Source organism: Cygnus olor, chromosome 4 (genome assembly GCF_009769625.2).
Source record: "Cygnus olor isolate bCygOlo1 chromosome 4, bCygOlo1.pri.v2, whole genome shotgun sequence".
NCBI lineage: Eukaryota > Metazoa > Chordata > Aves > Anseriformes > Anatidae > Cygnus > Cygnus olor.
Window position 1 is genome coordinate 15534730 of NC_049172.1, and position 489322 is coordinate 16024051.

General features: G+C 43.5%; 17 protein-coding genes and 6 long non-coding RNA genes across 49 annotated transcripts; 11 read left to right on the plus strand and 12 right to left on the minus strand.

Annotated features, from left to right (window-relative positions):
• Window positions 1-12517: 12517 nt before the first annotated feature.
• Window positions 12518-23619, minus strand: DCK (deoxycytidine kinase). The gene is made up of 7 exons (XM_040556792.1): window positions 23452-23619; window positions 22385-22503; window positions 20426-20619; window positions 19126-19273; window positions 17508-17623; window positions 16934-17033; window positions 12518-13829 (listed from the first exon to the last, which is right to left on the minus strand). Exons 1-7 carry the CDS (start codon window positions 23519-23521, stop codon window positions 13803-13805), a joined length of 774 nt encoding a protein of 257 aa, XP_040412726.1. The 5' UTR covers window positions 23522-23619; the 3' UTR covers window positions 12518-13802.
• Window positions 23620-23762: 143 nt separating this feature from the next.
• Window positions 23763-65266, minus strand: MOB1B (MOB kinase activator 1B). Of its 2 annotated transcripts, none has more exons than XM_040556793.1 (6): window positions 65080-65266; window positions 44163-44329; window positions 39646-39739; window positions 32897-33030; window positions 30621-30784; window positions 23763-30029 (listed from the first exon to the last, which is right to left on the minus strand). In XM_040556793.1, exons 1-6 carry the CDS (start codon window positions 65091-65093, stop codon window positions 29952-29954), a joined length of 651 nt encoding a protein of 216 aa, XP_040412727.1. In that variant the 5' UTR covers window positions 65094-65266; the 3' UTR covers window positions 23763-29951. The 2 variants fall into 2 exon arrangements, with proteins under 2 accessions (XP_040412727.1, XP_040412728.1); XM_040556794.1 differs by lacking the exon at window positions 65080-65266 and adding an exon at window positions 64601-64925.
• A 5046-nt stretch (window positions 65267-70312) lies between these two features.
• On the plus strand, window positions 70313-79370 carry GRSF1 (G-rich RNA sequence binding factor 1). Of its 5 annotated transcripts, none has more exons than XM_040555525.1 (10): window positions 70313-70512; window positions 70676-70823; window positions 71708-71863; window positions 72194-72334; window positions 73828-73957; window positions 76085-76245; window positions 76395-76519; window positions 77190-77325; window positions 77542-77625; window positions 78379-79370. In XM_040555525.1, exons 1-9 carry the CDS (start codon window positions 70348-70350, stop codon window positions 77598-77600), a joined length of 1221 nt encoding a protein of 406 aa, XP_040411459.1. In that variant the 5' UTR covers window positions 70313-70347; the 3' UTR covers window positions 77601-77625; window positions 78379-79370. The 5 variants fall into 5 exon arrangements, with proteins under 5 accessions (XP_040411459.1, XP_040411460.1, XP_040411462.1 ...); XM_040555526.1 differs by having other exon boundaries at window positions 70323-70512; window positions 79109-79370; XM_040555528.1 differs by having other exon boundaries at window positions 70333-70512; window positions 78794-79370.
• Window positions 78832-134796, minus strand: RUFY3 (RUN and FYVE domain containing 3). Of its 8 annotated transcripts, XM_040555517.1 has the most exons (19): window positions 126333-127387; window positions 113672-113725; window positions 104833-105006; window positions 103427-103544; window positions 101536-101637; window positions 100395-100518; window positions 99675-99736; window positions 98421-98486; window positions 98255-98324; window positions 96230-96322; window positions 95397-95477; window positions 94596-94763; window positions 93075-93172; window positions 89493-89612; window positions 86495-86597; window positions 84608-84687; window positions 83157-83184; window positions 82385-82459; window positions 78832-81358 (listed from the first exon to the last, which is right to left on the minus strand). In XM_040555517.1, the coding sequence occupies exons 1-19, from the start codon at window positions 126508-126510 to the stop codon at window positions 81215-81217; spliced, it is 1938 nt and encodes a 645-aa protein (XP_040411451.1). In that variant the 5' UTR covers window positions 126511-127387; the 3' UTR covers window positions 78832-81214. The 8 variants fall into 8 exon arrangements, 7 of the variants coding, with proteins under 7 accessions (XP_040411451.1, XP_040411450.1, XP_040411457.1 ...); XM_040555516.1 differs by lacking the exons at window positions 113672-113725; window positions 126333-127387 and adding an exon at window positions 134455-134794; XM_040555523.1 differs by lacking the exons at window positions 113672-113725; window positions 126333-127387 and adding an exon at window positions 134128-134401.
• Window positions 82386-84572, plus strand: LOC121069381. Its single transcript, XR_005819392.1, has 2 exons — window positions 82386-83690; window positions 84030-84572. It is a non-coding gene; the product is annotated as an uncharacterized LOC121069381 (long non-coding RNA).
• Window positions 134797-135854: 1058 nt separating the features above from the next.
• Window positions 135855-149406, minus strand: LOC121069385. The gene is made up of 3 exons (XR_005819393.1): window positions 148705-149406; window positions 141453-142069; window positions 135855-136265 (listed from the first exon to the last, which is right to left on the minus strand). It is a non-coding gene; the product is annotated as an uncharacterized LOC121069385 (long non-coding RNA).
• On the minus strand, window positions 139254-140954 carry UTP3 (UTP3 small subunit processome component). The gene has a single exon (XM_040555530.1). The coding sequence runs from the start codon at window positions 140902-140904 to the stop codon at window positions 139324-139326; it is 1581 nt and encodes a 526-aa protein (XP_040411464.1). The 5' UTR covers window positions 140905-140954; the 3' UTR covers window positions 139254-139323.
• On the plus strand, window positions 145325-152236 carry JCHAIN (joining chain of multimeric IgA and IgM). The gene is made up of 4 exons (XM_040555533.1): window positions 145325-145537; window positions 149410-149545; window positions 150521-150601; window positions 151069-152236. Exons 1-4 carry the CDS (start codon window positions 145474-145476, stop codon window positions 151268-151270), a joined length of 483 nt encoding a protein of 160 aa, XP_040411467.1. The 5' UTR covers window positions 145325-145473; the 3' UTR covers window positions 151271-152236.
• A 27-nt stretch (window positions 152237-152263) lies between these two features.
• On the minus strand, window positions 152264-160574 carry FAM47E (family with sequence similarity 47 member E). Its single transcript, XM_040555531.1, has 6 exons — window positions 160264-160574; window positions 159306-159467; window positions 158544-158753; window positions 157027-157179; window positions 155680-155757; window positions 152264-155048 (listed from the first exon to the last, which is right to left on the minus strand). The coding sequence occupies exons 1-6, from the start codon at window positions 160345-160347 to the stop codon at window positions 154911-154913; spliced, it is 825 nt and encodes a 274-aa protein (XP_040411465.1). The 5' UTR covers window positions 160348-160574; the 3' UTR covers window positions 152264-154910.
• Window positions 160575-160599: 25 nt separating this feature from the next.
• LOC121069392 lies at window positions 160600-166651 on the minus strand. The gene is made up of 6 exons (XR_005819395.1): window positions 166561-166651; window positions 165770-165878; window positions 165545-165689; window positions 164625-164752; window positions 163946-164073; window positions 160600-161996 (listed from the first exon to the last, which is right to left on the minus strand). It is a non-coding gene; the product is annotated as an uncharacterized LOC121069392 (long non-coding RNA).
• Window positions 166652-170367: 3716 nt separating this feature from the next.
• On the plus strand, window positions 170368-187898 carry SDAD1 (SDA1 domain containing 1). Of its 2 annotated transcripts, XM_040555535.1 has the most exons (22): window positions 170368-170523; window positions 170658-170762; window positions 171175-171273; window positions 171435-171545; window positions 172253-172324; window positions 172412-172512; window positions 173819-173876; window positions 174797-174871; window positions 175601-175702; window positions 176161-176230; window positions 176990-177093; window positions 178269-178326; window positions 178900-178958; window positions 179327-179403; window positions 180522-180619; window positions 181009-181085; window positions 181462-181594; window positions 182771-182868; window positions 183317-183507; window positions 184025-184109; window positions 184499-184660; window positions 187766-187898. In XM_040555535.1, exons 1-22 carry the CDS (start codon window positions 170434-170436, stop codon window positions 187814-187816), a joined length of 2076 nt encoding a protein of 691 aa, XP_040411469.1. In that variant the 5' UTR covers window positions 170368-170433; the 3' UTR covers window positions 187817-187898. The 2 variants fall into 2 exon arrangements, with proteins under 2 accessions (XP_040411469.1, XP_040411468.1); XM_040555534.1 differs by having other exon boundaries at window positions 170382-170523; window positions 171175-171545.
• Window positions 187899-188822: 924 nt separating this feature from the next.
• LOC121069393 lies at window positions 188823-218482 on the minus strand. Its single transcript, XR_005819396.1, has 4 exons — window positions 214702-218482; window positions 210319-210394; window positions 190641-190733; window positions 188823-188868 (listed from the first exon to the last, which is right to left on the minus strand). It is a non-coding gene; the product is annotated as an uncharacterized LOC121069393 (long non-coding RNA).
• On the plus strand, window positions 189335-200649 carry NAAA (N-acylethanolamine acid amidase). 3 transcript variants are annotated; one of them, XM_040555540.1, is made up of 11 exons: window positions 189340-189727; window positions 190052-190216; window positions 191614-191740; window positions 192519-192609; window positions 194710-194786; window positions 196145-196317; window positions 197151-197213; window positions 197805-197871; window positions 198423-198451; window positions 199403-199484; window positions 200296-200610. In XM_040555540.1, exons 1-10 carry the CDS (start codon window positions 189519-189521, stop codon window positions 199476-199478), a joined length of 1077 nt encoding a protein of 358 aa, XP_040411474.1. In that variant the 5' UTR covers window positions 189340-189518; the 3' UTR covers window positions 199479-199484; window positions 200296-200610. The 3 variants fall into 3 exon arrangements, 2 of the variants coding, with proteins under 2 accessions (XP_040411474.1, XP_040411475.1); XM_040555541.1 differs by having other exon boundaries at window positions 200299-200610; XR_005819394.1 differs by having other exon boundaries at window positions 189335-189727; window positions 197805-199484; window positions 200296-200649.
• On the plus strand, window positions 206860-223965 carry PPEF2 (protein phosphatase with EF-hand domain 2). The gene is made up of 15 exons (XM_040555542.1): window positions 206860-207950; window positions 211856-211983; window positions 213060-213117; window positions 213762-213937; window positions 214977-215091; window positions 216298-216344; window positions 216782-217069; window positions 217155-217304; window positions 218100-218435; window positions 219650-219835; window positions 220494-220636; window positions 221226-221332; window positions 222135-222298; window positions 222580-222667; window positions 223009-223965. Exons 1-15 carry the CDS (start codon window positions 207890-207892, stop codon window positions 223185-223187), a joined length of 2226 nt encoding a protein of 741 aa, XP_040411476.1. The 5' UTR covers window positions 206860-207889; the 3' UTR covers window positions 223188-223965.
• Window positions 223966-224226: 261 nt separating this feature from the next.
• Window positions 224227-236896, minus strand: NUP54 (nucleoporin 54). 3 transcript variants are annotated; one of them, XM_040555538.1, is made up of 13 exons: window positions 236132-236896; window positions 234925-235086; window positions 232614-232697; window positions 232352-232486; window positions 231433-231662; window positions 229609-229796; window positions 228794-228990; window positions 227595-227649; window positions 226928-227021; window positions 226323-226430; window positions 225813-225932; window positions 225352-225462; window positions 224227-225019 (listed from the first exon to the last, which is right to left on the minus strand). In XM_040555538.1, exons 1-13 carry the CDS (start codon window positions 236181-236183, stop codon window positions 224891-224893), a joined length of 1665 nt encoding a protein of 554 aa, XP_040411472.1. In that variant the 5' UTR covers window positions 236184-236896; the 3' UTR covers window positions 224227-224890. The 3 variants fall into 3 exon arrangements, with proteins under 3 accessions (XP_040411472.1, XP_040411471.1, XP_040411470.1); XM_040555537.1 differs by lacking the exon at window positions 234925-235086; XM_040555536.1 differs by having other exon boundaries at window positions 234925-236896.
• Window positions 236897-237048: 152 nt separating this feature from the next.
• SCARB2 (scavenger receptor class B member 2) lies at window positions 237049-259551 on the minus strand. Its single transcript, XM_040555539.1, has 12 exons — window positions 259316-259551; window positions 252622-252779; window positions 248709-248856; window positions 247015-247203; window positions 246149-246240; window positions 245532-245651; window positions 244369-244547; window positions 243694-243812; window positions 242256-242329; window positions 241046-241097; window positions 240252-240410; window positions 237049-238168 (listed from the first exon to the last, which is right to left on the minus strand). Exons 1-12 carry the CDS (start codon window positions 259430-259432, stop codon window positions 238130-238132), a joined length of 1446 nt encoding a protein of 481 aa, XP_040411473.1. The 5' UTR covers window positions 259433-259551; the 3' UTR covers window positions 237049-238129.
• LOC121069394 lies at window positions 250964-256141 on the plus strand. The gene is made up of 2 exons (XR_005819397.1): window positions 250964-251257; window positions 255709-256141. It is a non-coding gene; the product is annotated as an uncharacterized LOC121069394 (long non-coding RNA).
• A 5050-nt stretch (window positions 259552-264601) lies between the features above and the next one.
• On the plus strand, window positions 264602-266348 carry LOC121069618 (protein FAM47A-like). The gene is made up of 2 exons (XM_040555959.1): window positions 264602-265124; window positions 265598-266348. The coding sequence occupies exons 1-2, from the start codon at window positions 264985-264987 to the stop codon at window positions 265968-265970; spliced, it is 513 nt and encodes a 170-aa protein (XP_040411893.1). The 5' UTR covers window positions 264602-264984; the 3' UTR covers window positions 265971-266348.
• A 10787-nt stretch (window positions 266349-277135) lies between these two features.
• STBD1 (starch binding domain 1) lies at window positions 277136-278789 on the plus strand. Its single transcript, XM_040554720.1, has 2 exons — window positions 277136-277406; window positions 277524-278789. Exons 1-2 carry the CDS (start codon window positions 277151-277153, stop codon window positions 278318-278320), a joined length of 1053 nt encoding a protein of 350 aa, XP_040410654.1. The 5' UTR covers window positions 277136-277150; the 3' UTR covers window positions 278321-278789.
• A 5537-nt stretch (window positions 278790-284326) lies between these two features.
• CCDC158 (coiled-coil domain containing 158) lies at window positions 284327-306968 on the minus strand (the record flags this gene model as incomplete). The annotated part of the gene is given in 18 exon segments (XM_040555309.1): window positions 284327-284469; window positions 285672-285765; window positions 287616-287620; window positions 287934-288155; window positions 289628-289695; window positions 291582-291745; window positions 294161-294319; window positions 295333-295445; window positions 295906-296058; window positions 297082-297271; window positions 298034-298516; window positions 299791-299988; window positions 301445-301564; window positions 304429-304468; window positions 304470-304541; window positions 305718-305828; window positions 306112-306194; window positions 306621-306968. Coding segments are annotated over 18 exon segments (2697 nt in total), but the record flags the coding sequence as incomplete, so codon positions are not given.
• Window positions 306969-308983: 2015 nt separating this feature from the next.
• Window positions 308984-314195, plus strand: LOC121069045. Its single transcript, XR_005819213.1, has 4 exons — window positions 308984-309531; window positions 313045-313113; window positions 313273-313544; window positions 313949-314195. It is a non-coding gene; the product is annotated as an uncharacterized LOC121069045 (long non-coding RNA).
• Window positions 314196-317941: 3746 nt separating this feature from the next.
• SHROOM3 (shroom family member 3) lies at window positions 317942-465378 on the plus strand. 9 transcript variants are annotated; one of them, XM_040554721.1, is made up of 11 exons: window positions 317942-318121; window positions 361258-361412; window positions 432311-432439; window positions 441878-442009; window positions 444946-448213; window positions 451152-451228; window positions 454729-455646; window positions 456713-457231; window positions 458072-458222; window positions 462178-462450; window positions 463059-465378. In XM_040554721.1, the coding sequence occupies exons 1-11, from the start codon at window positions 317957-317959 to the stop codon at window positions 463416-463418; spliced, it is 6147 nt and encodes a 2048-aa protein (XP_040410655.1). In that variant the 5' UTR covers window positions 317942-317956; the 3' UTR covers window positions 463419-465378. The 9 variants fall into 9 exon arrangements, with proteins under 9 accessions (XP_040410655.1, XP_040410656.1, XP_040410661.1 ...); XM_040554722.1 differs by having other exon boundaries at window positions 456716-457231; XM_040554727.1 differs by lacking the exons at window positions 317942-318121; window positions 361258-361412 and adding an exon at window positions 374269-374469.
• Window positions 465379-466684: 1306 nt separating this feature from the next.
• On the minus strand, window positions 466685-476004 carry LOC121069043 (16 kDa beta-galactoside-binding lectin). 2 transcript variants are annotated; one of them, XM_040554735.1, is made up of 6 exons: window positions 475857-476004; window positions 474382-474461; window positions 474050-474221; window positions 473447-473555; window positions 467268-467296; window positions 466685-467019 (listed from the first exon to the last, which is right to left on the minus strand). In XM_040554735.1, exons 1-6 carry the CDS (start codon window positions 475863-475865, stop codon window positions 466936-466938), a joined length of 483 nt encoding a protein of 160 aa, XP_040410669.1. In that variant the 5' UTR covers window positions 475866-476004; the 3' UTR covers window positions 466685-466935. The 2 variants fall into 2 exon arrangements, with proteins under 2 accessions (XP_040410669.1, XP_040410670.1); XM_040554736.1 differs by lacking the exons at window positions 466685-467019; window positions 467268-467296 and having other exon boundaries at window positions 473350-473555; window positions 475857-476003.
• Between the last annotated feature and the right edge of the window lie 13318 nt (window positions 476005-489322).

Genomic DNA, 489322 nt, shown 5'->3' on the forward strand with positions numbered 1-489322 from the left:
ACCTCAACCTCAGTTTGGTAAACTCCAAATCTCTGAATCACCCTGGAATTACTTATGTCATCTCCTGCTGAAATGACCTGTAGGCCTGGGTATATAGCCATACTTCTGCTTATCCTGGGGTACCCTGGTGTGCAGATGTTGGTGGCCTTGTAGAAAATTCAGGGCTGCTTCATAGCCCAGCAGGAGAGGCGCAACGCAGAGAGCAGGCAGGTACAATGATACCCACGGCTTCTCAGTGATCTTGGACGGATACAAATAGGCCAGACTTTTACGAAGTAAATGTTCAGAGAATCTTCCTACATAAGAAAACCAAAAACCAAACCCCATGTAGTAAGAGATTACAGGAAAGGCAACCATGAGACAGGATAAACTGAAACCATAATTAGCTGCTAGGATTATTGAGTAGCAACTATGTCGTGTGGTTACAGAGCAATAATCCACATTTGGAGTCAATGAACGAGTACAAACTGGCTAGAGGCTGCAGGCACAGGTTTTTAAAAAATGCTTCAGTACCTAGCAGCAACTTATAAAGCCCCTGCAGAATGTGGCATCTGTAAGGGGCTTAACCAGCCCTGCTGGGCAGGAAGCATTTCTGAAAGCCCAGGCAACTTCACCTGATGTGCTCCCACAGAAGCTATGCACCTTTGATTTAAGCATCACTGAGAAAACAGCCTGACAGCTTATGTAGAGAGGTGCTGAGTGAGTCAGGTGACATTCCTCAATGATGAAGTGACACAGGATTAAGCCCAATCACATCATCCTTGGGAAGGAATAAAGGAAGATCCTGGACTGTGCTAGGTTAGGTGGAGTCAGACTGAAATGAAATGAAGCATGTTAACACAGGCTGCATCTCTCTCTTGAGACTGATAAGGGCAGTGCTAGAGGGCTCCCAGAGGGGAAAGAATACAGTTGCCTTCTAAGAGTTGTGAAATCTGCCTGTTTCCAACCAGCTGCTGTAGTGATGGGAAAAGATGAGCAATTGTTCCTGGACTGGGAGGACAAAATAATCAACATTCCCAAATCATTATGGAAAAACAACAACAATAAGGCATACGAAAACACGAGCTCCCCAACAAACCCCAAGTGACATGGAAAACTTGATGAAAAGAAGGAAGCTGTTTTCACTACGCCCCTAATTGGTACCCAGTCATCTAGTAGAGTTCTTCGGGGTTACCTGAGTCACTGATTACACCACTTCAGCTGTGGCAGGTAAAAGGAAGAAAAATCTTTTGCAAGGAAGGGCTCGGAAAGGTTCTCAGCAGAATCCCCACTTGAAACCATCAAATATTTAGACATAACCACTTCAATTCCAGAAGGTCAAATTCCATGAAGATGTTGAGCAAAGAAGCAAAGTCAGGGAAAACCGAGAAAATGCTGAAGGGTTCAGAAGGCTGCAAAGGCTGGAGGCTGCCTTTGTAATGAAAAAGACGGGACATTTGAGCTTCCTAGCAAACACAACTATGTGCAAATGGGAAATTCTGTGCTACAAGCATGTAAGAAACTAGCTCACCTAAGCCAATCCTTACTAGGCCAAAATACTATTAGTGACTACTTCAATGGAGCCTCTTCTACAAAAATAAAAATTCACAGTTCAGCAAAGCTATTTTTAAGGTCTTAAAGCCTCTTAATGACCGTCTACTGCCTCTGAACTTGTTCATTCAGCCACTTGAAAGACATTTATCTAACTCATACAGCACTCAGCTTTAAACAAACGAATTGATGAGCACCAATAAACAATTTAATTAGTATATTTGCTGCAAATCATTGGAGATGAGGGTTGTGCAAGGTTATGCCAGGGGCAATGAGCATACTGGTGTGGTAAGAAATTTGTAACAGTAGTTAAAGAAAGAGGAAATCAGAAATGAGGGAGGGGGTGTAGATTTTCATTAGCTTCTAAAGGAATTTCCCACTCTATGTGAATTATAAACAAAGCCATTAATTACAGGGAAGTCATAACACCCTTTTCCTTTTTCAGTAACATTTCACCATAACCAATTGCGTACAGACAGAATAAAAGCAAACTCAGCTCTAGAATGAGACATGTCTGAGTATTATAGCAATGCACATTTCAGAAACAAAGGCAGTCTCCATGTTACTTATATTTGCAGTATATTTTTCATCTTAGTATCTCCAAAATGCTGTTTTTATATTCCTAAAGTAAAATTTTCCAGTAAGAGTCAGCCTAGATTTGCCCCTTGTGATGTCACTTCTGCTGAAGCAGAGGCTGCTTTGGAAAAACTAACGTTCTCACAAAACAGGAGCTCAGACACATGCTCTCTTCTCAACGCCACACTGTGCATTAGTATCTCGTTCCTCCAACTCCCAACAGTGACTTTTAAACTGAACACACTTATTTTCAAACTCAGCAGAATTAAAATACCAAGAAAAGGAAAAAAGCAAACTCACATGCAAAGTACAAGCACTTCAAATTGTACAAGTGTCAGAGCAAAACACCACTGTAACCACTTTCATTAAATATTTACAGAGAGCTTGTCTGCATATCTGAATCTCAAGCAAACAAACCCAAGTTTGGAGTCAGGTGTGCTTAGCTGGATTGGACATTGCTTTCCCCCTCGCCCCCAAAAAGAAAAATGAAACTGAGATAAGAGTCTCAAAACCACTGTGAACTTTGGGATTGAAAATGACTTTTTCCTCAATCCTTTCTGAGCACGTTCTTCTAATTTGGAGATGTTATTTAAAAAAATAAATGTAGCCCTTGCTACATGCCAGAGTCAGGGGGGTGGGAAATTCTCATTCTCTTACAACATGTTCTTTAACTAAGTCCTAGTTCAAATAAAGAGCTTTGCCCAGACCTTTACACTGAGGCCAAAGCTATGCTGTGAGCTAACTGTCAGTACAGCTATATCTTGCTGTACGCCAGCAAAGGGCTTATGAGGCGACTAGGGCCTTCTCTAGCAAAAAAGCATTTTTGCTAAAAACTTCCTCCAGTCTCCCTAGGCAAAACCTGCACTGACAGAAATAACTTTTTGACCAAAACTACTGTGCCAGCAGAAGACATAATGACAGATTTGTAAAGGCCTTCTTCATTCTTTAACCTATGCTGATGTGGCAGAACAAAAGCACCAGTAAAACCCCTTCAAAGCAGCTCTCAATCACTATCTATATCACGGGTGACCCTACTCCCACTACTGGAGCTTCTCACCCCTTTAAAACTCCCTCTTCCCTCTTGTGGCAGCATTGTCCTCTTACATGCAGTGTCTAGAAATGGAACTGATGTAGCAGAGTGTGACTGACTTTCTGGCCACAGTAGGCTTGCAGTGTCTAGAAATGGAACTGATGTAGCAGAGTGTGACTGACTTTCTGGCCACAGTAGGCTTGCAGCAAGTCTCCTTAGCTCCATCAACCATCACCTACAAGGAGCTAAACACAGCACACTTGTCTTTATAGGTGGCCCAGGACACAGAATTCTGAGGAGAGAGAGAAGCAAGGACATTGAAGTTTCTCAAGGGTTTACAGTCCCTTTAATCTTCTGCCTCCTGTTCTAGCCCCCTCAATTGCCTAGCACACAGGATCCAGAACAGAGTTTTTGCTGTGTCACTGGCAAGGCAGGAACTCAGCACTCACCTGCTCTCTGAAAGCCAAAGCTTTGGCAATAGCTCAAGGTAATACAGGTTAATGGCACAGAACACTAGCTGTACATTACATGAGTGGGAGTACTGTAATTAGCCACCTGTTCCCATTTCCTTCTACGAGGTACAGGATGCACACTTGAAATATTGCAATAGCTCTGCAAACATGCCTTTAGAGGGGCACTTTCCGCTTCTTTGAACATCTGTCTTCTGCAGAAAAGAAGGTCCATTTTATCCTTCTCTTCTTTAGCAAGAGCAACAAAAAATCACAACTGAACAGACCTTTCAGCATTCCAGTTCCAAACCCGGCAGTAAAATTCCATAAATCAATTTCCTTCTAACATCTACACACTGACTTGGGCTAGACTATGCTGGATTCATTCACTCTGCACATTACTTGGCACTTTCTGCTTTATTCAGGTCATTGCCCATTCCCACCCCTTGCTCTGTGGCTCCAGTGAGGGACACGGCATAGTCCAAAGCAATAGCCAAGTCCAAAACAGGTTTTGTTCCGTTCTCTGATATCCGAGGTCACACAGGAAATGAAAAATCCACTATACACTGCCTCTATTTAGTCCTCTCTAAGAAGAGGGGTAACACTGCTATTTGTCATGCCCAGCCACGATAGCAGGAGACAGTCTTAGTCAATGCTAACTTATAAGTTTCAAAAAAATCCTTTATAGGTTTTCAAAACCATTTTCAAGCTCTTTGTTACTGTAATGAGCTGTTGTGCTCCCTTTACAAGTACTGAAAAATCTTCAAGTTAGTATACTGCAGGTTTCACTGGTAATATTTATGGGTTACATATAGATGCTACACTTGGCTTACTTGAGCTGCACCATTGCTGCTTAGAACCCCTTTGGGGCATTGAAATAAGTTCCTAAACTCTTCACTTGCTGCATATCCTGTTTAAGGGTCATAAAATATTACACATGCACAAGAAAAATTACTAGTAATTCCATTACTTCCCACTTAGTTCCCCTCCTCCCCCCCAAAAAGAGAAACTAGTCATAATTGTTTACAGTGGTAACTCCTGTCTGTAGGCTGCAGCCTCCTGAGACTAAGGCTACTCCTCTTTCTAAAGGACTTGGCAAAAGGTTACAGAGAAAACAAGCCTTCTGTAAGGATGCTTACATTTGTTTCATAAAAGCGTAATATATAACAACATCTGGATACATTTTACACAGTGTAAGCCACTGCTAAGAACTGCTAGTCCACAAACGTCACATCTGCTCAATGTCATGGGCTTCAAAAAATTAGAGCCCTCTTTTTGGTCATTGAATGAGAAGAAAACACGATCCTGGGGATGCAATTCTCCTCTCTTACCACTTGTGCAAAACAGAAGCAATTTGATGAAACACCGTTCAACAAAAAGATTGTGCATGGCACACAGACTACTGCTAAAGCAGAAACTGTGCTTGTTTTACTACTGACAGCACAGCCCCACTAGCCACAGCTAGTGTGCGCAAGTCACGTGAGAATTATTTCCTAAGAAGCCAGATGCATTTTGCATGCTACAGAGATCTTAATGGCTTCCATTTAGCAATACTCTACTTCAAAGCTAGCCTACAAATATCTCAGTTTTTCTCAACCCTGGATTACAGCAGTTATTTCCTGTAAGGACAGAAAGCCTTTCCACCTCTGTGTCTGTTTCTTGATTTGATTTTGGCAAAGCTCATTTAAAATAAGGATGAGCATGAGCCAAAGATTTAGTCTGGGGCATCTCGTTCTTACTTCCATCATATACTGCCAAATGAGCGAAACTGTGAAAAGCACGTCCATAAGAAGGGAATCAGCTCTCCCTTTCCAACATGTGTCTGCCTCTCCAGCCTGTGAGATCAAACACGAGCACTTTTAGCAAGACTGTCTTTTTGCGATAATTTGTCTATGGTATTAGCAAATCACTCATCTCTCAAGGCCTACAGATTTTTAAACAGGAATCTATACATAAAATACCTTGCCTAACAATCAGAGCTGTACCTAGAGAGTACATGGGTAGTACATGATTCTATGATTTACTGAACTCCACGGAAATAGTCCGGACTTACAAGAAGTTAGGACAAAATTGGACTCATCACAAAAAGCTCTAAATCCAGCATGTTTCTATGCTAACATATTTAACTTCAGCCTGAACCAGACTCATTTTCTGATTTATCTTTAGCAACATCCAGTACTGCAGATTAAAGGCTTTGTTTGCCTTGTCTGTACACCCACCACTCTCTCGCCCCATTTGTCCTGTTAAATGGTTACCAGCCTTTATATTACCCGTCTTGTTTATGCTGCACCAAAACCCTTAACCCAAAAGTTATTTGTCCATTCATACACTCTTCATCCTCACCTTTCTTTGTGAGGGGGCAGAGATTATCAACCACACATCAGCAGTAAACATCTCCTGGTCACCACTTCTCTTGAGTACAGATGCAGAGCACCTGGTTGTTGTTACCTGAGCCCCCTGCTACCAGGGCTGACCAACTACATTGCTTTTTGAGGCAGTTTCTTATCTCTCAGGGTTCTTAAGTTTCTCTACTGCCTCCATTGATACAGACAAAAGTTTGCAGAAACCTTATCAGTATAACTTTTCCCATATCCTTTGACAACTCATGTGCAAATATTCAAGTTATTTCTACCTTTCGCGTTTCCCAGATGCGTACGTTTTGCAGCATCAGGCATTGTTTTCAGAGACAACATCCTTGCTCCTGCTAACATCATATCCCACTCAGGTAAAAAAACTACATTCTACTCACTATCTGTTTATGTCTTACTCTTCATTTCAGGCATATCTACACATTCGTTATGTCAAGGCTCATAACAAGATTTCTTTCTCTTAACATCTGTCTCAATTCTCTCTCTGCTTTAAAGATCAACTAAGAACTTCCCTCCAATTCCTTCCATCTTCCCCGACCATTCATATCACAATTAAAAGGTCAAAAATACATAAAAAAAGCTTAAGGCTATCAGCAGTACTGGTGCTACTAATGACTCGTTTTCAGAAAAGCAACCTAGCCAAGACCACAATGTCAGCAACAGAGCCACAACTAGAAGCAAGGATTTTTGAATACTAACATTTTTTGTTATTTCAGGTTAAAGTTAACTCTATAGACAGCACACAGTCCCCTTTAAAAAAAAAAACAGGAAAGCCGACTGCATTTTATACAGCGTTCTTTCACATTATTCAGTGTACGATAGATGAGATATACCAGCAGCTCACTGCATTCATGGGATTCAGATCTGGAAATGTATCAGAAAGGTGGGACATGAGGAAAAAGCCCTGCTTGGAACATTACATGCCAGCCTTTCTTATCTGGATATCTGTACACCAGGTGAGGCACAGGAGATCGAATTGAAGAAATAAAGCCTTCTATCACAAATAAAAGGGGGTAAAAAAATGATGCTTTTGCATGGAGTAACACATGATATACTTAAATTACTTGTTTTGGCTCTTTGATGAACACCATACTCCCCTTAAAAACAGACTGTAAAGACTTTTAGGAAAACATACATACCCCACCTCCCAAAAAACACACAGAACCCTGACATGAAGAAGCACAAGTGGAAATCAGTACTTACATTAAGAGACTGAGAATTCAGGTACCTAAACGCAATTTCAAGACATTAAGTATTTCCAAAAGAAAGACAAGCTCATTCATTGGATGTACTATGTCAACCTGCAAGAAATGTAGGAAAAGGTCTAATCCCCTACAGAAATAACTTCTAAGATCTACAGCAGCTACAGATATCTAAGACAAGGATCAATATGGTGACGGTCAGTAGTTCACCCTGGGTACACAGGCTCTCACTGCAGGAGCTCAAGAGGTAAAGGGACAGAGAAGCACAATATCGCATCCAGTGTATATGCTGCTGTAGGTATGTGGGATGCACAGGACTCAGTCCACAGAAAAACAAGCAAACAACAACAAAGAACTCAAAGGCAGAGAGAGAACACTCCTGACAAAAAAAAAGCAACAAAAAGAAAGGGTCTGCAGAGGGTCTGCAGCAGATATGGAGACCTTCAGTTCACGCTCCCAGAAAGCTGACAGAGAATTGCTGCATTTTCAGCAATGCTTTCTGACCTACTGCCAACATGATTCCAGCTGGATTGTAAAGGCAATCCCAGAAGCAATGGTAAAGCAGCATTTAAAGCCAAAAGTGCAACCAAATGCTGGAGATGTCCTCATCTGAGAGCAATGGGCAAGTGCAGGCCGTCAATAAAACATAAAACTAAGATACATTATCACTTAAAGTCTATCATGGGTGAACAACCCTGGAAGAAAAGGAAACTTTCAGACAAAGATTGAGTGATTCATCTCTGGCATGGACCAATTCTGTCTGCCTCACTGGATGCAAAGACTAATTGTGTCATCAAAAGATAACACGAGAAGCCATTACTGAAATAAGCTAAAGAACTACAAATACCATCAAGATTCTAGCAGTATCATACAAGTCTAAATGAGTGATACACCCATAAGACTTCGCAGATGCATTTAGAAATAAATTTTAGAGTGCACCATGCAATAGCATCTTCGCACCATCAATGGTCACTCCTGTCCCACAGTACAATGCTGTAGAGGATGGAATGCCACAAGCAAAACAATCATCCTCTAGACCACAAGGATCATGCTGTCCTCTCTGGGGAAAAAGCAAGTCTTGTGCATGAGCTGTGATTAAGTCCAAAGAGGACAGAGAGTACATCACAGCAGGTAAGAAGCGAAACTTGGAGATCAGTATGTACTTCACACCTGAGTGTGTAAGCATAGTAGGGGCACTCATTAGCTATGAAAAGCCAATTGTAAGTGTATGCCCAATAGCATGAGGCACTCTGAAAACAGAGACTGTTGAAGAAAAGGAAAATTCCCAAACTTAAGGAATCTCAGTTAACTCTCCAATACATAAAATTGCTTAATTGCACAGAACAGAGCTATATTTCCTTTGTCAAAATAGACAGCAAGCCTTCCTTTCAAAATACAAAGTATTTAAAGCATGCTGCAGCAAAAGCTGCAGTCAAGGCAGACCACAAAAGTTATGGCATCCTAAAATGCTATCATCAGGCCACGGAAAAAGCACACCGCAACAGAAACCCCACTTGAAACAAGCTGGAAGTCAGTGGACTTATCTTCTCCCTAGACGATAAGGCAGAGACAGGAAAAACTGTTGACAAGGAAAAACACACCTGAAATACCTACCTGACTACGCTGGACCACTGCAATAAGCCCTCATGAAGCAAGCACTGGAGCAGATCTGGAACAGATACCTAAAAAGTAAAGTCCTGCTCTCTGTTACCACAGGTCTTCTTCCAAGGCACAGCACAGACAGGACACAGGCAGCCAACCCCGACCAGCAGCCTGCTGCCACAACGCAGTCAACGACCTGAGGCTGCTGTACACAGCCGAGAGGGTCAGGGTAAAGGCCATGAGCTAGCTCCATGGACAGGACAAAGCCAAAGGTGCAGTGGGGAAACTTATCAGAGGGCAATTTTAAGAAACTAGTGGAGGCAAATCTGAAGATAATTATGGTTAAAAAAGAGCACACCGTCAGTACACATCTATGGACAGGGCTGAAGCCAAGAAGTACTAAGAGCCCCAGCAATCAACCAGACTAACAAGAGAATTGCTCAGAGAAAACAACTAGGATTCCTAAGAGAGAAAACTAGAAAAGCTGCAGAACCCACATCTACAAGTAGCCTGCATGCTACCGAAATTTTGGCTTTAACGAGTCTGTTAAAGCTTGTGCAAGATAATGTCTTTGGTATTTATTAGAAGACAAGTCACAACAACTTAGAAGGAAATTGGAGAGAGAAGCATGAAGTGCAGAAAGGAAAAATGTGGACAAAGCAAAGCAATGTATTCTGAACAAACTGCAGCGGCCACCTCCTTTTCCAAAGCCTGTCGGTATTATTAGCCAGCAAACACACATGGTAAGAGCTGGACTAACTCAACATTCTGCAGATACATAGATCTAATGTACGTCTTGTGTAGGACACTGAGAAAAGCAATCCACAGAAATCCAAGAAATGAGCACTATCCTACGTATTATTTTAGCATGCACTAAATTCTTATTCATACTGCTGTCATATTGCTTACAGCCATGGCTTGAAACCTTGACCTAAGAACAAGTCACCTACACACAACAGTCTAGGTTTTAGCCTCTGTGCATTATTTTCACTGCATGCCCCCACTGAATTCTGACCTAAGGTAAAATAAATCACTTGACCACTTATGTCCAGAATCTACACTCCTTGTCACTACTCGCTTTCAGCCACACTTTCAGAGCCATTCCCATTTCAGGCTTATATTTGATACATTAAGTACTAAGCATGGCTTCAGTACAATTCTCAATTGCTTTATTTTCCCCAGCACGCTGCCAACATTAGTATTGCTCACTGCCTGCATTTGGGTCTGATGGTTCGGGTCTAGAAGATTGTTATTGCTCAGGCACACCAGGATTAGTGTTATCCATGTGCTAATATTCGCTCACAGAGCAGAAACAGCTGGTGGCTGCACAGAAGACCTTCTGGTGTTAAAACCCCTCCCATCAGCTCAGCCTTTTAGTCCTTTACTTAATCCATCAGAGGCTTGCTTTATTCCCCTCCTTCCAGAGATCAGGATTTATCTCATTCAGTAGAGTATTTATTCATCAGTTTAATGTTTTTGCTCTGGCAAGGCCAGGAAGCAGTCTCTTCCTTCTTGAACTTTTCCAGAGCCATTCAAAGTTAAAACGCTAACGCTCTACTTGCGGCCAGCTCAGCAGGAGAACTGAGGATACAATGACCTCATGTGGCAAATTCTGCACATAACTGCACAATGGCTTCACCGCTACCACTAGCTACAGGGACTACGGCACAGATTTTGCCAGCTGTTTTTATTTCAAGATTGTATTTGTAGTAACAGCGTCTTTTCCTTGCAAAGGGTGCCAGTTTTCAGTGGCTGTATTTTTTTAGTGAACCAATTTCAACACAAGTGACATTGCACTAATGGCTTTTAATATTATTCAAAACAAATAAATAATTTCTACTGGCCCCTTTTACAAAGGCAAAACATCCCACTGAAAAATTCTAAAACTAGGTCCACTTTCTTTCTTAATTATTTAATAGAACACTTTAGACCTACACAGCAGCACATCAATATTAACTAATCCTCCCAGTCTTCTGAAGAGATAGGGAGATACCAATATTTTAAAGATGAAAAAACTGAGGTAGAGTGATTTTCTCTAGATCGTGCAGTGAGTCTAAAAGCAGCCTTGGAGTTTCTATACCTAGGTTTGCTGAAACAACCTGGAAATAGCAAATGCACTTTTCCCTACTAAGGTATGACTTACTTGTTACTACATTCTTCTTTGCTTATTAGCTTATAGGAAAGTTCTCCTGTGTCAATTCTAGTTCACCAGTAGATTTCTGGTGTCTTTAATTGCTGGAAAAAGAATGTATTCATCTCTATACTAACCACATTTTATATACAATTCCATTATGATGACATCTGCATAAATAATGAAAAACAGTAGAAACAGTTAACTGGCATGTAAATTTAAAAAATAAAGTTCTACCTATAAACTGATTGCTGTTCTAAGCAGTGTTCATATCAAGTTCAAATCCACTACACAAAAAACAATTACAAGGACTAAAAATAAAATGAGGCAATACTATGTCCATTACTCATACGTGTACTTACACAGCAATCACAATGCTACCAATCAATATTTTAATCTGTATTCTAACCAGACAAAACATAAGAGAACCTGCATACCAATTTTTTTTCCCCCAATCGTGATGACACTTGGTTAAAACAAGCAAGCATTTCTAGCCAGTTGCATCAAGGTGTCTCTTACCCAAGGGAAAAGAAAGGACGCAGCACTCAGACTGAAAAAACATCACCAAACGTAAGTATCAGTTCAGAAACCCTCCATATCTCTAACAGACCAAAAAAAAAAAAAAAACCAACAATCCTGTTGTGTGTGGTATGCTGGTAATAGATTTAAAGAAAGAAAAGAATACGGATAAATTTGAAAGCCTGAGATACTGGTAGAGCTGTGAGGTTTAAGCGGAGACAGAGACAGAACAGCATAAGGACATTGCCACTTCTGTTCATCCTGCATCTGTCCTACATACAAAAAGCTTCTTGCACTTCAACACAGCTAGCGTCAAAGCCCTGAAAAAGTTCCTTGTTTTGTTGTGGTTGTGTTTTTTGTTGTTGTTTACAGCAATTAAAAACATTCTAGTAATTGGTCAGGACTTTGCTTTCTCAATCCCAAACTTGGCAGAGATTATGTAAAGCTTTCTGGAACAGGATGGAGATAATCTGCCACAGAATGTGTGTGTGTTCTGTGATGGGTTTGAAAAGAAGTCTTTATAAGAACACAGATTTGTTTACTGCTTGAAATGAGCACTGTCATTCCAATTCCTGTAATTAAATCCTTGATTTTGACAGCTGAAACAGTAGGAATAATTGCACAGTCAGTCAAAATAAGTTGTTACTGTTCTGACTGTTGCCAAGAATGTTTTAAAGGTTCTGCTATGTTTCAAGTAAATCTGAACTGAACCTTCATCCACCTCACTCCATTTCTGGAGCTAAAATCTTAATCTTTCCTTTTACTAGGCAATCTGGAAGTCCAAAACAATTAGTTCTACCATAATACTGCTATATTCCACTGTAACACAAGTATTACACAAAACACTCCTACTGATCAGGAAGTTACATATATATTTTATATAATCCTTTGTCTCTATCCCGTAAAGGCAATACCCATATATGAAAAAACTGAAGCTAGTGACCTCTGACGCATCTCAGTGCATCAGAAATATTAGTTAACACATACTCCAAACACTCCAAGGATACATCATCTTGAATTCATCCGTTGTACCAATATTACAAACCAACGATCTACATTATTTGTCTTACAAAATAAGGGAGCTAACAATACTAAGCATCAAAGAAGTCTTTCCAACCATTTTTATTTTTCAGTCAATGCTAGAGAACACCAGCACAATTCCAATAACAAATGAGGAAATTTCATCTCAAATTAGCAAGTTACACAGGCACCATAGTAGACAATAAAATACTTCACAATGAAATTTTTGCATTCAAAAGCCAACTGTGCAATCATTCGGAAGTGCTTAAAGCTGAACAAAACAGCACATAAAACAGTACGTAAAGACATGCACCCTGTAGAGTTTATATTTTCTGCACCTGAAACAAAAGTGGCTCCGATAATGGAACAAAATGCACTGAAATAGCAGCTACTCCACAGAGTTTTCCCCTTCTTACTACAAGATGATGGTTAAGGACAGCCTACTCCAAATATTGCAGTATTACATATGAACACCCTGAAGGCTCAGTTAAAAAATGAATAAGCTCTAACAAAAGCAGGAAGCTGCCTCTGACATCCAAAACATAGCTAACTAAACGTTTAGAAACATGTGAATCATGTTCCGCTCTAAATTACAAGATTTTCTTCTTCCCTTTACAGTACCTATCAAACAAACACGCTTCTCTACAGGAAAAAAAAGGACTTACAAACAGCCAAAACCAGCTCTGTATTACGGAGAGTTCAGGGTAAAAAACAAACAAACAAAACAACACATGCTAGAGAAATGAAAGCCTCTTAATGTTCTATCTTGCAGTGCACAATAAAAACAGGTTAAAAACTAAGATGGTATCTCCAGAGTTTGCAACGTCTCGATTTGTTTCGATTCAGTGTATTCTGAAAACAACTTCACCTATCAAAATTATCAGATGACTTTTTGTATATCTTGTAAATATAAAACTCCTGGATATATTAAAATTTCCTCACCAGCATAAGCGTTTATGTTTTCTTCCTCAGAACAGTAAGACACCAGTAACAAGTCAACTCCACTAGAAAACTTCATGAGAGCTAAAAAAAACACTACTTCCTTGAAAATTAAATAGCTATTGGTCATAAAATAAATTAAAAAATGCTATAAAATACTCCAGAAGTTATTTATCTGATCAGAAACAGGCAGAATATTCAGGAACTCGCAGGATTCTAGTATCTTCAGAATTTGTCCATATTACTTTGTATAATCCTCAGACCTAGCGATTTATTTAATAATTTCTCTATTCACAGAGTTTGTTCCTCACAATTAAATCAACAGGGTTGAGTCCTGCCTCTCCAGAGGCCTTCTATAAAAGCAGAAAATGTACTTCAGACTTTGATCACACAGATGTTTGGAACAGTTTGGCTCCGTCTGTGCTTCAAAGAGGATTATAATGTGCTCAAAAATTCCTTCACCTGCAAAAAGAAACACATACTGTCAACCAAAAAAGAATTTATCAACACAAATACACAGTAGCTACATTTACCTCTCCATTGCTTTATGCCGTACTACAGGACGCAGGAACTGGGAAAAATAAACTTAGAATTGTCCGTGCCATTTCTTGTCCACTAAGACCTTTTTTTCCAGCCACAGTGCCTGTAATTTAGCAGGTGCGAAGAGCAACACCTTGGAATGACGCTTGTTCCTCCCACGCTCCTAAACTACAACCCTACATCACAAATGAATTCATTTAAAAGCAGGTCTAACCTAACCACAAGGAAGATAATGACCACCTCAAAAAAATCTGTCATTTGGAAAACATCAGGCCACACCCACTACCACAACACTGCTCATATTTTATGTCAACGAAGAGCCCAATGTTCTTTTAATCCATTTAATGGGTTCCTCATAATTTGAGGTTGGAAAATAAATAATAAAACAACACCTAGCAAAACCACAGTCCTTCAAAAAGATCTGATACTGTAGGACAATGTCATAAATATTCCAGATACTGTTAAACTCCATGTCCTGTGGTTGAAGAATGGATCAAATGTTACCTAAAAATTAATACTGAAGTTCTGGCCCACAGTACGGTACCTAGAACCCAGAGGTCTACATGTTCTACTTAGAGCACCAAGACCCAGTACAGCACTTCAAATAATCCTTACAATTGAACGAGAAATGACTCCAAAAGAGACAGTGTACCAAGCAGTAGAGTAGCACTATGCTTTAAGGTGCAATCCCTTTAGACTACATCCTCAATTCAGGTCACTACCAAAGGCTGCAGGAAGACAACGTGTTGAGAATGCTCTTATCACAGGTATGCAGCCTTTTTGTTGTGCCCCCGCCACTCCCTCTCCCCAAGAGGAAATTCCTTTAAAGCACAGAGGTAGCAAGAAGTGGCAGTGAGGCCCAGGCACCCTTCTTTAAAATATTTAAAACCTAATCATTATAGGACCCAAGGAATCCAGTGTCTAGGGACAAAACTCTCTTTCAAAGGATTCCACATAGTCCTAGCAACTACACTGTGATACAATCAGAACTAGGAGAGTTTTCCTCTCCTTCCACTCAAGCAAGACTACTGCATAGAGAAGTATGCACAATTCACTAGAGAACATGGCGTTATTCCATTGGCAGAAGCTCTCGTACATGGGACACATCTGTAAACGTTTTGTCTAAATTCCTGATGTGAAATGGAAACGGATCTTGGATCACATTCTCAAATCGTGACCATTCCTTTCCTATTTCAGGGCTCAAGGAAGCAGAAATAAAGAGGTCAAATCCTTTCATGTAGTGAAGGGAACTGAGTCTTCTAGTCAGAGTAATGGCAATCATAAGACAGCCATCCTCCATTTTAGAAAGTAGCAACAATAATGCTGCGTGAGGAAATTTATAAAAATGATTTAGGCACTAGTTTCAGGACTAATCTTTGAAAGCGAACATTGCAACAGAGGCGAGCAGGAAACGTGGGTTTTGGATCGACATCAGCCATAAGCACATATTAAAGGCCAAAGCACCCAGCCTCAAGAAGAGCATAGCAGTTTCACCACCTGGGATATACCAAAAAACAAGGCCAACACAGGGCTTAGGTTGTTCACAGGTAGCGTCACAGCGACACAGGAGAAAACTTCACTGAAATCCCTACGTAGCTGCCTGAGCCTGGTCTTCACTCTGTGCAGGCAGAAAGAAAATCAACTCTACAGCCAGGATGATCAGTCTTTCCATCAACTGACAAGCTTTAAAGGAGCAAATATGATGAATGCTGGTTTTAATCAGGTGAACGGTTCCACTTCTCAGTGGCTAAACTGATTCCAAAGTACAGAGCCGCTTTCCTTGAGGGTAAATAAGCAATTGCCAAAGGAAGGAAAAGCACGCACTTAACATCGCTAAGGCCTGGAACTCATTGCAACTACTCAAACACGTCAGGTTGTCCTCAGCTGAATCCCATCATGATTCAACTACCAGACACTTGAGTTATTAACATTTGTGTGTGTTACACCAGTTGGTGCTAAGATTTAGATTTTCTCAATGCAAACAAAAATCTCAGCTTGAATTCCTTTCATACGAATATTTTTTTTCCATGCCTTCAAATAAAAGAGTAACTCTGATTCAAATTCTGCATTACTTCTCAAATAAAATAAGAAGCCATATTCAAAGAGTACTCCCTGAATGTTAAGATCACTGCTTTTGAGAAGGATTTTGAGTAACACTATCAAACACAACTGAAAGGAAAAGCTTTAATGATACTGCCAATTTAGCAAACATGATCCCAACTAAGCAGTATTGCAGCAGGCTATAATGCTGTTCAGTATCTGGACGTAACTCCATGCTTTAAATATTTTAGGATGATTACATAAGTAAATATATTATTTTTAGAGAATCTCTTTTCATTAGCTTTGTTATATAGTCCCTTATTGTAGCAGACTTACCAGAAGACAGAAGGATAGCCTTACTCTCTTTCATTTAATTAGAAAAACCTACAAAACCTAAAATATTTTTCCATTGACTCACTGCTTTGCATCAAAACTCGGCTGCAGGTTCAGTAAACTCATCCTTCCGTTGTCTGTTTAAACGGTTTTGTACTCTGTTTTCACAGCACCCGGAACCAAATTCCTCCACTGACTAGCACTCTAGGTTAGACTTCTACACACATATTACAGGGAAGACCTTAACCCAAACATCTGACCTGTGTAGCCTCTCTCTCTCTTCCTCTCATCAGCTAGCCTTTCTCATCCTCTCCCACTTCCATCACATTTCTTAGGACAGCTGCATGATGTTATAAGCATGACATAGCAAATAACAGTTCCTTCAAACACTTGAGGGTTTGAAGTCGGCATTATATTTGCAAACAAAACTAATTGTCAAAGTTTTCTCAAATAAGCCTGGAATATTTCCTTTTTTATTTATTTTTTTTTAAATCAAAAACTTAGGTCAGAAATTACATCAAGAGACAATTTTGAAGATCAGTCTGACTTCGAAGAACAGCACACTTTTTGATTCAAGTATCATCCTGAAATCATTTTGACAGGTTGTCAATTAATCCAAATAATCAGTTTGTTCTGTTCACAAGATTTTTTACCTTTTCAGTCATGTGATCATATCTGTCCTTTTTGCCTTTGAAGTCCTCATTAACATCTAATGTTAAGATAGGTATTTCCTGTAGATATTCAAAATCCGTTCTGTATTGGAATAGAAACAAAGAAAATATTAGTAGCTGCAAAAAAAAAAGCATGTATCCATTGTTTTTTGTTATTAAGAAACCCATGAAAAGAGCTGCACATTTAAATCACAGCCATGAATTCTGAATATAAACAAAAAAGCTTACATTGACAGTGTAGCTCCTACGATACATTATTGATCCTTGAACACACTGCTCCCCCAGCACCCAACGATCAATTCAGCCATATATTAGAATGAGTTCAGCTGAACCATCTGCTCTTCAGAGCTCTATGTGAAAAGAACTGAAAGCACATTGCATGTCCGAGCAACAATTAACACAAAGTCAATACCACTAAGGATGTATAGATAGATAGATTCCTGGGGTTTGACTTGATATATCAAAGGAAAAGCTGAAGTTTCACTGGTAGAAAAAGCATTATAGAACGTCCTTAGAGCATTTATCCATCCTAAAGTAATTGTTAAACAGATCTTACCGCAGTGTCCTATGCTGAAGCCAGCTTTCATGTTTGTAGTGAAGCTTCTCCAGATATTCGATGGGAATTTCTTGTTCTTCATCTCTTCCACGCAAGTAAATCCTATTTAAGCATTTCTAAATGCAAAATTGAAAAGAGAAAAGATTGGTTGTTTTTGCAGACATACAGAGGAAGTCTAGTTTGCTGCGTTTTGTGTTGTTTTTTTGTTTGTTTGTTTTTGTTTTTTTCCCTGACAACCCTTTCTACTGTGCTAAATATGTCAAAAATGAATTTTCAACTTGCTTCCTATCTCAGGAACAGAGAAACGTTGCTCCATTTCCAGCTGATGGAGCCTACCGACTATCTTCAAAATCAAAGAAGGACTCAAGGAAATTTATTGCATTGTTTCTCCTCTACAAGGAATGTCTCATATAAGCTTTTTTATTAAAAGAACAAGGGGACTGGTGTATTGAATGGAAAGAGAATAGAAACACCCTTACAACATTACAGACTGGCATTTCAAAATCTCCTTATGTATTTCTGGGTCTAAAGAGCTCTGTTTTTGAATGCCATACTTCGTTTCAGTCCTAAACACATCCAACACCTCCAGTATAAGATGATCAAAATTCTTTAAAACTGCTTAGTTTTGTAAGTATACATTCTCAAACTAAAGGAGGAAAAAAATCCCTTGACAGTAAGCCTAGGAAAAAAGCCCTCACAGAAACTCTATCTAGCATGTTACATTACTGAGTTGTTAAGCACAAAAACAAAAGATCAAAGTAGAGAAGTATGGAAGTGACCTACAAGTCAGTCAGTTACTAAAATCGGAGCCTTTTAAAACTCTTATTTTTTATCCTCTTGTGCAACTTTCATACTCAAGAGTGGTATTTATGTTGTTACCTTCTTTTAAAATACATTGGACACCCAGCCATCAAAGCATCGTGCTGAAGCACTGCATCAACCAAATGCATTCATCTGGCTTAGCTCCATTGCTCCAGGTGAAAGGGCTTCACAAACACACACCCCATATCCTCTGAGGCGTTAACTATAAATTATTCTGTCACAGCAAAGATCCTATAGCTAATTTTGCACTTTTCACTTATTTTATTATCAATGGTATTTTCTAGTTTGCTCGTCACATAAACGACCTGCTTTTATAATTAGAAAACCATTATCTTCACATTTTATTTACAAATACGCAGGCTACATTTGAAAGAACATTCTTATGTTAAGTACTTCCAGATGGTATTAGTAATAACTCAAGCATTATAGTCTCTGGGGGAATACTACAATCTAAACTGAACTCTAATCATCAGGATTCTTATGGTGAAGGTTAAGGATAGCTCAATATTTTGAAAAGATTATATTTGAAGGCAAGTTTTTCAACTGTTTCCTTGTCTTAGACTTTCAAAACCATCCGTAAAACAAAGAAATGGTGAGATGTAACGACAAAGAACTGTGACCTTAGTAGAGTTGCTTACAAGTACATTATTCTTCAATCATAAAGTCCTAGAGTCATAGTTGAAACCTGCATTTTTAGCAGAAGAAGATACCGTGGGAGTACACACGAAGACCACATTTTAACAGCAAGACATGGAACAGGTACTAATTTTCTCTGTTATAATTTTTTACTCCTTACCTCAGGAGTAGCTCTGAGATAAATGATCCCATCCAGCGCTAGGCTTTGACCGAACTGCTTATTCATCCAGTCATGCCAGTCTTGGTAAATAGTCCATTCTGTTTCATTCATGCAATCAGACTCATATAAATTAGCTGCAAAGATGTATCTGTGAAAACAAAATAGTTCTGTAAACAAAACTAAGCTTGTATACATTTATCAAGTTCTTTGCCTGAACTACTGGGCAGCAACTAGGAAAAGAAGCAACATAACTGTGTAACTTTCATGAATATTTGGACAGGAAATAAACAGCTGGTTTCCTCATTCTGTACCTCTGTCTATTGCAGTTGCCAATAGGAGCATCCACAAGGAACAGTAAAAATTGCAGCTCAGGTGTCTGTTCAGGAGTAATTTACAAGCCACTGAAACACTGTGGCAATTTGTTTACAATCTATTAGAACACAGTAAACCAGGATTAAGGATTCTGTGACGGAATTCAGTGATCAAATCTAACCTTCTGCAACTACACACGGAGAGGTACAGCAATATAGAACAGCTAGACCTCTTTCATGAAGCATAAAAGAAAACAAGAGCAAGCAACAAAGAAACTGCTATTTGTTCTTCTTGTTGCCTACTCCCCTTTTGTTTAAAAGGAAATGTGCATGCACAAGCCATAAAAAGATACCCAGAAAGAGTAAGAAACTACATATAGTTTATCGAGGCTTGGGGGCAACCTTATAATTCTCTACAACTACCACTAGTATCTCAAAGGAGATTCTAGTAAGGTGGGGGTCGATCTCTTCTCCCAAGCAAGAAGTGAAAGGACAGGAAGAAGTGTCCTGAAGTTGCACCAGGAAAGGTTTCTGCTGGGTATTAGGAAAAATGCCTTCAATGAAAGGGTTGTGAGGCATTGTGAGGCTGCCCAGGGAAGTGGCTGAGTCACCATCCCTGTAGGTCTTCAAGAAACGTGTAGGTATGGTGCTTAGGGACATGGTCTAGTTGCGGTGCTACCACTTGGCAGTGCTAGGCTAATAGCTGGACTTCATGATCTTACTGGTCTTTTCCCATCTAAATGATTCAATTCTATGATTTCAAGGTTATTCAACAAAAGTATAAACCCTCAACTCAGTAAAATTATTTCACTGTCAACACCAATGAGAGAATGCTAACAAGCCTCTTATTGCTATCCTTGTGATTCACCTGCATCAAAGTTAAGATGAAGGAAGTGACAAAGCTCAGGCCTGCTCCACCTGTTATTTGTTTCTGGGCTGTATTTAGGAGGATTTTGCTCTTCACTCGAAGGACTTCGCATCCAACATACCTGTCGCTGTAGACAGATCGTTCGAAGAAGACCACAGGATTCTCTGCCTCTCTGAGTTTGCCTTCAAGGGATTTGATCTGAGCCCGAATCCTGCTGAGGCAGGCGTACGTCTGGAAAGTGAAAGACCACCTCTCTGGTTTATCATACATCATCCGAAACACATTTCCACCGCTCTTCTGTGATGTAGTCAGCTCCTGTTTTTAAATAGATATGGTGACCCTTTAAAAGTTGGGAAGGTAGAGTATTAAGCTAAAACAGAATTGCTCTACTACATTGAACTACAACTCCATCCAGCTTTTCTTTCAGGTTTGTAATTGCATCATTTACCTCTCAACCCTATTTGTATACAAAGCATAAATAGCAGTAACATTACTTCTCCTAGCACTGAATACTCTACAGTGTCAAAATGCTCAAGTACAAAAAAAAAAAAAAAAAACACTTTGATCAGTATTTACAAACTTTAATGAAAGAACAACATTCTATCAGTACAAGAAGTCAACAACATTGTGAAAAAATCCATGCTCCTTTCACTCTGACAAGCCTATGTTTAATTATGAAGTTGATCTATTTTTGTTTTTCCGTGCATTCCAGTTCAGTAATTACCGTACAATTACAACAGCTACTAATACAGCACCTTAAGATGTTCTCATCATACCTGAGAGGTTCAGAACAGGCTCCAGGCCAAAAATATCCCTCAGCCCACAGAATGTTGCTCAAACACCTTGAGGCAGCCACTAAAGCCACCAAAACTGAAAGCTGCATGCCTCAGCTTTACTAGAAAACATAATCTATCAAATATGATTGCTTCTGTCTGAATATTTTTGCCACATTACCTCTAGATGTTTGAAAATATCTCAGTATTTGGACTTAGTGTTTGAGCTCAACTCAAATTCTAGAACAAAACTGGAACAAACAGCTTAACACACAGTAGTCTTGTCTTTATATATATATATATTTTTTTTTTTAAGTGTTTCCTGACTAATTCTAGGAGTTATATATAACGTCATGTTTCTTCAAACCAGACAAAGCAACTGCAGAAAAGTGCCATTTTTAAGGCTAGCCTCAAGGGGTTATTATGATGGATTTGAAATTTCGTGCAAGTATGCTGGACCCAGCCACGATGGAGTTGTTACAGAACAGCCCATAGTGTGATGCATTATGTTTTTGAGGCTAGAACAGTTAATCCCAGACTAACATTCTGGCTATTATTGAACAGTGCTTGCACAACATAAAGGCTTTCTCCGTTTCCCACTCTGACCACAACAAGCAGGCTGGGGGTGCACAAGAAGTTGGGAGGGACACAGCTGGGACAGCTGACTCAGACAGGCCAAAGTGATATTCCACGCCATAAGACATCACGCCCAGCAATTAGCTCAGGTAGCTGGAGGAGGAGGAGGGGAGGGGTTTGATTTGCAGGGTAGTGGTGCTCAGAGGCTGCCAGGGCATTGGTCTGCTTCTGGGAGGAGGTCAGTGATTGCCTTCACATTACTTGTTATCTTATCCCTCATCCTTTTTTTTTTTTTTTTTAATAACAAGTCGTCATCTTGACTCAGGAGTTTTCTTGCTTTGGAAAGGCTTTAAACTAAAAGAGGGTAGGTTTAGATCAGACATTAGGAAAAATATCTGTACTCTACTCTGAGGGTGGTGAGGCACTGCACAGGCTGCCCAGAGAAGCTGTGGATGCTCCATCCCTGGAATTGCCCAAGGCCAGGCTGGATGGGGCTTTGGGCAACTTGGTAAGGTGGGAGGTGTCCCTGCCCATGGCAGGGATTCTAACAGAACTGGATGGCTTTTAAGATCCCTTCCAACCCAAACTGTTCTATGATGATAGTCAGTGAAAAAGATATCACATGTATTTTCTGAAAAAAACAGGTATGTTTAGAAGACCACTACCTCTCATATTAGAAGAGCACTTAACTGGTTTTGAGAAAAATAAAGCTTCATCTTAGTTTATCATACCTCACAATCCTCTTCCGAATTTTGTTGAACATTGCACCATCTAGCTACAGGCTCATGAACAACTTCCCATTCTTCATCAGCTTGTTTGAGAATATTCACAAACGTTGATTTCCCTGCAGCTGTAGAAAAGCATTGAGAAAGAATAGTAGTCAAGAATGCTATCATTCTTGAACAAGGGAACAACTATTTCCAAGTATCATAAACGAGTGTCACCCGCCCTTTTGACGTCATGCAGGTATGATTCAGAGATCCTAGCGCACCACAAATTATCAAGGAACTGAAACACCATTTTTTGTGTTTTTAAAAACCTTACAACACTCATATCAAAGCATTAATGACAGCAAGCCTGTCAATTATCTGGAAAGTTACATTTGCTTGTTGGTCCACTCTTGGGCTCAAAGTTGCTGCAGTTTATATTTCAGGCAAAAAAAAAAAAAAAGGAATAGCAAAGAAGAAACAGAGCAGAAGGGATGTTTTCTCAAAGATACAGCATGCAAGTCCACCACCAATTGAAAAAACGCTCAGATTTTAAAAGGGGTACTTAGACCTGAGAGATGCCAAGCAGTTGGTTCTCAAGTGCAGGAGTAGGCACCAGTTAGCAAACTGGTACCTACTCCTTACAACTCCTACCCTCAATTTTGAGCTCAGCCTCTTGGAAAAAAAAGAGCATCTTATTATGAAGGAACCTCCTGCTCTTCACAACAGTTAAACAGGTTTCTCTCGTTTGCTGAGGGAGGTATTGAATACTACAAGTTTAACCTGACAGCCTGCATTTACAAAGGTGTCTTATGCTACAGTCAGGAAAGAATAAATCTTTATAGGAAAGGCAGAGAGAATAATCCTTTAAAAATAAATCCTTAGAAAGGCGAACAAGTTAAAAACCATTCCGGGAAGCTTTCTTTTTCCCTCAAAACCCCCGCAGCTTTCCCAGCACCGACGTTCTCGTCACGTTATCCCCCGGCTCGCTATCGCGCCGCGACTCCGGTTCTGGGGACGGAACCGGAGGGAAAAGCCGTCCTCGGGCACCAACCGCAGCGGCGGGGCGCCCCCTCAGCCCCCCGACTCACCGATGTTGCCCTCCACGGCGATCTTCTTCACCCTGCCCTCCAACCGCCCGCGCTTGGGGGGAGTCGCCATGAGGGGACGGCACCGCGGGGGGGGGGAAGACGCTGTGTGAGGGAGCCGCGCGCGCACAGCGACCGCGCGAGCCGCCAACGGCCGCAACGGAAATAACCGTCGCCCCTTCCGCCGCCGCGCTCGCGCCCGCCTTTCGAATTTGGCGCGCGCCGGCCCCCGCCTCAGGGGCGGCGGCGCCCTGAGGGGACGGGAAGGGGAAGCGGCGGGGGGACGGGCAAAATAAATAAGACAACCGTGGTCAAACATAAGCTATTTATTTTCCTCTTATAAACAGCCTTCAGCTCCTTGTTGAAAAAAAAAAAAACAAAAAAAAAACTAGAATTTAAATATTTTGTCCCATCACAGACAACGATCTGTATACATTATTTACAACTCTCAAATAAACATGTTGCAAATTTTCAGACATTCAACTTTTTTTTTTCTTTTTGTAAATCAAAAGCTGTCATTTAAAACTAAGGAACAATCAGTGACTACAAACTGAAGCGATATTGGCACAGTTAGCTTACAGTAAGGGTTCTTGTCTTGCATTTTACACCATATTTTCTCCCATATGTTATTAAGATTTTAAGAGGAGGAAAGGTTAGTGTTGCTTCTGTAATATATATATATATATATATATATATATTTTGCCTTCAGAAATGACCTTATATTGAAACCTTGTTCACTCCTACTGCATTCTTCTCTCCCATTGCACAGCAAGGTATGTGCTTCTGTGGTACGAAGCAACACGACTACAGCACACAGAAGTAATAAAACAGCAATGTAAATAAGCGTTCCCTCTGCGACACATCTGAAAAATGTCAGAAGTTGCAAACGTACAAAAATAATGAGTATAGTTTAGTGACTATAAAAATTAATTTCCCCTAAAAATACAATATTCTATGAACAATTCAGGGAATTTGTTTCTAAAACAAAAACGTAATCTGGTATTTACCTAGACTGCAATCTTAACCTGGTAAAAGGAAATTGTAAGAAAAGCATGAAAGTAGAAAGGTTTAACACTTAAAATGACCGATGTTAGCCTCATCTTATAAGATAAGATATCCAGGAAAAGACAACAGACATTCGTAAACCTACTAGTGGTTTTAGTGCAGTTTGGGAAAAAACAACTGGAATTAGCAGTGAAGGAAATAAGATTCAGAGTGAATCTTTTAGTGAAAGAAAAGCAAGGAATCTGTATTCATGCTGCACCTCTTTAAATAGTCTAACTAAAAGGGGGTGTTTTATATACAGTAATATAGCACTCTGGCAGGTAGGAAGGGGGGAAAGGCTGGTAAGAAAAAGGAAAGCTACCCAAAAAGGATATGTTTATAATAAAACTGTGTCTTGTGGTTCAAGAGAAAGGGGGGCAAGAAGCAGAAAGGAACAATCTGAAAGGTACGTAAAGTCCATAGCAGCAAATAGGTATCCTTTACCTGTTAAGTGAGTGTCAGGGAGACTGGGAGAGTGTTCAGTTCCTAAATACTGAAGAAGGACAGTGCTCCTCTGCAGCTTGAAGTAAAAGCTAAAGTTCAAAGCTCTACATTGCATAGTAAGCAGTAAAAGAAACTTGATGCTTGCAGACGGGCCGTCAGCCCCTTGAAACCTGTTTTCTCCCCTCACCTACCATTCAGCTACCTGCAACAGCAGAATGTGGCATTTTTCTTTTCTATTTGCACAATTAACTTGTATCCCTGACTTGAATATGAAAGACTGCAAGCATAACATATCCAACACCATCTCAACAGTGTCAACACTGGCAAAGGTGGCCAAACGTGCTTAACTAACAGTTTGTCCCATCCCGGCTTGAGGTAGATGACCTCCTGAAGTTACCACCCACATCACTGACATGGTCAAATATGCTGGTAGCTGAAGAACACCCCAAACAGCAGAATTTAAGGACATCAGTAGACTGGAAGGCCTCAGCAACCACTGGCAGCGCCCAGCCTGATTTAGCCCCATCAGCACCTTCTGCTCCCGATAGCCACAAAGCAGAAAGGTTTTGTTTCAAAGATCTCATGACACGTAACAGAGACTGTTTGTAACACAGGCCTAAAGCAGCACATTTGTTCAGGGTTCATTTCTCTGGGTTTTATTTGGGGGGTTGCCACCCCCCAACCGATGCACTATTTTATAAACATATTCACTCTACCCAGATTCGGCTTGTAAAACATGACAACTTTTGTGTAGCATTTTGATGTGCCCTTACTTCACAAGTGTAAACACACATGAATTTCTGGTCCCACATCTTTTTGAAGCAAAAAAGGAAAAAGTAATTAAAAGCTGCAAATATAAACAGCATAGGGATATTGAATCCCAAACACTGCATGCTTATCTTTAATGTTATTTTTAATGTTATTTTCAAGTGTTGTATAATTAAACAATGTGTTCATACAGTTGTCAGGCAAATCAAGATCTCCAAGCTTTTATTACATGCCTAGAAACTATTCTGTAGGAGTGTTTTCTACTGCCAGATCCTAAATGCAAAAAAATACACTATCTCCATAAAAATAATATTTTAAGTAATACATTCAAATTCTGATTTGCTGAACTGCAGTGAATGCCTCTGAATTTCTAGAATTGTGTGTTCAAAAAAAGGAAAAAAAAATATTTCAGAGTGCAAGTCTGCGAAAAACGAGGAGAGGAGAGCAACTGCAATGGTTACCAGTCACAGCAAATCCTCACTTTTAAGTATTCTTCTTTTTAATTTCTTTCTTGTATATGCCACCAAGCCAACAAAAAAGCTTTAAATCTAATAGGGGGTATCTCCCCTTGGTGCAGACTTGTGCCACTGTCACGTCTTGTTGCAATGTGATAACACAAACTCTAGCACTGGTTGAAAGGCTCCAGTAAGCTTTATCAGCACGGTGAATATATACATGCAGCCTATTGAGCTGTAGCGACTCAACTCAGTAAAGCAGTTTTCATTGGCAAGTTTATAGGATTTTTAATTTCAAACTGCATCCGCAGCACTCTTCACGCCTCTGTAGCTGAACGCCTATCTCCCTCAAGCTTAGAAGTTTCAGTCATTAAACACTTCTCGGATAGAAGTATGCATAGAAGGCTGTGTGTGCAAGATCCTGTTCTAAATTCAGCTTCCTGCATGACTGAAGTCCATTTAAAATACTGCACTTCGAATTCAGGAGCTAAGCTGCTTTTGCATAGTCACGTGGGTGCTCTCCACCCCCATAGCTCTGCAAAGATGTTAGTCTTCTGCATTGTTTAGTCCTGAACTAAAAGAGCCCTCCAAACCTCCACCCAGAGCTAGCAGCAGCCTAACTAGGCTCAGAGTCACATCCAGATCAGATGTCAGGCATGCTACTCAGTTCAAAACAATTCTGCAGCTGCAAAGACATCATGAATCATGCACAGTCCCTACAAGGACTGCATTCCCAGCTACCTTGCTGAATGTACCATACAGCACAAAAAATAAAATAAAATAAAATAAAATAAAATAAAATAAAATAAAATAAAATAAAATAAAAGGTAGTGCATAGGAGGAGAACTGTTTTTGCAACTATTAAAAAGGATGGTACTTGCCCAATCCAACACATGGGATGTTCTGCCTATGAGAGCTCCTTTCTTACTAGCACATTACTCGACCCCTGACAGCAGGATTTAGATGTTACACCACTGACTGACTCTTCCACCGGCCAACAAAATTTCATGGGGATGCCTGTCAGACCACGTATATCCTCTGAACAGGAAGACTGACAAAAGCATTGGGGTGAATACTGCAGTCATAGGTGTCTTGACAAAGGGAAGGAAATTGTGCTTGTCTCTCTTATGTACTTTTGCCTTCAGTTTTCTTTTACCTTGCACATTTTTTTCTGACCTCCAACTCACTGAAGAGAGAACAAACACGGGATAACTCTCCCCTTTTCCTCCCACGTGCACGTACACACAGGGGAGAGTCAATATCGTGACTGGCTGCAAAATGGTATGACCCTACTCTATCTTTTTTAAGCTAGGAGTCTGTCAAAACATTTGAGGGAAAGCTCTCTGCATCATCAGCTTGACCTACTTCATCTTTCCAGCGTGGACTGTGATCAATGTAACCCAATCCCAATTTCCAAGTTAACAAAAATCACAGTAAAGAAGCCCTTTCCCTTGATAGTTACATATTAGGAAAATGTCTTCATTCTGTGTAGACACAAGCTGAAACAGAGTAAGTGAAGTTTTCCCTTGTCCTTAACTTATAAGCAGCTTCTACTGGACATTGACCTTGACCTGCAAAGGAGACAAAATGTATTTTATGTTTTTTTGAACTTTAGCAAAGCTTCTAATGAAGCCAAGGGCTGTCTGAATTACCTATGCTAAACTCCAGGTGTTTTGCAAGCAGTCGCTGTATCTAACTTTACTGTAACCAAACCTAAATTCACTATGAACACTACTGCATGACCACTCTTTACTACTCTACAAGAAGAAGAACAGTTTCCATTTCTAAATGAAAAGCTGTGAAAAAAAGCACACAAGGCCATTTTTCTTGTTCAGTACTAGGTCTTCTCAACTATTCTCCAGTCTGGTAAGAAAAAAAGAGACAGAAGTAACAAAAGTTTAAACTGCTTCTCATGCTGACTAGGTAATTTAACTCCATTGAGGAACAATATTGCTCTTAAAATAAGCTTCTGATGATTTTGAAGTACAGTATTTTAACTCAAAATCAACGATTCTTGTCTCCAAAATGAACATATATTTGTTATTGTGCTTAAATACTTCTTAGCTGTCTATACTAATGGCCACTTAGATATTTTGCAGGCTGCTACACAGCATTTTCTCCTTTACTCAACGCTTTCAGTCAAGCAGAGGTGCCCAAAATAAAAGCTCAACTTTTCTGCCATGACTTTACCTGTAAATTTCTGAGGTTTGAGAGTCAATGTAGTATACGTGGGTCAGTTGATACATACACATTACTCAGATCTAAAAATGGTGTTTTAGGAAAGTCACAACCTAGAAAAGCCTGCCAACCTTAACCACCTACTGTATTAGATCTGGCAACTAGTGATATCATGGGATAGCACACTGCAGACCCTAATGCATATTTATTTGAAGCCCAAATGCAGCAGCGTTGACAAGACCCATAAATGAACCAGAGAAGAGAGTCATATGGGCTTCTGCAATGGGAAACCCAACTGATATAGTTGCAGCAGAGATTTCCAAGCCATTGTCTGCAACAGCCCCAGAAGTTAACTTGTCACAGGTGATTCTCATGTCTGGTTTGAGGCAAGAGAAAGCTAGAGAGGCAGAGAGACTAACACAGGTGGGGGGAAGGACACATTTCAGCTAGGTTTTCTCAGAAACAACAGATGCACTTACAAAATTACAAACCACTAAAAATCACCAGTATGTTCCCATTACTTTTCCCAACTTCTGTAGTTCTTTGGAGATGGGCAGCAATTTTAAATGGGGGAGAACACTGTTGTGCTAATGAAAATCCTAAACAGTTCACAAAATTACCTTCCCTTCAAGCTATGTTCCCTATTACAGAAAACACTGGCCATCAGACCTCCTCCATGGAGCTGGGCTTTTTATTCCTAACTTACAAACACCATCTCATTAGTTACTTTTAAAGGCAGGATTTTCTTAGTATTACTCCAGTGTAGTTTTGCTATTGACTATCTTCCCTAACTGTATTTGTGCAAACTGACGGTTCATTTGGCAAACGCTAGGAAACTTAACAGAAGTGCCCTACCCAACTTGGTATTGTACTCACCTGTTACAAAAAAGTAACCACAAAAAGCAAAAAACAGTGCAACAGACGTGTAAGTATTTGCTAACCACAAGTTCTCTGTAATTTTGACACCACCTTCATCATTTTGATTTGGCGACTAGAGGTTCGTATCACTTCTCTTTATAAGAAATAGCTACTTTTGAAAAATCCTATATTAATCTCTAAAAAAATAAGACAAATATTCGTATTAAAAGCTGGAGATCATCGATTTAAGTAAGTTATGGCTTTTTTAGTGTAAGTATATATATATTTTTTTTCTAAAACAAGTATCAGTAAGTGTCTTGGGTGTTAGTTCGTATTTTCTGTTTCCAGCAACGTTCAGTATTGTATGTGCTTTGCACCTCAGAAGCGAGTTTGCCAAGGCACTTAGAGAATGTAAGGAAGTCTTTAAGGGACTTCATGAGAATGGGCTACCATTGACACAATACAGAACCCATCCACCAGCAGAGTCAATCCCCCAACCAAGCATGTTTCCTTTACAAACAGTCAGCACCTGCTAAAATTCCACAATGAATAACAACTATCAAAAAAAAAAAAAAAGGCTATTTACTGCATGTCACTAACAGACAAAAGATTTCCCCTAATAAAAGCACAGAGAGTAGAACTTGGCTGTCAGGAATAACAGCACAGGGTTTTGTTTTTAAAAAAACAAATGAACAAAAAACAAATACCACACGCTCGCTTAAAGAAACAAGTGACTTCGAAAAAATCCTCTTCCTTTTATCTGTCCTTAGAGGTGAGTTTTTCAATCAGTTCTTGAAGTGGTGCAAGCTCTCTTCTATCAATAAGGTTGAATTCCTGTAACAGGGGTGAGGGGAAAGACAAACAGTGTTATATCTGTGCAGCTCAAGTAAGAAGTCTTATTCTGACAGAAGTCATTTGGTAGTAAGCTCTTCCAGTCCAGGCGTAGCCACTACATCGTTTTCTGCCTGTCTGCCATTATCTAAATAGTAAAGTTCACTGCCTAAAGCTTTTTTCCCCATTTAAGGGGAGGAAACATGCCGAGAAGATGCCCTTTGTTGGGCTGGGAAGGGAGAACAATGTAGTCTTGTAGCAAACACTCTCTTTGTAATCCTTAATCAATAGTTTCAGAGACTGTCCTCCCTCTTTCTTTCGTAAGAAATTACTGTTCTATTTATTTTTTTTGCTAGGAAACAGTTTTTTCTATTCAGTTTGGTAGCAAACGAATACCTCATTGAAAATGTTTCAATTCCTTGAATACTTCTAGCAGTAAATATACATACAAATACCATGAGACATACTCTTAGAGCCTTGGAGGTGTTGACTCATCCACACACATACCCGCTGTTATGAAACTGAACGGGTATTGCTTTGATACAGAACTTTTCAAGATAATAATCATAACTGTAACGTTCCTGCCACACTTACCTGAACAAAAAATATAAAGTGCTTGAAAGAAGTGTTAAGATGTGCCTCTTCCTGTAGCTGGATAACTGGATCAAAGTGCTGGTGATAAATGTGAGCGTAAACTCTGAAGAGACGCTTTAAAATCGTCTTTGCCACTGACATGAAATTCTTTGGGAACGGTACGCCTACAAATAAGAAAATGGATGGCTTATTTTTAAACACCCATGCCATGCTCATTTATGTTAAAACCCACTATAACCCAACCTTATCTCTTGCACCCAACTGTGCTTCCTTCACAAGAAGGGCTGCTTCATTTCACTCAGCAATTCTGTCTGTAAATCATGCAATGCACTTAGACCAACGCACAAGGACAAGCTCATTAGAAGACCGCAGGGGAGGTTTCTCTCCCTCCAGTAGTCCAGTGACTTACAAATTCACCCCAAGACAAACTCAACTACATTTCTATGCTGAACACACCAGATACATTTGTGTTGGTAGCTGAAATCCACTTCAATATCAATCACAGTTTACTGTTCGCTTGGCTACAGTGAAGTAAGAAAAAATGCTCTCTCCCAGCTGTCTCGTGCTCTGTGAAGAGATTCCATTTGCAGCTCATCATCATCCCTTTGCCTGAGGCTACTGCTTTCTTACCTGCCTGCTGAGGAACTGACACATGCTCCTTTCACTCTTTGCAGTGAAAATGACCCAGGACATGTAAAATCAGTTTCAACAGCCAATCTTTGTCAGTGTACAAGTTCTATTAATATTGGTTAGGAAACTGCAACCAGCCACTGGGAGCAATAATCTATTTAGCCAACACAAGTTTAAAAAAAAAACAAAACCCACAATTATTGACCATCTAAGTAGATGAAACTTTTCTAGCTTCTCATCACATAGCAGATTTCCCAGACAGCTTAGTTCTTTTGCAGTCCTTCCAGCTGGTGAAGTCCTGTCAGAAGGCCAGTGGCCAAAGCTGGATGCTGGTGGCCAATCATGATCTTAATAACGCTTTAAAATTCTAGAAATAAAATTTCCACACTTCACTTCAGCTTGTCCTGCTTATATATACATCACATTTCCTTCATCGGCTACTGCATCACATGCAAAGTTCATATTTAATTGCTTATCCACTGTGGCTTTAAGTCCCTTTTGGTATCACTGCATTTCAAAAATATATCCTATTAAAAAATAAGTCTTCACTTATTTTCATTCTTACTTACAATCATAAAAAGTATATGCTGAAGTGAAAAAAAGATCCATTTCTGATGTAGTCTTTCAAGCACCGCTTTAAAACAAGCTGTAAGTATTTAATATCACTCCTTTTAGTAACAAGACTTCTACCCCAGCTCTGAACTCTACCCTGAAACACTAAAACAAGTGTCACAGTATATGAAGATACTATGTTCACATCTACCGAGCAGGAAAGATTTAGATCACTCTTCTCAAACTAACCAATCTTCTTTGCATATCTGCTTAACATAAGTAAAAACAAATGCCACTTGATTCTGACAGGTGGCCCTGTTACTCTGAATAGGCTTACTGAAAATGTGTCAAATGCCTCAGAAGCTATGGACAAAATACAAGCAATTAAGAGATCTCCCTTCCTTTTTCTACAATGGTTCATAGCCCTATGAGTAGTAGTGTATTGGAAAACTGCCTGTTTGGAGCTTTAGAACAAATTGTCCTCCGTGCCTCCAGCAGGATTTTCTTCTCCTTTTCATTTCAGGAACAGTGGTTGTTCGTTATTTTCCTCCTCCATTTCTGCAAGAAACCCTCTTAAAAATATGTCTTCCATCTTCATTTGAAAAGAAGAAAAATCATGCAATTAGGATGAAAGATGCAGTTCAGCTTCCTTGGAAGTAAGGTCTAGAAGTTCACCATGAGGACCTAGTGTCTTTCCTTTATCAAAAATCTGCTAGTTTGCTCCAATTTATTGGTTATAAGGTTTAGAGAACCTCCTACATATTTTTAAGGAAACAACTCACCTTTCAAAACTAAAAAAAAAAAAAAAAAAAAATCAGATTTGATCAAAAAAGACAGTTAAGTAGAAACAAAGCTTCCTGCATTCATAATTGTTAGATATTTACTAAAAATATTAACACATGGATCAGAGCTCATGTACTACCACATGAAGTTTATCTTAACAGATCCAAGTGTCTTTCTATATATAATGTTATCTTACTTGTTGTCCTACTCCAGGATAGTCATTTAGGAGACCTTACAATGCTACAAGACTTGAATATTCCTGTACAACTGTAATCCAAACACATTGTTCAATTTTACTTTATTTACATTACCTATTTTAGAAGGAAATAGCGTTTCATCATCCAGCTGATCCTGGACCCAAGTCATCAGGTAATCTATGTACTTTGGTGCAGAGCACTTGATTGGCTTCTTTATGTTTGTCCCATCTGCCCAGTGGTACTCGTACCTGGGGTGGGATGACAGCAAGACATTTCTTAACACAAGTGAATCATTCATAACAAGGCCTAGAAGGTGGCTCTTCCTGCACCACTCCCCATACTCCCACACCCTCCCACAGCCCTTCCTTGAAACAAAGGTCCAAATGCTCCCAACGTCATCTGCAACTGCTCAGTACGGAGCCTCCCCATAATAAACAAAATAAATTACAAGCTCTTGGAATGAAACATAAAAAATTTACATTATATTCTCCCGAGAAAAAGCTAAGCTTCAGGGCTCAAAAAAGTGAGGGCAGCCAACTGATTTCAAAGGGTGTTTCATGCAGTCGGCCCTGGTAGCTGTTTGTTCTTCACCTCTGCCTGCAGAGAACCGCAAAGCAAGTGACACTGCTTAACAGTTATATCAGCTGCCAAAGCCACCCCAAAAGTTTTTTCAATTTCTTTCCACCTGAAAACAGACTTAAAGGTTTTGCAGAACTGAAGACCGAACTACATTGGTTTTTGCCAGAGATCCCAAATTATGATTGGATTAAAGGCATGGAAGAGATTCAGAGGTAAGTTAATGCCAAGGAATACTATTAAAAAAACAGAAGCTGGTGCGAAGTGCATTTCATCCAACAGTTAGAAGAAAGCTTCTAGATTAAATAGTCATCTTTATGTTCGTATCGGATGGTCTAGTATTACCATGCTGCACACTGAACTAGCCCAAGATGCACAAAGTCTCAGTTTCCAGCTCTACCACCGACTCACTGGATAGCTGCAGTCTTTTAGCTTAGTTTTGCTATCTGTAAATAAGGTGACATCACACCTTCAACAAAGCCCTGATGTCACTATAGAGCAATAAAACATGCACTCTTCATCCTTTTCTATTCATAGGGCTAATGGCATTGACATCTTTTACATGGCACATAAGGAGTAGATTGCAGCTTCATTCATTTCACAGTTGCCACTTTAACCTGACCAATTATAAAGCCATGGAAAGCTGTATTAAACAGCATCCATTTGCATGCACAACCAGAAATAAGTCCTCATGAAATTAGAACAGAACAGATTTTTTTGGCTGGCTTGGGGTACACAATGCACACAAGCCCAGACAGAAGAGAAAACAGCTTACCATGGGAAGATATAGCTAGAAGAAAGAAAGAAAGAAAGAAAGAAAGAAAGAAAGAAAGAAAGAAAGAAAGAAAGAAAGAAAGAAAGAAAGAAAGGAAAAAAAAAGACGACAACACAAAAACAACCTGTGTTTAACACTGGGAGTCTGACAATACCAGCTTTCAAGTGAACCACAGTGTTCCTTTCTGTTTCTTGCTGAGTACAAATGCATACATCTCAGTATTCCCGACCAATCTGTTAATATCTGAGCAGGTTTTTTTTGTTGTTGTTTTTTCTTTTCCCCTCATCAGCACAGCCACGCGTAGCCATCTCTTAGATCTAAAAGCAGCATAATTCCCCACGTCTGTTTTAGATCGTCCAGCCTTGCTCAGCCAAGTGGCCAAAGAGCATTGCTGCAGAGTGGCTATCTGCGGGGCAAGCCTGCTGCCCAGCCAGAAATGAAGACGACTGCTGAGCTCTGCAGCTCTGAAATCCTCCCAAAGAAATGAATGAATAATGGCTCAGACTAGCTGCACCAACCACTCCTCTTATTAAAAAACAACCACAAGGGTAGTACTGTCAGCTCACTCGTGCTTTTACAGGAAACATACCCACCACATATACAAGTTCTATCCCAGTTCTCTTGAGAAGAATTTGAAGAGATGTTATTAACAGCTAATGTTTCTTCTTTTCATGAAGGAAAACATGCTCAGCTGTTAGGTTTTCAGTACAGCGGTAGCATACCACACTGTTTGGGCTGCAAACAGCACCATCTGAACTTTCTCTTGCTATCTGCAATTAATATTGTGAGGACATTTGGGAAAGTTCTCTATTTTAAAGATCATACACATCATTTCACACAAGGCTTAACCGTATCTGATCCATTTGGCTTCAAATTCTGTTTAACATGTTTAGTTTTGTCAGAACAGTAACCGGAGGAACATTTTCACAACAAACAAATTTTATGAGCGATTCCGAGTGTGCAGCTAACAATGCTATAAAAGGACCCTATTTTTAGAATGGTAAGAAATCAGAAGGTCTGAAAGCATTTTGAAATCATCTCTCAAAATACACAAGGAAATTCCATATGCAGTGAATAGACCACAGTATTTCTAGCATGAACAAAATCGGTATTCCTCACCACCCAGTATTACCCAAACACTGAGATTTAAGTGGTATTAACATAGGACAAATGCCAGCCCTTAGCTAAGGTGCCAGATTCAATCTAGAGGCAAATAGAATAAGAAGAAAAAATCTAAATTACATGCTAAATCTCATCCAAATAGCATATATCCCCAAGACAGCTCCTCCTCCCAAGACTATGCATTAGTTCTGCATTTTTTAGAGAAAGGAGCGCCGTAGAATTACCTTTAAATAACACAGCTCTTAAGAAACATAAAAGATGTGCCTTGACAAAAATGAAGTCAAACTCCCCAGACTCCACACAGTCGGTATGTAATGTTCATGGTTGTCCCTACACTGTCAAAGGGCTTGGGGTCAGCAAGGGAGGGGAAAATGAGTTCTTCTGACAACCTTAAAAACATCACCAAAAAAAAACCAAAAAACTCAAGAATTTTAGCAAAAGAGGAAAAAAAAAAAAAGAATTCTTAAACATAAAACCAAAATCAACCAAAAAAAATCCACACATTATGGAATTATTTCAACAGCTACAGGATACGAGAGGTAAAAAAAAAAGACACCTTAACTCCCTAACTCAAGTTTTTGAGCAAACACCTACAGCTCTGATGATAGATACAAGCTGATTTTATTGTGATAAGGGGCTCCTGTAGGGGAAATAAATTTAAAGAATTTTTTACAATACAGTATAGGTTTTATGGACAAAACAACGTATGAAAGAGCAAGAAATACAGAGTTCACATTAGCAAGTGCAGGGGAAAACCTAGGAAACCCTAATGACTGAGAAATTTTTCTAATACTAATAAATGCAAGTTATTTGCCATCTATAAATAGATAACCCAATTGTGCTTCTCACACTAGAAACCATCTCTAACTATAAGCATTTATAGGACCAGCTTCTCTATCAGCCAATTAAGAGTACTTGGCTTGGAGAAAAAAAGGTTTAAAGTAAAATTAAAGCTGTCACCTTTTCCAAGACCAATAAGATACCGTGGCTCAGTAACGTCTTTTAAAAGACTCTGGGACATATATTTGGACTTATCATTTCTAAATCTCAGTAAAATTCTATTAAATCAGAGAGCTGGAAAGTGCCATATTCTGTTTTGTGTCTCAGTCATCAAGGAATACAGGTGCAAAGTGGAGTGCCAAAACAAGGCAAAAGGACAGACATTGCTGAGAGATGCAGGGTATTTCAAGGACCTGATTAACTGGTTATTTCTTTATTTACTGCTACGGACACACTGGATGGAAGATAGCACATGAACATTCAACTACAGTGTATTACACCCGTGTAGGATTTATGGGAGGCTGTCCACTTCCAAGTGTCACACTACACATATTTGACATCTAAACTTAGAAGCACTGCGGACCTGAAGTCTCACGAAAATCAAAAGGGTCTCACCACCACAAACAGTGAGCTTAGTTCACTCACTCAAATGCCTAAATATGGATTTGAGAGCCTCAGTTCAGACATCCATTTTTGAAAAATGCAGCAGACACGTCCTTCCTTTGTGTTCTTATTTAAGGCATGGTTGTAAAACCATGGAGGAAAATAAAGAAAACTCCCGTCATCCCATACTGGTCAATAAACATATTACTTTTACACATGTTCTTAACGTGTTATCATGCCCGTTGCATTGACGGTGACTAAACTGATACATGAACAGTAAGGAAGTGAAAACCAGCTAGGGTTTATTTGGGTAAAAAATGGCTTCTCTTTGCAGACATGAAAAGAATGGAATATTACTATGAGAAAGCATATATTTTGGAAGAAATCAGATAATTTTCTCAAATTATTAGACAATGAGCTGTGCAGCAGGAAAGAGATCTGTTCTTGATGTTTATGCCAATCCTTAACTAACTCAAGGTACTAATGCCCTGTTAGACTAATTCAGCAGTCCTTCCAGCAAAGACGAGTCCAAAATAAATGTAAGTGATCTCACAGCACACATGCCTCATGTTAACAGAATGGCCAAACTGGATTTCAGTTGGATTTTATCATTCCCAACCTAAAATCAGCGTTCAGCTCCCCAACTCCCACCCATTCAGACCAGGAAGCTTTGGTGGGTCCCAAAAATTGACTTGCCTCAGCCAAGGCTTCCTGGTCAAGATCACTACCAAGAAAAACCAGAGGACCCAGGCGGTACCTACCTAGCCCCAGGCATTTGCTTATCACTGAAGGTAGCCCTTGAGAGAAGGAAACCACCCCAACATCAAAAATAAACACACAAAGCCCACACACAAACCCAGGTGAGTTGTCTGTTTTTCCATAGTCTGCTTCAGGCTTGTCAGTTGTGCTACAAAAATTGTGACTGAGCCACTATGAGTTCCAAACAGCTACCTATGTATGCATCAGCAGCTTACAACCCTTTTTTAATATAGGGGCCATAAATGTTTTTCCACTGGGAACATGTAGCCCTGTGTCTGTACAATACCAAGGCACTCCAAACTCTGAGTTATTAAAATAAAGAGAAAACCCCAAGTGTGGATGTAATTATACTAGCTTGCAAGTAACTTACATGACTTAACCTGCACAGAAAATTAATAAATAAAAGGAAATCAGACTGTAAAGCCACAGCGTGCTTGCTGGTTTTAGTTCTCCCCAGCTACTCATGCTACTGCTGCCTAACTTGTTTCAAATGACCTTATACAAATTGTTTCAGCTAACTCACACTCTTTTATCTGAAAGAGAGGAGTATGCAGTAACGGTGGCGGCTCAGCCATGCATGTAAGCAGACAGCAACCTTCACCCTAGAAGCACTAAAGAGCTCATACGACTCAATGCCTCCTCAACTAGTACAGCTTAAGCCAGAAGATAACAGGAAACAGAGATAAGAAAAAACAACAACTGTAAATATCAGAGCTGTTGCTCTAATAGGTTTTCTACCAGTACTTCCCTAAAAATATTTTGCAGGTCACCTTTAACTTAAAGAAAGGCCACGCTCACTCAGACCAGAACCACAATACATGCTCTGCTGCCAGTCACCGCCAGCCAAACAAATCACCTGTTCCTGTGCCTGCCTGGCCCTGGCCCCTCAAACACAGGCACATTTCTGACCCTCTTTCACAAACCCCATCCCTGAGCACAGGTGGGGCCTGCAGAGTTCGGGGAATGCTCTGCAAATCCTAGGGACAAGGTCACCTAATTAAAAAGTTGGCAGAATGCTTTTCTTGGCCTCTAGCAACTCTCTCCTACCCTGCTTCATAACTACTTGAGTACTACATCAATTTCCGTCAATGGTTATCGGTGTTTTTGGAGAGAAATAAATTGTTTAGACTGGCAACCAGAAAGCTAAGCCTTTAATAATTAACCTCCGTCCCCAAGTAACCGCTTGTCATTCAGACAAACAAAGCAAACAAATATTTTCATGCTCTTATTTAATAACCAAGGGCCTGTTCTGCATGCCAAAGCACAAAGCAGACAATGGGCTATGTTATTGCACAAGCCTATTCCAAAGATCTTTTGTATAATAGTAAACTTTATTTCTTTTGTATTTTCACCCCCCTTCCCCGCTTTGCAGCAGCAGGTCTGCCTGCCCACACTGGTTTTGGCATTCAGCAGCATCCATTGTTAGTTTAACAACGTAGCACCAACCCTTTTCTCAGTCAGTCTGGCTGCTTTCGCCCTGCAGAGCTCGTACCCTCCCGCCTCACCAGCTCTCCCTCCCAGCAGCACCACTTTGCTCGACCTCGGCTCCCCACCTCACTGGCTGGCAGTTACTGGCTTCAGAAATTAACAACAAATGTCATTAGAAAGGAGGAAAAAGTGAAGAGCGGATCGGTTTCCTTTGCTGTTTATTTAAGATTTTAAGGTAAAAAGGAAGCAGTGCCTTCCCTCTCCACTTGCTCAGAAATGCAGTTATTTTCCTTTTTGGAGGACATGAAGCAGACGGAGAGAGAGCAAGCACAAACATCACGTTGGGTATCTGTACAAAAGCGTAAGCAACAATCAAGGAAGTGAAACTTAACTGAGTGACAGCGTAGGGGATTCTAACTCAGAGTACTCAAACCTACAGCCAAGTTTCTTTCTGCAGTACCTAGTCAAACACCTAAAAGAAAGATTTTGCTAAATCTTAATCGAATGTTGACAGATAAAAGCTTCCAGTCTTCATTTTAAAAGTCCTCATTAACATTTCAGAACAAAAAAAGAGAAAACAGTTTTGATAGTCAGGCTACCTCCCAGACTAAATAAAAATAAAAAAATAGAGAGTACCTTTCCATTCCCCTATCCCTTATGAAGGGCCAAGGCTTTTTCCCCCACAGGTAACAAGAGAAGACATCCCTTCCGCCCACAGAGGTTATCTTTTCTTTGGCACTCAGGTGAGTTAGTCTCTTTCAAACGCAAAAGCATCTCAAAAATTATGCACACACGCAACAATGAGTAAAAATAATCTTACTTTGGGCCAGCAGACATCACCGGGCAACTCTCCTCCGTGCAGAAGTCCGTGATGGTTCCATAAAGCATATTGATCTGGTTGAAGAAGTCAACGGCTGTAAAGCATTTAAACCATCCATTATCACTCTGCAGTTTAACTGCAACACAAGCTTCCTACAGCCTAAACTAAAACGCGTGCTGCTAATGAGGGACCTGGAATATTTTTCATGATAAAACCTCATTGTTATTGCTTTTTAAGATATGTTATAAAGGAGATGCAGAATGCAACCAACAACTTTCTAGACTACCCTCTAGCAAGAACTACATAACCATTCACTGTAGCAAAACTTTAATTTGAGAAAAAAAAGGTAAAAGAAAGCTGTTACTTATTTTTCTAAATGTTTGGTGCATTTCATTAGAACCCCAAATTCTACTGGCAAGGCTGTAAAAAAAAAAAAAAAAAAGAATTCCAGTGTAAACTTTCAAAGCAGAGAGAACTGTTAGATATTAGCTGAGGTCCCCCAAGCTTTGCATCCAAAAGACTATCTTTCCAAAGAATATTTATGCTGTGTTCAAACAATAAATGGGAAGGGAGGTGGGAGTTAGACAAGGCATATAGTCATGTGACTTCTGTTCCTTTGGTTATTAATTAATCACCACCAGTTCATATTTTGTCCAAAATGTTTCCTCTTTTACAAAATATCCTTGGATATTTCTTTTGGGGAGTTATTCCTTAAGTTTGGTTGCAAGTTTGGGATAAATGTTCTTAGCCATTTTTTTTAAGCAGTTTACTGCTGAATCACTGAAATAAATAAAAGACCCAAAGTTAACACATCTAACTATTTCCATTGCTCTAACTACTTTAAATGGATGCTCAAGCACTTAGAACTCTTTGAAAGCAAGGCTCTTCTTCAATAACCTAAGAGCAGGTTCAGTTTTTAGCAACCATGGTCACTGTGATCAATTTATAAAATCCACTTTCAATGCCTAGTCCCCCTTGCACCTACTGGGGAGCGCAGCACATTCCCAAGGTATCAATATGCAAGTTTATCTTTTCAAAGTAACTTTCAGACAATGGATATCATGGGTTACAATTGAAAGGGGACTTATATTAAGCAGCAGGAAGCAAAATTTCAATTAGGCAGGGTTAAATTCTTACCACTAAGAGCATAACATGGTTCCAGTGTAACATTTTACTCAATACTCCTACCTTCCTTATCCGGCAACGACTACTGTAACTTGTGCTTCTGGATGAACCCAAGCAATACAAGAATACAAGAACTTAAGACTTGTGGGAGTAGCTTTGGTGTCCTTACTCATCTATCCCATATTTTCATCATATGCGTGCATGAAATTCAGCAATTCAGCCATATACAAAGTAAAAATAGATTTAATGTCCCGGTGCCCAGTCCACACTCTACCATTTCTCCTGCTAGGAGCATCAGGCCTCCCATCTCTGACAACAGGAGCTTTTACAGCTCGAATTTTGTCATCATGCGAGGCTAGTCCTCACGAGAAACCAGTACGTAGTCTGTCTGAGATCAGCACAACGTAAGACTTACTTTATTTAAGTGTTACCTGCGTGATACCCACAACTCAAGGCATCAGTGACAGACCATTCCTTTATTGAGACAGATTTCAGGAATACTCAGCTAAAACCCCTTATATCATTAAATAGACATGCGCTATCCAATTTAGTGCTGAGGTGACAAAGCTCTTCATTCTGAACAAATGGGAGTGTTTTTCTGAGACCGACCTCTGCTGTAGTTAAACAAATGTGTTTGTCTTCGCTTCAAAATTGACCTTTTTAGAGTCATCAGTTCCAACAGTGAACAGTGAACACTCATACAACCAATCTGCAGGACCCCATGGAATGACCAACAACAACACGCTCCTCTCAGCCTGCTACCATGCCAAAGAAAAGTCAGTTCATTACTTTGTAGCCAGACCAAATTGGTGCTCTTTGCTTACGTCTGGAGAGAATTACAATTACACTGTAATGCAATGGAGGTTGACATCCTCAATGTAAGCAATAGAAAATATAGTATACTATTAAAGTAACTGATGGCTAAGGGAATAGGAGGGTTAAATACTGTAACTATCCTCACTGAATATTCAGAAGTATAAACAAAGATTACATGCACATCCTGGCAGCAAATTACAGCTACTGCTCAGCAGATGCAAGATCCAAGCTACAGCTGTGTCACACAACTTCCCAGGTATCTAAAAAGGGAAGCAGACAAAAACTGGTATGGCATGCACCTAGCGCAGTTCACCTCCAGCAACAAAAAACGTTTTTCTCCCTTACAAAGCACCAGCAGAAAATGGCAAGACAACTTTGGGAAGGGTTGATAAAGTTAGAGAGGACAAGAAGGGCTGCAAAGCTTGTTTGGGTGGGCAGGGGGGAGGCACTTAACACTGCAAAGGCAGCAAGAAGTGGGTATATGCAGCCCTTGTTTCGTAAGTGTACACAAGAACAGCTAATTAAGTTTCCATTCCCTGCTCCCAGTAGAAACCACAGCCCAGTGTTTGCTTCGAGGCAAGCATGTTCAAAAAACCCACACAGACTTTGACAAGATGACTGATTATTGTGAATCCCACACTTGCAAGTCTCAGAAGGCCATGAGACACACCACCCAGCCACCACAGCCAGCAGTGCCTGACAAACAAGAAAAATGCAAGATCCTCCTTTCCAACATCTGTAAAGCAGTACAGTGCCTTTGCACATTTTCATTTCCTCTTTTTACTCATGGTTAAGTTTTAAGGGTTTAGGTTACTTTTCGCACATGTTTTTCTACTTGAAGCACACATTGTCTGGTGTAAGTTTTTATTACTACAAAGATAAGGATGAATTGGACTTGTGAACTCATCAAAAACTGTACATGAAACTGAAAATAAACTCATCACACACTTCTCACCTTTTCATTTTTTATTTTGAAAATATACTTCAAAAATTTACATGTAAGTCAACTCATTACCAGAAGACACCAGCAAGGATAAGAGTCGAGCAAGAACTGGCAGAGCAGAGTACATTCTTCCTCTGCTCTTACTGTTATGAAGGGCAAAACCAATGACATTAAGTCATTTACATCATTTATTTGTTTTTTGATCAATAGAGGAGGCTCACAGCTACCATTAAGTGGTACGAGGTGTGGTAGACAGATGTTGTAAATCAAGGGAGCATCTATTGAGCTTCTCACTTTTAAAAAAGAAACAAACAAAAAAAAAAACCACTAAAACCTCACTTTGCTGCAAGGAGGCATGAAAAAAGACCATTTCGTTACAAAATGCAGCTGTTACCATGAGCCAGTCTTGTCAAACGTTTCACTGTGTTTTGCCAGCCAGCTAATTTAGTGGTTATATCATTTGGGAGCTGAAAAAAAGAGGAGACATGGAGTGGGGGAACCACCAAAAGGGAAGGATGCAAGCAATATATCAAGCACTGCTAGTAATGCTTACTCATAAAAACGGGCTGGCTCCTTTTCTAGACAGTTTTGCAATGCAGCATGAACAAACTTGTATAAAGAATGGTGTCAGTATGACAGTTCACTTCCCAAACATGTCAAAGAGCAAAAAGAAATAGAAGTACTGAAAACAAGCAATTAGAAGACATTTATCCTAAGCATAACCTATACTGCTCTGCAGTGCACAATCAATACTCTACTTGCAGGCCAAGTCAAAGACACAAAAGACAAGGAAATACCGAGACAAGGCACCGAGTTTGTGGCAGCCAAAATCCTGCATGGCTACAGAGCATGATAGAGTTTGGGTTAATCCATTCTCTAAGGGTAGAAGGAAGGCAGCAAATCATGCTGCAAGGAGAGGGAGGAAGAAATATGGTCAAGCAATCAGAATTTGGGCATCGTTGTTTGGCCTAGCCTAGCATAAAAAAAGAGAGCTAGGAAAAACAGCTTTAGAGAAGTTAAACAAACAAAATCAGAGACTTACCAGAGCAAGGGCTCATTACTTGGTAGAAACAAAAGGAAAGGACTAACTTTAGGAACATTGCAAAGATTATCTCTGGGTTTGTAATGAGCAAAAGGAAAGACAAGCGACACATGACTCACATCTTAATATCTTTTAGACCTGGTCCTCACGCTTACCTAAATTAAGGTACTACGCTTCGCATGCAGAGGCTTGCCTGTACTGTTGAGTAACCATCCTAGCTGCAAAAGAGCTAGCTTAAACATATTAAGATGGCACTGACGGGCTCTTTTCTAAAAACAGCAGTGGCATTTCTACCTCAGCACTTGTTTGCAATCAAGCACTCAGATTTTAACCACTCAGAATAAGAATTATTTTGTTAACAGGAACATGTTTTTGGCACGGGGAACTTAAGGAGTTTTGTCTCAGTGAGCCATTCTGTATCTGCCAGCACTAAATGATATGACATTCACCTCTTCCCACTTCAGCACAGCACAGAGTGGTGCATATACGACAAAGGAGCCCACCCCACTAGAAAGGAGCACACAGTTGTTTTCCCACAAGTGTCAGCCCACATTTAACACCCCCTCACAAAAAAACTGTTAGCTGACTTACTGTTAACTGCAACCCATTCATTTAAGTCTTCACCCTCTGGGAGCATAACAGCCATCCGGAGGTTACCACTTCCAAGCGTGGCCTCGGCATGTTTGAGCAGCTCGTACTGGTGAGAACCCTCTGGAATATTCTTCTTTGGTTTGAAGGTTTTGGAAGAGCGACTGCCGCTGTGAAAGGGAGAGGAAATATTTAGAGAACTTACAGAAAGGGAGGAGGCAAGAAGTCGCGCGCAAGCACTGGATTAGCATCAAAAACACTTCTTCCACTCCCATATTTTCATGTCCAAAAGGATATTTAACAAAAACTGGGATGCAAAAGTAACAGGTGCTTTGACTTTTAAAATAAAATAAAATATATTCTTCTCTGCTACCCTGCCTTCTCATCTCTTCACCTTACCATTAAGCCAGCTGGACATTTCGGAATGCTCAGCCTCCCTTCATCCCCTCAGCAAGCAGGATCCTAGGCAAGATGTGACCAGAACTATTTCCTTCCCCAGAAGTTGTACAGCCACACATAAAGGATAGCAGCCCAGCCAAACAGAAACCTTCTTTATTCTAAACAGTCATGAATCTTCTCATGGTAATAAAAGATAGCAAATAATAGATAAACCCAACGTCCACCTTCAGGAGCCTGTTCAGACCCTCATCTTTTCAAATCATGTATGGTGCGTTAAGTAGTTACTATGAATTAAGCTGCTGTTATTTACAAAAGCATATTTTCTGCAGGCCCAGCTGATTCAGAATAGTATCTTTGCTACCTCAATTCACCAGCAGTGTATTAGATCAAAACATCCACATCTAAAGGGGGTTAGGGGCTTAAAATGCCAACATAAAATACACTTTCCAAGTATCTGGTATTGTTTAGAAACTGTTTTCAAGACACTGTTGCTCAAAAATATGCAAATGCTTTAGCTGAATTCTGATATAATTCCACATTGTCCACAAACTTTCTACATCATTCTCCCCTCGTTTCACAGCACACAGACCTTTTAGTCTGTCAAAAAATACAGATGGCAACTTTTACAACTTTCATATAGATCATTTTCCTGCCTATAATTTTGTTTGAAAAACATGGACTGACTCAAGAAAAAAGTTTGGATACCTACATTTCAAATGATGGCAGTGAGCCTGGATAGCAGGTTAGCCCCTAGCAAGTCAGAAACATGACGTGCAAAAGTAAATATTTGAAGAAGTGTCAAATGAGCCAATACTTGTGAATGTTTCAGTGTATGGGCTGAGGAAAAAAAGGGTTGGAAAAAGAAAATTGATCTCTTGATTCCAACGAAAGGAAGTGCAAAGAGGTGAAATCCAGGCAGCTGAATTTTCATTACAAGCACTGACCAGTTCTCATTTCTTTAACCAAGTTTGCCATTTTTTCCCCAGCTCTCCATAGGACAGAACAGAAATTTTTGTTGGTGAAGGGTAAGGACGCTCTCAGGCTCACCACACGTCTGAACGTGCAAGGGTTGTAGCTCACCTTTAAGGCAATTCTAGCCTAGCCACCTTGTTACACAGAAGCACTGCAACAAACTTGTTTCTGGCATTTCAGTTTCCCCACCACACCACACTACAGCCATGAACAGAAAACTAACAAAGGAGATCGCTTGTTTCTACAATCCTACACGCCAACAGCTCTGGCAGAGATGCAATGCACACCAAAGAAGGCAACAACGTTTTTTCTTTCCAGAAGACAACAGGTGATCGAGAATACATCATACACCAAACATACGACAAAAATGTCCACAGTTTGGTTAAATCTAAGCTTAAAACAAGAGTAGGGGGAGAAGAAAACATGCAGAAACTGGAGATATATGAGTTTTCCATTTCTTTTAGGCAAGTAACATCATCTTTGCAGGAACATCCCTGGGTATTACTCTCCCTTGGCACAATGCAGCAGCAGCATCCGCCCCCATCCCACAGGCTCTCAGGGTCATCCTGCTTCCTAAGCCTCATAAAGAAGCTCTTTGCTGGACTAAAGGGGACCGTGGGATGGTAGAGCTGAACAGGCCGTGCCCATTCATACGCACATTAGAGTAACACCAAGGAGTATCTAATGCAGTCAGCTGCAAAAAGCAGCTAAGATCCAGAATTAGAAGAGGATGCGTATGGCTCCCATCTCTTCTGCTACGCGACACTTCTAACGTGCACCCAGTCATTTGCATTACACCCTAAGCAAGGATACCAGATTCAAATCTTAAATAAAATAATTGCCTCCCAGTGGGAGTGAGAAGCTACTGCGGCTCAGGGAGTTCCCTTCCCCTCCCACCCCCCCCAGCCACCTGCATTTGTTGCCAGGCCACGCTCAAACTCACTCAGAAGAAAGAGCACCTGTTGAAATAAAAAATATATACATGAAAAAAAATAGAGAACACTTTTAACTGACTGCTTAGAGATGCAGCGTTTTCCTCCTCGGGAACACATAGCCACAATGCCAACAAGGGAATAAAAATACAACTTGGAACATCTGGCAATTGCCTTGGTGTATGTCTGCAGAACAGGGCTGGCACAAAGCAATATCCACAGCAACTGAAGACCAAGAGTGACTGGTATTGTTATCTTCCCATGTGTGTCAGTGTAAGCAGAAGAAAAAACAGCACAAGATAAAGACAAGCACGGCACTTCCTGACCTGCTCAGAAGATTTTGCTCTCTGCACCATAATATGACAACAAGGGAATTCAAGTCCTGATACTTGCATGAAATTCAAACCAAAGGTTCCCAAAGACTTGCCACCGCTCCAAAGCTCAGGTCATCCATTCATCAATCATCATAAAACAGAAAGGAAAATAAGAAACTCCCTTCCCCCTCGATGTACACAGATTCCCTAATTCTTAAAACTTAAGCCCTCCTTCCCTCTCCCTGTTTCAAAACCTAACATACATCAGCTTCTCTTCCACAACGCTGTCATTTTATAAAGAGATGAAGACTGAAGAACTTAACTGCTGTAACTGGTCTGGTGTCACTGCCCGAGGCAAGATCCACAGCCTCATTACAGAGACTACTACTGGGTGCATGGAGCTCCCCGAGTGTGGTGAGGAAAGCTCCATCCAGACAGAGGGAACACTTACCGGAGGGATTCAGATTATCGAGAGCAGTACCCCACTTCCAGCTTCAGCTGAAAACCTTTGTTTGGGGAGGAGACAGTAGGGGAAAATACAAAGCAGTAGCTAGAAGAAAGTTACTTTGTAACTCAACCAAGAAACTGTTTGTTTGGATGTTATCAGAGGTTAAGCCAGCAGAAGGAGTGAGGGTTTGAGAACCAAGCACAAGGGAAAGCATGGTGAGGGAACTCCCTAAATAGCCCAGTCTATTTTGAGCAAACTCTGCGTAAGAATTCACACCCCAGACCATGAGCTTACGAGATAACAAACCAAGTCATCGCCGGTCAGGTGAACAGTCAGCAGAGATCTTCTATGGTCGAGGCAGCAGAGAAAACACAAGTCAGAAAAAGGTATCGCTTCATCTCTGCTATCCCCTTCCCATATCCAGGTGTTTTCTTTCCACAAGCTGGCAAAAATCTCTGAGAGGATACACAATGCTTGATCTCATCAACTCCCCCAGATAAGCCACCTTGTATTCGTGTATCAACCTTTGGCTCCTTTACCTTTCGGATCCCTGCTTTTCTAATTCAGCACAGCCAACCTAAGACAGCAGGAAATGGTCTCATGCGAAAGGCAGGCAGGCATCCCAAAGGAAAAGTAATTAGGATAAATGCAGGCTGCTAGCGATCCCGTGCTATGGAAATATCTGCAATTTTGGCAATACATTATCAGAATTCCATGCATTTGTGCAGTTGGACATATGTGAAGCCAGTTATCTGCACACGCAGTCACACGCTCCTTATTACAGAGTTCAGGGACACAACAGCCCAGCACAGCTTTCCTGATCCAAACCACTCACAGACGAGTTTGCTCATGGGCAGTCTAGTTGTAAATGGTGCTGCAAACACGGTTTCAACTTATTAGATCGGTAGCTCTCCTGTTCTTTAATCAAAACCATCCTCATTTATTTATGTCTTAACACCATCAGTTGAATACCCCTTCAAAAGGCTCCCTTATTGAGTAATCCTGCTTATTCCCCAAATCCAGCACACAGCAGCATCTTCTTCCTGCATTATGATTCCCAACACTGAGATGTAAATGCCTTAAAAAAAAAAAGTATCTTTTCATTCTTCCTATTATGTTAATCCATTACCTATGGCAGATTTAGAAAGTCCTCCTGTTCCACATCTATTTCCCCACGTCCTCGGGCATAAACTAGAAAAGTTAACTTCTGAAAGTTGTCTGGTGACCAATAATACAAGCAGTAATACAAGGTTTGGTCAAGTATGACATGTTTGTCATAACAGAATCAGCTGCATCCATGAACCCGTTCTCCTGAGAACTTAAAAACACCCCGAGCTGGCAGGTTGCAGCCACCTTTCCCTATTTAGACTTTCTGAACTCTCCTTCAGTTTCAAAAACGTACATTGCATTAATGAAGTTGTGAAAAGGAACAGAAAACTCTCACAAATACCCCACTGAGGATCCTTGGGCATAAAAAGGTCACGAAATGGGGAAATGTTGCATCAGACCCAGTATTTGTCACCACCAATTTCTAGTCTTCCTGAAAGCGCCGACTTCTCAAGAATTTCTTCCAAATCCGAGGACGTTTTGCTGCTTTTACTCCCACGTCCAACATTTCGAGCAAATTATGCCCTTCTATTTTTATAGGTAAGTGCAGCTACAGCAGTGCCAGATGCAGCTCAACCTAGCACTAAATCAGGAAACCTGTTCAAAGCCATTGACTCACTGTGCCAGGACGAGTCTCGAAGCCTGCCGAGGAAGCCGCACCTCTGAGCCGCAAGGAGCGCTTCCCACTGTCAGAAGCCCACATGCTGCTTGGCCTCACAAAGACGTCACAACGTGCTTACGAGCAAGAACACAACATTTCCTCCAAAGCTGTAATTTTATCTAGCCATCTGCTGACAGGGAGGGTTTTTAATGAGGCGGATCCTGCTGCCTGGTCTGTTGTAGGTTTGCAGGATGATGCTTCCAGAAGAAAAGAATATTCTCAGGCATCCTACTTGCACCACACTTCACACCCTGCCTCACAGCCCACTCCAGCCTCAAACACAGCATTGGCAAATCTTTTAAAATCCAAGCAGTTAAAAAACCAGCCTAACCTCCTGGTTCATTTCTTTTTAACTGGGGTAAAGGAGCCACTTAAACCTTCACCGTCCTGCTGGAAGCACTCTGGCTGACCTGGCTTACACCGCGTCATACCCAAGGGATTTGTGCACTCGAGTCTTTCGCTGGAGCTTTTTACCTATTTCTACAAGCTCTGCTGCATCTCCATGGAAACCTGAATTAAAACAGAAAAGTTAGCATCCTTATGCAGAAAACTTAAGGCTTCACAGCTTGTTCTTACCACTAATGTCAAATTCTTACCTACTGTTGTGTCCAAGATGGTTCAAACTGACAAGCAAAAGCCCTGCCCCAAGTCCAGTGGATGCAGATGGAGGCCCAAATCCTGCCTCTATCCAGGCTGCCAACATATCTGTTTTGCTGCAGTACCACATCCTGAAGCTCTGAAATACTGACAGTGCTCCAACGTCGTCTCCAAATTCCTCTCGGGTGAAAAAGTCCAGACCACGTTATCCCCTAATTCACTGACACTTCACTAGAGCACCTTAAGCTAGCCCAGTGCTTATAAAACATGCAATCACTACGTCACTGGCAAAATGGAAGAAGGAGAAGAGGAAACACCACCCTGGAGAAGACACAGAACAATCCGAAAACTCTTTTTTCCCCCCCCTCGCACACCTGATCACGCGTAGCATACAGAACTGACACGTTTTTCAAGTAATTAACATCTTATTTTTAAAATACCACAAGTATTCAACTTCCATGGAAAGTAAAGACAGCATTGCTCCTCCCATCTGTTTCGGGCTACCTGTCGGCTCAAGAACACAGTGCTGCAATTACCTTAAATCATTTCATACAGGGCTCATCAGCAGACTGTTTTATCAAACATTGGAAAGGGCAGAAGCTTGTCCTGGAGAAAAATAATTAGAAAATGCTGCAGTGGCACCTTTTTCAGGATAAACCTGCCGCCTGTATTCTTCTGGCCTGTACATATTGCTGAGGCCAAGGGATATCATCTTTCTTTCCTCACGGAACGTCCAAGCAACTAAATTTTGCATGTATAGCTACAAGACTCGATGTCTCCAAAAGCATCCACCACCAGGGCCCAGCTGAAGTAAGCCCCTCAAAATATTTGGAGGAACTCGACAGATTTGGAAAAAGCCGAACTCAAGTCAGCACACAGAACATTTACCTGGGGCATGGAAACTTTCCATATTTGAAATCCTGCTTCTTCATCTTCAAAGGCCTTTGCAGGCATTAATTAATCCTCACAAAGTATCTTTGAAGTAGGCATCATTAGCGTCTTGTTAGACATAGGGAAACTGAGGCAGAGACTCATTGCCACAGGCCAAGGAGCGAATTTATCAGAGAAGTCCCCACGTTTTCCTTCTGTGCCTCCTTGTCTCCTTTCTCCCGCCACGCCTCTTTTTCAACTCCAAGGCACAGAAACACTGGAAGGAGAGAGCTAAATTCCAGAAAAGCAAGCATTTCAGGCCTTCAAACAATAACAATGGGCTTCAAATTGTAACATGCTGCTAAGAATAGACACATCAGAGTAGGAGCATGTTAGTTTCCAATAGCCAAGATGTCAACATAGAAATTAAAATAAAAGCTTAAGCTACTTTTTGGAAAGCAAATCAATAGTTTCAGCATGTAAAAGCTTATTCTCTGTGACAATCACAGCAGCAGAAGGAGAGCAGGTAAATTGAATCATACATGCTCGAAATCTGCACTGACAAGATGTAATTCGAGCATTTCTATTTATAAAACTGAGTAGTCACAACATTTCTGTTCTGAAGACAGAAGGTGTGCGAGCCAGGCATTACTTTCTTCAGCTCTTATAATACCAAAAAGTCAATTATTTTCCAGTCTGATTCCACTCATTAAAATAAGCCCGTCACATCGTTCACTTGTTTGGAGGTATCAAATCCACCATCAGAATTCAGGAAGCAAGTATTTCACAACCTTACACTCCTTTGATGTTCCAGCATGCAGCAGGTCTAAAGACAGATAAAACAACCACCAGCCTATGACTGAGAAAGACAGCGAGGAGCTTCAGTCCCGTGGTCAGATGCTGCGTGTGCTATGAGCATTTCTGCTGGGCTCTGGGGCAAGATGAGAAACTTCAGAGGCCAGCTCTGCAAGAGCTACAGGCAGTTTTGGAAATGCTGTTCTCCCACCCGACCACTTTCCATGAAGATGACCATGAGACCCCTTGAGCAGAGCAGGCTAATGGCTTGAAATGAGACGTGGTGCTGGAAGTGCTCTAAGACAGTGCAATACTGAGTTACAACTCAACATTAATCGGTATTTGAAGGTCATTCAATGCAGTGGAAGAGTTAAAAGCCAGCAGAGACTGGAAGCGCACAAGCTGATAGCTCTCACCCAGAAAAATGTCCCTTTGTGTAAATTCTTCAGCCACCGTCGCTGTATTATTCTGAACACTAAGAAAAGCAACATGCTTCTAGAGAGCGCTGCCGCCTAACAAAAATAACTTTCCTAAACATTAAGCTGTAAATAGCATAATTCTCTTCCCTCGTATGGAAACACAAACTCCACCAAGATCACTAAGGAAATCGAAGCAGTCCGTCTGGGCAAGAGTTAAGAGCTGCCAACTCCTTGCGCAACACACCTGCTCTCCCAAAATGCAAGGCAGGGGTTAGAAAGTAATTCCAAGCCCAGGGTTTTGTTGCTGGTTTTGTTTCTTTGTTTTAAAAGAAGAATCAGTTAACAATTTCATAGACACAGGGTCGTTCCTCCAGGTACAAGATACGTGGTGTTTATTACTTATACACTCTACTGTAGGAAACTGTACGTAGAAAAGCTCCGTGGAGCACCTTCAGGAATAAGTACCGGACTCTGCCAAGGCACCAGCTGGGCTCACAGCTTTTCTGTGCAAAACCACCCCTGCCATGTTCCCCGAGGTGCTCCTGCTCGCTCCGGAACAGGACTGCTTCCGAAACGCAGCTTTCCTTCCAGAGGCTTCACCCTGCAGGTGTGGGGCTTTGTTCCCACCTCCTGGTGACACGCAGGCAAGGAGATCCAAAAAAAAAAAACAAAAACAAGCCAAGGTTAACAGTTACAAAACACAAGGGCAAGGGGCCTTCTGGAAGAAAAAGGAAGGAAGAAGTTTAGTTTCAAACACCATTTCTTTAAGCGCTGAAAGCCATGCTTAAAAAAAAGCCACCAGCAAACATGCATCTAAAAGTTTCCTCGTCTAAAAATAATCCAGCACAGACCTGGGGGATTTAAAACCTGATTTTCCAGCACGTGGAATTGGCAATGATTGCAAAACAGCACAGGTTATTCCAAAAAGAAATGCTTCTTCAGATGTCTAGAAAAGGGGTAAATATAAAGCCAGAGAAAATGCCACACCCCATTTCTTCAATGAAGTACTAGTATCTGTCCTTCCCCATCCTACCTTTTATCTTTGCTACAACATGGAGTAAGTCAAGCTTCCCGCATGCTTTTCAACATGAATAAATTCTCCAAGGGCTATAGTGACCACTGGTTTTTATAACTGATTTGAAATAGTGCCTCCTTCTACCAAAGGAGAAAATACTGCTTTCTGACTGTGAAATAGGTATTTTAAGGAGATTTTAAATCTCTCTCTATCCTGTTAATGGATAAAGATTGAGAACAAAAATCTGGCTTCCCCTTCTTGGAAAATTAACTGTCTTCGTAGATTAGTGTTTCACACAGGATGGTATGAGAAGAGGCAGATTAAAATGTCATAATCTTATCAGGGGTTCTTAAAAAACACAATATGCAAGACTCTACATGTTAAAAGAAGTTTATCAGATGATTCACATCCAGTAAGGAAAAAGTTACTTAGGGTAGCCTTAAGGAATGTTTTTGCTTTTGCTTGTCCCAACCATCAACACCCAGTGTTGCAAGCTGTCATAACATGTACACTTCCACATTTTTAAACTACTTTTTTTTTTTTCCCTTTCTATGCATACACATTTTAGGCAGTGAAATCAAGCAAATTCAGGGTTCGCCTAGCCTAAGTTGGATGCTGTTGCAGCAGAACAGAGCTGAAGACAAGCTCTTGCCATTATTCCTAGGCAGCCCAGCCCTCAGGGAGGCAGAGGCTCAGCGGGGAAACTGGGGGCAGGGGACTGGCCCCACGGGGCTGGCATTTCGTTCTGCCCTCAGACACTTGCGTGCCCTGCAGCAGGGCACTTGGTGCCAAATCCCCCGAGGTGTTCAGTGGCCGTGGACAGTTTCCTGAGAGAGGCAGGCATCTACACCCCTCTGCGTCTCTCCACCTCTGGCTCTCAGGATGAGCGAAGGGGAGGCGTTGTGCTACAACGCTGAAGTCTTCTGCAACCCCACCCGGGTAGGTGGCACTGGTGTTCCGGCTCTTTACCCAGCGGGATGCAGCCTTTCTCCGAAGTAAGCACAATTCCTAACACGAGAAAGAGGCAAGCATCCAGAACACCATCCCGTAACCAGAAGTCATCATCTGTTTGCTATGCTTGCACACGAAATAAATTCCCTTGTCTGACTTACAGCACGGTCATTTAATACACTTTCATCTCCTGGAAAACCCTCAAAATAAACAAAGCAAACCAGAGTTGCGTTCACTGGATACTACTGGAGCTCTGTCTGCACACTCAAAAACACAAACTAATTCCCAGAGCAGCCAACAGTTGCGGAAGTGACTCAGCTTCGAAAGCCTTGTCCTCTGCAGGACCGACAGCGGTGCTGGACAAAGCAAGGAGAGGGACAGGGCACAGAGGCAAGAGGAAGAATGAAAGAGAATCCACTGGAGAGAAACTTGGGGGGAAAAAAGCAGTACACATTCAGCCACGTGTGTCCTTTTGACTTGCGGGGACAGGCACGCTGACATGAAGACAGCAGAGCAATTGAAATATGCACATGGTATAAAAATTGCAGCCTCCCAAGAGTCTTCTGCCCTCATTTTTCTCCCCTCAAAGCCACGGTAACATTGGTAATTTTAAGATCACTGTAATAAAAAGAAATCCCATATATTTTATGATTAGAAATCTACCAGGAGCTATTATCATCACTGAAATTTTCTTTATGGCTACACAGAACAACAGTCACGTGTTCATTGGTTTAAAGGAGAGAGGAAAAGCACATCATGCAAAACACCCAAAACCTTTAACCAGTGCTACAAGCAAAGATTTCTACAGTAGCAGCAAGAGACGCAAGGATCTCCACACATCCTCCTCTGCCATACATTCGAAAACCTGCTGCAAGAAGGAATCGAGATTATCCAGAATGTTTTGCTGCACATTCCCGGCATCTACTGCCTGCCTCGACGCAAACACAACGCTGTCGTCACTCGCAGAGTTTGTTGTAGGGCAGACCAAAGTTGGCTTTCAAAGAAGGCTGAAGAGTGGGCTGTTTTGTTGGGTTCTTTCAATTAGATCCAGTTTCCTTTACTAGTTGAATATGGGCATTTACAGTGTATGTACACACACAGGCACAACGTATCTTGGAATTGTAGGGCAAAACCAAAACCAGATTTATTTCTACATATTCTAATATCCTAATATTCACGTACTCCTTCTTTAAAGGAACAAGCAACTTTGAAAGAGGCAAACATAAAGTATTCCCTCCTCCCCAAATACTTCTTTTTTTTTCCTCCAAGGACCACTGAGCGGGAGTTCAGTATCTTTATCATTTCAGTCACTAATTAAGTTCTCTGCAAACTAAATAGCGCTTTTTTTCTCCTACTAATGTTCCCCTCTTTTCCCAGGAAATCCTTATTTCTGTCAATTTGCATTAGCTCACTTAAAAGGGAGGGCACAGCGTGAATTCAAACAGAAGTCACAACTTCACCCAGTTATGCTTCAAAGTTCAGTTTCCACAAAGGTTCAAACCTCAGCTTACTGAACGAACGTGCCTAATAAATCATTCAGCAGACAGAAGAACTACGCTTCTTTTGTAAAACCAACCCTTTCCCATACATAAAACTCAGCACTAAAAAGCCATCGGAACACTTATTTCTACTGTACATGAATGTATGGGGTGCATTTTCCTTTGAAGAAAGAGGACTCAATAAAGCTGTAAATGGCAGATTACTGCAAGAGGCTGAAAGGCTGCTAAAAGGGTGCTGTACATACATACCCTGCAGCAAGGACTGCTGCATGAGAACTAAAGCCACAGAGGGTGCAGTCCTGCCCAGTGGCAAGCAAATTCAGAATCAAGAGGCAGGTGCCTGCGACAGATTATACAGATTATAATACATCGTGTTAACGAATGGTAACGCCACCCTGCTCCAGAGCAATGACACCTGCAGGAGGACTCCACCCGGAGAAGTCTGCCACCTGAACCATCTCAGAGCACTTCTCTCTGGACGTTGTGCATGATGAAGACAAAGACCAGAGAGCAAATGCAGGCAGAACATTTTCTGGTTTTAGAGAAACTCTTAGAACCCGTCAGTCAGCTGTTTCCAAAAAAATGTTATGCTCCAAAGAAAATCAATTAGACAGAGGGAAGATGCTTGGTAACAGATGTAGGAGTGAGAATGATACTGCACATGTTACGCAGACACATGGAAACATAAAAAGCAGAATGAGGAACTTGAACGTCATGCGGAGCAAAAGGGAACAGAACAGCTTTTTTTGAGGGAAGCAGAGCAATGCTGAAGTCCTTGCCTGGCAGTCAAAGTGAATACCAACAGGAGAGAGAAAACAAATCAACCACAGAATGTGAGCACCCACAAATGACCAGAAATGTAAACTAGAAGGTACCGTTACAGAAGACACAAGTGAGGAAATTCCTAAAGAATTATAAATCTGTGAGTAAGTTATTTCGTTTTGTAACTCAACTGATTGTGTTTAAGGAAAAGCTACTGTAACGCTAACAAAGAAAGATGGTTTACTAAACCATTTAAGTAGGTGTGAAGGAGTTCAAGATCTTTCAACAAGTAACCAAAAACATCATGAAGTGGTCTGGAGAGCTCCAGCTTGCTTCAGGCAGCCTCACTGCCCAGCAGCAGCATCCAGATTGTGGAGCAGGAGACAAGGAAAGGAGGTTGAGGAGGCAATTAATAAAGCTTGTGATTAACAGCACTTGCCCATCTGTGATTTCTTTACCATAGCACTCTTTCAATTTCATAGAACAAGGACAAAAGTGCCCCATACCAAAGGAATAAGCTACTTTGCACGGCAAGCTATTCTGTTACAGAGATTTCCTTATATTCAGCTCAATTCTCTGTATGTCTTTACGTTACCAATGCCCTCTGCATCCCATCCTAAACCGCATCTACTGCCAACAGTCACACCCTTTAAATACATTTAAGAAGGTAGCAAGCACAGCTTTTCAGAACGCAATCTACACGCTGTTGAGGATGATGAATTACAGTAATAAAAGTTGGCTCTAATATCAAATTAGATCCTGACTTATACACCAAATATAGTTCTTGAAGAGCATGCCTCAGAACATGGATGGTTTCCCAAAACGCTGATCAGTGCTTTTGAAAACCAATGCTTTATGAATGACTAAAGCAAATCTAGTCATACAACCTACGAAAGCACAGCAGGGCATCCAAGAAAAAAAAATGACTAACAACTGTTTAGTTTAAAAGGAAAGTCTTCAGTCCTTTTAAACTCAGTAAAAAGAATAATCTGGTAACGTGTTTAGGAAAAAGGCAGCAAGAATAAAGGAGAAATTTAACTGAATTTTAATGGAAGAGGAATCACTTCAGCACTTCTTAAAAGGCTGGGTTTTACTTTAACCCCCAAGCTGAACAGGCTGACGATACAGCTACGGTGAATAAAAAATAGCTGTCAATTTCCTAGCAGAAACCTCAGAGCATATACTTAAGGTTACACTTCCACCTTGATTAATTGGTAAAATGGGGTCTGGATTCAGGAAGTACCAGAACAAGAGAGACAAAAAATAACAGAGAACAACAGGAAGAAATGGACAGGAGGCAGTAATGAATAATCTAACAGCTTTCCAAAAATACACTGCATTATCTCATCACCAAGTATTTCTTACACATCCCCCGTATTTAATACAGTCTTGTATGTGGTGTGTGTAACCACCTTTAGTAAAAGCTGCCTGTACCCTGCAAAGTACCATAACAAGAATATCCACCTGTCCACAACATCTGAGGTGGAACAATTGCTCCTACCTCCACAGAACACATCTCTTGGCATTAGTTCAGCTTGCGCATCTGACAGTTGCGTCCACAGTCAGTTTAACTGTTCTCCCATGAACTTGTATACAGAGTTTCCTCTTGTCCACTCACACTGCAACAAGAAATTTTAAGAGCTGTCAACCACAACAATTAGTAACAGCACTTGAATTTAAAGGAAAAAAAAAAAAGAGAGAAAGAAACCAACTTTTATATAAAAATAACTTAAAGATTTTTTTTTGGTGAAAGTTAGATTTTACATTACACTTCGGCATTAGGAAAAAAAAGTTCTGTTGTATGATGAGTAAAAGACATTGTAATGCCATTTTGATCCCTGGATCTAGAGCACTCAGCAAGTCCCTAAAACAATTGCTCCATTCAAGTGAAACCAGGACTGTACCACTGGAGTTGGTAAAAATGCAATAAAAATATCAGCTACCAACTAATGGGTTACTTGATTAAGGTCAAAAAGGGAAGCCCACCTAATCGTTATCTGGATTCAAACTGTTTTTCTATCAGAAGTCAGATGTCTCACTTTTTCGCAAAAGAGGAATTTACCAAAGCTTAATTAAAATCATTTATTCTCTCTGCCATAAAGAAAGGAATTCGACTTGTGATGAGGACAACAAATTCAGGCGTTCGCAGTTCTAGTCTGCAACACGTTCTTCTTCACTGAAGAAGGGAGAAAGATTTTGTACGTCAGCAGTGCTCATATCCCTAGGACACAAGTAACTAACTCTGTAGGTAAGCTACCAAATGAAAAGATAATATGCAATGATAGGCAAGCAAAACAAGAAGGTGGGAAGGGAGCAAGCTTCAAATAAAACTAAACTGAAATATGGCAAGGATCACAGGAGGTATGTAAGAATAACAAAAGGAATGAATTCCTGCCAAGGAACAGCTGTGAGCTGGAGGAGGGAGGGAGAAAGTCCCCTTAAATCTGCAAGTTACAGCAGTGCAACAGAAGTCAGTGATTTGAAGGGCCTAAGAGGACCAAGAAGGTGCACTTTATCTGAAGAAAAACTGAGAAAAAAAGTCCAGTGAAGAGTGAATGAATTAACTTCCAAGTCATCAGCAATTCACTGCTTTTCAATGTTTCAAAAATATACTTGCGAGGATAAACTCCTTTTACCTTCGTGAATTCACTGTGGGGGACTGCCTATTTATTAACACAAAATTACCATCTCGTAAGCATGAATTTGGTGTCTGCTGACTCAGGCTATTTATTAGAAACGAGAAGACCTGAATATAAAAGAACACTTCTGAGATGCACAAAGCATTTTGCTACAGTGCACAAAGCTGTGTAACTTTGTGGTTATTTCTTTAGGACCTGCTTCAAACTGATCCAGCAAAGCTGCGCACACACGGATTCAGGTAACCTAGTCAGAATACATGACAGCTCTGTAGGGAATTCTGTAGCACCCTGCTCAATTTTAACATTCGGTGTGTTTCATCCCAGAAGAGGAAAACAGAACAGATCACTTCCTCCAGAAGAGAGGTCTTCCTCTGTAAGAGATCCCCCTGCACACTCCAAGAACAGTAATTTTCTTGTCCATAGTTGTCCCTTAGAGACACTTTCAAAAAGGACTTTTCCAGTTTTTCCACTTTCGTCACCATTCACCTGTGTCAACCTTCCTAAAGCACAGCACTTCACACGGCTGCCAATACGTCCTCTGCAACTTCTCTTCAGTGATTCTGGCATGCTGTGCAGCCGGTGAAGTTACAAGAATGACAGCCAGCACTACACTAGTGCCACAGAAGTGCTATGGAAGTGAAAGGGAAGGAAATGCCACAGTTAAAAAAGCAACACGCACAGATATGACAAAGCACTGGACCCTTATAGTCCCACCTCATTACATTTAAAGACTAGAGGAATAAAAAAAAATCTGTGAAAAGCAATTAAGTTATATTTGGCTATAGCCAAAACCAGATTCTACAGCATTTCAGTACAGACAACCCACAACCTCCCTCTCTGCACATTTGAAAAAAAGACAAAAAACAAACAGTAAGTTCACTGTGCCTCAATTTTAATAGGAAATGGCTTAGTTTACAAATGCTAAAAGCAATTCAAAGCATATTCCGTGGTTTAAGTTGATTTGTGGGTCAAAGGCTTATTGATAGCTTTAGCAGCAGAAGCTCTGTTACTGCTTACTACATAAGACTTAAGGTGGCATAATTAAATGCAGCAATTTACCTCTCTAAGACAAACAAGCAGCTTCGCTCTGCCAGCCTTGGGCATGATATTATCACGCTTATGACTCTTAAACCAAATGCTTTTATTATTTCATCCTTTTTCAATCAAAAAAGACGTATCTTGCAGGAAACCTACAGCCTAAGTTTTAAGTGGGACCCCCGGGCTGTCCTTACCACAGTTCCCTGTTGCCACGAAGAGATCCTAAATTCAAAGACTTGACAGAAAATTATCCACTGCATTAGACACCTCTTCCAGATTAAAAGCCGAGCTACGTCACACCTGCACAAATCCTCCCCTAAAAGCGATCCTTGTTCCATCACCGTTCTCATCTGACAAATGTAAACAGCTAATTGCATAGCTCCACTTACATTGCAAACACAAAGAGAGAAGAACAAACAAGGGAAAACAATTGTGGCATAAAAACAAACAATTAGGAAGCAATTAAGACCGGACATCCACTGCCATGCAGTATATACAACTTTCACACTGAACAATGCCACTTTTGGCGTGTTTGTTTCTTCACTTTAAACTGATGCTTCCACGTGGAGAGAGAAGCATCCAAGAACATCTGCAAGTGTCAATCCTTCATCTCACCAATGAGATGCGCCCCAAAACAGCCTATTAGTGCCAAGACTTCTTTTCAAGCCCGATTCCAAGCTCCGACACCTTGCAGGCTGAGTGGGGTCTGCCCAGCTCTGTTACTCAGAGGCAGACTCATTCTTTCCGAAACGAAGCCAGCGCCTGTGTAAACTGAGCTCTGCAGTCCTCTACCGCCGCCCTTAACGATAAGGCAGCAGCACTCGAGCACTGCTGGCTCCAATTTATTTGCGTTTCATGGTATGCAAATTTGGTCAGCCGCTTTCAAAAAGCATACATTAGCTTACTGTGACAAGCAGACATTTCACCAAACTCATCAAGAAAGAACAAAATCAGTGACAAGGGAACGGCAAGGACTCGACTGTCTCAGAAGGCAGCAACGCACACAGAGCCGGATGAAGTCTGAGGACAGGTCTGATCATACACCCAAGCTAATTCAATTGCCAGTTTGCACAGAAAAGAAAGAATCCTCCTCCCTGGCTTTTGCCATGTTCACACACTCCTGCTGCTTCCGTTACTCTAGCACCATCCCTCAGTCTCACTACACCATGACCCCAAGTAGCTAAATTAGCAAAAAACTAATTCTGCCAAAAAGGAATTCATAGTTTTCTGCTGTTTAGCTTCCTCAACCAGCTCGTAAGAAGGATGACAAGTGCATCAGCACACTGCACCCTAATAAACTGGTTTAGGTTCTTCAGCAAAGACAAGTGAGGAGGGAAGCGTACTTTAAGTAGTGTTTTTCAATGGTCTGAGAATTGGAAAATATACTACAGGTAGTGCAAGGGGAACACGGGCACTTCTGTATGAGTTGTAACGCTGTATTCATCACCATGGTTTCTGGAAGCTTGCTGTTCTTTGGTTCTCCCTTCCTTAAAAGCGACAAGCTGCCAGCTGAGGGGCAAATCTCTTGACAGCAAGCCTTTCAAAACAGGAATTAAACACAGAGTTAACACTGCAATTGGAACGATGTACTTGAACAACATGACACACCAACTTCAGATGAGAGTGTGTATTTCAACAGCCAACCATTCAATGAAAACTATAAGCAGATAAAAAAAGAGGAAAAAAAAGTAGAAAAACTACTTCCTGTGTGGTTCAGGGTCACAGCTGAATCCATATGAACTCTACCTCTAAAGAATCCTTCTGGGTTCCTCAAAACTCAAAATTACAGTTTTTAAGACTTAACGAAAACAAATCTTTAAAAACTTGGCAATAAGTTTTGCAATCCCCTCTCTGATTTACTCATAGGCAAACTCAAACCTTTCATTCCCAGTACTCTTCAAAAAAAAAATAAAGGAACTGAATGCATCGATTTTGTGGTAAGGCAACATATTCATGTGTCCAAAGCCTTTACCCTGATCTCTTCTCTAGGAACCCAGCCGGCACAGCAGTATCACATTAGTCAAAGCAAAGAATAGGTCGTACTCGCTCCTGTAAAACCTGTATTTTAAAATAAAGAGAACAAAATCATCTAATGTTGGACAAGCACATGTGCCATTTCTAACAGTTTGTGAATGCCTACACATTGATTTTCAGCGACTGAGATTCCAGTTCAGAAGTGCCTAACAGTCTGCTGTGGGAGTCCTTGCTAAAGAGGAGAGAAACACAACTTCTCCAGCTTTTAATTACAGAAGGAGCACTCACGAAGCGCTCAGCTGCTCTGTTGGACTAGAGTAAGCTGAGAAACTCTGCCCACTTTAAACAGCTTTTCCAACAGGTTAAGTAGCAGCAACTGAGCATCGAGGAAAGCTAAAGGAGAAGGAAATAGCCGTGATGTTAAAGACCAGGAGCAGGCAGGGAAATCGGGAGGGCCATAATGCTCTTAAAGCCAGAAACAAAACCACCAGCTCTGATTTTGATGCTGCTCCACAAGAGATGTAAGGGAAAGAGGAATGTCCCACTGCACCTTCCCCACATATTCATACACACAGAAACTCTGACTTCAAAAAAAAAAAAAAAAAAAAGCACCACAACAACCCCCACACAGAACAAACTGCTAGAGGCTCTACCATACCGTGTTAGGTAGCAAAGAGTACATCTTTCCCCTCTTTGGTTTACAAGTTAACTTCATTTTGATTCATAAACCAATTCCCACCTCAAACAACGGCTACTCATCCCCACCATTACGTGGCGTTTCCATCAGCTCTTGGTCTGCCAAAGTCCCACCACTTATGACTGCTTATACAAATCCAGTATTAAGAAACTCCTGGAACACCATACACTGGAATTTTCTGAGAGGGATTTACAGACTACACAGACAGCTTTTATATAAAAAAATCAATAAAAAATATGGTTTCATAATATCAATAATAAAAACACTTTCCTTTTAAAAATAAATTACTTTTATCTAGCTGCTTTTTTACGTAAGTTTTGCCAGCGCAGGATAACACAAGCGTGTTACCATATGGCACGCCTACCAGAACTATCTTTAATTTTTTTTCGTGGAGATGTAAGCTACAGTACCTGCAACTAAGCTGTAATTTCTTTTACAGAGAACTTGTCAAGTTGAATTTTTTTGGAACTAAAGATATTTTCTAGTTCAATTCCCTTTTTTTAATTATTTATTTTTTAATGAGATGACCTATTAACCATTGCAGAAGTCTATAAGAAGTGTTTTCAGAAAGGAAGAAACTGATCAGAAACAGAAGATGGTGATGCTGAGAATAATTGCTGTCAAAACCAAGTTGTATTAATTCAGTGACTTGTCTCAAAAGATACTCTTTTTATAATGTTATCCATAGCAAGAGAAGACAATGGTTTCCCTTGATTTTTCTCCCCATGTAGCTTTATATGTCACTGGCCCTAGCAACAGAGAAGAATAGCAACGGATTCGTCAGTGGACAAGGACCATGCAATGGGCTTGCGAGGGGGGCCCCAAGCACCCTGTGTTATCCAAGCACAATCACCCTGCTATTTGACAGCAAACAAAGTCTGCAAGCAGAACGTGGCTTTTGATACCATACTTGAGTGTCAAACTGACAAACTGCAGCCAAGTTGCTGATGATAAACCTGCATGACAGGTTCGTCGTAATTCAGATAAAGTGTTTCTAAACACTGACAACCCTGAGCTGCTGCACTTCTACTGTGTGTTCAAAATTGCGAGCCTGTTCACAAAAAGAGAACGGGACCACACAGACGAAATACAACTTTGTTACCTCCATACCAAGGAAACTTGTGGTGAAAAAGGGGGAGAAAAAATGCTCTGAAAATCTGTTTTAGAAGTACTATGAAAATGTGAGGGTTTTGCAACACAAAATAAAAGTTTGAACTACTACATCAGTAAAAGTGTAAAGATGTCCAACCGCTATGACTGAATAGCTCTATCAAGATAACATGAAGTTGGAAAAAAGGTGATGCTGACTTTCTGGATACTAAAAAAAAATAATCAGTACTTGCAAGTAACACACAAACAGCTTTCCTGGTCTCCCCAAGGCCTACTGGGCATCCCAGGAAACTGTTTTTTAAAAATCCATTTCTAAACTGCAGATGAGCAAATGAGGTGTCGTTGACCACGCTCTGCCAACGACAGCTGTGACAGCTTTGCCAGCATTTCTAGCTTTGCCATGCAACAACTTCAGTTTCCATTTCTATTTTTCAACCAGCAGGACTACTAGAAACAATGGAGGCGGGGGGAACGGGGGGAAGGTTCGCTTTCCTAGGTTTCAGAAGGGTCTGGAAAAAGAAACAAAAATCTCATTATTGCCTGTGACAGAGGGTGGAGGGTTTCATGCTTTTCCGTTACCAGTTAGCCAAATGCCACGGAGTGTGAGGCTGTCTAATTTGCAAACCAGACTCCCAGGACACCGTCGTATGAGAAACCCTGTCCCCCTTCTCCATTGCAGCAGCTGAGAATTATGAAGGAGGGGGACAGCTGGGCTTCTCATTAGGAGCAGCGCTCCTGAATCTGCGGACAATCATTTGTGCCCACCTCTGACTCGCAGCCCCGACCCTGCAGCTGATAGGTGTCTTTCAATTCCCTCTTGGGGCAAGGCAGCACGAGTGCAATTACAGGCAAGCTGCTGTGGTACAGCAGGGTTAAAAGAGAAAGGCAACGCGGAGGTTCGGAGGACGTTAGCTAGCGTCGGTGTTACCCATCTCCACGCAAACCCCACTCGCCAGAACCCTCCAGTTCCCCTGATGAAGTGTCTCCTTGGGAAGCAGGCTGCACGTACATCTGGTGGTTATCAATATAAGCCTTTAACAACTGTCAGAGATTATGGCAGCAGACCCACTCGCTGCTCGCATGTAACTCTGGCTGCGCGCTCGGTGGGGCAAGGGCCTTCGGCGAGCTTCGCTCCGCGAGGGCTCCCTTTTCAGCCGCTTGTGTTTCCCTTCTTTCCCTAGAGCGCATCTTCTCCTTAATTAATAGGTCACTGAACCGGTTTATGTTAATTGTCAGAAGTACCTCGTCTTTGTCCCCAAGGGGAGGGACCGAAGTTCATTCAGTTGTTGTCTACGAAGCGAAATTGCAAAATGCCAGGTTCTGCGCGCACCTCAATTGCCCCTCGTTCCTCGGGGAGCTTTTTAAGGCCGCAGCAAACGATCGCCTCCCCATTAGCGCCATCCACCCTGCCAGCGGTCCCTCGCCGGGCAGCCTGAGCCCGGAATTAACTTTGAACCGCTCTTTTGAGTACAAATACCGACGTAAAGGTTAAAATTAAAGACCGAACAGACTCCGGAAGATGGGTGTTTTCCCCACGAAGCCTGCCCTCGCCTTCCTGCCGCTGCCTCGGGGCCGCCCGGCCGGGAGGGGCCCGCGGCCGCCGTTAGGGGGGCACAAAGGCAGCGGGCGGCAGGGGCTGGGGAAGCGGGAGGGGACGAAGGGAGGCGCGGAGAGGGGCCGGGGGCAGCCGCCCCTCGCCCCCCCCGGCCACGGCTACTCACAACAAGAAGCTCATGGCGATGGCGGCGGAGCGGGACCGGCGGCTGGGCTGGGCTGGGCTCGGCGCGGCTCCCAATGGCAGCGGCGGCGGCGGCGCAGGGCGGGCGGCTGCGGGGAGAGCGCCGCGGGGCGGGGACACGGCGACACCGCCTCCGCTCACAGCCCGGGCCGTCGCTGCTGTCTCCTTTCGGTTGTTCGTGTGCCCCCCCCCCCAGCCGAACGACCCCGTCTCCAATGCCCCTCACACCTCTCCCCTCACACACAACGGCCCCCGCCAGGCTCTGTCCCCCCGCAGCCCCGGGGGACCTAGATGGCACCGGGCAATACTTCAGGGCACGGGCAGAGCATAAATGTTGTGACAGCCTTGGCAAGTGAAATCCTTTCTGCTCTGTCCCCTGCCTCATGTACCCTGTCCTGTGTCAGAAATCGAGCATTCCCTGACAAATTTGTGCGGCCTGTCACACCTGTACGCGGTGGAAGTGTTGACATTTCTGACAGTGAACCCTCAGCAGGGCAGCCCCCTGTTTTTTGTGGAGATACGCGTGTGGTAGTAGCCTCTGGGCAGCATATAAGAGCCCCACAGTTACTTACCAAGTGCTGTGGAAGAACTGTGAAAACTGCTGAAGCACTATGGCCTGCCCATACCCCTTTTCTACTCCAAATTGTTTCCCCAACATCCTGTGGAGCGAGCCTATGGGATGCAGGAACACAGTAGTATGCTTTATGTTAGCATGTTGTGTCACATTACAACAGAATTACTTATCCAGATTGCCCTAAAAGGTCAGTAAATGACTTTATCCTCATTATCCTCACCTTGCCACAAAAGGGTGCAGCTACCTAAACCTACAAGTAATCACCAAGGTCATAAAAGGAGATCGTGAACTTCTGCATCTCTGCCCTCTTCACTAACAGTCCTGACTAAACAAACGTATCAAAATGGCTTCCAATATTTCAGAAGTATCAGTGTTTGATTTTTCAAACAATCTTTAACTAAGCTAGCTGGGGCCAGCAATCAGCTAAGGAATGACACACCTCAAAACTGAAGATATGGGCAGCTGCAAACTCCTGAAGTAAAAAAAAAAAATAAAAATCCAGTCCTGCCTTCAAACTCTTGGCAGGTCATCAACACCGCCTTCACCCAGTCTCTGCCCTGACCTGCCTCACCTTGCGCAGGTGTGGGTTAAAACCCACACGTCCTCCCATACGCAGATATTTTACCTACAGCACGGTCACAGTATCATTCCAGCATGAGACGCTTTCAGAATAAATGCAACTGCATCTTCACTGGCATTGTTCCACCAAATGCAAACCAAGGGAGCACAGCGCATTGCAAAAGACAGCCCACAGTTCATTTGACACCAGATGACAGCTGCAGGCTGTGTTTTTGGGGTCTGGGACTGCACTCCCACTCCCAAACCAGGAATGATGCTCTTTGGTCTTGGGCTTGTCTCAGCTGCTTTATAAGCTCCAGAGGAAACAGAGCAGCATCCAGAATGCTTTAAAGTAAAACCTTATATTCAAACCCAACTAGGGCCACACATCCCACTACAGACTTGGCCACATCCAAGTGGCACCTCTTGACAGAAGAAATGACAATCCCAGGAGGTTGTTTCACATGAAAACCTGCTTCTTTATAGGTCAGTAAGAAGCCGGTTGGATTTTGGAGAGCTGACAAGACAGACAGCCTGGCTGTCTGTGAGGTTCCCTCCTGCCCCAAGAGGATTGTGTGGCTGCAGGCTACCCCACAAAGACTACGGCTGCAGGTAGGCCAGAGGAAAATCTGCTTTTGGATTCGTTACAGGGTAAATTCAGTACATCCAAACATACTATAATCCCACACAGCATTAAGTTTCTGTTGGCACATCATGGGTTTCTCTCAAGTAGAATGCCTTACGTGGTAACATTGAGAGTTGTCTTATTCTCTTGTGCTTTTAAAAGCTGAAACTGCATTTTCCACATTCTGGCTCTGTCCTCCTGACCAGGTCCAAAATGCCAGGTCAGTGTATTTCGAAGTGAATGAAAATTACACTAGTGTTTTAGGACTCTTTTAAAACCAAGTGTTCTACCAGGCAGCAGCAGAGGCTTAATTAAAACCCAGTTCCCAATGTTTGCAATTTTCCTTTTGGCCACATTAGTAAAAGCAGGCATGAAATGGGGCTTGCGGCACTTTTTTGCAGACTTTGTCAGACTAAGTTGGCCACGTAAATCCAACTCAAAAACACAGTGCTGACCTTTCTGACACATTCACGTTGGGACACGAATAACCTGCATTCTCTTTATCCACCCATACGCTTCCTTCTACCCACACAACATTTTATTTTAGCGGCAAGTTAAAATTAAATGTCTGTTACTGCCACAGTCAGTAGGAAACACTTTGCCTGTGTGGCTGAAAGGAGAAATGGTTACATAACATGTACAGTTGATGTCTCAAATTAGTATTGGTCTGCTCACGATGGCTAAGGGCCACGTGAAGTGCTCACTTCAGACGCTGCCGATACAAGGGACTGGCAGCATGCTGCAGTCTTACGTAAGGATCAAACTGCTCAGTGGTTCAAGACACGGTGAATGTACCCAAGCCCTGAAGACTGTCATTTTGGTTTATCCATTATAATGTAGAGCTTAAAGAATTACTCTGAAAAGGCCCTCAAGCTGAAAAAGCGCTTTGGTTCTGAACTGAAGTTTGTAGCAAAGATTATAACACAGCTCAGTAAACACAGAACATTCAGGGTGAAAAAAAAGTTCTAAAATTAAGAGCTGAATCCTTACTATATATGGACTACAAAAAGGGAAACAATTTTATTTTGAAATGTAAAAAAGTGTCCACATACTGAACTCTGTAAGCATTCTATCCATATTCTAGATTAAACTTGTCTAGCATCGGACAGTTTTTCAAATCAGATACTTGTCTGTGCATTAAAGTAAGGGATTTAATTTGTGTACAAGCAATACCTAGAGGACTAACTACAGAAATGTAGTGAAGCATTTAAGTATAAATATCAGATTGAACCTGTGATATGTACTTGTAACTCTTCTCTACAAAAACCACAACACATGAAAAAATTGCAGGAACTATGTGGTATTACACAGCAGTCCTGAGAGTTGCCATAATCCTGGAGCTGCCATAATCCTGAAGCTGCAATAGTATATCCCATCAGCTTTGTTACTGCTGGATTGCAGAAAGAGAAATAAATACAGCACTCCGTGGCCTTCCACACTGTTACAGTACTCACATGTATATAATTCCTGATGCAACGTTTGTACACAATTGTCTCAGAAATCAATGATTTGTGGAGAACCTTCTCTAGAAATTTCAACAGCATATGGAGCATGGACACCATCTGCAGAAGGTTCACAGTACTTTAACTTCTCCATGCAAAATACGCTCTTCCTCTTTTCCAGTCAGCGGCCTCACTCAGGCTAAGCTCATTATCTCCTGCTGAACGCTGAGAGGGTTGTACTTGTATAACTTTGTAACGGGCCCATCTTTCATAGAAAGTGAGGGAAGGCCTACTGCTTGAATAACTTAAAATAACAATTTCAGAATACACTCCAACAGAATATAAAGTCAATTTTACTTGATGACAGATTGCATTGATAAATAATGCATCCCAACACTAAATATTTGTTTTAGTATGAGCTGACCAAACAAAAGAATAGCTAGTATAAGTTATTTTTAACAATAATCTTTTTAATGGTGCGTATTAAAAAAAATAGTATCTTACAAGGCTGGAAAAGGCTGCTTGGTCAACAAGCAGCATGGAAGGGGCATCTTCTTAGTCTCTTTATTTTTACTTAGTGTAACTGATTTCCTCTGGTAAGTAAGATTCACTCAACATCACTACCGAAGAGTGAATAAATGCAAGTTCTATCGTCCTAGGATGATTTTCTTTTTCTTCCTCCAGTTCCTGTTATCCGAAGTGCAGGGGTTTTGCTCCCTCAGGCATGCTGAAGCCCGGAGATTCCTGGAAAACTTCAGTGTCGACAGATGCCCAACAAAATGGTGCCCTCTAAAGGTAACTCGCACACACTGACAAGCTACGGGACACTCAGCAGTGGGCTATGTTTCACTGAACTTGGGAGGCAGGTGTTTTGGAGGTAAAGTGGGTAGAAGACTTGTATCTCCGTTGAGGAGAATCAGCCTTACACCTTGTCTGGATCACAAACCTTCAAGAACAATTAATCTGCATGAACGAGGAACGCACATAGCATTCACTTGACGTGTAAGACTCACTAATCTGCTTATTCAGTGACAATTTACAGCATGACAGCCAGCTAGCCTAGAAAAAGAAGTGTTTGAGAGGAATTACAGTAATTAATTTTTGCACCAGTAAAGTTTTCTCATTTAAAGAAGGTTTTAAAGAGAAACCTGACATTTAGAATATGAAAAATCTTGAAGGTGAAACACTTCAGTACCACTAAAGGAATAGACATTACTTGGAAAATAAGTATATGATTCACCTTGAAAATTAAGAGTAAAAAATTGAATGCTATTGCCAAGAGATCATGTTTTAATTCTTTTAATATTTTAATGTTGTTTAATAGTCTATAAGAGTCTCTAAAAGAGTTTATTGCATGAAATAGTTTATAAAAGCAGCAGCTGTCAACAATGAGATGACTTAGAATAGGTTGTTTACAATTTCAAAACACTGATAGGAAATGTTCAAGGCTTCTGAGTTATTAATGGGTTGGCAGTACTACAAGGTGAAAGACTTCTGTTGAAATCCTGAGACACTTGGACTGATAGCTCGTGACAGCTTGATAACACAACACTTGAGGATGCCAAGACTGGAAGTAGAGGATGCAGGACAGCAGAGGACCATCTTCCCTGTCACGGCCATCCATCACTGCCTTCCTGACCACACGACAGGAAGGTTTGGCACGTTGTCTTCCCCACATACTGCTCAGATCCCTCAGGTCCCCCGGACCTCGGCCTCCACACTTTTTTTCTTTCCCTTGGCTAATATGTTCCCTTGGCTAATCTTTTACGTTCCCGCTCTCTTCCACAAAATGGTTAAGGTTGGAAGGGACCTGTGGAGGTCACCTGGTCCAACCACTGCGCTCAACAAGAGACAACGAGCGCATGTACCCATCTTTTTTTTTTTTTTTGGTTTTCCCTTCCTGCCGTGCGTTTGCTATGGACACCACCACATTGACGGTGACCCTCTCCCCTCTCCCCTCACGCCGCCGAGCGGGGCTCGGCTCCCGCCCCCCGCGGCCGGCGCCTCCTGGGAAGGGAAGGCGGAGCCCCCCGGCCCTCGCCCCGCCTGCCCATGGCCGCCACCGTCGTCGCTCGCCGCGGCCTGGCCGCGGTGCTGGTGCTGGGCCGCCGCCGCCTCCTGCCCTGCCCGTCCCCGCCGCCCGCCCGCCGCCTCCTCCTCAGCGCCGCCGCCGCCTCCCTCCGGCCGCTCCGCGCCGCCGCCCGCCGCTGCAGCCAGGTAGGGGCGGGCGGGAGCGGGCCTAAAATGGCGGCGGCCATGGGTGAAGCGTGGGGGGGGGGGGGCGCCAACCGCCCGGGCTGCCAAGGGTACCGCGGGTGACAGGCGCTCGCCTCTTCCCTTCTTCGATATATTTTTTTTGAAAAGGTGTTTTTGTGGTCAGGTTGTAGGCTCGCCGTCCCAGGAGGGTCAGCTCTCGGAGCAGGACGCGGAGCCAACCAAGGGAGAAAATGAAGACGCCGTGTTCCTCATAAGGGCGCAGGGATTCCCCTTCTCGTGCTCCGAGGAAGATGTGCTTACCTTTTTTGATGGTAAGGAAGAGCATTTACCTGAGTAATGGTTCAGCGTGGTGTTATTGAAGCTAATATCTGATAATTAGTGAAGAAGGAAAACAAAAAACTTACAGACCACTACTCAAAGCAAGATGGGTTTTCAGTTCTGTCACAGCAGTTCACACATAATAAAGCCAATAATCAGCTTCCAGGCTACTGTCAAGTTTCTAGTGATCTTCCAGCAAAGTGTTTCACATTTAATTGAGCACATCTTCCCCTTCTTGGTCTGTGTTTCAGTAATAAAGTTACACTGGTCCACATCTAACTGCTTGACTAAAATACCATTATAGTTGGCTTTCCTCCCCCCTCCTCTCTTTTTAATCAAAAAGTGATGCTTACAGGGTGAAACTTCAGAGTTGCTTGCCAGTGCTGATTGATTAATAGGCTTTTGCTCAGCTTTGTGGAGCTGATCCCCCCATACTGTAATATTAAGATGCATCCCTTCAGTGTAAGTTAGGTGATCAAATCAAGTTTTTAAATGGTTAATAACCTGCTGAACTAAATTCAGTCTCTTTGAATTCCTAGAGAAAGGAACGTAGAACAGGCAGAGCATAAATGACTGAAAGGCGCTATAGCATTTGTTCGAGATTTCAAATACCTCAAAAACAAAGTTTACCAGCAATATGAGGATATTTATTACCCAGTTATACAGCTGTGGATGCTATGGGATGCCAAATCACTTTCTTCTCAGTGAGAAGCATCGCATATTAAAGCGAGTGGTAGAAGTATGAGTCTCTTAACCTGTGCTTCAAGACAGGTGAAGGGCTCCATGCAGAATTTGCTGTTTTAGTCTGGAATCAAAAGACCCCCCGTGTTTGATACAGTTGCGTATGTTTCTGTATCACGTGTTCCCTGATTTCTAGGGTGTAGAATTCGGAACGGTGAGAACGGCATACACTTCCTCTTAAACAGGGATGGGAGACGCAGGGGAGATGCCTTGATTGAGCTGGAGTCAAAAGCAGATGTCCAGAAAGCCTTGGAAAAAAACCTGAGATACATGGGCCCACGCTACGTGAAAGGTGAGTTTGGAACAGAGGTTGAATTGAAGGAAAGACGGTGGAGTGAATAAGAGCTGTGTGAATACCAGAACATGCTTGTGCCAGGGGGACAGTCAGGGACAAAACTAGCGAACAAAGCATCATGGAGTCAAAGCTGCTTGGGCTGGGCAGAAAAAGCAAAGCACCTTGTGGTATGAGGGGCAGAACTGGGGGGACCCTTGGTTGCATGGGGAGAACGGGAATGAAGGTGCATGCATGGAGGGAAATGGTGCCTTAGAAGAAGGTGCCTGCAGAGTGCTACCTTCTGTGTACCATGAAGGAAAACATGTTTTGTGCCTATATTCCTTGCAGTTTTTGAAGTACACGATAGAGATGTAGAGGGCTTACTGCAGAGTCTGCAGAATGAGTCGCAAGCCATCAGTGATGGAGTCGTACTACTCAGAGGCCTCCCATTCAGCTCCACTGAGGATGACATTGCAGATTTTTTCTCAGGTAACTCAAAATAGTTTTTACTCTTGTTTATAAGGTGTTCTGTGCTCCAAGTTCATGCTTGGTCAGGCAGTCATTCCTCTAAAGGAGAGCTACAAGAGCACGTGCAGCCATGAACACCTTAGCAGCGTAACAGGTTGCTATCCCCCTGCAGTTAGAAGGCAACTAAAGCTTTATTGAACAACCTTCAAGATTATCAGCTACCTTTGACTTTCTGCAGGTCTAACCTAGCTTTGGTACTTGCAGCACTCATTTTAGGGGAAAAATAAGTGAAGGGAGTAATCTAGGTTCAATTTACTTCTCCTGGACTGCTACCAGCACATAATTTGCCATAGAGGAAAAAGTATGCCTGTATTACAGATAAAGCACAAGTGAGTGCAGCATGGGGCCTTTCAACAGTATAATCGTAATAGATCACGTATGCCAATGTTTAGAACTCAGCTAATTTTTTTTGTTTGTTTTAAATAATGGCTTGTTCGTGGTTGTGAATAGTTACTGCACAATTTCTCAGCCAATCAGCTTCTGGACAGTATGTTTCCCCCCTGCCCTCAGGGCTGGAACAGGCCAGGTGGCTGCTACATACACTTACTAGGAAAGAAGCCTTCCTGGTGTTTGCAGAGTTTACTTTTTTTAGACAAAAGATTAGACTGTAAAGTAAACCAAAAACACTTGTTCCTCATGTTTCTGCCACTCCAGGTAGGCATGCACACAGTTCTCCAGCATTAAGGCTCATGATAGTCAACATGATGCCAAAAGCAAAGGCTGCTGATAGTAGATTTTTGAACTGATCGCCAGCAGTTAAATAATGTTTAAAATCAATCTAGAGCAGAGCTATCACAGTGAGGTACCTAGGAAAGCATTTTGAAGTTGCTGTTTCTTTGAGAGCTGGTGAGACCATTCCAGAAGGTCAAAAAAAAAAAAAAAAACAATAAAAGACTACAAAACCAACCACAAATGTGGGCTTTCAAAAGTTCACAAGTGTAGGAGCCCAGCCCAGTATGCACTGGTATAATCACTGATGAAGATAGGAGTTGCAGCTCTTGGTCTGTATTGTGGCAGATACAACAACTTAATGGTTTACAGGCTCCCCAGAAAGATACTACGCAATTAAAAAAAAAAAAAAGTTAAGTAAACTAGATTTCGGCTGGATTTTAAAGAGAAAGGAAAAACAGCCCGAATAAGAGAATATTTCAAGAGCATTTGTGCTCTGGACCTCCTTTTGTGTAGAACTTCCATTCATTTGTAGTTTTTGTAGTTACTTGAAGCCTGAAGTGGGTTCGTTATTAGCAATTAAGGCTTCTGTGAAAACTAGCACAAGTCCTATAAACCAGAGTTTTTTTTAAAAAAAAGAGAAAAATAAAGGTATACTTAGGCCAACATGACCAGTTGTTGCAGGACTAGGGGCTACTGGATTAATTTGTCAAAAAACAGAAGTGAAAGGGCACAAGTTTGAGCACAAGTTCCTAACATTGTAAATACTTTTTTTCCTCCTTTAGGTTTGAGGATAACTGACATAGCTTTTGTTTACCGTGGAGAAAGAAAATCAGGAGAAGCTTATGTGCAGTTTGCAGCTCCTGAAATGGCAGCTAAAGCCCTCTTAAAGCATAAGGAATACATGGGGAGTAGGTAGGTGCTTTGCTGGAGTTAACAGAGTAGGGCAACTTGATATGAACCACGTGGTGTGACTTACAGCTTGCCTCTTAGCTTAAGGTATCATACTCGTAGTTTTATTGAAGCATGCGTAGAACCCAGTTTTTAGTATCAAACTCCAGAAGGAATCACAGTAAAATCTTTCTCAGAGTGTGTCATACTGTTTCTTTATGACTTGGAACGTATCCTTTTTTCATACTGTCTTCTGAAGAACTCTGTGTTTCCTAAGCGTTACCTCCTCTGGTGAGGTTTTCTGAGGAGCCTTGACAAAGATGTGGATGAAAACAGAAAGCTTTGTGCGCTGCAGAAGCATGTTCACCGCTTACAGCTTAAGCAAATTTGGGGCTCTGTCAAAGATTGTTCTTTTGAAGTTCTCCTGAAGCCAGTCCCACCCAGGCCCAAATTGGGTGACAGCATTCAGAGTGGGGAAGAGTTACACAGGGGTAGATCCCACCTGCCCAGTCACAAATGCCCAGGGATCCTGCGCCTCCTGCAAGGTTTGCTGTTGCCAAGGCTTCTGTGATGGGGCCCACAATACAGGCAGCCCTTCCCTTCTAGTTCCCAGCACTAAGTACAGTCAGTGTTTCTATGTGGATAGCATGTTGTACAGAGCACAACTCACCGCACCCCTGGCTTGAATCCATTGCCTCGGCTGACTGCGGTCAGGTACCAGCCTCCTTGGTGACAGCATCTGCCTGGGCTGTCCTCCTTCCTCAGCACCTTGCATTTAAGCGCCTTTCTCCAGCGTGCTGAGGCCCCACACTATGTACTTCCCACCTGAGAACTTCCCTTGCCTTAAGCAGAAGTATTTGCAGCTTTTTTTCCCCACCATCCCAAAGTACATTCAAAAAAACCCACTTGTTTTTACCCTGGTTGGCTTTTAGAGTGCTCTCTGATAACTCACTGATTTACTTTTCTGAATGCCAGATTACAAGAAACCTCTCCCAACCTTTTCTTCTCACATACCCTATGAAGGGCTTACTTCCCTTATATTTCTTTACTTCCTGTTTCAAAACTATTTCCTTGTGTTTGTCCCCCCACCCATATTAAAAGAAAACAGCTTCTCTGCAGGTGTGCTCAATAATTCAATAGGTGTGGCAGCTTGACACAATTCCCGACCCTCCAGGAGGGATTAATTAATTCCCAGTCTGCCATTAGGGGTTTTTTTAACCTTTCTTTCTGCATGACTAGCCAAGGAACTGAGTAGTTTCCAAACCTGCTGCCAATTTGCTCTCGTTCTTCCTGGGTCATCACTTTTGTCCAGAAACAGACACTGTGCTGAGCTTGGGCAAGCGGGTGCTGAGCTGTAAGCTCTGTCTGGCTGTACGTGAGGTGACTTCTCTTCCTGAGGCTGCTCTCCTTAGGCAGGGAGGAAGGCCGCCTCACTTGGATGTGCACGTTCTCTTCTCCATCGGATTGTTTCTTCCGTGCTCTGGAAGCCACCTGCTTGGGCGCTGGTAGTTAAACCTGCTTGAGGCCCAGCTGGGTGCTGCCACCAGCTCTAAAAGGTCCTCATAGGAGAGTCTGAACGAGGAGTTCTGGGGTGGGTGGCTAGAGATACACGCTACTACCCTGTTAATGCTTTTATCTGCTTTGGGGTTGAAATTTTTTTTTTTTAATTGGGGCTTTGGAGGGTTTGAGATAAAGCAGTTGGCAGAGGTGTATTGGGGAAAACAGCCTCAAAAGGATGCATGCTACTGCAGGAAAGAGATCGTGGTTTTTGAGTAACGCTGTATTTCTGCAGTAAAACATAGCTTTGGCTTGTAAACCTAGTACTTCTACAAGAATTTTGGGTAAGGCCATAAACTAAAGACCTTGTCCAGAACAAACTGGCTCACACTATGTGGGTTTAGACAGGACGGTGACTCTCATTGAAAGCCCTTTTCAACGCACATAGACATAACTGTACAATTTAAATGAATTCTTCAAGACCTTTGCTTGCCAGCTAAGCCAGAATTGTAACTACATACCATGGCTCTCATACTTAGTTTGTGAGCACAGCTGAGCTGGGAGAACATCCGGAATTAATGGTATTTTCTGAAATCCTTGTGGTCTTTGTGGTGGGCCAAGAAGTGCCATGTAATCTTTTCCTTATAATTTTAGATATATAGAAGTATACATAAGTAGAAAGCAGCAAATGCAAAGGCATGCGCCTTATCACAAGCAGATAGCGACCTTCCCCAGACTGAGAAGGGAGCTTGAATTGATGTCTGAAGGAAGGAGGTTGAGTGACAGTGGAAGCTCCGATGCCAAGAGACAGAACCGTGAGTCGCACCTTGTGGCATGTGTGTTCTTTGAGGCCCCTTTGTTCTACCCTCACTGCTGCTGTGGGCACAGCCCTGTGTGTCTACAGCTTTCAGATGAGGAAGGTGATAATTGCAAATGTTAATGATGTTTTCCCTTGATCCAACAGAACTAGGTAACGAAGAAACAGAAAGCTCCGGGCACTGTTCAGAACCTGGGAGCACCCCATCACCATCACACGTTGTCCACATGAGGGGTTTTCCTACCCAAACTAAAGCCCAAGACATAATAAACGTGAGTAGCGGTAAAAGTACGCATCGAGTTCAGTTGTAACTTCTGCTGTAAAGCTGATCAATCTGTCCAGCTGAAATGACTGAAAATTTTTGCTTTCTCTATGTCAGTCCTCAGTGCTGCGTGGCACTGAGTGTTGGGAAACTTGAACCAACATTGCATTGCTGAGGGACAGTAGAAGGGTTGCGGGCTCCCCCATGTGCCCTGGCCTCATGGGTGCAGTGGTGGTACCTGGGGAAGGTGACAGCTTGCAGGGCTGTGCTGAATGCTCACCAGTGTGAATTGAGCATCCTTTTGTACCCTTAGCTGAATTTCTGCACAACTGACTGCACAGAAATAAATTTCCCGGTCCTTTTAATATCAAATATATTTCATTTTAATAGTGTATGATCACAGAGCGAGTGCACCCGCATTTGATGCCTTTGGTCGTTGTACAGAAGGGTGCTGTGTGAGGCTATTTCCTCCTGTCAGGAGTTACCCTGCCAGGCACGTGCAGAGGGCAGGAGGCCGCACACCATGGGGCAGGTGGGTGCGCATCGGCCTCACCCAGCTGGGAGGGGACTTGAGCTGCTCAAGCGCTCAGTCCCTAGGGTTGGACAAGCTTTGCGAGTAAAAACATGATGGTTTCTGGTAAGAGGTTTTTCTGGTAATGTTTCCCCCCCCCCCCTTCCAGTTTTTTGCTCCACTGAAGCCCACGAGGATCATGGTGGAATACAACTCCCATGGAGACATCACAGGAGAAGCAGATGTGCATTTTGAGAGCCACGACGATGCAGTCACTGCAATGGCAAAGGAGGGGACACAGCTGCGTGAGTAAAGAGGAAGGGGGAACCTACAATGCTGAGACTCCCCCCTCCTCAAGCACTCCTTCTTGTCTAGCTACTTGTAGCATCCTGTGCAACAGGATTGTCTTGGAACTAGAATTCCAAATTACCCTAAAATGTTAAATTGGCTTTCTGGGAGAGAAAAAAAATGCAGCAGCTACAAGTCACTGAACACAAATTACCTCTCATGTTGTTCCCTAGAGTGCGGTACCATTGAATTATTCCTGAATGAACATCCAAAGGCAAAACAGGACTGCTAGTGACAGGGGCAAGATCGCAGCCTTGGTGAGCACATCCTTTTATTCTATTGCTCCTGTTCTACTTCTAGCATGCTTGATATTTTGCATTTCACATAGCTTCCAGGCTAAAACTGAGAGCAAGTGGCTGAGGCCGATCATCACAGCTAATCTGAGGGCAGGCCTCACACCTCACACGCTGGCCCGTGAAGCCGGAATCCCCAGGGATAAATTCGTGTGGCAGAGGGGCAGCAGCTCCTGTCTGAGATCGCAGCCAGCGGTTGCTGCACTATCCTGACACTGCAGCACCACACAGAAACGTGCCATGTTGTAGCTGAGGCCTGCTGGAATGTGCAACAGTGCTTCTTCCCCTACCTTTTTCCTCCTCCCCTTGAAGCTGTCCTGCTTTTCATCTGTTCAAGGTTCTGATGGGGCCATATTCCCTGGCACAGACACCAAGGAGTGGCTAAATATTTTTCTACAGTCACGGTGTTCCATTGGTGCAGGAGCGCCCAGAACCGTTCCTGGCTTTTGTGCTGGGACTTGGTCCCAGCAGAATCAGTTCCCCCTGTGTAAGATCAACTTGAGCACCACGTGAAAGTTACTCACCTCTTGGAGGCTGGCTGTCTCATCTTACCTTTTTGCTGACATCTTCCACCACTGCTGAATTCTACAATTCCATTATTGGTGACCATAATTAAGAATAAGATGCAGTGGTACATTTGAAAAAAAAAGGGACACTAGTAAGCTGCAGTGAGGTAGTGATGGTTTTTATTTCTCTCCCCCACCCCTTTCTTTTTAGGCCTGAGCGAACACATTCCTTGGGTACAAGCATAAGGATTGAGTATGAGTGTCACCGCTCAATTACAAGGACAAACTATAAAATTTAGTTTGGATTTATGTAAAAAGCATGTAATAAACTGTGTTGACATACTGTGGGAAGGTTGTCTGTCCTCAGAGTAGAAAAAGCTGTACTGGAGGAACAGCAAATGTTGCAGGATGGAGCAGTTCTGGTCTCCAGCTGTGTACTGGTGTACAAAGCATTAGTAAAACACCAGTATGGGCCATTAACACCACCCAGGTGATTGAAGATCCCAGTACACAGAATGCAGTAGGTGTGCTGTGTAGTATAGCTAATACCTCGTCCCTCCTGCCATGCTTCTCTCGTTTCTGCGTTGGCATCTGTTACTGGTTTTGAAATACTTTCATACCCACAGCCAAAGCAGAAGGGAAAGCCCATTCAGGACGCAGGATACAGATGAGAAAGTTTTTATTGTTGCATGTAGAACAAAATTAACAACAGAAAAACAGCCTTCTGCTCCGCCCTGTCCAAATGTCCAGGTATGAACCCAAAAATCCAGCATTACCTGAGCAAACATGCCTTTAACATTTGCAGCATCACCAAGTGTAACATCCAGTACTTAAAAGCAGAGCCTTTCACCAAGATAAACCAGGAAGGCAGCGACTGTTGACGCGACTGACAGCCAACTTGGTCATGCTCTGGTCTTTCTGAACGCCAGTTTCTGTTACAGCAGCCGGCGCCATATTTTGAAGGGTTTTCAGCTGCCTCCGTAAAGGGCTGCTTGTTCATAGAGATCTCGTGTAACGATAAAGGACCTGCTCAAGAACTGTCCTGCTTTTTACACGAAGATGATCACAACATTCACTACAAGCAAGCAGAGCAGCAGCCACTCCTGGTGAAGCAGCAGAAAGCTACGTACAGGTCACAAATAAGCTGTGATTCCAGAGCTGCAAAATTGCTCGGACACCCCAGCAATAAAGTCACTTAACAGTAAGTGCCTGGTTTCCAGTTTAATTCTCCAGCACTGAAGTTGCATGGGTCAGACTTTCTCCTGGGGGATGAGTCACTCTAGGTTGGGTGCAGGAATTCGCTATCCCAAGTGTGTACAACGTGTACACAAAGCTACTAACAATAAATTCAGTATCTCGTGCATTACCTGTGGTGTCTCACCCCTTCAAAGCAGTGTTTGCTCACACTTAAATTCTAGGCTTTTCCAATTTCAACGCTATTTACAATTTTTTTTTAACCTACTTTAAGGGATAGCAGCAAGGAAATGCATGTGGTAACTACCACAGGGGGACTAAAGAGCAGATAAGGGGAAAGTTGGAAGTTGCTCCCCTCTGTTTAGTGCTCTATGAAGGGCGCTAAGAGGAGTTGGAGAACTTGGGTGGCTGAACACACTGAGGCCTACAGGGAAGTAGGAAAGGGGAAGTTTTTGGTACAAACTCTAGCACCAAGCACATAAAGAACCTCAACTCTTGATGTGCTTTTTAGTGCAGTTCCAGCCAGTCTAGTGAATGGAGAATCCTCTCTGGGGTGTTAAACCACTACCCCCAATAGAATTTCTACAAAACCAAATACATTTGTCACATATAAATACATCAGTTTTCTACAGATTACAAAACATACTGTGGCCCTAAAGACTGAAGTCTCCCAGTACAGAATAGACCAAATAAACTATGACATACTGCGTGCTTTACGAGGAGGCCACCACTGCTTTTTGAGTAACATGCAATTCCTTTTAACAGCAGCAAAGATAGATGTAGCATGAATCACAAAAACTCTAAACTGTGTTCGGATCAGGATTTCTTATAGGTGCAAAGTACTTTGACTTCATATCACCTTCATTGTGATCTAAAGCAAAACCAGTGAAAGATGAGCTGTATTACAACCACTCTTTCACATGCACAATGGAGAGAAGAGAGGTGCACAGACATGGCCCTAAATCCTCTGTGTAACAGTATTTTGTATTTAAATATTTGTGACTCAAATTCCCCCAGATGCTGTATCAAGATAGGAAGCAGAGTTGCAGCCCTTAGGACTGACCACCATTTTGTGGCCGTGAAGTCACAGTGAGGGTCTCTGGTAGGAAGGTCAGAGATACCTTAAAGCACTTCCCTGCTAGATCAGTGCAGGTGAGCTCTCACATCACACGCGCCTAAAAAAAAAAAACAAACCACCTTAGCCCCCCTCCAAAGTCCCTAAAAAAGGATAATTTCACAGTTTTGTTTGATACTGATTTGCATAGCAAGTGCATGGCTAGAGGACTGAAGAAATTAAGCCAGAAAACTTTTTTTTTGGCGTGTTACCTGGACTCTTTCACCTGGCACTGAAGTAGCACGGTTGAGCCAGATTGTCAAAGGCAGCAAGGAAAGGGGAAATGGTATTTCAAGTGCAGCCAGACATGAGGATTAAAAAATGCTCCTGTTTTGCTTTCAGTGAGCCATTGCTTAGCAGCAGCATGCCCTCACATGACGTGCTCGGGGATGACAACATTCCTGACTTGTATACACAGACACAAGGCTCTTTTTGGGGGTGGGGGCTCTGTTCTCACAGCGTCCTGAGGCTGCTCGGTCACACCTTATGGCTACTCGATGTGAAATTCCCCAAGCAGTTCTCCATGGCACAAGCTCAGGTCTGAGAACTGGCAGATTTTTCTACAGGGAAGGCTCAGACTTCGTTTTAGTCGCAAGAGACTAAACGCCAAAGCTGCTTCCCCCTCTGACCTCCCAAGAACACAGGCAAGCATCTTCTCGTCAAATTCCTCTTGAACAACCCCAGAGACATTGATTAGCTACAACAATTTTTACGGTCACCACTCTCTGCAGCCCGGCTCCTACAAGGGACTGGTTGAATACTGCTGGATGAGTTGCTTGTGACAGGGATTGCAGACGGACTCCGGGTTAATACTGGACGGGAGGGGCAGCTCATTTGCTGAACAGGCTTCGCAGAAGATACCGCCACAGTTCTTGCAGATATTCTGAAACAGGAAGAGAAGAGAAAAATTAAGGGATGCTAAAGACACTTGAGTTTTTTCTCATTAACCTTCAGTCAAATCAAATCCTCTACTGGACTAGAGAAGGATGCTCAAAATTGCACTCTTGCCCCCTCTGAAGACCAGAAGTTTTTCTTGTGCTTATAACATCAGAGGAGAGCAGGTGAGGACTTGTAGTGAAGTGGTACGAGTAATCGGTAACAAACCATTTAAGTTTTGACTCAGTTCAGTCTCAACTTACAGCTAGAGCATTTTGTCATGAGATGGACATTATTATTTTATAGTCAGACAAACATACAGGAATGACAAGTCTTACTTGAAAGCTCCCTGGTCAGATAACCTCGCTGTGTTCCCTAGCCTCCCCCAAAAAAATTTCCAAGGAAATACTAGGAACCATGGTACTGGTTCATCTTCAACCTGGGGTGGAGGTCAGAGCCTTGTGCCGGGAGCTGAAGACTCCTTCCTGCTCTGGTCTGTCCCCAGATCCCCACCAGAGCTTTCTGGTGGGGGTCTTGTTAGGAAAAATAGGGGAAAACACAGCAAAACAACACCTAGCTTGCCATTAAAGTACGTGCAGCAGTACGGCCAGGGTGCCTGCTGCACTGACAGCAGTTGGTATCAGTGCCTTGACTGCTGGCCACAAAGAAGGATAAAAAAGTGACAGTTTGTGGAAAAAAGGCAAGAGAAAAAGGTATAGTGGCTGAAGTGGAGAAGTAACAAGCATTAACACCCTCTTCTCACTTCTGATTGATCCCAGAGAAAATCATCTAGTTAAAAAGGAAATGTGCTGCAAAAGAGAAGGAAAAGCAAACCATGGAGCACAGCGCAAGCTGGGAACCCTCAAGTGGCCACTGTCTAACAACTACATCTTATGGGTCAAATACACATCAGAAAAAGGTTAATTTCTTTGTCCCAGGTCACTAGTAGGAAATCTGCGCTACTTGAAGAGATAAATCGGAGGAAATGCACATTCACCACATGGCCGAGGTGACAATACCAGCCCTCAGTTACCTTTTTCTTGTTTCGGCTGCTTTCTTCCTGGCAGAGCTGGCAGATCTGGGCGTTTCCAGGTCCTGATGGCTGTTCCTAAACCCGTGATGAAACCCAAGACATTTTGCTTTACTTGGGCCCTGTAGTAGACCCCTGCAGCTGATCCTTATTTTAAAACAGGGATGAAGATTTCACACTGTTGCGTTTTTAGCCCCTCTCAATTCACAACCCACCAGGCAGCCATGCTGGACCAATGTGCATTTATCTGCAGGACAGTTGCCCTGGCTACACCACGGCTCTGGCTGTGCTTTGCCGGGCACTCAGGAGAAAGAACAGGCTCTGGTCAATTTGACGTGCACAGAAGCAACCAACCAAACAGAAAAACAAATAACCCTTCCCTCTAGCCTACACAGGAACTGGCAAAACCCTAACCCAGACCAAGGACTGCCATTTTCACAAATACTAAATTATTCTTTCGTTGTTCTTTTTAAAGACACCGACCTAGGAAAGGAACCATAAAAGAGGTTAATATAGTTTTTGCTGAAAAGGCAAAATGAACACACGTAAATGTAGCACCAACAACTAAAAGCCTTCCTACTGAAATAAGCAGCACTTTTCCACTAGGGAACCAGATTGTTGCTACACGCTCTACAAACATAAATCCTCACAAAGGCAAAAAACCCAAAGCACAAACTCCAGGGTATTTGGTCCAAGGAAAATACTGCAGTAACCCAGGAGCTCCCTCAGCACACTTGCTGTTCGGTATTTCAATGCTAGAGAAGGAATCACCAACCTGCTCTTCCTGCGTATCACTCTGCAACCTACAAGAGAAAAACATCATCACTTTGAGCCAGCACTTCAGTCGCTGCTACTGTTGAGAAAAACATAGAATCAGAATCATAGAATATCCCGAGTTGGAAGGGACCCATAAGGATCATCGAGTCCAACTCCTGGCACCACACGGGTCTACCCAAAATTTTAGACCATGTGACTAAGTGCACAGTCCAATCGCTTCTTAAATTCAGACAGGCTTGGTGCAGTGACTAACATCTGGACAATCAGAGGATTCCTCCATCCTGTTATTAACATCCCACCCACAGTGATTTCTGGTTTTGTTTCTTCAAAACCACACTGCCAAGTCTGCTCACACGAGAGCTGAGGCATTCATAAACTTCATCAAACAGAGAAGCAAAGAGGCAGCATGTCACTGGTGTTGTAGAATAAACGTTAGACATGCAGCACGCTCCTTGCTAAATGGAAAAACTTATAAAATGACTCCTGAAAAGCAGAAAAAAGGGAGCCCAAACGCGGAAGAACAGTTTAGACAGTATACACATAGTTCAAAATTAACATTAAACTTATTGTTGCAAAATGATTGATCCCCCAGATCTGTGAACAGGCAATGATAACATTATATTAAAAAGCCTTCCAGACAAATTGGCAGACCGATGCTAATATTGCTAATGTGCTCAAGGTGAAACAGGGGCAAAAAGCATCAGAGGCCTGGAAGGTTTTAATATCCAGTAAAGAAGATTTGAATAGAGCTTATGCTGTTTTTAAGACAATACTTTTCCAATCGCCTTTATATTAGCATTCAGCGCACCGTGTCAGAGCACTGTGTATTTCCACTCACTTTCAGAGAGTTATTTCAGAGAGTTATTCAGAGAAAAGGCTGTTACCATCTCTGAGCAACGTCCTCATTACAGAGCTCTTCCCTATCAGTTTTTAAAACTTACATTTAAACCTAAATCTTAAGCTTAACTTTCAAGGGCTAAACAAACCCTGTGACAACAATCCTCATTAATATTCTGTTTAGAAACATGCTACCTGAAGTACTTTTTTTTTTTTTTTTTTAAATATGGCCATTTAAATATGGACATTCTTGAATCACCACTATTTTAAGTTCTTCTCAAACAGCTTCTATTTTCATCCAGAAGCCACTATTTATTAACTGCAGGTGTCACAGGTTCACCAACTCTTCTCCTGTCCCCCACCAACAAAAGATACCTTCTTTGGACTCTAGCATCAAAGGTCCAGCTCTGTGCCAGATTTGGTTTATGAGGCTTCATTAAATATGAAAAATTAGGAAACACTAGATTTATATAGAAACAAGTTCAAAGGTAAATAGGAGAGAGAGAGAGTGCTTTTCGCATCCAGAAACCTTGATGGCAAGCAGTAGAACCTGCTTCTTCCCTTTGACGGGAATTAGGGAAAGAGAAGGCAAAAATGAGATTTCTTCCATACTTGTATGTCAGGACACTGTTTTCCTCTCTCAGAGGCTGTTTCAGTTTCGCATTTTCTTCCTGGATTTTGAGCTTCCCATCCTGCCAAAAGGAAACATTTATCCGTCAGTCAAACCATGTTAACAGCTCCCACTTCACCTCTGCCACACTGCAAAAGGAGACTTTACACTGATACTTAGGGAACACTGATCTCACTGCCCCACTCTTGACATGAAGGTGTGTTTGGACACTCGAAAACATACAATCACCAGTCCACCCTAAGAGCAACTCTGCATGCTTTTCTTTTGCTATGAACACAGTTGATTTCACATTTCAGAGCTGGACTCTTAAAGATGTCCAATGGTATCCTTTTACTAAAGGACAAGAAATTTTGGCCACTTTATTTTTATTTTTTTTAATTCTCCTGTACAGCAGAGGTTGAAAAGGTAAATAGGCTCTACAGGCTTTTTGAGAACTGATCAGGGTGACAAATCTTCTCAACCAGTAAAGAAAAATCCCCTCCTACTCCCTATCTGATAACTGGGTCATAGCCTGAGCCATATATGTACGGAACAACTCTTTGAAACGTGACTGTCAGAATTCGCCTGCTCACTATATAGCAAGTGCTGGCAGAATCACCCACGCATGCATGGCTCTCAAGTTGCAGCCATCATTGCAGTGGAGCCCTTAAATTCCTGAAAATGCAAACTTCCATTAGACCGGGAACCACCGACAAGTTTTGTGGCAAAAGAAATCCATTCTGAAACGTGTTCGGTTTTTTCCCCCCCTCCAAATTGGCCCATTTGCTCTTAGCAGGAGCACCCTACTGAGGCTTGCTGAGTAAAGGAGGCTAACCACAGGCCACCACCCGTTCTCACACCCAGTGACAAGCTGGCACACAAGCAGTAAAGAAAAGCAACAATTCTGCCTTCCAGATAGCTAGCCAACTTCTGCTTAGGAGGTTAGACTGTCCCATTTTGGTCTGTTTTTACTGGCCAACAGCATTGCACTTAGATCTCAATTCTTTCTGCTGAATTATAGCTGTTCCACTAGAGCAACATGACATTTTGATAAATGAATCGTGATGCATAAGTAACTTTGCAGGAATTGTGTGTAATATCAGGGAAAAAAAGAGGAAGCTTAAAGCAACCCAGGGGAGCCCAGTGAAGGCAACTCTCAAGTGCAGCAACCCACGCATGAATTTCAGAAACCACCTCTTTTTTCACAGTTCTCATATTTATGAGTTTTGCTCTCCAAAACAACTGCCAATTTCCAGCAAGAGAGCCCGTTTTGTTTTATAGAAAAACCTGTAGAGCAGATTTTCACTTTCAAAGGCAAATTACTTCTAAAAAGGGAGTTTCACTCGGGGACTATCAGTTTTACTCTGGAGATTAACATTGCATTTTACTTTAAAAAACACTGAATTCACTAACGCACAGCACTGAAAGAACACTGAAAGTGATTTGTGATTCCCTTAAAAGATAATTTTGTTTTCCAAGTTGTACTATTTTTCAGGAGAATTTCCCTTATTATGATGCAAAAAAGTAGAGTGAGCAAGCTTGCTTTTCACTACATGTAACGCATACAGCATCTCTCCTGCTGTATTACATTTGGTTTTCATAAACTATTGAAGGAAATCATAATCACTCTCAAGATTTTGTCAGGTACCCAGCCTGGAAGAGCAATTCTGTGTTCTGCAATTCAATGTAACGTGTAAAATCCTTCTTTTGAGTCTCAACCAAATAAAATGCCTATTTACCACGTGCAAGAAGTGTTCCAAAGCTTACCTTGTTGTGAGACATTACCAATACTTATTTATTGCCTAATAAAGCTTCAGAAAAGAGAATGAGCATAATGAAACCTTATTTCAAATTTAATCCAAGAGGAAAAAATAAGTCATGTTACCTACCGGTTTTAACAAATTCTTTGGGACTTTTTTGTTTCCTTGGCCGCTTTGGTGATTCTGTGACCATCTGTCTCTTTCTCGCTTCAGTTCCAGTTCAAGGTGGCTCCTGCAATATCACGGTGGAATTATGAATAAAGGCTATGGTTTTATAACACTCAATATCAAGAGCCGTTACATGATAAAAACTAATTAACTCTCTTTATCCTAAAGCAATTGAAGCCCAATTCCAGAGCTAAAAACTGCCTCTCAGTAAAAGGCTGTTTCACATGTGTGAAGCCACAACAGGCGAGGATGGAGAATCTAAATGTTCTTCATGTAATTCTAGCACAAATTTGCCGGAAATAAGCCTGTTGACTATGTCTGCAAGTCCTTAAAAAATACCAATCTATTCATTCATTCTAGCACTGTTCATCAGTGCCCTGTTCAAGACATTCTTCAGCAGATGACCTGCTACATGACAGGCTGTGAAACCCAAGGCAATATCCTCAACCACTTCTCAAAGCCATCCGGACATGAAGGATAGAATCCTCCTCCCTCTGAGCTGTGGCAATCCTTGAAGCCCTTGTGTAGACTTGAACAGGAGAAACGAGCCCCTGGGCTGAAAGCAGGCCATGAGTGTTGTTTTAGAGCCTGCAGTTACCTCACTGGCCTAGCCTTATCGGTAACCACGGGGTGACGCACACTCCCTCGAGACTGCTAAGCAGCCAGGCCGCTGCTCTGCACTGCAACCCCGCCGAGGCTTTTGTGTCACCTCATGCGGGGTGTGCTGCGGTACATCGAGCCAGAGGGAACAAAGGCGAGGCTGAGTGCAGCACATTTGTATTCGGGACGACAGCTGATCAGCGGGTCAAGGACAGATGAGCAAGCACATCTGAGGTCCCTGATACAGCCTGAAGAAAAGCACAACTCCAAATCCAGCCGTGGGTCACACACCCCTTACTCTGGGGCACCAGAAAACTCCACAACCGCGGCCTGCCAGCACACAGCAGCAACAAAGCTGTTGGAGCGCACAGAACTGGGGACTGAAGCACCAGAAATCCCATTTTCTGAAATCTTTACAAGTTAATTGGACAGTAATACGGTAGCTACAGTGAAGAACAACTCCTGCTCCAAAAGCAAAGGCTAGAAATTGAATAACGTACATGCTGGTAAACACATTGGCAGGATTTGTACTACAAAACACTCATAATCCTCAGTTCTGTTAAGAAAAAAATATGTCTGTTATTAACCTCACCAGTCTCAATGCTCAAACAGCTTCTTTTAAATAACTTATTTGACTGCGTCCTCATTAATTACAAAGCCTAACTGAAATGAGTAAAGCTGGTGGAAACTTAAATCCAGAAACGAATCCTTATCCATGTGGACATTCAAAAACAAACCACGCAGGGGAAATCTTGCTTACAATTTGATTAACACAAAATTCCTCATTTCCTCTCAAAAGGACACAATTCAAGCAAGACTACCTGCTACCCTCACTTAAATCTATCAGTACAGCCTCCTGGTAAAGGAGGCACCATTTTCAATGGCATCATTTTCATACTGCCGCCTCGATTTAGCATGAGCAATACTGTATTCAGAAAGGGGTGGATTGATGCCAAAATGTACCAGTTTGAAAACATCCTCCCCAGATGCTACGCTAATTCAGTTAAACTGACTTAGTGTGAATTGCATGTGCGAAGATATATTCCCTGCATATACCTAATAATATCACTGAACTCGCCCACGCACACCTGGGACTAGCACAAGTTTCTGATAAAAGCCATTTGCCGGCTTTGTGGGCAGCCTTGGTAACTTTTTGAAATAGGAAACAAAAGAAGCCGTGCCACGATTAGGGATGAAAAAATCCACCCAGCAGTGCTTCCACACCATTCACTCCAGTGACCTTGCTGCAGAAGAGAGGAAGCGTCATGGCTGCAGATAGAAAGATGCTCTGCTATTTTAACATAAGAGGATTTCTCTGTTTCCCTCTTGTTGGTAAACTGATGACACTGCAGGGGGGAAAGCTGACAGCTCTCGTTAAGTTTTCTGTATTTGGCTTCCAGCTTTTTAGTTGTCACCCAGCAAAACTGAGACCCCTGCCAGAGTGGTTCCAAAGAATGTTTATCAATATGGTGATAGTCGCTTTATATGAATATATATATATAAACACATGTGATGGCATGGTTTCAACTAGAAAAATCATAGCACTTTTGTCGGACTGATCGTCAAGATCGCTTCCCTTGCTCCCTCCCTTGCTCCTTAACTCTTCCATGATAGCTCTAGGCAAAGGCATCTTTGAGCTACATCTCTGACTATGAGCAGCAAATTGTTTGCTTTTCTTGCTTGCTTCAGGTTCCCTTTAGGTTCCAGGTTATGCTGCTACAAGTGAGAAGTCTAGTGTAATGCTAGATTTTGGAGAGGTCTATGTGGGTGTCAGAGGCCTGACTGCACATTGAAGCATACAACCAACTAACTCAAGCTCCCTAGAGCAGGCTAACCTGCAACAGGATCTTGGTGCACATCAAGGATCGACCAAGCTTCCCAAACACGTTTTGTACTTTGCAGTGATCTCCATCCTCCTACCTCACTAGCACTGCCAGTTCCCAAAAGAGATGGTTCTGGGCAGATGCTCAAAGTGCAGAAAGCATCCATGGAAATTTCTGTATTCAAAAAGAATATCCTGACTTTTCATTTCCACCCAAGAGATGTTCTGCAGCCTGTTTCTGAAATTTCATCACCACAAAGATTTGTACTTTTGCTTGTGGGTTCTGCTGACCACTCAGGTTTTTTTGCATTTCCTTCCAATCACATTTTCGACACTTTAACTTTAAAGATACCCATGTTAAAAGCCTTGCTGTCTCACAAAGCATTTCACCTCCCCACTGTTAATCTCACCTGGAATCAAAAACACCTCTTGTCTCTCCGCCTGCAGTCCCTTCCTCCTTTTAGAACTGCCCTGCCTGCTTTTGTCTAGACACAGTAAGAACAACCCAGAAAATAAATTAGAAAAGGATCTCTTCACCGCTGCCTGGAGAGCTCTTCCACTTCTAGCTGGAGGCTGTTGATTTTGTCCCCAAACTCCTGCTTGAAGAGACGGTTGTCCTGCTGGGCCAACTGACGGTCCTTCTCTGCCTGTCGCAATCTGGATTTGAGCCACATGAACTTGTGATAAAAAACAAAAGCCATGGTGGGGAGGAAGACCGAGTTTAAACAACAAATTAAAAAAACCCAGTGAAAAGGTAAAGCCAAAAAAAGGGATGGTAAAAGCAATGGGAAGGAGGGAAATGTTTTAAAGAAAAGCAAAATGTAGGTGAACCAGGCAGAAGCGCTGATTTTCAATTTTTTTTATTCTATTACTACAGTTTACAGCCATTAGATGAAAAACATAAAACATCACTTTTATCCAGATTCAAAGCAAACCTCAAGTACACAGAATTTTAAGTCAAATTTGATTTTAATGTATGTTACAACTCAGCTTTATGCATGTAACTGGAACTTGCAACATAGGTTAGCTACTATATTTAGAATTAGTGCATTTTCCTGGTTTCTTCCACAGACTGTCACACTGACTCAAGTACCCAGGCATTAGTACACCAAAGCATCTCTGCTTCGGGCCTGACATCAGAAATTGCCAGATGTGTAATTGTCTGATTTTAACACTGTTGTGACAGCAAACAAAACCAGCCCAATCCCCTATTCCTACAGAAGAAATTTGAGGAGAGGCAGGGGCATTAATAGTTCTAACTCGCTACTCGGATACACCTTGATGAAAGCTTTTACCATTTTTTTGCCCCCCACAGGTAGTTAAAATGTATTTCTAGTAAAAGATTACTGAAGGTTAAGTTTATACTTTCAAGCATGTGACTTCGCTTAAAGATTGAGACCTGGTCTCCACGTCTGCTTGTGTGCAGGAGTCCATTGAACAAGCTAAGCAGTGGTACACACTTGTGCACAGGAGGACTAGGCTGAGCCTCACGGATTTTTACATGTACCTAGCGAGAGTCGATAGATATTTTTTCCCAGTTGTATTTCAGTCACATCTGCCTCCTGCTGCCCCACGGAGCGCTATCCAACAGCACAAAGGGGGAACTGGCACCAAAGAATTTTTACAACCATCTCACCAGAGCAAAAAAACCCTTATTTGACTCAAACCTCCCAAACATCATTTTCTTGAGAGAAAAACATCTCTAGGAGCACTTATAAGGTAAAGGCTGTAAAGGGCCAGCATATTGAACTTCTGTGGCCACAGGGAAGAGGATATTAATTTATAATAGTCCAAGGTACAGTTGCTTACAGTTTTGCACTAGGATGTTACAATGACAATTATTTTTCCTATCCGGAGATGTTTCCAAGCTTTAGCTGTTCTTTCACTAGCAAATTCCATGTTTGTATTGAGCAACAGAAACTTAGAAGCAAATGAAAGAAGTGTAACAGTAAAAGGCAACTCTTCCTTTTAAACCACTAACTACTCAGACAAGGAGTGGTCAAGTACCAAATTACCATTTCCACTCCCCACCACTGCACATTTTTCATTTTGTTTGTTTCAAACACTAGAGTATAAAGATCAGATTTATTTATTTATTTTTTTTTTTTTGTAAAACATGTAACTTCCCTTTCTAGGGAGAGGAGAGACCTATCAAAAAAAACCTCTCCTCAGGTTCCTTCAGTCAGGAAGAACAGCAAGGTATGTCTAGAGGGATTCATGGCAGAGGTAGAAGGCAATGCAGAGATAAGGAGGTTTTCACTGAACTTACCACTCTATCATGTTACTCTAAGACACCTAGCTACTAATTCTGGACACATGAAGTTTAAAGGAATAAGGATAAGTCCCTACCCTCCCACCAAGTCACTAAGGCAAAATCGTTGCAAGCAGTCTTGGTTACAAGAGGGCTGGTCTTCGCGGCGATGAGCTATCGAGTCGCGCCCATCTGTCTTTGACTTGGGGCTGAACCCACAGAACAGAAGTGAATGGGTAAACAGCTTGGGGTACGCACACAACTACTTTCAACAACTTCCAGGGATGCATTTTCTCCTCTACTTCACGAAAAGGGAAACACAGAAAACTAGTTGACTTTCCAGAGCTGGCCAATGCAATATTGGCTTGGCCAACACGCCTAGTATCCATACATGTTGAAGACTTGTGCTGCTGTATACGGCATGCATCACCAGGATGTACAGAGCCACATTCCTTACGCTTTTCTGGTGTGTTTATTGGCCAACTCATTGGTACTTTTAACACAGTTTAAATGGCAAAGTTGGGGATTTTTATATCCAACTAAATCTCTGAAGAAAAACTCACTGATTTTAAAAACTCAGCAAATTCCAAATCAACTTTAGATGACAATTAACATTTTAACAGTTGATTTTTAGCAATTCTCAAGTTCTTCCCTCATAAATGAGTTCTGATGTCAGAGCTGTGAGGTGACCAGACATAAAAATGTTTAATGATGCTTCTGGATCAGTTTGTTTGCTGCACTATTTAAGGTTTTTGCCTGTTTCACCAAATCCTTTTCACTGTATAAGTAAGTCAGAATGAGGATGAGGAGGAAATGGAAAAAAATAAGAACAGCAAGAGAAAAAGAGCAAGTCAATTAGCTGAGAAGATATGATACATTTTAAAATACAATTTTTCTACAAGCAAACAGACCTATGTCATTAAGAGTCATAAACCCTAAAAATAAGAACATTAATTTAGTGCAATGAACTATTCATTAAATAAGTCTCATACAATACATCTTGCCATGACCTACGGTTTCCCCTGGTTTTGCTCAGAGCTAGCAGTCACAGCAATTCACAGAGATCAAACTTCTGAACCTTTGGCCAAGCAAGAAAAAAGGGGAAAAGGAGCACTGCTCCTTGCCATATCAGCCCAGCTTCACTGCTGAGGCCCTCTTAATTACATGAGGGTTAATAACATGGAAGCAACACAGCCATGAGGTTGGAGCTTGTCCTAGACTAGAAGGATGTCATTCCTACAGGCTATCTCTATCAACCTTTAGTGACAATCAGGCTGCCCTATCATCTTCCTTGATGTACTTTCACGTGAGATTTTCTTCAAGCTTTTTTTCTCAGAAAGTGTAAGAATCAGAGCATTTGTCAGTTCATAAAGACAATGGTTCAAATTTTGCGGTGTGTTTTTTTTTTTCTTCTTCAAAACAGTACCAGAGAGATCTGGAATAACCAAGCATCTGTAAAACTGGTCTCTGTTGTATGTTTGTCCTCCCTGCTCCCATGGCAATAGTTACCAAAAGTCAAACACTTCTTTAACTGCGCGACTGTGCTATCAGATGTATCAGTGCTATCAGAGATGGTAACTGACTGCGTAACATACAAATATGCAGCTGACATAGATAAACAAAGCTGCCATGTTTATTACTGTTCTAGCAGTATATTTTTTAATGGAAGCCCTCCTAAAAAATATGCAAAACACTTCTCCTAACAGTATCTCAAAATTATCATTGAGACTGAATCCTACTCGCTTCAGGTAGAGCTATTTAGAGGTAACTAAGCACTGCATCTGGATTCACCTACTTCATTCATTTTAGTTTGACACTGTCACTATAATGAACACAATTATAATAATTGTAAAAGTTTCATTTTTTACCTTTGTTCAAGCTGTTTAATGGTAGCAGCCATCTGATTTGTTTTTTCTTCCAAACGGCTGTTTAATTCACTCTTCTGTTTCACTCCCATATCTGAACTCTGGAAAAAATAGCAACATGCTTTCTGTAAGTACAGGTAAAACCAAAATAAGCCAGGACATATCATGTGACAAATGAAATGAGAGAGGCAGAACCCAAACAGAGAGAAGGTGCTCAAAAAGCAAATGCCAGGTCAATATCGTAAGGCTAAGCATCTTGCCCTACAGGTGCAGGCTATATCTGGGGACCCCACAGAAAGGCAATACCATAATCAGTTCTGCTTTCTGTATAGTATGTAGTATATGTAGTGATGCAGCAGCTGCTAAGATCACTCAACTGCTGTGCACGGAATGATTGGCTCAAGGAGCACAGAAGCAACACTTCGCTACTCTAAAATTTATTTTATTGTTTATTTCTGAGCATTATGTGCTGCTCTTTGCCATTATGCAGTAATGTATGTAAGGATACCATATACTTTTAAATATGAGATCGTATTGGAACAGAAGCTGTCATGGTTTAGTTTTTACAGCACAAAAGCCAGAAGATGCTTTCCCCACTGAAACACACACATTTCCAAATCACTGCCAGTCTTTCTTCACAACAAACAGCATTTTCCTTTAACTCCCAACATGGTCAATTGCTTAAAACACTACAGCTTTCTGTCTTGCCCCTCAGCAGCTCACGTCCTCTTTACTAAACTGAATAAACATCACTGGGATTACAGAGCACATCCGCAGGCTGGAAAGCAGTCTGAACCAAACCTCATGATTCCTGCTGTTTAAATTCTTGGCTTGACCCTGGAAAAAAAAGCCTGTGGGCTCTAAAAGTGAGTATCTGCACCGACAAAAAAGTAAAACAAGGCATAAAGGGAGATCATCCCAGAGAACTGGTAAAGCTAAAAATCTGTTTTCTACCCTGCAAGGAAAGAAACCAGCACGGAACTACTGAACACAGATCATGCAAACACCTGAAAAACATGCTCAACTGAAGAGTGGCCCACTACTAAGATACCCTCCCCCAAATCATACTACAGTGTGTGCACTTTGCTACACTGGGGAAAATCCCATCCTTACCAATAATGTGCTCTAACAGACACTTGTGACGGTAACCTACACAGGGAAACATTCCTTTCACTTAAGACATTTTTTATTTTTTCAATCTTCTGTTGGTTTATAAATTTAAAAAAGGCAAAAAGACTATCAGTGCATATGTCATTATAGAAATATCTTCCTTGAAGTTTCTTGCACAAATCAACTTTAACCTGTAGAATGCCAGCCCTAATGAAAGCAGCAAACAGAAACAAATGTAGAAAAACAATATACAGGTAGGGAGAAGGTTTAAACGGGAGCAAGACAGAAGTATGGTATACTGCCTGTCACCCTTCCACACCCAGTACTTTTAAAACAAGGTGGGGTGTGGAAACAAAGGCCCTAAAAAAACCTTTTACCTGGCATTCATTACATTTGATTTAATTATTTTCCTACCTGCAGCTTGAAAGATAGTTCATGCTTAAGGGCCCTGAGATCATCCAGTTGCTGTCTGAGTGCCACCAGAGCATCTTGCTTCTCGCAGACATCTTTCTCCAGCATCTTCATGGCTAACTCCATTTCCTGTCTCATCCCAATCTGGACCTCCAGCTCCTTTTCCACATCCTGAAATACATAGCTCAGTCAGCACTACTCGCCAGCTTTCTTCACCATCAATGAAGTAACCACCCTTCACTGGTGCTCTTGGCAATGGAGTCACAACCCCGAAGTGTGCTGCATTGCCACAGCATCACAGTTACAAATCTGACACATCAAAAACAATTAAGGACAACAAATATGCTATTTCAATCCAATATTAAAGCAATGTAACCAGCATTACTAGCAAAGAGTCAGAAAACACTACCTGAGTCCATCCTTCTGATGGAGGGGACTAGTGAAAAAGCTGGCAGACTTAATTTCCTTAAAAGGTTCTGCTCAGGCATTTTATTTTGCACCAGCTGAACACAAGGTACTGAGTAACAGTTCAGATAGTGGCAATACCCTTACCTGCAAGGGGGATGCGTCAGACCTAGAAAAGCAACTGCACTGCTCATTTTGAGAAAGAGAGACCTTGAACTGATAAATAGTCACAAAATTAACATTAATTCTGACAAGACTGTCTCAGATCAGGGTGAGGTGGTAGGCAGGCAGAAATGACAGTAAGCACCTGACCAAACATGTTGAAAAGTGATCATCTAGTATGGAGTAATTATGTGAAAAAGCCATTCATAGTGAGCTTCAACCTCACGCTGTCCTTACCAGCCGCAGCTGAGTCTCTTCCTTTAACTGTTTTCGTGCCTCAGTCAGTGCATGTCCATCTGCAGTTCTGTCTTTAGTGACCTAAGGAAGAAACCCAATTAACTTGTCATTGTATACGCCAGTAATCCTCACATTTGGTGATCATTTGCTTTTCCCACTTTGAAAACAAATTCTGCAAATATCAAAACTCAGCAGCTCTACTCAATTAATGCAGCATGCAGCTTACGTGAAGTGACTATTTCCCCATTTCCCCAAGTTGCTCAGTGCAATTCAATGAATATGAATAAAATGGACAGACTGTCTATTTTCAGATCTTAGACAATATACTACGCATGGTTACAAAGTCTCAGACAAATATCTGATGGGGTTTAAAACCCCTAACAGATTCTGTCAGAGTTATGAGTACTTTAAACAAATCAAAGAAAAGATGATAGAGTATTTCAACATCCTTTCCTGCCCCTTTATTTCTGAAAAGGGTAGTATTTCAGGCCAAAAAAGCAGAACTCCTACTTTCAAATTTTTTTTGCCACCCCTTAATTAAATCATCCTTCTTCCTGTCCCTTCTGACACCTCCACCCAGCAAGCCACGAGCATGCTGCGTTAGCTTTCAGCTCTGCACATGCTCACTGTTTCATCAGCTACTGCCAGGCAGGATTTACTGTGGCCAGGGTCCATCTGTTACCTTCTGCAGAAGGCCCTCCTGGAGTTACCTTTACTTATTACAGATTTCTGTGAGATACATAAGGAAATTAAGTCTCTTCAAAACACCTACTCTGCATCAAATTTGGGCTGGAACTGCCCAAAGGGTTCCAGAATCATCTACACACACCAACCTTACGATTGGACTCCAAGATGTAAGAACTTTCTTCTTTAACCCGCTCCATCTCTTCCTGCAGTGTAATAATCCTGTTGTTTGCAACAGCAAGCTGTGAACAAAACAGAACAACAGTAAATATATCAAACACACACTTGGCAGGTTTTTTTTCCCCCTCTAGATAGATTTCCCGTATTAATTTGTTCATATTCCAAGTGAGAAAAACAAATAGTTCAAGTGACAAAAGACAGTTCGACCTCTGTCATGAAGACAGACCATCTGAAAGAGTATCGGTTAGCCAACAGTGGAAGTCTGTCACACTGGTAACTAAAACAGACTTTCCAAACCATTTCTGTTCATGTCTTCCAGTAAAGTTATTCAGTTCTAAGGGTCACTACCTGCTAGACTCTACATAACCTGTGGTTAGCACAATTCAATGTAAATCCTCACTCCATTCCTCTTCCTTTGACAGGCATAACAAAAAAATAAAAATGTGAACATAAAAAAAAATAGCTTTAAAAAAACCAGAACTTTAGCAATGGAAATAAACAACCAGAGAAGTAGTACTTGCGTGGATTTGCTATAGCTTTGCTAGTTTGGATACATTGCTACTCAGAGCATCTGAAGTGCAAGATTTAAACATGCACTTCAGATGCTCTGAGTGTTTAAGCATTTGGGCAGGAGAAGTGCTACTAAAAGTGCTCCTCATTACAGGAGGAAGACTTAACTGGAAACTGAGGGTCAGCAGCACACACCACCCTTACGAGACAAGACATTGCCTCAGAATAATTCCCCATAAAGACATGCCTGCAGACTAACAGGCTACTTTGAGTGTGTGGTCAAAGTCCAAAACAACTTCAGAAAACTCCTTCTGGCTTGGTAAATTGTAACTTCTGTAAGTCTTGCACGCAAGAAAAGATCAGTTACATTCCAAGAGAGACTTCACTAAGAGACAAGCAAGTTACTAAAACTCAACGTATACTTGAGTCATTATTGTAATTAATTTCACGGGTACCATGCTTAATGGACACAGCATTCATACACTGCAGGTAATAAATCAAAAGCCATATATTATATTAGCACTAAGAATTGAAGCCTACAGTAGACCACCTTTTCAAAATCAAAAAGGATTAAAAGTTAGTCATTTTTAACTGTGAAAGTTAATTCTAACTCTAACTGAGACTGGATACACTAACTTCCACTACTAAAGCTTCTCATCATTTGGCATCATCCATTAGAGAAGGTGTTCAAGAATCAGACACACAGACCTCTGATGAGGGTGAACAAGCAAGAAAGAATTTCTATTTCATATTTGTACTGCCAGGGCAGTGAGATGTCCTAACCAAAGTCATTCCGCTGAGCTAAGTAACATGCTGACAGAGACACTGTAAAACCTTTAGGATGAGAATTACTTTCACCCGTTTGTCAGGGGAATTGACCTATGACGATTTTATTACATATATTCCATTATTAATAAACTGCAAAACCAATTTCAAGACACAGATTACACCTACAACTCATGTGCCAACCACCTTCCATGCTCAGATTGAACAATGTTTTATCCAGAAAGACTTGATTTCTTACAAATCATGACAGGCTAGAGGAAACGTTATAGCTATGTTTCAAATAGTATCTTAACATAGTAGTAAACTTCTGCATCTGTCAAAAATAAACAGAAGTTCATGAAGTTTTTCATACCATCTTGATGTCTCAAGACATGTCAGCTGTATGGTATTTGAAACCACATCCATTGTACAATTTACTCTAAGACACTTTGCAAAAATCAGAAAGTATTCATAAGACTTCAGAAGGAAAAAGGGGATTCAATTAGGTTTGGATTTTTAACAAAGATTTAGCTGTTTTCTACATCATATTTAGTTAGCAGCAACAGTCAGTGTAATTCCTTGGCAGCTCAGTTATTCCAGTTCCATTATTAAACCGACATCATTACTTACACCACAACTCTGAAAATAAATCCTTCCTTACCATTTCTACACTTAATTCCATAAGGCCAAAACATCAGATGCTTCCCTATTACACTTACCTCCTCGGTCAGTTTAGTGTTGGATTTTTCTAAAGCATCCACTTTTGCCTGTAGGTTGTTCACTGTAGCACTGGTGAAAAGAAGAAAGCCTACATTAATTCCTTCTTTTTTAGTAGTCTCATTTCTATTGTGCTATATAATAAAGAATAAATACATCATGTATTACCTTAAGTGTCTGTTGAGTTCTTCTACATAGTTCTTCTGGTCCAAAATAGCAGTTATTTGACCATCTCTGGAAAAAAAAAAATCATTCAGCTCAGCCAGAGCATAGTCCTTTCATATCTAAAGCCAATGACTGTGGCATGTTTGTGGAGGCCCCAAGTAGACCAGAAGGCCTCCTCCGCCAAGCCAAAAGATGATGAGACAGACAGGAGCCAATTCCAAGTCAAAACAGAAAGACAAGCTGAAGAGGAAATAGCACAGTTTCTCTTTGATCCTAAACCTCAATATTTGTATTAATAGACCTAAGAGACACCATTAAAGGTCTAAGAGGAAATGCGGCCAACTGTTATGTTCAACTGGACAACATTCAGGCGTTTTGTGACACAAGAAACGGAAGGATTAAGGCAGAAAACGTTTTAGTGAGTACAAAACAATTTTGAATTAAAAAACAGCTTTGCGCTACTTTTATATTGGACAAGAGTTATCTCGCCAAAATTCATTCAAGGAAAGCCATCAACAAATGTGCTTTTTGCATGCATTTCCAGCAGGAAATCCTAACTAAAGGAGAGATTTAGAAATGAAACTACAGATAAAATAAAGGCAATCAAAACACCAGACCGAGGTACAATAATTAAACATGTACTTGAATTTAAAATGGCAGAACCTCTTAAATAGGAAGAAAGAGTCTCAAAAGTCTCAGAAAACCACAAGACTGGATCTGTGTGTCAGTGTACCCACACTGCTTTTCAAGACCTTGCTCTTAAAGTTGAATAGCTACATTTGTGTACACTGGTACAAGTATTCAGAACTATTACACTTATGATCAGTTCTAAGTGGAGAATTTATTTAGGGATGGTATGGTGCCAAAAATCAACTGCTATCCTGCTAGCTGCACGACTGGTAAAGGCTACTAAGCTGCTTACCGAAAAGGTTTTCAAGAATGGCATACCTAACTCAGCAAAGGGTCACTTTTAAGGTGTTTTCATCATCTTAAATTGCCAGTTAATAAAGAACACACAGAATTCCTGGGACACCTTCCCTTCCCCTGCCGCCTCCCAATACTTCCAGTGTCTTATTTATACATTGTTTTTTCATAGAGGAGCAATTCACTCTAAGAAATGTTTTAGTGAAAAAATTAACAGCTTGCAGGGCAACTTGAAATACTTGAAAAGTCATCAAGAGATAACTCGACAATTTATCCTGAAAACTCGAAAAGTTATCAGGAGATGACAAGCAGGACTCTCATGCGTGTGCTTACCCTTCACTGCCTTTTGTGCTGTTCCCATCTTTCAAATACATTGAGAAATCAATAACTCCAACCTAGGGAAAAAAATGCATTTTATATTAAATGCTTCTCTTCAGAAACACTATTCATAGCTATGGAAGTTCAGGGTCGTTCAGTTAGAACATCAGCACATGTTGTATTATAACAAAGATTCATTATACCAGTAATCTAGCCAAAATGAAGGAAAACACATCCTCGTTCAAGCAAGAATATGCTAGCAGAAACAGCAAGTTAGCAAGCAAGTCTTAGCAGATAAGGACAAACATTATCATCACTAGAACTATACATACATTGCTTATGCAAGCTGTAATATAAGTGCTTGTGGGCCTTTTCTCTTTTGTTTAATGGCTACATTGATCTAGTCATATGGCATGAGTGAATTACAAGATCAGTCCACTTCCCCCCTTTTTGGGAAAGTCCATCCCAGCATTCTCCTTTATCTTCTTCTACATTTCACGCCACAGCAATCCAAATGCAGACCGCATGAAAGCATAACAAAGAGAAAACCAAAATCTTGAATCTCTGATCTCAGTGCTGCCAGCTAACCGATGAACACTATAACGGTAGCAAGCTTGTATTAGTCTTAAATTACTTACAGAAAAAGATCTGAATCTCAGATAAACAAAGTCCTCTACAACAGAAAATTGGTCCAATTTAAATGAGCAGAAAAAACATTAACGGAACACCCAGTACCTGTGAATCCAGGTCTTCTCCTTTCATGCAGAAGTTTGCATCAATGACATTCAAACCTACTAGCAGGCCAGCAATGATCGCACCTTCTTCTTCCATCATTAGTGCATTAGGCTCGTAAAATTCACTGCAGGATGGACAACAGGAGAAAACAAGTGTTGCATCTTTTAAAATTCGACCAGAACAAGGTCAACTAGAATGGCTTTTCTGGTATTTCATACAATAATAAAACACAAGCTCAGGCTTAATAAAAAACAGGCAATAACATAAACTACACAGAAGTGTAGTCCTATCAATAAACTGATGCCCTGACCAAACATCTGCCAGCACAGTACATCTTGGGGTGAGGCAAAGACCCAGTAAGTAGGAGATCTGGGCTCTCAGCTGTTAGAAGGTGATGCAAAGTAAGCATGAAAGTTGAGCAATATCAGAGCACAGCGAAGATTCAAGACTGAGGCTTAATATTAGAGTTTTACAAATAGCATGCTTTTACTGCTCCATTAAATACTTGTCTAACATAAGACACCACCACACTTTCCAGTGGACAATAGGAAGTTCTCCTTTCCATCCCCAAGTCAGCTATGGATTTGCATGGACAGACAACAACAAAAAAAACCTACTTGCTTAAGTAAAGAAACATTAACATATTTATTAAATCCTACTACTTAACGTAATCATAGCAGTTCAAATCTGTGGACTTGCAATTAGCCTAAAAATTAACTGCTGTTTTATGAATGGGGAAGTAGACCGAGAGAAGCGAAATGACTTGTTCTGAGTCAGATGCTGATGAAGTGACAAGGTCAGAAACAAGTCCAGGGCCAAGATCTCACAAACGAGAATGCTGCATCCCACCTATACAAATATTTCAGCCAAGTCACCTCTTTGGAAACAAAACTTTTGTTTATTCTAACAGACAGACACTTGAGACAATAAGGGTGGCAAAGTGGCAGCTCCTGAATAAAGAAAGAATATTAAGCATTTTTATTCCTTCAAAGGAAGCTCTACATTTCACAAACATTACCATCACATCAGGAAGAGTACACACACCCTTACCTTTTGGGTGTAAAAGATCTTAAAAAAAAAAAAATCTTACAATAGGGCAGAAGGGAACCTTATCTAATCTGAGAGAGAGTTCACCACTCACCTGAGAAGATCCTTTCTGTTAATCAAGGCTTTCATGTATTCTGAAAGCTTCTTCTGCATTAGAGCCAGGCGAAGCCAAGCTCTTCCTCTACCCACAGGTGTCCTACAAAGGCAAGAAACAAAACAGTTACAAACTGCAATACACATTCACAGACAGCTTTAATAATCCCATTGTGTCTGAAGTTTCTGCACCCTGAAGATACAGCTGCCATTGATGACATGAGGGATATACAAAGTATTTACGCATGAATAGTTACAGACAAGTTTATCATATAATCATAGAATGGTTTGGGTTGGAAGGGGCCCTTATAGAGATCACATAGTGCAAGTAATTATGTAAACAATTATCTAAAGAATTATCACTGCTTCTCTCCTAATTTTATATTTGTTACTATATTAAGAATATTTTCCTGACTTCACTAATGCTGGATGATACTACATAGAAGGTGATTTACTGAAGCAGATGAACTCTAGTTCAAATACAGTTTTGTATACAGCAAATCAGAAGAACACGTGTATATTCAGCTCAACATTGATGCCCAAGCATCACTTCTTCAGGTAGGTGTTAAGCCTGCTGAGAATCCACAAAGACAACAAAATCACAAATTCACCACTGTTCTCTTGAAGTATTTTGCTCATGAACGCACTCATAGGATGCAATAGTGTATAGTCACAGCCCTTCCCCCCCATTTCTCCTGACAATCTGAAACACACGGCTTTAAAAATATGAGAACTGACATGCTGCATCACAGCTCTGGCTCCTCTACCCTGGCATACTAGCCAGGAGCCAGTATCAGATGCTCTAAAGGAAGGTGTTAAATCCCCCCGTGTTGAGCAGTACCCTGATTAGAAGGAAATTTCTTTTCAGTCTCCAGCAGTCAGCTGTCTTATAGCAAGCAGCACGTGGAGCGCTTTATTTTCCAATCTTAACCAGTATAAGTAGCAATTGCACATGGAAGTCATCTTCATTATTGCCTGTTGTGGTCTTGACCTCACTAACACATGACACTTCATAACCCAAGGGTTAGTATGTATATAAGACAGTGTTTCAGAGACCTCTTCCAAATCCGTCTGTCCTTTATTTTATGTCATGTTGCAGTTTTCTGATACAACAGGAAAAGGTAACAGGAGCTCTGGCATGACACTCCTGGCGCTCCATGCTGATCTTGTAAGCTGTTCTAGGCAGAATCCTGCCAGTCCTCCAGTACAAGCACCTGTCCATATATACTTCACTAGTTACTAACCCAAGAGAAGCTGTTATTGAATCTATTCACCCTTTCTTTGAGCAAGGAAGATCTGATTCTTAGTCATGATGCTCGTACAAAAGTTTCCTCAAACCTTTTAGCTATTTTCTAGACTGAAAGCCTTCACACTAACAATTTTTTTATTTTCAGCAATGGAATAAGCAAACCTGAATGTGATATCTGAAATGACTATGCAATTTTTAAGAGCAATATATCCTCAAAGTGGTTTCTTCAGCATACACTAGCATCTTCTCCACCTCTGTGAGCCTCCCTTTTACACAAACTTTACAAGTTCATCCGAATTTATTTAAAAAGGAAAATGACCTCTATCACTTTCCTTCCAATTCCCTTCCTCTACAGTCAGGGAGTCAGTAAAGACTGACACATTCCAAGCACACACTGCTAACCATAAATGAGTGACAAGCAATGTACTATTGTCCATAAGATCCCTTGAGCTTAATGTAAGAAATAACATATCCTTTCCTCTCCTTCTGTAGTTCCTTAAGGAAAAAAAAAAGACTGAAGAACCATTTGTATCAACAGAACATGGCAGACAGATTCCTGATTGTTTGTCCCCCCTTCTCTTCTTCTGGATCCTTCTTACAATTAAAAAAAAAACATATTTGTGCAGTAAAAAACTATACTTACTTCAGACCTGGGAGATCCTTAACACTTGCTGTAATCTCTGCAGCTTCAGGAACAAGTTTTTCTACTAGTTCTAGAGGTCCCCAAAATGACTTATTTTGCCCAAGAAAAGTCTTTTTGGCTAGAAAAGGAAAAGGTATAAAATTAGTCCATTAAGCCTCTGTTGACTATCTGCATTCTCAAACAAGGTCAGAAGCGAATGAACAGTTGACAGAAAGATTCTACTGGGCAAGTACAACAGATTACTTTTTAAGAACGAGTGTGGCGATTACTGGCATCATTCAAATAAAGCAACAGGAGCTTGAGATGGATGCCAGAAATAATTTTATACATCCCAGATACTGCAAAACAACATCCAGTGATAACCAACAACTGAGATTCAGTGCTAGTGGCAAAGGCTGCTCTCACTGTCCAAGTTACACATTGCACGCACAGTAATTTTCCCTCACTGTCCATCACATTACATGGAAGAGAATTGCATCACTTTGAATCCACTCTTTTGCCACAGTTTCCAGGGGCTTCTCTGTACATCCTTTCCTCCTTCAGGAAAGGTTTTAATAACCCCTACATTTTAACACTGGAAATTAATTTGCTTCTTCCATAGTTTTAATGCTACTTTGCAGCAGCTGTAAGGAAACTGAAAACTCAGTTAACTTAAAACCTGCAGTAGGGACACCAGCAAACAGATAAACCAAGCTGAGGAGTATGAACACTTCTCCCTTGCACAATGTTACCTTACCCAGCACAGGAATCGCTTTATCAGCGCGTAATGCTGAACTCAACCACTAAAGCAGCACTGCAAGATGTATGTACAGGTGCTGAGAGGGAGTTTAATATCCCCTGCTTTTCATCCCAAGCTACTATCAATCAAGGACAGCGAATCAAGAGAAGTAGCATGATACCGGACAGTTTAAGTTGTGACTCCAAATTGTAGATATAAATATATGCTCTGCCTGCCATTTTAAAAAGCAGCTTACATGACAGTAGCTGCACACAGCCCAAATCCTCAATTTTGAGAGAACTGAGAAACAATCTCAGCACTACATCCCCACTTCCAGCAAGAGGACCATTGCCCCTCTGAACCGTGAAGACATGCAAAAAAAAAAAAAGCGGAGTCATGATCTTGCTGAGGAGACAATTTTATTCCTGATGACTTACTCATATTTGAGTCACATCTGCAATGCTGTTATAACAAGTGACAAGCAACACCAACAACTGAACTTTTCACCTGCGGTATTACATCTTCAGCAGACATTTTCTTCTTTGTCAAGTCACCTGTGATCATAACAGACATCCTGCTCTCTTTAGCCTGCTGTTGAATACCAAACCAGACCCTAAAACGAGATTGCTCTTTCTCGCTCCTATGCTATGACCAACAGCCTGGGAGGACTCCTCTCAAGGAAGGTTACCTTTCAAGCCATGTTTAAGGCAATGTTCCATCACAACGAAGAACTGCTGAAGAGGTGCATAGTCAGAGTCCAGCGTCCGGCCCAGATTAAGTGCAGATTCGATCAACCCCTTGATACTCAGTTTTGCCATGTTCATCAGGTTCATGCGTTCATTAGCCATGAGATAATTAGGATCTACAGAAAATAGAAGAAAAATACTGTTGAATAACAGAAGTTACTTTCAGTACAATAAGATATCCCATCTCCCTCTTTTTGTCCCCCAGCTTGAAGATGTTTTTAATGGCAGTAACAGTTTGATGAGAGGTGCTCTCTGCAGGTCTTTTCTTGAGAAAAATCAAAATTAACTTGCACTTTATGATGAAAGCCATACTGACGTGGGAGTAAGTGATATATTAAGGGTTTCCTCAATACTTTCACTACAAAATCCTTAATTTTTGAAGAAATCACAGTTTGAAGGCAGATGATAACATTGTGCTTTCCATCTTGACAAGGTGTTACTGAATGTTACGGCTGTCACTTGCTCTAGCTGAAATCCCCAGCTATATCCATCAGCTACAATCCAGTAAGAACTCTGCAGCGGTGATTTTTTCTTCAACCTACAGCCAACCATGAATCGTCTCACACTTAATCCATCAATGTTCCTCTCTATCAAGTTTTGCATCTTTTGTGACTTTTTTTTTTTAATTTGGGTGTAACAGAGCTAATTCACCTTGCCTACAGGCCTCCTGCCCCCCGACCTGTCTCTGGCACAGCACAACATGCCAATGCCAACACAAAATGCCTCTTTTCCCAAACACCTTCCTTTCCAACACCTCAAGAAACAAACTTTTTCACAGCATTACTGTCCTGTAACCAGAGTGAAATTGTCATACGTCCACAATACAACTTGCTCAAACTTTAGGCCTGGAGACACACCAGAGACAAATCCTTGCTGTTAAAATACAGAGTTGCATCAGCTGCAAGTCTTCTGTTTGCCTCTGCTCCACCTGCAATCTCATAACCAATTTTTGAGCTCAGGTTCCTCAGCACAAGCAGCAGCTCCGTCCTTGTAAGGCCCATTTATTCTAGGGTGCTGTAGACAGCCACAGACCTTTGAACACTGATTTACCACCTCCACCAGTGAGTTTATTACACCTAGCAGAAAAAAGGTGACCACAGAGCATCTAAGACTGGATGCGTACCCAGTGCTTAGATGTGTCATCCACTGTACTAACAAAACGTGCTTGTGCTCAGCAAGCAATTAAAATATCCGAGACTGAAATCCATGAAGGATTTCAAGAACTGTATTTCTGTTGCAGGGAACGCAGAGGAAAGCATGGCTAAGTTTGATGGAAGGAGCCATGAAGATAACTACAAACCTAAGCAGTGGAAAAATTGACATGGCTGTTGCTGCTATCACCCAGCACTACCACTTACACCCATAAAGTGACTCTCGCTGCCACTGGGGGGGTTCTCAAGCTTTTTTTGGCTGCTCAGAGATTCCCTCTCCTCAACACTCAGACAGCTTAGACAGGTTCCCATGTCTCTCTTGCCTTGAAACATCCGTCATTGTTGAGGAAGAGATGCAACCCCCATCCTCAGTGGATCTACTCCCCAGGTAAGCTCTTGCAGAAGCCTGGGTTTGTCTTCAGCACATTTGCCACTGACTAGACATCAAACCTCTGCCAGACACGTAGACTTGAGCTGTCTGTGTTTGTAACAACTCCCATATCCTCCTGTCCATAGCAATGCGAGGGATGATTTCTCATAATCTAAGATGTAACAACCTAGCCAAAAGGGGTATGTTTTTCTCAGACTACTGCCGTCTCCTGTAGCACCTGTTCTGCTGATGAAAGGCATCATCGTGCTTCATCACGGCGCCGATACTGATGAGCCTAGTTGCTCATGTGTGGGTGACTACAGCCTCCTTGTCATCTCAAACATCCTACCATTGCAACGAGGCATCTTGTCAGTACCCACCATCCAGAAACAAAGCAAGGAGCAAAACTTCACAGAACTATTAGAAATTAGAAATCACATCGATCCTGCTTTCAATTTTGGCCACATCATGCAGGTTGAAAAGCACTATAGGCCCAACTGCCCTTAGCTGATATGAGCAATATTTAATTTTAATGCCCTATGACTGAATACAAAATAAGCAACAAGAGCAGCAGCTGCTGCTGTGTGACTGAGACTTCCTATGCCAGACAAAGGAGGCAGTGAAAGGCACCTCGGGGCTAGGAGAAGAAAAGTAACTACTCAAGCACAGACAACCATCCCCAATCAAAGAACCAGAGAAGTTATACAAGGGGATCAAAAGAGACTATTTGTGAAACCTAGGAGCCACCAAAACCTGGGAACAAGCCGAATCTGCCTCTGAAGCATTCCACACTCAGGTTCCCACGGCTCCAAAGCTAGCTGGCACTCCATGTGGTAATGTCTGGGTATTGCTGCTTAGTTTTGCATGGCCCGTCTGCTAGCGGATGGGCTGCTTTTATCAGGGATGCTGATGGCCCAAGAAATACTCAGACCTAGCTCTATGGCAATTGAGCTAGCAACAGTTGAGTAGCCCCTGTTAATGTTAAGGGGTGTGAAAAAATCCACAGTCCAGGGAGAGGGACCCATCAGGGCAGCTGCCACCACTCAAACGTGGTACCGCAACTGCTTTTGTTTAGTCTCTTCAAGTGTGTTAGGACAAGGCCTCTCTCTTCTCCCTTTTCTTCTCCAGGATCAAGCAGCACCCGAAGCTGTCTTCTCTAAATTTCACTGGAACCATCCTGGTAGGTCCTGCACAGAGCAGCTCAAGCAGTGAAGCCATCCAACAGAGAAGGAGAGCATGGAGCCAGTGCTAAGCAATGCCAACTGAAATCGCCATTGATTGACAGCCACGCATCTAATTTCACTCCAGGCCACATCTGCTGCCACAGAAGAGCGTCGTCTTTTTCAGAGAAGCACCAGACAAGTTCAGCTGTTCCTGTGTCTCCACCCAGTCTTCTACTGCTGAGGGATAGAGCGATCAAGACTCCTGGCGAGTTATGTTTTTAACTCTACACTCTTCAAGCACTGATTGTCTTGGCTCCCAGCTTATAAGAAGTCTGGGACGAGGCATTTGCAACTTATTTTCACCATTTAGGTAACTTAAACTATTCATTTAGCAACAGAATTCTTGCAGGAGCATTGGACTGTAGAAAGATGTAACTTAGTGGGTGAATTTTATTGCTTTTGCAGAACTACTATTATTTTAAACTGATAGATTTGGCACTTAAATTGAGCAGAATACCTGTTTTATGATTTGCAATCCATGTTATGATTTGCTATGTAGCTAAGAGAACAGTCATCATTACTAGAAACGCTGGCCCAGGCAAACAAAAAAATCAGATGTAATATAACACCAAATTGATTGCAAAAACATAATTTTTGTACATGCAGTTAAAAATACATTCAGCACTCCCAAGTATTCCCTTCCGTGCACTTCTGGATGATGCTAACGAATGCCACCTCTGACTATATCCATCACAGTTGGCTTCTAAGAGCACACGACTGTCACTACAGAATTTGCTTCTACCACAGTGGGCTGTAGGCACAAAATTATGTCTTGCTTTGGTTCCATGGTTCAAAGCCCATTCAGAACCACCTCATCTACAAAGAAACAGCCAGCTCCCTCCCGCAGTACTTCTGGTATAGTTTTACTCCATCTACGGCCGACTAGACTTAAATCTTGTCAATAATCACAGCTTCTAGTTCTTCTTTCCTATCAGGGAAACAGCAAGATACAGGAAGATGGAGAGAGCTTCTATCCTTTCTTACCAACATTTTTCCTTCACTGGCCAAGGCGTGCCTGTAAGTAACGGAGCCCTGCTGCATTACCGAGCCGCGGGAGCGACTCTTCGATCGCATCAGTAGCGGGGCAGGCATCCAAAGTGATTCTGCTCAAGTGGCAAATCAATGGCTAATGCAAAATTAAAGAAACCTTACAAGATACATACACAGAAAACGTTACTTAGGCTATGGCTATCAGCTTATTTGAATTAGGATCGATTCCAACTACACTGTTCAGAATTCAGGTGCTATTCCACTGTACACTCACAGGAAACCATATACATTTCTTCCAGTATCAAGTTGCTGCCTCATGCAGACCTACGCTAAGGTCAAGGGTATGCTATGTTTTTTGAGGCAAGATGCATGGTTTTCCATGAGTCATAGGTCTGTGACTGCCGTGTATCAACTGGCGTCAATGCGACACTAATTAAAAAAGAAACAGAAAAAAATGGATATGGATATGTGTATGAAGCACGTTCAAGGTAACTACGTTCTTTCAACACCTTTAAAGGATAAGAGCTAATGGAGATGCGAGCTGATGAAAGCACTTAGTTAAAAAAGGGAAAGCTGGGCTACATATTTAAGACTAAAACACAGTCACAGTCTAAAGAACTATAATACCATATCACTGAAAAATGTTTTAATCACATTGACTAATTAAAGGCAGTTTCTTCATTAGTCTGTTGTGAATGATGGTGCTCTGTGTATGCATCTTACCCAAGATTTTCATCCTGTAAATAAATCAACTGTCATATGGTATAGAAGTGCATAAAATCCCAAAGACTTATTCCAAAAATAAAATCCTAAATAACGTATACCCTTGTTTGTAATGTTGCAACATAGACAACATTGAATTTGAGTCTAAAAGCGCAGGGCAAGCAAGAAAAAATGACTTTCATACACTAAGACTGTCCAGGCAGCTTCAAGTCAACCCAGCCATTTTCTGCTCTGACAACCTGAACCTGACATCAAGCTGAGATTCTCACTTCATGCCAATACCTTCTCCAACTTTCTCTCTCTGCCATTAACTGCAGAAAGCTCAACCTGTGTTGACCATAAATGTCACATTGTGAACTTTAAGAGTAAAGCCTTGGTCCTTACACTTGGCCTTTCAATGTGGTCTGGATTTCAATTCAAGTAATCTGAAATTCTCCAGACAATTTTGCTATTTAAAAATTGTAGCTTCTACAGAACAGACCTAGCCGTGACCACGCAGTGGTCATGACTGCACTGGGCTTGCATCCCATTAAAATGGCAGGTATTAAATAATCTGCTCATCCTACTGTTTCCCTGAAACACTAAACTCTCAGGTTTTTGAAGATGTGTAACTCTGCCATAATCATTCACATGCAAACTGCATGAAAAGCAAAGCATTCCTGAGAAGCTTCCAGGAAAAAAAAAAAAACTTTCAAAAGCATCCAAGAACCTCAGGAACCCCATCATTTTTTAGAAGGTAAAATATATAACTAGGAACATAAAAATTCAAGGGAAAAGTCAACGCAATATTGGATCTCAAAAGATTAAGCCGTGACTGTGCTTCTAGGGACTTCCCTCCTAGCGACAATAAATTTTATCACTCCTCATACTAAATTCCTGTAACAGATTTAAGAAGAAAATAAAGCCAGAACTTTGATCAAACGCAGGGACTCATGAAATACTCCAAGTGTGAACATGTCTGCTCAAAGTAGTGCCTATTGATTAGCAAGGTTGTCCACACACTGAACCCATTTTAAAAGTCAAGAATCCAAATTTCCAGCAATCTGAAATTTATAAAGGCTACTGCTGTGCACAGCAGAGGAACAACAACTTGTGAGCAGTTCATGCTGCACACAGATTAACTGAGATACATGGTAATGATGAAGCACTGGCTTTCACAGCAAACCAGCCAGCACTGAGTTTCAGTTAAGCAAATTCACATTAGGAAAGACATTAGTTCTAGCTGCTCAGGCTCTGAAATCAAAAACATGTATAATTTGAAATAAATGCAAATGAAATAAATTTGAAGCAAATCCCTAGATAAATTAAGGGCTTGAAATGACTTTTTCCCTGCCTCTGTTCTGCCACACTACATGATGCAGAAGGTGAGAAAACTCCTCTTAAAAAGCTGAAGCTGTCCCTCTGCATATTACTGACAGGGAGTCAAATAACCTCCCTTGCCACGAGCCTGAGGACATCAGAAATTGCCAGCCTTGTGGTCAAAGCCGCAGAGGATACAGGCACCTACCTACAAGCCAGCTGCCCCAGGGCAGGGCCTGGCACCCGAATTCAGGCTGACAGCAGGGGCCTGTGCTAACAGACTGACTTATGGTCAAGGTAACCACGCCGTGGTCATCTCCTCTTTGCCACCCCAGCTTTAGTGGCAGCTGTTTCCAGCTGAATGGCTTGCACAGTGAGCTGGGGGCCAGGGGAGTACCTGCAACCTGAGCTGTTTGCTTTTGGCATCCGATCCAGAGTCCTTCAGTCCCGATGGACAAATAAGTTCAAACAAGCTCAGGCTACTTCAGTGCTGCAAAAGCAAAAAGGAGTTGAACATCCGTGTGTATCTTTTAAGCTTCTATCTCAGCTGGAGCTTTCCTGACACTCCCTCATATCCAAAGTCCTCATCTGCCTTCTAGCAGCACACTTCCCTGCCTACCACAGCCAAGAAGAGGTGATACACACTTTTTGCTTATCGCCAACTCACTCCCTCAGAGGTAAGCAGCAATTAAAATAAAAATGAATGAACGCTCACAAATGAAAAGTAGAGGCATGTCTGTTTCTACAGAAAAATGTTTTACTCTAATTTTTTGCTTCTGTATTCCAAACTCAGCCTGCCTACTCTAAGGGACTGTGGATAAACTGGAAAGGAGCTGTACTAACACCACATTACAAACACGCATCTCATTTCCTGAGAGAAGCAGCATTTTTATAGAGTTTCAATGGTTGCCTCATTTGTTCTTGCCATTACGCTCTTCATCTTCGCCTCGAGGGGGAAGGCACACTCTATTACCAGGGAGGACAAGTTCCCAACAAGTAAGCATACAAGAGTTTCAGCAAAAACAGAATAGGGTGGTAGGCACGGGAAACAGATGCAAGGGAAAACAGACAGGTCAGACATTTCAAATGTATCTTTGAAATACATTTCATCACCATCCCACAAAAATAAGTGCAAAAAAACCTGAACAATGTTTTACAGAAGAAAAGAATCAACCCCTTTTCTTCCTTAAAGACTACCTCGGAAATCTCTCGGCTGGCGCTGCTGGGGCAGAATTAGCTGCTGTGTCGGGAGAGAGCACATCTCCCAGGGCTGAGGAAAGCTGGCTGTGTCCACCAGGCAGAAGCCCAAGCACATAACCAAGCACAACAGTTAGGGAAAGCAGCACCCACAGAAGCTGACCAGCAAGCCCTCCACGTAGTTAACACATCAGAACAATTTCTTGCGCACAACACACCCTCTTTAGAAAAATGTATACCATTTCAACTTCCAAACATAAATAAAAATGTATTTTTGCTATGTCATGGTTGCTCCTGCTTTTTTCTTCAGCCAGAAATATGCTTCAAATTCCTTGCATGGGAAGGTTTTTTTCTAGCAAGTCTCATACCTGCTGCATTGTTTTGCCCCCGTATTTATCAGTTATTACTCTGGTAATATTTACTACATATTTTAAGACAGATGTACCCTTCATGCTGTCGCTCAGCCTTGACCTTCTGTTTAGAACCCTGAGTCTATCATATAATCACGCTTCACTTAATTTTACCATTTTGCTTTGCCAAGTTTAGGTTTAAATTGCTTATCTGTACTATAAAGCAACAAATGAAGTTTCTGATTAAGATTCTTCCAGTGAGAATGAGACCAAAACTGAACAAAGCACTGGTAAGAAAAAAAAGCCACTGTGTTGGCTCAACTCACAAATTGGCAAAAGGAGCCAAAACACATCTGCTGGTTTTATTCCTTCATGGTTATCAATACAGGAATAACAGGACTTGTGTTCTCAAGACTTCCACATTTCAACAGCCCTAGTGTTGGCTTCCAATCTGAGATCACCATTTTTAAAGAATTTGGCCTTTCAAATGTATATGCCCCTAATCATACTTTTACATTGTATTTTATATTCTTGCAAATGATGAACGCAAACTTCTCAGCCTCAAGAGGAAAATGCTCTTGTCTCTAGAAGGCACGTCCACCTTCTGTGCTGCAAGCACTTCCATCCCAGCCATGCACAGCTGTTTTTAGTCAGACTACAAGTTTACTTCAGTGCATACTGAACTGGGATTCACGTATTTCACGCCTGCCCCGCTTTAAGAATCAAGCGGTGCAATACTAAAAACTCTCATTTAGTACAAGTTTTAATCAAAATTTGCAAAACAAGTTTTAGAGTCATTTTTGCCAAGCCTTGACTTGATAAATAGAAATAAGTACCTCAGAAAAACTGAAACTTTGGGGTTATTTCTGAAACCTTATTTAAAAAACAGCTTCTAAATATTGCTGGATCTTTTATATCAGGCTCAGGAAAACAATCATCCCAGAATCTATTTAATGTAAGAAAACTAGCCCCTCTTTGTTCACTTTTTCTACTTTCACTGCAAGGCTCAAAATTAGCAGCAGGTTTTTTTCTTCCCCGCCCCCCCCTTTTTTAAAAAAAAAAAAAAAAGAAACATTGATAGAGTATCCCCATATTTTCTAAAAGAGATCAGTTAGAATTTAGAAACCAAAATTGATCATGCAGAACCCATGAAGGCATTGGTAAAATTTAGCAGAAAAGCCTTCACAATACCCATTTTAAAGGTAAATTAATACAATTGAAGGAGTAATACATAAATGAGAGTGATCAAAGGCATTGTCTTTAACACGCTAACAGCAGAAACCAAACATCCATCCACAGTGCAACGAGTACAGCACGTTCTGGCTGTGAACCTGGCGCAACCAGACAAGCATGTTCAGAAAGCCAAAGCCATTAGCACTGGAAAGGAGAACCGTATTTTGCACTCAGGCTCTAAATCATAAGTCAAAAGCCAATCATTAGTGGAAATAATAGCTGAAAGATGTTGGTGTGGCACGCACCTTCAGTATCATCACGCAATTGCTCCACCACATCTGTCAAATCCTCCCAAGAGTCTTTGCAAACAGCAAAAAGAAAGGAAAAGAAAGAAAATGTCATGCAAGCCAAGATCTAAAGGAAAGATTCAAAATCAAGGTACAAGGGAAGGATAACTGAAAGGGAGATTCGCATAATACAAGACTCAATTCATATTGGCAAGGAATTTGCAAGTCAAAAGGGTTTGTTAGTCTGCACAAAGCAATACAGCAAAGCTTAGTTTTTCCTCCTTGAGAGGCAAATTAAGGTAAGCTTTAATAAAGCTTGAGAAACTCTGTTGCTTTTTTTGCATTAAGATAATCAATATTTTAGTAAAGCACATCCTAAAAAGAAAAGCAAGAAGTACGTTATTTTGTTTGTAAGACCAAAGCACTAAACGTTTGGTGTTTACGCAACGTCAGCATTTGTTTCAATTCCCTCCTACCCAGCCCCCAAAAGAACCCCCAAAATAACAGGGAAATGCAACTATACATGAAAATCAAGCATGACAAGCTTTGCACATTTCAGGCAAATTACATACTGAGGACTTTTTGAATAGGCTTCGATGAAGGTCTAACTCTGTTACAACCATCGATTCAAAAGAAAAACAGTGTAGAGGTGATCCAGCTGAGCCTGGACTCGGGTCACAGGTTTCACGTCGTCGTTCTGATGTTGATTCACTAAGACCTCAACCAGAAAACACTTTTCTCCTCGCTGGGAGCCTGCAGAGGGCTGGCAGGCACGGGGAGGAGGTAGGTATCCTGGCAGAGGAGCAGGCAGGACAGGGAAAACTCGTTTCAGCACACCCACTAATTCCCTGGGTTTGAACCCACAAAACAAAGCCTGATGAAGCCCCGGACGGTCTGCGCCCCGTGTGATTTTCAGCTCCCTACTTACATGCCCGCTGTCCCCAGCACTGATTTGCAGCCCGCTGAAGCACAGGGAAGGCTCTATTCCCCTTCACACGCCAGCCGTGCCAGAGTCCTGAGCAAAGTTCACATACTGCTAGGACCTCCTCCCTCCCACGGAAAAGTTACCGCCAGCCTCCTCCTGCCCTGGGACCCAGCGCTGGCTAACAAACGGCACATTCATGCTGCCTGCATTTGAAGAAAAAAATATAAATACCACTATGACCAGTAATTCAGCTGATCCCCAAAAGCTTCTTATGCTGCAATAGCAACAGTCACCATATCCTTACAAACGGTTTTATTCCAGTAGATGTTTTTTAGAAATCAGTTTTCTCCATAAAGCATAAATTCACTTCCTCCCCTATGGCTGAGCGTTACTGCAACAACGACAACGGTAGAACACCACCACTCGCTGTGTCTTACCCATATCCCCACACTGAACTGACCAACCGCTTTGGATTCAGCGGGGATTTTCTCCCATCCTAGTTCTGGGTGAGCAGAGAGGAAGGATGAGAGCAATCAAATCAGACCTACCTACCCCCGCTCCCCAGGTGCGGCTGGGAGTTTCGCTTGAGAAATTCCCTGCAGCAGCAAGGCACCTGCAATTGCCCTGCAGCAGCAAGGCACCGATAATGTTCCCCCCCCCCCGCACCTGCTTCCGCTCCACGCATGGCTTTTGGTCGTTTATTGCGGGTGTTAATGTAGTCCCAAAGGCTTCCCAGAGTTCAAAGTTAAAGTAAACTTTCCCTAGCTTAGTGCAGCAGTGGACGGACATTTCTCTTGCACTTTTCTGGACTCCACTGCGCTTGCTCCTCGGAGTACCATGCCCCCCCCCACCTTTTTTTTTTTTTTTTTTTAAAGTACATATAATGCAGATACTAGTGTGCTTCGAGTATTCAGTATCTGGGGAAAACGCTTTTCATAATACATCTACACAAACAAGTTAACACAGCTAGTATTTTCTACCTGTATTTCTAGGTATTTCTAAAATTAAATGAGGCCAAAATCTAGCTGCTCATACAACCATTTATTTAATAGCATTTTCCACCACGCACAAAGATCAGAACCAGATTCTAATCGTCCCATAATCCCTACCTGCACACTGAGATCAAGGACAAACATCCCCAGTGAATGATCTCTCACCAAATATTGAGGGCTTTTTTCTTTATCTGAAGTGTAAACACTGAGGAAGATCTCATAATCAAAAAATAAAAAATAAAAATCTATCTATACATGCATACATGCACTGCATGGGCCACGCATAAGCCAAATATTTAACATCTCTACTCCTCTAAACCTGTCTTTGCTCTGCTCTGTATCCAGACACCACCCTGGTCCTCCATCTTACTAAGACAGCTGTTAGCAAAGGGCACGGAGGCTTGCAAACTGAAAACACAGTTTTTGAACTCTCGTCACTTGGAATTATTCTTAACCAACATGGGAAATAACTGAACTATGTCCGGTCAGCAAATTCCAAGCAGTCCAATCCCCCTCCACCATCACATTAGGGCTCAATGTTTCACAGAAAGGTGCAAGAAACCTTCCAGCTGAGCTGGCTACATCTGGACCATTGCCACCTAATTCACATTGAAAGACGAAGGGTGGTTTTTTGTTTGTTTGTTTTGTTTTTAATTTAAACCCTTACCAAGTAGTCCACGTAAAGCTTGCAAACCAGTGTCCAGTGCAGTCTCAAATATTTTATCCTATCATATCCCTGCAGGCAATAATCTCAGCCTCTTTCTAATGAGAAATGCTCGTGAGAATTGCATGAATTTACATTGGCACTGAGGGACTACGGGACCCGTACAGATTTAGAGGAAAAGGAACACATTTAATTAGCACCTCCTTTCATATTTTTTGTTTATTTCCTTGTGCATCTAGCAGAGGGTTTGCATACATTTCATCTCCTCTTTTACACTGCACAGCTTTCTCTACTTGTTTGGAATTTTCCCCTAACAAGACTGGGGAAAAAATTCTTCTTAAGACACAAAATAGTAACAAAGAACTGCAAATAGATAGTTTCCACGGTCCTCCTCAGAGTAAATCCAAGACAAATTCAATACCTTTGATTTTTCTGCAAAAATGATAGCAATAACATATCAGTTATAACTGACATACACCACATTTAGAAAACAGGCTGACCAAGACTACGTCTCCGTCGAAGAGCTGCCTCATTCCAGCCAGACTCTCAGGAAGATTAGCATTATGGAATAGAGTGTTACGCTGGAATAAATACACAGCCCTGCTCTTTACAAAGGTACAAAGGAACCAAAGCACTTTTATGATTAACATATTAATCATGAGAAACCCATCCATTATTTTAGCAATAAAGTTTTGTAAAGTTATTTTCTTCTCTGCTTGGCCGACACAGCAGCAGTTATCTTAACTGGTTTGAATACGAGAGACAGTCTGGATCCAGCAGCAGCAGGAGATCCACTTTGGGCTGATCCATCCACTGGGATGGAGCCATCTTCACAGCGGGGCGAGAAAGCCCTTGCAGCCCCAGTAAGATGGCTCCAGCAGCAGCGGAGCAGCACGAGTTTAGCCACGCTTTTAGAACCAGTCACAAAGCCTACCAAATCTCACGTCAAATAAGGTTTTTCAGGACATTTTTATCCTTTTGCTAGCAATGTAAAAAAAATAAATAGTAATACAAGCAGATCTCAATGAGCAGGGAAACTAATGTACAGGAAGAAGCAGCTGCTCCCTGCTACCACTTTGTTTCTCTTAACAATGATGTTTAAGAAGGTGTCGATTAATGAATGATGCGTACAGTATGAAAACAGTAACAAAAAAATATCTTCCCCTCCCAACCTTATCTTCTGAATTTGTTCACATCTCAATGTTTGTTTTAGTATTTCTCAAAGACATATGCAATACCTAACAGCTGCACTGAAATTTGTAACAAGTCCTGCAGGAATAACAGATATTGCCAGCAGATACGCTTCCCCAGAAAACAAAAGTTTTTATAATTAAGCCCTGGAAGAATGTACCAGTATAAAATTAATTTCATGAAAAAGTTGAAGTCCAAAGGCAACACTGCTCAGCAGCGATTTGCCACACTACTACACAATGCCAAGAAAACATGCTACATGCTGAAGCTGACTACATGAAGGGGAAGTCAAATTGTGGCTTCTTACATCGTGGGCAGGTCAGGGATAAAAAAAGCACCAGATTCAATTTACAGGGTTTTTGAACAGGTGGCACACAAGAAGGAAACAGCTAGAGTTCCCAAATACGTAGAAGCATCCGTGGGGTATTTTAAACAAACCTAAACAAGTGCTGAACGTGTGGCCTTTAATAAATGCTGAGCAAGTTCCCAAAGACCTGCACTGCACAAAAACTTACCTATTTCCTTCAAACTGCTTTTACAGAATGCGTTCGTTAAGAAATAGTGTGAAATGCGTGTCACCAGCTCCAACAGTGTCTCAGACTATGCTGGGATACCACCTACAAGTAGACTCCCACAATTCACCGTGAGCCTAGAAGTGGAACTGCAAGTTCCCCACCACACAGTTTCCCAGTCCATCCCACCCATCCGTTTTCTGCCCATGTCCTCTGTACTTTTATTAGTAAACACCTTGCGAGTACAACTAGCAGGATGGAGAAACCAGAACTACATATATAGCTACAGCATTTTTTTCTGTGTAAAGAAAGATGCACAGAACAAAGCAGTGAATCCACGCTTTTTTTTTTTTTTTTTTAATAGCTTCCAAGCATAATATGAAAATCAAGTTCCTTCAAATGCAGACTAAATAGGTCAGGATGTTTTTTTTTTTTTTTTTTGTAAGCACAGAAGTCCTTAAAACTGCATAAAGAGAAGCTGAGAAGTCAGTTATTAGCCAAAAAAAAAAACCAAACAGCATCAATTTTGGGAAGTGAAAACAGAGGCTGGTCCAGAAAGTACTCAGCAACAGTGAAATGTGAATCATACCTCTTTGGCTATGAAAAGACCTGACCCGAATCTGTTGGTTTTTGCACAGGCACTTACATAAAACATTAACTCAGCTGAAGATTTACAAACAAACAGAAATACAGCTAGCCCATGGCCCTCGTGTTCTGCTCACCAACCAAAAAAGTTTTTTTTTTTGTTTTTTTTTTTAAGCTCACTCACAACAGGGCTTGTGACACATACTGCACATGTCAGCAGCTAAGGGCCAAGACCAGAGAGACCGCCTGAGTGCAATCTGGTTGTCTCGATGCACTTCTGTCTCGAATCCCCTCTGCTCGTGCTGGTGATTTGCTGTGACTGACAACAGTTCTGAGGAGAGAAGCAAGGACAGCCAACGTATTTAAAGAAAGACCTACAGAAGTGCTGACTAGTTGGTTATGACCAGACAACATAGGCAGGAATCAGGACGATGATGAAATGAACTGAACCTAACTAAACTGCAAACAAAAATGCCAAGCAACAAGGGTAGCTCTCTCCTGACTCCCCTTCTTCCTCTAAGTACACAAACATCTACCTTTCATCTAAGACCCTATATTCAAAGCTAAGATCTTTCTTTTTCCTCCAGAAAGAAAAGAAAAGACCACTCCTCCATGCCTTATTAACAGGCGTGAGCCTAACTACAGCACTTCTCAGATTCACTTAAATGCACTTCAAAGAGCAAGTGAAATTCTACAGCAACCATAAATATAACCGTAAGTTACAGATATTTTCACTGTCAGTCATGTCTCATTGTGCCCTGAAGAGAAGTACTAGCCACGTCCTACAGAGGGCTGCTAATGGAAGAAATGATGACACACGCGCTCATTAGAAGGCTAAAATCAGACAAATAGTCCTATAATTAGCTTTTAGTCTGCTGCTCTAACCACTTGCTCGTCTTTTCTGGGCCAAAGCATCCCACAAGGGAAAGTTGGAAGAGTTTTCTCAGAAGTACTGAATATGCACGACAAATCGCACTTGAGTCTTCCTTTTCTTTAAGGCTAACATTGTCCTTCATTGGGGCAACTAATGGGCAACTAATACTTTTACCATTAAAAGGAAAGCTTTAGTCATGTTCTTATGTTTACTTAAATTGCATTATCCCATATTTAATGCCTTAGGTATGATATGTTTAAGAAGAAAAAAAATAAGTCGGTCAAGAAAGGTATGTATGTAGGTATGTAATAAATAACTTCTTCATATGAGCTTTGCAAATCAGGTGGCTCACAGAGTCAACGAAGAAAAGGGAACAGCCAAAAAGAGATTAAGCATCATATTGAAAGAAATCCACAGAATTCAAAAAGCGACCAGACAGCCTGCAGACCCTAATGACAGCAACTATTTATTAAAAACTTAGCAAGTGGTTTAAAGAGAAAGAAAAAATTAAACTCTCTACATAAAAATGGGGGGAGAGAGAACGAGTGCCTCACGTACAGCAGAAAAAAAAGTCCATTCACTTCAGCCTGCAATTTCTGCCTGGGCAAGCTATTCCCAGAATGGGAAAGTTAAAAAAAACAGATACTAAAAACACTTACACACATCGTCCCGTCCTGCTGCACCGGTACATGCCTGCTTTCAAATGCCGGCTATCCTTCCAGTGAGAACAGCAGGGAGAACACCGAGCGCATGGGTACCGCTGCTTCCCCTCGCTGCCCAGAGCTGTACTTTGCTGACGCGACTGATGCTGGCGCAGCCTGCTCTCTGCAGATAACAGTTAATTTTACCTATTTCCTCCAACCGCACATCACACGTTGCCTCAATCCCTGTGCTGCTACGCTCCACCTCCTATCCTCGTCCTCTCAGCCAGTGCAACCTTACCTGGCATCCAGCTGTCCAGAATTTCTTTCTTTACCTCACGTTGCAGCACCAACAGTTTGTGCTTCCATCAATTGTAACATTTACGTGTTTTTAGTGAAAAAATTTACACTTATGAGATTCTTTTAAAGGCCATTATTGAGGCCATGAATAACTACTATGGGAAACTTTTGATTTTATTTTGGCACTTGACAGTTCACACACAAACAAGAGAAAAACCACCCTACTTCTTTTCCTCCGTCTTTCACTTCCCATCTTGGTTAACACCTAAGGGGTTTCTCTGCAACTTCTGAATCATTATTTCTGAGGGAAGTAAACCTTCTCCACATTTCCCAGGCTCATCTGTCTTCATTTAGAGAGAGCAAGCTTAGGAGAGCAAACAACTCTTAATTGCAATTTCTTAATTACAATGTTGAAAATATTTATAGAAGTTTAACCTTTAAAACAAACCCAAACTAGAGAAGTGCTGTTGTGACATCCATCTCATCCTCACCTAACAGGGCATTCTCTTTTCCAATTAACTTGAGGGCTGCTGCACAATACCAATCGTCCTGAGGAGCTTTTTAAAGCTTCATCTTCCTTCCCCACTGGTTCAGGGTCAAGTTTCTGTCGGTCATTTCTCTTTCTTCACAGCTCTCTTCCCGGCTTGTGATGGGATTCAGTGCAAATACAGTAAGCAGGACATCTCCTTCCTCGTCTCCAGCAGGATGACAATCTTTATCACATTGCTTTTCAGTATGTGCTGTCTGGATTACATGACCTAACTGCTATTCAAAAGACCTAGGATTACTAACAGACTAATTCATGTATCTCACACATAATCGACTTCGCATTTGTTCTATTAAATCCAGTCTCCAGCTCACGCTTGTCGAGAGGGTGCATGACCCAAGAGTACCACAACTGCCAATCTGGCAAGCCACATGCTTTTTTAAGCTCCTTCAAACTTCTGGCCTGTTCAGAGGTTTCTGCCACCATTCACACATTAGAAGAGTACTTTTATGACAAAAGAATAAATCTCACGCGGTTTCTGCCAGTGAGTGAAAGGTCGCTGCTACTCTCAGTAGGGTGCTTACACCGGATTTGGTTTGCAGTCTGAAAGGCACAATTCATGGGGCAATTCCACGTCTCTCAACAGTTTGCTCTTCCTATTCCACACCGCAGAAAACCCAAAACCAACTAAGAGTCCACAGGGTTTCTTCCTAGGTGCCTTTCGTCCTCTGCAAACCAATGATTTACACCAGGCCCCCAGCCTCCCCACTCACGCGGCCCAGTCTGGCACAAGCCCCTTATGGCACACAATTTGGACAAAACCAAATGGCTTTGTAGCTCCCCCACTGAAAATGAGGCGATTCTCACAGCCCCCAGCACGCAAACTCTGTGCTGAGAATCTGCTTATGCAAGAAAGATGGGAAAATAGTTAAAGAGAAAATAGAGAGAAAAGGTAGAATCTAAAGGACAACCTAATAAGCAGAATAACAGATTAATAGGCAAGAGGTGTTTGAGCACATAGAAGTACAACTTGTCAGTAACAGCAAATCCTCAATTTCTACTCATGGCATCTCACACAAACATGCAGCTGAAAGTAAGACTTTTAAACTAGTGGTCAAAAAAAAGTAAAGAAAAAGCTAATTTTAGCTAGCAAAAAATATACTATGGAAAAAATGATTTAATATTTGCATGTTATGAACATACTGCTCTAATTCCCCATTTTAGAGCAAATACAATAGGATTTTTTTTAAAAGTGATACTGTAATAGCTGCATATCAATTCAGATCATACAGCTATCACATGTATTCCTTCTGCTCTCAATTACAAGCTGCTCTCATGAGGATTAAAATTTCCATTGCTCTAACGTGAAGCTCCTCATAAAGAATGATTATTCAAAGCAGAAATTTGCCATGCTGTAAAACAATACAAGACCATTTTGCACTTACTATGTTGCCCCAAAAGTTCAGATCTGTGTTGACTCTTATCTCTGCATGCATGCTTGAATGAGCAACAGAAAATATAAGATGTTTTTCCACACCTCAGTCCCTAAGGATGCCTAAACTGTTATATATATTGCAAACAAACAAGAGTCTAATAGCCACCAGTGCCACACCTCATCACTTTGGTATAGAACAAAAGTTTTGACTTCCTAATTAAGACCCATTGTTTAAAAATATAGATATTTCTAGGCCAAGCAGACTTATACTTTATAGCAAAACAAGCCTATTTCATGTCCAAAGAACTGTTTCAAAAGAAAAGGAAATGCTTTCATTGTTAAACTGCAGCATCCCTATTACATGGTATCTTGAACACATACAGTTGCAAGAAACTCGCTAACTGTACTAATGAATCTGCATTACTGCTACCCAACTTGAGGAACAACTCAGTTTTGCTCTGAGTTATGCTATCAAACTCCAACTCTATGGCAAGAAATGAAACAGCCCCAGATTTTCTTCTCAGACCAGAACCCATCTCCCAGCACAACTGGGCTTGGTTTTACTGGAAATCAACATCACTACAGGAAGATGCCTACTGTTTTTTAATGTCAGTGAATACAACTGTATTTACCGCTAGGTCCTGAAATTACTAGCTCCCTCCCTGTCCCTCCAACTCCAAGCACAAAACTGGCCTCAAGTTGGATTACTCCAGCGAAGGCTAAGGCCAACAGATTCCTGAGGAAAGGGCTGGCAGGAGGTTTGGCCTCAAAAATAAGCACCAGCTGCCTCTCTGCTTAGGGAACTTTCAAAGCAAAATCAGGAAGCACAGCAACCTGCCTCTAGCTCCCCCTAACATCGTATTTCCACAATCTGGCACTATTTAAACTTGTCTTCTGATGTCTCTCTCTTACTGAAATCGAAACACAGGGGTTTGATGAAGGATATCAAACCAGAGTGAACAAGAATCATTTCCTTTAGCTTCCTCTTGTTTACATTTAAACCCTATTTCCTAAGTCATCTGCTCTAAAGCATCCATAAAAAAACAGTAATAAAAGTAACAGCTAACAAGTCTCCTTTCATGGGAAAGGAAAAAAACCTGCAGCTACTTGTTCAGCAGCAATCCAGTTTTCTGTTATTTTACTTGTTTAGCCCTGCCTTTGGTATAACCACAACAACAACAAAATCTTTAAAAATACAGAAATTGAATCTCACACCATAGCCAAAAATTGGGAGCAAAGCTTGAAGGTGTAAAGTCTGTAAGAGTTATTGGTTTAAAAATAAAATAAGGGAACCCAGAAGGTGCAACTGGAGACCCCCAGTCTCCCATGGAATTCACTGAGTCATCACAGGGCGCCTCGTGAGAGCAGCCCCGACGAGTCCAAATTCGTGAGACTCAACTCTTATTTTCCCATCGCATATTCAGCCTTCCCCATCCTCTCTGCTGTTCTGTTCGTGACCCTCTGTCTTGTCTCCTTACTTTTCCACTGCCCAGAGCTGCTGTCTCCCTCATTCCCAGGTCCTCCTCTCGCTGTGACGTGACGGGCAGGCAGTTCTGGGTGCAGACGGCTGTGATGCAAGGCCAGGAGCACGGCTTCTGCTCATCCCCAGCGCAATGATGCGGGAGGAGGAGGAGGAGGATGGCGGGATGGCTGCTTGTGGGCAGGGGAAGGGGGCACAGCAGGTCGCAGAGCAGAGAGAGGCTGGAGGCAAAACCTCTCTGGGAGCAGCAGGAACTGAAGGACAGTAACCTGGGGCTTCAAATCCTTCTTTCAAGCAGGACGTTGGATGTGCAACTGCAATATATTCTTTTTTTTTAATTTGTTATTTTACATGTCTTGCTTCGTAGGAAAAAAATGCAACTTCTTGTTAAGCCTTTGGCAGAACCCTAGGGCTTTTTTTTCTTCACAGTCCCTACATTTCTGCATCAGTGTTATAGAGCTATTTCAGAACAAGCCAGCCCCAGCTCCCTTGCTTTTCCTCTCAGACAAGCACTTGGTGTTTGCAAGCCCCGCCATCCCGTCCCCTCAACCCTGGCATGCACCGAGGACACCGAGGCAGTGCTGATGCAGTAACTGCAGTTTCAACACAAGGGATCAAGCTCTGTCAGCTTTCCCATTATGAACACTTCTCCCTGAGCTTATCTCTACTAAAAACATAACTTGGATCAAAAAAAAAAAGTCTCTCCCTCCCAACAAGCAACTTTTCTTAAGTTATGGATGTATAAATAGCTGCATCAAGGTCATTATGACAGAGCACTCTTTTTACTAATTTTTGACATGCAAATGAAATAATGTTGCAGTGAAATGAGCGAATGCTATTTTTCAACTCTCTCTGGTACCTGCAAGAGAGTGACTATAATTACAGTTTAAAAAGCAATTATTTTTGTAGTTTGGGGAAGGGTTATACTAGCCTTTGCCTTGTTTACAGAAACATGCAAGAGTGCAATCTGTAGTCTACAGGGACACGCTTTCAACATGTTTCAGAAAGGTAATCCAGAGAAGCTTTATTACAGGAACTGGATTCACCTAAGCCTACCTTCCCCCTGAGTTTGGCCAGAGTGAGAAGATGAAGAATGAAAAAAAAGACGCATACAAGAACTAGGACCTAAATAACAAACTCACAGTGCTACAGAAAGATTTTCCAGGCTATACCAAGAGCCCTAGACTGCTTAGATCATTTACTAATCACAGTGTGACAAACCAAAAGGGCAGTTACTGTTTATCAGACAGAGGGAGGGAGAAGGACAAAGAGTAACAATCAATCCACCAACACAAGATGATGCTGCTAAAACAACACAAAAAACCTGAAGCCCAAAGCCACACAAGAGTACGTCTATGCCACACGCAAGACCATAGAAATGGGAAGTCAGCTGAATTACTGCACCCTTGGCTCACCCTGTACTGACTGCTCTGGCTCCATTTTCCTGAGCCCACAGCAGCTCTCTGAAAGGCTGGGATTTGCTTCAAAGGGAACGTCAGTCTCTGCTGTTTAAATCTCTCTCCACTACCACATATTTGGCAAGCAAATACGAACCAGAGGGCTGCTACCACTGAATTAAGTTTAAAGCTCGAGTCCTCCCCACAATTTAAGCTGCCTCATCCAGCAAGACAGCGATACAGTAAGATATTACTGAGTTGCTAAACCAGCATCAAATGGGTCAAGCAGGACTACTTGGTGGGACTACACACTTCACTAGTTACTGGAAAAGGGATGAAAGATGGAGTTCCCTCACTGTATGACCGAAAGATGCTCAGCATCCGGCAAGGGGCACTCTGAACCCAGCAGTATTGGTGCTAAGTGACCATGGAAGCACTAGCTACCTTACAGTGAATTTCTGCAGGAATTTTGCATCTCCTCCTTCCCCGCTTCTTTACTGATAAGGCAATGCGTCGCTGCCCTTTGGGTTTTTTTTTTTTTCCTCCCCTCAGTTTTCACAAAGCTTTCAGTCGTTGTTTCACCTGACCTGGTATTAAACTGCTTTCACCATCAACCCAGATCACAAATCCTTTTCCAACAAAAAGCAAGATGTGTTACACCCGCACATTTCAGGCTTCTAAGCCATAACAAACAACAGCACGGCCAGCAGAAGTGAGCTGCAAGACTTGTGATGGTGTTATCACTTGACAATCAGCATAGCTGCGTAATCACTTGGGGCTTTCCAAAAACTACCCACTGGCCACGTACAGACAGAAGGCAGTATTTTGACAGTGTGCTCCAGCTGTAGAAGCTGACATTTGACAAATACAGCTATAAGATTAAAGTCGTGATTACAGATGTTATTGAATATACGACATGGTATGTTCCTTCCTGAGACACAAACCTGATCTCTCCTGATACACCTTAAAAAAAACCCACACAAGTCTGTCTCTGTTAAAGGGTGGATTACAAAGGACACACCAAATTCCAACAGCAATCTGAAGCACCGAGTTGGCTTTTTGATACGTTAGATGGTGTCCAGGTTCTCCAGGCAGGCCAAGAGCATCTCATCCCAGAGACACCCCCTCCCAACTTGTGCAGCGGCCGTAACAATGCGGCGGCTGCGGGGATCCCGAGGCAGAGAACTGGACCGTACCTTCGTGGGTAGGCTCTGGGTCAGGTGTCAGTGAGATGTCGTCCAGCTCGCGCAAGCAGAGCCATTCTCCATCCATCGACACTCGGAATTTGCAAAGATAGATGGTCTCCATGGCAGCCTGAGTGATCTTGTCTGTGGTGGGGGTTGGCATGTCGCTTTGAGGCGTCAGAGCAGACATGATGACTCAGCTGGTACAACAACAACAAGGGGAAAAAAAAACTAAAAAGAAAAGCTTTCTGAAGAAGAAAAGGAGAAATACCTTGCTAGTATAGGACAGATATGCTCAGGGTTGCACAGACTGCTTTGGCCTTTTCATATATAAAGCAAGGTAAAAACGCTGCTCCTTCACGCTCGTCTCTTCCTCCCTCCTTTCCACCACTGTCGTTGTCTTCAGATATGCCGAAGGCTATTGATCCTAAGCAGCCACAGAAAATCTGACTTCCGCATCAAACATGAAAAAAATTATAAACAGAAGAAAATAAGCAGGAGGAAGAAAAAGAAGGGCTTCCTCTGACGACCACCCAAACAAAAACAAAGAAAGGACAGAGAGGAGGATATCCAGGTTTGCTGAAATCAAGCTGCAGGTTCCTTTCTTCCCAGATGAGCCAGGGCAGCGAGTGCTGACAGGATTGGTTGTGCGCAGTAAGCAGGGTGTTGACCAAAATGGCTGACTAATGAACTGAACTGAAAATTCAGGCTCATGTGATCAGCTGCTCCGAGCGCAGGGCGAGCGATTCCCAGGATGCTTCGTAGAGGCTGCTGATGCAGGGACGGCAATTAGGCGCTCATCATCCGCAGCACCTCCTCGCCAGGCTCTGCTAGTCCATCTGGGAGCCAGCGCGACACGCCGCACGCTACGGAGAGGCGCAGACCAGCGGCGCGAGGCACACAAAGAGGCGTTTGTATTCCTTTCACGCGCCCCGATGGCACCGGGTGAATAAAAAATAAGCACCTTTGTTTTCACAGGAGGCGCGCAAGTCGCAGCTTCATTTTAATTTTTTACCACGCAACATTCTCAAAGGGAACTAAGATTCCTGACATATAAAAGTATTTTTAGGATGGATTTATCATCTCAGGGAAACAACGTGGGAAAAAAAAGACCCAGAGCTAAGCATTCCAGCACTGTAGGATTAAGCTCTTCTAGAAGGGCACATGCACACGGAAGAACAATGAGGAAGCACAGCACAAAGAGAGGCACTCAACTCAATCTTACACTTAAAAACCTCATCTGAAAATGGGTATCTTGCTCAGGTGAGGCCCGCGAAGAAGCATTACCTCTCAGCAGGTAGAGGAAGGGGCTTCCAGTTTCTCAAGAACCAGGTGACAGCACTGTGTCGTCCTGCCGGCTCAGTCCCCTCGGTGCCCCCAGCCCCACCTCTAGGGCACAAGGAGCTGCGCTGGCCCCAAGTCAGCAGGCACCTTTCTTATTCCTAAGGTCACTGATTAACCGGGGCTCCTGACACAGCATCGTCACCCACTTGAACTGTGATATGAGGCAGTAATAAATTAGTTTATCTGATTCCCGTGTGGCTCGAGGATATTGTGGAGAGCAGCTGGGTAGCATCTGAAATGGATGCCTCGTTCTCCCCCACCACACAAATCCGGTGAAAGCTGACTGTTCACCAAAAAAACAAATTGATAGAAACACGTGAACGGTTAACTCAGGAGACCTTAGTTATTGGCCGTATGTTTTTTCCTTAAGAAACACTCAAAAGGATGCGTGTCTATTTCTTAGCAATATGAAATACAATAATTGATCGCTTGATGCAGAATTCAGAATGCCAACACACACAGCCTTTTGAAAAAAGCACCTATTCTGCCAGAAACTCATAAAACTGGCAAAAAACAGGAATCGTGGTTGCTATTTCTAACAGTCAAGAGGAAGCAGTTGCTTTCCGTGAAAACTTCCTGCTTGGTGCAGAGCATTTTGACTCAGCAACTCTTTCTCCCCATTAGACTAGAACAAAGAGCCATGCAGCATGTTATTACAGCGATGCAAAGGAGAATTATTTCACAAATGACAACAGTCCCTATTGTTCCTTCTCCCTAGGAAAGAATGGGTTTTATAATCCACGCTGACAGCATTTTAACTCGGATTGTATTTATAAATCCTTTCAACAACAATCTCTGGTTTCAGCAGTCACATTTTAATACTTTTAAAACCAGTGAAAGTTGCCATATGCAAACAGGTACAGGAGAACAGCTGTTCACTTCACTCTTGCTACCTTTTGAAAGGACCTGAACAAACAGCAAATAAATTAAACCCTTGAAAATCAACCAAATACCATAAGCTATTCCATAAGCTATTATCTGACATATCTAATTGACAGTCTAACTTTTTTCCTTTGGGAAAAAAAAAAAAAAAAAAACAAACTACAAACAACGTCAGGTGTAACCCTGCAGCTCCCATTTCACAACAAAGGTCTTCCACTGATTCAGCACTGACAAATGACCCATATAGTGGGACCACAGTTGAAGTTTGTTTAAAAATTAACCAACTGCTCTATTCGTTTTCTTTTATGCCATTTGCTGCTTCTTAGCATAAAGAAATAAAAGAAGCCAGTCTGTCCCTTTCAGCTCAGTTGCATTTTCAGGCTCCCCTATGCAATCAGTGTTCCTGCTGCAGAGACCGCATAGGGATATTTTATTAAAGAAAACAGAAGTAATTCCAAGTATTGCCCAGCTCTGAAAATTTTCAGTGTATTAGTATCTCTTACATAAAGCAGAGCTTTGGACAGAGCATACCACCTAGCAGATTTTGAACAACTGCCAGCTTAAAAGAAACAGAGCTACTTCACCTCTACAAAACTTCTACTCCTTAAGGCACAAAATCATTATCATCTATGCAGATACCTAAAAACTGATTTATTTTTTTTTTTAAAAGACAAGTACAGAATTTCTTTTTCAAGTTGATTTTTTTTCTTACGGAGTTCTGATATGGGTATTTGAATAGCTAAAAACTCCTCACCTGCCCTGAGAATGTGGCAGTCTTCAAGTTTTAGCACGACTGAATTTACTCCCACAGAATGAAAACAGAGAACTTCGCTTTCAAACACCACTTTCAGGGTAGGCTAAAACAAGTATCAAGAATGCTTTAAAAAAAAAAAAGTCTATATGTCAGTTACAGCACTGTTGGAAAATGAAGGATATACTAATGAAACAAGCAAACAATGTCCCCCACCCCACCCAATAACCCCCCCACTAACAGCAACAAACAAAAATCTCACATGAACTATCCTGTGATTTACTGACCTGACAGCCTTTTACCCCATCTGGAAATCAGGATACTAAACCTACACCCCCACCTCATCCTGTGCTTCAAAGCTACAAATCAACAAAGAATCTTATAAAGCAACAGTGTCAAATATTTGTAGACTTCATAAAGCACTTGATAAAAATCCCCTGCAACTCCATACTGAGTGCTCAAGCTTCAGGAAGGTTCAAAGAGTGGTCAAAAGACAGAAGAGGACCAAGAGTAAGTATAAATGAAGAGGAGGTTAGTAACACACAACCACTTTCTGAATCTCAGACAAGTCAGGAGGCTTTGACTGGTCTTACAAAATTCTAATATTAACCACGCGTTGGCAAAGCAGAATAGAGGCTTGGACAGGTGATAAAATGCAGCAGTTTAAAAAACGTTTGTGTTTTAGGACCATCTGAAAGCAAACGATTTCACCAGCCAGAAGCATTTCATATCTCAGCTGTACTAGAAAATATTCCTAATTTATTCAGCTTTTGAAATGAAAATGATCTAAGCAATAAAAAACAAACAAATCCCCAAAGCACCTTTTGGACTCCAGGGGGCACCTTTGGGTGGAGTTTTACTGCCAATGCCAGGAAATCCAGCCTGCAACCAAGCTGACTTAGCATCCTTACGAGAAACCTTTCCCTGATTGCTGCGTAGAGATTGCACAGCAGCCATACAACAAAAAGGCAAAGTTGGCAATGAGATTACTGCTTCAGATGACTGCACTATTTCTGGTTATTTAAGATTGCAGGAGACCACAGAACCATAAAAAAGCCACTAGTACTATGCAAATGGGAACCACTGCTGAAGGAAACTGTTGGTAACAGCTCAGATGCACCACTGAGCTCTAAAATAGCTGCTCAGAGCATCTCGAAAAAGAGTACGATATCAGAGGTAACTTCACGCAAAAAGGATACAAATTATGATGAAACACAAGCTTTTGTATCACAGTGTAAGATGAGCATGAATCATGAGCAAGTTCGTGCAAGTTTCTCCCAAAGGATGTAACCTCTTTGTGGCTGCTGCATACATCAGACAGCCTGTCAGTCTGGTCCAGCAAGGCAGCTCCCACACTTCTAAGTGAAAAAATATCTGGTCTTCCTATTTTCTGCCCATGCTCTTTCCTGATACGCAAAAACCTCTTCCTGGCAGACCTTTGAACATGACTCCTCCTCTCGTGCCACCTCTCTTTCAGGCTGTTTCTGACACTTCTGCCAGCACAGACACACACACATACCTCACCTAACTGTGGCACTTTGTGTTTTTTTGGCATGCAGCGTTCAAACAGGCAAAAGACAATTTAATGAGCTGGAAACCAGCAACACAATTTCTCAGCTCCCTGAACATGCGATAAACTTTGTTTTCTACCTTCTGGGAAGTAGAGATATTTAAGGATTTAAATACTTGACATAGCTGAGGGTACAATTAAGTAACAGGAAAGAAAAGTCTACTTGAAGTATTGTATCCGTCAGGCTTTGAGTGGGAGCAAGGAACTTTGTTGTTTTTTTCCCTCCTCAAAGACAGCATGATCAAGCTGCTTTTATAGCATTTAAGTCTTCGGAGGATTCACTACAGCTCAGCATGTTTAAGTAAGTCTCCCTCTTGTTCTCTGCCTGGAACCATCTGTATCAAAAAAAGCAGGTGCTGCTGGCATTAAAAGCTTTTGCAGTCTCCTTCCCTTAGCAGCTCTCATCTTGACCTGACATTTGCCATCATCTCACCTCTCTCACCTTGTAAATAAAACTTGGATAAGGAGGAGAAAGATCAGTCCTGGAAAAACAGAAAAAAAAAGCACAAGACAAAGTTGATACAGAAAATAAATAGTTATAACAGTAAGAGTAATAACTACTCTTACAAGTTCATTCTTTGTCACCACAAATGTTAGTTACTGGGCTTCACATCACCAGCACCACACAGCCTGCTCCACCGCCCTGGTAGCACGAGGGTAATGCTGCTGCCTGGGCTCGAATAACGCTTTAGTTGGTTTCTACCGATGGAAGCAACAGTCACACACAGAATCCCATGAGGCCACCGCTCCCCAGGAGAACCCTAACGGAGCTACAAAGACTGCAGTTACTTCACCAATAGTAAATATGCTCTTCTAAATTTTCAAATATGAAATTAAACAGCTCTACAGGCCCCTTCTACCCTGCGCAGATACCTCTCTCAAGAGAACAGTTACATGACTGTGTCATGACAGGAAATAAGAAGACTACTTCAAATAAACCTCCAAAACATCCTGCAATACTGACTTTTCAGTGCGTTGATCACTGCCTTCACTGTAAGAGGCTAATGTCAATAAAGAGTAATTACTTTCATTACTATTTGTGGAAATGACAGGCTTCAGGGCACTGAAGGAAGGAACTCATGATCTGCCAGGAACCGTCTTTCGCTTAAAACTCTCCTTTCACTTTACAGCTATGTAGGAAGGGATTAAGCATTCACAGAGTACATCACATTTTCGTAACACAGGCACATCATGCAAAAAACAATTTCTTCACACTTCCCGGTTTATCTCAACTCCAAAAATAACTAAAGCGCTGAAGAATCAAGGGAAGCAGACATGAACAATCACTTCAGGTACTATTGCAGAACAAAGAAAAGCAGTCCAAAAATAGTCGATGCTAAGCAGTCACATGCTATTGCAACATGAACTCACAACATTTGAGAAGAGCCTGTGAAACAGGCCAACGGGTTTCCCCAGTAACACAGGCAGGACAATCTTGATAGCCCGGCCATCACTAATGACACCACACCTCAAGGCTGCAGAGTAACAGCCATCTAGAGCAGACGCAGCAAGTGATGACGCCTGCAAGGCCAGGTACTCTACAGGTAGCTGAGACTCAGTTCAGCACTCAAACACACAAAATGTTTTCTGTTGCGGAGCTGAGCTCTACCCACTGCTTTAACATCAGTCCAAAAGCAGCAAGCAAACAAGCGAAACTCTGCAGCAGGATCCGTTGCTCCTGCTGCTCAGCGATGAGCAAACGAGAGCTGCTGTTTCAGAGACATGAGAACCAAGGAAAAAAAACAACAACACCCACAGAACAACAGGCATGATGAAAAAGTTGATTTGCAGACAGGACACCCCCCAGGAGAAACAGATCAGAGTCCATGACACTGTGCAAATGGCTTATGATTCCTGTTCCCTTCATACCCAGCTGTGTCAGTCGCTGAGCAGGCTTCGACACGATATTGCACAGGCAGATATTACCTCTGAGATAAGAAAGAGCAAGGGAGACTCCAGATATGTTTTATAACGCTTTTTTCACATAGTCTATATGAATATCCGCTGCAGAGTAACACCAACACAAGGGATAAAGCATTGCTCAGCTGATGAGTGTGTACACTAACTCCTTGTGATCTTGAACAAACGTGCCTCAGCCTCACCATATCTACGCAGAACCTCTCCTAGAAAGGTACTAGAACAATTAAGCAGTTTGAACAGTACAAGCACGATAGCAAAGACTAAATAAATATTTTTAAACCCTTCAGAGAATTCTTTTCTCTGTCACGAATAGCTCACTCCCTTGCACGCACATCACACAGCTACAGAGTGTGAAGATTTCCTGATTAGTAGACACTTTTTAAAAATATGGTTTTGAGAGGAAGTTAACAGTTGAAAATGACGAGTCAGGAGGGAGGGATACTTACTCCGCAGAAAGAAATCTGCGACCAGAGAGAGCCCTTCATCTAACTAAGAACAAAGGTGGGTCACTTCACCTGCTCTTTACATTACAGAAATTAATTTCTCTCACCGGTTATAGCTTTACTGACTAATAGTTTAAATAATGTACATTACCTTCAGAGAAGGAGTAAAACCCAACAAAGATACCTTCCCCTAAATCATCAGCTATTGTGTGAGTGAATACACACCTGAGACGCAGCCAGAAGGAAATAAAACAAAGGTAAAAAGCTGTCACCCGTGCCCAGACACAAGCCCAGAAGATGACAAAGCTACTGGCAATTTTCAAGATGGATGGATAAGGGAAAATCTCTGCTATACGCACCCCTATGCATAGTTTTTGTTTCTAAAACACACCCATTTTGCACTATTTCAGTTTATCCAAATGCACTGCAAGAACATCATAAAGATCACCGTGAAGCTGAAAACAGCTTCCCACCCAGCACGCCCCACAGGAGAGAGCACACATAGCAAAACACTTCGGCCTCGCCTGGCACCCAGAACAAATACCCTCTGCCCCAGCACAAGGAGGAAGCCCCAGTGGGTGTTTTCCATCTCCTAACCACATTGTGAGGCAGGGCTGGGCTGTTAGGCTTCAAAGAACTATTAACGTTGGAAAAGACCTCCAAGATCTTCTGGTCCAACCATCCCCCTACCACCAATGTCACCCACTAAACCACGTCCCCAGGCACCACGTCCAACCCCTCCTTGAACACCCCCAGGGACGGCGACTCCATCACTTCCCTAGGCAACCCCTTCCAACACCTGACTGCTCTTTCTGAGAGGAAATGTCTCCTCATTTCCAACCTGAACGTCCCCTGGTGCAACTTGAGGCCGTTCCCTCTAGCCCTGTCGCTGGTTACCTGTGAGAAGAGGCTCCCCACGGCTGCACGGCTCTCGAAAGGAACGATCCCGAAAGGAGAGAAGACCCCACGAACGTGTCTCCAGAGCAGTGCTCTGGCTGCGTTTGGGGTGCAGCACACCTCCCCTAACCGGAGGCACACACGTGTGCTGCCTGGGGAGCGGCGATGCCACGACGGCACCTCCCCAACCCCACTCCCCGCAACCCCCCCAGCTCAGGGGGCGCTCAGGGGGGGACCCCCCGCTCCCCACACCCCCAGCACCCCGATCCACGCCGGCTCGGGAGGGAGGAGGGCAAAAGGGTGGCTCCCGGCCCCGAGGCTACTCACGGGCGCCGGCGGCTCCCTCCGGCCCCGGGTAGCTCAGCAGCAGCACGGGCAGGGCGGCCCCGCCGCGGGGCGCCGGGGGTCTCCACACGCTGGGCGGCGCGGCGGCGCCTCCATGGCCGGGGTAGAGGAGGAAGAAAGGCGGCGAGGCTGGGGGCGGCGAGGCTGGGGGCGCCTCGTCGTCTTCTGCCGCCGCCGGGCCGGGCTCGTCCCGCTGCTCCATGGCGGGGGGGAGCTCCTCGCCGCCCCCGTCCCGGCAACTTTCGGCCACAAGCGGCGCCCGCTCCGCCTCCGCCATCGCCGCCCCGGGCCGCGGCTCCGCCCCGGTGGGGAAGCTGGGCCTGGGCCGGCCTCCGGCCTCCGCCCACGGCCGGGCCCGGCGGGTGGTGGCGGCGCGCACGGCTGCTGTGCCTTTTCCCCTCGAGTAGGGGTAGGGGGAATGGCCTAGGAGTAGGGGGAATGGCCTCAAGTTGCGCCAGGGGAGGTTCGGGTTGGAAATGAGGAGACGTTTCCTCTCGCAAAGAGCAGTCAGGCACTGGGACGGGTTGCCCAGGGAGGTGGTGGAGTCACCGTCCTTAGGGGTGTTTAAGGAAAGGTTGGACATGGTGCTCGGGGACATGGTTTAGTGCGTGACAGTGGTAGTGAGGGGACTGTTGGACCAGAAGATCTTGGAGGGCTTTTCCAATGTTAATGACTCCGTGATTCTAAATCCCCACGTCCCCACCACAGGAGGCGGTCACAGAAGCCAGGCTGTGGCTACGGCACGAAGCAGGCAGCCCCAGCCTCCCAGATAAAACACCGCTGCCCTACTAGGGACAGCTGTGGTTCAAAACGTGCCGCTGCCCCTTCCACCTGCATTCCCCATGTAGCTGGCAAGTAAGTGGCAAAGAATGGAGAAAGCAGCCCAGGGAGGTGCGGGGCTGCCTCAGCTGCTGCGGTTCACTGGGCCACAAGCTTCATGGGGAAACGTGGATTTTAATCTGTGGAAATGCAGATTTTAATCTGGGGAAACAATCTCCAGGAATTCAGGTACCCACATGTGTTAACTTATCTGTAAAATCAAGCCATTCCCCTACCTTTTGCCTCCCCCTTGCTTTCCAGAGTGCAAGATCTCACTGACAACAGCATTTTCAGATCCTTTGACAAGAGGTGACAACACAAACTCCAAATACAGTCTTTACCATTAAAATAAATACATTGGTGGTACCCCATAGGAATCTCACCTCAAAGACGGCCTTTAGAAAGGCAGCGATAAAGAATTTTCATTCAGGCAGGGCTTTAAATGTGGACCACAGTGTTGTCAGCAGAGGGAGAATGCCAATCTGCCAGTTTTTAAAGAATATCCTGTTTATTCAGTATACTTAGGTCAGACTGAAACAGGCTGCTTTTTTTTTTTTTTTTAATCTCACATAACAGTTGCAAAACCAAAGCTGCAAAGGCAACTGATTGCTGGAGACTTTTCTGTAGCGCTGCCCCAAGTCATGCAATATGTTGCAGCTAATTTAACACATGCTTTAATCCCTTTCAGAAATCCAAATGTTTGGTTTTGAGATTTGTATTTGCCAGTGCTAGCGAGAGCAAAATCATGTCCAAACTGTTGCTGATAGCAAACAATGGGAGACAACTATGAAAGCCTTGACAAAATTAAAGCAGTAGCAAATGTACTTCCTTCTGAGTTATTGAATACATTTTCCTTACCCTGCACAAACAGAAATTTTACGTTGTGACACAGAAAGCACTGTCCAACTCTCTGCCCTTGGATTTTTTCAGTTCCAGATTCCAAAGGCAAGCCAGGCTTACTCTGGATGCAACTACTAGAAGAAGGAAAAACAAAACACAAAACAGTGTTAGCCATGAACTTGCTCCACTTATTTTCCTAACCATGATCCGTGATCCTCCGCATCTTTCACATGCGTCTGTTTTAACAGGGGTCTTCAAAATCTATTTATCGTCAGGGATTTCCTTTCAGCACTAAACATCTAATAAGCATTTCTTAGAGCAATGCTATGGTGTTCCCCCTCCCATGGCATTTATAATCACAGCCTTCCCATGATTACTCATACATAAAACCATACTGGAAAGAACTATTTATGGCTTCGTCCAGTTTCTGAACCAACCAACTGAACAAAATGCCATGTTTAATCTTCATTAAAACGAGTTGGTGCCGCAGACCTGGGAGATGAGCTGGGCCATCTGCTGGCTGCCTGCGGTGGGCACGCTGACACGCTGCACTTGTCCTTGCCTTTAGCTTTAATCTCGACGTTTCTGGAAAGCGAGCCTGTAATTGCACCATAACATATATCCCTTATTTATTGCTCAGATGGAAGCTGCCAGAATTTTGCTTGCCAGCTGCCTAAAGCTTTTCGAGGGAACACAAAACCACCTCGGATACTTGCAGCTTGCCTGCCTGTCTGCGGAAGCGCGTCAGCCCCTCATTTTTGCACAAAGTGTGAAACGTGCACGAGCAGATGCTGTAGTAATGAGATCAGTTAGCATCTCTGCGGGATGTTTTTCACATCCCGTGTGATGCCTGCCAGGAAACACCGCTCCTCTCCTGAAAAATCACCTAGGCTGTTTTTTCCCCAGCACATAAGCTTTCACTGACCAAAAAATGTAGCTCAGCATCATCACTAGTGGCCTCCGTCATGATCCCAGTGCAGAATTAATAGAAATGGTTTTGTTTTGGGAAAAGCACCAGTTCCCTCCTTGGTAAGGCTTAGACTAGTTTCTCATTTTGGAGCAGACTTGTCATGTTTCACATGACTACCCACTCAAAGCCATGCATTTTTCTCTGGGAGCAGCAAGCAGCGAATGCTGTTGATTGCAGCTCACAGTACGAGAGAGCAAGCACCCAGAAAGAATGTCTTCATCCCCAAGGCCAACAGGTTACACTTCTCACCTGAGGCTATCTGGTCAGACAGGGCATCGCTCAAATGAAAAGGCATTTTCAGTGACCTCTTCAAGCAAGCCACACATTTGCCTCTGTGATGCTCTTGCAGAACAAGGGTTTGACATGTGCCTCTTAGACCCAGCTTCCCCAGAGAAGGCAGCCGCAGGGCCTCAGACAACAATTTTCACCTTCTAGCAGTCGATGCTGGGACTTTGGGATGTGACAAATGAATCCTTACCCTTGCAATCACCTCCAACCTTTCCTCTCCCCGTGTAGAGACCTCCTACCAGCACAGACAAGACCAGCACTGACCAGAAACACCAAATTCTTCTTTGCTGCCATCAACACTCCTCAGGCACTTACAGTAGTTTCTATTACCCCTTGTCATGCAAAATGCCTTGGCTCTGCAGGCAGGCAAAGACCTCCCAGTCAATTGCATGGAAGGGATCAATTCACAGTGAACTGGTTTCTATGGAGCAGGGGTTTATTTCTTTCTGTGTTTTTTTAAAGCAGTGTTTAACTGTTGTTTGGCCTATGAACAGCAGGGGGCAAACGAGTACAGGACCATTAAAGTCAGCAGAACTTGTCATTTTAACATTTAGCTGTGTGCATTCCTATACTGAACTCTTTCTGAAATTGGGACATACAAAGACTACAAAAAGCCTTCCTACTTCCATTCCCATCTGTCCGGCCTATGTTTGTTCTTTTTTCACCTCTCCCTTTAAGAATCAGCTTTAAAAGTTAACAAAACTATCTCCAGTCAGCAATCAAGAATGTTCCTGGCAGGAAAAGGCTTAGGATGGAAAAGTTTGCAACAAATGCTATGGAAGCACTTTTCACGTGCAGAAAACGAGCAGTGTCTGCATGTTTTAAGTAAAGCGCCTAGCCTGTTGCAGGTTCACCACTACACATTCATATTTTGGCTTCCCTGAGACTATCGCAATAAACACTAGCTACACTGGTGCTTCCATAACAGGAAATGGTTGTTACTAACTAGACAACTGTCCCCCTTAAGGGAGTTCACGTGGCAAACAGACAAGAGTGCCTTTCAGGTGGTACCGGTACCCAAGTAAGATGCAGGCTCACTGAAGCAGATCCCAGCCACATATGCACGTCTTACCTCAAGACAGTGTTACACTTGTAAGCTTCATGAGAAAGAAATCAGTCACTCCTCCTTCATGCGAACTGAAAGTGCCCACTCACAATCAGTTCCCAGCAAGAATTTATTTCAGTGCCAGGTTAGATGCGTTTTCCCACCAGAGGGAAGTAATCAAAACATGTTGAAAATTTACCTTCAAAGTGCAAACTACATTATGTCTTACCAACTTGTCCTGCAGCAATGCCATGTTAAACATACAACTGTGTAACAGTTAGGAAATTTATCATAGATGAAGTTAATGTACTCATCATAGGTAAGTAACTATGCAATCCAGAAATGTCCTTGCTTTGCCTCTCACTGAATTCAGGAGCAGGTGAAATAGCATCTCAGCCATATGGGATTTAGGTAACGGTTTCCTGCTTCGCTACTAAATTAAAAAGATTTAGGAGGGTAAGAACAGTTGAGTCTTACATGTATGAACACAAGGATGACTTAATCAGAGCACAAACTAGAAGAAACACCATAACCATGTATCTGTAACTCCACACAGAAAAAAGGATGTAAGAGGACAAGGCCGTAAGGAGGAGGTGGTGGTGACAGCTGCACAAATCCCATTCTCGGCCCACCCTCCGCAGGATGCTCCCTTCCTTCCCCCTCTGCTCTCATCCCACCTGGCCCATTCCCTTCCCCTCACCTGACACACCCCTTGTAGCCTCTCAAAGCCGGCATTTACAGCACAGAAAGAGAAAAACAAGCAAACAAACAAAAAAAAAATCAAAGAAAAAAATCCCAATTAAGGATGAAAACCACACATTCTTTAACAAAAATTTTATTGCATTCAAAACTGTTACTTGCAGCTCTCCGAAACAGAGAAAAATAAGTTTCACTGAAGCTTTCTGCTTTTCTTAACCCCGGCGCGAATGCCGGACAGCTCCCCGCCGTATCGGTGCATCTCTGTCCGAACTTCACGGACCTGGCCCTTCCGGCGAATCTTGGCCCGCCGAAACTTCTCCCGGTGCTTGACCCTGGGGTTGCGATCAATCTTCTTCCTCCTGGGGGTGAGGCCTTTGTTCTTGATCATCTGATAGGTCACACCTCTCTTTTTATTTGGATCCTCCTCCTCCAACGGTCCTTCTTCGAGCATGTCCTGGTCTTCCGTTCTCTTCCTCTTGAGTTTCAGCTTATCCTCCATCAGCTTATAGTATTTTAGGGCAGCCTCTTCATCCAGGTCGGACTCGTCTGCCTGTTCCTCAGCAGCAAGACGGCCGTTAGCAAGAGCAGAAGCACGTTTTGGTTTGTTTTTCCTGGCAGCCAGATATAGAAGCGCCGGAAACTTCTTCTGCTCTCGCAGTTTTTCTTCCTTCTTATCGTAATAGTTCCTCAGGAGCAGGCGAACCTGCGAGGATAACCTCTGGTCTATCACAGCCAGGTCATTGATGATATTTCTGTAAGCGACCAACCGCTCAATGACGGGGTGACTGTGAGCTGGCATTCTCTTTGACTTTAAAACCAAATAGAAACTGATATTGGCGCAGTAATTCAGGTAGATCTGATACTTCATCTGCAGATAGCGGCTGCCCTTTCCCTGAGGGATAACGCCGCTTCTGACCATTTCCAGCAGTGGCTGCAGCTCATCCTTGAGCTCCATCAGCTTGACTTCAAAGTCCTCAATCAGATGCAGGAGCTCAGGGGACTCCTGCTTCAGTAGCTTCAGCTGCTCCTTCTTGGAAAGGACCTGCAAATCCTTGGCAATCTTCTGCCCCTTGCTGTCGTGGGTTTTCTGCTGCCCCGCCACATAGCCCTGGATCACATCCAGCCCATAATCATCCTCCCCCAGGTCCTGCACCAACCGCCTCTGGATGACTTGAGCCTCCTGCTCCTCTTCCTCCTCCTCAGCATCGACCTCTTGCTGGCTACGCTTGCCCTTGGCCTGGCTGTCGCTCCCATAGTCCGTGTCGTAGTAGAGCTGCTTGCGGCGACCCCAGGACAGCTCGTGGGGGAGCTTGGTGTCCTTGCTGCGCTCTTCCAAGTCGCTTTCCATGGACAGGTCCTCATCTTCATCCTCCTCATCCTCCTCTGCGCTGCGATCCACATAGAACTCAGCTCCCTCCTTCTCTTCCTCACCACCGTCACCCTCCTCCTCCTCCTCCTCCTCCAGCTGCAGCCCCAGCACTTCTTCCTCCTCTTCCTCCTCGTCCTCGTCCTCCTCCGGCAGCTGCAGCCCCAGCACCTCCTCCTCCTCCTCCTCCTCCTCGCTCTCCCCGGCCTCCTCCCCGCTCTCCAAGGCCGCCATCACCGCCTGGAACTGCGCCTCGTGGAAGTCCTCCACCTCGTCCCCCAGCCCCTCGGGCCCCACGTCCCCGCGGGGCACCACCTCCTCCTTCTCGTCCTCCTCCTCCTCGCCTCCATCGCGGCCGGCGGGTTGCGGCGGGGGCCGCAGGACGGTGCCGCGCCGCGTCCTCATGGCGCCGCTGCTGCCGGCTCAGGCCCGGCCTCCACCGCCCCTTCCGCTCCGCCGCCGCTCCCGTTCCCCTCCGCTCCTCGTCCCCCTGCGCGGTGGTTCCCCCTCGGCCCGTGCCCACCGCGGGGGTTTGAACGCAGCTGGCCATCCAAAAGTTTGTTTTTTTTTTAGCTTAGCTGATGGGTACGCGAAATGGTGCCGGATGTGAGCTTATTCTGCCATCTGCGCGCTTATTAACGGAAATTTCTCATTACTTCCCCACAGCCAGGCCAAAGTTTCAGAGAGAAGTGCTTGAAAACCTCCCCTGAGCAATGTGTATTCTCTCTCCAGCTCTTCACCCTCACTAAATTGCTTCTCTGCCAGAATTTGGGCATCTCCTGGTAGTAAGCATTGCTGGGCCTGCTCGAGCAGCGCCCATGCTCCTTGGATCACCCCTCATATGCCAACAAATCCAAGCAGGGCATCAGTAAAGGAGCAATGTGGATTTTCAGCAGCGGGGAAGCCCTCATCAGGAGGGTTTTTTCGGGTTGTCTGTACTCCTTCAAACTTACATTTACGTCCTGGATGGCTGCCTGTTTGTTTCTGGCATCAGGCATGGAAGGCCTGGCCTGGCCTCCCCCAGCTTTCCACTGGGAAAATCGCATTAATACCAAGCCACATGGAAGCGGTCTGTTTGGAAGTAATGCGGACAGACAAGAGTAGAGGGAGTAAGTAGTTTGCGGTAAAGAGTTCAGTATGATCTGAAACCCTGATGAGTCTGATAAATTTGGCAGCCACACAATCCCAGCAAGAGAAGTTCTGTGCAGAAGCAGCGCAGGTGCTTTTTTCTAGCCACAGAACAGGTGCAGTTTTATTTATAAATACTCGTGTCCAACTTCCTGGGGAAAAAGTCACGTTGGGCAAATATTAAAGTTAACTAAAACAAGAGGATGGGGTGCAACTTCACTCACTTTTTGGTGCTTCACTTGGATTCTGACAGATTTGATGGCAGACCAAGCTCAGTTATGAGCCTTTGTCCTGACATGCTCAGCTTTTCCACCTAGTCACTTCTGGGTCAAAATTTTCCATACTTGCTCGCACACCGAAGATATGTTTTGCCTCAGACAAAGACACCTTATCCAAATCCATCAGTACCAATTTTCAGATATCACCTCCTCTGGATACAGGCCTGTGTCAGAGACAGCAATAAAAATGACTTGGTTTTGATAAGTGAGACATAACATTCGCATAGCTTGTTACCCACACATAGGTAGAAATTCTCACTTTGTACTATTGGCCACTAAAATACAACCGTCTTTGCTGATCAGACTTTGTAATCTGCCTGCTTAATCTTACCATTTTTTGTGAAGCCCATCCAGAGCAGTCTGCAGCCACATGGTTAAAATTCTAGATAACTTTTGCAAGTGTGTCTTACGGAAATCCAGGCCTTCCTCATGTCCCAGACCCTGAATATTTCCATCCAACTGCCCTAGCAATGTACTGCCCTGTTTCTTAAAAGTCTGCCCTTCCAAAAATTCAGGGCTGTAACAGCAGACCAACTTCCACTTAGATTCTCATTGATTTAATGCTACCTTATCTCTCAATGTAAGGTTATATTTTTTTTTATGAGCAGAAAAGAAGTGTTAGAAACATTTAATCTCCTTCATGGTTTGCTGAAAACTTCAAGTGAAACTGGAGCCAACCTCCAGTTTGAGTTAGTTTACCCAGTTTTCAGGACCTGCCAAGCTGAAGCACACTGCTTTGATGTAGGCAATCACTGCTCCTCAGATGGCAACTGGTGACTGCTGCAGGTCTGTTTTTAATCCACCATTTTCTCCGCTTCTGAGTGAGAAGCAAGGAGAAAAGAAAGGCGTGGGACAGACTGTGAGTGGATAGAATGTAATTTGGAGATACCCTGCGCAATGGTATGGATAGCTTTCTCTCCAGCATAGCAAGGGCACACAATGACCCAACTATTTTGCCTCACCTCATCCAGGCATCTGCCCAGTTTCTAATCTGGAAAAGCCTAATTCATTGTGTCCCAGGCTAACTGGAGGCACAGCAAGGCTGAGACTACAAGGCTGGTTCATATTTCTTTTCAAATTCTCAGTTATTCTTCCAGTAGCCTCTGCCTTGGGTAGCTCCCCACTCAGCCCAGAATTCAAGCCTGGGATGATGGTTTGCCAGCCCCTTGACAAACTGCCTCCATTTTTTTAATGCCTGCTCGCCCAGATAATTTTATGGTTATCTAACGTGTCACACAGTAAAAAGGGGATAGTCCTTAAAAGTAACAGCCCGCAAAACAAATTCTACTCTAAAGAGTTTGAAATCTAGACAGAAAGCCTCAGAGAGATGCAGGTGGCTGAGGGTGACTAAAAATGGCTCTCACGCCACCACGTAAAGACCAAGGGACTGCACATGCAGACACACAGATTTAGCAACTGAAATTCAGCTATGCTGAGCACCAGCAGTCAGGGAATCCACCGAAATCAACAGAATCACACAGAGTATCATTCTGCACAGTCTCTCCATTCATTTTCTTTTTAAAAATTCATAGATACCTTTGCTTGGATTTTATTGGTTTTGTATTTTTATCAATGTAGATATGCAGAATGTGCCAGCCTCTTTTGCTTGTGCTCTGTTTTGCTGCATTCATTCTTCCTTCTTATTTTTTAAAAATCTTTGATTACAAAAAGTGACTACAAAAGGTGACTGAAACAAATAGTGCTTTAGGTAGATATTCCTTCCCCCCTTTATCCCCACCACGGTTAGCCAGGTTTATTTTTAACCTTATGCACTAGATGGGCACCTTTCTGCTTCAGAAGGAAGCTCCACGTTAAACTCTGTTGGCAATACTTTCTGGGGAGGAGGGAGATGAAAGAAAAGCAAATTTTGCTGTCGTAAGGCTGCAGCCTTGCTGAGAGATCAGGGTTTGTACCAAAGAGTCATGGAATAGCCTGATGCCTTGCTTGGAGCTGGGCTTGCACCCATCGTCACCTGCTACCTCCCTGGGGAAAGCCCCTCGCGTCAGTGCTGCTGATGCAACACAAAAGCTTTTTGCATCATGCGACTGCCTGATGAGGTGCTTGTGCTGGCAGGAGAAAGTTCAGGACACAAATGCCAGGGTCTTCAAACAGCTCAACCTTTAGGAACCCAGCTAGCAAGGTCCAAAGAAAGGGAAAACAACCTGTAAGGTGACAGGCTGCTATTTCAGGGTCTGGGATGTTGGCAACGTTACTAATAACATCAGCCTCTTGAGAACCTGGCAAGAATGACCAACCCTGGGGAGCCAAGGGTGGCACGTGCAGTGTGAAAAGCTTGTATAGCATCATGGGGCTGCTACCCTGCTGCATAAGAAGCAGCTGGAGCAGCACAGCGAGATTTGCTGTGTGCTGCTATTGTTAATCAAGAATAAACTATCCTTGCAGCTGGCAGAAATTCAGGAAACACTAATACTGCAACGGGCCTGCTAGCATCATACCTTGCTCTGCCTCCCATCTGCCTTAAATCAAATTACAAGATTTTATTCCATCGTAGGTATCTCTAATAGCACCTGGTAAAAGGTGTTATTAGAGATTCAACATCCCTTACAAAGTGGCCTTTCCTGTGCAATATATAGGCATACACTCCAAAGAAAACCCCAGTCATTGCAAGCTATATTGCAATGTGTTGTTGTTGTTATTATTATTATTATTATATTTCTTCCCAGAGTTACACAGGTGACACAAACCCTGGTACAATTAAAAAAAAAAATCATCTCCACTACTCTTTCTTCCAGAGTGAACCAAGCACATTAAGGAAAGTCTGCGTGACAAATACCTCAAAGAAATTAAAATGTCTGCGTTCACTGGGGAATGGTTGCCTTGGACCTTACACAGAGCCTTTCATATATCACGCATCCCATGGAGTCCCTTCTCTATTCATAGGGAAAGAAACTCCTTGATGCCACAGGCAGAGCACTGGAGGAAGATCTCAGCTTTGCCACTGCCATGCTGTTGCTTTACCTCTTTTACCCCTCCCACCTCTCCTTTTGTCTGCTTTGACTGAAAACTCCTTGGGGGCCGGTCAAGTCCTTAATATATGTTGCATAGCATCTGGTGCAAAAAGGATTCTGATTCTGAAGCCTACCTAGCATGTTCTTATAGTATGGGTCAAACTATGCCCACAAAGATCTGATTTCTCAACACTCGAGAGTAAGAACTGTGACCTCTTGGCTACCTGGACACTTTCTTACATTACGCTCCTGAGCTTGAGGTGGTAGAGTGCCAGTGACCCTAGTGATAAATTAGTCCCTCAAGCCCAGGGCTTTTTCTCCACTCCCTTGTACCCAGCAACTTTGTTGCATGTTGGTGATGAACAGAATAAAAGTGCATAGTAATAGTGCAACCCCCTGCCCCCAATCACCTTTGAAAGGCAGAAGTCTCTGCACATTGAACATGCCTGGTTTCAGTCCCCAAGCCACATCTTTCACAGTGTCAGTGGTAGCCGGCTGGGCTGTTTATTTTAGGAAACAAATAGCTGTATCATTTGCACACGCCCTTATAGGCAGACACACGCTCTCCACTCACATTCTTCAAAAGAAGTGAAGGCAAGATGAAGAGCTCTTTGTTGCCGTGGGTGGCCTTCGCCGTCTCCTTGGAGTTCGTCCTTGTGGCAGGTAGGTGAGAAATGAAAACCATGGAAAAATTTGCTTTATGAGGGATGTGTGCTGTGTAGGTGTCTGTTAATAATTTTAACAGTGTAAATCAAACCTTGATGCCTGCTGAAGAAGTCTTGCTTTGTGGTGGTGCTTGGACACCTTGGTGTCTTCCTGCACCACACAGAGCAGTGTGTTTTTAATTCCCGTTTATTTTAATATTTTTTTTAATTTTACTATATTTATTTTAATAAAGCCTAAAAGAGTGATGAATGGCGGCAAATTCAAGCTTTTATAATTAGCCATTCTTAATCCTGTTTCTGAAGCAACAAACCACAAAAATGCAGCCTGTTTTTATGCAGCCCTAGGAAGCTTGAAAGACTTAGCTGCTAGGTTTTGAGGCTTCTAAAATCCTCTTGCTGATCCTGTCACATGGCTGTGGCCATTTCTGATTAAAGTGTTATTTAACTCCACTGCATTTTGTGGAAGGACTCTTGATTTTTACCATCGGTACTGAGATCAGACTCTCATCCCAGCACATTATTCAGTGTGGTTCACAGGTAATGGATTCTGACTATCCCACTGCCAGATCTCTATAAAACAGTTTAAAGTCATCCTCATTCACACAGCGGATCCTGTCCACAGGACTAAACCCATGCTTAAGAAGAACTACCCTAGCAGCATGGATAACAGCATCCATGCATTTCCTCCAGCTTTTGGAAAGTGGCGTCTTACTGCAGAGCCAGGCAGGTCCTCGAAAAGCCCTGCTTTCTGTGAAGTGTATTATAACTGCAGGGAAGTCAAAATTTAGTTGTGTGCAGCTACAGGAGTGACATTTTTACTACTTTCATCAAAACATCTTTCTGGCCTAACTGAGCCTCTTCTTCCTTTAATGAAGTAGCCACCTTCACATGCAGCAGAGTTTGAACAGGTATTTTTGGAATTAATTTGCTTCTTCAATGTGCAGCAGCGGGATTTTGTTGAGCTTCGTCTCCATATATCATATTACAGGACATTTTCAAATATGAGAAATGTTATCAAAATCTCTGCATGAGTATTCATCAAGGAAGGAACACCACATTGCAGTAAGTTATGCACCAGAAGATCCAACCCTGCAAACATTTAGAACAGCATTAAGAACTTTTGCATTTAACTACCTTCTCTTTAAAGGAACTTTATAGGTCAATTCATGGGATCATCGCTGATAAATCTAAAAAAAAAAGTCTTATTTGCAGCTTTGTAATTTTACTTTAAAAATACGGAGCAGCTGTAAATTTTATGGTTACTGACACCAGTAGTATTACACAAGGAATTAAATTCAGGACAGTGGTTTTAGAGTACAATCTAAAAATCCCTGCATATTTATTAAAAAAATTGTTAATAGCATTTTATGATTAAGATAAATTAAAGTCTGCTCCCAAAGGTTTGGGGACAACTTAAATATTGGGTTTTGATAAATGTCTTAGAAGAATCACACACAACATTGCATAGAAAATACAGTGACAGACAACAGAGGAAGATCTCTAGCTTCTTGTTCTTCACAGAGTTTTTCTATAAGAAAAAAGAAAGACCAAGACTCAAAGAGGCAGAGACTAAAGAGACTTTACTAGTTAGCTTCTGCTTCAGAGGGCAGTGTTTGTGTTATGAGTTGGCAGCAGGGAAACATACAAAGCAATAGAGAATGGAAGAAGGTGTGCAACGACAGATAAGTACCACTAAATTGTGAATATTCATCTGTGTCATGTTTTGGATTTCTGCCTTGGTACAGCACAATCAGATGTGAAACCGGACTTCCATTCTGCATGGTTTGCAATTGGCATTTGTATAGACGGCTAGTTGTGCTAGGAGCAATACAGACAAATGCTAAATGCCAGCCACTGCTGTAAAAGGGCTAAACAAGCACATGCTCTAGAGGGACAAAGATATCGCCGAGAGCAGTAGCAAAGGCAGCATCTCCCCCATGCCTGTAGTGGCTTGCTCTATTGGACAAAGCAAGGGACTGCAAAAGCTTCTTTCCCAACTGAGAACAGCCCCACTGAACCTTCTTTAGAAGGTATTCTGCTGCCAGTTGTCACAGAAGCAGCATTCCTACCAGTCGCTGAATTTTAAGATCACTCTGAGGCATGATTTCAAAATGTTTTAGTGCCTTTTTCATCAATATGAGGCCTCTAAGGATCTTAGTAAATAACCCAGTGCAATGCAAGCAGATGGGACCAGCATATTGTAGGGACAGAGTGAAGCTCCAAGAAACCTTATGTAGAAAACCTGGAGTGCTATTTACATGGCATTGTATGGACTATATACTCTTGGGACATAAAGTAAGGTCTCCTGATCAGTGCTGCAGAGGACTTGTTCCCATTCAGTCTTGCAGACAGCTTCACCTGACAGTTAAGCTGCCGCTAATAGCATCTAACAATTAGAAACCTTAGAGTGTAAACTCCACGTGCTTCTCCTGGATCCCAGCTTTCCTAGTGCTCCCACAGGCTTTGAGCACTATCCCATTCACCCTGTAGAAACAGGATCTGTTGTTCATACAAGCCAGCAGCATTGGACATGAAAATGAAAAAGCAGCCGTGAGCTTATGCAGCAGGGGCAGCTACTCCCTTAGTGAGCCATTCTTCGGTGACCCAGAAGAATCCACCTATTAGGACCAAAGCTTTTAAGTGACTCACAAATCCCCCACTGACATGACGAACACATTTTTAGACTGTTTCTTTCTCTCTATGGTTAAACTAATGGTTTAGAAGTAAGCAAATCCTCAGAACTGAGGTCTGTCTGAGCCCAATATAAACTACTCCTATCTTACAAACTCTCAGAGTTTTCTCATACTTCTATGCAGGCTGAAGGTACTGTTGGAAGAGTGGTGTAGCAAAGTGATGGCGGTGATTATATAGCAGCATTAAGAGATAAAGGAATGTGAAAGTGACCATTTAAGAAGGGTGTGACTGTGTGCATGTAAAAGCAAAGCCAGCTTGTTATAGGTGAGGAGACCAGAGGCTGCTGGGGAAAGACAGCTAGGAGAGAACAAATTATTTCAAATCCATTTGCATGTTCAGAGAGGAAGCAGGCATTGCATGCCAACAGGAACATTCAAAAAGCCTCTGGGTGACAGATGGGAAGTTTTACCCAGTTGTTTTGACTGAGTTTCATATTGAATAATATGCTAGAAGTGCAGGATACAAACATACCCAAAGCTGGCTCTTCTCTATTTGACTCAGCTCCACAGCTGCCAAACTCAGTTTCATTAGGAACAGAAGATCAGAAATTCAGGACTGGAGTTTTCTGTGCAAACCATGGGATTGTAAGGGCCACTTGCCTTCCAATACCAGTTCATCAGGCTGCCTTCCTGCTTCATCCTCTAGTGCTTTTTGGCGTTGATTCCCTCAAGGACCTGGAAGGAAAAATAACACTGACAGAAAGCTGACACATCTGCCGTGTTGGCATGGTCATAGATGTTTAGAAAGCCCAGATCCCAACTAGGGTTTGGACTGCTAGACTAGTCCTTGTGCGTGATACAGCAATGAGGTAACCTCCTAGCAGAGGCAAGTGTAAAAACAGCACTTTAGCTGCCAGGTATAGACATAGGCTTGCGTTTCATGAGAGATCCCTACTTGTTTTGCCTCACTTATCAGCAACACAGTGCTCAGGTTCATCATTTTCTCCCTGCCACTTGCATCTCCTCCACATATAGAAATGGACTGTAGGCTGAGCAGGCAAGAGCGCTGAACTAATCTTTGTCAATCATCTCATTTCTACTTGTTGTGACCTCAACTTCAATCAATATAGATGCCATAATGGGGCATCGCTGAGTTTCTCATTTCTTCGCTTTCTGACAGAGCATGTCACAAGGTTTTTCTTTTCTAACCCTGAGATGGCATATCCTGTGTTTGCAGGTACTCTACAGGACTATGATGGTGAGGAGCGCGTGCTGGTGAACAACAAGTGTAAATGCACAACAGTGACCTCAAAGTTCGTCCCCTCCAAAGAAAATCCTGATGAAGAAATCCTGGAAAGAAACATACGCATCACGTAAGTGGCAGACAAGTCTTACATGGAGATGGTGAGCAGGAGACTGTGTTGCAGGGGTTCCCCTTTTCCTTTTTGCTTGCATTTTTTCACACGTCCTGCTGTTGAGAATTTAGACCTGTTTTTCCCATGGACCACTTTCTGTGCTATCCTGGACTAACTCCTTTTGCTTCCATCCAGAGTCTAATGATGTTTTCCTAGCTCACATGCAGCCGTGCGGTGTTTGTCCCTTCAGGTACAAGAAGCATCTCAATGTTTTAAGAGGTCTAGTAGCAGCTTCACAAAATAGGCTATGGAAGTAGAGCATAACATTTCTTACAGTTCATCTCGTCTGAAACAAAACTGGGTTGGTGACACTGAACTCTAATTTCCAGATTTGATCTTTGTTACAAGCCTGCGATTTTACAGGCTGGGAAAACTAGTTAATGCCAAAACTATCAGAAAAGGTTGATCCTATGAGGCAGATTTCAGTTCAGGACTTTGTCCTCTTTATTCACATAAACCTGACAGAGAAGTGCACGTGTATCTCTCCTGGACAACACAGGCTCAGACCCGCAGGAGTTCTGGCAAAGCTCACAACAGAAGAAATAATCATTAAATACCTCTGTCAGTGTCTCGCAAGTCTCACAGGCCTCTGCCAGCTCAGATTTTTCTTTTCTTTTTTTTTAAAGAAAAAAAAGGAATATCAGAACTGATAGCTTGAAAATATCATTAGTGAAAGGCAGCACTTTCAGAAGTTGCTACATTATTCTTGGGGTGAATTTTACAGTCTTTCCAGAGATGCCTAGAAACCAGGCAAAAAATATCTCATTGCCTTCAGGGGCACAGAAAGGCTAAGACTTGCTGTTCTTGGAGAAGGGTCAGAAAGGAAATAACCTGAACAAAGAACAAGATCAGAGTTGGGAATTCATTACAGCAGAGTAGTCCCCTGTCTAACAAGCCGTTTTCACAAGAGGAATTCTCTCCCTTCCTTTCCAGTGTCCCACTCAGGAGCCGACAGAACATCTCTGACCCCACATCCCCGCTCAGAACCAATTTTGTCTACCGCATGGCCGAACTGTAAGTATTTTTCTTCACTAAATTCATTTCCTAACACCCTACCCTGCAGCATTGCCCCCAGTGGTTCACAAACATCTTGAAGGATAGTAGATAAAATGAGGCAACATTACAGAGTTAAGTTGTTCTTTTTCAGCCTGTTTTTTCTATTCTGTTGCAAACCAATAAATTATCTCCATGGTTAAGTTGGATAAAAAGGCCTCACGTTTGCAGGTAAGGTTTCATGCTGACCCCTGTTTATCTTGAATGTCTGAAATATCAAGCCTCCCTTTTAGGGGGCCAGTTATGTGAACAGCAGTTTGAAAAAAATGAGAGCATCTGTCTGGGAGTGCCTGTGTAAGATACATGGCCTGGAAAAGCCACAGTACCCAAGTCGCCAGCGGTGCCAGACCAGTGAGGAAGAGTGGAGTTTCGTCAGGGATGTTTTAATCACAGCTCTGAATACTTTTTCTGTTCCTCATCTCTTCCAGCTGCAAAAAATGTGATCCTGTAGAAGTTGAGCTAGGTGGTGAGATATACGAGGCCCAGCAGAGCACCTCCTGCAACGAGCCAGAAACCTGCTACACCTACAACAGGGACAAGTGCTACACCACAACCTTCCCATTCATCTACCGCGGGGAGACCAAACACATTCAAGCAGCTCTGACACCAGCATCCTGCTATGCTGATTAGCTCAACCCACTGCTATCCTAACACCTTGTTGCTTTCTCTTTTCCTATCAGCCATACACGTATAGCACCATAGTACCTGGACAACAGCGTCCAAAGTATCAGCTCCCAGAATAATGCAAGCTTACTTCTTGTGCTTCATATCAAGAATACCACCCCCTTGAATACTCGCTGGTTGTCAGATTCTGTTCTCTTATCCCTGGCACATATCTGCGACACCATTATATGTCTTAGACATTATCACCAGCTAGACCAGATCCTCAAACAGCTGTAAATCAGTAATTCCCTTGAAATCAAAGGAACTACATTAGTTTACAACAGTATAGAATCTTTCCTGACCATCTTCCATCAGTCTATCTCAGCAAGACTATCATGGACATCAGCAGCAATGTCCATGTTTCCTGATTGTTTCCTGAGCAATCTAAAACAAACCTCTGCACAAACATTCCACAATACTCTTTGATTATACTAGCATAATTTTTGCCATTATTAGAAGTCTGTTGTACAATCACATTTGAGAAAAAATCAGGTGAGACTGAATTCACATTTAAACTTTTTTTTTTTTGTAATTAGGCATTTAGGATCCTTTTAGTGCTTTGGCAATGATAAGCTTCCTGTTTTCACGTAGATATAGTGAAAATGTTGCCACCCTGAAATGTTATGCAAAGCCAACAGGACCTCAGCTCTTCTTGCAGTAGTAAACTTCTTCAGGACATGTTAGGTACTTCGCTTCCCACATTCACTAACTGATAATGATGCATTCCCAGTTCAATCGAGGATAAAAAAAATCAAGTTGGCTTGAATTTCTTGTTCCTGATTTTGCATTTAGAGCTGCAAAAAATCCTACGAAGCTGCCACAATTGCAAGGGCAGGGCCCTAGTTAGGGATTAATTCCCTTTTTCACAACAGTCTTCTTTCTGTTCATACAAGAAACTTTCCCCAATTAAAGTTGATTCTGTACTGTACATTACATTTAAATGTATTACACCTGGTGTTTTCCATATATACATCATGTACGCGAGTGCATAAGGTGTCTAGCTTTGTATTTGGGATGGCTGGCATGTTTCTCAGTGTTGTCAGAAGTTGATTGTAAAGGCTTAGGCTGTTCTGAAAAGGTCACATCTGGCGTCACACATTATTGCAATAATGAAAAAACAGCAAAATCCTTATTACCATAGTTTTAATTTTATCAATGAGGCATTAAATAAATTTTTTCTGCAGCACTGTTATGTTCCAGTGGTGTTCATAAGAAGCCAAGTCTATAATGATATTCTTGCCTACTTCACAGGAAGCTCTCACTAAGCAACTGTTTTACTTACAGGAGAACCCTCCTGAAATACTGAGATAGAAACATTATGATGCACTTGTGGAACCTATGATAGACAGAGGCTGAACTGATTTATTTTACCATCAGTTCTGCATAATTGAGCTGTTTCAAGGTGCTGTGATTCTGCACAGGATTGGAATTAAAAAAATCCAATTAACACCTAAATCCCTCTCTATATTTTAAACTGCAGATAGGAATTTTACCACACTATTGAAAAATGCACCTTTTGGGGGTACTCTTGACAGCGCTTGGAGCTCTGCCACAGGAGTTATCTGCCTAAACGTGAAATTTCCAATTCTGAGTAAGGTGTAGGTAAATGACTTGGAAATCATTCAGGTGTGGGTTGTGGGCCAAGTTCAGCCTGAGCAGGGGGAGAAGGCTGCTAGAGCAGGTAACAGTCCAGAGTTTGGGAGACCAAGTTCAGCTCTTGGCCTTGCTGCAAGCTGCCTTCAAGTGGCTGTGTGGTGTACACCTTGGGCTCAGATATAGCAAGAGTCGCACCTCGGTGAGTGAAGAGGGCCTCCTATCTAGCTTTTACCATAGTTGGCAGATTAGCAGACACCAGCTGAAGCCTCAGTTGCTAGTGCTCTGAGCCCCTAAGCCTCAGCAGAACTGTGAAACTGCCACGTATGCAATGGAAAGCCTGTGGTATGAAACCCCTCTCACAGGTACCCACCCAGCAAGTGACTCAGCCTGTACATCTAGTGTTGGAAGATCCTTTAGACACGGAGTTCCCTAGCACAATGAACAGGCACCAACATCATCTCCTTTGTAGGACTAGCTTTTCATCGCTGAAACAGAGCTGAACATACAATTCATTCTCATAGGGCTGCTGGTAAATACAGATTTAAGGCATCAAAATGCTCAAATACTGTTGTAACAAAGTCCAAAAGACTGCCATGAGGAAAATGAACACACACAACATTTGCCTCTAAGGAAAATCATGTGTAACACATGGACACAGAACCATAGCAGATATATTCAGAAGATGGCTTGCGTTAACAGACTTTAGATCTACGTGACCCAGAGCTGGTGAAGCACTTTGTCAACACAGAAGCAGGTGTTGTCACACCAGGACACAACTACATCAAACATGTCAGAAAAATCCTCCAGCATGTAGTATCCTACAAATACCTAATGGACAGAAGTATTTGAGGTAACTAGTTAACCTCCCTCGAATACTTTGCATATTAGTCAATGGGTATTAGCCACTGGTCCTTCAAACCCATGCACCTGGAACTCCTGCTCAGCCCAGTACTGACCTTGTAGAGGCTGTAGGAGATAGCTATTTACTTACAACAGGACGGACCACTGGAAATCACGCTGCAGCACATCTTGGGAGTCCAGCAATGGCAGCAGAAGAGACTCACAAAAGGCATTCAAGGAAAAGGAAATCAGAGCACAGAACATGGTCCAAGCAGCTGTGAACAAATACTTGCTTTGATGATCTTAGAGCAGTCACTGGGAAATAAGAAAAAAGGTTTCAGCAGAGTCCACATGCTACTGAGCTTTCTAATAAAGCAGGATTAATTCTCCACATATTTTCTGAGAGGGAGAGTCCAAAACTGACAGCCTTGCTCACCCTTTGTTACTCAATTGTGTTAGACAAATTTTAAGTGATAGCTCAAAGCAATAAACAGTCAGGCTCTATATTCTTACCTGAAAGATGAGGACAGTAAAATAAGAGTAAGTGAGGTCTGGTCATCCCTGCTGAAAAAAGTGTTTTCTCTCCTCCCCTAGGGTATACAGGATGAACCAGGAATTAATGGTTCTATGCAAGAATGGGTTTGAGTTGTCTTTATTAGGTATTTGTGGTATACAAACAGATGACAGGCTATGATTTTTAGCAGCCTTCCTATATTAACACTGCTTTTGTTAGTGCAAGGTTCATCCATGCAGGAATCATTCTGCAGTGTACAAAGCAGTACTGTTCTTTCAGATGGAAGGTTTGTGGTTTTTTTTCAGTGGTTAAAAAGATTGCTGCCAGATATAATTTAAAGATTTCACAGAAATTATTTACTTATATTCTGTAAAGCAGTAGGCACAATGTGGATAATTAAAAACCAAAAATTCGATTGTAGCCCAGGATCTTTAATTAAGCCAGTATGTTAAAGCACACAAGACATCTCAAGTGCCTTTTAGGCAGGCTGAAGCACTACCAAGCTCGCTATGTAGTTTATGCTTACAATTTGGTAGTACAAATAAGATCTTCAATCTGGCCACTTCAGAAGAAACTCAAAGCTATCTTTAAGTTTACTCTAATATAAGAACATTTTTAGGAACAGCTCAGCTACTAGCTTGTTCATTTTAAGAGAATTTAGAAATCCGTATTAACAGTAGTGGAAGAACTTTCTTTGATTTTGTCGTTTCTCTCTGGACACCATTTCTTGGAAGATTTGGATGTCTCCTCCCGAGCTCCAGTATCATTTCCCCCAGCCAGCATTTTCAGAAGGAACTGAAACAAAAGATTAAGCATGTATGCATGATTAACAGACTCAAGCAACACTTACTGGAAAGAAACTGAAAAAAAAGGTAAAAACATGTAAAGGGAAAGAGTCAAAAAGCCAGTGCACACATTGCTCATAGCTGCAGCTGTTGTTTACAGTATTAAACCAAATGCTGTGAAATCCCTTATTGGGCCTTCAGAGAATTAAAAGCCTTTTTCATTCCCACACTTAACACAAATCGTTGTCTTCTGCACATGCTGCTGATGGCACCTTTGAAAGTGCCTCAGCCACATTAAGCTGAAAAGCTACATGAGTTACAATTGTACATCAAAATAACTGTTCACTTGCTGCTGACATAGCACTGAGTCCTGCTACAGGGTCCTTCAGGCTAAGCGATCCCAGCGATCCAGGCGATCCCAGCACCACTTTAAAGTTCCCCTGCTGAACTGAGTCCCTGGCTGCATTCTGAGGATGCTGTCTGTGAGTCCCTCCCCTCCAAAAGCTCCAGCACACAGGAGAGAGGGGAACCAGGAGGCCCTGATCTAGGTAGTTTTACAACCAGGACTTTGGGATGACACAGCAATAACGACAAGCACAATAAAATGGAGGCACAGACATTAACAGATTCTCGTGACTCACCTGAGGCTTTTGGTAGCCCTTTCTCTCCAGGAACTCCTTAAAGGTCTGTGTGCTGTGGAGCTGTGCAACTTCCATCTCCTAAATTAATTTCCAAAGTAGATTAAAAAACATTCAAAATTCATTTTTAAGTGTAGGTTCCACTATTCTAAATAAACTACAGTGTGCATCCCTCCAGCTGTTATAGCTAATCTAACCAATAAATATTTTATCTACCAAGAGCTATATCTTTGTTCTTTTGAAATAAATGAGGTTGCTTCATGAATTTGAAGTGGTTTTTAGTAAGTTATAACCTGTGATCCTGTAAACCAGATGTCCCATGCTACATAAAGCCATTTCCCCTCAGCACTTTTGCTGATGAAGGCAGCAAGAGTTACTCTATAATGCAGTAAATACACCTACCTTCAATGGTCGTTGAATTCCCAGGAGTACTGGACAAAATGAGGTGGTCACCCATTCAACCATAAAGTTGACCTTTAATTTTAGACAGTATTAACAAAACCATGACCTTTGTCTTGGTGTTCTTCTGACTCAGCTGTTCCCAAGCATCCTTTTTGCGAAAACTCCTTTGTCTTACAGACGGCATTTCTTCATAAGACAACAGTAGTGGCACTTGTCATCCAGCTCACCAGCCCCTTGCACAGGGCATGGTTTTAGTCATGTACAACTCAGCTTTACCTTTGGAAGGAGTGCCCTCTAGAGCATGAACAATGTCTTCCCTTTGTGCATGCAGCAAGAATGGAGATGGAATAGACTTTTTTTTTTTTAAACAGAGGAAACTAAACCTACATCTAGATAAATGTAGCAATTGGGAAAAAAAAAAAAAAAAAGCCTGTCTGCTCTTCCTACTCCTCCTATAACCTGAAAATCCCAAAGCAGAATGCTAGTAACCTTTATGTCCCATCTCTCCATAAAATATTTTGGGTAGGCAAACTACCGCAGCTGAATCCAGCTCCTTTGTAAAGGCAGGTATTTTGCTATTACAAAACAAAGATAAAAACACCCTCCATTGTTCTAGAATGCCAATTCATTGTCTTCTGCCATATGTGGCCAAAATGTATGCATGTGCATCAACTGTATTGAAGGAACTAGACCTAAAAAGAAAATCCTTCAACAAAATCCTGATCTGTGCTCATTCACCTTCTAGAGCTATTGCCCACATGTAGGTGCCATAAAGTTACAGCCTAATCATTCACATCAATGAGCCTGTTTGAACCACAGTTATCTCTGCTTGGATAATATGGTCTGTTCCACATTTGTTCCACATTATTCAGAGATGTTCCCATCATAACATAAGCTCTCTTGTAGCAATGTCACAAAAGAAAGCCATCAGTTTTACATTCATGGTACCTTTTTACTCAAATGATGCTTTGCATTCCTGAGGCTATTTATTGCTTTCTCCAGAGCTTCTAATGGTTTATTCACTATCTCTTTTCTCCATGTTTTGGGGTCAAGATACCACGCTCCGTATCGGATCTTCTCCCTTTTCAGTTGGTAAGGGACCTGCAAAAATACTAATGCAGTTTTGTTTCATCACACTGGCATTTTTCCCTTAAGCCACAGGTAGTAAAGACACTATCACTGTCCCAGAACCTGGATACCATCTCTGAAGAGTCTACCAGGTATAATCCCGTACCCTAAACTCTGTAATACAAATTTTGATGGCTGATGAGAAAACCTGACTAGCATTTTTTTTTTCTTTTTCCTCACAAAGGTAAACAGTATTACAAGCTGCTACTGGGAATCACTAGCCTCAAGTCACCTGGCCACTACTTTATTTAACTGATTTGTTTTATGGAAAACTTGGGAAGAAGGTCTGTGAGGTTTAGACTTTGGGAGTCAGAATAAGATAAATTCTTTTTCTATTTCAAAACAGAATTTCTGAACACGGTGACCAAACTAACTACAAGGTTAGAGAAATGGCAAGCTTTCAGTTTAAGACAAAATTGGTCCAATTTCAACCACTTACCTAAAATCCCCCAGCAGAGGCTTTCCCTCAGATCCTCCTCAAGTTTTTACCTCAGCTGCATATAGCCCTCGACTGTTAATAATGATTAAAAGAAAGTACAACAAGAGAAGAAGGTAACAGGAAACGTAGGGACTGGAAGATCATTGTACTATACTACAGTTTCCTCCAATTGTTTACACCTCCACCATGAGAAGATTAGGGGCTCCAAGTGTAACTAACACCTAACAAACTGCTTCTGAGGTGTATCGGGCATGGCCTGCTTAACTTGATCCAAGCTGTGTTTTTCCATTGATTTCACTGACTTTGGGTACAAGCAAAACTGCTGAGAATTCTCTACAGTTTGACCAGCAAAAAGACTGTATGGTCAAGGCCTTAAATAGTACTCTTAGTTCTCATTCTCCTATTTTACTTCCCTGCTGCTTGCAAAAAGTAACTGCTATTAAATAGCTCTTTTTTAACTACACTCGGAGCTCTTGAGATAAGCGTATAGAGAATTATCAGTACCTGTGAAAACAAAGCTCCGTCCTCAACTCCAGCAGTCTCCACCACAAGCCATCCCAAACACACTTTTGCAAAGACTTTTTGCTCAGTGAAATAACGAGGGGGAATGGTTTTAAACTAAACTTTAAACTAAACTTTAAACTAGATTAGATGTTAGGAGGAAATTCTTTACTCTGAGGGTGGTGAGGCACTGGAACAGGTTGCCCAGAGAAGCTGTGGATGCCCCATCCCTGGAGGTGTTCAAGGCTAGGTTGGATGAGACCCTGGACAACCTGATTTAGCAGGTAGCATCCCTACCCACGGCAGGGGGTTGCACCTGGATGATCTTTAATGTCCCTTCCAACCCAAACCATTCTATGATTATGATTCTATCAAATGTAAATGTGGGCTCTTTTACCTTAACTTGGCAGGGCAGGCAACCTAGATGATGAGAACTCCTGACAGCAAACTTGAGAGGTGAAATCTCCTGTTTTCCCGACTGGTCTGCTTGCCCATCATTGAGTTTCGCTGCACAGAAAGGTGTAAGGAGGCCGGCCTCCTTACTTTCACTGCTGGGGTGGAGCAAACTCTTAAGTGCATCTTCTTCAATACCGCAGTTCCCACCCTCCTGGCAAAACGAAATCAAAACAATCTCGGAGTGGCAGGGGGGAAATATTTTTTCCTTCCATGTATTTCCTTCCTGCCCCCATTCCTATCTATAAGTACAATTAAAACCAGGGTTAGTTTCAGCTTATCTGCACATACACTTGCTATTTGCATCACTGTGACGATGCAAGCACAAAGTCAGTCTGGAGCTAAGACATGAATTACTGTATCCATTTCAGATATATAGGGAAGTCTCCTAGGTGAGACAGTTAAATAGTAGCTTGAACAGAGATGGATCCCCTGGAAAATCTTTCTGAAGCAAGCTTACTTAACAGTATTTTTGTATGAAGATACTCATTCTTTGCTTTAAATTTCAAAGGACTGAGCCCTGGTAGGCATGACACAACAGAGCTGGGAGTCAGAAACAAGAAATCTTGTTTCTGACTTTGGGTCCTGTATTCACATACCCTGAGTCATATTTTTACTTTTCAAATCTAAAGACGTTTGCCCTGAACACAGTAATTAGGTTTTTAGAATGAAAGAGAACAGATGGTGGCAGTTTCGTTTTACTTACCAAAGACATAAGCCAGTCACAAAAATGCTTGGTTACTCGCTTTGTGTGTTCATCAAGTGGAGCTAAGTGACTCTGTGTGGCCTTTTTTCCTTCTTCTGTTACCTTCTTCTTCGAAAGCGAGGTACATGCTTTTTTGCCCAGAGACTCCTTACTGCTGCAGTATTAAAACAATAAAATGAGAAACGTCATTTGATTAGCTGCAGCAATAGCTGTAGACAACAGCCATATGCCTTTAAATCACAAATGGTGCAGTTTACCACCAGACATGACATGATTTTGGCCAGGAATAGTCTGGGCAACTTGATCTAGTTGTAAAGACCGGTTTGGCCACACCTGATATGTCTAGCAAGACAGTCAAGGTTTGGAAGCAAGACTTGGGAAATAATTTGCCATTTTCTAAATAGAAAACTCTTAAAAATGGAAGCGTACAGCTCTATATGGTGCCCATCAACATGCCTATATGTCATTACTAAAAGGGCCTGGGAAAGCATAAAATGAGACTGATTATATTTTTTCTCAACTGACTCAGGCTGTAAAAATTAACCAGCAGTGAGGCTGACTCCTTACAGTTTAACACCCAGAACTAATCCTGACTAGTCTGTGAACAGGTTGTGGGATATCAGTTTGTCATTACTATCACTGAGGAAGACAAAGGAACCTATCTCGATGGAAACCGCCCCCATGACAGATTTCGGGCAAAAGAGCTGGCTGAAGAGGAAAATTTTTAGAAAATGCTCATAGGAACACTGAATCTAAGACAGAAACAGCAAGCAAATTATTGTATGTTAAGTTCATCAACACTAGCTGAGAAGGCTCGCTATAGTGAGTTTGTCTTTGGTTCAAATTGTAAACGAGCCTGTTCATAGGCACCTGAGTTTCCTCTTCCCACACATCTGATTTCAGATAAGGAATATCCAGAGCCATTTGTATTGCTCTTCTCATCTTGTCCTGTACTCACTGTACTAGCTTCTTGCAACCCGTTACTTTCATTTGCTTGTCCTCCATGTGATCCTGCACCTCCTGAGGAGTTTGGGTCTCCCATTGATAGTCATTGTATCCAGCCTTACTCTTAAAAAGGATTTCAGGACCTAGGACACCAGCAACCTCTTTGAAGAGCTGCAAGCCAAGCAAAGGGAGAGTATCTGTTCAAAAAAAAACTCATTGGATGAATTGCTCTTGGGGGCTGTGTGAAGGACTGTGCAACATACAAGTCTCTGGAAGTTTTCTAGCAGTTAAGGCTGTTCACAGTGCAGAAGCTTCAAGTTAAGAGACTTTCCCCCCCCCCCCCCCCCCCTCAAAGTCTCTAAAGTATTAATTGCAACTCAGGCTGCTTGCCAAACCTCTGAATCATGCTGAATTTCTGGTCTCGGCCATCTCCTATGGCAATCTGCTGTACTACATATAAGATTTTATTTCAGCAGATTTTAAGTTTCTTCCCTTCAGGACAACCCCGTGTTTCATGTTCCATTCCCCCGGTAATAGCAGCCAGGGATCAGGGAGAGCTCTGCTGTTGCATAATCTTACAGAACAGAGACCCAATTCCCTTTTCCGAACTCTAAGGTTTCTCTCAATCAATCCATCCTTCAACATCTTACCGCATCCAAGCTTAGGGTAGTATAAACCCCTGGAGCAGCCTAAACAGCAATACAGACAAAGGTGCTTGATACCCAGTGTCCCCTTGTACTGTAGTATGAAGTCTGCCCTTTCCAACACAGTCTCCCAGCTCTCCCCTGTTCCTTTTGTGAAGTGAAAAGACCAATTCTGCCACTGTGTTTGGTCACAGTCCTCTGTTTACAATATCCAAATAACCAAGTTCTGAAAACTCCGAGACAGACAAGAGAACTATCTGCTACCTTTTGCTTGCATGAAGGAGAGAAATTTGAAGAACCAGAGGCTGGGAGAAGAGATAAGCTTCTGTAAACAGGCTGAAAAATAAAGGTAATGAGATTATACCCAAATATCTTGAGCACAGATAATTTTTCAATTTTGATTAGACTTGCTTCCTGCCCCATAGCATCCATTTGTGTCAGTGCCTGGTGATAGCCTAACAGATAAGGTATTCTGTAATCTGTGAAGGCAGGCACTCAATTTCTCAGCCTGTTTATAATAGTGTTCTGCGAATTACTTGCTGACAATCTGGACCTACTGTCTAAATCTAAGCTACCTTTGATATCACTCGCTTTGTTTTTACCATGGAAAGAAAGAGGTGGTGGATTTATCTAATTTTGTTGTTGTTAATTGAAAATAGTCATCAATTAGATTAGTTTCCCGTTTCAATTTTCTGAAGAATCTGTATAACCAGGGTTACAAAAATCATTATCTTTGGGGAGCTACTTTTTTCCAAATGTGGGCAGAGCACTGTGGGATGCTGTTTCAGGCAGTGCTCTATCTGTGCAACGTAATCCCTCCTGGCTTGCTGCAGAGGGCTGAGCTTGGAAAGATAAATCTGTGTTTTGGTGCGCTTCTTGCTTTTCTTCCCTGGAGCTGTGTATGAAGAGTTCCCTGTGCTGTTTTTCACGATAATTGAGACGGACGCTTTTTACCATACACAATCATGTTATCAGATGAAGGGGGAAAGCCATCTCGGAAGTCATCTAGGCCTTTTCTCAGGAATATCCAGCGCTGGCCATTAAGGGAGTCTGAGAACCGCAGTCTGCTTTCTCGGAAGTTGTTGTAAGACATTTCTCCTTTCTGTAAGCAAATTGCATTTGCTTACAAAGAATCCAGCTTACAAAGGCTGGGTTCTAATGAAATAGACAGGAGTACACTGAAAGTAAAAAGGGATATTCTGCTCCAAGCATGCTTATCCATACTAGCCATCTTTTTGTTACTATTCAGTTTTGGAAAAAAGCCTATAAAACACTGACTTATTCTGTGTGACTGAACAACTGTCAAACATCAGAGTTGCCCACTCACAGAAATTTCTGGCATTTCAGAAATTTATTTTTAAATAAAAAAAGTCATGATGTTATAGAGCTTGCTTCAACGCCATCAACATCAAAATATTTTAAAGCTTAGTTTTGACTGTTCCCACCATTACACTGTAAATTGTGTTATACCATGTATGTAGTCAGAAACGTAGTCAAAATAAGGTTTTGATAAAACTGTCATGATTCAGACATGATCCAGGACAGCATTTTCTGACAGCAGATCCTTCCATCACGTATTTGTAGCCAAATGTCCAGTAAAGAATGCCCTTATTCTTATTCTGCCTCATTTCAGATCACTAACTTTTCCAACTTTCATCCATTCCACATGAAATCTCTCATTGGTGGCCTACTAAATGAATATTTTGAGCAAAACAGTTTTGGCAGTTTCAGAGAGGTAGAAGTTGGTGGCTAAACCAATCCACATTTTCAAGTGCCCAACCTGCAGTTTCCGAGGAGGTTCGGGTTGTTGCAGGAGGGGAATCATGCCAGCACTGAACAAGCAAACTGGATTGGGAGTCCCCGACTGTTTGCTACAAGGGTCAGAAGCTGCATTAGCTGCCAGGTAGCAGCAATTCACTTCTTCAAATACTTTTTGAACTTTACAAGCACAGTAACAAGGTGATTCAGCATTATGAAACATTTTAATCCTTTTTGATCAGGGATTAAATTGAGGACAATAAAGTAGTGACATAATATTTACTATCTGTCTTCACAAGAAAAGCATTGTCTGCACTATGGTAAAGACTGCTCCAAAGCAAATGGAATAAAACAAGATAAGCATCACTAAACCTCCAGCATTCTGCATGTACCAGGTATTGATACAAGTGTTGATGCTACTTCAGTTTCACTATGTCACACTAAATACATCCTCATTATGCTTTGCTCTTGGTTTCACTTATTCTTTGGATGCTAGCAGGGCATTTTTTTTTCTCTGCCAAATCATTCAGCAGCTGAGAAGGATGTCTATTTACAGCAAATATTCAAGTGCCACCACAAAGCCATGCACAAGCTAGTTTGGATGCTTCTAGTGATACAAAGCCAGATCCAAATGTTTTCAGCTGTACTGCACAGATGAGCAGTTTTCACAGTTGCTCCAGGTCAAAGTGCTAAACAGAGCCTCCAAATGCTGCCAGAGAAAATGCCACCCCAGCCACCTCCACAGGAGCAGTCAGGCCAAAGAAGGTCATTGCACTCCTACTTCACTTTCTTCCAGCAGCTGTAGAGTTGAGATATGGAGACCACACTGGATTTCTAAGACAAAATAATCTATTCCTTCAGCCCAGCCTGCCCATATTTTGATGGGCTGTAATTCACTCTTGGCTTGCCTTCATGTCTACAAAAATCTTCTTCCACCTAGATTTCATGTTTTAAACCGTACATGGTGCTACCAGGTCAAACTGCTCATTGTACTCATGTGGTTAGTTTCATGCTTACCTGTATTGGCTTGCTTCAATGATTGTGTCAGTAGCAAATGACCAACTATTTAAATGGCTATTTTCAGTGCCTTAGCAATACTGTCCTTGCTTGCTAAAGCATAACAGTACAGAACACCATAAAAAATTTGCTTCAGAGATAATCAGTGCTATTCACTTGGGATAGCAAATGCCTCTAGACAAAGAAACCCCTGAGTAACTCTGTTACTCTGAACAAAATGTGTTCTAAGAAAGTACCATTAAGTATTACAAGAACTGTAAAGAGAAAAGCACATACCTGGCATTTTACAGCTCTGACTGTGAAGATACCCTAGGCAAAAACGGCAACTTCCTCTGCAATACAAGGTGTAAAGTAGGCTAATTCAACATCACTCTGCAAGGAAATCTCCAGAAAATCTTAAAAACCTACAGGAAAACATGCAAAAGTTAAGACTTCTGTAGTATTACATCAGATGAGGCACTAGTTTCAAGCCCCTGCTGGCGTAATACCCTAGGCATGTTTCAAGATGGTTGTTGGGGAAACCAGATCCACGACTGTCTGCCTACAACAAAGGTTTTTTTCACAGAGAGATATACAGAGAGCTCCTAGGGACTTTAGAGGAAAAACTTGAATTAAAGCAAAATTGTGTTTTGTCACAACATATATCTTGATCTTTTTAACACCAGCACTTATTCAAGAAGGGAACAGTCAAAAGTCTTTACTGCTGATGAAACATGATACAATACACTGTTCAGTGTGCCTTCACTTAAGTGTTCATTAACATTGTTCTTCAAGAAAAACATAAGCAAACGTGGGCCAAGTGTGTCACTTAACGTCTTGTGCTTTTGAGTAAAGACACAGATTATACATCTTGTTTCCCAGAAAATTCTGCTGAAATATCTAGAGACACTTTCAAGACATGCACAGAATCAAGCCTGGCCAATGTCATTAAACATAGCTCACCCTTCAGACTCACCTTTGCCTGTAAGGTTGGATAATGACAGAGAGAGGATCAGTAAAAATCAAAGTCCAACTGCACAGTGAGCAGGTGCTCCTGCTGCTGCTCTCAAGGTTGTACTCACTTTCAGCCAGCGTCCCTTTAATCTACAAAAAAAAAATCAGAAGCCAAGTGAAAACATCCTCCCAGCTGTGCACCCAAATCATGACAAAGCCCCATTCCACAACACTGCCATCTCTCTCACAGCCATACTTAGCTCCTGGCCAAGTGGTATTTAGCTGGATTATTCTTCCACCCAGCAGTAGTGAAGGGGCAGTATTGGGGCAGGAAGAACTTGGAAGCTCCTGTCAGGGAAGCACGCAACACATTTAGCTGCCTTTGCAAATATTGTGTGAGAGGTTTTGGCTCTTGCTACTGGAACAATGCATTTACATCTTTCTTCATTTTCTAGTTTGAGACAATAACAGGAAAAAAATCTGTGCTGGATCCATGTCTTTAAGATACTGCTAGGATATCTTTTAAAATGCAGACACATGCTGTATGAGGAGACAGTAAAACAGTAACATGATATTAATTAATGGACTAAGAAATGTTTTCTCAAGCAGACCTCTGTTTCTGGAGCGCTCACTCAATATTAAAGCCAGACTATCAGTTTGGTTTGAATATGAACAACAGTAGCTTGTCCTGCTATGCTATAGATCACTTTCAACGTATTTGTTAAAGTTTGGTTTTAGCTACCGTGTTGGTACAGTTTCCCTTCAGCAACAAATCCTATTTCTTTGTCTGTACTTAATGTTACTAAGCCTCCTTTTCACTCTGCACCAATGGTCTATTATAATAATGGGCTAATACTAGCTGAATGTGTATCCCAAAGTGACTGAACCCCACTGAAGAAAACATCTGGCACATTTTGTCTAGCAAATGTCTGATGTAACTACCTATGCATGCAACATACATCTCTCCTTTATGGATACAGGTACCACTAGTATGGCTTTCGAAGGCTTTATCTATAGCCTGATGCTCTAAGTTCACTAGTTTATTTTAGCAGGTGTATTGTAATCACAGATGACCAAAGTGGAGGTACTGCAAAACAGAATTCCTAAATTGACTCTCCCTCTATTAAAAAGTCCAATATAATTTTTATGTTACTCCTGTCATCTTACAAGGACTTTGCTTCTCTCCTGTCCATCCATCAGGTGAAGAGTAGAAACTTTTTTGGAAGCATATGGTACAGCTGAGAAGTAGAGTCCTTGGGAAGCACAGCCTGACCAACTGCAGTTTCAAGACAATGAACTGTGATTAGTACAAACTCATTTGTGGCTGCTGTTCTCAACTAAAAAAAAAAAGACAAACCCAAGACCAGGAAGACAAGGTCCCTGCAAGAACTGAACACCATAAATTTAAATATAATTGAAATATAATACCAAAGGTACTATAGTATTTTGTTTAAGTGAAACCTCCCAGATTTTCAATGAACACTACTTAAACCCTACAAATCCTATGGGATATGAAAATTTGTGGACTGACTACAGCAAGGACAGCAATGTTTTTCTACTTTGCCAGTTGTTGCAGCCCAGTACAGAAATGTTTTTTATACAGCATTGAAAACAAGCATTTCTTACATAGTTGAGTACTGACCTAAATAACCCACTAAAAGAGAAGAATCTAGGTCTGGGCAAAACAGAGCTAAAAGCTACTCATCCACACATGCTCTGCAGAGAAATGAAAAAATGTATTTTCAAAAACAGAAAAAGTCTCCACCTTGTAGAAAACAGATAGCAATGAAGATTTTAGCTCATAGTGCTCAAATGAAAAAACTATAGAGCTTAGAAGTACAGATGGTTTAGAAAGTATAACACAGAACAAAGATAACATAAATAGTTCTCCCTCTAACGATAGCAAATAGTTTACAGAGCAGAACTTTCCAAGTAACAATTAAGTAAAGTAAATATACTTTACATTACACATATAACGATCTCCCTAACCACCTCCTGAAAGATACTGAAAATAAAATTATTTCCTTCCTCAAACAAAAAAACCTTTTTCTCCTAGAAAAAAAAAACTAGCAAAACTGATGAGGGTTTTTGCATGTGAATTTAATAATTCCTGCCTTGATTAGGTCATGAAAATCAGACCAATCAGCATGCAGGAGGGAAAGGGCTTGGATTATAAATACTCTCACTGTTGGCTTTGCTTTGTATGTGTTTTTTTTTTTTTGTTGTTGTCGTTGTTGTCTTGGAGTAGTAGTAGTAAGGAGTGGTCTTTTATTTTTCATTTAAAATTTGCATTTTTTTTTAATATTTATATTCTTAACTGCTATGTAAGGTAAATATCTAGAATAGTTTTCATTTTATTTTTGTTATTATGAAAATCCTCAGTATAATAATAAAGTTCTCTGTGAACATAATCTTAAAATTTTAAGAAAAAATATCAACAAGCTGTTGCTTTGTTAAAGATGTTGCAATTATGCATTAACTCTTTGTCTTTACAAGAGTATGCAGTTAATGTAAGAAACAAGATTTTTCTTGCATAGAAATCATTTTTTGTATAAACAACAATTTCTTAAATGCATTATTGTATTTGTTAGGTGAATATACTATTCTTAAGCTAATAACTTCTGTTGCTTTTCAGCATTTTGAGCTCTTTATGGATACATTTTTCTTGATATAACACTATTGCTTGAAAAATACTGGAAAAAAAAACCACAGTGATTTTTCAGAGCTTGTTCTGTGAATGCTGAGAGTGTAAGTAAAGCACTGTCTTGATTGGGTTGCTTCTAACACTTGCAGAAGGCGCTATGTTTTACTCAACTATTTCTCTCATCCCTGACCACGTTAGACTAAATCTTCCTGACTTTCTAGTTACTAGCCTCTAGAATAGCTATGTAACTTCACTTTGTTTTTGAGGACTCTATATCCTTAACGAGCTATGGATTAAAAGTATTGAGACTAAAATGTGTAAGCAAATGTGCAGGATAAAATAATCCCTAGCACATTCATTTCAGTACAATGCTATCTTAACTCACAAAGATGCCTGAACCTGAAAGCTAAACATGTCAAGGTATAATCAAGCTAATTACAAAATAGTAAAATAAAGATAAGCTTCATTTTTGAAATATAATTGCATTTAGTAACTTCTGAATAACAAGCAGCTTGGTTTCTCCCAAAAGCTGATAACAGATCACATGTGGATTATATTCTTATTTCTACACTCACACAGACCTTGTGGATGCAGATAAGTTTCTTGACAGCTGGGTAAGCATAAAGGAAGAACACATTGCTTATGCTCTAGTCAGCATGCTAGAGTAACAAAAAAAACTTGATAGTTAACCTCTACAACCCTGTATCTGGTGGTAACATCTGGTCTTTCAGGCTTGGACTATACTCTAGCAAGTATCTGTACTTGTTGTAAGTGAAGGAGATACACAAATCGTCCTGTAAATCCGAATTGGAAAAAAGGACTATATTTCTGGTGTGTATGTTTCCCTATCTTTGTGGAGGGACTTCCTATGAGTAACTAGAAGAGGCCTGTTAGACCACCATTATGGAGGTCCAGTGCTTGTGCCAAGAGGAAGTTAGGATGTAATTCCCCATCAGCTCTGTACAGTTCTCTGACCAAATGCTGGGACTTTGCCTTATTTTCAGTATTTGGGCTCTTGGGGATGCCTGCTATATCCTGCATGTCCCAACAGGCATTGTGCATGGATGTCCTTCCTACTGAAATTCACTTGTTCTAAAGGTGTCAGGGAAGACAGATGTAACCTTAAGCAGTGGCTTCTGTTAACAAGTAAGTCTATGCTTAAGTGGCTACAGCTGGCTGCTGTATTGGTACCACTGTGCTTAAAAGCCTTTTACTGAGAAAGCCTTGGGTTACTCTGAAGGAGAAACAATACTTTTGGATACCCTAACAATGGCATGTTTAAGCCCTAAATGCATGTTATTAATTTACATCTGTTTGTATATAATGAGAGTAATTATTGGATACCAGTTCTTTCATAAACAAATGCTTTCATAATTTGGAAGTGAATGATACTATGTAAAATAAGTATAAATGCACTACAGTGTAAATAGTTATAGAAAGGAAAAATAGCAATACAACTTCAGGTTCCTATTATACTGTTTAAAAGGTAAGCTGAAATGATGCATTTCCTCAGGTGAAGCCTCAACTTAGTGCTGACCACTTCTGTGCACACATTGTGGCTGTATGGCAGAAAATCTTCCCCAGTGCAGGAGGGGACAGTATCACTCCTAAGGAGTCCTCTCTTACCCTACAACATAAGGGCAATGACTCACACCTACAGGCTGCAGTCCTGAAGCCAACAGCTACTGCAAAGGGAGGAAATGTAAGCAAGTACTCACTGCACTCTGATTAGGTAGCTGCCTATAATTGTCCATGTATGACCAGTAAGGCAGATGAAGAAGAAAAGGCAAGATCTGTGGGGAATAAGCAGCACTTGATCACACATGATTTTTAGCTTTGTCCTATTGCTCCTAGTTTGGTTAAATTAATTGGGTTTTGTAGCTGTCATCAGCTGTTCTGAGCCCTAATGTCTTCACTGAGTGCTACTGATACAGAAGAATAATTATTCTTGCTCTACTTAAACTGAGACCGACTTGACTCAAATATGGTCTGTGAGAGTTGGCCCCCCATGCTAGTCCCTTGCCCAAATCCTTCCATCATTTTCCAGAGGGCAGGGAGCAGGCTGCATGGGGGGAAACAATCTCATCTGCATGCTTCTGCCAAACCTTTCCCCTGGAACTACTGAAGTAATGTTTTAGCCCATTTTCTTACGACAGATGAGCAGCTCCTTTGAAAAGGGAATCCATGAGGTCAGCTGCCTACTAGGTTTTCCCTTCAGACTGTCAAGTCCCTACTCTTTAGACAATAGGATGTTACTGCAGACCAATAAGTGTGGGGTGGGGAAAAAGGAAAAAGCCTTGAGTATAACTATATGTTGGGAAATATTTCCTTAGTTTTTTTTTTTTTTTTCCAGACTCCAGGAGGTATTATTCAAGAATATTACAGGAAAAACTTCCATTTTGAACATCATGAATAAATATTTGTTCTGTTCCATGCTTGTCATTTTAATTGAAATCCTAGGTAAGGAAAGGGAATTTACTGTTTGTACTACTAACAAAGCCTAAATTGTACTTATTTATATTGTATAGATGTATAATGTTTAATATCTATATTGTAAATGTTTTTTGATTGTCAGATGTTTCACTAAAGTGACATAGGGAATGCCTAAGTCACTTCATTCTGGTGCATGAGTTGCATGTGCTAGTAATCCCTGATTAAGAGGACACTGTCCAAAAAGTCTATAAGGGAACTTAGAGGCAATGAATGCCTTTATAACATGAAAGAGTCATGAGTAAGACTAGCAGCACCTTAACTACAACAGTGTTATTGAACATATATGTATGCAGTGGGGCTGTTTTCATTCCTGTCATTTTTGCAGTGTAGCCCTTTTAGCAGATGAGACTGGATGAATACAACAGCTTTTTCTCTTCCGCATGACAAAATGTTATGTGCTATCATGCTTTGATCAAGCATATGGAGCTTACTAACCACACTGGAGTAGTATGTTGATACTACGGGTGAAGAAAGTCATTTGTATAGTGAGAAAGCTTTAATGTTGTGAACGTTTGGTAGGCTAAACCACCCAAATGAGATAGTGGTGGGCAAAAGCCCTGGTGCCTAACCCCCAGTGAGCTGGGAAACGCGATGAGCTTTGTCAAAGCGCCTAGCTTTGTCCCTGGGCGGCTTCCGTGGCGGGGCGGGGACTCTAAGATGGCGGCGCCCCGGCGGCAGTCACGTGGGCGCCGCCATGTCGGGCCGGCAGGGCAACAAGCTGCCCAGCAACCTGCCCCAGCTGCAGAACCTCATCAAGCGCGACCCGACCTCCTACACCGAGGAGGTGAGGCGCCTCCGTCAGCCCCTGTGGCGCCTGGGGGGGAGAAAGGGGGGAAAAAAGGGTTAATAATTCGAGGGAGACGGTAACAGGGGCTGCCGCGGCTCCTTGTGCCTCAGTAACGCTTCCTGTGCTTGCAGTTCCTGCAGCAGTACCACCACTACCAGTCCCATGTGGAGATCTTCACCTTCCAGCCCGACAAGCCCAGCAAGGAGCTGGCGGAGCTGGTCATGTTCCTGGCGCAGGTGAGCTGCTTTTGTCCCGAAGGAAAACGTCGGAGCTGGGCTCGAGCCCCTCGCCGGGCACGGCGGCCTCCCCGCGACTGCTGGGGTTGTGAGAGGTTGTATTTCGTGTCATCTTGTTGTCAGAGCCCTCCCCGAGCTGCTGTAAAGCTGTATTTACCAAAATTTCCGTGTTATTAGCCATTTCCAGGCAGGCAAGTTTTTCTTTTGAGGCTTCGGTTCAGTTTTAAAAAGGATCTTGTAACTGCACCACGTGTTTCACATCAGTGTTTCACTGATAACTTTTCTTTTGGTGTAGATAAACTGCTATTGTATGAATAATTTTATTAGTTGCTTATAACATCTCATATTCCTGCAGCTGACTGGTAACTCAAGGTTTTTAGTAGTGAGCTCACTCCAGCCTGTCTTTGCCCAGGTTGCCCACTGCTACCCGGACCAAATGGCCAACTTCCCACAGCAGCTCAAAGAGATGCTCTCGTACCACCATACGGTGCTGGACGCAGACCTTCGAATGGTAAGGCTGCCACCAAAAGGTGTTTGGGGCAGACCATGGCCTCTGCTTCAAGTATACCTGTGAGAGTTCAGCGCTTCAAGTTTGCTTTTGCATCTTTAATAAAGATGGAAACTGGGGGGTGCTGTGAAATTGTGATTCTGATCTCTGCTTCTCCCGTACAGACCTTCTGTAAGGCTTTGATGTTGTTAAGAAACAGGAATCTGATAAATCCAACAAGTTTGCTGGAGCTCTTCTTTCAGCTGCTGCGATGTCACGATAAACTTCTACGAAAAGTAAGCTGTGATTACAAAAGCTGGGCTTGACTTCCAGTGGGTTTTGACCTGCCTAACAGAAGAAATAGTAGACAGTTCCACTGTTCATGTTTGTGAAATAAGTGGGACATGGGTCTGCTCCTTCAGAAACTGAAAGTGCCAAAGGCAAGACTCGATTTGTATATCTTATTAGTAACGAAGCATGCCGCTGTAAACACTTTTACATGCAACAGCTTGTAAGCCTGTCCTGCATTTGCAGTTGAGCAGCCTGAATGTGTCTGCAGATAAAAACCATAAGCACGTTGATGTCAGAGCAGGAATTACTGAATTCTATGTGAAAATTTTTAAGTTTTAAAAGAAAAAGTTGCTAGTAAAAGCTTTATTTCGTGTATTCTGCAAGAAACGTGAGATTGGTTGCTTTCTGTGATCAGGATTACTAAACTTGCTGTCAGAATGTACATATGAAACAGTAGTGGGATTTTTTGAGTTAAGCTTCATGCTCTTTGTTTTTCTTCCTCACTGTGCTGTAAATTAAGTACGTTTTTTTCAAATCCACAAAAATCAAGCATATATGAGGATTTACAATGTAACGTGTTGTTTTTCTAACTACAAATTAAAAGGTATCAGGTCTCTCATTTTGGTACTTGGAGGCTTTGGGGAAATTGCAGTGCATGTGCAGTGTTCCCTGTGTGACTTACAAATGTCGCTTTTTCTTTCTCCTTCTGCAGACTCTGTATACTCACATTGTGACAGACATCAAGAATGTAAATGCTAAGCACAAAAACAATAAAATAAACACAGTAAGTATTCTAGTTTTCAGGTGCACTTTGTTTTACTACTGTGTTTATAGAAGATTGGTAATAAATGTTTCCCAACTTTTTTCTTAGACACTACAGAACTTCATGTACACCATGTTGAGGGACAGCAATCCCACTGCTGCCAAGATCTCTCTGGATGTGATGATTGAACTTTACAGAAGGAATATTTGGTAGGTTTGGCAGGCCCATGCTTTTTTCCTATTTAATGTTGGGCAGCCATCTTGACATCACTCATGGCATGTTGTGCAAAATGTGATGTGGAGGGCCTCTGACTTTCAGTATATTTATCTTCTTTGTGTTCCAGTGGCTGGATTTTGTGGAGCATGGTCTAGTTGGGAAGAAATGCTGTCCTCCTTAAAGTCTCAGAGTTACTTAGGTTGAATCTTTCACATTTTAGTTGAAAATACGCAAGTTGTATGTATTGCAGTTGAAACAAGCCTTGTGCAGCTCACTTGTTTGAACGTTTGTATATGCAGCTGTTGGTATTGGCATACAGTCTGTGATGTACAGTGAAAAAATGAATTTTGTTTCTTCTTATTCTCTAAAGTCATTAGGGTAATTCTAGATGACTGATCTAATAAGTGCTTTGAGGGCTTTTTGTTGTTTTTAGGTGAAGCTGTAATATAGCTTTTATTTTTAGCAGACACCAGCTTGAAAAATTATTGCTTAGAGAAATAGTGAAAGCAGAAAAAGTGCACTGAGTGTTCAGTTGCTTTTTCAGTGCTAGTTGATGTCTAAGATGTTGCTGAATCTTCCTCTTGTGTTATAAAATGCCAGAGCAGATGTTACCCAGTGGAAAATTGCATGAGAAGATGGTAGTTTTTTCACTCAACTTTTTGACTGTAAAAACAAAGGGTTTTTTTTAAGCCCTTCAGTTTCTAATTCCGTTGTTCTTCCCAGTTCTTGTACAGAGATAAACTGCGGATATGTGTGAATACAACAAGGAATACTGCTGGTGTGCGATGTGTCTGCTGCTTTTTACGTATTTCTGAGATAAGTTAGTGACAGAGCCTTAACGGTGTAGTTCTTGTATTGCTTATTCCCAGCAGTTTCCAGCATGTGGGGAGGTGAATGGCAACGTTGCTTTACCTTGGCATTAAGAGAAACCTCAGCTGGCAGGCAGGATGCGGTGCCAGGTGGTATTTGTCATGAGGAGTTTTGATATGTAGTGTTCAAGGAAACAGTCTATTCCATGGCATGCACAAGGTCACAGCAGCTATGTTAAGATTTTTGTTGGTGTAATGGTAGGTTGAGAATTACTATAACAGAGGGAAAATTAGGATAGCTGAAAAAAATATTAGTGTTGCTGAAAAGATAAGACTTCTTGCAGTTTTAATGAGTAGATTTTTAAGTAACTAAGACTTGATATAAACTCAAAATATTTTTTAGGAGTCCTAGTTCGTGCAACTTAATTTTCTGAGAATAACTTGGAATTGTAAAACTTGAAGTAAAAGGCAATGTTTTGTTTTATTCTAGGAATGATGCCAAAACGGTCAATGTCATCACAACTGCTTGCTTTTCCAGAGTGACAAAGGTGAGGACAGAAGTCATTTGATGAGACTGGATTTAATCTAAGCTACCGTTATCCTGGGGATGCAGTTTCTTATTTCAGTACCCAAACTGCTAACAAGCTTCACTGATTATTTGTCTTTTGTTGTTTAATTTCAAAATGCCACTTTTGTTCTGGGAGTAGGACACATTTGGTGCTTAGGTGCAGAGCAGCAGAATGAGATGCTTGTCTTATTACAAGTGCAGGCTGGAGTGGGGAGGGTGGATGTACTTTCCCTTGCTACTCAGAAGAGACTGTCAGGATATTGCCACCTTATAATCAGCATCATTAAGGCATTTACTTTTTAAATGTGGAGAGAGCTGATATCTTGCCTGGGATTTGAGTGGATCTGAGGCTGCCTGTCATCTTTGTAGGTTTTCCAATGCTAGATGCTCTAAAAATGCATGTTACGGTTTGAGATACGTTCTTTCATAGTGAAAGTCCAAAAGCTGTTCCAGTTGATTAAAAACCAAAACAAACAATCAAAACCCAACAACCAACAAACCCATATAAACTAATGAAAGCTTGGAGTGCTTAGCACAGCTGATCAGGCATCGGCTGTGCAGGAGTTACCAATAATATTGGCATGGAGCAATTGCATTGCTTTGCAGAAAGCTAGGAAGATTTCAGTCTCTGGATTTGCTCCTTTCACTGGGGAATCCCAGCTGTTTTTTGATCCTTTATGTGCCTCTGGCTGATGAGGGTTAGCAGCAAAAATTGACTTTGTTCAGAATGCTTTCAGTCTTTTCAGCTTTTTCAGTCTTTTCAGCTTTTTTTTGCTTTCTTTATGTATTCTTTTCTACCAACAATTGGAAATGTTTTAGCATAACTTAAGATCAGGATGCTTGGCTGTTGTAAATACTCTTGTCTGTTTGTCATGTCCTACATTTTACTTAATTTCTCAGGTATTAGTTGCTGGTTTGAAGTTCTTCCTTGGGAAGGATGAAAGTGAGAATCAAGAGAGTGACTCAGAATCTGAGGTGAGTGTTGTGATTAAATCTTCACAACCAAAGTTCTGTTATCCTGCAGGCTTTTGACTACACCAATACATCTACTGTTGTGCTACAGAATTCTCTGTTTTGTTTCCTCCAGTTGTTGATCCACCTCACAAAAATGTTTAATTTTTTGCCACCTGGTCCCAGTTGATAGCAGGTTACCTTTACTATCTGTCTATAGCCTAAGGGCTCCCTTGCTTTCCTATACTCATTATGAAGGATGTTCTTCACTTGTAAGAGATAAGTGAGGGCTGGCCAATCCTTTTTTTTTTTAAGCTAATGAATTCGTAGATATGTAACTTTAGAGTTGTGGGAAGAGATTTTAACTTGATTTTTAAGAGGCAGGTTTAATTTTTTAGATATCCCTTCAGTTCTGCCTCTCAAACTGCATTTCCCATTTATGTACAAATGAAATAATTCAGTTACCCTGAGAAGGCTGATAACCTGCCACAATTACATTTTAGAACCTGCTAATACACGGCCATTATTGTGTGTGACTGCCTAGTACCCTGTGATTACCTAGCTGTAAAAATTACTTTCTGATGTAAATGGTTTTATGGAATTGTGATTTTAAAGGCTACTATCTCTGTATGATGAAACTTAGGTGGGAAGAGACCATTTTCAAATGTAGTATGTTGATACTTTTTGTATTTCTGCTTCCCGTTTGAAGCCTGATTTCACCTGAGTCTTGTTTTCGTTGTGTTCCTTCTGAAGGACGATGGCCCCACTGCCAGAGATCTGATGGTGCGGTATGCAACAAACAAGAAAACGACCAAGCGCAAGAAGAAACTGGAAAAAGCAATGAAGGTTCTTAGGGTGAGGAGAATGGTGTTTTGACTTGCTGGCGTTCTAGCTTAATCCTTCACATGCAGAAATCTTTTTGTTTCCACAGTCATCTTAGTTATCTTTTGTCATCTAATTTAGGTGAGGCTTCTAGAGCATACTAGCATCCACTGGTCGGGCAGTTTTCTGAAACACACTTGTCTGGGTTGTGGACTGGTTCTGCTCTTGGGTGCCCCTTTTGTGGTCCCTTACTTAGAGCATACTGTGTCTTGAGAAGCAACTTTCTGATGTGGTTCCTGTTGCCTGTTAGGTCAGGTGGTTGAAAACCTAATGCAATTGAAAAGAATGGTAGTTTACTTGCTAAAAACCAAAGCACCTCTTTTTGAAGAGAATAATGAGGAATAGCAGCTTCCAACAGCAGCCTGAAACTGAAGCACCTGCAGCTTTTTCATAGAAAGAAAAATGTCTCCTTTACTCTTCTTGCCATGCAGAAACACAAAAAGAAGAGCAAGCCAGAGGTGTTCAACTTTTCTGCTATTCACTTGATTCATGATCCCCAGGGTAAGCATGCATCGTATTCTGTTTTTCAAACTGTTTTTCCCAGATACTAAAGTTTAGACAAAACTCTGCAAGGAGAATGAAAGTAGACACAAATGCGATAATAGGATGTTTTTTTACACTTAAAACACTTAAAATGTGAGACAATCTTGTTGCACTTGTCATAGTGGAACACGTGTAGGTGGCCAGACAAGGAAGAAGGAGCTATACTGCACCATCTGCTTTGGGTTGCTACAAATCAGGATGTGTCTTTCAGCTTATATCTTGTATGTGTGAAGGCCATAGTTTGTGCGAAAGGGAAGTAGTTTATCTTCTGCAGCTTTTTTAGCTTACGCCTTTGTAGAATTGTATTCCTATTATCAGTCTGCCATTTGTCTAATACCATTTGACTCATTCACAGTCTCATGTAGTGAAACTCTGGGGATTTTGTTTTTCAGATGGGTTGAAATGCATCTTTTTAAAACAAACAAACAAACTAGCTTTAAATACTGACCCTGTATTTATGATGTTGCAGAGCTTCTGCTTTGTGTCCTTTCTTTTGGACCCGTGTGCAGCTTTAGATTTTCTAGGCATGTGAGAGGAAAAATAAAGAACTGGGAGCAGTGCTTTGAGCACCTTAAGTTTCTTCTGTGCAAGGACAATGGAGCTTTAAAGAAAAACTAAACAACAACAGAACTTGACTATCTTTTTTTAACCCAGTCTCAGCTGAGTTTGGCACAGTGCCTTTTGAGAGTACCACAAACCTATTACTGCTTCTTCTAGACTTTGCAGAGAAACTGCTGAAGCAGCTGGAGAACTGTAAGGAACGATTTGAAGTGAAGATGATGCTCATGGACCTAATATCTAGGCTAGTTGGAATCCATGAGGTACATAATAACTTTGTAATGGCCTGACGGTTGGGTGGTGGTGTGCTCTGGCCTTGTGCCTCTGGAAAGTGAGTTAATTTTCCTGTATGTTGAAAAATGAAGCTGAGTATACCCATGGAGTTGCTAGTGGGCTTTATGGTATGGCACAGTGATGTAGGCTTGTATAGTACTAAGTGAATTCAGCTTGAGAAGGCTGGTGGTGTGTAATAGTTGGGATGTTGTGACTAGAGGGGAAAATGCCTATTTAAAAACTTGTGTCTTCAGTGTAGTTTTTTAATTGAGTCTAGCAATAGCTTAAGAACACCACTCTGAGGTATAACCAAGTGTGATCAGACTTCCTCAAGAATCTGTTCCTCTCGGGGGCTCTGTGGGGCGAGGGAAATACTAGTCCTTGCAGGTATCCTCAAGGCTAACAAAAAGGTGGAAATGCTCACTGGGGCTGTATGAGCACTCTTGAATATAGGGAGCATGAGAAAGTCCAGTTGTTTTTTTTGACACTACTGGGTTCACGCCTAGGCACATACAGCTGCCACTTTGTGCTTTGGTCTCTGCCCAAAGCGTTCATCGCAGTGACCAGGTCATCTGAATTGTCAGGTCTTGCACATCACGGAGACCCCAGTGTTGCAGTGGTGTCAAACCTGAGCCCACGCTATTTCCTCATTGCATAAAGGTTACGTAGAACTTACCACGTGTAAGTCTGAGTCCAGGAGGAATATGAAGTACTTGTCACTTGGGAGGTGTGTGTCCAGGTGTTAGGCTGCTTCAGCATCAAATATTTATTTAGGCTTGCTGGAGAAGTTAGTGAAGGGACTCAGACGCTAAATGAGCATGAATTTAGGGACAGTCTCTGTTTTGAGAAGACTATGTTCCTGAAGCTATGGGAAGAAGTGGCACATCATTGTGCAGGAGACCACCCAATTGGATTTCTGTGCAGTCAAACAAGAACCACTGTGGATTTCAGATTTTGGCATTGAGTCTTAATTTCCTTTGAAAAAGTCCCTTCCTCACCTCCATGTATTTCAAGTTCAAGACAGGTGAATGTGTTACACAGTAAAATCTGAGGCATTTGCAGAGCAGGCTGTGTAGGCTTGTTGATTGTTTACAGCATGTCAGGTTATAAAAGTGATCTCAAAAGAGAAGCGACTAACCTGTTACAACTTTTATCTTTCCTGCAGCTTTTTCTTTTTAATTTCTACCCCTTCATTCAGAGATTTCTACAGCCCCATCAGAGAGGTAAGCAGCTACTAGTTGATAACAGTGTCGGTCTGTCATTTCACATGTACAGTCACTTCCTAAGTGGTGCTGTGAGTAGGTAGCAGTAGCAAAGTTGGAAGCAAGAATAGTCCAGGGATTGTGGATGAAGGAGGCAAAAGGCTCCAGTTGTCCAAAACTGGACTTTCATGGAAGCTGTGTCCACTTGATGCTCTTAAGTGTTTGAGAAACTTCAGCAATGGGATCAAGTGAGTTCCTAGTTCCTTGCAAACCTGACTTGTTGAGCACAGCTGTGACTGCCTTTTGCTGCTTTTTTCCTTCTGTTTCACTCTAGAAAGGAAACGCGTATTTTGGTGTAGCTGGCTATTAAGGGTCTGCAGTGCTGTTGGGGTAGAGATCCAGATGTGTTCCTAATGCTTTGTGAGAGAGGAGTACAAGATGTCTCAAATAACTTCAGCCTGAAACAGCTTTGAGGCTTAGAAGCTTAGGATCTCATTGAGTTAGCTGTATTGGTGGATGTGGGTAATGGCCAAAATAAGTTGCACTGATGTACTTGGACATCTTCTCCCTCTTCCTTTTTATTTTTACTTCCAGAAGTGACAAAGATTCTTCTGTTTGCGGCGCAAGCTTCGCATCAGCTAGTACCACCTGAGGTCAGTATTCCATAAACTTTTGGTGATGTTAAAATGGACAGCGTGCAAGCTGGAAGTGTTAAGTGCATTCACTGGGGGTGGGGGACAAGGAATCCGGTCAGACCCTTTTTCTTGAAAACCGCGTGGGAATTTTTGCTCTCATTGACAATTTCTGCAAGTTCCAGGTGGTTGTTTTTTGTAAAGGGATACAACCCCAATGCTCAAGGTCTTCAATTTCTGCAGGAGAGTTTGTCTAGAAGTTATTTGCAGGCTATAGTGTTAAGTCACAAGCTCTGCCTTTCTGTGAAAAGAGCTCTGTTAATAAGATGTAATCACCTCACAATTATATTAAATAGTAAGTATATTTACCCTTTCTTCTGTATTTTCAGATTATCCAGTCAGTGTTGATGACCATCGCCAACAACTTTGTCACTGACAAGAATTCTGGGGAGGTCATGACTGTAGGGTGAGTACAGAATTTTATTACAACCGTAAAACTCTGAATGTGGAAAAATATTTTCCATTTTTTAAAATGACCTTCAGCCTATTCCTGTCATTCATCTTTGCTTTTAAGAACCTGCTTGAATAAAAACAAGACAGTAAACATAAACTTCCCTTAATTTTCTTGTCAGTGTTGTAAATTCCTCAGCGCAATGGGTTTCTGTATTTAGCCAGTGCTGTGACTTAACTCTTTCGGATTTTGTGATGGCCTTTTTTGATTTCTTGTTTGGTCTTGTGTTTTTCTTCCTTCCCAAGTACTATGTTATTTCTAGTTTGAGGGTACACCCTCTTGTGTTTGAATCAAAATAACTTTCATTTGTATACACAGAGTGAGTAGACAGCATCGTAATTCAGGACTTTTACTGTCTAGTAGATTAAATTTTATTATTGACAACAAATTCAAGTGTTGCTGTTAGTGAAACTATAAAGTGCTTGCTATCTCTGTTGAAGAAAGTATGCTTTTGTAATAGGTCTGGTGCAGGCAGAGTAGAATATGACCAGTAAATGTAGGAGAGAGCTGAGCTGTGCCTGAAGAAGATGAAGTAGTTGGCGGGGGAAGCTACTGTGGGCAGCTATGTTTTGAATATTTTCATGAACTACTTTTTTCCTCTTAACATGGTTATAGTCCAGCAACAAATTTAGTGTATTGTGTGTGTGCATGAAGATGATTTAAAAAGAAACGTGGTGTAAGCACACAGGCTTCCTTTATAGTGTTGTTTGTCTGCCCATGCTTGACAGGAGAATTATTTCTTGATTTTGGCCTGGCCTAGGCCTGGTGATAGTTTGACAGCTTTTTGCAAATATGTGTGGTTGGACCTAGCTTTTAGTTGCAGAATCCTGAGGTCCAAGATCCTACAAAATACTAGGTAGAGAGTGTAGAGTATGGACCAAGGATGGAAGTTTTGGAAGTTTTGGAAGAAGTTTTGGAGAACTATGGCAGAGAGCATCCTGTTATGTTCCCCTCTGTTACACCTAACGCTTCAGAAGATTCATCAAGTTTGAGATAATTCAGTCTCTTACTGGGCCAGTGAGTGTCTCTCCCAACCATGTTATTCAGGAAAATATTTCACTTTGAATTTTTAGAATCAATGCAATAAAAGAAATCACAGCGAGATGTCCGTTAGCCATGACTGAAGATCTGCTCCATGACCTTGCTCACTACAAGACTCATAAAAATAAAAGTGAGTATGTTATATGGATATGACTCTTAGATCTTTCTTACTTTTTTCTTGTCATCTGGTCCTCTGTTATAGCATTCATAATAGTACTGCATTTTCTGGTGGGCTGAGAGGTATCATTTTTAATGTCTGTTGCATTTCTATGCATATACTTAGTCAAACAGTAATGGGTAGTTACGGCAAGGGAAACAGCTGACAGAACTGGAGAAGGGCAGCTGCTTGTTAACAAAGATTTGGCCCTGAGAGCTGGATCCTGCATTGGAGAAATCAGTGGGAGGTAGTATTTCAGAAAATACATGAGTAGGCTGTAATACTGTTTATCTCAGTGCACTGTGGTTTGCTCAGGATTCTGCTTTACTATACTTAGTCCTGACTCTTATTTTTCTGGCTAGATGTGATGATGTCTGCAAGAACTCTGATACACCTCTTCCGTTCGCTGAACCCAGAGATGCTACAGAAGAAATACAGAGTAAGTGTTTCCTCTGCATTGCGTTCACTATAAATGTAAGCTTATGTGCTCAAAAATAACTACTACTCTCAGAGCCTCTTGAGAATGTGATGGAATCACACGTTTTTTCTCTCCAGGCCTTTTCCCTTGCTGCATTTTGACATGGCTTTCTCTTGTTCCAAGGCTTCTTTAGTTCAGACTCATCAAACTTATTGACAGAAGCTTCATGCTGCAGAAGCCTGTCTTCCTGCAGTTTGTTCAACTTCTTTATAGTAATTCAGGATCTTTTCATGTTTCATCAGGCGGAATTTCTTTCCTACAACTCCACCCCGTATTTTTATAGGCTTGTGTGAGTTAAGATGGCAGCCTCCTTAATATGTGTTTTATTTACTTACAGGGTAAACCTACTGAAGCCTCGGTGGAAGCCAGGATTCATGAATATGGAGAACTGGATGCCAAAGACTATATTCCAGGAGCAGAAGTACTGGAGGTTGTGAATGAAGAGGAAAAAGGAGAAAACCAAGAGGAAGGTTGGCCTTTTTTCTTTATTACTTCCATGTTGTGCATCATTGCTGCTAAGATTTTATTTGGACTTGGTGTTCATGCATTTCATTTGCTGCTGTCACATGCTGCATGGTTTGTATGTGTCCGTATTTATCCATTAAGAAGCACTTATACTGTCCTCAAGTCAAGTGCAATTTATCCTGAGAGATCTGATAGTCACTGCATTGCTTCATATAAGGGAGAGAGGAGAGGGAGGAAAGAGGGATTTTGAACAGCAGAGAGAAGCAAAATAGGTCATAGAGAGCAACTTTGCTTTAAATTGCATTGCTTCCTTCCTTGGGATATATAAAGTGGAGGGGGCCGGAAATGTTGCTGAACGCAGTGTGGTAAGGATTAGCATTTGTAAACTAGTGTTTCTTCAGAGATTCTCCTAAATGCAGCTGCTTGTTTTGAGGGCCTTGAACATAACTTGAGAGTTACGCTTTACAAAGCATAGGGTTTTGGTACAATTTGCTGCAACAGTGACTTGCTGTAAACTGATTAGCTATCCTCTATGATTGGCATTCTTTAGAATGAAAGAAATGTATGTAAATGCATTTCCTGTAAAGGCTTTGATCACCATTGTTGCAGGTTTATTTAAGTTCATAACAAAAATCTTTTAAAGAGACTGCAGCTCACAGTAATGACAAGATAGAACAGGTTTTAACAAGTCTGTTGTGTGTGTTCAAATATCTTACGCTGCCGTATGTGGTTATCACTAAAAATTGGTGTCCATAGCTGTACGTGCGCACGATGTAGGTGCGCTAAGAAATGAAGGCTGAGATGTCTTTGTACAGCTCTGAATCAGTTGCTTTCAGAGTTACACCGTGTGATGCTTTGACTTTGCAGGCCAGGTAGAATTTGGTAGCTGAACTTGCCAGTGGGACAGCATGAGAGCTACTGGTTTGTTCAACCGTGGATGTCTAGAAATATTACTCCCAACTAATGATCAAATGTGTGAAGTATCTTAAGTCTTATGAACGTCTATGTAGTTCTGAGGCTGGGATGCTGAGATCCTACAGTTTTGAGTGTGTTCCTGAGCACAAATGTAGTTAGGTAGTAAAAGGCAGTGAGAGCTTAGGATCCACTCTGAAATTATTTGAAATGCAAAAAGTTCAACCAGCTCTGTACTAGCAGCTCTGTGCATTTGTTCCCTTGAGCAGATGGATGGGAAAGTGCTAGTATGAGTGAGGGGGAAGATGATGAAGATGGAGAGTGGATTGACGTCCACCACTCTTCAGATGAGGAGCAGCAAGAAGTGGTGAGTTCCAAGCGTATTCTACCCCAAATAGAAAAGGGACTTGTTAATAGCAGTCCACATTCTCATGTTCTACCTTCTCACGGCTGCTCATAACTACCTGCATGGTAACTTGACCAAAATCAGTGAGTTGAAGTATGTTTTTGCACCTGTGCTGAAATATGTTTGCTCTCAGGGTGAGGGGGGAGAGTTGGGGAATTCTCTTCCAATGCTAAGCTCCTTCAAAGCTATGTTAACTTTCAACTACTTAATATTTCAGAGGAAATAAGTACTCCTTTTTTTTTTTAATACCACATGTTAGATATGACTCTTAAGAATTCTAATAACTGTTTGTAGCGTTTCCCAACGTTGTTCCCCCTGTGTGGATATTTGGGAGGCAATAGTGTCATGGATTGTAGAACAAATGGTTTGCAGAGCTCTGGATGATTGTTCTTTTGTACTTGTTTCGAAGGCAGAGAAGATGAAAAGCATGCCTATAGAGGAACGGAAAGCTAAAGCTGCAGCAGTCAGTACAAGCAGGCTGCTAACTCAAGAAGACTTCCACAAAATACGTCTTGCTCAGCTCTCCAAAGAGCTTAATTCTGCACCAGGCAAAGCTGCAAAGAGGAAAAATATTGAAATAGATGAGGAAGAGGAGAGCAGGTAGGATGTGAAATATTGTCAAGTGCATTTTTTCCCCACAGTCTGGTGATAAAATTTTTAATTGCCTTAGGGTACAGAGCTCTGCTCTTGGCCGTTATCCCATGGTGGCAGGTAGCAAACAGCCACATGGCCTAGAATGGATCCTGGCCTGGGGGATTTATTTATACCTGGGAGAAAAAAGCAAGAGGGGCCAATGGAAACCGGGACTAGTTTCTTTGTTCAGAGGAATAGGAGTGTTACTTTTTTAGCAGTAGTTGCAAGTCTGTATCTCCAGAGTTTCTTAAATGTTGTGGTTCAAGCTGGACTCAAAAAACAGTCATGAGAGAATTTTGTAAGGGTTGTCCCAAGCATGAGGATTAGCCTGAGAGGAAGAACAAAAAGTGCCTGTGTGAACATGTATAGGGGAACAATGGCCTGAGAGATGGGTGAGAGACAAAAGGTCAGGAGGACATTTTGTTGTTCTGGCCAGATGATGTTTTGTGTGTGACAGCCTTCTGTTGAATTTCTGTGTGCGTAGGGGCGAGTTGCTTTCACTCAGAGATATCGAACATCTACATAAGAAGCCGAAGTCAGACAAGGAGACAAGATTGGCAACTGCAATGGTGAGGAACCGGGCTGTTTCATATCCTCTTTTTAGACATTTGTGGGGTTTGTGTTCTTGTCTCCTGTGGAATAAGGAGGTGGTGTTGAATCTGTAAGACAGATGCCCAGCTGCCATCTGTGTTTTGATTGTTATTTTTTACTATTGCATCGTGGCTGTAACTGAGAAGCAACCTCTTGCTGGTCGCAGGTGAAGATGAAAATACAGACACCCCCATTTTCACTGATACTTAATACAGCCAGCATGGAGGAATGCAGTTAATACACACAGGAAGTCATACTGAATCTGGATGTATACTTGCTGCTCTAGAACCTGTCACCCTAGCAGCTGACGTTTACTGTAGGGAAGGACAAATGGCCTTCTCTTATTATGGTGTGTTGTCTACTCTAGGCTGGAAAAACAGACAGAAAAGAATTTGTGAAAAAGAAAACAAGAATTAACCCATTTGCCAGCTCTACCAATAAAGAGAAGAAAAAGCAGAAGAACTTTATGATGATGAGATACAGCCGTAATGTCCGGACCAAAAATAAGCGTTCTTTCAGGGAAAAACAGGTAACATTTAATGTTGAAATTAGATGGGGCAGTCTGAGCAATAAACTTGTAATGTTGGTGAAGTGCTTTCTATCCTATACCCTAAGATTTTGGTGTTTAATTTGATGGATTAATCACTGGAAAAGGTTGTGAGCTAGGTTGCTTCCCATGAAACCTACCCAGAGGAAGTATATCAGAGACTGGGGGGGTGGAGGAGAATGCTTTGTCAGAATCTGCTCGTGACTATGCACGAAGAACCATGCACTGTTGCAAAATCATGGGTAGGCTAGCAAGATGATTAAAATGTGGTTTGATTTCTTTTTTCCCTTTAAGCAATAACAGATCATGTTCAAACTCATATTGTGATAGAAGAAATCTTTCCCACGATACAGTGGAGTTGGTCTTCAGGACAAGCTTCTAGCGTGTGTTTCTTTACTCCCCATAGTCTGTCTTTGACCTTTCTCCTATTACTGTCATATTATGGACTCAGCTGTCCTGGCTTGAGGTCATCTGATAGCTTGATACAAATGCACTTAAGGCTCAGATGCAATTGCTCTTTAGAACTTTTTAAAGCTAATCAGAAAAATAAGTCACTTCCTTGGTTTAGCCTGCTGCCATAGTTTGGCAATACTCTGTTCTCAGTGGTGATGCCCATACCTTCTACTGCTTCCTCAGTTACGAGCTTAGCTATGGGGCTGATGCAGGATTCAAAACAGTCTTCCCAAAATCACATGTAAGTTAAAAATGCATCTGTTCGGTAGTCCAGTTACCGTGTGTTCCCACAGGCAGCTGTGCCAGGGTAGCTGAAGGGATAACTAAAAGGTGAGGCAGAAACTTAAGGTTGATGACTTTGTCCCTGAGGGTACTGGCCAGGGAGCCCATGTAGCTTCCCCACACAGCTGGGGTTAGATGAAGTGGCAGACATGGAGTGTGGACAGAGCCCCCTCACTTCTGTGATGCATCACAGCTGGGGTTAATGCCTAAACTGTGGCAGCTGTTGCTGGTGTTAATACAGGCATATTGTTTTGCCCTACTGTGTTTCACCTTGGCAGGGTAGATCTGTGTTAACAACAAAAATCAGCCTTAAAATCCATTTATCTAACCTGGCAGGTGGCCAGTCAGGAGTGTTACAGGGTGTTATAAAACTGAACTACTTTGAAGGTGTTCTGAGGAAAAACTTCTAGAATAATCCAAGTGTGCAGGCTTCTTTTTTTCTGTGTTACTGATTTGTGTTTACTTTAGTGCTGTCTTGTGGTAGGGCATGTTCAGGTGCTGCTTTTACAAACCCTCCTCTGTCCTTGTGAGTTGTTCCCAGGATCATATTAAGTTGTTGTGTATTTGTTGGCCATTTGTTGTCTTAACAGCAACAATACTGAAAAAGTTTATAGACTCAACAGGAAGTATTTCTTGAGTATTTCTGTTGAAGAAGAAGACTTGGACTAATATCCTGTATAGTCTTTTGTTTTTTATCATTCTGCTTTGCCTCATATAAGGCTGACACCTTAGCCCAGTACTTAAAACACAGAAAATGTAGCAAATCAACAGTCCACGTGCTTTTAGGAAACTACTGTTAATTCTCTGTCCTTCTCTTGAGAAGTTGGGTGTAATTTTAGCCCAAGAGTTTTGGATTAGCTGCTGAGATAGGATTCTTAGCAGTTTGTTCTTTTAAAACAAACTTTTCTTTAAAAAGCAGGTGTCCATGTGCTCAAAAACATCTCCATTGTAGTGTAGTGCCTTTAATCTTTTTTTTTTCTGAGATTATACTGACTCTTAAACTTGGCTCCCTGTTTTTATAAAGTCATCTTGAATGTTTTCAGTCCTTACTCCTGATTTAATGTTGAGTTCCAGTGTAACAGCTAAACAGTGAAATGAAAGTACCCTTCTACTTCCTTCTAATTTAAGTTAGACCACAGCATCAGTCCTGTTGATGGTGATTGGGAAGTACTGTAAAATAAAAGTGGGTTGGAGTACTCTAGTTTTTAAGATAATTCCTTCTGCTGTCCTCCTCAGTGGTAGAATAAAATGGAATGTTGTCTATAGTCAAGATCTAAATCCTTTTACCAACAAAAATGTGTATAATATATCACTTTAAAGAGACTGTGTATGGCACTCATTAAAAATTGCAGCATCTCCTCCTTCCTACCCTTGAAAAGCAGCTTTGTAATAATCTCAAAAAATTCCTGTTAATCCTACTTAGCTCTCAGCTGGACTGAAGTTTTTTTCTCATCTCTTCTTGCCAAACAAGTCTTTAGAAGAACAACTTGTTACTCTATCCTTTTCCTAACTATGTAGGATCTTAAATGATGATCTGATGCATTGAGGAATGTTTTATTTTTTGAAGCCCTACTCTTTCCCTAACTATACTGTTTAACTAAGCAACCACAGCATTTCTGCCAGTGTGTTAGCACTTGCCAGTTACTGCTCCCAGTTTTAGCTGATCAATTATTAATATTTCTCTGAGATTGAATAAATTTTAGGAGTCTTCCTTAGTATTATGCTTCCTTAATGAGAATAGCTTAACGAGACTTACCATCAATTAGATGTCTGCATAAGTGCTACCAAAAGTTCTTAATTTTACAGCTGAAGATAATGCTGTACTCCTGTTTTCTGTAGAAATCTATAAACAATTTCTTAATTGCATTCTGATATTTTACTACCTTCCAGCTTCTTGCATCAGATTCAGGTTGTCTGTATTCACAGCCAGGTTTGAGTGGCTTTTGAACTTGAGTATAGGTAGTCATAAAACGGCAGTAGGAACGATCTGTGTGGCTAGCTCTTTTGTCTGGGATCTGCCTACTCAATGCTGTTGTAGTTACAGTGTTACTAGCACCTGAGTCAACTGGTTTAAAGACAATTCAGGTTAATTTTTCATCTTGCAGTCTTACTTATCTGTAATACATAAAAGCCTCTATAAATGTCTATCTCAGCATAGATGATGGAAGCTGTTAGCTGTAGCATTCTCTTAAAAAGTTTGGTGATCTTATCTGCAAATGTCTGGTTCCTACAATACCAATGGGATGTGTATGATGGGCATATTGAAGAGGATTGTCAGTGTGATACTGTTTCCTTAATAGTTAAAGTTAAGAGTTTGAAATACCTGAATATCCCTCTTGTTTCATATTCCAGCTGGCTCTTAGAGATGCACTTCTGAGACAGAGAAAACGGCTGCTGAAATAAAATGGTAAAGGAGAAGAATAGTTAATCATCCTTGAAGAAACAGGAAACTTAGAAATGCTTATTTTCCATTCTCTTAAAGAAGGGAAGAAAAAAGTACTGAATTGCCTTACGGATTCATCTCTACTCTGTTCAGAATTATAAATTGAAGGCTGCTGCGAAGCTGGATATTGCATCTATAGGACAGACCAAAGAGGCCTTAATCCTTGCAGGCTTTTGGTTTTTAAAGCATTCTAGGAAATAAGGTAGTTGTCTTTTATTGAATATAATTTATTTACAGCTGTTTTTGTATGTGTAAGTATTAATTAAAACATACAACCTCACTGTAAAAACTATTTGACTTGATTCAGTTAATGAATAGATAATTGGAAGGAAAATGAATATTCCAACTCAACCCTTAAACATAACATACACACTTTATACCTGTCTTACCGCTGTGATTTCACAGACTTAGTAAGTGGTTGTTTTTAAGATGTTTACTACTAATAAAACCAAATGGAGGGAAAGAACAGCTTAGTCTATGAAGGTAACAAGAATAAAATTAACACATGGGAGGGGGCCTCCATATTTCCATTTAAATAGAAGGGTAATGTCACATGCAGGAGAAATATGCAGTCTTGTTCTCCCATATCTATGCGTTGTTTGGTAATGCTTGTGTTTGATTTTTTGTGAGAATGTGTGAGAAAAACATTGGTCTATGCATTCTTTACCTTAAAGTAAAGGTTGAACTCCTGTTTCAGCCTTTACCTCACCTAGGATTGCTAATGGCCTTTCTGCCCCTTACCCAGTCACCTGTTTCCCTGATAGCTTACTTATACTACCCTTTGTCAAGTTCTGTTCCATTTCCTTGGGGAGGAGAAACAGGTGACATATGCACAGTGTAATGGAATATATGGTGGGGTGTTTTTTCTTGTTTTCAATTTTCAAGAAACCAGCTTAATGTTTATATCCTGTACCAGCATAATTGTGTATTCAACATAAATATACTTGTATCACTTCTAATTATTACCATTTGTCTTGCTTGTGGCTGGGTTTTCTTGGTCGCATCCTGTATCCTAAAGAAAAAAACAGAAGCTTGAGGGAGCTTGTACAGAATGAAAGTCAACTTTCTATTGGAGGCTGTAAATGAAAATTAAGGCTTCTCCTGAGGGAAAGATAGGGATAACTCCTGTTCTCTAGGGAATGGGGCAAGTAACTGGGCGCTGGCAGAGGACTTGTCAGGGTCTGGAGACCACAGGTAGGGGAGAACAGTAGGAATGCCATATACATTTGTAGGAAACCCCCTTGCACTATTCTCTCTTCGCTGAACAGCTGTGCACAGTTTGCCGGGTATATATGTGGCAGGAGGAGTTGTGCCCAGTTTCACAATGTGCCCAAGAGCCAATTTCACAAGCTGTGCTCCCTTTCTCGAGTTTCCCCTCTACCCTCCTTTTAAAACCGAGGGTGTAGACACTCTTTCAGGTATTTATCAACCAACGCTAGGGGAAACGAAACACAGGCACTAACCTCTCCTTTACCTGTTTGCTGCCTGTGGGGAAGCTCGGGGCGGGAGAGGCGAGGCCGCAGCCGGCCGCCTTCTGCCCTGAGGCGAGGCTCCTTGGGGCTCGCGGCGCCGCCGCCATATCGTGGCCCTTCCCCCTGAGCCGCCCTTCGGGGGCGTGGGGCTGCGGGCGCGGCGGGGGCCGCTGCGGCCGCTTCCAGCAGCATGGGGTGGGCAGCGGCGTGGGGCTCCCGGCTGTGGGGGCTGCTGGCGGTGGTGGTGGTGCTGTGCGGGACGGCGGCGGCAGCCGGCCTCGGGGCGGCCCCGCTGCTGTGCAACGTGAGCCTGGACAGCCCCGCCGAGGAGCGGTGGCTGCCGGTGCTGCGGCACTTCGAGCCCGCCTTCCTGCGCGCCGCCGTCGCCCGGGTCATCGAGTGAGTGTGGGGCGGCGGGGGGGACCCTCCTTGGGACGGGGTGGGGTGGCGGGGACAGCTGTGCAGGGGCTGAAGGGCTCTGAATTGTCCCAAAATCGCCTGGGCTGTGGCTTATGGCTGGGTTGTGCAGGGTGCTCGAGGGATGTGTAGAAAAGCGATGAGGTGTAGCGAGGGCTGGGATGCGGGGCGAGGGTGCTAAGTGGTCGGTGTCAACCGGCACGGCTGGTCCCAGTTTGGGACAGGCACGCAGTGGAGCATAAGTTGCAAACCTTTTTGTCTCTTTCTCAGCTAATAGGTAGCTAATGCCTTGAGCGTGTTTTGCAGTGAAACTGTGCCAAAATGGGTCCACGAAGTTATTCAGCCAATTGCAGCAGAGCTGGAGTCCTTCATGCCACAGCCCTTCGCAGGGGAAATCCTGGGGCTGTGCAGAGCCCTGGGAATCAGTTTGGGCGACGGAGTTCTGCTTAACTTCGCCTATGAATCCACTGCGTAAGTGACTGAGAGTAATAGAATCTGATGGACGTGGACACGGATTCATTTTAGCTTAGTATCTGACAAGGCAGATAAAGATATGGCAGATAAATCACGCAGTTCGATCTGATACTATTTCTGATGTTCAGCTGGGAGGCAGTTTGCATGCTGATTTGAATGAGGCACAGAGCAGCATACCCAATAAAATAGTCTTTTAAATGCTAGTTCTTCATATTTCACAGAGCATGCTCATCATCCTGAGCCCCCGTAAGACCTATGAAATTTTAAGTTTCTCGGCTCTAACGATGCTCAAGAATGCACAGCAACCAGGAGCAAACTACCAGTCTGCAACTTTTCTTTACCTTTACAATTTTAACAGACAGTGCTGTGCATCACTGGGATGACAAACTTACAACTCCAGAGATAATAAGTTGTGAATTACCTGCTAATTCAATTACAGAATTATGGAGTATCCTGAGTTGGAAGGGATCCATGTGGGTCATTGAATCTGACTCTCGATTCCACACAGGGCAACCTAAGTGATGAAACATATATCTAAGATCATTGTGCAACAGCATACTTCTTGAACAACATACTTACTAAAAATTGTTTCCATGAAAGTGAAACTATTACTGAAAAATGAGTTTCAGCACACTTCCTGTCCCAGAGAAGTTAGACTGCTGTTGAAATGGTCAACGCTTTGAAAGTAATCAGTTTCCCAACTGAAAAGATTTTGTTTGAACATTTAATCTAACTGTAATCAAAATATAATCAGGGTCCAGATAGAAATGAAACAATCTATAATTAGTAAAAATAAATAAATAAATAAATAAAGGAAGTAAAAAAAGTTTCAAACTGATACTTTGTGGACATTTTTTGATGTTGGCTTTTCATCTTGATTTAGAAAAACTAAGTTTTGAAATAATGAAATTTTCCTAAGTGGAAATCGTGATTCCTGCTTGGTCTGTTATATCTGACCTGATACAGACAGTAGCAGGGATTTTGACTTTCTAAGTCAGGTGGGATGTCGTAAGTTAAATGTTGTACAGTTTTGTATGCCAGGCTCTCTGGAAAGTCTTTACCTTGTGGATATTGTGCATGACTTGTACAGGACACTGTCAAACTTTCTCGTACTTTTCTTTTTCCTTTAAATTGAAAGTAAAGGCTGTGTGAAATTATATGAAAAAGTATAAGGTGAGACTATTCTTTCAGGTTGTGAATTGCAAGCGTTAATGACGTAACGTGAGCTCTTATTTGTATGCTTCCATGTGTAAAGTACTTAGAAGAAAATAAACTCAGTTACTCCTGAAGTGCTGTGCTAGTTCAACTAGACCGTAATGTTGAAAGTGTTGTCATAATGTTGTCTTATATTTCAAAAATAATTTTCTCCTTTTTTTCTTTTTTTTTTTTTTAAGGTTCTGTACTAGTATTGTTGCTCAGGATGAAAAAGGAAACATTTACCATGGTCGGAACCTGGATTATGACTTTGTAGATATATTAAGTAAAATTACAATTGATGTGCAGTTTATAAAAAGCGGACAGGTACGAACTGTGGTTGGTGTGGCTGGGTGGTATTCTGTGAAGCAATGGTGTGTGGTTGTACAGCTGCACAGGCAGCAGCATTTAATCTGGGAATATGGTTCCCAACCCAAGTTTACTGAATTATCAGAGCACCACAGTCCCTCTTTCTAGGAATGTTGGATGAGTGCTGTTTTTTTTGTTTTCTGGACATCCAGTTAGTGGTGAAAAACTGGAACAAATAAAACAGTGTAATCTATTGCGTCAAGATCATTATTTGGAAGGAGATGGTAAAAGAAGAAAATGCCAAGGCATTAAAAAAAAGGAAATACTACAGAATGTAGAAAAGAGATCAGTTTTGGCAGGGACCAATTTTTTGGCCCTTTTCTAAGGCCTTGTTAATTTTATTGACCAATGTGTATGTTTTAGATGAATATTGTCTAAAATGAACTAGTTGCTAGTGCAGTCCTCGTTAGTTTCATTTTCTCAATATTCATTTGTCCTTTTTGCAAATACAGAATTCTTTGTTTCTTACTTGGTCCCTTGCTAACTTGAGCAAAATTTTTGTAGCAGTTGGTGATCATTAACAAATGAAATGCAGTGTATTGTGGTCCCCTGAGTCTTTTTATCATTTACTTTGCAAGGTTTACTATAATTTAAGGCAAAGGGTTTTAAAGGGATTTCCAAAACAATATATGAAAGTCACAGGAAAAAATACAGGATGCTGTTTTGGAATGTTTCTTATATTTCAAAAAGTGCTTAGTTCCAGAATGCTAAAATACTGTATGTTTCCTGGTTTCAGATAGCATATCAAGGAACCACATTTCTTGGTTACGTAGGCTTATGGACTGGACAAAGTCCACACAAGTTCACAGTCTCTGGTGATGAACGAGGTAAAAAAAATCAGTCTTCCACACTTGATATCATGTATACTATTTCAGTTGGTTGTTGCCTCTTCCAGCTCTTCTGTCACGTTCTCCAAGAGGGAAAAATACTGTTAGGTCTGCCAGAAAGGAGATGAAACTGAATGACTTCTCTGGCCCTCAGGAGATGAAAGCACACATGCTGCCAGTTTTTGGCTGCTACTGAGGAGAGAGGCATTTGTTTATCAGCAGTGTCATCTGAGCTTGAAAAGTGTCAGAGGAGACGGAGGAGAAGGAGGAGGCAGTAAGAGAAAAATCTTGTGATCTGTCCGAGAGACACAATGAGAGATGACAGAGTTGATGCTGAAACAAAAAGGGAGCCTTGTATAGCAAATAAACTGTCACTTTCCTAGTTCTCTCTTCCTTTCCCTATATCCCGTTTTTCTCTGTCGCCATAAGACAGCTTGAATGAAAGGATCAGAAGAGAAGAGTAAGACTGAGAGAATTATATACATATTCATTATCTCCGTAATTAGGGACTCTGGTGTGGAGCACATGTGCCTTTTGATTCCTGCTTCCTTTGTTAATATTGCTTTCTTGCAATATTAAGATTCTCTAGATTCTTTCCATAGTTTATATTCATATTTTTTAAAAGCCTGCTTCTGATGCTAGTATAATTATTTAATCCTTTCAAAACTGGATCATCTTGGGCCAATACTGAGAGGTGCAAAATGCTCTTAATTTGTACTAAAATCATCTAGGACATAGAGTCTTAAATGTATTGAATCTTTGCAAAAGGCTTGATTTAGAAAGTCTTGAAGACCAAAGTCTGAATGGGCATAACCTGGGGACAAAACCAGTGCTGTTCTGTTCTCTCTAATGTATCTCAGGAATCAAGCGCTGCAAATGTTTGTGTGAGATGGGCCCCTCTTGTCCGTCAGGAGCTGATGTGCTGTCATCCACCTGCATGCCTTTGTTTCAGTTGCTTTTTTACTATAGACAATAGTAATTCACTCAACACATGCTGCACTCCTGTAAATCAGTTGTTACTGACTGCTTGCTTGTCTATCTGTCACCATACAACTGAAATAAAATTTGGGGAAATAAACTTTTGCACTCTGGCTGGAAAGGGAGATGACTTTAAATTAGGGTGAAGGTCTCTCAAATAACAGACATTATTTCTGTTGCCTTTTTCTTGTTTGGGCATAAAAATAAGTATAAAGTTGTCCTTCTGTTTTTCTTGGTTCTCCTAATTTTCCCCAGAAACACACAATCACTATTACTACCTCTTTTTTTTTTTTCCCCTTTTTAGCTACTTTAAGATTTCAGTGTAATTCTTCTTGTTGTAAGAGTTCAGTAAGATGAACAATGAGATGATTTATGCTAATATTTGAGCTGACAGATGTAGACTAACAAATATCAATAGACCTGCAGTCTTTTTTGCAATGTATGTTGCAAAGTGCTTCTTCCTGTTAGGGTAACCTTTGACTCTTCTGTGCTCAGCATTCAGCTATGAATAAAAAATGATGAAAAATTGAGAAGCTAGTAAATTATCAATACTGAGTTTTTGATTTAAAGTGCTAGCACTTGCAAGTTCTGAGAGGTACTGCATATTTTCTCTAAAGAGCTAACTACCTTTTTCACTTTCGTTAATGCCGATATTGGATCCTCTGCTTCTCGTTCACATTATGGTTCCTACAGTGATTTGCCTGAGAACTTCTGTTCTAAGTTAAGCAAAGAGCACAGTAAACAGATGTTCTGTTTACTGTGGCCCTTCGCAGCAGCGTGATCTCTCTGTAGCTCTTTGTTGGATTCTTGGAAGTGAAATTGTTGAAGCTGTTGCTGGAATCACTATAGGCTGAAAGAAAGGGAGTCCTAAAGTACTGACAGTGGCACTGAAACAGAGATCTTTAACTTCTGAGCATGTTTCCTGACTGAAACCTTTCAGACTGGTTGAGAATTCTGTTGCTGTAAATCTTTTAATCTACAGATTAAGAGTTTTTAACTAGTAGAGGGTAAGATTGCAGAGCTAGAGATGGGACCTGGAGAAGAAAGGAAGACAAGGAGGATAGATTTTACAGAGTGTAAGTAACATGTATGTGCAATAGTTTTTTTTCTTTTTTTTTCCAGCGGGTGGTAGCTGGTGGGAAAATGCAATAGCTGCTTTTCTGAATCGAAATTACCCTGTCAGCTGGCTTGTCCGAGATGTAAGTGCACTACGTTATATTCTCAGATTTCAGTGATGTCATTTCAATTTACAGACTCCTAGTAAATTTGACTTTTTTCACAGAAAATTCAATAAATTGTTAAGATTGTATTTTATACGGGCAGATAGGTATTATCCCCAAATCATCAGCAACGTGTTTGATAAAGGCAATTCCAGCCCTTCAGGGGGACGATCTCTGATCACTGCCAAAAATCTATGAGTATCTGTGCAAAGACTTCCTTCCAAGGGAGGATCTCAGCTAGCTGTGAGGGATATAGTAATCTAGCAAATTGAGCAGCTGTACTATCAGATAGTAAACATATGAACCCGTAGTTGTTTTATTACATTTGATATGTTCCCATATTAAAGACAGAGAGCTTACTGGTGATTGGCAGGAGTTAGACTGGTGTTTTGTATAGCACTTTTTATGAGGGTTGTGTTAGTATAACTTCTAAGATAAAACAGGTTTGCTGCTTCTCCAATTCATGAATTATAGCAAACATGAATTATATCTTTTGTAATTAAAAACCTCCCTGAAGAACTGGAATGTTTACTGGAGACCTCATTGTTGACATTTTTTGAGTTTGAGATGTGAGCTGAGGCTGTGACTTGCCTACTACTAGCTGCAGTGTTGCTGTAAGAAATAATTAATTGTTTAAAACAACTGAGAGCAATTTTGTTTTATGTTTGTTCTCCATATTCAGCTTTAGTTCCTGCACAGCACTTATTTTTAAAGAAGTACTTCAGTAGACTGTGGCCCTATGCCTGTAAACAGTAGCTTCACTGGCTGTGGTTGAGTTACCAGTTCATACTAAGTTAGTCATGTGGTTATAGCAAGAAAAGGAAGGCTTGCTGTGAGCAATGCCAGTGCTTCTCCATTGTTACCAAAATCCTCTTAAACTAAAGGCAAGACAAGGATGCAGTGTGTTTTTTTTTTTCTGCTCATCCCATTTCTGTCCCGTTTTGCAAGTTGAAAGACTTTGAGGATTGAACTGGCAGAGTGTGGACATGCCTTTATCTCTTTAATGGCAGATTTTTCATCTTTTTTCACCATATACATGTGTGTGTGTACATATGTGTACACATGTATATATATATATGTATATTTACTTTGTGTATTTGCAAAGCTGGGATTAATGAGGTCTGTTGCTAGTCACTCATTTCATGTTCCTGTGCTAAAATCACAAGCTAAAATCACAGAAGTGCTTTCAAAGAAGTATTTTCAAATAGCACCTTATAGTTGATTGCAGTTTGCAATAAAGCTGCGACTGTTGTGCTTTTTCAGGTGTCCCAGTGCTTACTTTGTGCTTGACTGTGCTTTGTGAATTTTGTTTCATTGTGCTCTCCTTTTTGCACTAGACCCTGAGCAGAGCAGAGGACTTTCAGTCAGCTGTTCTCAGACTAGCTGGCATTCCCATCATCGCTGAAGTTTACTATATTGTAGGAGGTGTATCACCCAAAGAAGGCATGGTCATAACGAGGAATAGAAGAGGGCCAGCTGACCTCTGGCCTCTTGATCCTTTAAGTGGAGCGTAAGTACACAAAATGTTTTGTTTTTTCATGCTCCCTCTTAAGTGATAGGCAAGGATGGTGGGACAGCTTTCTTCAGAGATCCAGGCCCATCTCTTACCAGTGTTGAGAAGGGAAAGCTTGGGAGCCTCAGAAAGGAACGCCGGTCCCTTCCTGGGAAGGCATCACACCACCTTGTCAGATTGGGGCAGTCCAGAGCATCAAAAAAGCATCTGTATGTATTCATTTTTTAGATAGATTTCAAAGGAGACAAGATTTGAGGGCACATCCTGGTTGTCTGCCAAGTATTGCATGATTAAATTCAGTGCTCCCAAGTTAGTTTTCGCACAGCATGGTAGAAGGGTTGAAGGCTCAAAAATAATTGTTTCTATGATTTTTGTGAAATCAGCTGCTTGATAAATGAAGGAGATCCTTAATAGTTGCCCTGCAGTGACAAAATGGAACTTAATGATTGCTGTCAGTCAGTAAGTGCTGGCTTGGCAACAGCCAGATGGCCTGTTGGCTCTGTGTACTCCAAGTGGAATGCTGCAGGCTGCAGTGTGTACCCATAATCCTTTCTCTAATTATCTCGTTAAAGGTCTAATCTTACTTTTTTCCTCGTCAGTAGTAGTTTTGCCATTAGCAGTTCAAGAGATCACTCCTTTTCATTAGTGTTCAGTAGCTTATGGTAAAGGCTCCTATATGTGTAGGATCTCTTGGATTTGCAAGAGACACAGGGAAGAGGTTTTTGAGGGAACTTTTTTTCCTTTGGGCAGTACAGAAATACTGATTCTTGGTTTTTGTTAATTACCTGCTGATGCACCTTTTGTTTGCTTTCTTGTGTGTTACATGACAGGTGGTTTCGTGTGGAGACAAATTATGACCATTGGACTACCCCTCCTCCTTTTGATGACCGAAGGTAAATTTAGTTTAGACCTCTGCAGTGAGATATCGCTTCCATTTTTAAAAAGCTTAGAGACTTGGGTGTTTTCTTCTCTGAGCAGGGGTTAGCTTGCTGAGCAGGCAGTTTGTTCAGTTTCTGGAATGCCACTCAAATGAGAACAGATAAGCTAAGGAGTGACAATGACATGTGTCAGAGGAAAGTAAGTCTGTGTGGCATTGAATGGCATGCAAGGTGAGAAGTAGCAAGGATATATTGCGTATCAAAAACTTCCGTATAAAATTTAGTAAAAATGACATTTTCACTGTGAATCTAAATCCTGTATTTGATGGCACTATTGAGAGACTTGCAGACGTCACACAATCTTTAGGATGTGTGGTCTGCAAAAAGCTGCTGGCAGATTCCCGGTTGGTCTGAATTCACAGTGTAGTAACACAGTAACTTCAGCAGTGTGAGTCTAGATTATGTTGCACAGAATTGTGGATAATTTTAGACCAAAACAGGCATTTTAAAATTAAAGGCATTCACTGAGGAAATTCTTCACAGTGGTGGTTTGTAGCCTTTGGAACAATAAACTGTGTTTAATGATATTGCATTGTTCTCCCACAGAACTCCAGCCATGAAAGCTCTCAATGCTACTGGACAGCAGAATATCAATTTTGATACGCTCTTTCAGGTATTTCTTTTAAATTCTGTATTGTGGCACGTAGACTTTCACTTGAAACTCTTTCAAAGCAGAAGTGGTTACGTGGTTGTCAGTGATTTTAAAGCTATGCAAGGAAGGCATGGTGAAAAGGATGTGCCATGCAGCCACCTCTGGAGAGTTTAAGGCTGACAAGTTTGTGCATTAAAATGGTTCTGAACTCCCTGTGTAGTCATTTCATAATAGTCTGCCGATCCAAGTTGGAAGGGTAAGCGATGAATCCCATCACCATCATCGCCATGCAGTTCCCTCGTTCAAGCGCAGTGATAAATATTACAGCAGGCAGCTAAAGTGTTAGACAAGAGTGATATTTACCACTTAGTTTTGAGAACTTCAATTTTGTATGTTTCAGAATTTTTATTTAATTCTTTTGTTAAATGGTCCAATACTTAAAAATAAAACACAGCAAGAGTAATTCTTGATTCTGTATTATTTGTGTTTATAACTTCATCCTACTGCTGTTTCTAAATAGCATTTTAATTCCCTTTTCACCAAAATGACACCTTTTCAAACTTTCTGTACAGGTGTTGTCAGTGAAGCCAGTCTTAAATGAGTAAGTATTAGATTCAGAGATGTCAATCAGTGCCTCCTACCATGCCTTGGGCCACTTAAAAGGCCATCACAAATTTCCTCAGGAATTTCCTATACATCTGTTTGAGTATCTTGTCGTTTCCCAGTGTAGATTTCTGCTTGTGCACATGGTGCTGAAGACTTTCACAGAACTCCGTCTGTCTCTCTAGCCATGGAACTGTGCTTTGTTAGGCTTAGTCTGGTAATGGGAAGTTCCTTTGTAGTAGTGAAACAAGTAACTGCTTACATGAACAGCAGTACTTTCTACAGTTCTTTTTGCCAACTCATTTGTACCTTTGACTTTTGGAAAGGTTGGATTTGTGTTAACACTAGACTCTGGTGCTTCTGATTTCGCTCTGCTTGATGTGTGAAAAATAAAGAAGTCGTAAATGGGGACATAGCTTTTAGGTACCATTTACTGGCTTTTTAAAACAGACTAATTTCAGTATAACATTATGGTTCTGCATAGTTCCACAGGTTGCACCTTTGCAGGTTATCCTGTTTTGCTTTATTTTTACATGGAACCCAGTACCTTCTCTAGATCAGTCACTCACATTACAGCTTGGCAATGGCTTCTTCAAAGTCAGTATGAGGACTTCCTCTCCTCTTTCTTATAAATGTGAGGAAATTTGGAAAGGAGAAGATTATATCTGTGTGACTGTTAAGATTAGCAATGCTGTTTTTTTAATACAGTGACCCAAACCAATGTAGAAATACTGTTTCTTTGCTGTACTAAATGGAAAGAAAAATTTGAAAACTTGTGCCAGCAGCCATCATTTTTATCAGTCTCTTTCACTCTCTTCCTAGCACTTCTGTACCTAAGCAGAATGTTTGTTTCCACTAAAATTTGTCCTGCTGCTTTGCTAGTTTTATAAATTATTCTTCTCATCTTTGGAATGATTTTTCACTGACTGTTTTCTTCTTCCCCTACCAGTAACACAGTGTATACCACAGTAATGAGCGCTGCATTTCCAGAGAAGTACCAGACATGGATCAGAACTATGAAGTGAAGAGGTGTAAGTAATGTGCTGGTACTCCTAGCTACTTGTACTTAAATAAAATTTCAACTGAAGGGTCATTGAGGGGCAAAGCACTGCAATGGCACTCAAATGACCTAGTCTGAATTCCTGATTCCCTTGGTTTGCTTATTGACCTTGGGTAAATACCTTCCCTTAGTTGATTCAGAGATAAGAGTTAAGTATTTGACTTTCTTTGCAAAACCCTTGGGGATTATTTGAGGAAAAGTACTTTATTGGAAAGGGTGGGTGTGGTGAGCTATGGGTAGTTGTTGGCTATATGAACGTTTTACCTATTATTTTTACCATTTCCACTACTGTGATATATTTCACATGCCTTCCAGTGGCTGACTTTGACAGGAAGCCCTGCCAGTGGTGAACTGTAGCAGGTGAAGTCGGTGCACTTGGCACAAAGAAAGATCAAGCTTAGCTCGTAACAGCCCTTCACAACCAGCTGAACATTAGCATCCTCAGAAGGTTTTGTCCAGTGGTTTTGCAGAAAAAGTCAAAGTGATTGAACTCCCACAGAGCTTCAGGTGGTGGCTTTACTGTGTTCAAAGGAAAATATTAAGTTACAGATATTTCTATTCCAAGAAACTCTGGTTGTGTGGGGGGGCTTGGCAGGACCATAAGAAATTGCATTTCAGTTTGAATAGTTTTTTAAACCATTATTAGTATTATATTCATAGCAGTTAATATTGGACATTAGATTTTAGCAGGACTTTCTTTTAGAGATTCTAAAGTATTTGTTTCTTTTTAACTTCATACAAACCTATGCTCTCTTACTTACCTGTGTATCTGTTTATTTCAGCAGACCATATCGGTGAAAAGCTGAAGCTTTCCAAGACCGGCATAAGCTTTTAAAATCACACTCAAACGCACAACAGTTGTTTTGGCTTACTAATTGTGCAAACCATTCAGGAAATAATGACTTGTTAGTTCTTTGAAGTGTTGCAGATGATACTGTTAATGAACTGTAAAGGAAGATTGATTTTATTTTAACTATATTCATGTTCTAGCAGATGTTGATGGCTAAAAATTGTTTTTATTGTTTTTGGAAAGAGTTGTGCAATTTGATTGTATTCATGTACTTACTAGTAAATAAAAACTAAATATATTTTGTGTGGTATGTAGGTCTGAACATAATTAAATAAAAATATGCAGCTGATTGCTTGATTTATGAAGACCTGTGGTGATACTACCACTGTCATCATCTGTTTCTGACTTGTATGGGGCCTGTGAATGTAAGCCCAGCAGGGTCAAGTGCCCAGCAAGAACTGGCCTGAGTGCTGGGGAAGCTGGCAGAGTTACAAAACAGGGTTGCCACAGGTCCTGAGGCTGTCTCAGCCTTCGTTCAGCTGCATCACTGTGGCCATCCTGTCCAGATGTGCTCTGTAGATCTTCCTCAAGACAAAAATTACTGCATCAGTGCAAAGGAGTGTGACTACACTGTGTGAATACCGCTGCAGGCAGTATCTTTCCTCTTCAGCTATGGTTCTCCAGTGCACAGGTTCTTCAGCTGTTTTTATTAGGCTTATGAAAGATGACTGAGAGGTATATATTCTTAAGATGGTTCCCAGGTGATGCGGAAAGCACTTGACTTATAGCAGTAGATAAGGTAGTGGACCATAAACAGAGATTTTCAGTCTGTCTAAGGACTGTCTGTTTAGTGTAAGGTGAGGAAATGTGGCTACTCATCAGAAATCAGGAGTTATTTAAGGAGATGTGATGATACAGACTTCTTCCCCACAATAGATGATAGAATTTTGTGATGGAGTAGTTGTGAGATTAGAAAATGGATTGTTTTCCATTTTAATATTTGAAAGCTGTCTTCAATAGAAACTTTACGACTCACTTTTCTAGTGCAGAGGTGGTTTTTTGTTTTGTTTTGTCTAGTTGTGCTGTGACCGCAGATTGTGAATTCAGGCACTTCTTGCAAGCACCCCAGAAATACAGGATTTAAGGAGTCAAGAGCAATGGATACCTTCACATAAAGCTTAGAGGTCTGGTTCTTTACCAGACAAAATTCAGGTGAGTGCCTGTAAAAATTTTACCTAGGAGAAGAAGGTATGATCATAGCGCTAGGTGAGAGAGCCATTTCCAGATATGTGCAATGCCATCCGCAGTGTTGGTGCGCCAGTTATGCAAACTGTTCCTGAGTGAGTCTTCTGGAGATGTGGTCCCTTTATCTCCTTGCGCTGAGTCTGGCTAAGTGTTGTAACCTACTTACCTGCATCCTCTACTGCCTGGATAAATGCGCTGCCAGCTTTGCCTTGACCCAGTTTGTACAATGATGTTAGTAGTCATATACCAGAACTGATAAAGCTGAAAAATAGAGGTTTTCTGGAAGAGGATGTGAATAATGGAAGTTACAATATCTTTGAGATACCAGGATGACGTTGCTTTAATCCACAGAGCAGACACTGACTCCTCATTCCACCAGGTTTTCCTTATGTAACTGTCACCCACAAGTAAGGCAAAACAATCCTCACAGGAATAATTTTGCATAGTCTTCTTGACCTCAGCAGTGTTAGGCTGATTATCTTCTGCCAGCGGTGTGCCCAGATTCTCAGTCCTTTATAAAATGAATCAAATATTTTTGCTTCCAAGTGTACAAACAGATCCGGAGTGTGTAAATATTTGGTATCCATGAATATTCAGCAAACAGTTGTCCACTCCTGTATTGTCTCAGCTCATCAGATGCTGATCAGGTAAGGCTCAGCCACAGAACACATTAGTGAAAAAAAATTTTTTTGAATTTTAAATGGGAAGCTAGATTTGAAGTAATCTGTTTTTTTTCCTTTTGTTCCTTTAAAATATTTTCTGAAAGCCTTGCGTTTTATCAGTTTATAAACAAACATTCAGACACTCTGCCAATAAAATGAAGCCTTTATGCCTATATAGATATAGGCATGTGTATTTTGCTAACCAGAAAGATATGTATAACTTTCTGGTCTTAGTTTAATTACATGTTAAAAATACAAACAAAGTGTTAAATGACATATATTACAAACTAGATGATTTAATCTGTGAAACGTGTTGAGCTTCTTTTGTCTAAGAATTGAAATCTGATAAAAACACAGAGAGGTTTTTAAACAGTTTAAATAAAACAATGCTGGATATATAAGGAAACAATAAATGTAGCACTGGTTGTTTTGAGTGTTTTTTTTGTGTGTGTGGCATCTGGTTTGTTTGTTCTTTAAAAAAAGAAGGATCATTCATAGTTATTGGAATTGCTCACTGGTCATCCTTCTGTTTGACGTTTCATCTGCTTTGTGTTCACATTTTAGAGACTGGGAAATAAAACAGCTTTTCTGCTTTCTCAAGCCCAGTCAGCTTCATGGCTTAGAATTGATAAGTAATTAACTAGAACTAAGTTACGTTATCCTTGCTTTGTCCGTTGTTTTGTTTCTGCAGTCCAGACTCCCTAGCTATAAAGCCCAAAAGATTTTTCACTATAGAAAAATAGACTCCCACTATAGGGAGTGGGTGAAATGTTTATTTCTTTTTTCTTTGAGAAATTTGCATTTAACAAAAGGCAACTTGAAACTGTTTACAAACTGGTCCTTTTAACATGAGAGAAGCCAATGTACCATCTTTCTCATTCCTAATCCTCTTCAGTAATCCTAATCCGTTTCAGACCTGTAACCTTTCTTAAGCATCACATGGGAGAGGATTCTTAAGGCTGCTCAGAACAGTGCGGTAAGTAAATCGAAGGGTCTGTGCTTGTTGCAGAGCAGCGCGTATGTTGCGTACTGCAGGTGCTGAAAGCAATGGCAATTTCTGCTGCATGCCCAAGGGAACAACCTACTTGATCATTTAGATCTCAGGAGGAGTTTCTAATCTGTAATCAAGTAAATCACTTCAGAGATTATTAATCACTTTGGGTACTGAATGCTGGTTGTACAAGCAAACAAACAAATATTTAAGAAGTGGAGAGCTTCTTTTGTGTTTATTTTAATAAATCCTTAAGCTAGAAATTGGTAGCAAGGTAAGTTTTATTTTTCTTTTCTCTGCAACTGTTTTGTCTTCAGTAGTTACTCGGTACCCATAGTTTGAGGTGAAATGTCCTTTCTATATATCACTTTTTCTAAGTGAAATTCTCCTTTTTGGCACTGCAGTAACTGAGCAGGTGCAGAGTTCAGTGCATGTGTAAAATTAACCAAGTTTCACTGTCTTGTTTCCAGCTATGAGCAAAGCTTAGTCTGTCGTACACGTGGAACAGGGGTATTTACTCTAGGAGGGAAAGGAAGGATCATCACTTTCCCTGGTGCTAGCGAGCATTTTTATTCTTGTCAAAATTATTTTCTTATTTGTTTTAATTCATTGATGGCTCTTAAATCACCTGTTGCTGTTTTTCTAGTAGGAGAACTTAAAATTTGTTTCAATTTTGCTTCTGTCTTTCACTGTTTTCTTCCTAGTAAACGTTCAGTATGTGTGTTTTATCCTCTCGTTGCGTTTTAGATTCTGTTCATCTCTTCCCTTGGTCATCCAAATGTCTGTAGAATTTACAAGCTAGTGGGGATTCTGTTGTGCATATGACATGTGAATGTGTCGTCTTTCTTAGGAAATGCATTGTTTTAGAGTTAACTGCATGGCAGAGTAGTTTGTAGCTCCTTTCAGGCCTTTGATTCAAGTAGGTGGAGCCCCAAATTCTGCACAGATCTGTAATCTGGACGAGCTCAGTGATGTGACAGTGTGTGTAGAATTTGATTCAAAATGATGTCACTGTTTTTCATTTTGTAAGAGTTAATACTTGCAGTAAGCCTGGAAAAAAACTAGAAAAAAAACTAGGAAAAACCTGGAAAAACCTAGGCTTTTGTTTTTGCTGTTTTGGAGTGTTTCCTTTCTCTCTCTCTCTCTCTCTCTTTCTTTCTTTCTTTCATTTCTTTCTTTTATTTTTCTCTTTCCTTCCTTCTTTCCTTCCTTCTTGTTGACGCAGAGGGATTTATGCAAGTTTTCCTTTACTGGGTTTTATGTGTTATTTTATCATGGGGTACTATTAAACAGATCAGCAGCCTGTGTTGCAAAAGGAAGTATGTTACCCCATGTCTGGGGAGGTGTATGTGGAGTATGGCTGTAGAAGTTTCTTCTGCCTTTCAGCGCTAACTGTTGAACAGGGAATATGCATCAATATGTGTTTGTGGTCTTCTGCTGAGGCACTGAGCTTTATCGATCTGTTAGTTGCTTGTATCTATGTGCAGCTCTCGAGTCTATGCCTTGTTCAGTGGTGTTTTTGGTGAGAAAGGAGTAGGCAGACAGTTGTTCCACAAATGCACTGTTTTATCTCAGCTAGTTGTTTAATACAGCCTGTATTTGAGGTGATGCCACCACTGAACTTCATCATGTCATTCAGGCTGTATCCTTATGGACTCCTAGACTGCAACTTTTCCTTGCAAACAGGGTTTTAGGTATGGGAGGGTTGTATTTCACTGTGGGATGGGTGAGGAAGGATCAGAGGTGCTGAGCAGTTGGGTTAGCTCTATTTCTTCCTCACTCATCCCACCCTTGAAGCAGGTTTCATTCCTTTGGATTCTCTGGTTTATTGCTTTGCACGACTTTGCTCTGGCTGTGGCCCTCAGAAGAATCTGTGGACAAAAGCAAAGTCAAAAAGTTTGCAGCTGCAGGGATTGCTTGGGAGAGACCTGTTAACCAGATAAGAGATGTAAGTAAGTGCTAGTGCCTGTGCTTGCTCTCTGCAGGTGCTCCTAGGGTACGCTAACACAGACTACACCTCTGTACAGATGGCCAAAATTCACATTTAAAGTAGGGCTGTGCAAACAACAAATGCTTGTGGTTTTGTTGCTGTTGTTGCTTTTTGCCTTTTTTTTTTTTCCCCCAGGGGAAAAGTTTTATTTTGTTTCTCCAAAAGTGATCTGAAATCCAAGATCATGTTTTATCAAAACACGTAGGTAGTACCCCTGAACACACTGTAGGCAAGCAAGGTACCTATCTTTGTACCTGAGCACACGTTTAAAATATGTTCTTTGGTTTTTAAAACTCATCTGGCAGTGTTCTAGTTCCTGAAAAAGGATTTTTTCTCATGCTGCCATTTTTAAAGGTATCTTTAATGGTGCTCATCTCTTCTGAAAAGTTGAAGCATCCGGCTTCCTTTGAGGCTGGTAGTATCAGGTTTTGAAGCTCGGCACGCAGTCTGTGTTGACCTCCACTATGGAGGAACAGCTGTCCACACTAGCCATGTTTCAGGGTTTTTTCTTGGGCCTGGCTTGAACCTGCTCCTGTGGACTGAGCTCCTATTTAGTAGCCAGAGTGTGTCCTCTGGTGCCTTTCATTTGAAAGGAACCCGTGTCATGCTGTTTCAGACTGCTCTGCCAGGTATACCAGAACGCACTAAGTGGAGGTGATTGGGGATGTCTGTTTCTAAACCAAGCTGTTGATACAGAACGAATCATTTGTATCATTGCTTCTCTGGGTAGCTAATACTTGTTGAGATCTTCAGGTATTTCTCTTTGAAAAGACATTTTTATGTGAAAATCCGTATGGAAATTATCTGTCTACACACAGAGTTTTTGAACTTGAAAATCTGTTTTTCCTGCAGTGGGATTTGCCCTGTACAGAAGGTGACAAGTAAGAGCCTTAAATGCTAGAGATTCTGATTATTTTTTTTTTCTGTGCAATTGTCCATTTGAGTACCTGCATTATGAAAAAAAGACCATAAAGCACCAGGTGTATTTGGGCATAATTTGCAGTGATTTCAGGCCATTTTTGGCACTGATATGCAATAATGTTGTTAGATTAAAACTAGAGTGACTGGTATTTTGTTAAGAACATTGTAAATTATATTCCTGTTAAATCATCCGGTTAATGTGAAGATGCATTTGTGCATTTCAGCATTCTGGGCAAGATAATTTCAGCATTTCTATTATGTAGAAACTTTCTGCACTGATGTTTTGTTTAGCATGGATCATCCCCCTGAGCAAGCACTGTGCACATGTACCTTATACAACACTGGACACGTTCCTTCCATTAGCCTTTCTGCAGATCTGTAGGCAAAAGGGCTGCAGGAAGTGAGAGAAGGAGAAGGGAAGGGCTTTTCCCTCCCCTGCTGAGAAGTGCCTCTGCTGTCCTGACCCTTCAAAAGCCTTTAAAATGTTGTGCTAGCACCAGACCTAATATTGTTAAAGGTGATTTTTTCCTTCCTTTCCTTTCTCAGCTTTCTCCCTCTCTCCAATTATGGGGCAGAATAAAAATCTTTATAAATCGTATGTGATACAGCCTGGGACTACTGTGGCAGTCGTACATGGAGTTTTATTTTTCCAACATTTTTTTATTTCCCCAAGAGGAAATGTGTCTGACCACAAAAGGCATTCTGATTGTCCTCAAAATGAGAAGTTTCAGAATTTGCCTTATTCTTGAAACAGGATCCTTTTGCTCTGAGCAGAGCTTTCTGCAGCAGTGAGGTGAACAAAAGTCTGGCTGTCCTGTCCTTTTATGCTGGCCAGGATCTGAGCAATTGATGGCATAATACACCCCCGCACTCAAGCAGATCCATGAGGTGAAGAAAAGCGGTATTTATTTCACAAAGCTGATTATTTTCATATGATAGCTAATTGTTATTTTGGACTTATCTCCCCTCTAGCTGTGGAACTGCAAATAGATTTAAATACCATATGTATGTTCGTCCCTCGTAATGAGAGTTATCCTTCAGAGATGGTATATGCATAAATATATTTGCATATACTGAGTGTTACTGAATCAACTTAATTACTTTAATGCTTCCAGATCAGTATAAAAAAATCTTGTTTTTTTTTTCTGTATGGCAAATGCCTCAAATATGCAGTCATGTAGTATTTTAGCACCTTTTACTTCATCTGGGTGCTTCAGCTGTGCGTGAGTAACGGGGGTGGTAGCATGAGGACTTGGAGATGTGGTCTGCTCTTAGTGCTCAATCAAGCATATTTTATTGTACCATTTGAAATGAAGGTTCACATCAAAGAGCCATATTGCTAAAAGTATAGGAGCCTGAAATTAGGTATATGAAATATTGTGTGAGTACATGAATGCCTGGTTTATACATCTACTGTACAATTACAGTACCTAGATATGTAATGCCTGATATTTTTATCCAATTGGCAAAGGTGCTGGAATTATTCCTCTTCATATAGCTGAGTTGAAATTTTAAACAGCAAGACAGAAATCCTCATCTCAGATTGTCTAGAAGACAACAAAGTAGCTTGAGGAACGTGGTAGTAGAAGATGTACTTGGGCACAAGACAGGACATCTGCTTGTTGATCTTAATAAGTGTTAATATATTTAATTATAGACTCAGCACTGTGGGGCATGTTGCAGCAGTTTTGATTCTGATCGAATGCTTTCCTGCATCTCTCGCATGGTTTTGACGATACTGGGCCAGTCGGCAGCGTTCTAGTACTGGCTGGAAAACATGGGATCTGGTAGTTCTGTAAATGCCAACTACAAGTACTCTCTGCAGAAGTCTGAAAATGGTGAGTGATTCTCTGAAATGTAATATTTTCCTGTCTGCTCCTGCACATGCTGTTGGAAGGTTGTGGTGGATGGGCTTCTTTTCCACGTTACTCCTTTTTCTTGATAGTACTGAGGTGAGGTTATATCTTTCAGTCATGTCCTATGACGAGGAATTTCAGATGTCATGCAGAATACCAACACTAGACTTAGAAAATAACAGCTATCTAGACCCAGGATTAGATTAAAATCAATCAAAACCTGACCAGAAGTGAAGCAGCAAAAAGCAGTTTTGTTGGAACTAACGTCAGATTAATTAATCAATTTCTGCCTAATTTGTATGTGTTGGAACCTCATGTGCTGACAGGGTGAAAGATGAAAACACCCTGCCGCTTCTGGTGGGCTTCCTCTTCAAAGACTGTGCTAGGGATGTAAGACTGATAAAGCAGAAACATTAGCAAAGCCAAAATAAACGTGGTTCTAAAGAAGGCAAGATGCTGTGTTTAAGAAAAGCTAAAAGCCAAAGCGTGAAGAAAAAAAGAAAAAGAAAGACTAATTTTCTTGTTTCATTCAGTCATTGGCAGTAGCAGAACAGCAGTATGGTACAAACTATTTGCAAATGTTTTGAAAGCAAAACCAGTGATTAATTTTAGAAATTAGGAGAGTGGAGGTACTGCTGTGACTCAGCATTATTTGTTTGTAATTTTTGTTTATTAAAAATCTCCACCTTTACTTTAAGTTAGAGTTGTCTACTGCCAGTAGCCTCAGAGAACTAAGGAGTTTCTCAGGAAGTTCAGGGTGATTTTATGACAGTGGCTTGTTCGTAACATAGAAAGCATAGCATAACATAAAACTAGTTACTGATTTGAAACCCTCCGTTAAATCTGATACCTCATCAACAATTTCCAATGGCAGTAAAATCTTTGTCAATTTCTTGCCTCTCATTTTTAAAATCCTTCAGATCTGGTGATCTGCAGAAGTGGAGCTAGCTGCTCAGGAGTTTCCAACGTAACCACTGGGCTCTGCCCTGCCAGCTGAGGCTGGAGCTCTGCACAAGTTGTGATGAGGGAGCAGGCCAAACCTTGAGCTGGTACCAGCTGGCACAGAGCAGGGCTGTGCTGACAGGGCATCAGCTGCCTCTGTCTTCTGTGGGGCCTCTGGCTCTCTTGCGTAGGTTGTGGAGACGTGGTAGAACATACCCATGGTGTAAATGTTGCCATTTCCCCGCACAGATGTGCAACCTAATTTAATTTTCATTAAATAAACCTGTATGATGGGGAGAACTTGGGCTGCATAAGTATCTGTCAGGTTAAAAAGAATGTTTTCTGGCTTGAATTCTCATTAATTAGAAGTTAAAATGTAGATAAAAATAATTTCTTACAATAGGCTTTCCATTTCTTAGAACAGGGTCTCCTTTTTTGCTGGAGCTGTTGTTAAAATCAGCTTGTAGCTATCTACTTGTATTTCTGCAGTGCCTTCTCAGGAAATCGTACTCTGCTGGCACTTGTCTTGCAAGAGACCTGAAAGGATACTTGTGGGACACTCACTTTCAGGCAATTGATTTGGTTATAAATGGTTGCAGAGTACGAAGGCAATATTTGTTCACAGCTGATTTGTGAACTATACTGCTAACATGAACAGGCGTAGCTGAGTTTGGGTGCTGCGACTTTGGCACGCATGCAGTAGCTTGTGTGTTGATGTATGATTCAGTTTACTTCTTGGATCCTCATAAAATGTGGATAAATCTCTTTTTCTTCCTTTTTAATTATTTTTTTCTAAACTAGTACAAACACTGCCAGATGCAACTCACCCAGGTAAGCTGGTAAATTAGAATACCTGGATTTTTCAGTTGCAGAGTCAGTCTATGTAAAAGTAGTATTAAAAAAAAATGATGCCTTGCCTATCTGGAGCTTAAAATGCTGCGGATGGTGGTATATGTGCTCAGTGTGGGCTTGGTGACCAATCTTTCATTGATTTTATTTTTTAATCTGTAAAAGGATCTGGTTTTCATTGGTATATGTGCAGTCATAGCTATAAATTTGTTCTCGGGATTCACTTGAAGTATATCTGGCTCCTGCTGCAGTAATTGGACGTTATATCTGCTGTTAGGGGAATGCAACACGTTCAGAAGTTATTTATTTTAGAGTGATTGGGACTGTGATTCTGGCTATGTGCCAGCCAAATTGCTGTACAGGGAGTAAGGCAGCTAGTGTGAAAGATATAAAAGAGGCTTGAAGAAGTAGCATGGGGAGCACAAACGGCAGAAAACAAAGTCAGCTTTTTAAAACTTTCTCATGGCCCAGCAGATCAGAAAGCATTTTCTCAGCAAGATATAAGGCCCAGGCAAAGTCTAACATAAGTTATTCTCAAATTAAGGGTAACCAGTCGTACCTTCTTGCCCATGACTTCACTGTGACTCAGTTCCCCGTCTGCTCAACAGCAATAGCTCTTCCATGCTCTGCACCTCCTGGTGGTTTTACAGTAAAATAGATTAGAAGGATTATTATTTTCAATACATAAGCCATCGGGATATCTTCTTTAGGTAAAGGTCAAGTAGTGGTTCCTGCTGAAGTACGTCAGGTTCTTACATAATTAATACAAGCTAATTGAATTAATATGATCTCTTTGTCTCTTGCCAGCACTTAGCAGCCTTTGGGGTAGGGGTGGGGGGATTTTCTTTTTAATCAAGGTTTTTCATTCCACACACCCAATTAATTGCTCTGCCTGCTCTGGTGAACACAGCAGCGCTCTCACAAACCCATTATGCCAAGGGAACAACACAAGCTTCTGCAGCAGGGCTAACTCCCTCGTCTTCATTTGAATTTGGGGCCAGCCTCTAGATAGAGCAGTTGTCCCTCTCCCAGCTGAAGCTGACACAGAGAAGTGCTTTTAGAAAATGTTTTAAACACAGGGCTCTAGGAGTGAACAGAAAGAGCACTGAGCCTAATAAAAAGAGAGAGACCAAGTAGCAAAGCTGGTTGGCTAGGTGATGTAAAGTAACCAGGCAGTCCAAATGGGGTCAAGACCAGCTAAGGAGGATATAAGAGTTTCCAGAGGTACATAAAGTTCTGCTGCAGAATTTGAAAAAGTAAATGGAAAACGGTACCACTTTGCTTTATTTTAAAGTACACTGCTTTATCTTAAATCACTGGAACTGGGGAAATATGGAGGAATTACTATGTTTTGAACACCAGGCCATATGGCCATCATTTGGAGGGAAGAGCCTAGTGCCGGTGCTGGCTGTAGATTGACCCATGACCAGAGAGACCTGTGAATTCCTGGCATTTCACTCCTTCTGCATCATTAAGTGGATGAAGGGCTGTTTCCCTCTTTTCACTGCATGTGTTATTTTAGTCCAAGGTAACAACACCTTAACGTTTACACTAGAACAAATCACACCTGAGGTTTGCCCAGAACTACAGAAGCTGAGGTATTTATTTGGCATAAAGGAAGGGAGATAAAACCTGTGTTTTTGAGGTTCTGTAGACCTCAGTGTCTTGTTTTTCCTCGTAACATCTTGTGTGGCCTCAGTCAAATGTCTGGTTCCCTGAAGCCCCAGTACCTAGACTGTAAGGGGGACATGAAAATGATGAAGGCGGATGGAAAGGGATGAAATTGTGCATTAACACTGAAGAATCTGTTTGGACCTTTAGGCCCCAACAAGTTGTTAACGCAGGTGCTGAAGAGATGGCAGTGATGGTTAGAAACTCTTCAGAGCAGAGTCAGATCACCTCTTGCAACAGGGTGAAAGAAGTGGGTGTTTTGTTATTCCTAATATTTAGGCATCAGAACATGTTTTTTGAAAACTTGCTCTTGGAAGAGAAAGGTCCCTCTTGAGTTTTCAGGGTCAGGAAAGGAGAAGAAGCGGGGTGTCTCAGCTGGTGTGTCCACTGCAGCTCACCAGGCTGGTTCTGTTTTTGTCCCCTAGCTTTCAAGGCAGCTGTTTTGATCCAAAGGTGGTATCGGCGCTATGTTGCTCGGCTGGAAATGCGCCGACGTTGCACTTGGAGAATCTTTCAATCCATTGAGTATGCCTGTGAGCAGGATCAGATCAAGGTAAGGTGCTAAGGAAAAGAGTACGTGGGAAGAGACATCCTCATTTGGTGATTTTGGTACTGGCTGAAGCTTACTTCCTAGCTTTCTGTCTGAATGCAGCCTCTCTGTGCTGAAGCTAGCTAATGGTAAACTATTTTTAGGGCAGAAGCAGGCAGCTTCTTCCTATGTGGGTGTGTAAGATGTATCATGATTTTTAGGACCCTAATTTATGGAGGGAGAGAAATAAGCCTCTGCCTGAGGGTTTGCAAGGACTGCTGCTGTAGAAGTGGCAGTAGTAGAGTAGCCTGGGGAGGAAAGAGCATCGTTTATTGGGGAAGCTGCGTAACCTTGTGCCTCCATGTGTCAGGAACTTCACAACTTTGTGTTAAATTTAGAGAGGGTTGTTATTTGTGAGTGTGGGGTTTTATTTGTTTGCGTTTTGGTTTTGATTTAATGAACTCTTGTCTCCTTTGGAGCCTAGTCCCTCTTCCCTCTTGGAGAACATTGTGGCCTGCCATTATTTGCCATTCTGGGAGGCACGGCCCCTTCTGTGAATTCTCAAATAGGAGGATGCTTTCTCTGCCACAGATGCATTTGTTTCTGTCTACTGGCTAGTAAGCCTGCAAGTGCTTCGGTGGACCAAAGATTGGGTTTCCTGCTTCTTTTCTGCCTATCGATTTCCTGCATGCTTGTGTGTGTGATGAAATGCTAAGAAATAAATCTTGAAATAAAGTTATAAGGAGCATTTAACATCATCAGCCCTTTCCTGAGTCTGAACTCAAGAGGCAATCCTAGTTTTGTTTGAACTTTGCTTGATGTTCTCTTATATGGTTGCCTTGTTGTTGAGCAGGGAGAGGGCTTATGGGTGTTCTGTCTGTATGGCTGAAGGGAAAGCTACTACTTTTACTTCATTACAAGAAATATCAAACCAAATAAGTAGTGTGATTTGTTGTACATGCCAGAAAACATGAGAAGGGCATGGGTAGGTAATGCTTGTCAGCTTGTCAGATCTTGTCAGCTTCCCACTCTACAGAATTTCAAGTGGGCGTTGGGGATGTTCCGGGGTGAATGATGATGGGCTTTGTCTCTTCTTGCAGCTTCACAACTTCTTCAGCTACCTCATGGACCACTTCACGCCAAGCAGCAGTAAAGAGAGTAAGTTTGTGTGTGTCTTTTGTAGACTCCCTACAAATCTGAATAGGGACTGAATTACAAGGAGACTGTCAGAGCTGTGCAAGGAATGTGGGGTAATTCCTACTCCTTAGGAGCTAGAAGGGGGAATAAAACCTCAGCATGTTTTCTAAGAGCACTATTAGAAATCTGCCCTTTTTGCTGTCATCCCTGGTAACCAGCGCTCCAGAGTCCATTTCCGAAGCTACAGAGGATCCATCTCTAGGGAACCAGAGATGCTTCAGATTATCTACACTATTTAGTCTCTCACCTAAAATGGTGGGGGGAAACAAGTGCGGTGGGAACCAATAGGGTATCTTTCTGAACCTGCAGAGAGTACTATGTATTATTTCTTAGTGTTGGGAACTTGCTAATGAATTTAGGTCCGAAATCTGGTTATAAGATGTTACAGCAATTAAAAAAAAAAGTGCAACACTGAGAATGTGGGTGCAGGCTTAGAAAAAAACAGGGTAACATAGGAGACAGCTCCTCATTATAATTTTGCATGTTTTTTGCTCTTGACTAAAGAAACAGCTTTTCCTTAGCAAAAAACAAGAATGGTGTATTAACTTTTTCTTGTCTCTTTCTCTTTTTAAATAAACAATCCAACCAACCAATCTGTCATCCAGGGGATTTTATCAGTCGCATGTTCATAAGTGGGGAAAGCTTCAAAGAGGCAGAGCTGGAAAAGTACTGTGACTATGAATCCATGGAGGTGCCAGACTCCTACACTGGACCCCATCTCTCTTTCCCCCTCCTTCCTGACCATGCGACTGCCTTGCTGGAAGCTTTCAAACAGAAACAAGTAAGGATCCCAAAAGGAACCACGCTTTCCCCTTCTGCATATAGAGGTGTGGGACAGATGATTTGCTTTTAGACTTCCTAGCAACTAAAGTGATTTGAATATGAGCAGCTGGCAGGCTGTTAAGCAATGAGTGTAGAAATGATCTGGTAGGTACTTCCCAGGGCAAACTTTCTTCTTTTCAGAAAACACAGTTCTAACAAAAACACAAAATTTTTGTAGTTAATGTGCCAGTGTTAACCTTAATTTCATTTCAAAAGGGAAAAAAAAAAACCCACAACAGTCCATGTTGAAACATTCTTTTGTCATTTTTTGTTGCAATGCCTCTATTTGTAGGAATGTATAGGATGGCCCAGGTGGAACAAAGTGATCAAAATTATGTTTTGTGCTGTGCATATCTGACTCTTGGGGAAAAAATATATTTTAAATCTAAGATAGAATTGTGGGGGTTCTTTTTTTTTTTTTTTTTTTTTGATTAGGAAGGCCATTACCAATTCAGCAAACCTAACAAGAGGAGTCCTTGTACAATTGTTCTGCTTCCATCCCTCAGATGAGGTGCTGAACAGCAAAATAGGTCAAAATAGGTCAAAACCTCCCTTCCCCAAACAAATCCAGACTTGTAAAGCAAAGCCTCTAGAGCCCTGACTAACATTAAATTCTCCCACACTGGCTTCAAGGGAACAAATTTATGCAGGTCACATGGCAGCTCAGAATCTGGCCTTATGTGGAGAATGCAAAGAAAGATGTAGAAGATAGCAGCTTCTTACCTGTGATGCCAGGCTACAGCTTCTGCTCTAGGGGATGGAGTTGCATAGCAGATATAGCTTTGACCACAGGGCTTTTGGATTTTGCTGCCAGCTGTGTTGATGCCAAGGCAGTGCTGCTTTGGACAAGACTCTTCCATTCTGCCTTTGCCCGGTATTTGTGCTGTCTTGTTTGCAAGCCTGTAGGTCAGCTCTGACTGTTGTGATGGGTCCTTGGGGCCTTTGCAGGCAGCTGTGTTGCTGCTCAGAGCTTTAATTCCTTCGCTTTCTCCTAGTAGCAGCTCCACGCTCGCTATGTCTTAAACCTTCTGCATGAGACCAGGAAGCACCTCAAGCAGTTGCCAAACATCAGTCACGTCTCCACCTGCTATAGCGAGGAGGTCACCGTGTGCGGTACGTCTGGGTGGGAGGGCACTGCACCCTTTGGAGGGTCTTTGGAGTCTCTGGAGGGAGAGTGCTTAGGTGGAAGGGATGGAAGAGAAATAAATTGGTACTGTTCAAATGTGGAATAGAAATGCAGTCTGTACGTAAAATGTGTGTTGAGAGGCAGCTGGGGCTGCCTTTAAAATATCTGGTAAAATACCTTACGGTGCTGTATTTGAGCTGCTGTCGAGACTGGCCTGAACATTGGAGGGAGCAATTCTCCATTGTGGCCTCATTTCTGCTTGGTCTGGAATAGGATGGTTTGATAACTGCCCCTTGATGGCAGCGTTTAGCTTGCCATAGCCTGCTGTAGCAGCAGTGTTGTCATGGCGATTCTAAAAATGCAAAGAGAGGAGGAGGTATGAAAGGAAAGGATAAGGATATACATTTGTCTTAGTATAAAATGAAGGGTGCTAATGATAGCCCGTGGCTGTTAAAATTGTTACACATTACCACATAAATTGAGATTTTTTTCAACTGGATTCAATTTTGTCTTTGTTCTGTCACCCAGAACTTGGGATCCCTGTTCCAAAGCACAGAAACTGCACCCAGTCAAGGACTGGCCTCAAGGCTCATTTTTTGTCCTGCTCTGTTCCCTGGAATTATTTAAGCAACCAAGTCCTGGAGCTGTTTTGGTTGAGTCTTCATAATTGGCAGTGTGTGCATTCAGATCCAGGATACTCACAAGTCTTTGAGTTGTATCAGATAAATTTGAAAGAGACAAAACTTTTCACCGTTATTTTCCTACTCTAAGACTAATGTTAAAACTTCGAGATATTTCTGAAAACCATGTATTATGCACAGAAGTTTGTGTGCAGTCAATAACACGTTAAATGAAAATTTAGTTTGATTATTTTGTATGCAAACCCTTCTCCTGTGTAATGATCAAAGGCAAACAATTTCTTGTGCCATCTTATGTCATCATAAGAGAGATGAACAAAGCTTCTGAAGCAGTTTGTTCTCACTCAGACTTCAGCTCAAGCCTTTACATCATGTCCTTTTGCTCTGGGCATGCTGCCTCAGCGTCAGGAATGTATTACTTTACTCTGGACCTTGAAATTCCTGAAGCATTTCAGTGGTCATAAATTTATAGAGATACTTTATAGAAAGTTATTTATTGGTGTCTTTTTAAGTTAAAAGTAAGCATACTGTGACTTGTCTTTTTGTGCCTGTTAGGAGATTTGCATGGCCAGCTGGATGACTTGTTCCTCATATTTTATAAGGTAGGCTCCATACTTGGTGAGACTGCCCAGGCATTGTAAGAGGTATCACATGGGTCATGCTGAGAAGCATTTGCAAAACTGGGCCCTTGAGATGTAATTGTCCAGCTATTTTGATCAGTTTTAAATGGCTTCACAAAGCAAAAGCTTATTCTCTTGCTGACTTTTAAATCTGTGAGAACTGTTATGGTACACATGTGCATTTGGCAAGTGCTAATGGATATTTTTATAAGTCCTGACACCAGTGGCTCCACCTCCTGACTCCGTTTTCACTTTTCAGTGCATTTACCACTGGGAGCCTACAGGATAAAAATAAGAGTTAGGATCTATTGTAGAAGGTAACTTGGGGTAAGCGTGAGTGCGCAGCTAGTGGGGAGGTGTATTTGCATGTCATGGGGAGGCCTCTCTAGTAACATCTGCCTGTCCCTTGTTTTTTGCAGAATGGCCTTCCTTCCCCTTCCAAGTCCTACGTGTTCAATGGGGACTTTGTAGACAGAGGCAAACAGTCCCTCGAGATCCTTATCATCCTCTTTACCTTCCTCTTGATCTATCCAAAAGAGGTTCATCTCAACCGTGGGAACCATGAAGATCACATGGTCAACTTACGGTATGGGTTCTGTGTGGGGCTGATCACAATGTCAATGCTGTCGCTGCAAAATCTCACTGAACTTCCTTTCTTCTGTTCCTACAGGTATGGTTTCGCCAAGGAAGTCATGCAGAAATACAAGGTAGGCCTGTTTGTGTCTCCTTCAGCACGAGACAGGCTTTGAAGGTTCGATGCTTCATCTTTTCCTTTCTGCCCTGTCCTCCTAGGTGCATGGGAAGAAAATCTTGAAGATGATTCAGAATGTCTTCTGCTGGCTACCCCTGGCCACCCTGATTGATCAGAAAGTCCTTATTATACATGGAGGCGTCTCTGATACCACTGACCTGGACATGCTGGAGAAAATTCAAAGGAACAAAGTAGGTTTTATTTCCTAGAGACAACAGTGTTGCTGATTTGTGGTTGGAGAGCTTATTCCTGTGTGTCAGCTTGGCTGTTGACAAATGTAAAGGATGGTCTTCCTAGCCAAAAAGTGTGTTCAGGTACAGGCTCGGGGTGCGCTGCTTTGGTTTAATAGGGTGTGTGTAGGAGGTGTGAAGGGAAAAAGAGTTGTCAATTTCTGGAACTTGAGAGGATTGGTTATAGCCACGTAAGTGGTGGACAATGGCACTGGGTAAACATGTGCTGGTGCTGACAGTAAACACATAGCAATGACAGGGTTTTGTCCCATAGTTCTTTAGCTCGTTTAACTTTTTTTTTCCCCCCCCCCGCTAGATTTCTAGAGGGATTGTGACAAGTCATTAGCTTGTGTCTGCCTCTTTTTAGTTGACAAATAGTACTTCCCTTCACCAAATCTAATGACAAGCACCTGCTTTAGCGATTAATCTTTCCCTCATTCTGCTGCCTAGTTCCCATTGCAGATTAAATCCATGTAATCTGTCTTTCATGAATGTCTGAGCAGTACAAAGTCAATGAAGAAGAGATGGATCCGTAGTCAGGATGAATGTGTGGCCCCAGCTGTAAACCAAGAATGGTACATCTGAGAGGGTGGCACTAGTAACCTCCTACAATTAAACACCATTTGATGGCAGCAAAGGGAATTGAGTTTCAGAGGCCCGTGTCACTTGACAGATTGCCAGTGGAAGATGTTAGAGCTAGAGATCCAGCTTTCCAAGCGGTTTGACCATCTCTGTTTCCTCTCCTACCTCTTTCAGTTTATTTCTGTCTTGAGGGGGAAGAAAAGGAAGGAGTCAAACAGGAACGTGGAAATACAGGAGGTAAACGGGGAGAGCAACGCGGAGGCTGACCCTACAGGGAACGAAGCAACGCCCAGTTTACCCTCGCAGCCCCGACCAGCGCAGGCTCCCAGCATGGCCAACAGGCTGGAGTTCTCCAGGTGGGTCCGGCAGACGGTGCAGGAGCAAATCGAGTGGTGCCGCCGGCTGGTGGACATCAGTGAGTCGGAGGACGAGGAGCTCACCTACTCTAGCATGGTCTCCTTAGCGGATTTGGACGGGCCGTGCTGGACTCGCCAGGAAGAGTGGAAGCAGGTGAGTGGTGTAAACGGGGCCCTGGCTTTGGTGGGTGCCTCCCACAGCTTTGTTCTCTGTTCTAATGAGGAATCTTGCTATAAAATGTGAGTCAGTGCCCAGACCTCTCTGCAAAGATATTTTTGCTGCTCTGTAAAGTGGAGTTAAGGAGAAAGTCAGTGCAGAGGTGCCAGAGGAGGACTGGTGCTAGCTGTGTTCTGCTGGTGCCTTTCTCTTAGCCTTGCAAGTCAGTCTCTTCACTGGGCTTTTGGCTTTCTACACTCAAGGCTCTGTTCCAGCGTTTGCCACCAGCACAGCACTCATCTGTTGGATAAATCAAACTGCTGCTCAAGCGCAGTGGGATGACAGGTTTCTTTTGATTCACTGCAAGGGAGAGAAATAACAGACGACTGACTGTAGAGCCCAGTGGTTATATCCCTTGCTGTGTGCGTGGGGTACCTGAGGTCAGCTCTGCAGCTAATGAATGAGCGTGTCATTTGCTTATGAGGGAGTCATGGTCTTGGATGCTAGGAGCACTAAGAGTACTAATGGGCTTCTGGTTTTATCCAGGCTGTACAGTGAGATCACTAGGTGAATCGGAGCCTGGAAACTCGATTTCCTCTTTCTGTTGGATCAGTCTCTTTGTGTGCCTGTGTGCTGTGAAACCATCATTCCTTACCACACACTGCCTATGACATCCTGGCATCACACACCTTATCAGCGTAAAGCTGTATATTGAGGTCAGGGTTAAAGAGATTAAACTTTAATCCTTGTAGTGGGTTACTGAGTCAGCACTTACATTAGTGGAGGCTGCTGAACATCCTGACCAGGGAGCAAAGGAGTTTAATACTAAGTCCACTCGTGGCCCCAGGATCTGCCAGGCGTTCTTGCTCTGGGACATGTTTTGGACTCGAGGAAGACAGGAAAGGCTTTTTGAAATCTAGCGGGATCAAAGGGAAAGCTTTTTTCAGGCCTGATTTATGAACGCCTCTCTCCCCCAGGCACTTTTGAGTGTGGCTGTAGCTCCAGGCTGACAGTGTTGTCACCTCTGTGGTGGCTCAGGTTTGTGAGAGTCCTGCAAAGCAATAAGGAGGTTCATCGGGGATTCAGGAAACATCTCTGCGCTATGCTAACAGCAGAAGTCCAGGCATGCAGAGATGGTGCTGTACTTGCTTAGTTGATGGGCAGTGGTTGCCAAATACACATTATTCAGTGAACTTTTCCAATCCTTTCAGATTTTGGACATTCTCTGGAGTGACCCCATGCCTCAGGAGGGCTGCAGAGAAAATACGGTGCGAGGTGGTGGCTGCTACTTTGGGCCTGACGTGACAGGGAAGATCCTTGAGAAGTACAAGTTGCAGTTCCTCATCCGCTCCCATGAGTGCAAGCAAGAGGGCTATGAGTTCTGTCACAACCGCAAGGTTGGTAAGGGGCATGCTGTGAAGGATGCTTGAGTTTCCATCCTGCCAGGGCAGGGTTTCTGAGGTGTTTCACCTCAGCTCTTCATTTCTTCCAGTAGGGTTTTGTTAAATACATACAAAATCCTTGAGAGGCCACATCAGGACTTACTGAAATGCGCTCCCAGCTGAGATGTGAGGTCAGGGCAGTCTGAAGTCAGCCTCTCTGTCAGGGGGGCTGTTATGCAGGCAAAACACATTCCTCTGCATTGTAGCTGAGAAAAGATCTGAACCCATTTGTGCTATTGCCCCTGCTTTAAGCAGCTGCTTCTGAAGATTAAATACAAAAGGAGCATTAAATAAGCTGATGCAGCAAAGTTTGGCACTCGGAAGACTCAGGGTGACTTCAGTGACCTCAACTGAGGCACCTGGACTCTGCTCACTGCAGTGGAGAGTGGAAATTTGTCAGGAGAGTGCAGAGAAATCAGAGAAGTCCAGCACATGGCCAGAACCACACAAGGCCAGTGCCACCCTCGAGGAACTCTCACCTCACTTTTCCATGTAAAACATTTTACTTTCACCATCTGTTGACTCCACATGGGATGGGAGTTTTACTGATGCAAATATATGTATAATGGAGGATGCATGTAGTGACTGTAAATGCCTCTCTTTTTGGGGTTAGGTACTGACCATATTTTCAGCCTCAAACTACTATGAGATTGGCAGCAACAGGGGAGCCTACGTGAAGCTGGGGCCGGACCTGGTCCCCCATTTTGTTCAGTACCAAGCCAACAAGACAGCCCACACTCTCACCATGACCCAAAGGCAAGGCTTTTGTTGCTGAGTATTCACCAAGTCAAAATTCCCAAACTTTGGGAGCTTTGAGAACGTTTGGCTGCAGAGCTGAACTTTCACAGCTTGATTTACCAAATAAATAGCCCTAAAGGAGGATTCAAGCTTTAAGCAGAAATTACTGAGGGAGGTTCAGGGGGACAAGGAGGAAGTGTTACAAGATCAGAAGGGGGCTTTTCATTACTGGCTGCTGATTTTCCAGCTTCTCTTTCCAATGCCACGTTTCAATTTGTGACCCTTTGTTACTTCACAAATTGCACAGCTGTTAAAAGCCCCTGTGACTGGCATGGTAGAACCATTGAAACAAAAATGTGTAAACAAAAATGGGTAAACACAAACTGCAGAAGTTTGCTGGGATGGATTGTTTTTCCCTGAACTTGAGCTGACTGCTGACAGCTTGTAGAGGAAGGGCAACAGTTTCTGTGCTATGGCAGGGATTCACTGGATCAGTTGGGGGAAATACTGCTCCAGACACACGCAGGGCACTTGTGTGAGGGTCTGGGCAATCCATGGACAATGCAGAGGACTGGGAACGTGCTTCTCTCTTTTCTGCGTCCTTCAGAATCAGCAGAGTAGAGGAGTCAGCCTTTCGAGCCTTGCGGGAGAAGCTGTTTGCTCACACCTCCGCTCTCATCAGTGCATTCAAGGCATACGATAAGGACGATACAGGTAAATTGGAGCCACGAGCTGCTAAATTAATCTCCTGGTGGGATGGGGTTGAAGAGGCTAAGTTGGGTGCATGTCATAATCCTCAGCCTGCTTTTGTGCCAGCTAGGAGAGCTCTGCTGGTATGGCAACTGAGTCATGGTGCTGAGGAGATCTCTCTGCATGTGCTTAGGGGGGAAACAGGGACAGGGCAGTCAGCAGAACAACTTCGTTGTGGGTATACCTTCCCTAGCAGCAAAATCATTCAAAAAAATCCAGTTTAGCTGTTAGAGCAGCTGTTAAACTTGGGGCTTTTCTATGTTCCTGGGCCACCGAGGAACAACTAGTGCAGTTGCACAGCTCACAAGCTGTAGGGCACACTTGGCTGTCGGCCACAAATTTATGAAGAAATATCCAAAGTCAGTGTCTTCACAGCGTTCAGAGGTTTGCAGTCCCACAGTCCTGATTTGTTATGGTGGTCAAAAGCTGACTGAGGCTGGAGGGGGCAGCACGTGCTTGTGCCCTGCAGCAGCTGTTGCAGGCTGATGTCTGTACGGCCTTGTAGGGTTTTTACCTGTACCCAAGTGCTCAAGTGTACCATGGAGAAATGGAGCCGCTGCTGTCAGCAGCACAGTAGCCTAGGATATTTACTTTGAGAGCCAGCTGCACTGCGGCTTGGTGTAATGGATCTTCTGGAGGTGGCCCTGTGCAGCAGCTAGAGGTGACGGTGGTGGAGCAGGTGAAGCAAGCAACACACCAGCCATCTTTACGTGCTTTCAGCCACCAGCCTCTCAGAGGTCTCCATGGCTTTCTCTTCTCCTTACAGGAAGGATCACGCTGAGCAACTGGGCAGCGGCAGTGGAGTCAGTCTTGCACCTGGGACTGCCGTGGCGAATGCTGAGACCGCAGCTGGTGCGCACCACGGCGGATGGCATGCTGGAGTACAAGTCCTGGCTTGATGATTTAGCCATGGGGCAGCGGAGCCAAGAGGTAAGGACTCACGTCTGCCAAAGCGTGCTGCAGAGCAGCTCACAAGATCTCAGTGTGGGACAGGCAGGAAAGGCTAGGAGAGTGGAAGGTTCCTGTACCGCAGAGTTGCACAGACGGTCCAGCCATCACAAACCCATTTCAGGAGGCACACATAATGCCAAGTGCACTGCTGGCTAACTCTTGAACACAGCAGATATTTTTATGTATGGGAGGGTCTGCAGTAACTGCTTGGAGAAAACAGAGCTGTTGGAATGGGTAGGAGTGTCCACGTTGTCTTTCAGCACATCCAGTCGAGCTTGTTGGAAGTCATTTATCGGAACAGATCCAACTTGGAGACCATATTCAGGATCATTGACAGAGATCATTCAGGTAAGGAGGGGTGCAGGGGGTGTTGGTCACTGTGTTGTATTCCATTTTACTTTTGGTCTTTATTATCTTCAAAGGCATTTTATTTAATGGTTTAGGACACGCATTACCTTCCCTGCTACACTGTTTTTTTGGTTCTTGCAAATTATATTATGTCTCTTTGCTGCTTCTAAGTTGTATTTTATCCACTGTTCTCCACCCTAGGAAGTTTAGTTGCAGCATGTGAAAGTCATTTCCTTCCTTTAGGGTAAGCAGGTAGTGAATCTGAGCAGGGGTATGTCCCTGCACGCAGAGCAGGAGCTGGCAGCTTGGTGCTAAGGTGGCTGTGCCTTTCTGCCCCGCAGGTCTCATCTCATTTGAGGAATTCCACCAAACCTGGAAACTGTTCAGCTCCCACATGAACATTGAACTCACAGACGATGGCATCGATGACTTAGTTCGCAGCATTGACTTCAATAAAGATGGAAACATCGACTTCAATGAGTTCCTCGAAGCCTTCCGCCTTGTCAAACAGACACAGTAGTGAGAACTCGGAGGGGATTGCCACGTCCAATGCCTTGTCTGCAAAGCCAGGACTCCTTCCTACCTAACTGCAGAGCATGCTTGCAGCTGCAAAACAGGGAAAGGGAAAGCAGGGACCTGTAGCACTACTACAAAAGCTGAAAACAGGAACCACCCCAGCCAACAGCTGTGCTCTGTTTTGGGAAGGTAACAGTACAATAGATAAGCTGCACTTCAGTTATGACCACATTTAAAGAAGAGCTCTGTTCCAAGTAGAAATCCGTGCTCCAAGGGAGCTACAATTTAATTTCTCTTGTCAATGCATGTGATGAAATCTTAAAGATCTCTTCCAGTTTCGTAAAATGGAATTAAAGGTATTTCTTGGGGGCAGTGTTTTAACCAAATAGCAACTGCTACTGCAGTCTTCCTTTTATGAAACATTTCTTCTCAGTTGGCTGGTTCTGGGCCTTCTCAGCTGTGCTAGCACCACTGCTACTTCTGTGATGATACCTCTCTCCCCTGTTGTTCCTTTGCTTCAGTAAGTTTGCAGCTACTACATATGTTCAGTTGAGCAACACTTTGAAAAATAAACTATCTCAAGCATGCAAAAGAGTCTCTCACATGGGGGGTCTTAAGAAATCTGCTGAAGCTATAGTTTTTGTCAAGGGTCATAGGAATGGACGAGGTAGCTCCCAGCTGCAGTGATTCTGTTGCAGGCTCAAGATTAGTTTACATTCAAAGCACAATACAACTGCAGCATAAAAAGCATGGGGGAATTTTTAAATAAAGTGTTTGCAAAGAAAAAAAAGCCTCTCTCTCCTACCTACAGCATCGTCATTCTAGCTGTTTCTCCAGTGCACGCAGCGGTAAGATCTAAGGGATGTGACACTGTGTTCTAGTTTGGGGACTGAGAGGCTACTCAGGAGCTCTGTGGCATCTGGCTGGGTAGCTTGTTCCATGCAGTGCCTAGAGGAAGGTGAAGTGCATTAACCTGGACTTGTTGGCAGCTTCGTGGCTTTACTGACAGAGCTGAAAAGGAGCCAACACCATGCACAAGTTATTATAAAGTCAGACTGAATTTATTACTCTCCAGAAATTAAAAAAAAAAAAGGAAGACATCATCTACCCATCTTGTTGTTAGTTGAGGGACAGAAAAGCTTCTTAGAATTCACGTATGTAAACAGTCCAAAGGAAAGACAGACACTGGAAAAGTCAAATTCCTGCAGATTGCCCCAGAAAACTACCAGTATTGTGAAGACCGACATAGTTACAGCAACATACATATCTGTAATGATTTAGATTAGCTCTTTACATAATGCTGTTACTTGTTTTGACAAAACCATGGAAGCAGGCTAAGCTTTCCACAAACCAAGTCACAAGTAGAACAACGCCCTCACCACTGTATTTTCTAAGACAATAATATTGTAAAAAAAAAAAAAAAAGGAAAAATGTACAATAGTACATATAGTTTTATAGTAAACCAGTATCTGAACAGATTCAGTTTTCCTTCTTTTATTAAAGCATATACAGCTTTATAAAATATAAACCTTCCAAAGGTCAAGTTCAAAAGCTTACAAGAGGCTTTGCTAATTCTAAAGATAACAGACAACATACCATTACTCCTAGAAGATACACATTTCATTTTACCTCACCAGTTTTAGCCTTGGAAGGTGAACCATGAACTTGAATAATATGTTCCGTGCGAGCCCAGCAGCAAGTGACCTGTCAACTGAAGACTCCTCCTCTGATGGGAATGCTCTCATTCAGCCCATGTTCTATTAGTTTGATGTCCTCCAAGTCATCCTTTATAATGCTAATTAAGTGACTAAGGCCTTCCTGCTGCTGCTTCAGATGCTGCAGGTATTTACAAAAAACAACATGAGTGTACTTTAACTTCATAGATTTTAAGTAACATTTCTCAAAGCAGTCATGGCTGGTGGCCTTGGCAAATTGAAAAGTCTAGTATAATTTCTTTGTAAGAAGAAAAAATATCATTTTCTGCACTAATACCTTAATTGCATAGCATATCTGTATATAAACTTGAGGCACCGTCACTGAGAACTGTATAAAGGACTATCCTCAAACAAAAGCCATATAAAATTCTCAATACATCTCCCAAACTAGTGCCCAGCAGGCTTAAATGACCAAGTTGTGAGTATCCCAGCAGTCTACTGGGTAGTACTTACTTGCTTGATTTCCCTTAAGAGGTCTGCATCTATGTAATAGCGCTCTTCAGCCCTCACTGCTCCGAAGTGGTTTTGCATCCTGATTTGGGACATAAGCTCATTCAGTCTGCCCTGGGAAGAGAGAGAAGAGAGAGGCTTAAATTAAACAACTCATTTACATCTGTTGGAGCTCCAGCACACATCACTCCGAATCACCAAGGCAGGAAGCATTACTGATTATGCTAGTTTTGGCTTTTTTTTTTTCTTGTGGAAGGCATGCAAGGAGCAAGCAACACTAATACTTTTAACTCAAAAATACTTAGACGTATCAGACATGCAGCAGAAAACACGATGCTGCAACCTAGTAACACTGCTGGACTTCTCTTCTGAAAGCTTTCCACAAGAAATACATACACGTGCTTTGGAAAATTTACATTGTTTTGTGTGGAGAAAAAATGGGCCAAGTTCTATTAACTACTCACCTTGAACTGTGTAGGTGCGTTAAGTTCACACTGAATAGTATCTAATTGTACACGAAGCTGCTCTTCATCTGCTTGAATGGCATAACCACTTTTCCTTTGGATCTCCTGCTTTATTAACACCTGCAAAAGAAGCCTTTGAGGTTCATTAGAGAAGACTTCGCTCCTCTCTTTCTCCACCAGCCCAGTAACATCTCTTTTTGCCTTTGCTCTGGCAACTCTTTCATAGGTTTTGTTCTGTCATTCACTCTGCTGCTCTGAGTCTCCAGGGCAGTCCCACAGCTTCTGGGTAAGTGAGAAAGTCTCCAAAGCAGAGACACATGTGTTTGAAGCTTTCCCTGACAGCCCTGCATGTTAATTCAATGAATACCTTTAGATGAAGTCAGAATTTCATTTTCAACACTGGCCGTGCACACAACTGCAGAGGTTATACTGGGGATCCCATCCCCTTTCAGTTTGCTTTCTGGCACCAGCCTGTGCATCAGAATGAGTTACTTTGAACATCCGTATTACCTGTAATGTTCTGTGAGAAAGCGCCATCAGTTTCCTTTTGTACTGTGCAATTTTTGCCATAGTGGTTGTCTGGTTTTTCTGTAGCTCACTGATATCTTCTGATATTATCTGCAGATGACATGAATAAGTTGGAAGTCATAAAAGTATCTGATAACAAAGCACATTTGTCCTCATTTGAAACCACGAGTTTCAAAGGAGTACTCAGTCCAGCAACCTAAGGTCCTCGCAAGAGATGCTTTCAAAAAGCTTTTTGCTGGGCCTTTACAGTTTTGGTCGCTGTCTGTTTTTATATGCAAGTGGGACTTCCAGAAGGAATAACGTGTGCCCAAATTAGAGTCCATGTCAATGCAACTTAATACAGCTGTTTGATTTAGCCTATAACAATATACTAAACTTGAGCCTAAAGAAAAAAAAAACAAAACACTAGTCAGATTTTGGGCCAAAAGATATTAATTAATATATTAAGGAATGAGAAGAAAAAAAAAAGAGTCACAGCCCCATGCACACGGCTCCACCACCAGTTTTCAGCACACAGAAGAGAGGCTCATTTAATAGCACCTCCTTCATCAGCAGCAAGCAGTCACAATAAAGATGAGAAACCTTACATCTAATCGAGTTTGATGCTGTTTGGTCATCTGATCTTGGACCTTCAATCTTCTCAACAGTTCTTTGAAACCCACCATTGGTACAGGAATAAGCCTACAAGAATAGAAATATTTCTTACAAAACGTTTTTTTTGTATGAGACATGTAGTATTGATTAATAATTACAAATATAATCTAATGGTGATATAAGTGATCTTGGCTTTTGATAAATTAAGATATGTTTTGGTAAGTTCTAGAATCCTCTCTATTCCTAATAACCTTTTCCTTTTTCAGAGGGAAATCAGCCTAAGCTGTCTGTAACCAATGGAAGGTACAAGAGTACAATTTCAGCTTCAGGGATAAAGAGGAAAAAAACCCCAACACTTAATGATTGCAAAAAAAAAAAGTCGAAAAAGTCACAATAGCTAGGCCATAAAATAGAGACCACTGCAATTCCAAGTAACACAAGTTAGGCTCTTCATCCTGACTTCTCTTAAGCACTTAAACGGGTAAAGGGATTAGGGAGGTATGTCTAGGTAGCCTTATTGCTTTATATTATATCAGCACTGGACAAAGTTATTCTCTACTCAGTTTCTTACCCATTACCTGAAGGTTACTACTCAATATTCTGCTTTTCTCCCCTCCTTCCAAGTGTTTTTGTAACAGTAGGACAAACTATTACACTTACTTATCAGGATCTGGATTATCAACTTTGGCTTGTTCCCATATAATAGGATCAACACCTTAAAAAGAAAAAAAATGTATGGACAAATCTGAACAGATAATACATCTTGCAGCTGCAGCAGGAAAAACACCAGGAAATAAACAAACCACATGAACTGTGCTTAATGACTTTTGTATAAATATAAGGTTAATTAAATAAGGGTAGTTCTTAAAATCTCAGTCCTGGGCTGTGACAGAAAGCCCAGTCCAGAAGGCAGTCGTGACTTGTATTGGTTTGAAATGGCAGGGAAGGAACAACCAACAGATTATCAAATCAGACAATCCATGCTTAAAGAAGAAAAATTCCTTATTGTTTCCACTGTATGCTACACTTCGGGCATCGTTCCCCTTCAAGTTGCTTATTGTATGCAACAAATAAAATCAGTAATTAAGTGATCTAAGGACCAGTTGCCAAGGTGATCCCAGTAGGAATTATCATGTCTCCTAGAAAAACGCATCTGAGGATTTCATCTGTTTACAGAGCAGTTGTGTATTTTGCCATAAACCGCTTCATCATGTAAACACATTAAAAGCAATCTAATTGTACTAGTAATTCAACATCACGATTATTACATTCTCCAAACCTCACTGCAAATCACATCAGCGTATAAAACACACATCTAGGAAAAAATGCACATGCTGGGGAAAAAAAAACAAGCAATACATATAAGGAGGTCTTTCTGACCGGAGACAGACATGTCTGGCACAGACAGCAAACACGGCACGAACAGCAAACTAGAACAAAGCTGTTTACTTGCTACCTGTGGCCATGTAATGTACGGATACAGGCTAACAGATCCTCCCCCCAGAAAACTAGGAAGCAGATAAAGGATGTGATTTTTCTGATATGTAGCTTTTTTTTCTCCATCAGACAAATCAAAGCGATTGATGATGGCCAAATCACACAGTCCACTGCTGTGAATAAATTACTGATACTTACTGATAAATCAAGTTTTTGCACAACTATCTTAATAGATTATGTTGTGCTTCAGCGGGCAAACTGGCTCTAATTAAAAACACGTCGTCACAGCAGAATGCCTTGGAACCACCTGCAGTTTTAAACATTTTTTTTCCAGTGGACCAACACCTGCATTTTTCCTAGAGAACCTAAAAACCACCCAGCAGAGCCCCAGTCATGCCTCCGCACAGCCCCAGACCACGTACCAGCTGGAGGATTCTGAAGGAGCTGTTTGACTTGGGCCGGGGAGAGCTCCGTTCTGGCCATGGAGAGACTGACTCCCAGCTGCTGCAGGGACGATTTTATGTTGGCTTGTTCAAAGTGGGCATACAGGGTCGTTGCTGGAACTCTCCTCGAGGTGCCGTTGGGTGAACGCTCAACAACGTAAATGATCACTTCTGTCCTGAGCAAGACAAACATGTAGTGTGAGACAAAGCAGCAGTGTGCAGAGACTAACACAATGAAGAACAAATCTAAATCGAAGTTACTGCTTCCCCCAGCTGCCTTACTTTAGTTGAGATATAAAGTACCAGTAAATCTAAATCTAGGGTTTAACACAGCACAAAGAGAAACACTGTAAATAGCCTACAAAAGCACAGTTCCCCCTGGTTTTAACAACCATACTAGGTACTGATACTAGTACTGCATTAGGAATAACCTAAAAGCTTCGGTCTTTTAAAAAACATTAATAAACTGCAGTAAAGTAACAAGTAGAAATGTCAGTGTCATCTCCAATTTTTGCTGCTGAGCAGGGTCTGGAGAAGCCTGTTTCCCAAATTGAGCTGAGGTCTTCAGCTGTGCACTCCAGCAAAAACAATAACATATACAGGAAAGATACTGGTCTTAATGCCTTAAGAAAAAGCAAGAAGAAACTAGAGACATTCAACTCAGGATGAACAGATCTACAATCAAGTCGAGTGGAAGATGCATCCACCACCATTTAGTGAGCAGACTAGGTGCCAACCCCTTTTATAACATGCAATCCCGAAGAAAAAAGCAAAGTTGTGTCAGGTTCACATACTGGTCATCTGGCATCGTTTTAACACCTTCTATGTTGACAGTGAGGGTCTGGTTTCCTCCCAGAATTTTGTGTAGCGATTCTACGAGCTGCTGCTGCTGGCTTCGAATATCTATTTCTTTTCTATTAAAGACCAAGACAACAAGGCCATCTTCGTCTTTGTTGTTGGGCATTAAACTGTAACCCACGGCCTGCAGAAGAACAAACAAAAAAACAGGGATACATTACTCAGCAAAAAGCATGTCTATGTGGCATGAAGAGAGGGACTAAACCAAGATACACCCCTCAACTTTTGAGCTGGTTCAAAATATCTCACAACATATTTAGAGATGCAGAAACATAAAATCAATCCCACTTTAAAAACTACACTCACAGGGCCACCAGTAGAGTAGCTTTTGAAACAATTCAGAATTTTCACAAAAAAAGTTCTTAAAAGTCCATTCCCCATCTTCAAACAATCAGAACTATGGATGAACAGATGGCAATTTTGCCGAATATTTGCGGTATTTCAGAGCTGCTATCAATCAAAATATTTTACAAACTTAAAACTTTTTCTAAGTTGCAAAAGGAACCGTGGAACCAGAATCCGATACAGAAAGATTGCTAGAGACTTACAGAAGGGTTTTACAACATTAAATTTCCAAGTATCTCAATAAAAAAACAGTTACTGACATAACCTAATTGAAAGATATGCCAACCACAAATCTTTCTGGATTTCTTTGTATTTCTAATCCTGTATATCTAGACAGTTTGCCCGACAGTACAAGACAAAACACAGACATGAAATATTTTTACTAGCTAAGACATGTATCAAGTAAGGTTCACACAATTTGGGACAGCCAATTTTCCTCACAGTAAGTGTGATGCTTGTACAACTGCTTATAAAACTTAACGTTGTCTTTATCCTTGCTGTGATAAAGCTGTAGTAAGGTTAGATGTTTTCATCCAGCATCATGATCCAGTCTAGGAACACTTTCTGCTATCTGTGCTAAGCAGTAGTGTATTTCCTGTATTAAAAACAAACAAACAAACAAACAAACAAACAGCCACCAAACCTCTGTTGGCTCCAAAATTAACTCCACATCTTGTATGAAAGATTTAAGCTGATTACTCATTATAAGCAAAAGCAGAATAAGCAGTTTTCACCTCATCTTGCCCACATGAAAGGAAAAGTAGGGAAGTACCACCATGCCCAGCCTGACCTGAATCCACAAGTCTAAAGCTCAGCAAGAAAGTCAGCAGGTGTGAGATTTGCAGAGGATGAAGACGTACGTGTTCTTTGTTAACATGGTAAGCAAGAGCTGGTACTGCTGACAATGCCATACAGAGAATGGAGCCAGCTTTAGCACTTGCAAGGATAAAGGCAGAAGAAATCTTTGAAAGTCAATATATTTCAGATGGCCAGCTTCATAAAGAGATTTTCTAAAGTATGCGAAACAATGAAGAAAGACTGTGAAGTTCCTATTCCACATACTGAAAGCTTCTCTCAGGTGTGAAGGATTATTTCAAATAGTTTCTGTACACTGATCTCAATGCTCTTAAAGAAGAGGCAAATCGCACGATCACAAAATGTTTCACGATCCACATATATGCACCCATTAACTAGTACCTCAGCAATACACAGATTTCTAGTATCTATACATCTTCAAACCTTCTATTAATATTTATCAGAATTGTTTGCATTACCTGGAAAAAAAAAGTTTCAGGTTTGATTTTGTTACTATTAAGAGTAATTTAACATTCACGAGACATTTAAGACACACAACCAGCAAGGAGAGTAGCTGCCTCAGAACTGTGTGTGTGTGTGTGCAGGTAACGAATTCATACCTTAAATCTGCAAAATGGGTTTTCCTGGGTGAACTCCACTGGAGCAATGTTATTGTTGAAGTACCCTTTGCCTGTTCCCCAGAAGGCCTGCAGCTGGTTCCATTTTGCCAAAATGGCATCTCTCTCATCTCCTAAGAGCGTTGGTGCCGAGAGGGCACTGGCTGTATTGATGAGCTGGTTCGATTGGGCAGGTGTCTGAGTAGGCTGGCTGAACAAGCCGCTTCCTAGTGCTATATCAGATGAAGTAAAACAAATTAACTCCTTTACCAACAAACAGACTTACGCTAACACATACCATCTGCATATCATTAGTATCTCTTCTTTACTCATTTTAGAAGCAAAATAAATGCAAAGAATAAATAAATGTCAGGTAACACTTTTTGAAAGTGTCTCTTTACATCCAATCTTTATCAGCAAAAGAAGTCCCTGAAGGCTGAGTTGAAAGAAAAGAATTACTCTTTTTTGCTTAAATGAGACATCTATATTCACTCACGACATGATCTGGTACCTCGATATCCTAATGTCAACCTTGGTTATTATAAATTAAGTGGACTCGGAGCCCGCAGTTGTTCATGATCCAACTTACGGTTAAACTAAATTGAACGCCGTTTCCCTCCCATTTCTAACAAGGTTATGGCTGCCAACATCAATTCTGTAACTGCTAAACCAAAGCGGCAAATACCGTCACTGAAAACTCAAGGGTAAAGTTCAGAAACTTGCTTGAGCTCTTATTTAAGAAAAAGGCAAGGGCTGCAAATGTAGGCGTTCCAAAAAGCGAATTTCTGACATGTCTCCATCCAGCCAAAGACTGTAACAGGCTCCTTCTGTGATGTACTTCAGTCCCATCACTCAAGCACCAGTGTCAGTCTTACCCTGTCCTCAGTAGCCGAAGCATAAGCCAAGAGAAAGCCATACTTACTGGTCTGTTGCTGCTGGGTACCGAAGCCTCCAAAGCCTAACCCAGTTCCCAACCCAGTACCCAAGCCAGTTCCGGTTCCCGTGCCAAAACTAGTACCAAATCCAAAGCCTTTGTTCTGGGTAGCACCAAAGAGTCCTGGGAAAACAAGCAAAGAATTATTGAGAGTAATAGGAGAAAAGTACCTGTGAACTGCAAAACATTGTGAAGGGCTGATGGTATGCTTCATTCTAAAGTAAATGCTTTGAGATTTGTGCTCTCTTACCGCCTGTGCCTGTATTGGTGGGAGCAGAAAAACTAAACGCTGGCGCCGCAGTGGTCGTGGTTGTCCCAAATCCTCCAAACGCACCTAACAAACAAAGTTTGCAAATAAGGCAGGCTGCATGTTATGAGAGGCAGCTGTGCATAATGTGACAATGAACTGCACGCTTCAAGGGGTGTTATGAGATGTTGACAGATGCATGTGTTATGTTACAAGCACGTGGTTGACACTGACCATGGGTACCGAGTTCACTGTCCAAGGAAATGGGGGAGAAAACATGAACCAGAAAGCCAATACATTTATGGTGCGTCAGGAACGCAAATAAAAAAGCAACAGGTAACAAATGCTCTGTTCCTTCACCAGGACGTGCTTTCCTTGGTGACAGACACAACTTGCAGTAGTATTTCTTACACTGACTGGAAGTATTCCTAAGAATTAATGTTGTTGCTACATGTTTAAAAAGTGATCTGATGTTTTATGAGCTTGGTCGACATTTCTAAAGTCTTAAAAGCAAAACCAGAAATGAATCAACTCAAGTCTGAGGCTAGGGGGCACAAATGCTATGCCTACACGTGAGTACTGTCACAGCAATTCTTTCTTTCTACACGGTCTTTTCCCCAAGGCTAGTTTCCCCATTTGACAGCCTCCCCATCCGACTTCTTTTTGAGGTTCAACCATTATCCAGAGGAAAACAGATGCAAAAGCCATCCGCCTCACACAGATTTTCAGGAAAGCCAGGTGCTGGCTAGCAGATGGAAATCCAAGTGAGACCGTGAGCTCCACCATGCCAGATAAAGCTCCCCTCAGATATCTTCCCATTTGTCCTTATGGCAGAGGTGTGCCGGAAGCCACTGCACCACCTCTTTTGGATCCTGACGCACCATCTGATTCAAGGTGCAGCCTGTGGACATCTGATCTGACTAGCCCTAGAATACCAAATCTCTGTGTCTGGGGCAGCTTTTGTGTGTTCAAATGGAGAAAGAAAGCCTAGGATATAGGATGTGTCAAAAAGATGCTGCCACTGCTCATCCATGTTATCACCAAAAAAAAAAAACCACCCACAAATTGTCTCTGTAAACCTACGGCACTTACTGTCTTGTATACATGTGAAATAAAAAGCTTAAACGAAAGCTGTCATGCAACCACATTTTATTTCCATTCAGCAAACATCTTAATGCAACTGGATGTAGAGATGTTCCCAGTAACATTCTAGTTTCAGTCCTACCAGTGAGTGAGCAACCCTAGCAGGAGTACCATCAGATGGCACAGTTTTTAGGTAGATTGGTATTTACAGCAATTTAACATCTTTTCTTAAAAAAAGAGATCTGAAAGTGCAAACTACTAAACAAATTACGTATTAGAGTTCAAATTCAGCTACAGAAATACAGTCCAATAGCATTCATACAAAAAAAAAAAATAAAAGATCCCTTGAGCGCACAAACCAGGTAAGATTACTCTAACACAGGGAGCAATGATGCTGTGGAATGAATGTAATTCCTATACGAGCAGCGGCAATGAGACCCCATGTGCTAATTCTATGAGAAAAAGCATGAGGTATCTGTGTAGTACACTTTTTTTTTTTAATGAAATGGAGAATACCTTGAAATTTATCATCTGATCACTCAGAATTGATGGATCTACATGGGGCCAGGAAGGGTATTCTTAACCAGCACCCAGCGCACACATCACACCAGAACCCTCGCAGAGAATTGCTTGAGGACAGCCTGGGGTGCGTGCCATGTCAAGGTACAAAACGGCGTTTTGGAAAAAGAGGTAACAGCGAGGGCTGTTCGTCTTTTTGTGCTGATCGTATAAAATTTGTTTCTCCACAGAAACTACTGAGGTGCAGTGCATTCATGATAACCAACGGAAGGCCAATGAGACAGGGAAGATGAAAAACATGACTGCAGTAGTCCAAGAATCTCATGTCAGGAAACGTGGCGTTAGGACCAACTCTGCGATTGCTCGTGGTTGCCTGGGTTAAAAGAATTAACATTTCTGTTCTGCTAGGTAATTGAGGCTCGATTTTAGACTGGGTAAGACTGGCAGGGTACCACGATCCAGTGGTCCAGAGACTGAGCATTTGGTACGTGGTTATTTTTCCTCAACAGCTATTTCTGAATAATTTAACAGGCAATAAAAACCCCTACAAGTCTATGGCTCTCCATCCTGTACCACCTCCAAAGCTTTTTTTATCTCCAGTCTTCACTGGATATGAAGCAAGATTAGTACTAAATACGGATTCTCAGGAATGTAATTCTTGGACCCCTGCTATTAACATTGATTACAGAACAAGTATTTATGCATTATCTACCTGCACTTGCCAGACTGTTACCAAAATTGAATGGTGGAGTTGAGGTAGTGGAAACACCAAAATTCCCAATATTAAAATTCACTGCAGGATTAGCAGTTAATCCGAAACCCCCAAAATTAAACCCACTGGCAGTGGAGTTTGTAGTTTCAAGCCCACCAAATCCTGGCAAGCGTGAAGCAGAAAAAGAGCAAGGTACCATTAGTTCTAAGTAAAAGGTAGGTTCAGGAAGTAAAAGCTGAAATATTTTTCCATCCCCAGAGACAAGACAGGCATAGTTAGAACAAGAGGAAGATATTAACTGGCATTAAGCATTGTTTACCGAACACAAACAGAACAGTTGAAAGCATTCTGTTTAACCCACTCTATCACTACTGCAATGGGATTACTTTTCAGCTATTCTGCATAGCAAGCACCTTACACTTTTCCCCACTTACTGAAGACCTATATGCAAAAATATCCAAGCAATTTGAGATTCCCATTATGAGCAATTTTACCCAAAACTGCTAGATAGAGCTGCATCTGTGCAAGCGTGGCTGAGGAGCACCACGCGCTGCTACTGATCTTTCCACTGCAGTAGCAAGCCCAACAATAAGTACTGCGGGTTTTTTCACCTTGTATTTGCAAACATGCTCTATGCTCGCTGGTGTCTTTCCTGATGAAGGTTTTTAGTGTTAGGAAAAAGAGGATGGTAGAGCGGCTCTGATCGCCTAGGAGCTGGGATCCCCAGCTAGCAGTGCTCGGGGGGCATGCCAGGCCTGAGCCCAAGCAGCGTGAGGCGATTTTTCCCCTCAAGATAAAACCTCAAGGTGTGCTTATGAAACAGCACGAGGCGATTTTTCCCGTTAAGATGTTCTTACGAAACACGAGGTCCGTTCCTGCAGCCCGGCGGGCGCCCAAACCCGTGCTGACCGCCGGGAAGAAGCCCAGACCCTGCCAGCCTGCAGGAACAGGACCCACTAAGCACGCTTCATTCCCCCACAGGCCGACAGCGAGGCGGGGAGGCCATGGATAATTTTTCTCCCCTCAGGATTTTTAACCCGGGGCCGCTCCGAGGGCGGCTCCCGGCGGCCCCTCAGCGGCCGCCTCACGGAGGGGCGCGATCGTTGGCGGCCGTTGGCGGGCTGCGCGTGTTGGGGGTAGGTTAGCGAGGGCCGGGAAGGGAGAAGGGAGATGGGAAAGGAGCGGCCGGCCGCCTTCCCTCACTCACCCGTGGGGTTGGCGGCCCCGGTGCCCGCCGCCGCCCCGAAGTTGAAAGCCATGAGGGGAAGAGGCGTGTGGGTCCTGCCGGGGAGAACAGGCGGTGCTTCCGGCACCACAACCACCCCCCGCAGGCTTTCCGGGTGGTACCGCCCGGCGGAGCCCCGCCCGCTCTGCCCGCGCTCGGGCTGTACCACTGTGGGGGGCGGGGGGAAAGGGCGGGGTGGGGGAGAAACTCTTCTCTGAAGCTGAAGGAAATCTCGTAGGGGTCGGGCTTTTCCTGCAGGGAGCTAAAATCCTCCGGACTTTCCCTAAATAGCATGCTCTTTCCAGCCATTGGCCAGGGAAGGAGGGGAATACCACAAAAACGTGGAGGTGACTAACTCCAGCAACATGGCTGGCATCCGGTGTGTGGCAAGAGCGACTTCTGAGTGAAAACGGAGCAAAGAAAGTTCCCAAAGTGTTTTCACTGGGTGCTTCTTTCCAGTCTGGCCACCCAAATAACAACATTTGAGGCAGGGGAGCAGAGAAGAGGGGACAGTTTCTGTTTGCGATGTGAAATTGCTCCAGAAATGACCGTCTCCAGAAAGTGGCAATGAGTCCCTCCTTCCCTGGTGCGTGCTTGCAGTCCACGAGGCAACAGGCAGGCAAATGTCCTACTGGCGTCCCGTTCCTTGGCCAAGGCTTAGGATACTGATTTGTTAAAACTCAGGCCTTCTACTGAGGCGAAGTCTGCCTCAGTGGAGCAGGCAAAGCTGCAACTGCAGTGCTGTGAGCACCATGGGCTGCAGTGAGTGCTTTTAGCTAACACAGATAATAAGTAATTGCAATTACCTTCAAACGTCCTGGTTGGAACCAGCTGCAGGTGAACAAAATTGTTGAACAAAGCACCAGCTAGGCAAAAAAGCAACAAACCAAAACAATGGAAAAAAAAAATACCTCTATTTAGAAGAAAATAATACATTTTAAAATGTGTTTTGCTATCTAGATCCAATGGAAATACTTCCCAATTAGAATATCCCTTTCGCCATGGGAAAAATACTTTTGTAATTTCTGAAAACAAGTTTCCACTTGGCAAGTAAAAAACTGTTACAGCTTTTCAAGGCCCTACACATACCTTAATACGGAGGTGTGCTTTTATCCTGAACAATAAATGTAACCGCCAAATCTGCATTCATATTAAACCACACAGCTGAGAACCGTGACACAAACACCAGAGAAAAAAGAACACCGTTTTTGTGCCTTCCACCATCAAGACAAATGTTGTGTTTTGTTTTGTTTTCTTCTGTTTTTTCTAGTTGAAGGGAAAAAAAATCCAAATCTTAAGGATAAATGTAACACTAACATGCAATAGGATTGTGTGCAGAGTTAGAACAGTTACGAGGTCTGTACGTAAAAGCATTTCCAGTCACTGGATTCTTTCTCCCCGGTAACTACAGATACTTAAAACGTTTCACGCGATATTTTGGATTAGTCGTACAAATCAGTTCTGTGGAAAGACCAATGACATTAATAGTAAACAGTCAGTGCATACTGGTAGTAAGCAGCGCGCAATACTTTACAGAAAAAACAGTACTAGGCCTACAGGAAATATGACAGGTCTTCCTGGGTGATACGGGTGTCTTTACAAGGGTACTTTGCAGCCCACGCTCCTAAGGCCATTTGCAAAATTTACCCGTCATTTCTGTGATGAATCAGGCCTTTTTTCTTTTCACTGATATAGTGGTTATGATCGTCTATGGGTGTCAGTGCAGGGACAAGAGAGTGCAGAGCTGAAAAAGCAGGATCTTGAGCAGTTTTAAAACGTAGTTTTAAAGTTGTAACTTAGCTGGTAAGAAAAGTCTCCTTCCTTGATGACAGTCCAGATTCTCTTCCATCTCTATACCACAAAAACTTACACTTGACACGATTGTTTCTCCACGGTGGACAACGGTGGGTAGTGGTAGTTGCTATTAGGTCAGCTCTAATAATTTATTCTCCAAGCTCACATGTTAAAGAAAATCTACTACTATGTCCTGATGAGTGGGGACCTTTCTTCTTCAGTACTCTGCAAGAAAGAAATTTTAACACAGGGAAGTTAAATGTGGCATATCACAGAGCTTCCACAGTGGGGAAGCTGGATTTCTGAAACTCCAGGCAGGATAGGAAAAAGCTCGTCTCCTACTTCTACGTGCAGTTTCATGGAGGAGAACCACCGCTGTGCTGGGGAGGTGCTGGAGGGTGGACGGCAGCTTTGGCAGGGGCTGGCACTGGGGTACAAAGAGCTGTCCCAAATTTGCTTACTCCAGGGGATGGAGGGGATTGGGGCAAGTGGAAGGGCCAGGATGTTCTCCTTGCTCCCACTGGAGGGCAGGATGCTGCCTTCTCTAAGGACAGTGAGTGAGGTGAAGCAGGGATTAGGCCTACCAAGATCATGCTTTGCATGCCAATTGGGCCAGAGAAGGCTCACACTGCAGGATTCACAGTGTGAACAGTGGGTAATAGGCAAGAAATACAGCGAGAGACATCCTGCAGAGAAAGCAGTCCTCCTGGAAGCTGTGAGATATGAGGCAGTGATGGGGCAAGTTGTTGATTAGTAGGATATTAAGGATGCAAAATAAATGGGAAGGCTCAGGCCGCATCTTTGCAGGCCTGTGGAGCAGGTTGGGAAAGCGATGAAAGGGAGGAGGGAACCTGTGTATCTGGAGGTGTGGTGTGCTCAGTTCTGGGCACTGCTCACTGAACTGTCAGGGACATCCCCCAGCCAGAGGGATTTCAGCAAGGACTCAGCATGGCAGATGTGCTCATTCACAGGCAAAGAAAAGGCCTGATTGCTCGGTTCCCCATAGCACATTCCAGCTGATGAAAGACCATAACCACCCTGGTGGGAGGTGCATCGCAAACAGACCTGTAACTGGCCGAGTTACTCTTACGTCTGCAGGAAAAGCAACAAAAGTAACAGAGAAAACATGAAATTGAGGTGTCACTTGGTCATTTTAATCACTGTGTAGCATCCAGGAACATCCAAGAGGGCTGGTATGAAGCCAGCACATAGGGAGGGGAAGGAATGCCTGAGACAGGGGCCTCAGGCAATGGGACAGTTTTGATTTTCTAGTTGAGCCTGCCAGAAATATGGGCAAAAGAAAAAGGAAGAAAGGAACAAGGAAAAAGGACAAGGATCTGCTGTAAGGGAACCTGAAGTATGGTCCTGAGAACCCCTGCTCATGAAATGCTTCCTGGGTGCCCAGAGAGAACTGCAAGAGTGAAGCAAGAGAGACAGAGATCAGTTCCTCAAAGCTCGAGGAAGGAAGGCTGAGGACTCTCCGCCACTGCTGCCACCACCATCACACCCCTAACCAGCACTGGGTCCCACGGACTAAGATGAAGCACAGACACAGCGCAGCTGGGAGCTCTGGAAGTAGGCGTGATGGTGCTTTCTCAAGTGGTTTTAAGACGGTACTTAGCCAACATCATACGAGCAAGACCACACTAAGACCACAGCAGCTACAGGGAGAAAACAGCCAACTAGAGTACCCAGTTTGTCTCATCTGAACCCTCCTGCCTTAACTGTCAGGGTGAAGTTTGAGTTTTCATCATTGCTAACTAACAGCCTTAATGTCAGCGTGTCATTTTGTGACAGAACTTTTCATAAATAGATGTACAAACTAGCATTGTCTGGATAAAACTATCTGCGTGCTGTTGTCTGTAAAAGTCATCTGTTCTTTGGTCATGAATTTGCATAGCGATTCAGAAAAATAATCAACCGGTGTAAGGCAATTGTTTCTATTGAGAACACTGTCCAATTGCCTGTGATTTAATGTCCAGCAAATATGGTGAACTTTTCTCATCTTACCCTTCAGGGTCCTCTAGACAGGCTGATTTTTTATTTTTTTACTACTATCAGCAAGGGAGTTAGGCACAGAAGATAGGACCTGCCTTACCACATTTTGTATATTAGCTGCATTCCTTTGTTTTCATGCATTTATTCTGAGTCTATTAAAACTTCCCCTCCCTAGAAAGGTCATTTTAAACAAAAACAACACATAAAAATGTTTGTGTACAAAAAGATACTGAAGAAATAAAATCAACCAAAAGAAAATCAAACACAGACTAACACACAGTAAGCAAAGTTGAATTCAAATGCTACTTACCTCTTCACTTACTCCCCTGGACCTGCACACGAGCACAGTAAAAACAATCCCAAAAACAATTCCGATAGCCATGATTACAAAGGGGATTCCAGTTACAACACTGGCTTCCAGCAAGACGTGCTTGAGTTTGCTGGCAGATGCTTCATCGATCAGAACACTCTGGAGCAGAGAAAGATGAAGAAAGAAGAAAGACTGATTTCTGTTTGTCTTTATATTAGGCTATTTTACTTTTGTGAGGTGTAGGGTAACAACAGTTCCACACTTCTCCACCTCTGCTTCATTGCTTCTTGATATACCTTCCCTCTAAAAATCCTTAGCTCTCCTTCTGTGGCCAGAGGGATAATCTGTTCTGCATTTCTAAAGGAAGTAGTGACTTTGAATGCTCAGTTTAGGAAAGCAATAATATAGACCTGGAATAATGGCATGAATCATCAAAGCTAGAGTGTTCCATGAATCCAATGAAGGCAGTGATCCAACTACAGCACACACTGTGCTACTACTGCATTCATAGAATGTCTCCACACAAAAAGATGTGATCCTGCAAGCCTTCTGCCTCTTCCTCGTGGCCAGTACTCTGCAATTACAAAGCCTATCTGACAGAGTATTTTCCAGAACTAAACTTAATGCAATGGTCAACAAACAGCAAGAGGATATTAGTAAGAAACAACATCAGCTTCCTACCTATCACTATACAAAGCAACAGGAAAACATGCATTTCTTTCCTGGCTAGCTCAAAGACGGTATTTTAGCAAGAATAAACATGCCACAATGCTGCAAAGAAATAACATATTTACCTCATTTAGATACATCACTGGGAAAATTAGTGTTCGGATGTTGCCTGTTTCACTGTGTAAAAAAAACAACAATTAGAAATTATGCTTTTCCCACTTTTCAACGTGAGGGTTCTGAAGACAGATTATAATAGAACAATGAACAAGGAAACTGTCCCCAGAGAAACTCTGGACTTGATTTTCACCTCCCCACTCTAGCAGAACAATCTCAATCTTCAAAATGCTAAATTATTTCTGTTTTCGGATTTGGTGGCAAAAGAAAAAAAGGGATCCATAAGAGGCTCATTAATAACTTACTGAATGACAGATTTGTGCCAGTCAGCAGGAATGCTAAGCTAAGCCGATGTTGAAGGTTACTCATACTTGTAAAACACAGAAACTATTGTCCACACAACATGCACAGAACAGTAAAAAAAAAAAAAAAAGTTTGGCACACATGAAATAACAGCTTGCTCCTAAGTTGTTTTAATGCAACAGCTCCTGGCCACTAGAAAACAAGGTGAAGAAACACTGACCATCCCATAAGGATTGGGGTTATTAAAACACTTCTTTTTTAGTTATAATATGTGGCAAAGCTGTGCCAATAAGCTAAGTGGCAAGGATTGCCGTATGGACTGCCTAAGTCTCAGGACAAAGGTTTCTTGTTATCATACCAATGCAGTCACCAAGGCAAGGTCTTTCTCTCTGCCTGACCTAAGCCCTCCCTCCTGAGTTTTGGATAGGACTTGCGGGCTGTTTTGAGACACACCACTTGATCTTCTACTTTGAAGGGGTTATTATTCCTTTTCATTTGGTTTTCACGTGGATACTGCTGAGAAGTGATGGCATCTGCAGTATTTTTTTCTAAAAGCCGTGAAGAATAGGATGGCATGTCCTCACTGCAGTGAGCAGCAGCTCTCCAACCTCTAGCCCCACTCCATTGTGGCAGACCCTCTCTTGGAGTTGCATCAGTGTAATATGACTGATGCCACCACAAGCATCATGTGTAACTTGTCTTCAGCAACTTCTTTTCTTGAATACTGTCTTTACTCTGCAGAAGGAACTGCAATAGCCACTTGGTCTGTGATTGAGGAGCGTACTGCCATTTGCAATTAAGATTTGACTAGATTTCTCTCTCACTTTCTCTCTCCAACCAATATTCCATCTGAACACTGCAGACAACTTCACTTTGACTATCAAATCAGGTCTGAGATATCCACCCTGCAGCACTTACAAAAATTCAGGTAGTTTTCTGACATGAACATTGATCTGCATCCGTTTGGCTGCTCGAAGGACAAGCCCGGTCAGCTGGGGAATAGAAGAAAGCAGTGAATTATTATTAATATTATTATTTTTAAAGAGTAAGCATGAAATAGTAGGCATTAGGAGAATACAATGTAACAGTTACACTGGTGTGGATTTGACAAGGCAATATAAGATCCACTTAGGGTTATTATTTATTTCCCTTCACCAAGGGAAGGTAATCTTGCAAGATACTCTTGTATCTCATATGCCCAGATTTCAGTCTGCCTCTGAATTAAGTAGATGTGAAGAGGCTATAACAGAAACAGGGGAACCCACACTTAAGCTACAGAGTGATCCCCCTTCTTTCAGATCTAGCTGTAGTTTTGAAAAAGGCTATCACCTACTGCTGCTTGTTCTGGTCTCTGAATACTGTGCGAAGACCCTGCAATCTCACACAAAAGAAACCTTTCTGTTTGAAGGGTGACAAAGAGATACCGACCACAATGAATCGGAGCATACGGCCACAAAGGTGATGAGAATGAAACACTTCTCACAGTATTGCCACTGCTATAGTAAAGGTTGCAAATGGGTGCACAGAAATAATGTTCCTTGCTCAAGAAGCCAAATTTAGTCTGTGGGGGTGGATGGAAGCGAGGAGTCGCAGAGCTCGTTTTACACTAATACTTCAAAAGAGCTGCATAACAGAAAGAGCTTGGCACCAAATCAGATGTCAAGCAGCATCCGCACTAGATGTTGAGAGAAACTATGCAATTTCCTCCATAGCAGCTTGATGAGTCAGACTCCTCTCTTTCTGTAAACTGGGGAAGTAATGATCTTGCTCTCTCCCTTGACCTACCTTCAGATGTGTGGATCTAGAGTACAGTGTAAAACCACAGACCATCAGCTGCAAGCTCCTTTATTTCTGACATCTCACAGCGAGATTACCAAAAATCCCACAAACTTCCATGAAAGACATAATCACCATGCTTCTGCATGTCTCCTTCCATGGCTCCATGCTGTCTAAATTGAGTCCAACATTCTCTGAGTATTGATCTGTTCTCTTAGACCACATACCCAGCTTCTTCAGCTTGGGGAAAATACAGTCAGGACAATACCCCAGTGGCTGGGATGGCAGGGTGAGCCGGAAAAGTAGCCTCATCTGCTTCTCAGAAATATTTTAGCCTCTTCATTTCATCAATACCAGCCTGTTGGCATCTCTAATTGCACAGGCATGATAGGAAGAGCATTTTAATTCCCGTTATCCAGCAAAATTTGCTCCATACAAGCACATTTGAATAGTTCCACATAAAATAACACAGCTTTGCTGAAGTCAATGAGGCTACATCGATATACATCATCCAAGAAGGTGACCTAAACCCATGAGCTTGGATTTGACCGCATTACCCTTTAAAAAAGGCTGTACTTACAGGATTGATATCCACAAATGTCTCATGATATTCTTTGGTCGGGTGCATGCCCTCTATGTCCTCTATAAACTTTTGCTCTGCCTGGTAAAAATGTGGAGCTGATAGAAATATGGGAGCACCTGGAATGTGAAAACATAGAAAATCACCATTTAAGAAAAGAACAGGATTTGAGAACGTCTTTGAGGACCTCAAAACTCTTTGCACTGTGCTATTTACACAGTAAAGGCAAGTCCATTCTGGGGCTGCAGAATTAACTCTGATGCCCAGTCCTTAGAAGAAGCCAGATGTTCCCTTGTGCAGCATCAGCACGGCTTCATGGCTTGCATGCTGGTCTTTTCACTGGTCATCCAACTACGCAGATGTGACAGCTACCTGGATAAGAGCAGACTACAAATGCCCATATTTGTTCAGTATGGACCCTGGTACTTCCTTCTGATTTCTTTGATTTATATCATTGCTGGAGCTGATGACATCTCACAGGAACATCTCCCCTCAGATACATTTCCTCATTACTGCAGTTTAACACTAACCAACCACTTGTTGGTGACCAGTTTCACTGAGTACAGTCACATCCCTACAGGCCTCACCAAACTGTCCTCATTTCTTTCAGTCAGAAAGGAGAAATATGTTGCTGCTGATGTCCTCTCAGTCTGTTTCCACCGCCTGGTAACATACCTTGCTTGCAGATGCTGACGTTGAGGACCCCAGTGCCAGGGCAGTTTCCTGGAGGCACACAGAATCCAGCATTGTCTGGGTTAATGGTGGTGTTGGCAAACACCATAGGAGAGGGCACAAAGCGGTAGGTTGGGATGCCTGCAACACTTCCTGAGCTGTCATACACCAGGTAAAAAGATCTGCAAGAAAGAGAAGCCAGACTCAGATTTGTTAGTCTTGAGAATATGCTAATATCTGCTGCAGATGTCTCTTTGTTGATGCCTACTTATCTACTTCAGTTTACAGTAAGCTGTGGCCTTGGCCGAAGCCCATTCCAATGATCTTCTGTTAAATTTAACAGGCTTTTGATCATCACATACACACCTCATCATTCTGCTGCTGCAAGAAATGGACAATCCTGTGCTAACTGTGCTGCTCCAGGGATACTGACACCTGACTTTAGCATTTTGGGGCTTCGGCCATGTCCCCGTGCTCCTATTATGCGTTGTGTGAGGCAGTGCTGGTGCGTGCTACTGGGAGGAACAAGGCAAGGAACATGGTTGGGCAAGACAGAACAGAGGGGAGGCACAAATTTGGCGAGTCCTGAATTCAGCATAACACACATCCGTATTGATTTAAATAGAGAATTTCAGATCATTCTCATTCTCCACAGACAGGGAAACTTGGAAGGGAGGAGACCAGCAGGTGGAACATAAAGAAGGAAACACCATGCTTTTTTTCTGAATATTGTTGCATTTTAAATAGCACTGCTTCAAGTCACACATCTCTGAAGAAGGCAATCTGGGTTCTCTAAAAAGCAGAACAAGGGAAGATTTTAGAGAGAAAGAAATTTCAGGCAAGGTTCATAGAAATCCTCTTCCCCTCATTACAAGCCTTGCCAGACAGTCCAGCCTGTCTTTCCAGTCATCTTTCAAATTTTCACTCTATCCTTCTTTACAAATAACACATCCTTAATTTGATACAGATTTTATTATTATTATTACTTTATTTATTTTATTTTTGGTTTATCTCTCTCATCCTTCACAGCATAAATGAATACTGAACGCTAACCCTGCTAAATAAAACGATGGAAGGAAAAATATTAGCCTAACATAAAACCTCAACATCAATGGACATAAATGCACTGCTGTTAAGTCTGAGTGATGACGTTTTCCTTTTCTTACCTGCAGAAATCAGAGGAGAAGATATAAATGTTCTCATCTTTGCTAATCAGTGGGTGAAAGGATGTCCCATCTGTTCCGTTGATCATGTTACATGACTTTGTTGTCCACCAACTCAATGACCTGAAGAAAACAAAGCAAAGAGAATAAGGGTTAAAAGACCTCTGAGCAGTGGTCAGGCCAGCTTATGGTCTGAGCAAACAAGAATCAGACCTGTACAGTGCTAAGTCCTATTGCCTCAGCTCTGCTAACAACAAGGGGAATTAAAATGGGTTTAAATTGCATTTGTCTTCTCTTTAAACTGGCACCAGGCAAGTAAGAATCCAGGGAGGGGTGTCAGGGAGGGTAACCTGTGCCATGGGGCAGTCAAGGGTTCAGAGGCGAGTGCTCACAGCAGTTTGTTCTCTAGGGGCAGGGGCTGTCTTCTTTTCATAATTATATGACCCATACCGAAATACTGGAGGCCTGGTCTGAGCTAAGAGCTGCTGAGAACTACCAACAACCACAAAATAAATTGATTTTTTTTTTTTGTAAAGAATGTAAATTTGAACATTCTTGTTCAACAAAAATGTGAAAAGTGGCAGATTTTGACAGAGGCCTAACCACAGTGAAAAACTTACTCTTTTCCTTTCCATTCCACAATCCTTGAGAAGTTAAGGTAGTTCCTTTCCCCACTTAGGAAAACATATTCTCCATCATCAGTTCCATTCATCTGCAAACAGATACGTAAGTTTTTAATCACTCCACTTGTTCTTTAACACCTGACTGGTAACAACAGGGTGACAGGAGACTGAGCTGCCATCACTACAAATCCACCACAGGAGTGATGGACTCCCCTGAGGTAAGTGCAAATCATTAAACTTCACCTTAAATATAAGTGAGGTGGACGTGACTGTGCTAAATTCCCACCCCTCCCAAGTGAAGGGAATGCAACATTACGTTAGCCTTTTTTACCCTTTGAAATTTGCCACTGAAAAAGCAGTCTTTAACAAAATAAACCCACAGAAAATAACTTGGGTGTTGTAGATATCTCTGAGAAACAAGGAGTCCTCCCGGCCCAAGGTGACTTACAGAGACACTGTGGAAGCCAGGAATGGCTACAGCACAGAACTAACATGTGATCTCAATTAATTACTGCGAAGGAAATTGGTCAGGAAATTTTCTGATAGTTTGCACAAGTGGTGCCAAAAAGGCCATGTTATTCAAAGCGAGCACAATCAACAGTGGAATTGTTTGCATCCACTCTTGGAAAGCTTATGCATATTTGACACAGGGAAGTGAGATAAAACACTCGCAGCTGTGCCACAGGCCAGTGCCTAAACACAGCCAAACTGAACAGGGAACATCCTTTTGCTACCTCTGCAGCCTGCCTCCTGGCCTCAGCCTGGGAGCAAACTTCTCCACTGGCGGGTGATGACAGTCCCAGCTCTGTAGGAATGACATCACCCCTAATTTAAAGCATCCGAAAGTCTCGTACGCCAGTTACCTTATTAAAGAAACCAAACACTGGATCGATCTCGGGATGCAGAAGATGAATGGTTGACAGCAGCCTGTCCTTGTAGCCCCACAGTAATTCATGCACGGTGCGAACTGTAAACAGGGATTCTTGGTATAGGAGCAACAGCACCTCTGTGGCAAACTGAAGAGAGGTTGCCCTGGTCCACTCCATTGCAGTCTGCCAGGGGATTAGAATCAGTGAAAAATGGTCAGATTTCATGTAGAATAAATAATTACAGCTGCATACAAACACAGACACACATTTCAGCATCGCACACGTTTGAATTGTATTTTCAGTTTCACTATTCCCACTTGCGGCAAGTAATGTGCTGGCTAACAGGTTCTTCAGCTATTCTCCTCCAGGGATGTGCTCCTGCAGATTCCTGTTCAGCTAAGCATGGGCACACAATCAGTCTGGTTCTGTGCGACTGACTTCTGTAGGCTTAAGAATGCATTTAAAGTGAAACGTGCAAAACTGCTTTCTAAGCAGCTTGAATTTCACACGTATATTACAGCTGGAGATGCGCTTTGAATTTCAGCCTTAGGAAATTATGGTTTACATTTTGAAAAGCAAAGCCTGTAAAGATGGGCATTTCTCTAAAATGCAAACAATACCAGAATTTATTCCCTTTGTAGTAATTTTACAACATGTATTTAAAAAAAAGGCAAAAACAAAAGGAAAAAGATATTCCTTGGGTGAACCAAGCTGTAGTTCTTCTAGTACAGCCTGTTACAGTACATCACAGTCAAAAATCTGAACAAGAGATAATACTTGCTACCACTCAAATGCCTGGGAGGAACTGTAAATACAGTGACTGTATTGTTTGCAACTCGTAGTAAACTGTGTTCTATCTAATGCCATATAGAGAGAATTTATGTATTCATTCATAAAATCAGACAGACATTGTTAGAAATGCCAGGCAAAATTGAATGCACCCTGTAATTGAAGTCAACTAAACTAGTATGGGGAGTAAAGGCTTAGTTACACAACCAGCAAGTATTTCGGTACTGTCTCATTTGCTTCGCAAGGTATGACAGCTTTGTATCTGCCTGTTCTCACGCTATCCCTGTGCGAGACCAAAAATAATGGTCTGCCTCTCATCACCAGAATGAGACTGTCTTTGCAAGGTTGTCTCACCTAATACAGATCAGGGGTGCCTGTCTTAATTGTAACTTTATTCTTGCAGCATCTTTTCATTCAGTGGTATCTGAAACCTCCTACTACTTTTTCTTTTTTTTTTCAGTTTGTGATGCAGGGCTGGAGGCAATTTTTGCCATTTTGACCAAAATAACCCCAACCAAACAAATATTCCAAGCCTTCTCATTCAAATGTCTGAGTTCCTCCTACGTATTTGAGATCACTAACTTCCTAATTTCACTTGGTCACGAAAACCCAACAAGCCTGATTTCTGCTCATCTCTTAAGTGTGTCAGCTCTCAGCTCTCTGCACAGGAATGTGGTACTAACACTCAAGAGGTGTATGGGGAAGGAAGAATGTAACAAAAAAAAATCCCACAACAGTCCTAACCAAAACTGAATGCAGTATCTGCCTCAGACATAAGCTGCCTCTCTAGTTCTTCAATCACCTTTATCTACCACAAAGGGAGAGACAGTACGGAGTGACAAGCTGTAGGTGTAAAGTGAGTTAGGATGATTTCCAAGCAGAAACAGAGGAGAACTCACCACTGCAGGAACATTAATTGTTCTGATGAGATCCACTTCAGGGTCTCCAACTGACTTCTGAGGCTCAAATACATATGTCTTTGGATTCAGAGCAGATACTTTGGTGCCATTGTCCAAAAACTGAACATGCACTCTTGGCCTGTATTCTCTGAAAAACAAGAAAGTTTGCTCTGTAAGCAAGTTAAACATGTACAAATGACATTAATTGCAACTTGTGGCCATTCTACTGCTCTAAGCACATGAAGGGTAGGATTTTCAGATCACTGGCAGTTGGTCCATTTTTGCTGCTGCTGCTGTCAGCAACAGAACTCCCCTTTGTGTCAACATGAGCTGAATTAGACCTCACAGGGTACTTCCAAAAATGCCACTCCACGTCCTAATAGCACTTCATATTTTTACCTTGTCTTGAAATACCTCCAAGGAAAGAGAACAATTTCAGACAGTACAGAAGGATTTAGAGACACTATATATAAGGCTTTTGCCTCTTTGCTGCAGGCAAAATTTGCTCCCAGGCAAAATAAGATGTAGGCTTCACCTAAGTCTCATTAACCTGACCTAAGAACCTACCAGAATCTTTCTGCTGGTGTCCACGTACTTTGCAATAGGGCTTCTGGGCTTATGTGTGACACAACAACAGAACAAGCCTCGTTTTAGCTCTTCTCCTTTAATTGTGAGGTAGCAATCCTGGATGCAGCAGAAATTCAACTGATTTTTTTTTGCCCTGAACTGCTCATGGGTTTGGAGGTTGCTTCTGGTACTGTCTAAGCAACAAAACAAACGAGCTACAAACGAGCAACAAAAAGCTCAGGATTGCTGACAAACAAGTCCAATTGGCAAGAAACATCAAATGCTACCTGCTGGCCTAGTAAGGGAGTCAGATCTTAATCACCCTGAAGCACATGTCATAACCATAATTCAGTGCATGGCCAGGACCATTTTCCAAACAAGAACCACAATTCTGCAGAACTGGCAGGCTTAGGTTCACAATGAGACGCATATCAATCTTCAGCAATCCAGAAAACAGCAGTGGCAGGTTGTCTTCTCATGGTGTGATCCTTTTGGCATAGGAGTGAGGTGAAATAGACCATATTTCATCAGTCCACATTCAATCAAGAGTTTGTTGACTTCTACATTGCTTTGCCTCCGGAGTAAATTTTAAATCCCAAGATGCAAAGGTGAATTATTCTGCAAGACCCTGTGCTGTGATGTTCTTCGTTCATTTCGGATCCTAGATGCTATCCTGGCTGCACTAGATCTAATTAATGCAGCTTCATGACAGGCTGTATCACTCTGGTTCAGTCTTTCTAACTTAAAGCAAACTGGGAGGGCCCATGAAATTATTCTTCTTAGAAATCAACCATTTCCCACCTCCCCTACAAAAACTATAGTGTATCTACTGCTCTTCAGCATCCCTACCTCCTAGGAACATTTTGGTCAGGCTACACTTCCAGCTCGACCTGGCAAGAGTCTCTTTCACATCGATTTACTCTATAGCCTAGGGCTTGAACTGAGGGGATAGGAATGGACAGTTGTGAAGTGTCTTACCTAAAATAGGCCAGAGTTAGCCTGAGAAGCCTCTCCAACTCTAAAAAGTCTGCAGAGGAAAATAATACTCCCCGATTAGGGACACAAGGAGGAGGATCTCAGATGTTAAAGACAAAAAACTGTTAATGTGTCCAAGACCAGATAATATTCAAGTGTTCTTTGGGGCTTGGCAGGCAAGCAGCGTGCACTTCAGAATGAATTATTTTATATATTGCAAATATAACTTCCAGGATTTAAAAAGACAAGCACTACTGCATTTTAGGTACAGAAACTATGTGTGCACTAACTGGGTTTACAATTTATATGGGTCAAACCTATGAACTGTTTGAAGCTTAACCATGCAGGATGAGACTGTATTTAGCTGTCCCACCTCCTCTCTGCCACTCTTAGACTTTTTCCCCTGCCTGCCAGGGACGGTTCCCTTCCAGCCTTTCTCCCCAGTAGCCCATTTTATAAAACACTGAGCCATGCACTTCATTTTAGAGCATTTTGGATGTTCTGCTACATACTAACCTGGTATTCATTCTGTGGCTCTAGCATGCAGTACGTTTGCAACATCCCTCCCTTCTCCCTCTCCTCCCATGCGCCTCCTCTCTTTCCCCACCCACCGCCAACAGCCTGGTACAGCAGCAGCAGCAGCTAAGCAAGGATTAAAGAATCTGCTAGGAAAGAGCACTCCAGCTTTTTAACTTTGCTATTTCTTCCACCAGGCAGAGCGCAGCACAGTCGAATCCTGTTCGGACACGTCAGAAGCGGGCAAACCAAGCGAGGCAGGAGCAACGGAAACACGCAGCGCTGGAAGGAGCAGCCTGCCTCCTTCAGCAATAAACAAGTCGGGGAGCGCCTGCGTCGCCCGCCCCAGCCCGATCACATGCAGCCAGCCTGTGGCGTGTGCTGCAGGGGAAGGCTCGCAGCGAGCCACAAAACAGCAGCTCAGGCTGGGCCTCCCCTCGGGCACGGAGCAAGCTAGGCAGCCCCGTCCATCCCACAAAACTCCTTCATGGGTAAGGTGCAGCTTCACATAGCAGGCTGTGTGTGACGCCTGGAAGATGCTGAGGAAAGGGGAAAAAAGGAGCTAGAGAATGGGAGTGCGGAAAAGCAAGGGCCTATGAGGTTTCATGTAGGTCTTTTACATCTAGAAGCAGCCTTGTTTATCCTCCTGCTGACTAATTATCAGCATTATACTACAAAGACCTGAAGGAAAGCTTGGGAACTTGAAAGCTTCTCTATCTTTTCCCCACCTCTACGAGTTTATCTAATAAAAGGTATTTTGCCAGAGTAGCACATGTAGTTTGCCAAAGCTAAACAGACACAGTAATGAAAAACAGAGATGGGAAAAGATTGAGGGCAGAGGGTGAAGCAAAACTGAGCTGTAGGAGGAGAGCAACAGAGTGGGAAGACATACTGCAGAGACTGAAGCAGCCCGAAAGGCTCTCCCTTTTACTCTACAATATTTTTAAAAATACTGACAACCAGATCCTGATCATTCTGCAGCTTAGGCAGAGACAACTCCTTCTGGCACTGAAACTGGTCTGAATGAATGTCTGACCAGTGAGACTGACAATAAGAAATCGACATTTTTGCCATGGTTCTCCTACCTCCATGAGTTCAAAGACTGTAACACCTCCTGCCACAGGACTGCTCCTGGTTTTACACTGCTGCGTGCAGTGGAGCAGAATGAAGCTCCAAAGGAAAACTTATTTGTAAGGGGACTGAAACCTCTCCACATGCAGCAGACTCAGACTGCTCAGTGTGGAGCCATACCATGCAGAAGGAGAGTCATGGAGGCTAGATAAGCTCCAACACTGCACGTGGCCTTACCGAGTCCTGCCGTCTGTAAGAATAGTAGATATTTCTGAATCTAAGTAGGTTTCATAGTGAGGGCTGGTTAGGGGAGTTCCCTTTAGTTCCACTCTGTAACTAGTTTTCTGTCCACATTTTTAATGATATGAGTTGTGCAATTTCAACTAGGAACTAGTTTCTGAGTGAATCACATTTTTATGCAACACTCCTCTCTGCTTACATCTCAACCAGTCACTGCCTTTTCCCTCACAAGACAGCAGGCCACGATGCAGAGAACTTCCTCTGTGTTCAGCAGCTGAGGAGCAGCAGCACACGAGCAAAATCTTGCACTAAATCTAACAGAAGACCCTGGCTGAATCTGAAACTGCTTGCAGGCTGTCGATGTATCAGCCGAGTTGTACTGTGCAGGTGGCATACGACCATTCTCAGTTGAATAAATTTTCAAGCACACATTAGCAGCTAGGTTTTCTCCTAGAATGGGATCCCAAACATTCTGGATCTCACTTCTTTGCCTCCTTACACACAACAGGTTCAGTGAAATGTGAACACAGTGAAATGGTCCTACCGGTAGGTGTAAGGCCCTTTTTCCTCTACAAGAGGAGTAGCTCCTTGAAGCACTTCTAACGGATTTGTCACATTAAAAAAGTAGAACTGCATGTAGACTGGTGGAGGAGGATCTTCCCAGGCTTCAAAGGTTTCTGTGCCATTTTTTAATACTGTTCCCTGAAACATGAGAAAGACAAATCAGCTGTTAGTGATAGACGCTGAATAACATTTACAGGAAAGAGTGGAATTCTCTGTCCTCAGAACAAGGACAAGCAACATGATTGGAGACCCCAACTCTACAAATACTTTGTGCTTTACTTTGAAGCACCTCACTAAATACCAACAAAATCAGGCATATGCTATGATGCTTCCAGCCTAGGGGCATACTTCTGTTGGGATTGTTTTTCTGCTTCTTCCTACAAACACTTCTGCCTGACATTTTTCAGAATGAAGACTTATCAGCTGTTACACAATGATCCTCTTGCACTTCTATATGAGCAAAAACCTAACCTGGTGTGAAACACCACAAAACATACCCACATTACAGATAGAAGAAGTGGAAACCAACAATGTGAGGCCAAGAAGTCCCAAGAGACATCTTAGGAGGAACAAGGTCAGAAAAGAAGCTTAGATTCATTGTGTTTATGATTTCTTTGCCTAAGAATGTCACATTCCAGTACAGCTGTAAGATTGTCTCCAAAGCAATTGGACTTCACTTCTCAGTGGCCTGGGAGGAAAACCTGTAAGTGATAGAAAATTCTTTCATTTAGGCAGACTGGGATTCATGCTTTTCTGAGGTCTCTGAATAGGGCAGAGATTCTTTGTATTCAACACAACGTGGGCCTACAAAACAGGAGCTGCAAATCATTATTTTAATACAGAAGCACTTAAATAACAATTCAATAATTCCTTTACCCACCACATGTTATAAGGAAAGTCACAAATGTACCTGCACGTGGCTCTATTAGGAACACTTAACACAGATCTCAATTCCTTATTTTATTATCATTTAATTTTATATAAAATTTACTGCAACTACAGAAGCGTCACCACCGCCACCAAAATCAAATCTTTTCACGTTTTTAACACTGTTACTGCCAGTGTTACAGTTAAGAAGAAAAAAAGGCTTGCAGAGTGGAATTTTCAGGAATAAGTACAAACAAAACTGTATCTTCGAAAATCATAACACTAGTAGGCGGAAGAAGGGAGGGGGGGATAATTTGCAATTAAATGGGTCTCGTCAACACTTGCTCTTTTTATTCTTCTGAGAAAACAAGTCAAATATTGTAAGTACAAAATCAACGGCAGGGCAAACTGGCCAGCTGCCATGTCTTGGTTACTGTTTATGGGGTCTTAACTTTATCAGCTACAGGATTATCAGCTACAGCCTCAGGATTCATCCTTGGCCTTCCCACTGAAGGAGCTGTTTTCTCTGCATGCAGATTTTAATTTTGAATGATTTGATAAAGAGAAGACCTTTTAAAAGAAAAACGTATTGGCAGGAGCTTGGAATGGCAGCAGTATTCCTGAATGGCAGTGAAAGCCAACCCAGCTGGTAGTACTCTGCAGTTGCAGACTGCTTTCCTCTGAGAATTGCAAACCCTGCATTCTGTGAACACCACAAAAAATAATGTTAGGCATGTTTCAGGTGCTTCGTGCATTTCTTCAGAACTATCAGCATCTCGTATACACCATTTCCTACACAAATCAATGCTTTTGACCCTGTTTTCTTGCAATCTTATGCCAAGGAGGCTCACGTTTGTATTCAGACAGAGCCTGCACGAAGCTGGTTTGTAGGATCAGGAACAGAAAATCTCACTAAATCAGGCATGCTGTTTCCATGACACTACCAGAAAGGGCTGGGAGTGACACAGCAATGTATTTAAGATACCTAGAGATAACTGAGATAGCTTTTCTCCATACACAAATAACCACAGTACAAAGTCAGGGGTTTCAGAGGTCTGATGTCTGCTCCTTTCATAAGTTGTGTACAGCTCACATTTCTCATGTGCATGAAATACATTTGAGCATAAGCTTGACACTGATAAAAAGACTAACTCTTGCCTGTCTTGACCTTAACTCTCCCCATCTAGGAATTTGTACTATTCCCCATCAACTAGTAAGCGTATTCAGGGCACCTGTCTGCTGCTCAAATTGCTCTCATACGAGGCAATTAAAGTGAAAGATTATTACTCCCTCTAAATTGTCAACATTTAAAAAATACAAGCGCGCCCCAGGCATATTAATTCCAGTTTTAGGCTCCAGTCTATCCTTTATGAGAGGGATGACATTTACTAGGTGCAGGGAGGTCACTGCCCCATGCCACTCTCCTGAGCTAGACCAAAAACAAGAAGCTCCCCACCTTGATGACGAATTGCTAAATGTAACATCAGTTTCTCTCCTGCTATATACATATACACATGCACCAGACTACATGCAAAGAGCATTAACAGGAAGGGAATGAAGGAGTTTTTCTCTGGAATAAATAAATAAATGCAGGTCCCTGAGATTTTGAAATCTTAAGTGATCCCCTGGGAGATGGCTACAGAGCAAAAGGGTAGTGAAACCAAGTCATCTGGTGATTTATTTGCTGGATCTGCGTAACACTGTTTGGATCTCCCACAGCAATGACAGTGTATTTTTAGCTCTGTACAGTGACAACACCAGTTGTAAACCCAGATTCACAAACTTCTGAGCAGGACTCAGATACACTGCCATGAAATTCTCAAATAATAAAATATGGCAAGCTCTTTTCTTCAATTTTTCACCAAACGGTATCAGGGGTATTTGGGTCTGCCACAAGATATTAAACAGCCTGGGCCTAAGAGAAAAATATGAGCACGTTTTTTTTGAACAAAACATATGTCCATGTCCCTCAGCTGATGGCATTCTGTTCAGCTCTGCTGACTGATTCACAGAAGAGTAGGATCTGATGTTACCAATCATTTTTTTGTCAGAGGCTGTGGTCACTGCTAGGTTAGGAAGGCTGCAAAATACTAGATCATAGGACTGCTGTTTAATCTGAAATATGTAAAAGATACAGCCCCACTGCAGTTATTGTTGCTGTACTGAACAAGGCCTTTTCTCTTGATACATTTACATGCAGGAACAAGGCACACAGAGGATTCAGAAACCTCATGTCAGACACTAGTCCTGCAGGCAGTAGCCCAGAGAGGCCTCAGACTCAGAGATCCTGTCTCACGGAGATGCAAAGGTGCACCAACTGCAAGATCACCACCCAAAACCAGTAGATAACATCATGCTGTGTCCTCACTCAACAGCACAGCAGAGGCTGTTGTTTCCAAGTGGAGTCCACATTCATCTCAAGTGTACGAAAACATCTGTCCTGCTGACTTATTTATCATGCCAGGCCTGAATTTGCACCAGTTGCATTCTCTGGTGTTTCCTTGTCCTCACAAAGAGGAAAAAAAAACGTAGTTTATGCTCCCAAATGTAATTGCAGTTGGTGGTGTTGATTGGAGTGGAAAATGATGCTGAACTTTTTTGGAACTTGTACAGAAAATTAAATATATACATATACTTTTTTTTTCCTGGAACTGCAAAATGATCTAGTTCTAGGACATAGTTTTATACATCCATCTGTGACAGAACTTAATTGCAGCTTCTTAAAAGGAGCAGTAGGAGCAGTAAAAACCTTCAGTAAAAAGGAGCAGTAAAACCTTCAGACCAACACCAGCAGACTTTTCTGACCCTGCACTTTGGGAACTGCCTGTTCAAAAGAAGCATCTCAACTCATCATTTGTCTAAGCCTCCACGGTCTAGTATTTCACATTAAACAAAATCTAAAAATGATCAATACATAAAATAAATCAAGGGATAAAATATCTTCCCTGACCTTTTGGGCCCCAAATACTCCTGACAATCCAGCTGTGGACAGCTGGCAACAAAAGCCCATTGAAATTTCAAGGGGTTAGAAGACTAACCATTTTCTAAATTTATCAGTGTGAGGCATGTGGCATAAACAGAACACTTGAGGTAAAGGCACAAGGGCTGATTGCCCAAGTTTCGCATTAGGTGCATAGCTCAAGGGTTGTTATAGTCATACACTGCATGCTTATGGCAGTAAAATCCATAACCATATAACAAATATAGAGCATAAAGCAAACACTGCTTGCAGCTAGGAAGGCTTTTCACCTGTGGGCAGCAATTTTACTCTTGTTCATTCCAGTTTTTTTTCCCATTATTTGCTGGAATTTCAGCTGCTACCTCTGGTAACTAACAGATACTGGACAAGATGGACCAGTGGTGCTCAAGTTCACAAAAAGCCAGTAAGACTGACAAGTGAGACAGAGAATAAATCGGCAAGATTTGAATCCTTTCTGGAAAGGGTGCTCCGCTGTCCTTGTCACCACACATCTGCCTACTGACTTTCCAGGGGGTGCAAAGTTGACGCCCTGCTGGATCCCCAGCCTTCCGATACACCTGCTGTCCTCCCGAACAGACTTTGCTTTGCCTGGAAAGGATGCATCACACAAATCCCCTGGTTCAAGCCGACCTATCCTCAATGCTGCATAGGTCCTGGGTTTGGACACACAGGTGCTTCAGCTGGTCCATAACGCAGTCATTCATTTAAATTTACTATCAGTCAGCACTGCTGGAAAGCCTTCAAAGGAGCATGAACTACCCCATGTAAAGGACAACCTCTTTCTGCAGAGAGGGTGTGGAGGGTAAGAGGGGCCAGCATGAAACTCATGAGCACCGATGACATTTCTTGTCCACTGCCTTGGCCTTCAGAGCAATCAGAGAGCTCAGAAAGCTCTAGTCTTGCCACATTGCGAAGGCAAAATTGAGATTTGTCTATTTGCACAAGATTTTCTAAGCTGCACACATGGTTACACAAGAGACAGCAACTTCCTAGGCCACACACAAATGAGAAGAAGCTCATGTGGGATAAAGCACGTGGAAAGCAGCAGAATCAGCAGAGTGACTGGGAGGGAGCACACTGCTTTGGGGCTGAGAGCTGTTCAGGAGGGTGTCACTGGGAAGCACGGGGAGCAAGATGCTTGATCCTGTGCAACAGAGATGCATGCTAGTGCAAGCTGAAAAACACTAAGCAGGAAAAGACTGAGCTCTAGGAACTGCATCCTGCATTACTGAAAGCTCTGCAGAGTAACTACGAAGTTACTCTTATATAATCAACCGTTAAGGGTAAGGAGTTGTGTAGCTAAGAGATAATACGCGTAAGGAGGATCACACCTAATTCCTGACAGTCCTACACTGCTGCCAAACTATTTCTTTTTACCCCACTGCTCCTGTGGTAAGAGCATGAAATAGACTTGAAGCCCTAACATCTGCTGTGATGTAGAGGCTGACAGACTCCTTTCCTGCAATATAGGAGATGGAACTGTAGATGTCTACGCAAAGCTGCACTGTTTGGCTTGCTTTGCACACAGCTTTGCATACACAGACGTTCACATCAGTTCACATCTGCCTTTCAGACTGCCTGGAGAAGGCATGAGCTGACAGTCGGATGACTTCAGGATAAACCACCCATTCCCCATGCTGTGCTCCAGCAGGGCAGAAGCACTTACCTGGGGACAAAGACTGCAGGAGCACCTGCACGAGTAGTTCCTGAAGAGCAGCTGACACCCTGGCAGGCTGCACGACACCTAGGGAGGCCTGGTTTTGTCTATCCCCTAAACTTTAGGGATACATTTCAAAGTGCAACTTGTTTTAAACTGACTACCAGCCTAAAAATGCCCTCGTTAAGCCAAATTGGTGTAAGATAACACTATACAGCTTCTCTGTTAGGAAATGCTTGCTGTCAATACCTTGAGGAAAAGCACAGCGCATCGGTTAGGACATTACAGGGGATAAGCAGACTTCTGTCACCAGTTAGACAATAGCACTGGTTACATCACATCATTTGTTAGCACTCTTGGTTTCCCTGTCTGAATAAGAGACAATATTCCTCAGATTAGGCAGATTAGTAATAAGTTACATGCTTCACAGACATTTTAAAGGAAATAGCTAATGAAAAGTGCTTCAAGTAGGGGAGTTTCTAACACTATTGCAATTGATCCTTTTCAGTGGACCACCATATAAACCCAAAGGGCCAGCATGAGAGAGGAACAACAGCTAAGGCAGACCATGAACGATGAGAGCTCTGCAGTCGTAACAATGCCAGGATGGGTGCTCCCAAAGTTTGCTGCAAGCAGCTTTGAAGAGCAGGGTGAAATGCCCCGCTGCCACCACCCAGCCTGGGGAACTACCATGCGCTTCAATCCAGAGCACACCTAGCGCTGTACAGGCAGCAATAAACAGAGCAGCAGAACAAGCCACTGTCTGAAAGCTGCAAGAAATTTATGATAGACATGGCAGAACAGGAGGCAGGAGGGGTGCTTTAGGTGTTCCCTGCTCTCCCTACGTGTTGCTGCTCTGGAGCGGGCCCCTCATTACAGCAGCTGCCTCACAGCCAGCAAAGCTGCCTCGAGAGAACTGATTTTTACTCATATTTACTGGATTTTTGCCCAGCCCAGCCCGAGCCCCCACCTGGCCAGGCGGTGCAGGGCCGGGAGCTTCGCTCCCCGGGGATGCTCCGGCCCTCACCGAGCGCGGCTGGGGCGAGGAGGAAGCCTGGCAGCGCCACCCACCAGCCCCTTCCCTCCCTCCTTCTCCTCCCGGGGTTAATCTGCGGAGGGAATAAACCCGTCAGGAGGGACGGGGGGGTGGCGATCGGGCCGTGCTCTCACCTGCTTCACCTGCAGGTCCACCACGGACTGGAAGACGTGCGCCACCAGCAAGGAGATGCTGGCGATGAGCAGCGTCAGGGCCAGGACCCCCGCCGTGACGAGGCACAGCGACTTCATGGCCGCCGCCCGACGAACAGGGACACAGCCGCCGCCGCCTCCGCCGCCGCCGCCGCCACAGCCGCCGCCAGGCCCCAGGCCGGGCGCAAGGGGCGGGCGGCTGCCTTGCCACGCCTGCCGACGGGCCGGGAGGAGCCCCCGGGCCTCCCCGGGCCCTCCCGATCCGTGCTTCGGATCCTCAAGGCCCGGAGGGTCTCGGCGGTGGGCTGGGAGCGAGGGGAGCGGCCGTGCCCCTGCCCACGGGAGACTTTGTGGTGCGGGGACCTCCTCGGTCGCTGCACCACGCTCTGCTGGTCAGGAAAGGGGGAAATGTGTCCCAAAAGGCATTTGTTCGTTCCTGCTGGCAGGAATTCCTCCTGCCTGCTCGGGATGGACCTGCTAGTGGGCGTCTCTGGATGCAGCAGGAGTGTTTCAAAGGTTTTCTGGAAATCGAGCAGAAAAACAGCTGCCCCTCAGGAATATGGATAGGGGAAAACTTGTAGGGAACAGAAACTGCCTCGAGAGTGAATTAGGCTTCATAGGGATCAGCTTCTACCCTAATTCAATACAGATCAGTTAAGCCTCTCATAAGCAATAAATTGATGTATCCCTTTCTCCTTTAAAAGACAGTGGGCACTGCTGCTCCGGCTTCCCACCCGTAACTGCTTCCTGGAGTACTGCTAGCAGGAGGGAAAAATACCCACAGCAGCAGCTTTCCCAGCACCTCTTTGCTGTTTGCCCTCCGTCATAGCCTTTGTATTTCACAAAAGGAAGGAAAGCCCCAGCGACACAGGACTCCTGGCCCATAGCCACAGTCCTGCTGCTACCAGCGCTTTCATTTCTGAAGCCATGAGCCAGTTCCCTCTCCTCCCGCACTGCCAAATCGTGAGGCTAGCAGCTTGCTATCATCATCCCGGTTCAAGTTATGCCTTCCCTAGGAGCAAGCAAGTAGACCATCATATGGATTTCCTGTTAAAATCGACTGAATTGTCCTTTATAAATATTATTTACTGTCATTTTAATTGCTGGGGACACTGTTATGTTACTGTGTCGTTTATTTGTTTATGAAAGTTTATGAGGTCACCTTTCACAACTGTTTGGGAAGCGAGAATGATTGTGGTTCCCCCAACATGGTAGAAGAAGGATTGTTCTGACAGCAAGTTTTAATCTATATTCCCACTCCCAAGTGGTGATTTTCACTCAGTTTCTTCACCATCTCTCCAAAAAGCAAGCAACGAAGTAAATAAAAGAATCCCTTTTTGAAGGTTAATTTAACTACACCAATAGAATTGTCCCCCTGGAATAATCTTCAATGGGAATTCCCCTTCTGAAACCATAAACCATCCCTTACGCCACATTGTCCTTGGTGGGATGTATGATGTAATGATGACTTTTATAAGCAGGTGTCTCTTCCCATAGAACATTAAATATTCTCTGTGGCTACTGAAGCAGTGGAGTGGAGACCTCGTTCTTTTCTCACCTAAAGTATTTCAGCTGCTCCGTGACTTGTATTTTCTGTTGAGGATGTCCTGATGCATGCACTCAGAAGTATGTCATCAGGCCCACTGTCTCCAAATCAGAGAGAGAGACAAGAAAAACAAGATAAATACAGAGGAGAAAACACTTTTCTACTTATGCAAGGCCATTTTTATCATAACTACGTATCACAGCCATGAGGCATTTCTATTAATAATGTTAAGGAGGATGCTGGTTTATGCAAACATTTTTTTAAAAACGTAAATTTGCTTTGCCATTGCAATGGCACAAATGCATTAAGATCAAGCAATGATTCCTGCAGAATTTTTTTTTTGCTTAATTCAGTGTTTCGATTTTATTTGTTTGTAAAAATCTACCCATGCGATGCACAAAACTATGCTGTTTCTCCATACAGATTTTCTAGATTCCCAGTGTGGATTATTATTATTATTTTTTTTGGCAAACTATTTTACCTCTAGAAATCAAGAAACTGCGTACTAGCAGTTTTATTTAAAACAGTCCCGTGAACAGTGACTCCGCCTCTGAAGTGCAGCATGGGAATGCAGTGGGTGCACTGCTGGCTCCAGGCACAACACTGTGTCATAATTACAAACCCCTGAAACAAGCAGAGGCATATCTTCCCTTTCCAAAATCCCAATGATATTGCAAAGGGAAAAGGCAGATATGTCCCATATTCAGAAAAATGTTTAAACGTGCTTATAGGAAAGTCTTCATGTCATCATTCTTTTTTCTTTCTTAGCCCCTTCATTATTCCTCTGTCTCCCCACTCCTTTCAATTTTTATCACAGTGTGCCACAAAAAGTCACTGTCTCTTCTTCCACTGCCATCATCCACATATACTGCCAGGCTCCCCTAAATTTTGCAGTGTCTCATGATGAAAAGGGCAAGATTTCCATGTGGAAAAATGATTTGAGAAACCTTGTTTTAAAACTAAATCATGGATGGAATATTCCCGTCCCATGCACTGGGAGAATCTTTCAGAAATAAGAAAAGTCACTACTTACTTAGACAGTCAAGTGTCTTCTTCAGCTCTGTGTAACACCAGCTCCTTGGGGTCTATATAAGGAAGGAAAGAGCTTGTCGAAGAAGAAGGTAGGGAATCGTATAGTATGGCATCAGCCAAATCAGAATAGATCCCAGAAATCCTTAGTCCAATTTCTGTTATTTAATAACTACTAGATAATTCTTTAATGAACGTTTTATGTTAGCCACAATGGAGGGGTGGAGGCAGTGGATAGGAGGGGTAGGGTACTTTTGGTTTCCTCTTCGTTTGCATTCATGTCACTTCATGGATCTCTGGTCTTTTCCACCCAAGATAGGAATCATGCTTGTCCTAATTTCAGAATTAGGTGCTGTAATCATCTGCCACTGCTGACAGACCTGTTCACACCAAGTCTAACTGGATCCAAAGCTTGCTTTTCTTCCTTTAGGAGCTGTGACCTGAAGGCAGAGACTTAAAACAGCCTTTCCAGAACCAAGAGGTTTTTCATCTCAACAGTGAGAATGTAATTGTAACTAGAAAAGTGTTTAACTCAACAAATACTCTACTTGTTTCTGTCCAATCTAAAACTTCTGTATGCTTTTCCACCCGTCTCCTCCTGCTAGGTGATGTTTACAGCCTGCTTTCATCTGTGTATCTGTGGTGCTCCAGTTACTTCTACCTCCACCACTGTGTTTCTGAATCCTACCTTTATTTTCCTTTGGGATGTTCAATAGAAGAAAATCAGGGGTAAAGATTGTAGGGACTGAGATCTAGTTATCAAGAACGATGTTTTTATGATGGTGGAACATCCCCATCTTTTGCATACTGCCAGGAGTTTAACCACTCGCTGCCATTTAACTCAGCCCAGCTCGCCAGCAGACCATAAATCATATTACAGGTAACTTGCAGGTCCTTAACATTTCAATTTTCCTGACAGCTCACCACAAAGAGCCCCTGCTGGCTGGATGTTTCCCAGCGTGGGCCAGGAAGAATAGCAGAAGGTTTACATGCAGTACACTCCCAGTCTTAGAGGAGCAGCTCTTGGGAAACACCCAAGTGCATCAGGATTATACAAGGAAAATGCTTTCAGAGACAGCTCATCTGCCTTTCAAGCCCAGCTAATCTACGTGCTTGTCATCAATGAATTTACACATATTATGTATGTGTCTGGCACTGTATGCATAATTAGTAAAATAATAATGTAATTATAAGATACTGTTTTCAGCTGAGAGTTGAGAAATTTCTGAAAGGCTTCTAAGTTGGTAGCGATCACATTTCCCTGTACTCAAGCTTTACCTCATTACTCCCACGCACAACAAACTAACTGCTGGCAGGAAGGCAGTTCACTATAGGGCAGAACCACCCTGCAATTATTAGGTTCAGCAGAGACCTTGGAAAGGTCTGTGAGCAGAGCTGCTTTCTGTGGGCAGTAACTTTGCTCCTGGTTTAGCTGCACATGGATGTGCAAGAAGCAAATGCATCAGACAGACCAGGCACTGACTTCCAGATATGGGACTAGGACTTTTAAGAGACAAGAGGTTTAGCTACAGCACGTTTCTTCTGAGGAAATTAATACTTACTGTTACGAGAGCAGCAGCAGAAACATTCTTCATTCTGAAGTTTGGTCCTTCCTGACTCTCATATATTTGACACTCTTCAGCCAAATAAGCACAGACCTCATGAACTGTAAGCCAGACTTACAAACACAGCCCTCTACAGGCACCTGATAATTGGGATACAGATCATGTAGTACCTTTTAAAATACACACACATGGCCATATTCCTCATGATTTGAGTTTTACCAAAATTAGCAAGTACAACTACTCACACCCATCAGCTACTTCTCCTTTGGTTTGCTGCTTCCCTGACTCATCAGCTGCTTCTGCATATAACTTAAATGCTTCTGCATAGAAGTCCACATGACTCAGAGATGACAAGCTGGGACACCTGTGGAGGAGGACGGAGCATTGCCTCAGGCCACCTTTTCCTCTTCACACAGATTTCTCTCCCCACTCAGCTCCACTCCCTTCCAGACCACGATTAATCAGCCCCCATCCTCTTCTCCCTACCACGTGGACTACCTGCCCATGCTCTGTCCTCTTCTCTCAGTTACACATCTGCTTTTAGCTGCTGCCACAGCAATGCTAGAGCCCTCGCTGCTGAACTAGGGCACTCTCAAGCTGACCATGGCCATGCTAGCGGGAAATACGTTGTGGGGTGGGAGAATGCTGCTACTGGACGTGTAGCCTGTGCTGCTCGTGCCAGGCTGTGACCTGGTATGAAGCTGTGAAACAGATCTTGCTAGGAAAGGAAGGAGAGGGAGCTTGGGGAGATGCACTGGGAGTATGGGAGACCCTGTTTTTTGGCACTGTTGGGGCAACCAAAATGAAGTAACAAGTTTGCTGAGGACCCGGCTTTCAGTGTCAGGCCAATGTAATCTGTAAATCTACTGCCAGAGCTTCACTGCCTTAAATCAAGTTATAGCTGTTAGACTGCATGTTCCTCCAATGCAGGTTGCAACAGTCAAGAACACTATCATCAAAGCTTCCCAAGTGCTTGATCTCACACTCTTAGGCAGTAAGTCCTACTCTCCACCCGCTTTCTTCCCCAAGGACACCTCAGGTCATGGGAAGAGTCGCTGTAGCTCTGTAGATTAGAGCCCATGGAGGCTGACAGATCTCCTTCAAGACCACAGATATTCTCTTGGTCCTGAAGCAGCGGCAGGACCAACAAGGTTTGCTTGTTCTGTTACTGCTGAGCACTGCAAACAGCCTGGAGCTGCTGGGAAGACCTTCTGCACGCCAAGTGACAGGCACAAGTGCAGCAGCACCCAGGGAGAAACCGAGAGCTCAGATGAGACGTGCCCGTGCTGTTCACAGTCGTAGAGCAAAGAGAACCTGCTGTGCCCACGCAGAAAGAAGCCAGCCACAATTCAGAGCTCAGCTTTCTGATCTGCAACAGCTGGGGAGGCACTGTGTCACCTGGCAGGGCTCCTGGCAGACCTGGCAAATGTGGGGACGGGGAAGAGGAGTGTGTGAGACACTTGTCCCAAAGACAGGGCAGAGAAGCCAGAAAGAGCCTGGGGAGGAGTTACATGACCGAGAGCCTCTCCCTGCCCCGCAGGCGCCGCTGGACACAGTCTCCTAGTGACCCGGAGCCCCCGTGCTCTGACCTTCCGTGCCAGGCAGCCAGGGCCTCACGGTGTGAAGCTGCTGGGATGAGTGCAGCCCCATGGTGAGTGGGATCAAGGCAGCCAGGGAGGTCTGGTGAGGACCCTGCGGTCCTTCATTAGCTCACCTCTCTTTCTGGCCTGTTCACTCCTGCCTCCAGAAGCTCCAGCTGAAGTAGACCTGTGCCCATCAGAGTCTGTGGGGTTTGAACAAGAGTTTTTCCCTGGGAAACATGTCAGTGGGAAAATGGGGAATATAAGCAACTCACTTTCCTCAGCCTCCAGCTTGTAATCTAGTACTTTGGCTTCTGAATGTCGGCATCTAGCACTGCTCCTCTTTCACACCCTGAGCCCTCGGAGCCTGAATGTCCCTGCACGTTTGTTATTCAGCTTGGGCACCAGCCACTGAACTCCACTGCCATATTCAGTGGAGCTGAAGTGTCACAGCACAGGCCAGATATGGTTAGCCCTCTTTGCCTGCTTACACCCCCTTATACAGTCAATATTTCCTGCAGTAACTAGAGGTCTTTGATTTCAGGTACAAAGAAAAGCTGTTGTCAGGGTTCTTGCCCACGCACACCAAGCAGAGGTTCTCCAACTCGCTTAACAGCCAGCGCTGGAGGTTCTTAAAAAGTGGTCTGGATGATTTCAGAAGTGGCTTCCCTCCTCCATGTGATAACATCATCATCCAGGGCACAAAGGGGCTTTCTTCCATCCTGCTGCAGAGTGGATCCCACCTGGCTCAACAAAAGGCACAGAAAACACCAGCTAAACCTGAGTGCAAGCTCAGGTCAGAGCTGGAAGCTGGGAAGAAGTTCACAAAGGAGACTGACCGTCACCCAAGCCACGACCCTGAGTTACTTCACTCTCATTTGAAAGATGGCACCCTTCCAGAAGTAAAGACAACATAGTTGCTGCTGTTCTTCCTTGAAGTAAACACCTGTGCATTACTTGAAATGCAAAAACAGTCCAGGATTGTGTTCCCTCTTGCCTTATAAGCCCCCTTCCCCTTGTTATTAATTACAAACAGGAAGCCAACAAAGTCCACATCTCCACATTAAAATGTATCTCTCTTCTTACCATAGAGAGAGCTATATATAAGGAGCTGGCAGATCTCTGAGACAGCTTGCTGACATGGTGATATAAGTCACCCAGGTCAGTTACTGAACCAGGCTCACACTTACCCATCAATATAAGACACTGGAGAGAAGACGCTTTGCCCTCCAGCCTTGGAAACATCTTTGGATAGCCCTGGACATGCCATGAATAATAAAGAATCTCTCATTCAAACAGAATAATTGGTGATCACGTACTTTTTCCTGTATTATGAAACATACGCCGCCTAAAATGTTAGTGTTAGAGTCAGCGGGAATTCAGGGCCCGAATCCCACAGGAGTGGATGCAAACCCTGGCCCCTGACACAAGCCCTTTGATTTCAGTCTCTTTGTACATAGACAGTGCCAAAGTGCAGAGCAAATCACAAGTCAGTTTATTCTGTAACGCTGCCAAGTGCCTCTGTTTACTTCAGCATTCGCTGGCATGAAGAGAGGGGACAGAGAGAGAGGCTTGTTGTATGTATTTGCCCCATTTTGGATTCAACTCTACTGAGCACAGTTCAAGCAGTCCGTGCCCCATTCTAAGTGAACTGTACCTACAAAGGGCACGCTTAAAATTAGCAAGCCAGTGGCACACGTTTTCCTGACCTGTGAGTCACATTCCACATGAATGCCACTTCAACCTTACGAAGGTTAAGGATGCTCCCCTGGAGTACGATAGGACAGACTCTGGGGAAGCAGATTTGAAATGTGCTGTCTTATGTTATAATGTACTGCAATGCTCTAGGAATCCTGTTTTTTTTTGTTTGTTTGTTTGTTTGTTTTTTTGTTTTTAATTTTGTTAGCCTCTGCTCAACTTCTTACTGACTCCAAAAGAATTCAGATAGTTCTGGAGCTGAAAATGTATGCTGTTGCATCAAAAGCTAGATGTCTTCCATCTCTACCTACTATCTTATTGGGTGAAAATAGATGTCTTGCACAGCAAGCAAAGCACTTTTACAATCTCTGCTAACTGCAGTTTACTTGGCCTGTGTTTTTTTGTGAAACTGCAGACCTGCAATCAGTGTCTGCTTTGAGTCTGTCTATGTCAAAAGCTGATCTCTTCCCTTGTTCCTCAAACACACATAGGTACTAGAGGCTGCAATCAGATTATTTTGTTAGCCTGAGTTATGTTATTATTCACTCAGGCAATCAACTGTTAAAATTCTGATATGTAAGTACCTTTTAGCAGGCAGTACCAGTGAGAGCAGCACAGCTGAGCTCTCTGGAGTCCCAGCACATACGAATTCTGCGGTCTTAGCCCTTAAGCGCACAGACCTTACACAGGAGGAAAGAGACCAAAATGGTTCTCATCAGCGGTCTCCTCCTGACTCGCAGTGCCTAATACACCTCAACAGGCCAAGAAATAAGGCCAGAATTAGTCATTCTTAGCCCCTTGATAGCCCCTTAGATTCCTGGCTAGTCTGTGGCAGCCATTAGTAAACAAATGTTTTGTCTGCCAGCCTTGAAACAAATAGCTTGTGTCTACCAGCTTATACAGTGAGGTTCTGCATGTCACAGCCCTCCAGCTCCTGCCTCGGGGCAGGGAAACGCCAGCAAAAGGCATGAGAAGCACTTGCTACCCTGGAAACGTGCCAGATGACAGAGGTCTTAAGTGATCTGTGCTGGAGAAGAGGAGGCGCGGAGACTTGCTGCAGAAGGTCAGTGACTCAGATTCACCTCCCCTCTGTCCTCCTGCTGTGAGCTTTGGCACTGGGATGTGATGAGCACCCACACTTAGCGGGATTTTATTGTGGTACAATAAACAAAGTTCATCAGCTGTTCGGGTGGGCAGGTCTCCAGCTTGCCTCCCGCAGTACAACTGGTCACAGCTGTTCATGGCGCTGCTGGGTTCAATTATTTGCGGCAGTTTTTCAACACAAAAGTGCCACTGAGGAAAAAAAAAAATAAGGGGGTGAGGAGGATGCCTGAGAACCTACTGCACCGCCTGTCCACCTGCAGCAGTTCAGGAAGGCAAACACCACAGCGTTCTTGCTGCTCCTAGGCCCATACATCTTCAGAACCTAGCTCCCTATCAGCCCCAGAGCAATGCTGCACTTTGTTGTGCCTCAATATTGAGTACTTACTATCTTGTGGCCACAAGCACTGCTGGGCCATAGGATGGGAACCGTTAAGCTAGAACTTCAGTGCAGGCTGCGATAGCTTGTATAGGTTAGCTGTATGCCTTGACACCACAGCAAGCGTAAAGCACGGAATATTGGGTGAGGCAAAAAATCACACCCTCGATTCCAGCCATGTGACATGGGTCTTAGGACGGAGTCACTGCATCACGTGCTGGCTTGTTAAGCACAAATTACGGGGTCACATCTTGCCTCTTCCTCTAATGTGACTGGGTGGGAAAGGACATTATGCTTTCTCCTGCCATCAGAGCAAAGCGGCACATGAGTAAGTGACCAGTGACATCCTCCTGCAATCATTACACTCAGGAAAGAGGAACTTGCAGGAATAATTTCAGATTAGGGCATGCAGATTTGATGTCAGCAAAACTGTATTTCAAGGCATGGTAAAGATTCCTACTGCTGCCTTATTTATATCCCTGGCTGCTTATTTCAGGGAAGAGAAATAAATAACAGCAATGAAGATAACCCCAAGGCAACTGTGTGCTACCAGATCAAGTCTGTTCGGGTGGTGGAGATAAACACTTCACCTCCAGAGCTTACAGAGTCTTTGGGAGAATCCTTTCCCCAAGAGAGCTGTCAAAAGTCCTTGTAAGGTGAGCAGAAAAAAGGCACACAGAAAAAAGGCAGAGCCAGGGAAACGGGAGCTTTGTTTAGAATTCAGACACATGATTTATAAAATGATCTAATTGCTTACAGCTTTCAGGCAAGCATTATCTTCTCCAAGGGGGCATGAGCAATCGTATTCAGAAATTTTATAAAGGTTTAGCATAAGTTAGCTCCTGAAGATTAAAAGTAACTTAACCTCCTGCAAATGAAATACTTGCAGTCAGTGGTGTATGAAAAAGTGTAAAAGAATATATAGGCAGTCTGGGGGTGGGAAGAGTGCTTGTCAAAAGAAAGCAAGCTTACTTAGGGCCCTCTGTAACTTATTTTGGTCCTCTCCTCTGCATGTCCTTGGCTCACGTGATACTTCATTTAGACCAACTTCAGACAAAGCTTAGCAAAGTCCTTCCTGAGAAAGGCAGATTAAATTAGGCCGGGCACCTGAAAAATCCAAGGGAATTCTTAAGATGGTGTAAAGAACGTATTTCCATCAGCCAGGTGAAGACACCAGTGGCATACTCTAAAGCCTCCTTCAATTATGATACACAGCTTCACTTCACAGTAAATAACATCACAGCTAGGCTAAGAGAATACACATGGGATGCTGCAGAGGAAACAAGACATTTGCCTGTAAAGCTTGCCAACACAGGTAGCACGCTGTAAGAAAAACCATAAAATGATACCACACCCTATACCAGCATCCTACTGAGAGTCCTCCTAGGAACTGTTTTTTCTCAGCATCTAAAAAAAGCACTTCTGATATTTTCTCAGAATCAACTTTTTCTGCCAGTTTAGATTATACTGTCAGCTACAAATACAGATGTACATGTTGGTTTTTATCACAAAACTCAAGCCTGTGTTTATTTTCTCAGCGCTCTTCAGACTTCGGACTTTGATAAATTTCTGTGTTAAAAGTTGTTTGAAAATAAATATTTGGCTGTCTTTCATGCTGCAATTTTCTGTGGGCCTGACATTGTAAAGAATCCACATGCAAGTTGAAGCATAATGTCTACAGGACTTTAGATGACCGTGAGGGTCTATCAGCATGAATTTTCTGGAACATTTTAATTATGATTCAATCTATATGATTAGTACCCAATCTACTGGGTACCGCAGCTTCAGTGAACCTTGGGGTAAGCTTGACATGCTAAACATTTCACAGAATTTAGCCAAATACATTATACTATATTATATACTTTAGGGGCTTAGCTGCTGCCCATCCCTCTAAAAACAAACAAACAAACAAACAAAAAAACAAACAGAACCGAATGATGTCTTATTATTGTTCCATTCTATTCCTGTACTGTAAAATGACCCTGCCATTCTGCTGCATGTAGAACTTCCACTGAAGAACAAAGTCATTTTGTTAGCATTTCTCATTATGTCTCTGAAGAGTGCAGAGATTAAAATATTGTGCACAGGAAAAGACTAAATTGAGCAAAATTTATAGGTCTTCAACTTTGATCCCCTTTTACTGGGCTTCAAGAGGAGATTTGCACTGTGTCTTCTCTGTTTTAGAGTGCCTCATATTTCCTCCCTCCTCTTTCAAATCCTTAGGTGGGATTTGATTCTAACTTAGGGGGAGGTAAAAAGCATCAGGGACAAATTATGAAGTGGCTTATGAAATGATATTGTACCAGCTAGGGAAAAAGGAGAACAGAGAACAGAACAGAAAGCATGACTTTCAAAGTGGGTGACTAACAAACAGAGAAAACTGGCTAAAATGGCTCATGGGAAACAAAAAGGAAAGGAAAAGTGATTTAGGGAAAGCTGGTATTCCTTGATATTACTGGCATTGTACACATATTTAGAGGAAGCACAGGATAAGCATTAAGAGACTGGCCTGATAAGCCACTGATAATAAGCTCTCCCTCAAACCCAAGAAGGAATTCCAAGACAGACTACTAAGGAAAATTGGGAAAGAGCAGCATAAGTACCTAGGGAAAACTAAGAAAAGTAACACTGAGTGAGATGCAATTAGCAAGTGACATTAGATAACAAGGAGTCATTCCTTATGTACATTTCTAATGAGCAAAACACCAAGGGAGGTATTTTTTTTCAGTGGAGAACAAAGCTAACAAAAAATGATGCTTAAATAGACAAAACTTCAACGCTTTCTCTGCCTCCTGCTACCAGAAAGCTCAACCACAGTCAAACAGCTAAGACTATTACCAGTAGTGAGAAAGGACGAAGATATCAGGATGCAACAGGGATAGAACAGTTTGCATAATAATTAAACCTGTTAATTGTTTGACTCAGCTATGCAAGGATGAACTGTGTTGTGCTATGGAAAAAATGGTAGAACAAACACAGTCACTAGCTGTTTCCTTGAAAATCCATGGAAAAAGAGTGCATTTCCAAAGAACCTATTCAATTTGCCAATGACACCCAGCTAGAAAACACAACAAGGATGATGAAGGGCTTCAAATGGATTTACAATGATCCCAGCACGTCATACAACACCTGGAAAAAAAAAGGGACTACAAAACCAGGGCTGAATTAATTCTCCCAGTCAGAACTTCTCAGCTGTGCCAATACTGAATGAGGAAAAACTGGCTAGGCTAAAGTTCAGCGGAGAAGGATATAGGGATTTCAGAAGACTGTAAATGTCAGCAAAACCCAAGTCATGCAGAAAAAGGGAAGCACCCTATCATGAGAACAAAGATGAATGTGAGATAATCCTCTGCTTTTCTCAGCTTGGGTAAGACCACCTCAGGGGATGACACCAGTGTCCAGGTTTTGTCACTATTCTTTAAGAAAGTTGTAAAGAAATTCAAAAGAAGGCAGGGAGAGTCACAGGAATGACTACACACCTACGGCCAACATACAAAGGTGGAGCAAACTGAGTTATGGAGTACAGATAAGCAATAATTGAGGACATGCCTAAGAAGTTCCAATAAAGCAGAAGGGTGATACAAACCAACTGGAAATACTTTCCACCCCACATTTCTTTGGGACAGGGGAATTGAGCTGAGGGAGAGCACATTAAAAACTAGCAACAATTTTTTAGTAGAAGGGAAAGTTAAATAATGAAATACATTGTCCTGAAGGCTCTGGTTTCTCTGTCTTTCAAGATCAGGTTACCTAATCATCAGCAGGTTAATGCTGTCTTAAGGCAGAAAGGTAAAACAGACCAGTGCTGCTTGATTGTTAAGATCAAAAGTTTTTGGAAGAGAATTCACGGTCCCTCTCGTATTTTACAATTCTTTTGGTGGCTATGAAGAACAAAGTCCGTAACATACAGCTAAGCTTTACTATCTTAGAAAACCTCAGTTTTACTATTAGAACTGCAAACATTCGAATTTTCAGTGTGTTCTTGCAGAAAACGCCTTCTTTGACAGAAGATATGTAAAACCTTGCTCTTCCAAAGCTAGCAGGAGCTTTGGGAAACCACCTGTGCACTGGGAGAGCTTTCACAGCCAGGCATTCTCCTCACGTGCCACCTGCTGGCTACTGCCAAATACTGCACAGAGAAGAGGGTCAGGATCTCATAGCCAAGACACTCGCAATTAATTTGGGGAAGGGGTGGTACAGAAAGACAGTCAGGGTTACAGCTTCTTCCAGGACTGTGGAGCACGTCCAAAGTATATTAATACTTTGCCCTTCCCATTTTTCTACTTGGTTGGGTGGGGACCCAATGCAAAAAGATTCAAACAACTTCCAAGAAAACCCCCATGGCAGCAGAAAGGCACTATGACTCCTGAACTGAGCTTTTAACTTGGTTTCTGGTGAAAGATACTTTATACTAAGCTTTGTGAGCTCTTATTAAGATATCTACAAGATGATGTTGTTCCTTTTGCAGTGCAGTGATAGTAGAAGGATGTCTCTTACTATTCACCTGACAAAGATTGCTTGGTTTTCATTCTGTGACACCAAGAAGCCACAGCGTAAGGTCCAGCAGTGTGCAAACACCGACAGCCCTCATTCATTTTAGGCAATCTGCTACCTGGCACCAACCTCACCTACGACCTGTTCTCCTTTTCCAGCTCAACTGAGCTTCACAAAACTGCCACTGAGTTTTCAGGCATGCTCCTGTTGTGCTCAGGAAGAGCTCCCTGCAAACCTCCATAAAGCTTCCTGGGCCAAACTCTCTTTCTCAAGATGTCTGTGGAACTTCTCGATGCCCCAGAAGTACAGCCAAAGGACGAAACAGGGCTCCATATTTTTTATTTCTCCTCTACTTGTTCATGTTTCTATTTCGTTCTATTACAAAATTGGAAGAAGCTTTGTACACACACAGCGGTGATTTGAGAGCAGTACTCTCCGACGTCCTCAAAACAGCAACTCTATACCAGGAGCATAACGGTGGAACACAGCCAGGCTCCTGAGTGCTCCCTAAATAGCACCCTACTGCCACTGTCGGCGCCAGAACAGCCTGATAGATGCACCACTGCTCTGATTTCAGCAGGGCACTTCTCACATGCTCTGAAGCACCAGCTGAGATTCCTTGTCATCACACTAGATGGCACAGCTTACAGTATAAAATTCAGAAAGTTCATTTGAGCGACTGCACGTGGGCTAGGGCTTCCTAACAGCTATGGCTGTATGGCTGGTTATAGAATTGTAACACTAAATATCCACCCTACTGCTGTGGTTCTGAGATGTGAAGAGGTGGCAAGTTTGAGGCTCCTGATCTTACCCCATTCAGCTGGCTGGTAATTCTGCAAAGTCACGTGTAGCTTTTCAAAATATGTTTCAGCAACTGCTACCGCATCGACTGAGTGAACAATGGTGCAACAAAGCCTTGGTGTTCACAGAGCACACAGTTCCAAATTAATGCCGCATCAGAAACAATCCCATGAACAACCTACAATTGTAAATTAGAAACAGAATTGATAGTGTCCCTGAGAACTTGAGAAACTGCCTCCTTGCCCATTTACTGTACTGTTGCTTTGTTTGGTTCAATGAAAGCTTTAAAAAACGCAAGATGCATTATGGAGCACATCTGTTAATCTGCTTTGGAAATTCTCCCAGGAGGCAGATGTCCCCACATCCCACATTTCAGGAATTCCTATAGAGGTAAGACTACCAAAACCAGGGGCAAGTTACCGACTGCGACAATCTGTACCTTTGCTTCAGAGCATGAACCTCATTCCTCAGCATTGTGGGAGCTCTTGGGCCGTGACCCTTCTCCCACTTCTCTCCTGTCAAGCATTTCTGCTTGTAACTCTCAGTAAGTCATCAGGGGCTCAGGAATTTCAGCCTTTGCATTTGCAGACAACCTTTTTTTTTTTTTTTTTTTTTTTTTTATTTTTATACAAAAATTATAGACAGCCTAAGAGCATTTCCAAAGCACAAATTCTCTGCCACCTGGACCTTTGTTACAACCGTGACTGAACCACCTAGAACTATAGTTATATCCAGCATAAATCCACACAGCCTCGGAAGAAAGGGCTGCCTTTCCTTTAGCCACCCATTCTTGTTTTCTTCCCTCTGTTGGCACATGCGCTTGTATGGATGAAAAGGATTTATTTTTTATTATTTTTTTTAAATTTCTGAGTTAATTTTCAGCTGAATCAGTTGCCTAATCTGACCCATTTTAATGGCCACATGAAAGCAAAGGCCTGCACAAAACAGGCGGTGAGGACAGAGGAGCTGAAGGGCCAGACAATTCCTTTCTGCAACAGCGTTGATTTAAGCTGGGCTCACGTATAATCCTACCAGGTGGTTTGCAAATTATGAAGCCCTTTCCAGTCCTGCCATCCACTGCAGCCACCACAAGCAAGTAATCATGGTTAGAACTGTGTTTTCTACTGAACCTCTTGCTCACCAAGACCTCCCTCACCTCTGAACTGTGGCAGTTCATCAGAAGTGGCCATTCCATGGCAGATTATAGGGAAGGCCCAGGTCTAGGAAACAACAGTACTCAAAGTGGATTTATATCAGAGGATGCTGATGGCACCTGGAAGCAACTGAGCAAAAATAGCTGCTGTCCTCTGGGGACTACACAGGTCTTCCTCAGGAAACTGGGTTACAGAACTGTCCTTCCCTGCCTGGGAGAAGACGAAGCTTGTCTCTGGTGGCACCTTGGTCCTTTGTGACTCTTCCTAATCATTCAAATGCATTACATTAAGCAACAATTACTCCCTGAGCACTCAAAGCACTCTGTGTGCTCTGTTTTAGTTTCTTCTTCAGACACTGGGTGAAAAGGAGACTGAGCAACAGAGGAGACTTGTATGAGCATGGAAGATGAGTAGAACCAGAGGAAAACTATGCCCTTATTAAAGAAGCACCCTGCTTTTAGGTTGTCCCTTTGCCTTTCATCACTTCCACTTCTGTGTCTTCAAAATTAGCTGTTCCTTAAGGATTTCTGCAGCAGTCACTTCTTAGCTGTGCTAGTTTGGTGCCTCTTCCTTTCTAAGCCACTTGACCAGCTAAGAAAGGAAATGGTTAGCAGCTCCAAACACCACCTCTTTGGCTTTGCTGAGGGCTGGCAGAAGGATGCTCTTCTATTGTAAAGATAGGTCAATTATTGATTTCGGTCTGCTCTGCTTCAGTATGATGATCAGGAATTTTAAACTGCAGTACACACTGCCTAACAATCGGTAGCTTGTTGTGCCCTGAGAATCCCAGCTGGGCGACGTGGTGTATAAATACATGGGAATGTCTCTGCAATGAAGGCTAGAAAAAGGGATTTAAGCAAGCTACAAAAATATAATCTGCTATGCAAGAAGTCTCAATAGTTAACTTATTACAGGCAACCAGCTGTTTTACATAGCAAGGCTAAACTGAAGGTACCTATCTCCCCTTGAAGCATCAACAGAGGTAAAAGAGAGTGCACCCAAAACCAGATTCACTGAGGAAGTGCCCAGGCAGGTCCAAGCTTCTCAGCTCTTTTCTTTCACTGTATTATTGGACAGGAGATCTAAGCAGTGCATGTTTAACACGTCTGAACCCATCCCACACATCAAAGTGGATATTTATACCCACGCACAAGCTCCATACTTTGTTGAAGCAGGGCTCCAGAGAAGGCTTACTGTGGTAAGCAACAAAAGAAGAAATATTTAGATGATGAATTCTGTGTATTCACATAGGCCACCGTATACCACATGAGCCAGGGAACTTCACTCTGAAGACTGCACACTTGTGCTTCCATAAATTTGGATGACATTTACTGTCCTGTTAAGCTAACATAGCACTGCTCTTAGTGACACCGAAAGATTAGGAAGTTCACACTCTGGAAATAGACTTATTTGGACATCCACTTAGCCATTCTCTTTTCTAATGAGATAGATGATAAAAGCTCATCAGTGGGATTTAGAAACCAACACCTTTGCTTAGATAAAGGATATTAAAAAAAAAAAAACAGTGGTAAAAAGGACTGGAACTGCCTCCTGTAATTCTTCCTCTGGTGTTAAACTTTAGTGTTAGTAGCCTGACCCTTGCTGTACTGACAAATATTTTTACAGCTCGTCACTCCAGGATTACTGATTTGAAACACAGTGCAAGCCATAAATTGCATTTATGCATATTTCTGATTACCTAGTGTGAGGTTTATCTATATAGCCCTTACATTTTGAATCAAAATTTGACATCCTCACTTCAAGAGGAACAGAACTGGGTAGTAACATGAAGTTAAATTAAAACAGCTGTCAAATGTCCTCTGCGCTAATGGAATCTGAAGTCCTGGTAGTCCAAAAAAGCTTCCTGAGCTTAACAATGCAGAAGATGGAAGAGCAGGACAGTGCTAAGAAATCCAATTGTAAGCATTAGAGTATGATGCGGGCGTTACAAAATTAGGAGTAAATTTAACTCAGTTCTCAGGGACAGCAGAGAAACATGGCTTTTTTTCACCACCTGCACTGCTCAAATTAAACTGCGTAAACTTCTGCGGTTACTACAGGTGACAAGTTCACTGATCATGAACGCTTTTTATTTAAAAAGAGGAAAGCAAACCAAGCATTCACTCCCCAACTTTTGTGTGCGAGCTCTGCTCAATTCTTCAGTTACCTGTGACACAAAACACTTGCAGCACGGCTACCTCGTGCAGATTTAAACGCGGAGAAGCAGAGAAAAGGGGGAGATGACAGAAAAGGGAGCGGAGAGGCAGCAAGCCTCGCAACTTTTTCCTCACCCACCTCATTCCGAGTCTTGCTGCCTTCCTCCTCCCTCCTGCCAGCACCCAGGGGAGCTGCGGCCCGCCCCGGGGGCGGCTCCCTCCCGGGGCTGGCTCCGGCACCCGGCTTAAAGCCGGGCGGCGGGGGCGGGCCGGGGGCAGCCCCCGGTGCCAGCCCCCGGTGCCAGCGCCCGGCCATGGCCCGCGACCGCGGCCCCCCGGTGCTCCGGCAGCCGCCCGGCCCCCCGCGCCTGCCCGCCGCTCTGCCCGCCGAGAGCCGCGGCTGGGGCTGGGGCTGGCTGGGAGCGGGGCTGTGGCCGGCGCTGGTGGTGGGGCTGCTGGCCGCCCTCGTCGCCTGGCTCTGGTACGGCAGCGGCGACGGGCGAGGCGAGGAGAGCGGCGGGGAGGCGGCCGGGGAGGCCCCGCGGGCGAGGGGCGAAGCGGAGGGCACAGGTAGGGAGCGGGGGGCTGCTGCTGCTGCTGCTGGTGGGGATTCGCCCTGCCCGACCTGCGGGCGTTTGGGCTTGCTGCTGACCTTAACTATTTTTTTTTTTTAATTGTTGTGCTTAGAGGATCTTCTGGCGAGCGGCGAGCAAGTGCTGCAGCAGGCCAAGGCTGCTGCTCTGTCCAGCCGTCGGGAAGCAGGGGAGGATGCACCGCAGCATAACCACGCTGAGAGCAGCAGAGCGGCCTGCGGAGCTCCGGAGAGGGAGCAGCTGCTGCCGAAGCCGTGTGCCGCTGCCTCTGAGCCCCACGCCGGGGAGCATCCAGCCGATGTGCGTGATGGCCAGGCCGGGCAACCGAGACCCCAGGTGGGACAGGCGAGCGATGGATGGCGCATGAGGAGCTCTGGCGGTGTTTGTAAGGACGGAAGCGAGGAGCAGCTGGGTGAGCCAGCCCAGGTTCGGGACCTGGACCAGGAAGAGTGGGAAGTGGTGTCTGAGCACCTGGACTGGGGGGAGGCCGGCAAGAATGGCAGCGTGGAAGACTCGGACAGCAAGGAATGGGAACAAGGAGACTGCCCTGATGGGGACCTGAAAGCAAAGCGAGTTGCAGCGGTGCCCCCGATGTTTCAGAATATCCACGTGACTTTCCGCGTGCACTATATCACGCACTCTGACGCTCAACTGATCGGTGTTACTGGTGACCACGAGTGTCTTGGCCAGTGGCACAGCTACGTTCCCCTCAAGTACGACAAGGATGGCTTCTGGTCTCAATCTGTTAGCTTGCCAGTAGACACCAAAGTAGAGTGGAAATTTATCTTGGTTGAGAATGGGAAGGTCACACGTTGGGAAGAATGCGGTAACAGGACCCTAGTGACCGAACACGAAGATCGAATCGCTCACCAGTGGTGGGGACACCACTGACTGGATTTTGGAAGCTGCTTATCTGATGGCAAACCTGCTTAGATTAAGCACAGAGCCCCTGTAATTTCTCTCTCTTCAGTAGGAGACCTTCTCAGCTGCACAGCTCTGTAAGTCCCATATCAAACCTGGTTAAACTGTGTGAGCAGCAGATCTCGGTCCTCCCCTTTAGGAGATCATCTGGCATCCTGAAGAATCAACCTCATGGTCTGAAGATGTGCAAGGTAGGATCTGAAGGCATGAGCAGCATTCCAAGCAGCTGCCTGTCTGGATAAATCTGGACCCTGGACTTGAGTTTGCGCTGCTGTGAGCGGGGCTACGGGATGTATCTTTGTGCTGTCGGCTTAGGGCTTTAAAAGCATTCTAGGAAGTGTGGTTACCTACACTGCAATAGGAACTTAAGTGTTTTAACTTATGTAATGTATTAAGTAAGCAATAAAAACTTTCAGACTGACAGTCCTTTATAACATAACCTGTGAACTGTCTCTTAATTAACTTGGATAGAGTTGGGTTTCTTGACCAGAAATCTTAGTGCTAAAGGGTTCCTGAAAAGTAACAGGCACTCTTTGGAATAACAAAGGTCTAACTGCTAAATACTTCATTTTTCTGCTCGCTGCTCTCTAGGAAGGACCTCAGCTCAAGCAAAGGCTTGGCAGATGCATCCTTTTTTAGTCAAATCATCCCCCTGAGAGGAGAGCAAAGGTCAGAAACAACTGTCTGGGCTTAATAAATTACTTTTCAGGGAGGGAGCAGGCTTTTTTTTTTTTTTTTAAACAAACAAACAAACAAAAAACCACCACCACCAAAACTAGGCTGCTGTGATAGTCAGAGGACAGGATTCTCCCTGAAATATGTGGCATATTCTGCCTGTGAAAACACTACAGTACTGTTACAAAGTACTTATCTTGAGCTTGTTTCAAGACCAGTCTCTTCCATGTGAATTTGTTCTTGCTAACTTGCCTTCCAAGTAAGCCAGATCATACACAATGCTTCCAGCATCAATCAGTTGTTATTTTTATAAAACAGAAGCAGAGAGCTGTTCTATTTGTCTGCCTCTCATATTTTTGTTTCCAAATACATGATATGCCACTTCCAGCAAGCTCTTCTTCCTATAGCAAGGAACATATTTGCAAATCTCATGTCACTAGAACAAACTTGCTCTGCAGAGCGTAGTTTTGTGTGGGATCTGGAAGCGTAGACATCAACATTTCAGTTTGGGAAACATGCATGTTGCAAAGCTAATTTTCTCTGCCTATTTTTTCTGCTTCACATGGTAGAGCAGTCTCAGTACATGAACTAGACTAGTTTTGAGTGTTAGTTTGTGTTCTCAGGGAAAACAACCCCCTCCCAATTGTCACATGACAGCACAACTTGCTCTGTGAGTCAGTTAATTTTGCAGATAATGTTAGCTTTGCTTGCTGTTTGTCTCGAGCAACTTAAAGATTCAGGTGAGAAAGCTTGATTTCCTTACTCAGGGGAGCTTTCATACATCAGAAAGAACAAGGTAGGAAATGGGGGTGGAAGTTAAAATTCAAGACTGACTGCAAGCTTTCTGTTTACTGCTTGTCTAGGATGAAAAGCACCTTTATTTCTGTGTGGAAGTGCTGCAGGTCTGGAAGGTATGTGGGATCACTTTGGGCAACTGGATGCAAAAGGGAGAGGAAGGAGCTGACAATTCAGTAGGTGATTGCTGCTACTTCAGTGGTCTTTTAGGAGTGTGCATGTGCACACGCTATTCCTGACCTCTCTCAACAGAATACTAATGTGGGACTTAATTACTTACTACACAAGTTCAAAGGGATTAGGACTTACCTGGGCTGAAAAATTAATACTAACATCAGGCTCATTTCATCTAAGGAGCTACTGCTTCGCTGTAATAAATACTTCTCCTATTTAATTACGACTGCTTTCTTTGTGTCAACAGAAAGCCGGTAAGCTCTTTGTATTTTTTGTACTTCCCTAATAAATTAAAGAGAACAATATACCCAATATACACAGGTTTGTAGCTGAAATAGAAGCTGATCTTCAGGAATCATGGATACCCAAGCAAAACATGTTATTTCAGAAGGTCTAAAATTCTTTTTCCCATTGCTGACAGTGCTTCAAATAGTGAGGTACGGTCAACTTTAAGCACTTTTTTAATAACCACTGCCATTTGTGTGTATTTATACATACATTGCAGGCTTATCTGAGACGATTAGCTGTGGTATTAGATTAAAGTATTCACTAGAAAGCCACTTAACCCACACTAGAATAGATTCCCTAATGCAATAATGAACATGTTTCAAACAGGCTAACTCTAAGAAGTCTCTCAAATTGAGGGCATTTTTTTTTTTTTTGATTAAACACCCTGCACTTTGATCCTACAGACTGCGCATGCAGTCCTCATGATTTCATCATCTTGCTCAATGATCAGAGTTTGTTTTCTTCCTAGTAGCTGGTATGGTGCTGTGTTTTGGATTCAGGAGGACAATAATGTTGATAGCGCACTGATGTTTTAGTTGCTGCAGAGCAGTGCTTACACTAACTAAGCCAAGGACTTCCAGCTTCTCATACTGCCCTGCCACTGAGGAGGCTGGCGGTGCACAAGAAGTTGGGAGGGGACACAACCGGGACAGCCGACCCAAATTGGCCAAAGGGATATTCCATTAACGCTGGGTGTCACGCTGAAAAATAAAACTGGGGGCTTATCCAGGGGAGCTGCCATTGCTCAGGGACTGGCTGGGCATTGGTCAGCTTGTGGTGAGCAATTGCCTTGTGCATCACTTCCTTTGTTTATTCTTTTTGCTATTTTTTTTCTTTTCCTTCCTTCTTTTCTTTCTTATTAAACTGTCCTCATCTCAAACCACTACTTCTTGCATGTTTCGATTTTCTTCCCCTTCCTGGGGGCTGTATGGTGTTCAGCTGCCTGCTGGGTTAAACCACAAGGTAGATTTGAACAAAGTTGTCTCGCTACATAAAAATGGTTATGCTAGACTGGCCCAATACCTGTCTAATAGACAGTCCTGACTGTGAGACTAGTGAACCTATGTGTGAGAAACAAGTTCTTGTTGACATTTCTACATGGATCTAGCAGCCAACAGCTCAGGATTTCTAAAAGCAAATAATAAAATGCCTCGCTCACAGCTTGGCAAAGAAAGTGCAGCCAAAGACCTACAGTTTAAGCTGACCAGCTCAGACTGTTCACAACAAACTATTAGACAATTTCATTACTTCTGGGTGAAATACAATCTAGTCTTATTTGTGAAGTAGTTTGGTGCTTACTGGTGTGCCTGGATGGTAAGCTGAGCAGACAGCCTGAGGCTTGGAATGGGGACTGGGCTCCTGTTGGACATGAACTAGTTTTAAGTCACATACAGAAACTGAAACTTGCATTGCATCTTGTCTGCTATTTATTTTGCAGTTGCCTTTGCAAAAACCATAGCTGACCCACATTTTCTCTGGGAGTTAAACTTACTGTTGGGAGTCTCTCCACATGATCCATTCAAATATATTAGACTGGTGTAAGGTTTTATCTGTAGGGTGTTGGTTGCCGTCTGTGGTGTCCTGCTGTGGTCAACATTTGCCTAACAGTCCTCCTGTTATCCACCTGTACAACGTGGAATAACACAGCGCTATTCATGCTGCAAAGTCCAGGGTGTACATAGCTGGATTTGGGGTCACATATACAGCCCTTTACCTGCCCCAGGACGATCTTTCCCTTCTGCTGGAAGCTCAGACCTGTTCCTAACTGCTGGATTTCAGCATGAGGATGTTGAGCTGCCTTTTTGCTTGATAGATCTCTCTTCTCTCTGGCTATTTGTACCTCTCCACCTGCTCCCTTCCATTCTCCCAGGTCTGCAGTCTCTTAAAATTCCTTTTAGCTTGGCTCCTTGAACGCAACTGAGAATGCGCTTTTCGGTGACCTTTTACAAGCTGCCAGACTACGGGGTGAATACATGCTCTCATTTTCTACACCTCACCTTTTTCTTAGTAAATCTGTGGTAGAGCTGTCAAATATAGGCAAACTGTAATGCACAAGCCATCTGAAACAAGTGATCCTTTCAATACAACCCATTTACAGGAAAAGGGAGGTGCCTTTATTAACATTCTGACTAAAGCTTGCAACACTGTTGCAAAAAAAAAAAAAGTAAATAAGTGGAAAAAAGTGATTGAGAAATCCAGAAAATTACTTGAATTAAATAAAAATACAGTTGACAGTGACTGAATAAAACTTCAGAACAACTCACTAATCTCTTTCCCCACACAATAACGCCTCAAACTAAAACTCAGAGATTTGATCTCCTCTGGATATAGTTCCATGGCTTTAAAGCCAACAAAACTAAGCTTGTATCTGGATGGGTGTGTGCTAATGAACAGCTTTTGCGGAGCCACAGATACTAGTCATGATTTGGACAAAATTACCGTACTTACTGTAAGCCCCTCGAATTCAAGCACGGAATTCCACATTGCCATAAATCTAAGGCAATCACAACTTTTGAAAAAGCAGGCAAGGAAAAATGCTAAGGCTAGAGAACCTGCCTCACTGCCACCTCCTGCTGACCCAGGTACAGCTGCTCAGCCCCCTCTTCTGTGTTTGGGCACCGATTTATTTCAAGGGACATCCTGCCACGTGTTTTGTTAGTACTGTCTATAGCATTCATAGCAAGAACTCCCCTGATAACAAGCCAGCAGCTTCCATGACTGACTTCTCAGACAGCCTTGCTCAACTCTGAAAGGGAAGCACTATTAATCTGCTATTCATGACCAGTCCGCTGACAAAAAAACAATGGCAAATTCTGGAAAAGTACTCAATTTAGGATGAGTACAAAGTTCTTGCTCGCCTTTTATAGAGCTATCTTGTTTCCTGAGTTATTGTCAAATACTAACAAAGCTTTGAAGAATTAATCTGATATTTTAATGATCTTACTACTTTCAAACTATTTTTAGTGTCACCCATTCTGTTAATTAAGTGCAATAAGTCATTTGCCCACTGCAGCACAGTCCTTAAATGCCACTTGATAGAAAGTTTTAAAATAAATTCACATATGCCAGATGTGCTAAATATTCCTTCCTGTTTATTACTAAATCTTATACTAGGAGTGGCCTTCAAAAACACCATTCGTAGACACATACTAAGTGAAGGATGTGTGTTTTGGTGATACAACTGCAGAATATTTTGGAGAGCAAGTGGAAGTAATATCCCCAGCTATTTTAGCAAACTCTAGCAAACTAAGTTATACCAAACTATTAAAAAAAAAAGTCAGTGTAGTTTCAAAATGCATTTTTTTCCCACCTAAACTTCACCTATTTCAGTTTTTATAAGAGGGACATGGACAGAGGAAGGATAAAAAGTCCCAAACAAGCCAGGAACATACACATACACTGCTCTGAGTCAAAATACAAGTGCTATGCTTACAAACTTAAGCCCAGGGCAGATTGCAGACTCCATCTGTACTACAAATCAAACCAAGGATGATAACATGTAATGAAAATTACACCAAAAATACCATTTGATGAGTCCATTTTGCTTGAAGGAATTATGGTATAGGATGAAATCTGTTCAGTCTTGCAGTTGTAGGCATGTGGTTCAAAACATTTTGATATCTCAGTGTTAACAGGAGCCACATCCAGGTTTCCTGCTTGAACTGGAAATACTCGGTAGCTCTGGGACATCCACATGAATTGGAACTTACTGAACTAGTAACACAAAGCACGGGTGGAAAAGGATTTCTTTTAGAATGTGGAATACACAACACTTCAAAACTAAATTTCTAAAAAAAGGACCCAAAATCATGTGCAAGATCCAGAACACGTAGAAGAAAGCCCTTACTGGAACTTGAAGCAATCAGCAATGACCTGTGGCCAGCGTCACCCACAGCACATAGCTACTGACAATGTGTGCCAGTGAAAGTCTTTATTTAGATATTATTTGGATGTGTTTACTCCTCTGTATTTCCCATTCATTTAAAAGTAAAAACCTGTAAAGAATGTCCTGGTTCAAGGCAAGAATTGCGAAACTATGAGAACCCTTATTATCACAGTTTATTTTAAACACAACATACATACGTGAAAGTAATCACTAATGCACACAAGTCTTCACTTTGACAGCTTCTCCTTTTCCTTTGCTTTCTCTGTCTTCATTTCCTGAGTTCTGATCATTGATGACATAGCTGAAAATAGCAAAAGGAACAGATTATCTGAACACCAGCTTATGTTAAAATGATTGACACCTCAGGTGCAGACTCCTCAAGCTTTGTAATATCCTCCCACATGTTACACTCTGCATTTATCATGCTCTTCTAAGTACAACTTTGATTTGCACTTCTTCAGATGCAGTAAAGATGGACCTAGTTGTGAACAGACACCATGTAATCTGCTTTCCGGTGTCTAAGTGCCAAATGGTAGAGTAGTGGAAAAATGCTACTGATTTTAGAATCTCTTTTACAGGGCAACATTAAATTAATGTCCAGCCCAGTTCTCATGACAACAAGTCTACTTATTGTGCATATAAAAGACTTTTTTTTTTAAAATAATCTCTTTGATATACTTACAGTTGACACATTACAGATTTGTATATAGATTTTTATGTAGCGTACAGAAAACAGACTACCTGAAGATGCTAGCAATGGCCAAGAATAAAAATGAGAACAATTACCTTATACTTTATATATGATCATTTTTTAAGCAAATCAGGTTACTTGAATGTCCTTGATGTGTGAACTGTATGATGTATGGAAATAATTGTTTCCCATAGCCATGTAAGGAGACTTAAAAGAGAAAAGGTGGAGTTATTGGAATGTGAATTCAGAAAAAGTGCAGAGAAAAGATATTCCATCTCATATAGCATTCTGCCATCGCAGGCAGGGTTCACAGTAGTCTTATCAGTGACTTCAAAGGGAGCAAGAACAGTTCAAAAAAGTTGTCTACAACTGTGGTCATCTCAGGTTAAAAGAAAAAAAAAGAAAGTGTTGAGGAGGAAAGAATATGCTTGTAAGACTACTGCTGGGAAGCTATGTTTTTGGAGTCAATTGCTGTCACAGTATCATCCAGTTTCTATAAGAGTCATCAGCTCTCTAAAAATTTAATTTGACATGATAGCACATGAAGGCACCCCTGACCAGCTGCCATGTTTGAAATGTTAAGGATCTTGAAGCTTATTAAGAGTTAAGGGGCTGAGAAACAACGCATTGTGTAGTTAATCTAATTACTCTCCGAGGAGCAGGATAAAGTAGAAGTGGGTACTGGTAAAACATTAACAAATAAACTGACATCATGTAAAACACAGAAACACAGGTAGTGCTTTGGCAGGTAACACAGTTTCTGGGGAGTGTATTTTAAATAAAATAGGAATATATTTGGTAAATACTGGCAACTTGGCTTTTTCTCTGTAACGTTTCCACCTGGTTTTGCAGGCTTTCCATCTTGTTCTGTAGCTTCTAAGATGTGTTCTCACTAGTTTCCAGAGACTGAGAAGGTATTGAAAAAATTACTTGTCAGCATGTTATGACAAAATAAAAAAGTCATCGTAAGATAAATTATTTTATCATTCCATCTAAAGTAAAGTTCCTAGAAAATGTCAAACAAAATTTCCAGTAGCAAAGAAAATGAGTGAGAAGGCAAGGTTATTAAAAGAATTTTATATTTTATCGCATTTCTGTTCAAGGGAGAATGCAACTGAATTTCTAGATTGCCTATAAACGTGCTTGGGTATGGGAAAAAAATGATTTATGTTACTTAAGTAATATTTATGCCCACAGCTTACAAATAACACTTTGCCAGTAAATTTACAGTGATTGCACAAAGGAAAGTAGTAGTGTCATTTTCATTTTACCAATGGGAAAACTAAGGTACAGAAAGATGCAACTTACTGAAACAAGGAATAAACTGAGCATTGATTGGCAACTGACTGAAAGTCATGGCTGTGACTTCGACTTGCTAGATCTCCCATGGTCTACATAGAAACAATTTGGAGTTCAATTCCAATTATAGTTGTGGAGATAACCATACCACAAAGCCTGGCATTATGCTTACGTTCCCTAAAACAAGTGAAATCCAGAGCTGAGACACACTAAAGAGGAAGGTTGTGCTGCTCTACAGCTACAGAAATTTGCAGGTACCCATTTGGCCAGTGCAGCACGTAGACTGGGAAATGCCACACACCTTTGCACTCTGCTTATGAACAGGCATTTCTTAGTTGTTAGATATGCACTGAAAATAGAGGTGAGCTAACAAATACACACTTCATTTTTGCACAGCCAGCCAGCAAAGCAAAGGTCAATGAGCAATACTGTTCATGTTCCAGTCAGGCTGATTGCTCAGCCCAGCTCTTTTAGATACCTTTCTACAGACAGAGAGAGGATCCTGATGTTTTTAAAGTACCGAAAAATGAAGTAACCAAGAAGCTTGCATTTATGTGATAGCAGTGCAACACAAACATGCTACAGTTACACTGAAAATACAGAAAAAACAATTTCCAGATGAGAAGCAAGACAAATTAGTCTCTTCTGGTTATATTTCTGCCTGTACTACAACTAGCTTAGAGCTAGGTGGGCTACATTTCTATTACACTGCAACCTGCAGTGCTTATTTGCCTGCTAATAGAAGTGGTTATTTTCAGATTTTAAGAAAGAGGAAGAGAAATTTTTTTTTTTAAGTTATTTGGTAATTAAGTATCATGTGAAAAGTCAGTAGCTTACCTGCTTTTCCTTTTGTACCTACTCACATTAGGGTCTTTCTGCAAAGTGAAATAATAAAGCAGATCCGACAGCCTGGCTCATCCAGACTACCTGGAATGCTCATCATCCTCACACATTTTGTGGTTCTGGAAAACTTATTTTTCTACCACTTAAAGGCTACAAAGACACAGTCTTATATCAGTATTTTCAGTAAACCCCAGAACATTTTTAGATGTGTTACAGAGAGAGTATCGACTATGAAAAATATGAGTATTAGACAACTTTGTTGCCTGTTATTGCAAATATTAAGCAACCCTACATGCTACATATTTACCTGAATAAAGAAGTTCACTGGTTCTTAGACTTAGTGGCATGTGGCATGTATGTTCTCTTCCCTTTTTATAGCACATTGATTAGCTGCTATATTTTACTCACAATTCATTCATCGCAGAAAAAACACCTCTACTTAAACACATCTGTAACAGGGCTTAGCTTTCACAAGATAGACGCCTCTACCTTGTATCAAAGGCAGTCTGATGCAAGCAAAAACAGAGCAGTTTCAGGTAAGTGGGCAAGAACTCCTGTGTTTTAAAATGAACGCTGATAAGTTATCTTTCTATAAATTTGCAAGCTGTAGTTACACTTTCTGGAACAACAGATCAAGATCAAGATCAATCCTGTATCAGCCCTGTACACTTCAGAAACACCGGTGTGTATGTTTGGCAACGTGACTGGGTTCTGTTAGCTACGCATTACAAACATATATTAAAAAAACAAATGCAGTATTAAGTAAAGGTACCACAATCATAAATCGCCAAAGACTGGATCAGTGAACGATGGTGGGACTCCACAGGTTTTTACAGAATAATAGGAGCAGAATTTAACCTGCTGTTTGTAACTCACTTACTGTACTGGCTGGGAAGAGACCCAGCCAAGATCTTTGGATCAGTAAATGGGACTGGACTTACTTATCCAGGGGACTGTGGCTACAACGTCTGGAGAATCACTCTTCCCCACAGAGGGTCTGTGCTCTGGTGAGGTGCTGGGGCCAGCTGCAAGGTCGTCTGGTGGAGCAGTTAACAGCAAGTGTACCGGAGACCTTTCTCTGCACCTCTTGGCTGGACAGACCTTCTTAGGTCTGGATGTGTAACGTGGAGCTGCTGAGAAGATGGATGCACCTTCTAGGAGACGGCCAAGCAAAGAGCAGTAAGAAGACACCTAAACACCAACCCTGTTCCCAGTGTTTACACTGTCTCTGTAACAACTAAAGGCATGGGTTCCCTTTATGCATGCTGTGATCCGTTCCATCAGTAGGCAAGCTAGCAGGAGACTATAGCCTTGTTGCAAAAACATGCTTGCTACTGTTAAATCGATTGTCATGCAAAATGGCCAGGAAACCTTCCTCAGATAAAGTAGTGCCTGCTTTTTTCTGCTCGCTACTCACTTAAGGTTCACTTCCAGCAAAGCCTAATGGCAATATCACAGGTGCCAGCTACCTGGTTCCCTTCACATGTGACTGCTAACATCACTTAGATATAAACAAACAGAAAAGATAATGTTGCATACACAGGTCTGCCATTTCCCTCCTTTGCATGAAATGATTGATATGCTTCAAATTCCTGGCAGAAAGAGAGTCATAAGGAAAGAGGTTAGCTATACACAGAAACATGCAATCAGCAGATCAAGCAACATATTGTCATGTGTATGATACACTGAGTATGTGTAAATAAAGGTCACATGCAACTAATGAGGGGAAGACTTGCTACAAATCTTCTGTTTATTCCCATAGTCTGTTTCCTTACTCCTAGCTCTCCTCCTGGGACATCTTGAAAAGAATTCTGGGGTTTTCTCACAAAATCCCCTCCTTCAACTACTCTCCAGAAGACTGGAGAGTCTTCTATGTAAAAAGTGATACCTGTAGGTATTTTGGAAGCTAGGGAAATCCCTGGATGTTGTAGATGGTTTAATAGAATGCTGACAGTATCTACTTACTATACTATTTAGAAGTTTAAAAAGAAGATTCATAGCAGTTACTCCTCAGGACAGACAGAGGAGATCTAAGCTGTCTCTGAAAAAAAAAAAAAAAACAACATTGACCTAAATACTAAGAGAGAACAAATTTTCAGCATCTGTAGGCAATTTTCACAGAAAATTCACAGAATGTAAAATCTATGCGCAGTAAAAGAGAAGGTGGCTTAGCCTACTATCTTCCAACCTCGATGCTCAAAGCCATACCCTTAATATTCCTATTTAGGTTACTAAATTAATGTCACTGCATTTTAAAAGGTACTGACCATGCAGCACTTTCAATAAAATCAAGGGAATCCTCAATGAATTGATCCATCTCAAAAGCATATCAATATTTAGATACTTGAATACAGAATACAGGCTCTTAAAGGCCTAAACTTAGGCACCAAAATTTGAAAGTATTATCCGTACTAATTACACAAGGCTATTGCTATTCATGAATAACTGTCACAGAAGAAACCCATTTTAAGTGTTCTGGTATCAGCCTCCATGGAGCTTGTTTGCAACAAAACACGGATTTTGCAGCAAGGTGTGTGTGTTTGTTTTTCTGAGTAATACTCGGTAACGTTCCAGTTCCACATCCACATGGAGCACTCATCCTCAAATGCAGCCATTGAAAACTTACCAGGGGATGTGAAGGGCTGGGTCGTGCCTTGGGATTGAAGGTCTGCAGTTCGTAAGCATAAAGGATCCCTGCAAGCAAGATGATGCCAAAAACTTGCAATATTCTGTAAATATTGTGCTAAGTTTTCATAATGCTAGCTAGCCTCCACAGTGAGAACATAAAGTTCTCATATGTAATCCCCACCTCTTCTACATGTATATTAAAGGCAAACAATGCAATTAAGTTCCAGAGCTCTTAGAGGGATGAAAGAAACATCACAGCTTTGTTTTGTAGTTCCCAGGAAGCTTTTAGCATTATGAATAAAACAAAAGAAACATGCTCACAACTAATGCAGTTTTAAAAAAGCCTTAGAAAATGAATTTTGAATGAGTACTTTGAGAAGCAGGTAGCTCAGCTAAGTGAGATCACTTCTCACCGGACAAAAGAATCCTGTTCCATGCTGCTTTCAGTGGCAGAGTCTATAGTTGGAGCCTCCCCGCATGGAAAAGACATAGGGCTGTCAATGTCACAGCAAAAGCCTTGCTATTAGGTTTGCTACATTTTACTTTTTTAGAAGATGAGGTGTTTTTTTAAGCAGAGTAAAATTGCACACAGCTATATCCTAAGGGTGAAGAAAAATAATAGTAAAATTGTTACACACGTTCACTGAAAGTCTATTAGAGTGGTAGTGAATTTAGATCACTGAACTATGGGCTATCTTTGGGAAATAAAGGACTACATTTTGTACAAATAACGTGTAGTCATGGAAATGGAAAAACATATAACAAACTTTTAATTTTGACAACTACTGCCACTGTTATCTTCTTTCTTGTTACCCACATGACAGAGCTTCGATCTAGCTTCTTCAAACCAGCTTCCACTTATTAGGAATGTGCTTTCTAGCCCATATTTCACCTAACGACATTAGATAAGTACCATCATATATTCATGCCTTTTCCAGTTTTGTCCTATGCATTTTCTCAGGCACAGTACATTCTTAGAGTACAGCAATATTTGATGAGAGAACGAAACAGATCACTGATTTATATCCAAGCAACAGACAGACTGACTTTAAGTACTGGCATTGAGAGACACTTAGAAGTGTTCCAAAGAAGTGAAATCCTGCTGAACTTAGTGTTGACCTTTTGTAGAAATGCTCCCTTTCCTCCAGCAGCTCTGCTGTTGTACCTGTATCTATGCCAAATACACCCTGCTAAGCCTGCTTCAAGCATACAAAGTGCTATCTTTATCATGTAAAACCTTCTTCCTCTGTCAGGTTTTTTGCAACAACCTCAAGTTGTGAATAGACAAAAAACCAAGTTTTTCTTGTCCCTAAATACTTGCTGTTTGACATCTTGTTCTGATATGGTAACTTCGGATACAGCACAACTCTTAACTAAGGCACTGAGAATGAAAGTAAAAATAGAAATAAAAACAAAAATCAAGCTTCATCTCAATTTTCATAGGAGATAATCAATAACATCTCTCCTCTGCAAAAGCTACCTTGAGGCATCTTGTTCCAGCTTTCCACTTACCATTTGTGTTTCTTTTGGTGGAAGTCCACTATTTAATTAACAAAATATTTATTTAAAAGGAAATTTGTTCTATGGGGGATATCGTCACCTTTTTCTTTACAAAAAAGGCTGAAGTGCTGAATGCCTTTTAGCAGTCATTCTCACTTGTTTAAAACCAAGAAAGAAGAGAAAGAAGGAAATCTACGTGAAAATAAAAACACAAATGCCCAAAAGAAAGCAATAAAGGTAAATGGCGTAGTCACTTCCTATTTCCCTGCCATCTGATGGATCTGAGGAACCAGGCAAACAACAGAAGCAGTGGAAGCTTTTGGCCTAAGACTACCTTTCTTGCACAAAGATATCCTATACTGCTCCCAAAATACATGAATGTCCAAATTCTAGTTTTAGAAGACAACAGAGGTATACCACACATGACAGAAGTAACAGTTTACTGCTCTTACACAGTGTTCCTTATGGTTGCTAAAGGTGATGTTTTCCCACCATCGCTGTCATTCTTGCCAAGATCTACAGAGGAGATGTTATCATCTGAGCTTGTTAATTCTTGAGGAGTCCTCTTTAAGTCCTGCAGTGGTTCCTCCTTCAAAATGCTTAGCTTGGAAAGCATCTGAAATAAAATCATTCTGTTACAATGCATTTTAATAAAGACACACAACTTTTCAAAACTCATCCAAAGTCACATTTTTCTTGTCTTACCAGTTAGAAAAAAGTGGGTTTTGGTAGTTCTAATTAAAAAGTAGTGGAGGCTAGATCATGATAACTTGAAAACTGTCAAAACACTTTCTAAATGTGACTACACTCTGGAAAGTTATCTGACCAAAATATGTAAAGAAATAAAATAAAATTAACGGAGAACATAGCTGACATAACTATGTTTTAAATAAACATTGTAAAAAGGTTACTACTATTGTCCCAAGGTCAAAAACAAAAAATAAGCTTTTTATTATAAAGAGTATTTTTTTCCCACACAACCACAAGCTTTTTCAAGACAACCCTGTTACCTTTTTAACCTGTGATTCCAGGTCTTACTGTACAGAGAGCAATCAGCTTGGAAGGCAGTAATACTAGTATCTCAGGGTGCTTTCTAGGCACTTATTTCTCTAACAGCTGAATTGTCTGCAATTATGAACTACTTGACTGTCACAGCCCTACTCTGAGATGAAGTGCAACATCATTCAAATGAAACCATTCCTTCCTATGAAGAACTGGATTTTCCAGAGTACTCAGCACATTACATACTCAAAGCATTGCTCCCACCAACTTAACCTTTGTCTGTGCATGGAACTGGCACTATTTGCTGATGCATTTTTATTGAAAAACATCAGGTCCATTTTGGACAATTATACAAAATCTATACAAAAAATAGCAAAAGATTTTTTTCCTCAAAATCGATTTGAGTTGATGTTTTCTATAATGAAAAATCAAAATAGCACTACAATCCAATTTAAATCTAATGTAAATGTACAAACCCAAAAAGAAGTAAGGGCGGTGTTTTATCTACTAGGATAAATTTGGTCAAAAATCAGTGAAATCCAGCTTGGAGAAAGATTTAAGTATGACAAGCAGTAACTTTTAGAAGGTCAATCAGATGGTAAAATGTATCAGGAACTATGTACAAGTCTATTTTCACTACCAAATATACGTGGTTGACAAGTACCATCAAACAAAAAAGTAAAAAATGAAGTTATTGGTGATGCAAGTAAGATAAACTGCTATTACAATCTATAGTGGTTTTTTTTTTTATTGTCTGGTTGTTTTTTTCATGTATTTCATAAGCAGAAAGAAATAAAATCTGAGACTCCACAATGAATGAGAAGCTATAAACAATTATTTTGTCTTTGGTGCTAAGAATCTGCTCTTGGATGTTTCTAGGGGATGCTTTCCCGTTCAGGATCTCCATGTTATTTTTAATCTTTGGAACATCCTTGTGTCAGTACACTTTCACTCTATGAATCAGGTACTCATGTGAGGGGTACAGCTGGCCAAGTTCAGGGAAAGTGGCATAGCAGTGGAGTACAGGCGGGGAAGAGGCACCACATGCCGTGGCTTGCCTGAAGCAGAAGCTGACGAGTACCCTGGGCCCTGCAGCTCCTATGGAAGAACATTAATCATGTGCCAAGCACAAGAAGCAGGTACCAGACAGCAAGCCCTAAGCAACAGCAGATCACTTTTAGTCACAGCTTTCACAATATGCAGCACTCAATTCTCAAAACGCTTTCTAGTATCTATTATAACTGGATACAACAGTGATCACTTCATTGTTTTCAGAATTTTAACATATGCTCAGGATTCTCTCAAGTGGAGGACATCTCAGGGCTACCACAATACTAAACTATCCCACATCTCTTGTATGCTTTTTTCTCCCGTTTGAAAAAAACACCTTACGTGGAAATTTGCATCCTAAAGAGCCAGAACTCTGAGCACCTGAAAATTACTCTTCCTTCTGGAGGAGCAGCAGCTCACCTGTAAGGCAGCTTGGACTTACATGTTAGCCAGACCAAAATGTAGAACATAGCCTTAAGAGGCAGATAGGTCAGCAACAGAATGCCCAAATAAAAAAGGCAAATGTAACAACCTATGTTTAAAAAGTCCCCTCACCTGAGGGACACACAGCTGGCTTACTCAGGCCCCAGAAAATACTGAGCCCAGCCAACTACGTTGAGTCAGTGCGTGCCCATGCTTGGTTCCAGTGGAGCCCTGGTACAAATCAACAGGCCTCTCTTACAGGACAGTCAAGGAAAGGAGCCATGCAAGAGACAGTGCTACTGCCTGGAAGGTCAATCTGATTTAAATTCCCTGCAGTTATTATTTGCCTCTTAGGAAAACAGAAGACTTTTAAGAGAAAAACAAAACAAAACAAAAGACAGTCTTAACTACAATTATTTCTTCAGGTAAGTACCTTAGAGGACAGGTGAATAGGACAAAATAAACACAACCTAGGCAAAAGGTCAGACACCTTCTCCTCCCACATGACTGTACCAGACAGCACTCAGCAGTCTCACTGAAAGCTGTATTAAGCTACCTTATCAAGGGCTGTCTCCATCTTAGATAGTTTTTCTTTGAGACATTTCTCTTGTGATCTCAGGATCTCTAGTTGCCCAGCAATTTTGTTATTTTCTGTTGCGATACAGCTCAGTTCCTGACTTAGTTTACTATTCTCTTCTCTGAGGTAATGCATTTCCTGAATTTAAGGAAAGGAGGACAACTAAGTACAATTCAAGAATTTATAACAACCAACATTATACATACTTATTTTTCTGCACATTTTTTGCTCTTTGAAGGATCTGCATTAACCCTTTCAGAAGTTTAGTTATTACATCTCGCAGAAAGACAAGGTCTTTCAACAAGATGAGGACTTAAAAAGAAAAGTACAATTTACTGGTTCTGAGGAACCCTTATAAATTGAATCCTTAAACTTCAGATCTATTTTGAAACCGGAATTTTAAGCTTCAGAATCCAGAGTTTTATCCATGAGCAGATTGATGTTCTGCTTTCTGCTTTTATGACCTCTTCCAACTTGAGGCTGCAAGGAATCTATCACAGTCTAAGTATTAAAATGACACGATGTGGACCATTGTACACCTCAAGGTGCCACTGCCACACCTGGCCAGCAACATTCAAGTCACAGAAGCCAAAGCCAGTAAACAGGGAGGACGGATTGTATTGAACAGACATATATGGTCATTCATGAACTTCAGCTATTGATAACTACATGATTTCTTTGTCACATAATATGTCAGAAAGACCTCAATATGCTAGACAGATATTAAGGTACAGAGTTTACAAACACAACTGCAAAGAACTGCTTCAGAAGACAAAAAGGGAAGCACTGTAGGGCAAATGCAGAAGGATATGGTGTACATTAGTGCAAAATTTGAAAAAGAATTGATATCTGAGAGCTTGATACTCAGTGACACCTATACTGGTTTTTTTTTTGGTGGTTGTTGTTTTTTTTTTCTTCCCTGAAAACAAAGACAATGAAAACCTGGCTTTATACAAAAGGCTGATGTTTGTGGTAGAGATATTCCCTGATTGATATATCATATGCTAGCAGAAGGCTACGGAAGGTGCCTGTTACATCAGGTAAAATTCTCGTTGGTCCTTCTTGGGTCTGTTGTGATTTTGGCCATGCACTTCTCCAAAGTAAAACTTCTGTAAATATAATTAATAACTTTTATGTGGTGCACTAGTGACCTTAGCTGCATTTGCCATTGCTTCTTCCAATAACTTAATCTTGCTCTGCAATGCATCTATCTGTCCTCTCTTGGCCGTGATCTCCCTTTGCATTCCCACTGCAACCTTCATAGCTGTAAAGAACAAGGTTCCCAAGTGTTAATTCTCAACGAACAACATCAATTATGCATTCTGAGTTCTGATAAAAGATTCTGTAAGTCAGTTACCAGCAATATGCTAGAACAGTTAAGTTCAACTGGCATCCTACAATCATGTACGTGTGCAAATCACCCACTAGGATTAGTGGGAGTTTTGTCAAAGGTAGTGGTGGTACCAGACCCATTATATGCACAAGACAAGAAGAGAGTATTCCCTGGAAATCTCCATAAAGATCAGCTGAGGAAACTCAACTCCAGTTTTACAATATAAAGTAACCAGTAAAATTAAAGTGTCTTCATCTGCAATGTTATTTATTTATTTCACAAAATATCTGGAATAATATTAACAACATCTATTGAAGGATCAATAATTACAAAAACCTTCCTGCTAGAAAACAAATGTGTGGGATTTTGGGGATGTTCATTCCATAATTACCATGGCCATCAGATCCCTCTATAGTCTTTAGAGCTTTCCTGGTCTGTTCCAGTTGGGCTTGAGAAGATCTCAACTGCATTTTCAGTCTGTTCGCATTATTTTCCATTTCCTTGACTTTATCCTGGCAATCCCTCTTCAAATCTTCAAATCCCTCTAGAGCATTAAAGTAAAGATTAAAAATATACTGACAAAAAATCATCATTCTTCTAGACAAACATTACCAATCTGTCACCTACTCCCTTTAGAGGAATATTAGATATTACACAGAGGAATATTAGATATTCATATTACATAGAGGAATACATTCATATTACATAGAGGAATATTAGATATTCAGATGCTAAGACATAAAGCAAAAGAACATCCACTGCTTACAAAGGAAGAAGTAGTTGTTTATCGTCCTCTATGTTAGTAAAAGCTTGTTTCACCACCACCAAAAACCGAAGTGTTCTTTGGTTGCTCCCCAATGTAAGATTGAAGTATCTGTTTAATTCTTACAAAACTTAATGAGTTTAGAAGTATGGCTGAGTACTGAGCAGGGTTGTGAAGAAACAGATTTTACCAGCAGGTATTCTATGAGAGTACAGGGTTGTGCAGAGAGCAAAGCATGTGAACACCTGCCAGGCAGCAATGCAGATTTAACAGAGGAGCTCCCTGAGTTTTAGTGGCTTGCTTGGGTCCAGCACCTCACTTTTTTTTAGGTTTTCAATTTTTATTATCTTGATCTGCTTCCCCATACTTTTGCTGTGAAGACAGTGCTTGGAGTCAGGACATAAGCTTTTAAATAACATTGCATCCAAAACAAAACAGAAATAAGTTCTACTGTAACTTGACCATAGATGGCTACTAGGATCCATTATACCGCTTAAATAACACATGGGGAAAAGCGGTCACATTCCTGCACTATGTTTAACTAGATCTGCTTCTTTGGTCTCTAGAGTCAGAAAGTTTTTTTGCTCAGGGTAGCAAGAGACTGCCATAAAGATTGTACGTCCATCATTCTGCACCAGAAACCCAAACCATTACTCCCTGAGCAACGTGACCATCCCATGAAGGCAGGGAACCTTCAGCTGTGCCAGCAGCCATATTTGGATCCATTAAGCAAGCTGCCCTTCTATTTTTAACATTAGCCCAATTTAGCAGCTATCTGAGCTGAGCTAATCTGAAGCTCCCTACCTGCAAGACCAGCTAGCTCAATCCGAATGGCTTTCAGTTTGCTCATTAGTTCGTCTTTTTCCAGTTTCATATCATTAATTGCATGGAGTCTCTCAGTGCATGTGTTTACAAGCTTAACCTTTTCCAATTCCAGCTTGCTCAGCGTGGCCTCCAACTTGTGTATTCTCACTTCTTCCTCCTCCTTTGCAATCTATTCATATAAAAATAATAATAGTGTAATATATATATATGTATATATAAATTAACCACAAAAATATGAAAACATCATCATTACCTTAATTCTCATTTGTCAGATAACAATTTGGAGCATGAAAGAAAAATGGAGTAGAAAAGCAATTATGTGAAAATGACTAATCCACGCAGAAAGGGTACTACAGAGTCTGATCTGATGGCTTTCCAGTATGTTTAACCTTACCAGGTGTATGATATCAAAATTATTTCCATCCTTTTACACCGCTACCTCCGTATTCTTTAATACTCAACTGTCCTCTCATAGAAGTCCATGAAATTCCCTATCTGCAGCAAATTTTTTCAGAAGCTGCCAACCTGAGTAAGACTGCCATATCACATATTTTTTGTCTGAGAAACTGCCAGTTATACACAGTGTTCCCAGCTTGGAACTCTGAGTGCTCACTGTCTGCTATCTCTCAGTAACACTGTATTTCTTGTTCTGCTACTCATGTGGACGTTTCTATCACTGAGAACAGCATGTTACATTCCAGCTGTGACAAGCCTTTTGGAGACTGCTTTTGCACCAATGAAATACTCATTTTTGGTGGGAATGTGCTCATATTATTCTTCTCTATTCACCAACTCTTCCAGTGCTGTTAGGATTTGAAGGGCAGTCTCATATTGACCTTAAAACCAGACAGTGTTGGAATATCAAGGTACAGATTTACAAGAAGAAAATATTAACTGTCTTACAGACATAAATACACCATCATTTACAGACCTTATGTTCTTGCACTTGAAGTTTCCAGTCACCAATTTCTTTTAATAGCTGTGACTTCTCGACTTCCATCGCTCCAGCAGTTTGATACTGCTGGTCTACAACCTGGATCATGGTATCAATTTGCTTTTGCAAGATCTCAATAATCCTTTCCTTCTCTACCACCTGCAGCTTCAGCGTTTCACCCTCTGACTGCACATCGTGTAAACGGCCCTCTTTGTTCTTTAGGTGCTCAAGCTTCTGCATCTTACTGCCAACATGTGAATGCAGCTTCTTGATTTCCTTATTGGTAACCTCGAGGGCCATTTCCTTCTCCTTCAGACATGCCGTAAGATTTGACACTGTTCTCTCAGCAGTCTCCAAATCCATCTGTTTGGCTCTAAGATCTTCTTTAACTTTACCGAGTCTTTCCTTGGTTGACTCCAGTTGGAAAGTCAAGGAGGAGATTCTGACAATGGTTTCAATTTTTTTCTTAACTGCAGCCCTCTGAATAATAGCAATAAAAGGAGTGACCAAGAGAAATGTTTATTTCTACCTTCACAACTTCATGTCACTTTCTGGTTTTCTACAGTACATCTTAAACATCTGTGAGTTTCAGAGGAAAATTACATTAGTGTGGTCAGATCTACAATGACTATATGAGTTTTTTTGGTTTTCATTACTCATTCCCCATTTGATAAAGTACTAATTGGAATACTGTTTTTTTTTTTTTTTTTTTTTTGTTTTGCATCAGCCTGGTATGTTTAATTTTCTGTGATAAAAAAAAAGAAAAAATGTTACTTTAAAATTTAGAGCAGCTGGGGCTAAAAAAAAACTTAAGTGTTAAAAATTGACCAATTGCACTGTAAATTGAAAAAAATATACACATGAAAAAATTATTGCTGATTTTATTCCTGCAGGAAGCAATGTTCACAAGACTTTCACCAGATATAGCATTAAGTACTGTGACTCAGGAATTGCCAGCAGTACAGAATAGAAACAGAAGGAAAGAATGAACCTCCTGGTAGGACGATGTTAAGGAGAAGAAACGGACTGGGAAAATGTAGAAAGATATGTGAGGTAGCACAAGCCCATGGTTTGGTTAAAAAAAAAAGAAAAAGCACATAAGGGAACCAACTCAACTTCATCTTTACTCTTAATGTAAAATAACCAGCGGAGCTGCCAGTGGGCAGCAGGTTAATTAATTACAGCTCATTTTTGACAGGCTGATGTCTTGAAGCTCAATGTGTTGAGTCTTAGCTCAATGTCTAAGAGTCTACTTTATCAGTAGTAGTTCTGCCTAACACTGCAATGCATTCAGCTTAGATTTTGAGTCAAGAGCACAGAATGTCATTAAGCTTTCATTAAGAACTATATAAAGTAAGGCATTATGAAGGCCTTTAATTTACTAATTATTTTTACAGCAGAGCTTACTACCAAAAATACAGCCTTCAATAGTTTGTTTGTTTCTTCTTCCAGCACCATATTTTTGAACATTTACAAAATGTTATTTTGGAAGTTTACAATCAAAACCACACTATTGACAGAACATTCATTTTTTTTTCCTAAGGCTTATGTCACTGCCAAAAATCAAATGCAAAATTAATGCTTCCAGTATCCCATTAAGAAAGAGAAATGATGGCTGGACTGGACAAAGTAACAGAGAAAGTTGCAGTTTCTGACTATGTTGTATCTGCAACTTTAGAAGGAAAATTTTGGTGCAGTCTGCAGTCAGTGCACTTTCCATCCCGAATGCTATCGTGGTGCAGTGGCTCACCCACCTGTTGCTCCATTTGTCCCTGACGTTCAATCCTCATTTCCTTCACCATGTTTTTAATGAGCTGCAACTCCATGTTCTTCTCGTCTAGTTCTGTCCTTAGATTATCAACAGTCATGCTGTTGTCAGTGTTCCGATCCCAAAATCTCTTGTTCTGCTCCTTTTCTAGACTTAGTTCTACCTCTTTTCCATGAAGTTCAGTCTACAAGAAATTATTCATTTCCCACCTTGAATCATGTTTTGGATTTTTTGTTATTTTCTTACCATTAGCAACTTCCAATTACATGGTTACATATCTGAATAGCAACTACGACATGGATTTACACCTAACAGAGGACAGGAATATTGACTAAACTAGTCTGGCACCTCCTACGTGTTTTCTCCTAACAAAACAATAACTTTCAACTTTACATATTGCTTCTGTAATTATTTTCAATTATGTACAATCTCAACACTGAAGTCTTCGATACCATTTATGTCTATCCTAAAATCAATATAAGCAGCAAAATGAAAAGATACTATATTGTGCCAACTTCAAATGAAAAACAATAAAGCACTACGCTACATACCAAGGAAGGCTTCTGTGATAAATATCCACCCTTACCATTAATGAGAACTGTTCATTGCTTGTTTCATTTCCTGCAGTAGTTTATTACATATTCTCCAGAGCTTAACTCTTTTCTCCCTCAAACATAATACTAATAGTACATAACTAAAATTATAAATGTAAAATGTAAATAATATTAAAAATACTGACATCCACATTTCTTAGCTACAAATATCAAAAATATGAATTAAAAATGTAGCCAAACTGAATTATCAATATACATTTCTATTAGTAAGGACTTTTGCTATTATTTTGGAAGCTAGGACTATGTGTATATTGTTAAAGCTGAAGTAGAGAACAAAGCAGCAAGCTCGGAGAATGGCAGAATGGAAATACAAACTAAAAACAAAGGGAAAAAAAAAGGATTAGAAAAGTATCTTAACATTCAACTATGCAATCATTATGCTGGCTCCAGTCTTCTCCTCAAGCAAACTGCAGGAAAAGATTTACTTAACATATTCTTGAATAGAAAAATACCATACTGAATGAAATAATTTCAACATCTCCTTCAGAAGGACTGTAACACCAATTAGGCAAACAAAACTAATGAAACCATGTAAATCCACCTCCCAAAATTCAGTTTTTAAAGAGTAATCTTATATTTAAAAAAAAAGGGTAATTACAGAGCACGAAGCCAGCTTTTATGAAACCAATGCTTTGTGGCAAAATTTTTAACTGCATTTCATTTTGTGAATATTCTCAGTAGATCAAAAAGGAACATTTAGCACTGTTACAAAAATCCTGGGCATGTCTTACAAAATATGTGTTAAAGGGATTAAAGTTCCTTAACACAGGGATCCAAAGTGTGAGGTTCCACACTTTCAAGCATTTTGAAATTATGACAAAGTTAACCTTAATTCTGAATGTCAAAGGCCTTTGGGAAATCGTCATAAGAGTCAATCCAAATTTCTAATCAAAAATAATCCTCAAAATTAACTATATATATAAAGGGGCTGTCACACTTTGGAAACAAACAATGTGCAAATGAGAAAAGTAAGGTGACACTTTTAGAAAGCAAGGTTTTTTTTTTCAACACTATCACTTCTCGCACCAACAACTGATGAATCCGGTCATTCAGATTTCCACATTCTTGGTTGTATCGATCCCGTTCGTTCTGAACTTTTGCTACCTCAGAATGAGCTAGGTGCAACTGCTTCTCAAGATCCTCCATCTAAATGAAAAGCAAATTCATGAAGAATTATCTTAATATATTCTACTTTAGGAAGCATACTGGCTTTCTTTTAGTTTTCTTCTAGCTTCTACTCTAAACAAGTCTAAATGTCATCTTTTGATGGAACAGAGTTTTTCTCTAGGTGTATTCACAATAGCATTTTTTTTCCCTAATAACTAAGCTCAATTACCTTGTAGAGTTAGCTCAGGTTCCTGAGAATTAATTGGATTCTACCCTGATGTGCAACTCTCCAAAAATTCCTTACCTATAAAACGAGTAATCTTCGACTTCCTGGAGCTACAAATTCTAAGCAGCAGCAAAGAGCATCAGTGGCTTTTCTTCCCCTACTTGCCTGAAATCCTTTTTGAGAAAAGGGCTTCTCTGATCCTCTAGAATCCTCCATCAGGAGAAGAAATTACAGTAAGCCCTAGATATTTCTCCCTTGAACCCTCCCTACACAACTACTTTGTATTTCCCCAGAAAACCTAAGCCTGAAGCATGTCCTCTACAGAGCTCAAGGACTGCGTATGGCATTATCAAGAGGGCTCCCACAGGCAGTGACGGAAAAAGTTCTCCTCGGACAGGGTCCTCCTAATTAAGGGAGAATTTGGTTCCAAGGCTATCCAGACGTGTTCACCTTCTGTTTAAAGATACAGTGAAGTTTTTCAGAAGCGCTTAGGCCCAAGGGCAGGTTTTATGCAACGGAGACAGTGAGGCATAATTCCCTCACTACAAATACATCAAGAAATCTACAGGCAAACAGGTATTGCTCCAACCGATAGTCACACAGTTGCTGTGGAAGGATGCAACTTTTGGCCGGGTATGAGATGGCAGGCCAGTCTACAGCCCTTTTTAATAAAGGGAAAGATATTAACATAGGCTTATCCAAACAGAACACTTACATATTTACATTTACATCCAAAACCTAACCATCAAATTTCCTGACTGCTGAAAAGTATCTGATATCAACAACTTACACTGGCTTACACCTAACACCTCGAAAACTTTACTTGCGAAGGCTTTTTCCTATGAGAGAAGCTGTGGAGAAATGCTTGTTCTAAATCAGATAGACAGTTGTAAAAGCTTTATTTAGATTCTGCCCCACTCCTTCCCGGACATAACTCCACATAACAGCCTGAGATCAAATGATCAACTTGTCTTTCACTGAAGTCTACCTAATAATACTTAATAATATTGCACTTCCTATTGAAAAGCAGTTTTTATTCATGGACCAGTAGTCTATTGTTTTATAGGTAAATGAAATCAACATTTTATGCCATCTGTAGACTGCAAAAAATAGCCTGAAATTGATGCAGTGTTTCCAATTTTACATGTTATATATAAGATAGATAATCTGAAAGAGAATATATTTTAAGGAATACACACTACTGTTATAGTTTTTTACTGGATATGATCTTATGAAGTACACTGCATGATTTAGGTAAAAACAAAACAAAACAAAAATACAACAAACAAAATGTAGGTACACAGACCTACCCAAAAAGCACACTGTAACTTGTACTCTTCCTTGAGCGTGAAAGATAGTAACTGAGACTAATTTACAGTTAACCATAGTTCACTTGTGATGCTGTAAACAGTCACTTTCGGAATTGCCTAGCGTGAGTTTTGATACATGTGAATCAAATGGAACTGATAAAAGTGAAAATCTACAGAAATGATAAAACACAATGTCATTCCTGCTCCGCACATCTGTCATGGCTCCACAGGCTCGACCTGACACATCCCTGTCATTCCATCCTCAGACTGTTTTTGGATCAGAGAATATCAACTGTGCCAAATTTCATAGCACTCCTGTGACCTGTACTTTCCCTTTCCAGTAGCATGTAGGAGAAGGATACCTAAATCTTCATGACTTGTAATCTAAGCTGGATTTGGATCCAGCAAGCATTTCTGCATGGGTCAGCTCTACTAATTTTTAAAGAAGTGGAGAGCAACTGTTTTCAGGTCATTTTCTACGGAAAACGTGAATTACCTTTTACCAAAAATAGTTACGAATTTAAAGATATTCTGATGGTTTATAAAACTAGAATCCAAAGCAGCAAAGTAAATGAATGAAGCAATGGGCATAATCTGGAAAAGGCACATAAAATGCTGTGGTTTATGAAATGGCAGAGATTCTGTGGTAGGACTGTATGAAGTTCTCTCCATCAGTATGCAGTAATTCTCTGTGGAACTATCTGGAAAAAAATGGTCTAATTGCACTTCTTTGTGGAGGCAAGTAACTTGTCAAAATTGTTTTATAATGGGATCTAAAAATTGGCTTGAAGACAGAGGGGCTGGCTAGCTGCCTTTTTTTTGCCTGCATTATGTTCTGTTGATATGAAGCTTTGCAATGAATTTTAGGATTCTTAACTTACACTGGGGCACTTCTGGACAGCTGAATGCTTCTCAAGAGCTGCCCTAATCCCCATACTCTCTTGTTCTTGCACTTCCCAAGAAAAAAATTGCCAGAGAACTTTTCTGGGCAGTACAACTCAAATAAGTAACTATTTTTACTGCCCACTTTCTTTCTTGTTGGTATATTCTCTAGTGATACAGTGGAAGAATGTTCTTGTCCTGCACATACAAGTGATGATTGTAGCACAAAATTACTTTACATATTTCCAGAAGGCATCATTTTTGGTATGCTCTCAATGCATTCTGCAAAACTTTTTGTTAGAGAAATATAACTTGTTCCTAAAAATAATACAAATAGTGCTGGAGATAATATCATTTATCTTATCCACTCAGTTCTTCTGAAGCAAACCCTTACCAAAAGATTTTCCCGATTTGTCCAGAAAACTTTACACATCCAAATATCCGGTTTACCTGGTATTACTTTTAACACACGAATCTATACACACCTTGTCTTCATACAACCTCCTAGATTCTTGTAATTCAGAACAGCTGAGAAACTATAGACCCCAGGTGACTGACTTGATGCGCATGCACTGAATTTTGCTTCCTTGTTTGTTCTCTAAGAAATGTTTTAAATGGAGAAATTAGGTTCATGAAAGCATGAAACATTTGTGGTTGTTTTTGCTGTAATCAGTAAGAACACTAAAACTTACTGCTTTAAAGTATGATTATCATTCACAGTCGATTATCATTCCACATTTAAAATATACTGTCTTATTGGCCAGATTTGCTGTCTGAGAGTTCTCACACGAAATCATACAGACTCAAGTCTTAATGATTTTTATTGCTGATGATGACTCTTTTATCCTAAACCAAATTGTAAAAAAGCTAAGTCTCCTTTCAAATGCACCCCAACTATTCCATAAGCTGAACTCAGAGGCATTTTGCTATCAGCTATTCACTTTCAACCATGCAGGTCAGTCATAATATATATACTGATGTTTAAGTCTCATCTTAAGTTTGCAGCACTGCATGGCATGTCCTCGATTTTTAATTGGTAATTGAACACTGTTTTCTAAGTCACCAAGTAGCTGGTGAGAATCAGTATAATTTTCTTCTCATTCAATTATTGCCAAAGTCAACAGTACCAACATATCTTTTTCTCCCCCCAAATGAAAAACATTTAAAATTACCCCTCATTACTATTTATTTGTACCTTTATGCAAACAGCCCAACTGTTTACTCAGTCTTGTCTGTGACTCAACAGATAATGTTACTGGCAATTAATTTTGTATCTGAATCCATTGAACGTATAGAAGATAAAGCCCGCGGTGCAATACAGACACCTAAAACTGCACACAACCACAGCTCTTAACTGTAGCCAGGTACTCTACAAAAACTGTTCACAACTCCGATACTGGAGATACATCATTCAAAAAGCTGGTGGCAAAAACAGAGCAGACAGCTAGAGCCACAATTTGAACTTCCACCCACTTTGCTGGTGCTGCTTCAGAACCACAGCAACCAAACCAGTCCCCGAGTGTGCCAATTCTCAAAGTTTGCCTAATGCATTACTTTTGGCCTCTATATAGCGTGATTCCCTATTTCTTCATTTTTCTTTTTTCTCTTCATTCTACAGTTTATGCAAGGACTGCCTAAGTTTCAGACATTAAAAAAAAAAAGAAGAGTAGGGCATAGAGTATACCAGCAGCATAAGCTGGTATACTCTAAGAATAAGCTCTCTCAAATTAAGGTTTTTCTTAACATTTTCTGTACTATAATCAAATAAACATACTGAACGTTCTCCATCTGGCTTTGGATACTCTTTGCGTAGCTACGTGCACTCTTAGCTTTAGCAGTTAGTGCTGCCACCTCCTGTTCATGTTCATTTATTAGTTGCTCAATCCTGTTTTAAAAAGAAAATACTGGTTATAATTTTAGTCTTGGCAAAAAATAACCTCTCCACTGAACAGGTAATCATATTGTTCAGTAGTCAGAAATTTAATTGTTTTGATGTTTTGTTGTAAATGAAATACATTGCATTAAGTTATTCACCCATTTATTTTGAACTTGTTACTGTATAACTCAGGTATATAGCTGGGATATTTAGATCATCAGAATAAAATGATGTGTGGTACATGCGAAAAACTGCCTACTTAAATAGCTTTATGAATAAGTAATTGGAGAACAGATATCTGGATTGATGTTGCTGAAGCAGAAGTTCTTTTTGGGTCTTTGAATCTTTTTTCAATGACTCCAGTTCTTCTTCCACCTATTTTAAACAGATAACAATGCTAACCTCTAAAGAAAGCACAGACTAAATAGTAGTTTTCAAAGTGTAATGCCTTTCTTTCCGCTTCCAACTTGAACCGTAAAAAACTACAAAACAGAGGTTAAATTCTAGCAAAATACCCAGTCTCAAGTTGGAGACAGGTATGAATGTGCCAGTGCAACATGGCACACCTGCACCTGCTATCTTAACTACAAAACGGCTTTCATGCCTCTCTATGCCTGGTACAGATTCTAGCTTATCCAGGACGTGCCACTTGCATCAGCTGCATGATAGCCCTACTTAAGACTGAAGAAGCTAGAGCTAACTCCCATTTCTGGACAGCTATGAACCATTTGCTTAGGCCAGTTTAAAAAACAAAAACACAGAATGAGTACTGGAAGGAAAAACAGCACTTTTTCCACATACCAGAACCACCTTTTCTTTGAGATATGACAACTCTGAGTCTAAATCCCGCAGGATGTCAAGAAACGCTGTGCTTACCTTGTGGATGTGCAAGCTGGTAATATTCCCATGCTCATAGAGTTTCTTGCCTGTACTGTCTTCGTAATACATTAGGATATCACATAGTTCTAGAAGTACTTCCTCATGACTGTGGACCATCTTTTTCCTATGCTCATTTTGGCTGTCAGCCTCCCTCAGTATCTCCTCCTGCAGGTGGTTAGCAGCTTCCATTTCTTCAGTAGTAGTTTTCAGCTGTATTTTTACACTCTCTTGGCTCTGGGACTCCCTCTGTCTGAACGCAGAAATCAAAGAAATAATTTAGAAGACAGGATTCACAATGTCAACTTTCATCCTGACAAAAAAGTATAATGCTTTTATTGATTAACTGCTGTTTTTCACAACTAGATCATACGCTGTTTTCCAAACCAAGGTGCTGTAGTCTCATTGGCTATATAATGGACATTGAGGTGCTCGAGTGAGTCCAGAGAAGGGCAACGAAGCTGGTGAGGGGTCTGTGATTGCATAGCAGGACTGTGACATTCACAAATGACCCAATTACAACATGCATGGTTGATTTCTGTCCACATAGAGCTTTTCCTAACCCCTCACAACGCCACAAGTTCCTGTGTCTGCGCACTTCACTTGTTACACTGCTTCTCTGTCTGTATCAACACATACTGAGAAATCTCGGTTTTCATTCCATAGCACTACTAAAGAGAAAGATTACATGGAAACAGAGCTGCAAAGCATGGGGAAATGCACCCTGAGGAGTCTCTTAACTTTAAAGCAGGAAGAAGGTGCACCAGCTTCGGGGAGGGGTGGATATTCTATCAACACTGCCCAGTTATTTTGGGGTTTAACCTAAAAGCATAAGCAGGTTAAAAGAAAAAAAAACAGGTAAACCTTTGGGCTAATGAACTTGACTGTTGGGAGAGACATCCAGACTCAGAAAGTCTTTACATTTTAAGTCCTTGAACACTAAGATACAGAGGCATACCAAGGAACGTATCACTTTTTCCTGACCATTTTAATGTGTATCTGCCACTAGATGCTTCTGGAATCAACTCAGTGGATAGATGACACTTTGATTTGACCCATCAGAGTGAATCAGTAAATCAAGGCTTTAGAAAAGAAAAATATCATCCTTATCCTTCTCAGTTGACCATTAACTCTGAAACTCATTAACGATCCCTCCTTGGGCAAAAATTTCAAATAGTAGGTACGCAAATGTGTATATAAAAATCACTAAATCTAATCACCATCTTCAACCCACCCCAAAACAGTAAAATCACTGAATATCACAAATATCATTTTTCCATTGCTGAATGACTCTGAATCTAATAGTAAACATAATTCTGGGCTCCTGCAAATTCATTATCATTAGGCCTTACTGTATCCTGATATTTTTGCAGAAATCCTGCTGACATATGGAAGAACTCCTTCCACAGTGGACAGAAACAAAGTACCCAAACTACAATCATCAGTGCAATTCACCCCTCACAGTAGATTGCCTTGGGCACCCATATCCTTAAATTTTGTGTTTACGCCTTTCCTGTCACATTAGTATTAAGGACTACACCTTCAGCATCTGTTTGTTTCCATTTTCTGTAAGAATGGTGTTGACCATAATGATGGATATCAGATACAGGATTTCTCTAATTAAAAGAAAAAAAAAAGTATGCTATCTTAATTCCTGGATATTCTCACCCATATTAACAGCACCTGTGAAGAAAAAAATAATTCTCCTTATTTTCTAATATATTTATCAATACATTAATTCCTAGTACGTTAAGAACCAACTTTATATCATAAAAATGAATTCTGTTCCTCTACTTTTAACTAGGAGAAATTCAAGGATATTGAGGTAGATAATTCCTCTCCTTCATAAAGTCTTAGGCTTTGTTTCGTCTGGATGAATGCACAGATGCACAGTTTTGTAAATACTTACTATCATCTTCTGTTAAGTTTTTCAACAATTAAGTGGTAAATCATATATACTGTCACCTTCTTATAAGATTTCCAGGTACTTTTTCTGCAAGAAACAGCGAAGACCACATTTCTATAAATATCTGCCCTCATCTCATCTCCAAATGTAATTTATCCCAACCTGCTTGCCTCAAGACAATCTTTTTCCTCACGTAACTGCTTTGCAGGTATGTCCAGAATAAAAACTGAGGTCTGGTGGAAGGCCAAAGCACACAGTCTCAATTTGTGCATCTAGAGTTTTGGGATTGTGATTAACAGCTCCTGCCAGGACAGTTTCTCCTAAACCAGAGAGAACCGTCACGGCTCCCCATGTTTTCTGTGTGGTGAGGACGGAGGCCAGGAGGAGCTACGGGCGGTGCCATCTTGGCGGGGGGGCGAGCACACACAAAATGGCCGCCCCAGGCTACCACCTTCCCCTTCCCTGCCGAGCAATGAGGGAGACCCAGAGCTTTCCGGCCACTCTTGTAACCCTCCAGCCCTTCCTATCTGTGCACACACCCCCTCCAACTTGTGTTTTTTTTTTTTTGTTTTTCCTCAACCTCATCAGTGCAGGCGCTGGCTGCGTCCTTTCAGAAAGACCACATCCTCACAGTGAGGAGAGTCACCTTGCCCCTTCTTCTGCCTCCTCCCCAGGAAGGAGTCTGCCCTTTGAGCAATTGCACTACACCCACCTCACCTCAGCGACAGAGGGGCTGCAACACCTGGCCACCATGAGGAGATCTCCAGGCCAGCACTTTGTCCAGCCACCACAAAATGGCTGCTTGTGTGCGGCAGCCCCCCGGCCCCAGGCGACGGGATCTCTCCTGCGGGGGCACCAGAGCAGCCAAGCTGCCTTCATGGCCACTGGATGGTGAAGGAAGGTTTAATGGCCCCATGCTCGAGGCTGGAGGTAAAAATCCTCTCAACTGAAAGGGCAGGGAAGGGCCTGGGACATCACGGTGTGGGGGCTGGCTATGAGCTTGAAGGGAGAAGTCAGTGAGGAACCTTCCTCCCGCCAGAGAAAAGCTTGGAGAGCCAAAAGCATCCCACCAAAAAGCTAGGTCAGGAGTAAAATCAAAATCTTCTGATTTATGCACCAGACTTTTCAGAGATAAAGTGGTTTTCAGTTCCTGAAGGTAATGGCCTGACTGGTATTTTCCATTCTTGCTGGGAGAACGGGTGTACAGCCACCACATGATCAGTAAGGGAAATCAGGTCGCCAATTGTCCAATTTTGGATCTCAGTTTTAGGAGCGAACATACAGATTTCAACAGACCATATAACTCTTACCAAGTTACTTAAAGTAACAGACAACAGTTTACAACAGAGGCCTCATGTTACACCTCTCGAGAAACCCACATGTGAACTGGGTCCAGAAGAAACACCAGAGTACCAGTGTCAGAGAAAACTCTGGGTATAAGCTTATTTATATTCCTGTATTTAAATACCTGACTATGAAGAAAAATACATAACCATTTCTCAAAGGGAAATAATCCCATTTTAATTTAAGAGAGAAGAAAGCTGTTCAATCAATGCGAAGAGCCTGAGACTGAAAGGCAAAGGATGCTGCACCTACCTCTAACAGACATTGGTGAGGTTTGTTTCTCTTGTGTTTTGCCAACTCTTCGTCCAGCTTGCTAAAGTCATACTGCTCCACATGACACCTCCTGCTGAGGGCTGCTCCTCCAGGGTCAGTGTGCTGAAGTTTTGCTCCCTATTGGGGGGCTGGCAAAGGAGGGGAACCCTGAACTCACAATGACTGTTTTGCCTGGGTCTGGGTCCGGTTCCCGAGACCCTCCCGTGCTTGCAGTGAGTGAGGGAGTTAGGAGAATCTTATCAAGCAGAGATAGAGCGCTGACAGCATTAAACTAGGATGCTACTTGGTGTCTTTGCTAACTGTTGTGCATTGTGCAAATTAACTAAAGCAAGAAGCCTTGGGCCCCTTACCAAGGTCAGTCTCTTAATAAGAGAGTGAGCCTATCTTCAGAAACTGGCAGAAACTGGTCCTGCGGATGGGCAAGAGCCAAGGAGCAACTGAGTCTGCGCAAAGACAAGAGGTCAACTAGCGGTGACGAGGAAGAGTCATCAACCTTCATCCCCACGACCCGCGACGACCACCACCAGGAGACACTGTGCAAGCACAGATGGGAGGAGCTTATGGAAATGACTTCTTGAACTAATTTTAATATGAAGCAGGGACAGGTTAGGAATATGTATAGGCGTATTGTGAAACTTCAAGCATATGTAACTCTTTGCTGCATATAACCAAGGTAAGTTGCCACGTCAAGCACGCATGACTTTGCTGGGGCTAATCCCCATGCTACCCAGCGCTGAAGAAACATACCTACTTTACAATCTTATTGATTGTGGAGTCCATTTTCCACAAGTCAGCAGGAGCTTCAGGAACCACCTGCCCCTTACCCGAATCCCTCGGCCCGAGTCTGTAGCTTAGGGAACAAACTCCTCCTCTGGAGGCAGTCTTGTGCAGGAAGGGCAGCCAATAAATGCCCCATCCAGCCTTCAGGTTCTCCACAAAGTATCCTTCAAAACGTTCCCGGCTTCGGTGGGGAACTTGATAGCTTCCCGCCAACCGGGCTTCGGCTTTCTGCGGAGCAGCACCTCTCCTGAGTGCGGGTGCTTTTTTTTTTTTTTTTTTTTCTCCTTCTTCCCCTTAGTCGTTTTGTGCAAAATGAGGTCCTGAGCACCCCAGCCTCGTGGTCCTGCCGCTTCCCCCTACCACCTCTGAAACACTGCTTACGCATAGGGAGTAGGTAACCTTGTTAGGTTGCAATTCCTGAAATACTTCTCTTTTTTTTTTTCCTTTTTTTTTTTTTTTTTTTAAGAAAATTAAGAATAATCACAGGTTTGTTAGTAAGCTGCAAATATATAATTCTGGTGTTTAAAATAATCCCCCCCCCCCCCCGAGGGGACTATGAACTGTGAGTGAGGTATAAAGCTTCAGAGGAAAGTAGTTGAATAATTTATGCTAGCTGAGGCTCTTACTCTAAAATACCTGGGCTATACCCACCAGCCATTTCAGATGGGGTTCAAGGCATTATTTGTTAAATAATAAAATTATTTTTGAGCAGAAAAAAATAGCTAGAAAAAGAATCTATCTGGAAAAAAAAAAAAGAATACCTACCTGCTGTGTTTTTTCATATCCCATATATCAAATGTAAATATCTGCAGAATTTTGCCAGCACTTCACATGATGAGCTCAGGTAGAGGACCATGTTACCACAGCTTGTTGTGATGTGCTCTGATGCCTTGGGTGACTTCAGCTGTAATCCATTTTGCAAGAAGCAGTTGCAAGAAATAGTTTGGCACAAAGATCTCTTATCCCAGAAGGTGGGTATGTGTTGAAGTTGTCTGATTGTGCCCGCAGTCTGCCATAATACAGATAAGCACCACACAATTGCTCAATTAAATGAGGTGATGGTTTCCCCAAGCCTTTTGTGCTTCCCTCTTTTTATTTGGAAAGTCTGTAACTGAACCATAACAAGGGAAACGCCTTTAGCCATTGCTAATAATACTGGATAATTCTGTATGTTCATGTAATCTGATAGTAATTTAGAATGAAGACATCTATGATGTGCCTACTTCTGTGCATCCTGATAAATTATTGCATTCAGAGTACAAACTGAGCCTGTTTTTCTGGAAAACCTTATGGTACTATATAGAAATTCAGGGCTTGCTACTGCTGAAATGTCCTCAGGGGTGTTACAGTTATAAAGCCATACGTAACAACAACTCACATGTTGCAAATTTTTGGTGCTATATTGTGATTAGCCTTTTTTATTGATTCTTGGTTCCTGATTCAAGCAGTTATTTCATCAAGGTCATTGATAAAGCCATTACATCAGATAGGTGAAAATTCAGGTGCAGAGAGAAAAATCAGCAGTTTTGAATTTAGATACCCTGAGTTCATCTTCTTCACTTGTGATGGCAGTTGTGCTCCCCTTGGAGGAGCAGAATTATTCTTCATTCCTTATAGCTGCTTTTCAGTTTGCTTTGAGTAACAGAGGGACCTCAAACTATTTTGTGCTAGAGACAATATTATCTGGAAAGACTTTTTTTGTTCACCAAAGAAATTTTTTTTTTCTTTTCCAGTCTTCAAAGGCAGATATCTTTTCCAACATAAGATCTACGTGGATTGATGTACTCTGCAGCTTCCTCCTGTTTCTCAGCCTTGTTCTTTCCTTTCACTCTCTGATTTTTATATTCCACGTTAGGCCTGCCCAGGAAAGCAGGCTTATTCTGTAGCTTGGGAGGGAGCTGGACTCAAATCCAGCCTGCAATGTGAGCAGAGCTTCTCCATTTAGCTCCAGGAACAAGCTTTTGACATTGGTGGTTGATTGTAATCCCCCTTTTTTGGCCATACAGAGGCTTAACTTATGGTCTATCCCATCATTTCTCCTTTCAGATGCCAAACAAACATTTTATGGAGTTGAGTGGATGGATGTGCTATGGGATCGGCTCAGGTTGATGGGAGGTAAGCGTAGAAAAGCAGTATTTTCTATTTAGATTTTTCTAATTTATTAATTTACCTAACCTTCAAGAGAACCGTTACCCCGGGAAGGCATGACTTGCTTCTTAAGGGATCCTGGGTTGATTCAGGAGAGTTGTGTCTTTTAACACTTGTTTTGTTCAGTCCTGCAGATTTAGGTCCTCTGCATCTTCAAGACTCAGGATAAAGAAGAGACCGGGATGGCCACTGGTGCTTGAAGGCCATCTATTATCATTTAAAATTCCTGAAGCTCTTCAGTTTATACAGAGCCCTATCTGGAAGTAAAATAAAAGCTATACTGTTGTAAAAAGCATAGGGCTAGGAAAAAGAAGGCTTGCTTTCAGTTTTCAGCCTTTTCATACTTCATGTGTGACCATCAGCAAGTCACCCATTCCCTCTGTTTGCATCTGTGAAAGGTAGGAAGATCCACATTTCTACCCCCTTTTGTCTGCCTTGCCAATTTAAACTACAAATTATGTCAAAAGGGGCTGTTGCAAGGCTTTACTTGCTCAGAAGCAGTTTGTATACAGCTAGAGATACAAAAGACTACTCTAACCCCAGGGACTCGTGCTGGCCTGGCAGAATGTGGGTGCACCAGCTCCCATATCTAGAAAAGGTTCTAAGAAAGGCCACTGGGAAGGCAAGCCCCAGCCTTTGCCTTCACAGAACTTGCACAGAAATCCTGTTTCCACTGACATGTGGCTGTGTACCTAGATATTTGTTCACTTCTTTGCATAAAAGGGCTAGAAATAAAAAGTAAAGAAATAATCAAAATTGGTTTGTGCTTGGTAAAACACTGTGGGCCCTTTATCCTTTACAGGCTCACTTCTGTGAGGCCAGTGGAATTACACTGGAGTAAAACACGAACACGAGGAGAAAGATGCAGCTCATTCTGAACTTGTCGACCTGCTTGTATTGATGATTTTCTGCCAAATGCATCTTGTTGTGTAATCAGTCACACTTCTGCTCTTCAGATGTCCAACTCAGAGCCAGTTTGGCATGTTACTTCTCTTCAGAAGTCCCTTCATTATGGACGATGGCTGCTTTATTTTATGAAACAAGTCTTGAGAGGTGAGTCTTGAGTTACCTTCACCCTTCCTCTAAATTAAACAGAAAGTTGATTTGAAGAAAGCATACTGTTTAATTCTGCAGCCAAAAAGTAACATGTACAAAGACTGGGAGCTAAATTTACTTTTTTTTTATTTCTAGGTTTATGTTTAACCTGATGACACGCCAGCTGATGGACCCAGGTAGGATTAATAGCACTTCCCTGAATATTTTGTAGGAATTTTGCTTCCTTTCCGAAAAGTAAATGTTTGCTAACTAATTTGTGAAATGTCTGCATGTAAATCGATAAAGACAATTTAAACTCTCATAACTCAACTAAAAACCAGTGTGTTAGCTAGAGGCCAGCGGATGGGGGCAGTGTTGCTCCAATGAACTTTTTCATTTGCAAAAGAAACTTACAATATTAGAAGAAATTTAGGAAAAGTGAGGGCAGCCATCAGCAAAGAGGCAATACCTTTATTGATGGTGACTATAGGGTGTGATCTCGAACTGTGAGAAGTGAAATCAATGGCAATTTCTCCTGCTTTACCAGAGTAATACTTGAGAGTTAAGCAAAAGGGTTCTGATATGACTCTATACCAAATTTATTTTCTCTTACATCGAAAACCTTCAGAATTTTAATTTGCGTTTTATTTTGTGTGGGCAGCACTTTCCTGAATCCACGTCTGTGTATTGCACTGTGACAACAGTGTTCTGAGAGAGACTTCTCACAGAAGAATTCCTTAATACTTGGGCAATGTGAGGTTCTTGCCAAAGGCAAGATGGGGGGAAAAAAGGCTTGTATTTAAGACTTTGAAATGATTATATGCAGGTGAATATTGAGTATTGCTTTAATTATGTTCAACACTGAAATCTTTTTCTCAGAAGAATTAGCTCTAGGTTCATGCACAGAACTGCTCTGTGTACTGAGTCTGGCAAAAAGTTAAATTGGAGGGTGGGGGTGGAATTGCCACAGTCCCTAGCATTCCAAAAATTCCTTGCTTCTTCTTGATTTCTTTGGGTGTTCCCAGCGAGGTAAGCATTGTGAAAACAGCCCAGGTAATTTTCTCAGTAAGAAATGTATGGATGTCATAGATGGGAATTGGTTTCTACGAGCACTTGACAATTTTTAACTCCTTTGTGAATGAGAGACTGCTGAGAAAGCAGACCAGTGTCTGGCAGCCCTTTTTGGGTTGTTGATCAAACGTTTTTTTTAGCTGCTCATGGGTTTCTGATCTATGTAAGCAAATGTGTGTTAACCTTTTTAGAGCTGAAATAGCATTATGTAGGACTGAAGGGACTAGCAAATGTGGAAGCAGTAGGGGTGTCTCAGGAGACAGTAAACACAGTTCTAGTAATACAGCAGCAATTTGGTTTATTATGGTAAGCAGAAATTTCATGGTGCTATTGACAAAAATGTTGTATTTTGGTTGTTGTATTCAGCACCCAAAATGAATTGCAGTACTTGAACAGAATATGGTGGTAACTCAGAAAAGATGATGGTAACACGCCAACCACTGTCAGCACCATAATACAGCTCCTATTGGAATTCTGGTGTCTGCAAACATTATGCATACTGACAACATCTTTTCTTGGAAATGGATACAACCCAGGCTACCTTAGCCTGTTAATAGACTGACATGTTCTCACACAGTCTTAAATAGTCTTGATGGTTATGGATAGGAGGATGTATGGCCTCAAGAGGCAGTTTTTGGAGCCTTAGCCTGTCTCTGCAGGGCCTGTGGCGGGACAGAAATGAATCGCTCATTATAGGGACTTGAAATGAAGGTTTTTACATTGAAACAGTAGGAGTGTTTGAAACTACAGAAATCTGATTTGAGACAGGCTAAAGGGTGAGTTCTGGATAAAAGCGATCTGTGAGACTGACCATGATGTGAAGCTAATGAAAAATCAGCACCTGGGAGGGAAGCAGAGGGAACAACAGAGCTCAGTATAAGCAAGGATTGAGGATCATCTACCATGAAAAACAAGGGGGGGGGGCCTCTTTTCTGTGTTCTTCCTCTTGGCGATTGGGCTGGGACACGTGGGACAAATAAAAGGCTGTGGGGAAACTCTTGCATCTTAAAGGGGTTTGGAATAGGGCAGTATGAAGGGTGTGAACTAATGTGGAGAGTTTTGGTTTTAGATTTAAAGCTGCAAAGCTCTTTCCCCATGGCCAGAGTCTGAACACAGTAGCATTCATTATGGGTTTGTTAACACAAGATCTTCACTGCTTTCAAAGCCCGAGCACATCCCAGGGGCTGTGAGAACAAAAGTGTGGGCACCTTTGAGGCACTGCCTGTATTTGTTTACTCAGCTACAGAAGCAGGAAAGGGAGTGGGCTGTGGGCTGCCCTCTCCATCAGCCTGTTCAAGTGCGGATACGAAGTGGAAGTTTTTGTGAACATCTCTAGTGACGTGTTTTAGGAGTGAAGTCAACACCTGCTAAAGCGATGAGACAAATGCCTGAGCCTACGTGCACATTGATAGACACATCCACAGTCGTAAATTCTACGTAACGGTGACCGCCTCCATTCATAACAATATCCTAACTTCTTGTCACTGGTTCTTATTCCACATATTGGGAAAACACGGTCAACATAGTGTTTGGAGGAAAGCAAATAAGTCCATTGAAATTGGTGGGTACCATCTGGAAGAAAAGCACTTGTTGAGAATAAAATTATTTGCACTGCTCCACTGTGTTAATTTGGAACAGGTCCACTGTATTTTCAGCAACTGGCAGTTTGCATTGTTGCAATTCCTTGACAAGTACAATGGAAAGATGGTGGTTTCCGGAGGCATGATAAAAGAGTAAGCCCCAGCCTTTGCACACTGCATTTTATAGTTGCATGCTTGATGTGCACAACTGGGCAGCGCTGCTTTTCTTGCCTTAATCCATTGCCTTCTCTCTCTCTCTCTCTCTCTCTCTCTCTCTCACACACACACTTCCTCACCCTCTCTCATAGCAGCAGTAGCTGCTGCAGCTCTGGCAGATCATCAGGGAGAGCACAGAAAATGAAAAGAGCTCAGCTATCCTCTTAACATTTTTCCCAAAGGATTAGTTTCACCTGCTTCTCCAGTTTTGCTGATAGACTTTTTGCGTTTTTCAGTCCAATAAATGTGGGGTTATTTCACATTTGAAACCCCTCTAAATAGTTTTCGGGATGGACTTTTTCTCTCCTCCTCCCCCAGCCTTTTTTATGACAAGTCAGTAAATTGTGAAGTAAGCGGACAGAGTAACCGAGAGCGTGAGAGGGAGAAGACGCTTCCATTCTTTTAGTGCAGTGGGCTGAGGCAAAAAGGCCATTGTAATGGTAAATTGCACGCAGAAAGGAAGAAAAGACTGATAATCAATCACAAACGAAGCATTCGTTTGGATTTTGGCAATTTGCTGGCCAATGGCTTTTAAATGTCTAACCATTTTTTTCTCTAATTTTGCCCATGTATTAAAAACTTAAGTTTGATATACTGAGGACAGGAAGATAAATCTTAACGAAGCTATAATGCCTGGAATACCTGGGAATGGGAAAAGCACAGTGCTGAAACAGCAGTAAAAAGTCGTGGTTCTGAAGGAGAAGCAGCATGCTGAAATGTTGGTGGGAAACGTCTCTAGCCCATCACCTTGGACTCCAGCTCTGAAGAAAAACTATCCGTCAGCCACTTCTTGTTTCACATGTTTAGGGATGACTTGTGGTGGGCTTCTGAGGAGTTTAATTTGCAACTTCATTAATCTGTGATTGCCCGAGTGGGTTTTGTGTCTGACTGAGTATGTGATAGGACAGATGAGGATGTTAGACAACATTAACACTGGCATATCATCTTCAGAGCCCAGCATTGCCCGTAAAGGAAGATACATCTACCTGGAGGCACTGCTTCAGGGAGGCGCTCCATGGGGATTCACACTGAAAGGCGGACTGGAGCATGGGGAGCCATTAATCATCTCAAAGGTACATACATATTTTTTATTTTAAATAAAATGCTAACAAGTTAGGAGCTGTGCCTGATTTAAAGAGCAAGAGTTGTAAAATAACCCTGAAATGGTTTGGCACTGTGTTTGGCTTGGTTTTCAAATATCTTGAGCACCTAGTGAAGTCAGTAGATTTGCTCAGGAGCTACCTATTTGAGCAGCACGTGAGAGCTCTCAGCATTGTTTAACTATCAAAGTACAGATTTTGTCCCACAGGAAATATTTTTGCTTTTGGAAATTGGCTCTATTTATTTCACTACACTCTCTTTATGAATGGGAGAAGGGGATTTCCTTTTCATGAGGTGATGCAGTCATCTCATGTCATGAAATCATAGCATATCTGAGCACATTTGGTAATCCATAACAGCCTTTTCTGAATAGAAAAGAAAATAAGCGCTTCTCATCACATGATGTGATGTCAGCTAATAAGAACTTTGTGTGGAGAAACAGAAGAATAATAATGAATACTTATTCCTATCTGGTATGCATATACATTATGTTAGCAGTTTACTCATGCTATGTACTTTCTACTTACTATCTTATAAGAGTGGTACGCCTTCAAGATTTGTGTTCTAGCTGACAAGGATATTTTGAGAAACAAATGAGAGAAAGTTCCTCATTCTCATCAGAACTGAGCTTTAAAAAGTAATCAGGTACCTGAAGATGCATATCTTTAAGACAATGGGTTTTCAAAAGCATGAAATTGAATCTATGAATACTGAAATAGGTTTTACCTATGGCCCTAAAACTGTTTTGAAAATAGGATTTTGGTAATAGTGAAATTTAACCTCTAGTGGCTGTTATGTTTCACTTTTATGTTATCTGTCTGGTGCATTCTTCTCGTTTATAGTACGCATTTATGTGGTGAGCTGCTAGGTGCATATGCACTCTCATCTGATCTCATTCCCTCGTGTAAACTGGGACACGTGGGGAATTCAGTCAGAACTGATGTCAACTGGAAGAAAATGCTGATACTCAATTTTATTCAAATCCTGCAACTGGCTGTGCAAACACGCTCGCATGTAAATTGTCAGTCACTTGAATAGTTCACCTGAAATAAATTACTCGTAGTTTGTGCCATCTACATGTTGAAAGAAAGAAAGGACTTCCAATAAAAGTTCTTTCATCATAAAGGAATTTTAGAAATTTCACATAATTGTCTTTCTTGCAGGACTTCATTGGAGATTGGCATAGCCACAGGAAGCAAAACTAGCCTCTCTGAAATGGTCTTATATTTTTCATTTTATAAACATGAGGGACTAATACTTCTGTCAGATTTTTCATTCTTTTTGGTAGCATTCCACATTTGTGGGGACTGAGAGTTTCTTTTGACTTTGACATTCTTTTGCAGTGTAAAAAGTGCCACCCTCCCTTTTTTTAATTGGGGGCAGGGAGGAGAGAGGAAGAGAGATGGCTCTGGCTGCTGAACATTAATTAATCTGTGGGATTTGGTTTCCACAACAACGAGGCCCCTTAATGTCAAACATGCCTGGAGTGTGCATGGCGCCACTGGGAGCTCTCTGACTTGTGCCTGCCTTCCGTGAAAAGCACTGCAAAAATGTGTATTTTTTTAAAACTTGTAGCTGATGCTAGGTTTGTGCTGTCAATGTTGACATTATGTTGCTTTGCTCATGCATTGGTGACAGCTGAACAAAAGCTTGTGAGTAGAAGCTGTGCACTCTAGAATATGCACAGCACCTGTAGCTGCTTTTTGGTTTCCAGTTTCAGCTGGAAAACTCATTTCTTCTTGTGTTTGAATTCTCATGTGTGAATTCACTATGCACTCTTCAGGAAGAATCGAATCGCATATCAGTAATTAAGCTAATTCAGTATTCTTCTGGGAAGTAATGAGGAACTGCGGGAAACAAAAAATTGAATCATACTACAGGTCAGATCCTCTTGTACTTACGCAAGAGTACTAGCAGTACATATGCAGGTACAGCTCTAGGAATGATCCAACAACAATTCTAAATAATGTTACTTATAAATATAAAAAATGTGGATGTCAGATTTTCATTTCTGATTATTCAGAATTAAGGTAGGAATTTTATTCGCTTCAGGTTTCTGTTCTGGCAAATAAATAATATTTACATCTGCTTAAGGATCTATTTGCATTGACAAAGTGGTGTTAAATGACCTTAGTGTTAATAAACATTTAGATTAAAGTAAATATTAAAGTTGGTACCTTTGAAAGCTTGCAACATGACTTAAAACAACAGTTTTAGTCTGCTTACTATACTTCTGGCAGCTCTTTCAATTAAGAGCAAGTTACCTACAGCCTCTCAGCAAAAGTCACCTTGCTATGTAGATGTGTTGCAGTGCTCCTGTGCAACAAGGCAGCTCGATTGCTTGTTGTGTATGTGGTTGAGTGCACAGATAAGCACACGTAGAGTTAAACACGCTAGTAAATGCTTTGCTGAATCAGCCATGATGCTCAGCACATCATGGAACCAAGACTTAATCAACTTGTCAGAAATGTTGGTTGTGCAGCTATCATGAATTTAGGTAGTTAAAACAGATGACCTGTATAAGCTAACGCTCTTCTTTTTTCCCTGTGGAAAGACAAGCCTGTAAGTCTCATGATGGTTACTTCAAAGTCCTCAGCACAGGCCTTTTCTGAATGTGTTTTGCTGGAGGTAGAGGACAGACCATAAATAAACTTATTACAACTGACCTGTATTTTCCCCTCTCCATGTAGGAAGGTGCTTTGACAGTCCCTCTGTTTTCCTGTCTTGTTTCTTGACTGACTATAAAAAATTCTTCACGCAAAGGCTGCAGAATCATAGTACTTTATGATTCTGGCTGTGTAGGGCATTTAAAAGAACATACTCATTTTCAATAAAAAGAAATTTGGAAATGCTAACGCTGTCAGCGAGATGGAGATTCAGGGTGCTGACTGGCCTAGAACAGCACTTTGCCATCTTGGGAGCCTAAGGAAGTTCCCTTTGTTTTCTGGAGCTGCTGGTCGGGCCACAGTGCTTTAGGATTGTGCATGGTATTCCCGATGTGCCACCTAAGCACAAGGTTGTGAGGGATCCTCAGAAACAAGCTTTGTGGAATTTCCCCAACATTTTATTTTGTGCCAGGAAAGGTTAGAAGAATGAGCAAAAAATGTCAGCTGGATATTCCTTTTCCCAAGTGCATGTCCAAAAATCAGTACCTAAATCAGCACGAGAATGTTAATGGTTAGCAGTGGGACAGCATCCAAAAAGATGGAGCCGAGGATGAAAATTAACAAAACGTGATTTGCCTCTTGTATTGATTCTGTGGAATTAAACACATTATCAGGGAATTGTGTAGGTGAGAATTTGAAAGGGAACTATGGCCTTACGTTCCTCCTAGGGAAGAATTTCTCATTTATATGAGCTTAGAGAATAGCTGTCAATCAAATTCTTTACTTAGAACTGTTCACAGTTTCTCCCCATGTTTTGAAAGAAATAAATGTCCTCCTGAGGTGAAGAGGAAAAAGGCTTTGGTGGGAGGAGGAAAGAGACTCCAGAATGAGCATGTTATGTTAAATTTTTCCCAGCTGAGTGAACTCTGCAAATTTGTAGACCTCAAAGAATCTAGCCTAAATCTCAAGAAAATTTGTTACTTGTGGTTATCAAATATTCCTTTGGCAAGAAGATTGTCAGGTTTTTATTACTTTCCTTTATGTAAAATCACAGTTTTCTTCTTCTATACTTTAGTGTTTAAAAGGTAATGTGAGATTATATAAAAACGTCACTAATACTTCAGAAACAGTAGAAATGAAATCCCTAGTAATGAGCTCCACTTCTCTGTTTTCAGATCATGGTTCATAATGCTCATCTTCCTTTTTCTTTTCTTTTTTGATTGTGCCAGTTTTGTAGGTTAGAACCATGTAATTTTGGCTCCGATTTGAGGAGATTTGCTCACAGTGGAAATCTTGTTAAATAAATGGTGTCTTAACCTGGAACCAGGAATATCATGAGAAATGCACAAGTGATTGCTGTTGATACCGAATGCTGAATTGGAACCTGATTTCCTTTGGTCTCAAAACCATAAGCACGCACAGATGAAAACGTGCATATTGCTGTTCTGGTTCATCTTTTGCAGTAAGACTAAATTATTAGTCTTATATTTGTCTGCATATTACTAAAATGAAAGTGCCAACTGTTTTAGGCAGTAAAGGCAATCTGGGAACAGAAGTGTTCGTTCCCTCTTGGTTTGCTGTGAGAATTTGCAAGGCAATAAACATTATTCAGTATCAACTGTTCTGGGGCCAGGCGATCTATTTCAGTGGTCACTTTCTCATTGCTACACACAAACCTTTGGAATAGCTTTGGTTGTTACAGGCCTCTGAAATGTGCTTTTATTTTGAGCTCCATGTTGATGGTATTAACAAAAGAGTTGTTTCTCTTGCCTAAGAATTAAGGCATCTAAAGCCTCCTTTCTTGGATATCAGCTATGTGGGAACACTTTTCACATGCTGTGCTGCAGTTCATCGGTTCCCTGAACTCAAAAGGATAGGTCATTTACAGGGACCTCATGCCAGAAGCATGACACAAACTCTGAGGTTTACCTCTCAGCAGGGATGTAGGAAGTAATAAAAGTTTATTATTAATAGGAATAAAATAGGAATAGCTTGAGACAGAGCCTGAGAAATAGTCCTGAATTCTTGTAAGGTGTTTAGACCTTAAGAGCCCGATCCAGCTTCTGGGGAAATGAATAACCTTCTAGCAATCGGTGCATACAGCAGCTGGATCAGACTGTCCTCCACAAGGCCCCCATGCCTGTGCTGCTCCTGTAATATCTTTGTTGGTGACGCCTTGCTCACCTCACCTGAGTGAGCTCATAGAGCGTTTAGTGACACACAATGAGAATCACTCCAGCAGTCTTGACAAAACAAAACCCAAAAGGCCATTTTTTGATTTGTTTGTTGGAAACTTTCCGTGTTTATTCTCTTTGGGCTAGACATAAGACTTTATTTTTCTCATTACTGCCCTAGAATAGATTAGGGCCTCTGTGTTGTTAATATTTAAAAATGCTCCTTTTCATTATTTATCTTCCAGTGTGCTACAAGTGGGTTGATGAACAGATCCATTTCAAAGCCATAAGCAGCTTGTTGCACTCATGCCTTCTTGCAGAGCATTTAGGGCCATAGATACGGATGCTGTGTATAATATGGCAAGTCCTTATAAATGTGTTCTTCATGCGTAAGGACAGAACAAGAATGATATGTAAAAAGCAAGAGACCAGCACTCAGGTGATTCTTAACTACATCAGCTGACAGGGCATGGAGCACTGGCGTGTTCGTTATTCCTTCAGTTCTTGTTTTCATGGGGGAAAGCAGTCAGTGGGCAGTGGTTTGCCTAGGACTAAACCATAATGTGATTGCTTGTGCTTGGTCTTAGTCCAGAGGCAGGCAGGAGGGTGTCCTGTGAGCAGAAAGAACACTGCCTGGCGTCCTCTCTGGGTTTTAGTAAAAACATTAAGGACCAAATCAGCTTGGACAACAGAATTGACTGCTTCCCAATTTCCTTCTCCCTGTCCCCCTGGTATATCCTTTACATTTTGCATTGGAGAAAGGTGTGATTGTCTGCTGGTGAGCTGAGGGGTTCGTTGTGCAAAATAATCCTTCTGCCAGGCTGGTAATAGACAAGACAGGTGCCTGATCCCGGATGACAGGGAAATGTGGATGGGTGGGTGTTCACTTTCAGAGAAGAAGGGAACTGATGCTGTAATTGTTCCAGAAAGCAGAATGCGATTCCTCACTGCTCTTCCTTGTTTCTCAGGGCTCAGATTAGGGCCTCACCAAAGACTGCTGATGCCAGCACTGGGGACAGGATCATCTACCTTTTCTTAAAGCTAGGGAATTGCTTGATGAAAAGGCTTCTATTGTTAGCCCCCTCCATTAGGCTGCCAATCGTTCCCTAGCACAAAAAGACTTCTGTTCAATGCCACAGCACTGAATTAGCAATTGCAAACAAACCGACTGACTGATGGGAGCAGTGGCTTGCTAGGCACTGGTGCTGCCCCAGCCAAGGCAGTAGAAGCTTTTCAGACTGCAGATCTGCTGTCTGATGGGGCCAGTTGGTCTGTGATTCATCACGATGACCCCATCTGCTGGGACTACCTTGGCTGTCCTGATTAACAAAGATCAGCACAGATGAGTTCTGAGGTTCACAGGCAACTCAGCCGTGTGACTTTCATGAACATGCATGCAGAATAAAATTACCCTTGGAAATGTCACACTTGCATGCTGAGTAGAGACAGACTGACAGGTGTCCGTTTCCACTTGACCAGTCTTGCTTTAGGTTACCTCCTTACCAGAGATGAAGCCATTCTGCATAGTTTCAGTCCAAGCCCACAGAAATCCCTCCTCTAAAAGACCAAGTTTGCACTACTGTATCGCAACTTTGTGGGTTGCGGAAGACTATGTAGTGTAACATCCTTCAAAGTCATAAAAAGGTGTGAGAGACAATATATTTTCTTCTCAGGTTCCTGAACAGAGAGGAATCACGTGTAATTAAACACAACATGTAATCCTTAGGGTCAGTAAATAGAGCCTTCATCAGTCCTGCCCTGGCTTTAGCTTACCTGAAAGAGATTAGTCAGAAAAATGCCATATATCCTTGTTCGCTTAGCTGTAGCAAGTATAATCAGAGTTAAAGTTTACACTGATCCTAGAATGAGAACCAGAGAACGTACTCTTTAAAACGGTGTTTGGGCAGAATAGATGGTTGCTTGTGAAAGGCTTCACTAAACTCAACCTTTCCCACGTTTCTTGGGTGCTCAAGGCATAGAAGGAAAATCCATCATCAATGACACGGCTGGAGCTGAGCTAATCTCAAATTTCATCAGTACTTCCCTTCAGGATCTTTTGATAAATCTCCAAACTGTGAAGCATGAATCCAGCATGGATCTGTTTTGTAGAAAGTGCTCAAAGTTGGGGGGGGATCATTGAATGTGAAAATAAGTTGAACTGTAATTGGCTTGCCAACAAACATTGGAAATCAAAGAAAAAATGTACAGAGTCCTTTGGAAATACACTGCTGAACCACACAATCTTTGCCACTTACTTGTGTCTAGCCAAAGCCTTGAGGGGATCACCATCTGATGGCAGCAAAGAACACCCAGGACCTGTGTCAGATAATCCTAAAATGTGTTGGTGTCTGTCAACCCAGGAAGCAAATCTCTTTCTCACTTGAGAGTTGAGGCAGTAGGCTTTGGATCTGAGCACAAACAACAGGAACTGGTGGGCGTTCTGCCATCAATCTGGAGGCTGCAGGCTACATTTCTGGTCCTGCCTAGGGGAGGCTTTCCCTTTTGACTTGAACCTACTTGCCTTTATGCGTGGAACAAGGAATATCCAGTTAATAATACAAAAACACAATTCAGCATCAGGACTAGCTTGTCTGTAGGAAGATCCTGTGATCCTCCAGCTGCCCAGCACCCAACCCTATCAACCTCACATCATGGATTTCTTCTATGAAGTCAACAGTGTGTTCTGCATTGTGAATGCCTGCCAGTGTGGGGACGGAAGAGGACAAAGCCTGCGTAGTCCGTGTGAGATGAGGCAATCAGAGCCTGGCGTGGCCCAGACTACCACACACTAGTGACGGAGCTACGTGTTGCTAGATAGTTGGAGCTTCCCTGAAAACGTTGCATTGTTGGAGCAGGATGCTTGTGTCTGTGTGCCAGATGAACAGAATTTAGGAAGTATACACTTTAAATGCACTAAATATGTTTCTCCTTTTCCTTATAATCTCGTCTCACATAGGCTGTCATGTCTGCGTTCGTGTCTCACCCAAAGGCTTCCTGTCTCCATATGTCCACTTAAAACCCTCAGATTTGGCTCACTTACCAGGTCCTTGTTTTTGAAGGAGGTACGGGCTGCATGACTTCAGATGGACTCGCCAGAACCCCAGCTCTTTAAAGAGACACAGTTCAGAAGTTGTTAAATGCTGGGAAGCATCTTCGCCCTGTGAAAATACAGTCTATATCTGTGTATCATGTTTTGCACTCCTAGTGAAAAAACACATTCTTAATTAAGTTTGTTTTATGTAAGAGAGGGGCTAGTGGAGGTTCATCCATGTGGCTGAGCTGGGAGAGATTTCTGGTCTTCCAGTTTTCAGCCACGCACTGCCTAACTCTGTTTCTACAAGTCTTGTTACTTTGCCATGAGCTTAAAATAAATAAATAAATGATTCCAGGTTTCTCGGTCAATTGAAATTAGGAAAAGGACAACAGGAACAGACAAGACCAGCTTATCCAGGACACAGCTTGTTAACATCCTAACTGGTATTCAAGCATAATACTAATTTTTCACACTTGCATTAAAAAATCCCGCTGAAAAAAATAATTCAAACCTCAGTGAAGAATGATTCCTGCTGATAAGAAAATCACTGTGCGTAAATTCATTAATAGAATAGGCTGTGGGATACATTTCAAAGCACAGGGTGAGAAATAAGCTCCCAAATCCCATTAAGAAATAACAAGATTTATGTGCATTCCTCCCATATATTAACTTTCCCCTCTGGAAACGTCTTGTGCTGAGTTGGTGCCATTTTTCAGGCAGGTGCAATGTTCTGCAGTTCCCACAGACCCCTCCAGATAATCTGCCAGCCTGAAAGCCATTCCCTATTCTCGCTCAAGAATGGGGATTTTCCGACGTGCCGGCGAGTGACGGGTTTGGCTGACAAATGTCATAGTTCCATGATTTACAGGGTTTCAGTCACACTTTCTGCAGTGCTGCCCTAAGCAGTTTTGTCCTGTCCGTCTTCACAGTTAAAATGTTTCAAGTACCAGGCAATAGGGATAGAAGAGATGCTGTTTTTCAATAGTTATTAGCAGCACTGCATCATTTTCTGAACTTGTCATTATGACTTATGATGCTGAAGTCTTCAGGCAATTGGTTTTTATTATCCGTGGGGTCAGCTCTTGTTAGCACTGTTATAGGTTTTTTTGCCTTTCCAGTGAAGTCAACTTTCTGAAAATCATAGAAGATATGCCAAATCTTCACATTTGCAATTACTTAGAAGAGTTTTCATGACTTTTTGCTTTTAGAAGCATAGATAAATGCAAAATGTCAAATCACATAAAACAGAGTTAAAAGTATTATGGAAATACCTGCTGAAGAAGTGGCAAACAGACCCGTTTCTGTGTGCAAAGTGGAAACAGTTTCATGGAGCAGAAAGAGGCAAGAAGGGCCTCCAGGATCCGTGAAGATGATGTGTTGTGGCATGTTTATTTCAGAAGAACTGAAAGAGCATGCAGTCCACTGCATGTTGCAAAATAATTCCTAACACCTACAGAGAACTACTGATTTCTGATGAGGTGTTGACATAGCCATACAGAAGTATTTTTCTTTGTGTTCTGTTCAGCTTGTAATCAATATTTATTTTTTTCTACCATGACAGTGCCAGCAAGCCACAGTTGACAACTAGGACCCCTTTGTGCTATTTATAAGTGCAATAAAAATTAACTCAGAGGATTCCGAATGTATAGTTATGATACAGTCACAAGATGCAAATATGAGAAAAATAAATACAGTAATGGGTGAAGGGTGAAGCAAGGGTGAGTGGATCTGCAAATGCATCAGTGACTTTACTGCCTCAATAATTGTTGCTTGGAGTTTTGTTATGTAACGTTGGACTTAGAGATGTTTGCAGTGGCACGTAATTGTCAGAATAACTGTATTCTTGGAAACTTGTGGTAGTGCTGGATCTGTTATTACTATTTTTTTTCTTCTGCTAAAATATGCATTATTTAAATGAACGCTTTGTTCAGAAAAGTGGATTTGTCCCTAATGTCAGAGCTCAGATTTTTATGTATTGATCAATGACCTAACTTGCCAGTGGACTGAGAGAGAGCCACATTACTCAAATGCAGTCTCATAGAAACTGGGAAATGAGCTGATGGAATTCAGACCAAAGATCTGGCTGTTTTCCAGGAGCAAATACATGGCAGAACACGTTTCTAGTTTCAAGAGAGAGACTTGAAACAGAGAAAGAAATGAGAAACATTTGGACAGAGAAGGGTGGGGTCGTGGGGGGATCTTCATTTTATCAATGATGCCCCCTCCTCCCTCCTGCCCTTCTTCATTTCATGTTTGCCTAAAATCAGTTGCCAGTGTTTGCTGAATAGCGTCAGCACAGAAGGGATGCAGCCACTGACCTGACTATAAGGCAACTGCAAAAGGTTAGTAGAATTAGTCTTGTACTGCAGACTTGTATTAATAGTTGTATTGTGGTGGTGTTGGCACAAACTCTGCAATTAAATAAGTTGTTGGCACTCTTCCCTAGGTTAAATTACTACCACTGTTCCCCCATGCTTGCAAGTCAATGAATACAACACTTTTGGGGAGGCAAGTTCAAACATTTTTTGTTCTTCTGGGATTCAGCACAGTTCTGATTTCAAGCTAAGAAGTTTCTGCAGGCTTTCCAAGTACACCTCTTGTTGTTATGTCTCTGCAGACAGCCCATGCAAACTAATGCTGGAGTGACTAGGCTGGGAAGGAGGTGGGTGAGGGGGGAAAAACACAAGACTGGTCTAGAAATGAATGCCCTTGGAAGGGGTCTTCACTTTCTCTTATCCCCAGGCCTGTGGATGCTTCTTAGCACCAGGCTGTTGTTGTAGAGGATTAAGTTGCCCTCACAGCTTCATGACCAGCAACTTAACCTCTTTGTCAGCCACAGGCACAGCGGGGTATCCCTGCCTATCCCTGCCCCACAGTGCAAAGCAGCCGCTTTTTCCAAACCAAGGTCCTCTTCTTGCTCCAGCCGTAGTCAGTGGCAATTGGGTTTGGCCAAGGAACCCAGGCACCCTTCTGTGCTGTTCTGCAGGGGATGCAAAGAGCAGTACACCTCCCCAAGGCCGCTTGCCAGAAAACTTCATATTTGTGATTTCCTGACACTTTTTTCTACTTTGGGAAAAGGCGTCCTTGCGCTTCTTCACAAGTCTGTCTCTAATTTACTCTAGCAGGCAGCACCTGTGTCCCCATCTATTAGTAAGGAGTAGATCTAAAAATTGTTCTTCCCATGCGCGTCACAGCTTTGTTGTCATACAGAGTTTTCAGTAAAGCTAGGGAGTCAGCTGCAGTCTGACTTCCTCTCGTGACCCACATAAAGACTAAGGGTAAGATGCAGTCTAGTCCCCTGGGGTAGCACGCTGTAAACCAAACACCTGGAAGTGCTTTTTTCTCTAGGTTCTGGTGGCTGGTGTTGAAAGGCAGCAAGACTGGGTGGAGACTGTACTCTGTACGAGTTGAGAAACTTGTACATATAATGGTTTTCTAAAAAGGGAAGACTGGCAGCATACAGAAAAATGATTAGGGAGAACCTTAATGTGTGTTTTCCTGAAGGCTGGCTGTTATTTAATCAGTTATCAGACATTAATAATGAACTGTGTTTGGAGGTTTCTCTGCCCACCAACGACAAAATCTTTTTGTGGCTTATATCAGTGTTTAATGGGGATTGATAGAGTGAGCCACTGGCACACCAATAGAACTGGGAGAGTTAGGAGGAGAAGCAGAAACAAAAGTGCACTTGAGTGACTCTGCATCTCTGTGACTTCTTGTGTATCTCATCAGCTGCTTAAACAAAAGGTTCCTCTGCTGGCTGGAGCTGAAGAGAACCAGGGTAAGCATCTATTGTTCTATATATTTTATTGTTCTTGAGCTGTGATCTTGTCAGCTCGCATTAACTTAACAGGCTGGACTGTGTCAGTCCTTGGATGGGAGACTTTGAAAGCAATGAGAAATGACACAGAGTGGTTCAGTGCATAGCCTGTGCCCTCTGGGTCACTGCTGAGCCACTGACCCGTCAGACTTTGAGGTGGAGAGGGTGTGATAGTCCTGCTCTGTGAGATGTTCAGGCTTTTGGTGATGAGATACAATAGAAGGTCAGTCAGTGACATATTTTAGTAGAACAAAGGTGTGATCCCATGAGCCAAAGTGTTGTTGGGATAAATTGTATACCAACTTCAGCGCCATCTTCTTATTTTTCCTTCATCTAGAGCAGGTAAGGGTGGTGGCAGATGGCTGTTGTGAGATGTTTTGGTTGCAGATGGCAGTGCTTGTGGTGCAATTGGTATATTTATATATATATATATGGAGGGGTCTGTCTGCTGAGTGTGTTTATAGTTTGTAATCCCATAAAGTGCCAGGATGCAATAAACAAACCAAGAAACAAAAATTTCAGAGTTCAGTCAGAATAAACTTTGGAATATAGAATTGAAAGGTAATACCTAACTGGATTTAGAGGGGTCTCCACAGAACAATTGCATGCTCTTCTCTTCACTTAAATCAGTGCTTAATAGCGATAGAGCAAGCTAGCTGCTAGCACACAAAATAGAAATGTGAGAGTTAGGGGGAAAGGGCTAAAGAAAAGATTTCATGCTGGTTTAGTATGCTCACAACATTTGGATAGTGACAGCATACAGTTGGAGCTTAGTTAGGAGGGCTGCCCCAAGCATCAGTCATCTCAATTTTAAACCTTCTTTGTAATTCACAGGAAGCTGCAGCCTGCCCTTGTGCTTTTTGCAACCTGTTGTAGGCCAAGCTCAATACAAGAGCGAGTCTATCTGCTTTCTTTAGCATAATTTGAAAATGGTGAATTGAATTGAATCCAAGTGCCAGTGTTGTATAGCTCTCTACATCTGTGGGATATCATTGGCCGTCTTCTGTAGCAGTACCTAGAAATTTGCAAAGCAAGTTTATTGTGCCAGAGGAGGTGTTCAAGCAGTTCAAGGTGTGAACGGATACACTTTCTAAAAGTTGGTAATCTGGGAACTAGGTAAGGAGGCTCGGGGTAGAAAGACACCTGTATGCACATGAGAGATGGCGCCTTTCCAAACTGTGCATATTCCCACAAACTCCCCATCCAAAATTAAAAAAAAAAAAAGAAGATGGACAAAAGGAAAATGTGGTTGTCTCATAGCTGCTCAACAGGCAAGTCTGAGATCCTTCTGGCAAGATCAACTGAGGCTGAATTCATCATTGTTTGCCCTGTGTCACCCAGCTGGTCGGGTCAGAGAGCTTTTCTGACCTGAGCCCACAAGTGATGGACAGGTCTGTAGAGGGCATTATCACAACATAATCACATGAAATGAAAGGAAAGGCATGTGCCTTTCTTAACTTTTCCCCCCCCCGTTCACCGAATCTTTAGGATAATACATCTTTTCTTATTTTGCTCTGAATTAATTAATGCTTCTGTTATGTAATAAGGTTTTCACAGCAAAATATGGCCTGGAGAGTAGTGGTGGAGCTTTTCCAAAGATCCACAAAGATCTGGAAAGATTCTGTTGCACTGTTAAAGGAAGCATTAATCATGGTCAGAAATATTTCCTGCTGGCTTGTAGTGTGCTCTCTGGTTTCCTCTGTCCCTCAGGCACTAGTGGAAATTCCAGCTGACAAAGAGCTAGATTTTTTGTGGGTTTATTTACTTTTTTTAATCCTGGTTCAAGTTAGCTATTTTGGTTTTGGAGTAGAACAGAGGGTCTGTAAATTCTTAGTGGCATTACTGCTCTTGCCAAAACAAGAAGCCAAGAAGAAAAATGCTGAAAACCCAAAGGGCCTGATCAGGAGGAGAGCAGAGGAGGAATTCTGTTGGCCTGAAGATTTCAAAATTCCTTTATCATTTTGTTTATGTGTACATGTGTGTTGCTTGGGTGAGGGGGAGCGTATGGGGAGACACGTATTTGGAGGTGGTGTTATGAGTTTGGTTGTTTACTCAGTTTTATAGTTTTTATTTAGTCACAGCATGTTAACCATGGGGTGAAAAATAATCTCTGATATGCATAAAGCTTAAAGAACATAGAACTATGAACTCTTTTTGATTTCGTGGCCCATATAAAGAGACTAGTTCTTATATACCCTGAACAAAAACTATGGCAAGACAAAAAGAAAAGAAAAAACTTGGATGTTTGTGTTGAACTGAAAAGCTTTGCCTGACCCTTTAAAACAAATGACAGGTGAATTTGAGATGAAAACAACTGAAAACAAAACTGAAATAAGCTGCTATAAAAATGTCCAAGTTAAATGTTTCAACCCTTTCAAATTAACCTGTCATCCCTGCCTTGCAGGGATCAACACCATGGACTGCATTTAGCCTGCTTGTGGAAGCAGCCTTGTTCTTGCCGCTCAGACTCACACTCCAGCACTGTTATTACTTGCCAAGTAGTGATGCCCTGCTCTTGTCAAAATAACTTTCAAAGTAAAGCACTGCTTGAACATGGATGAATTTAGACTTCATAGAACCTGCGAATGACATTCCTTGCTATCTTTGTGGCTTATTTTGATATTTTGTCTTCTAGTGAAAAAGAGCTGAAACTTGCCAGGATCCTCTTTCAAAACCTGCTTAGACGTGCAAGGGATATATTATGCTCCTAGGAAGATGTAGGTAGTGAGGTAGAATTGTCAGGAAGGAGTGGATGTGGTAATATCCCTGGATATTATTCCAGTGCATTTTATATTTCTGATGCAGTTGTGATGCTTCAAAACACATCTTTTATCTGGGCATGTAATGACGTCCACTGGTTTATGTGGTTACTCTTTTTTTAAAAAACAAAACAAAAAGCAACAACAACAACAATTGTGTTGTGTATAGGAGCAATAATGATGGCTGGGAATCGCCCTGTGTATAGATGGAGCTGACAATAGTTTCTGGGCTATGACCTCGAGGAAGTGCGTCTCAGATCGGTAGTTCTCAAACATGTTCACGAACGCCTCAAGAGCTGGCACAGCACATCCTGCCTGGGTTCTGCTCCCCCTGCAGCTCGCTGTATCTCCTCCAAGCACAGCATTGCAGTGAGGCCATGAGGAGCACTCAGATAGTGGCCAGTGACATGTGGCCTGTGGCCAACGGCTATATTAAATTAATAATAGGAGAGATAATGGCAGTCAGGAAAATCAACACTGGCTGACAAATGTAGACTTGGTTTTGTTATGCAGTGTTGTTAGCGGTATTCCAGTGTGAGAGGTGTCAGCAGAAGAATCTGAAAACACAAAGTCATTCAGGATTGCAGGTTATTGTTTCCTGGTTTCATACAAAGAGCTTTTTTTTTTTTTGCCTTTTTTTTCCCCTGAGAGCATCATATTTCTGCTTGCAAGAAATACTGATTCATTTCATCCTTGGCTACTGACACACTTTTACAATGGATAACAAAAAATGTTTTATGGGCCCCTTTATCACTGTAGTCTGTGAAGTAATATGAATCAAACAGGGATTAGTCAACAGGTCAGGGATACAGGTGAATGAGTCCTTTGATATTTTTGCCGTTTTGTAGTTACATTTGTGAGGCACCGCTCATATTAAGGAGAAACTGACTTTTAATATTTTTCAATTACCAGTGATACTAAAAAAAAAAAGGCAGTTTGGGCTCTTCCAAGTGGCATGTTACTTGAAAGAATAGGCATCTCCATGTGAGTGGGGGCCTCATGAACAGCCGGTACTGATAGATAATATTCACAGGATAAATATTGACTGATTTACATTTTGGATGTGTATGCTGTGCGCTGCGTTGAAAAACATTCTACACTGGTAGGCATTATTCTCTCTGCTTGATGTACACCTTGCAAGCCGAGGACTGGAAATGACTTGTTCAGTGTCAAAACAGTCAGTGTCACCTTCTCTAATCTTTAGACTTGTTTGCAATTGAGTTCCTGCTGGCAGAGATCTATGCGCCAAACCCCTGTTTAGAGGCTCAACTCTAGTGCAGGAGATAATTATTTTTCTTTTACTGAGCACCAGCGGCTTGCAATTTTCCCTTCATGTGTACCCTGGAAGACATCTCTGAAAATAACAGTGGGTGTTGGGACAAGCGAGTAAATACTCATTGGAGACTGTGGCAATCTCTGATGGAGAGGATTGTGATAGTGGGATGTACAAAACGATCTGTTGCACAACCCAAAAAAGCATTGCCATCTAAATAGAGGATTGATGTGCTTTCTGTCCTCGTGTGTTGGGCATGTTTGGCTGCTTAGCAAGTCGAATAGACTTGCTGTTATTGTACAAGTCCTTTCTGTGATCCAAACTGGGGAATCTATCAGCCTCCTCTGGGCTTTCTCATACTTCTTAACAGCATAGTACCTATTGTGTGAAGTCTTAGATGAACCACAGGTATGGAAAAAGGAAGATTACTTATGAAAGTAATTCTTACATGTTTCATTATTTATTTGAAGTCAATGGAGATTCTGTTGCCACATAGGGAATTAAATATTGGCAAAGACCTACAGTCTTCATAGCTTTGTATTATCATACCTAAAGGGGGTTGCTTTCTACATTTCTGACTCCCCAGAGTGCATCTTCGGGGCACACACTGCAACAAAGATCTGCGTGTCCTGCTACCCCTTTCTTTCCATAACCAGATTAATGAAGATAAACGTACACTGTCTTACACATACCTATCTATAGCATTTGGCTGTAAACAGTGCGACATTGTCAAGGCATGCTTGGGAACGATCATGCAAACACAACACTGCAAAGCAACCGTGCAAAACAATTTTTAGCAGCCCTTGTCTGAGACAAATCCATGAAATATTTTCTGTAGCATAGTCATCTGAGGCTCTCCTTGGCCATCCATAAAACATTGACCAGTTAAGATGCCTATTCTATCTCTGTGTTGCATTGCCAATAATATTGTATCCATGTATTGAACTTCCAAAAAACTACAGGGAAGAAAGATAGAGGAAGAAGGTATTTCTCTTTCCTTATTTCTATTGGTAACTGGAGCTAAGTGAAAAATGGATTTTCAGGTCACTGGATGTTAAAGAAATACTCGCAGTTGATCCAGATGCGTTGTTTCAATAACATCCTTAGCTGTGATGATTCACAAAAATAACTTGAGCTTCTAAATCAAAGCAAATAATAAAAATTGAATTTAAGCTGAAAAACTGAAATGTTTTAAAAATAATGAACTTGATAGTGTTTGGGGGGGAGCTGTTCTGTCTTGTTATTTCAACCTTGCTATTTCAGCTATTCCAAATATTATCCCAAATAACTGCTAAGACTTGTCTCTAAATCTAGGGGTAGCACTAATCCAGGGAAAGAGGTTTTGGTAGCGTTAGGCCTTGTCAGAGCAGCTTGTGGGAGTGAAGCAGCTTTTCTTAAAGCTGGCGTATTTATAACCGCCTAGTACTTCTGTGCCAGTATAAGCTCTTGCCTTTGCACTAAGTTCACGCACGTGCACTCCACCTGCACTGGTGCTGTATGTGTGTGAGACTGGTGCAGGCATCCCTCATCTCTCCCCTGGCTGAGGTAGAAGACTAGAGAGCTGAGGACCCATGCTGGCTCTTGCCACGTGTTTTGCCATTCTTTGGTCAGTTTTGTGTGACCCGCTCCGCAGCCACATAGCTCTGTGTGTGGCTGCACTGTGCACTTTGTGCTCAGCAGCTGGGTGCTGCTGGTTTCTGTCACCCTGGCGGAGCCTGCTCTGGAAGTAGGAGCTACCTGGGTGCTGGCACTCCACAAGTCCCTCCAGCAGCGCGCAGCAGTGTCAGCCAGAAGGTGGTGAGACTTGTTTTTGCTGAACCTTCTCAGCTAAATGTTGAGATGGCTGTAATTAATTCCAGGTAGGTGAGTTATCACCCGCAAGGGCTGCGTACCTCCGCAGGGCTGGACGTGGCTGAGGGCTCATCGCGTTTAACAGACTCGGCCAGCTCTAAGGTTAACTGAGGACAGCTGCTGCATTCAGGACGTTGGTCTGCTCCGCTGTGGCCTCGTGCATGTCCTCCCCGGGAAACATGGGAACAGTCAGAGGGATGTTTGAGAGGAGGATGGGACTGCAAGCCAGACCTCTCGGGGAGCTGTGCGTGTGTGTGCTAATGAGGCCCAGAGGTGATGCCAGCCAGCTCTCTCAAAGTGCGGTTTGCACATGAGTGCACCAAGAATGCACCAGCTATTCAACGATAATAAGTTTTTAGAAGCACACGTTTCTGACCACGTCAAATTTTGTATCCCTTCAGCTGCCAAAATCTGTGGAATTTGACACTGGGGAAACAATCGCATGCGAGAAGAACTTGTACAAAGGGGAACTCATGTTGCTTCCCAGCTAGAGCCTGAGCAGTTGATTGGCTTTTCTAACACAATATCACACATTTATTCCTAAAGCAAGATTAAAACTTTAGAAGAAGAAAGATTAGTCAGCAAGATTAGAAAACATTCTTAGAGAGTTACATTAACCATAAAGAACCATCTGCTCTCTACCACTGCAAAAGCAAAAACAGATTTTTCTTCTACCGTTTTGGATGGTGGATTTCAACAAACACACAAATGGGACCTAGTCTGTTCTCAGCTCAAAAATCCCATTATCTTCTCTAACGTATTACTCATGTGGGTAAGTATAGTATGTTTAAGGGCAGGGATAGGGTGAGCAAACAGAAGAGAATCATGTTCATAGATGTCTTGGTGTCCAGGTACACTGAACAACACCAGAAGATACTGATGTACCCATGGGGTGCTCACACTGAAGTGATAGAAAAACGTGGCTTCTTCTCAACCGAAGAAAACTGCTGGAAGCAAAATCATTCCTTCCACAGAAGATCATTGTTGAGAGAGGCTCAACGGCATCAAGGAGGGAAAATGGAAAGAAGTGGCACCTAGGAATGAAAAGAGTTTTGGGATCAGGATAATGCTAAAAAAGGAGAAAAGAAAACTTGAACCCAAACTGCGCAGACTTCCTTTTCATTGGGTCGCTTTCTATTTACTTTGGCTAAAATTCACATACCAAAGGCAGAAGAATTCCCCACTCAGGTGGGATGAACAGGCTGTTTCAGGCCTGAGCTGGTGTAAATCAGCATGGTTTCACTGACATCAGGAGGCTAACCCTCATGCATGTTGCTGGGTCACCTTTTCCTGACGATTAACACCATCCTCCAGCTCACGTTGCAGCTGAGTACTGCTTGTTCCTTAGTTTAGTCAGAAATGCTGCTGGGGTTAAGTAGCCCCCTGATTTGGGGGAGGTCGTCATTGCACTAGGAACAAGGTGTCGTCCTTCTTCGGGAGGAAAAAGCACTTAGATTGACTCTTTTCTGTCCACCTTACCTTCCTGAATGAAGTATTAAGTACAGGAGATGAACGTACTGAAATCTCATTTCCCACACTTCTGGTCTGATATCAGTTTACTACAATAACCGCTCTTGGAAAAACAAACATTAGCTCAGAAGAAGGCAAACTACAAAATACAAAGAGATGAAATATTAAGGAAGTTGTGAGAAGTCACTTGAGCTTCTACAGTAGCACTTAACTTTCTCACCCCAAGGGCTCAAGTGAGATGAACAGAGTTGCTGAAACTCATTAACCATGGAACCATTGTTCATTTTAAGCTTTTCCTACAAGGTGATTGATACTTCAGAACTGTGTGGGAACTGAAGGGACATGAGGAACAAATAATAAAAGTGAAACCAGGTTGTAGGCCTGATCCTTTCCCCACTGTGGTTTTGTGCAGTTTAATTCCTGAGCAGAATGGGTTCAAGGGAATGTGCCGCATGGAGCCTGTTACCCAAATCCACCTGGATCCACCTCTTGTCCCCTCTCACACCATCTTCTGTCTCACTTCTCTTTTGGGGCTGGAAGAGACTCCAGCAAGCTGTAAAGGATCAAAGAAAATGTGAAGGTTTGCCACGGCAACTTTTCTGTCTTTAACATCGGCTATGTAAGGTGTGTAAATTATAGGGTCAGGTCTTGCAATAACCTTCTGTTTATATAGCATCATTCTCGTGTGAAACACTGCTGAGCCCCCAGTGTTACACCACCAGGGTCTACTGACATGTGGGAGGTGCATGACAACTGCAGACACTTCCAGGGGCAGGAGGTGATAAGGTGATGGTTGTAGGTGGTGGGCCCTGAGACTGAAATGAACACAGGACTTTTTGAAGTGTTTCTTGTGAGCATGGTTGAGTTCTCCAGACCTACCAGGGTCGTGGTCCAAACAAAAGTGGAGAACAGTGACAGTGTTTTAACGGAGAGTGAGTCAAGTGTAGCAGTAGCCCTTCCTTCCCCCTGGCGGCAGCACTGGCTGTGAGGCTGCCTCCTTCCCCTGCACAGCTTCCTCCAGCTCTCTGGCAGGGCTGGGGGGGCTCTTTGCACTCCCACAGACTGGATCTTCGCGCTGCTCTAAAGAGGCAGCTTTTATTCTCTGCCTGAGCCAAGTATTTACCTAATTCTGTTTTTGTTTGAAGTCTTTAGTCTAACCTGGTCACCTTCATTGCGTACAGGATGCTGGGTTTTGCTGAAGATAACCTAAACCTGCTGTCCTCTGCCCTGAGTTCTTGTTTTGATCTTTTAAGACATTTACTATTTATTGCTCCTCCTTGCACAACAGGGGCTTTAGAAGTAGGGCTGCTTAGTGCATCTGTGAGGGGCATGAAGAGCCCTCAGGGTGATGGAAATCTCTTGAAATTGTCCTGTGGTAAACCTGGAAAGAGTCAGTGAAATGTCAGTCGCATTTCTTCTGCGGCGCACTGACGTAACTGAAGCGGAATTTGGTTCTAGCTGTCTGTGATGGATGAGCATTGTTATCTGCCTGGAGATGGCAAAGTCATCTGAGGACAGCCCTTGGGATTTGGCCAACATCCCAAATCTGTGCTATGGCAGCAAAAGATGGCGTTTTTTCATCTGAGCTGCTTCTCTCCCAGCAGCAGGAGAATGACCTCTTCCCCGCCTGATACACCTTTGCTTCTGCCTCCCCTGTCTTTTCCAGGCCACAGCTGTACTTTGAATTAGCTGCTGATGGGGGAAAGAGAAGTGGGAGCTGTGGCTGAGCTACGAAGAGGGGAGCTTTCATAGAACACAGAGGCCAGACCTTGGGAAAAGGTCTGTCTCTCTCTGGGGTTGGATCTGAATGACTCTGCTCCCTCTTTGGGTTAGGAGGAGATGGTTTGAGCTTATTTCAGCACGCTGAGACTGTTCTTTCCCCAGATGAAGACTCAGCCCTGAATGCGCAGGTGGGAACTGGAGCAAAGTGATTCGGGTTGGAAACAGGGAAGCTGACAGACTGCCACTGTCAGCTAGGCTGGGCTAGCTCACAGGTAGTGAGAGGCTCACTGGATCATGCTGTCTGGGGGGGGGAAGGGGAAGGTATTGATAAAGTGGAATTCATTACTGCTCACAGAAATAAAAAATGAGAGTCTTTTCCTCTGAGTACAGAAGTGAAATACATCTGACGCTGAATAATCATGTGACCTTTTCTTAGAACCTGGGTCATTTTTGCCTCCTTCATCGCTCCCATGAAACCTTCCTGATTAATCAAATTCATCAAATATAATCCAGGTAGGAATGATTTCCAGAGGGCAGAGCTTTAGCTGATGTAAATCAACATATTGATGCTAGTGGAATGACACGAGGCTCTCCCCTGAGAAATAGGCCTGTGTTTTTCTTTCATCCTTTATTTCTTTGGAGTGAGTAATGTGTCCCTAAGGTACAAAACTAATTATTGTAGGCATATTGCTGTCTGAAAAAGGAAAGGCTCAGAAATTCGGGTAGGCAGTGTTAGATGTAAAGCTCAGGAATAATGTTCAGCAAAATATGGGAAAAAAAATCTAGCTGTCTTTTTGAACCAGGTCCTTTGGAAACTTTACTTGTCTGGTTGCAGCGGGAGTTTACTGCCTTGCCCTGCTTGCTGAGGGATGCTGCCAGCAAGAGTAGAGTGGGATGCCCCGTTGTATTTGTTCTCAGAAAGCTTGCTTATGTGGACGTAAATTCAGCAGAAGGAAAACAAGATTAGGAGTGACGCCATCTTGTAGCAGTATTTCATGTACTGCCTCAGCAGTGCACTCAGCCTCTGAACTGACCTTTCAGAGGGGAAGAGTCAGTAGGAAAATGACTGCAGAGAAACTAATAAATGCATCAGGTCATTCAGCTGAGCGAGTTCTTTTGCTGCCCAAAGAAAGAGCCACACAGGTTTTGTTCTAAGAGGAGTCTTTCCTTCAGAAAGGCTAGTTTGGCACGGCGCCCTTCTCACCATCATCCCGCGTGAGAGAGGAGAAATATCTGTTGGCTGACATTTGCTTAGAGAGCAACCACTTCCATGTTTGCTTGTGAGATTGGAGGGGATCGCAAAAGGAGTTGATTAAGCAACAGTGTGGTTATTTGCATGGTTGGAAAAGCGATTCCCAAACCGAAAATTTAAAGACTATTATGGCGGGGATGTCTATACAGTACAAAAAGCTGCTGTAAAACAAGAGTATTTTGTAAGATTCAGTGCTATGGGATGAGCTGAGATTCTGGTATGCATAACAAGAGATGATAATTAAAGCTGATTCTTGTGCTTTTTGTCTTTTGCTGTTTCATGCACTCTTTATTCTTAACGTTGAATGAAGAAAACAATAGGTTACATATTTCAACTCTGTCCTCTTTCCTGCTGTATTGATTCTGAATGCCTAAGATAATTTGTAGGGACTCTCAGTCTCTCACTTCTGCTTGCATCTGATTTTTTTCATAACAAAGGACAGTTTGACCACGTAAATCTCACATTTGTGTATGCTTCTGTGTTAAGGCCATTCACTGTTTGTGTATATGCAATTTTGTAGGATACTTAACTGAATATTTGAACCCCCATTGTAGTAATTGCCCATGGTCTGCTTTATTAGCAGACAGTATTCCTCTATGATTTTTTCTCTTCCGTGAGAGAAGATGAACATGCAGTGTCACGTAGGTGTTACCATTTATCGTAGCTACCATGTATCTTAGCCTGCCACTTTGGACAAAAAGATGGAATTGCCAAATGCGTCAGCTTTCTCCTGAAGCCTTTAAATGCTGGAAGGGCAGCTGGTGGAGAGACGTGCAGAAAGCACATAGTCAGGAATGAGTGAGTGTGGGGGTGAAATGGCGGTCGTGGGATGTTCCTTAGCACCTCCTCTTTGTCCTTGAGCATTTGTGAAAGCTACTGAGTAAATATCATCTGGGAGAAGCAGAGTATGAGCTCCACAAAAGATGCTTCTAAGTCATGATCTCAAAGAATAACAGTGGGAGAATGAAGCCAGCGGGAGCTCGTGCTTTCTGACAAGAGAAGGAGATAGTTTGCTGGGTAACCAAGACCACTGGAGCTGGCAAGCTCTGTTTAGGTTCTTTTTCACACCAATTTGGCTGCTACTGGATTTCTTTGCTGGTTGCAAGCTACCAAGGACATAAAAAGCTCCTGTGATGTTTGCTCTTTTGCCATAGTCTTTGGCAAAAATCTGTTGTGCTGAAAGTAGTTGTGATTGTTTTTATATGTGACATTGAAATATAACAACAAAAGGAGCTGTGTGGTCACATAGAGATACATTTCTAGCCTGAGGGAGTCAGAGTAACTCCAGTGACTTCAAAGTCCAGTTTACTTGACCTGGGGAGCTTGACTATGCTAGGTGGTTTCAGTTGTCTGATCCAGATGAATTCAGTGAATCCTGTGGCCAACTTCTAAACCTTCGGCTGAGGTAATGAAGCTAGGCAAGACAAGAACCACTAGATTTTAAAATATGGTCGATATCTTTGTACTGATAAGTAAAATGTTGTGTTAACTGCATTTATTGCACTTTCCTATGATACTGAGTGATCTGGATGCATTTATTTCTTTCTTGTAAATCAGATAGTCAAGTTTTTAATTTAGAAATGTGTTCTGTTCCTGAAGTACCTTAAAATCCATAAGGGTTTTACATACACGTTTAGTGTTTTGGTACCTAATGCTAAACCGATTTCACCTGCATGCATTTGGGGAGCTGGGCCTTTATACTTTGGTGCATTGGTTTCTTTGTAATTCCTGAATGACAGAAGCATTTATGAGAATATGAGTTGCTAGAGTATCCCAAAAGGAGGAAAACATCTAAACTTACTGTATTGGGGCAGAAGCCATGGTTTTAAACAATAAATTTTAAAACAAAGCAGTAGGTTTACAATTTTGCCACAGAGTAATAATCTCCTTGCCACAGAGTAATAATCTCTCGTGAAGTTGTAGTGAACCTGCAGGTGATCCGGCTGTATTTCAGTGTGCCTTATCACTCAAACTGGCATTTGTCTTCCAGTTCCAGAAATGTTATTGTGGTGATGATATGTGAAATGGAAATAAGACAATTAGCGTTTCAGACACGCCAGGCTGGCACTCAGACCAGCTTACTCTAACAGAATGGAGTGTAAATAGCAGCTACCAAACTGCAATATGCCTTTATTTTCTGATCACTATAGGTTAATAACTGATTGTTACGCCCAAAGTGTTGTCTCCTTCCCCAAGTCCATTTATTTTGGAAAAGAAATGGGTCTTGCCCTTACTACTGAAATTACGAGTTTTGGTCAGGGAACTCGGTAAGTGTTGAAGCATGCATTATGAGCTATTACAACTTCATTGGCAAGTAACAGGGCAAAATTGTTTAGGGAGTGTGAGTACATGAATGGATGATAAGAGCCTTTTCAGTTATTAATCACTTTAGTTCACATCTGAAACTCAGCCAGCTGAAAAGCAACCAGCTCTGGAGAACAGACTAGTGGAGCAGAACACAGTCAGCTCATAGCTTGGTCCCGACATCTGCATTTTACTACCTGTACTTCAGGAAGCTTTGCCAGGTTTAATGGCTCTGGACAATGCTGAGAAAATGTTCATTCTATGCGGAAGTTTATTAGATTAGCTGAGTAGGCGACATTCCGTAGAGAACTTCAATGGATCATGGCCAATCCTGGTACTTTGTGTTTTAAATTGCATAGCAAGTGCTTTCAGTTTACCTACAAAAAATAACCAGTGGCTTAATGCTGAAGCTAAAAGATGAGATTAGGAACAAATGGGAGCTTTTTAGTTGTGAAAGGGACCTTTATCAGTGAAACAATTTACCAAGCGGCTACTACAGTAGTTTCTTTATCCTTGGAAACTTTAAACTGAAGATGGCATTTTTTTTAAAAAATATATATTTCGGATCAATTTATGTGGGAATTAATTAATCATTAACCTGTGTTAATATGCTGATTGGTTGCAACCACTTTTTGTGGCAGCACACTCTAGAAATTTATCTCAGGACGTGTATGGGGTTTACAAACTTACCTCATAAACTGCAGGAAAGCTACAGGAATCATTTATATCCTACCAGAAGTTGGTACAAGCTCACAAAGTATATGTGGGCCTACAACTACTTTCTCATGGTCACAGTTTTTAAAATCGTAGCAAAACCAATATTTCAAAAGCTTTCAGCAGACAAATTTTCAAGTGATTTGTACTTGCAAGTGATTTGCATGCTCACAAGATTTTCTAAGAGTTGCTCAGCACCCACGTCACTAGTCCTTCTGGGCAGGAAGGTGATGAGTCCTTCTGAGAATTCAGCAACAGGATTCTGTGTTTAGCACTGCAAGATATGGTTTTCCTTTTTCTGACAAAACCTGTTATAAAGTATGTGTTCATAGAAACTGAAACAGATTTTGGCTTCCTAGCATCCCTCCGGCTATCCTGGGATTGCTAATGCCTGCTCCCAGTATCTTGCAGCCGAGAAGGTAAAATCAGGAATCAAGGTGTTAATCTGTTTGAGAAGTAAAATCAGACATATTTAAAAAAAAATATCGCACATTCACGTTTAATTGATAAAACTAGTAGTGCATTGTCAGGGTGGTTGTATTTAATGCTCTGAATGTGCTAGTGCTAAGATAACATTTTCTCTCGGGAGAGCAGAAGGGAGCATAACTTGCTCTCAGGAGCATCTTGCTCTGGGCATGAGCTATACACGCAGCAAGAAACAGTCCTGGTCACAGAGAATATATCCCTTAACCAAAGGGATGGAGGAGAAAAGCACAGGAAGTAACCAGAAAGCTCTGGTTTGTAACAGAGCCCTTTTGATACTGATTCCAAAGTCATAGCCTCTAGATGATCCAGTTACAAATGGTGTTACACATACCAGCATTCAGATTGAGGGGTCTGGGCTAGAGGAAGTTGCCAAAGGTTTTACAGCTGGACTGTACAATTGTCTGCAGATACCGAAGAATTGTTTATTTGTTTGAGGGCCAATAGAAATACCTATAATTGCTTTTAATCATAGAATGCTTGGAAAAGACCTTAAAGACCGTCCAGTTCCAACCCCTTGCCATGGGCAGAGACACCTCCCACTAGACCAGGTTGCTCAAAGACCCGTCCGGCCTGGCCTTGAAATTTAAAGCAATTTTAGCTGCTAGAGGCTATCTTGCTTCTAGAAGAAGCCTTCAAGACTAGGCTTCAAGATACTGATCAGTTGTACCAAGGTTACCTTTGCTGCTACTTGGAGTGGAGAGAGGAGCAGCGGATTTAAAACATTTCTGTTCATTAAAGTATGACAAAAGACCCTATTCTGCCCAGGCATACAGCCCGCAAAGCTGTTTAGGGACTGAAAGAATCAATTGAGGTGATCCAATTGAGGTAGCAGAACAAAAGATCTCGGCCAGTGTAATTAGCTAAGTATTGCATGCTGTTCTTTCTGCCCCCGCTTAGTTAATCAATCAGGACACTGAGTGATGATTCGCATTTCAGGCAGATGGCTGAGTGACAGACGCCTCTTCCTCTGATAGATGGGCTGACTTGAAACACTGGCCAGAATCACCAGGGCTCCTCTGAAAGCCACGTCTGGGCTGTAGTGTCTATGTGCCTAATTTTTATCAGGAGTTGAAGCCATCTGCCTGGTAGGTGGATGTCTACTGCCTTCTTCCGAAGTGAAGGCAGTTCTCATGACAAGCGGTGACAGTACAAATGGCAAGGATGTCACCCCAATGAACAGTGCAGAGCTGAGCACTGTGGCACACATCGTCTCGTGACTCTGTTTGGCATTCAGGTAAACCTCTCTGCACCACCTGTCTCTTTACAGCCATCGTGAGCTCATGGCAGTGGAAAGCACAAGCACTTGTAAGAAACTTGACTCCTTGTCCCCAAAGCTGCTAGGTAAATGAGCCTGGCTCACTGTGGTGGGTGCAACAGGGCCTATTAAACTGCATTTCTTTGTCTCTTTGATTTGAGGAGGAATGCTAGTAAGGAAGAGAGCAAGGCAGCTTTATTAAATCTAGCTTCTGAGTTACCACGACTGGGCTTTGTGTGTGTGTTTCTAAGGCAAAGACGTGCAGAAGGACAGCTGGGAAGTTAAACAGGCTGGCACAGAGGGATGCCTTGGTTTGATTTTGGGGTCAGGTGCAAGCCGTTTTATGCAGTCAGCAAATCCCTCAATCTGCCCATGCTTTCACCTGTGAAATGGAAAGCATAGCACTTCATCTTTTTCTGTGGCTTCTATAGAGGAGGAAGGCACTTGAACACAAGCATAGCATTGCAGCTGCACTTTTGGGAGGGATCGCCAGAGTGCACTTCTGTGCCAACAAAAATGGTCAAGAGGCCACCACCACTGCACTGTTTTCATACATTAGAGGGAAAATCCAGTAAGGGCAATAACGCAGGACAGAATCAAGCTGCTAAGCCTCTGTTCAGATCTGGAGGGTTGTCCAACCAGCAAAAGAGAGATTCAACAAAAAGAGGGTAATCTGGCTCCGGTGATAATTCCACTTGAGGAACAGATGCTGGGACTTCTGCTGCAACTGTTGCTCTGTGCAGCTCTTCAAAGGGCCAGCTTTGTACATTTTCAATTACTATGCTGGCAAGTGTGAAAGAAAACAGCAGCAGTTCAATATGAGTGTTCACAAAAGTTTCTGCTGGGACAGCTGCAAAGTCAGACTTGCAGCCCTAAAGTTTGTTGTCTCATTTCCCTCTGGTTTTACTCTTCTCCTGCCGGGCCCTTTGAATGTGATCTGAATTCTTTAAGCTCACCCAAGCTTTTCACATATTCAATACAGTCTAGACATGACCTGTTTTTAACTTACTAGCTTAAGGACACTCCCTCTACAAGAAGGAATATCCTTAAAATGTCAGCCTGGTGGATGTGGGTCCGGAGCCACGTCGTTGGCCTTGCTGCTGTCGTTCTGTGCAGTCCCTTGCTGTCCACGTAGTGCTGGTGGATGAACTGCTGAAGGGCTGTAGTGGTGCTTGGCGTGAAGAAAGCTGGGAAAAATCCTGCCCAAAATTTAGGCCACTGTTTAGATTCTAGAGGTCTGTAATGTTAGGGTCAGCGGCACAACTGATGACAGTGCAGTTTGTCTCATGAATCATCGCTCACTGCTTCTTGGATTAAGCCAGGTCTAGCACAGGCAGTGGATCAAGCTGCTACAGAGAGGGGGCTGCAAGTTTCAGGGCTCAAAACATGGGCTTGCATTGAATCTGGAAGTCTTGTGAAGGGGCTGGTACTGGCCTTCTTTAGTCATAGCACAGTGAAATACCTATTCCAAGGCTTTTCAGGGCAGTGCTGCATGGATATTGCTTTCTTACAGTAGGAGGAGCTTTTCTCTGAAAAATACTTCAGTATAGGCTTCATCCGAATGCCATCAAATGGAAAAGGCGTATACTGAGTTCTGCAATGCTTGGTCAAGTCCCCATAAGGGTGTTAGTTAACCTAATTTCAAACAGCCCAAACAGTGCCTGCCACGGTGTTTCTGCCTTGAGGTTTCAAGTGTACTTTTTGTTTTGTCCTCTTAGAACTTTTACGCAATCTTAACTTTTTCTGCAGCTCATTTGACTCAGCTGTTGTTGCAGGCTTGTTTCTCAGAAGGGACGTTTTCATCATTCACAGGATCTATTTTTAAGCTCCTCAAAGATTGCTTAAGTGACAATGATATCCCAGAGAGCTGTACAGGATGCTGTCGGTATGGCTGCTGATCTCGGGGACGCTGCGGAGTGACTTGGAGCTGAAACAATTGACCACATTCATTGAAACGGCAGGGAGACCAGAGGGAAACAGAATGTAGTTACCTTCACTGGAATTTGGCCAGCATCCCAGCTACCACTAATGCCTCTGCTCTTGTAGGAATGTCCTGGGATTTTCATTAATGTATGATTCAGCTTATAAAAACATGTGCCTGCTGCCTTAGCCCCTGGAGCTATGGCAGTTAGAGAAAGGCGATTTAGCCCATGTGTAACGACTGGATTTAGCAGGCACGTTCCCTTCCATTCTAGTTACTTCTGCTCTCCTCACCCTTTGTTCTCTTTCCCATCCCCAAAATGCTAGAGTAAAGTTTCCAGTGCACTGCATAAACTACACAGGCAGCGAGCCCCTGCGCTCCGTTCAGGTAGTGTTGGGGCGCTGTTCCCATTGTGCATGAAGCAGAAATACGGTTCTTCAGTGCTTAAGACTGAAATGGAAGAGGTTGTGCAATACTGAGATAAAGTGTTCCCCATGCCCAGACTAACTAAGCTCATCTGCATTCAGAGTCACCTCGTGTCTTTAGTGCTGATACCTTTGGGACGTACATGTGAAAAGAGGCCAGCAAGTCAAAGTGGCATTCTCGTGGTGCAGGAGCTAAGTCACTTTTTGTGTACTGTTCTAATTTAGGTGTAAAACTTGAGTAAGCCTAAAAGTACTTATGGAGGACATGCCTTTGTAATCCAATTCTTTCCTGGGATCAAGCGTCTTCCACTGCTGATGTCTTAACAGGTCATTCCACATTGGCCTTGTTAATGGGAATCTTGTACTTGTTTGTCCTGTCAGTTTATTTTCAAGGACATTTTTGGAAACAGAAAAGCAGCAAAAAAAAAATTGAGAGAACTGTGAGAAACCAGGAAATCATACCAAGCGGCGGAAAAGGCAGGAAGAGGATGCACATTTTCAGTTTGTGTTTCTGAAACAGTTGCAGTGGACTTTTCAGTGGCACACGTGGCAGAACAAGGATTTGAAACCCTTGCTCTGGAAAGGCATTTACGTGTCAAACTGCTGGGTCTAACCTTTGCATTTTCAGGTGCAGGGCAAAGTGTAAATATAAGCTTCTGCAAAGTTAGCAGCCATTTGGAGCATGTGTTGAGGTTTGTCTCACAGAAAAGTTTCAGAAGAGAAACATAAAAGTGAGAGCTCTCCAGCATGCAGGAAGAAGACAGTGGGCAATGTCCCTGGTGTTTATACAGGTATGTTTACCTCGTCCATCTCCATGCCACCTGAAAGCATCACTGGCACTGGAAACTTAGACCTGCCTCAACCTGAACTCCACCTAAATTCATTTATGTGTCTACTGCAACTAAAAATAGTTTTACCAAAAAGTGTTTGGCTTGATAAATAGGTAAGCTCTAAAACTCAACCATAAATCACCTCTCCTAAAAGAAGGTGTTCCTTGCATACCCCAGGAGCTTTTGGACCATTAAGGTCCACTTCTGCAGTATAAAATTAGCAAGAAGGTTCCCAGATTGCTGTGTTTAAATGCAGCCTTGGTAATCACCAGCTAAGCCTGCTCTTATCATCTTGTTTTCAAAATTGCTCTAAATTTTTCTTGAGCTGGCAAGAGACCCTGCATGTGCAGGTGGAAGACATTTAGGTTGACACGTGGGCAGGGGATTTGGTGGTGCCTTTGGCCTCTTGGCCACTGGTTGAAGAATTGACACGGAGCCCAAACAAAATGATTTCAGTGCTTATTAACTTGACTGTTATGCAAAATTGAGCAACCTGAGGTGTTCTGAGGACAAATTGACAGGGAACATGCTCTCAACCATTTCCTATCAGCAAAAATGGTAGAGAGCTGCAGAGCAGAGAGACTGCGGAGGTCATGGCTGAAGGAGTGGGTAGGATAAGGAAGTATCAGACAGACAGGCTGAGGCGGTCAGTACCCTTCTGTCTCCTTTTGTATCTTAACAGAAGACTGCAACATTAACTGGTGAGTCTGACTGCTTCTTCAAGGTCTAAATTAAGAAGTAACCCCAAATGCCACTGTTGAACATTTTTTTTCTTACTTTTTCACACCATAAACTTCATTTATGCACCTGCCTTTGAAATCTTTGAGATACTCAGCCCGGCTTAAGTGCAGCGACTGCTCTATTTCCACGACAACAGCAGTAATTGACCTTTCAGATGAGCTTTCAGCTAGTGCATAACTCATGTTACTGAAAACAGAACTACCCACAGGTCTGGAGGGTGAAATTCAGACTTAGGCTTTGGCTTAGGATTTGACCTGACAGTTTTTCATTCCTCTTCTCACTAACACTATGTGAGCTGCTGCTTTAGCCCATCATTAGCAAAGCATCCCTCCAGTTTGAGTCCCACCAGCTGCAAACGAGATAGTAGCACGGAGAAAAGCAATTGTCCTTTGAATTTTGAACTGCCGCGGGGTGGCAGCAGGGGACAAGGATAGTGGCTGCAGGGGGAGCGACGTGAACAAACCAACCGAAGCTGTGCATCTCCCCTTCAGTTTATTCCTCTGTCTCCCTGGTGCTCCCGGTAAGAACATACAGAAAAAAAAGAGAAGAAACAAAAACAAAAAAAACAACCTGCAAGACACCCACAAGACCTAAGCAACGAGAGGCTTTTCAGTTCTGAGTTTCTTGCGCTCTTTTCCATTTGGACAGCCCATTAGGACCGTGTTAGGAAAACATGCACAGCTAAGACTGCACACTTTCACATGGGTTCATAGGGAGAAGTTCTCAAACACTCAGCCTGCCTGTCCTGGTAGAAAGGGGGTGGCTGTCAGAAGTACGTGCTCAGTTTGAAATTCAAGGTATTTGTTCTTCCAGCATGAAGAACTCATCACTCTCCTCCCTCCTTTGCTGTCAGTTGTTTCCAAGTATGTTATGGCAATTTTTACTATTTGGAGTTATGATAGTGTCGTGGAAAATGCTGCCAGGGATTTCTTTTCGTGGATCGATGTGGTGTGAGGGGACTCTGGTAGATGGGGCCACCAGGTGCTGCCTACTTAGACCCCCCTGACATGGGCACCGATCCCGCAGATAGCCGTGCCTGTGTCTGACATGCTCCTGTGCTTCAGTGCATGGGGGACCAGAAGCAATCCATTCTGCCTCATGAATGCCCATTTTTAAAAAATAGCTGCTGCACTTGGATCTCTGGGGCTGGCCATCTCAGCAGCAGTGCTTAGGGTCTCAGAAACGTAGTCTTCCTTTTGTTTCCAGGAGGCTTTTCCTTCCAGGAAGCACTAAAACACGCTGGAGATGCAGAGGAGAGAAGGCATCGGGGAGGAAGGGTGAGAAGCTGATCTGTAGGCAAAGAAAAAGAATCTCCAGGGCTATGAGCCTGGCATCTCTCATGGGCACTAAATTCACTTGAGAAGACTTTTTAATAATTATAGGAGGCTGGAGGAATAAAGAAAGGGTTTGCCAAGTGTGATGTGATGACAATGGCTTGGACCGTAAAATTCCTCTTTTGTACCGGCACCGTCACTCTGAGCCGTGCGCTGTTGCCATTATCTGGTCCGAGGGGAGTTCTTGCTGCGTTATTGTGGAGTGTGTGTGACCTGGCACCGAGTCAAAAAGCAGCAAGCTGGGATGAACTTGCCCAGCTACTTCGGGAGAGCGCGCTAGCATTTCCTTCTCATTATCTAGGGATGCCAGTGCTGCTCTCTTGCCCTAAAGGACACGGCTCTCGGTGTAGAGCTGTGGTTTAATTGCTGCTGGCTGCTCCAAGCTTCGGTCTTCAAAGTGTTTCTGAAAATTTTTGTTTGATTCTCGCTGAAACGAGTGAGAAATGAATACCTAAATTCCTTAGGCAGCTATTGAATGTGTTGCTTGAACTCCAGTCAGTTCATCAGGCTGTGCTGCATCATTTTTTTCTCTCGCATACAGACAATTTAGTGGGTATTAGTTTGCATTTGATAGGCTTGGGGAGAAAGGAGGAGCATGGTAAGGGAATATAGGGCAAAAGAAAGGAAAATGGTAGCACAGTGGGAGAGGGGACAGCCACAGCAAATAGAGAAGAATGAAGACAAAAGAGATGAGAGGAGCCAGAGGTACAGGAGACAGGATGTCCAAAAGCAGTTCCTCTTGATTGTAGGAAGGGAAAATTGCTGTGAGGGAAAGCAGCTTAATGCTGGGGACATGGTATAAATATTAAGGGGGAGAGTCTCATTTGGCCTCTGTATGGCGTGACCTGGCAGTCAGCACAGACTGCAGCTCCAGCACTAATGTGTGATTCTTTCTGTGACCCTGAAAAAGTTACACAAACATTGCTTCTGTTTTTATTTCTCCCTAATTTAGAAGCAATACTTTGCGCTGTCTTTCCATGCTGTTGGAAGGTCAAATGAACTAATGGAAGGAAGGTTCTCATTATTTCTGTTGTCATTGCTATTATTACTGCTATTTATAGTAACAGGTGTATGAAAGCGTTAAATATTAGGGAATGGAAATAAGGGGAAGAGAAGTGGGAAGTGTCAAAAGCAATAATTGGCCATTCTGGGTCCAACAACCTGTCCCCAGGAGAGACTAATACTACATGTTCCAGGAGCCAGAAAGTCATGAAGTTTCAGGTTTACATGATTTCTAGAATTACCCAATTACAGGGCAGATCTTCTTAGAGTTTCTGCTTTGAATTCACACCAGCGAAATATCAAGGCAGGAAATTCCCTGTCTAATCATGGAGTGAAAAAAATATGTATGTATCATCAACTGTACTTCTAGAGCCTGCTGTTGGTGACTTCTCTGAACTGATCACTCGTGCATACATCCTAGCCATCCTTTCTCACATGGAAGTGTTACCTAGTTACCCCAGAAAGACACAAGCCAAAGAATACAAAACTCTGGCAAGATTTATAAAGAAGCATCTTCTAAAAAGCACACGAGGCAGTGATACGTAACAAGAACTCAAAGGCAAGTTCCAAATGTTGTCATTTGCTCCTTGTTTTTAGAACACACAGGAGGGAGATTAAAGAAATAACTCAATTTCCTGCTATGGCAGTTCCCGTGATGCCAGGGTTGGAGCTCAAAATGTCCTTGGAATAGAGTAAGTAGCAAAAATAATTTTGCAGACACATCTTCAACTGGTTGATTTTCCTAGATGGCAAGAACAGGAGGAGGGAGGGTGTATAAGGTGGTCCTGTGAAAAGAGAGTATGCAAAGCCAAAGAAACTGCAAACAGCCAAAAATGAGCTCCTGTGTAGGGTGGGCCTGTGTTTGATGGCTCCCCCACCTACAGTCACTATCAAAATACCATAGGAGCTGGGGGGTTGATCACTGAAACCTTGCTAGGTGGTGGGACGTGTGAGAAATGGCTGTGAAACCGGGGACAGGATGGCAAAGCAGGATGAGGAAAGGACTCCTGACTGTGGAAACCTTGGGTGTGTTTAGGAGCAAAGCAGAAGACCTTTCCAGCAGACTCTTTGACAGACGGCTATTTTTACCTCTCACATGGTGGAGCAAACATTAACTCTCAGATAACGTGCAGTCACTGGAGAGGGGCAAACTGTGTCAGCCGCAAGAGAGTTAACAGGGAAGGAGTTCTCATAGCCCCTTGAGCTGATATCGCCCTGATAATTGCTGCAGACCAAACAGGATCAAGTTAGCGTGCGCCAGGCCCCAGTATTTGTAATATACCCTCTGTGGAATGCGTGGAATGGATTGTTTGCAAAAACCAAACAGCGAACAAAGAAGTAAGGCTCTCTCTGCTTGCCATGTGCACGGGCAGGGTGTGTTCTGCAGGCAACACCCTCCTGGGATAAAAGCTGGCCTCACGCAGGAAGCAGAGAAGGAGCAGGAGAAAGCAATCCCTCAGGTTTTAACACTGGAATGGAGCGAGCGGTTCTCTGCACCTGCACAGGTGTGCCTTGCTGTGGTGGCTGTTACTGAGACACACGTCAGTGCTTTGTTTCCGTGCCTTGCCCGGTTGTTGCATTCTTTGAGCAAGAGGAGAGAAAGGTAGGAAGAAGCACTGAAGAGGTCTGAAGAAGCGCTGAGAGGTCTCTGAACACCCTGACACAGAGCAGCCAAGTGGTGGGAGAGCCAGGAGAGGAGCCATCTCCTGTCCTCTGGCCTCCTTTTTCCTGTCTCTCTGGGTTAGCAGGAGACGGGCTGTTTGCTGCCAAAGCGAAGCATGTCAGAATGTCATTTCATAGGCATGTTGCAGCTGGCTTTATGCTGGCTGAAAATGAGCTGATTTTTCCCCTCTTCTGCAGGTGCCCTTGCTTTTCCTCACGTCTAGGCTAAGTCCATGTGTTGCAGATGTCTCCCTGTAGCTGTGAGTGGGCTTTGCTGTTGACACAGCTTTTCCACATCTCTGTTTCCTGTCCTTCTCTTTGTCTAACCTGTCCATTTGCACTGTAAGGCTTGGGGCAGGAACTGTCCATGCTAATGTGTTTGCACCACGCCTCTAGCAGAGGGACCTGACAGGGCTGTGCATGTTACCGTGGAGCAAACACAGATTAGTTCCTTGTCTTGTATGTATGGATGGGTGTGGAGAAGATTTATTGTTAGTTTTGCCTCCCATTACAAAAAAAAAAAGGATCCTGGAGGCTTCTTGAAGGTCTGAAGTCAAAGCTGTACTGGAGTTCCGTCTGTCTTTGTGCATTAGCTGAAATAAAACTTGATTTTTGCTGCTTTATGCTTAAGAAGGTACAAAATTATCTAAGAGCTAAGCTTTCTTTCCTCTGCTGGCTTAGGAGTTTAGAGTCACGGAGAGGAGGCAGACACAGGCTCATCCACACATGTCTTCTTATCTCTTGCAGCTGAAGCCAGCAATCTGTTTTCCATTCACTTCTTGCCACTTTTTGCTGAGGGGCTGACTGCTGAGATTAACCTTGCTTCCAGGACAGGAAACAATCACGCAGGAAATGGGAAGGTGTGGAAGTGTTGGAGCCTGCAGGGTAGTCAGAGGAATGACCTTGAATCCTGGCCACTTGTCAGTAACTTGCATCCAGCCTGCTTGGAGCACCATGGCATTTCCGCAGCTGGGTCACTGCTTTGGTCCCCACAGCCAATTTACGCTCCGTAATTATACTGGGAAAGGTCTTGGTCCTTCAGGGAGCGCCTGTCTGCACTGGAGCAGGAGCATCCCAGCATTTCGCCTGCAGTCCTGTCTCCAGACCATCCAGGTTCAAGGACAAGGGGAAGGCAGCCCAGATACTGCCTTACTCCTGGGCCAGGTTTGGGGACAGCCAGGTGGCACAGGGGTAGTGATGCTCCCTGCTGCGTGCAGATGGGGCTGTAGAGGAGGGGTGGTGCTCAGTCAGCAAGGGGTAGCAGGTTTCCGCCTGGATCTGTAGCACTTGGAGGGGAAGCAGCAACACTGCTGCTTCATTTTGGCTTTGGGGAATATCCATAAAAAGTGAGGTCCTGGTCCCCTTTGTACTAAAGGCTCTAATACATAATAGCATTTCCACTCAGCATCCTGGACAGATTTCAGTTTTGGTAAATACAACCTGCTTGCCTGAAATCCCTCTTCTGAAAAAAGGATGTGTGGTTGCTGTTCTTTTCAGCGTTCCTAGGGCTAGCCTTAGACATGGACAAAATAAGGATTGCCTCAGGCAGCAGAGCAGAGGACTACGAGAGGAATAAAGCCACAGGGACGAGGAGCAATTTCTCCAGTGACATTGTCTTGAGGGAAGCTCCTCTGTCCCACTGAGGGACGGGTGGCCTTGCTCTCTGAGCAGTGCCTACCTTTGGCCACCCAGCAGTGGGAAAGCAGCTTTGGCAGCAGAAGTGCACCCACAGTGGGAAGGGGAGAGGCAAGGGACTGTGCTCCCTGGGACCCCGCTTTCCTCTGGGTTGGCTGCACCACTTGGTCAGCCAGTGCTGGTGAAAGAGCTGAGAAGGGACACCAAGTTCCTGCTGTGTTGTCTCCTGAACTACCCGGGAAGAGCACAGCACCGGGCAAAGCTCTCTGCCACAACCTCGACGCTGGATTTTTCCACTCCTGAGAATCAAAGCAGAATATTATATATGTCCTTAGTGAGCAGATGAATTCAGTGGAGGGGCAGGCAAACGGTCTTCAGTCCTGACAGACAGGAAAAAATGGGGCTGTCTGTCCCTTCCCACACAAACACACACTGCAAAGAAGCCACCAGCTGTGATGGTCAGGTGCAGTCCTGAGCTCGTGACTCTTCTCTTTATGGTGTCAAATACTGCTCTGATGGTGGTTGCAGTGCTAAAATCAGAGCTGGTGACTGCCACTGCCAACACAGTGAGCAGAGGTCCCTCTGGGTTTACCGTGGTGCCTCTATGATGTAGTATCTGGAAAACAAGCCTGAGGATCCCAGAAGTGTTGGAGTTGTGAATGGCAAGGGCTGGAGTTCTCCTTGCTAGGCGTCTTGCTCCAAGCCAAGTAAATGTATTCATTAACGTGGTTCAGACTGAGTGTGGGAGAAAATATGTTGTTTTGCTTGTGTTAAATAACAGATTTTCTTGGGAAGTGCCAAAAAGATTTCTTAGCACCGTTAACCCTTCAGAACCACGTAGTTTAACTTGTTCTTCCACTGAGTAAAATTCAGGCTCTCGAGGTGAATTCATTCTGCGTGAACCTTGTACAGCTACCTGGAATAAATGAGCCTCTCCACCACTAAACCTTTTACTTGGGAGCAGTAATGTTACTGCAGAACAATCCAGAGCACTATGAGAGAAAAATCTCTTCCTTTCTTCCCTGCAGGATAAAACAATAACTAATTTGGAAACACTTTCTTTGGCTTCGAGTAAACATCAGTAGCTAAATTCTCTCTCGATGCATGTCTGCATCAGGGACGGGGATACCCAGCAGAGATATGGCTTCAGGGGGAGACCTTTGACTTAACTGTTTTTTGATTGAATCGTATTAACTGCTTTGTCACGCTGACACAGAGGCTGGGGACAATGGGGAAGAATTTCTCTCTGCTGCATGGGAAACACGCACTGCCCCCAAACTGTGACATGGCATTAAGTCTGAGTGATGGGAGCAGCGTATTCTCTGGAGTCTTTCAGTAGCTCTGCAACTCTGCTTTTAGGTTTGAGAACCCTGTCTGAACTCCATGGGGGCTTAAAAAACCCACCTCCAGCATAAAACTGATATTAATCAACTACTCAACAAGTTTACTGAGCAAGCCAAATTTGGCGTACCAGTGCTGATAACCTAGTGAGGGACAAGGCAGAGGTGAGTCCCAGATGCACTGGAACGCATCATCCCACTGGAAAGAATAAAAACAATTCTAGTAAAAGATTTTAGACCGTTACAAATACTTTAGCAGTGGAGATGTGGAGATGAAAATGGGTCGGTAATGGGGCTGAGAAGGAGGATTTTCAAGGGCTCTGAAGCAGAGAACATTTTTCTGTAATGCTGCTCCTGGGTGAGTCATGGACACCTTGCAGCGGAGAAAGCTTCCTCTCTCAACTCCTCCAGGGAGCGAAATTTCTTCCTCTCCCACCCCATCGGTTCCTATAAAACTTCTTTCTGCAGCTCAGGAATTCTGGACAGCCATCTCCAGCAGTTCATTTGTGATGCTTCCCTTCCCATCGTTATTGTGTGTGACACAAAAAGGGCAGTAGTTTGTCACTGCGATTGCAGCTGCTTCTGTCAACACCCGGCTAAGCTGACTTACTGTTTTTTTCCAGAGCATCTCCTGGTGTCACTCAGCAGTTGTACTAACCTGCTGCGTGGCACAGCTTTGCTTGTGTAACTGCATACAGTGTGTGCGTGTACATATTTGCTTCTTTTTTTATGAAGAAACTTCAGCCAGTAAGTTTACGGTTTAGGAATCACATGCACCGTTCTTCATACAAAAGACACAAAGATGGAATGATCCATCTAAAAAGCTACAGAGAATTTGTTGTTACAAAAGCTCCTCAAAGCAAGGGAAGAGAAAAGAGGAATAAATAAAGAAAACCTCTTTAAAATAATCGAGAAAGGATCTCAGTTAGACAGCATTCTCTGAACATACAGTAACCATAGTGAACCAAACAAAAGACAGTAGTAATAAGTCTTATGTATCCTTGGTGATCTGCTTAAGCAACATCTTGCTTTTACAGTAAGCCAAAAAAAGGAAGAACAGATGAGTTCAAAGTCTGCTCTATGATCTATTGAGTGACAAGAAGCCTCCTCTAGTAGAAGAAAATGGACTGGAGTGTTAATGCAAAGCAGGAACCAGGGGTGGCCTTTGGGATTTTCAGGAAAGGGCAGTGGGCATGGTAGGCTTTACTGCAGTAAAGACAACTGAACGGGCTTGGGTTTGTGTCAGCCTGAGAAGATTATTGAGACTTTTTGAAGCGGGTGGGGAGGCCAGCTTGGCAGGGAAGATCTTGTTTTCTCCTTCTGAAAGAACCTGAAAGCACTGGCTAGATATGTTTGTGGAAAGCAGAAGAAAGAGTGAGGTGTGGAAGAGATGGCGGAAATCACAGCCTTTATGGAGGACTTGGGTGGGGTTTCACAGGAAATAGGAACTGTCAGAGATGGTTGGTGGAGCACCCTCTGGAAGGGGATAATTTTCTGTTGCATGGTTCAAGAGGCAAAGACTCTTCCCCAAGTTAGGGCTTGTGAGCTGGAGATTCAGAGGCAGCCCCTGGAATGAGAGCCAAGATTTAGATCATCGCCGCCCACAGAGAGATCACATGTTGAACAGAGGGGACAGATAAAGGTAGGAACAGTTGTGTCCATTTTACAATTGGGAAACTGAGGCACAGAAACCATGAGTCTTTCTGCTATTGATGAATGTTTCGCTGTACAGATGCTGCTACTGACTTCAAGGAGAGGGTTTCTGCTCCCCACGTGGCCATACCTGGGCATCTGGCTCTACTCACAACATCCACAGTGAAACCAGGCATGAAATCCAGCCTACCTGTGTCTTAGGTATTCCTTCCCCCTCTGCTTGTCAGTCTTCTCTCATAACTTGGCTTGGCAGAGTGGTTGTCTCATTCCAGGCAAAAATCATCAGTCCCCAGCTGGCTCCTGCTGGCTCCTCCTGTTCCTGATAGTTTTAGCGATGATCCTATGCCCAAGTAAGTTTGCTGGCTCCAAATCACCTTGTCTCTTTCTGCTTAAATAAGCCATAAGAGGTCTTACTGCCTATTGATTGACCCCTTACGCTAGATCATGTAGCTCACAGTGATCACATTTTTGGCACAAGGGTGATTTGTGGCTGAGGGTGATTTTGACAATACTGTGGCTGTTCAAACTACTCCGATGCAACTTACGCACTGAAAACAATAGAGTGTGCTGCTAGCTCTGCCATTGCTGACTGACAGCACTTAGAGCCATTTGAGGTTTAGGGGACAGCTGAAGACTTATCTTCTCTTTTCCTCTCACCTGGGACCTGGTCCACAGAACAAGACGTTGGTCAGAGAGGGGAGAGGGTAGCCACACGCAGAAGTGGCCTGCCTGCATACTTATCTGTCTGGTTTGGCACACAAAGCTTAGCAAGCATACTCTGTCATGTGGTCCTCAGCTGCTCAGCGCATCACAGACCAGCAGGGTCCCATCCTTGACTTGGCCAGTGAAGCAGGTGATTGTTTAAATAGGTTACATGTGCGTTGAGGTTTGTTTGCTTTTGTTGATAATTGTTACACTGACTAGAGATAGAGCTTTGTGTTTATAGTGCAGCGTGTTTTGTTTGAATTATTCAGTTCTTTCCTTGAATTATTACCACTCCTTATACACAAATATTTTCAGAGGCATTCAGAGAGAGGAAGTGACCAGGTTAGAACATGGGGTGTCTGAACTTTGCTTTGGGAGACAGTGCCTTGTTTCTGGACTTCTGCTGGAAACCCTGGAGTCTTTTTGACCCTTCTGACTCTCTGAGTGGTATTGCCAGGTCACAGGGCTGTTGTATTTTCCTCCAGGACCTCTAGGGAACTTGCATCCAGGGAATCCCAGCTGATTAAATGAGACAACTGTACCTAAGCAAGAGAGGAGGCTAACATTATTAAGAGATGAGATAGCTATGCAATCAAACGAAAAAATCAATCCATATCTCCACTTATATTCTGTCTAGGTACACAGGTAATTTAGTTTTGATGCTACCATCAAAAGCGTCTAGTCACAAAAAGTGTGTTGTGTTTTAGGTCTTGTTTGTGGATAGTTATACAGGAGGAAAGCAGATCATTCTCAACCTCAGCATTACTTGCAGATGACTGTACTCAGGCTAGCAAACTCTCCTTCAAGGCATTCTTTAATATACTGCTGTGGCTGGCTACATGGCCTTGCAAACTGCAGTTTAAGAGCCCCTGGCATAAGCATAAGCTGGAACACGTCAGTTATCAAAGACAGATTTATTTTAGAGCTGTTCGTAATGTTAGCAACCTTACCAGAAGTATTGTGGATTTTAGTGTTTTGTTAAGGCCTTTGATTTCAGGTTATTTATAATGGTAATTATGGAAGAATCCAAATACCCATTTTCACTAAAAAAAGAGAGGAAAACAAAAATCTACCTCCATGGTTCCAAAGAGAACCCTAAAACAGTGATCCTGTGGAGTTCAAAAACTAGAATAAAAAAATAACATTGGGACTTGGTAGAGAACAAAGCACAGATCATGATTTTTGGACTGGCAGTTTTTTAAGGCCAAAGTTCCTCAAGGCAGAAGTTAATACAAATGCTTCTGATGAGTGTCTCAGCCTTTGAAGTAGATGATATTTGTTACAAGGTACAAGTACAAATTTGTACTGGTCCAAGAATGCCTTTTTTCTATTATATGTGATCTAACATAACAAAAAAAAAGACAAAAAACTAACTCCCTTCTGTTTCCTGTATTGCAGGTTAATCTAACCTGTATTGTCCCAGTCTGTTATACTTAGTTTAAATGCTACCCACCTGTGTTTCTCTACAGCAGCAACAAACTGGAGCAATACTGCACTGCAGTTTTTAGTTTGTTATTTATTTATGCTGGCAGCAAGGTCTAATGTTTCATCTCTCGCCCTTCCTGGTAATTGTGATAGAAGACTCTTTATATGAAGTCTCATTCCTGTGGTTTTATCCATTCTCACAAAGAAAAGAAAAAAATCATTCATCGGTGGAAGGACTTCCTGGTAGGATGAATACCAATGATTTATACCTACCTGTGTAGGGAGGTAGGAGAACTGATTAGCTAATGTTTGTGGAAATCAGATTTTAAGTGTTACAAAATACACGAGCTGGAGTACTGTTGTTCAGAAGAACAGACTGGCTTTGCCTGTGAGAAATCACCATTTACACTGAAACTAATGTACTAGTAAAAAGTCCGGGTAATGTGTCTGCATGTGCTGAGTTTCATGTTTGAGTTGTGGCTCAATTACACCTTACCCAACATGGCTTGAAGTAAAAGTAACTTGTAGAAGTGTGCGTGCAGTTTCACTTCTCAGAAAGTGGCACCCCTGCAAATACTAGTACTGCTCACTAGATCGGAGTCTGAATCCAATTTTTGTTTTGGTGTGATGTCTGGGAAGGTGAAGGACTGACAAAAGAGGTTATACTTCCAGGGTGCCATAAGATGTTGTAATTAATTGTGGGCCACGGGACAATTGCTAACACCAGTTACAGCTTCTGTTGAATGTAGACTGCCGGGTGCTTTGAATATCAGATTCTGTGGTGGCAAGTTTTGTAATAAAAGCTATTTTGGTTGCATTTCATTCTCCAGAAGCTCAGGATTCAGTGTGTTAATACGTATGTAACCTTGCCCTCTGCTAATATTCAGTATCGCTATGCTAGTATGCACCTCTCGCTTTGCACAAGGCCGGGAGTCCGAGATTCTGGGCCCTCTTTCCTTCTCCTCTGCTCTGTCTCTCACTTCTGTGCAGACTTGGTGCATTGCTGCTGGCACACTGATGGAGAATCAATGGGCATTGAAGACTACGCAATGTACACAGTGGACTATACAAAACTGAGAGGAAGGTGCCCTAGGATTCTCCTTCTGGATTTGCCACTGCATAGCCTTGGGCAAGCTACTTACCTTCTCATAAAATTAAAATAATTTTCTACTTCCTTTTATACTGTTCTTTGAAATCCCTAGCTGAAAAACCCTGCAGAGCTGCTGCGTGTTACTAACTGCATACACCTGTGTGCATCTGCTCTGTTCCTGGCCTGTAAACAGCAAGCTGTTGTTAACCAGGCAGTTAGATCATGCAGAGGAGCCTGAACTGGAAAATCACATCAAAAGTCTTCTAATCCGGGCTTGGCCCTTGGGCTTGTGCCGGGGTGCTCTTATCAAGAGATGTTCCATAACCATTTTGCTGGCAATTACTGCTTCCAAATACCAAAAACTTTTCTGGCTTATTCAAAACAATGTTTCTTGGCAAAATTTGTTTGGCTGCTGATCCCCACCTTCCATACACACAATATAGGGGAGGCAAGCATTGTCCTTTGAGAAAGCTGGCTGGCAAAGGGAGGCAACGTTTCTTAGTCTGAGAGCTGAGTTTGGGGCTGGTAGACCTTGCCTCTTGGACAGAAGTGCACGCTGAGCTCTGCATGTGACAGCCAAACTGGCAGGCGTGCCTCACCATCGCTTTCTCTCTTTCCTGTGCAGATCGAAGAGGGAGGTAAAGCAGACTCTCTGCCTTCCAAGCTGCAGGCTGGTGACGAGGTGGTGAACATCAATGAGGTGGAACTGAGCAGCTCCAGGAGAGAGGCCATCTCCCTGGTGAAAGGGTCCTACAAGAAACTGAAGCTAGTCGTCCGCAGGTAGGCAAGACACAACACTCCCTCCCTCCTGCCCTGCGGGGTACCACAACCACCCCCCTCACATCTCCAGCTGAATGCCTACGACCTGATCTTGGCAGTAGCCTTGTTTTAAGCACACAGGCATGAGCCCGAGGGCGAACGTTTGTTCCTTTCTGCAAACATTTCTATGACTCCTTTTTCACTGTTGCATCCAAGTATGTGAACTACTTATCCAGATGTCTTCCACTGCTATCCTGCCACATGGCAATCCAGGAATCCTGTTCAGATTTACAGGCAGTCCCCCTTCATCCGTTAAAGTGCCTGGGGCTCCCTTTGAAAGGGTGGCAATTCTGTACACAGCTCCTGCCTCATTTGCTCTATCACTGTCGCTGTGACAGCACAAAGATTTCCACTGGCCTCAGCAGGATTTGGAGCTGTTTAATGTTCCGCAGGTAAGTGATAGAGTCGCCATGCTGACAGAGAGCAGCTTGATCAGTATTGCACTCAGGGTGTGATCTAGGGGGAAGAGCAGCCACCTCACCTGCATCTTTTTAGCAGCAACCTCTGTGTTATCACTGAATGAGTGATCTCTCCTCACACGTCCATTTCCCTGGCTGTCAAAGGCCCTGTAAATGGTAATGAGTAGCAATGCCTGCATGCTGGGTCTGGTGGTGTGCTGAGCTTAACTTGGCTACACAAAATCTGCCAATACCCTTTGGAGGCATGAAGAATAAATGTTTGTGATAGGGTCAAGCTACAGAACTTTATGCCCGTTTTGAATCACAGACATTTGGATCTAAAATTTCGGTCTTACTTAAGACCTTAATAGAGATGCATCCTGTATGTTTTCTAGTGCTGGCATGTCCGAACAGTTTTTTTCTGTGCCAGTTAGGTGATAGCTGGTATCACTTTATGGAGTGCTCTGTCCTGAATTTCCATGCTCAGCCAGAGAGGAATCTGGGTCAAGATCAGCATAGCTGAGGAGCTGTCATTAGCCAAACAAAAGGTGTCAGCATGAGTCACTAAGTTGGAACAACTGGCTAACATCCGAGGGGTAATGTCTGAATAGGGCAGGCATGGAGGGCTCAGACACCCTTCTGTTTTCTGGAGTATATTTCATGCTCTGCTGGCTGTATTGTGTTGTTTACATGAAGCATCTTCAGGTACTGACAATGGCCTTATGACAAAATCTGGATCTTCATATACTGAACTGGTAGATCGTTTGTATCCACTGGGAGGACATTTGCAAATGCAGTTGATTGCAACTTGAGTGTTTTCCAAAAACAAATGGCTTTTACTTAAGACCCATGTAAATTGTAATCAGTACTGACTGAACAAAATGTTCAATTCAAGCTAACTTTGTAAAACTGAATAAGAACCCTTCTGTCACATCTCAATTTAGTTTTGCTGATGTGAAATAGTGAAGTAACTGGTTCTGTTTGGTCTAAAGTGATTTTTTTTTTTCTTGGGTTTATACTATCTACTTAAGAGGAAAAAAATAAAAGTAATGAGGAAAGGAGACAAGAAAAATCAAGTTTGCAGACCTTGGAGTCCTGGGGAGTGATAAATACTCTGTCAGGAGACCAGGAGTGATAAATACTCTATCTGGATATGTATGCACACACATATACGTATGCACACATGTACATAAAAACATTGATATCTATGTATGCATATGTATGTGTTTACAAGCAGAAGTGACGTACTCAAGGTCAGCAGTGTCATAGCCAGGCCAAAATTCAACGGTTCCTAATATTTCCTTGGGAAATGCCTGAATCAGTGGAAGACATTTCTTACAAAGTTTTGAGGTCTCTCAAGCTAAAAGAGAAAATGAGCCACTTCTTCACTTCCGTGACTGTTTTTTTCACATGCAGTAGGAATCACGAGACACCTAGTTCATGTAGGCAATCCCAATGGACATTGGTCACATTACTCTTATTGAAGGTGATCAATTATTGAAGGAGGAAGTGATCGACCTCGGAAAAAATTAAGAATCAGCCACCAGTGTTTTATATATTTCAAAATTATACTTTACAGGGTAGCTTAATGGTTTCTCTCTCCATTATTTTTAAGTTCCTAAGGCCTTTTCAGCTTTTCTTCTCCTTTTAAAAGGAATTTGCAGGGGTATTTGATGTTTTCCTTTTTTGGAATACTATATCACGCTTACTTTAAGAGGTATTACATTCACATAATATCCTCTTGCCAAGGTTCTTCAAACGCTTCATGCACATTTAAAGCTCAGTAAATCCATAAACTTAAGACTGAAAAATTACAATTAAGAGCTAAGAGCCCATCCTTCAGTTCAGGTCATTCAACACAGTCCCAGCTGCCCGTGCAGTGCTGGCATGGGCTGAGAAAGTAGCAAAAGAAAAAAATGTGAGGTCTGACTGCTTTGTGGGTAGTCAGTCAGAAGTTGTCTGAATTCTCCCAGTCCCCAAAGGTGGCAGGTCTCTGCTCTTTGGCCAGCTGTTGACAAGGTAAAAGACAAAGATTTTGTCTCCAGTGCAAGAGAAGGGATAAAAGAAAGATCCCAGAGGAGAATGATGGGAAATAGGAAAGCAGTGAGAGGAAAGTGAGCTTCTACATTTAATAAAAGCTTCCAACAATATTAAATGAAATGTAGCTAGATGCAAAAGAAATTAAGGAAAGCAACTCATTACAGAGTATCAGCCACATGAAGCCTTCATCTCATGTAGGGGGATGCTGCTGGGCAGGCTGCTATCTATGTGATAAAATGCGAACAAACAAAGGTTTGCAAGCCAGACTTGAGATAAAGCTACAGCACCAAATATGTGCAGGTTATCTTTACCCCAGACCTAATGTGTTTAGCCATTAGGGCTGGTAAAGGAAGCACTAATGTGCTTCAACAACCCCGTCTGGGGTTGGTTTTTGTTATGTGGACAAAAAGAAAATGTTTTGCAGTACTACATTGTCTGAAAATAAATTATGTTTGGAGTGCATAAGATACTGTTTTTTGTAAGTTGCTCGTGGCAATTTAACTCAAGTGGATTGGGTTTGCTTGCTGCAAATACCAGCAGTCCTAACGCTCTCTGAACGGTTATCTGTGACGTGAATTTTTAGTGTGTGATTTCAGTATTCATGAGAACTCTTGCTTAGGGAGTGACACAAACGCATACTGACATGGACTTTACCCCTTGAAAGTCATACACAAACAATAGCAAAGTCTGCTTGTTGTCTGTCTTTTTGGTTCTCTCCAAAGCATATTCAAGGTCAGCATGTTTTTGAAGGTTTGATTTTTTGTTTCTCATATTAAAACCTCAGGAGCAGTCTGTAGCAGTGTGATGAAGACATGAGACATCACAACAGACAGAAAGCTTGGATTTTTTATTCAGATGTTTTGTAGGAAGAACATCAAAGGACATACAGAGTACATTTGAACCACTCCATATATTTGTGTAGCCTGCATAGCATACGCAGATTGCTGTTTAATCTCAGTTTTTATTCTAGGACAAAGGTAAGCTTTTAGTGCCTATTGCAGTAGTGTGCACCTTTACATGTTATTAAACAAAAATTAACGTTACAAAACCTTGCTGCGTCTGCAGACAGTTTGATGCAATGATCTGTTATTTTCCTTGGAATGTCATCTGCAAAGCTTGGTACTTATCCATCAGCATCTGTAGTCACCATTTTGTTATTGGTCACTTTAGTGAAGGAAAAGAGTGGTAACATTTGCAACGATGGGAATGTGAAGAGAAAACCAGAGAAAATTCAGTCTGAGATGAAAGAGGAGAATAAATAGAAATGAAAAAAATGACTTATCTCACAGCGATACTTAATGTAAATGAATGGTTATGAACAAATGAGCAGTACCAGAGTAGCTAGGGCATGAGGGCCTTAGTCTGCCTTTCACTTCTGTGCAAACATCCTGCTGATGCTGGGGAGGAACTTGCAGAAGGAGACACGCGTGAAGTTGTGAATTTATGAGCTTTCTACTTCCTTGCTTATAAGCTTAATGTAGACTTGGAACCATGACAACTTCGGAAAGTTTGGCTTTGCTAACATCTTTTTAATTCAAATGTGTGAAGAATAATTCAGAAGAAGCAGCACCTTATCCATTACAAACACTTCATATGCCCTAGATCTGGTTTTGAAAGAGAGGTATCTAGTCCATTGCTTCAATATAAAAATTACAGCCTTTTCCAGAGGTTAGTGCCTCCCCGTGCTTCCCCAGCACAAAAGACGAATTGTCAGAGAAAGATGTTTTACAGTCTTGCAGAGAAGTAAACTGTCATTAAACACAGTGTTTGCCTCTGTAACATCTGTGTCAGTGAGATCAGAGTAAGTGTCTGGAAACCCAGAGCAGACAAGACCACAGTGATCCCAAGCTGCTGAAAGATGCGGTGAGCTGATTCTTTCCGGACCGAAAGTAAATTGATCAGCACTGAAGGGAGTAGTGTAAATGTATCAATAGGTGACTGAAAAAATGGCAGTGAAAAGGGTTACTAAAATCTACCCTTCACCACTATAGAAAGTAAACCTATATTCTTAACTGCCATTTGAATTTCTCTCCTGTGCAGATGGTACCAAAAGCAGTTACGTCGCAGTCACGGGACAGGGATGTGGCAAAGCCACGTTGATTAGGCCACCCAAGACATCCTTTTGTAAATATCTTCAAGTTGTTAGCATATGATGTTGCAATGTAAAGATCAACAGACTGGGTGGGTTTGCATCGGCGTGTGTGAGAGCTGCCACATACTGCAGGAGACTTAGACTTAGCGGTCAGAATAACTGCATTTCAGGTTTGCTACATCTCTTCCGTGGAGCTGGAAAGGAGCCTTTTGTGCTGCCTCTTGGCAAACTCCTACTAAATGGCAATTCCTCTTTTGGAGCGTTAACAACCTTTAGCAGCCAGATAAAGTATAATTGGTCCATTTGCAGATGAGAAGCTGAGGCAGAGAATGATTGAATGATTTGCTTGATATGACTCAGAAGATCTCCACAGAAGCAGAAATTGAACCCTAGTGTTAAGTAAATACTGTGCCTAATCCCTGAGATGATCCTTATTTGGGAGATGTCTGGTGAATGTTTTTTCAAGGATGCTCTCTAGTTGCATTTTCTGTCAGCTCAGGAGCCCTCAATGGCAGTTTGTAAGCATGTTCAGCTTTCCCTTGCTTCTCTAACAGGGCTGCTCGTATCTTAACTCATCTAAGAGGCTATTCCTAAAGCCCATTTGTTTCTTTATGCCCATTTCTTGCTTCTTCCCTGTACTTGTTTTGCCCATTCGTTCAGGACAGCAGACTCAGATAAATATGTATTTGTGTATTCCTGTAGACCTCAGGTCTGCAACTGCTGTGCCCTGGAGAAGCTTGCTGATGCTTCTCATTTATTGTGCTGAAGCCTGAATAAGCCAGAGTGAGGTGCTTTGCATGTCAGAGAGTTACAGAGCCTTAGTGAGTGTGCCTTAGGTGCACTTTCCACTCCCTGCTACACCGAGTTACAGTTTCCTGCCTCACATACCGTGCTGCTATAATAAATAATTTGTGTGCTTGCTGCTGGCAAGGTGGATTCAGCTTGGTGGTCTATTCTAGTCCTTTTTCTGAGGTGTGATTCTTAAGATGTTTAGAACTGCACAGCAAAATCACCTGCTTCTCCTTCCCCTTCCCCACTTTTTAATACAGGGCTTTTCAGGACATTTCTGCCTGCTGGCTCAAGACAAAGCACATCCATTTCCTTCTGATACGTTTCAGACCCAAGCAATCAGACAAAAAGAATACTGCTGTTTTGAGCACTCAGTCCTGCTAGCCAGATCAAATTGCCATGGATAAACAGTGAGTGAGGGGAACAGCCTTAAAAATTATCACTGGGCAAAGAGACAAGATAGCTGCGTGCTACAGGGAAGAAGGAACTGTCCCTCCACTGCTGACAGACTATGGGAGTGAGCCAAGAAGCTAACATCTCCACAAGTATTTCCCATGATAGTCTTCAGTATATTTATATCGCTGCTGGTGACAAATGCCTCTGACTGCAGGTGTGAGCAGAACCAGCTCCGTCGAGCCTGAGGAATCCACAGGTTGATGCTGGGGAGATCTTTTTGCTCATGGCTTGCCAGATTGGCAATAGTCAGTGTGAATCACTATGAGGAACTGAAGAGACCAGTTTGTTTAATTTCGTAGGAGGAATCTTGCGTACTGTCCTCAGCAAACTGCCTTAGATAGTTTTTGATACTCAGTTGATCTTTAACCAGCTGAAGGAGACTGAGGGTTTGAAAGCTAAAGCTACAAGCCATAGAAATAATGCTCGGTTTAATTGTGGAAGGTGGTTTTTTTTTTTCCAGTTTGGTTTCCTCTGTCGCTTCCTCTCCAACTTGAGTACCTAAGCAAGTTGGATGCAATTTAAAAAGTCCCAGACCTTTTCAGCTGTTTCAGTTCAATCTAACTCTGCTGTGCACGCTTATGTCGGCTGAAGGGAAGGCTCAAAATGTGTGCACTGCCTTGTCTGCTTTACAACGACCACAGTGGCCTACAGCAGCTGCCAAAAATAGACTTTTCCACAGGTCAGTAAGCAAGAATGGCTGTCAGAGTGTCACACTGTTTACATAGTTTTACATTCAACATGTTCATAACAGCAGCAATTAGATCAGTGAGGCATGATGGCAAATGTAGCTGCTCTGCGAATATCATGCTGAAGGCAACAGCAGCCACAGGGACAACAGCTCTCCTTTCTAACACCCTTTCGAGCACAAGCGCTGTTTGGACTAGGGCCTCCTACAAGCCATTCCTTCGAGATGCTGTGGCGTTCGCTGTTGCCTGGTGCAGGGAGGGCAGAGGTGAAAATGTGAAGTTGTTCTTGTTGAGACATCAGTGTGTCGTGAAGTCAGCTTGCCACGGGCAGTTTGGTCTGCGCTCTCAGTGGGCGTAAACCAGCTCCGTTGGCTTGAGTGGCGTTCAGATGAGTTACCTCAGGTCAGTATTTGGCCCTGTGATTCTCTAAACTCGTGGATCTAGCATTGGTCTTGGTTAATGAATGCAAAGCTCTATTAAAATTTGTTAGTGGAAAAATTTCTCTGCAGAGAATGACTGATGTTGTAGGCCCGTACTCAGTACACACTGACATGCTCAAGTCCTGTAGAGCTCTCCTCAGGTGTTGGTAGGCTCTGCCTGACCTGGGATGTGAGGGGCTCCGATGATGATACTTGCATCTGCAGAGCTAGTGAGACTGCATGAAGCAAAAATCTCAAATATCCATGGTCTTCAGCAAAATGTGCTGCACACCTCCAAGATGTGAAATGTGTTTTTAGCAAATGTCCTATCATACAGATACAAGCTACTGTAGGAAGTCTGTTCAAGTATTATGTAGGTAGCATATATAGTATTGTATCAAAGATGAAGCACATTCAGTTTCTGAAGCATGTAGTTGCCATAAAATCTTGTGCTCCTGAGGCTCAGTATGGGACCTGATGACACACAGTCATAGCACCTCCGAGACTGCTGAGGTAGGAGCCCTCCATCAGCCTTGTCCTTGGCAGCGACCCACGAGTGAATCCTCTGCTCACGTGAATCAGTGATCACTTGAGTGGGGAGCTGGTGCTGGGGGCTCGGTGCTGGCCATCACTGCTGAGATAGATTCGGCAAATAAAGTAACTGGCTGCTGCTGCTCCTGATTCCAGCTGTCCCACAGGTGCATGCTTACCCACTTCTCATTGCATGTTCTATGCAGAGCGAAAGACATTCGTCTGCATTTCTCACTTTCTGGGGCAGTCTTATAGTGAGGTGTAAGTAAACACTAAACACAGAGATAAAGACATAGCAAAGATCAGTATTCAAGACAGTTATGTTCTGCTTTCAGTAACTGTGGTAGTTTGTCTCTGCCCCAAACAGTGCCTGCAATCTGTTCCCATCTCACAGTGCCTTCAGGCTAAATATGCAAGTCGTGTAAGGGAGGAGTAGTGACAGAAAACACTATCCTCGTTTTCCTTTTGTGCTAAAAACTGTACAAAAAGAAAGGATTAAGCTTATCCATGGCTATAACTGTAATCTGTGTGTTCGTTTTCAGACTTCTCTGCAGATCCCCCCCAGGACTTGGGTTTTTCAGCTTATTCTCTTGGCACAACCCTGTTCCCGTGCCCCCTTGTCTGAACAATGAGCCGTGGGAGAGATGCTGGGAGGAGAAACACAGCATGGCACTGAGACCAGGGGCGTCAGAGGAAGCTGGCTAATTCAGGCACTGAGCGGGCGCAGAGCTCACCCAGGAGGTGTATTCACCAGGAATACACCCCCTGCAAACACCAGTCCCATGGCAGGGGCTGCCTCCCGGGGCTGGCAGGACATCGGGCACACTTTTATATTTGTTTTGCTCCTCTCTCTTCGTGATGTGTCTGCTTTTGGGCACTGTCAGGGAGAAGATGCTGGGATATGTGGGCCTCTGTTCTACCACAGCATGGCCAGTGATGTGTTCTCAGAGAAATCTGGTCCCAATTAACTCATTTTAAGACCTCTGTGGCAAGATTAGGAATTAAACTCAGCCATCTTCTAACACTTATACCCATGCCACAGCTATAAAGTGATTTTTCTTTCAGCAGCCAATTGCTATAACTAAGACTTTCTTTAAAAAATGTGAAAACAAACAAACAAGCAAACAAACAAATGAAAAAACCAGACTTTCACTCTTTCACTCTACCTGATAAATGACCATAGGGAAGTATCGAAGTGTGGGAGGAAGATGTCAGTACGACTGACATCTGAGGCTCAGGGCCGATTGGAGCCCGTGGAAATTGGTGGAAAGATTCCCACAGACTCAAAAAGGCTTTGGCTCAGACCCTCACTGAGCAGTGATTTCCCTCATTGACCAGGAGAAAATGGGCTGTTCCTAGAGAGAGGGGAAGCTGCTGGCATTTTTACAAAAAGCCAAGTGCCAACACAGTTCTTCAAAGAACTCTTTGGACTAATCCTTTCCTCTTATGACACTAATGTAATTTTGTGTCGTATTTGACAGCGCGCCAAAAAATTGCATCAAATAAATCCAAGTTTTGTGAATGAAATTTAATTAGAACAGGCATTGGCTCCCTCCCCGCTCTTCAGCAATGTAGGAGCGTGTTTCCAAAGAGCTGCTCTGCGCTGGGGTTAGTTTTTGCTCAGCGATGATGACTGGGGGAACAGGAGAAAGGGAGGTTTGGTGCACATGGAAGTTGTAAGACTGACAGCTGGGGAGGCCAAAGCTGGCATTAGCATTGGTAAAGGGCTGGCAGGGTGGTCTTGTGACTCGCGCTGTTGTATGTTCAGTTGTGAACTCCTCCACAGCTTTCCACTCTGCCCCTGGTCCCGTCTCCTGTCTGCCAGGTGTTGCCGAGGCTCTGTTGCATAAAGTCTTTGGGCAGGGGCTCTTTTACAGTGCATCTTTTAAACACACATAAAAATGAGCCTTCGGTGGAGTCTTACGTGATGAGACAGGTCCTCAGGTGATGCAAATGGGTGCCATCAGCCAAAGCCCTGACGTGTCATTTATACAGCATTTCTGAGATCTGCACAGCAAGTTCCCAGCTAAGTAAAGGCTTTAAAATTTGTCCGTGTGTTGGGTCAAACTGTCGAGTTTTTAACTATCTCAAGCATCACTATTTTCATTAGAGGAGTTTTCTCTTCATTCATCAAAATGTTTGCAGTCCCTGTATCATTAGGAAAGGTCAATATGAAACACAGGGCAGACAGCTAAGAGATGCACAGAATGTAATTTTGAAATCACTGGCAACGGGCTTACTGTCTAGGATTTAATTAGCTACAGCTTAGGGCTGCCAGACTTTTAGGAAATTTCCTACAGTGAAACATGGTAAATGTGGAGAAGATCTAGATACGATTTTTGAAAAAAGATCTAGGCTTCTGATGGGGACAGTGGGAAAAGGCCTTGAAAAAAAAAGATGCCGGCCACCATAATGTGTTAGCCTGTATACGACATTAAAGGCTGACCCCTCACCTGAGCCTGTTTTAGAAACACAACAATTTCTAGCCACTGCCACTCTGCATTAGCTGCCTCTTTCACCAAGTGCATTTGGATTACTTTGCCCTCTTCAGGCAGTAATCAGGCTGGGGTTTGATTTGTCAGAAAGCGACACTGGAAAAGCTGGGAAATCTCTGCCAGTGCTGGACAAAGTGCATTTTAGGGTGTGAGTCCCCTTCTTTTGGAATTTCCTGAGGATTAAGTTGGAGCTGGATCAGATCACGGTAGTATGGAAATGCAAACAAGCAAGCATGTGTTCTCTGACTGATCTGCGCCTCTCTTCTGTACCTGGGATTGTGTCTAGGCTGACCTTTAGTCGATGGGGTAAATACCTGGACTTGCACAAGGTTTTGGTTACCTGTCCAGGTGCACGGGACTGCCGGATGACAGCTTCACAGCGCAGCTGCTGGGGGAGCGGTGAGAATAAACACGTTTTGTCATCTTTATTGTGAGAATCTCCAGTTGCATGGCTTTGATTTCAAGAGCTGACTATAAATACGGTTGGTTTGTAAGGGATTTGTAAGTTGCGTGACATGGATATGCGTTGATGTATACATATCCTTAGCCGGGTTAAATATTTACTTTGCTCAGCTGAGATAATTACCCTGGAATATAAAACAATTTCTCAAAAACTTGTCCATGCTTTTACTGCTTGATCCAAGGTTTCCTTTGGAAGAGAGATAGGGTCAGGAAAGGCTAATGAAAGCTAACGTAATCCTCCTGTTACAAGTGGAGTTTGCCTGGATTTACTGCTGTAAAACAGACGTTGGGGTGAAGTGGTCGCTGTAACTACTTCACGTGTTTTAATGAATGGGCTTGTATGGGTCATCCGAATCCTATGGTATTGTTTCTCCCTTGTGGCTGGATGAATGGAGTATCTCAGTCAAAAGAATAATGAAGAAGAGAAACTGCACAGGCAGTATCGTTTGGTCTTTTATATGCACAGGTCTCCCTGTTCGTAGCGAAAGGCAGCCTCTCTCCCTTGCACAAATGCAGTTGGACAAAGAGTAGTCACATGTATGCGCCTGGCCCAGACATTGGCTGCATCAATGAATATAGAACAATTTCTTTCAAAACCCCTTTCTTCAGCTTTCTGCTTGCTTTGACTTTGGCATTAGAGGCGAGATGGCATCAGCCTTCAGAACATGTATGTAAAGCATTCTCAGGGAGGTTATACCTGCATAAATACACCATAACATTTGTTTTCTATTAAACAATGCCTAAGCTAATTAAAATCAGAAATATTGGTTAAAAAAATACATCTTTCCGGGCTGAAAAGAGCCAGTTAACTCTTCTCAGGGTTACTTCTCAGTCTGCTGTTTACCAGGCCTTTTAAGATTACTGCTGTTTTGAGGTGGAGTTGCAAGAGGAGAATGGAGGCAGCAAGAGCCGTCCTCTCGCTGTCTTGGCGGGATGGGAAATTCTGCCAGTATGCTGATGTTTTCCCTGGGGAATTGGGTTCAGTTCCTCTTTCTGATAGATATTTTTATGTGGCATTACTCCTCACTCATCTCCTTTATAAACAGGAGATACAGCTCTCCTTCCCTGTAGGGTGTCAGGGACTTAACTGCATGGAAGAGGGTGATGCTGAGCTGAAGGAAATATTGCAGCAGAGAAAAAATGGCAAAAAATATGGGCAAGATGGTGAACAATATACATTTTGATCTAACAGCTGAACTGGAAAAAATATTTAGGGTGAAGTGGAAGTGAAACAGTGTGTTCTCTTAGGCCTGGAATAAAACATTTTGTCCCTTTAGGAAAAACAGGTTAATTTAATCTATAGAATCATAGAATTGCCTGGGTTGGAAAAGACCTTCAGGATCATCAAGTCCAACCTACTGAGTCCCATCACTAAACCATGTCCCTAAGTGCCACGTCCACACATTTCTTGAACACCTCCAGGGATGGGGACTCCATCACTTTCCTGGGCAGCCCGGTCCAATGCTTGACCACCCTCCCCATGAAGAAATTCTTTCTAATGTCCAATCTAAACCTCCCTGGTGCAACTTGAGACAGTTTCCTCAGGTCCTATCACTTGTCACCTGAGAAAAGAGACTGGCACCCTCCTCATTGCAGCCTCCTTTCAGGCTGTGGAGCACGGATGAGGTCTGCCCTCAGCCTCCTCAGGACTAAACAGCCCCAGTTCCCTCAGTCACTCCTAAGCCTTGTTTTCTCCTCCCTTCACCAGATCCACTGCTCTTCTCTGGACACGCTCAAACAACTCAGTATCCTTCTTGTAGTAAGGGGCCCCAAACCGAGCACACTCTGTAACATCTACTCAATGTCTGTTTTCAGTGTTCTCCTGGATGTTCAGCCAGCCTGGCCGGGTAGAGGGTAGCCGAGCCTCCTGCAGCCTGGCAGTGTCAGGCCAATGTCCTCTTATTCAAGATATGTCCAGCGTGGCAGGTTTTCTGCTGGACATCCGTGGGCATCATACAGAGAGCTACGTGCAGGGGGACCCGCGGAGCTGCTGGCTGGCAGAAGGGAACCGTTGTGGGCATCGTTTTCAACCCTGAACCTGCAGCTGAATTACTCTGCCCTACCGTGTGGGGCAGTGAGCAACAGAGCCTGGTGGCCCTGCTACACCTCTCCTCCACTACAGGATTTTATCCCCAACCCTCGCTCACGCTTTCTTCAAACAAAATTAGGGTGGTGAGTTTCAAAAGAAACACTAAATAATTTTTGGGTGGCCGAAAGCACTTAGTAAATGTAGTTTCTTTTCTCCCTTCTCCCCCCAAAATGCCCAGTGTTAATTATAAGAGGGGGCCAGCCACGGATCTGCGGCAGTCAGGACAGAGCTGCCTGGCACTTTCACTCAGCAAATTTCCCCTTTCCTCACGCTCTCTGCTCCTGTCTGTCAGGCCTGCTGACGACTGCTTGGTAGGAGGGCAGTAATCTGAGCTGCCTCTGCTGAGCAAACCTCCTGCTTTTTACTGCGGGATTAGTCCCGAGGTGCCTCTGTGCACAGCACCTGTATCCGCGCCTTGTTATCTTAATCGCCGTGCTCTCGTTGCTCCGCTTCCCGGGGCGGCAGTGCCATTCCCTCCTCCCAGGGCTGCGCTCACCAAATGGCAGGCTGCCTCCACCGCCGGGATGGGAATACCTGAGCCCCGGTCGGCTGTCCCGCAAGGTAAGCAGCCTCTCGCCGGCGACAGCAGAGCAAGCCGGGCTCGGCTTTGTGCCTGCGGAGGCAGCCAGACCTCACGGCAGGGCTTTGGGAGAGGGAGGACTGGAGCCTGAAGGATCCTGGTGGTGCTAGACATCACGAGCATCACAACCTCCAGGGCAGACGAGTGGCCAGGCGGTGCTGTGGGGGTGATTCAGCTGCTGTGGTGAGTGAGCAAGCTCACAGCGAGCAGATGGGGAGCCAGTGCTGTGCCGCTGCTCAGGTGCTGTCACTGGCTAAGGCGTGCAGTGGTATAAGCGGATCTGTTGCTAGAAAAGTGCCCGAAGCTGGCAGGGGAGGTGAACTTGTGAGAGCCTCCAGAGTTGTAGGGGATGTTTAAGGCCATTACCTCCCCTGGTGTCAGTGGGTAAAAATAATACCCTGCTTTTAAGACACTGAGTCTCATGAGCAGAGGATCAGACTCACATACACGCTGTGATGTGTCACGCACATTTTCCAGTTTTACAGACCAGAAGGGTCTCTGCTCAAGTGAGTGGTGCTCTTTTTGGCCTTCACCTTTTATCAGTTAAGTTGTTTAAAGTGGGTGTCAAACCAGACCGATACTTTGCGACGATGTTTCATATAGGCAGGCTGGCCAGACAGGGTGGGATATATTGATGTTTGATCCATGCAGTCACATTGCAGGTAGCAGAAAGAGAATGTGGAAGAGACTGATGAGATGGCAATGAGTATAGCTCCTGTATGGGCCTGCACTAATTTACGTTTGTTCAAGATCTGTACTGTATTATACACAGCTATACGCCCTGTTAGATTGGATGTGAATCATAACACTAAGTTCGTTGAACTTTGATTTTGATTATCTCCTGAGACATTAACTCCTTTAGTAAACTCATTAACTAATCTTTAAACTAATTGCCTCTTTCATTGCTACTAGGGTATCTTTAAAGTTAAAGTTTAGGTTTCCTTTGTCTGTGTTTTTTGTGGGTGAATATGGACCAAATCTTTAGCTGCTGAAATTGCTGTACCTTATTTTTTCACAGTTTGGTGATCCAGCCCGTGTAGTGAAGGTTGGCAGTGCAATCGAAGTGGTTCTAGTGGAATAGTGGGGTCTGGGTCCCTGTCTATGTAAAGAGGGGTATTTTTGTGCTGTAGGTTATCTGCTTAAGAAAAGCAACTTGAAACAGTGAGTTCTGAAGTCACAGATGCAGCAGCGTCTTGTGAGTACAGCACACTGCCTTGCCTAATATGCATTCATTATTCCAGTATTTAAAGAGCAATGAGATTTTGTCAGTAAAACTAGAACTGCTTGCAGTGGCAAATTCCCAATCACTCTGGATTGCCCCAAATTCCCTCCTTTTGCCTTGCTTATGAGCCAGCTCTTTAAAACCGAATTCAAAGAAACGTGTGGCTGGGGAAGGACAGACCACGTGCTGTCCGTCCTCAGCCCCCACTGCCCTCTCGCAAGCCGACTGCCCAGCCTGAGGAAGACGTGTGCGTGGTGGGCACAGGTACGCTCCCACCTGCGTGCATCTGCCTGCTCTCGGGAGCACACATTTGCTTAAGTACACGCTCTTAAGGGCAAACCTGCTCTGCACGAATAGCTGCAGAGATGCTCAAGGCTGGCAGAGACCCACAGCATGTGGGAAGAGGCTGTTCTGAAGCACAGATCCCATCACCCTGCGGTACAGCCTGCTGCCTGCACAGAGGGGCACGTTCCCAGGCTGCAGTGATATGGGGAACCTCCTGCCCTCCTCTGGAGGACCCGTGCACCGCAAGGCTGCCGGGAGCTCTGCAAAGGAGGGCACCAGCTCTTCCCTGCTTGCATCGCCCACGTGCTGTGACTCTCTCCTGAGGGGAGCTGCGTGCAGACCGTATCGCAAGCCAAGAGTTCAGCTACAAATTAGTGTGGACAGTCTTGTACAGGCAACGGATTAGCTTGGGCCCTAATCCACTGCCTGCTTGAGTGATTTGACATCTCCCGTGTTCTTCGTATTGGGTTGTAGATGAGCCAGATGCATATTTCTTCTCTGTCCTGGGAATGAACTGAGCAGTGTGATTCGATGCTCTGTACCATATAACGTGAAGGAAGGTGAATGTGCTTCTGAGATCTGAAGAGATGCCTTAGTGGCCTGAATTACAGAGATTTGGTGGTCACTTCCTTTAAGTGATTTGGAATAAAAATCACCTAGGGGTGATGTTAGTGCTCTAGATGGTCTGTTTTATGGTCTCTGAAAGACAAGCCTTTCCAAAGCCTTCAAAGGGTTAAAGGCAGTGCCTCACAGAAACCCAAGTGGCTGAAGAAACACCAGATATTAACATTTGCTTCAGTTGCCAAAGCCTGGACATTTCTTTCTGCTTTTTAGAAATTAGAGCCTGCAGGGACCATTTAACAAGAAATCGTAGCAACTTGGCTGTTAGAGGGCAACCCATGTGCATAGGCACTTAAGGGCTGTGCCAGCATCTCCTTTGTTCAATAAAAGTAACAGCAGGAATTTGATTAAAGACTGATAGAAAAGAGAGGGAGAAATGTAGGAAAGATTAAAGAAAGAAAGAGCCACCTGGAAACTTCATTCCTCCTTTATTTCTAACTTAAGCTCATAAATACCAAATCTAAACCATTGTGTGTGAGAGAGGGAGGGAAAATTTCCTGCATGCCTGCACAGAAAAGCCTGCACATGCGGCCGCACAAACTGACTTTTAGCAAAAGTCATGCTCTTTTCTCAAACTTAACACTTGCTCCTTGTCTGCATCAGGAAAAAGGAAGCAGAAAACAACTTTATCCCCCGGTGCTTTGCAACGACAGCGTTCAGGAGTCCCTGCCATAAAGGAGAGGGGCGAAGGGTTTGGGCTGAACCCGCCGATGAGCAGCGAGCACGTTTCCCAGGCTGCCTCGGAGCAGCCCTGCCGCTCCGCACAATGCCGGTGGCCAGCTGCACACGGCCGGCACCGCACTTCGTGGTCAGCCTCCAGCATCTGCTGCTTTGTCTCCATCCTCATCCTAACTCCGGGAAAAAAAAAAAAAAAAAAAGAAAAAAGTGACTCCAGCAGCCAAATGCAAATAAGCCCCAAAGAGCCCTCTTATGTGTGATCAGCAAGCGACAGGCAAACCGCATTCAAATTCCTTGCTGCAGAGCCAACACGGCTGTTGTTTGGGTTTAGGAGACCAGAACGGTACGATTAAGTGTCAAACGTGTCGGGGAGCGATGGCGGGTTGACTTTTCGTTAGCCTGGTTGTGCCCCGGGACCTGGGAAGATTTTGCTGTGCAGCCAGAGCCACGCTTTGGTTCCTTGGCAGGGTTTTGCAGGGCGCAGAGAGCGAGGCTGAGACCACGGACTCCCCAGCAGCAGGGATGGCAGCGGGTTTCTCGACTGGTCCCTGCATGTTTCGGGTGCTCTGGCTGATAATCTTGCCCCATGCAAGACTAGATGGAGCAGCAGGGGAGAAATCTGTGCCTGGAGTTCATTGCTGCTGCTTCTGGTGTTTCTCTTCTGTACGCCTGGGCATTTAGGCTGTGTATATCATGTTTTTCCCCACCTGGTACTTCTTTTACTTCTTTACATCGTTTTCTGTCTTTTTGTTACACTTTTTAGCCGTTAATAACATCCACTAGGCAGCAGAACTTGTGGCAGTGACCTTGGCTCTGAACTGTGCTCCCCTAAAGCGATTTGGATGCGATCGTGTCCTCTGTAGCAAAGAGGATCTCTGCCTCGCTCCAGCCTTCCTCACCTCAGGCAGGGGTCCTGAGGGGTGCTGCCTGCTCCACCCAGGGGAGCAGGAAGGTGCACAGCCCTGCTCTGGATCAGGCCCTCAGGGGCTCATTTGCCTCTCACCCTGACCCAGACCCGCGTAAGGATGCGGGAATCAGCAGCCTCCAGGACAGAGACTCCAATTAACAAATTGCTTTCTCCCAGTGATTGAAACCCTGAAAAGCTAAGCGTTGAAATCAGATATCGCAACCCAGCTGTGGGAAAACGCAGAGCCCGGGAGGGACGGCGAAAGGCAGAGGAGGTAGAAGGCCTGAATGTCATCCCTCTGCTCGCATCCCAGCCCTGCGTCTTGGGGACTGGCTGCCCTGCGCTGAGCGGCGGGGCCGGAGGTATGTGGGGAATGTGAATGGTATGCTTGAGTGGACAGCTTCAGAGCCAGGCGCGGGATGGCTCTCGCTGCCATCTGTTGTGAACCCCGCAGGCCCATAGCAACGGCGTCTCAGGAATGGGGCTGCTTTTTTTTTTTTTTTCTTGTTTTTTTTTTTCATAAAGAAATTCTTCGTTGCCCCCTTCCCCACTCCTGCATACGCATCCTCATGAATAAGTGGGGGCGGGGCTGGGATTCCTGCTACGGAGTGATGCGTGGTAAAGGAGAAAAGGGTCTTACAGAGCTCGGCTTGTGGTTGGTGTGGGGAGGCATTTTGCTTTTCTGAGCCGTGACGTTCTAGGAACATGAGCCGATGTGTGTAATTTGTTGGTAATTGCCAAAATCTCATTTTGTTCAAATCAGTAGCAGGTCCATATTTGCCATGAGGTATTTTCAGTAGATGTATAGCCACTCATTTGTCCATCTTGGTAAAACACAGGCCTCTTTTGCCTTATTATTACACATGCCAAGGTTACAACTGGCACAAATTACCCCAGCTTAATGATTTGTTGTATGTGTAATTTTCCTGAGGCCCCACAGCAGTTACGTTCTTCTTAAAGGGCTTTGCTACAAAGTCAAGTGATGGGGTCGGATTCTTGGAGGCTATAGATAGCTCAGCATCACCAGTCTTTCAGAGAGATGCAGATTTTTATACCAGGAAAGATTTTGCCACGTAAGAACCCCATCTCCTAATGACAACAGCTTTCTGATACCATGCCACTGGGAAGGGTTAATGCTGACTGAGCCTTTATTCAAGCAGCAGGGACAGGAATCAGCTGTGTGTGTCCAAGCGAATGGTTTTACTCCTTCCTTTTCCCTGGAAGTTCACCTCTGAAATGCAGACTTCTTTTCTCCCCACACCTTAACATTTTTTCCTGCTGGCAAGTGACTGTGGCCCCGTTCCTGCAAATTGCTCAACCGCTTGCCGTGACTCAGCAAAGTGGATTGTTTTCAACCAAGTGTTCTGATTCCTTTAAGACAAGGAATTCTATGCTGTAATTTTACTTCAGGGTTTCAAGAGGTTTGAGGTGAGGCATTAAGAAGTGAGAGCTATTGAACTTTTCCAAACAGCATATTGATTTCTTTAGTGGTTCCTGCTTCTGTATTTCTTGCAATAAATACAGAAACTTGCAGAGAAACCCCCCTAGACAAGATGGGGGTGGTCAAGGAACTTGCAGACTGAAAGAAACCTCGCAGATATTTCATGCCATTCGGGAAGATCTGTCATGCTAGAAATGAGGGAAGGAAAAACAGTAGCCCCCCCTCCTTCCCAGTGCCCAAGGCTGTGTTTGAAGCTGGCCACACAGCTATAGTGGCTTGATCACAGGGAGGGGAGTATAATTTCAGTGAAAGCTGATAGCTGCATGGAGGGGGATGAAATACTCCCTGTTACAGGTATTTATTATCACTTGACAGCTGTCAGTTTGCAGTAGGTGATTTGCCTTCCTGTCAGCTCTCTGAGAACTGGGTGTATTTGCCTAAGGTTGTAGAGAAGGGTAAAAATCCTGCTTTCAAGTGCAGGTATCACTTAACTGTGATAAGAAGGCAGGTAAAGCATTTCTTCTGCAAGACGGCTGCGGAGAACAGGGAAGTAAAGTCTTTCTGGACCTACCGAGATGGGAAAAAACAAGTCATTAAAATCTGATACCTACCTACTTTTAATGAGAGAAACGTTGTTCGAAGAAACAATCCCAGCCCTATCAACACAGAACTATCTTCAGGAGCCATTAGCCTTTCACCTCCTCATATGTTTTTTCTTTTACTTTTTGATCTCTTTCAGGGAAAATGGCAATGCTTCTGCAACAAGAGATTTAGGCTTTAGCTTTAATCAGCAGCTTACTGAGTCGTAACTATGCTCTTACAGCCTTGCCTTTCCAGTAAGTGACCTGCAGAAGAACTAGGGGAGTAAGGCATAGAAAACAACACATAAAATCAAGCACTTTGTGTCCCTAGTCATTCTTCTCTCTTCACTGAGCCCGTATGGATATTTTTATAGGTTCTGCAGTGCTCCCTTCATCTCTTCTTCTTCCCCAGAAACTTTTTTTCAGCAGATGGGGACTGTGGTCTGATAGTTGCAAGCTTGAACTACAAGCACGGGCTGTTAGCATTTCTGGTCTTGCTAGAAATAGTGAAGAACAAGAGCAAGCCTTGATGGATGTTACGAACTGCACTGAGTAGACATCAAATCTGGTCAAATTTAGAACAAGCTACCGATCTTAACTCTACTTTAGCATCAAGGTATCCCTTTTATTTATTTGGTTTGCTGTGTTCTTTACTTGAAGGCTATGGTAAATATAAAATAAAATCATTCTGCCATGCACAGACACTCCCACAGTAACTACAGAAGAGGAGTTGGAGTGCTTTGTTTTTTGGCAGTGGGATCAGTAAAGGAGAGTTGGAGGCTCTATTAAGGTTCAAACTCATTTACTCTCTTCAGCATTTATTACAGTGTTTTGTACTTTGCTCCATTTTGAGGAACGTTTTAAGATGAAACCAGGAACGCTGCCTTGGTTCTTTACCGAGACAGAGTGCTATTGCCAGTTCACGTGATGTACAATAAATGCTTTAAAGGACCGCCTTCTGACTCAGGAGATCTGTGAAGCTATTTGCTTTTCAGCTTTCTTGATCTCATGATCCAAAACCTAGAAGACAAGTCAAAATTCTGCATATACTAATTGTGAGAAGTAGATTGCTTTCATTCTACACATGGTTTTGGAGGCCTGCTCATGCTTTTATACAGAGCATAATGCCTCAGCATAATGCAAGAGGCAGAGTGTTTTTATGATACTCAGATTTCTTTTCCCTGTAAAGATCACTCTCTCCCATGGCTTTTCCTGGCACCCTGTTACTCCTGAAAATGGAGCCCATGGCATAAAGATGAAATCCATTCATCTCACAGCTTTGCATGAGAGTACTTCAGCAGAAATCTGTCTTTTTGCAATAGTACTGCAACATTTATCATTGCGTTATAATAACTTCTCTGGGGGTGGGGGAGGATGGAAAATGAATCGTTTCCTTTGGCATCATTTCATTACACTCTTCCATTCTGAAAAGCATCAGAGTTTCAGGAGTAGAGAAGAGAAACGGCAGCAGAAGAATAACTGTCTAATGAAGCCCCCTGCTGAAGGGGGAGTTCTCCCTCACGGTCAGTCTGCCTTTGTTCACACAACAAGGAGCTGGCCACAAAAGTTGTTAAATCACAAGAAAATTGAAGCCTCTAGACTGCTTTGTTGGGGGAACAGCCACTGATAGGTTCACACAGAGGCTGCCTCTTTCGTGAGCCCCGGAAATGCTTCCCCATTCCTAGCATCACAAGACATCGTGTAATTCTGGACTATCTCAGCAATTCCCCTGATTTCAGATCTTGCTTCATCCTGTGGCCAGTGCAGGCAGTTCAGCAAACAGCCTCTTGCTGCACCTGCTCGGACAAAACCCTCGTGACAGCAAATGTCATAGTGACTCCACGTGGTGGCTGGCCCCAGGACAGGAGAACTGCTGGTCCAGTCTTTCCTAGCCGGTGAAGCTGGAGATGCTGGGGACAGTAATGATCGCCAGGTCTGTGTTAGTCTTCCTCTAGCAACCTGGTCCCATCCAAGAGTTTATCCACCATCTGTATTTAAATGCAGCCAGTGTGCCTGGTGAGAAAACAAGTTCTCTGTGTCCTCTGTCTCATGTTGTCCTGGCGTCCATTTCTCTACGTGAAATTCAGCTGCTCTTGCTGTTCCTGCACCACAGCAGGTCTCCAGAATCATAGAATCATTTTGGCTGGAGAAGACCTCTAACTGCCAAGTCCACCATTAAACCCATATTGCTCCTGAATATTTTTTGCATCAGCCCCAACATGCAGCAATAGATGGTCTTTGATGCTGATTTTTTTCCCTGCATTTGTTTAATTCAGACTGGAATCTGTTTTAATTCCAACACAGTTCTGTTTCAAAAGTTATCCATCCTTAGTGCACAAGGAAAGTTTCTTTGCTGAAAACAAAGGAGCGAAAAAGAGTGAGACGTTATACATGAGATAAAATATATGCATAATATATGTATGTAATACAGTATATACACATTACAATAATACAAATAATACAATAATACAATATATACATATAATACAATAATAATACAGTATATACATATTTGTTTCAGTGTGCTAGTTATCCATATTTCTTTCTTTTTCTTTCTTTTGTCTGTGGGTATCAAAAAGCAAAGAAATGCCAGGAATGTCTCATCCTATTGAGGATACACTGGCAGTATATTCAGAGCAACCCACAGCAACAGCTGTATTGCCCATAGATCTCCAAGCAGAAAATCGTACACTGTCTAGGACAATGCATCGCATTACAGACCTACACAAGGGCCACATTGCAGTCACGGTGGGAACCATCACTCGAGTCCCCTGGTTTGTTTGTGTGCACAAGAAGCATGCTTATAATATTGCTGTAACATAGCACTTTGCATCTAATTTAAGCAATACTGGGGCTTTTGTTTGTCTTAGAAGTTGTAATGTAAAGACAAAAGACGTAGTCCAGCCTGAAGTTTATGAGACATTACCAGACATTCATGTTCACACATACACGCTCTGTCAGAGGAATTTATGGCCATTACGATGTTCTCTAATGAGTACAAAATGAGACCATTACATCTTCACTTAATTAGTTTGACAGATTTTCATTTAAATATAAAAAGACTTCTAGTCTTTAGAGAACAAAGGGAAGGCTTTGTGTCCAGTGCAGTTTTTGACTCTGCTTTGCTGGAGCAGGAGGTTGGGGGTGACAAGTGAAGGGAGATGAAGCAGTGTGAATAATTCGCATCTTTTGATTTCATGTTGCCATTTCTTCGCTGCTTTTCCAGTTCCCCTGGAGCACCTTGAGGAGAGCGATGTGACGTGGTCCTTTGAGTTGCAGCCAGCACAGGCCAAGTGAGAACTTGGGTTTTTCAAAGCATGATGGATACTTTGAGATTCAGGAGGGTTGGGGACACTAAAAATATTACAGAGCAGCTGTGAGCCCTGAGTGAACTGTGCTCTCCAAACCTATTAGCTCACTCTGCCTCACCATCTATCTTATCCTCTGGCCCAGCTTTTCCCTTGAGAGCATAGAAAACATAACGGTGAAGTTGCTGTGGGCTTACAGCCATCACGGTGATGTATGTTAACCTGGACTCCCCTTGAGCCTTCCCAAAAAAGCCTAGTGCTAGCACAGCTAGCCTTCTCCACACATGCCATAAGCTTTGTGGCGTGGAGCAGTATGCTTTGTCTTTATCTGCCTGCCTGGGCATCTCCGAGGCAGGATCAGACAGCACGCTGGTAAATAAATCCTATTGTCCAAAGGCATGTTAGTGTTACAAACAATGTCAAACTTGGAGGTACCCACATGCCACAGGAGCAGGAAACATTCATAGAAAATGTGCCATAAAAACAGCTGTTGTCATATGAAAAAAATGTGGATGCTTCAGCAAAAATATAATTTTTAGCCTATTTTGGAGGTATATTTTACTTATAGTTATCATTAAGAAGGGGGCCAACTCGTAGGCGAACAAGTGACAGGTTTTCCTTCCCTCCCTGCCTGCCCATTCTGTTCAGGGCTGCCATTTCACCCCAGAGGCATAGTACAGCTCTGAGCACTCAGCAGCAGTTGGTCTCTCCACCTGTTCTTTCTGTTTCCAGAGAAAACCAGCCGTGGACTTAGCAAAGAAAGAGTCTAATCCTTGCATTGTGGACTTGCAGATTTCCCCTTTGTCTCCCGCTTACATGCAGGCATGATAGCATGAAAAGAGGCAGATAGCTGCCCAGACACACCCAGCTTTCTGCTTTTTATGGCATTTCCTTAACAGGACAGCTCTGGCAGTCCAAATTCTTCTGGGGAGCAAGGACCCTTTGATCATATGACTCTGCAGTTTTCTGTAGGCTGAGTGAGAAGTTTTGGTCAGCAAAACCTGCTGGCAGAAACTTTCGTTCAAATTTCAGAGACATCAGGATATCCCAGTAGTGTGTTTTAAGCTTCCTTCTAAGTGTGGTTACACTCTGTATGATTTTTTCCATGAGGGTCAGTCGAACTTGGTCTGGTAAAGAACACAGCAAGGTCTACACTAGCAGGTGTGTCTCCTGCAAAGGAGGTGTATTTGGGCCAGAGAGGAAAAAACATACCGCATACATGCAAATAAATGAGCAAGAGCAAGCCTGAAAGAGAGGGCAAGCCGTAAGGTAGCTCACATAGACTGCTGCTCTGGAGACCTCGTCTTTCCAATGCGTTGAGGAAGACATTAGCAGAGGAAGCGACTGTCATAAATTCAAGGTATCATTTGAGCTTCATGTAGGCTAAGAGTAAATGGTCCCATTTCTCACCTGGGGACAGACTTGTGTGTGGAGTTACTTCATTAAAGAGGTGAGCCTAGCTGCAGGGAATTACATAGTTCGTGGCATGTTATTTAACAAAAATATAAATTGTCGGCCTAGGTACTGTCACTTCTTGTCTGGAAGGGAACTGAATGGACGTGTCCTTGCTCCTTGTGCTGTCAGTGTCAGATACTGCAGCGGTGGGGATGCGATGACATTGAGTAGAGACATTTTTCACCTTAATAATATCAACCAGCTGGAACAACGTAAGTTTTGCCACTGAAGTCATGCAGTGTGTGACCCCAGCTCTCCAGAGCCCTTGTGACAGGTATCCCCTCGATGTGGTCACTGCAGGCAGTGGCACCCTGCGGCATGCTCTCCATTTGCACCGAGCTCCTATCTCCCTAGGAGAGCCCAGGGATATGGTTTACACCATCACATCAAGCCGGATGATGAACAGCAGGTTTTGTGATACCTTGGATGTTATCATGGGACACCTTGAGATAACACTTAGTACCTCCTCTCCCAATTCCCTTACAGCCTTTGTTTCTTCCCGACATAGCAGCTGATTAATCTGAAACAACCTGGGGCTGGGCCTGGCTTCTGAAAAATATCTTCACTGAATTTGCATAACAGAGAGCATCTAAAACACAAACCATTTTGAAGGTTGATAGTATTTTAGCAACATATGAATGACCCTTTCTGAAAAAGTCAGCGTTCCTTTTAATCTAGTATTTTGTCTCTGGTGTCACTTAACAAAATGAGCTGCAGAGTACACAGCACTGGCTCCGGTTGGTAATGTACCTGGCAAACAGTGTGCCCTGAAGACTAGTTCTTTGAGTCTTATTTCAGTCTTGCATTTTTTTTTAGGATTTTTTTCCCAATATTGTCGCGCAGTGGCAAGTTCTGTTTTTTGGATACTTGGGGATCATAGAAAAAAAAGAGTTTTTTTTTTTTTTTTCAAATTTTTCTTATAGGGATTTCTCTTTGGAAAGGTTAGCAATAGCTATACCAGCTTGGTCTGTACCATTTCTCACACTTCTGCAACATCTCTTATGTCTCAGGTCATTTGTCCTAATTTATTCATCTCTTTGTATTCCTTATGCTCTATTGGTGTCACTTCAGCTGTGATTTTTGTTCTTATATTGTTTGTCATATGCAGTATTTTCCGTGACTCATAAATGAGTACTGGCTTAATTTCTCTCCTGTTTTTAGAGGCTATAGGTTGGTTTTGTCATCTCTCCTTGAGGAACACTACACATAACAATTTCCAAGGACGTTTCTGTACTAACTAGCAGGAATTCTTAAAAGTCAACAGTAGGTTCCCCCCAAATACTCATGTGCACATCCAGCATATCCAAACCAAATTTAGGTGATGGTAGATTAGGATTGCCTTAGGGTCAGATTACCCACCTCAGACCTGCTATCTACCACACCAGGTTAGTGCCCTTAAACCACATACAGATTTTTGTTGCTGTTCATAATATGCCATCTGTGGGGCCACAAAACACTTGCCTTTGTGTAACCAGCCTATGTCCTTATCAGAGCTGACAAAGTTTGTTCCTGTGCAGGGGTTACATGCTGGGACCCAGGGCTAAGTGCAATTACTTTATTTACACGTCTAAGTGCCTCTTAGACGATGCTGGTAAATTTGTGGACGTTCGAGGTTCCCTGGGACATCTAAAAGCAGCTTTCATGCTGGAAGGTCTTGCACAAATGCATCTTGGCTCAGCCATTATGACATTTCTCATTCCTTCCTTTATCCATTTAGAGCTTGCAACCAGTTGTCCTTTGGCTTTTTACAACTGTCCCATCCCAGGATATGCCTCCCTTATGTCCAACTGAGAGTAGGAAAAATTTTATTCACAGGTCATGCTCTCCCATACTCTGGAACTAGAGCTGCTCTCTTACCATCGCCAAGAAAATTATAGAGAGAACAAAGGCATTTTGCTGCTTTCACATGCTAAAACCTCCAAGGTGCCTGAAGTTTCTCCTCAGCTCCTAGCATACCTGAGAAGTCCCCATGCCACGACCTTACTGGAGACTGCCAGATCGGCTGCTAGTGTCAGATCAGAGTCGAGCTTTTTGCAGACTGAACGCAAACACAGCACTTCTCATATTCAATTCCAAACATTTTTATTCCATGCTGTTTAGCTCTGTTGCCCTTGCCTTTTTACATGATCTAACAAAAGGGAGTTTGGGCCTAATGATGAATTAGTGCAAGTGGAGTTTGAACTCATCTTGTTTTTTCAAGTTATTCTTATCAGAGAGGTTGTGCTTCTGGAAGAGGAACAGCGGCTGCTCCTTTTTGGAAAGCTGACAAAAGTAGGAAATGATCAGCCAGCCCTTGACAAAATCATAACTGAACATTTACTTTGAGCCACAGTGGGAGGGACCCAGACTCATAAATCAACCCATTAAGCCTTCAGACACATTGTTTTGGAACCTCCTAGTTTTTTTTTTTTTCCTTCTTTTTTTTCTGCAGATAAACGTTTTACGGGCACAAGCTTCTTGATACTGTTAAATACAAGAGCAAGTGGTATTGCTCTAGGTCTGGAGTTGAGGCAGCAAGGGTCCTCCCTCTCTAGAAACAAATACCAGCAACTTCAGCTCTGGATATTTATTGACCGTAAATACAAACTGACGTGAGATATCAATTTATCAGCAAGGAAAGATGGTCATGTCTGCATAGAAGAGGCGGAATTCGCTGAACTGGTTTAAGAACGTATGCTGAAGGAATTAAACCTCTTAGAGCTGAATAAGCAATTTCAGAGCAACCAAATGCGTTCAGTGATTGTTGCCTTTCGCCTCGTCCCTTCAACAACATGGAAGCAGATGCTGATATTTCATAAAATGATCTATTTTTTTAAGAGATCCTAACAGATATTCTGGACTAACCTTTTTCAGACCACGACTATTTTCAGGTTGTGAGCTGGGGCACGGTCTCTTAGATCTCTGGGCGCTGTTGCTTCTGAGTTAGCAGACTTGGAGAGACATGGGGACTGGGACTTTGTCCCATTTTGCTTCCTGGATTACTAGCAAGGTGCATACGAAGACATCAGGGAATGTCCCCTCCCCCCCGCCCCCAGTCTTGTATTTGGTGCTTTGCGAAGAGAAAGCGAGCCTTTGTGTGACTGTTCAGGGGCAAAGAAAAACATGAGCCATCAGCACTTAACATCATTTCAATCTAGGACTAAGACAGCTAGTATTATATTTTCACTGTTTACCCAGCTCTAATCACCTTGGAAGCTTAAGGAAAGAATAATTAACCTACTTTATCTACTTTTAAAAAGTCAGCAGTATGTCCTTCCCCAATATAAAGCATTAAAATAAAAGCCTGTAGTTGCGGTGTATAAAGTCTGATTACTAGGTGTGCCATTTCAGACTCTTGTTGGATTGCTATAATGATGGGTAGCTGCTTTCTCTTGGGGCAACTTTGTGCAACTTGGTGTTTTGCTTTGTGTAGGCATTGGCTAGAAGCAAAGATCGAGTGAGCGCAGCTTAGCAATGCAAAGATACGCCACTGTCCTCTTACAGAAAAAGGGATGGAAATGTTGTGACTTCGGTGAAGTGATGTCCATTTAACCTGGAGGAAAATACAAGTCAGCATTCTTCCTTCTGTACTGCATTTTTCATCGAAATAATGTAAGAGCTTAGCGCTCAGAGAAAGCATGAGCCCGTTTGGTTTGTGTGAGGCTATGTGAAACTGCTGAAGGAGAAAGATAAATGGTGGCTCCTCACAAAAAAGGAAGACCTGTAGAAGTTCCCATTGCTCGCAGTCAAGTGCCATGACTAAAAAGGAATCCACAGCTCAGAGAAGCACTTGCTTAGTACATAAACAAGCTTGTGATGGTAAGTGGGCCCTAGAGTTGCAGAGGAATCTGCATCTTACCCAGCAGGCTGGCCAGCCTGCAAACTGACAGCCTCTTTCTCTTATCAATCTGATATAAACCTGCAGAGCTGAAGGGACAGTGGTCTCCGTGCCCTCTGCTCTCTGCCTCTGTGCTTGCAGGGCTGGCTGGTAGGAGAGCAGTAGGGTAGGAACCGGATTGTCACCACTGAGCAGAAATGAGTTTTCTCCTTTTTTCACAGTTGTTAGGGGGAGATGAGCTCAAGTGTTAGGGGCCAGGATACCTGGGTTTCCTTTCTGGCTGTGCCACGTAACCACTGTGAGATGAGAGGCAAGATGTTTACTTTTGTGTATTTGCATTTCTCCGTCTGTGCAGTGTGTGTGGCAGGCCTTCCTACAGGTGAGGGATGTTGTGAGGCTTAATTACCATGTGCAAAGCACTTCGCAAAACACACTGCACTGCTGAAGGTATGAAATGTCAATTAAAAGGAAAAAATGAAGTGTTTGTCTCTAATTTTCAGAGGAATGTCTTTGTACTTTGACCTGGTTGTTGTAACCGCAACCCAGAAGATTTTCCTGCTAAGTAGGTGGTGAGAAGAAATGCTCCTTGGCAAGAGAAAAATACTGCCTTCCTCAGCCTCGGTCACCCAGGAATGAGTACTTTGAGGCTAAAAACAGGATCAAATGCTCCATTCTTCTACCCATCCAGGCTGTGGAAGCCCCCAGCTCTGTTCAGCCCTGCACGCCCAGGAGCAGGACACCGGTTATAAGGGAGGGTGCCTTGTATAGCAGGACGTTGCTGTCGGTGGTGAGATGCAGCATTCAAACTCCGTGTAGCTGGCAGGACACTGGCACTGCAGTGCCAGGCAGGTAGCTGTGTGTCATTTCAGGGTGTGAGAAAGGTGGGCCGTGATCACACAGGGCTGGTGTATGAGCTTCACCTTTCTGCCTCCCCTCTTCCTGACTAGCTAACTTGTTGTTCCGTCTTTGCGAAGGGTAGCGCCGTGAGCGCTACAAACTGGGCTAGTACTTCCAGAGCGTCTGAAAGTATGCATACCAGAGTGCACTCGCACCTGTAGCTCTCCATAGGCATAAGAAAGAGGATTTCACAAGTGAAGCTGACACCAGCCATGGTCTGCTCCCTGCCACCACAGTAGGTCATGACATCTACTGAACATCCTGCTCCTCAAGTCAGGGTCTCTTGAAAATCACTATTACGCTTATTTCCTATTAGTCCTGGGGGTCAGACCTAGGTGATGTTTAAGGTCCCTTCCAGCCCGAGCCATTCTATGAGTCTGTGATTTTCTTTCCCTGAGGATTCTGCAGTGCTTCAGCTCTTGTGGGGTTCATGAGAAGTGAGGAATACACTACAGGGTTGGCCTGCTGCTCAACCACGAAGCATTTCTGCCATGGAGGAGATCCCAGGGAACCACAGCTTTGTACCATCCTTTATATATACCTCTGTTTGTTTGAAGTTGAAGATAAATCATAAGGCACAGGGCCGGAAGCCATTTTACAGTTCATGGTATGGGAATGGGTGTGTGTGGGCGTGCGTGCATGCATTGCTTCAGTGTAAACCGAAAGAAAGCCCTGGTTGTTTTGTGCGCTTCTTTAAGGAGACAAGAAAAGGGAAAGAAACTCTGAGGAACAAGAGGGAGTTTGGGTTTGCTCTGCAACGATGTCCAAAACTTTTATATTTTTTGTATGCTGCATGCTTTACATGCAGAAGTGCAGCTGGTCACTTAAAGCAGGCTGCAGGTAAGACTTCAATGGAAGTAGGGAATTAAGAGCCTCTTCTCCTACACGTGTTGTTTAGGGAGACAACATTAATTGCTGGACCGACCCTGAGAGTGCTGAACAGCCTGAGTGGCTGATGGATCTGTAACACCAAGCTGGGACATCTCATGAAAACAGGTTTTCCTGTAATGTGTTCCTCCCAGCCTCTCCAAATGGTATTTCTGTTTCTTTACATCCCTTGTGTGCACATATTGCACACAGCACATCCAGCCTGCGATGCATGTGGGCCACCAGGAAGCCACCGGCAATTCTTTCCAAGGGCTTTTGCCTTACTGACAAGGACATGAGAGGAAAAACAAAGGGATAGACTGGGGAAAGCAGAATAGGCACAATGGAAGAAGGGGCTGCAAAGCTACTGCCGCGTATGTCTCAGCACATTTTCCATTGCTAAGGCCTCTTCTCCTCCTTCTGCAGGTTTACATGGGCACCCCCTCCCCTCATGACTGCAGTGGGACTAATCAGACAATAAGGATTACCCATGTGAGTAAAGCTTGCAGGCCTAAACTGCTCAGTGCTGCCCATACTCAGGTTTGTGCTTCCCAGCCTTGACACAGCCATCTCCCAGCCTGAGAGATGGGCAGAGGAGTATTTTTCAGGGCCCTGAGCTTTTTAGCAGCAGTCACAAGGTTAATGTGAGCTGTCTTCTGACCTTCTGACCCACAACATGCTCTGGGGTGAAAGGTGCTTTGTTCCTTGTCCCAGTTTTGTCTGAGCCTCTGACAAACGGACATTTTGAGGAGCTAACTTGCTGTTCAAATAATGGAGAAAGGCTCAGCAATGTCAGCTTTATTTAGCATTAATGACTGATCCTGAATTTCTGCTTTAGCAGATAGTAGGTTGGATCAGCTCCTTTGCAGTGTCCTGTATCTTTTTCTTCCAAAAGTCTCGTGGTCATCTTCATAACATGATCCCTATCCAGTGGATGCTTGATCAGTTCTAGTCCTACAATGCTTTGTTGAAAACAGGTAGCTCAAATGAGGGAACTAAGACAACACTTTTTAAAAAAATAAACAAGCAATCCCCTTTGTGTGAGCTGGAGGCAGTAAAGTGCTGGATACTGCATTGGCCTTGGAATCGTGACACAGGCTTGTAATTATTGCTAGTTGTTACCTACATTATTGTACTTCCAATGAGCCCTGCTGTGGGTTAGGAACCAAGGGTGCTTACTGCCGTAAAAGCAGAGCAAAAGGCAGAGTCAGGCCTTGAGGCAGCAGAAGTCTCCAGGTATGCCCTGTGGTATCAGGCAGTCCTCATCAGCCCAAAGGGCATTACGGCCATCCTCGTGGCCCTGCAGCCTTCAGGGCTGATTGAGTAGGTCATGTTTATTTGCTCTACAAGTGTCTTGCCCGTGAAGTTAGCGTGCACAGTTACTTGGCCCAAATACATTCATTTTAGTAGTGACATTTAGCGTGGAGTATTTGTGTTTGGATTTGAGAAGCGCTGTGTGGCAGAGCAGCAGTACTGACCCATGAGCTACTCTGAAAGAGGCCGTTGCAGTCATGAACTGTTGAAGAGATTTGTCTTGTGCAATAGAAGGGCTGTACCAAATGTTTTCCATCCTCTGTGAGATTCTTCCCGTTTCTATACTGTGACAAGAAGCAAATGAGATGTTCACGTTTTTATGACAATCACACTTTCCATGTCATTTCCAAAGATTTACAAAGAATTCACGAATAAATAAAGAGATGCCATTTCCATAATCTCACTAAGGAGGAATGCAGCTCTTTTTGAAGGCACGATATCACTTGTGCCTATTGGGTATGTGAGGTTAGATCTCAAAGCAACACTCAGCAGAAAGTCATGTGCTTTCTTGTGTGTTTATGCACTGAGCTGCTTTCTCTTAATCCCATCTGCATCAACAGGTTGGTGGTATGAAGAAAGCGTTTGCTTTTGAGAAAAAAGTAATTTCTTCCGAGATTGTTTTTTCATCAGCAGGACATAAGCTAGCTCTAGCTATTATTAATAACGCTTCTGAAAATGGAAATTTTATGGTAAGTGTTGTTACGTGACAAACACCAGTAGCTACGGTTCTGCAATGGCCAGAGGTGGCATAACTGATCCTTGCAGCTTCCCTCTGCTATACACTGGTTATGTGCCATTTCCTTAGGATCAGACGTGAGACCCCATTCTATTCCTAGCTCTGCCATGCATCTCCTGGATGGCACTGGCTGTGTGCTTTGCCTTTTCCTAAAGACCAGTGCAAGAGCTAAGCATTATTTTTTCATCATTAAAGTGTATGTAAGAGGATCTCACTTTAATTTCAGTCATTAAAATATCTTCTGTCATGGAACTTAACAGGCAGACATCTTTCATCTAACTTGCCCTTGTGTGTGTGTGCTTATGAGATTTTGTAACAAACTGCTTTTTTAAAGAATGAATAAGGGTTCATCGTTACCATAAGCTGCCTAGGAATTCTGAAGGATCTTATCTTTTTAATGAAAACAGCTCCACTGTAAACCTTCTGTGAGCCCTGAGTTCATGCTGTCACATTTCAGGTTCCTTACACACATTCTCTCTCAGGGGCTAGTGTTCAAAGACAGATTCACCAAGAAAAAAACTGCTTGATGAACAGACTTTTGTTTTTCAGTGCACTGCCACTCTGGCTTCCCCTCAGGGAGATGAAGAGTGCGATATAATAGCTGTTGTGGTTGCTTGTTGGCTGACCAAAGCAAACGTAGCTCGTGCTGGAAGGAGGTGGTACATCACTTTGTGTTTCTGTGAGGCAGGACTAGGTAAAGTTTACATGATTATTCTGGGAAATGTGTTCACTGGTTACCTTTGGGAAGATTTCACTATGACGTGCAGCTGTGGTGCTGGCTCTAGTGACTTCCCGTCTCCTTTAGGCAGATACCCAGCATCCTGTTAGTTCCTGTTCTGGAGAAATGGAGGGGAATGGGGTAGAGGCTGGAAAGAAGATCCATGGGAATTGCTACCACATCTCATGCCCATGCTTCAAAAAAAAAAAAAAAAGAAAAAAGAAAAGGAGAAGAAACAATTACTTGACTGCTAGCCTATGTGTTTTAAGGCTAAGCCAAACAGGGTTCCTGATGTCCCAGGGCCTATCTCTAAGAGCCATACGTATTGATCACCTACCTTTATCACCTGGCATGTTGGCAGGACCAGAGCATTAGGAGATGTCTGTTCCCTGAAACCAGGGCCAGGATTTGTTCCTGAGGTCAAGGGACCAGCTTGCCTCTTTGCCATATTGGAAGCACAACCTTTCCAACCAGTTTGTCAGGTCAATTATTTAGCAACCTGCTTTGTTTATGCTATAAAACTTGGCTCCTGCATTGAATGTGGATTGCCGGAGGGCACAGGAACAACAGGGTGAGTTGCTTTAAATCCTGTGCATAAACTGCATTAGGCCTTAGAGATGTAAAGAGAGGGCTCCTCTCCAGCTGATAGATTTATTCTCAGTCACATTCCTGTGACCCTGGTGCAGGAAACAGGCAGAGCAAATGGGGCAGAATCCAGCCCATGCATTTTGTTAGAATAGCTAGAGGTCCAGAGCAGAAACCAAAACACATTCTGCACTGCTGGAGATTAAAGGCAGGCAGACAAACAATAGGGACTTTAACTCCCCACAGATCTTCCACTTGACGTCGTCTTTAAACCCATTTGGGTTTCTCTAACAGAAATGAGGGTGAATTAGAGGGAGATTTTTCTTGAAACCCAGGCTAAAGAGTCTTGAAGATGTTAGTGCTCGCTTTGGGCGCAGACCTACAAAATTCCTTCTGTGGCAAGTGTGGAGGTCATGAGGGTTTCCTTATTCACAAGCACTGGCATAGTTAAAGGTAAACCAGAAATGCATGATTTACACTTCAGTCTGGCTCTGACCTGTCCCAGAGTCTGGAAATTGCTCCACTCATAGTTTCACCACCTTTGTTGCTTACTGGGGATTTCTGTTGGGCTGCCCAAGTAAAAGGGCACGTTGCCTGCAATCAGGAGTTTATAATGCAGTGCAAAGTGCAGGCAGATCACTTCAGACGTGCCGTTTGCTTGCAGTGCTGCCATGAAGGTGAGCAGCAGACCCAATTGGAAGGCTTACTGAAATCACTGGTTCCCCAGTGGCTCAGTCCTGTGCACCTCCAAACATTCTGGTTTGATCCAGCCAAGCTTTTAAGATCATGATCAGCTTTGAGAATGTGAGTAGATCCACTGAAGTGATCTGGATTACCCAAGGGGGGACAGGACACACAGCCCTGCAGGATCAAGCCCTTGGCTAGAGAGGCCACGTCCTGGAGGAAGGGGGAGAGAGAGGTGACAGCCAGCACTCCTGTCACAGCATAGCACCCTGGAATTTAGGGCAAAAGCACGCTGGACTTTTTTGTTTAATGCCAATCCGCCTGAAGTCCTCAAACTGTTCAAACTGAGATTAACAAAGGAGGCTAAAACCTCTAACAGCAGTTTCTCTTATTTGCTGACAGCAGCGTCAGGCACAAAATCAAATTCTTTCTAAGTGTCAGGTAAGTCAAAGACTGCAGAGTCCCCCAGAAGGGAATTCTTGAGGATTTATGTTCCATCAACGAGACGAGCTATAATTAAAGACTGAACATTTCTTCTAGGCTGGGAAACAAGAAAGAACCTTCTTAATTCCTTAAATTCCTCATACCAGCCTGTAAAATATATTCCATTCATGCCTGTGTCTTGCTGCTTGTTCTCTCTGTGTCTCTTTCTTTAGTATTCAGCCACCTGTTTGTAACCAGTGTCCTGCAGGTTCTCAGGGCGCCTTTCTTCTCCTCTCTCTCTGCCCTTGGTCTTGTTGCTTTGACACTGAGGCCTTGTTGTCTGCGAGAGACAGTGCCTTGCAGCTCCCTGGCTTGCCGGGCTCCCATAACTTCATTCTTGGAAAGTTTCTGAGTTTCCCGGGTGATAAAACATGTGCAACATTTGCTCTGACCTGAATCATTTCTGAAGGCATTCAGCCCTGTTTTGTTATGAAGGTTACTCAGGGTGGGTGGTGGGGCATGAGAATTCCCCGCGATGGCAATTCCTGAAAAGTGTCGGAAAGTCGCTGCCTGCACCTTGCGCACCGCAGGATCGGTCTGATGAGTTTCTTAGCGTGTGCTGAAAAGTACATCTGACGCATTGGAGGGTGAGAGACACCAGCAGAACAAATGAGCACGTGAGGAGATTGGTTGTCGCTGCTTTCCCTCGGTTCTCACCAACAGGGAAAAAAAATGAAAAAAAAAGGGAAAAAATCCAAGTCCCAGCTCTATACATACAGCAGCTATCAAAGTGACATAAATCCCTACAATTACATCTCGGGATAGAATGATAAAATAGTGGGGTGTTTGCTACACTTGTAAAAACCTCCAGTTATTCACTGGAGACCAAACTAATGAATCAAGCAGGACAGTATTTAAAACTGTTAAAAAAAAAAAAAAGGCAACAGAAACAAGAAAGCCACTGGTAAATAACTCTGGAATGCTGTGAGTTGACTGCGTGGGATTTTTTTCTTCTGCCCTGCATTATTTATCCCCTTAAAATAAATACCACATGCACGATGGGTGGCTCAGGGCTTTACAGAGCCTTACAGAGAGCGTTTACTAACAGTTCTCAAGCAATTACTTTGGAGTCTGATTCTGTTCTCATTTATTCTGGAGTAAATGGGAAATAACTGTATGCACGGCATGTGTATTTCCCCTAATTCAGTATACACTAGGGAATAATAAGACCTTGAATGTCTGACCTCTGAAAAGGTCTTGATCTGGACTTTGGAGATCCAGGCCACTCCAAATACTCTCCTGTCAATTTTTATAGTTTTTGTTGCACATCTTGTGCAGAAAGATCTCCTAGCATCAATCCGCTGGCTTCAGTGAGGACACGCAACATTTGTGCTCCCAACCCCAGCTCCCAAGACCAGCATCACTTTCAGCGGAAGTGAAAAAGCTTCAGACAGTGGCCTCAGTTCTGAACTTCAGAAATATTTTGTCATGGGTCCTTTTCAAAACTGTTCCAAACATGGCACATTTCTTTAATGGCTTACATAAAATACTGGAATGGAACCAAAACCCTGGTTCTGAAAATCCTCAGACTTGGAGATGGGCTGTTTTCCTCAGTGAGGCTCTGGGAACTTGCATTTCCACACATCTGTACTCTTGAAAACATTGTATTCCTATAACTGAGAGTGAATCAGTGGTTATGTTGCTGGGTCTTCCTGGCAGCCCAGGACTCAGCCAGCAAAACAAGAAAGCACATCTGGATCTTTGTGACAGACCTAGTGAAAACTGTTCCCTCGACCCTTTTGGAAGGAAAGAAAATGAAAAAAATGAGGAATTTTGAAGACTAAAAGCCAAAATATTTCCAATCTTAGTAACTTGCTGTCCTACTACCTTTTGAAGGGTGGATTTCAGGATAGATATATCACACATTCACCACAGTTTACGTGCCTGAGAGAAGAGGTAGGGCATCATCAGAGGTGTTGTCTGGGCAAACTTCCAGCTCTTCCAGGTCCCTCAATATTGCCAACAAGTGAATAGCGATCCTTACTGGGCTGCGTGGGGTCATTTCCCAGCCTCAGTGTAGTGATAGGGCGGCACTGGCTGTCTTCATGAAAACAGTAATCGTTATCTGCTCCAACAAAACATTTCTTTTGAGATGGAAACTTCATTTCCTCATAGAAACACATGAAAACTTTGGACCAGGATCGTTTAGCAGCCAGGCTCCTATCATACACATTGACTTTGCCTTTCATCTCCGTCATCAGGAAACAGGAAGGCTCATAGCTAACATTACGCCAAATTAACAGATGAGGTTTTAATGCAGCATCAGTTATGTATGAATACTTGCAGAAGGAATCACAGTCTTGCTTTGAGCGAAGCTTTTGGGCATGCACTTCAGAATTAGCATGAGGACAAGTGCCTTCTTGAGTTGTCTTGGAAGCAACGAATGCCATGTTGCCTTCATTCTCCCACAAACTAGCTTTAAAAATAAGAAAAAATGTCTGTGAGAGGTAACTCAGAAACTTACCAGGTGTAAACATTGTCACAATGACAGTAAGCAGGCTGAAGAAAGCCGCTAAAGAAAGCTTAGCAGCAGTCGCACGCTGTGATACCCTATGAACTTGTCGGGAATTTCTTTGATGTGATATTGTGAGGCTTCACATTTTATTGCTAAACCTCTCCAAGAGGAGAAGGAGCTTGTGGAGATCTGTCACTACCACTGCTTTAAACAAAATGCATCACCCAGGTAGACACTTCTATAGGAGAAAGATTTATGTGGGGTCTAATGACCAAAGAAAACTCTGGTTTTGATCTTTGGACGTGACAAGATGCTTGCCCCTGAGATGCCCTCCTCTCACAAACCATTTTGCCTCCACAGAATCAGGGTTTTGCTGTGACACAGAAGAAAGAAAATAAGCTGTTTGATGGGAACTTCAGTGCCCTCAGCAAACATCTGATTATCTGTTGGAAGGAAAAATATGTTTTTCCATCTGGTTATGGTTTGTGAGGCTGCCGAACCCAATTTGCTGAGCAGATTTGTGTACAAGACAGTAGGGTCACAGTCTTGTTCAGCCTCTCATCAGAGAGGCACCTCAGCCTCCTGCGTTCAGGAAAGCACGTAAGCCTCTGTCACTCTGAGCCTGTGTGTGTGTCTTGTTATTGTGGACTTCAGACCGTGCTGCAAATGAAGCACACATACAGAACACAGACACGTGCTTAACAGCCAGTACCGGCTTCAAGCACTCTCTTGAATTAGGATTCAGAAGTAGAAGCTGATAGCTCTTTCCATTTTCAGGCTGGTAGGGTGTAGGAAAAGGTTGGCAAGAAAGATCATGCTCCTGTTCTGCATCAAAGGTAGGAATGGGTCTGACCTGCACAAGGATCCTAAGTGCTGGCACGAGGGTGAACTACTTTGCCTGTAGGATAACAGAGTGAAAAGTTGTGTTGGAAGTAGGTCATCATATCAAAAAGTCAAGAAATGCTGCTTTCTTTAGAAATACGGAGATTGTCAACTATGACAGGTTGCATAATTCGAGTTTCCCTCTAAATTCTCTGGTTATCAAGCCACCAAGTCAGTACCTTTGGTGAAATCCTCCGAGATGAGCTGTTTCTGCAGTGAGTCCCGTGGATGTGAAAGGCTGGTGATCAAGATGAAAGGCATTTCCGGGGGACTTGGGCCCCGCTGGAAGGCACTGGTAACCCAAGATGTGTTTATCCCAGCTGGCTCTCAGTCTGAACAGAGAATGCTTTTGCTTTAGGATTAAAAGTAAGGGGGTGGCTGATAGTGTTTTAATTAATGCAGCTTCATTTCACAGCTGGCCACAGTTTCCATACAACTTGTGTCTTCTGCTTGCTCACATAACTTGAACACTGTCAGTATTTATAATAATCCATACTTTATCCATAAAACAATAAAAAAGTCTCAGCTGGGTGAAAAATACTGGTAGAGGTGCTCACTGAGTAGGATGCACTCTTAAAAAAGAGATGTCACAGCATGTGTGGTAGATCATGGACTCTTTCTTACCATGAAAAGTGTTTGAATCAGAGCTTGCTCATGTGTTCAGTACGCAGAATAATTCAGGTTAAGAAGCCAAGCACAACTTTTATGTTGCAGTGAAATGAAGTTTACGTTGCTTTAAAATATTGTGCTGCCTTCCCAGCTGCTGGAGTGCTTCTGCTTCATTCATTGTTAGCTGGCTTTCTTTAATTCCTTGGAGTTACACAATGCAGTTCCTAGTCACGTTGTGTGTGTCAAGACCCACACTTTATTTTCAACATCACGGTTACCTTTGCAACTGCTTCTTAGGATTTCTCTGCTATAATAGAAATGATGGCTTGGTTAACTTTGAAGAACAGCATGTCCTCAGAAATGCTCAGTACTGGCATCACTGCTTACCTGAACTGAACCCGTGGCAGAGGCAGATCCTGCTTCTTCTCCCATGTTTTATGGGAGCTGGCAAATTCCAACCATGGAGCCAAGAACCAGAGCACATTTCATTCCCCTTCCCGTCCAGCGAACCGTCTTGTTGTGCACTATTAGCAAGGCCATGGTTAGCGTCCCCAGTGATCTTTAATCCAGATGCTTTCAGCATTAGCAGCTTCAGAGATGTATACGATGAAGACGAGGGACCATACCTGGGTAACTTGACAGAGCAACTGGCTACCTGGCAGGCAAGGGACCGATGTAATTAAAAACATTCCTGTCTCCAGCACCAGGCTTCTGAATGTGTCCTGGCTGGCTGTAATTAGGGGTGTTGAGCAGATATATTGTTTCTGGACTGGGATTATTGGTACCTTGGTTATTGGTACCTTCCTTGCTTCTGGTCCTCCTGTTTTATGATGGCCTGTTCTTTGTGATGTCCAAAGGAGTTTACTATCAGCAGTGATCAGGGAAGGAGGAGAGCAGGAAGCTGTGTGAGCAGGTTGGAGATCAAAGGAGCGCACTGCCCTGCTGCTTGTATGCTCTTTAAAGAAAGCATTTTGGATTTCAGCACATCATTAATTAGGCTCAGAGTGGACCTATCTCCTGTTACTCATGTAGTGAGCAGATACAGTGCCCTTGCATGGGGAGGGGAAAATAACCATGAATTAGCAAATACACGGTGTAGCAGGACAGCGAGAGGGCTGGGCAGAGCTCACTTGGGGAAAATAGCACGCTTGTCCCAGAGCAAGGTCCCTCGAGCAAGCACAGCGGATTACTTTAAACTGGTGGATTACAGCGAGCTCCGGCGCCGAGCCTGCAATGTGCTTGCACTTTCATTTTGCTCAGCCCTATTGCCCAGCCCAGCCCAGCCCAGCCCAGCCCTACAGGCCAAGCTTTCAGTAAAAAAAGGATCCTTATCTCTTTTCCTTTTCCAAAATTCCTGAAAGCCTGAACAGGGCTCCTTGAAGTTAGTGGGTTCTGCAGACCGCTTTGCACTTTTGAAACTCAGGTCGTGAATTTAGGCACCTGCCTTTCAAAGATCTTTATACATTTTGCAGTACTTCTACTTGCCTATCTATAGGACCTGTATGTCCAATAATTTGTGCTTGCTTCAGATTATGGAACAGGGGGAGTGGGGAAAACGCCCATCTTACAGGAAAATCTCATTTGATTAAATGTGGGTGGGTACATGATGGCCCTAACTGAGCCAGTGACCTTCAGAATTTAATAAGGAATGAAATCATTTTCATAAACATTTTATGGTTTCCCTGGTGAGAAAATTAATGATTTAATTTGATAGGATGGTACAAAATATGCACAGAAAGGTTATCATATGTGATTCAGTAAGGTGACCTTTTCTCATAAGGATTCCCTTGTCTTCCTTTCTCTGGATTTCTTCTCTGTGGTTTCTCTTTTTGTTTTGGGGGGGGGGAGCGTAGTTTTCCCTTATGAGTTTCAACATACAGCTCCTTGCCTTTTCCATCTCTTTCTCTTCCCCTCTGGTGTAGGTGAGAAGCAGCATCAGAAAAGGAGAACGGGGACCAGAGTTACAACAGCTTTTCCCCAGTCGTCAGCACTGCACTATCGCTCCGTGCAGGGAGGGAAAGGGCTTTCCCAGGACTGGTTCTCATCACTAGAGGAAAAGAGGCAATATCAGAGAAGGCAGTATCAGAGCCAGGAACGACCAGGCTCTTACCCAACTCCAGCCTTTAGTTCCCAACATAAGGGCTGGGTTGGGAGCACCTGTAGGTGTGGTTGTGAAACTGGCAGTAAAATCTGTTTCCAATCTCTCTTTGTGAGTATCAAGAGATCACACAGGTTGGCTGATCAAAACCAGAAAAGGTGTGAGAACTGCTGTCTTGCCCCATTTGTTTTTATTATAATTTCCTGAGGAGCCGCGATTCTGCCATGAAACTGAAATAGCAGCTTTTAAAATTAGGTATTAATTAGAACATTTCAGGCCTTGAAGAAATTGTCAGTGCGGGGCTGGAACAAATCTTCATTCTTCTGTGCAAGTCTGCGAGGCTGCACTGATCTGCAGGAGCACCTGCCAGCTCAGGATCCCTAAAACACGGGGGCCTACCGTTAGCTTCACAACGGGTGGCAGTGCTTTTGTAAGGGGGAACAAACAAGAGAACTGCTCACTCTTACATGCCTCCTGCTTTTCCTTCCCTGTTTTAGTCACCTTGCTCTCTTTTACTCTCATCTCACCAGCTCAGTGCCTGCAGCAATGGCAATTAGTGCAGTGTGAGCATACAAGCTATGGCTGTCTGACTCCTAGCCACTGGAGCTCTGTCATTAGCGACTGCCTGTTAAAAGGGTGAGCAAGGCTGGCTCCTTCTCCTTCCTGCCCCTGGCCTGCCTTCTCATGCGCAGCCTCACCTTCCCCGTCACAACCTGCAGCGCTGATGGTGAAGGTACTTCGTTCACCCTCCTCGCTGACGGCAGCCTCACGATGCAGTCGAATCTGCATGCACTTAAGAAGATCCTGGCCTTCTGGACTGCGTCGCGACGGTGCGTACCCCAGCTCCGCGGGTGTAGTGAGCTTGTCTTTTGGTGATTTTTACAGCTTATTTGGAGTTTTGCGCCCCACATGAGCACACCAGTTCTTTTGCAGAGCGCTCCCTGGCAGGCCTTGTGCTATGGCTTCCTCATCTATTGCTCCCTTTGGTGCCTGTTGCGGGTATTTCTCTGCTGCTACTTCTGTCTCTCTGTCTTGTTTTGTGAGGGACTGGACACTCAGAGATGTGGTGAGCTGGGATGTTGAATTTTGCAGTCGCCTCTCATCCAGGTTTGTGTTATTTTCTTCTTCTTTTAAGCATGAAGCTGTATAGGTGAGCACAGGCTTAAATCTGTTGGGCTGAGACAGCCAGCGGTGCATAGGAAATGGCATTTTCCTGTGAAGCAGTTCCAGCCTACCCCAGTCCACGAGCAGCAACGTGTGAATGGTCCTGCCAATGTGCCGGTTTGCTTTCTTTATTTATCTTATGCACAGTCCTGCAAAGACTTTGTAGTCTCCATATTGTGGTGGTGTGTTTCTGCTGTCAAATACCTTGTCATGGATGGTGAGATGGTGATGAGAACAGCAGGTGGGCACTCAGACAAGTCCTGTGTTCACTTGTTTTGAGTGTTTGACCAGCAGTCATGTGAAGTGCGCAGTATTTGCTCCCTTGCTGTTGGTGTGTTTGTTCAGGGGGCATGTGGCTCAGTAGCTTGCTGAGGCACGAGAAGCAGCAGGGAGATCTGGTTTTGAGACCCAGCACAGCTGGGTCTTCTTTGCGGTCTTTCTTCTAGAAAACGATCTGCTTGTCTTTCCCATAGATGCAGAAATGACCATGGTGGTGCTACATGTTTCCACCCAGCAGCAGTTAGGACCTAATGATGCCAGGCGTGGAGCAGCCTTGCTTTATAGCAATGCCATAGCTTATAATTCAGTCTTGACCTTATAAAATGACAGGGCACCTTCCTTTCTGCCAGGGCAGTCTGCTTGCCCGTGCCTTAGTGCAAATTGCTCTGTGGTATTTTGTAGGGTGGACGCTTTCCTTCTTGAGAGTGCATTGAGGGCATGGGTCTGTTTTCAGTGGCTGGGGAGCAGCCATTACGTGGTCACTCTTTCAGTGCTGTATTGCCACATAGTTTTGAATTGCCATATGATTCCTGAAGACATAGAGCATTTTAGATAATTGGTTAAGTACGCTACTTTTCTTGGGGTCCAAGTATTTGGGAATTGACATACAACTGGCTATGCTCTCAGATGTACATAATATCTATGACAATCCCAAGGAAATCACCACGAATTGCAGCGTAGACATACATAAAACCAGGCATTTTTATTTAGACGTCTAAGATTTTCGGTGTTCTACTTGACTCTAGATTGAGTCATTCTCCACCACTTAGAGATTCGAGTGTTTCATTTTTGTTATTTACCTTATGTGTTAAGTGTGAGTTCCTCTGCCTGGCCCGTTCCAATGCAAACAAACCACAATTTCTGTTAACGATGGAAACTAACAAGAGTTTAATTGCATGACGGCACTGCGCGCCTGACATCATGGCATCGCAGCATCAGTGCTGCGATGCTGAGCTGCTCCTGGGGCAACCATAGCAGAGGGCTTTGCCTCTGTCAGAGCTGTCGGACCACAGGGCTGAATAACAGCCATGGGAAATGGCAGGGGAGGTTCGGAATGTGTCACTGCAAAATGGCTGAGCAAATCAGTCAGCACAAAGTGGCAAGATCTGTCAATGCTCCTGAGAGATTGATGCTAAAGGAAACTGTTGCCTTCCACTGAACTGAGCCTTGGCCTTTTTTTACAGAGTGTTAGCCACGTCTTTGTTTTTCTTTGGCAATTTTGAGCTAATGGCTCCCAGTAGCACCTGCAGACCAAACAGCCCAGAAAGGATAGTTACCCAATGGAAACCACGTAAGGCTGCACACCTGCACAGTGCTCAGAGCTTGGGGCCAGCTCTTACAAAGGATGCCTAGGAAGAAGAGAAGGAAATTGTTTGCAGCCAGACTTTGTTGCACCACCTGGGACAGCACCAGTGGGAAGAAAGCATCCAAACCAGGCTTCACAAAGCAATGTTGACCTAACTAGGAGCAAGAACAAGCCCTTATAATACATGTTGCAGGAGTAGAGTCTGGAGACGTAGCTGAACAAATGTTTCTCTCCATAATTTCAGCAACAGTGAAATCCATGATGTTCAGGTGTGTAAACCACAGGGAGATTCATACATGGCATTGCATTCATAAGTGCCAGGGGAAGGCTTTTGAGACCTGTTAACTTGCGGATATTGACATGGTTCTTACAGGAGAAGCAAAACTTTATTCAATTGTATAAGGGAATGTAGAGACTTAAAATTTAGGTCTGGAGGTTTTGAAAGTTAAAAAAATAGAGGTTAATTTAAGTGTGCCTTTACATTTATGATGTGTACTTCTCATCTTAGGAAGTAATTGGCGAGATGTCTCATAGAGGACTAATAACAGGGCGGAGAAGACAGAGTCATCATTCTGTGGAATACTCTGTGTCCTCCGAGTGTGTATAAACAATAACTAGCAGCAGTGCATGACACGGACATTCCCAAAGGCTTGTTCCTGTTCATTACAAACAGGCAACCCACAGGATTCCTATTCATGGGAGAGAGTTCAAAGAGCTCGGCCTATTCTAAGAGAGGGCAAGAAGACTTTCCTAAGGGATCTCATAGGATAACGAAAAAAATAATTTCATGAGCATCTTGAAAATGTCTCAGACCGGGTTCATTGCTGGAGAGCAGACCAGGGTAATGCGATTCCGTGGTTCTGCACAGCTGGTCAGTGGCACATCAGATCTATTTTAAGAACATACTTGGCCTGCAGACCTGGTGATGATAATATGCTGATCTGAATCTACCTTTGCTAGCTTAGAGATTTTCACTTCCGTGGTTAGTAGCTGCACTACGTTCCCATTGCTGAATTAGTGTAGTTGAGGTTCCCTTTTCTGTTTTGTTGATTTGCACTGTAGTTGTTTGTGAAACTGTGTGTGAGAGAACGTGGATTGTCCTTCATATCACACAGTCTCTCTAGAAGATTTTGAGGGATAGCAAGTACATTTTGGCACCCAGACCTGTTAAATTCAGGCAAGTCTCAGGCACTTGCCTTTCCCTGTTGTTTAAATAGCGTTCTTCCTTTTAGGGAACAAATTGCAGTAGACCTGAGCCCCTGCCACAGAGGTAGGGTCCGTGTACACAGCAGGAATTGAGATCACGGCTCCCACCTTCTGGCAGAGTTAGATCTGGATCTGAAGCTTCACACTCATGCTGTATTTCGACGCCTTTTTCTTTGTTTTTTCAGGCACCGTTCAAAACTTGTGTCTCCATTTTTGGGTGACTTCATGGTGACTGTATGCCTGGTGGTCAGGGTACTGGGAACTGGGATCCTGCCAAAAGCTACAGAAGCGGTGGGGTGCTCATCATCGTGAGCTTACGTCAGAGTTGTGCAAGCAGTACTTAGCTGCAGATTACGAGAGTGCTCCTCACTTGGTCTTAAGCTAAATGCCTTTTAGTGTGCTTGATGGAGAGGGTGGGAGAGAGAACAGCAGCAAAAACACACAAAGTAGAACAACTCTGAAGCAGAACAAACCAAGACGGCACGTTAAACCTGGAACACGAGCTTGTAGGCATGACATGGTACGTATAATAAATATGAAACTGAGCCCAAAGAGGTTATGATGCAATTTAGAAGTGCATCCTGAAAGAACCTGAGCTGTGGGGAGTGCACTCACAGCTTTATTGGATAGGTTAATGTTTCAGAAGGTTTGGCCACAGGACAGAAGCCATGGACTCACCAACAGGTTGTAAGAAGCAGCTTTCCCTATGGCTGGCTCGCTCTGCAGCTACCCCAAAAAAGCAGCTGAAATTTAAAACAGTCGGAGGCCAGGTACTGCATTTATGGGGCTGTTTGTGGACCTGTACCTTTCCCTGGAGGTGTTAGAACACCAAATGCATAAAGATGGGGCATACTTTCTTTTGTTCCGTGCTCTGGTGGCTTTGCCCCTCTTCACTGGTTTCCCCGAGCTTTTTGAGTAATTCAGTGTAAAGTACCCCACATTTAAACAGCGAGAAACAGCTGAAAGCTGCCTCTTATTACGTTAGGCTACTGACTTGCACATGGACATGCAAGCAGAAACTCAATTTGTTGGTTAAACCTTCATAAAGCCGTTAACGTGGAAGTGACCACTGACCTAGAAATATGGCAGCTGCATCTCCGGCAGTCACTGCAGTAGCCTCTCGGTGACCTAATTTCTCCTAGCAGTGAGTGTCATGCTGCACGAGCCTGAATCCTCCTTAGTAAACTTATTTACAAATGCTTCTTGCTGCTGAGTTTTCAGAGAAGTCGCAAATGAACTGGTGAAATGGGAGGAACCATGATGCTGATAACTGCTTGGGAAACTCTGGCTTTATTTAAGCCTCGAAGACAAGAATCGTTCAGTTGTGAGTGCAGATTTTCAAAGTATCTGAACGGCTGCTTCAGATTCAAATGACCAAGTCCCCGTTTTCAGATCCCAAATGTATGAGTATGTATTGTAGGTTTTTAAGATGCAGAGAGACAAATAAAAACTAGCCCAATTTTCAGCCTTTGGGGCAATTTCTTCATGTTTCCTTTCACTTTGCTGCAGTTTGCAGAAGTGGTGGTACGTGGAGTAGAGCAGAAACTGGTATCCTGCCTGCTCTGCAAGCCCTACTTGTCTGTACACAGATGTCTCTGATTTCCATTCCGCATCTCTGTTAGCCTTGGCAATAGCCTTCCTTTTTTACATGTAGCTATTAGCCTGACCTTATCACTGCAGTTAACAATACGATACGTTACATGTGTCCTTATGAAGCCCCTGATGAAGCTGTCCAGCCTAACCAGCACACCAGGTTAGAGGGTATTAAATGGAAGCCCTTGGGAACCCTCTCTTGTAAGCTTATTTTGTTTTAATTATCTTTTTTTTGCTTTCCCATTTTGGTTTATGTAGAGCAACAGTGACATCCATTGGCCTATTAAGCTGATCAGAAGTGCTGTACAAACACCACCACGTATTTACTCAAGGTGGAGGGCTGTGCTGGAGGCCTCCAGCACCACGGTTTCTCATGTAAATACCAGCTGCTTGCTTTCCCCGCTCCTTCTGTAGCAACCTGTTTGCGTTCTCGTTTCAGACACTGACTTTTCATCCCTGTTAGGGTGAAAACATGCTTTTTAAGATGTAGCTTAGTATCACCAATTCCAAAAATTACAATCTGCTTGATTTTAACTGCTGCATCCTTTCGTGAAGACAAGAGAGTTTGGAAGCACCGCTTCAGAGAGAATTGGAAGGGACTAGGACATGCAGTAGAGGAACTGACAGCAGGAGGGTTCTTTAAAAGAAGTGAGCAAATGATTCAAAGTATGAAATAATTAGAGGATTCAGTGACATGCACAAAAAATACTCATCTGGAGAATGAATCTGGAGGATTCTGATTTCATTCAAAAAAAAACCAAAGAGTTCAATTTATTTTGAACCGTATAAGTAAATCAGTAGACATTTCCTGCAGGCCTTTCATTGAATAGACCCGGCGTCTGTTGTACTTTTTTGACCAGCTGTCGTTTCAATCCCATTCCAAGGTGAAACAACCCGTGTCTGCAAGGGAGTCCATCTGAGAAGCAGGATTGAACCTACAAGTAAGTCTGTGAGCCCATTGTCATTGCCCCACAGCACGGTGTGGTTGTTGCAGTTTGTATCTGCAACAAGGTGCAGCCTCTCCCTCGTGACTGGGGCAACTGGAACTTTACCCATCAAGGTCAGTACAGGGTTTTTCCCTTCCAGCATCACCAGAGATAGAAGAAAAATGAAGATACGCTGGTTCATGCAGTCTGACTTGGAGTCTAGTTCATACCTCTTAATTAGAAAGGAAATGGTAAGTGCTGTGGTCCTTCTTCAGAGCAGTCATAACTGAGGGTAGCTGTAGGTACTGAACATAAGGTCTTCCCTTCATTTCAGCAGCTTTGTGTCAGTCACTGTGTCCACAGCACCTGAGATGAAGGATCTTCTCTTCATTTAGATTATTATTTCCAGCAGGACAGCCTAGGAAACATATTTAAGTGATGCTCAGTGTACTGGAGGACTTCAGGCTGCACTTTGTGGGTGCGTGGATAGCAAGCAGGAGGGAATCTAATGAAGATGCTTAGCTTCCTGACCCTCTAAACTGCAACTTGCTGGAAATGTGCTCATCCAGCTTATGTGACATCAGAGTCTTTCCTTCACCAGCATGTCTCTCACATTGCCAATTCCATAGTCGCACAGCTTGCAAATCTTTCTGCGGGATATTTGAGATGCTGTCATCTTACACAGCTCACTCCAGACAGCCTCTACCCTTTTGATAACCTGTCTTCTCCTTGCCTGACTTTGGGGACTTCTCTGCTCTCCTTGCTTTCCTGCCTCTCAGTGGGTAGATGTCTGTAGATAATGCGAGTGCACTATTGTTACATTTTCCTGGGCTGGAAGGAAAGCATATAATTTCTTTTTTCAGCTCTTACCCATTCTGTGGCTGATTTGTCTCTCTCACACCCTTGCTCTGCAGGCGAGCTGCATACAGCATTGGGGTTTGCAGGAGCTGATCTTCCCCAGCCATAACCAAATGCTGGAATTTCCCCAGATTTTGACTTCTTTTTGCCTCTTGAGTTCTTTTTCTCATTCCTACAGCATGTGGTTTCACGGGGAGTGGCTGTCTATTGGCTCAAGTTTCTTTAACTATACTTCGTATACGTTTTCTGTGGTCAGGAAGCAGGACCCAGCGCCAGATAAAATCCTGCTGTTTGTGGCTAACAATGGATAACATTGTTGTCCTCCCAGACATTTGCATAAGAGATATGAAAACAGCCCCATTCATACCCTTCTGTGACGGGGCTGGGTGGCTGCAACTGCTTTGAAATTTGAGGTGGGTTGTTGCTTGCTTGCATAAGGCAACCAGCACTTCCACAGCTTTCCTCAGGCCGCAGGTGCACCGGCCTTATCTGTGCTGTGTCGGCCTGCCAGCAGCGGGAGGGCAGGGGCAGGATTCCTACCGCTGCTGCAAAGCTCCTGCAATCCCAGGGAAATGCGTGTCTCATCTGCAGATGTCAAAAGATGGACAAGAAAATACTGTCGTCGTGCTCCAGAGCAGGCTTAGCCCCATTCTCACCTGTCAACTCGGGATGATTTAGGAAGAAAAACATTTGAAATGCCTTTTGGTAACAAACAAGCCAAAAGGTGGTTTTCTTTTTTTTATTTTATTTTTTTCCTACAGAGAGTATTGACATTTCGTTGGAAAACAGGGTAGCTCAAAAGTGCAGTTGCGTGTATGGCACCATGCACAGCAAAGAGTGCCCCAGCCTGATTTTACACCTACGAGACCCGCATTTGTGCAGCCTTTCCGGTGAAGACAAGCAGGGTTATCACTTCAAGTGTGCTTGTGGCCTGGAATGAAAGGAAGGCTTTCTTTCCCAGTGCTAAGAGGAACCAGGGTTAGTGCTCTCCTGTCACATAAGGACGTTGTTCTGTTTGTCCCTAATTAATAGCATCCTGTGCTGACTACTCCTGTCATACAGGAGCTTCCAGTACTGCACTCTCAGGTACCTCGTTTTGCTTCGCCACTCCACCGAACCGGCAAAACGCAGCAGATTTGGGGCAGCAGGGAGGTTTTAATGTGGAAAATGATCTCCTGCGTGGGGTTCTGACAGGAGATACTTTACGACCCGCACAGGTGTATAATGTGGCACGGGGTGGCCCATTTCTCTGCCCTGCCTGCGTACCCCCACGGGTACCCAGGGTGCCCGGATGATTTGGTGCCATGGGCTTTCACTGTAGCAAAGGGGAGGAGATGGACATTTTCTCCTTTGCTGAGGTCCCAGTGCTTCTGGGCCTTCACACAGCAGAGCTGCTCGCTCGTTTTCAGCAAACAATGCATTATTACTGTCTTGGTGAAAGGAGGAAGGCAAAATTAAAAGAGAGAGAGAACATCTTATGAACCTGTTGTTCTCAGATCTCTCCGATAAGGACAGTTCCAAGTGCGTGAGAAGTTTCCTAGTCTGAGATTTATTTACTTCTGAAAGAAAAGCCACCTTCATCTCATTATTTTATTTTCAATACAGGTTTTAATTTGGTGAGAAAATATCTTCCCCATAAAGAACCTATTCTGCCTCATTAACTCCTATAAAAAGCATCCTCCCCAAGCTTGAAATGTTAAAAGAAGCATAAATTAAGGCTAAGTTTGTTGTTTGCCGCTTTAATCAACAAACAACCTTAAAAGGGACCCACAAAGGGTTCTGTAAACTAAATTTATTAGTGAGCAGGAAAACTGGCCTTCAGCTGCAGCATCCTCCCCTTCCCAGCCCCATGAATTTGGAGGGGGGTGGGTTTTTGGAGGGACTGGTTTTGTTTACAGGGGTCTTACTCTCTTAGGCAGGTTGTTGCGGTCCCATGGATCTCTGTCAGACTTTTGTGTTGCAGCTGAACTGAAATGACTTGGGACAGAGTCTGTTAATTAGGTCTTCAAAAGCCGCCTCCATTTGTTTCTTTGGTGTACAAATGTCCTTTTTTCCTCTTTTTCCCTAAATCTTCTTGTCAGTAGCTAAGCAGAAGAGAAGAGCTTTTTCAGAGCAAGAGAAAACAGCCATCCTGACTGCCTTCCTCTCCGGGAAGCTAGAGAAAAATAGAGCTACACATCTATTTTTCCTCCATTCCTGTCCTTGATATGTTTAAGAAGCCTTCCTCCATTTCCTCTTTATGCTACCGTAATTATCATTGTTTATATTCGTTTATATATATATCAGCAGTATCTTATATCTTAAAAGTATCTGCAGTCCCACAGAGTGGTGCCCAGAGTCACCGCTGTACCAGGATCCTGGGAAAAGGTTGGGGATGTAATCTAGAAAGCTTCAATGCTTGAGGACAGGATAATTGGTTAAAAACATTAAGAATTATCTTGCCTGAGCCAGCACACGTGAAAATATTTCTTCCTAAATTCCCCGTCAGATAACAATGAACTTCCTTACAAAGCACTTGCAGTCAGATTCATTGCAAATTTGAACCAATTTTTCACTGGTGTTATTTGGGAGCGGTGTCTGTGAGAAAATTCAGTAATGGATTTTGTTGATTGCTACAGGCTTTGGACTTCCTCACTTCTTTATTTCTTTCACAGATATCTTAAGTACACTCTGAGATATGCAGTGCAAAGACAGAGCCAAGAAAAATCGCTTTTGTACGCTGGAGAAAATTGCCTTGACCCATTAGAGAGCAGTTTCTGAGATTTATCTGAACACCTCCTCATCTTGCAGGAGTTAATTTGAATTGGAAACAAGCCAAGATGGGGAGTTTCTCTAAATTTCCCCAGGCTTTTATGGGCTTGGCTTCAAATGGTCCTGGCACCAACCAGCTTTTGGTTCAGCTTTGCAGAGTCCAAAGGCAACTGAGCAAGTTTTGCAAAACCTGAAACTCCCCTGGAGTTTTGCTCTCCTCTGATTGATAGTCCTGGCTCCAGCCCTTCCTGGCTCCTGCTCTTCATGGTCTGTGGATAGGTCAGCACTGCAAACAACTCCTCAAAGGAAATCATCCTTCTTAAATGCAGCCCATGTCTTATTTCAAAAACTAATTTCCTCCATCCGTCCCACGCCTCCCCTTCCTCCACCAGCAAACGTGACACAGGGCTCGCATTTCACACCAGCTGCCCAAGCAAATGCACAAACTGGCCCAAATTTACTGTGGCCTGGCATCTGCATTGACCAGAAAGTGACATAACTGGTGACATAAATTACAAGCACAAGACAGTTTCCTTTAGGGGCAGTTGACATTGTCCTTTCATCCTCCAAACACGACCTTTTTTTCCATCTCTGTGAAGCAGCTGTAGCCCAGCTCTGCGTCCAGCAGCTTGCCAGAAAGCAGAGGACGGGAGGAGGGGGAGTGCAGGTGAGGGGCAGCACGGTGCGCCAGCGCTCTGTGCCGCTGCAGGACCGAGCTGCTCTCCCAGTGTCATTGCCGGGGCACGCGGGCACGCAGAGCTTTATTCAAAGAGGAAGAAGGAAGTTTTCTCAGCTATCCAGCTCCCTGGGAGCGTGCTGCTCGTTGAGCATGGCAGTACCTGGCAGCCAGGCGCCAGGCAGCCTGCGGCCAGGGACCTGGAGAACGGCAGCCCTGGATCCTGCTGCCTCCAGCGCTGCTGAATGTCACTGAGGGGCAAGGTCCAGGAGCATCGGGGTGAATGCAGTGTCCTAAAAATGCACTCAGTATTTATGTTCTCTGCAACACCTGGGCTTTCTCGTTCCGCCGGATAGCCTATATTTTTCTTTAATTTGCTTTTGAACCTCTGACAAGTCTTTTAATATTTATTTCCCTTTGTTTTTTTGCTGTTGATGTGGGGGTTTGGAGGTTTCTTTGTGGCGACCAGAAAAATGCGAGAGAAAAATTTCCCAGACAAACGTCTGAGTCCTTTGTCTCCCCACAACACAGTTATTCCTGTCATTCATGGTGAAATATATGGGGAAGGGAGGTATTTGGAGTTATTCATGACATTAAATTGAAAAATGTGCTTGAGTGCTCTGCAGGTCTAGGGCAATTGTACCCACTTAGCACGTACGTGCATTGATCCTGCTAATGGGCACTGGCCTCAGCTCGAAGAAGCACGCTGTGTTTATTCTTCCATCTCCATTACCAAGTCCATCAGCGACATGAACTGAAGCAGCTAATAGCTTGAAAGCCTCCACGACCCTCAGAAAGTCCCCTAGTCTGCACTGACAAGGTGCACAGCTAATGTTGTGTGGTCCGCTGACCAAAACGCTACATTTTATTTCAGAGTGGCCACTGACAGTGAGCAAACTGATGGCATGCAAAGCTTCAGGGCTGATGTTCGCTGTGACCCGGGAGCTAAAAGCAAATTGTTTGCCAGCTTTCAGTCTGACTCCCGTTATTGCCGGATGAGAAGGGGCAGTGGGATGGGCAAGATCTTCCTTGCACTCATTGAGCACTGTTAGTCTCATCCATCTCTGCTGTATTTCACTCAGCTTCTAATTCAACTTGCAGCAGTTGGGAGGAGCACTTGGGAAAGCCATTGGGGCACTGGAGAGCCCAGCTCTAGTTTCTTCCATTTTTCTTCTGAGTCAAAGGACATACATTTTCAGAGGTAGTGCAAACATGAACAGGACTGAGGAAAATCCACTGTTCCAATGATTGCAGATTGTTGAGGTTTCTTGTTGCATGACCTCTACTCTTGTGTTTAAATAGGATTTTACTGCCATCAAAAGAAAACACCAAGCAAGAAACCAAAACCCTGCAAAAAATGTTAGGAACAACCCTTGGAGCCCTCCTGCTAAGCCTTTCTCTTTGCAGAATATATCATTTGATACTAGCAGCACCAGAGTCACCTGATGGGGAAATCACGCTTTGCTATATATACCCTAGTGTTCCGCTGGTTTGTATGGAAGGACTTTTCTTTTCGGAATAAGCGCTCGCATCCAGCCTAGTCCCTGCGGGATGAAGGCGTGGAGGCGGTTCAGTTTGAGCCAAGCGGTGTCAGAGATGTGGCCCTGCTCAGCATGCAGGACAGTTGGTGTGCTGGCTACGGGCAGACTGCTCTGCGATGCAAAGCTTAAGCACGTACAGGACAGCGTGCCCCCCAGGGCTGCTCCAAACAAACGGTGAAAATTCGCTTTTCTGTTGAAGCAGCAGCAGGAGAGAATTGCACAAAGGCAAAAATGAGGTTTTTAAAAGCTGACACTTGGCAGGAGGAGCAAGTATCACCCAGCAAGATGTGAACATGGCTTTAGGTGTGAGCACAATGTTCTTTTTCCCAGTAAGGTCAGTGAGGCATCTTAGCTGAGACACCACCACCACCACTCTGCAGGGCCAGTGATGATACAGGTTGAGTACAGGTTGGCTGTATTCTGCAAGGCAATGTCTGTGCATTTTGGGAAGATCCTGCCGCCTAACACAAAGTGGAAGTGTCACTGATGCGGGAGAGGCCAAAGGTGAGCTCTGGACAGTGAGCACCTCCTCCACGTGGCTGTCCATCACCCAGAGCTCCCCGCAGCACCGCCACTCCCCAGCGTGGATGTTGGCCCAACCTACGCCTGTTTTGTCTGGAAGGGAAGCTGTGGTCATCGCTCCAGGGTGATAGGGCTGGAAGTTGGTTGAAGGTTTCCTTTTGTAAGCTCTGTGTGCTTCCTATGATCACACATGGTTAATTTCCACTTGGACTGGCTGCCTGTCATCTGCCTCAGGGTGAGTACCTGTGCTATCATAAGTACATAATGCCTAAATACATACTCTCAGGTTATGGGAAGCCTCAGGTTTATGTTATGGGTGGTAATTTTTTGTTGTTTTTATCGCAGAAGGACAAATGATCATGAGCTTTTATGGTTACATCCCCAAAAAGGACTTTGTTTCATTGCCTGGTAACTTCTTGGAAACTGTTTACCGCTTTGTATCTCAGAGTTGCTGGCCAAGATGCAAAGTACACTTAAACTCTTTCAAATCTCAATAAAGCCATTTGGAATCATTTTATGAAGGAAATGATTGTGAGCCCATTTGGCGCCTAATGAAGTGAGTGATCCTGAACAGGTGACATAGACTGATATGGAAAACCTGTGTGCCACATAGCCTTCCAGCTAGAGAGTGAAATCATGAGCAGATGTGATAGCAAAACGATGTTTCCAAGCAAGAGCTCTGCAGGCAGCAGATAATCATGCCTGATAATGTGATCAGCTTTTTAGCTGGGCGATGGGTGTCTTTGGTTCAGGTCGGAAAGGGACCTTTGCCTGCAAAGGAAACTGAAGGGCAGGCGTCACAGTAACCTGTCCTCCCTATTCTTACCAGGCTGTTTAATCTTGTGGCCCCAAAACCCCAAACCTTACCTTCCATGTCCAAGACAGCAATTTAGGGCTGTTAAGTGTTTAACCTGTTTAGATGGTGCACCCTCTAAGATGTGCATGGGAGGAGTACGTTGATGATCCCGGCTGGAAACCTGGCGTTGACGGCCATGTGAACTGCGTGGCATGCTCCGAGTCATTTTCTGAGGCATGTGATAGCATGCCAGGTTTTATAGAAAAAAATATTTTTCTCTAGGAAGCAAAAGTGGAAAAACCACAGGACATGGTACTCTGCTGTGAGAAGTACCGCGTCAGACGGTGGGTTTCATAAATAAGATTCACAGCTAACATTTTACATCCTTTAAAACGTCACCCGCCATTGCTCTTCCACATCTCCCAGTGTGTTTGTCACAGGCTCTTTGATTTATGCGTCTCGTTAAACATTAAGCATTGTGTTACATTATGAGTTAGCAGATAGAGGAAGAGATGTCAGCATGAGAAGTAGCACTGGTAGAACACCGTGTCTCCTGATACAGATGCACCGGTGCAAAAGGCCATTACGTCACTTTTATTTTATCTTGAGAGTAGAATATATTTGTTCAAGTAAGGCCGGCAGGAACCATTTTAAGCTAAGACAAAATAAGTTACTTATGAACTGAAATAAAGTTATCCGTGCAGCCATTTATGATTACTTAACGGAAGGTGAGGTGAAGCCAGAGCCTCTTTCTTATGAAGAGCGCATTGGGGAGTGGGATCCTCTCGCTGCTCTTACAGCCTCGAATTACGGGCACATCTCCTCCCTCTGTAAAACAAGAATTTCTGCCTCTGTCAGACAGGCATACTTGTGGAGGACTCTTGGATGTTCCTGGCTAAAAGATCAGTTACAGGCCAGATACATTGTGATGAAAATAAGTCACCTGCTTGGGGTCGAAAAGAATGTGTCTCTCCGGGTCAGCTTGGCGCAGCTTGTAAGCGCTTTGAGCGCGGCTCGCTGGTTGAGTACCCACGGCAAGAAGAGCTAGCGGGCTGCCCACGCTGGCTGTCCCCGGGGCTGGCAGCGCAGTGCCACCAGGAGCTGGTGGCCCAGGGCAGGGTGAGTGCGGGGGCTCCGAGGGTGCCAAACTGGGCTGCGATGGGAGCCGGGGTAGGGCTGGGGCAGGTGAACAAAGGGCAGCCCCGGGGCTTGGCTGGCAGTGGAGGAGTTTTGCAGAGCCTCCCTGGCTGTTTGACGGGCGAGCTTCATGTTTGGTGTTTCTGGGGCCTCTGCGAGGCACCGGAGAGGGAGGGAAGGGGTGAAGGAGTGGACCCTGCCTTGCTTCGCTTTGCTTTCTGCATGTGAATGCTCCCTCCCCAGAAGGATTCTCCAGATGTGATTGAAAAGCCACCTTTTTGCTATGGCTGCACGCACGCTTCTAGGACCACAGCATTCAACTGTCCCATCCATCCAGAGAGCAAACAGGTGAGGGCTGTGGTGTTTGAAGGGTCCTGTTGCAGCACTTTCCCTGGAGGTAGTTGCCAGGCGCCCTAGCAGCAGCAGCAGGTTGCTTGTGTGCACGCTCCGCGTGGCGGTTGCATGTTTCAGCGGGCAGTGTAATGTTCTCGGAGCTAGCGTGGCTGGCAGGTGCCTTGCAATGAGATCCAGGGACGTAGCCTGAGAAATGTTATCACCTGCTTGGAGTGGCCCACAGACCCTTTAAAGCAGCTAAGAACAGAATTACATTCAAGTGTAACATTACCAGACGACGTCTTTCCTTGTGCATTTGGAAGGAATGTGACCCATAGACCTCATCCATCCATTTATCTTCACTGCAATTTTCTCCTCTGCTTCTCCTGCCCAGAAGATCATAACGTCCCTTTTTCCCATTCTCTGCGATAATTCCTTTTTAAGAGCGCTCTCTGCATGTTCTCTTGCCTACACCCAGCCTTCTGTTTCCTGTCCGTTCAGCACTCCCTGCCCATGCAGTCACACCAGCAGCACCTGTTTCAAGCGCATGGATTTTTGCTCCAAACCTCAGCCGTGTTTTGCCTCTCCTTTGCCCAGCAAGTGGTGGGTGAGTCGCAGCAGCCGCTCTCTTTTCTCAGCAGCAGAGACGTGACTCAAGTCCTGCTAGGTCTTGAGGGCTTGTGATGATTTCAGCAGGAACAACAACAAGGAAAAATCATGGCCTCCTAAGCCTCCCTCCTGAGAGAGGTGAGGCTCAGGCCAGTGTGCACAAGAGAGAGAGGGGGATGCTCCTGCAGGTCCATGAGGTGGGAATTCAGGGGGTCGAGAGCTGCTTGGTTCGTAATGAGCGGTGCTGTGTGCTTAACATGGAAGAGAGAAGTTCAGTTTGACTGAAATACAGATTACTGTAATTTTTATGGGAAAGTTCAAGCTGTCATTTAATAATCACGGGGATTTTTCTTCGAGAGATCAGTTTAGGCACAAGACATGGCTAAAAAGCTAACGACTGAGCACGCAGCAGTCGGCTCCAGCCTCCTTGGCACGGCCCTGCAGAGAGGGCTGCAGCAGGTGGGAGTCCTGCCACTGGGAGACAGGCAGGTTGTGATGCCACGGCAGCCAAAACGTCTCAGATGTCCCCGTGTTCAGCAGACTGCAAACAAACGAATGCTGTGTTTGTGGTGAGGAGAAAAGCACTGTGGTGTAGAGCCCTTCTCCCGCTGCGTAGAGCCCTAGCTCTTGGCAGCACCGGGAGAAAAACCGCGCTCCCTGCTGTAGGATGCGGTCAGTGGCAGAGAGCAGAGGGATCTGAGAAGAGTGCTGAGTGAGCAGCAGTGACCGGAGAAGATCCTTCCCTCGTTTGTTTAGTTAGGGAGGACTCTTAACGGTAAATCCTCTGGGTGAGCAATCATTCTTCATCTTGGTGTGTGCAGAGCACCTGGCACGGTGGGGCCAGGTCAATTCCTGGGCTTCCCCACCTCAGTGGCAGCGTAAATAAATAAAAAAGCAGGATGTGAATCAAAGGGGGTGTTCTATAGAATGCCACTGTTCCCTAGCCATGCCCAATTCCCACCAGAGTTTCTAGCCTGGGTAATGCAATACCAGCGTATCAGGTGCTCAAGACACTGGGAAGGAAACCTGTTAGTGACATGGCAATGGACTAAGGCCTGTTCTGCTGGCTGCAGACCTAGCCCCAAATCCGTGACAGGTCAGACATTTGAAATGAAGTACTAATTGCCCGTTACAAATGCGTATTCATGAACATCCCCAAGTGAAAGCCTATTTGTGCTCTGGATTGCTCTAAGAGTGCAGTTGGGAGTCTTGAGTCTCCCCACACAAAGACTACTTTTATAGCACCAGGCGTGTGAGCAAGCTGCACAGTGGGGTTAAAGTGAATGAACAATTACCTGGAGCTCGGCTGAACTCCTGTAATCCAGGGGAAGGACAATGACGGCGTTTCCCTGATGCTTTTACCAGTCTTAGACAAGACCCGACTCCACTCCAAAAGCAGGATTTCACAGACCCCTGCTGTCCCAGCCACCCTGTTTGTCAGCCTCCAGGCTGGCGGCATCCCTCGTTCTGACAGTGGCAGTCACCACCAGTGCGCCCCTTCCCCTGTCACCACTGCCACCCGTCTCGTGGATGCAACAGGGATGTTCCCTGGGGTTGTCCGTCCTGAGAAGGTTGTGTACGATCGATTTGCATGCACATCTTTGTGAGCATTTCCTTTCTCTTGGCAAGTGCTGTGTTGGAAACAGACGACTCCAAAGAGCCCAAAGTGGCAAGAGAACAGAAATATCTAAAGCTGTGTGATGCAGAAGCGGAAAGGAGAGACGCATGAGAAGACATTGTGTCTGAAAGCCATGATTTAGAAGGATTGTTACCAAGTTTAACTTGAGTGAAAAGCTTGGCTAACCATGATGTGATGCATGCTTGCCTGTATTCAGATGAGAGCCTCTTCTCCAATCCTTTGTGTTCTCGTTGCACCAGTGCTTGAATTAGCAGCGCTCTCCTTTGGGTTTAAAGAAACATGGAGAATTTCAATCATCAGTTGTTCTTGATGGGAAGAGGGGTGTGGGTTTTTCTGATGTAGCAGTAGCTGCTGCATTAGCTCTGTTCTAGTGGTAGGGAGGAGGATCAGAAGGGCAAATTTATGCCTTTGAAAGAGGAATCTGATGCAAATGAAACCAGCCCACTTCACCCTGATTAGATTTCATCATGTTGTGACTTCAAAATGCCTTCAGCATCCTGGCAACAAGGGCAAAGATTTGAGAAATGTCCTGAAGTTAAAAGGACACAGTTCCTATGGATTATCGGCGTACCCCTTTTAAAAAAAAAAAAAAAAAAAAAAAAAATGCATCTATACTGTTCTTTCAGCAACTTGAAGCGGGCGTCAAAGAAAAGTATTCAGCCAGACAACAAAAATAGCCAGCCAAGTGCTCTCCAGCAGTGACCTGATCCTGTCTCGTGTGCTATGGAGGGCGCAGATTCCTTTGCAGTTACAAACAGGCTCCAGGCTGGAGACAGACTCCATTTCAGGCTAATTTAAGTGAAGTACGTGATGATAACTGATGGCCCGTGCACAGCAGAGTTATAATGGGTACAGGGCCCCTGGTGCAACATGGCTACATCCCAGTCGTGCTGAGACAGTTTACGTTTCCCTGGATAGATGGGATCTAATCTGTGCTGTAAGGCATCACTCTAAAAACTATGCTACAGCCCCGATGGAAAGATCAAGACATTTGTCTTCATAGCATTATCCCAGCTGGGCAGGGAGGAAGAAACCATGTAGTTACACAGCTCACAAGCTGGTCATAAGTGGATTTCCCAACAGTTTGTACTCCAGTGTGTTAAGGGTGTGTGCTGGTCCTGGCTGTTTCGAGCAGGTTGTTAGGTTCCAAAGACAGAGAATGAAGAGCATGGTAGCAAGCATTAACAAGAAACAAGAAAATACATTGCTAAAAGAAGAACTAAGCAATATCATGCTAACAAAACCAAAATCTTGCCTGTAGCTTACGTTTCTCAAGTGAGGGGCAAGCATAAATACACACAGCTTCACTGAGCTACATCAGTCAAAATACCTGGCACCGACATTGTGTTTTCACCCAACATGAACTCCTTCTCGTGAGGACGATGCGGATGAAAGCTGGGTCCTTTTCTGGGCTCTGATACAGACACCTTCAGGCATCACCCGGAGTCACCTGGGTGAAGTTAAGAGGGGCTGGTTCCCTGCTCTGGTTTGTGGCTGCACACGTGGTGCTGCTAACACACCCGACACGATGGTGTATACCACCACCCAGGGGCAGGAATGATCCACAGGGAGAAGGAGAAGCTGCAATATTTGAAGTGGCTTTCGCGGCTAAGGATTTTGCCTTTTGAAATCATAGTTTTATTTGTCTGTCTTCCCGTGCAGATGGCTTTGGCCCGGGAGCTCTCTTACTCCATGCGGGTTTGAGTGCTTAATGCATTGGAGTCCAGACCTCAGTACAATGCTGCCGTGCGTCACGAAAGCGAGCAGAAAAGCCAGCAAAGTGTCTCCAGACCAGAGAGGTGTGTGTTGAGAGGTAGATTGAAAAGTAAACATTTTATGGGGCCCGGTAGCTTTGTTGTGGAAGATGGCAAACTGTCAGGCTGGAACCTGGCGGCTATCACTCTATGAAGTACAAAAGGAGCTTAGTTTCTAAGTGGCTAATGAGTTTACTACCTTGTTTCTGTCAAGGGTTTTGCAGGGGTGATGCTGATTAATGTGTCATGCCCTTTCCCCAAGCCTGTCCCCTTCCTCTTCCATCTCACCAGACTCTGTCTGACACCATTTATTAGGCTACCTGTCCCTGACTTGTGAGGAATAAATATTGACACTGATGGCTGCTTAAGAGGATTTGGTTTTGCTGTTCGACCTGTGAAAGAGTTTGGCACTTCTCACTCAAAAGCCGCTCTGTGTTTGGGACCAGCTCCACCCAGACTTAATTTTGGAGGGATTTTTTTTTTTTTTTTAATGAGGATGATCACAGCATGTCCTGTGCATGAGGAGAGGCTGCGATTATGGTTATACTTTGCTTCCCTTTTTCGTATTGACATGAAGAACAAAGATTTCCAGACTGAGACTACGGATCACTGCATGTCCCTAGCAAAGATGTGACTTTCTTTGAGATGGTGGTGATGTTTACGCTGGCAAATAATAATTTTGATACAATTTTTTGTTAACTGGGGCATGTAAATGGCCTTTTTCTATTTAGCTCTGGAGGGGTGCATCAGATCACGGTCTGTAGCCTGAAGAGCTCAAATCAGTCTGCCAGCTGGCACTGCAAAGGGTGGCCATCCTCTGCCATGGCTTTTTAATGCGCTTGGAGCTGCTTTAAGGAAAAGCATTCTGTGCTGTTTCACATGCAGTGGTTTCAGGTGGATATTTTAAAATGCATCTTAAGTGGCTTGTTATGAAAGTCCCGTTAAAAGCCTTTGCCTTTGTTTTAGGAGCTGCAGGTGCAGGGGGCCTCCGTCACTGCTGGGGAGGGAAAGCCAGTTCCTCCTTCGCAGTGGTTTGTGTGAGCACAGTAGGGATGCACTGGGGCATACGCCGGGTGAGGGAGATGAAGGATTCCTCCCCTCTGACTGCAGTCCTCGTTCTGCTCCAGACTGCTGTCACATAGCTCACATCTCTGCAGGATGGGCAGATGCTAAAAATGATTTGAGTGTGTATTCTTTAAAAATAAAAATGAAAGGAGATGATCAGCCAGATTGCAACTCAGCTGCCTTCAACAGGCTCTTGTATATTCGGTGGTTATTCTTTGGGCTCTGTATGTATCTGAAAACCTCAAGTCCTTCCTGCTGTTGCCAGGCTATTTTTGTGCCCTCCCTGGACCAGTTTTTCACTGAACCTGCCCAGTTACCTTGGTGCAGAGCAGGTACAGTGAACCAACAACATTTCTTGTCTTGGGGATGGATGGACAGGTAACCAGCACAGCTGGGTTCTGTAATAAGAGGATTTTTCTCTCTGCTTTTCTGTGCTTCAGTCCCTGAGAACTGCAGGTCTCTGAACTCTGTGCAGAGTCATGCTCCAGGTAATGCAGGGGTTCTGTGTTTTGTAAAGCAGCTGGCCAAATCCCTATCTCCTCACTCAATCTCTGCTCATTTCTCACTCAGGCAAATCTCCTGCTGAAATCCTGAGGAAGTAAATGCACGCTGTGTTGAGTAAGGGATTCAGTAATTTGTCTAAGAAGAGTTGTGTGAGTGGGATGGAGAAGTAGTTCAATAAGAAGTAGTTCCTATTATGGGGATTAAACATTGCTACACCCATGAAGGTGATTTAGCTCTTTAAAACTCACTCCACCCCTCCAGTTACTGCAATTAAAGTCTGGCACACCAGAAAACACTGCAAAGCAGTCAGGTTAGAGGGCAGAGAGAAAACTCAGCTGTAGACTTGAGTTGGTTCTTGGTGCTGAACATCCACCGTGCCTGTGACAAGTGTGAATATGAGGATTTCTTTTGTCCCTCTGAACAGATGCCCAGATTGTCACTTGCTTGGTACCAACCACTGAGACCAGTTTTTCAAAAAGCATCTCAGCTACCATTCTAGCATTTCAGTAACACCCATATTTTCAAAGGACAGCTGCCAGGGTAAAAAGCCAGGTTCCTTGGAGTGCGTGTGTATTCGGGCCAGGAAGAGAGAGCCAGCTGTGCTGGCGGAAGAGATTAATGCCCTTGCTTGCTCATCAGTGCCAGAGATTTCATCCTTCTGCCATTGGAGCAGTTCGTGTAAGCACTCCCTTAATCTTTAGCTTAAAAACATTTAAATTGCTGGTCTGAACCGACCTAGTTTGTTTTGCCTTCAACGTATTAGGAAACACTCACGCAAACCACTGCACCAGCAGATCGAGTCTGGCCCCAGCTCCTATGCTGGTGGAAACGGTTCCCAGTGGGAGCTGGTCCTGCCTTTCAGGTCTCGGGTCTATCCCACAGCTGGATCCCAGGTGGGACACATCCTGCCTGACATGCCCACCCCTCCCAAGGACAGCCCTTCTGTATCCGGCAAATATCACTGTTCTGAAGGGTGAGTGTAAAAAAGTAGTTCTGGAAATGCTTTTTCTGGGTAGTGAATCTCTCGCTGTGAACATCACTTCTTCAGCATGGAGGCTTGTCTTTTCCCATGGAATGGGTTGAATTTTATAACCCTAAAATGGAAACGGGTTCTTACTGTGTATGAGTATGGCTCTCGCTTCCCTCTCATAGCTACCTTTCTTTGTAGGAACTGCAACTTTTTTTTTTCATTTACTCTTGTCCTTTCCAACTAGCTTGTACTTTGCTTTGTATTGTGTAAGAAAAGTTAAAAGTTTTAATTTATATTAAATGACTTCTGATCAACATGATTCAGCATCAGAATATCCCAGGTCACGTGCAGATAACTTCGTTGTTTTACCTGTGTGCAGTGGTCATGGTCCTAAAACAGACAGATGTGTCCCTGACCTTCTCCCTGCATTCTGCAGTACATCGTTCTCACTTGAGGTACCTCTGGCTAACAGGTCTGAGTGCTGCTGCACCTGGAGAGAGCTGATCCCAATCTGTTATGGCCAGGTCCAAAAGGTTGTTCCTAAATGAATACTGGTCCTTGTGAAGAGGGTTGAAGCTCTGCTTCCCCAGGCAAATCCCACGCCTTGTCCAGAGGCCAGTGTGGCTTGCTGTCTCCAAAAATCTCGTGAGTGGTTCATAATGGTCAAGAGCAAGGCTGTGGATGCTTGTGAGAGTCCCAGGGGTAGAATTGAATGAAAATGTCATTTCTCTGTAATTTTGCTTCTGTTTTGACAGAGTAAGTAGGTAGGCCTGTTTTCTAAGGTGGTTAAAACTTGGTGAGTGCAAGGTGCAGGAAAGCATTTCACTTGTGGGGAGAGCTGGGGTGCGGAGCAGATTGCTGTCCACTTTTTGTGGATGCCATCGTGATGCTATTTGGCAGACAGAGGCAGTTGTTAGCTCTCATTTCTCACTTCCTGAGAAGGGAAGGTCTCCCCTGAGCTGGCAGAGTGCTGCTCAAGTCAGCACTGGCTTGCACCAGAGAAGACCAGAGTCCTATACTTCCATTGAACTACATCCTGAAATGCTACTTTACAGAATTAAGCCACAATCCTGGAAAGATTTGGGTCAAAGCTGCACAGAGAGCACTTTGTCCGTGCGGCAACACCAGCAGGATGTAAAGGTGCTGCAGCACTGGGCACGTACCGGTGCCGGGCCTGCCACTGCTGTGCCAGAAGTCAGTTGTATGGACATGGTCTTGTGCCCCAGTTTGCCTTAGAGCACCACGATGCTCTCCTGGCATTAGTTTGGTTCCGATGGAGTGTGAGAGATGTTGGAATTAAAGTGCGTGGAAACCAGAACCTGGAAACATGCATCTGATCACCAGAATGTTTGGGTTATTTTAACTGCAAGCTCTTGGGTAAGAAGGAGTTGCCTTTTATTATATATGCATGTGTGCACTGAGGCGCGGGGGGCTCCAGTGCCTGGACTGGCTTTCTGGGTGGGACCACAACACAAACAGCAAGCTACACCTCAGTATAACCACGAACTTCTATTACAAAAAGCCAGGAAATAACTAGGGATAAAAACTCTTTTTTATTTTTTTTCTTTTCAGCCCTTCAGGTTTTTCCTTCCAGCTAGGGCTCAGGTCTTTTTGGCAGGGCCACGCAGGGAACCGTGCGCTCCGGCCACCAGCTCAGCAGCACAAGAAAAGACTCCGGGCTTCAGGGCGGCGTGCCCAGCTGCCTGCCTGCACACTCAGTTCACACACGCTGTCTGAGGGAGAGCTACTCATGCGAAGCAGGGGAAGGCCCACATTTCAGAAAGCCTCGATTTAGGGTGTCTTTAAAAGGGTGGCAATCGCTGGGGTCTGGGTGCAAGGAATGCCTATTATCAAACCTAAAGACCAAAGTGAACGCTGCATATTGTGGACCCAAATGCAGCTGGCACGGACCAAAAATGTGCATGTGAGTGCCTTTCTAAGTACCCAGTAATCCTCCAGGGCAAAACGAGGATTAGGGCTCTCTCACAGACAAAGAGGGAGTTCATTTTCTCAAAGGTGCCTTGGCCAATACCAAATTAAGTGAGGAACCCGAATGAATGTGAATACTCCTTTCAGATCTCTGCTTGCAAACAGGTACAGTGCAGAAGCAGCTTATTTGTGTGTGTTTGTGTGGGTCTGTGCAAACACAGTGTGGCCAGATTGTGGGATTGAGGTCAGGTCAAATAAAACCCATCCAATCTCAGAGAAAAGGGAAAGCCAGAAAAGCATTGGATAAGTAGAAGTAGATGGTATTATACAGACAAAATCCAGTCTCTGTTCTCCAGATTTTTCCTCTCTGGACCTGGAGGTCAGTGCTCATTCTCTGCCTTTAATTGGAAGTTGGTTAAGTTGCAGTTAAGTGATGAGCCCTTCTGGAAGGAAAGCTCTAAGTCTGATTTCATTCCAAGTGAATGAAATCTCAGCCTATTTTTCCTTGCCCTGACACACCGCGTACTCAGCATGATTGCATAGGAGCTATTAGATTGAAAGTGGTGAGTGCGCAAATATGAAATGTATTCATGTAAAATTTCCCACCCCATGACAGCTCAGTGATTTCTTAGCCCTTTAGCTTGTCTTGAGTAGTGGTCGTGCATCTAGAGAAGCACAAGCCGCCTCTGCTCTCCACTGTTGCTGGAAAATTCCTTCTTTTTCCTTTTGGTGATTGGCTTACGGCATGAGGATCAGCTCTACTAATCCCATCTTAACAGATAATCAGCATGTATGTCCCTGCGATGCATAGAAAAAATATTTGTATTAATTTGTATCTCAGAAGCAGCAGCCAGCAACTCTGTGGTTTTGGGTCGTGTATTTTTTTCCATGAGCTTTACAGACCCATCAAAATCCAAGGGGTGGACATTATTGTTTCTGCTTGGGACGTAGATACTGCTGCAGAACTCTCTGGGACAAACATATCATTTGGTCCCAAGATTTACATGCTCAGTAAGCAGTCCTGCAATTTCAGACCTGCCTTGCTCTGTGTTAGGACGCAACTGAGTCCTTCCAAGTTTCCCCAGGCAGAGCCTGGTGCATTTTGAGGTGCCCATGAAACAGCCTTCAATTCCTTCTCTACCTCGTTAGACTCTGGACATGAAGCTGGGTCTCCAGGTCCTCCATCTCAGGTGAGAGCTCTAACTTGCACGTTAGAAAGCTCACCCAGGGCCTGAAGGACTTTTCCCAGTAAAAGCTTCAGCCCAAACTGCCTGCTCTTCGAGGAAAAATTTCACTTCCACAGGCGAGATTTTTTTTGATGGAAAAAAATGTTTTGTCCACACATTTCCAGCTGGCGATGGCTTTGTCTGTCTCCCAGGTCCCCTGAGTGCAGGCTCACAAACCTGTGCAGATGCTGCAGCTCCCTGCAGCTAAGAGCCACGCGTGCCCTGTCCAGGGGAGGACCTGGGCCTTTGTGCTCTGCCACACAGGGACGCTTCCACTTCAGCTAAAGGAGATTCTGTAAGCGTGACGGATATGTGGATTACAGGCTATTTCTGGATCAGCCACGGGAGGTAACAAAATAAGAAATACGTAAGCAATCCAGTCTTCTCGCTTCAGGCAGAGCAGGAGGATCCGCAAAACAGCGTGCCCACCGGAGAGGGAAAGGTTGGAGCCCGCGATGAGCGCAGTCTCCCTCCCATCCTGCAGCACTACCCAGGGGAACCCGCTCTTTAACAGTGTGGAGAAGGCAGAAGGGCTTTCTGTTTGCCAAGAGATGGGGAACTGCTGTGGAGGTGGCGTTTTCGTTTGCAAGGAGATGTGATTCCAGCTCCTCAGCTGCCGAGAGCTTGCCCGCAGCCTGCAGGATGAGGATAGCCAGAGGTGAAGCTGCCGAACTGTCCTTACCTCACTTGGCTGAGCTGGGGACCTCAGGACGCCCTGTGACATAATGTAACGCTATCGGGATAAAACCGTGGTCTTAACCCCTTCACCTCCCTCCTCGCAGGGCTGTCGGAGCCGAGTCCTGCGTTGTTGCTGCTTCTCCTCGTTTCTGTGTTTGTGCTGTGCTGTCGGCTGCTTCTGTAGTGGAGAAGGGTTGCCTCGTATGTTCTCCTTGTAGACAAAGGGAAAAAGTATTAGGTAACGCCTAACAATTACTGTAGAACTTGGAAGAGGAGTTCCTTGCTTTAATCTCGATTTCAGGAGCATCACCAGGTGAATTAGTTTTCTAGGAAAGCTTTTAATTCAGATACCAGTTATAAACTCTCCTGTTGGTCCCAAATGATTAAAAAACAAAAACAAAAACCAGAATTTGAGCTCCATCCTCTCTTCTAGGAATAACACTTGGCTTAGAAATAAGGAGACATTAAAAATGACTAAACCTATCGTTTGTGGATTGGAACCTGTAGGACTTAGGTCTTTTATTGCCATGGCAGGAAACTTGGCATTAGTTGAAAATATAAGTCACCATGACTCCAAGAGGTGGAACCATTAGAAAAATAGCTATTATGAAGAGTTTTAAAAAGAAAACACATAAAAAAAATTTAAATATAGTTCCAGGTGCTGTTTATGGATGATCTCAACCCTGTCCTAGACCCATACCTGGAATCACAGACAGCTAAGCAGAAAAGCAGTGTACAGGATGCTAGTGCCGACAGAAGAAACGTAAGGCTAATGTGCTGGAAGCTATCAGCAAGTGCAAGCTATCAGCAGGAAGACTTCAGAAGCTTGGTTTTGTGTGCCTTCCCTGTGTCAAATCTCCCCCCTTCAGGAGTTGTAGCCAGAGAGCTGAGCTTACACTGCAGCGTTTCATTGGTGAGAGCAATGATTTATGCCACTCCTGTTACTCAACTATTTTATGATACCTGGAGCTTAAATCTCTGAGACTATTATCTCTGCAAAGCCCTGCAGAAATTGGTCCGCAGGTCCAGACAACTGTTGTTGGGGGATCTGCTGGGCAGAGGCACGCACCTGCACTTATTGATGGGGCATTGGTTTAGGAAATGATAAGGAAAATTGAGAAAGGTGAGAGAGAAAAGCCAAGAGCCTGAAAGGTTAAGATAGATGGTAGGAAATATTTGAGGTATGCAGGTAATGGGAGGTCAGTGCAGGAGGCAGATAAGGCGGCCAGAGGAGGTCACAGTTGGTTATGGTCAAAAGCAGAGGAGCTCCCTAAAACACGGAATAAGTTCTACAGGGTCATGACAGCTTGGGAAGGGCACGAGATGTCAGATGGCAGAAAGAGGCAAACCAGTCTTGTAGGGAGTCGATGAACGAGCCATGTGAAATAAGGCTACCTCTGCTTTCTTGTAGGGCTTTGAAAAGGTGCTGAAAAATAGGGAAACGTTTTGCAGATGCTTAGTTCAGGAAGGGCAGGGGAGATGCTGCCTGGCTGGCGTGGCACTGCCTGCTTCTCCTGCTGGCTGCAGCTCCCTGCTAGCACAGCGGTGGCTGCGCCCGGACACAACGAAACTTGTGGCCTGTAACGTTGGACTGCAGCTGACTGTAGGCATTTCTTAAAAAAAGGCTGAAGTCTGTAGCAGTGAATTCATCTGCTGTTGGTCGAACATAGGAAAAAAACAACCTACCAGGCCATATTTTTAGATGAGGGAAAAGCTGAGCAGAGTGCCTCTGTACAGCCAGTCATTAACATGCGTGGTATTAAATACCATGGGCACTATTGAAGCAGCGAGTATAAATAACAATTCGTAATTAAACAAGAATTTTTTAGAAAAGGAAAGATTTCAGAGGCAGCTGCCAGCCTCAGGTGGGAGGTAAAGGAGACTTAAATAGACTGCTAGCTTTCCTGTCTCCTGCTTGCGAGCTTTAGAAACAACATGATAACACAAAGAACAACTGCGGGCCACTCCTTGCCGGGAGACTTTTTAGCTATGCAGTTGTGAGGCGCTTTGCAACATCCTGAAATAAAATGCAGCCTTAAGGACAATCCCAGTGGGCTGGGCGCCCTTGCAGGGAAGGGGTACTCCACGCCACCCTGCTGCCAGCGCAGGCTTTTGGAGAAGGGATGCTCGAAGGAAAAGGGGTGAGTAGCAACAGTCAAGACACAAGGTAGGCTCTGGATGTCTTTGCAGCGAGGTGGCTGCTCTCGTGTCACTGCTGAAGCAGCCTCTTTCTAGAGATGAGTGTACTCCTGATGGCAGGGCTGAGCTGCCTTAGAAAATGATTTGGGAACACCTTAGGAAATCTTAGGAAATCTGGGTAGAAGAGCTGCATCGCTTGGTTGAGTGTGGGGCAGAAAGTGGTGAGTGGAGGAAAGGTGCTGGGTTTGTGGGTCCTGTTTTAGGGAGCTCTCCCCCTCGGTGGCTGCAGTCCTGATGCTGGCCTCGGGTGTTTTCCCTGCCCCTTGTTCAGCAGCCAGGCTCTTGCTGGAGGCACCGCTGCATCCTCTGTGGCAAAGCACCTGGCACTGCATGTGCTTCCCTAGCGGAGGGATCCTCATTGCTTGTGTTCCCCACCGGGCTTGATTAATGGTGTTATTTATAGACTGCCTGATTAGTTTTCGATGTCTTAGCGAGCCCATCGTTCCACACAGAGCTCAGTAATTACATTTTTTTAAGAGGCCCGGGAAGAAACTCCATTGCATTTCCTTCTTACCCCCAAACAACAACCCCGGAGCCCATGCAGGCACTAATTAACGTTTCTTTGTCTCTGAAATAAACCCCGAAGTTATGCATGCTGGCAAGCTGGGTTTTCACCCTGTGTGAGGGGGAACACCCAGGCTGCTTACCCTCCTGCTGCTCGGAGCCGCCGGTTGTGAGGTCTGGGTCTGCGTGGATCCCTATGGGAGTGCTTGGAGGTGGCACTTTGGGACAGCTGTGCTTGCAGTGGAGCTTACGGAGTCTGTGTTGTCTCTTGCTTTCTTCACGTGTTTCTAAAGCTATAAAAAAAAAAAAAAAAAAAAGCCTTGAGTGCTGAAAGATCACTAGACTGTGGGGATGGGGAGGCTGTGCGCTTACTCCTCTGTATCAGTTTCTCCAGCTACTGATTTTTTTTTTTTATTTTTTTTTTTTTTGGCTTTAGGCACAGGGGCAATTCCCCAGTCCTAAATGCCTAAATGTTGTTCCTGGCTACTTCTGTGATAGCTGGCTGGACAGAAGGCGGGAGCAGCTTCACTTAGTGCAGGAGCACAGCTATCGTGTAGCCTGGGGGAGCCAAAGTCCACTGTGCCGAAGCAGAGCAGAGAGGTGACAACTTAGCACTGCCGGAGGTGTTAGGAAAGCTCATTGCTGATCCCGAGCCGCCCCCTTTGAACATGGCAAAAATCCTCTTCTACTGTGTCAGTATCTGCCTTTGAACAGGTTGAAACAGCATGCAAGGAAATCCCCTCCACTTTGTAGGTGTTTCTGCATCCTGGTGAGTTGGCAACACCGGGGGACATCCAGGTGCCTTTTCCCAAAGAGCACCCACATTGGCACTCCAAACCAGCAGAAGCCACAGCCATCAGCCCTTCTGCAAGTGAGACTGCCCAGGTACCGATCCCCCAGCTCTTCTCATGCAAGGGTTACTCCAAATCGAAGAGGCAGCATGGTTGTGACCAGGGGACTGTTCTCCCTGCAGTGTTACCCCAGCATGGTCCTGTCTGTGCAGAGTCTTCCAGTAACCTGCACCTTCCCTTAGTGACCCTGTTGGTAAACCAGAGAGTTGTAAGGAGGCATAGTTCCCTGCCTGGGAACTGAGCGGGGAGGCCAGGATTTACCCTGCGGTCAAGACAAGTGCCTCTGCTGAGGTCCTGTCCCCTCTGATGGGATCCCACCACGATGCTGTCACTGAGACACCCCATCAGGCGTCAGGGAGATGAGCAGCAGCCTCGCCACAGATCCAAGCTGTGCTGAAATGCTCCCAGGGGCTTCCTGGGGCACCTTGCCACGGAAATCTCTTGTGAGCGGTGTTGTAGGGACACAAGTGCTATTCTTTGTGGCTGGGACCATCTCTGCTGTGGTTCCATACAAAGCCTGAAACGGGGCTTTGTCCTCTGAACCCTACAGCAGTAAATAGGTTTCACCTGCAAAACTGTACACCTATTGGTATACATAAACTGTGTGTGCAGTCTTTTAAATCCTCCTTTTATCAGCAGCAGCTCTGCTGTCCTTTGTCTTGCAGTTAAATCTTCTCTAAAAATTTGGGGGATTTCTTACGGTGAACTTCGTAGGTGAAGAGAAGCGGAGCAGTTCGTGGTCCTGGCATGTCCCGGGGAGCGGTAAGGGAGGTTGTGCCCCTGCTGTGCCCCACGGCCAGTGCTGCAGCAGGAAGGGGCATCTTTACGGTCTGATGAGAGGCTCGATGTGATTTTTTGGAACAGGCAGGTAGTGAGTGAGTGCTGCCTTGCTCTCTGTGTCCCTGACCTGTTGCATTCATTTTACTAAACACATTGAAGCCAGATCTACGTCGCACCCAGCAAGGTTTGTGCAGAGAGCAGAACAGGTGGCAGAGGACAAAGCAGAACGGGATTTGGCACACGGAGAAGAAAGGCAGCTAAGGCAGGATTTGGGGTAAAATTTGGATGAAGAGAAGCAGGGTAAGCAAAAAAGGCCGTTGTGGACCAGTCGCTTTCCCTAATCTAGGTGAAAGTGCTGCTGCGCGCTCCCCGGCTCTGTCTCATCCGCAGCGTGCGGCTTAACATTCCTGCCTGGCACGTGGGGCTTGGGGAGGGAGCGTGGGGGAGGACCGAGCCGGACACAAAGACGGCCGGCCTCTCACCGGAATGGCATCCAAGCCATCTCAGCTATCCAAAGCCCCAGATGCCGGCATGTGCGCTCAGCCTGCAGCCCGCTAAGCGCACAACAAGAGGCAAATTACGGCGCAACTCGGCCGCTGCAGGCCGAGGGAGGCACGGAGGGAGGCACGGAGGGGGCCCTTTCAGCCGCGCTTTTATTCGGCGTGGGGGTTCCTCGAGCTGGCAGAAATCGCAAGGCTGGCCCACGTCTCGGTGCTAAAAATGGGAGCAAGTGGGAGCAGCGTGCCTGCGGGAAGGAAGGAGCCGAAGCGCACGGTGTCTGTGTGACTTCTGCACACGCGTGGTAAAGCGGGGTAAATATTCGTTTGCTAAATTGGTGGAAATACCCGTAGAGGTGGGGATAGACTTTTCTTTCTTGCTGTCACTGTGCGGACCTTTTTCTCAGCTTTTCTCTTGTGTGTTCAGAGCGTTTGTAAGGTGGTTACGTGCGGGTAGGGCACATGCAGCCGTGGAGCCCCTGAACTCCACGCGCAGGGATTTTGAATCCCAGAATGCAGATGCAAGGTAATGAGTTTTGTGCCATGGATGCTGCAGCTGAGTTCCCTCCTGTGTACTGAGTATTGTGCAGCTCCTCCAGAATGCCTTGTGAGGGGCACTCGCAGGGGCTGAGCACTGCCTAGGTAGAAAGGAGAGCAAAGCCTGGCTCTTACAGCCTGCCTGAGCAGTGACAGAGAGAAGAAAAGGGCTACAAGTGGCTTTCTGTGACATTTACTTTGCACTTTTTAAAAACCAGCCTGATGCCCCTGCCTCACCACTTCTGTGTGTGTATTACCGTCTTCTTTCTTAAAACACTTTTTAATGTAGGGTACAAAGATGGAGATTTTTGTGTGCTGATACTTACCTGGCTTTGGTTTCTTTTGACAGGGACACGCATGCAGCAAAGGGATGCACCAACCTGTCTCCCAGCCCACTCAGGCCAGACCGCGTGAGCACTGACTTTCAGCCCAGCAAAACCGCGTGGTCGGGGGGAGTTAAGTTGCGGCTGAAGACCAGGTGAGAGCATGTGCATCCACGTCCCTGTCTGCTGCGTGTGTTTGGTGGCTGCTGTTCTCGGAGAGTGGCTGGCAAACTCCACTTCCCTTTTGTGGAGCGAGGGCAGCAGCAGTGCTGGGCTGGAGCAGCGTGAATCTCCAGCACCTATGGCATCAGGTGGTGGAAGAGGTACAAGACAGTTTCTTAACCTCACATCCACCTTTCCCTGTGGTTTTCTTGCCCTTAAGACAGTACCAGGGAAATGAAAGGAACTGACCTTTTGGGCCTCGAGTCAAGGATCAACTTTGCTCGATGTCAGTAACATTTATGTAGGGCTGGGTATAAAAATGTTATTGTTTTGGCAGAGGGCGACTCGCTGGGAAGGGGTGCTGGAAGAGGTGTCCTTTCTTTTCAAAAGCTTTGTCAGTTTTGTCTCCCATAGGAGATGGGGGACGAAAATATCTCCACAGCACTGATATAAGCCTGCAGTGGCTTCCCAGGTTTAGGTGCCTGGCTTTCCAAAACCACCTTGCTTCTTCCAAGTCTGTGAGTGTTAGGGGAGTTCGGTGTTCATGACAAGCCTGCTGAGTGCCTATCTGAATGAGTAAATGTCTTCAGAAGTCTGCTTCCTGAATTGCTCTGGATCAAAAAGTGTTGTGGTGGAGCCTGATTTCCTTCCTTTGTGTGTGCAGTGTAGGGCCAAATCCTACAGGGTTTGCCCAGGCAAAGCTTTTAGTGGCATCAGAAGAGCCTTTTGCATCAGTCAGGCGGTAATCTGGATGACCTCAGATGTTTGTGTCTCAGTCTTCTGAGATTCGCACCATGAAGCAGTGACTTTTATTGGCAGCATTGAATTCGGGCCAGACCGTGACCTACTTGAAGTCCAAATGAGCAGCTGAGGAGGGGATGGGATGCACGTCAAGTCACGTTCCGATCTTATAAGCAAAGATGCACATCTGGAGCAAACTCGCTGGCCTTAGTGGAGTTGCTCCAGCTTTTAGCAGCTGCTGTCAGTTACAGACCCTGACCCTGTGCATCTCCTCCGGATGGAGCAGATTTTAGAGGCTGAAATCTCTCCTTGAACTAGTTTAATCAGGGGCAGATTTACTTGTGACTGGGGTGTGGGACTCTGCATTTCCTGAGGTACGTGACACACAGCAAATTTGGGAAAGAAGCTTGCCACGCATCCACCACCTTTCTATAGCAGTGAGTTATTCAGGATATGCCTGCTGTAAATCCTGCTGGCCTGTCGATCTATTAGCAGATATCTGTAGAAGCTCCAGAGTTTAGCATTTCACTTGGATTAGCTTGTCTTTGGATGCGGTGCCAATGTTTTCCTTCCCTTTTCCGGCAGCGTCGGAGGCTGTGTCTGCGTATCTCAGCGGCTTAACTCGTGTTGAAGCTTTGGTTGCAAGCAGGAAGTTGCTTTAATGTATAAGAATTTGAGTGTGGGAGGGCATTTCAGCCCCGGCGGCCTCTGCTTCGGCTGTACCACTGGGTGCAGTCCTCCTGCTTGTTTACTTTCTGCAAACACGCCCAAGGCGACGAAGGCTGTCGGCAGTTTCTGAAGTTCAGGGTGATGAACGAACGTCCTTAGTCAGAGGGGGAAGCCAGAGCTCAGGACCGGTCTCTCAGGTGTCACAATGGAGCATCTCGACCTTCTTCTCTCCCGCTGATCATTTCCCCATCAGGATTTTGGTGCGGAGTGTATTAGGGCTGCCTGTGATTTGTAGCCCTCTAACTGAGAGCAGAACCCAGCTACCATCTGCGACGCTCGCCCTGAGAATCCCCTTGGTTACTTGCCGCAACCCGTTGTCCGCGTTACATTTGGATAATCAGGCTCACTGGGCAGCATTTCTGCTGCCAGCCCCCGAGTTCCTCCTAAGAGCTGAAGGAGACTGGGAAAACACATTCCTTCCATTGTTTCTAAGTCTCTCCTGTTGCAAGTTGCTGTGTGTTTGATATCAGAGGGCAAAAGAATCTAAGCTATGCTAGTTTTTCTGTCTTTTTAACTAATTTACTGACTGGAGAAGAATGAGAAAAAATTATTTGAATTAAGCCCATTGGGCCAATTCATCAATGAGGATAAATCAGTGCAGCACTGTGGCTTCTGCAAAGACACGGGCAGGTTAAACCATGTTAGGGTCTGGCAGCTGATTTTTTCTACCCATGCTCTGGGAGTTGATGGGAACGCCTGGAGAACACATAGCAGGGGCCTTCTCAGAGATGAAAGCTGAAACAAAGACTCTGTCAGTTGGCCAGCTGTCTCTTTTCCGTGTCTGTCCTTTCTTCATCTTTTTCCAGTGAAGGAAACAGTAAAACTGGGGCAAGATGAGTGAAATTGCAGAGGGTCTTTAAGCCAGTGCTCACCAGCTCCTCATTCCAGCCTCTGTGTGCTCTAAGTACCGAGCAGGAGACTGCAGCAGCTCCCCCACCTCTAAGCCACAGCCCTGTGTGAGCAGCACAGCCAGACTATCCTGGCGGCAAGTATTTTCTTAAGATAGAGATCTGAAATGCTCTTTATTCTGCAGTTTAAGTCATACTTACCATGTTGCTTGGTATTGCTTTCTTTAAAAAAAGAAAGCTGTCAGAAGATCCCAGTAGGACAGAGTCCTTGAACCCAGTAATCAACAAGAACGAAGGTTGTATACATCACCTCTCACACTAATAACCAAACCCCCCTGTTCCTATTCAAGCCTGCTGTCTGGTTAGTGTCAGGGAATGTCAGTGGGACCCTTTCGTTGTGCAGGGCAAAGCCCTCAATCTAAATATTGCTTGTCAGATGGAGGCTCGGGCGAAGGGAAAAAGAAGCAGCAGCGCATGGCCCAGATCCTGGCGCGGCACTCTGCGGTAGGCCTGTTGGGTGATTCTCTGTAAGTCACTTCACCTCTTAAGGCCTTTGTTTCCTTTTCTGGAAAGTGGGATAAATGCCCCTTCCTTGGATAAGACAGCCTAGGGGTTACCAGAGAAATGTGATAACACAGAGGTGTGATGTACAAGACCAATAATCATTAATTACAATGTTTGACTGTTCATGAGTTCACCCAAGGAGCGACTGTTGCTCGCAGCTGCCATCACCTCTGAGTGATCTCAGGCCTTTTTTCCACAGCCCAGGGGAGAGCATTTCTTTCAAGAAAAGCCATTTTCTGTCTCCTGCAAACTCTGCTGCAGCACTTGATGCTGTCACGTATCCAGAGCCATCCACACCTCGTCCTTCACCAGGGTCAGCATGACAGACATTGCTGTACCCTTGGTTGTTCCCTTCCACCAAATAATCTGTCCTCATTTTTTTTTTTTGTCTGCTTTTGGTGCTAGCAGAAGAGGAAGGCAGGCAGGCTGTTTCCTGCATGTGGAACTGAGAAGAACGGTAGAAGGAATCCATCCATACATCCGTGTATGTGGTTGTCATCTCTCCTTTCACCCAGGGCTTTTCCTCATGGCGGTCTGGAAAGGAGCTTTTCCCAAAGAGTTGGTGATGGTAATGGTAGGAAATGTGAGGATTAGCCTCTGGTTCTCTGCTTCCTTGCCTCTGAGAGACTTCAGGAACCGCAGTGCCTGTCTGCCAGTTTGGACATGGTGCTCAAGGCCTGGTCTGATGCAATCCAGACATGCCAAGTGATACTCATCGGAGGGGATGTGGCATCCCCAAATAGCATCTGATGTGGGCTGGAAGCAACAAGCAGAGACAACATCGCTGGGAAAGGTGTCTGAGAGGGGAATGAGAGCAGACTGATCCGGGGTAGGGTGCTGAACTCAGCTGGGATATGTTACTCAAGTTGTTTTCTCTTTTTTGTGTGTGTGTTAAAGACCAAAACTGCTAAAAGCTGTGATATGCTCTGGGGGGATTCCTTGTCTGGGGAGATGTCCTCTGGAAGGGTCAGAGAGGAACATACTGCAGAAAAGAAGGTTGTGTCCACACGTTTGACCTAAATGTCCTGATGTTTTTTTTCAATGCTTTTTTTAATTATTATTTTATTATTTAATTATTATTTTACTTAGAGAAAGTTTTAATCTGAGCATAAAGACGGGTGGGGGATGCAACTCTCCCTTTCGTTTATAAGTGAGGAGATACTGTTGCCTGAGATTTATGACTTGAAATACCATTTCATATACTTCATGTCTTTCTAATGAGTTTAATGAAAATTGTGAAGGAACAGAGCGCACTCCAGATCTCTTCTGCCGTTGAATTTACCAGAAGGGCTCCATGAGCCTAAAAAGACAGATTCAGTGAAAGACACACCAAGCTGATGCCATTATGGTCCGACTTCTTTCTAATTGGCCTCGTCTGTTATGCTTATTTTTAGAACCATGACTGAACCTTAATTAAGAGCGACGTTGCTTTGAGTAGATTGTGGCCTCGCTCTGTCGAAATCCTAATAGGCTTCTGAGTGCTTTAGTTTTTCAGCTTAGTAGCTGGGCATAGGGACTGCAGCAACGCGTTAGGATGCCTGTAGAAGGTATCCTTGTTATGCTAGCACTCCTTCTGGATACGACGATCTTGGAGACATTTCTGCAGCAGTGAGAAATCAGACCCTTGTTTGTACCTTGTCTTTTATGCAGATACGCAGCTGCCCTGCGAGATTACACAGAAATTGCTGTGATCGGGGTCTCACCACACAGAAAGCCTACAGCACCGTGCAGTGGGGTACAGCTCAGAACATGCTACCTCTGACACGTACTTTTTGTCAGTTTATAAAGATGCCTAGCTTGAAATCTTAACCTCTGCAAGGATGATATGGTAAAGATGGGCACCTGCCTTCCTGTCTGTCTCTCTTGTGACTCTGTGCCCAGGACTGGATCTGATAGGCACAAGCTCTGCACTTGCGTCCAAATCTTTTGTGTCTTCTGCAGGAGGAAGGTCTGCTGCAGGGTTCCCCAGTCCTTCCCACCTGGCTGAACGTGCCAGGCCATGGTTATCCCAGCTCCAGCAACCTCCCACACAGCCACCTGGGTCACACAGCTGCTGGGGGAAAACACATTCGCAGGGCTCGCAGTGGCTGCGATGGCACAGAGAAATCCTACTGGCATTAGATCTCTGTTTCTTCCCATCTGTCTGATCATGGGGAATGGGTTCCCACTGACCACTGCCCCTGCCTGCATCCACAGATTGATTTTGCTCCTCCAGGAAAGCTACTCTTCTTGACCAGTTTTGATGCCTTTCTCTTCAGCATTGCCCATTTCTCTGCTGAGGAGGACTTTGAAGCTTGCTGGGACAGGAACAAAACGCTCACAAGGTCAGCGGTAGAAAGAAGACGACTTGTTCACAAACACATCTTGGATGAAGTGTTTGCCAGGCATGAGACTGCTGAAAACTTAACTTCCTGCAAGCACTGTGGATGAGTTGCAGGAAAAATAAGTGGGTTTACTGGGGCATAGAGAACTCAGAGCTGCTACTCAGTCAGCCGCAACGTCCCCTCGCTGGCTATCAGTCATTAGTTTTCTAAAAGGCTGAATTACATCCCATTATTGTCTGCAAGGAGAAAATTAAGTCAGTCTGTGTGAGGCAGGGGAGGAAGCTGCTTCCTTCCTGCTTCTCATCCCACCGTAAAAACTGGTCCCTGTGAACTGGGCATAATAGTAGTCATCCACCTGCACTTCTTGCTGTCGGGGCAGCAGTGGTTGGTATTGCTGCACTGCTCCTCAGCCTCAGGTAAAGCGTGCAGCAGGCTGCTGGCGACCTGAAGGCTGCTGTGAGAAATCTAGAGTCTGTAGGGGTTGTTTGAACATCTTTTTGTCCTTTTTTTTTTTTTTTTCCCCTCAAAGCTGCTCTATTTGGAGGTTTAGGAAAATGGAAGTTTTTCTAGGCAAGAAAAAAAGAAAATGGCAGTTTGAAGAAGCCGAATTGCCTCCTTTAGTTAAGGTGCGCCTTCATGCACAGAAGTAGAAGCTCTCAGAGGACACAGCTGGAGGATGGCTGAAGCAAAGCACTCAGGTTGTGCATATGCTGTGGCACTGGTAAGGAACAGCACGTAAAGAACAGAAATTAGACTGAATGTGTTGTTTTGTATGGTTTTAGTTTGTAAACATAGGAAAAACATAACCCAACCTTTTTGTTACACTGTGAAGAAGGCTTCTGATGGCTGTTCTTTAGGTGCTGATTCATTTGCAGTTGGTGCCAAGCTATCTTTATAGTGTGCACTTCCATAACTGTTGTGCATACAAAGCATAAAAAGAATCTTCTACAGAGATTACAGAGGAGAACACAGTCAGTTCTTCCTAATAAAAGAGAGCTACAGAGCTATTAGTGCTAAGGACCTCAGAAATGTCAGTACAGTCCTCACAGCCCAGACTGCATCAAGCCTTTGCCAGACCGTGTTCGAGGAGACTGCTAATGTGCCGGTCACATTTCTGTCTGAAAATGCCGTGACAAGGATAGGAAGAAGGAGCACCCAGATAAAACCAGCTGGACAAGATTAAAGGTTTTCTTTTTCTCTTAATTTTTCCAGTTTATGGTGTGAATTTGGCAGTATCTGGTATGTCATCAGTGTTAAAGCTGCCGCGGGAGCTGTTAGCTGCCAGCGTTGCATCAGGTCCACTGACTGCCCCAAGTATCTTTGCTCTGAGGCATCTGTCGGGATGCCAGCCTGACCTGGATGCCCAAGTTATCTGATCACTGGAGGTGTCCATGAGGAACCAGGGGTCTCTTTTCCAGCCTGGGTGTTTACAACTGAGGGATCACTTCCCGCATCGTTTGAAGTGATTTTTTTTAGTAATATGATTGTCCAAACTCTTTTGCAAGTATAGTACAGATGTAGCCCTTGAGGAACAGGTATAAAGGTTAAGGGGATGAGGTGGTTTATTATTATTAAAAAAGTTCTGCATTTTGAAATCTTACGTATCTTAGAACAGTGTCAGCTCTTGCTCCTGGTTTTGTTGAAGGCAACTGAGCTATACCAAATTTGTACCAATTAAAGGTCTAATTATTTATGTCTTCACTCAAGTCAGGAATTAACTGCTGCATTTGCAAGTTTTATCACTCAGCCAGTTTGTCTGGGATGAATCAGGATCTGACACTGTGGGTTTTACAAGAGCAGTTCTGCCCCACTTGCCAAGAAGAGTTTAATTGTGCGCTGCTTTTAATTGTTTCCTGACAGTTGTGCTCTGCAGTAGCACCAGTGTAACCAGAAGTTGTTGCAAGCTTGGCAGATGAACCACGTTCAGCTCCCCCCAGATCTCTAATGGGAGATAGCTGTTCTGTAGACACTGCGTTGCTCACTGCTGTATTATGCTCCAGTTCTAGTCCTTTTCCCTTATTGGGCAATAATAACAATAATTATAAACTAAGCTTAAGGAAGTAGAGTGAAGCAAGGTGCTATTTTCAGGTGTTACAGGAGGCTGAAGGTAGGAACTTCTGGCATTCCCCAGACACCTACACACAGACAAGGCTGTGCTGTTCTCCAGTCCTCTAAGCTCCGTGTCAGGGACAGTCTCTTGACTGATTCAGCGGGGACTGGATCAAGCCCTCGGTCTCTGCCATTCAGTGCACGCGTGTGCACGCAGGCACCCCGTACCTCCATCCTGCCTCCTCCTCAGAGATCACCTGCGTGAGTCTGCAACATGAGCCGGAGATCATATGTACTGCAGCGCTTCCTCTCTTGGCTTAAGCTCGGCTAAGATTCGGTTACCCTTAATCCACGTTTCCAGGATCAGGTAGGTGTGGAAACAATGCAAGGTTATCCTGCGCTGAGCTGGTACGGCATGTCTTCTGACTTCAATTCACAGCTGCGCTCTCCATGTGTTGTATTGTTACAAGGATACTGGCCAAAAGGGTTTAAAATATCTGTGGTTTAGAGGATTGGCTCTGCTACTTCTTCTTGAAGTTTTTACTGATCAAATCAAGGGCTAATGTGCTTTGCTTGTGATCATCCCTTGTGCTTTCACAAGTAAAAGATTAATGTTGGGGGCTCATGCTCCTTCCAAGTACAAAGAGAGTCTTTAAATCTCTGCAATGGAGAAGACAAAAGCATGGGGTTTTTGTAATAAACAGTTTTGTCAGCTTTCCATCCTGCCAAAAAGTTTCCTTGTTTCTTTGGGCAAGGAGCGTAACAAGAGAGCTCTGTTTTAAACACACCTACACATGAAATGGTAAAAGGGTGCTTGGTTCAGCTCACCCCCTATAAACCTCCACTTCAGCTCTCCTTAACACAATCTGTCACAACAAATGTTAAAAGGAAAAAGGTGTCTCTTTTTTGTTCTTCTGTCTGATGGTGAGGGAATGGTTTGCCTGTCTGAAATCTGCATGGAAAACCTCCTGGTGAAGTGGTTCTGCTTCTTAGTGTCTGCCAACACAATTCTATGGAGCAGAACATCAGTCACTGCAAATGTTAGTTTGTGCTGGTACGCAGTCTGACCCTAACAAGCAGTTTTTGCCTTGGACATTTTCCTGTCCCCTTTCTTTTCACAATCTCAGGCAGTGCTAGAAGAGTCCTCTTTTGGCATATGTTTTATATCTGCAGAGGGCATTTTAATCTGTTTACATTATTCATGACATGCTGCACCATGAAAATTTCGGTGAGACAAGGACTTTGAAGATGTGTCAGCTCCTCCTCTTGGCTTCATGCTTTATAAGAGTAGACGAGGTTGACCTGCAGGCTGTCACATTTGGGATTTCAGCAGTACACAGGTCCAGTACTGCTCATTCTTGCAGGAAGAGTTGGAAACTGCAGGGATGCATGCTAGAGCAGGGGAGCGATCACCACGGAAGGCAGAGGGAGGATTAAAGCCAAGCACAAAGGCTGGGACAGAGGAGAGTCTGCACGGCATATTCAGGGTACTTGATTGCTAAACCCCTGCTTTGACTTTCCACTGCACCATTATGTACTTGAAATAAGGTTGTTGGTTGTGTTTTTTTTCTCCTGAGAGCTGCTGGAAGCCTTCTTAGTGTTGGTGACTGGAAGAACCCCCGGCTGGCTGTGCCGTGCTCACACGCAGCAGCAGGACAGCTGCCTGGCTGCATGGTCCTGGGGGCTGCGAAGGGTGCGCATTGCTGGCATCTGGCTGTCACATCTCTTCCTGCATTTTTATAAGCACCCAGGAGAGATCAAAACAGCATTGTCCGGGCTTCCACCCCCTCGTGGCATGTGATCCTTTCAATGACTTCACCAGCAGTCACTTTAAAATGAAGGGAACCTTTTGAGAAAAGTGCTCCTTCTGAATCCGTAGGAATCCCATGCTGCCAGCCTGCTCGGTGCATGGTGTGAGAGTCCCACATGCAGCCCAGACTAAACTGATCCGTGGGGATGCTTGCCTGCCCACGCTCTTTGGTTTGCAAACATGAGGGGGTACGTGTTGTGTGAATGCTGGTAATGGCTCATGATTCGCTCGGAAAAGAAAAACTGTAGCAGTGAAACAGAAATGAGCGTTAGCAATTTTAAATGCCTCTCGGTGTTTCTTCACATTCCTCTTCCTTGAAGGAACTGGCCTGTTGTTTACATGCAAAATCCTTCTGCTTTTACCTAGGCGGAGTGAAACTCCAGGCCGACCTCACTCCTGGCATTCAACCAAACTTGCGGAGAACCAACCCGATCCCAGCATGATGCAAATATCTCAGGGCACGCTTGGCATCCCTTGGCATCAGTCCTACCACTCCAGGTAAGCAATACACAGCTGTGGTCCTGTGCTGCACGTAGCCAGAGGCGTAGAGCCACCAGCTTTTTTTAATTTCTTATTTTTCCTCTTTTTACATACCTTACATGGGTGTAGGATCAGGCTCCCAAGCTAGCATGCTTCTAAACCATCACACAAATCCTATGTCTTTATTTCCAGTGTCACACTGCCTTCGGGGAGGCTCTGCCTCATACCCACGGATCTGTCTTGGTGATGCTGACTGCAAGATTGCAGTCTACATCTCGGGCTCAGGAGTGAAGGAAGGGGACAAAAGATTTGATGGCAAAATGTTACCATCTGCCTCCATACAGCTGGTGGGTTTACAGACAGCCAGGGTTAGGTTTGGAGGTAGGAGGGCTTCTCTTCCTCTTTGGTTACCCAGATAAAGTGGACATGTATTCCTCAATTAAGTGCTCTGTGAGGTGGTTAACACCTATGCAATTGCTTTAAAAATTCCCCTTCCTGCCAAGATGGGAGCCCACTGCCAGCACACTGAGGCGGCTGTCTCTGGGTACTGATACTGGAGCAGGAGTCCTGCTCTGCATCCTGCAAACTGTCCCTGTGCAGAAACACAGCAAAGTTGTTTCCCCAGCAGAGGAAAAGAAATCCAAAATGAAACCGAACTTATGAAGGAAGATAAGGGTTTGGCAGCAGGGCTGCTGCACCCATCATCATCGCTGAGCCTCTCTCCAGCAGCATTGCATCACTGTCAGTACTCCCAGGGTGAGAAGTTCAGCGAGGGATTTCCTGCTTTTGGCCATCTCTTTCTGCAGGGGTCAGTTTTATCATAACTAGGAAGTCAGTGCGGTGGTTTGTCAGCCCCCAAAAGTCTTAACAAGTCACCTCAGTGCTGTTAAATGAAGATTGGGTGAGGTCCCTCTGGTTTTGGCTTTGGACTGTGTTAGAGGGAGACTGGAAGCAGCGATGCGGGCCCAGTGCAAGGAGTGCTCAATACAGGGAGAAGAGCACCCAGGGCAGACAAACCCCTTGGCCACTCTGAGGTACTTGGTGGTGAGCCCTGGGCCAGCCTGGGGGCGGGGGGAGGACAAGTTTGAATTCTGCCCTTGGAGCATTTTCTTGGAAAGGCAGAAGGGTTCTGGGAGCAGGAAATTCTCCTTAGAGCCACGGGGATTTAAACCTCATTTCTTCTACAGGCAAAACAGCTTTGGCAGAGGGGAGAAAAGAGAAAACGTGGCATTAAAAAAAGTGAGCGGGTGGTTACAGAAAAAATTTATGTTCCTGACTGGCCTTCAGCACAGATCATCCTGTAGCGTATTCATTTCCCACCCAAGGGCTTTGCTTCCCAGCCACAGCTCCTGGCTGTGTCTCCCGGGAGCCTGAAGAGGAGCACGGGGAACACCTAGTGGCCAGCTGGCCACAGCTGCACTGGGCATTGCCAGGGAGATTTTTTAAATATTTTGTTAAACATTTAGTGGTGCATTCAGATGAGTAAACCAGCTTTATCCTAAGTTTTGCCGGATCCATTTCTGTCTCTGTGCTCCTCTGCAGCTCTGCAGAGCTGCTGCTTCTTCCCCTTGCAGGCAGACTTCCTTCTGCCTTTCCTTGTCCTTAGCAGCCTTCTGCCCCTACCTGTCTTTGGGGCTTGTGGGTCTTAATCCAGCAGCATGGAAGGGACTGTGGTTGGGATATGATCTGGAGCAGGCTTCAGGCTCTTCAGCAGACACTTGTTAGTTAGCAAAGGGGCTGTTACAAATGTACCTGCTGCCTCCCAGAACAGGCACCTTAATTCCCAGGGCTGCTGTGCATCCCCAGCTCCCCTGCTGCATGAAGCAGGTTTGGTTTTGTTATCCCAGCAGGGTGCGGCACATAGAAACGGTGAAGCACGTAGAAATGGAGCTTGCCTTCCCTCTGCCAGCCGAGGCTGCAGCTTGCACCCTGGCAACCCCAGGCTCCATTCCTGCTTGCAGCTCAGAGCCCTGCATGGGACAGCAGCCTTTTCTTTCCTGGTGCTTTCCTGTGGCTCTGCCAGGATGGCACTTGTAGCTGCACAGGGAACCAGACAAAGCCATATCCAAAGGAGCGGAGCTGGGAACAGAGGGAAGGAAAGTGAAATCATCAGGCTACACTCCACAATCCTCCCTGCATTTGCTGGAGTCTGGGAGGAGAGATTAGCCAGGGGGAAACTCCACAGAAATTTGTGACGTCCCCGTGTGAGGTATACAAGAACTGCATCCAGCACAAGGAGCTCCCTTCCAGCGGATAGAAAGATCTCTGAACATCCTTCTTTTTGAACACTCCTCTGGAGGCCACAAATCCTCTGTCAACACGTATGTTTCTTGGAGCAGGTGCCAAGGTGCACCTGTACCTGTGGAGCTACATGGTGAGGGAGCCGTTCTCAAACTGTTAATATTGTTGCACCCCCCACTTGCCTCCACGCACAAACACATGCATCTCTTCTCTGTCTCGTCAGCTTACTCTTTTTGCAGCAAACAAACTATCCTTGGGACAGCTGAATTTCCAGGAAGCCTGCCAGGGCATAGCCTTCATCTCCATAAAAAGGAATGAAATGGGGAAAAAAGGAAGAGATTAGATTCCCCCCAGAACGCCTCTCGAACTCCTCTCCTCCTCCTCGGTGGCATCGGCACTCATTCAGCTTTCCAAGTGCTTTGGATAGGTTTGATGGGTGGGTTTGATCCTCCCTGGCTCCAGAGATGCACTGTCTTTCTGTCTGTGCTTCCCTCCTCCCACCCCTCTGTGGTAAATAAGAGCCATTTGTTGCAATGTCAAGCAGTTCCTCTTTGTGAACTGGGATGACTGCAAACGGGATGGAGCAAGGCCCAAATATGGGTTTTCATCTGCGCTTCTCAAAGCTAAACATCTTGCTTCTGAGCTCACTTATAAGTTGTTGTGCCTCTCCTCTGCTAACAGTGGGATTTCACTCTTCTCTCACTCTTCCCCAGCTCCTCGACCAGCGATCTCTCTGGTTACGAGCATGGCTATCTGAGGAGAAGTCCTGACCAATACAGTTCCCAGGGCAGCATGGAAAGCCTGGAGCACTCCTCCCCTGGCTACCACCCTTGTCACCTGTCCCCAGCCAAATCCACCAACAGCATCGACCAGCTCTCCCACCTCCACAGCAAGAGAGACTCAGCCTACAGCTCCTTCTCCACCAACTCCAGCATCCCTGAGTACCCCGCTCCACCGTTCAGCAAGGAGCACTCCTGCTCCACAGACAGCATGCACTCCCGGGGCGGCCTGCAGGAGGGGATGAGGCAGGCTGACATCAGGTACGTCAAGACAGTCTACGACGCCCAGCGAGGGATCTCCGAGGAGTACGAGGTGAAATCCTCTGCCTTGCTTCCCAGCTGCGAGGCCCGGGCCTCGCTGGACGGTCGCAGCCATGGCAGGCTCCACGGCTTCAGCCGGAACAATGCAGCTCCCTCCTGGGCGCAGCCAGCCCAGGGCTCCTCGGACAGTGAGAGCCAGCCCCCCAAGGGACCTCCCTTGCCTCCTGCTCGCAGCGACAGCTATGCAGCCATCAGGCATCACGAGAGGCCCAGCTCATGCTCCGGCCTTGATCTGAACAAATCCGGCCGAACTCAGCCAAAAGGGGCCTGGCCTCCGCTTGTCAGCACCCTCTCCCAGGGGCCGCTGCTCAAGAGCCACTTTGGAGAAGGGCACTTGCACACGGTGGTGGAGAAGAGCCCGGAAAGCAGCCCCACAGTGAAGCCCAAGCAGAGCTATTCCCAGCCCGGGCAGCCCCTGCTGCCTACAGGGGTCTACCCGGTGCCTTCCCCAGAGCCACACTACGCCCAGGTGCCCCAGCCTTCCACAAGCAATAACGGGACGGTTTATCCAGCTCTGGCCAAAGAAAGTGGCTACTCTCCGTCTCTTCCCGTCTCATACGACAAAGGTGCAGCCAGCAGCACGCTGGGCTTTGATGAGAATGGAAACCAAAGCACTGCAAACAGATCGACCATCTTCTACCAGCCCCTGGCCGCTGAGAGAAAGCACGATGCCACAGCTAAGCTTGTCCAGCAAAAACCTCCTAACGCAGCAGGCCCAGAAGTCTACCTGAGCACATCGAGGAAGGAGGAGTTGTTTTCACCTTACAAGGTGGCGCACAGCAGCCGAGACAGCACAAGTACTGCCCAGGCCTCCAAACACAGTTTGCAAGCCCCGCAGCCCCAGCCGAGGGATGCTGGTGAGAGAAGAAGCCCTTACCAGCCCAGAGAGGACTGGGTGGCTGAGTCCCAGGAGGACAAAAATGGCAACACGCAGATAAACGAGAGAGACGCTGCCGCTCACCACCAGTGGGGTCACAGCAAGGCCAAGCAGTACGGCTTCTCCTCCTTGCAGAACATCGCAGAGAGCGCCAGGAGGCAAAGCAGCTCTGAGGTAAAGGAGACACAGCCGGGTGAGGGTTATTCCAACACCAAGCTGTCCTTCTTGAACAGCGGCAGCAAAGAGGAGAAGGATCAGAGGGGACAGGGGCCCAAACAGTGGAGTGACGCAGACCCGCAGGCCTTTGCGAGGCAGGAGGAAGAGGGCGCGAGCGTGGCCCCGTTCCATGCTGCCGAGCCAAAATACGAAGAGCCCCCTTCGCCGCAGCACCAGAAAACCTCTGATTTTGGGAGGAGCCGGCTCAGTTCTAGCAGCACCCAGAGTGCTCCCTACGGAAAACCAGACCCCATCAAGTCCCGCTGCTCTGTACTGGAGAAGGTCAGCAAGTTTGAGCAGCGAGAGCAAAGCACTCACCGGCCCCACAGTGCCGGCGTTCCCAGCTTCGGCCAGCACTACGGGCCCAGCAGGGTGAGCCAGCCCTCCGGCACAAAGTGCTCTCTGAACAGCCTGGAGGACACGCGCAGCAAGCTCAGCTCCCGTGAGCCCATCCAGCTGCTCGGGGAGCTGGGCAGGGTCTCCAGCCCCTCTGTCAGGAATGGGAATTCGGACGAGGCTCACTGGCACTCCGTGGAGCTGCAGATGGCAGCTTCGGCGAAGCAGACGAGGTCCAGCGAATACTACAGCCCGTCTCCTGAAAATGAGGTGCAAACAAGGGCAGCTCAGCTGCCGCGGAGCAAAAGCACGTTCCAGCTGGGAGGGGAGCCTGAGAAGGAAGTCCTCTGGAAGGATAACATCCAGGATGCCCACGGGTCGCAGCTGGACACACCGTTCAACAGGGCCTACAGGAACAGCATTAAAGACGCTCAGTCCCGGGTGCTGAGGGCCACCTCCTTCCGCCGCATCAGCCCCCCCTTTGGGAGCACACCCAAGAGGACAACCCAGCGGCCTGCCTCGGCCCACGTGGGCATGAGGAGCACAGCAACATCTCCCCACACCCCGAAGGAGAGGCACAGCGTGACGCCGACGGAAGGCAGCCTCTCTGCCCTCGACTACACCAAGACACAGCACGTCTTGCGCATCGGGGGCCGGAAGCGGCTGACCGCGGAGCAGAAGAAGCGGTCTTACTCGGAGCCAGACAAGATGAACGAGGTGGGCATCTCCGATGGGGAGCCGTCGCCTTTCTCCTTCCAGAAGAAAAGCCTCCATTTTGTCTTCCCAGAGAACACAGTGGCTGACAGGCGTAAGATCTTTGAAAGGGAGGGCAAAGCTTCTTCCACGGCCAGCCTCTCTAAGCCCGAGCTCAAGCAGCTCCAGCAGAACGCCCTCGCTGACTACATCGAGCGCAAAACAGGGAAGCGGCTGTCCTCGCAGGATGTCGGGCTGCTCAGGGAGCGCTCCCACAGCTCCTACCTGCAGTCAGGCGGCCCAGACAGCCAGAGCCTTTCCTCTGCCTCCAGCATGAATTCCCTCCAGGACCAGAACCTCTATCGCCGCAGAGAGTCGGTAGAGCGGATAGGCAGGACGGGGCGGATGTCTTCTACCCTTCCTCCCGGGCTCATGGGCTGCTTCGATGTGAGCGGAGATGAGCAGAAGAAAGGGCACCGGGAAGGCTTGGTCACGAGCCGACCCAAAACAGACAGGTGCTGGGATTACAGGGCCAAAACGGAGCTCACCAAAGGCACGCAGACAGACCCTCTGGGCCTGCAGGGCCAGCCTTGCTTTGGGAAGCAGGAGCAGGGCTTCGAAACACCCTCCACCAGGAAATCTGGGAAATCAGTGTCTGTGGAAGATTTGCTCGACAGGTACGACAATCAGCAGAGGAAGGTGTGTGTCCCCGTGCACACGCGTTCCAGATCGTCTCCCACAGCGGATAAGAAACACCAGGTAGGTGGAAATGGGATCATGTTCAGGAAAGCAGGGCTCTCCAAACCAGGGAATGAGGGGAGATGTCAGGGAACAGACTGCTGTTCTGTCACAGCGGTTACTCCTTTGGTTGCAGAGAGGTTAAATGCTTGTTGAAGTACAGACCGTTTATTCCATTTACATTACCGGGATGCTGGTTTAAGTGCTTGCCAGTGGGGGTACTGCTTCTGTTCTGCTTTCCTGCTGCTGGGGCTGCTTCAGGGATTTCAGAGCTGCTGGGATTTCAGAGCATGTGCTGATGATAACGTGCTTGTGGCCTTCCTGCCCTAACAACCCATCTGAGGTGTCCTAGTTTACCTGCCAGCATCACTGGAGAGGCACTGGGATGTTTCTGGTGGGGTGTGCCATGAAGGTGGTCACACGCTGGTGCTGTCACTCTTCTTAGCTCACCTCCCTAGCGCAAAGCAGAGGACCTTAAAGGCTGCTTGAGATTGCCGCAGCTCCCACTGTGGCCGACAGCGCTGGGAAATGCTGGGCAGAGACACTGCCAAGTAACCATTATGTTTTGCCTCCAGCCCTGGAGGGAAGCAGTGCAGAGAAAACCCCGTGCAGACCCTGGCCGCTCTCTCCATGTCCCCTGCTTGGTGGTTGGGAACAGTGCACTGATGTCACGAACGGGGAATTTGACTGACTCTGCTGACAGTAAATAGTAGAAACAGGCTAACTTCTTAAAGAACAACTGTCCAGGCCAGCTCTTCAGCTGGCTGAAATCTATTCAGACCTATTTAGGTCCTCGCAACTGGTGAGCTGCAGAGATTTGCAGCAGTGGTGGGTCTGCTGCCCCATCCCCGTTTCCATGCCAGGCTCCATCACAGGGAGGGGGAGGAAACAACTAAAATGCGTGGGCAGGCTTCTCGCTGCAAATAGTCCAAGTGTTTGGACAGTCTCGCATAGTTAAAGGACAGCTGAGAGCCAGGACACCTCCTGCTATTCCTACACTTGTTGCTGGCCCAGAACAAGTTGTCGAGGTGCAGTGAAGTGGCACGCAGTCAAGTAATGTAAAGGGGGCTACAGCGAGAGCGCTCCGCTGTGCTCTCAGACACAGCCCAGACCAGGGTGCAGGGGAAGGAGCTGTCCTCCCAGACCCATTACGTGCTTCCTTCTAAATGTCCTCTCTCGACAGACCTCAGAACCCCTGCTACATTTTTAAATAAAGAGAATGAAAAAGCAGCTTGTGACTGTCAAGAGACCAGAATGTATTTCTTCTGCAACTTTGCAGCACTTGCCAGTCCTGAAGCCTTGTGTTCAGTGAGAGGACAGTCCTCAATAAAGAGTTAGGGTGAAAGCCACACTGCAACTCCTCCACTGCCTACTGCAACAGTCAGAGCAGCAGCAACAACAACAACAACAACATCTAGTTAGAGGAAAACCACTACAATGTACTTCTCAATGCCAGGTTGGACAACAAGCAGCCCTAGTTCATGTCTCCCCAGCCTGCTGTCTCAGGCAGGGAACAGACAGGGAAGTTCTTGAGATCTTTATGTTCCCCCTGTCAGCTCATTTTTAATCTTGAATACATTCAGCAGACAAACCTGTCTTCTGCCTGTTGGAAGCTGACTCAAGGAAGACGATAAACAGCGGTGCAGACCCGCTCACAGGGTCTTAGTTCAAGTCCAGAAAGAGGGTAGAGCCCTTACTGCTGCTTTCCAGAGTGATTTGTCTGTATCCACTTCTTGAGTGAGGAAAATCATGTTCTGAAATCCTAATTCAGGAAGGCATGTTTGACTTCAAACATATACACCAAAATATGTGTCTGTTTGTAAAGGAAGTATATTTGAGTGCTCTCTTAACTCAGTTTGTTTCTGAACTGTCTCCAATGCAAAACAACAATTACAAAAGTCAGGGACAAAGCTAAATCAACAGGGTGATTTTTTGGAGACCTTTTGTGGGTTTTTTTTGGTGGGAAATGTTTATTTCCAGTTTAGCAGCAGACTTGTCTGCCTCACTGTATATTTTTCAGGGCCTTGTGTACAGTGTATAATGTTCCTTTCAGGCTGCATATAAATCACATTGCAATGTCACTGCAGGAATTTGTTTAAAGATATAAGGAAATTGATAGCTGTGTGGAATTATTAGCTCTCAGTCTTCAAAGCAGATTCTCAGCCTTCCTTCCCTTCTGCTTTTTTAGTCTGTCTCAGCCCGCATATCTCCCAGCTCCTGAACTCCTAAATCAAGATCTGCTCTTACCCTTGCCCTGCTGCAGCACTGTCCAAAGAAGCAAACAGCTAAGGGTGTGGGGAACAAGCACTGAAATGATCTGTGCTGAAAAGGTCATGCGGGAAAAAATACCAACATCTTCAAAAGCAGGCACAGCATCTGCTTTCATGTCTCGTAATAGTCTGGTGTCTTATGGCAGGAGCTCTAGGGCTTCTAGAGAATCCGATTTACAAAGCTATTTCAAATCCAAAATTTTTCTGGTTTTAGATGAGATAAATGCCTAAAGAGGAGGTAGGTCCTGCACTTCAGTTTTTAAAAGAACCAAGTGCCAGCCTTTGTGGTGTTTCTCAGCACCTCTGCTTGTGTCTGGAGTTTCCAACCTATGTGGCATTCAGCATCTCTCTGCAGCATTTTGGTCCTGATTTTGCACTGGACACAGTTCGTTCACTGTTCAATTTCCCTGTTTCAGGCTGTTTTAATGATGTCTCAGCTTCTTGCTTGCATACAAACCAGCAGTGAGCACACAGGTCCCACTGATACCTTTGGGCAAGTTCTCTTAGAAGAGGTGAGGAGTAGCCGAGAGGTTTTCAGAAAATGTTCATCTGGATAAGTCTGCCCATCAGTTCACAGTTTTCCACCCAGCGCTATATGGCACATGCAGTGGTTTCTTACGAGGAAGCCCCAGTGTTTTGTTACTTCCTTTTGTTTCCTGCTTGCTGCTAATACCACCTTTGCACTCCAGGACCTGCTGAGAAGGGAAAGCAGTGAATTTGGCGCCATGGTGAGAGATCCTTTCTACGTGATCAGCGCAGGAGCCAGGTAGGTATACATTAATGTCCCCTTGGTCGCTGCAGGGCCAGCTCTTGTCACCCTGCTGCCAGCAGCAGTTGCGATGTGTTGTCTGCGTAAACAGGTGGGTAGGGACAAACTAGAGCAAATGTCTGCGTGGACACAGTTCTGGGTGTGCTGCGCCTAGCAAAGTTAGAAGGAGTAAGTTGCTGTGAGCTTTTTTTGGCTGCTAGAGACATTAACTCACTGTACATTCCTCCTCTGCAATCATGCCATTTTGGAGTATGTTTCTGCAGCAGCAAGTTATGTACCCTCCAAAACGTGTTTGATCTGCTGTTAGAACTCACCTCCAGACGTTATCCTAACTGAAGGATACTAAAGGAAAAAATACCATGACATCCCACTCTGTCTGGCTTTCTCCAGTCCAGGGTGCTGCCTCCCCAAAAGCAAGTGAACATCTGCGTGGACTAAAATGGAGAGATCTCATTTATCTGGGAGCTTTGTATTTAGGCTGCTTTATTTTGCACAGGCAGGACATTTGCTCAGCAACAGGAGAGAGAAATGTTTTTAAAAATAGAAAAGTGGAATCATAAAACTCATAATATTAGGACTTAGGTAACTATCCACTTAGCAGTAGATTGTTTTGAAGTTCACTGGGACTGAAGTTGATCTTGCTGTATTTACTTTTAAATAATAAATAGATGTTTGCCCTAAGCTCCAAGTGCCTGAACAGCTAAGTCATATGACAGTAAAAACCACCAAGAGGGACCAAAAGAATTGTTCACAGAGGAGCTCTTACAAACTTTCAGTAAATGTTGTCCCACTCTGTTGTCACACTGGAATTTAACACTGCTGTCTCCAAAGGTTTCACCGTGCTGCTCTGGGTCAGGGAGTGACAGCTGGAAGTAGAGGAAGGCTCCTAGTCTAGCTGGATCTTACTGGCTATTAATTTTTGCCCCTAAGAAGACATAGATATTGTTTTAGAGGGACTCGTTCTGCCTTCAGGCACGTCCTTTTATGATTATTTAAAACACGTTCTTTCTCTTAAATTTGGACCAACTTTCTCCTTTTTTTCCTGAAAGAACAGCACAGCTTTTAGTTCGTCCTGCCTTCCCATTTGTTCTAGAGCTTGCATTTCATCATTCTCAATAACTGTTTTCCACTTTATTTATTTTTTTAACCCAACCTATTTTCCAAGTAATGGGATGGAACACCCAGACTGAAAAAAGTTTACTGTGGCATGAAATACAGGTTTCTCATTTTCATGCTTCATTGGACAAAGATTATTGGTATTAATCTAACAGTTTTATGATGTTTCTGCTGTGCATCATGCATGCTCTGCAAGCATTTTTCTCCTGGGAGGTGTGACATTGCTTTCCTTTCTTGATCACTTTTGGATTTCCCAAAAGATGGAACAAAAGAATGGGAGAAGACAGGAAAAAGCCATTGACTCTCAGGACATAGGTTCCCAGCAAAAAGGCTGCAGAGCACTCCCCATGAGCCTTGGCTGTTAGATGAAGTGGTTTTTTGTGTTGCTGTACTTGGAGTGAACTAAATGAGAGTGGGCATGAGTTTAGGAAGTGAGCGGGCTCTGCTTGTGCGTTCCTGAAGCCATAGGCAGTTTTGCATTTAACTCTGAGTGGGAACAAGATCTGAATCCTCCGCAGACTGAAAGGGACGGGTAGACCAGGACCTTAACCATATGCCAATGATTCACAGAAGGATTTCTGCTATTGGGTGACGTTGAACCTTCTCCCGCTCCAGTGTGAGTGTGTATGTCACCATCTGGGCTGTGGGATTATTGCAGCATCTTTAATCCATCTCTCAGGAGATGCAAATCTTTGTCCTGTGATTGTCAGCCCCCAGTAGCTATTTTCTAGCCGGTCTTCTCACATACAACTGTTATCATCCTATCTCTGCCTGCGGCATGCTGCATGCCTGGGCCCTTCAAGGGAGGCAGTATCAAGCAGTAGGAATTACACTTCTGTGTTCCCTTGGGACACGGCTGTTTAATGTGCTGGAGAGGAGATGGGACCATCTCTACTGCCTCTCTTGATCGAGGAAGGAAGACTATCAAATGGTCAAGTTACACAAGCCCTGGTCAGCAGTCATCTGGTCTTGCCACACGTGCTGTGCTCTTACACTGCTCCACAGGTGTCGTATAATAGCTGGCCCATAAGCCCTGTTGGGAATGGTTGTTTTTCTGCCAGTTTAGAACCCACGGTTGCCTCCATGGTAGGAGAGAGCTTTAAATTAGAGAATTACCATCTGGTGTTTCTGACAAACACTGAGCATCTGAAAAGAATACACATTGCTACTGTCCAGGAACCACAGACAATACCAAGATCAGTCTGTCTGGGAAGTTTCCCCACCCCCAGACAAAGGCTGCCAAATTCTATTCTCAGTTACACCAGAATAAAGCCAGAACGACCCATGTGTTTGACAAGGTTGTTCTTAATTTGTACCAGCGCGCCTGAGAGCAAATTTGGGCCCCAAGTCTCAAACATCATGGGCTGGCAGCGTTAGATTGTTTGAACAATGCATCTTGAGAACAGAAAATGTATTGGCAATTCAGCTTTATTGTATTTTATTGTTTTATGGTATGGCCTCATGTTTTTAGGCCATCTTCTCTCGCATCTGCTAGCGCTATTATTACAGCTCATTTTGTTTTCCAGCTAAATAGCCATACGAGCAAGTAGGTTTGGCAACATATTCTGAGCAGGATCCTCTGTTCAAAGGCCAGACACTATTTCTCAGACTCACATGAGAACATTTTACAAGACATGGAAAGAATAATTTAATCTGCTGACTTTGCAGTCGTAACATCCTGTTGTGGTTGAAGTATCTTGGCTTTGGTTTTTTTTTGTAACACCTGCATATATAAATGGAGCTCTTTTTCCTAATGGGATCCCAAGGTTGTACAAGCTTTTTTTTTTTTCTTTTTTTTCTCCACAGTCAAAATACTGCATTTTTTGCTTCACTTTGTTCTTGAAGACAGTTGAATCATTACAATTGTACCTTCTCAAAAGGAACAGATAATGCAATGGCAAATGTTTGGCCCATAAAACTTAAATTGTGAAAGTTATCAGCAATTGAGAATAGACTCTGGTGGTAGATAATGTCAAGTAGTCTTCCTTACTGTGGTCAGTACCAACCCCATCTGTAATAAACAGAATTCAAAGTGAGGCTGGAAGGGTAGCCAGGTACTTGGGTTTTCCTAAGATATTTTTCTGCTGAGTTATTGCTGTGATGTTCAGTGTGTGTGTGCACATGTATATGACATAGCACACACTGAAAGTGATGTGAGATGGTGGGTAGGAATGGATCTGGGTCCATGTCCCTAGAATTCTAGAATTAGTAGACTACATTTACCCCTCCCTTCAGTATCACAACTGCACCTCACCTGGATCAGCAGGCACTGACACAGGCCTCAAATGGTCATCTAACTTGGTTTTTAAGATGCACAGTAGCTTTTCCTGCTCATTGATTAATTGTTAATCTTAAAGTGGTTTGTCTCTTGTTTTTTATAGGTCTTTCAGCAAGAAAGAAAGAAGCCACTCTGAAAAAATGGCGTTTCCAAGTTATTATCCCCATCCACTCCATGGTAGCGAGGTTGCCACCAGGTCCTCCACAGTGACCGAGAGCCATAAGACCTCAGAATCTTCCAGGCAAGATATCAGGACTTCTGCATTTGTCCCATCTCCAACAGAGGCAAGGAGTCATTATCCAGAGCAAAAGCAAGGCTTTAAACCCATGTTCCTTCCTCTTAATCCATATGCATCCGGCCGGTCCTCACCTACTACGCCCACACAGACTCCCTCAGACTTTCTGACTGCAGAGGATGGCCAGGCTCTGAGACAGCACCATGCCAAACGAGATGCTCTTCCCCCTGAGAGCAGTGGTACTACACAGGCACAGTCTCTGGATGCTGTTCAGGATAGATCCCCTGAGTCTCCTGCAGAAGAAATCATGTGGAGAAGAAAAGCAGGGCTGCTGCACAGATCCCTCCCAGCCAAGGTGATATGGGCTCATTCAGTCAAAGAAAACAGCTCACCACCTGCTCTGGTGTCTCCTCCAGCAGCTGGGCCAAAGTTCTCCCAGAGGTGGCAGTCCCTTCCGACACAGAGCAGCACTTCTTCTGACCCAGAGACTCCTTCTCCCCAGGGGACAACCCACCTCCGGATCTCGGAGTCGTGCCTGCAGCTCACGCCCCCGCCATTGCTGCAGGACGATGAAGACGACGAGGTGTTTGTCATGTCTTCCCAGCCCGGGGTCATCCCTCCACCCTTCTCACCCCCACCGCCACCCCTTCTTCCTCCTGAGCTGAGGTCTTGCACTTCTGTGAATGGCACAGAGGAATTCCCACCTCCTCCCCCACGGGTGGCACTTGAGGGGTATGGGGCAGCTGGAGACAAATCCACCAGGCTCCCAGAGGAGGACAAAGTGAGGTAAGGGAGAGCTGTCACGCCGCGTCTCGGGCATTGCAGAGCCATATACAGTAAGATATGCAGGGCTCCAGCCAAATGTGACTGACCTCCACAGCTCCGCGTGCCACCACAACCCACCCGCAGCTGCTAGCTGAGTGGGAAGCTTGCAGAGGATTGCACGCATTACAAGGGGAGAGGGACAGACAGACAGACTCGCTGCCTCTAGGCATTGCTGGCTGCCAAGAGCATTGTTAAATGATGTGGCCGGGCCAGGGCAGAAAGCAAGAAGACAAAAAGTTTCGTGGTCCATCAGCAGATGCATTGACAGGTGCTTAGCGGGCAAAGCAAAGAGGGTGATGAGTGAGGAAATATCCTGGTCTCATTCTCCCTGCACTTCCTTAGTGGGTTTCAGTGGGGTTGCTTCTCACTCACTCCAGCATGAAGAGTTAAAAAGGCTGCTTACTCCATCCAGTTATTGTGTTTTGAGAGAGAACTATGAAAATTTGTCTTTTTCCAAACTGTTAGACTTCCCAGAGTACATTTTAGACCTGGCATGAAACAATCCTGTTATGAAACAGTGAACATGTGCCAAGAAGTGACAACACAAATATGTCACAGTAACTCTGTATAGTGAATTTTTCCTGAAGGATAGGATTTTGGGCTGGGTGCCCAGCTGGTTTAACTCAGCACAGCTTCCCTTGCTCCCAAGGAAGGAGGAGGGATCCCTCCATCAGAGAAGAATCTGGCCAGGGCTTTTCCAACATAAAAAGGACAAATCAAGTGTGGACTGCTCAGGCTGTCATTCAAAGGTGCTGAGATTCAATGTCCCCATCCCATGAGCAGAAAACAAACTGACTTGTCACTCACTGGTTCTGTGATGGTATGACAAAACAGCAGCATCCAGGTAAGGGAACGAAGTGCATCTGGCACCCGTAGCTTCATAGTGTGGGCTTTTCTGTGTTGAAATGCAAAGACAGAAATGAGTGAGAGAGAAAGAAAACGTATTTGTCTTAGGCCTTCATCATCTGTTCACAGAAATCCTGTGTGGTAAGTTTACCTTCATCTCACAGAACTTTTCTGTCCATAACAGCTTCAGAAGCTTTCCCAAAGCCCTGGCCAAGAGGGAGATAACAGGGTTGGGCACGAATATCAGTGAAAAGAATTGGTCCTTCTCATCGCCTGCATCAAAGAGGACTAGTTCTCCACCTGCTGTGGATAAGCAGCACCAGTTACCTGCTTCTTCTGAAGGGCCTCAAAGCTCTGATAGACAGCCCACAACTCAACCTGATAGCAACCACAGAGAGCCAGCAGTTAACACCGGAGAGTCAGAAAAGGGCAGCCCAGACTCCGGGACACTCAGCACAGCTCCTCCGGTGAAGACAAAGAAAAAGAGCCCAGAGGATCTTAAGTCAGAGGCTCTAGCGAAGGAGATCGTCCATAAAGACAAGTCTCTGGCTGATATCCTGGATCCAGACTCCAAAATGAAGACAACCATGGACTTAATGGAAGGGCTTTTCCCTAGTGGAACCAGCTTGCTGAAGGAGAACAACATGAAAAGGAAGATGACACAGAAGAAATCTAGCAGGACAGCAGCAGAAGATAACACGTAAGCACTCTTTGTTTGGCTTGTGGGTTAATGTCACAGCAGAACTCACTGCTTGTTTGCTTTTAAGGACAAGACTGTGCCAAATTTTTCCTCACTGGCAGAGTGAGTTTCTCAGGTCCCACGCATGAGGACTGGCAGGGAGCTTCTGAATGCCCTTTCTCGTGAGCTTGACTGTGCATGGCCTTTGAGCTCACCTCTCTGGACCATGTAGAAAACGATGCCGAGCTTGGTGACCGGACAGGAAATGAACCATCTCTGGAGGTGTTGTTTGATTTTGCTCTCTTAATTTTTGTAATTGGAAGCAATTCAGTCCAAAGAACACAGGTACAACAGTAAAATCAGGACCAAACCAGCGGTGGGCAGAAAGCTAATGAGAGGCCCAGTTTCGAAAGGAGGGGTGGGGATGCCTTCTTATTACAGACAGACAAAAAGATCAGCCCAAGTCCTGCAGTGTAGCTGTTCTAAGGTAGAGACTTCCAAAGGATAGCTGGAGAACCACACAGCAATAAGTGGTAATGCATGATGATGCCAAATAAAATGATCAGTTTAGCCATCACCAGCTGAGCTGTGCTGATTTTTCTCTAGCAAGGATCTGTTCCTGGTCAGAGCAGTTAACCGGTCAACACTTAAACAGAGCAGCTGTGCTGTTCTGCGCAGGGAGAGAGATGAAAGCGGCTGACGTGCACCCTCTGATGGTGAGAATCAGCCATTTCCTTCGTGGTTAACAGCACTGAGAAGGTACCAAAGAGGGAGTGCTGGAACACCACGGATCTAGGCATGGGAAAAGTCAGGCTCAGACTGACCAGACTGACCTCCTCCTTTCTCTTCACTGTGGTGTAGGAGAGAAGAAAAGGAAGCTCCTGTAACTCTGGTCACCTGCCCTGCTTATTACAATGTTTCAGCACCCAAAGCAGAACTGCTGAATAAAATCAAAGACTTGCCAGAAGAAGCAGGGGAGGAAGAGGAGCTGCTGGACATCAATGAGAAGAAGGTAAATTCAAAGTACACACCATCACTTGCTGTTTACATTCCTGAAATAATAATAAACCCTGAAGTAAAGTGCATTTCTATTTGATGTCAGCGTTTGGCTGATACAGCCCTCAGTTGCATGGGGGCTGGATGCATTTAGGCTGCTTGTGAAGCTTCATTGGGGTGACTCAAATTGAGTGAAGAGGGTTAATCTGACTGCACATTTGAGTACAAATCTCGCACAACCCTGAGGCTGGCCTGTATTGTGCCAAATGGTGAGCGTACAGCTTGTAAGAGACAGTCCCTGTCCCATAGCAAGGAAGTAAAAGGGAGAGGTGGAGTCACTTGAGCAAGCTCGGCTTAGAAACAGGAACAGAGTCCAGCTAGTGACTGCACTGTCTCGGTGCGTGAGGTTTCACCCTATGATTTTCCTCCTGACCAAAGCCAATTTACCCATTTTACCTGCTGCCTGCACGCACCACCTCCAGAGGAATGTTGGTTACTCCTTTTTCTCACACCTTACTGTTTTCACTGATGTACTGAAAACTGTGCTTCTCAGCAGTTCAGTCAGCGCAGCCTCGATGCAATGACTTGGGTGGGAGGGGGAGAGCAGGGCAGGGGAGGAGAAAACTTTTTCCTCTTGTATTGAGGCGATATTTGAGGAATGGCCCCGCGATTCTTGCTGTAGGCTTGGATGCTCTTCCTTCCAGGGCTTTTGCAGGGCCTTCTAATTTGATCCTGTCGTTGTCTCACATTGGTTACCTGCTAATTAAAGATAAGTTGGGAAGCTCACAAATCTCAAGGAGTCACAGGCAGGTGACTTGCGTGTCTGTGCCTCTCTTTACACACCTATCACCTTCACGTCAAAAGCAGATATGCCTGCCTGTAAATCTAAAAAGTCCTACATTGACATGGACAGAGTAACATAGTCCATGTTTCATGCTGTTTGTCAGCAGAGTTTAAACATACTGAAGGATAAAAATACTTGTGCAAGTCCCATATGCTGTAAATACAGTCCTTAATTCCTCCTGCACTGAAATCTGCACTGGATTTTTGTCAAAGTGTAGGGAATTCATGTGTCTCTAGCACAGCTCCACATTTTCTCTCTGGATCCTCACTCCCATGCCAAGGGTAAAAAAGCAGAAGATAGGAGCCTGGGTGGTGTTTGGGAATGTGCAGTTTGTCCTGCAGCTCTGACTTGGAGAGCTTACCTCTTTTTTTGACATTGCTTTACCATTTCTGTTCTCAGCTTTTATGTGCTAAGCAAAGTATGCTCCCTACTAGGCATTAATACAGTGACAGATACAATGAGATCTCCATCGAAGTGCTCCATAACACAAATTATCAGCAGTGAGTGAGTAGATTAACTCTTTGAGCACCTGAGGTGCAGGTAGGCCCTTGTCAGGTCTTTAGGAGCTGTTACACCCTGCCGCTGGAGTGGTCTAAAGACACTCAGTGCCTGCCACCAATACAAATATCTGTGGTCCTCCACATGTATGGATAACGTGTGTCATATGCTGCTTGATTTATCTGGCCCAAGCCGCTGGTTGTAGAGTGTGCAGCTTCGGAGGTAATCACAGCCCACCATGCCTCTAGTACTTGATTGATTCTTGGGGTGCCGTTCACTTCGAAATCGACTGCCTGCTGATGAAATACGAGGAGGAGGATGCTCCAAGGAGTCAGCGGGCATGCTGCAAGCATCTGACAGGCTTGCAAGTAAATGTGTGCCTGCCACTGGAGGACATGTCCCAGGCCTCAAAGGTTACGTTGGCATGGAAAAACAGAAATCGATGGGAGTGATTAGGCCCAGACAGCGAGATCTGCCTGGCATGTTTGTTCATGGTCTGTGTGAAACAACATTTGCATAGGCATTATCTGAGAAGGCAGCTACTCTGAGAGGTCATTTGGGTAAACTATGCTCATTTCCATTGTAAATGTCCAAAAGAGTTATGTTGGTTTGGGATCATAGGAGAGTCACTGATTAATTAACAAAGCAGTTCCTGTCCAGCTCCCAGGCCTTCAAGAACAAACGTACTTCGCCCCTGGCAGTCCCGTAGAGCAGGCCTGCACCTTGTGCAGGTCTTCCAGAGCAGGTGGAGTGACTGCCACCTCTGAGCAGCTCAGGCCTCCTGAAAACCTGCAGAGGTCAATGCCAGACTTTGTGTCCAGCCCACAGAGCCGTGCAATAGGGTTTTCTCCCCTGCCATCATAGTTGTTGAGATTGGATCCCTTCTCCACAGGAGTTGGTCTGGTTATTAATTGGTAAGGACCTTGGATCTTTCTTTTGGAAGTGGCATTAGCATCATAGGCAAAGGAAAGGACAAGTGTTGGTTATTGTCCCTGGATACTACCTGTCATACTGAGGGGAGAATCCAAGTAAAGGAGTTTTTGCTGTCCCTTATCCTACCAGGTGGGATGTAGTAAAAGATCACCTTTTCTCTCCTCTCCCCCTTGAGTACTCTACTAAGAAATGGCACGAGTTACCAGTCATTCCAGCATAAACCTGGTAGCCGACATTTGTTTTAAGAAAATATTTCTCATATTTTATTAAGCTTTTGCATATATGTGGAAGCTGCCAGTGGACTAGTGCAGCCAGAAGACCATGAGCTCCAGAGCATGCACAGAGTGTACCATCTAGTGGTGTCAGCCTCAACAGTGGTCTTTATTTCTTGGCTGCAAGAGCAGCCCCCAGCCTGACCTGCATTTAAAGATCCTCTTTCCTCTGAAGTACAGTTTCAATCCCACTTGAAATTATCATAAGTTTTGATGGAAAGAAGACGGTGCTAGTAAACTTTGAGAGAATATTTTCAGGCAAGCTTGTGATTTACTTATATTTAATCCTGCAGCATCGGTATGCAGAGTAGATTAACATACATATAATGGTGCCTCATCAGTGCATAAACTGAGACTGAACATAGAAGAGTACGTAAAAGAGACTGAACATAGCCCAACCCTTGTATCAAGAGCTATTTCTACTCTCTGTGCTCTCACTTCTGACAGAACGGAAGCAAAAATTGCAAACCCCAGGCCACTGACTTCTGCTTTTGCATATATATGTCTTTCCCCTAAATCCTAACAGAAATTAGGATTTCCAGCACATGTGCAGCAGTGGTGGTTCTGGAGTAACTGAACCCTGGGGGCCTCCTTTTCTTTGTCAGTGAAACAGTTGGCAGCATTGTCACAAAATGAGTGTGTGCTCTCCATGTCTTTGATCAGTCAATAAGAAAATTAGAGCATCTTTGGTATAAATGCTCGCCTGGTGCATCTCCACGTGAGGCAGTCTGCACAGCCGGGAAGTATTGGTGATATCTCATCAGCCACAGCTGAACTTGAGGCTTACACCTCAACACTGAGGCAGCATAGAAAGGAGCAGTCAGTACTTTCAGGGTGCCATAAGAGGGGGAAATATGTGGCAATTCCTTCTTTCCTGCTGAGCTTTGTAACTACCAAGTGCCAGCTCAGTCTGCTGTCATGTCATTAAAAATATGGCTTAAAACAATTTTTCTGCCAGTTGTTAGATACAGTTCTGGGTCATGCAAAATGTAACATCACAACAAGGAATCACAGGCTGAGGCGGAGAGCTGGGAAGATGCAGGAGATATGGTTGTAGCTCTTCTCTTAACAGAACCTTTTGAAGGAAGGTGCATACGGTTATCCTCTTTCAGATATATGCATCTGGGTATCAGAATACGGCAAACCAAATTGGATGTTGTTTTTGAAGATGTTCATTGATGATGGAACAAATATATCTTCGTGTAATCTGATCAGGTTATCAGATTCAGATTATCAGCTAAATGTGGAATTTCAGAGTTTTCTCGGTTCCCAGCTTATTGTCTTCTTTATGTTTCCTTTGTCAGTCGTTGCTGACTTGACCCTGCTCCTCAGGGACTGTAGCCATATCCTCTTGTTGTCGTCATCCGTATGAGCAGTGTGATCATGATAATAACCGATGTGGCAATGTGTTTCCCTTCTGACAGGCTGAGCTCATCGGGAGCTTGACCCACAAACTGGAAGTCCTGAAGGAAGCCAAGGAAGGCCTGCTTGCAGACATTAAGATGAATAATGCTCTTGGAGAGGAGGTGGAGCTGTTGATCAGCGAGCTATGCAAACCAAACGAGTTTGACAAATACAAGATGTTCATTGGCGATTTAGATAAGGTGGTGAACCTCCTGCTCTCCCTCTCAGGACGCCTGGCCCGGGTTGAGAATGTTCTGAGTAGCTTAGGGGAAAATGCCAACAGTGAAGAGCGGGTACGTATCTGCACAACTGTAGCGTCTTGGTCTTTCTCAGTCACAAGAACCTGCTTGTATAAGCTAGGACCTCCAAAGGCTCACAGGGAGGCAGGTGCCTCACTGATTTTGTGTAAGCAGTAGCAAACACGGTTCTGTCCCCAGGAATCTTGATCCTGGTTTGTACAAGTATGTCAGATCCTATGGCTTTTACCTCGAAACAGTGGCTGTGTTTGGCAGAGCATGTCTGTGTGGAGGAGGGACTGTGTAGTGGTTTGTATTATGGAACAACCCACTGCCTTTTACCTCAGTTGCAGCCACATTTTAACATTCTTTGGGTGGCTGTAAAAGACAAAGCCAGGTTTTCCTGGTAGTTGCTGCTTTTGAGCGCGTTTTATTGACGTTCTTGGGGTCCTTTCTGCCCCACACTGACTAGAGCAGTTGCAGTCCTGTTCAGCGGGATTCCCATTCATCCATCCTCCTTCCAGAGGCTCCTGACTCTGTGTCCCGGAGCTTAGCAGCCATCGTTCCTCCCCTAAAGGGGGCAAACACAGTACTGGGGGGAAGGAGAGGGGAGATAAATGAGTTTGGTGCTGCTGATACTGAATCGCTCTCTCTGGTATGTGCAGAGTTCTCTGAACGAGAAGAGGAAACTGCTGGCTGGCCAGCACGAAGACGCCCGGGAACTGAAGGAAAACCTTGACCGTCGAGAACGGGTGGTCTTGGAGATCCTGGGCAACTACCTCTCTGAGGAGCAGCTCCAGGACTACCAGCACTTTGTAAAGATGAAGTCCGCACTCCTCATAGAGCAGCGAGAGCTAGACGATAAAATCAAACTGGGTCAGGAACAGCTCAAGTGCCTGATGGAAAGCCTCCCCACAGACTTCACACCCAGGGATGCAACGGCAGCAGCTGCCCTAGCTGCAGCACTTGCTACCTCCGCCGGGGTCGGTGGTAAAACGCTTCCAGTGGTCTCATCCTCACTCTAACCTTTCCCATGTGGTCCTGGGAAAAGTCTTTCTGCTTGAGTCTATTTAATCCAAGTACTTTGGAGATGGTTCTCTACAGTGACAGTGAACGGAGACAGGTTTAAAACAGGATTTCAATGAAGGAAAAAATAGCAATAATAAAGGTTTTATTTTCCTTTCCTTCCAGCACTGCTTCCTGGAAACTTAAATCAGTCTGGAGGGAACTAAACTGTATCTCCTCCTAAACTATATCTCCTCCTGCCAGAGAAGAGGAATTCTCATGAGAAATAAACATGTTACCTTTAATAAAAAACATCACCTGTTTTCTTTCCTCCCTTTCCTGCCTACCTGGCACCTCATTAAATAATGAAGGATCTAAAAGAATGAAGCCTTAAAAATAAAACCAGCCCATTCTACTGAACATTAATGATATTTATATTTTTTAAAGAACAAGACAACGTGTAAGTTTTTGTACATACTCTAACCAGTTACTTGATTCTACTTTGTTCTGTATGTAGAAAAGACATTTAATTTTGTACTTTGTGAAAACATTAACAAAAAGAGGGAACCCCAAAGATAGTCATGCATTAGCCTGGAACATCTCTTCGTGGTTTTGTTGTTGTTGTTTTTTATATAATAAAGGGCTACCAGAAGAAGCTTCAACCTGTTTCAACACATGCTGAACATACCAGTAAGTGTCCTTATGAAAGACATTTTGACCAGGAAAATACAATCTTTCCTCTTCAGGATCTTTTGATCCAATGATTCTAGAGTTTAAACATGCTCTTAAGAAAACTTGCATCACAGGAGTCCAGGTTAGCATGAAGTAATGAGTCTTGCTCTTTACTCACTGTGGAGGTTTGGGAGGAGACTGTCTTTGTTTTAAATAATCAAACTCATGATCTGTGTTACTGTTGCAGCCTGTTTGCATTTCTGTGAGATGAGAAAGGGATCTCTAATGACATTATTTATAGGCCTGTTTTTGTGAAGGGATGATGTGCAGTAGGACTTTTTTCATAGACTAGTATCTCATTTGAGATACTGAACCTACTTCATCAGAAATTGATTTACAAGCCAGAAGAGGCATTAACTTGAAATCCTATCATAAGGACTATACTCCTAGTCAGTCCAACCTGCAATAACTAAATGTGCCCAACTGAACTTTGCTGTATCAATTTACCAAGTGCTAGATGATTGTTGCCAGTCTGCACACAGCAAAGCAGATTGGGGCAAACTCCCTTTTTCTGTCTGGGACGTTGCTGTCCTCTCTACTGAGCTGCATTGCCATTTAAATGAAATGGCTAGGAGCTGCCTGAACAGATCACCATTGCAATTGATGAGCCAGACTTGGGTCATCTCTCTTCTAACCTTGCAGAGATTTCCAGCTGTGGAAGCAATTCAAGTTTCAACCTTTCTCCAGGGGGTTGCATTGTTCATTGCATACTATCTTGCCACCAGGACCAGAGCAGAGATTTTAGTCATGTGGTTTTTAAGATCATTCATTTTGAATTTCATGCCCAGAACATGACTGAATATTACAACAGTTATTGCTTTCAGTGCTAGTTTTAAATCCCCACTTGTTTTTTTGAATAGCTCATGTAGCTCTTCCACAGGCAGCTTGGCAGGCTGAAAAAAAATACCAGCGTCCTTTTGTCATATCAAGCATCAATTCTCCAATACCCAAAATAAAACCTACTTGATGTTTTAATGCTTTTTGAAGCAGCAAATAACGTGACAGCAAACATTTTATTCACTACTACTGAGCTTGAAATGCTATTCAGGTTTATACAGCATTTCATGAGAACCCTAAGCAGGAGAACTCATTTTTATGCCTTAATAGCGGAATCAAAAAATTGGAAGAAAAAGTATTTTGGAGGTAACTCAAGAATAATTCTTTGGGATGTTTTCAGGAAAACTGGGGGGAGCTGTTTCCAGCCAATCAAAACATTTAATTTATTCTAAAAACAAACAAACAAACAAAAACCTTCCACAGTTCTTTTAGTTATTTGAAAGTTGTGCTCATTTAGATTTTTTTTAAGCTACCTTTTCATCTTACACATACCGAAACCAATCAAAAAAACTTGGCAGATTGGTAGGCTTTTGTGAATCATTTGGAACTGGGCAACATTGCCTTTTCCACTTACTGTTTCCTGAGAAAGAAAGCCCTGCAGTCTACCCTCAGGCTAGGAAGAGCCTCCCAGCTAAGCAGGGTCTGCCTGTGTGCAGCAGAAACTAGCACCCATTTCAGAGGCAGCACGCTGGGCTGCGTGGGCTGCAAAGTCCAGCCACCCTCGCCCACGTGTACTGCAGGCAGTGACACCAATTTTCACTCAGTGTGCTGGCATTACGCTGCAAGTCAAGTGTTTCCAAGTGGTGGGCAGTCGGCCAGCCTTGCGGTGGTGGTATATAAGGCTTTACTAAATAGTGTGTAAAACTGTTTCTTTTGTAGGGTTTCCAGCTAAAAATTTTGAGGTTAAGGGTTCATGGTGGTTTTCAAGAAATTCAGATGTTTGGCATGGCTCTGCAGTCCACCAAGTTTGGGGATTCCTGCTAAGAAAGTCCTACGTGTGCTCCCACTGTACACACAAGCATGAGTTAATGAGGCAAGTGATAGTAATTTATGTTTTTGTAATAGCTGAGATCTTCAGGTGAAAAATGAATTAAAGCCTATATTTCTTTATCATTAGGGAAACAGCCTTTGCACAACTTTTTTTCAAAAAATGCTCCTCAAACTGCAGGATTTGCTGAGTTTGGCAGAAGCACATCTTGACATGTATTTGAAGGTAACCAATCATTGGCCAAGCCAGTAGATTTATTTCCTAGTAGATTTATTTCAAAGTGCCTTTAGCAAAAAAGGGAGACCTATTCATTGCTCCTTATCCTACTTTGTTTTTCTCTTGTGTTCTTAAAACTGTAGCATAATGGAAACTCATTTCACAGAATGATGGCATAATTTCATGGGACAGGAATACCATGGGTAGAATTTTACAGTTATCGTCTAGTCCTTATATGCTTACTGAAACAAATCTGAATTTGGGGTCTAGCTATGTGAGATTTCCACATCTGAACCCGTACCTATGTGGCTGCAGTGGCAAAAACCTGCAAGCTAGATACAGAGTGTGATTTTCATTGGTAGCCCTTCCCTAAAATGCAGTGTCTCACTTATCTCAGATCTGGGGTATTTCCCCTTTCAGCTGCGGCACAGGCTGAGCATTATAGCATGTTCAAAGCAAATTATTCGAAACACATCTTGCAACAGACAGTGGTTCTCAGCAGGTGGGCATTTTAGCTAAAAAGGAGCACTATTTTTATAAATGAAACATCAAATTGGGATACTGAAATGGAATACTCCACTTTCTACCCTGCTGTGGGGACGGTGGTGCTGCGTGAGTTTGCCAGCCTCTGTAGATGAAGGTGGAAGAGATTCTTCCCAAAGTCAGTTCAGAATACCTGGGTCAGGTGCCTTCTCCAAGTTGGTCTCTGGAGAAGTCTCTTTCTTTCTCTTCAGACTATCGACAGTCAAAGGATCCCGCAACAGCTACCTGACCCGTTCAACTGGCTGCAATTGATGCCTGGCACGGAGTGAAGCATGCAGTCTTGCTTCTCTAGCTTGAGGCAAATCCTAGTAAGGACAAAGCAGTAGCTCTTTTGATATAGGTCAGTTCAAGGTAAAAGCTAGTTGTATAAAAGGGATGTTACTGTGTGATCTGCCTTCCCTACATTCTCACTCTCAGTAAACATCTCAGTTGCAGGGGAAACTTCCAGTTTACCCAGTACTAACTGGCTTTGCCTTTGAGGACAATCAGAAAAGTCACAGAAAAGAAAGGGGGGGCAACATTTTTCCTGAGTTATCATTCCTTAAAATGTTACCTTCAATTTCCAGCCAATTTCTGAGGGACCTGTCAGGAAAAAAAAAAAAAAAAAAAAGCAGGTATAAGTCAGTGTTGCCCCACAGCAATTTTCCTGGCCTTTGAAAGCAATCAAACTGCATTGCTGTCATTGCACCCAGACCCCGCACAGGGAAAAGGAAAAAGATGGAGGCATACACTCGCATTGCAATGCTGTCTGTGCAGTGCAGGACATTGAAGCAAGTCTCTTCAGCCTACCTTTCAGTATGTCCTCACATGCTTTCAGCAACATGCTACCCCTGCAGTCTGCTTGGCTGTGCTGTTCCACGTGATATAACGCGTTGTGAAAATCTAGTCATCCGATTTTTTTTTTTTTTTTAACTGAGCCCTTGGGCCATTGATGGTCACAAAGAATTCACGTCAGATGCTTTCCTCGAGACTAAATCTAGCAAGGGGTGCTTAGACACTAGGGACTGTTGGTTGTAAGTTCATACACAAGATCTTTTGTGAAGGTTACCTACAAAATCCATCAACCGCAGAGCACCGAAACAGTCCGTGCATCAGGACTGATCCATCATCTCCACCGCTCAGCTTCTGACACACACATTTAGACTGGTCAAGAAGAGGAGCATGCAAATAAACCTGGATGGCATTTCAGAGACACTCCACACAAATCCTGAATATTAACATGAGCAGTGACTCATTGTTTGCAAAATGGGAAACAGCTTTTCATCAGGGAGCCAACGCTTCAAATCGGTGTGAGCAGACTAGGGGCATATCTAGGGACCTGCTCCCCAGGTTTGGCTGGGCTTGATTCACCTGAGTTGTTTTTTCCTTTATGTCCCCTCTAGAGGGGATTTTTGTTGACCGTGGCATGGCTTTATGGTTTGGCTGTGTTCCTACAGGACTTTCACTTGTCCCTGCAGCCCACAAGGCACATAAATTCAGTGTTGTATGTTTCTTGTAAATTACAGGGCTTTTCTGGCAATAAGTTCCTGAACGTTGTTTGTGTTAGGTGACTGAAGATGTGTATGTGGCCAGAGTGGTCTCTGACTAGGAGTTGGTCCTTTCCGCCCCATTTGGCCAAACCCCACTGTCATTCTGCAATACAAATTATAGAAATAGGCTGGATTCAGGGTGGCAAAAACAAGTAGCCTGGGGCTTTTGCCAGATGCTTACATGCATGCAGCTTATGTCCATACAGTAGCACAGCCTCCTCAGTTGCAGGTCCAGCTTTCATAAAACACATTGTCTATTAGCACTAAAATCATAACAAAAATCCACTTTTTCTTGTCCCCTTGTAGGGTTGGGAGCTGGAGCCATTTGTGGAGAATGGCTGACTGCTGTGAGCACATCTGCTCTGTTTTTTTGGGGGTTAGGAATAAGGATGTGTTTCCTGTACCCCATAATGAAGAGTTGGTAAATGTGAGCCAGACAGCTTTTTTCTTCCTTTGTGATTCACAACTTGAGACCGTGTATTTCTGTCAGGGTTGCCCAAGATTTCTAATAAAAGTCACCACAGCGTAGCTATTTGGTTGAGCTAAAATAAGACCAGGATTTAAAAAATTTAAAAAGCATAGGATTTGAGAAAGAAAAACCATTGTGGAAGATTTCAAAAGAGAAAATGGCTTTTCTGCAAATATCAGTTTGTCACGCAAGCCAGTTTTGTACGGTGAGGCACTAAGCCAGAGGAGGTGGTGGGCAGGCACCATTTTACCTCAGTGGGGCCAGGTGGGCGCCATTTTACCTCACGATGGGGCTGGGCAGGGCCTCCCCAACTGCCTCACATCTGTCACTGCCTCACTGGAGGGAGTAGCGCACAGCAGGGCAATGCCACAGACAACCCTGTGCCCACCCCCCCAGCACCAAAATCTCCAAAAAATGTTAGCAGGGCTTGCCCCCCCCCCCAAGGCTGTGTTTTAACCATTAGAACCTGTGAGTAATCAGGGCCAGTGAGGGACAGCTAGGCTCAGGATGGTCAGTCAGGAGCCCACATATAGCACGCTGCTGGGAGCCTCCTGAAAAAGGGTGAGTATATATAAATTTTTATACATTTTTTCTCCACATAGGATGGCTTTGCAGCCTGGACTTCTCTGCTTGCACCCACTGCGGGTGTGCTGGGGGTTTGGTTTCCGCAAGGGTTTCCTCAGAGGGAGGGATGCAGAGTGGGGAGACATGATGGTGCTCCTCTGGGGTTCTTCTCAGCATGGTGTGCAGGCACAGTGGTGGTAGCCAGGTGCTTGTCTTATCCCTTGGCTCCTGTCACCAGGCAGCTTCCCATGGTCTGTACCCACCTGACCCTGACAGCCTAGTGTCCCACAGCTGCAGCCAGCTTTGTGCTTAGGCTACCATTGTGCTACAAGGGGAAGCATGTAGTAGAAGTTTCCAGTGCACAGCCCCAGAAAGTGGGGGCAGTTATCAGGTAATGCAGCTTACAGTTTGAGGATGGATTTTGGAAAGTGAGCGGGTGACAGAATTGCCCATTGCCTTGTAAAAAGAGTGAGACCAAGATCAAGGGAGCAGAAGGTGAGCAGACAAAAAAAAGAACATGGCTGTCAGCACACCCAGTGCTCTTGGAAAAAGCTGACCGGAGGTCACCTTTTCATTTTGTACAACACATGCTAATTCCCTTCTTATAAGTCTGTTGTTTGAAAGAAATACTCTTACATCTTTTTTTGCCTGTGAATATGTGATTTAAGAGGGAGGCGACCCAACTGCCTCCCCCTTCCCCACCATAACTTTGGTTGCCCATTGACTTCCCCAGCTTTCTCCTTCAGACACTGCTCATACTTACACTATTCCCTGTTTCTGGGTGCAGTGTCCTGCAACTGTCTTTTGAGGCTGTGTTGTAGAGTGGTATATGCATGCTTGTGTAGCTACAGTCACTCAGATGGCCTATTTCTGTCAAGTGAAGTTAATGTGAACTGCTCAAGGAGAAGTTATTTTTGAGAAGACAAAGCTGCTGGTCTGTCTGGCCTATTACTACTCTTTCAGGTCCTGCATAAGATTTTAATTCCTCTGTCACCTTTACTTTATCCATACTAACCTCTTCTGCAGTTGTGCATTTATTCTCCTTTTCTTAAGTGTGAGTTGATACTATACAACACAGTTTGTGGTCATATTGTTGTAGCCTTACATCTGCTTTCCAAGGTCTTCAAGGTCCCCTTATGCCTCCCTATGATGCTGTAAGGCAAGAAAGTGCTGCAGCTTTAGTTCCTGGTGAATAACCAAGAATCGAGGCTGACTTGGGTGTAGCAAACTTAGAGGATTCAGTACACCCAATCCCCTGTTAAAAGGGATCAGTGCCGTTTTCCTCCCTCTCCTGGTCTCAGTGATCAGGCAACCTGTAGGATCTTGATTCCTTCTGGGAAGTGTTACTGGACTGAAAGACTCTCTACAGATGTGACAGGATTTAAATAGAAAGAGAAAACCCACACCTTTAGGCTGTGCTGTCTGTGCTTTTGTGCTCCACCCAGAGCAAGCAGAACTCAGGTTCCTCCCAAGGATACTGAAAAGCAAAGTTCACCATGCGTTTCAAGGAGGACATACTTGGCAGGGAACAAGCTCTGCTTTTACATTTTCTGTGACCCTCTGCCTGCAGCAGGGCATTAGCATTCTTGCTTTCCTGATCTCTCTAACAGAGGAGTCTCATCATCACTCCAGGAGCCAGCTAGAGCATTTCATGTTTACTCTGCCTGTTTAACAGTGTCACTTACAGAAACAGGAGTATTCATAAGTCTGGGACATGGGAGAACAAGACTCAAGAGGCAGGAAGTGCTGGCAAAGGCATGCTTCCTTCCTCCCCTTTCTCCCATTTTGAGGTCTCCTTAGTGGTAGCTGCCAGTGTTAGGAAGCAGGATAAGCCTAATTAACTGTTGTGGAAAGTACTGGGGGGAGCGGGGGCAGTTGCCATGAAGGCACTGTTTGTGCTCTGAGCATAGTGGTCAGGACCACATGTGGCTAGCCTACCTAGGAGTCAGGACTGCCAGCTTAGCATGCAAAAATGAGATCAACTTTTCTCCTGTCAGTGCTGGCAGACACATACTTCATCTAATCCACGTAGCTGGCACAGGCACCTGAAGTAAGCTCCACATTCCTCTGCAACATAAGAGCTTTCTACTCCTTTCTAATAACTAGAACACCTTATAATTTAGTGTACCTTCAGACATTAAAACAGGGGGAGAGGGGAACAAGCCAAAAGCCATCTTCTCCCCTCCTACCACAAAGTTTCAATAGCCTTCAAAAAAAAAGCCCTCAAGACTTACTTGACGAGGCAAAGCATGAGCCTTTCTGTGATTCTGTGTAATGCAGTATACACAGGACAGGAGTTACAAGCACCATTATCTGTGCCTATGTCCAGTTTAGATGAGGTAGTCCTGCAGCATAGCCAGGCTCCTGCAATGCAGGGATGCACGTGCCATCCCCACCTTTCTCCCACACAGGAGGTGGGTTACAGCAACCCCTTCCCAGCACATGCACAGTGGAAACTTTTCCTGAGCCTCTGAGCCCTTTGGCATTCCCCATACCCACATACCCCCTTGCAGAGACAGGCACCCAGAAAGCCTCCAGCTCATTTGCATTCCACAAGTCCCTCACTGTCATTAGCTGCATCAGCTCTGGAGGTGAAACCAACATAGCCCCATCTCCACATCTGTGCCCACAAGGTGAGTGGCAAGACACAGCTGTAACCCATGCCCTTCTGGCAGCGCTCCAAGAAGGCCTCCATAGCAGGGCTGCTGGACAGCAGAGAGAAAAGAGTGTCCATAAGCTGCCTCCAGATCAAGTCACCTCACAGATTCCTGAGCTCTACAGCAGCTGCTGCAGTACAGGTCAGGACAGTGTTACTGCCACACAGCACATGTGCTGGTACAAGGGCAGCAGGACTGCAGCCTGTCAGCCTCCCCATAAGAGGTATTCAAATGTCTGAAATACTCCACAGAGGATTACTCCCCTACCCTAGCAGCTGGCCTGGCTGCTCAGCTGTTCAAAGCAACTACAGCCCTGGTCCATAGCAGCCCTGCTGTCAGGGATTAGCTAACAGGAGTCAAATTCCACCACTTCAGCAGCATTTGGCTAAGGTAGCACCTTGCACCAGCACAGTTGGGGTCAGGACTGTCACAGCTGTGACAGCCCCAGGGCCGGCCCCACAGCCGAGCAGCCTGCCCAGGCTCCCACTCCACTTAGCAGGCAGGGCTCCATTACCTTTCATCAGGTCCTCAAACGCTGCAGCAGTCCCAACTCAGTCCCTGTTTTGGCATGGCTAGCAGGCAGCTCAGGAATAGCTGTAGCAGACACACTCCAAGGTATTGCATGAGCAGAGCAAAGAAGTTTTAAGCAGAAGACACAATTCACTAAGCTCATTTTTATGTGCCTAACTGCAACTACATGTATTTGGTGCACTCGGGATCCAACAGCGCTAGTACCCCTGTTGGTATGTGCCTTGTTACCCATCCCTGTCACATAGCTGAGCCCCCGACCTCATGGTATAACGTGGAGCTGGTCTCCTACAGTGTAGAGGCTGCAGTTTGTGAAGCAGCACAAGTAGCCTGGATGCTCTCCCAAGACCTGCTCCTAAGCTTTCTGTCAGGTCTCGCCTTTCACTCTGTCTTTTACCCCATGTGTATTTAGCCTGACTTGCCTGCTCTTCTCTGCTGCTCAGGTACACCGGTGCCAGCCTGCAACATGCCCAGCCACTGAGCATGCTTGTGGAGAGCCAAGCTTTCTGTAAGAGCACAAGCCATGCCCCATACCCCCCTCCACTACCCTGTCCCTGGGGAGGAGAACAGGGCAGAGGTGGCACAAGACATGCCTGATACACACTTGTTTGAGCTTCCCTGTCACAGCAGCCTGGCTGAGACTAGCCCCAGAGTTTGGAAACCAAGCAGAGACCACTTACTGCAGCAAACAGGGTTAAGGGAGCATCTACTGCTAAGGTAGCTTGAGTCACAGTAGGTCATGCTTTGCCAGCCATGTGGTCCAGCCCTGTACCAGCTGCAAGGCGCTGTAAATAAGCACGTAAGTGGATACATAACCTTTCCCCCGTCCACCCCTGTAGCGCACACAGGAGCGAGCAAATTAGAGCAGGAAACAGCAGAGAAAGCAGCCATGTCAAGTTTGGGTTTATTTCACTATGCAGGGGGAAAGAAAACAAGACAAGCTATAGCAGTTAGCTAAACTTAATGGCTTTGACTTTAAAGTCACCCTCCACAGCCAGGTATTGAATTTTCTCCATGCCCAGCCGATTGGGAAACTCGAACTCCGCTTCAGGCAGCTTCACCTTTACCTCTGTTGCATCGAAGGAAATACAGATCTGTAGAGAACCACAAAAAGGAAGGCTAATGCATCACTGGTCACAAGCCAGGCTCCCCACTCCCTCCAGGCTGGGTGCAGGACAGTTGAGGTGGCCACTGGTGGTCAAGGCCATGCCCACCAGCTCAGCCCCCTCCCTGCCCAGCAGAGCTGTGGAGAAGAAGCTGGTTTGCTCCGCCTGAGGTCAGTTCTAAGCTTCTGCAAGAAAGGAAGAAAATAGGCCCAGTCTGAATCACAGGTCAGTGTTTTAATCGCCCTTGCTCATGCACCTTGCAAAGCAGGGCCAGAGTGGGGCACTTCACATAGCCAAGCTGTTGGGCATTGACTTAGGGCAGGTCCAGTTGGTCAGCTTCAGCAGCAAGACTCTTCCCCTGCTGCCTAATTCCCTTTCCACACCTGCCCCTTCTCCACCACTGGGGGAACCTGACAGCATTAAGAGCCCTGAGCCCATCAGTGCCCTGTGCCAGGGCCTTCCACAGACCCCAGGGGTCTCACCTCAATCTTGTCACCGTGCTGGAAGGGGAAGTCAGCCTTCCTGTCCTCCTCGCCCCACGTGCCGTCCTCCTTCGAGTTGCACACGACAGTGTTGATATCCCCATGGCAGTCGAAGCGAGGGTTGAAGTGCAGCACGAGGGTGCCGCTGTCCTTCCCCACGTTCACAGCAAACCTGGGGAGACAGAGGCGGTGCCAAGGGGATGCTCCAGCCACCCTATGCCAACAAGCTGAACCCAGCAGGAGCTCCGTTACCCCCTGGCAAGGGTAGGAGCCTCCTGGACTGCAGCCCCCCTGCAGTACCACATCAAGCCATCTGCTGTCTCCTCACTCACCCTTTGGCATCAGACAGGATCTTCCCTTTGACCTTGATGCACTCTCCAGGCTCGACATCCAGCTGAGTAACAACCAGTCCCTGTGGGGCCAAACCACAGGAGTTTGTCTGTCATAAAGCAAGCCTTCCAGCCCTGCCTGGGCCAAGGCACAAGCCAGGTCTGGCAGACCCAAGGGCGTTTGCAGTTTAGGGCTAGGGCAGAGATTGAGTCAGCCCAGCCACCTTCACCAGGGAATCCAGGCTCACAGCCACCTGGTGCGCCCACCACCCCTCTGAGCACCACAAGCTGACAGTGAGGTGCTCATCCCACTGCAGCAAGGTCAGGGGGGTGACTTAGCAGCTGTTTTACCAACTGCTACAAAAGACATCCTCGCAAGCAAGCTTGCGCCTTCAAGTCAGCAGCAGGCACTAGCACAGGTTTAATAGCAGTTATGCAGCTTGTATAACATTACATCCTTCCCCCTCCCTAGGCATGTCTCCAGCCGACAGGGGCCACCAAAACTTGTCTTAGAGCTGCATGCAGAAAGAGAGGGGGCAGTGGAGCCACTTCTGGCTGCAGCCCACTAAAGCAGAACAGCCCCAGGGAAGCTCTCATGGGGCAGACAAGGGCTTGTTCCTGTCCTCAGAGCCAGATTATTCAGTCCCAGAGCCTCACGCCTCCCAAGTAGGGCTTAACATCCCCCAGCCTCCCTCAGCAAAGAGGAAGAAGCTGTTTGGTGAGGTTAGGCGTAACTCAAGCCATGCTTGGGTGCCTGTGCTTCCAGGCCCAGGTGCAGTAATGCTGAGCTGCACTTAGCCACGTGGCAGATAAGGCAGGGAGACTAACTTCAGGCTGGTCCCATTGCTCGCTTGGGCTACTGCTCCAGCACCCAGAGCCCCCTCAGATGGCCACCCAGCCCAAGCGGTGCTCAGCCTCATGCCTGCTCCCTGCTTAGTCCCTGCTGAGGTCAGATCCCTGCAGCCGCTAAGCTGCTTATTGCTGTGGCACTGACACTGCCTTCTGGCTCTGCTTCTAGAGCCCTGCAGGCACACAGCCTCAGTGTGGAGCAGGGGACAGACCTCTGGAGGAAAAGGGAGCTCAGGGCACAGTCAGCACACACTGCCGTCCTGCTTTCCTCTGCTGCTGCTATACTGTTAGCCCCATCCTGTATCCAAAATGAATTTTTCCAGAAGGAAAATAAGGAGCTTAAGGGAAAAAGGGCATTCAAACTGGTCCCAAAACTTTAGAGCACTCAAAGATACAAACATGCATTAAAACAGCTTTCCCGCTTAGATAACATACTAGAGAAGAGGGGGGAAAAGAAAAACTTCTGGTCAACCCTAACTGTTCCTCCCACAGCCACATATCAGTTGAGCATTTCCTCTCAGCTAATCCTTTTCCTCTCCTACCTTTGGCACCAAGCCCAAAACCCGCAGGCAGGCAGGCAAACCCTAGTCCTGCTTGGCACACCAGTCCGGCTTGAAGAGGGCACTCACTTGCTCCATGCTGCAGATCCCAGCCCCACCAGGCAGGACACCCCCGAGCCCCTGCTCCACAGCCCAGCGTGACTCAGCACTGGGCTCCAGCAGCTTAAATCACTCGGGCAGGACCATCACATGATGGAGGGGGGACGAAGAAGGGGATCAGTTGCAGCTGTTTGGAAGCTGGAGCTTTCCCAGCCATTTAAAGTGGGCAGCGGGAGATCTCTATTGATATTGTTCTTTGTGGGCAGGATGTGTGTGATTTTTTTAAAGCTAGCGATTGTTTGCTTCTGCGTGATCCTAGAAATCCTTACTGTAAGCTCTTCTAGCTGCTATGCAGTGTATGTTGGCTCGCAGCCCGAGTGTGGCTCTGTGCCTGCAGCGAGGTGGCTGCTTTTTGTTAAGCGATCCCTGCCTAAAATCAGGGTTGGAGTCCTCATGTTACTGTTGCAAAGCGACTGCCTCTCAGAATATGTGTGTACTCACCCTCTCAGCCTGGCCTCGTGCTTGCAAGGAGACTGGGCTGTCGGGAGCCCCAGGGTATGAAACATTACTGCTTACAGTACAATAAAACCCAATAGTTTGTGGAGTTCAGTGCCAGCACTTAAAAAGTGCCTGAAAGTTAAGGTTGTTGGTGTGAGGCACTACTAGATGTGAGAATTCAGGCTGCAGCTTTTGAAAAGTAGCGTGATCTCGCTGGATCAATTCCAGTCTCAGACTCCAAAGGGAAAAGAGAAATGCTTTTTTGGCGGACAAAGAAGTTGGGCAGGGTTGACTGCAAGCAGCGAGGAAGGAGGCCGTTTTCCCGGCTGGTCCCTAACTCCTGCTGTTCACCTTTGCTGCGTCCCTTACAAGCACACTGTCCCTGCCCCGAGGGGCTTTGCAGAGCAGGGAGGGGAAGGTGGGAGCAGCGGTGGTGCTATGCGTGTCTGCATGGCCAGGTCAGCTGGGTGCCGCGTGTAGCTTTGGATTAGCCTTAGCAGGGTCCTCAGGCCTCCGTGCCTCAGTTTCCCTCATGCATGAAGGGACACTAATGACTTGCAGCTTCACAGCCCCACTTGTACAACTTGGGTCAGAGCTGCTGCGTAAATGCAGCACGTTACTTGTTGGTTAAGCCTTGACTAGCCTGTGAGATACAAATCTGCAGATAACATTAGGGTGGGCTGTGTGGGGCAGTTTATGACACCGAGTGCAGGGATTTATGGCTAGGTAGCAGAAGGAGACATGCTGCCACGCAGGAGGCTGCTGACACTTCAGCAGACCGTGCTCGCTGTTACACGAACAGCATCCTGACTCCTGACACCATCCTTCACTCCAGCTCCCCCCAACACCCATTTCTGAACATTCCCGAGGCATTTCTGCATCCCATATGCTTCCGGGTGAATCAAAGCTGAGCTGCATTTGAACTAGAAAGTCACAGGTCTGAACTGGAGCCCTGTGACTGGGGTGTATGAAAGAAGGCAAAATGCTGACTAAAAGTACTGGTGGGAAAATCCCACACGTCCTCTGGCCTCCAACGCACTCCCTGGCCATAACACGTGTACACGAGGCCACGCTGAAGCCAGGAGTCAGCCGCAGGAGCAGACCCAGTGCCCATAGCAAATGCCACCAGGAGCAGCCCTCAGCATGGACAGCGTGGAGAAACCCCAAGAAATTCCACCTTAAGTTTGCCCCAGTCTCTGGCACGATGTTAATGGGGATCACGTGTTAGAGGCTTTAGTCGCAGTTGTTCCCCTGTTTGCTGCCACGTGTGAGGGGTTGAGCAAATTCTGTTTGGTTGGTTGGGTTTTTGTGTTTGTTTTCCATTCAGCTCTGCAAAACCCCTGGAGATTTCTCCTCCTTTCAGTGCTGCAGTGTTTTTTCTGGAGTCAGAGCTGCTGCCAAGTTGCGTTGTAGTGCTGGGGCCACACAGTGCCATAGTGTTGTGCACCCCAACTCCCCTTCCAAAATGCACATTTCTCGTGAGCTGCTTCTTTCGCCTGATATCTCCTCCTCCCACCCTTTCGTTCAGACAGGGAGATATCTGTCTAATAACACACAGGAGACCACACTGTTTGTTTTCCTTGAGTGCTCCGCACTGGCAGCCAGGCTGCATTAGCAGCAAACCCTCTGGTCTTGCCCCTGATTTACAGCACTCCTGGTCTTAGGTCCCGTAAAATCAGCAGTGTTTAGTCTCAGACAGCAGTGCCAAGATGCCAAACCGCCCTCCTTTATTCCAAGCGAAAAGGCAACAGTGGGGAGGCAAAAGAAGGGACGTCTTCCCTTTTGCAGCCTCCAGCAGGAAAAAGTGGGAGAAACTTCCCCAGTGTGCCTCCTTCCCTTCCAGGGAGTTTGTAGAGGGGGAGAGGCTACAAAGCAAGGCCACGCTGCCCAGCCTCATCCCACGAAGGACAGGAGCGGGGATGCGGAGGAGAGCCGGTGCTCCTTCTGTCTGGCTCCCAACACAAGCAGTAACTCTCAGGGCCTGCAGCCTGATGTGCTTTCCAGGAGGTGGTGCACCTGCCAGGCAGCTCTGGCAGAGGCAGGGAGAGTCTTATCTTGCTCTTCCAGAGGGTGATGCCCAGAGGAATTTTCCCCAGGGGTTAGTTAAGGGTGCCCTCGCAGCACCTGGCTCTGAGGGCTCACTCTCGAGGGCAGGAGGCCCTGCCCAGCACCAGGTCCCCAGCCCAAACCCATAGTTTCTCTCTCGATTTGCACAGACTGGAGGAAGACAACCAGCCAGTCTGATTTTCTCCTAACAGTCCCCAGAAATGCCCCAGATTTGCTTTTAAAAATATAAATGCCAAGCAGATGTAATGTGCTGATTATTGCTCTTTTTAATCTTCTGCAAGAGAAGGTACACCCTAGCCCTTGGCAAGCCTTATCTCTGGTAATGACTCCTGTCACTAGAAATGACATGCTACAGGAGAGCTCTGATTTGGGGAGGGCTGAGCACGCTCCTCTGCTGCTGGCTCTCTCACGGATGCCGCGGCCATTCTCGTCGTTCAGAACCTGCTGCCTCATGGCCCAGGCAGCACGTAGAGGGGTGCCTGGCCCAGAGCAGGGAAGGGACCCCCGCTTTTCCCAGGGCACAGTATGTACCAGGAGGAGCAGTTCTGCTCGCCGGCAGGGCCTGCAGAGCCAACACAGGGAAAGCTGCTCCGAGCAGCAGAAACGCTCACCCTAGGGTCACTTCTGCTGGCCAGGGAAGGACAAGAAACTGCCCCAGTACATTTTCACTAGGGCAAGGGTTAGACCGGGGAGACAAGAAGCACTCCTCGCTTTTCTAGTGAGCCAAAGCCTACGTTGCTCCGTGGCCCAGTTCACTGAGTACAGACAGCTCCTTCCTCTTGTGCTTTCCTTAGCGAAGATCCGTGTCAGTGTCTGGATGGGATCCTGGCCTCAGCAACAACCCCTGGTTTCTCTTGCAACCTAAATAATTTTGCTGGAATGGAAACTGTTTCTACAAGGCTGTTACCTATTTAAGGCTGTTTGGCACTTCCACTTAATCCTCTGCTACTGCTGTTGGTCTGATTCTTCCTGTTTTTCCTTTAGCAAGTTAGTTTGGATCTCCTCCCAGAAGTTTGTGCCTTTTTGCCTGTTAAGTACTCCTAAACCCCGAAGAGTTTTAATGCAGTTTCTCTGGACCCTTTGCACCAAAGACCCCTTACACGGCTGGCTACAACCCTGACACCACCATGGTGTCCCCAGCTCTGTGCTATCCACAGGGAAAGCTTCGGGGCTGGCCTGGAGACCAGAAAGGAAATGGAGTCCTCCCCAAACCCCACAAGGAAAATCCTTGAGGCTGCTCTGGAGGAGACCAGGCATGACTTGGGAGCCACAGCCCAGTCTGGCAGGAGGCTGGGAGACCCTCCCAGCTCCTCTGGCTACCGAGCCTCCCCAGGCACCGTTTCAGAGGGGGATTTGTGCCAGGAAGAGGGTCTGAAGGCCCAGGCCACTCGGGATGCTAGCTGGGGTTGCATGGCCACATGCCACTACAGCATTTTTATCCCAGAGCATTCCCTGATTTCAGTTTCCCCTCTATTAAAAAGGAAGCACCTCTATTCTAAGTTAATTAGAAAGTCAATTATAAAGAACTTCTTGCACCATCTCACTGAGCAATTAAAGCAGTTTGCTGATCCCTTCAGTGGGACTTAAAGTAAGCCTCATCATTTTTATATCCCTCATTAACACTGACCCAAGCTGACAATACCCGTGTTTCTTCCCTCAGGGGAGCAGGTTCAATGGGAGCAAGTTGCTAGCTGCCTAGGAGAACTGGGGCTTCGTTATTTTGAGTTTCTCTCACTTTTGCATATCCCCATACTTCATAAATTTGCAGGTGGCAAACACCTCCTCAGAGTCTATTTCTGCATCTCTAAGGAGCTGTTTACATTTGCCTATTTGAGGTGCCCACTACTCTCAACTTACTTATGAAAGCAGCACGGTTAGACCACCCCTCCTCCCCCTTTCTTACCACGTTAGTGTCTAAGGTGCACACCACCTGGGACAGACCTGCCAGCCCCTCTCCAACTGTGTATTTTCTAGAGGTCTGACGACTCTGGCAATTTGTGGTATTTATTTACAATATCAACTTTACATTTATGACAGCTACAATCACATTGCAAGCTTCTGCAGCAGGGAGCGCACCCTGAAACACTTTTCCCTGGGATACCTCAGCAGCACTTCCCAGGCACGATATGTTCCTGTGGTCTAGCTCCAGACAAGATGGGTTTAATTTGTAACTCATGATCACCTGCAAGGTGGCTTGGTGAGAGGAGACAGGCCATTACACCTCCCCTATCCTTAGCCAGCTGAATGAAATGTGTACAGGCCTTGAACTTGTTTACAAACACACGAGATGTGAGGACAGCTGGAAGGAGTGTACCTGCGTTCCCCTCCCTGCGGAACTCGGGCAGCACAGCTTGTTAGCTGAGTCTGGACCCTATAGGAGTGGAGGAAGATTACAAGCAACAAAACCCGTCCCAGTTAAAGCTGAAAGAAGGGTGTCTTGGTGGAGAGGGATCACCACCGGAGCATGCCTTCTGGGCAGCTTTCATCTTGTGCAGCTCTGGTGGCTGCACACAGGTTGGGGGCTGGCCCCATTCACAAGTTAACACCCACCGCTCAGTGCCATCCATAAAGCTGAAGTTCCCGGGCTTTAGCAATAAACCTGGGCTGCTTTTCTTAAGGCTAATTGTAGATCTGCTTGATTCCAGGGCAAAGGACTGGATCTGTACCAGCTAAGAGTTGAAGGACTGTCTGTATCACCTCATGTGGCAGATGACAAGTCCATGGTACAGACACTGCCAGGCCTGCTTGTCCTCAAGTTGTCTGGAGAGGTGCAGGAGAACCTGGGCAAGTGTAACGTGGATTGCTGGTAAAAAAGCACTAGCAAAATCAACCTCCCCACCTTCCCCATATATCAGATTCAGGCAGTACAGACTATGTCTTTGCTTTCCCTCAGCAGCTGAGAAAAGTGATGTCTGTTGGTGCTTTTTTTTCTCTTTTCTACTGTTTTCTAAAGCTTGGTTTTCTTTGTGTCCCTCTATGCAAAACCTGCAAGGCAGAGGTCTCCCTAGTACTGTAGGACCCTAAAATGGTTTTGTTTGGAACTTTGCTCAAATCAGAGGATAAAAATACCTCACACTGACTTGGGATAGAGTGAGACCTAATCTTCTGCATCGGTCTTCTGTCCACTAAAGCTTCTCAGCAACCTTAAGCTGGACTCGTTTAGCAGAGCACTCTAGCCTGTCACATAGCACGTACAACATGCCAGGATGGTTTAGAAACTGAAACCATCTGGAGTTCTTTCCCCACAAAGGCATTTGTGTGCCAGAACTGGTCTCCTTTGAGCCACCCACACAGTGAGAAAGGATTGTATTAAAGCTGGCTCAAATTTTTCAAATTCAAGTTTTAGGCAGAAAAAAATATGTCAATCAGTATTTGAAAAATGCCTTGGAAAGAGCAAGCTGATTACAAAATGTAGCAACAAACTTTGAATAAACACTAACCCTCTCCATTATCCCCAAGATACTAAAATGCCTTCAAAATGACCCTCCCTGGGGTGAAGCTTCTTCCTTTCCTGCCCTCTTCTCCATCGCTACATGTTTTCCAAGCAGATTTAGAGTTTACCTGAAGTAAATCGTGTGTCACGAGGGCTCCCTTGCTTCAAAAACAAGCTTCGACCTTCTCTGTGTATTGAAGTGCAACAACCAAAGATATACTCAGGTATAAGACCAACATTATTGGATCCCTTTAGTACAATGGTTTCATCAGCTGATTGCTAAATCAAATTAATGCAGGGAAGCATTCTAAGAAGAGCTATAAAAGCCTACTATTGACATTATAAAATACTGTCAATATTTTGCAACATAATGCCTTACAGTTTGGGAGCACGAACCCTCCGCAGCCACACTGCAGCTCCCTGAGAACAGAGAGCTGCTGGGGGTGGCTGTCACACAGGGCACTGCCCCAAGAAACAAGATGTTTAAACAGGAATGATTTGGGGGTTCTGGCAAGAAGCCATGACACTGAGGAGGTCATAAAAAAAGCTGACCAGAAGTTTTATTTGGAGGTCATCTGAAAGCAGTGGCTAAAACCACCAAGGCAGAAGCATGGAGACTTCTTCGTGGAAGAGCAACCCCCACGGACCTATACCAGAGTGACTCCCATACGGCTGTCTGGCAGTGACACACATCACCCAGGCACCTTGGCCAACATCCCCTCACAGCTGTCCTCAGCTGGCGGCTCCTCCAGGCATTTGTATGAGGCTGGAGGCAGCAGCGCTGCGACAGTAGGCAGAAGACAAGACCAAGGGCAGTGACACCCACAGTAACACCCACATAAAATGCCTGGGAAGTGCTCTCAAAACATGAAGTGTCCATGCCAGGGTGCTTCGTGGCCAGCAAGCATCTCCCCAGCAGCGAGAGCAGGAAGACTGGCTGTTTCAGCTGCCGTGTGGGTACGAGGTCTGTGGTGGCTGCCACCCCCTCACTGGTGTCTGTGGGTTGCTGTTCTCCGGGCAGCTTCTCCCAGCAGAGCGAGCACCAGCGCATCAGCACTTGATGAGTTGCAGTGGGTGCCAGGGACCGTGTGGGAAGAGGAACAGAGAAACATTAAGACAGCACATCAACCTCCTCTGCACAGGACTAACCGCAAGGGCTACTGATATTCCTTGCAGTGAACATGGGCACCAGAGCTTACAGATACTTCTTTGGGCAACTGCTTCGGTGCCCTAGCCCAGGAATCTCATTGCAAAGCTAGGCTTGGACCCTGGTGAGAGGCAGAACCACCAACACAGAGCTGGATGGCTGCAGCAGCGCAGGCTTAAGGGACACTGGGCTGGGTTGGGGATGGTGTTAGGGTTAGGGTTAAAGAATGCCAGGCTGGGTAATCTAACATGCAGCGCACGTCTTCAGCCATTCCACAGCTGCCATCCGCCCAGGTAGCTGCTGGACCTTTTTTATAGAAAGTCACAGAGTTGGCTCAGGCTGTAAATCAGTACCAAAGGCAGGCAGATCACTTTGGTTGTCTTCCATTATTGATGACAGGCCATTTCTCGGGCGACAGCTGAAGAAGAAAGGCAGTTAGAAATACACATTGACAAAAAGACCTTGAGAAATGTACTTGCAAGTGGTAGTTCAACAAACTCTGTTTGGTAGCAAGAATGTCATTACTGAGCATTGTGAGCAGATCAGAAACCCTGCTCCTAAGTCCCCTGTTGTGATCTTGCTTGGAGCTCTTGGGTGGGTCCCTAAAGAAACTGGCCACAGCGTGATGAGATGAAGCAGTGGAGAGCCCTGAGCTCTGTAGGATGCAAGGAAAAAGGAGGGCAGACAGGATTTCTCACACCGACAGGAAGGAGGAAGTTGGGAGAGGGCGAGTTGTGCGAGAGCCTCAGCCGTGACTCATGGCACGGGTTGCACCATGCCCCCGAGTGTGAGAGCAGAACAACTTAATGCAGCCGCCACCACATTAGTCAGCAAGAGGTGGCAGACTCCACCAAGGCACGCTCTGAGACACTGCCCTCGCTGGTACGTGGGAGCTGGCAGCACCCTGTGCTCCCCACTGGAGGAGCAGCCAGCTGTCTGACAGAGGTTGCCAGCACATAATCCCGCAGCAGCTCCAGAAGCATCAGCCCAAGGATAAACAAGCATCACACCTGTAAAAATCCTAGCGATAGCAGAATCCAGGGCAAGCACCACGACATCCACCCTTCCCCCCGGCCACCAGCAGGAGGAAGGGGACTCGTCTAGGTGCTGCATCTGTGTGCGGGGGTGTTTTGACACCCCCGTGCCAGGAGGGGTCCCAGGAGCTACGAAGCCATCCAACCTGAAATCAATAGGTGAGCACTGTCAGGAAGACTGGGCTTGGCCTGAGGAAGCAATGAGAAACCAACGAGAAACTGCAAACTGTTTGCTTAACTCACCTACTCAGTGTTTGTAAAGCAAAAGAAAAAATCCAAATGCAATGCAAGGAATGCCTGAACCGAAAGATGAAGGTTTTCCTCCAGCATGCCATTCAGCTGATGACTAAACCAGCTCCATGGTTTATGCAAAGCAAAATGGGTACGTTCCCTTGTCTGTGCCCATCTGTGTCTCTACCTGGAGGCAGTGCTGCCAGGCCTGCTGACCTCCTCTGGACGGTCTTTATTAAAGCCACTTGCCTAGGAGCTGCCCTGCCTTGGGAAGAGCATTTCACTGCCTTTTTTTTTTTTTTTTTTAATCATTTAAGCCACATCTACTCATGGAGATATATAACTTTGTACAGTGCCATGCAGTTGCTCGCCTTTTTCTGGAAACAGATGTGTTTTAACATATACGTACTATGAGTTATGAAACAAATTTGCTCATTCGCCCCTTCCTGGAAGAGGCTTTATACATAGGGATTTCTGAGAGTTTTGTCAGCTTCTTGCGCTTGCTGCAAACTGGTGTCTCCTGCCTGGCACGGGTCTTGTCTTTGCCTTTGTACTGTAGTGAGCAGAACAGAGATGGGGAGAGCAAATACAAGATAACATGCTTGTGCCATATGAACCTCCAGCAAAAAAAGCTAAATCAAGATTTAAGCTTCACCTTTACTGTCACTAATTTTGCGACTCATGCACAGAGCTGAAACCCAGCTGAAGTATTTTAATGTAAGAGACTATCCAGGTAGGGAAAGAGCAAGACTAATTTCTAATGCAGTTGAACTCTTTTATACACGTTTCTTATAAGGGAATTTATCCCCTTCTAGTGCGGGAGGTTAGCATTTCACTCTCTCCAACAGTATTCAGCAGGTGCCATGGGGAGGTCGTGGGGGTGACTTGGTGCCCGTTGGCAGGAGCACAGCCCCTGGGGAAGGGACAGTGCCTCACTCAGGGCACAGTGTGGGCTCAGGGCGAGGTCAAGGCCACAGCGCAGGGTCCCACCCTGGTTGCCCAGCCCGCATACACACTACACATGTGTGGGCTGAACCGGAGGCACTGGCATAGCCAGGGATATGGAGCAATGCACAGTGACACACAGGCTTCCCCTGGAGAAAAGCCTCACGGAGGCCAAAGCTACAAGAGGGAAGCCAGTGGTGGAGTACATTGGGGGCAACACTGCTGCCCCCGAGCTCTGCGCAGCCCCTGCTAAAGCCCTTCCAGGGAAGCAGCAGCCTTCATCCTTGGGCTCACTGAGGCATGTTGTGCTCTGAAGGCCCCACTCCCCTCCCCTGCCCCACCTGGCTCCGAGGACAAGCCCTGCCCTCATCCTTATCAGCTCCCCGTTTTGTTCGAGGGCCAGCAAAAGCCTCAAACTGAAGGACCCGTGCTGGCTGCTGGCGGGCAAGGACAGGATGCCAGAACAGCAAGGGTGCTGTCGGCCCCCCAGACTACGGCTGCAGCCCCACGCACACATCTACCTCTGATGAATGAATAGCCCAAATCCTCGCACTGCAGATACTGTCCCAGCGCAGTGAGAAACAGGGGAAATAAGGAGGGCGAAGTGCTTGTTGGTGGAGGGAGCCCACCTCTGCGTCCCTGTGACAACACCACGCTCCCCAGTAAGTGTTTTCTGTGCTTGCAGTAAGCGAGCCTCAAGACCTTCCCCTTTTCCCTAAGCAGTGCTTTCTGTTTACCCGTTGGCATGCAACTGCCACGCGGACTTTGGACAACCTGTGATAACATCCACCCCGTGCTTGGCTGTGCAAAGCTATTTGTCACCCGCTGAGTTACAGGAACCCAGGCGTGGGGCACTGCTGCAAATTCTCCTGGCTCCCACTTCTACTAAAATACTCCGGGCTACCTCAGGTACAACAAAACACCTTTGCTGTTATCACATCCATCGGTTTATTCCTCATGGCCATAGCTGTGCCTCAGGAGAACTGAAAGAAAAGACTTAAACCCATAACCAACTTGACAGAGGCCCAGCAGCAAGCGGCAGCTGTGATGCCACAGCTTGAGCAGCCTTGGTCACTGCTTCCCACAGCAGCATTACAGACACGAACTAAGGACCAGCCACCGCAGACTGACGTGTTTGTGTGGAGGAACTTGTGATGGGTTTGATGGTTGTTTCCTTCACAGCAGCAACCATGACACTAAGAAAGCCTTGGTTTTAAGTAGCCAGCTTACACCCATGTGAACCAACACAGTGCACCTGCCTAGCAAACACCACCACGCAGAGGCAAGAGCACGGGAAGTCTGTATCAGAACAGTATGGTACGTGTTGTTTTGTGTTCCCCTTCAGTGCCATCAGGGCTGAAGAGACGCTAACGAGCCCAATAAAGATATATTAAAGAAATAAATTCAGCTTTTCTTGGTTTGCTTGCTCTTTATGAGCAGGCTGTACAGGAGGGCAGTCGTGAGCCCTGGCACACATTAGGAACATGGGTGCCCTAGCTTTGCATAGCTCCGATACAGATTTTTAAGTACCCTGCCCTTTGAATTATTTAAGCTCTCCTGAACTAGGTTTGCCCCACCTGGTCAGGCTGCCTGCTCTCGTGAAGGGAGTGCAGCCTTCACAAGATATTCCATCTTTACAGACAGGCAAGCTGTTGCCCTGGCACTTGCTGCGGTGGGTGAGGCAGGTAACTGGTGCCTCAGCACCTGATAGCACCCGGTGCACCCAGACACTCAGCTACGTAAGGCTCTGACCTCTCTACCAGATCTGGCTAACACTAGCACTTCAGTTATGCAAGGAAGGGCATTATTTTTCCTATCCAACGCCTCTTAAAACAGCTTGCTTTTTTGTATCTTTTTCCTGTGTTTTCTTTTCCTTTTCCCTCCCTCTGAAGATTAAGATACTCTTCTTTTTACAACCCTTTTCTTACAGTCAGCAATAACATGCTCTGTTCCAACAGTTTCCTACCTCTCCCCCATATCCATTTTATACTCTCCCTACAAAAAGATAAAGTCCCTTTTATTTTAAAATCTGCATAACTAAGACACTGTTTACCTAACTGCAAAATGATGCCAATGAAATTATGTTTGTTTTTTTCTTTCTTGCTAATTCCCCTTCCTGCTGCTGCTCTCTAGGCAAACTACAAGACCTCAGGAAGCAAACCCTGCAAAGGGTAGGAATGAAGCCTTCCCCAGCCTCCTTTTCAGCAGACTATACCCACTGCTGAGGCTATACAAGGGGATAGGTACTATTATGTTGTTCAGGTTTGGGGCTTATACATGTGACTGGGGACATGCAGATCAGGGAAGAATATCTTTAGATAGTCTTAGACATTTTTGAGGTGGGAATGTTGTTGTTTACTCTATTTTTTTATTGTTAAAGATGTTTATTTTGAGCTAATGTTTTTTTTTAAATTATTTTTATTTTTTAGTTCAGATAAGTTCTTTGGATAGTTTTCCTGAACATATCATCATTAAATGTTTCCACTAAATCAGTTTAAGCTGATATCTCTAAGTATTTCCCTGCTGACTGCAAAACAAATCTGCTTGTTTGTCTGCTTATATAGCTTACGTTGGGGATAAAGGGTACTGTTTTGGCTAAACTGAGAATTCAACTTCCAATGCTTTGCAATGCAACTTAGCTTCCAGAGACCATATTGTTTCCTCTGAAGGGCTAACAACTCTGATTTTAATGGGGATATTTACTGCAGAAAATTCCACAGTTAATTGGTTTTTCCTTCTTGCAAAGCCCACCCTGCTAACCTGCCACCTGGTTCTACTTGCAGTACATGTTGTCATCAGAAATGCTAACTTTAACAAGATTTAATAGCAATCGGGCTTGTTTCATTACTTGTTTAAAATCTGCAAGACGTTCGTCTCACTCTGGAGTTGTATATAAATAATTTAAACCCATTGGCATTTGTCACAGCAGAACAAAGTAGATCTTGTGTGATGGATTCCTGGATGCGTGCATTTTTAACTGCAAATTCCCTTCCTTGCTGCTTCAGAAAGGTGCTGTGGTACAAAGCGTGTCCTGGCCATTAGCTTAAGTTACCGGCATTCTGCTGTGCTGCTTATCTGCTTTGCCAAAGAATGCCTTTTAATTGCATAAAAGTCTTCTGGGGTGCATGAGCTGAGGTACGACAGCTGCTCTTGTATTCAGCCCTTGTCCAGAGGCTTATTTAAAAGCAAAAAATCAACCACCCTGAAGCATGGTAGCTTGTTACCAGCCTGCTGCTCTTTGATTGGAAAGCTTCGCATATGTTTGGTGTGTTTGTAGATGGGAAGCTCCCTCAGAGCTGGAGAGCTTTCATTTGCTGGCTGGGAGGAGCTTCATATCTTCAAGGAATGGCTCTGCCATAAAATGTGACTCAACTTGAGGTTTACCCCACTCAGCATAAATGATTACTGGTTTAAATGCTAGCCTTGCACACTCTTGGGGCTTGAGAAGTCATTCCACCAAGCTAAAATGATGAAGACCCTGTGAGCAAAGGACAGTTTGTGACTAACAAAGGCTTGATAGCTGAGCAGTCGCATCGGACTGCCAGCTCACCTGTGCGACTTGTGTTAGTAAAGTCTGCAGCATGAATCTAATCAGAGTCACAATCTGGAAACATAATTGGGACCTTACCAGAAGCTCCATGAATCAGGTGAATGTCCGGCTCTGCTGTGCTGTTTGCTTTTAGCAATCCCAGGAGCGGGTATGGCAGCACGCAGCCCTGCAGCAGGGAGGTGACAAGAAGAGGGGGTATTGCACTTTCAGGGTTGCCTTCATGCTAACTTGGTAAGACCCAGAGTTTTACAGGTATAGGCTGGGCAAAGGCTACTGAGTGAATGCCCCCCCTTCCCATAAAGGACAAGGCTCTCAGAGTTCAAAGCAGATGGGTAGAGATAAGCACTGGAGAGCAGCGGGGTGGACTTTACCATCATCGGCTGTAAAGTGGGAGGTGTGTTTTCCAAAGGGATGTGAGGAGAGGGCAGAGTCCTGCTGCGCATTAATCCACGCCGTCCTGCGTTTCAGGGTGGTGCAAAATCAGATGCCTGGATTGGGCGTGAGCAGAGGAGCCACGTCCACCTGTAATGAGGAAACAGCTGCGTGCACACAAGTGGAAGGGGCCAGGCAGGCTGACGAGTAAGTAGCAAG

What these genes read in the sequence shown, in the direction of transcription:
- DCK (XM_040556792.1), bottom strand. Translation starts at nt 23,521, where the DNA reads ATGGCGACTCCCCCCAAGCGCGGGCGGTTGGAGGGCAGGGTGAAGAAG. An exon ending in ATTCGGAAGAGGATTGTGAG is followed by an intron (nt 20,620 to 22,384) that starts GTATGATAAACT and finishes ATTTAAAAACAG; the next exon opens with GAGCTGACTACATCACAGAA. An exon ending in CGATCTGTCTACAGCGACAG is followed by an intron (nt 19,274 to 20,425) that starts GTATGTTGGATG and finishes TTGTTTTCACAG; the next exon opens with ATACATCTTTGCAGCTAATT.
- MOB1B (XM_040556793.1), bottom strand. An exon ending in GCTATTTCCTTCTAAAATAG is followed by an intron (nt 30,785 to 32,896) that starts GTAATGTAAATA and finishes TCTTATTTGTAG; the next exon opens with GCGTACCGTTCCCAAAGAAT. An exon ending in ACTTTATATTTTTTGTTCAG is followed by an intron (nt 30,030 to 30,620) that starts GTAAGTGTGGCA and finishes CCCCTGTTACAG; the next exon opens with GAATTCAACCTTATTGATAG.
- GRSF1 (XM_040555525.1), top strand. Translation starts at nt 70,348, where the DNA reads ATGGCCGCCACCGTCGTCGCTCGCCGCGGCCTGGCCGCGGTGCTGGTG. An exon ending in CCGCCCGCCGCTGCAGCCAG is followed by an intron (nt 70,513 to 70,675) that starts GTAGGGGCGGGC and finishes TTTTGTGGTCAG; the next exon opens with GTTGTAGGCTCGCCGTCCCA. An exon ending in AAGGAATACATGGGGAGTAG is followed by an intron (nt 73,958 to 76,084) that starts GTAGGTGCTTTG and finishes TTATAATTTTAG; the next exon opens with ATATATAGAAGTATACATAA.
- RUFY3 (XM_040555516.1), bottom strand. Translation starts at nt 134,749, where the DNA reads ATGGCGGAGGCGGAGCGGGCGCCGCTTGTGGCCGAAAGTTGCCGGGAC. An exon ending in TCTTGGAGTCCAATCGTAAG is followed by an intron (nt 95,478 to 96,229) that starts GTTGGTGTGTGT and finishes TTTCTTCCTTAG; the next exon opens with GTCACTAAAGACAGAACTGC. An exon ending in AACTATCTTTCAAGCTGCAG is followed by an intron (nt 93,173 to 94,595) that starts GTAGGAAAATAA and finishes TATTTTTTCCAG; the next exon opens with AGTTCAGATATGGGAGTGAA.
- UTP3 (XM_040555530.1), bottom strand. Translation starts at nt 140,904, where the DNA reads ATGAGGACGCGGCGCGGCACCGTCCTGCGGCCCCCGCCGCAACCCGCC.
- JCHAIN (XM_040555533.1), top strand. Translation starts at nt 145,474, where the DNA reads ATGAAGAGCTCTTTGTTGCCGTGGGTGGCCTTCGCCGTCTCCTTGGAG. An exon ending in GAAAGAAACATACGCATCAC is followed by an intron (nt 149,546 to 150,520) that starts GTAAGTGGCAGA and finishes CTTCCTTTCCAG; the next exon opens with TGTCCCACTCAGGAGCCGAC. An exon ending in GTCTACCGCATGGCCGAACT is followed by an intron (nt 150,602 to 151,068) that starts GTAAGTATTTTT and finishes CATCTCTTCCAG; the next exon opens with CTGCAAAAAATGTGATCCTG.
- FAM47E (XM_040555531.1), bottom strand. Translation starts at nt 160,347, where the DNA reads ATGGGAGACCCAAACTCCTCAGGAGGTGCAGGATCACATGGAGGACAA. An exon ending in GCCTGCCCTGCCAAGTTAAG is followed by an intron (nt 157,180 to 158,543) that starts GTAAAAGAGCCC and finishes GTATTTTTGCAG; the next exon opens with GTCCCTTACCAACTGAAAAG. An exon ending in AGCATCATTTGAGTAAAAAG is followed by an intron (nt 155,758 to 157,026) that starts GTACCATGAATG and finishes AAATTAATTTAG; the next exon opens with GAGATGGAAGTTGCACAGCT.
- SDAD1 (XM_040555534.1), top strand. Translation starts at nt 170,397, where the DNA reads ATGGCGGCGCCCCGGCGGCAGTCACGTGGGCGCCGCCATGTCGGGCCG. An exon ending in CTTGATTCATGATCCCCAGG is followed by an intron (nt 176,231 to 176,989) that starts GTAAGCATGCAT and finishes TGCTTCTTCTAG; the next exon opens with ACTTTGCAGAGAAACTGCTG. An exon ending in AGGAGAAAACCAAGAGGAAG is followed by an intron (nt 181,595 to 182,770) that starts GTTGGCCTTTTT and finishes TCCCTTGAGCAG; the next exon opens with ATGGATGGGAAAGTGCTAGT.
- NAAA (XM_040555540.1), top strand. Translation starts at nt 189,519, where the DNA reads ATGGGGTGGGCAGCGGCGTGGGGCTCCCGGCTGTGGGGGCTGCTGGCG. An exon ending in TCAGCTGGCTTGTCCGAGAT is followed by an intron (nt 194,787 to 196,144) that starts GTAAGTGCACTA and finishes TTTTTGCACTAG; the next exon opens with ACCCTGAGCAGAGCAGAGGA. An exon ending in ATTTTGATACGCTCTTTCAG is followed by an intron (nt 197,872 to 198,422) that starts GTATTTCTTTTA and finishes CTTTCTGTACAG; the next exon opens with GTGTTGTCAGTGAAGCCAGT.
- PPEF2 (XM_040555542.1), top strand. Translation starts at nt 207,890, where the DNA reads ATGGGATCTGGTAGTTCTGTAAATGCCAACTACAAGTACTCTCTGCAG. An exon ending in TGTTCCTCATATTTTATAAG is followed by an intron (nt 216,345 to 216,781) that starts GTAGGCTCCATA and finishes TGTTTTTTGCAG; the next exon opens with AATGGCCTTCCTTCCCCTTC. An exon ending in GCCAGGAAGAGTGGAAGCAG is followed by an intron (nt 218,436 to 219,649) that starts GTGAGTGGTGTA and finishes CAATCCTTTCAG; the next exon opens with ATTTTGGACATTCTCTGGAG.
- NUP54 (XM_040555538.1), bottom strand. Translation starts at nt 236,183, where the DNA reads ATGGCTTTCAACTTCGGGGCGGCGGCGGGCACCGGGGCCGCCAACCCC. An exon ending in ACCCATTTTGCAGATTTAAG is followed by an intron (nt 229,797 to 231,432) that starts GTATGAATTCGT and finishes GTTCTTCTGCAG; the next exon opens with GCCGTGGGTTACAGTTTAAT. An exon ending in ACGCACCTACACAGTTCAAG is followed by an intron (nt 225,463 to 225,812) that starts GTGAGTAGTTAA and finishes CTCTCTTCCCAG; the next exon opens with GGCAGACTGAATGAGCTTAT.
- SCARB2 (XM_040555539.1), bottom strand. Translation starts at nt 259,432, where the DNA reads ATGAAGTCGCTGTGCCTCGTCACGGCGGGGGTCCTGGCCCTGACGCTG. An exon ending in TTCTCCTCTGATTTCTGCAG is followed by an intron (nt 244,548 to 245,531) that starts GTAAGAAAAGGA and finishes TCTTTCTTGCAG; the next exon opens with ATCTTTTTACCTGGTGTATG. An exon ending in CAGTGATGTATCTAAATGAG is followed by an intron (nt 240,411 to 241,045) that starts GTAAATATGTTA and finishes TCTCTGCTCCAG; the next exon opens with AGTGTTCTGATCGATGAAGC.
- LOC121069618 (XM_040555959.1), top strand. Translation starts at nt 264,985, where the DNA reads ATGACCGAGAGCCTCTCCCTGCCCCGCAGGCGCCGCTGGACACAGTCT. An exon ending in GGGATGAGTGCAGCCCCATG is followed by an intron (nt 265,125 to 265,597) that starts GTGAGTGGGATC and finishes CTTTGATTTCAG; the next exon opens with GTACAAAGAAAAGCTGTTGT.
- STBD1 (XM_040554720.1), top strand. Translation starts at nt 277,151, where the DNA reads ATGGCCCGCGACCGCGGCCCCCCGGTGCTCCGGCAGCCGCCCGGCCCC. An exon ending in GGGCGAAGCGGAGGGCACAG is followed by an intron (nt 277,407 to 277,523) that starts GTAGGGAGCGGG and finishes TGTTGTGCTTAG; the next exon opens with AGGATCTTCTGGCGAGCGGC.
- SHROOM3 (XM_040554721.1), top strand. Translation starts at nt 317,957, where the DNA reads ATGAGGATGTTAGACAACATTAACACTGGCATATCATCTTCAGAGCCC. An exon ending in CTGAAGCTAGTCGTCCGCAG is followed by an intron (nt 361,413 to 432,310) that starts GTAGGCAAGACA and finishes TTCTTTTGACAG; the next exon opens with GGACACGCATGCAGCAAAGG. An exon ending in CATCAGTCCTACCACTCCAG is followed by an intron (nt 442,010 to 444,945) that starts GTAAGCAATACA and finishes ACTCTTCCCCAG; the next exon opens with CTCCTCGACCAGCGATCTCT.
- LOC121069043 (XM_040554735.1), bottom strand. An exon ending in AGCACGGTGACAAGATTGAG is followed by an intron (nt 473,556 to 474,049) that starts GTGAGACCCCTG and finishes GGTTCTCTACAG; the next exon opens with ATCTGTATTTCCTTCGATGC. An exon ending in TCAATACCTGGCTGTGGAGG is followed by an intron (nt 467,297 to 473,446) that starts GTGACTTTAAAG and finishes TTTTCCTGACAG; the next exon opens with GTCCCTCAGAAATTGGCTGG.